The sequence below is a fragment of the Microtus oregoni genome, unplaced genomic scaffold, assembly GCF_018167655.1.
Source record: "Microtus oregoni isolate MIOR12 unplaced genomic scaffold, Mior012 000104F_ref0000108, whole genome shotgun sequence".
Lineage (NCBI taxonomy): Eukaryota > Metazoa > Chordata > Mammalia > Rodentia > Cricetidae > Microtus > Microtus oregoni.
Genome location: NW_024544718.1, coordinates 1,964,652 through 2,528,940, shown reverse-complemented (window position 1 = coordinate 2,528,940; position 564,289 = coordinate 1,964,652). Strand labels below are relative to the sequence as shown.

Here is a 564,289-nt window from a genome sequence, read left to right as displayed (position 1 = left end):
GTAGCTAATGCCAACCTTGAATTCCTGATCTGCTTGCCTCCACTTCCAAGTCTTGTGTCCCACCACATTGAACTTTTGCTTCTTTTGCCAGTCAGGATCTCATTATGTAGTTCAGGCTTGCTTTGAACTTGAAACCCTCCTACCTCAGCCTCCTCAGTGTGCACAGGGCACTGGGCTGCCATTTGCAGATTGAACTGCCCTCTACGTGAGAGCCAGAGAAGGCCAATGCTTTCCCTCAACTTAAGCATCTACATGGTTTGCTTAGCTGAGTGACAGTGAGAAGTCACTGATTCATCTCTGAGACCGTTTCCTTCACTGGAGAATAAAGATATGTATCTTGCCTGACAGGATATGAGAACGAAAATAAAAACAAAACCAGTATATATATATATATATATATATATATATATATATATATATATATGAATATGCGCATGATAAGCAGTATTGTTAACCTGTCAAGAGCATCGAGAAGTCGAGAAGTCTGGTTCCTGGAACTCACCCAGACCAGCTGCCTCCGAGACCCTGGAAGGCCTGGCTCTGGTGGGAGTAGAGAAGGTGGTGCTTTTTGGGTTTCTGAGCAGTGAGGCGTCGGGCACAGAGTGCTGTGGAGAACGGAGGAAGAAGGGTTGCTCACCACCTCCCTCTGGCTTTAGCACAACCTTTTCTTTGCTGAGTCAACTGAGAGGGGGCCTGGAGAGTTCCAGTGGTGTTTAAATGGCGGTTTTAGTTTTAAGGATGTTCCCACCAGGAAGTTGCCCAAAGACTCGTGATTAAAAGCATAAGAAACCCAGGGTGGGCTTGAGGAAACCACTCTGCTTGGTGCATCTTGTTCTGTAGCATGGGGCAGTATTCCTGCCTTTGCAAGGCCTTTTGTGTTGATAGTGGGTCAAGTGGCTCATAGCAAATCCCTGTTACCTGCCCACTTCCCTTTCCTGCCTACTGGACAGACCAGTCATGGCCCTGATACCAGCATGAAAGCCTTACCCTCTAGCTGCCTATGACAGTGGTAGCCACGATTCACTTCATCATCCCAGACCTAGGAGACAACCTCTACATCAACTGAAGGAAGACACTTTGGGGTTTTAATGCATGAAGTCACACAGGTTCCTCTTGTCAAAGCCAGGATTAGGACCTACTTTGTGTGGCCTGCCTCCTGAGCTCCATGTGTGTGGAGGCTCAATGAAGCTGGAGGCTACACAAAGGACAATCTTATAAGGACCCGGACAAAGCTGTCTGTCAAACTGGCTAGTCTGTAAATAACTAAACTACTGGGTAGGGTTCAAAGGGCAGACGACAAAGCTGCGGCTAGAGTCAGCCTGTCAACAACCGGAGTTGGGCTGAGAACACTGCTCTGGCTCTGGAGGAAATCTCAGGCACGCTCTACCAGCTTCAGGAGCCTCCCTGTGAGGGGGAGATGGATCCTTTATTAGGAAGTAGACAAATATATTATTGGTAGCCTTCTTGCTGTCGCCACCCACGAAACAGCCTCCTCCTCAGCACCTGACAGCCCTCCACTTCCCACCCCATAAACAAGAGGGAGTTGAGTCTTTGCAAAGCTAGACTGCAGGAGCTAGAAAAGGAGGGCTGAGTCATCTTCCTCTTCAGAGGAAACCAAAGTGGACCGGAGCCACAGAACAAAAGGATGTTCTCTAAGCAGATCATAGACTGCTCTTAGGAGGTACCAACCCCTCCATCCCAGAAAGTTCCTACTTTCAGCATCACGGGCGCCATTCCCTCTTCTCGGCATCTACGTATCTGATCAGCAGGAGTATACTAAACAGCCAGCTAACAGAGGCATACATTCCCGCCGGGCCAGGGATGGAGCCACACAGACAAGGAGGTCCAATGAGGCTGGAGGTGGCTGCCTTTCATCTTAAGACTTAGGCTAATATTCTCGGGAGGATAAAGGATGAGTCTTCAGAGCATCCTCTCTGGAGCTCCCATTTCTCATGGTCAGTGCCAGGACTAGGTAGGTAGGAGTTTGATAACAGAGGCTTTTTCTTTATTTAGAGACAGTTTCATGCAGCTGAGGCTGGTCTCACTCATTACGGAGTTAAGGGGAGTTAAGGATGTCCTTGAACTTCTGAGCCTCCTCCTTCTACTTCCCAAGTGCTGAGATCACTGGCGTGAACCAACTTACTCATGAGACTAATTCTTTAAGGGTCCCTTCACCCACAGCTATAATTTCTGAAACCAGTGCCTTGCAGCAGAGGCACTCTTGTGCCTTCTCTTCTTGCACAGCGTTATTCCAGAGCATGGGTGATGCCCACAGGGCCCATACCACACCTAGCGGCAAGGAGAAAGCATGGGTAGTTCAGGACTCTTGCTCAGAATGAAGGCACATGACAAGGACTTCCAGATGCTCAGAGACCCACTGCCAAGCCCTGCTGCTCTCCCACAAACAACAAAACCAGCTGATACCCACGTCTGTGCATAGGCCCACATAATAGAGGGGTTTTTTATTACTTTTTGAAGAGAATGAATTCATACTGTCATAGATTATATAGAGCTGTTAATGCTCTGACCACTTGAGAAATCATATTACATCATGATGAGAACTAACAAAGCCAAACAAAATCTCTGGTCATTACCTAGGGTACAAGCAATTATTTGACACTACAGAATGCAAAGCAAGATTCCACACGGCTGCCTTCACTGCACCCTGCTGAGGTTGTCCTTGGTGTGCACCATGTTGTCCTTTCGCCCTTCAGGCAGATTAGCCCATGTTCTGTCGGTTGCCATAGCCCCTGGGATGGGTGTCCTTCCAGTCATCCCACTCTCGCAGTCTGTGCAGAGTTTTCTCGTCACCCTCGTCATCCTTTTGTTCTTGATCTTCCTGCTGCTGAGCTGCTCTTTTCAAATCAGCTAGCACAGGAAAATGAGATAGACGGGAGAGAAATAGAAGAAAACCAAAAAAAACAAACAAACAAAAACAAACAAAAAAAACCAACAACATTAGGGGAGCTCAGCTTGGTTCTGAGCACAACCCCAGACAATGAGAACAGAGCACAGCTAGCTCAGGGACGGCACGAGTGGGAAGAACATGTCTATTACTGAATATATTACATGCTATGCAATGGTAGCAAGTAAAGATGCCTCCAGAAGTTTCCAGAGAAACCAAGATCATAGAGGTGTCCTTCACTAACGGATTCTATTTCGGGAATCTTGCTAAATGACCAACAACCCCTTCATCAAAACAAAAACAAACAAATAACCCCCACAATCCTACCCACCAGCAACAATAAAAGCCCTAGAAACCTGAGATCACAGAAGTTAAGAAATATATATGATTTGTGAATTTCCAGAGATGTATGTAGCATTATAGGCAATGATTTCTCTACCAATTTGCTCCGTTCATTTCTTAAGGTTAAAGAAATTAGGATTATGTATCTCCATAAGGGTTATGAGCACCAGGAGCCCTCAGAGGGCAGAAGATGCCCTGGAACTGGAGATACAAGTTGTTGTGAGGTACCACGTGGGTGCCAGGAACTGAACCTGCTCCTGCAGACAAGAGCAGTGAGTGCTCTTAATTGTTGAGTCATCTTACTAGCCCCAACTTCCTTTATTATAGTCACACAATCTTTCCATGTATTTACTTTTCCTTGGATTTGGTAATGTTACAGAATTCTTACACTGTCAACCATGCTTAAGAATCAAATGAAAGAAATAGTTTCATGGACAGTCTCATTCACTCCGATATTTGACTTGAGTGTTTTTTGTAATTTCACATTCTTTGATAATTTTTTAAACAAGAGTTTGAATTTAATTGCTGTAGGTCTTCAGGTTTCCAGTAATTTTGCATTAAATAAACTTCCTCATATTTATCTCTGTTCACATCTCAATAATACAACACCCACAGGATTTTCTAAGAAAAATATGTATGTTTTGGGCTGGTGAAATAGTTCAGTCAGTAAATGCTAGTTGCACAAGCATAAGGACCCGAGTTCAGATCCCCAGCACTGACACAACAATACATGACCCCATTTCCAGCACTGGGGAGGAGGACATGCAGATCTCTGGTGCTCATTGACAAGTCAGCCTCAAAAGAGAGTCTGTCTCAAAAAAATAGACAGCAATTGAAGAAGACACTTGACACCTGATGTCAACCTCTGGTCTCTACTTAGATGCACATTCATGTACAAATCATACATACAAAGACACACACACACAGACAAACGGAAACAGACATACACACACCAAAGTCATAATAACAGGGCGGTCGCATAGGCAGCGGCTGTGTGAAGCTGGGCTCAGGCAACATGTACTACAAGTTCAGTGGTTTCACGCAGAAGTTGGCTGGAGCTTGGGCTTCGGAAGCCTATAGTCCGCAGGGGTTAAAGCCAGTGGTTTCCACAGAAGCACCACCTATCATATTCACCAAAGTCATAATAACAAAACTAGCATAGTAATGACCTAAAAACGGATATATGAACCAAAGGAACACATAAGAGGAGATCCTAGAAGTAAATTCAAGAAGCTATGGCCAACTGATCTTCACCAAAGGCGCTAGGAACACACCCAGGGAACAGTTTTTGCAGGAAATGGTGTGGGAAAATTAGCTGTCTATATGCAGAAGAATGAAACTAGATCTCTATTGTTCAGTTACAAAAGACCTACTGAAAATAGTCAAATATCAGACTGAAAATATAAAATTACTAGAAGAAAACAGGAGAAATCACTTCAGACATTGGAAGAAGTAGGGGTTTTAAAACTGATTTCTTTGTTTTTCTATTTTATTTATTTAGTGTGTTTCTGAGGGGGAGGTTTGCCACAAAACGACAACTTGTGGGGGGTGTTTCTCTCCTTCCACCATGTAGGCTCTGGTGACAGAACTCAGGCCATCAGTCTTGTGTGGCAAATGCCTTCACCAGCTGAACCATCTTGCTGGCCTGCAAGGACTTTTTTGATAAGACCTCCCCCCGTCCCCCGCCTCAAGCATTGGAAACAAAACCAAAAATAGACAAATTGGATCACCTCAAACTGCAATAAAAGGTTCTGCACAGCAAAAAAAAAAAAAAATCAACAGTAAAGAGGCAACCTGCAAGTTTGGAGAAAAGCCTGCATCTATTAAGGGGCATATATCCAGAATATACAATAGCAAACAAAACAAAACAAAACAAAAATAAAAGCAAAGAAACCAAACCCTCCAAATAATATAATTTAAAAATGCTCACTAGACTTACTAGACTTAAGTAGACGTTTCTCACAAGAAGACATACAAATAACCAATAAATATATGAAGAAATGGTTAATATTATTAGTTACTAGAAAAACGCAAGCCAGAAGTACAATAAGACTCAGTTTTACTTCAGTTAAAAAGCTTATGATCAGCAGGGCGGTGGTGGCTTAAATGCAGCACTCAGGAGGCAGAGGCAGGTGGATCTGTGAGTTCGGGGCCAGCCTGGTCTACAAGAGCTAGTTCCAGGACAGGCTCTAAAACTACAGAGAAGCCCTGTCTTGAAAAAAAAGGAAAAAAAAAGAAAGCTTATGATCAAAAATGGAAAACATAAATTCTGGAAAGGATGTGGGGAAAAAAGAACACTTGAACATTGTATTCTCACTGTGGGAAACAGTAGAAAAGCTACCTAAAAATGAAAAGCAGAACTACCATATCATCTAGCAATCTTGCTACTGGGCAAATACCCAAAAGAAATGACATCAGTCCGTCAAGAAGACATTAACCACTGTCATGTTCACTCACAGTAAAAAAAAAGCAATCAACCTAAGTGTCCATCATCTGAAGAATGGATAAGGAAAATGTGTTACAAGTACATGAGGGAATACTATTCAGAGACTTCAAAAGGATGAGCATCTTGTCATTTGAAGTGACATGGATGGAACTGGAGAGCATGAAATGAAATAAGCCGGCCATAGAAAGGAAAGTACTGCATGATCTTGCTCATACACGGAATCAAAAAGATTGATAGCAAAAAAGTTGAGAGGAACACTGGTTACCAGAGGCTGGAAAGAGTACAGGAGCAGGAGGGATGGATAAAAGCATGGTCAATGGGTACTGAGTTACAGTTACACTGGAGGACCAGTTTTGGTATTCTATTGCATAGAATGGTAACCTTAAATTGTGCTAACTAATAAGAGCTATGGGAGGCCTGGAGGTTAAGCTCAGAGGAGAGTGCTTGTCTAGCATATGTGAAGCCCAAGGTTCCACCCCTACGGCCACAAAAAGAGAAGAGAAAAGCTAGGACTTTGAATGTTTTCTTTTGGATATCTGCCTAGTAGTGGGACTGCTAGATCAAATGATATTTCTATTTTTATTTTTTTAATTAAATAAAATGATGGTTGTGGAGACAGCTATGTTTATCTTGATTTGAAAACATTATACAATATATACATATACTGAAACACTGAATGACACCTGTAAGCTTATACATTTTTTTTCCTATGTCAATTAAGAATTCAGGAACAATTTGGTAAGAAAGGCTTGGTTGTTACATGTATTAGAGCTACTGATAACTGCTGTTTTTGTATGGGGTACAGGGGAATGAACCCAAAGCTTCATAAACACTGAGTGGGTGCTCTGAGCTCCAACTGCAGCCTCCATTCTCTTCCAGTGGTCCCGGGGGTGGGGCAAACAGAGGGCACTGTACTTACTAAGCAGGAGTCTCTATCACTGAGCTACATCCCTGAACCCCAATTATCTTTTCTGAAGCCAAACTGGCTAGCGGAAATGGAAGTTTCCCGATCCTTCTTAACACATTATCTAACTTTATCTTGACTATTTCTCTTCAGAATTAGAAACAGCTATTTCTCTGAGACATTCAGCTTTCTTTTGATAGGAATTTTTTTCTTTTCTTTTGTTTTTGACAGAACCCCACTGTGGAGAGCAGGTTAGCCTTGATCTCACGTTGTCTTTACTTGCTACTTCTGAGAGCTGGAATTCCAGGCCAATGCCACCGTATCAGGCTGGGAATGGTACTTCAGTGCCACAATTTAGACTAGCAGGTATGGTGACTACTAGGCCACTTTTTTCTAGTCTTTTCTAGTCTTTCCTAAAGCAAAGGTCTGTGCATTTATTATAAAATATACATTTTTATGTGTTTATATCAGGATTACATACACCATTGCTTGCTGTTAACTTCCTTTTTAAATTGAAAAATCCCTAGTTCTCAAAGACAGGACAGAGTAAGACTATCAGGCAATTACTCATCTGTACTCCCTTATATCGTACAGCCTTGAATAGTTAATTATACTAACACCGCCACCAGCGTAGTCACTGAGGGCTGTTGGGGCCCTTTGCATACACCTTTCTCATTTCCTCATTTTGAGACATAGTTGTATTACACGTTCATTCCTCCTTAGCTCCCACTTAGTACTGCTTCTGAGAATAACTGTCCTCCAGTCACCACCAATGGCTCCCACTACTGCGGTTGTCTGAATCTCATTTTCTAGCAAATTCTTCAGGGAGGGATCATGGGAATAGTAACTTTTAGTTCCTGGATTTAAAAAACCATCAGTACTCTTTATACTTAAGAGTTTTTATCAGATACGATATTCTTGGTCCTACTTTTCCTCTTTTGGGATATTAAGTATTTGATACTTTATTTTACGAGTTTTTATCAGATACAATATTCTTGGTCCTATTTTTTCCTCTTTGGGGATCTTAAATATTTGCTACTTTATTTTTTCACAGCATGAAGCATGTCATAGTTCACAGGTAAGCTAAGACCTTTTTCCCCCTCAGATGTAAATCATGTGCAAAATGTTGAGATGTCTATGACATTTAATTGTTTTAAAAATTTATTTGAACTAGTCTTAGTCATTCTGGGTGAAATATTTCAGGAATATAATGTTTTTTATTTGTTTGGTTTTTATTTTTTCAGACAGGGTCTACACCCTGGAGGCTGGCCTTATACTTTCTATGTAGCCCAGGCTGGCCTCTGCCTCAGCCTGAATGACAGGCTTTCTTGTTTAGATAATCCCATCATCCATACGGCAGCTCTTTTTGCTGTTTTTAATATGTCATTTTATCCAAAATCCTCTTTATCAGTTTCTTTATAGTTTTCCTTGTTTAAAAATATTTAAGCTATTTTTTTCATACAATATTTTGATCATATTTTCTTCTCTTCCAACTCCTCATCATCTCTGTTTTGATTTTCGTCTTTTTGTTGTTGTTGATGTTCTTTTTTTTTTCCTTTTTACCTGGTAAGACATTTTTGGTTTGGACTCATTTTTCTTTCCTTCTACTTCAGCTTTGCCAAGTCTCTCTACCCCATTTCAGATGGCTCCTCTGTAGTCAATGCAACTTTTCAAATAGTATTTTACAACCCATTCTATAATATTCTTTCATATTTGTTCATTTTTGTTTTGCTGTATTTTGTGTTGTGAGACAGGTCTCACTATAGCCAAGGCTGGCCTGGAACACTGGGTAGCTGAGGATGGCTTTGTACCTAGTTGTTCCTACCCCCACGTCCCAAGCGCTAGGGTCCCTCCTGCCTTTTGTTCGCCTAGCCTTCTGGAGTGTTTGCAAATATCTCTTTTAGCCCCTTAATTCTGTGTGGGATTTGATCTTGGTAATTTTCCTTTTAATTCTGAAATATAATATACATGTCCCACAACTCATCTACTTAAAAGTTATATTCAGAGCTCTCCGACCACAATCACAATGTGTTGCTAACTTCTATGTGAAGTTTTTCTGAACTTTTAGGGAGGCTTGTGATCAAGGTGGTTATCCAGTTTCCCAGGGTCTCCACTCTGCTGCTTTCCCCCACAGTGGAGAAGTATGGCTTCTAGAATAGATACCCAGTCTGGTTCTCTCTCACTTTTATGTGACCCTTCTCTTTCTTCTCTCTGGCTCTTGTCCTCACAAATTTTGATTTTACTTGTAGCAACACAAAACAGAGCAAAACAAGAAAGAACAAGTCTGAAAGAACGCTTTAAAATGAGTTGGGAGACACTGTTGTGTAGGGAGGGAGGCCCTGCCTTGCGAGACCAGGTGGCTTAATTCCAAGAGCTCATTAAGGGCTGGAACTCTACTCCTACAGATTGTCTAATCATGCGTGCTTTTCATGTGCTTGGTATGAAAAGATGGCAGCCATCTCACCACATTGGCTTAGAGTTTACCCAACAGCAAAACCTTCCCTCCTTCCAAGTGCTGTTCCGAAACTGGCCTCACTGCTGCGGTTACTGACTACGCTACTTTGAAACTCATGATTCTTTGCTTTTCCAGGTAGTTAGCTCCTGGTGCCTCCAGCACAGACGCCAGTAACCTGCTCATATGTGCATAGATGACCTGCCTTTTCCTATCTTTACTTTGTGGGTCACAGGGATTCACTGTCATCTATCTGTGTTGTAGCGTTCAAGTTTATTTCGCATTTTAAGTATAAACATATGTAAAAAAGTAAAAGACAATGTGGATGCAGCCCAGTGAATCGTCACATACTTAGCAGGCTCGTGTAACTGGTCCCCGGACAGAAATATAAAACACTAACTTTGCAGAAGCCCAGCTGCATTTCTGATCCCCAACTAAAGGCAAATACTATACTGGCTTTTAATCAGCACATACAACATGTTTCTCCTGTTTTGAACATCATGCGAATGAAATCACACTGTATACATGCTTTTGTATTTGGCCTTTCCACACACAATTAGGTGTGCGTCAGCCACACTTATCACTCCAGCTAGTTAGCACAGCAGCTCATCATGTGAATACTCCAAAACTTGCTTATCCATTCTGGAATGTACGGGCACCCAGGCATACTGTATCCACACTGGACTATTAAAAACGAGGATGCTATGGCTTCATACTTTATGGGCACATTGTCCCTTGGGTGTATACCAGTGGTTCTCAACCTGTGGGTCACGTCATCAGATATCCAGCATCTCCAATAGTCATAGCAGCAAAATGCAGCTATGGAAGCAGTAAGGAAGTAACTGTATGGATGGGGGTCACCACAACATGAGAAACTGTATTAAAGGGTCACAGTGTTAGGAAGGTTGAGAACAACTAGTCTACACTAAGAAGTGAAACCTTGGGGTCAGAGTAGTATGCCTATATTCAATCAACTTCTGTGGAACCAACTAACTCTCTTAGACCTCCCATCTTTCCTGTTTCCTTCAGTTGAGCTTACTTCTTGTTTCCTTTGCTCCCACCTCACTGAAGTAGGATCTCAGGGCTGGTTTCATTGTCTTTCCTCCCCAGCATTGCATTTTCAACATCATACATACTCCCCTCCGAGCACAGCTTCAATTGTATTCCTCCAATTCTGGTGCTCTTCCAGTGTAATTCTCCTTTGGCTCATGGGTTACTTAAAGGCATGTTAATTCCTAGAAATTTGGGGAACTCCCCAGGTATGTTATGGTCTAAGAACACATTCACTGTGATTTCGATTCTGAAAATCATTTGAAAATTCTGATGGCCTCTATGTTGAATGTGTCATGTGTATTTGAAAATGTTTCTTTTGCTGTTGTTGGACATAGTTCTATAAATGCCAAATAGTGTATGGTGACTGACAGTGTCGATCAGATTTTTCTAGAGCCTTACTAGTACATAATTCTATAAATTACTAAAAAGGTATTAATATTTTCAATTGTGTAGGTCAGCTTCACACTACTGACAATATAGCTGAAAATAAAATAATTGGAGCTGTTTTGACTCATTGCTCCAATTCTTCATAATTTGCCCCCATAACTTTGGGTCCAAGGTGAGGTTGAACATCATGGTGAGGAGCATGTGTTGGAGCAAAGCTATTTGCTTCATGGTAGCCAGGGACCGGAGTGGGAGCATGAGAGAAGGGGCCCTCAAGGAGCTATTCCCTTCAACAAGGCCCCCACCCCCAAATTATGAACCTACCAATCGATTATTCCACTGATGAAGTCAAAGACCCCGGATCCATTCACTACCCAAAGCCCTACCTGCAGCACCGGAGATCATGCTTTCAACATGTGGAACTCAAAGCAGAACCCCAGTTGTGACTGTAGGTTTGTCTCTTTCTCCATTTGATTACTTTGGTCCTCCTGTGTCTGAAGCTTGTTAACAGGCACTTGCAGTTATAGTTCGTCTTCCTGGGCAACTGCCCCTTTCTTTTATCAGTCTGAAATGATCTTTTAAATTATCCTGTTCTCTTGAAATCGGCTTCATCTAGTATCACTGTAGTTACTGTTAATATGGTACATGGTTACAGTGCTTTTTCATTTTTGGTAATATTTAAATTTTTGTATTCTAAAATACACAATTTCCTATTAACAGTAGGCAGCTGTGCTAAGATGATCGATCCTTGATTTCTCGTTTGAAGGTTTGTTTTATTTACACTTAGGGTGTTCTGGGTTTGGCCACTTCCAATAGATGAGTGCTGGCCGACTTTTTTCATTTATTTAAATGCCGGGATACGGAGATCTGCAGATCTTTTTTAGTGAAGTATTTAATTAAGATCTTTTTGGGTCATTTTTTTTCATCTGGCTGTTCATTTTCTTCTCTCCGTGTCTGGTCCAGTCTGCTGGCCATGTTCAGTCCACCACTTCTCTCCCTGCTCTAGACTCCTCTGGACAGCTGTGCTCCCTCCCCCACACAGTGAGAAACACCTTCGTCTTGACCACACCTTGGAGCATGTCTTCACTTTGTTTACTAGGGATACAATTTCCCATCTTCCCTGGGCACTTTAAGATGCTGTCTCTGGCTCCTGTTGTTTCTAATGGGAGATGAACAAGAGTTCCTGTTTTTGCTCTCTGTGTGCTTTATTTCCCGTGTGGGGAATATGTGTACCTGTACACAGAGACCAGAGGTTGACACCGAGCATCTTCCTGAATTATTCCACCTTAGATATTTCAAAGAAAAGTCTCTCAATGACCATGGAATTCACCAATTTGACTAGCCTGGCTCACCGATGAGCTTTGGAGATCCTCCTGTCTGCCTCCCCAGCTCTGGAAGGACAGAGCATTCACTACCACACGGGGCTTTTTGAAAAACCTGCGTTTTAGGGGCTGACTCAGGTCCTCATGCCTGCATGGAAAGCACACATCCCCATGCAGACACACATAACAAAAAATGTCTTTAAAAATAAACAGTTTATTAATTCTCTGCCTGTGTATGTTTATGAGAGCATACATGTGAACTGATTCTCTCTCCACTATGGGTCCTGGGGATGAAAGTCAGGTTGTCAGCATGCACCTTTACCTGCGGGACCATCTCAATGGCACAAGCCTACCTATTTTTACATACATACAGACCCATACAAACCTCCCGGATAAAAAGGTGCTGTAAGTGGAAATAGTTCAAAGCCTGCTCCATAGTGCTATACTACTAAGCTGCGAGGTTCAGTGGGCTAAATGTAGTAAAGGCATTTTTTACATGTGTGTGGAGTGTACGCACACATGTGCATGTACAGGCCAAAGGTCGATGGTGCTGCCCCAGCTCATATACTGGAGTAAGGTCCTTCATTTGAGCCCAGAGCTTGCTGTTTCAGCTAGTCTAGTTGACTAGCTTGTTCTGTGCCTCATGGAATGCTGAGATTACAGACCAGCATATCCACCTAGGATTCCCATGGGTGCAAGGCATCTGACCTCCACTTCTCATGGTTCTGTGGCAGCAGCATTACCTGCTGAGCCACCTCTCTAGCTCCTAAAGATATTTTGACAGGATAGTTTCAAGATACCACGGGTTAATCAAGATGTAGCCCTGTGGTAAGTTGAAGAGCATCTGGATTAGAGATTTGGAATTTCTGTCCTCTAGAGAATAGTAACTTTTAATTTTAGAAGACCATGAAACTGTTTGGAACCAACATGCCTGTTTATCTCTGTTGCATTGCTAACAGTTAAATTCTCCGGTTAATTAGGGCTCCCCCTGTGTGTGTCTCTTCTTTTTAGAACATCTTTCATCACTTTGCAGTTGCTATGGTCACCTTAACTCAGTGTTCTCATTCCTCAGTCAGTAAGTCTACAGATTTCTATCTGACTTTTAGTTATGCTATGTAATGAAAGTGTAGCATACCCAGAGGTGAAAAGCTTTAAAAAAGCCAAACAGGACACCTTTCAAATGGCCACTGCTTGTGTGTGCGTGTGCATGTGTATGTGTGTGTGTTTGCACTACTGGAAAGAGCACTAACACTGGAAAGTTAAAGGCCTGAATTTAAATCAGAGCCTGGCCACTGTATTACTTAAGGCAGGCTAATTCACTTCTTACAGACCATTATCTCCATGGAGATTAGAATGCTTCCTTCACAAAATTAAGAGAGTCAACGAGACAAGGAAACTAAGGCTCAGAGGGTGGACAATGTCTCACCTGTTAAGTGGCGGGAAGTGAACTGGTCACCCCATGCCTGTTTGCGACATTTTTCCTGCTACATAATACATACACACATTGCTCTTCCCTTTGCCCATCTTTCCCTTTCAAAGAATCCTCTGAGTACCTCCTATGATCTAATTACCAAACTGGGCAGCAAGAACACAGAACATCAGAACTCCTGCTTTCCAGGCATCTTAAGTTCCCTTCACTCCTTCCAAGTCTGGCCTGCCCTCCAGTTTATGCATGCTTCTGGTCACTTTCTAAATACATGGAAGGAGTTACCCTTTTAAAAATATTTTGTTCAGTTTGTAAGTTTTGACTGCCCAGGGACCAGCATGATACCATCTGCTCTGCCATTACCACAAGTGGGCTTTTGATTTTGCTATCTGGCTGCTGTTCTCATGTCAGAACTGGAGATTGGAAGACAGTACTGCTGAGAATCATCTGCCGTTTGTTTCAATGGTGAAATGACATAGCCTAGGTGACTCTTGCCAGTATCTCCACTTAGACCACCTCTGCTCGGGTTCTAGCTGTGAAGGTGTAAGGAACCAGCAGTTAACCATCTTCCTCCCCCACTCCATACCTGATGTCGGCTTGGCTATCCCCCGGTCTGGTAATGCTCCATACTTCTGATGCTGGTCATACCAGTCACTCACCGTCATGGTTGCCAGGCTTGGATAACCAGCTCCAAATACTCTGCAAAAACCACATTCCATTCAGAGAACAAAACAAAGAGAGTAATATCGAACAGACTCTTCCCTCTTTAATGGTGAGATGGGTGCTTATGTCTTTCTCATTCCCCTACATGGAATCTTTTGGGGACCTGTACAATCTCCTCCAGCCATGCAGAAAAGGGGGCATCCATAAGGAAGCACTAAAGTCAAGAACATTCATGAGATCGAGAAGGTAGATAGCCCAGGGTCATCTCCCGGTAGGCGATCCCAAGGGCCAGCACTCCACAATGACACAATTAGCAATTGACAGGGGCGGTTCTGAAATGTGGAGAGAGAATACTTTCCTGCAGCCCCATGGAACAGCGTCAATAATGCAGAATTAAATCACAGGCAGGCAGGTATGTCCTTCTGAGAGTTGCTCACGAAGGCAGGAAGAGTGTCAATAATAGGAAAAAACCATGGAGAGTATGCAATTCTGCATTCGACTGACTGCTTTCTTTCTGCGTTACAGCGGCTTTTTAAAAACCTGATGTGAAGGGAATTCCTGAGGTCAGCCATGGAGAAAGGATCAGGAAGGCTCTTGGCCAAAAGAACATCATTCACAGCCGAAGCCATGACTTTGGAAAAAAAAAACCACCCATGTCTGTTTTGTAATTTACCCGAGCATTGCATGGAACCCTCAAAACTGGGCTGCGAAGGCAGGGCAGTCTGCAGCACTACCTACTTGGCTTGAGCCTTGTTCCGCGTGAGTATGAAGGGTTTCATTGGAGGCTTCTCTGGAAGAGATGAGTGAGAAGTTGATTCCTAAGAAGAAAATTAATTTTAGAGGTGCATTTGTCATTTTACCCATTTTATCACATAGGTTTTCAAGTCTTCTGGTGCTGAAAAAGCTCTACACTCAAAACTCACTCCCTTTCTGCTGCGGGAGCTCCTTCTGCTTCTTCAGCCAATAGCCTTTAAGATACCAGTCCACTTGGGCGTGGTTTCTTCTGCTTTAAAATGCAGCAGTAGCCCTTCTCTCTCTTTCTCTCTCTCTCTTCCGGCTACTAGACTCTGTTCCTGGTCGCCAGAGGGCTGTTGTCTAGGACAGTGATCTGTAAGTTTTCCCTTTAAATACATAACCCCTTTATTAATCATAATTCCAAACTGGTGTGGGATTGCTTTGTGACTTACGTCTACACCTTTCTATTATGTGTCTTTGGTTTCCACGCATTTTTTTCTTGTGGGGGAGAGTTCCGCGTGAATGTCAGAGGATGGTTTGCAGGAGCCAGTTCTTCCTTTCCATCACATGGCTTTTGGGGACAGACTCAGGTTATCAATCGTCTTGATGGCTCCTTTTATTTATCAGTCTTAAGAGGTATTAAGTACTTTGCCAAAATGAGAGAGAGCTAGTCCTCTCAAGAAAAAAACCATTTGGTTTCAAAATAGGCCCATCCAAAGAAGGAAATTCTAAAGCCTACTGCTGTGTCCCACATATACCCCTGAGCTGTGTTCCTTCAGCCTGACCTTCTGTGGAAAAGAATTAAGACCTTTCTTCCAAAAGCCTTTGCAAATGTAATTATGCTGTTAATTTCTGAGACCCTCTAGTGTATTTTAGAGACTGATTCATGTCTGTAAAGGGAGGAAGGGTAGACCAGCCATTCTTATATAAAGGTATACAGACATGCTGGAAAAAAGTAAAGATAAGGAACCAGATGGTGGTAGTGCACGCCTTTAATCCCGGCACTCGGGAGGCAGAGGCAGGCAGATCTTTGAGTTTGAGGCCAGATTGGTCTACAAAGCGAGTTCCAGGATAGCCAGGGCTGTTACACAGAGAAACCCTGCCTCGCAAGACAAGACAAAACAAAACAAAACAAAAAAAACTTAAAAAAAACTTTAAAAAAGGAAAAGTCTGGTTAAGTAGAAGGTGCTCATTTGGTTTTCATGTATTGCTTCCAGAACCCAACTCAATACCACATGAGAAGTGGTTTAAAAAAAAAAACAAAACAGACAACCAAAATACATACACCCAGCAAGGCAGGGACAGGGAAGGACTCAAAAGAGCCTTAGCCTTGACATGCTAGAAAATCCCATGTGAAGGACCAGGCTGGTGTTTTCCTCAAGTGAGAGCTCCCAGGCTCACGAGGACAAGGCAAACTAAAAAGCTGCTGTGCGAGGACCCGGATCAACTACTGTGGTGGCTGATCAAGTCAGCTCCTGTTGAATCCTGTACAGAGAGCAAGTGGCCACAAAGCATATACTCTTAAAGCAGCTCCGGGACGGGGGAGCACAAAGTTACTCTAAAGCTCTTCCACAAGATTGCTTAAAGTTGTCTTCTGGGCATTCTGCACATGAAGATGGCCCTGCTGCACTGGCTCCTACCTGGACGATCACCTAGTCTACAAGTGTGCAACTGGTCTACAGTGTGCAATAAGTTCTAAGTCTTTCCCGGAACTAAACACATTCCCCACTCCTTTGCTTCATCTTCCTGCTTTCTCTCCTCCTCTACTCCCCCACTTACTCTAATGCTGGCCTTTCTCTTCTCTCCAATAATTAAGTAGATTATAACAGCCCTCCCTCCTTAGGCCTTCTTTCCACAGTCAAAACCAGTTCCAACTTGAAGGAAAAGTACTTCCTTGCTACCACCCAGTTACAACTAAGTGCCTTAGATTAGAGAGTACCAGGGACAGCTGCCATAAGGAAGCAGAAAGCTACCCTGGCGAACCATAAGCCTTTCTCCACGTATCCTAAAGTCAACAATGTTTTTACGAAGACCTAGAAAGATGTAGTGTTTGCAGTGCTGAGGAATAAAATGAGGGCTCTGTCCATGCTAGACAAGTTCTCCATCACTGAGCTACTTTTCCAGTGTTTTCTAATTTTTGTTGTAAGACCTTTTGTTTTGTATCTCAAGTCACTCCTTTGGATTTGAACTCACTGTGTAGCTCAGTCAGACCTCAGACTTGGGATCCTTCTTCCTCCAGTCTCTCAAGTAGCTGGGATTTAAGTGTGCACCACTACATCCAGCTAAGGCCTTTGATTTGCGTTCACTCCTGCAGAATGTTCGAACTTCTGGCGGCAGCTTTCCATGGCTCTGTGGGCAAAGACAAGGCTTACCTCTCTTGGAGAGTCTTTTTCTTTCAGGATCTTTATTTCCTGGTCAATGCTTTCAATTTCTTCTAAGCTGATACCAATCCACCTCCGAAGGTGAAGGAGGTGATATTCACGAACACGCTCATCATCTGCTTGACCACTTTCCACAGCAGATTTCAGTGCAGACAACCTATGCTCCACCTCCTTCTTCTGCTTGTATCTGTTCCACAGAAAAGCATCACCCATGAACTTACACATACAGATTTCCTCAAAGAAGGCAACAGTAAGGTCTGCGTTTGCAGCTGTCCAGGCAGTATGTGTGCCAATTCCTACCTTGGAAATAGTCTACGATCTAGGAATAGATTCTATAATCCAGAGCCAGTCCCCAGACTACAAAGCAAGAGTGAGCCTAGGCACATCTTGATTTCAGTAAGCCCTGTCATTATCTTTCAGAATGAGATGCTCTAGTCATCCGGCCATATCAGTCCTCACTCTGCTGGATGCTCAGCGCCAGAGTGCTCCCTGTAAGTCCTCCACTTGGAAGATGAACCTTAGAGGTCACTGCTTACCTGCCACTGATGCAGGCCTTCTTATAAAACTGTGGAAAAGTTGGTCGGTCATCTTTTGTCTTTCATGCAAAACATTCCTGAGGTAGATCTTCTGACTCGTCTCTACCTAATTTTAAGAATCAATGATCTTGACCGCCATTTTCCAGGATGCATTCTAGTACCCCCTCTAGCATTCATCTGTCAATTATCTCCAGAGTGTGGCGAGCACTTCTAGTGCTGGGGACAGTTTGTAATAGAAGGCCCCTGCTTTCAAGCAGCTCTCATTCTAGTGGAGGAAGGTGGATCCAAGGGAACAGATGACAAGCTGGATGAGAATACACGCTATGGAGCAGTAAGAAGCAAGGTGAATGGAGAGGAAAACGGCATGGAAGCAGGCATGCTAGTATACCCAAGTGAGCAGAAGCCACCCTTCCAAAGAGAAGGCCTGAGCAAAGCCATCAAGAAAAGAAGGCAGCGTTGAAGTGATCCTGATACTGAGAAGAGTAAGGGGAAAGCAAATGTGCAAGGGGAAGGAGCGTCTAGAATAGACAGAAAGCAAGGAAAGGAAGTAAGGTACCAGCACAACCTTAGGGAGACAGCAGCGCAAGTGGCAAGAGATGGATGCATTAAAATAGGAAACAGGCAATAGTTACTGATGTGTTGGATGTGAAGGCTTGCAACAGACAAGAACCAAGTAAAAATGCCATGGTTTCCAGAAGTCTATCAAAATCCCTCTGCCTGGAACCCCCACTCCTTACTTCCAGAATAGGAAGCTGTTCTTTGGGGGTACCTTGATAAGGTCTTAGCTTCAAGTCGATGGAGAGTTTAAGGTGAGGAGGGTGGTCTCTGAACTCCTCAAAGTTTATACAAACTCTACTCGGATGCATTCTCTTCTTCCCTTCCTCTGCATACATGTGTCTTCCTCTTCTCTCATCTCCTTATCCCCTTGCTCTCCTTTTCCATCTTATTTTGTCAAGAGGTTTGATCCCAAAGCCAAGGACCACTGCACTGTAGACACTGTTATAAAAACTTTTAGGCTCTTCTTTAACCCAACAAGAAAGCATCTTGTATGCTACAGCATCACCATATGTAGCCGTCTGGGTAAAATAATACAAAGGCCAATTCCTAGCTCAGGAATGCTACTACTACTACAATTACTTGAGAATGTTTACTTGGCTCCACAAACAGCTACTCATGTTCTTCCATGGAGGTGCCTATGTCATAGGAAAACGACACAGAAGGATCCTAGGAGGTCTACACTCCAGGGTGAATTCTGGGTGAATCTAGTGGTCCTTTAAATAAAGTTGTTTGGCTTTTCTCCTTCTCCATGATCATTCATCACATGCACTCTGGTCCGTTCCTTGCTTCTGGGACTTAGCTCTTTCCCATCCTTTAGACTCCTGGCTCTTCAGCACCTGTTCTTTTAGGCTAGTGGCTTAAAAACAACAAACACATAGTAACACACAAAATCTTTTCTCTTAGATAAGGAACTTTCTTCAAATGAGAATTTGAATAGGACTGTAGTAAGTAATATACAAATAAAAATTTGTCTTGAAAAAAATTAGAGGAAGGCTCCCAACATAACTCACTGGTGGAACTCTAAGGCTCTGAAGGACAGACTGAAAACCACTGTCCTAGACTACATTAGTGTTCTAGACTCCCCAGGGTGGACCAACTATTATCTTAGAATCCCTTAGCCCTGTAACCACCCTGACTTGGGCGATTCCTTGCACTGTTTCCAAGCAGTTACAGTGCTAAGGAATTACAAATGTGTGGCAAATGGGGTACCACAAACGTCTGCTATCAGACATGATTACCTTCTACAGTTTCCATACCAGCATCACGTTTACCTGGTGGCCAGGCAGTTATAATACCCATTTCCCTCTATCTTCAAATTTCTGCTTCACCCTTCCTCCAGTCCTCATCTTTCATTTCACCCTGGTTTCCTATCCATCTTGTCCTGATCCACTTCTTTCAGGACTCGCTGCCAGTTACCCGCCTTCCTTAATCATGGCTATGCATTTTCACTCTGTTTTCTTCCCATCTTAGAATCGCCTTTCTGCAACCAACCTTCCTTCCTTCCTTCCTTCCTTCCTTCCTTCCCAGTGACTACTCTTTTATGCTTGAGAAGGATCAGCACTAGAACTAGAAATCTGAAAACCCGAGTTTCATTTCTAGCCTGACCACTTACTAGCTATGTAATTCTGGTCAAGGCAATTTGAAAAGCACACCCCCATATCTGTATAATGTGGATCTACTTCATGGGGTTGTGAGAGGAGCAAATGGAAAAATGTTCAAGAAAATTCTTTGTCAATAGCAATACAAACATCACTAGTAGATAAGCAAACAGCCTGGGGAGGGAATGGGAGCAGATAGCGCCCCATCTCTTAAGCAGTAGAATTTAGTTACACCAAGATGGGCTGATTCCAAAGAATCAGTTTTCGTAATGCTATATTGCTTTCATCTTTTGAAATACTACTCTATCTTTCCAGGTACCCCAAGCTTTAACAATGATCAAATTACTGGGCTGGGCATCGTGAAATACAATACAGTTGGAATACTAATACACTACTAGTCAAGGCTTCTGACCTTAAGAAGCTCCTAAGTCTAGAGACTAAAATAATTATACTATGCTAAACAGCGTGACTAGAGATTAAAGTGTGTGTTAAGGGAGGTAGGGGTGTGTGTGGTTGTGGGTGTGTAGGGAGAGGCCTTAGAATTGTTGTAACATTTTGCCTCTGTAAATTCTTCTATTGGTACTTTGTTGCATCTCTTCTGATAGTTATTTCCTTCTTTTTCTCCCTTAGCCTGCCCCCAACACTTAATTCTTAGCATTTTCTTCCCTACGTCTTTCCTTGGAAAACACATCTATATTCACCAAGGTAGTCGGCGCCTAAATTTTTTTTTGCATCAGTCACAACATAGACTCCCAAGTTTGGTCGCTATTTCCATATGTCTAGAGAAGAGGCCATCTAGTCGCCACTTACGAACCTAAACCCATTAAGCCTTATAGTCTGATTACTTACCCAGCTTCTTTCATTTCTGTTAAAAGAAGGGATGTGCTGTTACTCAACCACACTCATACTTAGTCCTGAAGAGGATTGAGAGAGTATGCACAGGGAAGCAGATAAGAGAGAAGACATGCCATTCAGGTGTTTTATTTAGGACAGATTCAGCATCTAGAGTCATGGGCAGAAGGAGTTACAGAAAGGAAGAGTCTGAATAATTTGGGGTTTTGCTTGTTTGCCACATAGGAGATTGAGCCCAGGCCCTCGAGTATTCAAGGAAAGCACTCTATCATTTAGCTACCAAAATTTGCCCTGGGTAAGCTTTCTAGCCATATAAATGCTCCTTACAAAAGCAGTGTCTGTGATAGCTCTAAGTTCCCTTTTATCGCTTCATTCCAGCCCTACTGGTGACGTGTGGTCCAACTGTTTCCTTTCAGTATTCAGTGCACAGTCCTTCAAGCAGACCTGCTCACGCGAGCCTTCAGCCCAGACCAGAGCGCTAGCTACTTCCTGTGCACACTGCATTCTACTTCTGTTTGGGACAGGCTCATGTTCTTTCTCCTATTGGTCAACAGGAAACACTGGTGAAGGACTGGGCACACGCCAGGCCCTGTGCTAGGCACACCACAGTGAACAAGAGAGAAATGGCTCCTACCCGGAGGGAGCACACATTCTGAGAAGATGGGCAATGGCAGAACTGCACGTGAGCTACATGCCACGAAGCAAACAAATGTGGAGGGAGAGAAAATGATAGGCGCTAACTACTTAAAGTGACTGGTGTGGAAAGGGATCGCTGAAGAACAACATTCAAGCTGAGACCTAAACAACAAAGAATCGGCCGTATGAAGAATAGTTAGTATAAAAAGAACAGCACGTACAAAGACGGAAGGAGCTGGTCTGTTCAAAGACCCGGATGGCAGTCAATGTAGCTAGCGTCCAGTGAAAAGTGAAGAACCACACGTGATGAGACTGGAGAAACAGATGCCAGATTACACAGGGCCTTGGCTACTTAAGCTCGGGAGGTACTGAGGGCGTAGACCAAAGTGTGCTAGCGGAGATGGAAGACAACAGGAAAAGATACCTTCTGTTGCTAGAATTGACAGGCCTTGCTGATGGACTAGATGGCAAAATGCAAAAAAAAGGTAGGTCTTGAAGTTACCTTCTAGGTTTCCTGCTTACACACCCAGCTGAATGGCAGTGTACTTACTGAAATAGTGATGAGCGGGTATTTGGGCACACTTGGAGTGAAAAGCCAGGCTTCAAGCTGGAGCTGTAGAGTGCTTCCCTAGTATGCACGAGGCCCTGGAATCAACCCCTAGCACCACAGCAGAAAAGGAGAAGAAAGAAACAGGAAAAGCTAGCACATGTGGAATTACCCATAAACGCTGTGAGAACCATGGTCAGAAGAGAGAGAGGATAGTTACAGGAGTCCAGGGGCAATAGTAGAAATGCAGCGTTGACAACTCACCTGTCACACAGTTTTTAAAATAATGTTCAAAGATCAAGATTACATGCCAAAGAAATGTAAATAAAAATTGTATACCTTTTTCTATTTAACTAATTGAACTTTCTAGTGTTAACATCCAGGACTTGTGAAATGGGAAATACTTTAAGACTTCATTCTTGTGGAGGGCAATATTGTTGCCACACATCGAGAGTCTTAAAATAGAGGAATCTATTCCAAGCAAACAGTAACCAAAGGAGTACAAATGTTTGTTCATAGCATCACTTAGAATCACACACACACACATCAAAAACAAAACAAACAACAAGCAAAACCATACCCCCAAATGCAAGCTAACAAAACAAAACAGGATCTAAAAACTTGACAATAATAGTTTAAGTGATTATGGTACAACTATAGAATAGAATATTACAAAACCATCAAATATGGCTTCAAATGACAGGGGAAATGCTCACAATATTAGTGTTTTAAAACCAGGATAAAAAGCTGCATTTACAGTATTGTTCATAATTTATTAACTAAAATAACTATATGTCTGAATGAAAATACAGCAGAAAGTTAACAATGACATCTACGAACGCTAAGATTAAGGCTTATTTTTGATTTAAAAATGTTTTGCAAATTTTTCAACAATGTGTAGTATTGCTTTCACATTCAGGAAGTCTACAGCTTCTATTTTTAGAGATCTTTCATCTCCCAGGCCACTGTGTTCTGAACCTTTGCCTCATCCTCCAGCCAGCTCGTGTCACTCCCTTACCTCTCTCCATCTCTTCTGCTTTTTTCTGGGGGTAATTGTCGGGACACAAACGTCACTGCCTTAGCTTCTGATCTATGCCTATGGGCGGCCAGTCCACAGTGTCAGAGAGAGGGTTCTGGAATCCATTTTGTCTCAGTCTAGCCCACGGTTTTGAAAAATCATTCCCTGTGACTTAACTGTTCCCTACCTACATTTTATTACTCTTCATACCCTTAGCACCCGAACTTGAGAAATTCCAATTTTCCTCTCCTCTGTTTTCTGCGTATTTCTGTGTGCACATGTGCCATGAATCAACACTGGTGCCTTTTGGGTGCTCGGCTGACTGTATCTACCAGCTCACTGTCTGTGTCTACCACAATCAAAGCTGCGCAACTGCGCTGACTTTGGCTGGATTTCTAATATCCAGAACAGTCCCCGGCATTCATGAAAGGCTTCATAACTATTTGTCAAATAGCCTAATTCTCAACCTTCTAAAGTCCAAGCCTGACCTCTCTGAGCTTCATTCTGTCGGACATCTCTACAGAGATGTCTTGTAGGTACTGCAAACTCAATATGCCACAGTACCGATTTTACACTCTCCCCATCCTGATTTACTTTATAACTTAAATTTATTTTTACAAATATTTCAGAATTTCATACACACATACTGTGTATTTTGATCATATTCACCCCCAACTCCTCCCAGATTCACTCTAACTCCCCCTCCAACTCCTTGTCCTTTTATTTTTTATTTATAACCCAACTTTGCTGTCTATTTACTCATGGGTGCTGAGCCAATTTCTGCTTCTTCACCATATTAAACTGGGACCATTGTTATTTAATTTCACATAGGACTGAACCTGAGGCTTAGATAGGCTAAATAACTTACCCCAAAGTCCAATGATCCGTAAGGAAAGCTGACACTCAAACCCAGAGCTCCGATTCTGTGATCTTACTTTTAACCACAAATATATAACTCCACCTGACCGTGAATGCCTACTGTGCCAGCCACTGAGCTGCACTAAGAGCTTTATATGTATGTCTGTTAGTCTTCCATAAAATAGTCTATGAAAAGGGACTTATTATCTCAATTTTAGACCTGGGAAAATGAAGTGATTTGCCCCAAATCCCGGAGTAACTAATGATGGAGCCGGGACTCAAACGCCCTCTCAAGCTTGCTCCTTCCCCATCACATCCCAAACTCTCTCTGATGTGAGCCCCACTCTTCTGCCCACTCCCCACCACCATTTTGCTCTAGCCTTATTTTGCTGCTTGGGAGGGGACGCTTTTTCTCTTTCCACACAGCCCCGCTCCAATACTGTTTATCTAATGCCTTTGTGGCTTGAATGACACCGTTACTTCGTTGGGCTAACCCCTCCTCTCTCCTTCCTCGGGCTAACATTTCCACCTCAGAACAGAAATTCCCTTTGCTGGGAGCCTGCTCTTCTCCCTTGTTCCCTGGACCTCTTTCTTCAGAGCGCCCATGCATCTCTCCTAGTACCATCTTATACTCGCACTGTTTCTATGCCACCTGCCCACACCAGAGCACAGTGATCACCCACATTCATACAAACACCCAAACAGGTTGCATCCCCAGTGCTTAACTTTGTTCTTAGACACTGAGCATTCACTGAATTTTTTTTTTTTTTGGTTTTTTCGAGACAGGGTTTCTCTGTGGTTTTTGAGCCTGTCCTGGAACTAGCTCTTGTAGACCATCACTGAATTTTTTTAAATCTAAGAATAAACAATATTAAGGTCACACGACGCTCTACCAGGACTATAATTAAGGACATTACACATCTCAGCTTGTACTCCTGAAGAGAACTGTTCAATAAATAGAACAGAATACTTTCTACATCTGTGATATTTACCCCATACAGACAGCATATGTACGGACATGGAAAAAGTCAGGATATACTTTGCTAATCCCAAAGGTCAGTATAGTAAACACCGCCACTATCGGCAACTATAAGGTGTGTGCTGGGGGGTGTGGAAATCCTGCGGTTTAGGTATAACCCCCTCAACAATGGCAGAGGCTTCTCAAGACTCTGGAAAGTTTGCTTTTACCATGGCCTATGTTCAATAAAGAACCATGAGAATGGCATACACCATTCTGCAGCGCACACACACACACACACACACACACACAAACACATGCACCCCAACAGCACTGCAGCCCTCAAATTACAGTCATTGACCCACCTCTCTATTTTAGCCTGTCTTTGAGATGCCATAGCAACGAGATTTGGATAGGCCATGGAGGTGCTAGCAGTGTTATTTTCAGCTGAGTTATTCTTGGTTTGGGGTAGTTGAAACTCTGCCACATGATAGCAATGACACTGAGTTAAGAAATTTAGGAAGTGTTCTCGAGCCCGCTGCAAATGATCTAGACGCTTGCTGGGGTTGACTTGTTTCATGGTGAGAGCTCCTTGCAACGCTGGCACCATCAGGTACTTCAGGTCGGTGGAAGCAATCTCTTCCAAATCTTCATTGCGGCTGAAAAGAGCAAAGAGGAGGCCGTGAAGCCTAGCTGAGCATTAAACTGTGGCTCTTGCTTCTGGGGAAGAACAGAGTTTGCAGAGAGAAGACAGCATTGGCCAGATTAAAAGAAAGTGGCTGAGTTTGCATACCCAAGGCCGAGCAGTCAGCCGTACAGTAGGGAGCATTGTCCTGGGATATTAACCATCTCAGAAGAGACGTGGAAAATGAAAAGAATGCAGACAGAGTGAGCAAGCAAGAACCACGCGAGTTTAGCCTTAAAGGTCCTTTCCACCCAGGTGCAATGGCTCCACCCTTGCTAACCAATCATGCTCTGCGGATACTACCCTCTCCCCCATACCTGAACAAATCAAGTTCCAATAACATTCCAGAAGCCTTCGCAAGGAGGTCCAGTCCTTTGGGCACCTTATCCTGGATTGTCCGGGAGCCGGAGGGTTCAGTTGCTACTTCCACTTCCTCCAGAAATTTTTTGCTGGTTTCGAAGAGCTCCGGAAGCCGCGGCAGCAGTAAGTCGTCTTCAGACGCTGCCATCTTGTGGGAGAAAGAAACCCGGAACAATTCTGACCAAAGTCAAAGGTAAACTCAGTAAAGAGCCCAAAAGGTCTCACGACACAGGAAACAGTACATCATTGGCCAATTGCTTGTTACCAAAGTGTCCCAAATGACTTCTGGGAGTAGTAGTTTACGGGCCCTGGCAACCGTTTCTATGGACTCATTTTCAGCAGTCAGCCTGTTTTAAAGTTGTAGAAGCTGTTTTACTGAAGACGGGCTCGAGGAGGCCAGAAGTGGACTAACAAGTTCCCAGGACTCTGAGACCCGGGAGTGGCGGGGTTGAATTCCGAGCGCTAGCCAGCGTGAGAGGGCGACCATGGGTGCGGTGCGGGTTGGGTCAGCTGCCGGCCTTTCCTCGCAAGTCAAGTCGGTCACCAAACAGTGTCCCAGCACCCAGGGGCCACTCTCTTGGTTCGCGGGTTTGCTTGCCCTAGCTGGCGCCTGCTCCCTTCCGTCTTCCGTCCCCACCACTCTTGCTTGCTCCCAACCAATCCTCACCCGCCGGTTCCCCTTCCCGCCTCTGTCCCCACACACTCGGATGCTCTTTGGGGCGGCACCCTATGAGGCCTCTCTCTTTGATCCCGAAAGTTTGGAAACTTGCAACTCCCACCTGCCAACAGCCGGCTGCCTTTCTTTCTTGTCACTTTCTTCTGAAGTCACACTTTACTTCTGGCAATCATTAACTCTTGTTCCCCGTGCTCCGTGCCTTTCAGCCAGCCGACAGGTTTTTTTTCTGTGCATGCATACAGCACGGATCACCTGCATTAGTAGCTAGTGATTTACAAATCTACCTTACCAGAATGAATTGGATACGTTCTAGTTGGCTCGAGTACTAAGTTACCCAGAGTCATCATGATACGAATAGAAAATAAAATGATCTCTTTGCAAAGCAGAATTGCAGAATGGCGCTGTTTATTAGGTGGCCACCTAGTGCTTAGATGTGGCTATTTTAAATTGAGATGTGTTGTAAAAAGTAAACTATACCTCAATGTCATAATCAAAACATGTAAAATATCTTAACATTTTGGCTACATGTTGAATGACAATATTTTTTGAGACAAGGTCTCATGTAATCCAGGCTGGCCTTGAAGGAGGATGACCTTTAACCTCTGATCCCATGTGCTGTGGTTATAAGAGTGTGACACCGTATTCCGTTTGTGTGGTGCTGAGGGTCAAACCTACACAACCTACACCTGCATCTTTGCCAAGCATCCTACCAACTGAACTGCACTCCCAGTGCCCCACCCCAATAATAAATATTTGGATATTCAGTTATGCATTCTTAAAAATAAATTTGTTTATTTTTCAAAATGCATGCCAACTAGTTTCTTTCTTCCTTCCTTCCTTCTTTCCTTCCTTTCTTTTGAAACATGTTCTCAAACTTGCTATATAGACAAGGATGATATGGAACTTCTGATCTTCGGTTTCCACCTCTTGAGTGATGCTAATACCTTCCTACTGGTGCAGAGTACTATCATACCTGGTTTATTTGGTGCTGGGGATTGAACATAGAACCTTGTGTCTACTACATTCCTGGTCCAATATATTTAAAGTAAATATATTATATATCTATTATTGTTAATTATTGAACGTGTGCCTGTAATGGACATGTGTTTAGGCACACATGCCAGGTCACATGTGCTGAGGTCAGAGGGCAGCTTTGGAGAGTCCGCTCTCTCTTTTCACCTTCGCGTGGATTTCAGGATCAAACTCAGGTTGCCAGGCTTGTGCAGCAAGTGCCATTATCTGCCATCTGGCTGGCTAGAAATTTTAAGTTACATTTGTGGCTCTCATGTTCCTGTCATACCGCATCGATGTAAAATAGAGCTCCAGAGCTTTGAAGGAAAGCATGTCTTTGCTTTGAGCAAATAGTTCTAAGTACATATTGATTAAGTTCAGGCACTCTCTGAGTTGTCCTAGGAGATTTAAGTTAAATAGAAGACACACTGTCTGCCCCCTAAAATAAGCCTTTTAAACTAAATATGGATGAGAAGGGATTTTTTTCATATAAAAATAACTAGAGGAGAATGTAGGGCAGCATTGTACTGCAACCAAGACATGACAAATCACTCCACGCTTCCAGATAGTTCATTCTGAAGGCTTCTTTTAATTTTTTTCAACTTTATTTATTTTGGGGGGGGCACATATGTTATGTTGCAAGTGCGCACACACACGTGTGTGTGTGTGTGTGTGTGTGTGTGTGTGTAGGTCAGGACAATTTGGGGGAGTGATTTCTTTCCACTATGTGGGTCTTGGGGATTAAACTCAGGTTGGCAGACTTGAGAGCAAACACCTTTACCCATTGAGCCGTCTCACTGGCCCTACAGATGGCTTCTTAGATAAGACTTACAGTCAGGATTTGGAAGTAGGGAGCCTCAAAAATCAGGAAAAAATCTACATAGAAAATAGGTGACTCGCCGGGCGATGGTGGCGCACGCTTTTAATCCCAGCACTCGGGAGGCAGAGGCAGGCGGATCTCTGTGAGTTCGAGACCAGCCTGGTCTGCAGAGCTAGTGCCAGGACAGGCTCCAAAGCCACAGAGAAACCCTGTCTCGAAAAACCAAAAAAAAAAAAAAAAAAAAACAGAAAATAGGTGACTCAACCAACCCATTTGTGACAAAGCTAATGTCTTCTGAGTTCAAATGTTTCTACTCGTCAGCCTTCAGTTGGGATGGAAAAAGGGGGAGAGATGACTCAGCAGTTAAGAACATTTCCTGCTCTTCCAGAAGACTCGAACTCAGCTCCTAGTACCCATGTCAGGTGGCTCACAACTTCCTGTAACTCCAGCTCCAGATTACCAAATGCTCCCTCTTCCCGATTTCACGTGCACTGCACACACCTGGCACACATGCGCGTGCACACACACACACACACACAAATAAAAGAATAAAGATAGAGAAAGCTTTTCACGTGAGATGAACGAATTGGCAACAGTGCTTTGCGAGAGTGAGAGGGAACCAGGGCCTAAGAAGAGGCTGAAAAGGTTACCCAGTCCAATGAGACTAACAACCCTCCCTCGCCAAGGCAGAGGGACGCACTTGTGAATTTCCCAGGTGATTTTCTGATACTTTGTGTCACCTTAGTAAACTGATGTTTCAGGGTTAACCTTTGCCAGAAATACAGAAATGGTAGATGATATTTGTGGAGGAGCCTTGGAAACTTAGCAACGGTGACACTGGAGATAAACTGTTTTTCTGCATTTGTTTGGATTAAGATACACCTTTGCTGTTTCCTAAGAGGGGAAAAAATACACAGAATTGTAATTTGGTTCTGACCTTTGTGAGCCACTTCCTTTGGAGTGTTGCTAACTGCTTTCCGAGTGCCTATTATATATGGGTTCTGTCATTTTAAGCATTGTATTTCATGATGATATCAACGTTTTAAGAGTTAGAAAAAAGTAATAAAAATGAGTTGTTTGTTGTGTTTCTCTGCATAAAACACTTTGTCATATTAAGTTCCTGTTGAGATGAGCGATTTACTACATCATGTTCGTTTAGGGAAAGTACAAAGGCCCTTAAAATTCAAGAAAACATACTGGTATTTAAACACTGTGGTAGAATGAGTCCTTTACAAGACAAGCTTTAGAGAGGTCTACAGGCAGCTTTGAATAGATCAGGCAGATTCTTGCAAACTCAGAACCTTTCCCCAACCTGCACAGTGGTGCTCCAGGCACCTCTGAAGGATGGGCAGTTAACCTTACACAGTCCCATTGCTTCGCATAGGAGGAACTGGAAGCTGGAAAGGGTTGGACTACTTGCTCAAGGTCACACAGCTAAAATTTAACTGAGTTGTAATGAAGGAAACTGGAGCCGATGAGGAAGACTAGTAGAACATATTTGAAGCATCTATGAATGACCATGGAAATGAAATTATCTTCCAAGGCCTTTCCCATGTGACTCCATGATAGAGATGATGGATGGTCATTTATCTGTTGACTCTTACCATGGACAGACTTAAAAAACAACAACAACTGGATAACAGCTTGTGTGATTCATGAGAGGAGTGTTATAGAGCAGCTCCTCCCTTGCCTGTGTAAATTCATGCGTCTGGCCATTGGGAACCTCTTGGACTTTCGAGAGGTCTCTGGCTGTTTTGTTCTAAGCGGGTGGTAATCAACACTGCAGTGTAGTTCTCTGAAAAACCCGCATCTGTGCTGAAAATTCCAGCCAGTCCTGCCTGATCTGGGGCAGAGGACATATTGTAGACCAAGAACCAAATGATTCAGGGTGATTGTTAGCTCTCTTAACCTCTGTATCCGAGTATTAGGGAAAATTATGGGATGCACTGTTCAACTTAGCTGAGCAGTAGCTACTACCAACGTTGAAGCTATGGGTATAAGGTACCATCTCGGAGACATACAGACTGTACTTCCTGCTCTGTTGTGGGGTGCTCGCCTACCTGACATCCTCACCAATGTGTTTGACAAACGGATTTATTTGTTCTTTGACAGTTACTATTCATGCAACCTCTTCCACACTGGGCCTTTTATTAAGGGGAACCTGGATTTGCTTTCCTGTGTCGTAGCCACTGACGTGTAGTTCAGAATAAACCATCCCTTACTTCCTTTGGAGCGAGAACTGTGCTTTGCCTCCGCACCACCCATGTCTGTGTCTTTAATGGCAGCAGTAGCACTAAAGGACATCAAATTGTGTGCAGTGTAATGCCAAGACCCCAAACCAGGCTGTAACTTTCTCAAAACAACTCTTCGTGCTTACCAAGGAAAGTCTCTTCACAAAGTGTTTTTGGAGACTTGAATCTCCCTGCCTAGTCCAAAGAATTTCATGAAAGGAAAAAAAAATTGCCCAATTCAGGGGCAACTACATTAAGTGCCTTTTACAAATTCTGTTTCTATATGTAACTCTGAGAAACGTGATGTATTTCTCAAATGACTCGCATGACCTGGTTTAGGGTCCCACATCTACTGCTGAATAGCTGTGTTATCTCAAAAACATCTCTTTCATTTTTCTAGACGTATGTGCTACTTGAATGTCAGGCACTGCGGATTTGAAGAGCATCACTCAAAGTATGAGACCTCAAAGGGTCTATACATCAATGGAAGAGTCCAAAGCAATTTGCTAAGTATTTGAAGGAAGATATGTTAGAAGAATGAGGAGGAGAGGTTTGGCTGTAGTAGACATTTTGTTAAAGGTCATTCCCCCTAACGTGACTTCAAGGCTCTCTCTTTTCTGATCTGCCTGCTGACTATCTTTTCTTTTGTGTTTCTCCGGGGATACTAAGCAGGATTTGTGGCAAACTCCTAACTCCCTATCACGTTCTCTTAGGCCTTCAAGTATTTACTTGGGTTGTACCTATTGCCCTCACTGCTCTTCTCCCCAGGCAAATCTGTTCACTACTCTTGACTGGATTCCAAGATTACTTCCCCTGGCGGCAGCACTTCTTTACTCTGCCTCTCTCTAGATTAGGCAGGTCTGAAATTCAGTCTCTTTCTTCAGCCTCTTGAGTGCCAGGATTAGAGCAGAAACACTTCTGTTGGTTAGTTTTATGCCAACTTGACCCAAGTTAGTTATTTGGGGGGGGGGGACACGACTCTGAATTGAGAAAATGCCTTCATGAGTATTGTGTGTAAGCAAGTCTGTAGGTCGTTTTCTGAATTAATGATTGATGTGGGAGGGCCGGCCCAATTCTCTTGGGGGCAGTGTTACCCCTGGGCAGATAGTCCTGGGTGGCATAAGCGAGTGCCCGAGCAAGCCAAGGGAGCAATCCTGTAGGGAATGTTTCTGTTTGGCCTCTGCTTCAGCTTCTGCCTCCAGGTCCCCACCTAGAGTTCCTGCCCCAACTTTTCTCAGTGATGGGGTGTGGCCTGAGAGTTGTAAGTGGAAATAAACCCTTTCCTTCCCAAGTTGTTTTGATCATGGTGTTTGATCACAGCAATAGAAACTAAAGACAGCATTTCTTTCTTTTTTTTATTTTTTGTTTTCGTTTTTCGAGACAAGGTTTCTGTGTAGCTTTGGAGCCTGTCCTAGAACTAGCTCTTGTAGACCAGGCTGGCCTCAAATTCACAGAGATCCACCTGCCTCTGCCTCCCAAGTGCTGGAATTAAAGGCGTGCACCGCCACCACCATCCGGCCAGGGCAACATTTCTTGATCTTCCTTCTGTAGGTGAGGTCTTGCTCTTAGCTCCTTCTCACACCTTCCATACTGGACACTGAATCTCGGGCCTGCATTCCCAGTCCTCGTCTTAGCTCTTACAGCATCTTACTCTGCTCTCTGGAATGGTACTGGATTGTGGTTATCTTTAGTCACATCTACCTCTCAGTAGACCTAGGGGTCTTGGAGGTCAGGGAGTATATTCTCCAGCTTGATTTATCCCATCTCAACACCTGCCACCTGTTCAGGAGGGACACAACAAAGAATGAATGACTTTGCATAATAATAGTAACACCTAAGCTCCAAGTGCCCACTCCTTGACGGCAGCGTCTGTGCTAAAGTACTCCATACACATGTTCTCAGTTCTCACCAGTACCATGAGAAATAGGTGCTGTCATACCCCTGTTGGACAGAGGATTAAAGTGTGGCTCAGAGAGGTTAATGTAATCAGCTCAATAAATAATGCTACCTTCAGGCAGAATCAGTTTTCAGATCTGCTCCAGAGCCTATGCTCTTAAGCACTACGCTCTCCTGCAGAAGGGGAGGACAAAGACAAAGAATGTACATTTCCTAGGTACATAGAAGGTAAAAGGAACCAAGCTGAATGGTTAGGGTGGCTCATGCTAGCTAAGGTGCTTCTTAGATAAGGGGGCTAAATCAGGCCCCACTCCCCACAACCATTCCTAGCTTGCTTGGCTTGCTTCCTTACAGGTGCTGGCACCAGGTGCACTGACTACCGCTGCTCACAGTGGGCTGAGCTCTCTCACATCAATGAGCAGTCAAGAAAATGCCTGCAGGCCAATCGTAGGCATCTTCTCAATTTGGAAGACACTTCCCAGGTGACCAGGGCAAGGTATTTGAATTGGCTAAATATTTATCGAGCGCCTTTTATATGCCAGGCGTTGTGCTGGCTGCTATGGTAGAACTAAGTGTGGGCTTTACTACCAGAGCTGCTAACAATTACATGAAGGGAGAGACTTCAGTGTCGAGGGGTAGATGCTTTTATAGCCATACCCAGGGCTTAGGATGGAAACACCCATGAGAAGGGTTTGAGTGGGGTGCTAACGGAAGGCCTTTCATCGGAGCCCAAACTAAGTCTTGAATGATGACAGTATGTGCAGGGAATCTGGAGAATTTCAGTAGTGTGAGGCTTTCTGATGGCAGTAGCAAGAAAGAGATGACTTCTGCACTTGCCATACATTTTCGAGTGTCTGCTATCTTCAAAACACTGAGTAGAATAGACAAAAATTCCTGCCTCCACAGACCAGGAAAGACAAGCTAGAGCTACTGTATCTCCCCTATTTGTAGAGTAAGCTTTACTGAGTTTAGATAATGTCTGGACTGCTTCAACCAACAGACACGGAAGAGTTTCCAGTGGATTCAGTAGTTCAGTCTTCCTGATGTTGTGAGCTAATTCTACCGGAGGATGCATGGACACTTGTAAAGCTAAATAGAACATCTGTATTGCTGGCCAGCAACTGCATGAAAACGCACCCAAATTATGCAGCCCCGAGCCTCGCCATCCTTTGTCTTTTATGTACAAGTGAACATAATGTATGCTCACATCCTGATTGACACATTCTGGTTAGCAAGAACAGTTAGCAAGGAGCAAAACTACAGAAGCCAAAAAAACAAAACAAAACAAAACAAAAAAACAAACCCAACCAACCAACCAAACAAACAAAAAAAAACCCCAAAAACAACAAGGCTAGTACATTTAGGACTTTTCTGGATCTTGGAACTATGAGTTAGGTCTTTGATAGATTAGGTCTTTGTTTCTATTTTTGGCAGCTTTTGGGGCTTCTGTGTTGGGGCTTCTGTGTTGGGTCCTAAATTCAGAATGGCGTCTCCAACATGGTTTCAGTTGTGCTAGGGTCTTGCAGTTTGTTACACCCAAGTATGCAGGCACACTAGAGACACAGAAGATGAGTTTATGTCATCTATCAAAACCTCTAGTAGTTTCTAACATCATAGTTAAAAATCTTACTGACAGATGTTCCCTGGAAGACCCCACCCTTTCTTTATCTGTTGCTATGGAGATAAGTTGCTTTACTTCTCTAAGTACCATACCCCCACCTTTAAGTGACTCTCAGGGAGGTCCCTACCCATCTCCATGGAAATGATTCCATGCACCCCAACCTTTCTTCCAAGTTACATCCTTGCTCCTCAGGCTGTCACCATAGAAACTGAATGCCCCTCTTCTCCAGTCAACTCCATGGTGACCCTCTTAGATTTAAGTACCCTCAGGATATCACCAGATTCATTGTATGCTAGAGTTTTAGAACTCTGTCTGTGTGTGTGGGGGGGAGGGGTAGGAGGTGGGGTGGTTTCCTGCAGTAGCTGCAGTTTTATCTGTCCCAACTGTGAAGGCACAGCGCTCCTTCTCCCAGCAAAGGGAATAAGGAAATTCTTGGCTTAAAGAGGACTGACTGTACCAGGTACTGGGCTAGGCACTTAGCATACTGAAGTTCCTAACTAGCAGTTCTGTAGAGTCGGAGGCAGAGGTCCCCTCTTGCCCTCACCCCTCCCACGTTCCTCAGAGAAACGAGGAAGCAAGCAGATTTTATTTCTATTATTCTTTGCCATGTGGCCTTGAACAAGTAGCCTCTTATCTCCATCCTCATTTCTCCCACTTGTAGAATAAGTGTTGGGAGGAACTGTCTCTTGAGCATCCCCTTATTAAAGTCAGCTCATAAGTAGCTCTCTCCACGAAGAACTTCTTTTGCAGGCACAAATGCTAGCAAATCTGTTGAGTTTTTTTTTTCTCCACGTGATTTTTTAAAACTGAAATGGCGCAGGTCTTCACACTTTTTTTTTGTTGTTGTTGTTAAATGTAACACACTAAGTTTCTTGTTTGGAATTTCTCATGGTGTTTTGTTTTTGTGCAGGGAGCAGAGGAACCCCCAGTGAGTAAAATCCTGATTGAATATGTGTTTTGGCATGGGTATGGCTGTTGAGGTCTCCAAAAGTGATTGGGGCATGGAAACGGGTAAAACTGTTACTCATATGGGGTAGGTTCAAGCGAAATGACAAAGTTTTGCTCCGGAGTCCGATTATGAATGGTTGATCAGTGTGGGCAAAGAGTAGCAACTGTGCCTTTCTCCTTTCTGCTGTTTACAGCCTGAGACTGCTTACTTACAGAGACCTCCTACTGGGACTAGCCGCTCTCCCCAGGGTCCAATTCCAGGTTGCAATGGTAGGGACAGTGGTAGCAGTATTGGAGTGGTACCAGCATCATTAGAGGACCCCACCTGATCCCAGTTTCACTGTATCTCTGTGTCTGTCCATTCTTCATTCCTTTGCTGTCCCTGGCCAGCGTCCAGGGACCCAAGCCCAGCTGATGCGGTATTTTCATCTTAAATTCCTATTTGGAAATAGATCACAGAAAGTTACAGAGAGGTCCTGTCCTTACCCTCCTCTTGCCAATATCAGAATCAGCCAACTGACCTTGATACAATCCATAGAGCTTGTGGCAATTATATGAACTTTATGTTAACTCACTCATCTGTGTAGGTGCACATGCTGGTACGGCTCCATGTTGTGAGAGCCATAGGGAAAACCAGGAATGTTAAACACGTAATCATATTCTTTCAAAGGGAGAGATTCAGAACCTGTTATCTACCCAGAAGGCTGGGAGCAGACGTGGTAAATAGCCTGGTGACCTTTTCGATATCTGAGTGGCTAAGACCACACCAGATCGTCCCCAAGGCCCTTATTATGAGCTTTTCAATCTAAAGAACCTATCTTTATGGAAGATGTCACATGTAGTCCATCTATTGAACCGATCTTCACGGAAGGTGTCACATGTACATTACAAAGAGTTTTGATGTAGTCACCACTTAAGTTTTATTGTGCACAGGGGACTGAACTAATTATCACCAGGAAAATTTTCACCAAATTGTGTTGTGCTTAAATATGCCTAATATAAACTTTACGAGGTCAGACTCACAAAGTTTGAACCAACACAGGCTAAGTCATGTTGAACCGAAATATTTTCTTGCCTCCCACAGATCATTACTCTGGCCATGGTGGTTGCAGAGACCCCTGCACTGTGTGGTAATACCACACCTGGAGATTCAAGTATCTATGACCATAGTGAAGATGCAGAACCGTGTCATCACAAATATTTTGTGTGTTGATTGCTTATTTATTGCTAATGGGAATTGAGCCTAGGGCTTCACAGTTGCTAGGTATACACTCCGCTGCTGAGTTTCATACACACACACACACACACACACACACACACACACTATCTTAACTCATTTTACATACCAATCCCAGTTCCCACTCCCTCCTTACTATCCCACCCCCTATCCCTCAGAGAGGGTATGGCTTGCCATGGGAAGTCAACAAAGTCTAACACATTGCGTTGAGAAATGTATCCCTCCAAAGAGAATGGGTTCCAAAAAGCCAGTACAAGCAGTAGGGATAAATTCTGGTCTCACTGCCAGTGGCCTCACAATCTGCCCCAGCCATACAACTGTCACTCACATTTAGAGGGCCTAGTTTGATCCTATATTGGTTCCCTTGCTATCACGCTGGAGTTGATGAGCTCCTATTAGTTCAGGTAAGCTGTTTCGGTGAGTATCCCAATCATGGTCTTGACACCTTTGCTTATTTTATTGCTTTTCCCTGTCTTCGACTGGACTTTGGAAGCTCAACCCAGTGTTCCGTGTGGATCTCTGCATCTGCTTCCATTAGTTGCTGGATGGAGATTCTATGACGACATTTAAGATAGTCATCAATCTGATTACAGGGGAAGGCCAGTTCAGTCACACTCTCCATTATTGCTTAGGGTCTTAACTGGGGTCATCTTTGTGGATTCCTGGGAATTTCTTTAGTGCCAGGTTTCTTGCTAGCTCCATAATAGCTCCTTTAATCAAGACACCTCTTTCTTTACTCTCCTTCTCTATCCTTCCCCCTTGTCAACCATCCTGTTCCCTCAAGTTCTCCTCCCCCTCCCCTTCTTTCTTCCTCTTTCCTTTCTGCCTTCCTGTCTCTCCCCACCCTGACATTCCCATTTTTTCCTCAGGAGATCTTATCTATTTTCCCTTCCTAGGGGTATCCATGTATGTTTTTCTTATGGTTTTCCTTGTTACCTTGATGTGGGATTCTCCTCTGTATGCTGTGAATACCATTGATTAATAAAGAAATCTGCTTTGGGCTGTGATAGGGTAGAGTAGATCTAGGTGGGGGAAAACTAAACTGAATGCTGGGAGAAAGTGAGTCCAAGAGAAGCCATGTAGACCTACTAGAAACAGACAATGGCACTTTACCTGGTAAGCTACAGCCTCGTGGCAATGCACAGATTAATGGAGATGGGTTAATTTAAGATATGAGTTAGCCAGAAATATGCTTAAACTATTGGCCAAGCAGTTTTGCAAATAATATGGTTTCTGTGTGATTATTTTGGGAGTCTGGATGGCTGGGAAATGCACAAGTGGCCTTCCTACTACATTACCTATCTTCTCTGGGGTTGTGGACTATAGGCTTGTTATACTTCGCTTTATCTCTAATGTCCACTTATGAGTGAATACATACCACGCTCATCTCTCTGGATCTGGGTTACCTTACTCAGGATGTTTTTTTTCTAGTTCCATCCATTTGCATGCAAATTTCAAGATGTTATTGATTTTTACTGTTGAGTAGTACTCCATTGTGTAAATGTAGCACTTTTTCTTTTTTTCTTTTTAAAAGATTTATTTATCTATTATGTATACAGTGTTCTGGTGCCAGCATACCAGAAGAGGGCACCAGACTTCATTACAGATGGTTGGGAGCCACCATGTGGTTGCTGGGAATTGAACTCAGGACCTCTGGAAGAGCAGGCAGTGCTCTTAACTACTGAGCCATCTCACCAGCCCCTGTAGCACTTTTTCTTGGTCCATTCTTCGGTTGAGGGGCATCTAGGCTATTTCCAGGTTCTGGCTATTACCAATATTGCTGCTATGAACATAGGTGAGCAAATGTCCTTATAGTATGATTGTGCATCCTTTGGGTATATGCCCAAGAATAGTATTGCTAGGTCTTGAGGTAGGTTGATTCCCAATTTTCTGAGAAACTGCCATACTGATTTCCAAAGTGGTATATAAGTTTTCACTGCCACCAGCAATGGAGGAGTGTTCCCCTTACTCCGCATCCTCTCCAGCATTAGCTATCAATGGTGTTTTTGATTTTAGCTATTCTGACAGGTGTAAGATGGTATCTCAGAGTCATTTTGATTTGCATTTCCCTGATGGCTAAGGAGGTTGAGCATGACCTTAAGTGTCTTTTGGCCATTTGAGATTATTCTGTTGATAATTCTCTGTTTATATCTGTATCCCATTTTTAATTGGATTATTTGGTATTTCAATGTCTAGTTTCTTGTGTTCTTTATATATTTTGGAGATCAGCCTTCTGTCTGATGTGAGGTTGGTGAAGATCTTTTCCCATTCACTAGGCTGCCTTTTTGTCTTGCTGACTGTGTCCTTTGCTTTACAGAAGCTTCTCAGTTTCAGGAGGTTCTATTCATTAATATTTGTTTGTGCTGCTGGTGTTATATTTAGGAAGTGGTCTCCTGTGCCCATGTGCTCAAAGCTACTTCCCACTTTCTCTTCAATGAAGTTCAGTGTGGCTGGATTTATGTTGAGATATTTGATTCATTTGGACTTGAGTTTTGTGCAGGATGATAGATATGGATCTGTTTGCATTCTTGTACATGTTGATATCCAGTTATGGCAGCACTGTTTGTTGAAGGTGCTTTTATCCATTGTATAATTTTAGCTTCTTTGTCAAAACTCAGGTGTTCATTAGGTTTGTGGATTAATATTAGGATCTTCTATTCTATTCCATTGGTCCACTTGTCTGTTTTTATGCCAATACCAAGCTGCTTTCATTAGTGTAGCTGTATAATAGAGCTTGACGTCAGAGATGGTGATGCCTCCAGAAGTTCCTTTATTGTACAGGATTGTTTTAGCTATCTTGAGTTATTTTGTATTTCCATATGAAGTTCAGTATTGTTTCTGGTTCTTTTTTTTTTTAATCGTTTTGAGACAGGGTCTTACTAAATTGCTGGAGTTAGCTTTGAACTTGACATTCTCGTGCCTCAGTCTGCTGAGTAGTTAGAATTGCAGAACTGCCCTGCAGGATTGGTCTCATAGTTTGCCCTTTAGTAACCACATTCACCATTTTCCATCCTCTTATCCTTAATCCCTGGCAAACAAAATGCTTGTTTCCATCCCTATTATTTTGTTATCTCAAGAACATTGTAAATGAAATCACATAGTATGTAACCTTATGGGTCTGGCTTTCCCCACCCCCCAGCACAGTGCTCTGGATTTATCCAAATTGTTGAGTGTGCCAATAGCTTGACCCTTTTGTATTACTGAGCACCCTTCCATGGTGTGGATATACCTTAGTTAATTGACCCACTTACCTGGTGAAGAACGTCTGGGTTGTTTCTAGATTTAAGAACAAAGCTGCTATGTTTCTGCATGATTTTTATATGAATAAAACATGTCTTTAACTGAACAAACTTTCTAATTTTTTTGAGACAAGGTCTGACAATGTAGCCCTGTCTGTCCTGGAAATTGCTATGTCCTCAAACTCTCAGAGATCTGTCTGCCTCGGCCTCCCAAGTGCTAAGATTAAGGGTGTGCACCACTTTGTCCAGAAAACCATTCTAAGTTTCATGAAATTTGGCATCATACTTTCCTTTTGTTGATTGCGTTTCTGATGTCACCTAAAACCTTGCCCTAGGTCTCAAAGCCTTTCCTATAAATTTGCATTAAAATGCATTTCTTTTTGTGCATGTGCAAGATGTGTGTATGTGTGTGTGTGCATGTAGATGCTTGTGCCACAGAATGTTTATGGAATTCAGAGAACAGTTTCATCGAGTTGATTCTCTCCTAGTACCTTCATATGGGTCCTGGTGAATGGGTTCAAGTTGTCAGGTTTGGGTGGCTCATGTGTTCACCTGCTGAACCATCTAATTGGCCCGCATTGTACTTTTTATAGTTATGGTTCATGCTGAATTAATATTTGTACAAAGTATGGTGTTTAAGTCAATATTTATTTTTTATTTAATTTTTAAAATATTAGTTTTTATTAAATGAATATTAATATCAAGTTAAAATTTAAATGTGTGTGTGCATGCATTTGTACTTGTGTGTCTACATACCACCTGTATTAAAATGTTCTTAAAGGTCAGAAGATGGTGGTGTCGCTACTCTGGAGCTGGAGTTACAGGTGCTGTGGTCACCCTGTGTGGATATGGGGAACCAAACTTGCGTCCTCAGCAAGAGTAGCAAGTGCTCTTGACTGCTGACCCATCTCTGTAGCCTCTTTTTTGACTCCAGTTGTGCAGTTGATCTAGTTCCATTTTTTTGGAAAGACTATCCTCCATGGAATTGCTTTTGTAGAAAATAAAGATCAATTTGACCTCATGGAAATGCACCGATTATGGACGGACAGCTGTGGAACCTCCATGGGACCGAACTAGACTCTCTATGTGGGAGACAGTTGTGAAGCTTGGGTTATCTGAGGGGCTCCTGGAAGTAGGGGTGCAGGAGCTAGCTTGTTGGAGCCCTTTTTCTATGAGGGGATGCCATGTTCAGACTTAACACAGAGGCGAGGGGCTTGGTCCTGCCCCAAGTGTGCTAACTGTGCCAAACTGTGTTGACTCCTCATGGGAGACCTTACCTGTTGGGAGGAGTGGATGGGAGGTGGGCTGCGGGGGAGGTGAGGGGAGCATGGGAGGGGTGGAAGGGAGAGCTTTGGTTGGAATGTAAAATGAAATTAAAAAATTAATTAATTAATTAATTAAAAAGATCAGTTGGGCAAACGTGTGGTGGTCTATTTCTGGGTTCGCTTTTCTGTTCTATCTCTGTGTCTATTCCTATCAGTACTACAGAACACAGGCTTTTCAGACAGTGACACATGCCAGTTGCTAGATCAGGTGACCCCGAGTAAATTACCACCCACGGCTTCCTGTCTCATCCACTCAGTACAAAAAAATGGGCCTCCAGAATCCCACATGATCTAACCTCTGCCTCCTTCACCGGGGTTCCTTTCCTGTCCTGTTGCTTTTCATCTTGTTCCCTCTGCTCCAGTCACACCGGCTTCCAGATTGCTCCTCAGTCACAATGCACTTGGCCCTACCTTCACGTCCTTCCTAGGCTGTTTTCTCACCCAGAACCAGCTTCTTTCAGGCACCATCACAGCTGCCTCCTTTACCTCCTACTAGTCTTCGTCTGTTTTCCTTCAAATTGCAGCTTCTCGGCAGGTCTTTATTTAGAATGGAGACGGTTTTGCCTTTCCCTTTCTTTTTTCCTTCATAGCATTCACTACCTAACACAGCATCTCTCTCTCTCTCTCTCTCTCTCTCTCTCTCCATATATGTGTGTGTATGTATGTATGTATATTAAAATTAGATATGCCTAAATGCTCTCGCCTGTACAATGTAAGCTCATTGAGATGAGATTTGTTTCTTTGTTTGATTCTCTGCTATATTCTTAGTCTTTAGAATATTTTTATTATGAAACACCTTTGTTGAATAAAGAAATGAAATAATTTGGCAGATGGGTAGATGAATAAGTGAATGAAAAAAAATGCCTTGAGCCAGGACCCATTTTCCCTGCCTTGTGCCTTAAGCATGTACCCTTAGACCCAGTCGTTTGCTTCTCCGAGACTGACCACCAGGTGGCAGTAGAAGCCCAAACTTCCGAATCTTTACTCTGCCTTGCTCCACACCAACCCTTCACCCCATGCTTTTCTCCCAGCACCAGTCCGTCCAGCCCAGGTGACCAGGACTGTTTTCTCATTTTGTGTTGTTTTAACCTCCTCACCCTAAGTTTGGCTCACTGCCTTTGTGCAAACTCCTAACTCGGGCTCCGTCAGTACATGAAGCTTTGTATTTTTTTTCCCTTCTTTGGAGAGGTTCTCATCTGTTTTGCCTAAATCAACATGTTCTCTATTTCAGAAGGAAGAGCCTGCAGATACTGGTCACTGTGGTGTCCCTAAGGTTCTATGTTCTATGTTCTCTAGGACAATAAGACAAGTGGCCCTCAAGAGACTTGACTTCCACTTTTTCAGCAAGCTTCTCTGAGAATTACTGTGCCCCTCAAATGAGTAAAGACCAAGTACTTCAGAACCATGGTTAAACCTTGACTAAGTTCTACAGCCCGTCTCTTATTAACCTTGTGTTCTGGGAGATACTCACCAACTGACCTAGATCCTTAAGCCTTAGTTTTCTCAGCTGCAGGATGGGGATAATCATAGCACTACACTCATGGGTAGGTGTGAGGAGTCAACACTGGCAGGATGCCTGGTGTAGGATAAGGTTCAGTTCGAGAAATTCCAGAGAAAGGATGAGAATAAACAAGAAGAGCCATGGTAGAAACTGGTCAGGGTGTAAATGTATGGTGTCAGGAAGACAACGGGGAGGGAGAAGCACGGGAAAGGTGAGAAGCCCAGGAATTCTGTCCCCAAACACATTACCTATCAGCTGCAACTCGCAAGACAGGTCAGACTATGCCAGCTCATCAATCTGGAAAGAGTATTCTGTTGCAGGGGGGCCTGCTTGTTTGTCCCGGCTGCCAGGCTAGCTTAGCCCCAAAATAACCACACAGAAACTGTATTAATCAAATCACTGCGTGGCCCATTAGCTCTAGCCTCTTCTTGGCTAACTCTCACATCTTGATTTAACCCATTTCTATTAATCTGTATATCACCACGTGGCAGTGGCTTACCTGGAAAGATTCTAACCAGCGTCCATCTCAGGTGGAGGATCCATGGCGTCTCCTCTGACTCTGCTTTCTTCCTCCCAGCATTCAGTTCTGTTTTCCCGCCTACCTAAGTTCTGTCCTATCAAAAGGCCAAGGCAGTTTCTTTATTCATCAACCAATGAAAGCAACACACAAACAGAAGGAACTCCTACACCAGTATTCTGGGAATAAATCATGGAATTTGCAAATAGAGGCATGAAACTCTAACTACTTACAGCCATTTTAGCCACTGTAAATGATTATGACTGAAATGCAAGTTTCTCATCTTTAGAGGGAGGGATGACCTAAACAAAGACAGACAGACGTACAGGAGCCAGATTGTAAAGGGCTTCAGGCTTCAGGTGAAAGAGGCCAAATCTCAACCTGTGGGGGAGAGTTTACCAAGTTTTAAACTGGGGAGCGAGTGATTGTGACTGACGGCTTGGGAATCCAGCTGCCTTGGGAGGGGTAAGAAGGAAGCAGGGGAAAAACCAGGGGAGTTTAGCATGATCATGAATGGAGATGACGGGCTAGAGTTCCTGAGTTGTTTTCTTTGTTTTTGTTTTATTATCAGGGGATGCAATCAATAACCAAGCTTTTCCAGAAGCTTAGTTGAGAACTAGAGAAAATCTAGAGCCAGATAAGAGAGTAGAGTCATGGTGCGGTGTAGGTTTTCAAAATCTGGATGAGAGTTGGGGCTCTCCTGCTGCCTACGGGGCCTAGTGCTAGTGGAAGTGGAGGCAGAGACCCCTAGGCCAAGGCCTGTCCTGGCTTCACCCTGATCCCTTATCCTTTGACATCCTGTATCTCTGAGCCAGAACACCATGATACAGGGCTGAATAACTACTATTTCTATGGACTAATTTTAAGAGAGACTAAACTTTTTACTTAGCCCTTGGGTTTTACAGTAAGTGATTTACAAATGTTTGTGTTGAATCTGCATAGCAGCCCTGTGAAGTGGGTATTGGTATCTGCATTTTGCACAGGAGAAAACAGGCTCCCGGACGTCATGGAACTTGCTTAAGATTGTTAGGCTGGTCATTGATGAACTCAGTGTGTGTTTTTACCTCAGACCCATTTTTACCCAGCAAGTCCTACTTCATGGGCACTGGGGATAGAGTGAGAAGAAAACTTCCTTAGTTAGCCCTCTTCCCATAGGAATGTCTAGAAGTAGGTTCTCTCTGCTCTGGGTGGGTGCCCGATCTCCAAGGAGACAAGACTATTGGTAGGCAGCGTCCATTTTATGGAATGAGAGCCGGATTTCCTGTACTAGTAGTATCCTTTCTCTCCCTTAGCCAGGGAGCTGCTAGCACAGGAACTCAGCTTCACTCCCTCTACGGACAAGCCCTCTCTGACCCTTTCGTTGTTCTATCTAGAAAATGAGAGACCCGCCGGAGTGAAGTGGCCTCTGAGGCCACTTCCAGCTCTGGCAGCTAAGGATCGTATTAATTGTGTTGCACTGTAGGATCACCTGATTCACTAGTGGGTAGAAACAAATTTCTGGTTGCCATAGGGAACAAGAGCTTTTTTGAGCTAGAAAAAGATAAACTCAGGGAGGCAAGATAAATAGCAGAAAGGGCATAGGCGTTGAACCAGCCAGATTCAGGTTAAAGTCCTCTGCGGTAGCCATGTCACTGAGCTTCCCAAAGTTTCTGTTTCATCTAGTAGCAAAACCCAAATGCTAACCCAACCTCTTGGAGTGAAGAAACATTTGGCAGCGCCGCAGGAGGTGATCAAGTCCTGCCTTTTCATTGCTCCCTCCTCAATTCTGCTCCACTACTGCCCTAGCTCAAGGATGCTCTCCTCTCCTTGTTATCCAGCAGTCAGGGTGGATATTTTCTGCTTCCACGCTTCTCTGGCACGGTTCCCATGAAGTATGGGACAGCACAACCTGGTTAACTCCTCTTAAGAGTAAGGGGAGATAGTGCCACTGAGGCCACACCAAGGCTTCAGCAATTGAACTTCAGAGGTAAGCAGCTGGAGTTTCTAGTCTCAGGTTCACTGGTTCTGATCCTTTATCCTAGAACCCAGCTTTCTAGGCCATGTCTTCTGGCTAAGCACAGAGAAGCCTAGTGCATGTGTCACATGACCAAACTTCCTTGATGGTGGCTTGGTTACTGAGAAGGTGGCTAAACACCGCTCTTTGGAGAGTACATCCCTCCGACAATCACCTGATGGGCTGGTGCCTAGTATAGTTCTGAGCTTGTCTTTGCCATTGGACAATAAGCGCTTTCTGCAAACTGAGGCAGGGGCCTTAGCTGTTTTGCCCATGCTACACAGGGTCTCCTGGGACAGGAATTTCCTTTATTTCATCTCTGTCTTCAGTCTCCCCAATTGGCGACAGCTCCATTGGAGCCCCAATGTCCTGTAGTTTCCTTCAGTTGAGAAGTAGGATGGGTCACGCCAGTTTCTAGAGTCAGGCATGAGGCAGAACTGGCTTCTGAACACCTTTTGACCTCTATCCCCACCAATCATCTAGTTCAGTTCAACCTGTCCCATGACTACCTGGCCTCTCAACTCAAATACCCTATCTCTACCTTGAGTGATTGCCAGTTGGCTCTCAGAGGTAACTGAGTGGAATTGGACTGGGAGCCGTCAGGAGACAACATTTAACCTGAGCATCTTTATCTTGGCATATCCAACCTGACCTAGAGATAAACCAACTGGCAGCAGTCCCAAGAGGCATTTTTTATTGGCTTCTTGCCCTTCAGCACCTGCGGATGGCCTGGAACTGTCTCCAGAATGTGACAGACAGCTACATCATGGCATCACCGATTCTGAAGCCTGCTTTCACCCTCCATGGTCTTCTCTTGGTATCTCTGGATCTCTAGGAGAATCTTATTTCCCTTTTGTCTACCCGGTTCCTTGAGATTATACAGATTGGGGGCTGTGAACTTGGGGAACAGAGACTGCCTGTGTTGGGAACACGGAGTATGGAGAAGAGCCCTTCTGTGGTACCTCCTTTCCTTCTAGGCCTTTAGGGCAGCCTTTCACGTGAAGCATTTGAGATTTCAAAGGAACGTGGTAGGATTGTAGAAGTCAGACATCTTCCCAATATGCCACTGCTTCCTGTGTCTCTGGCAGCAGAGAGGTTTCCTGTTGCCAGATCCGGGCCTTTGCTCTAATAGCCTGTAGGTCCCAAGGACAAGGTCTGGCCACATGAGCTTGGTTATTTCTAGAAATATTTTCACCACTGTTCTGCTAAGTTCCAATAGGAATATGTGAGTATGCCAAGCATGGACGAAGGACAGAGTTTATACCTTGGCAGTTGAAAGGGCACTTGGGCCCAACTAATGGGTGATTACAGTCTACCCTGTATGAGGCACGAACCCTTAGGCTACATGGATGTTGCCAGTGGTGACGGGCCTGTTGGCTATTTGCTGCTGTCTGAACACCCCACTAAATAACAACCATTGCTGGGCTCTTGCTTTATAGCTCCATAGCAACAAGATCAGCGCGAAGCCTAAGCAGGAAATGAGGATGAAGGCTGTGAGGGGACCTACAAGGTATGGCTTAAAACTCCTTGGGAAGGGAATACAGAAAGAGAAATAAGAAACAGGCACAGAAACATGAGGAGATCATGCACCTTCTTGTGTACAGAAGTAGGCATGCTGATCTCCGGCGGTCAACATATGGCTGATACCTAGGGGATACTAAAGGGTTCTTATGAGTCTTTGAGGCAGTATGCCACCAGGAAATAGACATGCACATCTACTCAGAATTGCAAGAGCCCTTTGCTAACATCTTTTTGTCCTCTTTCCTTCCTGAGTGGCCATCCTGCCTCTGCTTAGGCACTCCTTCCTCTCCTGACAAGCTGTTCCTGCCACAGACAACGTTAACTCCTAAGATGGATGTTTTCTTCTCTTTGTACTAAGTAAAGACCAACATGCAGTCTTGGTTTTATCCTCCAGGAATCCAGCTGGGAAGAGGTTCCCAATGCAGATACACACATTCTCTGACAGAAGACCGGGGACAAGAAGCTCAACATTCCTTTGAATGTTCTATTCCAGGCATCCTAAACTCTTTCAATAATCAATCTTCATGGCACTATGCTGTCAACAAATGTAGCTTTTCTGTGGTTCAGTTTCCTCATCTGTGAAATGGAGATTAAAACAAGTAACACATGCCAAAATTTGAGAGCAGCTTGTGACATATGGTAAGCATTCGGTAAATGGTCACTGGATTTGGTCATTCAGCTGAGTTCTCAGAAATCAAAACTCTATGACTCAAGAATCTGTATGCTTAGTATTTGTCTTGTTATCTAGTACATAGTATATACTTAATTAATGTTGATTTTGAGACAAAGACGAGGTCTTCAGCCTTTGCTCTGCCCTGTTCACTTTGACCTGGACATGTTCTAGTTTGCTCCTCTTGGTGTTGGTGTATAATGCTCACGATGGAATTCTGTCTGGTCATTTCAGGTTCAGGAATGTCAAAAATCATAAAATCCCAGAATCTAGGGATGAACCTGAAAAGTCGTCCATTTCACCTAGGGTGCCTTCCCATGTCACTCTTCCTCCACTTCATGCCAGAGGCCTGGCTAAGCTATCATCTTTCTCATGAATAGCCCAGCAGCGCCTTTGGGGGCTGGGGGCTGGAGCCTTAAGACCTCAACACACGTGGGAAGGATGGTAGTGGTGAGACCTCAACACACGTGGGAAGGATGGTAGTGGTGAGGCCCCAGCACACGTGGGAAGGGTGGTAGTGGTGAGACCTCAACACACGTGGGAAGGATGGTAGTGGTGAGACCCCAGCACACGTGGGAAGGATGGTAGTGGTGAGACCCCAGCACACGTGGGAAGGATGTTAGTGGTGAGACCCCAGCACACGTGGGAAGGATGGTAGTGGTGAGACCCCAGCACACGTGGGAAGGATGGTAGTGGTGAGACCCCAGCACACGTGGGAAGGATGGTAGTGGTGAGACCCCAGCACACGTGGGAAGGATGGTAGTGGTGAGACCTCAATACACGTGGGAAGGATGGTAGTGGTGAGACCCCAGCACACGTGGGAAGGATGGTAGTGTTGAGACCCCAGCACACGTGGGAAGGATGGTAGTGGTGAGACCCCAGCACACGTGGGAAGGATGTTAGTGGTGAGACTCCAGCACACGTGGGAAGGATGGTAGTAATGAGACCCCAGCACACGTGGGAAGGATGGTAGTGGTGAGGCCCCAGCACACGTGGGAAGGATGGTAGTGGTGAGACCCCAGCACACGTGGGAAGGATGGTAGTGGTGAGACCTCAATACACGTGGGAAGGATGGTAGTGGTGAGAACCCAACACACGTGGGAAGGATGGTAGTGGTGAGACCCCAGCACACGTGGGAAGGATGGTAGTGGTGAGACCCCAGCACACGTGGGAAGGATGGTAGTGGTGAGACCCCAGCACACGTGGGAAGGATGTTAGTGGTGAGACCCCAGCACACGTGGGAAGGATGGTAGTGGTGAGACCCCAGCACACGTGGGAAGGATGGTAGTGGTGAGACCCCAGCACACGTGGGAAGGATGGTAGTGGTGAGACCCCAGCACACGTGGGAAGGATGGTAGTGGTGAGACCTCAATACACGTGGGAAGGATGGTAGTGGTGAGACCCCAGCACACGTGGGAAGGATGGTAGTGTTGAGACCCCAGCACACGTGGGAAGGATGGTAGTGGTGAGACCCCAGCACACGTGGGAAGGATGTTAGTGGTGAGACTCCAGCACACGTGGGAAGGATGGTAGTAATGAGACCCCAGCACACGTGGGAAGGATGGTAGTGGTGAGGCCCCAGCACACGTGGGAAGGATGGTAGTGGTGAGACCCCAGCACACGTGGGAAGGATGGTAGTGGTGAGACCTCAATACACGTGGGAAGGATGGTAGTGGTGAGAACCCAACACACGTGGGAAGGATGGTAGTGGTGAGACCCCAGCACACGTGGGAAGGATGGTAGTGGTGAGACCCCAGCACACGTGGGAAGGATGGTAGTGGTGAGACCCCAGCACACGTGGGAAGGATGGTAGTGGTGAGACCTCAACACACGTGGGAAGGATGGTAGTGCTGAGGCCCCAACACACGTGGGAAGGATGGTAGTGGTGAGACCCCAGCACACGTGGGAAGGATGGTAGTGGTGAGACCCCAGCACACGTGGGAAGGATGGTAGTGGTGAGACCTCAACACACGTGGGAAGGATGGTAGTGGTGAGACCCCAGCACACGTGGGAAGGATGGTAGTGGTGAGACCCCAGCACACGTGGGAAGGATGTTAGTGGTGAGACCCCAGCACACGTGGGAAGGATGTTAGTGGTGAGACCCCAGCACACGTGGGAAGGATGGTAGTGGTGAGACCCCAACACACGTGGGAAGGATGGTAGTGGTGAGACCCCAGCACACGTGGGAAGGATGGTAGTGGTGAGACCCCAGCACACGTGGGAAGGATGGTAGTGGTGAGACCCCAGCACACGTGGGAAGGATGTTAGTGGTGAGACCCCAGCACACGTGGGAAGGATGGTAGTGGTGAGACCCCAGCACACGTGGGAAGGATGGTAGTGGTGAGACCCCAGCACACGTGGGAAGGATGGTAGTGGTGAGACCCCAGCACACGTGGGAAGGATGTTAGTGGTGAGACCCCAGCACACGTGGGAAGGATGGTAGTAGTGGTGAGACCCCAACACACGGTGGAAGGATGTTAGTGGTGAGACTCCAGCACAAGTGGGAAGGATGGTAGTGGTGAGACCCCAGCACACGTGGGAATGATGGTAGTGGTGAGACCCCAGCACACGTGGGAAGGATGGTAGTGGTGAGACCTCAATACACGTGGGAAGGATGGTAGTGGTGAGACCTCAACACACGTGGGAAGGATGGTAGTGGTGAGACCCCAGCACACGTGGGAAGGATGGTAGTTTTGAGACCCCAGCACACGTGGGAAAAACTGGGCTAGTATCCTGACTGAGGCTGACATATTGCTCCGTTTCACTTTCTCCTAAAAATATGTTTATTTCATTTTATGTATATCTGCGTTCTGCCTGCGTGTTTCAATGGGCATCATGTTTGTGCCAAGTTCCTGCCCAGGTCACAGGATGGTATTGGACTACCCTGCCAGAACTGCATTACAAATGGTTGCGATCTGCCATGTGGGTTCTGGGAATTTAACTAAAGCCTCTGCAAGAGCAGCAAGTGCACTTAGGGTTTGCGTGAACTCCTTGGCACATTTTTTCCCTGCGTTCTAAGTGAAACTACCTTCCTAAGTCTGTGGGTTTATCAAAGGAAAGATGCACATTTCCATATCTGAGCACATTGGTGGGCAGGAGAAAGAAAAACGGGAAGGAGAGAGGAAACACAACATGGGCACAGGGCGAGATGTGGGGGCGGAAGAGGGAAGAGGGTGAGAGGGGACTGAGATGGAGAGGTGTAGTCACAGAGGAGCAAGAAAAGGCAGAGACGGGTACACACGGGGAGAATGAGAGAGGGAGAGCGGGCGAGAGGGCAAGAGAGAGGGAAAGGGAAGGAGAAGGAAGGAGAGAGAGAAGAAAGGAGAGCGAAATGGAAAGACAGAGGGAGAGGGAAGGAGAGGGGAAGGGGAGGGAGGGAGAAGGAGAGGAAAGGAGAGGGGAAGAGAGAAAATGAGAGCACACCAAGACCAAGCCAGCAAAACTGGGCATGACAGATGACAGTCGGGCAGTCTGGAGTGTTTTCTGGCTTAGATGACGATGTTGACACATTCTGGGCAAACCAGAGATCAAAACCTAGATTTCCCAGTGGGGAGATCTTTAGAGGCCAGTCTCAGACCCTAGAATCAGCCAGATAGCTCTGGTAACGCTGGCTTCTGCAGAGCTCCAGGCCCCTCTGGTAACGCTGGCTTCTGCAGAGCTCCAGGCCCCTCTGGTAACGCTGGCTTCTGCAGAGCTCCAGGCCCCTCTGGTAACGCTGGCTTCTGCAGAGCTCCAGGCCCCTCTGGTAACGCTGGCTTCTGCAGAGCACACCAGTCCTCGGAAGCACACTGGCTCTAGAGCATTCTCCACATAGGAATGACTTAAGCCTAAGTTTAGAGAGGGCTCAGATTTACTTGCCGTTCCATTGTCTCAGCACATTTTTGGTCATGGATCTTTGAGCTTTCATTCTGAAATAATTCCTCTTCGGCACCTGGGCCAGGTGGGGAGGGATAAGCCTGCCACAAAAGGAATCCAGGGCCAAGCCTGTGCTCATAGACATGCACTGGAGTGGAACACTGCTCGGACGCCACGCAGGTGGGAAGAATCAAGTAAGCAGGTACTGGGGCGGAAAGGCGTGATGGACAGTGTCCACGATGGAGAGAATAAGGTTCCGTGTGGACCTGACCCTGTGGAGTGAACAGGAGACTAGGCCGGGCAGAGACAGTGAATTGGCCACTCTTCTAACTAATCAGGGAAAGCTCTCCGGATAAGGTGGAATTTCAGATTGCTGAGCATGTCTGCCCTCTCTATAATGTGATTAAAATTGGTTTAGAAATTTGTGCTATATTTCAAGTGAGTGCTGTGCTTAAAATGTAATTGCATTTGGCCGTGGATTTGACATTCTTGAAACTAGAGCAGCTTGCATGCACTAAGGAAATTTGTCCAGAATGGAATTTGGTTTTTAAGCCAATGCATAGAAGAGCAGTTGCAATCCGAGCCTCTGATGGATGGGTCGTTCTTTCGGGGTTACCTCTTGGGATGGCTCTCTTTGTGTACTTCCTGTTCGTTCTGGAACTCTTCTCTGGCACTCAGCAGGAGGGAGACTTCTTGACTCCCCAACATCAGAAACCACATTTCTCCGGGCAGTCAGAGCAGGAGTCATCTTGACTCCCCAGTCTAGGCCTCTCCGACACATCTGCCAACCTGTGAATACATATGCCAGACTGGGGTTGTTAGACTTCAACCAAGATTTAGGACCTTTCTGATGGGATCAGAATCTCCCAGGGCTGCTGTTCTCTTCTTACTGGCTTGCTTTCCTTTGTCAGAACCCAAAAGAGCTGTCATGGTTGCTAGTTAATTCTTTTTCACTGCTGTGGAAGCCAAATGGCTGTTAAGGAGTCTGTCACTACCTTGATAGGGATGTATGGAGAAAGGAGAGAAGACACAGAGGGTGACATTTTTGCTTCCCAAGGCCTTTGCAGCCTCAACTCTGCTTGCTTAGTTGTAGCAGTTCCATTGGGTGTGAGAGAGCATAGCCTGCCCTCGTTACTCTGGAAACCCAGAGTTCAAAGTGGCTGCCAAGGTTATTTAGTCAGTCAACAAATATTTTGAGCACATACCATATGCCAAGCACATGACAGAAACAAATAGTCACCATCCTCCAGCCAAGAGCCGTCCCTCTAGTGGGACAGGGTTTGGTGCCACGCAGGTGTGTGCGGTGCTGAGGCTGAGTCTCCAGCCTAGTTTAGCAGTCTGAATGGTGTCTCTGCCCTTTAAGGTGATGGCCTGCAGAAGCTGGCGAGGTGTAGAGCAGGGCATAGGAAAGGACCGAAGAACAAGATCTGTGAGCACTCAAGGTGTCTGGGAGCAGAGCTGAAAACATTTCCTGGCCTAATTAGCTGCACTTGGGAAGATTTCCTCGGGCAAGCTGTTTTGCAAACGCCTTCCTTTGTTCACAAGAAAGACAGACTTTAAGAACCTGGCATAGATATTTGACCCCTACCCAACCTGCTCGGGAACAAAGAAGACTGGCTGTTTGTGACAGCACACTGCCACACTGTGAAGCGGGCAGAGAGAAGTGTTTTGTTGATGTTGTCTGTTTGCTCGGTTTGTTTGAGACAGGATCTCACTGTGTAGCCCTAGCTGTCCGGGAATTCACTTTGTAGACCAGGCTGCCCTTGAACTCATAGAGATATGCCTGCCTCTACCTCTCAACTACTGGGATTAAAGGTATGCACTGCTATGTCCAGCTTCAGAGAAAAGTTTTATCTAATCTTCTGGCCTTCATATTTGTTTCTTGGGCATGGTGGCATCTCGCGGCCCTCAATTTGGCATTTGTTCTAACTTTACGACTGACCCCTTTGTCTCAACTTTCTGTAATAAGTGGATTCTTCCTTGCCGTGACAAGTGCATTCGTGAACAGACACAGCATTACGTCCTTGCCATGCAAGTAGGAAGTAGGCTGCCGATGGGGAAACAGAGGCCTGGAGCAGCAAAGAAACTTTCTCGCAGCCTCAGTGCTAGGAAATGGGGGAGCTGGAATTCTGGCCTTATCTGATTAATCCTCCAAGCAAGCGATTGCTAAGACTCAATACAGCATTTCTGTGACAGCTGTGATATTCGTATCAAGCAGCAGTCACCAGAACGTCCTGGAATTTTTTCATTCCTGTGCCTACACCTTCATGCCCAGCAAGGGCTGCCATCACCACCCTCAGCACCTCTATGATGGGCCAGCTGGCAGAGGGCTTGGCATCTCTAAATTTTAACTGGCCAAAGGTTTGACCCAGCCCAGAAGTATGTGAAGGGGAGGCTGTTGAAAGGTTCACAGGGGTCTCATTATAGACACTTCAAGTGGAACAGGTCATTAGATTGGAGGCCCCCCACCTTCCCATGTGTACAGAGCATAGCGCGAGGGGAATGCTGTCCTGGAGCCCTCAGTGTCACACCTCCTTCCCCCAGGGATACAACTAGTTCTCAGAAACCTTTCCCCTCCTTGAGATCCTTGGTGTTTCCCACACCAGGCTTGTTGGCTTTGAGCCCAGGTTATGTGCAATGATGAAGTGCCCACTCTTGAAAGTTAGCACAATTGTTTCTGGGGAGATATTTGTGCTTCCATTATTAAAGAGGGTAAGGGTGTTGGAGACAATGAAGTGCAATGGCAATCTTCTGTAGACTAAGCTGGGATTTGCTCCTCAAAGCTAGTGTTCCTGGATACCAAAATGATTCCATGGGGTCCCTATCAAAGATGATAAACTTGGGCCTAAGCTTTTTCTAATATCACTATTTTCCTTAGTGGATGGCCTCTTGGTATGGGAGGTCCTTTTGTCTATGTGTTGCTTTTATTGGTCAATGAATAAACTGGCTTGGCCTGCTAGGGTAGAACAGAGTTAGGCGGGGAGAACTAAACTGAATGCTGTAAGGAAGAAGGTGGAGTCAGTGAAAAGCCATGGAGTCGCCTCCTGAGACAGATGTGCTGAAACTTTGCTGGTAGGCCATGACCTTGTGGTGATGCACAGATTAATGGAGATGGGTTAAATTAAGATATAAGAGTTAGCAAATAAGAAGCTAGAGCTAATGGGCCAAGCAGTGATTTCAATAATATGGTTTCTGTGTGATTATTTCAGGGCTGAGCAGCTGGGAAGGAACAAGTGGCCTTCCTTCTACAGTCTCTTTTGGAAGTAGACATCAGGGTGGGGTTGTTCCTATAGCCTACTAGTAAAAAATGACTATGGCAAACAATCTGGTGTATTTGTGAGGAGGAGGGTTTGAAGTAGAGACCCCCATTGCTTACAGTGAAGAAAACTCCTATCTTTGGGAGGGAAAATGTGAAGAAAGTGCTAGAGAAGGCCTTCACCTTGGCATGTGTGTGTGTGGGGGGGTAAGGTGGGGGTGGGTCTGGGGCTGGAATGAGATGGGGCCTAGGGAGTCCAGAGACACCTGAAGAGCAGGTAACCCTTTCGTCCCCTTCTGACAGCCCTTGAGCCGTCCCTCCCCTATTTATGCCACTCCGGGCGAGCATTTTACAATCCCGCAGCAGCATGGTGAATGATAATCACCATGCTAACTATAGCAGCCATAATGGCCCTGTTATTGATGTGATTCGGATTCATGGGCCAGCAGCATCAGCATTGCCTGGAGCTTGTTAGAAGTGCAGAATCTCCAGGTCCTGAATCAGAATCTGCATGGTAATGAGATCCCTGGGCAGTGGAATTTAAGAAGCAGCTGTTCCATGCATGGACAGCTGTTCTGGGAACTTGGTCAGAGTTCTCATTCCTCTGCATTACCTGCTCCTGTTGGCTGTCTTGTCGTCTCCTATTGATGACTCCGTATCCTAGATCCTAATCTGTGCCTTTGTTTTGTGGACAAGAAAGCTGGGAACTAGAGAAGTGTGTCCTACTTTGTAGCAGCCCGGGAGTGAGGAGGTGATGGGAGCTGAAAGGAGAGACATGTATGGACTTAATTGGGGCCTATGGGAAAATCAAGAGTGCTCCCCAACATCCATTTCCTAGTTATATTTAGATGTGACCTGGTTACCAGATGTTAAAGTAGCCTCTTAAAGCCCAGGGCTACAAAAGCCAAGGGTTATGGAATAAAACTAGGCTGCTAAACACAGGGAATAAATGTTTGAGCTACGAAGTTTAATGGGATGCTTAAATGTGCCTTGCTATAAAATTGCTATCCGCCTCAGTTTATACTCCTCCAGAGGTAGGGATCTCTTTGTCTCACAAAAAGGCCATTTTGATTTATGTTCCATTAGTTCGATTAGATAGTAAATCTCATGTATTGAGCTTAAATATGTCTCCCTATAGCGTCTGTCCACTCATGGGTCCCGATTGCATGCCTTAAACATCCACCATGCACCATCTGATCTTCCTGGCTTATATCACCCTTCTGTAGCTGGAAGAACTACACTGCTTTGAGTCTTCAGCTCCTTCAGCTGTTTCTAATGAGACTTGGGTTCTGGCTCCCTCTCCCGCTTGTCTACCTCCCTAACTGGACTCCAGAAAAGGATTAAGTTGTAAAGATATAGAAAAAGAACCAAAAGTCTCAACAGCAGCTTGGCCCCATGACTGGACACCTGGTTCCAAGTGCTTACCCCAGGAAGCTCACCTTAGAAATAAGGCCTTTTCTCATGTAAGTTCATCTGAGGACACGTTCAGAACCTGATGTTTCCCACTTCCGGCAAAACCAGACAGATTTTAAGTGGCTGGTTGGGTTCCTAAGTTATTCTTTTATCAACCAAGTCCTTCTTGAATATTTTAGTCTCTTTTAGTACCTAGTATCAGATCCTCTCAGGGCAGGGGCTCGGCTACAGTGTTGCCTGTCTTCCCAGCACTCCCACGAGGTCTTTTTCATGCACACAGCCAGATATAGCTGCAGACTGCCACATCCCCTGCCAGAGACTGCTGTTACTAACCAGAGACCCTAGGTGGACCAGCAAGAGAGGGAGGCAACTGTCACTTGGTCCCTTTAGGTTTTAAGTTCCCATTCTAAATGCTGGTAACAAGACCATCTTTTTTAACTTCCTGGGTAGTTTTTGTTACACTGCTTAAACATTCCATCGCCTAACCTACTTTTCATAGGCTATATTTTTTTTTGGTGGCCCTGTACTCCCAACTATGGGGAATAATAAAAGTAGCAGCATGAATAACTAATATGTATTAAGTATTGAGTGTTTATGGTTTTTTTGGTTTGTTTTTGAGACCATGTCTCACTGTGTAGTCTAGGCTGGCAGAACTCACAATCCTCCCACTTCAACCAACTGAGCACTAGGCTCATAGTCATGCACCACCGGTGGTGCCTTCTGCCTGGACCCCAGATTAGACACAAACCACACCAAGCCCTCATTTTCACAGAGAGGTCCTTTATTAAGCAGGGAAGCAAAGTTAAAGTGACTGCTTTCTGACTCGGGCAGAAAAACAGCGGCGTAGGGCCTTGCAGGTGTAATGTTTTTCATTTTCATTTTTGGTTTAAAAACTGCTTATGATTAGTCCTCTGACAGTAACTCAAAAGCATGTAAAATAGAATCAACCTACTTTCCATATAAACACCCAGCAAACTGTGGCCCCTCATCCACCTACCCAGGTTGGCTAGGGTAAGGGAGGGCTTGGGCAGCATTGAGAGAAGTCCAGGTGCTTTACTGTGGTGATGGTGGGGTAGTGCCTTGGTTCGTACCCCACAGGTTGCCTGCACCCCCACCCCCATAACGGAAATGATGTAGGCCCAAGGCCCAATCCTTGCTAGTAATTCATTCTTCACCTCCCAGATGAAAAGCCATTTTATTTTATTGTGTTTGTAATTTTTGTTTTGCAACAGAAAACCCCTGTCCAGAGTCTGGCTGGAGCTGAACTGTTCAGGCTGAGGAATGGAGCAGGCCATGGACACACCCCAGGTTCCTCTTGGGCAAATGACCCCACCCCGAGGGAGCAAGGTCCAGCCAGGCCAGCTCGCTGCATGCTGATACATCACTTAGCCATACAGGTCTTCGTCAAAAGCTAACCTGCACAACTCCCCAGTTGCCAAGGATGTGGATTTGGATTTCCTGGCTAAGATGACTAATGGTTTTTATGGAGCTGATTTGACAGAGATTTGCCAAGGTGTTTGTAAAATGGCAGGTGTAATTCTTCTGAAGATAAAAAGGGGAGGTCTGGGTTAGAATGGACTGGGATGTGGTGGTAAAGGAGATAGGGAAGGAATGAGAAGGAGAAGGGAAAGGGAGCAGGAACAAAGGACTGCCTCTGGATAGAGTGGAGACAAATGTGGACCATAGGCAAATATTGGTTTATAAAGGTAAAATGGGAAACCCCATATTAGTACCTTCTCACCTGTGTACATAAAAGAAATTCAAATAAATTATTTTTTTTTAAATGGAGAGAAGACATCTTTAACAAATGATGGTGAGAAAACTGGATGGCTATGTTCAGAATGAAGGTGGATTCCTAGCTCTTATCTTGTACAAAAAGCAGCTGAAAACAGATCAAAGACATTAATGTAAGATGTTGAAACTGCCAAGGGAGAAAAAAAAATCAAGATAGAAGCACAAGCGTGACTTTCTGGAAAGGACCCCAATAGCACAGGAAATCATTTTCAGAACTAAAATATTAGATTGTATGAAATCAAAAGCCCGTGAGCACAACAGGACACGACAGAGGGAGAAGACACCCTACACAATGAGAGGAAAGTCTTCGCTAGCGGTACATACAATAGAGTATTTATTGATAGTTAGAATCTATAAATTAAAAAAATCCTTCCAAACAATAAGTGGACAAATGAATTTACACACATGTCTCAAAAGAAGTAGTCTAATATAAATGGTCAATAAATGTATGAAAAATTGTAGCGCAATGCCTGCTTTATGTGCTACGTGCTACAGTATGGTTTGCGAGTCGGGCAAGGGGCTGGAGATTGAAACACACACACACACATACACACGCACACACATAGAGAGACTTGGGTAACACCAAGAATGCCCCCTTTATTGTGTTCCAGGGCAGCTTCTATCGGCTCTCTTTGACTAATGGCCGTGCCCTAATGCTCAGCAGCAAGCCCACCAGAAACCACCCCCCTGCCTTCAGGAACTCATGAGGGTCTCGTGCTCAGAGTAGCTGCAAGCACAGGAAAACAAGTTGTTTACTCTGGCAGGCAGGGGGTCACAAGAAATTCAGGGTCTGGGGGTTCACAGTCCTCAACAAAAAATTTTCAACGTGCTTAGTTATCAGGGTAGTGCAAATAAAAACTACACTGAGATTTCATCTTATTCCAGTCAAGATGGCTCTTTTTAAGAGAACAAACAGCAATAAATGCTGATGAAGAAGAGGGAAAAGGAAGCTTTATATGCTACTGGAAGAGTTGTGAATAGTGCAGCAACTAACTAGTTATACCATTTCTGGGTATATGCCTGAAGAAATACAAGTCACCATACCGCAGAGATATTAGCACATCTGTGTTGACTGCAATGTTATTCACAACAGTGCAAGTTTGCAGAAGAAGCCTATGTATCCATCAACAAATGAATGGGTAGAGAAAATGTAACACGCACACACACACACACAATTAAAAGTAACAGACATACCCAGCCTTATACCTGGAATGCTATAATAATCACTGCCCTGGCAAGATGTGCCCCACTGGAACGTTATGGGAATAACTAAACACTTTCTTATTGGCTTTAAGGTCCACTGTACAAGACAGAACTCATGTCTGGTACTGGTAACTGGCCAGAAACCTGTGGCTGGCTAGGTCGTAGGTCTAATTGATTGGCTTTTGGCTCTTTGATCTTCGGGGGGGGGGGCAGCTACCACCAGCTCCCAGGTAAATCACATGGAGTCTTATCTTGGCCTTGGTTTGGCTTATTTCTAGGCAGCTTTTCTTAACTTAAATTACTTCACCTACCTTTTGCCGCTGGACTTTTACCTTTCTCTATTTCTCTATATATTTTCTTTTCCTCTTATTCCACGTCTAGCTGTGTGGCTATGTGACTGGCCCCTCCTTTTCTTATTCTTTGATCTTTTCCCCCAGATTTCTCCTCCTATTTATTCTCTCTGTTGCCAACTCAACCTATCCTTCCTTCTGCTTTGCTATTGGCCATTCAACTCTTTATTTGACCAATCAGGTATTTTTAGACAGGCAGAGTAACACAGCTTCACAGGGTTAAACAAATGCAAAACATAGGCCTTAGGGGAGATCCCAATACTGTTGTTATTCTGCTAAATGAACATATTAATAAACTGCCACCCATAGACTGTTCATTGTTCAGTTCTTGCCTGAGAAGCTTCCCTTTTTAAGTCCATATATGTTATTTTTATTGTTTTTCCCCACTCCCTTCCCTCCCTCCCTCCAACCTATTCCATGTATCATCCCTTGCTCTCTCTCAAATTTATGGCCTTTATTTCTTTAATTTTTGTTTATTTATTTATTTATTTATTTATATTTATTTTTAATTTTTATTTATTTTTCTTATTAAAAATTTCTGCCTCCTCCCTGCCTCCCATTTCCCTCCCCCTCCCCCCACTCCTCTTCCCCTCCCTCTCCAGTCCGAAGAGCAGTCAGGGTTCCCTGCCCTGTGGGAAGTCCAAGGTCCTCCCCGCTCCATCCAGGTCTAGGAAGGTGAGCATCCAAACTTTAATTTTTGTTTTATATATGTATATATCATAAATATATAAGTACAACCTGTTCAGTCTACAAGTTATTTGTGTGTTTCTTACTTCAGGGCTAATCACCTGGCATGGGATAACCAGTTTTCGGGGCTCTTCCCGGGGAAGAGTATTTCTCTAGCTCTCTTTCCTTGGTGCTTATTATTCTTTGTCTAGGGTCGAGGCCCCATGAGATTTCCTCCTTCCATGTTAGCTGACTATTGGTGTCATCCTTGTTCAGGTCTTTTTTAAAAACAATCATGTTGATAAGACTTCATAAGTGTAGCTTTTCTGACATTCATAAAAGCCATAAGGAATCATATTATCTATCTACCTAAATTGTATATAATACATATGCTAATGTCTACATAGACTTATATAGTTTAAATGAAAATGTCTCTTCTTGGCTGACAATGCTCCCCCAAGAACCTTAGACTATTTAATAAAAAAGCACACTAGGTACTCCATGAGAAACTCTTTTTTTAGAGTTGTTGGTCAAAGTTGTCCAAGAAGGTTCAAAAACATTATAAGCTATTGCAGTTGCCCCAGGTGGTCTCTAAGACATAAAAGGTAAATCTCTATTGCTGAAGACACCATGTAGTTTGAATACAGAATTCAGAGAGTCTAAGTTGATTCTGACCTGAAAGCCTCCTCACTGAGGACCGGCTTTCATGGTACATGAAGTGTCATACAAGCTTCCAAGGGATGAAAACAATGATATACAGCTAAATGCCCATGAATTAGAACAATGACTAGCATGGCAAGCTAGTCCTAAAAGTGCAATAGTGGTACACATGCCTTGATGGTAACCAAAAGCTCTCTAATTGGACTTAAAGCATGTTCAACTAGAGGTAAATCATACCTGGTACTGGAGATCTAGCCAGAGCTAGTGAAGTCATGAAGCTAGTAAAGTCATGGATCTTGGACGGAGAAATTACAACCACCACTTCACTAAAAGAACATAAAAAAAAAAATGACTCCTTCAGCAAACGGAGACCATGCTAGCAAGCCACAAGTAATCCAAATGCACAGAACAGGTGATTGTGTGGTTCCCAGTCCCAGTGGATCCTTCTACAATGCAATTTTTGCATCAGAGATCATAGCAGAAGAGGGGACAGAAAGATGGTAAGAGCCAGAGGAACAAGAAGTTTGCTATACTATTTCATCCCCTAAATGTATACTCTATGACACACTGAAGTCTTCAGTGCCATCAGGACAGATGAAGAGGTGATGGAGAGGCAGGAGAGAAGGAGAAGCAGAGATTTTGCTGTTTGGGGTGTGGGTTTTTTTTTTTTACACCATTGCACGCATGAATTCAGAGCAGCACTGACTGCAATACATGACCAAATCAGCCAAAATCCCAGCATGCATTGAGGAGGGACTCGTGAAAGTCCACCACTAGCTGAGGAGCGACTGGCAACTGATGGCTTCTTGGGGAAGGAGAGTTAGTTCTCTTCAGAGATTACAGCCCCTTAGGGGCTACCCATCCGAGGCTACCCATGCCTCAACAGATGATCCTACAGACACACATACACGTAGCACAAAGGGTACTCAGTGAGTTTTTTAAAGTGCACATGAAGTTGGGAAACAAAAGAGGTTGGGGACTGGGGAGGAATTGGAGGGAAGGGAAAGGGGGTGGAGTTGATCAAAATGAATTGCATATATGAATGAGATTGCCGAACAATAAAGGAAAAAGAAAAGCAGATGGATAGATACTGACTAAATAGATGGATTAAAGCTAATAACTTTTAGATGGTCAAGAGTCATCATGGTTTAGTAAAATAAAATGAAATTAAAGTATTATAACTTAACAAAATCAGGAAAAGAAAAAAAAGAAGGTACCCTTCTCTCGAAAAAAGTTGAATAAATATGCCTTCTTGATATATCCCCTTCTGGCCTTCTTGGCGATATCAAACATCTTCACTCTCTTTCTAGCTTCTTTCCTCAAATCACAAAGGCTTCCAATACTGTCTACAGCAATTGTACAGGAGCTGAACATAGTGCTTCTATATGAATTGCTGTTCTCGCTTTGTATTCTATATAAACTTCTTGAAAGAACATTCTATAACTCCCTTGGGTCAGTTACTTAACCACTCTATACACCAGCTTCTGTAGGATGGGGATTACAATAGTATATTATATATTATAATGTATAATTATATTATGAATATTATTATATAATTCCATATTATATTAATTATATTAATAGTATAATACTCATTGAACTAAGTAAAAATAAAATTTAGTACTGTATTCAAAGTGCTTAAGGCAATATTTGGCACAGACAGATATTAAATCCTAACCCTCAAGGTTCAGGGATCTGTGTGGAGGAATAAAAGGAAAGATTATAAGAGCCAAAGATGGTGGATGACTTCAAGGAAACAGTGTCGTCTAGACACAACAGGCCTGCTAACACAGAAGAACTCGAAGAGACTGTGACAGCATGCATAAGACCCACACAAGTTCAAGGCAGATGACAAATCCAACATCAAACAGGCTTCATGCTTTTGTATGCTTTTTCTTTTCTTTTTGGGGGGGAGGTGAGTTATAGTTTGATGATTTTTGTCTTTTTGGTTTTTGTTTTGTTTTCCTGAATTTTTTTAGAGACAAAAAAAAATGAAATTGAGTGGATAGGAAGGTAGGGAGTATCTGGGAGGATTTGAGAGTGGGGACATAATATGGTCAAAATATATTGAATGAAAAAAATTAAAAATAAAAAATAAAATAACAAGTTAGTTTTTCAGAAAATATGATTTAATTTGATGAATCTCTTATGGCACAATAGTTCTTTATACTGATTTGTTTTTACTAAAATCCAGAAAAAAAAGTACTATATGATCACTACTGATGTTCTAGAGGAATTAATCCCATGCGTTATTTCAGAAACTAAGAGAAAACCTTCTGGTAGCATGTATTGTATATGCCTATAGCGTTTTTTTTCTATCTTCCCTGCTTTGGTTACTGGAGACTTCGTTTCTATTTTCTAAGTGCAAGGTAGGGGTGGAATTATAGAAAGGTATTCTTACCAATGACTTTACTTTCTACGGTTTCAATCAGCCCAAGTTTGATGCTAAAATGAATTGCTACATAAAAAGTTACAGAATTGACATTTTTATATAATTTTGTTACAATATACAATGGTAGTTACTATTGACTATTGATAATCTTTTACTACACATAAATTATAAACTCTATCATAGGTGTGTTAGGTGTGATGGGGTGACAGGTGGCATAGCATATATATCAGGTCCAAGTATCCCCCAGGGGCCTTGAAATGTGTCCCCCATGAATAAGCGGTGGTGGGGATTCGTGTGCACTAATGCTAAACATCTGACCTGGCCCAAAGTAAACAAGCAGAAAGAACATGGAAATAGGAGCAAAACCAAAAGATACTGACTCTCCTAGCTCTGGCTTCTGTTTGTTGGTGTGGGTGGAGTTTCAGTTCTGTTTTTGGATCAGGCTTCGTAATGCAGGTCTCAGGTCTCTGCATCAGTAGAAACAGAAGAAGGACACTGCTGTGCAATATGATATAAAATTCAGAATCCATCATGAGTCTGAATTCAGGGAAAATTAATATGTTCTTAAATGTGTATTTAGACTTTATTATTGCTGAGACTCGAGGCTTTCCTTGGGAAAAAAAGTGGGATGTGTACATGAAAAAAGAGGGAGGCTATGCACGAAATTAAATAGCTATTTGCCCAGGAAGCAGGGCACAGTGCACACGACATTGCAGAGAGCGTGCCAGAGCCCTCCCTGCATTGTCCTGTGGAAGCTCCTGTCTTGTGATTATCGAGCAAATATTCTGAGTTTGGCAACAACACTGTTAAGAGTTACTGCTGGCTGACTCTCGACATGCTTGGCTTGCTACTGACTTCACTGTAATGATGGATATTTAAATTTTAACTGCATTTATATTTTGAATAATCTGTGCATTCGCACTCTGTCCCTTAGCCACTGAGTCCCTTTCCTTGTAGTTCCTCGTTTAATTTTTTTCTAGGATTGTCTATATGCCCCACCCCATTTCTCTCACACACACAGGTCTGTTTTTAGATTATCTCAAAAGTAAAAAAAAATAATATTCAAAGGTTGCAGTTTTACCTGGTGGAGATTTAAGGGATGTTTTTGTAGTACTGGGAACAGTATTCAGGATTTTTGTCCATATTGGGCAATCACTCTGCAACTGGGCTTATTTCTAGACCAAAGTAGGGATATTGTTTTTTTTTAAAAAAAATATTTATTTTTATGGTTATGTGTGTATGTACACGTGAGTACAGTTCTCATGGCGGCCAGAGGGGTCAGATCGCTGGAAGTGGCATTACAGGCTATTGGGGAGGCACGTGAACTCATGTCCTCTGTAATAACTTTCCACACAGCTCCTAGCCACTGAGCAGTCTCTCCAGCTCCAAGTGAGGGATTTGTTCCCCCCCCCCCACCGCTTCACCGAGTTCTTCAGCCTTTGGCCTGTTGCATCCTTACACTCCACAGAAGCAATAACTGCACTCCTAGAGTCCAGCATCTTGTTCTCTCTTCCTGCTGTCGCCGCCTCAGTCTGGGTCGGTAGCACGTCTTTCACATTAAAAGAACCCTCTCACTTCCTCTTTTTGCCACTATCTCTCCTTGTAAACTGTCCCCTCCGCCATGTCCCTGGATTCATCAACCCTAAACATGACTCTTCTGATTACAAAATATTTTTGTTTGCTTTGTATTAATGCAGGGTCTTACTAGGTAGCTCAGGCTGGCATCAAGCTCACAGAGGCCCTCCTGAATGCCTCACCCTCCTGAGGGCTGGGATTATATGGTATGTGCTACCATGCCCTACTCTGACAAACTTAAGGGATGTTATTGACTGTAGAGTAGCTGTGTGTGTGTGTGTGTATGTGTGTGTGTGTGTGTGTGTGTGTGTGCATGCGTGTGTGTGTTAAACATAGTGGTTTATCTCAGGCTTGGTTCTGATAAGCAGCAAGTGGCATAGTACCAATTTATGTGGTGAAGGGACCCGAACCCAGGGCTTTATGCATACTAGGCAAGCACTCTATCGGCTGAGCTACACTGAAGCACCCTAAGAGTAAGCGTGTACCTTCATCCAGCAACTGATGGAAACAGAGGCCGAGACCTGCATCAGAGCACTGGACTCCAGTTGAAGAGTGGGAGGAATGAGAATATGAGCAAAGAGGTCAAGATCATAATGGCGTCACCCACTGAAACAGTTAACTGAGCTAATGGGAGCTCACCAACTTCAGCTGGACTGGGAAGGAACCAGCATAGGACCAAACTAGACCCTCTAAATGTGGTTGACAGTTGGATGGCCGGGGCAGACTGCGGAGACACTGGAAGTGGCACCAGGATTTATCCCTACTGCTTGTACTGGCTTTTTGGGAACCTATTCTCTTTGCATGGATACCTTGCTCAGCCTAGATATAGCAGGGAGGGCCTCGGACCTTCCCCGTAGCAATGTGCCTTACTCTTTCTGAGGAGTGGATGGGGGTGGGGTAGGAGGGTAGGTGGAAGGAATTGGAGGAGGGGAGGGAGTGGGAGCTTGGGTTGGTATGTAGAATGAAAAATGATAGTTTGTTTTCTTTTTTAAAAAGAAAAAGAAAAGAAAACAAAAGAGCTGCCCCCAAAGAGTAAGGTTCTAAGTTGCTAGTACTGAGATGCTTTTCCTTCCACACGAACAAGTTGCGGAAACATTTCTTACTTGAGTCTTGGATTGGTAGCTGGGTCAGGGTCCTAAGGGACAGGCAGCGTGAGCTGCTGCACTAGTTGGTGTTTAGGAGGTTCTCCTGCCTACTTCCTGTATGCATAGTGGACAAACTCAATTCACCCGAGACAGACACAGATTCCAGAAAGTCTCATTTACTATGCCTCAGGCAGGCATTCACTATGGGGCCAGAATATGCTGAGTACTGGTTTTTCAGTAGCTAAGAAATCTTGGCAAAGTGGCTTCATTAGCACAGAATCAGAGCACGGGAAGCGCTGTTGTTGCTACCTGTTTCTTTCCTTCTTTCAAATCACAGTCTGGTTGAGCCCTTCTAAGAACTTTAAATGCGCTTCCAGTCACAGGAGGCCCTCAATAGCCTCTTCCTAGGCACTGGTTCAGTTTGGCTACTTCCCACGGTGACTTCACAAGAGGCACCCTTAAGAGCAGCAAGCAGACAATGAGCACGAGATGGTCGCAGTTCCAAAACAGCGGCTAAGAAACAAAGTGCATGTGTTCATCACTTTCTGGGTTTCATCCTGGGGGTGGGGGTGGACCCAGGCCGCAGTACTTTGATTGTTAGGCCTGAAGGAGGGGAGGCGTTGGTGGTAGATCCCTTTCATTCCAAGAAGACGACAGAAAGATGGGCCTGAAGGCAAAGTAAGACAGTTTTGAGGGCGAAGAGAATCACATTCTGGCAATTCAAGCACTGTCACTTTGTGCGCTTGCCTAACAATGCGCCCACCCCTTTCCCTCCAGTGCTCCTGAATCTAAGCTGACCTTTCAAGACTCATTTCCTTGTGCCATTCCCACCCAATTTCCTTACTCTTTAACAGGCCTCTTGGGATGGGGAAGGGTCCCTCAGATCTGTAATGGTTTCAGCTCAGCTTAGGCCTCCTTGAAACTATCAATGGCAGTTTTAATTACTTTCCAGCTCCTTGCTGGATCTTCTCTAGCCCCTGCCTAGCAAGTAATGCTAGAGATACTCTTATTTTCTCGAGCTGAAAAGGATACTCAGGGGAACAAGCAATTTGCAAGGCCCCTCAACTATTTCAGAGGCACTGTCCACACACTTGAAAATGGGTTCCTGATATTCTGGGTATTCATTAGAATAGGTAGCTCCTTTGAGTGACTTTCCAACCCAGGCCGAAGTAGCACTTTTGTACTTAGTCACAAAGGTTATAATGAACACGGTAGTGGGGGTTGGTGCGGCTGCTTCTTCAGTTCCATTGAACTCAAGACGGGGCAAGGCCTGGAAGATGATTGCCACTTCTGTGATCCCAAAAAGAGGACCTGATTGGATCAAAGGGGTCTAGGAAACCTTCTCCAGGCCCCAGAGATCTCTGTCTTATCTGTCTTATCTGCTTTCCTTTATCTTAACTGTACAAAGGACTGTCTGTGTTATGGCATGATCGCACCTGTGTATAATGTACTTGGATCGCGTTCACCCTTCCGTTGTGTTCTCTTGTCTGCATTCCTTTTCTTTGTCTTCCCAAGCTGTTTCCCATTTACCCTCATGACTTTTTTTTCTATTGGAAAACAATTCAAGATTAGGAATAGGCAGTAACTTTCTGAATAGGATTCTAACAGCTCAGGAAGTAATAGCAAGAATTGACCAATGGGATTGCGTGAATTGTAAAAGTTCTTTCACAACAAAGGGGAAAATTAGGGTAGAAGAATAGGCGGAAAATGTTTACCACTTATACATGTGATAGGGGATTAATATCCAGAATATGTAAGGAACTAAAAAAACAGTTAAAACATCAAAGCCCAAAGTCATCTGATAAATAAAGGGCAAGTGAATGGGACAGACAGTTCGGCAACGAAAACGTACAACTTGCCCCAAATACACAAATGTTCGGTATCATTAGCCATCGAATCAAACTGCATTAAAAATTCATCTCACTCTACTTGGAAAATAGTAAACACTTGCCAGCGTGTGGGGGCACCGTTATACACTGTGTGAATGTAGGTTAGTGAGTCCATGGAGGCTCCTTCAAAAACTAAAGCCAAAGTTACATATGGCCCTGCCATATTTCTCTTGGAAACATATCTGAAGGAATCAAGGGCAGAATATAACAGAGGCCTGAGCTCATCCATTTACAAACATTTTTTTTTCTAGACAGAATCTTACCTATATGGCTCTGGCTGGCTTAGAATTCTCTGTGTAGGTCAGGAGGGCCTCAAATTCACATAGGTTCTCCTGTCTCTGCCTCCTGAGTGCTGGGATTAAAGGTGCACCGCACCTTGTTCAAATAATGCTCCCCCCATGCTCAGTGCAGCCCTTTTCATAGTAACCAAAGGATAGCATCGGCCTAGATGCCCATGAGCAGGTGAATAGAATAGATGCGCATCATATTATATTATGTTATTTGCAGGAAAATTGATGGAACAAGAGATCACCGTGTTAAACAAAATTAACCGGGTAAAAAAAGACAAACATTGTAGCTTTTCCTGTTCACTTTCTGCCCTCAAACTGAAGAAATCGCTCTTGTTCTTTTAATTTCGCAGGTAAGGGGATTGGGATGCTTCTAAGGCCCCAGTGGGTGTCTGAATGGCCTGAAAACCCGTTTGTGATGCGCTGACTGTCCAGCTCCAGTAACATAGACATCACCTCCTCGTGAGATGGTTCTGTATAAACCTGACTATCTTGGATTATCAGAATGTTTTGTTTTATGTCAAAACTGCTCTGCTAAAGCCGGGCAGTGGTGGCACATGCCTTTAATCCCAGCACTCGGGAAGCAGAGGCAGGCAAATCTCTGTGAGTTCGAGGCCAGCCTGGTCTACAAGAGCTAGTTCCAGGACAGGCACCAAAAGCTACGGAGAAACCCTGTCTCGAAAAATCAAAAAAAAAACAAAAAACTGCTCTGCTATTACCCCTGCTCTGTAATTGTGAGGTCACATTTAACATTTAGAGGCATATTTTCGGTGTATGTGTGTATGTTCACATGTGTTGGGAGGGATCATAGAGAATAATCTAGATTAGTAGTTAAGTTTTTTCCCAAATTAATTTATAAGCAATGAACATATTCAGGAGATATATGTTTTTTTTTTACCCAGTCAAAATAGAACTTGATGGTAAATATAGATTTGCATGATTATTCTAGGGTAAAACCCATTGAAAATGAAAAGGGGCCCACACCAGAAAAGAAGGCATCATTTATTTCAGGGGTTTCGAAACGTTTCCTCACTTATGCTCCTTTCTAGCCTAATGTACCTTTGCAAGACCCCAAGTACCCAGACATATAGAACAGGTACACAGATCAAATAATTACTGATAACGAATCCTAAATATTTGAAAACAAGTCTTTGGTATTCATAATTTTGACATCTACTAAAGAAGAAAGCAAATTTGCATCGATGAGATGGATAGTCTTGTTCATTTTACATAAAGAACTAAATCTTGGGGCTGGATATTTGGCACTGTAGGACTTAGAGCACCTTCAACAGTTTTCAGAGTTTATTGATATTTTGATTTTATAATTATCAATGTTATGAATGCTGTTTTATGCAAAATGGCAAAAGTATGTTTAGGGCCATTTTCGAAATGGTTGGAAATTCTGTTCTAATCCAGGCCAAAAGTCATCTAATATTTTTTAAAGATTTATTTTTACTTATGTGTTTGTGTACGTGTTTGTGTGAGTATCTGCCACTCCCAGAAGAGGGTGTCAGCTCCCTTTGGAGTTGTAGGCAATTGTGAGCCCTATGACAAGGATACTAGGAACCCAAACTGGGTCCTCTGGAAGAGAAGCGTGTGGGCTGAACCTCAGAGACATCTCGCCAGCCCTAACACTTCTGTAAAAAGTGAAATTCAAGTCAGCAACTCAAAGAGCAAGTTTTAAAATCAAATATTCTGGCACAGTCTATTCGAAGGCGGCTCTACTAATTAGATACTCCCAAGCTGAGGAGTGGCGAGAGAAAAAAAATGACTTTTGTTTTCCATAATTGAACCATCATGTTTCTATAGGAACAGAAAACTTTGTATGTGCAATAAAAACACTGCAATTCATGGCACACCGAGTCTCGGTGTTTCGGGGACATGTTTGTCGTGTGAACGGTGTGGCTGTGTTATTGTGCAGTGCACGCGTGTCGTGTGTTCAGAAACAAGGCTGTCCTGGGGTTGATGACACAACAGGGCAAAGCACTGCCAAAATTACCTTGGGTTCATTATGTGTTTGAGTTGAAATTAAATTTTGATCTTTTCTTGTCCAGAAATCTCATTCATTGCCAATATTTTTTTAACCCTCACAGTTAGGAGATCCCATATGGGGTCATGACCCATGGTTTAAAAAGCTATGTCTATTCGAAACTAGGTACAAGCTACAACATACAGAGCCTCAGTACTGCTATGTGCAAAATAATTTAAACCAAATTAAAACTGAAACCGTCAGAAGAAGTGCACAGCCTAAGTCCCCTCCCGCCACAGAAGGCCAGAAACCCATTTCCTGTTACCTTGGTTTCTATTTGTTGCTCCATGTGTGGTGCTTTCTTTCCATTTAAAACAAATCTTCAAAATGAGAGCATGCTAGCTACTATTTTTATGATGCTATGCATATGCCTATAAATCTCAATAGTCCAAGTTCAAAAGGAAAATGTTATCTCTAATTTATCTTCTAAGAGAAGAGAAAATGGTCACATTTACTCTTTCTTTCCCGTTTTTTTTGGGGTTTTGTTTTAAAAACCTCCATCGATTATGGTGGTTTTCACATTGCAAAATGTCTCTTCAAAGAATTATACTTATCACAGAGTCTCATTCAAAAAAGAGTGAGTCCAGGACACTTTTGTATGTAAATTGATTATTTCAAACTTCCAAGGAGCAGAAAAGTTCCACGGTATTTAGATATTTCACAGGGAAAAAGTTTAAGAAACCACCCCAGGTAATTTTGGGTTTTGTTTGTATGATGTCGGGGGGAGTATGTTGGAGAAACCCCGGGATTCTCTGACTGCTAGACAAGCAATATACTGATGACCTATAGCCCTGGCTCTCTTTCATACTTCTTGATTTTGAGAAAGACTCATGTTAAGTTGCCCAAACTGGCCTTAACCTCACTCCGTATCCCAGGGGCTCTTGAACTTGTGTTTCTCCTGCCTCAGACACTCAAATATTGTGATTACAGGCCTACACTACTAGGTCCAGGTACCATCTATTTTTTCTTTCATTTTCCCAGATAATAACATTTTTTAAGTTAGCATGGAAAGTGACGAGCTTCAGGGTGACATCACACATATAGGATGCTGCACCTTTTTCCTTCTCATCTATGCATACTGCCCTCCAGCATCACTCTTGCTCTCCCACCCCTTTCTGGTCCTCCTCCTCCCCGTACATCATCTTCTATTCTGCAGTCATGTCACAGGAAGTCTATTACTTTCTCTTCCCTCCACACCTTATACCAGTGTTTGGATTTCATTCTTTGAGACTTTCATATATGTATGTGTATACAAAGTAATTTCATAATATCAACCTCCATGCCCCTCTAACTCCCCACAGACCACTCCCTTGATATCCCCTTCTCCCAACTTCATGTCCTCTTTTCATAGCCCTCTGAGTCCAATCAGTGCTGTGCTTAAGTGCATGGATGTAGGACCATACACTGGAGAATGGGTACCCTAATTGGGGTCACTTCTCTGAAGAAAATGCAACTCTCCATACTCCAGCAGAACCCAACTGCCCAAGCTCCAGAGCTAGGGGTAGGACTTCCTGAGCCCGTCCTCTATCTATGTGGGATTTTGACTGACTTGATATTATGTAAGATTTTGTTTGTTTGCTTGTGTTTTGGTTTTTCGAAACAAGGTTTCTCTGTTTAGCTCTGGCTGTCCTGGAACTCACTTTGTAGACCAGGCTGACGTTAAACTCCGAGAGCCACCGGTGTCTACCTCCAGAGTGCTGAGTTTAAGGGTGTGTATCACTACCGCCTGGTGATTTTGTGTAGGTTTTGTGCAGGCAGCCACGTTACTATGCCTAGAAGACACTGTTTTTGCAGCCATCCTGACATCTGGCTTTTAGAGTCTTTATACTCCCTGATCTGTAATATTCCATGTGAGGATGAGCATCTGTGATATAGATGTCTTATTTAGGGTCAAACACTCCATAGTTATGCAAGTCTCCACACTCTGATCAGCTTTGGGCATTTGTATTAATTGCTATCTGCAGCAATAAATAAATAAATAAATAAATAAAATGTTTTTCTGATGAGGTTTGAGAGGTGTACTAATCTATGGGTAGACAGATAGGTAAGTATTTGGAAGGTAGTTTGATATTATGTCTGTTTAGCAAAATCATAGTAAAAGGTTCTCCCATAGAGTCTATGACCTTCCCAGCCCTACATGGCCAGGTTTATATTACCAGACACAATTTCTATTCCATAAAGTGAACCTTAAATCCAATCATAAAGTGGTTGGTCGTCCCATATCACTGATGCAACCATTGCTATTGCATCAGCGGACATTTCTTGTTAGATCAGTTATTATTGTAGTTTACAGGATCGGCAGTTGGATAAGACTGTTGATGGATTTTCTCACTCAGCAGCCTACATAATACCATCTGGAGCTAAGAACACCACTCAATAAAGAAGTTTCTAGGTCAGTCAACACAAGCTTGATTTCTCCATTTGCTTGTGCTCAAGTATGTGAAGTCTTCAGTAACAGGGTCTTGCCATCTTGTTCTGGTTGGTAACCAAGGGCAATGGCAATAATCTATGGTTTTTGTTGTGGGAGTTAGCAACTCAAAGGGTGGTATCACACACCCGGAACTGCATGTTTTGCTTGATAATCTATGGCACAAAAGAGAAGCATTATTTCTCCATGTATAGGAAGGCACTGTTTAAACTCTTTATAGATGTATGTGTGTGTTTCCATACAGCTTTTTGGAACATCATCGGTGTTAATCATCCTTCCTTCATTCCATCCATCCTAGTTTTTAAATTATTTTTTAAGACTGGGCATATCACTCAGTGGCAGAGTATTTTATCTAGCATGCATGAAGTCCTATTTTAATCCCCAGTACCATATATGAGTATGTATATGTGTGTATTTATATCCATATACATGCATAGATACTTTTCTATACTTTAGAGAATTTATAGATATATATTTCTACTTAACAATAGAATATATAAGCAAAGTGTGACATAGGCAAACAGCAAAATGTTATTGAAATATTGGTTCCTTCAAACTGAAATCACCCGAAAAAGTATTACTTCAGAAAGGACAGTTAGTGCCTCTTACTTTTAAATTGCTTAATTACAAGGTATTATTTTATTCATTATTTGTGCGCTTGTGTATATGATGCATGTGTTAGTGTGCCACAGCATGTCTTTGCAGGTCCGAGGAGAGCTGTTGGCAGTCAGTTTTTTCCTTCTATCTTGAGGAGGCAAGGGCCTCTCTTGCTTGCGTTGCTTCACTCTAGGCTAGCTGGCCCATGAGTTTCCAGGTGCCCCCTCTCCCGTATTATTGCCATGCTGGAATTACAGGAACACATCATCTCATTTGGTTTTGTACATGGGTTCCAGGTATTAAACTTAAGATATCAGTCTTGCATGGAAAGTACTTTTACCCTCTGAGTTATCTCTTTGGCCCTGGGCCTGTCTTTTCTTATAGGCAGCAAGCCATTAAGACTCTTTTGGGAGAAGAGTCCTCCCCTAAGGTGAGAAAATGGTCTTGCTCACTAGTGTATGGACATTGGGGTTATAAGAAGCAGAAACAGATGGACTTATTTGGTCCAGTATCTCTCTGTCTTCCATTAGTTTTTTTTATAATTTTTAAAAAATATTTATTTATTTATTATGTATACAATATTCTGTCTGTGTGTATGGCCAGAAGAGGGCACCAGACCCCATTACAGATGGTTGTGAGCCACTATGTGGTTGCTGGGAATTGAACTCAGGACCTTTGGAAGAGCAGGCAATGCTCTTAACCTCTGAGCCATCTCTCCAGCCCCCTTCCATTAGTTTTTTTAAAAACATATTTACATATTTCTTAGTGACATCTGTAGAATTTCCATTTATCCTGTCATTCCTTCACAAATTTATGCTCCTCGGCTAAACAGAGCAGACATATTTTGCTTTGGTCATATCTTCAGACTTTATTCTCTTGTGACGGTTCCTATCTGTAAACCGAGGACTGCATGTACACGTCCCTCTTTCCTCAGTCTTGTAGTAACTAGGTTCCTAAGTCTAGCTGGGGTCAGTCAGATAAGTTGTGAGTGGGTTGATATCTCTTTCCCACCCTTATACTATGATTCAGATAAAACTTGAGAATTTGGGGCTAAATAAAATGAGGTAGATATAAAAGCACAAACACTGTGATTTCACTTCCATGAGGTTCCCATAGTATTGAAACCTGCAGAAATAGAAAGTAGAGTTCTGCTTACCGTGGTCAGAGGAGGGACAGCGGGGAACTGCTGTAATGGATATGGAAGCCGAGCATGGTACATGGCTTGTCGTCCCAGTTACTCTGGAAGCGGAGGCAGAGGGATCACATGAGATCACAAGAGATCAGTGCAAGGACAGCTTAGACAAGAATCCCATCCCCCAACAACAACAAAGTAGGTATGTTGGTTGAGTTTGAAAAGATGAGAAAGTTCTAGAGATGGATGGTGGCAATGGTTGCAAAACAACGTGAAAGGACTGGTAGGATGCCATTGAACTGCAATTTGAAGATAGTTAAAATTCATGGGGCGATAATGAATTGGTGTGATTGTACAGCATGGGTTCAACCCCCAGTACCACAAAACCACAACACACACACAAACACATGCATATACACATATATACACACATACAAACATATACACACATTCACACACACATATACACACACATACACACACAGAAAGGGAGTTCATTCATCCATGACGAAGAATGAAATCCTATTGTTTACAGACAATAAAATGGACAAGCTGCAGATCGTATTAATCAAAACAAGTCATATACAAATATTGTATGTTTGTTTTGTATCTTTGGATCCTATATTTTATATATAAATAACCATAATCACATATAAAATCATATCTGATATGAGAATAGAAGGGAGACAATTTGGGAAAAAAAAGGCATCCATGAGAAGAGCAGGGAGGGAGAAAAGAAAGGGAATGGGGCGTCTATATGGTCAAAGCACATGGTATACACGAATGAAAACGTCTTTAGGAAGTCCATCACTGTGTACAATGAATATATACTAATAACATTAGTAACTGCATCAGGCCCTGGGTTCATTCCCAAGCAATGCAAAACAAACATACAAAAAAACAAAAGAGACAAAAGTCAAAGTTTGCTGTTTTCCTCCTTTCATGCATTTCTTCTTGTCCCTTGAGGTAATAATTCTTGTCGCTTTTTTGTTTATTTCAGCTGTATCTAGATATTTGCTGTGATACCCAATGCTGCGATGAAGATCACTGGAAGATAACCTTGTACAGTCCACATCATCACAAGTGCACTGCTGTGGCAGAAGCTACATGCCTTTTATTTTGCTGGTTAGGTTTAAATTAATTAGTAATTGTTTTTTTATTCAAATTATCAAATTCAAAAGACTATACACGAAAACCTCCCTCCTATCCTCCCTTCCCAAATTGACTGTCCTTTCTCAAAAGCAGGCAGTTATCCTTTCTAAGATATATTCGAGTGGTTCGCCGTTTATAACAATAGAAACACAAATCATGGTGGCTTATGCAGTTTCAATTTGATGGCTATTGCCAACTGGCCCTCCAGAGCCGAGCTAACTGCTATCAGCTGTGGATTTCCACCGGGTCTGAACAGGCCTCGAGCACAGCATGCTACCATGCTTTACTTCTTTGCCCATCTGACTGGTAAACATACTTTCTCATTTCATTTGTGTTTATTTAATCTGTATTGTATTGTTAGAAACAAAACAATGTTTACTTGCACTGAGAGAGCGCCCCTGCTTCCCACTGCATCCTCTCTTGTACTATCTCCTCTGCCATCTGGCTAGACAGAATAGGGAGACATTCTGTTCTTTTACTCCTTCCTGCCGGCTCTGGTCTGTGCTTCTCGCAGTCACTCCAGTGACCATGCTGCCTTCTATTTCTCAGTCTGCTACCTCCATGGTGGTGAGTGCCAAGACTGCAGCTTTTATCTTTCTAAGCTATTGTTTGTCACTGTGTTCTTCGGTAAATACTGAATGAATGGATGAATGGGCCGCTAGCAATTTCAGACTAAGGTCAGTGAAAGGCAGCCATTCTGTACGAGTGATTGAAATCTCTCTATTATGTCATTATCTCATAAGAATGCATTATATGCAGTAGATAGCACTTCAAATTCACCGTGAAATGATGGGTTCTTTGATAAATAGTGTTGGGCTCATTGTTAACTACCACATTTGGGGGAAAATCTGTGTCCCTACCTGAAACTCAAATAACCCAGGTAGATATATTAAGTATAGCTGAAGATAAAGAGAAAGCATAAAAATAAGAAATACTCATGAATATGGATCTCTCTATATATATCACCTCAGGATGGGGAAACCTTCAAGATAAAAACCTTAAAACTGATAAATTTCATTACAATTTAAGAAATTAGCATACCAAGACAGAAACAAATTTGAACGGCTAATAACGTATGACAAAACTAGCTTTTAAAACAGCCAAAGGGAAACCTGCCAGAATCATCAAAACAGAGGAACAAGGAAGCTTAACTGTTAGAAGACAGGACTTTGATGCCAGGCTACAAAGTAAGTTCTAGGGTAATCTGCGCTACAGAATGAGACCAGAGCTCAAAAAAAAAAAAAGAAAAATTAAGACTAGACAACAAATACATACCCCTGTAGCAACCAGACAGACACTCCGACAGCTAAAGGCTATTCGATTTCACTGGGAATCAAGGAAGGTCAGCTTATACTATTTTCACCTACAATTTAGCCAAGGTGATAACTTTCCTTGCTGGCAACTACATGGAAGTAAAAATTGGTATCATCTTTCTCGAGGGCATTTTCCCAGTATTATTAAAAGTCTTTCGTTTTGATCTAGATCATTTTGAGAACTAACCAAAAGGAAATAATCAGAATATATATATATATATATATATATATATATATATATATATATATATAAAGATTTACTACAAGGACATTACAGTGGCATATTTATAGTAGTGAGAAATTGAAAGCACTCTAAATGTCCTACAACAGAATTGGATAATAAGTTATGCTGCGTTCACAGATAAGAATGTAGGCATTAAAAGCGTCATATTGGGACTCTCTAGATGGCTTAGGAGTTAAGGGCACCTGCCACCAAGCCTGATGACAGGAGTTCAACACCCCAGACCCACTTGGTTGAAGGAGAGAGCAGACTTCTGCAAATGTGCTGGAGTAACCACGTACTCACGCACGCACAAGCACACAAAATAAGAATTTAACAGCATTTTAAAGAACCATCCCATTGAAAACTATTTAAGGATACAAGGGAATACTGATAATGCCATGTTTTATTTTTTAAAAGAAAGCAATAATAAAGCAGTGCCAATTGTGCTTTGTAAACACGAGTGAATTTATTATGTATTTTTATAGAAAAGGAGTTGGTAGGAATATACTCTGGATTGAAGAGTCTCTGCAGACAGGCTATCCTGTTCTATGGCAAGCTCCAGTGGAAGCTGTGCTGGCAATCGCTGGAAAGACGACCTTGTGAGGGATCTTGTCTGCATGGAAGGATCTGTGGGAAAAGTTCAAATCAAATTTGGTTTCAAAATGCCAGTACAGACAAAATTAAGGGGTGACTACTGCCAAAGCTGATACTGTCATTTCTTAGTCACCTGTATAGAGATGAAAACTAACTAGCACCGTTCGACCATTTCTACGTATATTTACTTAATGCTTCTAACATCCTCAAGAGGTGTAGCTCAGGCAAGTCTTCATCATGCCATGCTATCTATGAGGAAACATGTCAAGGAAGATTAGATATCTTATCTAAGATCAAAAAACTAGAAACTGGGTTGGTGAGTTAGACTTCAAACCTGAAAACATGTCTGCCTTCTGAACCTAAGTATGCATCCAGTTAGTAAGGCAAGAAGAAAGAAGGTACCGTGATGTGCCAAAAGAAAACAGGAAGTAAGTCAGCAAATAAATTACTTCTGGAATTGGTTCCCTTTGAGACTAGTGTCCCATGACTATTGCAGACACGGAAACTGCTCCCAATAGTCTCGGTTATAGGAAAAGAACAGGATACAAACACCTCATGTCCTTCCAGTTTACACATAAGGATTCTTGGTTTGTGTCCTGAGCATGATAAGAATCTGGCCTGAGTTACTACTTCCCGCTCACTCCTGCCATAGGCAGACATGGTGGCAGTGGGTGGCAAACCAAGTCAGATATCAAGGGTTCCCAAGAAGGAACAGTTATTTCTCTTGTATTCAGGAACTAGCCACAAACTGAGAATCTGTCATCTTTGGTGACACCTGTTGTAGAATTTCTCGGGTGGAGGCTGGACATGGTGGCACATGTCTGTCATTCCATCCCTAGAGGGGCTGACAGGAGGATCTCAGGTTTGAGCTCAGCCTGGCTACCTAATGAATTTCAGGTTCCCCTGGGATACACAATGAGATCATGTCTTAAAAAGAAAGAAATAACCCGGCTTCTGCCAAGGACCATGTCTGGATCTGTGGTCCTCCTGCAGCCTGGATTTGTGCAGAAGTCCGAGGCCCCTGTTACCACCAAAGGTCATGTGGAAGCCCAGGGTTGGGGCTGAAACCTGTGGCCTTGTCAGGGTCCATGAGTGTGCTGTGGCCAGAGCCATCCTGATCTCAGTAGCTGGTGCTCCTATCTGGAGCCAGGAGGTCATCCAGGCCCAAGCTGCTGCCAAGGGCCACGTCTGTGTCCATGGTCCTGCTCCAGCTGGCATCTGTGTTGATGTCTGTGGTCTATGTCACTTCAGGGGACCGTAGGAACCATGCTTGATGATATCGGGGCCATCTTCAGTCAGCTCTGCCCTTCACTGGCCCCGGGAAAGCTGACCCTGTTCCTGCTGGGCACTGTAGCAAGAGAGGTGGCCCCGGCCGTCATCAGAGAGCTGCCCCCACCAAGCACTCGGAAGATGTGGCCTCAACCCTCACCTTAAAGAACTGACCCTGATGGCATGGGCTTAGGGGAGCTGGCCCCACCCTCTTACCCGAGGCAGGCAGGCAGCCCCAGTGGCCCGGACTGAGCAGCTCAGCTACCACCCAGGCCCACAGCCAGGCCTTGGGTTGGCCCACCCGAACATCTACCCCCTCTAGGACCTGCTGGAACTTGTGGATGGTCTGATCCTGTGGAAAGATTCCCAGAGGATCTCCATGACTTGGGAGGGGTCTCGGTGAGGATCCTCTTGGTGAGGATCCAGTGAGGATGGTGTACCAGAAACCAGAGACCTTGAACCAGACCAATGACTCTTTGTAATGAACATTTGCGAGTAAAGCTGATTGGATAAAATGGTATGCTGTGTGATACACTGCTCCCAATGCCGCCAGGACAAATGAAGAGGTATTAGAGAGGTGGGAAAGATGGAGGAGCAAAGAGGTTTTTTGTTTGCTTGTTTGGTTTGTCTTTACTTGCTTTTTCATTTGTTTCTTTTATTTAGATTTTTAAAATTTTTCTTTTGGTGGGAGGCACTACCAGGATGGGGGGAGGATATAGGGGGACTGGGAGAATTGGATTAGGGGGAGCAGAATTAGGATGCATGATGTAACATTCCCAAAGAATCAATAAAGAATTTATGTTAAATTTAAGAAAAAAAAAAGAAGGAACTAGCACTCTTCTTTGCCACCACACTGCAGAGCCTTTTTGGTTGACCCATGTCCTCTTCCACAGTTAGCGCCGTGCTGGCGTGCCTCTCTCCCAGCCAGCCTCTCCTTCACCTTCAACAGTGTCCAACCCTCAGACTCTGGCCGCAGTTAGTGTGTTGATAGCCCCAGATCCCCTTGCCTAGCAAGCACCTATTCCTTCCTCTAACCAGGTAGTCCCGTCCCCCTTAAAAGTCACGAATTCCCTCTTCATCCTAGGCCAGCATGTAGCCGGTCCTAACTAAGCACCTTTCAGCCTGCCTTTCACCTACCCGCCCAACCCCTAGCCTACTTAGGCTTGCTCCTCTCCTCACTCACTCAGCCCTTATTTACTGAATTTGTCTTCGTTTTTTATGCCCCCTTTTTCATAGCCAAGCTCCTTTTCTAAGCCCATTCTCAACCTGGTCTCCCTTTCTGCTAGGCATATACCCCCTTACACCCCTTCCATTACCAGGCCCCATTCCTCGGCCCTTGTGTGGTAACCAAACTAAAGCCCTGCAACACAGTTTTCACTCTTCCCCGGCCTGTGTTCCAGGGACAGGTAGGCCCTGTAGCAGGTTTTCAGCAGCTCAGAACTGTTTCCTATGCCTTTCGGCCTCACTAATCACATCTCCCTAGCTATGTGTGAAAACAGCTTCCCACTGCCAGGACTTGCTCTTCTCTCCTAGGAAAACACGGAGATCTGCCTTCCTGCAGTTATATTTATTAGCAGGCATTTGGTCAGTGTTTAGGGTCCAGGCAAAAGCATCCCACTTAAGATAGTCACAGATATCCAAGGACATAGAATTACTACTTGCCCAAGCTGCTGAGATAGATAGAAGAATAAACATGTCCTGGTTTTTACCTCACTTAAAAGATTCCTAACCCTTGATGCTCACTTTCACCTCACTTTACTGGTGATTTTAGTTCAGGAAACTTAGTGATTGTGTTTTACTCTCAAGGACAGCAGAAGAGACAATTAACCGCAATCCAGAGAGAGACCCGCGACACCCACGACCAGAACAGCTGATACCAGCATATCCCAGAACTGAAAATTTAGAGGCTTGGGCCTCCTCTTTGTTTTTACCGCCTAGAGCAATAAATGTAAACTTCGTACCTAGACCTGTCGAAATTGCAGTGTCTGGTGAATGTGCTAATCAGAGCAGGAGCCGTTAGCTCCCCCCTGACAGTTTACATAGGTTGCCTGGTTGCCCGGTGTCTTCTATGAATGTTGGGAAAAAAGAAGCAGCACATTGATTGTAAACAATCCATGCCCTATTCCTAATTTTACTGCAAATATACCTTTTAGCTCTTTCTAACTGCCTAAAAATGTAGCATACCCCACTACCCTTCCCCTCTAGCATTCCCTGATGATTTAATTTCTTTAACTGTTTTTCTCCATTAAGGAGTTCACCAGATGTGCACTAGCCACTCCCACCTTAGAGCCCCCCCCCTCTCTGTGTGTGTGTGTGTGTGTGTGAGTGTGTGTGTGTGAAAACTCTTACCTGATTTCTATAAGGCAAAAGAATTCCAGCCCTGGAAACTGCTAGGGCTGGGGAATTGCTGGCTATAAGGGCATATATGACTGGGAATGTTTGTAATGGGTAGAACTAAGAGAACAAGGATGAATAAGGAATAAGAAGAATAAGAATAAATAAACATGGATAGAAACATGGATAGATTTCTTTTTTTTATTTTTGAGACCATATTTTATTTTCTTTCCATTTTTTTATTGAGAAAAGGAGAAAAAAAAACAAGTTTCCACCTCCTCCCAGCCTCCCATTTCCCTCTCCCTCCTCCCACCCTTCTTCCCCTCCTCCCACCCTTCTCCCCCTCCCCCCACTCCTCTCCCTCTCCCTCTGCAGTCCAAAGAGCAGTCAGGGTTCCCTGCCCTGTGGTAAGTCCTAGGTCCTCCCCTCTCCGTCCATTTCTAGGAAGGTGAACATCCAAACTGGCTAGGCTCCCACAAAGCCAGCACATTACGTAGGTTCAAAACCCCGTGCCATTGTCCTTGGCTTCTCATCAGCCCCCATTGTTCGCCATGCTAAGAGTCCAGTTTTATCCCATGCTTTTTCAGTCACAGTCCAGCTGGCCTTGGTGACCTCCCAATAGATCAGCTCCACTGTCTCAGTGGGTGGGTGCACCCCTCGTGGTCCGGACTTCTTTGTTCATGTTCTCCCTCCTTCTGCTCCTCATTGGGACCTTGGGAGCTCAGTCCAGTGCTCCAGTGTGAGTCTCTGTCTCTATCTCCATCCATCACCAGATGAAGGTTCTATGATGATATGCAAGATATTCGTCAGTATTGCTATAGGATAGGGTCATTTCAGGTTCCCTATCCTCAGCTGCCCAAGGAACTAACTGGGGATCTTGGCTTGGGCATCTGGGAGCCACTCTAGGTTCAAGTCTCTTGCCAACTCTAAGGTGGCTCCCTTAACTAAGAATTGTGCTTCCGTGCTCCCCTATCCAACCTTCCTTTATCCAATCCTCCTTTTTCCCCAAGTTCCCCCCATTCTCCCCTTCTCCCTTTTCTCTCCCCATCTCCCCTTACCCCCATCCCACCCCACCCCCAAGATCTCAATTTTCTCCCCGGCCATTTTGTCTACTTCCCATAGCCAAGAGGACAACTATATGTTTTTCCTTAGGTTCACCTTCTTACTTAGCTTCTTTGGGATCACCAATTGTAGACTCCGTGACCCTTGTTTATGGCTAGAAACCAATTATGAGTGAGTACATCCCATATTCATCTTTTTGGGTCTGGGTTACCTCACTCAGGATCGTATTTTCTATTTCCATCCATTTGCATGCAAAATTCGCGAAGTCATTGTTTATTACTGCAGCGTAGTACTCTAATGTGTAGATATTCCACACTTTCTTCATCCATTCTTCCATTGAAGGGCATCTAGGTTCTTTCCAGGTTCTGGCTATTACAAATAATACTGCTATGAACATAGTTGAACAAATACTCTTGTCATATGATCGGGCATCTCTTGGGTATATTCCCAGGAGTGGTATTGCTGGGTCCAGGGGTAGGTTGATCCCGAATTTCCTGAGAAACCGAAACACCGATTTCCAAAGTGGTTGCACAAGATTGCATTCCCACCAGCAATGGATGAGTGTACCCCTTCCTCCACAGCCTCTCCAGCAAAGGCTATCATTGGAGTTTTTTATTTTAGCCATTCTGACAGGTGTAAGATGATATCTCAAAGTTGTTTTGATTTGCATTTCCCTGATCGCTAAGGAGGGTGAGCATGACCTTAAGTGTCTTTTGGCCATTTGAACTTCCTCTGCTGAGAATTCTCTGTTCAGTTCAGTACCCCATTTTTGAATTGGGTTAATTAGCATTTTAAAGTCTAGTTTCCTGAGTTCTCTATATAGTTTGGAGATCAGACCTTTGTCTGTTGAGGGGTTGGTGAAGATCTTCTCCCAGTCAGTAGGTTGCCTTTTTGTCTTGGTGACAGTGTCCTTTGCTTTACAGAAGCTTCTCAGTTTTAGTAGGTCCCATTTATTCAATGTTGCCCTTAATGTCTGTGCTGTTGGGGTTACACATAGGAAGCGATCTCCTGTGCCCATCTGCTGTAGGGTACTTCCCACTTTCTCTTCTATCAGGTTCAATGTGTTCTGACTGATAGTAAGGTCTTTAATCCATTTGGACTTGAGTTTTGTGCATGGTGATAGATATGGGTCTATTTTCATTCTTCTACAGGTTGACATCCAGTTATGCCAGCACCATTTGTTGAAGATGCTTTCTTTCTTCCATTGTATACTTTTGGCTCCTTTATCAAAAATTAGGTGTTCATAGGTTTGTGGGTTAAAATCCGGGTCTTCTATATGATTCCATTGTTCAACTTCTCTGTTTTTATGCCAATACCACACTGTTTTCATCACTGTAGCTCTGTAATAGAGTTTGAAGTCAGGGATGGTAATGCCTCCAGACAATCCTTTATTGTATAGGATTGTTTTGGCTATCCTGGGTTTTTTGTTTTTCCATATAAAGTTGATTATTGTCCTCTCAAGATCTGTGAAGAATTTTGATGGGACCTTGATGGGGATTGCATTGAATCTATAAATTGCCTTTGGTAGAATTGCCATTTTTACTATGTTGATCCTCCCAATCCAAGAGCAAGGGAGGTCCTTCCATTTTCTGGTATACTCCTCAGTTTCTTTCTTCAATGCCTTAAAGTTCTTGTCAAATAGATCTTTCACTTCCTTGGTTAGAGTTACCCCAAGATATTTTATGCTCTTTGTGGCTATCGTGAAAGGTGAAGCTTCTCTGATTTCCCTCTCTGCTTCCATATCCTTTGTGTATAAGAGGGCAACTGATTTTTTGGAGTTGATCTTGTATCCTGCCACATTACTAAAGGTGTTTATCAGCTGTAAGAATAAATAAACATGGATAGAAACATGGATAGATTTCTTAACCCTCAGACTTTAGCCCCCTTCATTTATTGTAGAGTCGTTTTTTAAAATCCTGAGAGAGAGCCCTAGAAGCTGGACCTTTAGGGTTCCCGTTAGTTAAACAAATGCAGCATAAACACATTTTTACATAGCGAAAGTAATATTCTACAAAAAGGCCCTTTTTGGTAACCAGGTAACCTTCCTCAGTTTGAACTAGCATCTCTAGCTTGCACCACTTCAACCACAGAGGAACTTGATCCTAGCCAGAATCTTTTCATCCGCCAGGGACTCTTAAGCTGTACGTGTTAGAGAGTTTTATGTCAACTTGACACAAGCTATTGTCATGAGAGGAAGGACCTTGACTGAGAAAATGCCTTCAAAAGATCTGGCTGTATCTATTAGAACAGGGCCTGCAGAATCAACAGAGCAGGGCTCAGAGAGGATCACAGAGACAGAAGCCACAGTCGCGGATCCTATAGGGGTCTGAGTTAGACCCTCTGCATGTACCTTGTGGTCATGTAGCTTGGTGTTCTTGTGGGACTCCTAAGAGTGGGAATAGGGGCTATCTCGGACTCTTTGCCTGCACTCGGGACCCTTTTCCTCCTTCTGTGTTGCCTCATCCAGCCCTGATATGAGAGTTTGTGCCTAGTCTTATTGTAATTTGTAATGCCATGTTCTGTTGATATCCCTGGGAGACCTCCTCTTTTTTAAAGGGGAAATGAAAAGGGAGTGTATTTGGGGAGAGGAAGGGGTGGTCGGATGGGGGAAACTACAGTCAGGATATAGTGTATGAGAGAAGAATAAAATAATCGGGCTGTAGGCAAGTCTGTAGAACATTTTCGTAATTAGTGATTGATGGTGGAAGGCCCAGCCCATTGTGAGTGGTGCCATCCCTAGCTAGGTTAGTGGTCCTGGGTTCTTAAGAAAGCAGGCTGAGCAAGTCAGAGGGAACAAGTCAGGATGCAGCTCCCCTCCATGGCCTCTGCATCTGCTCCTGCCTCCAGGTTCCTGTCCTGTTTGATTTGAGGTCCTGCCTTGGCTTCTCTCAAACCCTTTGCTCCCAAGTTGTTTGATTGTGGTGTTTGAGCACAGCTCTGCTTATCCTAAGACACCATCTGCTCCTGCCTTCAAGTAAGCTTCCTGGTCCTATCCAAGTTCCCTTTCCTACCTTGTGCCTTCTCTGTACCAATAGGCAGGCCATTCACCTGTTGGGCCCCTTCTGCAGACCTTTTCTTCTTTAACAGTTGGGGTCAGCTTCCCTGTCCTTGGGCTCCTAATTAAACTAGGCATCCTTCCATTGTCCAGCCTTTCACTAAGCCAGCCCTCTCCCCTCACCCTATGATCCCTTTCCCAGCTAAGGCCTCCCTTCCTTCCCCTGCCCAGAGCTATGTCCCTCTCTCCCATATCCAGCTGGGTCCCTTTCCCTCGCCTATCATTTCTTACCAATGACCTTCGCCTTTGTTTTGCTACTCCTATACCCTAGCTCCTCTGCCCACCTGAGCCTGCTTCCTTATATACAGTCCAGATGAAGACAGGCTCTTTTCTCCCTCCATAACCTTTCACAGGATAGTGGCTTCTCCAGTCTGTGTCCCTTGCTAAACAAACTAGGACTCCTTCTTACCCCAGGTCTAATTCTCCAACCTGGACCCCAGATGCCTTTATCCCCTTCTTGGGCTATCTTCCTCTCCTCAACACTGTTTTCCCCACGTTGTGTCCCTGGATCAGCCTGAACCAACCTTTCAAGCTGTATGGTGCCTGCCAGAATCCTTTATCTAGTACCCCTCCCTTCCGAGTTGATTGGTTACTTAGCCAACGCCTCTTTCCCTAGGAAGGCCTCATCTCATTCCGGAACCCCTTCCTCAGAAAGTGTCCTGCCCCTAGCCTAACCGGATCATTTCCCATCAAAAACCATGGGCTGGGGCTCACTTGTCATCTGCTACACCCATCCAACCTGGCCTCTTCAGTGACTTGGTCAATTTCCAGCCCTTTCCTCCGCCCACAGCTGGGAAGCTCAGTTTCTAGACTTATTATCCAAACAGTCCCACCTTTTCCAGGACCCCTTCCCTAGAATATGGTTTAGTTTCCAGTCAGCTTCCCTTCCCAAACCTGGCCCCCGTCCCATCTTTTTCTTTCCCTGTATAACTCACCCCAACTGACTCACCTCTCCTACCAAGAATCCTCCACCAGCCAGTGTCTGTGTCTGTGACCTGTAGCCAGGCCTCCTTGCCCATCACGGTGTGCTGCCTCCAGTCAGTCAGGGCCACTGTCCATCAATATGCCGCTGTTTTAGCCAAACAGACCCCCCTCCCCTGCTCCTGCTCTACATAGCCCACACCACAAGGCACCCTTTTCGTTTCTATAGCCCTTCAGTAGCCCTCACTCACATCCTTAGGCAGGCCCCTTCCCTAGAGCCTGTCCTTGCGGTCTAGTCTACCCAAGCATCTTTAAAACAAAACAAAACGAAACAAACACACTCAAAAAACCTCTTGATGGCCTGCTTCTTATCTTGCCCACCTATTCAGCTTTAACTGCAGCCTCTGAAGGCTTTCCCTAGGCTGTCTCTGTGCTCAGCCTTCACCCTCCTGCCCAGCCAGGCCTTCCTCTGTAGATAACATCTCTTTTCAAGCACATTTTTTTTGCTTCCCCTCCAAAGCTTGGCCCCTCTTCCTCCCTAACTCCCAAATCCAGTGTCCCTGTCCTATAATGGGCTCTTTTCCCATAATGTACCCAATACTGTGGGGTTTTTTTTCAGACACTGACTAGCTGAAACTTCTTGTTTCCATAGCTAGAGCTGTCTGTCAGGATTTCCCCATTTGGATTTTGGAAACATCCAGAAGTAGATTATAGTAGCATTTCTTCCCCTCCTGCAACATAGCCTGGCCTGGCTGAGGGCTCTTTATCAAGCAGCAGAGACTACTAAAGGAAGCCCTTTCTTGTTTCACCGAGTGAAACATCAGTCTAGGGCATCCTTAGAGTAAATTCCTCCCAAATTCCAGCCTGGGAAACACTGCTGCCACCAAGGCTGCAGGTGTATTACCCAAAGCCTCATCTGTCCCCTCCCACCCCCAACCGGCTCCTAGTCTTAGGAGTCCTTTACTGAAGGCCATCTGGGTTACAAACTTCAGACACAAGAAATGCAAAGCAAGTATTTCAAATGCTGTTTTTATCTTTTAACACATTGCACAACTGGTTTTAAACATTTTTGAACCGACATGTATTATTTGGGAACATTTGGAAGGGACGAAGGTTCTTCAAAATGAATTTAAGTAACTTCACTGAAATCCAGGACCTTATGACTAACCTTAGAAATTACACAAATCATTCCATTCCGTTCCATTCTTCTTTTGGCATATTCAGGATATCAACTCATCCTTAACAAACACAGAGCTGGATTGTTCACTGTTTTCTTTTACATAAAACTCATCAACTACCGTAGAACTTCCAAAAATTGCTTTAATTTTTTTTTCCTCTTAAGGAAAGTCACTAAGTTCAGATCTTCCACATCTTTGAGGTAACCCTTACTTGTTCTACTGGCTCATTTAAACTGAATTTCTGTATCTAACAGTTACGCTTAGCTTTTAAATTTGAAAACATATTTTTTAAGAGCTCAGAAAACATTGAGCAACTAAAATCCTTTTGCAGCTTTACAAGTTTGAATGAAAAACAAAACAATCAAATTACTACTGGAAGACTTGCTCGTAACCCAGGCATTGGAACGTCGGTTAAAAGCAAAGCAAACGGCCAGCTGTGGCTTTTTTTTCTGAAAAAAAAAAAACAATGAAAAACACTCATAAACCACTCCAGCCACACAAACTCCTCTTATCAAGTGATTTGATAGATACATAAGGAAAAAATCCCCAAACCCGAACCTTTCTGCTAAACTCATTCACGCCCGGGTAAACAATAAGCAAAGTCCAACATTTCCATTTTCAGCTTACCATTAATTGAAGCCTGAAGAAGACAAAAGTACCTCAGGGCCAAATGAAGTTAGACTCAATGAAACCTAAGTCTCTTGGTTGTCCCGAGGAGGGATTCTTCCGTCCTTAAGCCTGCCCCCCAAAGAAGACACACATAACTTAGTCGGAAAACAAACAACCAAAATGAGGCAGGATTGGAAGGGACGAATTTCAATATTTAAGTAAACCTTGGAAGAAAATAAACCAGCCAAGGAAAAAGCAACTGTTCCTACTGAGAAATGCCATAGCTGTTTCAGCTTTCCCAGGATCTGCAGGTGTCAAGCATGGCAGAAATATGGCGCTTAGAGCCGAGGTCCGTGGCTGCTGGAAACTTTTAGAACAGGCGCGGTGCCATGGCAGCAGCGGAGGTGCCCGCGGCCTCGATGGGCTTCACTGAGTTGTAGTGCTCCCCGAACTCACAGGCGTAGTGCAGATAGACCAGTGTGATCGGCTTCCGGGTGTACTCCTCCCCGATCACAATGATGGGCGAGTTGGCCTGTATCACCTCGATGGGGGTCTGCAGGACATGCGACATGGCTCTCAATTCCAGCTGGCCACCCCACAATGACCTGTGCACGATGTCATCGCAGTACCTCAGGAAGTCCTCACGGGTGTAGAAGTTGCCGGCCTCGGGTTCGGTGAAGAAAGGTAAGAAGTCATCAATGTGTTTCTTCATATAGTAGGCCGTGCGGTAGCGCAGGCTCTCCACAGTCACCGAGAACACCAGCTGGTCTTGGATGGCACGGTACATGCAATGGCCGTCGGCAGGGATGGGCTTCATCTCCAGACTTCTAGCTGCCAAAATGGCAGCGACCTTTTCTTCCTCCTCGCGGCGGTAGGCGGCCTGCTCTTCGCTCTGGGCCACTGGGATCCTCTGCGGGCGTTGTCTCTGCAGGTTAGCTCTTCGCTCACGCCTTTTCTGGGCCTTCGATGGGCGTGGGGGCACATTTTCAAGGTTCATCTTTTTGAGGTTGGCTGCAATCGACTCCACGCTGGCGTCAGGCTCTTCTTGAAATCTCTCCAGTTCCTGACGGTGCCTCTGCTCCATCTCGGCCCTGAGACGGGCAGTATCAGCAAGCACCTGCTTTCTTCTGTTCCTGTCATTTTTTGGGACAGAACTTTCGAGGGCCTGGATGTGAGCTTGCAGCTCTCTTTTTTCGCGATAATGGCGGCGGATCACCCGTTGGAATTCGGTCTCGGGGTCATCCATTATCGCAGTGGAAGGCGAGAATTGAAGTTGGAAGGAAACTGGAACAGTTCAAATCACCAGAGCGCCTCACAGAACCGCTGCCCGAGGGACCAGACCGCCTCACAGAACCGCTGTCCGAGGAAGCTGTGGCACTCTGCCTCCTTCTGAGGCTGTTCCCAGCATCCTAGTAACGGCCCTCCGTGCTATTGGCTGCTGCCTCAGGGCCACGCCCCCAGACACGCCTGGGCTTTGTGACTGGCTTTTGAGGGCCCTTAAGTCTGTTCTCAGTAGACCCCCTAGCACCTCACGCCTCTGGTTTTTTAAACCGACTTTAAAAGCCGCTCCTAGGAGCCTGCCTTTATACAATTTGTGCGATAATTGGGCTTGTAGAATTTTTAGTCACTCTTACTGCCTACTGCTTTTCCAAGTTTGGACAGAACACAGGCACAGGCCATGCTTGATAACCACACGATAAATATTATCAGTTAAATACGTTCTGACCTGAACTTGGCATTTCTCTTTGTGTCCAGGAAGCAGTGCGGCGTTCTCCGGTTTTTCAGGTCTCTTGACCTGAAACTCTTAATCTTCGTGTATCAGAACAAAGACACTTCCTTGCATTTCTGGGAACACAGAGTCTTTTTAATTTATGTTTCAAACCTGATGAGTCCCATCTCAGGGCAAGACGACAGCAACTGCCCTCTTCAGAGGCACGCACTACAAGTAAGTGGATCTCTTGGCTTGTGCTAACAGAAATCATCCAAACACCCCTTCTTCTGAGTCCCCGTCTCCCTACAAGGGCTCTCTAGAATAAATCTCCAGGAAGCATCATGAGCCAGTGTTCATCAGGTTACTTCTTCTTGATTGCTTTCAAAATGTTTGTTTCAAAAGATTGCTGCAAAAGGTCTGTGAGGAAAAAATAACCCACAAACCCCTTTCAAATATGCTTTTATTGTATGATAATCAGTATTTTTGTCTTTACAGTTCCCAACCTGCCGGTTAGATGCTACCCCATTCTTCACTTGAGAGCCAGGTTTGTTAAAGCAAGCCTGTAACCCTAGCCCTTGTGAGGTGGAGGCGGGAGAACTAAACCTTCCAAGGTCATCCAGGGAGATGTATAAAGTTCCAGGCCAGCCTGGAGTATGTTGAGACCCTGTCTCAGAAAATTCCGAACCAACCACCCAGAACAGACACTTCCACAGAGGTATGTTCTCCACCAAACACACAGGCTTTTGTGTGAACGTAAGTCCTCATGTCTCTGGACAAAATGCCCAGGAATGAAATTGCTTGTGCTGTATTCTCAGTTCACATTCTTTTTAAAGAGAGTGTTTTCCAGAAAGACTGTAGCTGATTCGTTTACACGAGAGGTGAATGAGGCATCCAGTTTCTTTGTCTTCTTACCAGCATTTTGGTATTGTCACCTTTAAAATGCGTACACTGATGTTAGTCTCGTGATAATCTCACTATGGCTTTAATGGGCTCGCATCTAATGACTGTTTCTGGTACTGCAGATGGAAACCCTTATATATGTAGATGAAAAGTCTTTCACATGTTAGGAAAGGGCCGTACCTTCGTGGTCATCTTTTACATTTGTTTAGTTGTTGTTGTTGCTGCTGCTGGTGGTGGTAGTGGTGGTTGTGGGGTGTGTGTGTTTGTGTGTGTGTGTGTGTGTGTGTGTGTGATGTCTGTGCATGGACGTGCATATGCCATTGTGAATGTGTAGAAGTCAGAGAACAATTTCGTGGAGTTGTTTTTCTCTTTTGTTGTGGGCTCTGGGGACTGGATTCAGGCCATTTCATGCTTACAAGGCATGCATTTTTACCCACTGAGATATCTTGCTTGATGTTCATCTTGTAATGTCCTCGTTTTCACCTATCACTTATATTTCTTGATAAAATGTTTTTATAATTTGCATATTTTCTAAATGGGTTGCCCTTTTTTTCCTGTTAGTTTTGAGAGTTGTTATATTCTAAATGCCAGCCCTTTGTCAGATGTGTGTTTTGCAAATTGTTTTCTCTTAGTCTACAGCTTGTCTTCTTTTTCTTAGCAGGGTCTTTCTCAAAGCAAAAACATTTAATTTTAAGGCCAGTTTTGTGTCTCGGTGGTAGCACTTGTGAGTACTCGTGTTGGATTCCTAGTACCACTGAAGGATTTTAACCATCCTGATTTTTCAGATGGGAACCTCAAACTCATAATCCTTTGCCTTATGCTCTCAAGTGCTGCGGTTGCAGATGTAAGCCATCATATTTGCAACATTTTTATTTTGGATTAAGTACAACCAACCAGTTTTCCTTATATGATCTTATTTTTAGTGTCAAGTATAAAGAACTCTTTGTCTAGCCCTAAACTCAAAGGTAGTATCCTTTTTTAAACTATGAAGAAAAAAAATTTAAAACTTACATTTATTTAGTGCGTGTGTACTTGCACACATGTCATTGTGCACACATGGTAGTCAGAAGGTAACTGTGGGAGTCAGTTCTCTCTTTTTAACCATATAGGTCCAGGTTAGCAGAGTTGTTGCAGGCTCCTTTACCCACTGAGACAGTCCTCTCAATCTCTCTATCCATATCTCTATCTATCTATCTATCTATCTATCTATCTATCTATCTATCTATCGTCTATCTATCCAACATCTATCCAGCATCTATCTATCTATCTATCTATCTATCTATCTATCTATCTATCATCTATCATCTATCTATCGTCTATCTATCCAACATCTATCCAGCATCTATCTATCTATCTATCTATCTATCTTCTCTCATATATTACATCCTGACCTCAGTTTCCTCTTCTCCCACTCCTCAAAGCCACCTCCCACCTCCCCTCTCCCCCAGATCCATTGCTTCTCCTTTTTCCTTTCGAAAAGGGCAGAGGTCCCAGGGATATCAATCACACATTGTAACACAGGTTACAATAAGACTATTTACCTACCCTAATATTAAGGAGGAAAGGGATCCTAAGAGCAGGCAAAAGAGTCAGAGACAGTCACACTCCCACTGTTCGGAGTCCCACAAAAACCAAATTCCACACATACATAAACAATATTTTACTGTATGTAATCCCCAGTTGTTTATTTTTGTTTCCATTGCCTCTGTGCCAGTGTGTGTGTGTGTGTGTGTTAACCACAAAATCACCACAAAGGACAATGTCGTGAAACTTTATTGTTTTTAGGAGTTTTACAGTTAAGGTCTTATATTAAATATTTATCCTGTTTTGAATTGCTATTTGTTTTTGGAATAAGATGATGGATAAATTCCTTTGCCTCACATGCAGATATTCAGTGCCCCTAGCATTTGCTCAGTGTCACGTCTTTCCCATGCCGTGTACTTTGGGTACCCTTGTGGGGTTTCAGTTGGGCTCTGTGTCTGGAGGTTTACTCCAGACCTTTATAAGAATAACAAAATTATAAAGTCATTTAACAGAATGTGAAAAGTATTTGTAAAGTATATGTGTGTTGAAGAATTAGTATCTGGTGAAGACTACAGGTCTAGCTGAGTGATAAGATACTTTGTTAAAAATCCACAAGGCCTTGGACTTGGTCCTCAACATGTACACAAACACATGTATACATATACACAGAAAGACACTCACATGTATATTTATATAGTTCATATTTATTTTTCTATAACACAATGGCACCAAAAATCATGACTTTATTTTTGTGTGTAAAGAGCCCAAAGACACTTTTTTTTTCCCAAAAAAAGCATGCAGATAACAAAAGTTCCATGTAAAGTGCTCAATTGTGGAGGAAACAAATTAAAATCCCACTGTAGTACCATAGTACACCTACTAAGATGTCTATTATCAATAATAGAAAATCGTAAATGTGGAGGATATTAAGAAAACAGAGCTCATACAAATCATTGGAAAGAATGCAAATTAGTGCATTCAGTACAGGGAACAGACGGAGTTTCTTCAGTGAAAAAAAAATCAAGTTGGAGTAGCTCAGCCATACTGTTGGAGCACATGTATAGATAGTGTTTGAACACATTTACAGGTCCCTGCATTTAACCACCAGCACTCAAAAAAAAAAAAACCACTCTGAGATTAGGTAAATTTGTCTTTTTATTTAACTGAGAGACTTACAACTTCAGAGTTTAAACTTAAACCACTGTAGAGGGTGTTTCAAGACAGGGTTTCTCTGTGTGTAACAACCCTGGCTATCCCGGAACTTGCTTTGTAGACCAGGCTGGTCTCATACTAATAGAATTTCCCCTGCCTCTGCCTCCCAAGTCCTGGGATTAAAAGTGCACACCACCACTGCCTGGCATGGTGATGTGTTTTGACTTTGTTTTTTTACTTTGTTTTAAGTTTTGAAGCTTAGACCTTAGGTTTTTGTGTCGGTTTGATTTTAGGATGACATAGGATGTCCTTCTGTTAAGTGTTGCTTTTATTGGTTAATGAATAAAGTTGCTTCGGCCTATGGCATGGCAGAATATAGTCAGGCTGGAAGAGATATGATGTGGGAGTGATTTCTTTCTGATCTGTTGCTTTCATTGGTTAATTAATAAAGAAACTGCCTAGGCCCATTTGATAGGCCAACCCGTAGGTGGGTGGAGTAAACAGAACAGAATGCTGGGAGAAAGAAAGCTGAGTGAAGAGTCGCCATGGTTCTCCCACTCCAGACAGATGCAGGTTAAGATCTTTCCTGGTAAGCGCACCTCATGGTGCTACATAGATTATTAAAAATGGGTTAAGAGGCTAAAACTAATGGGCCAGGCAATGTTTAAAAGAATGTAGTTTCTGTGTAATTATTTCGGGTAAAACTAGCCGTGCGGGCGGCCGGGTGCTGGGAAAGTCGCCTGCCGCTCATACTACAACAGAGATATATCTAGAGAGAGTAGGCTGAGTCAGAGAGATGTCGTGTAGCTGTTGAAGAAGACAGACGCTGAAACTTTACTAGTAAGCCCCAGCCTTGTCTTGACACACAGAATAATAGAAATGGGTTAATTTAAGATGTAAGAGTCAACTAGGAATATGCTAGAGTCTTTGACTAAGCGGTGCTGTAATTAGTATAGTTTCTATGTGTTTATTTGGATCTGGACGGCTGGGAAACAAACAAGCAGTCTCCTCCTACATTGGGGTTTTGCCTAGGCATATCCAATAGCTTTTAAGCCATTTGTTGAAAAAGTTATACTTCTGCCATTGAATTGGTTTTACACTTTTGTCAAAAATTAGTTGGGTATACTTTTTAACTTTTATTGATTCTTTGTGGATTTCACACCATGCATTTCGATAACTCTTATCTCCTGTTCCCTCACATCTGACCTCTGCCCTTGCAACCTCCCTCCCCATATCAAAACTAAATTCAAAAGAAATACCAAAAGCCAAACAAAAACAAAAACAAAAAAGGAGAAGAATATTTCATGGAAGCTGTAGTGTGGCCAATTGAGTCACACAGTTCAGCCTTTAGTTTGTTCATCTTTACTTGCAAATATTCATTGCCACAAGTCATTGGTCTGACTCGAGGCCTCTGGTTTCTGCTACACCACCAATAATGGACTCTCACTCCTGTTCCACTTGGATATCCTGTTGTTGTCCTGTGTCATGGAGACCCTGCTGTTTTGGATCTGTAGGTTTGTCTCCTTCACCTGTTCCAACAGTTCATAGATGAGGTGGATGTTGTGGTGGGTCAACCCATAGCCCTGGTTCTGGGCCTGGGTGGTAGCTGGGTTGGTCATCCCTCCAGCTCTCCTGCATCCTCACTATCCAGGCAAGTTCTCCAGCACTGCCTCGGCTAGTTCACCCAATGTAGCCTACAGCAAGGAGCGGGGCCAATTCTGCTCTCAGATCCTTGGGTCTTTCTCATCCACATTCACACCACCAGAGCCTGTTCTACTGTTTTGTCCAGGAAAGGTGCCAGGCCCTCTCTCCCAATTGCTGTAGGGAGTATACAAGGGGTGTTCAACCCACCTGCCTTCACCTGCACCTCTGCCAACAGGGTCAGCTCTAGTGTGCCGCCCACGCAAGGGGCAGGGTCTGCATTTCTGTGTGCTGGAGCTGGTAAGGGGCGGGACTAGTTCTCTCCCTCCAGTGACCCCTGGACCAGCTCTCTTACTTGCTACAGGTAGCAAGTGGCAGAAAGGGGAGGGCATCTTTCTCTTACCCATGCCACCTTATGGCAGACAAGAGGGTTGGGGTCAGCTCTGTTGCTCTCACACCCTCAGAGCTGGCTCTAGGTGCTGCCCAGCTCTAGTGTGCTGCCCAGGTGAGGGGAATGCTTGTGCTGAGGGATGGGACATATTTTCCAAGTGTGAGGGTGAGCTCTCTCCTGAGGGGCAGGGCCATCTCTCCTGCCACAGTAACCAGCAAGGGGCAGGGTCGGCTATCCCAGTGTGAGGCATGGCTGGTTCAGCACAGCGTGGTTTCAATGACCTCCTGTGCAAACACAGGCCATGGAAATCACCACAGACCCCAGCTGCAGCAGGACCATGTACTCAGACATGGCCCTTGGCACCAGCTCGGGCCCAGACATAACTACAGCTTCAGTGCCAGCACAGGTCATTATGACCCAGGATGGAGCATGACTGAGCATGACCATTGTTTACCAACATGATTTCAGGTGGTTGACCAGACACAACAGAGCCATCAGTGGTAACAGGAGCCACAGACATCTTCCCAGACTCTGGTCACTGCAGGGCCGTGGAACCAGACATGGCCATGGGCAACAGACTAGGCCTGGATGTCTTCATGGCCCCAGATGGCAGCACTGGCCTCACAGATCAGTATGGCCCCAGTAGCAGTATGGTCTTTAGACACTGACATGGTCTTATGATGGAGAAAGGTCATTGGTTAATTAATAAAGAAACTGCTTGGCCCTGATAGGTTAGAACGTAGGTGGGTGGAGTAAACAGAGCAGAATGCTGGGAGGAAGAGGACGTGAGCTCATACGCCTTAGCTCTGCTCTCTGGGGCAGACGCGATGAAGCTCCGACCCAGGATGGACATAGGCTAGAATCTTCCCGGTAAGCGCACCTCGGTGCTACACACATTAATAGAAATGGGCCAGGCAGTTTTAAATAAATACAGTTTGTGTGTTGTTATTTCTGGTGTAAAACTAGCCATGTGGGAGCTGGGCAGGACGAAAAGCAGGCCCGCAGCTCCTACTGCAGTCTTAGGTGGCTGACCAGACCCTGGTCATCTGCATGGCCCTCAGGAGGTAACAGGAGCCATGGATATCAACTCAGACCCTCCCTGGATGCTGTAGGGCCACAGAGCCAGACATGGCTCATGGCAGCAGCCCTGGCTGGATACCATGGCCCCAGGTGGCAGCACAGGGCATTCATATCAGCATGTCTCTGGTGGCAGCAGAGCCCTCAGATACCAACATGGTTACAGGTTATAGCATCCATGTGTTCCCTGGTGGCAACATGGGCTAGAGACATTGACACAGACTTTGGCCATGATAGAACCATGGACTCAGACATGATCCTAGGTATCAGCCCAGGCCAGGATGTCAACATGGCCCCAGGTTGTTGTGTTTGGAGCTGCGGGCTACTTTCCCAGCACCTAGCCGCCCGCACGGCTAGCTTTACCCGAAATAATTACATGGAAACTGTATTCTTTTAAACACTGCCTGGCCCATTAGTTCCAACCTCTTATTGGCTAGCTCTTACATATTGACCTAACCCATTTCTAATAATCTGTGTAGCCCATGGGGTGGCTTACCAGGGAAGATCTTAACCTGTGGCTGTGTCAGGAGTGAGAATCATGGCGACTGCCTGACTCAGCTTCTTTCTCCCAGCATTCTGTTCTGTTTACTCCGCCTACCTAATTCTCTGTTCTATTAAAGGGCTAAGGTAGTCTCTTTATTTAACCAATGAAATCAACACAAAACAGAAGACTCCCACATCACCAGGTGGCTGTGCAAGTCACTCAGATTGGCATGGCCCCCATAGCAGCTTGGCCCTCAAATACAAACATGGTCCCAGGTGGTGGCAGTTGGGCATATTTTTTTGAGTTTGTTTCTAGAAGCTCTATTTTACAAGGAATGATCTGTATCTATCCCTCCACCAACATCTGACAGTTTTTATTAATTGTATTGTATAGAAAGTCTTAGAATCAGCTAAATCATTTCCTTTAATGGTGTGGGAAGTCCTTCTGTATATGTCTTGCTTTTATTGGTTAATGAATAAAGAATCTGCCTTGGCTGGTGATAGGGCAGAGTAGAACTAGGTGGGGGGAAAATAACTGAATGCTGAGAGAAAGAAGGCAGAGTCAGGGAGAAGCCATGTAGCCCCTCCAGAGACAGATGCTAGATGGAACCTTGCCAGTAAGCCATAGCCACATGGCAATACACAGATTAATAGAAATGGGTTAATTTAACATGTAAGAGTTAGCCAATAAGAAGCTAGAGCTAATAGGCCAAGCAGTGACTTAATTAATACAGTTTCTATGTGCTTATTTTGAGTCTGGGCAGTCAGGAATGAACAAGAAGGCTCCTACAACAAATTGGTGCTCCAATGTGTGCCAGTTAAATTTACATAAAACTTGAGGGGGCTTGGAAAGGAATTCTAGAAATTAAAAAACAAAGTTAAGCTGCATTTTTTTGGATGGGCTCTGCTTGCTGGCAGCATACTGCAGCTCCTTTAAAAGAGGTCTTCCTGATTCAGTGGTCACAGAAAAGAAAAACAAATGTGTGGTTTCAAAGGGGGCAGCTTCCTGGTTTGCGCTGCCAGTACTAACTCTGGCTCTTTCAGGAGGCTGAACACTTGAATGGGATTGGTGGGCAGCATGCTGCAAGTTACTAGGTAGCAGTATGGGCCAACTAGTTACCAGAGTTGAGGTGATAAGCGTGGCTCCCACACAGCAGTCTCAGAGGTAGTGAATGGATTTCCATCATCTTGGACTGGGCAGAGCAAGCAGGCAGGGCCGTGTTTACCCTAGCAATGCTGCCACTAGGTTTTTAAGAAGTTCTTAACATTTTAAGAAGCCATCCTGGTCAGAAAAAGATTACAGATACGCAATAAGGACAGATTCAGACATAAAAGACCTCTAAATGAGACACAGTGTGTTTAAAAAAAATGTATGTAGGCTTGGGAGAGAAAAGAAAGAGAATAAAGAGACAGTAAATGTAATAAAAAGAGTACAGTCAGTTATAGATTAAAGGATTAAAGATAATAAAATAAATATTAAACTTGTAGAAAAAGTAATAGAATAAGAAAAATAAGCCACATAAAGATGGAATATACACAGAGTCTGGATTGTGTAAATTATTTTATTTTCTTTGAATTTTTTTGACTGTGAAGGAGCTAAGTATAGAGAGACATTTCATTGTATGGGCTGCTAAGCTAAACCAGCATAGTTATTTTAAAGGTACCATGTCTTTAGAATTTGGGTCTAAGGGTTTTTTGCTTTGGAAAGAGGTTCTCCTTTGGTTTCCACAGAGGATGAGACCATGTGAAATCCTTCCAGACTAATGTGGTTTGATGGACCAAGACCTCCCAAAAGGTCACCGTGATCACCCCCAAAAATACTTTGCCCAACAAAAAGCAGGAAGCAGTTTGGAGAGAACTATGCCCGAATTCCCAAATATTGTTTATAAATGTTTGCTTACGTAATATGCTATAGATATTTACATTGGTATGAATCTCGGTGTATTGATACAAATTTAAGGTCAATTTTGTTATACTGTATATATGTATTTCTGATCTTGATTAAGGTATTGTTTTTGTCCATCTCACTTAAAAATGTAACATATAATTAAGAAATATAGATTAATAGATAACATCTATAATAGTCAAACTTGTTAGAGTTTCTAGATGTATAGAGATGCATTTCAGATGGATAAGCATTCTTCAAACCTTTCAACAACTACATAATATGGCATTTAAAATGTTTAAGAATTTAGGACTTTTCATGACAGTGAGACACATCTGCTTCTGGCAGGATCAAGCTACTTCAAGAGGATGATGGTCACCGAAGAGGCTCCTTATTGCATTGGTTAGCCATTTGGATAAGAAACTTCTCTTGCCTGGACTGCTTGATGTTATGCTGTATGAAGTGGACATGCAGGACCCACAGAGAATCGACGCTGAGCCTGCCTAAAGGTGAGATGATCCTTTAGGGTTCCTTCTACATGAAAGAGTCGGCCAGACATTCTGCAGGACACAGAAGAAAGCAACTGATGTACTTTGCCATTACAAGGCAGAACAGACCTTCAAATTTCCTGCTTTGTAGAAAAGTCTGCTGGATAGTATGGGCCAGTAAGCTGAAGATGGATGCTTCAATGATACAGAAGAACTTTGGGTGACTGTCCAGGCAGCAAGATGTCTCTGTGAATTCTAGAGTTTTGGAAGTTGCTTACAACGCACTTTCTGCTAACCTAGGCAATATTATATTCTTCTGGGGTCTTTGATGGAGTTGAAGAATAGATATAGTTTTCCTTAGATAAAGTAGATATAAATGTTGTAACTGTAATTCTTGCTTATACCTGTTTTGCTATATGTAATTTTACTATGTTAAAGTTAAAAACCTTCCTTTTTATTTAAACAGAAAAGGTGAGATTGTGTGGGAAGTCCTTCTGTATATGTGTTACTTTTATTGGTTAATCTGCATTGGCCAGTGATAGGGCAGAGTAGAGCGAGGCAGGGAAAACTAAACCAAATACTGAGAGAAAGAAGGCAGAGTCAGGAGAAGCCATGTAGCCCTGCCAGAGTCAGATGCCAGATGGGATCTTGCTGGTAGGCCACAGCCACGTGGAAATATACAGATTAATAGAAATAGGTTAGATTAAGATGTAAGAGCTAGCCAATAAGAAGCTAGAGCTAATAGGCCAAGCAGTGACTTAATTAATACAGTTCCTGTGTGGTTATTTCGAGTCTGGGAAGCTGGGAACAAACAAGCGGGCTTCTACATCATTTTAACTTTATTCTTCTCTTTCTAAGTTATTTCTTAGTTCTAGTCTAGTTCTTTAACTTTCTGTGTAAACTTTAGAATACTCTTGTCTATATATGCAAAAACCAATCTCATTGGCCTGTTGTCATGTCTATTCTTGGTTTCAAACTTGACTATACTTGGAATTCACTAAAACCCAAATAGCAGGGCACACCTGTGAGGATTTTTTTTTCTTAATAAATCATTTGAAGTGGGAAGACCCATTTTTAATCAGGATCTTTTGAGGTAGAGAGATACATCTTTCATCCAGATCTTCTGAGGTGGGAAGATCCCCCTTTAATATGGAACCACACCTTCTACTGGCAGCCTGTATAAAAGACATGGAAGACGGAAGCTTTCTTTCTCTTTTCCTAAATGATATTGCTCTCTCTAGTAAGTCCATTCCTTCACTGGCATTAGAACCTACCTCTTTGGTATTCAGGCATATACTGAAGGCCAGCTGAGACATCCAGCCTCATGGACTGAACAGCTACTGGATTCTTGGAATTTCTGTTGGAAGACAGTAATTTTTGGCTTAGCTAAACCCCCACATAAGTCATTCTAATAAATCTCCTTTCTATATATTCATAAATTGATTCTATGACTTCTGTTCCTCTAAAGAACCCCGACCTATGCACCACAAAAAAAAAACAGGGAAGAAAAAAGAGACCATAGACAAGGGGTAAGAACTCTGGAGAGGTGAATAGTAGGACACTGGTACTATCAGGGAGGAAATGGAATATATCCCATGACTCTGGCAGCTTCAACATCTTGGGATCTCCAAAGCCATCCAGGGTTCACCTTTACAGCTTCACACAATGGCCTCTGTGCGCCTTCATGTAGTGACATCCCAGGCACATGCCTGGCCTCAGAAGCTTCCCTTACTTGCAGAGGGAGATTCCATAACCCATTTCTTCTATCTTTGACTCTAAAGCAAGAACCACATGGCCAAAGCTGCCTAGTTCTGCTGCTTGCTGGGGCTGGAACATGGCCCTCTCCTTCAATTACACTGGCGTCTGCTTTCTATTGTTGATGATTTCCTTCAGCACTTAGGCTTTTCACAGTTGGAAGCTTAGTTGGGTGGGGTTTTGTGCTGAGATCACCACTACTTTTATTTCATTTAGCAACAGGCTTTTCTGTAAAAATTTTATCTCCTTGAGCACTGGACTTGGCTCCAAGAAAACATTTCTTGGCTCTCTTTTTCTCCTCACACATTTTGTATTTCTTCTTGTTCTTTTTCATTGTATAGCTGCATTAAAGTGACCACTGATAATCATATAACACAGTCAACACTGGGCTGTCTTGAAATCTCCTCTGCCAATACCATTAATCTAAGAACTCTTTAGTTTAGCGTCTGGCAGAATTTTAGGACAGGAGCAAAAATCAGCCACATTCTTTGCTACAATATCACAAGAATGGTCTCTAGGCCAGCTAATAATATTCTTTCCCTTTCATATCTTTTGAGATGGAGAAACACTACTATCCTTATTCCTACCATAATGGTCCTCTAAGCTCCTTTTAAATCTTCAACTTCTTTTCTAGTCCAAAGTCTCAAACTTTTTCATATTCCTCTGAACAGCAGCATGGTCAAGCCTGCCACAGCAATACCCTCTGTCTTAGTCAGTGTTGCATTGCTGTGAAGGAACACCATGACTAAGGCAACTCTTAGAAAAGAAAACATTTAGTTGGGGGCTTGTTTACAGTTTTTGTTAGTCCTCCCTTATCATCGTGACAGGGAGTATGGCTGGACACATGGCTCTGGAGCAGTAGCTGAGAGCTACATCCTGATGCATAGGTAGAGAGAGAAACAGACAGAAACTGGGCCCAACCTGGACTTTTGAAACCTCAAAGCCCACTCCTAGTGAAATACATCTCCCAACAAGGAAGCACCTAGTACAACAAGGCCACACCTCATAATCCTTTTAATTATTTCAAAGAGTGCCACTCCCTGGTAACTAAGCATTCAAATATATGAGCCTATGTGGCCTTTCTTATTCAAACCACTGCACGGTGTATATCAGTTTGAAGAAAGTTGACATATTTTTATGTTGATTCTTCCAACCATGAACACTCTGCCCTCATCTCTATTTATTCAAATAGAAATTTTTGATGATTTCTTTCATTACCTCTTTATCATTCTCAGCATGTAAATCTGCATGTGTCTTGTTAGATTTACTCTTATGAATTCCTATTTTTGAGTGATTGCGAATGGCATTTACATTAGTTAACTTTTCTTCCCTGCTGTCATAAAATACCTGACAAAGGCGGCCTAAAGGAACAATTTATTCGAGAGGATGATATGGTCCGAAAGGATATAGCCCATCACCTTAGATTATCCTCAGCACATCCCCTCCCAGCTTCATGTCTTCTCTTGGTCTCTCACTGAGCTCTCTCGGTGCTGCTCACATGCACATGGAAAATGAGTGTGTGCTTACTCCCTGAGCATGGGCCACCCACGCGTGACCATAGCTCCAAGGAAAAGATTCTTGCTCTCCTTAGAAGCCATCAGCTGCTAGTGGCTCCTCAGCTAACATGTATTATTCCCCCATCCATGCTGGAATTTTTAAAAAATATTTATTTATTATGTATACAATATTCTGTCTGTATGCCTGAAGGCCAGAAGAGGGCGCCAGACCTCTTTACAGATGGTTGTGAGCCACCATGTGGTTGCTGGGAATTGAACTCAGGACCTTTGGAAGAGCAGGCAATGCTCTTAACCACTGAGCCATCTCTCCAGCCCCCATGCTGGAATTTTGAATGGCTTGATCAAGCACTTGATCAAGATCTTTTGCAGGTCTTCTACAGATAACCACAGCCGCTCTGAGTTCGTGAACACAATAGCTGCATGATGTCCAAAAGATAGCATTTCATAGACCCCCTTTCCATGAGCAGGCTCTTATTCTCTCTCTCCCCTTCCTCTTCTAGGATGCTCCTAGAGTCCTGAGGATGGGGGGGGGCTTGGTATAGATGATTCACTTAGAACTGAGCACCCAGTCACTAATTCTTAGCACCCTGACTTGTTGAGACTCTACACTACCTTCCACACACCACAAATAGACGCTTCTCTGACCAAGGTTGAGCAGAGCACAGATCTATAGGTATAGGTATAGGTATAGGTATAGCTATAGGTATAGGTATAGGTATAGATATTTAGAAGACTGCTTGATAACATGACCACTTAGCAAAGTAATGACAGTGGATTCCCCTATGGTGTTTATGACCTCCCAAGCCATAGGCTTTTGGTTAAGTTCTCAGTACAAGGCAAAGATTACCTCCTATGCTGCAGGTCTCAAATCCAATAAGAGAATGGATGGTTCCACATGGTATTTTTGCACCAGTGAGCAAATATTTCCTGGCAGTTTGGTATTATAGCATTCAGGGTCCAACACTGGGTAAGACCATCATTTATTTTCGTCCCTCAGAAGTTTGCATAGCACCCTCTAGAACTATGAAAGCTATCCACCAGGGAGGAAGTTTCCCAGTCAGTTCCCAGATTGATTTCTCTATGTCCTGCAAACATGTGTGGCGTTTCAGCAGTAGGGTCCTTAAGACAGTGAAAGTCCAAACTCTTCACCAAGTCTCCTCTTCTACAGCCTCAAAAGGGAGAAGAAACGAGGGCTCCATTACTTCTAGATGGGGCTAGAAATGGCAGCTCCTCATGTCTGCCGGTGTAGTGTAGATGGGTGGGCCTCATTGCCAGCTGTAGGCATGATGGTTTCTGCCCTGGACTTGACCTTCTCTGTTTCCACATCGCCAGAGGATTGAAAGCTTTGAGACTTGTCTCCAGCCTCATAAGGAGAGTCTACTGGGATCCTCCATTTGTCTTTTTGGCAGGAGTGTATGTAGGTGGGCCTACAGGGTTTTTTCCAGTTTTGATTGGATTAGAATGGCTCTTGTCTGCAAATTTCGTGTCTTGCAAGTTTAATATTTTTTTATAATTCTTTGGCTAGAGAGCCCAGGCTTTTGTAGGGCTTTTTTGGGTCTATACCTGTTAATGCTTTTGGTCACTATGTTCTTCAACTCCAAGCCTGACACCAGTAAGCAAAAGAGAATATAGCTGCCATTCCTCCTATCCCGAGGGCCATGGGATCTCTACCTTCTTTCTACTTTTAAAAGCCCTCTTATGTTTGCTTTACACATAATGTACAGGAGCCTAGTTGTAATAGTAAGCTGAATAGAGCCAAGGATTTTGACTTCATCTTTCTTCCTCCTGTTTTAATTATATTTATTTCTTTATGTGTAGTGAGGCGTGTGTGCCAGGACACATGTGGCGGTCAGATAGCAGTTTGCTGAGTCGTTTCTCTTACCCCTTTACAGGGACGCTGGGGACTGAAGTCAGCTTATCAGGCTTGGTGGCCTTGTGTGCACTGAACCATCTCACTGGCCCTCTTTCTCCTACTCTAGTTTTTAATTTAAAATTTTTATACAATATATTTTGATCATGTTTTCCCTCCTCCAACTCCTCCTAGGTCCTCCCTCCCTCCCTATCTACCCAACTTTATGTTCTTTCTTTTAAACAGAAATGGTAAACGCCTTCCCTTCTTGCCGTTAATGTTTCAAAGAAATACCATGACTTAAAAATGATTCTAACAGAATTTTAGAACATTATTATGTTGGTCCTCAAAGAGGAATCTTTTGGGCTTTGAGAGCTAAGACCAGTGGTCACATATGTCATATTGGTCTGCTGCAATAAAGTTACTTTGTCATATTCTGCAGAGGTGATGACAGATCCCTGAGGTCTTTGTAAATGCCAGACTTCATTGTGTGGGTTTGTTTCTGTGGCCTGAAGTGAAAAATTACTTTGCAATGTCGAGCTTTACCCTCCATCTTTTGTGCTGAAGGAAACCATAATTATTGCAAAATCCAATGTCTTCTCTAGCTTGACACTGGACTTTCCTCTTTCAACATACTCGCCCATATAGAAATTATAGTGTAATAATCCTGTAGCAAGGCTTTGCCTATATAACCTGCAATAGACGAGCTGTCTGCTCTTTAGACTTCTCTCTGGACTAAACTTTTGAGCGGGAATAGACAACAGAGAATTCCAGATTGTCCCTTTTTATTAAGATGTACTGGAAACAGTTATAGGCCACTTTGTTGATGAAGGGTGAGCGTTGCCAGTCAGCGAGATGGGTGTGGCCAGAGACTGGATGTCTGTCTTGCAAGGGACTACGATGATCGCATGTGTGCCCTGGCTCTAAGGAAGTCACTAATGAGTGGCAATTCATTTCCTGTGCCACACCCCAATTCTCTGGCCCCTAGCTCCTGTTCCCCATTCTGCAATTCCACATCTTCTTTCTTCCACTCCCTACTTTATCAACCCTTGTAGAGGCCTTCAAAGACTTCCAGAGAAAGTGGTTTGACATGGCAATCAGCATTTCCCTTCAGCTGACATATAATGGTCCCTGGGTTTTCAACCCACTTCAAAGGAAGCCTTTTCAGTGAGCTGTTGAAAGGTGACTCCAGGGTCATTGAGAAATTGCCATACAGAAATCATTATATTTAAGTCATTATATCTAACCCTCATTAGGCACAGCAGCACACAGTGCCATTCTGCCTAAAGATCAGAGGTGTGAGGGAAAACATTCCCTCCTGTCTTGGTGTCCTAGCTCTCGGGCACCTGGAGAATCGCTGTCTTAGCAGGCAGATGAGGGTTATATTACTGGACTGTCGGTGGTGGAATGTAAGTAAGGAGGTAGACATAATTGAGCAACTGAGAACCAACCTCGCTGGAAGCTTATGAGTAAATCCCCGAGGATTTGATGTTTCCTCATCCTCCCACCTGTCCCTAGGGCAATAGGATCACAAGCTCTTTCTGTACTGCTTAAGGCCTCCTTTCTGTACTGACCCCAACCTTGTTTCTGACTGTGTCCCTAGATTTGACCTGCTTTGTCCATCCATTTATTCTGTCACCATTTGCCAGCTGTACAATGTGCTAGGCACTAGTGTAGGAACTACAAAAATAGCAATGAATAAAGTAGACATGAATCCATAACCTCAAGAAGTTTATAATCGAGTAGGTAGATGATAACCAGAACTGTAGAATTCCATGGAACATTTAGTCCAACACGCATGCCAGAGCAGAAGAGACAGCCATCTCTCCGGCCCCCAAAGTCTTCAGGGACCTCCCCATGATTCCTCTAAACCGAGTTAGACCTTTATTGCCTCCCCTACGTCATTAAACTATTATTTTGTTTTCTTTGTCAGGCTTCCATCCCCAATCATTCTCATTTTGACAAATGAGAGAAATGGAAAAATGGTACGTAAGCCAGGATCTCTAAAAGCCCTCTTCCCTCTATAAGGGATGAGCAGCGTGGGCATGAGGAGATGGGTGCCAGGCATGCAAGCACCCTGACCTCCTGAATAATGAAGACTCTGCTGAACAAAGAATAAGGACTAAGGAAATGAGGCAGCTGAGAAATTACATGTGATATGCAAACCTCCTTAAGCCACTGAGTGGGTTCTTCTACATTGTGACTTTCTTTGTGACATTTGCCTTAATAGTGTGATCAGGATTTATAGGGTTGCCAAATTTGCAAATGAAGGTACAGAATGCTATTTAAATTTGGATATTATATGAACAATGTTTTAAAGTAAGTATGTCGTATGCAATATTTTTTTCTGAAGCAGTGATGTTTTAGAGCAAATATATCCAGAATATTGCATGGGATAGATTCAGACAGCACTATCCACTGTCTTATCTGAAATTTAAACTATGCCTAGGTGAAGTGGAAATTACTGTGCAAAGAAAGGGTTGGTTTTACTTTTGGTCTGTTTTCAGAGGCCTAGGGCAGAACTGGTATGGGTTGGGCTTACATCCAAAGCAGGAAGAGGGCTTTCACTAGTAGGGCCTCAGTAAAAGGCCATGAGCAGGCCATCTCAAGTGGTGGCTTTGAGTTGGAGAACTGGTGCCTCTATTAGAGAATACTTGTTTCTTTGGATATGCATGATCACCAACTATCATGGAGCAGGGGTTACCATGGTGACTTATACAATTCTTGACCTTATAGTCATAGCAGTGACATACACAAACAATACAGTGATAGTTAGTTGTGTGGTCATGATGATAAGACTATTTACACTCCTTAGTAGAAGGAGAGAAAGGAGGTTCAGGGACACTCACCTGCCCCCAACTCTATGTGATCTTAGTAGGTGCTACATTCTAAGAGGTAAGTTAACTGAAGTTATGTCTCCATCGGTGCAGCTTCTGTGACGTCATCAACCATGCTGGAATGGAAATTTTAAGCGACAGAACTTTTTCAGGATCACTCAGACTTCTGGAAGGAACCCCATATCCATGTGAAATCCGCAAGTCAGACTTGGGTGGGATGCTTTCCTGGTTCTGTCTTTCGTGCATTATCTAGAGCCAGTAAACATGTGTTCATGTCTCCCCCAGGAAAATTCACGCAACATTCTCAGACTCTCTAAGGATCTGTGAGCATAGAGCAGAGAAATGATACCAGGGTTAGGAGTAAGGATTAGAAGATATTGGAAAGTCTTAGCCATTTCCATAGTGTTAGGATGGGGAGAGCGTTGCCAACGCTGAGTACACAGTCTTTTCTGTACAGATGGGAAGGAGAGCTTATAGAATATTCCAGGTCATCATACTGTCGGTGTGAGCTCTTCAGTGTCCAACACCTACAAGACAATGTCTCTCAGAGGGAAGGCATCCTGGGAGAGGGTTATTTTATCTTGGAGACTTCAAATGCCTTGCCTATTTTCTCCCTCTTCTCAATGATAGTGACCTAAGCAGCCTTGGTGGGCAGCATTTTACAGTCCAGGAACTGACTGGCTGGCAGTCTGTTACTGCCTATCATCTCCTGTTTACAAATGAGGAACCCAAGAGGCTTTGTTCAGTGCCTCCTAGAATGACCCTTCGTCCATTCGGGCGTTTGTTTGTATAACAAATGTCAGCGAGCATCTCTTTCCATGGCCTGTGTTAGTAGCTTGGTTAGGAGAATAGTAAGACCTGACCAAACAGAGGCTTCCCACAGCAGAGTGAAAGGTCAGAAAGCAGGGCCAGGGGAACAAGGGCACTTTCCACTGAGACAAAGCTGGAGTCTTGGACATCACAGTGACTCTTCTCCCCTTGAACCAGCACACCAGGTCCCTGGGCCAGCCTTTTCTGTACCTTCCTATGCCTGTTCCATGTTTATGGACATGGAGCTTCATTCCACAAATGGGAATGGTCTTAGAAAGTTGCCCAAACCCGTTGGTAGTAATGGTACATGCCTATAATCCTAGCAGGTTTTTTTTTTCTGGGACAGGGTTTCTCTGTGTTGTTTGATCTTAGCAGTTTGGAGGTCAAAGCATGAAGATTGTGAGTTTGAGGCCAGCCTGGGCTATATAAGGAGAGCTTGTCTTAAGAATGAAGCCAGAACCCAAACCAAACAAGTTTCCCTGACAGGAGCCCGGATCTTAAGAAGGTATGATATCTTCCTGTCCTGAACAATGAAGTAAGCAAGATAAAGAGGAGATCTGGGCCAGCAGGCCTTTCTGTACTGGCCAAGGTCCCATAAGCCCTTAGGGGAACTTAGATCATGAACCATTTACTCTGTGTACAGGAGGACCTGGTACAACAAGTAGGTGATAGAGATGGATGGGATGAGCCATGTGTGAATCATAGAGGTGGCTAGGTTCTGACAGCTTATCTTTGCCTGGCATTTAGGACAAGTCACTCTTCTTGTCTAGAAGCTAGCTGCACCTCCTCAGTGCCAATAGTACGAAGGCCAGACTCTATATGCTGGGTTACAGGCTGTTTTAGAGACTGACCCTGATACCTTTTTCAGCCCCGCCCCCTACTTCTGACAGGCCCTTCACAGAACCAGCAATCTAGCAAGGCAGGACGTGAGCTGCTCCCAACAGCCACTAGGGGTTTCCTTCAGGGCTGCATGACACAAGACCAGATCCAGGAATGACGACAAGCTAGAGAAAGGCTCATGGCAGGTCCTCCGCAATACAACTTCCTTCTTGAGGCATCTGGGCATCATAAGGACCTGTTTTGGGAGTGACATCATGTTACATGTCTGTAAGACCTAACCATGTCTCAATGCCTTCACTATTGCTAACTTAGCTTGAGACACCATTGTGCACCAGAGATGATTGAACCAGCTCTTCAAAGATTCTCTTTCTTCTCTACCCCTTCAAAAATATAAGCCAGTCCTCTCTCTTCTTAGAATCCTTCAGTTATTGCCCATTTTGTTCAGGATGAAAAGCGAAATCCATACCTTGGCTTACAAGGCCTTTCATGATCTGAGCCCTACTAATCTTGTCAACCTTATGGCCTCAGTTCCTGTCACAGGTTTGCCTCGTGTCTTCTTGTTGCTTCTGGAAACCTGCCAAGCACACCTTATTGCAAGGGCTGGGTCCTGGCTGGTGCCTCTGCCCGGATGATTAGCCTCTGCGTGCCTTGCGTCCTCATCTCTTTCAAACCTGTGTTCGAGGCCTACCTTTCCAGCGTGGCCTACCACAATACTTGTCTTGAAACCATGAAGCTCTTCCTAAGCAACCCCTCCTCAGTTTGAAAACTCGACAATCTGTATGTTTCCCAGTCTGCTCTTTTATCACTTTGTACCCTAATTAAGTAATTAATTTTACTCATCTATCTTCCCTCGCCAGAATGTAAGCTTCTCAGGAACATTAATTAGTTTTGCTTTATTTTCTTCACTGACGCAGCCCAGCTGTGTAGGGCAGTGCCCAAGACAAACTATACTATCACTAATTATGCCGCCTGAAGAAAGCTTTCCAGTCATTCACTCTTAATGAACTTGCTGTCTAGCGCGCGTGGCTGGATTGAGATCCGTTCATATTCCACCTCGTCACGGCATACACATTTGGAGTTGTCACCGCCTGCCAGGGATGTATGACAGACACGATGACAACTACATGCATGTCTACTTTTATACATACATCGTCACCGTGTGTAAGTGATATGGGTACATGCATTGTGAAGTCAGATTTTAAAATTCATTTCTTTTTACCATGACTTCAAAGAGCTTTTTCAAAAACAAAATTCAATTATAAAAAGTTCAACCTACAGAAAGTTCAAGGAATCGTGTGTGAACCTGCCACCTAGATAGTGCAGATGACATTGTCATCTATTTTACATGTCGCCTCCCTGCCCAACAATACATCCCTTTGTCTACCTATAATAGGCTCTATGTACAATGAAAATAAACTGCAAGCATCACATCCATCACCCCAAGCACATCAGCATGAATAAAAGTTCAATGTTTATTTGTAGGTAAAAGTTACATGTGGTGGAATGCAGAAATGATAAACACTCATGCATTATATTTAAAAGACCACCTTTCATTACATTTCTTTAGTTATTGTGTTGGGTTGCAGCATGAGCATGCCAAGGCACATGCATGGCAGTCAAAGGACCACTCCCCAGGGTCCCAGGGATTGAACTCAGGCTGTCAGTTTTGGTGGTAAGCACCTCTCCCGCTGAGCCATCTCATCATCCTGATTGTTGTATTTTTTAAAACAACTTTTTAAAGGTTTACTTATTTTATGTGCATGAGTGTTTTGGTTGTGTGTATGTCTGTGCACCATCTAAAAGCCTGGTGCCCAAGGATCCCCTGGGACTGGAGTCATGGACAGTTATGGGCTGCCATATGGGTGCTGGGAATTTAACCTAGGTCCTCTACAAGAACATGTGCTCTTAATCATCGAGCCGTCTCCCCAGCCCTCCATTTGCTGTATTTTGATGTCTGCTTTCGATATGTGCAACTCAAAATCCTATCAAGATATTGAGAACATTACCGGGCCCCCCAAAATTTTCATCAAATTAATGATGAAATTTGCTCAGTTAATGCTTAGCAGATGCAACACCTGCTTTGATTTTTCCTAATAGACATACTTTATCTATTCTAGAACGTCACGAACACAGATAACACGGTATGCACCAACATTTGTCTAATCATTCAATAGAAAATTTGCTCAGCACCCACTCTCTGCCCACATACATGTGATGTCTTCACTGCGATGATCTGAAGGCCAAATGTGTTTCTAGACCTGGCCTGTGACCTTGTCAGCCCTCCAGATAGGTTCTTCCCAAGATCATCAGCAGTTGGGCCTGCAGAGATGTAGGCCCTGAGTCTGCCCCATCCAAGGCCAGGATTTCTTCCTGCCCACAGCTCTCCCATTTATTTTCAGACTGGGGTTGGCAGCCTCTCACCAGCCCCATCTCACCCACTCACTTCCCACATCACGGCGTCATCCATTATCCAGGTGTATAGTGGGGGGTGTCACAATCTCAACCCAGGCTGAGATCAAGTGGGTGAAAGTGCAGTTGGGTAGGCAGCTGGAAGGAACTGGACAAGCAGAGGCGGTGGGAGGTCCTGCAGTCCTGTGAAAGGGTGGGGCAAGGGGCGGAGAATAGGCAACAGCTGGAGAAGAAAGCCCAGGAGAGGAAACATGGCAAGTCGTGGAGCAGTGAGGGCTAGACAGCTAAACAGCATTTACCTGGAGCTCCTGAGATTCTGGACATAATGTTCTGGCCCACCAAGAAGGACATCAAGACCGCCTTGGAGGTCCTCGCTCTTTTCCAGTGGGCCCTGAGTGCCTTTGTCATAAGTGAGTCTTCAACTACTCAGGGACATTCAGCTTCACGGGCTTGCCTCGTATTGAAGGTTCTAAGGTGGTAGGATGTTCATTGTTTTCAATTTTGTGTTGTTCTAGGCAAACTATAAGAGTTGTTAATCCTGGTCTGTGGCCTCAGCCATCCGGGTGGGGTATTTGTGAGGTCTGTGTGACCACATGGGCATGGACATGCATGTGTCTGTGCAGGGTTTCTCTCTCTCTCTCTCTCTCTCTCTCTCTCTCTCTCTCTCTCTCTCTCTCTGTGTGTGTGTGTGTGTGTGTGTGTTTGCACATGCACATCTTGCTTTAGGTTTGCCTAGTGAGCACCAACCGGGTCTACAGTGAAGTCTAGAGGCCACGCTATGGAATCATTGCAAACAAGTTCACTGAAGTCAGCCAAAGAGAAGGGCGTGGCTGCAATCTCAGGAAATCAAGCAAACTGTGATGAAAGAGTTGACTTTGGCAGAGGGAATCTTTAGAAACCTATTGCCGAGAGGAATTGAACTATGTTTCCACCATTTTCAACATCTATACCCTTCATGAAAATTACATGTTGGTCATGGTGTTCTATATACTAGAGCAAACCATCACTGCAGGAGGGGTCCTGAAAAACAATTCTTGCAGGAACAGTAGTTCATGTGAATACTGCCAGGAGTCAAGGGTATGAATTAGGTGATCTTGTCGGAGCTCTGAGAATGAAGACTCTAGGCAGGCCCCGAGAACATGGCCCTAGTACAACGGAATGCCCATGAAGAGGATAGTGGGCTTTTCCTACCCCAACCATCAGACTCGCCACAGAGTAAGAGGCCAAGGGGAGGTACCAGAACCATCTAATACTGAATGATGGGTGAGGGCAATCAGAACTGGAAGCAACCAGATAAAGGAATTCTTAAATATTAGTTTGGCCCCTGTGTTTTCACATGTAATATTTCATTTTAGCTGGGGCTAGCCTTACAAAGTAGAAGCTATTATCATGTTAAAAAGCCATACTGGTCCCTCTACATGTAATGCTCAATGATACAGAGTGTTAGCTAACATACACTGGCCTCTTTTTACATGCCAAACACTAGTCTAGCCACCACATGTGACTAATAATTTGCATTGTGTAGAGGAAGAGCTGAATTCCATGTAGTAGAAGCCATTTGTCCAAGATCCCAAGCTAGGCAGTGGAGGAGCTGGGCTGGTAGCGAGCACACAAGGGCTAACATTTTGCTTGAGAGTTTCTTTTTGTCTTTTGCATCTGCTCACTGCTGGTTGGGAGGTTGGGTGTGGAGCTTCGTGTGCGCACTAGACCTGCAGTCTAGTGAGACTACGTTCGTGCTCACACTAGATGCACCAAACAGGTTGGTAGGAGGCTCAGCTTACTGTGGACTTTTGTTCAAGTTGGTACGGGCATTGCCAACTCTAACTGGCAAATGAGGCTGCAGGGGTTGCCCTAACATAGGAAGGGAAGTATATCGTCTCTCGAGTGTACTGTTTTTCTACTCTTGCCAGTCTTGGCTTGTTACTGTCTTTCCACCTTTCCATCATGGTGACTGTGTTCCCACAAGACAGCAAAGTCCCCAAGGTCAAGGAACTGAGTTTGAATTTGGGAAGAATGACTATTCGTTGAAGGTCTAGGAAGCTTGAACCTTTAGGGTGGCTCCTCTTTCCTTCTTCCGTCCAATCATGAATCTCATGCTTCAGACATAGCTGTGTTAATTGTGTGTGTGCATAGCCATAAATGATGGAGATTATAAATGCGTATATAACACATACACATATGTATGCACATATATGCATATAGCTATGAGATATACATATAACATAGATGTTGAAAATAGTTTCTGAAGTCAAAGTAACAGTTCAGACTCTAACTCTGTTCATTATCTGGACAACCTTTAGTAAGTTACTTCTCCTCGTTCTTCATAGTATTTAGGGTATATTCATCAGGACACTCTAGGTGAAATCTGGTGGCGTAAGTGAAGAAATGGTCATTTCTCGTTGACACTAAAGGCATCAAACAGGTTGGTAGGAGTCTCAGCTCACGGTGGACTCTATTGATCAAGGTGGTATTGGCACCATCCCCGGAAAAAGTAGCTTTAAGGGCTACCATAGAATAGAAAGGGTAAATGGAGACCCTATATGCAGTTCTAGATGCTGTTGATTTAAGTGATAAATAAGGCACAGTCTTATTTTGAATTTCCTTAATTATAAATGAGGTTGAGAATCTTTTTGTATGTTCCTCAGCAATTAGGTAGTTTTTTTTTTTGAGACAGGGTCTCACTATGTAGCCCTGGTTGGCCTAGAATTCACTGGGTAGACCAGGCTGATACTAAACTTATCACCTGCTTCTGCCTCTCAAATGCTGGGTTTACAATTGTGTGCCACCATGCCCAGCTTGAGTTGATTCTTGAGGGGCAAATAAAAAATTGGTGAAGAAGGGATGAGCCTTGGGGACAGTACATAGGCCCATGAAAAGGCCCGGATGAATGCGAATCTAGAGTAGTCAGAGGGCTGGCGTGAGTAACTGAGATGGGAGTGAGCTCAGACTTGGTACTTAATACACTTTTACCGAAGAAAGGAAGGAAGGACGGGGGAGGAGGAACTAGAGGAGCAGGTGGGGGAAAATTACAGCGAACACCAACAAAGGAGTTTGGCTTTTTCTTGTGAGGTCATGTGGCATAGGGTTTGGCACAGGGTGATGACATTAGTGTCATGGTTTTGAAAGTCTGTTTGAGCTCTTGGGAGTAAACCAATGACCAGGAGGCAGGAAGGGAAACAGAGACAGCAGTTTTGTCAGGCTGTTGAGAGAGGGTGGTGATTTGAACCAGGCCCGTGGTGCTGGAGATGGAGAGAAGAAGAAAAGCTAGGAGGGAGCCAGTGCATAGAGAAGAATTAATACAATGTGAGGATTAAAAAAATGCCAGTGAGAAAAAGCGAAAACAAGATCCAGCCCACAGGTGCCAGCGTGGGCTGGCAGAGGGCAGGTGGTACAGAAAAAGATCCAGAACGGAGGAAACAGGGTGAGTACAGGGAAAAAGTGGACTCCAAGGACCTCCTGAACTTCAAATTTGGTTCCGTACTGAAAAGACAGGTAGTGTGGGAAGAGCTCTTGGTACTGGTGACAGAAGATGTGGGCACCAAGCTGGCCCCTTTTCACCAACGGGATGTGTGTGTGTGGGGGGGGGTCTTCCTCATCCCCCAGTTCCTTTCCCTTGATGGGGCGCTATATCCATTTGGACCCCAAAGACCTTGTGAGAAGACTTCTGTAAGAGCCCTGACAGGAAAGGGAAGACTGACATTTTGCAGATGCAGAGCTAAGGTTCGGCAATGGAAGTGTAGATGGAGGATTCATTCCATCACAAAGTGTTCCCCGAGCCACGCTCGCAAGATGCCTTTCGCCATGCTTGGGTTTGAGCAAACCCTAAGAGAAATGAGGTGTCTTTTGTACTAGACCCATATTCTCTTTAATTATCCAATAAGTTTTCTGTGGTTCTTGTCCAGAGGCTACAAGTGCTGGCCTTTGTGCTACCCACAGTTCTGTTCCCCAGAATCAGTCACTTTGTAATGTGCTGTCTTTTAAAAAATACTTCTGAATTTTACTATTTGGAATTTATGAACATTGCTATTGTATGATGTAACAATTTTAGGCATTCTCTGTTGACTTCCCAACACAGGAAATGAGAATTGAGTTCTATATGACATGCTTGAATATATTTGCCTCCTCCAAAGCTCTTATTGCCTCTTCTCCTCCCCATCTCCCCCTTCTCCTCCCCGTCTCCCCCGTCTCTCCCCCTCCCCTCTCCCCCTCCCCCCTCCATCCTCCCTTCTTCTTCTTCTTCTTCTTCTTCTTCTTCTTCTTCTTCTTCTTCTTCTTCTCCTTCTCCTTCTCCTTCTCCTCCTTCTCCTTCTCCTTCTCCTTCTCCTTCTCCTTCTCCTTCCCCTTCTTCTTCTTCTATACAGGGTCTCTACATAGCCCTGGCTGTCCTGGAACTCACGATGTAGATGAGGCTGGCCTAGAACTCATAAATATGCCTGCCTCCACTTTTCCAGCACCAGGCTCCTTCCAAAATTCTTATAGTGCAGTTTTGGTTAAATGTCTGACTACAATTAGGAAATAAGCATACTGATATTATATTTTCTTGTGTGACTTGTTTTTTCTTGGAACTAATAATTGACTCATTTACATTTTAATTAACAATTTTAAAGGTTTATTTATTTTCATTGTATAGTAGAAATGTTTTGCCTACATGCATGCATGTATGTACACCATGTGCTTACATATTGGATCCTCTGGAACTGGGGTCATGGATGGTTGTGAACACTGGGAATCAAGCCCAGGTCCTCTGCAAGAGCAACAAGTGCTTTTAACTGCTGAGCCATCTCTCCAGCCCCTAATTCTTTTCGTTTCCTAGATAGCTTTTAGTTATTTTTAACTTGCCCGCAAGCATTTCACACCATGGTAATCTTTCAATATGTGCAAAGACATGAGGAGTCTTTAATATTTCTCTCATGTTTTCTTTCCTTGAGGACAATGTTGCTGGAACCCAGCATCTCCCTCTTACAGTCTGGCCTTATGCACAGCCGCTATTACCAGAGTGCTTATGGCCACTTAGGCAAAGTTTAAGGCGCTTACTCTTGGGGTATGCAAAGGTGAGGCTGGACTGGAATGTGGCTAAGGGTGGGGGTCTCTTTAAATGTGGACTCTAGGAGCCTTGCTTATTTCCTTCCAGCCCTGCCCATGCTCAGTTTCCTCTTCTGTTGACCCCTTTCCACCGTGGATTCTTTGACTTCTCCCTCATTTTGATGTAGCACGCCATCTAGTAGTACTCAGGAGAAAGGGCTTGGGAGACAAATTATCTGAGAAAATATATCTGAAATTGGCTGCCCTCTCATCTGAGCGACCATTTCACTGCATCTAGAATATTTCAGCTCTAGCTAATGTAAGTACTGAAGTTCCCCAAATGACAGGAAGTTGTAAATACTATGAATCATTAATACGTTTGCCAGGCACGGCATCTTACAACTTTGGAAGCTGAAGCAGGAGGATTGCTACGAGTTGAGGCCAGCCTGGGCTGTCATACTGTGTTGCGAGACTGTCTCAGACCAACCAACTAACTGACAAGAGTACATCTGATATACCTAGTGTGTCAAACCCCACAGCTTAGTAACACAGCGCATTGCCCCATGCTGGTTGTATATCATGGTGTTGTGACCGACTTGAAGCTACATGGCTTGTTGTTGCTGGCCACCATACAACAGAATGGTACCACATATTGCTAGCACAGGAAAAGAGAAAAATTTAGTTTTTGCTGGATTCCTGCTGGTTTTCCACCACCATAAGCTACAAAACATTGTAAGTTAAGCTGTTTTAAGTTGAGACCCACCTGTATCTGAGTCCAGAATACTTTTTTATTCTTTTCTCATACAGTACATCCTGACCACCGTTATCCCTCCCCCCACTCCTCCCAGTCCTCCTCCTGCACCTCCCCTCTCCCCCAGATCCATGCCTCTATTTCCCTTCAGAAAAGAGCAGGCCTCCCAGGGACATCAACCAAAGATGACCTAACAAGTTACAATAAGAATGGGCACCATCAATGCTGGACACAGTAACCCAGTATGAGGAAGAGTCGGAGACTCTCACTTTTAGGAGTCCCAAAAGAATATCGAGCTATACAACCATAACGAATATGCAGAGGACCTAGCGCAGACCCACGCAGGCTCTGTGAATCCAGAATCTTGTTTGGTTCAATTTTTTTTCAGAGAATAATTCTTCCATTAATGATTTGCATAGAGGAGAGAAGACATAGTGTTCTAATTAGTTTCTTGTCAGCAATCCATCCAGGCTTCTGCTGTTTGAGCCTGGGCTTCCTCCCTGCCTCTTGTGATGTCTGGTCCTCCAGATTCTGAGTCTTTCCTGACTTTTCCAAAGAAAGGAGACTTCCTGTAGGCATCGCCATTGCAGGTGCTTAGAGACCAGCTTGCCGCTTTCTAAGCCTGTTGTGTCTCCCTGCATCTGCTTTATGAACACATGTTTTCCTGAGACTGCATCTACTGTTGGCATAGTCCAGACTCTTCTCTTTGTGTACCTACATTCCTAAACTATTTTAATCATTTTCATGAGTCTCCAATAAGTCAAGACAAAATGTGTTGATGTGTTCAATTAGAAGGGTTTTTTTTGTCTTTCTAACCTTTTGGCCCATTTCCCACACTATCTTACTCTTGGCTGCTTACGTTTCCAGTGTAATTCCAAGTGGATGCGGCACCCAGCCGTGGCTCTTTAGTAATTCTTTCCTGTCTTCCTTCAGCCGAGCACAGTCCCTTATCTTATTATACTTTGTTCCTTGCTTTGTGTGCTTCCAATCTGGTGAAGGCAGGTGTTAGCTTTCTCTGGCATCTCCTCTACTGATACTTTACAGCAATGGTTCTCCACCTTCCTTAACGCTGTGACCCCTTAACACGGTTCCTCATGTTGTGGTCACCACCAAGCATAAAAATATTTTTGCTGCTACTTCATAACTGTAATTTTGCTACTGTTATGAATGGTAATATAAATATCTGATATTTGACCCCCAAGGTCACCACCAAGCATAAAAATGTTTTTGCTGCTACTTCATAACTGTAATTTTGCTACTGTTATGAATGGTAATATAAATATCTGATATTTGACCCCCAAAGGGGTCACCAATCACAGGTTGAGAACCACTACCTTATGGGGAAGACATTGAGAAGAAACTGTAAGTCATCAGAAATTATTCTAAGAGTTCAAATATCCAGTGGCCATCAGTGGGCCCCCTGTCCTTACCTCCACCATATACACAATGCTGGGGCAGGCTTCAGGGGTGGAGGCCATGGGAAGCACAGCTATGAGGAACACATTTGTCTTCTAGACCCAAATCAGGTTGAGAAGGTCCAGGGGCACATGGACATGTGGGCCATCTGTAAGTGGAAGTGTGACTGTTGAGTGGGCCTTGGTCAGAGCGTGTGTGACTTTGGGGTAGAGGGAACTCAGTGGGGGTAGTGTGGGCGTGAGGGATTGTCCACAATTCATTGACGTTGGGCTGGGGTCTTTCTAGTAACCACAGTGATCCTTGTCAACCTCTACTTGGTGGTGTTCACGTCGTACTGGCCTTTCACTGTGCTGATGCTCATCTGGCTGGCGTTTGACTGGAAGACTCCGGAGCGAGGTGAGTGCCTGGTGGGATGTGTTGCCGTTCCTCTTGCTACTCTCCTAACCCTGGGAGGCTCTGGGCAGTTCCCAATCAGTCTTTCAGCCTGTCCCTCCCTGGTCTAGGAAAGCTGATGGAAGTGCTCCTTTTAAGGTCTTTGAAAGACCCATTTTGGAGCTGGAGTTGGTAAGAGGAAGAAAGGGGTGGGTGTGGGTAAGGAAGCAGAGGCTGGGCCCATTCTAAGTTGTTTTTGATATGCCCATTCTAGTTGCCATGTAAGAGGGCAGGAAAAGGTGAGAGGACCCCATGGTATCCCCAAAGGAGCCAGAGAAGGAGAGCAGGGGTGGAAAGAGCTTGTCTGTGTTTTCAGGAGGCCGTCGTTTCCCCTGTGTGAGGAGGTGGCGTCTGTGGAAACACTACTGCAATTACTTCCCAATCAAGGTGAGCCTGGGATAGCATTGGATTGGGATTAGGGTACAGGGTGTGACCACATGGGGGCCTGGGAAAACAATGACCCCTGGGCATGCGCATTGCCCAGCCTGCATGGCTGGAATTCATGAGTTCCAGTTCTCTAGCCAAAAGAGGAGTTTCCCTCTCTGTCTTTAGCTCTCCTGTGTTGACCTTCCTCTACAGATTTTGAAGACGCATGATATTTCCCCCAGCCACAACTACATCCTTGCCTGCCATCCTCATGGGCTCATGGCCCATTCATGCTTTGGTCACTTTGCCACTGACACATCAGGCTTCTCCAAGGTCTTTCCTGGCATCACCCCTTACATACTCACACTAGGAGCCTTTTCTGGGTTCCTTTCTTCAGAGACTATGTGATGTCTACAGGTGAGTGGCTTCTGGGGCACACCGCCACATAGATGGCGACCCTAAGGAGAACCAGTACATGTGTAAGAGCAGCTTCAAAGCTGCCTACCAGCTCCCCAGAAACACAGGCTGGAGAAGATGCTCCTTGCTTCCCTGCTCCTTGTAGAGGGGAGTGGGGAAGAATAGTTTGCAGAGATGGGAGTAACCAAGAACCTTTGGCTTTTTCTGCCCACCAGGGGCCTGCTCTGTGAGCCAATCCTCCATAGACTTTCTGCTTACCCAGAAGGGCACAGGCAACATGCTTGTCGTGGTGGTTGGTGGCCTGGCTGAATGCAAACACAGCACGCAGGCTCTACCACCCTGGTCTTGAAGAATCGGTATGGCTTTGTGCGCATGGCCCTTCGACATGGGTAAGGACAGCTTCTGGGACATAGGGGTGGGATGGGGTGGGGAGGATGTTCAAAAGCCCATCAGGGAAGAACACCCGGCTTTGCAGTAGTTAAAGAAAAAGAAGCTTGCAAACAATTGTGAATAAATAGAACCATCATTAAAATATTGACGTGTGTGTGTGTGTGTGTGTGTGTGTATGCACGCACGCATGCACACACATGCTTGCCCATGAGTCCCTGCATGTGAAGGGCAGAGGTCAACTTGTGTATTTATTGTTCCTCAGGCTCAGTCCACCTTCTCTTTAGAGCCAGGGTCTGCCACTGGCTTGGAATTTACCTGGTAGAGTAGGCTTAATCGGCAAGCCTTAGCGATCCACCCATCTCCATCTCCCTGGCATCCCCAGCATGCCACCATACCTGACTTTTTTTCTGGCCATTGAACTCAGGTCCTCATGCCTGCATGGAAAGCACCTTGCCAACTGAGCTAGCACTCCAGCTTCTCTATATAAATGTTATTCAATTTTGTCAGTTCAAAATAAAGAAAAGGGCAGAGGGAAAGAACCCACCTATGGGTTCCAAGAGAGCTGGAAAGGGTGCTGTCCAGGCCTTGTGGTAGCCTTAGCCTCTCATTAATACCATTCTCTCTACAAAAGGACTGTGGTTGCACCTTAGAGCAGAAAAGGCCTCACTTCTTAACATGTGGGCTGAGGGGAAAAAAACAAATGAAATGGCCTTTGGGTGTTATCTGACAGTGGTTCAGATTTGGGCATTCCCAGGGATCACTGGGCTTTCAGAAGCTACTGTTTCATCCCTAAAGGCAGCCTGGCCTAGGCCATGGGACACCGTGGTCAGCTGACACCTTGGTACAGCTGGATTTGAAGTCTAGGGGGCCTGTAGGCAGACCCAGGGGATACTGATGTTCAGCATGTCATCTACAGCAGGGTCCCCGTCTTTCTGCGTATTCAAGGACTTGCTTTTCTTCTGCAGGGTGTCTCTAATCCCTGCTTATGGCTTCGGAGAGACGGACCTCTATGACCAGCACATTTTTACTCCCGGGGGCTATATCAATCGCTTTCAGAACTGGTTCCAGAAGATGGTACACATCTACCCCTGTGCTTTCTATGGGCGTGGCTTTACCAAGAACTCCTGGGGCCTTCTGCCATATTCTCAGCCAGTAACCACTGTTGGTGAGTGGGCCCTTTTATTGGAAGCCTTGGTTTAAGTTCTAGGATTCACTTCTATGGCTGAGCCTCGGAATCCTGACTATGGTCAGAGGCAGGGAGGCTCGCTAGGATGGGCGCTGAGCAGAGGGGTCAGGGTGGAGAGAAGCTGAGTTCCAGGATGAGGGCTGTCCTGTGGAGTGAACTATTCTGATGCTTTTCTCTTTCCCTTTTCCATTCTCCTTGGCAGTCGGCAAACCTCTACCTCTGCCCAAGATTGAGAATCCGAGCCGGGAGATTGTGGCCAAATACCACGCACTCTATATTGATGCTCTCCGCAAATTGTTTGATCAACATAAGACCAAGTTTGGCATCTCAGAGACCCAGGAGCTGGTGATAGTTTGAAAGACATTCCCCCTGGCTGGATGGTGTGGAACTGGTCACAGCAGGCCAGTGTGCACCTATGCAGCTTCACGCGTGACTGGAGCAGTCCTCACTGGAGGGAGGTGGGGCTGTGTCCATTCGGTTGTTTTCTGTCTCCATCCTTTTCCACTTCCATCTCTTTCTCCTAGTTTTTTCCCTTTTCTGCTGAGACAGAGAAGACCCTAGGCTTCACTGAAGTTACTGGAGGTTGCTCTGAGCAAACCTGGGATAGAATAAAGAGCCCATCTCTGGTACTGTGTGCTCCAGCTAGTCTGTTTGGAGGATTCTAGGACCTTGTGCGTCTGTCATTCTCCAGGACTGGGCACCTCAAGGGCCAGGGGACATTGGGTTCAGAGAGCAGCACATTCAGGACCTGTGATTTTTAGGGGCAATTCATCACTTCTTATCTGTTTTTTCATCTCTAAAATGAGACTCATAATCCTTCCTCTGCTCACCTCAAAGGCTGCTGGCAAATTCCAATGTTCCTTACTGTATGTTACTAAACCTGGAAAGCTGGAGAGCTACACAAATTTTTTTCTCCTCCAGTCTTCTTCCTGTCCCTAAACACTGTCCTAAAGTTCATGGTGGCTTGCTTTCTAAAAGAAAGTACAGGGCAGTATTTTGAAAGGTTAAGTAATTGATACCTTGGTGACTCTTGTCTATACCTACTTTCCACCCTATAAAGCTATACAGGAATGGTCAATGGTTTAGATCTAATTTTCCCATTTCCACTCAGGAAACTTGCCCGCACTCACTACCCCATCCCTATTAACTCTGCTCTTTGATAATCAAATGGGATGCCTGGCTTCCAGCAACTACGAAGAACTTGCTTTCTGAGTTTCTGAGTGGCAAGTCTCTCACACTCTTAGCCCAGCAGTTGTTGTAACCACGTATTACACAATTTGGTGCACAGACCCTCTTAGATGGTTGTCATCTGGTCCAATCATTTTCCTGCATTAAGTTTGTCAAGTTTTTTTTTTTTTGTTTTGGTTTTTCGAGACAGGGTTTCTCTGTGGCTTTGGAACCTGTCCTGGAACTAGCTCTGTAGACCAGGCTGGTCTCGAACTCACAGAGATCCGCCTGCCTCTGCCTCCAGAGTGCTGGGATTAAAGGCGTGTGCCACCATCGCCCGATTTTTAAGCCAACCTGTGTACTTACTACAGTGTGAAATTCCTGCTCTGTCTTAAATGCCTAGTCAATGTGGTTGTTTGTACACTGTATGACAGAAGTGTGGTCGTCTGCTGTGGTCTTTTCTGCCTGTGCTATTTCTTGTGCCAGAGGTTCCACTTTCCTTCTATACGGTGTCTTATTTTTTCTTTTTCTTTTTGGTGCTGAGCATCAAACCCAGGTCCTGACACTAAAGATAGTCTACCACTGTGTTCCCAAAGTGTTCTAAAATTTTCTAGGCTTCTGCGACTGAAACCCACTCTCCAAAGCAGCCAGAGGACCAACCTGGGTATCATTATTATCTGACCACTGCAGGCTCAGGTTCATCCACATTACTTGGGGGTCACATTCTCCGCAACAGGACAGAGGCTGCTGGGATTGGGAAAAGTTCCATCTACTATCCTGAGCTACCTGTTACTGGCTGTCTGTTCTTGGGATCTCCTTCCTTAGAATAGAATAGACAGGGTTTCTCCAGCAAACAGCATGGGGCCAGGCAGTAGAGGCAGCATGGCAGAGTGGACTGCACACCAGGGAAAGAGCCAGGCTGAGACCCTTACTAGTTGAGTGGTCTTGGGGGAGCTACTTAACATCCCTGAGCACTGGTTTGGTCTGCAAAGGGAGCCAATTTGTATATTAATGAGGAGCTGAAGGTTGGATCTCTCCAAGATGTTTTGGGCAAGGCTTGAGATGTAGAAGCCACGTTTTCAAGCTGAAGGCATCCCCACGCTGTATGCTCTTGTCCTGTGACAATATGCCTTCTGGCAAGACCTCAAGCCAAGGTAAATGAGCTGGAGATGCATAGTTTGGTGCAAAGAGAGTAAGTGGGATGCACTGGTAAGAATCTTAGACTAGTTTCCTTCTGGTACTCTCATCAAAATGGGTTTCTCGAGCTTTCCCCGGAGCTCATGTGTCGTGGCATCACTTATGAAGAAGCATGTGACATGCAGGAAGAGCTCAAGCTGATTTCAAGAGTGGGGAGGGGAGCACTTTATTTGCAAAGAATAAACCGTTAATTTACACAAACTTACATCCCTAATTATATACATTATATATAGTTTATATACACAGTATCTCACACAGGATGCTGACTCCCCAAAGCAGCATTGGCCTGTTCCAGGCCATTCTCACAACAAATTTCCCTCACCCCCATCTCAGCTGGAAGCTTTTTGAATAAAGAAACACACCTCACCCCTCCTAGAAAGAGCCCTGAAGTAAATTTAAAAAAAAAAAAACAAATCAGGTTCTGTGGTGAACATGGCCTAGGGAGACCCCAGGCAAGGGTGGGAACTCAGGCAACACTAGGGAGGCCTAAAAACTGCCTGGCTCTGAGTCAGTCCAGAGCCTTCCAGCCCAGAGGCAGGAGCTGAACAAATGCCTTGGGGTAGTGTGTATGAGGAGGCGAGTTCCGATGAAGACTGCGGCCTACTCCCTGCCTGGCCAGGCTCCTGAAGGGAGACAAGCACTTCTAGCCTTGAGTCTGCGGGTGTATGAAAGAGGAGGCCCCATGGGAACTGCTGTGTCTGGAGGTGGGACCTGCTCACTGTCCCGGGCAGGCCATTTTCCCTGTCTGAGCATCATTTCACACGAGTAACAGGATGGGATGTAGGTTGGGCTGTAGTCCTACTAAGAGCCTTTCTAGGTCAAAATTTCTCTAGATCTGTTTGCATCTACTAGAAGCTGCATAAAACACAAGCCCTCACATGAGGATCAAAGTTCTCGCCTACCTCTAGGGTCCTTAGCTCTTGTTTCCTAAGCTACAGAGATTTGGCTCAGGATGGATAAAGGGGCAGCTAAGGCAAATGCTACATTTTCCAGGGAACCAGTAGCCAAACAACATCCAGCAGTCACATTTTGTGCCAACTTGGCTTCTGAAGCTCAGGCAGCTGGTAGAGGCTCCTGCCATGCAATTTCCCTTCAAACCTGTCATCTGCTTACTCAAACATGTCCCATTCTCTCTGCTAGCTTTGGGGTCACTTTACATCCTAACAATTCAAACTGTAAATATCTATCCCTATTCTTCTATCAGTAAATGCTGCACCACTTCGCCAATGGCCATAGCACAGTAGGCCTCCCCACTCTCTACAATTTCCTCCCCCCAGCCCTCTTCTCCTAGGGCTCCTTGTGAGGGGTTAGGATGAACAGCCCAATTCTCCTATGATCTGCACGCACAGAGTGCGATGGGGTTGGCAGGTCCTGCAGGGGCACAGTTAGGAAACTCATTTCCTCCCAGCCATGGGCTTTAGAAGTGTCTTAGCAGGTGCCCCCCCACCCCATTCTTGAGAGACTCTGGCAACATCAAGGTCTTTGTAATATGGCAGAAGGAGAGAAGAGTCACACTCAGCTATAGGAAGCAGAACGGCTCCCAGAACTTGTGTCTAGGGTTAGAAATGGAAGTCTTGTCCCCCATGGTAGCTCCCCATCGGATGGCTGCTGCTTTATCAGATGCGTGAAAGATCCTGAAGGCTACCTGCTCTGTGGGACCCAGAGCGCGAATGGAAGATTCTTCTCAAGACAAGAACTCTTAAGGTTGATCACTGGGGCTGATTCCCAAGAAAACGCCCAAGTCTTCTCCCACAGAACCCCTGGCAGCCAAGAAAACAGGCAGTACTATCAAGTGATGAAAATTGAAGATTGTTAAGTTTCTCCCTAGGACCCCCCAATGATGTCAGTTCCATACAATCACCTTTATTTGTTCTTCCTGGACCCCAAATTCCACACAGTGCTGTGATAAGGGACTAGCCTGGGAGTCAGACCTCACTAAAGGCTCAAATCTGTGACTTACACTGGGTGAGATCTTAGTCAAGGCCCTTTACCTCCCCAGCCTTACCTATATAACTCTCATATTCTCTACCCCGCGTTCTTCAAAGAAAATAATAAAAGAGGAAGTAATCTTCAAATACTAAGGAGAGGGTTTGGTAGTTCCTGCTGCCCCTGCTGATTGTTCAAGGCCTTCAGGGTGAGAAGCAGGTCTAAAGTTTACCTCAGTTCTGGTTGGAAGGCTGTCATTAGACAAAGCCCGACCACCTCCTGCCCTGACCCTTGAAGGACCAAGCAATGTGGCTACTTGGAAATGGAGGTGCACCTGAGAAACCTGTTGTTCTTAATGACATTCAGGGATGCATTTTCCATCTCTTCAGAAAGAAATACATTTCAGAAGCATGAGGAGCAGGCTGGACAAGGCTGACCCTCCCTGCTTTGGGCTGCACCTGACACTCTGAGGCCAGGCAATAGGAAAGAAAGTGTGTGAATAATCCCAGTGTAGGACCATGCCAGAAAACTGGTGGAGGTGCCTTTGGAGCTGAACTAGGGGTCAGAGCCCTGCCCAATAGTCAGACAGGTTGCTGTGGAGGCTGTCTCTAGGAGAGCAGCACAGACCTCTATGGTGACAGTAATCTGCTTCTGAAAGAAGACTGGGCTAGTGGGCCATCAGCTGCTGCTCTTTCAGATGAGACCTAACCTAACGGTCCCTGACCTAATGATCACTTGGATTGACTGGCTGATCACTGGGGTTGCAACGAACATGAACAAATCTCCCTGCTTTCCAATTCCTACTTCTCCCCCTTTCTGGGCCAGGTAGAAAAGCCCTGCTTTGCTAATGTCCAAGGGAGTCTGGGCTTTGGGAATTTAGAAGTCTACCGTAGTGGTAACTTTCGAGAGCCTCAGATATTCAAACTCTAAGGGCCTTTGGAGGTTATCCAGTTTAACCATCTGCTCCCAGACACAATTTGGTTAGAATTAGATGCATAATTGTATTGCTTAATCAACGGAAAATTCTTTGTGCCCAGGTCATTTAAAGAATACACCAGACTCATAAGAGATGGGTCCCACACGAGGCACCTGTCTCAGACAGAGGTAGGCACTATGGAGAGAGAAGATAGGACTTCTAGTCAGTCTGGGGAGGGTGGCAGGTGGGAAGACTCCAGGTAGTTTTCGGAGAGTGGAGCAGAGCTGTAAACAAAGTGAGACATGCGCAGCCCTAAGTATTGGGCTCTTACATAGGCAGGGGTGTGGCCATGCCTGCAATGATTCCAAGGTAGAGCAAAGTTCCCAGCTCTGGAGTCCAGCAAGCTGCCACAGTGTACCTCTCAGCCTGAGTGGGAAGAGCTGTTTGAGCCTCTTGTAGGTCATAGTGCAATACAGCAAGAATGCCTCCTCTGCCAAGGATGCTTGCTTGGCAGCTAATTGCCCAGGTCTCTGCCACAGGCACTTGCCTTCTTCTGACCTGATCCTTTCCTTAAGTTGCAACCTGATGCCACCCCCAGCCAAGAGAGAAGCAGCAGCCCCCTTGGAGTCAGAGGGTCACCCCTAGAATCTGGAGTGCACCTTTGCTTTTTGTGGCCTACTGTCTTGGATCTTCAGTTTAGTGCAACAAATGATACATCTGATGAGGGACCTAGGGGTTGAGGAGTCACGATAAGCCAGCCAGCAAGGAGCCTAAGGAGGTTCTGCTTCTTGAAAACCCTGGGGCTCCATCAACTGTCCTGGCAACTCAAGGTCATTGTGGGAAGTCGCACAGGCCTTGTCATCCTGGAGTCACTGGGGAATAAATAGCACTGGGGCATCTCTCTCTGTGGCTGCAACGCCAATATACCTCACTCCACAGCAGCACTTAGAGGTTCTGGGAGTCCTGGCTCCCAAACCTGGGGCAGGGGCATGGGACAGGATGGAATGGGAGAATCTAGGATGCAGGGGCTTCGCCCAGCCTGATGGCCCCAAAGAAGGTGGTGTGCTTGCTCATATTGATAGAGATGTCGGCATGCACCATCTTCACGGCAATTTTCTGCCTGGCCTTGAGGAGGCACACGCCTGCAGTATAGCAAGTGTTGTAGTTGGTCTTTCCTGTCTCAATGCTGCGGGTGCACTGCAGGAAGGGCTTCTCATCCACCACCACCTCGTAGCTGGCAAAGTCAGTGAAGTTGATGTAGTACACCTGGGTGAGAGGCAACGAGAAGGGATTGGGGGAGAGAGGAAAAAGAGGGTGGGCCCTCCCCTGCTGAGCAGATAAAACCTCCTCAGATGAGAGCTGCCAGTCTACCCTGCGCAGGGGGGTGGTGCCAGTTGGTCAACACGAACAGCAGGGTGACAGGATCACTGTCCTTCTACTCCATGGGCTCAAGGGGCTGAGCGAACCTTCCTTACAGACTGCTCGAGTCCACGAACTGAGCCTCATTTCCATTTCACTGGCCTGGCTCCCTAGCCCTGGCACGAAGCTCTGCTTTGCACACTTTCAGTGCTTACTGGGCACTCCAGATCCACTACCCTCCGCTTCCCATCCTGAAGACTGTTTAGGAGAGCGCTTAGGAATCTGTGATGCCTGAGGGAGCTCACAATAATCACTTCCCATTTCTCCAGCTTGCGAACAGAAACTTCCTGAGCTTGCAACACCCGCTCCGGTATTGCACTCCTCTCCGGACTCAGCACACCTTGGCCCTCCCACTGGCTGGCTGGAGACGCAGGTCCTGAGCTACGGAGAGCCAGCTCATACAAATGAGATAGCAAATCCTAGGCTCCTAACTTCATTCTCAGGCCAAGGAGGAAGTAAGAACCTACGGCCTGCTCTCATGGAGATTTTCTTAGCTCATACGGGCTATTCCTAATCCTCCCCTGGGTCCAGAAATTTACTTTCCATCTTCCATTACCTTTTGTCGGCACATCCCACCCTGAGCTTTGATTTTTTACCACTACCAAATGGAATTTAATCCACAGGTTATGCCCACATGTTGTATAGGAGTGGGGACCTTCCTTCATCTGACACCTTAAATCACTTCATCAAAATGACTCTGCAGGCTCTTTAACTGGAAACAGTGTATTTAAGTGCCACACTCTCTTGGGCCAGGACCAAGCTATATCAGGACACGTTGTGTGCCTGGCAGGTGTTTGTTAACCCAACTTCTCTGCTGACTTCCTCTTGAGAGCCGTATGTTGGCTCCTCAGTCCTGTTTATCTGCCGGCTTCCTGCCTGCCACCCAGAAACCCTGACCTGCAGGCTTATCTACTTTTTCTAGCTCTGAGGACAGCCCTGATGCAGGCACACAACGAGGGATGGAAATGGATGGCCACTGGCAGACCTGTGGGGAGTGGGCCCAGGGCAGGAAAAGGACAAAAGTGGAGGGGAGAAAGGTCTGAGAGGATGACATCATGAAGGAGGCAAGAACAACAGAAAGAGACAGACACAGATGGGAGAAAGAGGAAGGAAAGACAGTCAGAAATCTTTTTGAGGTAGAGAGAAGGTCTGCAGGAGCACTGTCATTGTCATGCCCAAGCTAGCAGTGCTGTGGGGAGGGGTCTTGGCAGCTCTGGGGCTTAGCAGTGCTGTGGGGAGGGGTCTTGGCAGCTCTGGGGCTTAGTTTCAAAAACTCAGAGCAAGGATGGGTCCGTCTGTGGAACCAAACAACTCAGAGGGGAAACCAGGGCCTGGGGCCCTACAAGAGGGAGTCAGACAGCAGGGTGTGGGAGCGGTCTCTTTACAGTTTTTCAGTCTTATTTTGCTAGGGAAAAAATGAAACAGGTTCCCTTGGTCTTTCCTCCCGTCAGCTCCCTCCCAGTGTGGAATCCACCACCCCTTGCGCCAGCAAAGCAGGAAGTTAGCCATTGGATGGTCTTGGCTTGCTCCACAGTGCCCCTAGGTGGCCTGCACCAGATCTGCACTCTGGATATACGAAGAGTTAGGCCTAAGACCGTACTCACTTCTACCTGACTATAGATGAAGTAGGTGCCGTCCACCAGTACCTCCAGCTCCCCGCTGCGGGGATGTAGCTTAAACACCTTGGGGTTCATAGTGATGCGAGACCAGTCATTGAGCACTCCACCTGAAAGATCTCAGTATGAGAGAAGGGTAGTCACTCAGTACATGTCAAGATAATCTGGGCAACAGAAACAAATAAATACCAAGCAGTACCACTCCCCCATTCCCTGCCAACCCTATCTAGCCCTGGTGACCATAAGTTTCAAGGGCCATGCTTTAAGAAGAACATTTGGAGGCAGGAGAGGTGTACTGTTTGTAAAGTGGCTTCTAGGCCTGCCTCAGGACCTCCGGATCTGCACACCCGTCTTTATCCTTGCATTCTCGACCTTTTCATCAGCAAGGCTCTTTATCTTCTAGCTGGACTCCGAGGTGGTGATGGTGCAAGAGGAGAGTAAGCACAGAACCAGATTTTCTTTGTTGTTATGGTGACTGCACAGGCAAAATCCAGACACTGAGTGGCAGGCTAAGTCTTAGTATTCAATTTCACTTCCCTAGCAGTATCATCCGAATTCCTCTCTTGTCTCAGAGGTTTGTGTCTTTTTACCTTCTTAATAGATTCTTCTCTATGGCTCCTCCACCACCCACTCCTTTCTGGGAAGCTTCCCGAGGGCACCAGGAAACCACTTAATCAAATGATCCATCTGTCTGGAGCACTACCTAGTGGTAGTTGGGTATTGGGGCGATCACTCACATCCCAAGGCAGCTAGGGATAGTAACCACTAGTAACCAGGCCCTGGAGGTGGGGGGGAACTTCACGATACTCGGGGATAACTTGCCAGGTTGCCGTGGACCAGCTAGGAGGATATGGGAAGGTGCCTAGGAGATGAGGCACCCTTGGCAAAGCATCTTTTCATATCCGTAACTCATTTGGGGACCCAAGCATGGGAGGATAGAGGAATATTTCTCTTTCCATCCTGCACATGGAAAGATTTTACTTCCAACCACAAGAGGAGGCAACCTAAGCTCATTGGGGCTTTTTCTTTCAGCCATTTGTTCTTCACACAAAAATACTATGATTTAAAAATCCATCCTTGACCAGTCTCAGAAGGTCTGCCTCTCTGGAGTATGAGGGAAAAGGAGGCCATTTGGGTTAGTAGTAGGTTCCAGTTCCAGTATGTCTATGGACTTCTCTGTCTAGTAGCCTCTCACCGCTGCCTTCCTCACTTCTGGCTTACAGTGTAAACTATGACTTGGAATTAGCCCAGAGGGACTGGAAATTGTCTTGCTCTGTTATGATAGTGGGAGCAAAATGAGCGGCTTCTGCCACAGAATGAGCATTAAGGCCACCACTTAGATACCCAAACAAATCTGGTTCCTGTCTGACCATGTTCTTCCAGATGGATGGTGATTATGGTCACCAAGGACCCTGGTCCCACAGAGCTTGAGCCTCTGCAGGGCTCCTAGGGGTTTTTTCTTACTCTGCTCCTATTTGTACTTGTGAGGCTATTAGGCTGGGGTGGTGGTTTGAATAGGAATGGCCCCCATAGACTCCTGTGTTTGAATGCTTGGCCCACGCTGAGTGGCACTATTAGGAGATGTAGCCTTGTTGGAGTAGATGTGCCTTGTTGGAGAAAGTGTGTCACTGCAGGGGTGGGCCTTGAGGTCTCATATGCTCAAGCTATGCCCAGTGTGGAAGATAGTCTCTTTCTGCTGCCTGTGGATCAAGATACAGAATTCTCAGCTCCTTCTCCAGCATCATGTCTGCCTGTACCCTGCCATGCTTCTCGCCATGATGATAATGGACTAAACCTCTGAAACAGTAAGCTAGCCTCAATTAAATGTTTTCCTTCATAAGAGTTGCTGTGGTCATGCATGGTGTCTCTTCACAGCAACAGCCAGTCTAACTAAGATAGCTGGGTATTCAGGTGGCAGTCAAAGGAGGAGCTGAGTCTGATGATTAGGGGAACTCAGCACAGACAGGTGAGGATTGACTGCATTCTTAGAAGCTGTCCTCAAGTAGCAGGTTTGGTAGCCTTTATTTACTGTTTCCGCTCACAACCCCTCCCTTCCATGCCAAGCTCTGTAAGCATCTGGCATCTTGGCTGGCTTGTTGTTTCCCAAGACTCCTGGGGGTTCATGCATTTTAGGCTTTGGGCACCCTGGAGACTGGACATTATTTCAAAGCACTGTTCTTTAATGAATGTTCATGTCTCCTTAGGGGAAGAAAATGAACCTAATCATTCAGTGGCGTGTACACACACACACACATCACTGAAGTAGCACAGCACAGTGCCAAGAGTCAGCAAGCTGTAGTTTGGAATCTTATCTCCTAACTTAGCTACAAAATATTGGACCAGTTAATTAAGTTCTCTGAGCTTTCGTTTCTGTGTCTGTAAAAGAAAGGAGAATTGCAATACCACATCATAGGGTGGTTGTGAAGGTCAAATGAAACAAAAGACAAAACATTTGGGAATTGTTGGGTGTCATGCAGACAGAAGGCGGCATGCTTCGTTTCGGTATTCCTAGTCTCTCTGGGACTCTCTTTTCCCATCTCATACTTGAAGGGATAACATGAAATCAGCATTTCTCGGCCCCACTGACATGTTTGCACTTTGGATAGACACTAGTGTCTCGCATTTGCTAGAGACTAACATATCCCCTTCTCTGAGAGAAACGCCCTTTCCACCCATTTTCTGTATAGAGCAATAAGACAAAATAATCTATTTAATATAGTTCTACATTCCTGAGTTTGAACTTGTGAAAATGCTTATATATATTCCGTGGTGACTCTGACATAACCATCATGACAACTTAGGTAGATGATGTCCCCAGTCCTATTCAGATCCTACATTAGTGGATTCTAAGTGCAATTTAGAGCCTGAGGATGCAGTCCAATGGTAGTGCACTTGGCTACCATTCACAAGGTCCCGGGTTTACCCCCTTGCACTGCAAAAGCAAAACCAAACGCAATTTGGGTGCAGCAACTTGTCTTGGTGAAAGCAGTTACTTATGACAGCCAGTAGAGGGCACGATGGAGTAGGAAATGCCCTTCTGTGCCAAGGATACTCAGGGACTTGGGAGGAGCTAAGCTGGCTGATTATTCGGAGGCTGGGAATGAGGGAAGGGAGAAACTCCTTGTAGGGAGAGAGACTACTTTGATTCTTACCATTCTTGACTTGAATTGCCGACCCTTGGCCCTGCAGATGCACCACAGCTGGCTGGGAGGATGAGAAGAAGAGAGTCACTGTGGTGGCTGCTTGCTATGTCATGCAGTCCTGGACTGTTACCTCTGGCTTCTAGATCCCTTTGTGTCCCAATTCTGATCCCTTTCCTCTGTTTTGAGATATTAACAGCTGTATTTCTCAGGGAGAAATAGTAGCACTCTGAGCTCTACGTGACCCTTCAGCCAAACACGATGCCTCGGAGCGTTATTTCCTCAACTGTAAAATGGGAATTAAAAGACTCTCTGTCTGGCCACTCTCACAAGGGCATCTGCAGTTCTAATAAGTTGCTGAATATAAAATTGCCCACAAAACCATCAAGGACTGTACAACTGTATAGATTTATCACTGTGGCCAAATAACAGTAGTGAGGGTGGTTGCTGGGAGGAGACAAGGGCGGGCTAGGCAGTAGAACTTGCCAAAAGAGACTGATTGGGAGGCTCAAAGACTAGGAAGGAACTTCTCAGGCTATTAAAAGGGAAGCCCAGGCTGGCCGCAGCCTAGAGCTAGTGGGCTGCTTTACAAGGACATACTCTTAAACTTATCAGCTCCAGAGTCCAGGCAGTCTGAGTGCCCTTCAGGTATCTGGAGTGGCTTGGAAGCCACAGGCCTAGGTGTACAGGCAGGTAATTTTTATAGACTACTGAACGTGGCTGTAGTGACCCTCCGTCACTCATGGAGTGAGTAGAATGGTCCAGGCAAGATTCTGTTCCCTTAGCTAAAGGCACATCTTTGGGGCAAAGCTTTTCAATTCAGACCTTGGCAGTGGCTGCCAGGGAAAACCTCAGAACCTCCAGGGCAACGGAACTTAAAGCCTCATGGAATTTCATAGGGAGTAGACTCCAAGGTGACTCCAAGCCTGAGGCCATCCCTCCTCCCCAGAAAGACAGTGATCCCCAGCCAACCTGGTTTTCTCGAGTTCCAGTTTTATCAGCAGCACCTGCAAAATAGGACAGGGCAGTCAGTGCCAGGCTCTTTTCTCCCGCTCGCTCTCTCAGTTCTGTAGCCAGGGGCAGAACTAGGATTCCCATAGCCATCCCTGGAGGAATTTGCTTCTCCAGGCCCACAGCTGCAGGAAGTCACAGCACAACGTGGGCCTGTCAATGGGAGAGAATATCCTCTCCTTCCTATTCTTGCCCCTGACCCTTATCTTCAGAGGGTCTACATCCCAGCAGCGAAGTTGGTCTCGTACCACTGTGCACCCACGGAGAACAAGAGGCTATGCTATGCCTGTCATTGTGTGTCCCCAAGACAATGGCACTTGCTTTTTTAGCCCTTTGTTCTTTTCTTACTGGCTTCACAAGGACCACTGTCATTTATAAAGATCTTGTTTCTTTACATGTGTCTCTTAGACTCTAGGTCATAAACTCTATGAGACCAGGGACCACTTAGCAATATAGTTCTTTGTACACAGAAATTGCTCAATTAATATTTGTGCAATGACTGGATTAAAAAAAAGCAACTTTATCTCTCGTGGCCATGGTAACACTGCTGAGCCCTGCTTGAATTATAAGGGAAAGAATCCGAGTCCTGCTGCTGAAATTTTAGACCTGGAGAATTCAGCTGTAAGAGTCCATTTCTTCAAAAACCTAAGACACAGGATGGGAGCAGGAGAAGGAACTAACAACTAGCAGGAGTGCAGGCGGGCTGCCTCCTGTCAACTCTAATTAGGCAGCCTCGCATCTGCAGCTGTACCTGTTGCGTGCCCTGCTGGGCTCCAGCAGAAAGACACAAAGGGATGGGATGGCATTTGAATGAGCAGCACGGTATTTAAGGATGGAGTGTAGTGTGAGGAGTATTTGGCTCAGGGACAGAGTGGTCTTGGTGTCTGGGTTTGCTACAGCCACAGCCTGAGTGATTCATAAATTTCTACCCATGTGACTAGAAGTGGCTACTGTCCACACGAATGGGAAACGACTCTCAGAGTCCATGGGAAGAAACTGTAACAGGGTTGCCATTTTGTCCAGTCCCCGACATTCCTCCTTACAAACTATTTCCATAAAACATCATGTGCCACTCCATGTTGAAAATCAGAGTAGGCCAAATCTGTAAGTACAGGAACTCCAGTGAATGGCCGGGACCTCTCTCTCATACCTCTGTTTTTTGGCTCATATGAGTTTATTGGCTCACTATATGGAAGTCTAGAGCCAAAGACAGAATGTGATGGAAGGGTTGGCATGGGGCAAGAACAGATGGCCTGTCTGGCACAGCTTGATCTCAACAAGAGTTAGAGCAGGCCAGGCCCTATCAGAGCTTGTTCAGTTTCTAGCTCTCCACTGTACTATGGATTTCTTACTGTACGTCATCACTGTTTGAAGATCACCTGCTTCTGCTCTACAAAAGTACAGACAAGGTTTCTAAGGGGTGGGAGACAGGAGAACTCACCAGAAGGTCCTTGGAGGCCAGGGGGTCCTTGAGGACCAGGAGGGCCAGGAGGGCCAGGTGGTCCCATAACAGTTGTTCCTGGAATCCCAGGAATTCCTGGAATCCCTGGGGGTCCCTGGGGTCCTGGAGGTCCTGGAGGTCCTGGGGGGCCATTGGGCCCAGGGGGCCCTGCTTTCTTTCCTATAATCACAGGATTCAGTGTTATATTTGGAGTTAGTTACTGTTAAAAATGTACTGTCACAAGTGTACCCTCAGGAGTTGTAGAGACTCCCAATGACACAAGGTCAGCCATCTAGGAGTCTTTGCTAAAGAGCTGAACATGTTTATACTCCTCTGTCTGACCCACATTTCAGGGAAGATTTGAGGACACAGAAATAAACAGCCCTTAAGGATCCCAGTGCAGTAGGAAAAGGTTATGAGATATTAGAAGTGCCACATTGATGAGAGGGACCAAATGCTAAAACAGGTCAGACAAACTTCAAAAAGGAGGCTTTGATCTGGTCCAAAGGATGAGCACTATTAGGAAACCAGACTTAGTACCTTGACGGTTCTTTTTAGAATTTGACAAGTGTTGGTAAGTGTGGGGCTTCATTTCATGAGCAGTTGGGTAGACCTGTGCTTAACCAAAAGATAATGGAAGTCTGACCCCACGAACACCGTCAGCTCCAGGAAGATTTGCCAGGAGTCAATTGTGCAGGGGTTGGGGGCAGGACAGGGGCAGCACTGGCTGCAAAAGGGGAGGGAAAAGGCGGTTTGGAGATGAAGGTGGAGAGAGAGAGAGAGAGAGAGAGAGAGAGAGAGAGAGAGAGAGAGAGAGACCGAAGCTAACAAGAGACAACAGAAAAGAAGGAATAGCAGGCAGAGACAGACCTGATGAGGAGGCAGCAGGCTCTGTTTTCTCAGCTGACCTTTCTAAACTCTATTTTTAAGGATCCCTGGGAAAGGAATTTCTGCAGACTCTCTTGGTTCCATGTTCCAGTGTTTATCACCCCTCATGGCTCACTGTTAGAAAGTTCTTTGGTATATTGAACTGAAATCCCTCCTGTGGCCATTTGAACTTTCATTCTATTCTTTGTGTAGCCAGGAAAGAGTAGTTATCACCATATACATAAGACTCATATACTCAAAGATATTAGGTTACCTATCAACTTCCATCTTTGTAGCAAAATAATCTACTTTCCCAGAGATGTTCATTAGAGGCTGTATTCTCAAATGCATTGTTTATCTGGTCTACCAATTCCTTCTTCTTTTCTCCTCACTGTCTTTCCAGAACAAACCCAGCCCTCCTATTTCATATGCTAGTCCTTCTACCATTTCTTCTAGGGCACAGTCATGGGAAGTGAATCATAACTGCTCCTTCTATAGACTTGCTTTTGGTTTTGAGCAGACCCAGCAAACGGCTGTAGGTCGTTATGGTAGGTTTCTTTGTCTTCTTTCTCTGCTCTTAGAATTTCAATGGAAGTCCTAGGATTGGAAATCTCTTACAGTTACCTTCCCCAAGAGACAGTTTCTTAGTTTCAAATATATATATATATATATATATATATATATATATATATATATTTACTTTCTGTCTTAGGATTTCTACTGCTATGATAAAACACCATAACCAAAAGCAACTTGAGGAGGAAAGGTTTTTTTTTCTTGTTTTTTGAGTCCTTTGAGGGAAGCCAAAGTAGCGACTCAAGGCAGGAACCTGGAGGCAGGAACTGAAGCAGGGACCCCAGAGGAACACTGCTTACTGGCTTGCTCTTCAGGACTTGTTCAGACTGCTTTTTTCTACAACTCAGAACCACCTGCTCCAGGTGGTTCCACCCACCATGGGATGGGCCTGCCCACGCCAATCAATAATCCAGAATATGCCTCACACAGTTGCCTCTAGGCAATTTGATGGAGGCATTTTCTCAACTGAGGTTCTGCTTCCCAAATAACTCAAGCTTGTGTGAAGTTGACAAACAAACCAACCTCCCAAATCAACAAACAACAGCAACAACAACAAAATAACTACCAGGACACTTTTACTTTAAAAATTTCTGACTGGTTCCAACTCTCAGACATTTTAGTCTGGAAAATTCTGTCATGATTTATCAGATCCTCCTTTAAGAATAATGGTTCATGTCTAAAAAACCTCAAGTATTCAAGGAAAGGCCTATAAAGAGACCAAGCATCCATGTCTAACCACACTCTTCTTCAGAGACGAAAGAGCAGTCCTGAGAATATTCCTTCAAGAAGGCCTTAAAGACATAGAGGACCCAAATATGGCATTTGCCCTGAGTTTTGCAGTTAAGATTGGATTTGCCCAGTTTCTATACATATTCAATTTAAGATGCTGAATAGGAAAACTATCTCCCTTTGGATTTGTGTAGCTTCCAAACTAGGCTTATTCGGCACCCAAATTGCAATTCTAATTAGTGTAGTGGAAAGAACCCAGGATCTGGACTCTGGAGACAAGAATGTCAGCCCCAGCCCTGCCACAGAGTCTCTTTGACCCTTAGCATCTCCATCTGGGAAAGGAGGAGCTTGGCCTCGGTGCTTTCTGTCTCTATGAGACTGTGACTGCACAAGAAAGACTGACTATTGTCAGTTGGATGCGTGCTGTGCTTCTTTCTCCTTATTTTCTAGTTGAGTAGGCATAGAAGTGGATGCACAGTAGGCTGTCCTGGGTTCCAGTATTTCTAGGCCTCGCAGAGATTTTCCAGCCAGAGGGTGTTCTGTGGGTAGCACAAGCTTTAGCTCCAAGAATGTGAGTCCCCTATAATTGCTTAATGTAATTTTAGAAGAATTCCATCCAGAGCCTCCTCCAGTCCAAGAAAATAACTGCTGCAGTATAAACAGAGAGTGATCATTTATGAAAATGTTAGAAGGCGTCAGAGAAAAAGTTCCCACTGGAATCTGCTTCTGCAGCTGGCCCTCTGCTTCCCTGCACTTGGACAAGGAAGCTCCTCATAGTTTCATTCCTATAGAAAGTTAGGGCCAGAGAACAGTATGCAAAAAATTACCTCTGGATCAAGAGATTGAATTCCTTCTTTAGATTCCCTAACTTTGACAGAATACGTCATGATACAAAAGCTTAGAGATGTTTGCACTGAGAAAGTCACCCTGTGTAGTCTTGGATGAAAGAACAATCACATCATTTCAAAGCTAAGGTGCATCAAAGGGGCATTTCCCTAACCTTTCAGCTGAGCTCCAAATGCTGAAAGAGCAACGAATGGAAAACAAGCTAGTAAAGGGAGGCTGGGGCTGGGGGCGGGAAAGAAAGGGTGCAATGGGAAGGGAGAGGGAGAGAGCTGCGGGAGCAGGAGAATTCCATTAAAGGGTGAAAATTAAGTGAACAATTCAATTTACCTCTTCAAGTATGTGCCTGCTCACTGTGTCCAAGGAAATCCATATTAAATGGCTTCTAAATCACTTTTAAACAAAGTGGATGTTTAGGGCTTATGTGAATTTTCTTCCCAATAATGTTTCATACAATGCTAGGCAACGATGTGAGTTATAATTTCTATCTTGAAGAGATGCGATGAGTTAAGAACCAAATACTTGAAACTCAAATTTTCTTTTTTAAAAGACAGAACATCCCAGCAGCTAACACTTGGGAACAAGCAGAAGGACTCCGTGCTCACTTCAGCTCCCTGGTGTTTACTTTGTTCAGGTCAGGTCTCAGAGAGCTGGGCAAATTTGCAGCCTTTTCTTTTCAGCAGGATGACACGATCGACATGACATGGAGCTAAGGGCACCTGAAGTGGGAGAGCACTCTAGTGCTTGGAGGGTTGCTCCGCTACCCCTGCAGCTAGCTGTTTCAGGCACTTGCAAATGCTCTAGAATGCTCCTTAAATCTAAACAGACAAAATCACTTAAAGAGCCTTTTGACATTTAACTATTTTATTTTATGTGTTTTGCTGTATATGTGTGTGTGTGTGTGTGTGTGTGTGTGTGTGTGTGTGTGTGTGTGTACGTAGACTGCATGCATGCCTGGTGCCTGAGGAAACCAGAAGAAGGTATTATAATAATCCCCTGGAACTGGAATTACAGAAAGTTGTGAGCCATCTTGCAGAAACTGGGGACCACACCCAAGTCCTCACTTAACAGCTGAGTTACCTTACAGCCCTGGTAAAGAGTTGTAAGGTCCACAATCCAAGCTACTCGGAAGGCCTAGTCATGCAGATCACTAAGCTTAAGGTCAGCCTGGGCTACAGAGTGAGTTCAAGGCTAGCCTGAACAACTAAGTGAGATCATGTCTCTCTCAAAGAAAGTAAAAGAGGGCTAGTGATGTAGTCCAATAATAGAGCATCTGACCAGCACACCTAAAGCCTTGGGTTACACATTTCTAGTATTATACAGACAGGGAGCAAAAGAAGAATTTTTAAGGGGAAACTCGCTAGTTTTACATTAACCTTGTCTTCCTTTCATGTCAGAACCCAGAAACAAACAGGTGCATAAACTGATTTCATAGTTGGTTCTTTTAGTGCAAAGGAGTGGTTTCATTTGCCTAATCCCTACAACCTGATTTCTCTTTGGATTCTCTTTTTCAGGCAGGCAAGCAAGCACTCCATGTGCCCCTGGCGACTTTCCTGTTAGGTGCAGTGGACTTAGGAAACCTAGGACAGCACAGTGGATCACTCCAGCTAGCGTCTATCTACTTTATAAACATGAAAGGAACAGAGTGACACAGCAGCATAGAGTTTTTCTCTCTTTCTTCATCACAGAGAAAATGATACTGAATTCTCAAAGCAAGAGGTATCATCTTTGATCATATGGGAAATTGAATTTTTAAAAACAGCTTTTAGGCTAAGAACCAAGTATTGATTCCTTTCTATAGGTAGCGTTTCTTTTCTCTATAAGTGGCCTTAGGTCTTCATTCGTGCCTGATAACTGAGCTGACAGAGGAGGGAGAAAGGTAAAAAAAAGAAAGCAGTGGACAGAGCAAGAAAGGAAATCAATATGAACTGGAAACAAAGATGCAAAAAGGAGCAAGAAGGAAGAACCAAAAAATAAGTGGTAGAGCTTTTGCCTAATGTACTTAAGGCAAAGGCCCTAGGTTTGACCCCCAATGAAAGAGAAAGGGGAGGACACAAGGGACAAGTCATCATTGTCATCATTATCGTCATCATCATCGAACAATGATAACTTGCATGTGTTGCTAGAGTCATTCTATCTTCCATGACTTGTTACTGAAAAACTAATTCTTGCTCTTTATAAAGTGCAACACTCAAATAAATGATTGAATAAAGCAATAGATAACTAATGCTTAAAGAAATTAATGCAAAATCCTATCCCATTCACTTCTAATTAAAAAGACACAACAATGTAATAAAATCAGGAGCTCAACTTACCCTTTTTCTTGTTTTTAACAGGACCTATTAGAAATAGAAGATGGAAGATTAAGTTAGTAGAAACTTAAAAAATGGTTATTCTCTAGAAAGTTACTAAGGGGGACCCTCAAGGCACTACAAATTTAAGGGACCCTCATAGCCACGCACCAGGTTTTAGACAGGGTATCTATTGCCCAACTATCAAGCTTCTACCATCTGTTTGTTGGCTGTTGAGACCACAAAAAATACATGGAGGATTCCTCCCTTAAGACGAACAACTTCCCACTTTAGTTGGGAGCGAGAGAAAGGGTATTTCTTCGTAGAGATGAAAAGCCCAGAAACGCACAACTCAACAACCTCAGGATGGCATTCCAGGAGCTCTGCAATTCCTGAGGTTGCCTGCTGAGTCATGCATTCGGGGAAGCCAGGACACGACGTTTTGGAGGAGGAGACTAGGAGAGAAGAGGTGCTGTTCTCAGGGATGGAGCAGAGCAGCAGCAGCTTACCTTCCAGTCACTTCTTTGTTGTGACCGAATTGGTTAGTTATTGGAACAGAGCAACTGCAGTACATTCGGGTGGGGGCCACACACTCTCCCACAGCAATTCACCATAACTTAATAGGTGCTTTAAAGGAAATGCCAACCATTTCTTTGGCAGTGGAATCTGAAGTGTCTTCTTATGTATTGCTTTTAAGCAGTTTAATCACTAGAGAGAACTCAAAAAACCAAAGATATTTTTAATTTAGTTAGGTGGCTTTAGGTAACAACCACTACCTAGAAAGATATAGTTTAGGTCTCAGTCACTTTTATTCATAGGGATTCAGGTTTTTTCTTTCTTCAGATGAATCTAAAGCTCTGTTCCAAACTGCCACAGACCAAGACTGTGCAGCGCTAGCCTGCCATCGCTGTCCTTAGGAGCATTTCTATAGTCTACGGTTTACCGATCACGCTTCTCTCTATTTAGTACCTAGATTGTTTCTTTTTTTCTTTTTTTTAATTTATTTATTTATTAAAGATTTCTGTCTCTTCCCCGCCACCGTCTCCCATTTCCCTCCCCCTCCCCCAATTAAGTCCCCCCCTCCTCAGCCCGAAAAGCAATCAGGGTTCCCTGACCTGTGGGAAGTCCAAGGAACCCCCACCTCCATCCAGGTCTAGTAAGGTGAGCATCCAAACTGTCTAGGCTCCCAAAAAGCCAGTACGTGCAGTAGGATCAGAAACCCATTGCCATTGTTCTTGAGTTCTCAGTAGTCCTCATTGTCCGCTATGTTCAGAGAGTCTGGTTTTATTCCAGGCTTTTCCAGACCCAGGCCAGCTGGCCTTGGTGAGTTCCCAGTAGAACATCCCCATTGTCTCAGTGTGATTCTTGTAACAAGTCTAGAATGATCTCCACCTATGAGATCAGGTTTCACAGGAAGCTAATAGAGTCTCTGACCTCTTTTTAACTGGATTTCCAGTGTGGCCTCAGAGCTGCGTATGTCCCTTAAAAAACCCAAAGTGTTTAGATTGCCCTCACAAAGAAATATAGCAGCAGGGACCATGCGAACTATGCGGAAGATGTTTCAGGTTCGGTAAAGCAGCTGAAGATCATGAATTTCTCTTTTCTTATTCTTCTTTTCCTCATGTCTTTCTCCTCCTAGTCCTTTGTCATCTTTGTGTTTTGGATTTCTGAGCTAGGGTTTAAATGTGTAGTCTAGGTTGGTCTTGAACTACAATCTGCGTGCTTCAGTCTCCTGAGTGCTGGGACACAGGTATGTTTTCATACACTATTAATAGTGTTTTTCAAAACACTATTAAGCATTCCTGAGAATGTGCATACAGGTTCTGACAGGGAAGCAAGGCTATGACTGAGTAAGGGACAACAACTTAACCTGAGAAGGGCCTTGTTCTTGAATAAGAAAGCTGTTTAAGGAGGGATTTACACAGAAGGGCTCAGCCTCACTAGTTAGCCACCCCAGTGGCCAGTCAGCCACTCCAGCCTCATAAGCAAGAGCCATGGGATGTCAGCTGCCGCAGCTGCCCTGCCCTCATAGCCAAGGTGGCCTAGCCCTGGCCACTTCAGCTAGTTAAGGGGTAGTGCTATTGCACCAGATTCTGAGGCAATCAGGCCAGCTGGTCTTTTCTGGGTATCCCTATGAAGGTGGCATGGTAAATAGGGCCAGAAAACCGTCATCATAGAGCTTACAAGTTGGATAGGAAACTACTAAGTAAGGGGGAGCTCAGGAGTCATGCTGGCTAGTTGAGCTGAGGACTAAAAGTTCTAGGGAAGACGTTTTCCTTATACGTACAAGTGGTAAAACGAAAGGGGTACATGTTTCATTTGTTTGTTTTTGGAAAGAGGGTCTTTCTATGCAGCCCTGTCTACCCTGGAATTCACTTGTGTCCCAGACTGGCCTTGAACTCAGAACTCAGAGCAGTTTTCTTGTTTGGACTTACAGTCATTCCACACTACATCTGACTTGGGAAAGGGAATTAAAAAATTATTTCTACTATAAATCTGACCAAGAATCTCTGACTGGGGAGCTGGCAGGCTCCAGGGGTGGATCTACTACTACCATTTGTTTTACTAAAGGGACACAGAATCACACTGCTCTCTAAATTGCTATCTCTTTCCACAGAGATTAGTAGTGCAGTTTCCAGACCTCACCAGAGAAGTGTGTAGTAGATGGTGGTTCATGCAGAAACTCATAAGTGGTCAAAGCGCAGAGTAAGTGTTAGTGGAACACTCAGCCATAAAGTATTGTAATGGTCAGTTTTATGCCAACTCGTTATAAGCTGTAGTCATCTGAGAGGAGGGAGTCTCTATTGACAAAATGCCTCCGTAAGACTGGGCTGAAGGCAAGCCTGTAGGGCATTTTCTTAATTAGTGATTGATGGGGGAGGGCCCAGCCCATGTGGTTGATGCCATCCCTGGGCTTGTGGTCCTGGGCTCTATAAGAAAGCAGGCTGAGCAAGCCATGAGGAGCAAGCCAGTAAGCAGCACATACCCCCACCCCGTGGCCTCTGTATCAGCTCTTGCCTCCTGTCCATTCTTTGATAATGAACTGTGATGTGGAAGTGTAAGCCAAATAAACCCTTTCCTTTCCATCTTGCTTTTGGTTATGGTGTTTCATCACAGCAACAGTAACCCAAACTAAGACAGCTACCTGACCTATTTTCTCCAGCCCATAACCCTCAGAGTCAATCATGGAAGAGGAGTGTGTCTTTTGGACATGACACGGTAGCTGTACTCATGAACTCAGCAGCTGGGGCTGCCCAGGCAACACTTGGAGAATATCAAACCAGTAAAGAAGGGAGCATGGATGTATGGGGGAAGTCAGTTTTCTTTAAGGACATGACCTCTGCTCTACTTTGTCCCAGTGGATGGTCCCACACCCATAAGTATATGGGCAAGCACAAATTAGACTCAGTGGATTAGCCAAGACATGTAAATAACCTAGGTTCCATCAGCTGATGAATGGAGAATGAAAATGTGGTACTAGTCAGCTATTAAGAAAAACAAAATGATGAAATTTACAAGTAAACGAACATGCTGAGTGAGGTAACTCAGATCTAGAACAGCAAATGTCATGTGTTTTCTTCTCATTTACGGATGTTAGTTGTTGTTATTGTTTTCTTCCTTTTGTTTTTGAGACAGAATGTCTCTATGTAACCTTGGTTGGTCTGGAACTTGCTCTGAAGGCCTGCTTAGCCTTGAACTCACAGAGTGGTAGGATTAAAGGTGTGTGTCCCTACAATGGATATTAGTTTTGGATCTTCAGATATGTGTTTCATTTGGAATATCCATAAAGGTTAGGGAATTAGGGGCCACGAGAGTGGGGTTTTCAAGAGAGGGGGATAGAATACCGTGGTATAATGGGGTAAAGGGGCATAATGGGAGCTTGGGATAATAATGGGAATAAGGGAATATGGGAAAAGGTAATTAACACTAAAGACCCTTTCAAAGTGTCATATGGAAACTTACTATAGTAGAAAGTTCCTAAAAGAGACTCGACAGCTCTGCTCTCTGGAGAGACGCCATGCTCCCCTCTCCCGGGTGGACGTGAGAGCTCTCTGAGACACACGCGATGAGGCTCCGACCCAGGATGGACATAGGCTAGAATCTCCCTGGTAAGCCACCTCATGGGCTACACAGATGATTAGAAATGGGCTAGTCCAGGTGCGAGAATTAGCCTAGAAGAGGCTAGATAGAAATGGGCCAAGCAGTGTTTAAAAGAATACAATTTGTGTGTTGTTATTTCGGGGCATAAGCTAGCGAGGCGGCCGGGGTGCTGGGGATGCAGCCCCGCTGCTCTTTATTATAACAGAATGCCAGAATTCTGAGACTGAGCGTGCAGCACAGAAATTCTTTTCATCCAAGTTACATCCAAATCTGTAGAGCACTGCGCAGTCTAAAAACACGTCTCTGTATGGCGGCAGGAATCCGCCATGCTCTCCTGCTTGCCTAAGGCTGATTCGGCCGTCTGCCCAGGTGCAGGCGGGGAGTGCTGAGCCATCAGCACAATCTCAGAGCACTCTCCTTCGGATCCCAAGTGGGAACACAAACATCCAGTCCCATAAAAGCCACTGAAATGCTTTAAAGCCAGAGTTCATACATACATGCAGACACACACAACACACACATACATACATAGTTTAGAGTTATGCTATTACATGGCAAAATGACCCTACTAGATTCCACAGGCTAACAAATAAAAAGTTCAGTGCCAAGAATGAGTTACCTCTTCTGGAGTTGTTGGCTAGTGAGGTTCTTTAGACACCCCACCCCTGAACATTACAGACTCTAGGCTACCTTTCAGAACTTTATGATAAGACCCTTTTGCTGAAGGGACCACATATTTGAGTCATAGAACATATAGAAATCAAGCTAATACCTGGAAACTTCATGCCTACTGGTTAGCTTTTATAGTCCAGAAGGTGTGATGCATGCCATTACCAGAAAAGTAATCCTCAATCTTACCCCAGCTGTCAACACTGAGCGTTACAACCAGCCTGGCAAGACATGTCCATTTGGTACAATTATGGCATGAATGCCATGAAAGTAACCAATCACTTGTTGATTGAACTTAAGGCCCACTCCCAAGATGAAACCTATACCCGGCACCATTATCCAGACCAAGAAATTGTGTCTAAAGAGGTGGCAGGCCCCAGAGGAGAGCCTACTACTATTAATCTGCTAAGTGGGCATAAGTATTAAACTGACTTTGTCTTGCAGTTTATACCCATAGATTAATGCTTCTCTCAACCCGCATCAGAGAAGTTTCTTTTTGTAGTAGATAGTAATTAACACAGAGGCCAGACTGCTCAAGGTGCAGGGAATGAGTCTGCAGAGTGTTCAACCCTAAATGAGAAATCTATATCACACTGCTGATCCCAAGACTCAGGGAGCATTGTGGAAGAAGAGGGGGCAGAAAGACTTTAAGGGCCAGACGTGGTGGGGAAATACAAGGAAACTGTTTTCTGGAAACAGCGGGGAAATTGCACATATGAGATCACAGCAGTTGGGGCAGCATGCACAAGACCCTCAGAAGCTCAATCCAGATAAAATCCCAACAGGGAATGGGGAGCTGTATATGAAGTCACACCCCTCGCTAGGCAGTTGTTGGCAACTGACAGCTGCTGGGAGAGCGAGAGTCAGTTTTCTTTAAGGGTGTGGCACCTGCTGCTTGACCGTGCTCCAGTGGAAGGCCATACAAGAAGAGTATTTGGACAGCACAAATTGTACTTGATGCATTAAAAAAAGACACAGAATTGGTTGGGTAGAGAAAGAGGGTGGATCTGGAAGGAGTTGGTAGAATATTAACAAAACACATTGTACAAAATTCTCAAAGAACTAATAAAAGTAAATAAAATATATAGTAAAATGAAAAAAGGAAGGACAAAAAGCTGCCATGGGTTGGGCTGAGTTAAGGGAAGAAGTGGGAGTAAATAGGATCAAAGTATATTGCATGCATGCCTGCATGAAATTCTCGAAGAATCAATAAAAAACCATATTAAAATGAAAATATTTTAAAATTAAAAAAGGTTTTCATTTTTTATAGCAGACATTCTTGTTAATGTAAAACACACATAAAAAGGATCAGAGACAAGACCCAGTAATACCACTTTTGGGTAAATACCCAAAGGATGCTCAATCGTGCCACAAGGACATGTGCTCAACTATGTTCATAGCAGCATTGTTTGTCATAGCCAGAACCTGGAAACAACCTAAATGCCCCTCAACTGAAGAATGGATAAGGAAAATGTGGTACATTTACACAATGGAGTACTACACAGCAGAAAAAAAATAACGACATCTTGAATTTTGCAGGAAAATGGATGAAGCTAGAAAACATTATTTTGAGTGAGATAATTCAGACCCAGAAAGACAATTATCACATGTACTCACTCATAGGTGGTTTTTAAACATACAGCAAATAAAATCAGCCTACAAATCACAACACCAGAAAACTTAGTCAACAATGAGGACACTAAGAGAGAGACATACACAGAGCTAATCTACATGGGAATTAGAAAAAGACAAGATCTCCTGAGCAAATTGGGGCATGGGAACCTTGGGGGAGGGTTGAGGGGAGGGGATCAGCGAAAAATGTAGAGCTCAATAAAAATCAATAAAATAAAAATAATAAAAAATAAAAATAAAAAAGGATAGAAGACAAAGACTAGAACAAGGATGAGAGAAATATAAAGTACCCATTAATAAGCATGCTTAACTTTTTATGCTTATTTAGAAAGTTTGTAGGCATATTAATATAAATTTTTATTTAATGTGATCAAATTAAAATATTGTTTATTGTTCTCTTTGTATAAAAAGTATTTGCCTGTTTTTGCAGTGCTGTTGATCAAAACCAAGGACTTGAACACACTAGGCAACATCTTCAATTTTTCTTTTTCTATCTAAATAATTGTATTTCTATATTATGTTTGTTAATATTTTTCCAATTTACTTTCAACTGATTCTTTAGTTTATTAGCATATGTTAATTAGACACAGTGGTGTCATTTCACCATTTTCTTCTATGCAATGATATAATTCATCACATTCACGACTTTCGGTACCCTGTGTCTTGTCCCCTGTCACTCTTCCTAGTTACTCTGGTTTCAATATTGAAGCATTTAATTAATCATCTTTGATGGGCATTTATGTTGTTTTGAGTTTTAATATAATTAAAAATTATAATAAATATAATGTACTATTAAAAGGGTCCTCAAAATCCTTTCTTCTACTTCTTTTCTGGTCACAGAAGGGCTCCCATAGAACTGCTTAGTAAGCAATTTGTCATATCCCTTGTGGGGGACACAAAAGTATAGATGAGATTGTTATTAGATTATATCACATTTCCCAAAGCACTAAGGAGTACATCATCTCAACAATATAAGGATTCCCTTTTGTTCTAACATCACTCACTATGGCCAATAAATCATTCTTATGAATTCCAACATGGGCCTCTAAGCCCAGCCCCTATAACAGTCACATCCACTCCGTTCTCTTCAAGGCCATGCTAGGGAGCTAGAGCTGTCTCATACTGGAAGCACTAAGTAAGAGAGACCAAATCAATAGCTCCTTCTCAATTCTGTTTTCTTAATATGCTTCAGAAACTTATTCTTACCTAATTGGAAGTATTACTGCTGTCACATATGGGTTTCACAATAAGAACCAACATTTCTTCTTTTTTTTATTGCGAAAAGAAGAAAAAAAACATAAACAAAAAACAAGTTTCCACCTCCTCCCAGCCTCCCATTTCCCTTCCCCTCCTCCCACCCTTCTCCCCCTCCTCCCACCCTTCTCCCCCTCCTCCCACCCTTCTCCCCCTCCCCCCACTCCTCTCCCCCTCCCTCTCCAGTCCACAGAGCAGTCCGGGTTCCCTGCCCTGTGGTAAGTCCTAGGTCCTTCCCCCTCCGACCATATCTAGGAAGGTGAACATCCAAACTGGCTAGGCTCCCACAAAGCCAGCACATTAAGTAGGATCAAAACCCTCTGCCATTGTCCTTGGTGTCTCATCAGCCCTCATTGTTCGCCATGTTCAGAGAGTCCGGAAAGGTGGATAGGGGAGCACGGAACCACAATTCTTAGTTAAGGGAGCCACTTTAGGGTGGGCAAGAGACTTGACCCTAGAGGGGCTCCCAAGTGCCCAAGATGAGGTTCCCAGTTAGTTCCTTGGGCAGCTGAGGATTGGGAACCTGAAATGACCCTATCCTAGAGCAATACTGACGAATATCTTGCATATCATCATAGAATCTTCATCTGGTGATGGATAGAGATAGAGACAGAGACCCACACAGGAGCACTGGACTGAGCTCCCAAGGTCCCAAGGAGGAGCAGAAGGAGGGAGAACATGAGCAAAGAATTCGGGACCACGAGGCGTGCATCTACCCACTGAGACAGTGGAGCTGATCTACGGGGAGCTCACCAAGGCCAGCTGGACTGTGACCGAAGAACCAACATTTCTATATCCTTCAAATCCCCTCTATTTGTAATGGTCATACTTTCTAGATGCACAACCCCGCAGATATATCAGAGTGGGGCAGATAGCTGTGAAGTACTTCGGACTGCTTTGATAAGAGTAAAGTTGAGATGAGCCAGGCTTTGATCGACATGCTCACACAGTCTGCTTTTCAGCCACTAGGAAAAGAATGCCTTATGATAGAATCAGGGTTAGCACAGCCCAATGAGATTCTAGTTCTAAAGCAACCACAGAATGGTCATAAAGAAAGTGAGTTTCTTTCTGATTCCTCATCTGCTCTACCAGGGAACACTACATACTTCATCTTTATTCGAGACCCAGGATCAATGAAGTAAAACAAACACACTGGAATTCTGTATCCCATGACATTCTTCTTTAAAACACAAACATTGAGGAACTTTTTTGCCAGTAGATATACCTTGGAACAAATGTTAACAGAGAAGGGATATATGACAGAGGTCAGCAATTTGGATCTACATAAAGAAGGGAAGTGAGTTAGAGAAGAGATAAAGGAAGATAAAGAAATGGGATGTAAAGAAGTACAAGAAAAACAGTCATGCTAACATGGTAAGGGGAAATCTCATAGGCCTCACCCAGACAAAGAAACACAGGCAAGTAACAACTGTGGAGGGGGAGAAATAGTCCTTCCCAGAGATGAACCCCTTAATTGGTTATTCAAGACCAAGTGGTCAGCCCTGAAGTCATATACACACACGTAACATTAAATGAACTCAACAGTTTGCACTGACTTATTTAAGTATTTATATATGCAACAAAGAAAAAGGCCATGGTTTTGGAAGGAAGCAAGGTAAGGAGCAACAGGGAGGGGAAAGAGGGAAGAAAGGGAAAAGGGAAATATGCAGTTAAATTTTATTTTTAAAAGTAAAAATAATAGATTTCAGGAAGTAATATAACTTAAAACACTTTATCTTTTATTCTAAATTTAGTAGATAACAGTTTTGTTCAAAATAATAATAGGAAATATATATTCCCTAGTTATGGCTTATGGATTCAAGAAGCAAGCAATAGCCAGGGCTGTCCATGTGACGGTGGATATTGACTACACAGCTGGAGACACAGACTCCCTTCCCTAAGCTCTGTAAATAGCCAGTAGCTTTCCAGGGGCCAGTGAGCCATATGCACTTCTCTCCCTCATGACGGGTTGCTGACAGACTCCGGTTTGTGCAGGTCCAGTGCAGACAACTGTAGCTGCTCTGAGCTCATAATTGCAATAACGGGATCATGCCCAGAAGGGAGCATTTTACAAACCTTCTCCATATCATCTGGTTCTCAGATTCTTTCTACACCTCAGTCATGATATTCCCTGAGCTTCAGAAATGGTGCTATTGTTTAGGCCTGAGTACTCAACAGTTACTTATTCTCAACTATGAGTCGTCTCTCACTGCTATTTATATAAAAAGAAGTTTCCCTAAGGCTGAGAATACCCTGTGTATATGGGTATAAATATAAATACAAATATTTAGAAAGTGGTTTGCTGCCATGTTCATTAGCAAAACAATATTAGAAAACTCCAAGAGTCTTTTTTAAAACAAGGTTTAGAGCATCAGGCATGAATTCTTCTGTGGAGCAGGTCTCAATTTATCACAGAGTGCTTAGTTGCCCTCATAATACTCATCAACTGTTGCACCAATGGATACGTCTTGGCGGGTAAGTGGTATGATAGGACACGAGATCTGCATCTAGGTGAAAGTGTTGATGAGTTTTGTATTGGCGAGTTTTCTCCCCTAGCATCCTACATTGCATCTTCTGGCACAATATATGCTAGTCAATAGGGAGGGAGTTTCCAGTTAAGGTCCAGCTTCATTTGTCTATGTCATATAACCAAGGTATGTGATGTCTTCAGCTACAGAGTCTTCCTGTCTCATTCTGGTGGGAAACCAAGAATGACGGCAATAGCCTGTGTTGCTTTGGAGGGCTGTGAGAGCTTCTAGATCATCACCTCATAGGGAGATGTTCATAGATCTTCTTCCATCCTTAGTTTTGCTTAACTCTCTGTCTCTATCTCCTCCTGTCCTTTGTCGGCTCCTTCCTATTTAAACATTACCACCTTATTAGTCTTTCTCCCTGTACTCTCATTCCAAACGAGTTCTTTTGTTTTTCTCATTCAGGCCTCTTTTCCCAACCCAGGCTTATATAACCCCCTGTTACCTGTAGATATTCTAAGTCAAACACAAAATCTAAAATTCTGAAATTATGATCTACATATAGGAGGGAACATGCAGTATTTATCTTTCTAGGTCTTTTCCTCAGTATATTTTTCCAGTTCCATCAATTTTCCTAAAATATTCATAATTTCACTTTTTAGTATTGAAAGGAAAATTCCATTGTGAAACTGTTTCATAAATTTTCATTATGCCTTTATCAGTTGATGGACATAAGTCTTATTTGGGGTTTCTATCCCTATAATAGAACACTACAATAAAAGCAGCTTGGGAGGAAAAGGCTTATTTCAGCTTACAACCTAAGGTCACCCCAGTTCATCCCTTAGGGAAGTCAGGGCAGGAACTCAAGGTAGGAACCTGGAGACAGGAACTGAAGCAGAAGCCATAGAGAATGCTTACTGGCTTGGTGTTCATGGCTTGCTTACTTAGTTTGCTTTTTTCTACATCTCAGGACAATTTGCTCAGGAGTAGTGACACCCTGCCATAGGATGGGTCCACCCAATCTAGTTGGGTGCATTTTCTCATTTGAGGTTTCCTTTCCCCAAGGAGCTCTCACTTGTGTCAAGCCAAAAAAAAAGCAGCCAGAACAAAGCTGAGGCTGATTTGTTTTTCTAGCTATTATGAAGAAGTCATGAATGAACATAGACAGATGTGCAGGTATTGCTGTAACAGAATCCTTTGGGCATACACCCACAAATAGTAGAGCTGGGTCATGCGGCAGGTTCATTTTTAGCTTTCTGAGGAGAATACACACTGATTTCCACAGCGACTATACATGTTCACACCCCACCACCAGTCTTCCCCACATCGCTACCAGCATTTGTTGTCCCTTGTTTGCCTCTTAAAGACACAGTGACTGGGGGTGAGATGGACTCTCAAACTGGGTTTTGGCTTACATTTATTTACCTGATGGCTAGAGATGTTGAACACCTTTAAATGTGCTTATTAGCCATTTTTTATTTCCTCTTTTGAGAACTCTCTATTCAATTTCATAGTCCACAAATTGTGTTGTTTTCTTAACGTTTAAGTGTTTTGAGTTCTTTGTATCCTCTATAAATTAATCTTCTGTCATGTTTATAGCTGGTAAAGGTTTTCCTCCCATTCTTCAGGTTGCCTCTTATCTCAATTAACCATTTCTGTTGCAAGAAAAAGCTTTTTAATTTAATAAGGTCCAATTTGTCAGTTATTATCCTTATTTTCTGAGCAATCAGTGCCTTATTCAGAAAGCTTCTATCTGTGCTTATGTCTTGTTGTGTACTCCCTATGAGTTCTAGCAATTCCAGAGTTTCAAGTGTTACATTGAGATCCTAAATCTATTCGGAGTTCTCTCTCTCTCTCTCTCTCTCTCTCTCTCTCTCTCTCTCTCTCTCTCTGTGTGTGTGTGTGTGTGTGTGTGTGTATGTGCGGGGTCTGAGATACAGACCTCATTCCCAGTTATACAAATTTTTTACTTCCATGCATTCTTAATCCAAAATAACACATGAACAACCCGGTTAAGAGTCTTTGCTTCTTTGAAACTTTACAAGCCAGACCTCCATCACCTGCATTTCTACTAACAGTATCTTCCAAATTCCCAGGCCAGTTCATTCAATGGTCTTTCTAGCCTAAAGTTCCAAACTTCTCCTTCCTCCCACAAAGCATTCCGAGGCATATAAGCCACATCGTGAGGTCCATCATGGCAAGAGCCTACTCTCTGGCACCAATTACTATTCTCATTTGTTTCTCTGTTGCTGTGTTAAAACACTGACCAAAAATAGCTCAATGAGAAAAGGGTTTATTTGGCTTATACCTCCCAATCACAATCCATCACTGAGAAAATTCAAGAAGGAGAAGAGGCAGGAACCATGTTTATAGGCTTGTCGGATACTCTCTTTCCAGGTGACTCCAGCTTGTGTCAAGTTGACCAAAACTAATCCCTAGTACACATGCCAATGTTAACTCAAAAACAAACGAACTAACTATACATTCTTAAAATAAATTTTCTAGCTCTAGACATTTTATTGCAATAACAGAAAATGGAAAGAGACAACAACCAGGAAGATTTATTCCTTATATGTAAGGCTAGATTAACTTAGAAATTAGTCAATTCAATCTATCTTATATCAGTAAGCTAAAGAGGAAAACAAGTAATATCAATAGATGTAGGAAACATCTTAAATAAAATTCGGCAGCTGAGAAGCTTTTGTAAAGCAAAGGACATGGTCAACAAGACAAAAAAGCAGCCTACAGAATGGGAAAAGACCTTCACCAACCCCACTTTGGACAGAGGGCCGATCTCCAAAATGTACAAAGAACTCAAGAAATTAGTCATCAAAAGAACAAATAATCCAATAAAAGATGGGGTACAGACCTAAACAGACAACTCTCAAGAGAGGAATCTAAAATGGCTGAGAGACACTTAAGGAAATGCTCAACATCCTTAGTCATCAGAGAAATGCAAATCAAAACAACTCTGACATTCCATCTTACACCTGTAAGAATGGCCAAGATCAAAAACACTGATGACAACTTATACTGGAGAGGATGTGGGGTAAAGGGAATACTCCTGCATTGCTGGTGGGAGTGCAAACTGGTACAGCCCCTTTGGATATCTGTATGGCGATTTCTCAGAAAATTAGGAAACAACCTATCTCAAGACTCAGCTATACCAGTTTTGGGTATATACTCAAAGGATGCTCAATCATACCACAAGGACATGCTCGACTATGTTCATAACAGCATTATTTGTAATAGCCAGGACCTGGAAACAACCTTAAATGCCCCTTGACTGAAGAATGGATAAGGAAAATGTGGTATATTTACAGCTGAAAAAAATGACATCTTGAAATTTGTGGGCAAATGGATTGACTTATAAAACATCATATTGAACGAGGTAACCCAGACCCAAAAAGACAAATATCATATGTACTTACTTATAAGTGACTTTTAGACTGAAAGCAAAGAAAAGCCAGCTTACAATTCACAACCCCAGAGAACCCAGGAAACAAAGAGGACTCTAAGAGAGACATACATGGATCTAATCTAGATGGGAAGTAGAAAAAGACAAGATCTCCTGAGTAAATTGGGAGCATTGGGACTATGGGAGAGGGTATAAGGGGAGGGGAGATGATGAGAGGTTAGTAAAGAAAATATAAAGCTCAATAAAAAGAATTAAAAAACAAACTGAATCCAAAGTTTATATAAAAAGGTAACAGATATAGAATATCAAGTATGATATTACAGAATAAAAATAAAGTTGGAGGCCTGCCATTCTTTGATTCAAAATTAACTAAAAGACTATAGCAATCAAACCACCATGGTATTGGAAAAATAACAGACACAGATTAGTGAAATATAACACAGAACATAAAAATAAAATAGACCTAAAGATAGAGTCAGTTGATCTTTGACAAAGGAGAAAAGGCAACCCAACAGAAAACTGATAATTGGTTCATACAAGGTGCTAAAACAATTGGGCATCTACATGCAGACACATGAATCTTGACACAGACTTTATGCCTTTCACAAAATTAACTCAAAAGGGATCAGAGATCCAAACCTCAAACACAAAATTATAAAAATCTTATGAGACAACATAATAGACCTCTAGTCAACTTTGGCCTTGGTAATGAGCTTTTAGAAAGAAAACCTGAGGGAAAAAAGTTAAGTTGATTTTCCTTAAAATTAAAACCTGTTTAGAAAATGGTATCATTAAGTGAACTTTTAAAAAAGCTGTGGATGAGGCAAAGGCACTGTAAATCTCTGAGTTTAAGGCCAACCTTGTCTGCAGAGAGAGTTCCAGGACAGTCAGGGACACACAGAGAAACCTTGACTCCAAAAACAAAACAAAACAAAACAATGACAAAAATAACACACACAAAAACAGAAAACAAAAAGTAAAAACAAAAACAAAAGGAAGCCAGAGAAATATTTGCAAAAACACATGACACATGTTTTTATAAGCTACTTTTATCCAAAAGATATTTGAAACTAAAGAAGAAAACAGAGAACTCAATTAAGAATAGGCAAATATCTAAACAGAAAACCTGACAATTAGAAAAGAATCAAATTAAGAAATGGGTAAAAGATGTGAGTAGACACTTAAGCAAAGAAGATATTAAGGTGGGAAGAAAGGATATTATTTGTCATGATGAAATGGCAGTTTAAGATGATGAGAGAGCCGTACAAAAGTGGGTAAAAGCTAAGACACAGACGTCAAATCTGCGAGAGAACATAAAGTTACACGATCTGCCAGTTCACTGCCGGGGGGAGTGCAACGTGGCACATTTGGGAAACCAGTTAGACAATTCTGTAGGAACTGACTCAGAAATCACATTCCTAAACATTTACTCAAAGGGTCTAGAAATGTGCACTCACACAACTTTATCAACATTATTCATTATTGACCCAATCGGGAAGCACCTGTTATTCAACAAATGACTGCGTAAAACAAGATGTGCTATCGCCATACAATGAAATAGTGCTCAGCAATAAGAAGAAATGGGCTTTCAAGCCACATATGGATTCAGAGGAAACTTAAATTCATATCATTAAGTGAAAGAATGCAGGCTGAAAAGTATATCTACTTTTGGCTGCAGGAGGAGGTAATTATGGATGTAAACCAAGATTTTTCAGACTCTAACTTACTGCACCTTCCATTATCGAATCATCCTTATCAAATATATTGACAAATTATTTCCCAAATTGCCCATTTGTACAATTTGCATAATTGTATCAATTTATAGAGAATTTTTCAATGCAAAGAATTGAAAGTGATGTACGTTTAACAAATGCTCGATAAATGTTCATTTTATTGTTTGTTGGTTGAGCAGGTAGTATATATTCATGTCTTCTACTCTTTATGTAGCAGGGACTATTCATGACCAAAATTTTCTCCATACCAGTTGGTAAAGAGCTAAAAGGAAAGAAAAGGGAATGGATGTATGGCAGATGAGCAGGTGTAGAACTAGATATTTTTATTTGAAAGTGAGGGGTGAGGGACTGAGTATATAGTTCAGTGATAGAGTGCTAGCCTAGGCTAAATCCCCAGTGCCACAAACCCCAAGCAAATGGAACACCAATCAAACAAGTATCAACACAGTTTATGTCTTCAAATCTTTGAATCTTAAGAGTTTCTTTACTATTCTACTTTACACCATTAGAATTATAAACAGAGAAAGCACAAATCAGTGTGGCAAGCCCAATACATTTGTAGAAGATGGAAGCCATTAGCTTCAAAGAAGAGTGAGATTCTGAATGAAAACCACATGGAATGCCCATGTGCAGAACTCAGATTATGATTCCACCATCTGCTGTGAGCATGAGGAAATAGACCAGAAAAGGTAGGGCTGTGCAAGCTCATTCCCACCCTACTCCATCCCACCCCAATCTCAAGTATTTCTGATGTGAGCTTTGCATTCTTTATCCAACAATTTCATTTCTATGCTTTAGAGCAGAGGCCCACCTCTGGGTTCCTGGCTCCACAAACATGACTTAAGTTATGAGCAGCTATGAAATTTTCTGGCTCATGTCTGTCTTGGTTTTGGAAAGACTCAAAAAATATTACTGTGGTTAAGGCAACAGTAAACCAGACCCACTAACTGCTGACAGTTCAGAAGCTTAATAGTTCCTTAAAAATATGTAAGAGATAGGTTTGTTCATGTTATCAAAGATGTGCCCAAAGTGACAAGCATGTGCTCCTGCTAGGGAAACATTGTGCAGCATTGAGTTTTTGGTCATAAGTGATTAAGATGAAAAAAAATCTAGGCCCAGGAAATAATCTATGATGATGATTTGAGAAGTAGGACAGTGTAGTACAGCCTTGAATTTTGTGGTGTGTGCATGCTTGAATATATGTGAGTGCACATGCATGCACACATATCTGCCATTATGTGCAGGTATATGTAGAGGCCACAGGTCAACCTTAGGAGCTGTCCATCATGTTTTTCTTTTTTTATTATATTTATTTGTTGCTTATATTTCTCTGTGTGTGAGGTACAGCTTGTATACGCATGGGGCCATGTGTTCCATACCGTGTGTATATGGAGGTGAGAAGATAATTTGTAGGTACCTGTCCTCTCCTTACACCACATGGGTCCCAGGGATCTAACTCAGGCTGTCAGCTTGGTGATACGTGTGTTTACTTGCTGAATCATCTTTGGCTCATTTTGCTTCTTGACACAGGGTCTCCCACTGGTGCCGGGGGCTTGCTGAATGTCTTAGGCTAGTTGGCCAGTGAGGCCCAGGGATCTTGTCACCACCTCTCTGGCACTGAGATTGCAATCACTGTACTACCATACCCAGATGCTACGGTGGTGCTAGGGATTCAAACTCAAGACCTCACGTTTGCGCAATAAGCACTTTACTGAGTTGGTAATGTATCCGCCTTCTTTGGAATCTTGAAAAGTGGTCAACAGGGTCTCATTCAGTTGAGGCTGACCTTGAAACCCTGTTCCTCCTGTCTTTATCTCCCAAGTCCTCCATTGCCGTCCTCCATTATATGGAATATGAGGGAGCTGTGTGTTATTAACAGATGCTCTTGGAAAAATGGCTGGTTCAAAAGAGTTTAAGAAACACAACATTCGGGGCTGGAGAGATGGCTTAGTGGTTAAGAGCATTGCCTGCTCTTCCAGAGGTCCTGAGTTCAATTCCCAGCAACCACACGGTGGCTCACAACCATCTGTAAAGACGTTTGGCGCCCTCATCTGGCCTTCAGGCATACAGACAGAATATTGTATACATAATAAATAAATAAATATTTAAAAAAAAAGAAACACAACATTCAAGTAAAATAGATTTTTTTCAACTGAAGACTTCTCAAATCTTTCAATAAATACAGTAGTGGGAAAAGGGACTCTATAGAAACAACATAAAGTGCAGCATTTATCAAATTTATTCAGCCGAGGAACCTTTCCCAAGAATTATCTATCTTTTGTTGAGTTAATACTCTTGCTTATACTCTTCGGGAATATTGGGGTTTGAGTTAATACTCTTGCTTATACTCTTCGGGAATATTGGGGTTGTAGAAAGATCATGAGCCTTGTTATTCTTTCTGAACAAGGCTTGAATTCTAGCTCTAACATTCAATACCGATATGACGTTAGACAAGTTACTTTATCTCTCTGTATCAGTTATACTTAAGAAAATCAATGACAGTAATATCTATTCAAAGCTTATGAACTACAGCAATGATTATCTCAACAACATATTCCCAACGGTGACACTTATATTTTGGGGGTAACCAAATATAAGTGGTTAAATATAACCACTGGTCAAATAAAACCAAACTTAGGGTTCACTCAGTATGTGGGAGTTCATGCCTGGTAATGTAAACCTAGCTAACCACCTGTGGCTGGTGAAGTCATGGATCCTAGGGGAGAATCTACTATTTCCATTTTCTTAAACCAGTATAATTTCTAGCTGCATTCTAATTATGTATACCCACAGATAAGCATAGTTTTCATCCCTCACCAAAGAAGTTTCTTCCTGAAGCAGATGGAAACAACTATAGGAACCCACACCTGGTCAAAATGTAGAAGGCAACAGACCACAGGGTGTCTAATCTCAAATGATAATCTACAAACACAATCCCTATACCTAAGGTTCAGGGAACATTGTGGAAGGGGCAGTCAGAGTGTAAGAGAGAGAGGAATAATATGAGGGCTTTGAGATAGTGTCTTCTGTATATGACAGCGAAGCTGCCCCCATGAAATCTCAACAGTATTATCATCTAAACAAGGCCTGAATAATGACAATGGTGATTGGAATGCCAATATGGATGGGCAGAATCTCACAAGGCTCCAACTCTAGAGAAAGAGGTACAGACAATTAATGGCTACTGAGAGAGGGAGAATCAGTCTTTTCCAGGGACACTCCCATCCATGAGGTTATCCACTAAGTGGTCAGTCTTAAATACATACATACACACATATTCACAACACTGAATGGACTCAGTGGATTATACACATATATGTATAAGTATGCTAAATAATTAAAGAATAAAGTCATGACTTTGAGAGGAAGTGGGGGGACATAGGAGGAGTTAGAAGTGAGAGAGACAGAGGGATGGAAATGATGTAATACAGTTTGCATGTAGGAAATTCTCAAAAATGGCATCTACATCTACCTCCAAAGAAATGGTGAGATAATACTTATTATATAAAACATCTAAGCACTCGTAGATAACTATAATCTCCACTTTTATTTGTCATTATCAAACCACATACCTAGCTAAAAAGGGTGGTTAAAACAGCCTCAAAGAAATCTGGCCTGAGGAATCAACTTTTTCTAAAACCATATTTCTTTTTGCTTTGGAACTAAGTATAGGGAGAAGGCAAGGAGAGGTGAACAAGTTGTTCAGACACAGCTCTAGAATCTTGTTTTGGTTCTCTGAACTTGGGCGAATCACTTCACCTAGCTGTAATTTTCTTAAATGTAGATGTGCACCAGATAACTTTTTCCTCTAAAGTTTCATAAGCCTCAGCTAAAAAATGCTATATAAGAGATTTATAAATTTATTGTTAAAGAAATCAGTGGTACACATTAAATTTGATTATACAGGACGGTCCTGTATAACAAAGCTATTTTTATGTTCTAGCAGATGGCTGGCAGAAAGAGTGCCTTGCCAGTCTGGTTACAATGAATTTCATATAGTGAATAATTCTGTATAAAAAATGCTTTCTCTCTTCCTTGACCCTGTGATAGTCACTCCCTAACACTACTCTAATCAACTACAGAAGCTGATTGTGTGTTGCTTTCATTGTAGAGAGGAGCTAAGATAAGCTAATCTATAGAGTTTCTAGAGGACTTTTTTGTCCAATTCCATTATTTTACAGATGAGGAAATAGAACAAGAGAGGTTAAGAGACTTTCCAGGGGTCACACAGAAATAAGTGGCAGAGCTCTGAATAAGTTTGTTAAAGATTTTACTGCAGTCTTTTACCCAATCTGTATTTAAAAATGTTAAATAAAACCAGAAAGGGATTACAAAACTATACTGTTTATGTGTCCCAATCTAGCAAGATATGCATTCATTCCTCCCGATTATCTCTGCCTTTAAAGCCCTCTTCATAAGATAGCTCCTCCAATTTCATGGTGCATGACGACACAACTTAAAGCATAATAACCTTTGCTGAAGAACTTCAGTGAAAGGCTTTTTGAAAGTCTAAATAAATTATGCCCATTGATCCCCTTAGATACACGCACAGCTCTTTCCACAAAGCCTCTGATTAGTCATGTGTGTTTTTCTTATTATGAAATCATGTGGCCTTTTTTCCCCCAAAAAGCTAGGTTAAGAGACAGAAAATCTTAAGCACTATGAATATCAAAGGTTAGTCTTCAGGCTCCTGTTTTTCTCCTTTCTACACACTTTCTCATGAGTACATTTTGTCCTAAGATTCAACCCTTATAGAGAATGATACTCTCCAAATCACAGCCCATGCCTCTGACTACCGCTGTGACACTGCAATTTGAATGCATCCCTGTCACCTGGAACTTAGATTAAACTCATCGTCTCAGTTCGTGTTTCTCTCAAACTGGCAATACATTTGAATCACCCGAGGAGCTTCAAAACCTCTCACTGCACAGCCTTCTGCCCTGAGGATTCAGATGCCATCACTGTTGCTGGGTGGGCATGAAAAAGTTGGAGAGCTCCTTAGGAGACTGCAATGCCAAGCTGAGGTTGAAACCCTGACCTAGGTCAAATGCTGAGGGCCAATTGCACTACTCTTCTGTATCTGTGTTCAAAATCTGAAAGTTTTCAGTTCCATGACTCGATGAGACAATAGAAATAAACACAATTTGGGAAAGTGTGAAGTGTTGAGCAGATTTAAGAAACTATTGTGAGCTGCATGCATATGAATCAAATGGATTGTTTTAGTAGTTGAGATGTGTTAATTCATTAAATATGTTAAAGGTTGTAATAGCAATTCATCATCCAAATATTCTTGCCCAACAAAGTGCAGTAATCAGAGACCATCTACTGTTGAAACATGATGTAATCAATCAAAGCTCTACTACCTTCTTGTGGACAGGTTAAACGTATCCATGGGTCAAAGGGTTAAAGGAACCCAGATGGCAGGTAACACGTGCTGTTCCCAGAAGTTATTCTGTAAACCTCGCCTTTGAGGAATACAGCCACAAGTGCTGGGCAGCCAAAGCCCAGACTGGTTACACTGAGAACCACATTTCTGCAATATGGCTCTACACTGGGTCCCAGAACAGTTCAAGATGGCTAGTTCTTTCCTGCCATGCACATTGTTTCACTTTAAACAGAGATGAGGCTTACCCTGAGACTTGCTGGCTTCTTCTTACAGTGGAATGAATGGGGGAGAACTGGTGTTCATTGTGAGTGTATCCTATTCCTGCTCAGTATTCTGGTTTAGAAAGAACCAATCAGCTTTTCCCCTGATGAAGCACAGCAATCTAGTTAACCTTCGACATTGCATTTGTCATACCTTCTCTGTTTTAATTATTGATCACTCCACATTTTCCATGTGGATCTGTTTTAGAAACTTAGGAGGGACCATTCTCACCACATTTCACCTAACAGAATTCTGTTCCAGGAAATACTTGGAGGGAAGACTTTGTGCATAGATGGAAACCAATGGTGGAAAAGGCATGATCTTTGAAGGCACAAAATTACAGTCAGGTTGAAGCTCTTCTCCTTCCCAATTGCTGCATGACACTGAAAAAATGTTGCATCTCTCTGAGTGAGTGCAGCCACACTTGTATAATGGGGATACTATCATTTATTTCACAGAGTTGTTATAAGGATAACACAAGATAACATAAAGAAATGGATAAGATAGTCTCTGGACACTAAATAAATACAAACTCATCACATTGGAAAATTATATTACTATATAAACTTCATTCATCTTAAACCTAAGTATTCAGGGAGCTCAAATAACCAAGTCTTTTTATCTAATACAAATTGATGTTCTGGGTCACGATCTCAAGGTATACATGACTCTGAAATGGCCTTAAAGGATTTAGATGCCTATAAAAACTGTTTCCAGCTGAGTTTTTCAACAAATTCAACTCACAAATGTTTGAATAAAAGATTTGCTGATACTGTACTCGCATGAAAAGAAATGGACACACATGGCCTAGCCACCTTAGTGATTTATATTTACAGTATCTTTTCAATTAGATAGCTTGTGTTTACTAGCTGCAGAATCATATCAGTAAGTGAAGACTTTTTATATAACTCTCTAATATTTATATTTCTCATTTCATCATATTAGTGAGAAATTCATGAGGCTGGAAAGATAGCTCAACCGTGATCACATATATAGCTCTTCCAGAGGATCTGGGTTCAGTTTCCAGCACCCACATGGTGGCTCCCAACTGCCTGTAACTCCAGTTCCAGGAGATCTGACTTCCTCTTCTGGCCTCTAATGGCATCAGGTATCAATGTGGTATACATACATACAAGGTTCTTGGCCTTGATGACAGTGCCAGGTATGGGTTCTATCTGTGGAGTTGGCCTTAAATCCAATGAGAAAATAGTTGGTTACTATTCTGGCTAGTTTTATGTCAATTTGACACAAGCTAGAGTCATTTGGGAAGAAGGATCCTTAGTTAAGAAAATGTTCTCCACTAGATTGACTTGCGGGCAAGCCTGTGGTACATGTTTTTAATCGATGATTGATGTGAGAAGGCCCAGCCTACTGTGGAGGGTGCCACCCCTGGGCAGGTAGGTGATCCTGTGGTATATAAGAAAGTAGGCTGTGCAAGAGTTGGAGAGTAAAGCTGATAAGCAGCACTACTCCATGGCCTCTACATCATTTCCTGCCCTGATTCCCCTAAACTACAGGCTGTAAGAGGAAATAAACCCTTTCCTCTCCAAGTTGCTTTTGGTAATGATGTTTGTTGTTTTATCACAGCCATAGAAACTTTAATAAAGATAGGTACTCCCAAGACATTCACGCTACTATTGTACCAGTAGTTATATCTTGCCAGGCTGGTTATTTAAGACTTTTTATGTGAGAAATCTTAAGTTTCTTTCTTAGTGCTGCTTTGAAAAGATTTGTTATCTAGGCTATATGCATTTCATAAGATGAATCAGGAAACATTCTTCTTACTTTTATGTGTTATAAGAGTTGACAGTATTTGGGAGCTTTTGGTTTTATAGTGTCTTGATTGATTGGGGTCTAACTCTGGATTTTTAGGATGTTACAGGATAGTGTATGCCTGATAGGCAAAAAATCCCAGTAATCCCAATTTTAGAATAGGGTTTGGGGAGGGGTGGAGTGCTGCCCAGTGAATAAAGTGCTTGCTGTGCAATTATGAGGACCTGAGTTCTGTTTTCCATCAGCCACGTCAAGAGCTGGGTATGGCAGCATGTGCTTATAATCCCAGAACTGCGGAGGCAATGACAGAAGAGTACCTGAATGTGGCTGATTGTCCATCTCAAGATTCACTCAAGGCCTTGCCTTAAAAACATATAATGTAGAGTAGTTGAGGAAGGTAGCCAGTGTTAACCTCTGGTCTCCACATGCACACTTATACATATGTGCACATATATAAGACCATGTCATAGAAAAAACACACATGCAAATAGGACAGGGTATATAGGTCAACAATACAGTGCTTGTGTTCAATCCCTAGTTCTACAAAGAAATAAAACCAGTACTGTCATTCCTAGTTCATAGCACTTTTTAGGGATAAATGGCATACAATTTTAGTTTAACTTGTTTTTAATAGTTCTCTCAACCATTCTAGTCAACACACACACACACACACACACACACACACACACACCTACCCTCACCACCAGCAGCAACAAAAACGGTCATGATCTCTTCTTAACTGTTTTCCATGACTTTCTTCTTAGGCACCAATGTAATCATCTCCAGAGGCATCAGAAATAAGAGGGAGGAAAGATGAAAGGCAGAAGGTTTCAAGGAGAAATAGATTCTTGGGAGGTTTGCTATGGAAAAGCATTATGGTGAGGATGCAGCTTAAACAGATCATTGGAAGGGGACTGGTTGCTGGCCAAGGTGACTAATATGGGAATTGGAAAAGGAAATGTATTTTTAATATTTATTCTCATCAATTAATATTCATAGCATTATTAGCATTCCTCATTTTTAATGCATTGCTGTTCCTGAAACAGACATCTTATGGGAATATAGTGATTATTTTTCAAATTACAGGTATCATGCTTAAATTGTAAGTACCTTATGGACTTATGATCCTATAAATTCCTTCCATATTTAGTAAATTTGATACTTGGGTCTTTCTTCTCTTACTGCATTCACTTAATGCACACACACAAACACAAGTGAGGAGCACACTGGACAACTGAAGTTCTGGGTATGGGTGTCCGAGAGTGCAGGTGTCATGTGTCACAGCTATTCACAGTCATTTGAGAAGTCAGTGTTCAGGAACCTCAATACATCTAAGTTTCTAAGTTCATTCTCTGGAGCAAGTCTGATTTGGCTTTAAATTGCATCCTTCTAATTGGTCTTCTCTTCCTCTATCCTTTCCTTGTCTAGCGGTACTCTCACTTGCCTAATTTGCTGGGAGCATCTGGGTCAGTAACTTTCCTTGGACACTTTGGTTTATTCCTTCTAAGCACCAGGGATATAACAAGGTTTGTTGAAAAGTAGGTTGTGATTAAGTGGGGTCTCAAACAGAGCATAGATTTAGTATCTAGGGAAATCCTAAGTTTTGCTCATCTGTCCAAACAACTGGGTGGAAGTGTCTGGGCTCTGGGTGGACTCTGTTACTTCTGGCTCACTGACTGCCACTTCTGGAAGAGAGAAGCGAGGTTAACACAAAACAGCAACAAACTAGATTTGCCTTTTAATAGAAATATATAAAAAGTTGAACACATTATTTAGGAAAACTAATTTTAAACAAAGCCCTTCCCAATATTACCCCCAACAGTCTACTGCGGGCTTTTCCCATTCCAAGGAATGAGGTCATGCTTTATGGGAGATATCTGCTTCTGAGGATATTACTGCCTTGAGCACAGAACATGACTTCATTAGAGGGAACAGTGGACTAAAGAGATTCAACAGGAGACTTGCATATGTGACAGTAAAAGGAAAAGGAGCCAATTGAGATTCCTCTCAAGTCTCTAGGCTTCAGGATAGACCAGAGACCTGGTGATTTCACTCTCATATGACTCCCTTTTGTCTTAAATTCATGAGCTATGCGCAAAAGCTTCCAGAAAACTGTAACTCATAGCAACACCACCTGTATTTGTAAATAGTAAATCTCAAGGGATTGGATAGATTTCATTCTGTGAAGAGACTAGGTGCTTGAAACTTTGGGGTGGCTACTGAATGCACACCCAGACAGAGTCAGTTTTGTTTCAAGGAAGCATTGTTTTAAGCAGATGTATACAATGTCATCTTTCAGTTCGGAAAGCAAATTCAGAACATTACAGGCATTTGGGCTTTCTAGGAAGATGGTTTCCAGAGCAGTTTTATAGGACTTTGACATATGTTGTTTATAACCTTAATTTTTAAAATGAGCAAGTCCATAAATCTGTTACCTACTAACCAAGGTCTGGTCTAGCTGCATCTGTTCCCATTTTACATGATACTGTAAAGAAGTTTCAATAGACAGCTAAATATTTTGGTGTTATTCATAGTCTTCTGTTCCTATTGACTAAGACTTTTCAAAGAAAACCCTCAAAATCACTAGCATTTTAAAAGGCAGTAATTGCTGGTTCATTTTACCAGTCTTTGCTTCAAAGTACTCAGGATGCAGCTGGGATCACAGAAGTGGGAGGGGGTGTTAAGAGATCATGAGGCTAGGTCCCCTATGACTGAAGAGGGGTAGGAATTTGTAATGTTACAGAAGGCTGGCTTGCAGCCTCTTACTGCAACCTGCTTTAGCCAGGAATCCCATTTGGGGTCAATAAATTGTTTCTTGTATATATGGTGCTAAGTGTTCCAGACCAAGTGTGTCTGCCTCATATTTGGCTGTTTGAGGATTATCTGGAGAAAATTAAAGAAATTTCTGGGCCTCATTTCAGATCTACTAAGTTTATATGAAGATAAAATCAGGAGTATGACTGTATTAATAAAATAAAGGTGATTGTTATGAAACTGGTGGAATTTGAGTTGTCTGCAAAGATACTACTGGCAGAAATATGATAAAAATAAGTAAGAGAATAGCAGATACATGAAAAGAGCAACATGCAGCAACTTACAAAGTGAAATTTCAAATACAATTTTATTTAATTCCAGCATTACCTTTCTGCTACTGTCCAGTTTATAGATAAAAAAGACTGAAATCAAGGACGAGCTCAAGGGTCTCTCAGTCAAAGGTTGAGTTAAGATTGACATGAAATCTCTTTTTTTCTAGTTATTATAACTTATTAACAGACTTAGAGATTAGGCATTGATTTCAAATGAAGGAAAATGGTAGAACAATAAGAAATCAAAATCCAATTATAGTATGATAAAATCATGCAAAGGCAGATATATCAGCATTACATTTGGTCCCTTATTAAAGAAATTTTGTGTTACATATTAAAGAAGAAATCCATTCTTGTACAAAACTTATAACAAGGGTAAATGATTCAACTTTCCATTAACTATACTTTATTTTTGTTTTTTCTACCCCTCAAAACCTATAGCTTAGTAGAAAGCTCACTGACAGCTAAATTATATATTTCAACTTGAAGAAGTAGGGAATAGAGAAACTGATAAATGAGGAGTCGATGGAAGAGTAACAAAGAATTCATCCTAGGCTGATGTTTCCAACTAATCAAGTACATAAAATGCAGAACAGTCATTTTTTGAACTTGATCATTCAAGGTGTAATGGTCTGTCTTGTCCCTTTAAGAGACAAGCCATGCCCACTCCCCCACCTCCTCCATCCACTGAAGCAATCTGATCTTCAGCTTCCAGCCTGTGTCTCTTCCATTTTCCTCTCTCTCTCTCTCTCTCTCTCTCTCTCTCTCTCTCTTTCTCTCTCTCTCTCTCTCAGAGGCAGCTTCTGTCTCTTCCTTCTCCCCACTTCTCCCCTTCTCCCCTCTCTTCCCCTTCTCCCCTTCCCTTCCATAACCCACTAAATAAATATGCAACCTCACTCTGCATAGTGTGACTTGGTCTTGGTCTCTCATTTGCCACACTGCTTCCTGCCTGGGACCTGGCTGCCTTTGTGGCCTGCCATGGTCTCAGGACCCACTGCCTGCTGCCTCCTGCTCCTTGGGAACCTGCAGCATGGTCTCATGGCCCACTGCCTACTGCTGCCACTCAGGGACCTGCAGCATTTTACTTAAACCATTACACAAGGAACAACACTACTTGTCACATAAACTCTACTCATAATGTGCAAATGCCTACATTCCTCATGTAGGGGTGTCAGTTTTCTCTTGAATATAGTTGTGATGGTTAGTGTTGCCTGCCAAATTGACAGAACCCAGAATCACTTCTGTGGGTAGCAACATTCTAGGAGGTGGGGTCCTGGCTGAGTAGAAAAAGAGAACACCAGCTGAGCATGAGAAGTGGTATCTTCCTGTCTTCCTGCTTTCTGCCTGTGGATGCACTGTGAGCAGCAGCATTTTTTAAAACATATCAATCCCAGTTCCCTCTCCTCCTTCCACTTTCCCCTCCCTACTCCCATCCACTCCTCAGAGAGGGTGAGGCCACCCAGCCCATGGGGAGTCAACAAAGTCTGTCACATCACTTGAGGCAGGACCCCTCTCCCTGTATCTAGGCTGAGCAAGGGAATGGGCTTCAAAAAGCCAGTTCATGTACTAGGGACAAATCCTGATTCCACTGCTAGTAGCCCCACAGACTGCCAATGCCCCACAACTGTCACCTACATTTAGAGGGCCTAGTTCAGTCTTATGCTGGTTCCCCAGATGTCAGTCCGGGGTCAGTGAACTCCCACTAGCTCCGGTCAGTTGTTTCTGTGGATATTCCCATTATAACCTTGGCCCCTTTGCTCATATTATCGCTCCTCCTTCTCTATGATTGGACTCCAGGAGTTTGGCCAGTGCTTAGCTGTTAGTCTCTGCATCATGAGTAGCCATCTTAAACTCTTGCCTCCATGATTTCCTCACCATGTATGCCCTTCAGATGGTGAGCTGAAATGAACCTTTCCTTCCGTCAGATATTGTGCCACAGCAATGAGAACAGTAACCACCACAATGGTGCAACAAAGTGCCAAAACAAAGCACTCATTACAATCACACAGAGCTGAATTTGGAATCTGCCCATCCTATTGTGTGGACCAAGACACACTATCTATTTATGTAGAATTGGGGGATTGAACTCAAGCTCTTGTAGATGATGAGCAATCAATCACACTACCACTGATGTATAGTTCAAGCCTTGGCTCTGCAACATGACTTTTCAAAAGTTTAATATTTTTATCTGCAATTGGAAAATAACATCAAAGTTTCCCCAAAGTAGTTACAAGGAATAAATTAAAATTATCCTAGCATTAACTTGTTCAGCAGTATCTCATACATAATTGGTACCTAACTGATGTTACTAGGTACTTAGCATTGATCTTTATTTCTGTCCCTCGTAGTTCCAGTAATAATAAAAAATTGGTTAAAGATTAAGGTTTTACACTATCCTGAGTGAGGTGTCCCAGACCCAAAAAGATGAATATGGGATGTACTCACTCATAATTGGTTTCTAGCCATAAATAAGGACCACGGAGTCTACAAGAGGTGAACCTAAAGAAGCTAAGTAAGAAGGTGAACCCAAGAAAAAACATATAGTTGTCCTCTTGGCTAAGGGAAGTAGACCAAATTTCCGGGGAGAAAATGGGATCTTGGGGATGGGGTGGGATGGGGGTAAAGGGAGATGGGGAGAGAAAAGGTAGAAGGGAAGGAGGGGGGACCTGGGAAACAGGAGAATTGGGATAAAGGAAAGGTGGATAGGGGAGCACGGAACCACAATTCTTAGTTAAGGGAGTCAGTTTAGGGTGGGCAAGAGTCTTGACCCTAGAGGGGCTCCCTAGTGCCCAAGATGAGGTTCCCAGTTAGTTCCTTGGGCAGCTGAGGATTGGGAACCTGAAATGACCCTATCCTAGAGCAATACTGACGAATATCTTGCATATCATCATAGAATCTTCATCTGGTGATGGATAGAGATAGAGACAGAGACCCACACAGGAGCACTGGACTGAGCTCCCAAGGTCCCAAGGAGGAGCAGAAGGAGGGAGAACATGAGCAAAGAATTCGGGACCACGAGGCGTGCATCCACCCACTGAGACAGTGGAGCTGATCTACGGGGAGCTCACCAAGGCCAGCTGGACTGTGACCGAAAAAGCATGGGATAAAACCGGACTCTCTGAACATGGCGAACAATGAGGGCTGATGAGACACCAAGGACAATGGCAGGGGGTTTTGATCCTACTTAATGTGCTGGCTTTGTGGGAGCCTAGCCAGTTTGGATGTTCACCTTCCTAGATATGGACGGAGGGGGGAGGACCTAGGACTTACCACAGGGCAGGGAACCCGGACTGCTCTGTGGACTGGAGAGGGAGGGGGGGGGAGAGGAGTGGGGGGAGGAGGAGAAGGGTGGGAGGAGGGGGAGAAGGGTGGGAGGAGGGGGAGAAGGGTGGGAGGAGGGGAAGGGAAATGGGAGGCTGGGAGGAGGTGGAAACTTGTTTTTTTGTTTATGTTCTTTTTTCTTCTTTTCGCAATAAAAAAAAATTAAAAAAAAAAAGAATTTCAACTATTCTCCTGGTAGTATCCAAATCCCATGGGTGGAAAAGGAAGGGTGGGCACAAGGCTATAGCTCAAATAAGTTCCTCTTCACCCCAGGGTCATGGGGTCTCAGGATCAGTGCTCAGCAACCATCATTTTATCTAGCATTTATTTCCCCCAGCTCAAATCCAGGCACCCAGCAATCCAAGAGACTGAGAGTTGCCTGGAAACCCAGCTGATGGGTGGAGTTCTGGGAGATCATTGACACCTGGACAGAGGCCCAAACTTCAGCAAGCCAAGGGAGGAAGTGTTTGAACGTGACCTCCATTCCTAGCCCTGTCGACTCTTTCTTCCATCTTCTGTACATAAACAAAATGTGGCTTCTGGGGTCCAAGCAGAGGACCTGAATTATTTATTTACATTTGCTCTTCTTCCACATGACTTCAATACATGATGGAGGAAGGTCATTGGTTAAGTAATAAAGAAACTGCTTGGCCTCATAGGTTAAAACATAGGTGGGAGGAGTAAACAGAACAGAATGCTGGGAGGAAGAGGAAGTGAGCTCAGAGACGCCACACTCCCCTCTCCCGGGGAACACGTGATAGCTCTGCTCTCTGAGGCAGAAGCATGAAGCTCAGACCCAGGATGGACATAGGCTAGAATCTTTCCCAGTAAGACTGATGCTACACAGATTATTAGAGATGGGTTGATCGGGATATGAGAATTAGCCTGTAAGGGCTAGAGTTAATGGGCCAAGCAGTGTTTAAAAAAGGATAAGTGTCTGTGTAATTATTTCGGGGCATAAGCTAGCAGGCAGCCTGGGTGCTGGGGACGCAGCACAGCCGCTTCTATTACAACAAATACTTCTATGTTAGAGAAAGGAAACCGGAGTCCTTCAGAAGGACTTTATCCAGTCCTCCTCACATGATTCCACTTCTTCTAGCAACACTCCTTGGGGGCATATTCCATTCATATCATTTTGTACTGCTGTAGGAATTCCTACTGCCAGTAGCCTTTAAGTTACCAGCCCACTTGGGCATGGTTTCTTATACTATTTATGATGATGTAATACATCTCTTTTCTGGCTGTGGGATCCGGTTGCTGTTCCCCATTCCAGCAGAGGATTGGGATCTGTGAGTCTACCCTAAATAAATAACCCTCTATTATTCTCAAAAAAAAAAGATTAAGGTTTTATTTGAAAGATTTGCCATGAACTAATTTTAAAACCAATATTTTAGGTAATTTCATTTTATGGAGTTATTTGTAAACTACAGAGTTAACATAAGTAAAATGGGAGTGTGAAATATGATTGAAGTCTAAATAAATGACAGCTCAGTTATTGGTATTGTAACAATGGCTATCAATATTGGAAAAATAGAAGAGTATTCCTTTATTAGATCATACACAAAACTAAATTACACATAAACACTAAAGGCCTAAATAGGAGAAAAAAACTTTTAATAGATGTAGAGGAAAATATTGAAGGATATCTTTATGACCTTAGTTTAGGCAAAGATTTCCTAAACAAGACAAAAACAAATTCAGAGGTTAAAGATAAATCAAGCTGATTATATCAACATAGGTTTTGGTGAAGCTGTGACAAAATGCAGTATCTCATGCATAGCTGTTGAGCAGTATGGTAATTTCCGATAAAGATGACGATGATGTCTCCTACGGCTTAGCAATTCCACATCAGATGCAGACTCAGATAAACTCTCCCACAAGTACAGTCAGTATCCAAGGAGACATGTATGGAAACATTTACTCTGGCAATGTTTATGAAAAAAAGGAGTAGAATCTTCACTGCCTACCAACAGGTGAATGATTAATAAACTTGCTACATATTCATACAACAGACATTTCCAACTGATCAAGCATTTAAAGTTAATGCACTATATAACCATGTTTACCAAGATGAATGGATATCAGAAAGGTGATATGTAAAAAATTAAATGCAAAAATATAAAGACACTATGGCATCAGTTATTATAATTTAAAATATATATATAAGTCAGACTTCTGGCTCTGGACTAACATGGCTCCTCTCCTGGAACTACAACTAAGTACCCTAGGAAAACAGACAACCAAAAAAAGACTTTGAAAAGTAGAAAAAATAGAATGTGGATGAGTTGTGGATTTCACACATAAGGAACTATATATGGGTGAAGTCCTTGGGTTTTCTTTGTCACTTATGCGCCAGACTGGGTACCCAATAAAAGGGCCTACAAGCAGTAATTAGCAGCAAGAAAAGACAAAAATAGAGGGGAAAGTCTGCTATCTGCTCTGGCAAAGGGCAAGAAGAATGGAAGACTAATAGGAGCTCAGCAGAGAAACCTTTATTCAGTGGTGAACACATTTGTTCATTTCAATAAAACTGAATCAGTGGAACCTAGACAAGCCAGTCCATCCCTTGCTCTGTGCCAGTTGGTAGCAGGTAGTTTTGCATTGCAAAGTGTCAGATGCTCATGTGCCTTACAATACTCTACTGAGACCTAATGGGTCCTGACCCCACACCAAGCAGTATCAGGTGATATAGGTCTTGCATTTACCAAATCTCTACTCAATATCCCAAGGAACCAAGGTCTGGTGTCTCCTGATTTTTTTCCACATTTCATACACTACACCCTGACCTCAGTTTCTCCTCCTTCCACTCCTCCCAGTACCTCCCCACACCTCACTTTTCCCCAAGATCAAATCCTTCTCCATTTCCCTTTTTTTTTTTTTTTAAAAAAAAAGCAGTCTTTCCAGGGATATCCACTGAACATGGCCTAACAAGATATGATAGGACTGGACACAAACCTTCATATCACTGCTGTATGTGGTAACCCAGAAGGAGGAAAAGGATCACAAGAGCAGGTAAAAGAGTCACTCCCATTCCCACTATTAGGAGTCCCACAAAACCCCCAAGCTAAACAACTACAGCAAGTATGTAGAAGATCTAATGCAGACCCATTCAGACTCATGGTTGTGGCTTCAGTCTCTGTGAGCCCCTACGAGCCCTGCTTAGTTGATTCTGTGGGCTGTGCTCTCCTGGTGTCCTCAACCCCTCTGGCTCCTACAATCCTTCCTTCCCCTCCTCATCTTTTAATGGGTAACAGAAGGTAAATCAGATTTAGTGACTCCTGAACCTCAACCTAGTAGAAAAACTCAAACAAAATCTTTGTCTTTTGACACTTGCCCTGGTAGCAAAAGACAGAACAATTAGGTATTTTTTCCTTTATAGTCACCAGCAGAGACAAAATGTTCTCCACCTTTGGGTGACAATGAAAGGAAACCATTTGTGCTTAGCAATATGGTTTAGTTGGTAGTGTGTTTGCCTAGCATGCATTATGTCCTAGTTCAATCTCTAGTATCACATAAACTGAGTGTGGTAGAACATACTTATAATCCTAGCACTACGGGAGGTGGAGGAAAAAGGATCGGAAGTTCAAAGTCATCCTTGGCTATTTCAATGACCTTTTTTTCTATATGTGGGGTTAAATTTACTAACTTCCAAATACTGAACAAGTCTTGCATTGTTGGTACTGGTTTCTAGTTTAATTGTATCATGATCATATAATTTATTCTATATTACACAAACTCTATTAAATTTGATAAGGTTTGTTTTATGATTCAGGATAAGATTAACATTGGTAACTACTGGCAATTAGAAAAAAAATCTAAGCAGGGCATGGTGGCACATGCCCATAAATCCCTCTATTAGCAAGGCTTAGTCAGGAGTATCATGAGTTCAAGGACATATGTAGTAAGATTCTGCTTCAGAAAAATATTCTGCTATAGGTGGAAGTAGTATTCCAAATACACATCAGTTATATCTTGTTGGTTTACTGCAGTGTCTAGTTCTATATACTTAAGTATCCAATAATTCTATTAATTTATGGGAGTTATTCAAATTACCAACTATATTTATGGATTTGTCTGTTTCCTTGTTTCATGAATTTGAAGGCTGTTAGGAGTTTTATTCCTTTTATCATTATATAATATACTTCTCTGTCTATAATTTTCTTTGCTTAAAAGTCTGCTTTATCTCCATAACCACTCTTGCTTATTTTTCACTAATTTCTGTAAGGTATACATTTTCTGTTTTTATGTTCAACCTACCTATTTTGTTGTCCCTAAAATGAGTTTCATGAATACCATATATAATTGAGTAATATTTTCTAATTGAATTTGCTAACTCCCTTCCTTCCTCCTTTTTCTCTGTTTCTTTATGAGACAGGGTCTTTATATGTAGCCTTGGTTAGCCTCTCCATTATTCCTTATTTTCTAATCTCTTTTAATTGGTATACTTTGATCATTTATATTTACTGCAATTGTTACTCTCTTTGTACTTATTCTAACACTTTATATTTAATTTATTTCGTTTCTTCTATTTTCTTTTTCCTTCCTACCTGTGAGTAACTTGAATGGTTTTGAAGAATTCTATTTCTGTTTATAATATATTTTTAAAATATTTCACCCATAATAGTTTTCTTAGATGTTATTAGTGGTTACCCTGGGTTTTCACTTATCACAATCTATTGGCATAGATGACTTGGCATTTCACATGGAACAACAGAAACCATCCATTTAATTCCATTTTTATTACACCTAACTATATTTCTATAAACAACTTTACTGAGATGCATTTCCCTTTCAATGTAACGCACACAATTTAGCAGGGTGTAGTGGTGTATGGTTATAATCTCAGTATTCAGGAGGCAAGGACAGGATGATTGGAACATCTTTGAGGCCAGTCTGGATTATAGAATGATCAGAGTTAGAGTCTAACTCAAAACAAAAACAAAAGTAAAAAACCGAACAAACCAAACAACCAAAAAACAAAGAAAAGTTCCATGTAAAATTTAATAACTTTTAGGGCTATGAAAACATTGCCATAAACAATTTTAGATCGTTATCATTATCCTGAGAAGGAACCTTGTATTCTATATCTTATCAAACTCCTAATTTTTCTCCAATCTCCATACAATTCAAATCTACCTACTTTCTGTCTTTATGAATTTGCCTGTTCTGAACATTTCCTAAATAAATGGAATTGTACAATATGTTACATGTCTCTTTCACTTAGCATGATTTTGAGGTTCAACCATATTATAGTACATATCAGTACTACTGAAGAATATTGTTCTATTGTATGGATATATCATAGTTTACTTATTCATTTATTAGTGGATAGTTACTTAGGTACTTTCTGCTTTGGAGCTACTAAAAATAATAGTGCTATGAATAATTATGCTCAAGTATTTGAATACTTATTTTAATTGTGAGTGTATATGTGTTTAGAACTCAAGATGTTAGATTAGGTATTTCCTCAAATACATTCAGTGTTTTATTAGATAGTGCTACAATTTTTGTTTCAAGCATCAAAATGATTTATGAAACTCATGAGAACGAAGAAAGCCTATTAAATTTATTCTTTTTTCTACCATTATTCTTTCTGAAGTTCTGAGATTTCTTCTATTATCACTTGTTTCTAAAACTTGTTTGAGATAGTCTTTAAAAATATATCTGCCAGCCAGGCAGTGGTGGCCACGCCCAGGAAGCAGAGGCAGGTGAATCTTTGTGAGTTCAAGGCCAGCCTGGTGTACAGAGCAAGTTCCAGGACAGTGAGCTACACAGAGAAACCCTGTAACCAAAAAATGATAGGGGGAAATGGGGGGATATATTTGTCTGCAACAAATAAATACTCTGAGGTTTCTTTGCAATTCATTTATTTTATCCTCATTTTGCAAGGAATTTTCTGCGCTATAGAATCTTCAGTTGACAGCTTGTTTTTTTTTTAGCACTTGAGAAATATACCATTTTCTTCTGGCTTCCATACTTTTAGACAAGGATATAATGACTATCAAGTTGATATTATTCTATAACTAATGCAACATTTCTCCTGGATTATTTCAAAAGTTTTTTTAATCACCTTTAGTCTTCAGATATTTATGATAGCTGGGTATGGTGGCACACTATTACAATCCCAGCCCTCAGGAAGCTGAGGCAGGAAATTTGTAAATTCAATGTCAGTCTGGGCTACTAGTTAGTTCACATCCAGCTTGCCTAAACTACACAGTGAGATTCTGCCATAGAGTTATTTCAATTTATTTTTACTTTGATTTCACTCAGCTTTTTAAATCTATAACTGTGTATTGTGCCAAATTTGTGAAGTTTTCAGTAAAAAAGTTTGATTATTTGTAGGTTTCATATCATTCATCTCAATCCCATTCCTCTCCCCATCCCTTCATATATTTCCTCTGCCATTGCAGCCTCCCTACATCACATAAAATAAATTTAAACCAACCAAATTAAGTAACATAAAAAGGGTGGAAGCTGTAGTGTAACACAGTGAGTCACACAGTATATACCCTTTAGTCCACGAAGCTTTACTTAAGTGTTTACTGCAATTAGTTATTGGTCTGCTTTGAGGCCTCTGGTTTCTGCTACACTATCAATACTGGGACTCCTCTTAGATATTCTGTCATTGCCCTGTGTCTTGAAGATTCTACATCTTTGGATCTGCAGGACCAGCCCCTTCACATGCTCCAGCAGTTTATAGATGGGGTGGATTTGGGGGTGGACCAACTCATAGCCCCGGTTCTGGGTCTGGGTGGTATCTGGGTTGATGAGCCTGTCAGCTCTCCCTCATCCATACCACAAGGGTGAGCTCTCCAGCACTGCCTTGGCTAGCTCACCCATTGCAGTGGGCAGCAAGGAGTGGGGCCAGTTCTCCTGTTCTCATGACCTTGGGATTGGCTCATCTGCACCCACTCCACTAGGGCCAGCTCTACTGTGCTGCCCAGGTGAGATGTAGGGCCTGCTCTCCCAGTGCAGTAGTTGGTGAGGTGCAGGACCCCGCTCTCATGCTCCCAAGGCCAGCTCTCCCACCTGCCACAGGTGGCAAGGGGCGGGGTGGGCATCTTTCCCTCACCCATGCCACCTTATGGCAGACAATGGGGGAGCAGGATCAGTATCCCTGCTCTCACACCTTCATGGCCAGCTCGCCTGTGCCCCTGCCAGCAGGGTGAGCACTAGTGTGTTGTCCAGGTGGGGTACAGGGTTTGCTCTCCCATGTGCTATAGCCAGTGAGGGGCAAAACCAACTCTCCCAGTCTTGTGAACCTGGGGCCAGCTCTCCCACTTGCCACAGGTGGCAAGGGGGGAGGAGAGAGGGCATCTTACCCTCACCCATGCCACCACATGGCAACATGGCAGACAGGAATGGTCAGCTTTCCTGCTGTCACGAATTCATTGCCTGCTCACCTGCACTCCTGCCAACAGGGTCAGCTCAGGAAATTTGGGATCAACCCACCCCAAGACCCAGTAATACCACTCTTGGGAATATACCCAAGAGATGCCCTATCATATGACAAAAGCATTTGTTCAGCTATGTTCATAGCAGCATTATTTGTAATAGCCAGAACCTGGAAACAACCTAGATGCCCTTCAATGGAAGAATGGATGAAGAAAGTGTGAAATATATACACATTAGAGTACTACTCAGAGGTAAAAACAATAACATCTTGAATTTTGCATGCAAATGAATGGAAATAGAAAACACAATCCTGAGTGAGGTAACCCAGACCCAAAAAGAGGAACATGGTATGTACTCACTCATAATTGGTTTCTAGCCATAAATAAAGGACATTCAGCCTATAATTTGTGATCCTAGAGAAGCTAAATAAGAAGGTGAACCCAAAGAAAAACATATAGTCATCCGCCTGGATATGGGAAGTAGACAAGATTGCCGGGCAAAAACTGGGAACTTGGGGGTGGGGTGGGATGGGGGTAAGGGGAAATGGGGGAGAGAAAAGTGAGAACGGGAGGATGGGGGGAGCTTGGGGGAATGGGATGGTTGGGATAAAGGAAGGGTGGATATGGGAGCAGGGAAGTATATATCCTAATTAAGGGAACCATCTTAGGGTTGGCAAGAGACTTGATTCTAGAGGGGCTCGCAGGTGTCCAGGGAGATGTCTCCAGTTAGTTCCTTGGGCAGCTGAGGAGAGGGAACCTGAAATGATCCTATCCTATAGCCATACTGATGAATATCTTGCATATCACCATAGAATCTTCATCTGGCGATGGATGGAGATAGAGACAGAGACCCACATTGGAGCACCAGACTGAGCTCCCAAGGTCCAAATGAGGAGCAGAATGAGGGAGAACATGAGCAAAGAAGTCAGGACCACAAGGGGTGCACCCACCCACTGAGACAGTGGGGCTGATCTATTGGGAGCTCAGCAAGGCCAGCTGGACTGGGACTGAATAAGCATGGGATAAAACCGGACTCTCTGAACATGGCAGACAATGAGGGCTGCTGAGAAGCCAAGGACAATGGCACTGGGTTTTGATCCTACTGCATGAACTGGCTTTGTGGGAGCCTAGCCTGTTTGGATGCTCACCTTCCTGGACCTGGATGGAGGAGGGGGGGGACCTTGGACTTCCCACAGGGCAGGGTATCTGGACTGCTCTTTGGACTGGAGCGGGAGGGGGAATGGAGCGGGGGGGGGAGGGGGAGAGGGAAATGGGAGGCGGGGAGGAGGCAGAAATTTTTTCAATAAAAATAAAATAAAATAAAAGATAAAAAAATAAATTTCAGTTTTAGAATTTTAAACTTCCTATTTTGATATTTTATATTTCTTTGCTGAGATTTTTGTATATATTCATTTCAAGAGAATACTTTATTGTTTATGGGATCTTTTTATTATGGGCATTTTATATACTCTTGTCAGACAAAATCTGATTAGTGAGTGATTTTTGAAACTGTAATGATGCTGGATGCCCTTCTGTATGTTGCAAATATGTGTTGCTTTTATTTGTTGATGAATAAAGCTCTTTGGTCTAGGGCAGGACAGAATATAGCCAGGCAGGAAATCCAAGCAGAGAGACAGGGAGAAAGAAGATGGCGTCAGGGAGATGCCAGCAGCCTCCAGGGAAGTAATATGTGAGGTAACAAGTCACAAGCCTGGTGGTATAAAATATAGAATGATAGAAATGGGTTAATTTAAGTTTAAGAGCTAGTTAATAACAAGCCTCAGCTAATAGGCCAAACAGTTTGTAATTAATATTAAGCCTCAGAGTGGTTATTCATGAACTTGCAGGTAGGAGATAAACCTTCAATTACACTACTATATTATGAGACTTTGGATCTTATTTAAATATTTTAAGGGCTGGAAAGATGGCTCAGGATTTAAGAGCACTGGTTGATCTTCCAGAGGTCCTGAGTTCAATTCCCAGTGACCACATGGTGACTCACAATCACCTGTAATAGAATCTGATGCTCCCTTCTGGAATGCAGGTATACATGCAGAGCACTCAGACATAAACTATAAATGAACAAAATAAAAAACCAAAAAATAAAAATAAATCTTTTAAAATCAGGTAGTCTATATATGTACTATATTCAGATTCTTGTGCTCTATTGTCCTCTACTTGTGTATCCTTGACACAAATGGGTTAGGCATAAGTTCAACCACTCCTTAACATGGTGGCACTATGCAAGTGAAATCAGAAGAATAATTCACAAAGCTTCGGCAGCCTCTGAAAGGAGGGTGTAAGCTCAGCTCCTTGCTGCTATGCTTTTGTGACAGCAGGATACAGAGAAAGAAGAACGCTAAGTAGTTCTACCTTTTGCCATCTTAAGTCACTGCGATGGCTAAAATCTCCACTGGGCATTTCTGACACCAGAGCTGGGGGTGTAGGAGTGCTGGCTAACCCTACTTCGTTCTGCCTCTTAGGTTTCTTTTTCTGCCAGTGAGTATAGAGGTCAACTTCTCATTGGGCCTCTCTGCCACTAGGAGTAGGGAAAAGCAGGGAGCTGAGTTTAGTCTTTCAGATGCTGGGTAGGGGTGGAAGCTGAGTGCCTGCCCCATCAGAACTCGCTGACAAGAAGACAGTGTTGTGAAGGCTAGTGGCAACATGACTTGCCTTGCTGCTTGCTGGAAATGCTACTACTAGACCAAGTTAAGATAGGATGGCAGCAGAATAGGGGTGCCATCTGCTTCTGTCGGACAGCGGGAAAAGATCAGCTGTCTCCTCACATGTGCTAGTGGTACCCCAGCAGTTGAAAAGAAGTAAGTTTCTGTCCTTGCTGAGGAAAGAGGTGGTATAGAAGATTAACTTCTGAATATGCCTCATTGAAAGAGGGAAAATACATTTTTCTCATTGGTTTTTGGCTTGAGTAGGACAGGTATTGCCCAGAACTTTTCTGTTGTATTATAACTGTTAGCTACTTTCCTTTGGATATAGGGGTGGGCTTTTCTATGAAGTTTCTCACCTGTGCCCATCGATGGTTATGGACTGGAGGCGTCTGTACACACGTAACTGGGCTGTATGGAAGGCAATAGGAAACCCAGGAGGCCTACAATTGTACTGCTTCTCAAGTTCTAAAGTAGTCGCTTTCTTCTTTCACTATCCAACCCTGTTTTTTCGATATATCTAGAGTACTGTATCTATTTGTAATTATTTTTACTGTTTGAGAATCTCATACATGCATGTGTTTTGAGCAGATCCACCACAAGTTTCTTCTCCTCCAACTCTTTCCTTACCACTTTTCTCCCCCAGCTTCTTCTGCTTTCTTTTTGGAAATGCAGTAGCGCACTGAGCGTTACCAGTATGTGCACGGGGGGCATCTGTTGTAGCAGGAGCAACTTACTAGGGGCCACATTCCTGAAGAACACGGACTCTTCCTGCCCTAACAGCTATCAACTGCCAGTATTCCCTCAGTTAGGGGCGGGACTTCATGATCCCCTCCACCATATGTGCTGGAAGTTGGCTGGCTTGATCTCGTGCAGGCGATGACAGCTGCTGTGAGCTCATGTGTGCAGCTGCCCTCAAGTCCACCAAGTACTGCTGCCTCTGGCTCTGACAGTCTTTTCACCCCCTCTTCCATGATGATTCCTAGTCCTTGAAAAGAGCGAGTGGGATACAGCGGTCCCATTCATTTACAGCTGAGCTCTATTATTCTCTTTATCTTTTAAGAGAAAATCCAGCAGAGAACAAAACATCCACAGAATGGATTTTCTGGAACTTCTAAAGTTATTTGTGACAGTTGAAATGGTTATGGAATAAATGATAGCAAAAGAATGTCTAAGGAAATTCAGAGAGATGGAGATTTTCTATACTTATAGAAAGGCATGCACCAGAAATTTCTTGAATGTTAAACTGATCGTTTTTGGTAAGAACCAAGCTCTTTTTCTACACAATACTCCTTTGTAGGTTTGTAAAGCTCTTTGTTTTCTTGGGGGAAAAGAAATAAGTGGCAGGAAACTTTGGCTCCTTGTGTCTCAAACAAGTTTTGACATTCATAATTACTGTTGAGAAGTTAACACTGGTGGAAGCAGGGTCCTTCTGGAGTTTGCAATAGCAGTGCTCTCTAGGTTTCAAAAGTAATAGCAATAATATACTCACATAAACACAGTCTCAGCTCTAAGTACTATGGATTATGCTTTGTATTTGAAGTTCTCAGAATGGAACCCAAGGCTCCATGCATGCCAGGCAAGCACTGTGACCCTGAGTTCTACCTCAATCTTGTACTAGTGACTTTTACTTTTTGGGGATTTTTTTTGTATAAACTATGCAATGTCAATGGTTTCATGAGGGAAACTCATATTGTCCCCACAGTCTTCATCTTAGAAAGCATGTTCTGGTCCTTTATTCCTCCCTTCTCCATCAGCTCATTTATTTCAAATGATGCTCTATCACTAGATCCAGGTTGATTCTAACACTGTATTCTGGGGGGAAAGGCGCAAGTTATGACAATGCCATGTCATTTGGAGGCAGGATAATTGAAAGGGATTCAGAATAAAAAAGACTTTGGGTCAACTTCTGTATCTGCCACAAACTAGTTGTATGGCTTTGTAAAAATTACTTAATCTTCCTGATCCATAGTTTGCTCATCTCGAAATGAGAATGATAATGACTTCATAGGATTGTTGTAAGTATTCAGTGACATGAAGCACTCACACCGAGAGTACAAAGTTGCTATACAAGTCTGAAAAGGCTTCCAGAGACTGACTGACCTCTAATAATTAAGTCTGCATTCAATGAATGCTTCTCCTGCTTGACCATGTAATAACTGTTTCCTGTTTGTCTTAGACTTGGAATTTGCTACCCATAGTTATGTATGTTATCGCTTATGGAACAAAAAGATATCAATTATGTGAAATAGAGAAAAGTGGTGTGCTGGCGAGTTTAAGTGCCAACTCATCACAACCTAGAATTACTTGTGAAAATAGTCTTAATACAGATTTATCTAGATCAGGTTGGCCTGTAGGCATGTTTGTGGGTGATGGTTTTGGTTGTTAATTAATGTAGGAAAACTTAGACCAATGTGAGCAGCAACGCTCCCTCAGCTGGGTCCTGAACTGCATAAGAGTGAAGAAAGCCAGCTGTGAATAAGAGAACAAGAAAACAGCATGGGTGCACTCATTTTTTTCTCTGCTCTTGACTGTGGATGTGATGTGACTAGCTTCTTGAGTTCTTACCTGACTTTTCCGAAATGACAGACTGTAACATAGAATTGTAAGACCAAATAAATCTGTCATTTTCTCAGTTGATTTTTGTCAGAATGTTTTATCATAGCAAGAGAAATGAAATTAACAAATGCTATAATTAGTTCATCTTGATAGTTATAATTAGTTATTAAAGGTATTTCCAGAATGGAAGTTCAAAATGTACAAAACAAGAAAAAAATAAAAACTAAAAATTATGACAAGAACTAAATCTTTATTGCTCAATGTCTCCTAGTTTGTAGCATAGTTTAGCTTGTTTATGTAGTAAAGCCTGTTTTTCTATTTTAAGAAAGGGGGAAGTGAGTCCCAGCTTTGTCAATGATATCATACACCATGGCCAATAATGTTCAAGGTCCTAATCATACTAACCTAAAAGTGATAAAGAAGAAGGATACCACCAAGAGCACAGTTTAGGGATGAGTCTTGCTTCTGAGACTTTACTAAGTTCTAAACTTTAACTAAAAATTTCACTTTAAGTTGCTTGTAACAAGAACCAGTAAAGCGGTCTTTTGGCCTATCACTGCAATCGGATGCTTAAGGATAAAAAGCTCCTAGCCAGGATCCAAAGTTCAAAGTTATTCTCAGCTACAGAGTGAGTTTGTGGCCACCCTAGGTGACACAAGAACCTGTCTCAAAAACAAAAACAAACAAAAAGCTTCCAGCCAAGTAGCTGCAAAGGAAGACCAACCTACTCAAGACTCAGGGAACAGAAGGTCAACATTAAGACTTCATTGTTGAGATCAGAACTGGAATCATCTAAAAGGCAAAATGAATACCTTCTCAGAGCGGGTAAATGATACAGGGTTATCTTTGTACCATTTCTCACCACATATGCCTCTGTTCGAATGACTTAACATCTGAAGTTGTTGTCTGGGTTTATATGTAAAATGAGAAAACACTTTGCTTCATGTGCCAGATGCTGTGAGGATTGGAGTACCTGTCACAGTGCCTGTGACATGGGAGAAATGCAATAGACAGCTGCTATTATTGAAACATATCTTGAGGGCTTTATTACAGCCTTTGGCTAGGTGAGTAAAGAATAAATAAGTTAAATATGTCAAATAGTTTTTTTATAAAATAATGTTTGTTAACTTTACTCAAAATAATATATTTTATGACTGAAAGAAATCCTAGAGGTTATGTAAGGTTTTTTATTTAAATGTATAACAGTTTTGTTCTGGCAGAAATTTGGGATCTTATAGCAATCAGTTAAGACAAATTCTTTTGCTGAGGCATTCTGTAACTAAGCTGTTCAGAAAAAGCACAGGTTGCTAGGGCCTAACAGCTAACATCATAGCAAAGAATACACTCTATAAGCAAAATTCTATCAATTCTTGTTTGGCAGTACTGGAGATGGATCCCAAGGTCTCATGAACTCTAGGCAGGTATTCTACCACTGAGTTACACTTCTCAACTTGAAATTCAGTAAATTATTGAAGAGGCCATATATACGCTGGTTAGCTGTTAAGGCACAGATATACCTCAATGACTATAATATTGTTTCATCTCTGTTAAATGTAAGACAGAAAGAAATGGCCCTCATAGAAGTGCCAGAGAGATGAAATATTGACCTCTTGTTTCAAGTTCAGACTCTCTAGTTCCACAGGGAGTCAAACAAAAGAGAAAGGATGATGGCAAAGCTAGACTAGCATTTTTCAAGAAGAACAGAGCTATAAAATCATCACAAAATCATAGAGGCACTTGAATTATGACTGAACATCAAATCAGACAGCGGGAAAAAAACTAGACTTCCTTATGTCACTACAGAAACAATAATAGCTCGTTTGAAAATGAGGCAAACAGTCTCATTTATATTTATTTGCAATTAATTTACAATTAATTGTATATCGCCTTTATTTTTCTCTAAAGAAAATATACAATTGGTCAATGGTGCTTGGTATAATTAGTTATCAGGCGAAGTGAAGTCAACCTGCAATGAAGCTATGGATGTGTCCAAGTGGTAGGGTGCTTATCTAGCTTCAACAAGACTCTGTGCTTCAATCCTCAGCACCACAACACAACAAAAACAAAGCTACAACGAGATACACGTCACATCTATGAGGATGGTCATAATAAAAAAAGATGGGAACAAGTATTGGTGAGTATATAGAGAACAAGAGCAAACCAAACAAGTGTGAGTGAATAAATTAAGAAGCAAAGGAAACAATAGAGAAAAGGAACAACCCACCACATTCCTGGTAAGGGGTTAATGTCCAGAATATATCAGCAACTCTAAGAACCCAATAGCAAGAAAACAAACAACCCATTTAAAAGTGGAAAAAGAATTCTAATAAATATTTCTGAAAAGAAAGCTACAAGTGGGCAACATGCATAAGGAAAAAAACCATTCAGCATCTTGAATTATGAAGACAATGAAAATAAAACTACAACCAGGTATTTCCTTACTCCTGCAAGGTGGCTCTTGTCAAAATGATACGTGATAAATGCTGGCAAACAGGAGAAAACAAGAAAAAGGAGAACCCTTGAATGCTGCTAGTAAGAATATAAATTAGTATAGACATTTTTGAAAATAGTATGGAAGCTTTTTTTTTAAAAAAAAAAACCCTACAAATAGAATTACTGTCTAACCTAAGAATTCTACTTCTGGTTACATATCCAATGGCACTGGAATTGCTGTTAAACAGATATCTGCATATTCATGCTCATTTTAGCATTAGTCATAATAGCCAGGGGCTGGAAACACCACGACTTGTCAACTGATAGATGAACTGAAGTTCACCCATGGATGGGGAAGGGCTTCCTGCCTCTCCCTGGGAAGCTATTGTCAGCTGGGGGCTGCAAGGGCAGGGAGAGTTATTGTCTTCAGTGAGTGGCCCATGATCCACTGGATAGCTCCACACTCATGGCCAAGCAAGGGACCATGGATAAACTCAGGAGGTTACAAAACCAAAGGACGTGAAAATGGGGAGGGCAATTCATGGGCTGGGGGTGGGAGGATGAGTACAATCCAAATATATTATACATGTGTAGACAATTGTCAAGGAGTATATTTTTAAAAATAAATGGATAAAGCAAACATTTTGCATACACACACAGACATACACAGCCAGACAAAAACAGAGAGACAGAGACAGAAAGGCAGAGAGAAAAACTGAAACTCTACAGCTTCAGAAAGGAAATTCTGGGGGATGAAGAAATGGCTCAGTTGTTAAGAGCACCTGTTGCTCTTGCAGAGGACCTGGGTTGCTTTCCCAACACCCACATGATGACTCACAGCCGTTCATTGCTCCAGTTCCAGGAGGATCTGATGTCTTGTTCTGATTTATGAGCACTGGGCATGCTTGTGGTGCCCATATATAATGCAGGCTAAACAGTCATATACATTAACTTAAATAAATAAATCTAAAAACAAGGGTAAGTTTTAAAAAAAGGTAATTCTGTCATTGATGCTAAGTGACATAGACCAGGCACAGAGAGACAAATGCTGTATGATCTGAGTGCAAACAGTGGAATTCATAAAAACATAGAGAGGAATCTCTGTGAGTTCGAGGCCAGCCTGGTCTACAAGAGCTAGTTCCAGGACAGGAACCAAAAGCTACGGAGAAACCCTGTCTCGAAAAATCCAAAAAAAAAAAAAAAAAAAAAAAAAAAAACCATAGAGAGGAACTGTGGTTGTAAGAGGTAGAGTTACCTGCTCCACCCAATACGGAGACATGAACAAAAAAAAAGATACTGAGCAAAGAATATAAAAGATGACTCAGGTAAAGACACTTTCTGCTAAGCTTGAGGACCTGAGCTTAGTCTCTAGCACCCATGAGGTGGGAGGAGAGCACCAACTCCCTGCAAGTTGTCCTCTGATCTCCACACCTGTACTATGGCACACACATGCATGCACACACATACACACACATACACACAAATGAAAAAATGAATCAGAAACTTTTTTTAAAAAAATTAAGTTATAGTGGGTAAATATATTTTTGGTAATTATGTTACATAGTGCCCACAGTGGAAAATAATGTAATATATATTTTTAAGTTGCTAAAATGGACATTTAACATTCTTGGCACAAAAATATTAAGTTGGTGAGATGATATATTTAATGGAATCTTTGTATAATACAAATGTAGACCAAAACATCATGCTGGGCTTTATAATGTACGTATTAATCAATTTAAAAAGATTAAAAAGGAAACGACTGTCATAATCTTTATTATAATCAGTAAGCAAAGTATTATTCAGTTGCCTAGAAATTTTGCTTTGTGCATACCACATGTAATATAGCATTTCTATTTTAGCTAGTTATTTTAACAAAATGGTCTGCTTTAATTTTTACAAGAGATAAAGTGAGACAATAATCTTTTTCCTCAAATAAAATACATCTTTGTATAAAGGCTGGCATTTCTAACTATACTGACAAGGGCAAAGCACCTTGTGGCCATATCTTCACAGCATGAGGGAAGTGAACAGGAAATGAATATTCTTTTGAATGTTGGAGCTGAAAATGTAACCATATCTGAAGAACTGTATGTGTCTGAAACGTTAGATATACAAATCATTCTCTGGTAATTTTTTATTTTCCCCTTTTCTGTAGGACTTTGGGTGGAATAAAGGGTATCTCATGTGCTAAACAAAAACTATATAGTCCAATATATTTCTGATGAAGTAATCTTGTGGTTTTTAGGCTTAAGTTAGGCCATCTCCTTCTACTGCCCATAACTTTAGTCAGGGTTGATATAACTAAGCATCACGGCTAATTAATGGCTGAATTAGATCTGCATTCTATATATATTTCTAACCAAATGCTCTGTGTAACATTCATTCTGTTTAATAGATGTGATCACATAGCACTTCATAAACAGAGTAAGTTTTTATATAGCAAAAATAAAATGAAAGCATAAAACTACACAGAAAGACAATTATATCTAAAACTATTGAAAGGGATTGCTTGGTGTCTAGTTTCAACTTATCTTTTTTTGTGATTTCTGAACAAGCATAGCATATAACAAGCTACATATAACAACGAGTACCCAAAATTCCAGGCAGGATTGTGTAAAACAGTTCATGGGTAGAAATTCAAATGAGTATTTTCTTAGCCTGTATATTATATTACTTTGAAGTTGGATGTAGACATTATATTTATTTCAATGATTGGCAATTGTTCCTGCTAAGGAGGAGGCAAAAATAAACTGGGATTGCTGAGTAAATAAAGTTAGGTTAGAGAAAAGCCATGCTACAAATTCTTAGTTCAAGTGTGCCATTTTTCTAAAGGGAAAGGAACGAGAAGCTCATTGGAATATCAGTAACAGTGTTTTTGTATTTATTTTTCTTTTAGGTCTCAACTAGTGCTGGGACTGGGATCATATAACATATGATTAATAATCCATTTTGTGGGCTGAAGATATGGCTGCTCTTGTGGAAGACCAAGCACCCACATGAAAGCTCACAGCCTTCTGCAACTCCAGTTCTAGTGGATCCAATGCCTTTTTCTGGCTTCTGTGAGTACTCCACACACATGGTGCCCGACATAGATGTGGCCTAAAACATCTGTACACATAAAATAGCTTTAAAAATTGAAAAATCCATTTTTATATTGCCTAAGAATATGATGTCAAATGATGAAATAACTTAATTGGAAATAAAAGAAGGAAATATTAAGCTATTTGATACTTGCTCAAGGAAAATATGCAAAATCACTGAATTTGTCAGTCGGTAGCATTAACAAAGAAAATAGCTTTTATAATCTCCATGGTTTCTCTGTTAATGGTTTTTGTATAAGGGCTTCAGGCATTTTGGAAAGAAAAATGTCAAGATCCAGCACATAATCCAAATCTTACCTTTGAATTCTTTTTTCTCTCTTATAAACTACCTCCGATAAGCAGATCCCTAAGAATAGAAGGAAACCTACGACTGAAAGTGAAATGGATACGTCTGATGTCCCCAAACCATTATTCTCCCTTCAGAAGCCTGCTTCATACCCGCTGGGAGAAATGATCAGGTACTTTGTTGGAGATCAATACGCTAAAACAGTGATTTTTAGTTCTGGTTTTACAGTATGCCTCTGGGTTTCTGATTTTTTCCCCCAAAGGTATTAAGGAAATCTTGAAACATTGATTTGTATTCACTGTGGGTTTTTGCATAAATACAAGCCAAATGGTACATCTTTTGCAGAGGAGAGAGAAGATTAGGTTAGGAAATTAAATCCAAACTCCAATGAACAATAAAGTGGGAACCACTGCTTTAGTTCTCTGCTTGACCCACACATAGACGCACAGCCTTCCACTGCTTCTATAGTATCAGATGAAGTGAGAAAGAAGAGCGAAACTTTAATACTCAAGATACGAAGACTACAATGTGAATACAGCTAGAAAACTCGTTTTATTGTTAATATTGCCCGTGTCTAGGAGCGGAGACTTTGTTGTTACTTTCCTTGTGTTATGTTATACATTTCTGTAATGTTTAATTCTGTTTTAGAACGAGCATATATTACTGTTGTATTTATTAAATATTTCAGTCAAGGCTTCAGAAGGCCCCAAATCAAGTACATGATAGTTATTAAACTCCCCCAAATACAAACTAAATAGATTTAGCAAAAAAATTCTGAATATATATATATATATATATATGAAGAGCAGTGTTACAGAGTTCTTATAAAGGTTCCATATTCCTTATCTGAAATATATAGGGACTAGAAGAGTTTCACAGTTTGGATCCTTCTTTTCTCAGATTTTGGAATAGCTTCACATATAAAATAAAGTATGCTGGGAATGGACCCAAGTCTAAATACAATGTTTAATTGTATTTTATAGTACCTTAAATAATTCTGTAAGTAAATCAAAAGTACACAGACTGTCAGATTTTTTAAAAAAATCTTTATATATATTTATTTATTTTCATTTTACATTCCAACCACAGTTTTTCCTTTCTCCCCTCCTCCCACTCTCACTTGCCTCCCCCCAGCCCACCCCCCCGACTACTCCTCATGGGAGTCCTTGCCTACTGGGAGGATTGTCAGATTTTTGGTATCCTATTGATACTCAGAAGTTTTAGATTTTCTGTAACTGAGGACCTGAGTTCAGATCCCAGTTCCCATATAAAAATCTGTGTGCCTGTGTGTGCTTGTACCTAAACTACTGTGTGTGAGAGAGCTGGAGACAAGAAGATTGCTGGGGCTTTGCTAGCTCCTTGCCTAGCTCTGGTTCAGTGCGAGATCCTGTCTGGAAGGAGTAAGGGGGAGAAATGTGACAGAAAAGAACACCAAAAGTCTTCCTCTTGCTTCTACGTGGGCATGCATGCCTGCATACACATGTATGTATACACTACATATAAAGACACCACCCTCCACACACAAAGAAACAGTTGCAATTAGTTTGCATATTTTATTTTTATTTTTTTCCACATATATCTAAAATATGTCCATTTCATTATGTTATCAGGGTAGGTACCTATTAATGTTACTATATATTAATTATTTTACATTGTTTTGGGGGTTTTAAAACATGGGATATATTTTGTATTTAGAGATCTCAATTTACACTGGCTTATAAATAGCCAGCATTTATTTAGTTAGATTTTTAAAAATGTAATAAACATCTAACACAAGCTGGGATTTTTGTCCATAACTTTTATATTTAGCTTTCATCTCCTTACAGCTCCCCTACCATGGCAAACTTTATCCTGAACCCTTTGTATTTCTAATTCTATCAATTTCACTTTTATAATTTTCTCATATGTGTTCATAAAAAGATTAAAAAACCTTGATTGTTTGTAAGTTTTTTTTACAGTGATTGTTAAATGTATTATTTTGGAACTTACATGATTTTTCAGTATCAGTCTTTATTGTATGTTCAAGATGACTTTTAAATTGATGCTCTTTCTTTATTGGTTATGGGGATATGTTTTCCTGATGATGGGAATTGAATTTAAAGGCTCATAAGTACCAAGCAACAAGTCTACCTCTGAGCCCTATGGAACTTATTTTCTATACTCTTAAACTGTACTGGTAAAATTGATCATATCCATAGTATTACTGCAACACTCTGGTTTGACTGGTGTTAAATATTCCCCTATATGAACAAATAAGGTTTTCTCCATGTATTAGACTGCTTATGGGCATTTGGGGTTAGATTTTGTTGTTGTGTATTTTTATATCATATATTTATGCTTTTATATTTTTATATTATCACATATTTTTATATGTGCATTTTTATAGTTTTGTACACATGAAAAAGTTTCTTCTGTGTGGAGATTTATGAATTCACAGTTCATACCCAAGTGAGATGACTAATTAATTAGTAGATGTGGTAGAAAGCAAAGTAAGGAAACAAAAAAGTTTTAACACAGCTTAAAACCCAGTAGGTTAAACAACTGACAGGGTATGGCTGTCTTGGGAAGCCTAAAAAAACACTGCCAATGGCTTGGTCCTAATTTTATGATTTTTCTTCTTCTGCTGGGCTGGAACATGTTGGGCTAGAGGTTGGAAGAGTGGCAACTGAAATATCCAGGCTTCACTATTCAATACACCCTAGGTTAAATTATTCAGCTATCTAGAGAATATGAGTCCTATCTCTGTAGACCCTCCATTCTTGTTGTATTCTTGGTGGGTCCCCTAAGCCATCTTTCTGTATTTGATTGTCCTTGAGTATATACTGGAGGTACTGGGAGAACAAAAAAAAAAGAGTTTGACTGTTGAGTATAAAAGATTAAAAATTCTATTTTTTTTCTGTTCCAGACTGCATTAAAGTGGAAGAGTATGGAGCTAATAATAAAAACCTTAAGAACTAGGCTTGGCGTAGGTAGTTCTAATGGAAAAAAATGTGAACTAGGTGGATCAACTACAGGGAAATGATTCTGAAGACTATATATAGGATTGGAAGGGAAAGAAAGGTAATCCAAGGTCTAAGCCAAGGAAAGTCCTGGCAATTAAAGAGAAATATGCAGGTACATATGGGGGTTTGGAACTTAGATTTTTTTTACATGTTTTTTGAAAAACAGTCTTCAAATTGTATTTAATTGCTACACTTAGCCAGCGAAGTAGGTAGCAACATTATTAGAATTTTATGGCAAGTGAGGCTGAGAGATTAGAAAACATGTTTAAAGTTTCATGGCAAGTAGATGCAAACTTGAAATGTGAATGCTAATTCTCAAATGGGAAACCAAAGTCCAGTTTACTGCTCCAATGACTTATAACTACAGTATTAAAATGTGTTGTAATTTCTTGCTAAAAATGTGTTAAAGGTTAATGATTTACTTAAAAACTGGAACACATGTAATGTTATTTCTATAATAGCATCTCTCTCATTTGCATTCTGATAGGTTTTAAGGACCAGGAATAAAAGTAGGTCTAGTTATGGGCAATGTGCTAGAAAAATGTACAGAAACCAAATGAAACTCCCAGAAGCATGGGGATGTTATCCAAATTGTATAACATGCCAATAAAAGGTCAGCGGCTCTACACTATCCCTCAGAAAGCAGAGAAGCTATACAAATTGGGGAGTTAAGGGAGATAGCAAATACGGCACAATAACGTACATTGTAATATATATTTCCTCATTTATGTTTAAATGTGAAAAAGAAACATTATGAATATTGCGCAGTTTTGTCACTTGGAGAAGCCATTTGTGAACAACATCATTATTATACTACAAGAATAGAACTGGAAAAAGTCCAAAAATTAGTTCTCCAAGAACTATCTTTTATAAAACCTTCTTCTTACCATTTTAGTCATTTACCAACTGTTTTCCATTATATAAAACTCCTTGTGGCTTTAAAGGCATTGTTTAATGTCTATATCTCATGATGTTCAACATTAAAAGAGGTATGCTTTAACATAGACCTATGGCATGTTTTGTTTAATATGAAAACATCCAGTAACTACCTGACTATTTGTATAAGCTGGCTACCACACTGAGGAAGAAGTAATGCTTTGCATCTTGTAGCTTGTCATGCAGCTAGAAAGATGAAAGAAGCACACAGAAAAGACCTAGAAAGTTAAGTATCTTACACACTTGCATAGAAGCAAGTAAACTAAGAAGTTATTGGAGTAGAGCTTCATCAAGGTTTCTTAATAAAAACATGAAGCTTACAGTGCAGTGGTCCTCAACTTTCCCAACACTGAGGCCCTTTAATACAGTTTATGTTGTGGTGACTCCAAAAATAAAACTATTTTGATGCCACTTCTTAACTGTAAGTTTGCTACTGTTATAAATCATAATGTACATATCCTATATGGGACTCTTGGGGTTCTTGACCCATAGGTTGAGAACCACTGCTATAGTGGTATCATCAAAGGACACATTAGGGTTGTAACTGAGGAATTAAACTGCATGATGCCACTATTATGCTGAATCTAAGAAAGTTGATTTGTTAACCAGGGAATGGGTAGAAAAGGGGATTCTGGTCACGGGGAGATAATGGTCAGTAGGTGTAATCTTTAGAGAAATAGCTCCTTGTGTTCTATGGCAAAGTTACATACCAACCCCAGATTCCATTCTCTCCTCTCCTTCCATTCCCCATTCACTCCTCAATCGGAGATAACTTCTGAATTAGGGGTGGGGGCATGTGTCCATTTCTCCTTTCAGTTTTAGGGTCCCATCTGGTACAGACCCATGCAGACCTTCTGTATGCTGCCATAGTTTCTGAGTTCCTGTATGCACTGGATGCACTGTGTTTAGAAGGTCTTGTTTTCTTGGTGTCCTCCATCTATTTGGCTCTCACACTCTTTCTGACTCCTCTTCCTTGGGGTTCCCTGGTCTCTGAGGGGAAGGATTTGATGGAGGATCTCTCATTCTCTGCATATTGTCTGGGTGTAGGTTTAAGTCTTTATTTCCATCTGCTGTAGGAGGAAGTTTCTCCGACGCTGGTTTAGTAAGGTACTGATCTGCTTCCCTGGCTAGAGTGGCCTGTAGGCTCCCAGGGAATCACGGCTTCATTTTTATAGTTATTCTGACATCAGATTTTTTTTCTGTCTTCTACAATACACTATGGCATATGTGTATACACATACAAATACATATGTATAATTTAATACATATACAAACATATATGTATAATTTAATATAATAGTACAATAAAAATTTTAAAAGAATGTTCATGTTCTTTCCAAAACTAAATGTAAATTCTTAAGGTATCATTTTTGTATACTTTTGCTTTCATTCTAATTGCTTGTCAGACAACCAAGCTCATAACATCAGCAACTAACCTTTGTTTCTATACAGCACTAAAACAATAGGTTTGATGCAGCGATGCTATTCCTGTTAAAGGCATAATTAAAGTTGTTCCCATTCTTTTCTATCCTCTCCCTTTGAGAAATTCTGGGCTTTGTGTGCCTCATAAATAATTGGGATATGATAAAGTAATTGTATTTTATTTTCTAAGCTTAATATTCTGATATTTTCTAACGTGAGAGGCCAGATGTAATTATCATATGATGCTATAGTAATGGTAACTTGTAATATCCATTTTAAATTTTTTTTGCAGTGTTTGGCATCAAAGTCAGGCATTACACATGGTATGCTAGGCAAGCGCTCTATTACTGAGCTACAGATTTAGGCTCACAATATCTAATTGTTATCCTTTTCTCATTTTTTAAAAATAATTAATTTATTTTTTAAAAAATCATCTTATTTTACATACCTATCCCAGTCCCACTTCGTCCCCTCCACCTGCTCTTCCACATTCCCCCACACACGCCCGTCCACTTCTCAGAGAGGGTAAAAGCTTCCCATGGGGAGTCAACAAAGTCTGACACATTGCTTTGAGGCAGAACCAAGGCCCTTTCCTCTATATTTAGGCTGAGCAAGGTATCCCTCCAAAAAGAATGAACTCCAAAAAGCCAGTTCAAGTACTAGGAATAAATCCTGGTCCCACTGCCGGTGGCTGCAAAAACTGCCCCAACCACACATCTGTCACCCACATCAGAGGGCCTAGTTTGGTCCTATGAAGGTTCCCTTGCTGCCAGTGAGAGTCAGTGAGCTCTCACCAGCTCAGGTCATTTGTTCTATGGGTATCCCCATCATGGTCTTGACTCTTTTGTTCATGTTATTGTTCCTCCCTCTCTTGGACCCATCTCCAGAAGCTCAGCCCAGTGCTCAGCTGTGGGTCTCAGCATCTGCTTCCATCAGTTACTGGATGAAGGTTTTATGGTGACATTTAAGCTAGTCATCAATCTGATTACAGGGGAAGGCCAGTTCAGGCACCTCCTCCACAATTGCTTAGGGTCTTTTTTCTCTGCAGGATGGTTTATTTTATGTATTTCGAGATGATTGTACCAAAGGATTTACCACAGATTCCATTCACAGGTATCTCTCCAGTATGTGTTCTTTTTTTAAATTGATTTTTATTGAGCTCTACACTTTTCTCTCTGCTTCCTCCCTGCCTTTCCCCTCCCCCTTCAACCCTCCTCCAAGGTTCCCAACCTCCCAATTTACTCAGGAGATCTTTTTTTTTTAAATACTTCCCATGTAGATTAGATCTATGCAAGTCTCTCTTAGGGTCCTCATTGTTGTCTAAATTCTCTGGGATTGTGGTTGTGGGCTGGTTTTCTTGCTTTATGTTTAAAAACCACTTATGAGTGAGTATATGTGATAATTGTCTTGCTGTGTCTGGGTTACCTCACTCAAAATAATGTGTTCTAGCTCCATCCATTTTCCTGCAAAATTCAAGCTGTCGTTATTTTTTCTGCTGTGTAGTACTCAATTGTGTAAATGTACCACATTTTTCTTTGGTCGAGAGGCATCTAGGTTGTTTTCAGGTTCTGGCTATGACAAACAATGCTGCTGTGAACACATGTGCACATGTCCTTGTGGCACGATCAAGCAACTTATTCTGGTCTTAACTGGAGTCATCCTTGTGGATTCCTGGGAATTTCCCTGGTGCCAGGTTTCACACTATCCCCATAATGGCTCCCACAATCAAGATATCTCTTTCCTTGCTCTTCCTCTCTGTCCTTCCCACATCTTGACCATCCTATTCCCTTATGTTCTCCCCCTCCTCCTTCTCCCTCTTCTACCCTTCCCTCCCCTTCCATCCTCCCTTGCCCCCACACCTCCAATTTTCCCAGGAGATCTTGTCTATTTCCTCTTCCCCAGGGGATTCAACTCTTAGGGTTCTCCTTGTTCCCCAGCTTCTCTGGGGTCATGGACTAAATAAAGGCTGGTTATCCTTTGCTTTATGTCTAATATCCATTTATGAGTGAGTACATACCATGCTCATCTCTCTGGGTCTGGGTTACCTCACTCAGGATATTTTTTTTAGTGCCATCCATTTGCATGCAAATTTCAAGATGTTATTGATTTTTACTGTTGAGTAGTACTCCATCGTGTAAATGTAGCACTTTTTCTTGGTCCATTCTTCGGTTGAGGGGCATCTAGGCTATGTCCAGGTTCTGGCTATTACCAATAATGCTGCTATGAACATAGTTGAGCAAATGTCCTTATAGTATGAGTATGATTGTGTATCCTTTGTGTATATGCCCAAGAATAGTATTGCTGGGTCTTAAGACAGATTGATTCCCAATTTTCTGAGAAACCACCATAATGATTTCCAAAATGGCTGTAAAAGTTGCCACTCCCGAAGTTATTTTCTGCTATTTGCAGATGATATGATAGTATATATAAGTGACCCCAAAAATTCTACAAGGGAACTCCTACAGCTGATAAACATCTTCAGTAATGTGGCAGGATAAAAGATCAACTAAAAAATCAGTAGCTCTCCTATATACAGATGATAAAAGGGCAGATAAAGAAATCAGAGAAACATCACCCTTTACAATAGACACAAATAACATGAAGTATCTTGGGGTAACACTAACCAAAGAAGTGAAACAACTGTATGAAAAGAACTTTAAGTCTTTGAAGAAAGAAATTGAAGAATAGCAATTTTCAGAAAATGGAAAGATCTCCCATGTTCTTGGATAGGTAGGATCAACGTAATAAAAATGGCAATCTTACCTAATTTCTATTTAGATTTTAATCCATTGGCAGGGGAAGAAAAAGAATACTTTTTAAACTTTATTTAAAAGAAAGACTCCTTCTTAATCTTGAGTACCATTACACCATTACATATTTTCTAGTCTTTTAGTATTTACTATCACTTTTGATATGACAGTCTTATAAGAAAAATAGGATATTTCCTCTTCTCAACTACAAAGTGGTCAAAAGACTGTGATGTTTGAAAATAAAGAGAAAACATTCTCATTCATTCTGAAAGGTAGATGAACTGGTACTATTCTTATAGTATAGTAGGAACTAATGGTCATCAGTTATTAAGCACCACCATTATTATGTGGCACTATTGAAGTAGGCATTTTGTACAATCACGAATTCTTACACTATCCTATCAAAACACGCACCACTGCCATGTTAATAAAACAGAATGGTTAAGCTGAGAGATGCTGCCTGACTTGGTTAAGGCCATAAATGTAGAATTTGAAATCAGGTTTGTATGGTTTTAAATTCTATGCTCTTTCCTTCTCAAAACTGTCTCCAAGAGATAATAGGGCTCATAAAGTTTATTTCTTGGGCATTAGTGATGTAATAAAACTGATAGAGGGCCTAATATGTCATAAGCTTTGGGTTTGATCCCCAGCAACACATAAAATGTGTTATTGTGGACACATAAACATGGGGCAGGAGAGGGGAGGAGGGGGAGAGAGGGGAGAAGAGGGAAAGGAGGAGAGGGGAGGACATGGGAGAGAGATGTTATTTCCCAATATACTATGTCAACTCATGTTCTAGTTAGTTTTTATCAACTTGACACAAATTAAAGACACTCTGGAAGAGGGAACCTCAACTGAGGAATTGCCTCCATCAGATTAACCCTTGGGCATGTCTGTGGGTTATTTGTGGGTTAATTTATTCATTTTTAATTGATGGAAGACCTAGCTCACTATAGGCAGTGCTACCTTTGGTCATGGGGATGTTGAAGAAAGGTAGCTGAATGTGAGCCTGGAAGCAAGCCAGTATGCAGCATTCCTCCATGGTCTCTCCTTCAGCTTGTGTCTCCAGGTTCCTGCCTTGAATTCCTGTCTTTACTTGTGTTCAGAATGGACTGCAATCTATGAGATGAAATAAACTCTTTCCTCCCCAACTTGCTTTTTAGTCATGGTGTTTATTACAGTGGCAGAAAGCAAAACAAGATACTATATCCTTAAAAATTATTTTCCTGCATTTATTTATTTTGTGTGTGCATTGGGGGACACACACCATGGTGGACGTTCAGAGGACAAAGTTTGGGAAAGTTTGCTCTTTTCTTTTACCACTTGGGATCCAGGGATCCAACTCCAGTCATCAGGCTTGGCTGCAAGTACTTTTAACCTTGATGATGACTGAGCTATCTCTCTGGCCTCCATGTCTTTATGATTCACATGAGAAGTAGTTTTTTTGTTTTGTTTTTGTTTTAAACAAAATAGAGATTTCTAATGTGTGACTTGAAGTACAAAATTCCATTTTTGGAAGTATTCATTTCATACAAATCAGATTTGAGATTTTTTGTTATTTTTTAATTTGGCAACTTCATGCACGTATACAACATATTTTGATTACCTTTCCCCTCTAGCCTATCTTAACTTGTTCCCATCTTATCAGTCTTTCTTACTTCATGCCTGTCCCTTTCCCATAGTCATGAATTTTGTTTTGTTTTGTGACTCATTTAGTTTAACTATATCTTTGTATGACCACTAGATTGGAACCAGCAATTGGAGCCTGTAAAATCATCAGTGGGTACATAACTGAAGTCAATGATTCCTCCTCTTCCTGAATCTATCTGCAGCAAATAGTTCATCAGTGAGTGCTAGGACCACCCATAGTCTCTCCTCCACCCATAGCTGCCTGTTGATGGACCTACTCTTATGCAGACCCAGTGTAGGTATCTGCAGCTGCTGTGACTTTGTGTCTGCAATGACTGTGTGTTGACAACAAAGTTTAGTTTTTAAAGATGAAATACATTGAAATTCAAGGACAGAGTCAAATTGCTGTATTTACAATAACTGAGCATCCTTTCAGGAGATACCATGAAGCTATCATAAGAAACACATTTTCCATTTTCCTTTTAAAGAAGTCATATTTCTAAGCAGATTAGGATCAAAATAGAGCAAATTACTAAGTCAGTCTTTTTTCTGTTCTTCTGGCAAAATATAAGATAATAATGAGCTAAATTTCATCTATAAAGATGACACAATAAACTTTCTGGCAACAGCCTATGCCCATGACTTGTTTTGCTACAAGGAGAACAGATATGTATAAAGCCACTTTCTTCTAGCATACCTAACCTGACAAAGCTCAGGCTGGTTAGATCCCTGGCTTAGTAGATATAGAATTCAGGATGGGTGGACCTATAAACAACTGCCATAATGCACCGGAGCACTAGTGTCATTAGAGAAGTTGTAGAATGGAAACAGTGGTAGAATGCAGCCAAATTTCACAAGGCTATAGAAAAGCATCCGCAGTACTTAACCTTTTCCAATCATCTCTGTCTATACTTGTGAACATGTTAATGACATAGGATCTATCTATGCCTGCTAAGTTGAGAGTCCTGAACAACAAATGAGGCAGAACCAACTGTTGCTTTTAAATTACAGCATTGCTCTAACTGTATTTTGCTTGCCTGTAGGTTGGCAGGTTGAAGATCAAAGAATGAACACTCCTGCCAATAATAACCATTTTCTATTCAGTAACTAGGAAAACTTTTGTTCACTTTGCTAGTATTTATTTCTCAAGTGTATGGAGAACAGAGAAAAGGAAAAGTGAGGCAGAGAAAATATGGGATTAAAACACCATATTTTTTTTAAAGCACTAGAATGCGTGTTTGAAAGTGCGCTCAGCTGTTTGAGGCTCTTGTTGCACTTTCTCTGTCCAGTAGTTAAGTTTTTTTCTTGGTCTCTATTTCCAGGCTCTGAATGCCCAAGAGAATTAGCAAATAAAGGGGATGCATTAGCTTTTGAGCTTGCTATTCCCTTTGCTAGAAATGAACTTTCAAAGTCGCATTAACCATCCAAAAATCCAACTCAAACATCACCTTATTCATCCTCACATGAATGCATACTATGGCAGTCATTGTGTATTTCTCTTCAGAGATGTATTTAACTGGCCATTGTAACCTTATATATCAATATGCTTATAAAATTTGTTTTTCCATGAAGACTGTGGGTTCCAGAACCAAGAAAAGATGTTTTCATCAGTTTGACGTCCCTTGGAGAACTAGAATAATACAGAGCTTTGCACATAGTAGGCACTAAAAATTTTCAGATTTTTAGTCTGTTCTCTTTCCCTTTCATTTATATTTGGTATTTTATACTTCTTCGTCTGGCTTCATTCTGAACCTTTACACCCAACGTACCCATTAAAACTACTGTCACCAACATTGTCCACAACATCTTTTTTTTTTTTTACTGAATTCAGTCAGATGGATGAAGCACACTCTTTCTAGTGAGTTTACTAAACTGCTAAGATAAGCTCAGAGCTGCTAACAGCTATTTTTGCCATTTCATAGATAGAACACGCCCGAAGAAGGAGGCCAGTATAAAAGAAAGCATAGGTGAAAAAGTCCTGATGACATACATCACTTAAGCCCCAAGGTTAAGCAACATTCGATTCCAGCTTCACTGAGGTTTTTTTAGTTAAATGAGTCAATAAATCCTCTTCTTTCTTTTTACAAAATTATAAACCAGTTTAGACCAACAGTCTATCACTTGGAACTGAGAATCCTAACACTAATGATCTCTGTATCTGTAGTTCCAGCCTTCATATCTTTTTGTTTGCTTCAGACACATATCTCAGACTGATTATAGGTTTTCTCTTGAATTTTCCAGAGGTATCTGTAGTTCAACCTGTGTAAAACGGCACATCTTCTCCCCCGATCTCAGTGAATACTACAGCACCTTACTAGAAACCTGGGTGGCTTCCTTGACATCTGTGTCTTCTTTCAATCATACAACCAATCTCTAATTTTTCCATTTACTAACGAATCTGCCTGCTAGTCTCCATTGCTGTCCCTCTAATTTAGTCGCCCTCAATTCTTTCTGAGTGCTTTCTCTGTTTCTTTATGCCCATTTCAGTCCATTTTCTTCCTATTTTATCCATTTTTAATTAAGTTTTTATATGGTATAGTAGTATATATGCTTATTGTAATTGAAATAATAGAGAACTACATAAGTAATCACGTTATAGTCTATTCCATCTCCACCCGACTCCCTTCAACTTGAGATTACCAGCATTTTCTGTTTGATGCTGCTGCTTTCTACAACTGTTTTAATGCTAACGTTCCAATGGATTAAAATATCCTCCCTTTTTTTTCTAAAAATGGAAACATATTATATACATCACTCTCGAATTTGCTTTTTTAAAAAGCCTACTATTAGAAAGAACACTGTCAATCCTTCAGACCCACATACAGAACTCTAATTCATTCATTTAAATAGTTATATGGCAGTCAATAGTATGGCTATATCATAATTTAACCATTACTGCAGATGTTAAAGTCGTTCTTTTGCTGTTGAGACATCCTTGTATTCAAGATCTGTATACTAGTATTCTCATTTTTGCAAGATTTTACAAACCATGAGCTCTATGCCAAATATATTATGATGTTTAATTTGATTAATATACAGAGTGGCTGCAACAATTTATATTTATTCTACCAAAGCATGTATTTGATCTCTTAATTACTATATTATTATATTATGAGATGTTGTAATATGTTTAGCTCTGGGTAGAAAAGTGGCATGCCTTTCCTGTTTGTTTGTTTATCTATTTATATTTGGGGTTTTTTTTTGATAGAGGATTTCTCTGATTAGCCCTGACTGTCCTGGAACTCACTCTGTAGACCAGGCTGGCCTCGAATTCAGAGATTCACCTGCTTCTGCTTCCTGACTGCTGGGATTAAAGGCTGCACCACCATCATCAAGCATGTTTTATTTATTTTCAAAATTAAATTTTATTTTTTATTTAAAATTTTTGGAAATGCAAGTTAAAAAAGCCAAAAAGAATATGGACATTAAGTCAGTTTCCTCCCACACCTACTGCAAAAACTTGATCTTCTTTCCCAGAAACAACCACTTTTATGTTGCAGATTTTCATAATTTAACCAGTTTCTAAATAATGGACATTTAAGTGATTTTCTGTCCTATAATATTACAAATAGTACAGCAAAGAACATATTTGTTGAGAAACGATTTTTCATGTGTGAGTATATCTAGAAATAGAAGTGGACCTGCTGGATCAGATTATGTGCATTTAGTATTTAAAGACACAAGCCATATAATCTATTCTTGGCATTGATCTTGTGTTTCTCCATTGCCTTTAGAAGTTTCTACGCTCCATAAAATGGATTCCAAAGTCCTTAATGATCTATTCACACCAGACAGCTCATTTATCATCTCTTCCCCTTTAGATCTCTATACTCTACTCATACAAATGCCTTCTTATCCCTTTTTTAAAAATAATATTTATTGATTCTTTGGAAATTTATATCATGCACGCCAATCCTACTCACCTTCCAGTCCCTCCATATCTGCTCCTCACCCCTGCAGTATGGCCCCCAAATTAATTAATAGCAAAACAACCAAAAAATCCACCATGCTCCTCCATCTTTTCAACACCTCTTCATTCATCCTAATAGCATCTGGAGCCACACCCCTTTTGCCATCTGAGTCACACCCCTTTTGTCCATCCAGCCCAACAAACAAAATGTTCACTGCAATGAGTTTTTGGTCTCAAGACCTCTGGTCTCTGGCACACTGTCATCACTTGGCTGGGCCTTCATCAAAACTCTCAAGATATCCTGTTGCTGCCTGAGATCATGAAGATCCTGTGCTTATCATTTGGCAGGACCAGTCCCTTCATGTACTCCAGTAGGTCAAAGATGGGGCAGTGGTTAGGGTGGGCTGATCCAAGGCCCAGGATGTGGGTCTGGGTGAGAGTTGTGCTGGTTTGTCTAGGCCATTGGGACCACCCCTCAGGTGAGGAGCAGAGCCAGCTCTCCAAGGCCCATGCCATTGGAGTCACCTCTCCCACACTTTTGGTGCAGGATGGGGCTATCTCTCCAGAGTGTTGGGGTCAGCTCTCACACTGGGGGGACAGTACTAGCTCTTCTGCAATAGTGTCCAGCAAGGGGCAGGGTCATTTATCTGGGGACCGGTGAGGGACAGGGCTGGCTCAGTACAGCCCTCAGATCTCAAGACTCATTATTCGTATGACCCCTGTGGTAGCATGAGCAACGGCCATCAGCATAGACCATGGTGGGTGCTTAGGATGGTGAAAGACACTGGGGCAGCCCGGGTCCTCAAAGTTGCCTGAAGCTTCTTATTTCCTTTTAAAGGAATTGGGTTGATTTGTTTTTGAAAATTTTATACATGAGCATTGCATGTACATCACTTCAGCTCTTCCATCTCCCCTTAGTTCCTCCTCCTCAAATTCATGATCTCTTATTTATTATCATTACATATATATGCATATGTATATATGCAAACATGTATATATAACCTACTGAGTGCATTTAGCTTTGCTTCTATGTGCATATGTCTAGTCTAAGAAGACCCCCAAAACAGGCTACTGCCATTGCCTTTGGTTGCCTCTCATAATTTGAAGGTAAGGCCCAATTACTAAAGACAACACACAACTTTGGACATGGGACTTGGAGAGATCAAGGTGGACCTGGAAGCCTCTTCCCTGAGAAGTGGCTTTCATAGTATCACTAGGTGCTATGTTACAAATGGAAAAAAGCAAATAATCATACCGATTTGTAAAGCTTATGAACCACAACAATGATTGAACTTACAAGCTATCCACAGTGGTGAAGTAGTGGCACTTTTACCTCAGGGGTAACCAACATCTGTATAATTGGACTTAAGGCCTGTTCAACAGGAGGGAATTCATACCTGGTACTGTAAAGTTAGTTAACTACCAATGGCTAGAAAGATCATAGACCCAGAGAATATACTACCTGTTTCCTAAACCAAAACAATTTCTTACTGTTTTCTCAAGGCCTATCCTTAAAACCACAGGTAAGTGCACCTTTAATTTCTCATCAAAGAAGTTTAATTTTAATCTCCATAACAGATGGAGACTCTTACAGAGATACAAAACTAGTCAAAACGCAGAGAATAAGTGATTGTGGGATGCCCAACTGTTACATCTGCAATGCAACCCCTAAACCTAAGGATCAGGGAAAATCATGGAAGATATTGGTGGAAAGATTGTAAGAGACAGAGGCCCAGGGCACCTGTTAGTAGACCATAGCCCCTGGATATGACATAGGAAATGCACTTATGAACACTCAACAATATAGTTGTCTGAACAAGACAAGTATACTGACATGCAATTGCCAGCAGGGGAAATTTCTTGTGGTTCCACACCTATGTGAAGAGTTACAGAAGGTGAATGGATGCCGAGACAGAGAGAATTGGTTACTTCTAGGAACAAACTCCCACAGAGTTTTTTCAATATCCAAACCAGGGAAAGATGCAACAAAGAATGAAAACTACAGGCTAATACCTCTGATGAACATAGGTGTAAAAATTCTCAATAAAATACCTGCAAGCTGAATATAGGCATATATTTAAAAGATCATCTGCCATAATCAAGTTGGCTTTATCCAAAAGATTCAGGTGTTCAATATAGAAGTCAATGAATTAGTAAATCATATAAATGTACTTAAAGAGAAAACTACCTGATCATCTCAACAGTGCAGAAAAAGCCTTTGACAAAATTCAACATGCCTTCATGATAAAAGTCCCAGAGAAGGTAGAATTGGAGGGAAACATACCTCCAACATCATTCTTTCAGTTTCTTTTTCTCTTTTTTATCGTTTTTATTGCGCTATACATTTTTCTCCACTCCCCTTCCTCCCTCCCCTCTTCCCTTCTACCCTCTCCTGTGACCCCCACACTCCCAATTTACTCAGGAGATCTTGTCTTTTTCTTCTTCCTATTTAGATACACGTGTCTCTCTTAGGGTCCTCTATGTTGTCTCGTGAGTCAAGTTGACTTTTTACGCAAAACTTTTTAAATTTATCCCAAGTCTTCATTTGGCTACTTCTGGCATTTTTTGGGTTGTAGTTCAGTTACCCTCATTAGGGGACCTTCTTCGACTTAAGTTTAGATCAGGTATCAGTGTGTTTAATAATGCTCCATGTTTACCTCATTGTACCACTTAGTACACTCCATTATAATCATCTACTGTCAATTTGGTAAAGGGTATCTAAGGGCTAATCTTATTCACCATTATGTTCCTAGTATCTGGAGCAATGGGCAATAAACACTGTACTTAAAAGTAAACATGCACTAAATTAATTAAAACAACAGCAGCAGCAGCAGCAGCAGCAGCAGCAGCAGCAGCAACAACAACAACAACATATAGAAGTTCCTTAACTTTTCAGGCCAAAGAGGCTTAGAAGGTTAAGAAGTAGAATCTAAATAAGGCAGGGTGAGCCAACAGATGCCTTCTGCCTACACATCTACATCTGTTTACAATATTTTGAGGAGCCATACAGAAACACTTCACCACTTAGCTGACAGATTAACATTCTTATCCTTCACTTCTTAAATCCATTTGCATGCTTTTATTTCTTACTGAGCCTCTTCATGGATGCTAAAGACTCATTGACCAGGCAAATAAAAATCCCGAGTCTTTAATCATTCAGACACCATCTAATTAGTTAAAGCTAGCCAAGATATTATTACAATATTATAGAAATCAGGAATAGTTAGAAATTGCATCAGAACTGGAAAGAAATAATAAGACTTTCTATTGTAGTAATTCTGCATCCTTTTATTATCCCTGTATTGTTGAGGAGTATGATAAATTCTCATCAGTAAATTACCTATTCCACTAGAGTTTTCTTGGCATGGTATACAATTATTAGAGTTTATAGACTTGCAAATACTTGAAAAAAATTCCTTACATGGTTTTGGATCTCTGACATCTATCTCAGAACTTCAGCTACAACTAATAGTTCTAACCCATCAGAATAAACTAAGGTGGAAGATGTGAAATAGGAGTTATTGGTAAACTATTAATGACATTGTGATTAGAATCCAAGTCTCTTGGCTTAGAGATCACAAATCTCCCTAATACTGATGAACAAACAGCTCTACTGAAAAAAGATTGGATAAACCTTTAGAAAATCTCAGGACATCCAGGCTCATTGTCTCTTCAGGCAAACTACCTTTATAGTATTTTTCTAGTTGGGATGGCATATTCAGCTTACTTTACCTAATTCTGTACTGCTAAAATCATTAATTAATGTTTATTTATTGATCTGAGACAGATATGGCTGTGTTGTTCGAACCCATTCCAAACTCCTGAATATGAATGATAGCCTCCAAAACAGCTGGCACAACAGGCATGTACTAACATGCCTGGCTCTTGGTTACATGTAATTTTTTTACAATGAATGTGTACTGTTTTTATAATTATAAAAACTCTATGAACAGGAGATCTGGCTGTAGCTCAGTGGTGGACTGTTAGTCTAGCATGTGCAAGACCCTAGGTTTAATTCTCCACATTTCATTGTCAAAAAAATAATCCAATGAATATTTTTAAGAAACTTCAACTTCTATAAAAATTTGAATTTACTTTTTAGGTTTTCATACAAATATATACTGTATGTTGAATATATTCTGCCCACCATGCCCTTCTATGCTCCTTTCTCTTACTTCTCTCCACTCCTGTCAGTGCTCTTTGGCCTCCTAGACATTTACTTTTACTTCCATATCATATGTGTGTACATGATTTTATGTAGTAATATAAAATTTAGGAACTGCAAACAACAGAAAGCAAAAATATGTGTCTTCTGAGACAAACAACTTAAACTTTAACCTCGTATATTCAGCTCAACTTAGTCTATATATAACAAGAATTGGAGTGTGGTAGCTATGCCAACTACAGAGCCTAGAATAATGATGTCTTCTTGATATTCTAAAAATTAGTTGTTATTCAAAAATTCTTGTTAACCAAGTGTTAATGGTGATGCCCTATTGAGATAATTTACTGTGGGGCTAGTTCTATCAAAGAAAATAGCTTTAAAGGCTATCTTGGAGTAAGAGCAAGTTAAGATATTTTGGCTTGCTTAATGTCTTATTTGATATAAAGCCACTTTCTAGAGTGTTCTGATGTGGGCCCTTAAGCTGTTGGCAGCCACAAACAGCAGGCAACCTTGGGGAGTCTACAGCTGAAATCAACAATCCTCTTCAAGTCCACACACGGCAAGCTTTCAAAGGCTTAAATTTCATCCTGTAAATAAGCTTTCAAAACTATATCAGTTATCAAAATGATTTGAGTCTCTCTCATTTGACAGTAGTCCAGTGATGGAGTATTGAAAAGCAATAAATAAAATAGCATTTCTAGAATAAGGGCAATTTTTAATGCTAGCTAACAATTGTATAGACAAAACATCTGTTTTCTCTGATGCCATAACTTTTCATGTCCAGCTATAAATAATCTATATTGATATGGATTTTCCTTTGGTAATTTAAATTTAAGGTCAATTTTGTTATATGTATATGTATCTCTGATATTGATTAAGGTATTGTGATTGTGTAGTTCATTTTAAAATGTACTGTATAATTAGAAAATGTAGGTTGTTAATGGATAATCATCAATAATAGTCAAACTTGTAGTCAAGTTAGTTGGGTTTTCTGTATATATAGAGATATATTTCAGTTAGATAGGCATTCTTCATATCTTTCAAAGACTACAGAATATGGCATTTAATGTTTTAATAATTTAGAGCTTTTCACGTCTGCTCCTGGCAGCACCAATCTACTTCAAGAGGACGTGAAGAAAGAGGTACACTCATCCATTGCTGGTGGGAATGCAAACTTGTGCAACCACTTTGGAAATCAGTGTGGCTGTTTCTCAGGAAATTTGGGATCAACCTACCCCTGGACCCAGCAATACCACTCTTGGGAATATACCCAAGAGATGCCCTATCATACAACAAAAGTATATGCTCAACTATGTTCATAGCAGCATTGTTTGTAATAGCCAGAACCTGGAAACAACAGAGATGCCCTTCAATGGAAGAATGGATGAAGAAAGTATGGAATATATACATATTAGAGTACTACTCAGCAGTAAAAAAACAAGTACTTCTTGAATTTTGCATGCAAATGGAAGGAAATAGAAAACACTATGCTGAGAGAGGTAAGCATGACCCAAAAAGGAACATGGGATGTTACACACTCATATTTGGTTTCTAGCCATAAATAAAGGACATTGAGCCTATAATTAGTGATCCTAGAGAAGCTAAATAAGGAGAACCCAAAGAAAAACATATAGGCATCCTCCTGAATATTAACCTTTATCAGGCAATGAAAGGAGACAGAACAGAGACCCACATTGGAGCACCGGACAAAAATCTCAAGGTCCAAATCAGGAACAGAAGGAGAGAGAGCACAAGCAAGGAACCTAGGACCGCGAGGGGTGCACCCAAACACTGAGACAGTGGGGATGTTCTATCGGGAACTCACCAAGGCCAGCTGGCCTGGGTCTGAAAAAGCCTGGGATAAAACCGGACTCGCTGAACATAGCGGACAATGAGGACTATTGAGAACTCAAGAACAATGGCAATGGATTTTTGATCCTTACTGCATGTACTGGCTTTGTGGGAGCCTAGGCAGTTTGGATGCTCACCTTACTAGACCTGGCTGGAGGTGGGTGGTCCTTGGACTTCCCACAGGGCAGGGAACCCTGATTGCTCTTTGGGCTGACAAGGGAGGGGGACTTGATTGGGAGAGGGGGAGGGAAGTGGGAGGCGGTGGCGGGGAAGAGACAGAAATCTTTAATAAATAAATAAAGAAAAGAAAAAAGAAAAAAGAGGACGATGGGCATTGAAGAGGCTCCTTATGGAGTTTCATAGCCATTTGGGCAAGAAACTGCTCTTGTCTGGACTGTTGCATAAACTGGGCACAGAGAACCAGCAGAGAGAGGACTGCTGAACTTACCTAAAGGGGAGATGGTTTTCGGGGTTCCTGACTCATGAAAGAGTCTGTGAGACATTCTGCAGGACACAGCAGATAGTGACTGAACTGTCTTTGAAATTTCCTGCTTCATGGAAATGTTTGCTGGAAACTATGGGCCTGAAGACCAAAGATGGATGCCCCAACGGTACAAAGGAACTTTGGGTGACTGTCCAGACAGCGAGATGTCTCTGTCATTTCTAGAGTTTGGAAGTTGCTTATTTCTTGTTTACTTAGGTAATATTATATCCTTCTGGAGTCTTTGATGGAATTGAAGAATGGATTGTTATAGCTTTACTTAGTTATGATAAAAGATAAAATAGATATAAATATTGTAACTGTAATTCTTGCTTAATAACTGTTTTGTTATATGTAATTTTACTATGTTAAAGGTAAAGCCTTTCTTTTTTGTTTAAACAGAAAAGGGTGAAATGATGTGGGAAAGTCTTCTGTTTTATGTTGATTTCATTGATTAATAAAGAAACTGCCTTGGCCCTTTAATAGGATAAAAAATTAGGTAGGCGGAGTAAACAGATCAGAATGCTGGGATAAAGAAGCCAAGTCAGGCAGACGCCATAGCTCTTCTGTCTGAGATGGATACAGGTTAAGAATATTCCCTGTAAGACACCTCCTCATGGTGCTACACTCATTAGAAATGGGTTAATCAAGATATGAGAGTTAGCCAGTTATAGGCTAGAGCTAATGGGCCAAGCAGTGTTTAAAAGAATACAATTTGTGTGTTGTTATTTCGGGTTTAAAGCTAGCCATGCGGGAGCTGGATGGGAACGCAGCATGACATTCCATCTACATCCAGCTGTATCAATTTAATGGTAGCCATACACCATTATATTGTTATTTTTAAGAAATAAAAAGCAAAGGATACATTTCGATCTTAATTTATTTATTCTGCTTACTCATCTATAATAGTAGGAAAAAATACTAACTTCTTTGATCAGCCCAAAAGTAAATATCAAGTAAGAAAAATTTCTGAGAGGGTTGGACAGACGGACAGATGGACATACACACACACACAAACAAACACATTATAGGTAGACAGATGGACACAGATGGACAGGTAGAGTGAGGAAGTGACATGGAAAAATGTGCAGCTGTGATCAACCATTTGTTGTGACGAGGTAGGCCAGAATCTGTGGCCTAGAGTCTTCCAGCCCATGGCTTCTTTGGGCTATTTTAAGGAATAACACCAATGAGAAGAAAGAGCATTTTGCTGAAATACAGCATCACGGCTGAATTACAATTGTTGTCTACTAGAGTAATAACAATGCTTGAGAGAACATAGTACCAGTATTTAGTATTTTCCAAAGGTTATTTTTTTTAATCGATCGACACTTTGGATCAATACAGTAACTGCATGACTTAAGCCAGGTTCATTGTCACAATTTTATAGACAAGAAAATGGAAGCTCAGAGAAATGTGACTTCTCCAAGATCACAGGCAGATAATATAGTGGAGATATCAGGATTAGAATCTACAGACTGCAACTTGTTCAAGTTCCTTTCCTATCATACTATCCTGCACTTCTCTTTCACTTAGGAAGACAGGAATACTAGGGAAAGAAGGGTGTGGAGAGACATTAATTTATTTTTTTCATTGATTCCTGAGGTTGATCCTATAGGAAGAGAACAAAATGTTTAAAAAATAGTATTTGTAAACTATGGAAACTCCTTGATAATCCTTGGTATACATTATCAGATTTTAAGACCTCACGAGCCCCTGAATACATTCTATAGTTCATGTAGTTCCCTGCAAGAGATGGCTAAGCAAGTCACTCAGAGCAATTATGACTTCAGAGAATGGGCTTAATCAGGAAATATTGACACAGATTTCTGTAAGTATTGTGCCTCAGAATATACAAGGAAATGATCATGCTTTTCTTATAGAACAACAAGGACCCCGAAATCACAGATACTCAAAAACTATTCAGAAAAATTCTGACCAACTCAAGAGAAATGAATTTAATATAGATATGTAGAACAGAAGCTGGCTGCTCATGCAGAGAACCGGGGTTCAATTCTCAGCAACCACATGACATCTAATAACATTCTGTATTGCCAGTTTCAGGGGACTTGACACCAATTCTGATTTCCATGGGAACTGCACACACATGGTGCATAGTCAGACACACTTGCAGGAAAAGCATCTATGCTAATAAAATTTTAAATATAAAACAAAAAGAAATTCATTTTCAAGATTTGTTATAACATCACAAGATTTATATTGGAGAGAAAATAACCTTGTGTTTGTGATTGCTATTTACGAATCAATGCCTTCACTTAGAGTACTCAGAATTGAGAAACAGATGAATCCAAACATTTTTAAATTGTGGGTTAGAAATACATTCTGGAGACAGATGTATTTTTAAAAGAGAAGTTAATGTTTATTATGTTAATTAATTAATTTTACATGTATGTGTGGGTACCTGAGTGTAATGTAGTACAATGCACGCATGGATGTACCCTCAGAGGTCAGAAGAAGGTGTCAGATCAGCTGCAATAGGAGTTGCACGTGATTGTGAGCTGCCCAGTGTGGGAATTAAACCTAGGTCTTTCGTAAGAGCAGCAAATGCTCTTTAGTGCTGAGCCAGTTCTCCAGTCCCCATTCTCTCTCCATATATAAAAAATATGTATATATATATGTGTGTGTGTGTGTGTGTGTGTGTGTGTGTGTGCGTGCACACATGCCTGTGTGTGTGCGCATGCACACGTGTGAAGGGAAGAGAATAAGTTTTAGGAGTCAGTTCTCTCCTCCTGTCAAATGTAGGCACAGAACATTAAACTCAGGTCTTCAGGCTTGGCAGCAAGTGCCTTTACTCTTTGAGTCATCTTTATGGCTCTGCTTTCTCTTGAAGGCAAGATAGACAGTGCCTATATTATGCTTCTAATCACCTAGTTTAAGAGACCAATGGACCAGGAAAGTAAGTGTCTTAGTTCTGGATTCTATTGGTATAATAAAACATCATGATGAAAAGCAACTTGGGGAGAAAAGGATTTATTTCTTCTTCCACCTCTCAGGTCACACTCCATGACTGTGGGACAGCCAGGACAGGCAGTCAGGTCAGGATCCTGGAAGTAGGAACTGCAGCAGAGGGCATGAAAGAATGCTACTTAGTGGCTTGCTCTTCATGGCTTGTTCAACTTGCTTGCTCACCAGCCCACAGTGAACTAGGCCCTCCCACATCAATCCTTAATCATTAATACCTCACGGACTTGCCTACAGGTCAGTATTATGGAAATATTTCCTCAGCTAATATTCTCTCTTTTGGGGAGAAATGCTGTCAATCTTATATAAAAATCTAGGAACCCACCACATCACCCTATATGTGCTCACCCTTATCTATCGCCTATAAATCTATCAGCTCCTTTACCAAAATTTCTCTGTAAGCTTCCCTGAGGCCTTGTTCATGTTATCATTCTTTTCAACTGCGTATAAAAAACTTACTGAATAACTGTAAAATAGCTGGGGATTGAAGCAGTCTGAGGACTATAGGTTACAAAACTAAAACAAATTTCAAACTGTTGTTTCCTGCTATGTTTGAAAGGTTTCTGTTTTTAGTGTCTGTGTGTATGTGTGCGTGTATGTATAACACATGCACCTGCTGAAAAAAAAGTGGAGGTCAGAGAACAATTTGCAGAATTGGGTTCTTTCCTTCTGTCATGTGGACCCCTGGGGTGAACTCAGACTGTCAGCCTTGTAGTAAGCACCGTTAACTGGGGAGCCATCCTGCTCGCCCTTCTTCCTGTTTTGAATCTTTGAAAAATGTTTTCCTTCTGAAATAATTTCTTAACTACTTAAGGCAAATCACTTTTCTTTGACACTTGTGAGGGAAACGAGATAGGTATCTTAATTTGTACTATAACATATCAAATAACTATGGATTTAATATTAATTGCTGATAGACTCACTTTTTTTTTCTTTATTTGTATAAAACAGTCAGCTCATTATCTTGAGATAGTGATGTTGAATTATATCTGTTTGGCAGGCTAAACAGGCAACCCAAATTTAACAGGCCTAAATAAATTCTTTTATGTTTTGGTCTTTTTAATTAAAAATATTAATATATATTCATTGTACATTGTGACTAGTTTCAGAAAGACAATTTCTTTAAGTATGTCATGTACTTTGGCTGCATTCATCACTGGTACTCTCCCTCTTCTACCCATCCCCTCTTCTCCCGCTAGTCTAACTTCTAAATCCTGAACTCACTCCCCACACCTCTATATATCTCCTCCCCTTTCTTCTCCACCTCAGAAATAGCAAATTCTACTCATTTCGTTCTTTATATACCAAACTCTCGAGGTCATTCTCAGCTCTTCTCCGTCTTTCATATTCTTTGATAAATCTCAAAATCTGATTAGCCATTTCTTCAAAATCCTTCTAGAATCATACCATTTCCTACCAACTATTCTGCTTCCACGCTATTCTAAGCCACTATCATCTCTTGCCTGGATATTGTCCCCTTTGGGTCTCCCTTTTCCTACTCTTTCTAAATCATTTTCAATAGAGAAGTCAGAAGGATTCTGTTAAAATGCAAGTCAAATCTTGTCATTCCTCTTCAGACTCATTCAATATCCCCCCACTGCATGAGGAATAAGAAACTAGGACCAAGAAGCCAGTAAAGACCCTGGCTCCCCAGGCTCTCAAGGCTGTAGAGTGACTTTTACTGCCTGCCCTCATTGCCTTTATTTCTCTTACTCTCCTCCCAGTCCTTCTGATCTTCCTGAAACACACCATGCATTCTCTGTTTCAGGGGAGGTTTGTTTTGTTTTGATTCTGGCTGCCTTTTCCCCTCAGAAATCTACTTGGCTTACCTTCATTTCCCTCAGGTCCTTCTCAACTGCTCCCTTATCACAGAGCCCGCCCTTGATCACCTTATAGTATACCCTATTATTACCAGTCTCCCTGTCTCATTGCTGTAGGTTTCCTCACAGCACTTATCAACACAAACTTTGTTTTCTGTTTATCTGTGCTATCGAAGTAAAGCCCCCTGGGGAACAAGAAATATTCATTGAGGTCTGTCATGTACCAAGTTCTTTTCTAAGCAGTAAGAATATAGACATTAACCAAACAAACACAGATATTCTTACCGCTTCTAGCCTAGTGTGATATAAATTGGTTGTATTTACTCAGTAAATATTTGAAGGATGTGTTGGAAAAACACAGTACATAGTTGGCAGAATAACAAGAATGGCTTTCAAAAGGAGACTTGGATTGGCTTGTCACCTTTTAACCAAATGAGACACTCATCACATCAAAAGAAATGGTTTTATAGCCTCTTAGGTGAAAGGTTAAATATCGTAGACAATTCTATGATCTCCAGGTATGCTTTATCCTTAACTCTAAGGCAGTACTAGCCCTGTATCTTCAATTGATTCCACTTTTTGGAACTGCTTCAATCATTGGTCCCTACTTACATTGACAAATGTCAGCTTAAAAATCTCATTTTCATCTTTATAAAATCATATTGCTTTGTAACCCCCTATAGACACATATCATCAGCAGATGTAGCCAGACACACTGTCTTTGAATCCAGATGGCTTTTCAACAGCCCAGAGCTATGTTTCCTATAAACCTCTGGCCAAAGGGGTAGTGTTCTCTCAACTGACAGAGTAACATTGAAATACAGCGATTCAAAGACCTTGCCCAGGAGCTACCTCAACATTTTGTCATCCAACTGAATATACTACTAGTTAACTCAAAGCTATTACACCCACAATGGCAATGGTTTTCACGGGTAAATCACTGCCTAGCTGAAGGGATAGTAAACACTGTCGAGTTCTATTACAACACAGTGAGGCAAATATTATACCAAATTCTAAAGTCATATAAAAAGAACTGGATCCTTGTCCTCAAGGAACTTACAGAGTAATGATACATGCTTTAGTTTATATTTGGACATAGTAACAGATACCAAAATTGTTATAATTATCATTGGAAATAATGTACCATATAAATGATAGACTGACAAAATACTATCAGTTCCAAAAATAGGATTAAATTATCTTCGTGGACATGGCAAATATGTTATGTCCTCAGGAGAGAGGAAGTCTTTAGGGAGAGTGCCCTTAAGGGACATAAATGCTACCATGGTCCTCAGCTACCATGGTCCTCCAAGCATACTGAAAAGGGACTGGGGGTATCTGGGGTTAGAGGATCCTTCCATTGTTAGTTCTATGGCAAAGGACTGCTCAGCAGGGTAGGCTGGAGAAATCAGTGATCTTTGGATAACACAAGAGCACTAAAGAGTGTTTTTATTAACATTTCAAAAGTCAGAGTGATAAAGGATCACTTGAGTAGACTCACCATCTGCTCCTTCACCACTTTTGCTTCTTTTATTGCGGCGAACACGCCTACTTTCCTCTTCAGAATATGCCTTTTCATCAGGAAAGAAGAAATTCAGGAGGGCCATCTGTAAAATTAATAAGTAGATATGTCTTATGTTAGCTATAGCCAACATAAGAAACCAACTAGCTGTCTTTCAACAGATAGTCCTTCTTTACCTTAAATTCAATATATCTAAAATCTGAGCTCATCTTTCCTTCCACTTTTCCAATGAATGGAATCATTACTCCCACTTTTCCAATCATGGAATCATTATTATTCTAATCATGTAGGCATGAAACTTGTTAATCGCCAAAGCCTCTCTATTCACTCTGAATAGCTATGAGAAATCCCTTAGGTTACATCTGTCCACAAACTTCTAATACTCCTCCTACATTGCTGATGGCTATCCAGAACTAGCCTTGGATTTTCTATTACCCCTTGGACTTTATTATCATATACATCGGATTTTGCCATATTTCTTACTTTTGCTCTGCTTTTAATTTGTTTCTAGAGTGGGGAGAACCCAACTGTGAGGTGTCATGTATGTCAACTCTCTTCTAGGAGTTAAGTCATGATAAAGTGCACACTAGTTCACTGCCTTTCCCAACCCCCATCAGAACATGTGCTCTATAAGACTCAGTTCAATGAAAAACAACAACAGTAGACTATTTTTCCTATTCTGTTAGTTTTAAAAGGAAACCTAAACTAGTTATCACTCAGTTACTAAGATTTTATACAGTAATGTATCTGAAAAAAGTAAGTCTTGCATTAAAAGGTCCTCATTCTAATATTTGGTCCTCTAATGTCTTATAACTATTGCTTATGGCAACATAATATGTTTTTTATGTGAATGGATCTGCTTTCACTAACAATAATCATAGCTTAAGTATATCCTTGAGGTGAAAAGATGTGCCTAAGGTAAACAATGGACAGAGTTTTAGACTTGAGTGATTCTAAACTCAATGCTATTACTTGCTATCCATGTAACCTTGAACAAGTTTCTTTAGTTTTAATTTCCTCATTTGAAAACAGGGATGATAATAGCACTTTACTCATAAAGCAGTTGTAGGATCATCACAGTAACCATTTCATGTAATACACACTCAATAAGTGTTAGATATTGCTATTTTAAGTACATTATTTTGAAACATTCTATTGTCATTTGGAAAAAATAATAATCCCAGTGTCCTCATGTCTGGTGAATTTCTAGTTAAAAAACTGGGTTGGACCCAAGAAAACCCTAACAGTCTACACAAACTTTCTTCAAATACCTATGATTTATTGTTTGTGTTAAGGCACAGACATCTAGGAGGATACATTCACTGATTAACTATCAAACAATAAATGAATATGTGTAATCTATAGATTATTAATCATATCACATTTAAAAACATTTAGGATGATCCACTTGAAATAGTCATTTTCCAGAAAGCCCCCAGACTCTCCTAAAACAATATAGGCTGTTGCCATTGCTCTTGGTTACCTTCTAGAACTAGATGGTTAAGACCCTATTGCTGAATACAGCACACACTTAGGTTAGGGGACACACAGAATCAATCTGAAAATGGGTTAGAAGCATCCTCCCTGCTGCCTAACATTTATAGTACTGGAAGTTGCTATGCAGGCTGTTTAGGAAGAAAAATTATCATCAATGGTCTTTGTCACCCTACACATAAAAAACTGACCATTAAGATAAGATATGTCCACTGGTGCAATAGTTGACGGCAACCAATAGCTTTTTGATTGGATTTGAGGCCAACCCCACAGGAGGAAATGCATGCCTGGTAGTTGAAACCCGGCCAAAAGCCCATGGTTGGGGAAGTCACAGGTCCTAGGGGGAAGCTTACTATCTTGATTTGCTAAATGAACATGCACCTAAATTGCCTTCTAAGTATTACTGATATCTATAGACTAGTAGTTCTCTCAGTCTTTAGAGAAGGTTTGGTTCAGTAGGTAGAAGTTAGTGCAGTGACTCATAACTGGCTAAAATGTAGATAAAAGTGACTGTTGAGTGCTTATTCCTAAACAGGACTCTACATTACTCTCTCCAAGGTCCAGGCAACATCTTAGCTAGAAGATGGGGAAGAGTGTTGTGAAATATTGCCTTCTGTATATGACATGCCCATTATATATATATGAACATATAGTAGCTGTGGTAATCAACACAAGATTGGGTCCTTCAATATTCCATTATGTATGGGGAGAGGCTCATGAGATTCCAGCACCCTCCCTGAGGAACTATTGGCAGTTAATGGCTGTTGGGAGAAGGAGAGTTTTTTTTCTTCAGTAGTATAGACTCTGGTAAGTTGCCATAGTCCAGTAAATCCAGCCCAATTAAACTCAGTGTATCACAAATTAGACATGAAAGTTGGAGGGGGACCAGCTCGGAGGAAGAATGGAGTCATCAGGAGTGGGAATAAGAGAGGATAACAGAAAGAGAACTGTAAACAGAGACTGTACTTTTGTTTCCTGGCCACCCAGACCCGAATAATCACACAGAAACTATATTAATTACAGCACAGTTTGGTCAATGGCTTAGGCATAGTCCTAGCAAGCTCTTACATCTTAAATTAACCCATTTCTATCACTTTATATTTTTCCATGAGGCTTGTAGTTTACCAGTAAGGTTCTGTGGTATCTTTCTCCTTCAGCAGCTACATGGCAACCAACTGCCTAACTTTGCCTTCTTTTTCCCTGCTTTCATTTTAGTCTCCCTGTCTACCTATACTCTGTCCTGCCATAGGCCAAAGCAGCTTCTTTATTAACCAATGGCAATAAAACATATTCACAGCATACAGAAAGGACTCCTACATCAGAGAATATGATTATAGTACATTGTATATATGTAAGAAATTGTCAAAAAATAAAAAAGTTAACACACACATTTTTGTATGCAAAATAATTGGGGTTTGGGAGATAGCTCAGTTGGTCAGGAAACCATGAGGACCTAAATTCAATCTTCAGGCCACACATAAAATAGCTAAATGCAGTAGTCTGCACTTGTAATTCCAATACTGGGGAGCTTCCACATGCACACATTCACACATGCATCTATACACACACATGCACCCACAGAATACACACACACACACAATTGAATATCAGAAGTTTCACATGTTTCAAATGATTAGTATTTTGGAGTCACTAGACTGGAATATAAAATGTAGTTTCCTGTAGAATCGGCATAAATCTGGTCAGGCCCACAGAAATGTAACTTAAACAACCATATAAATAAGCTAATATAACACTAGTAATATAAAATCAAATTAGGATTTAAAATAAAATCTCAAACACACCTGGTGTGGTAGCCAATATTTGTAATCCCAGCATGCTGGAAGCTGAGGCAGAAGATAATGAACCAAAGTCAGGCTATGTTACTTAATAAAACCTGGTCTGGAAACCCAAACAAACAAAATAGAAACTCAAACAAACCCTCAAACCAGAAAGACTACCAATAATCTTGGGATAGAACAAGCTTTTGTTTTTGATTTTTTTTATAACTTTGAGTAATAGAACTTGGGCTATCATGGATAGAATTTAGTTTTACTTTTTACTTGCAGAATAAGTGTAGGCCTATTTGCTTGTACACTAAATGAGCCCAGTCTACTATCCTGAGGGGCTTTTGGTTTTATAATTTCATTACAGATAAATACATGCTTCGTTAAAAAGGAGCCTAAGATTGTCTGGGGGCAAAGAGGAAGCACCTAATATAGATTGCTAATAAATGAGGCTTCTTAGAGGAGATGTTAACATTACAAGTCCTGAATGATGTCAAGGATTTAGTGACAAATGGGAAATAAAAAAGTGCTGTGTTTAAAGTCTCAGATGCCCCTCAACCAAGAACGGCTAAAGAAAATGTAGTACATTCACACAATGGCATATTACTCATCTGTTAAAAACAGTGAGACATCATGAGATTTGTAGACAAATGGATGGAACTAGGAAAAATCATCCTGAGTGAGGTAACTCAGACCCAGAAAGACAAACACAGTATGTACTCACTCATAAGTGGATATTAGATAAAAAGCAAAGGACAACCAGGCTACAATCCTTAGTCAAAGAGAAGCTAAGTAACAAGAAGGACTCTAAGAGGAATGCACCGATTGCCCTGTGAAGAAGAAATAGATGAGATGTCCTGGGTAAACTGTGGGTGGGGGAAGAGGGGAGAGGATGGGGGAGGGGAACACGAGGAATCAGGAGGGTCGAGTTGGGGGTAGGACAGAGGGGAGAGTAATGAAAGTGATACCTTGATAGAGAGGTCAATTATGAGGTTAGGGAGAAACTTGGTGCCAGGGAAAATCCCAGGAACCCACAAGGATGACCCCCGTTAAGACTCCTCACAATAGGAGAGACAGTGCCTAAACTGGTCTTCACCCTGTAAGCATACTGGTGACTATCCTAAATGTCACCATAGAGTCTTCATCTATTAACTGATGGAAGCAGATGCAGAGATCCACAGCTAAGCATTGGGCTAAGCTCCAGAAGTCCAGTCAAAGAGAGGGAGGAGGGGTTATATGAATGGGGGAGGGGATAGAGTGTCAACATCATGATGGGAAAACCCACAGAGATAGCTGATCTGAGCTTGTGGGAGATCATGGACTCTGGACCAACAGTTAGGGAGCCAGCATAGGACTGACCTAGGACCTCTGCATCTGGGTGACAATTGTGTAGGTTCGTCTTTTGTAGGGCCTCTAGCAGTGGGACCAGGATCTGTACCTGATGCATGAGCTGGTTCTTTGGAACCTACTGGGATGCCCTGCCCCGCCTTGATACAAGGGGGAGGGGCTTGTTCCTGCCTCAACTTGATTTACCATGCTTTGTTTACTCCCATGGAGGCTTTACTCCTTCTGAATGGAGTTGGAGGAGGAGTGGATGGAAGTGGGGTAGAAGGCAGGTAGGGGGAGGGAATGGGAGGAGAGGAGGGAAGGGAAACTGTGGTTGGTATGTAAAATAAATAAATAAATTTTGTTTTAAAGTTTATTTTTGATGATTTCATACATGTATATAATGTATTTTCATTATATTCATCTCATTCCCTTCTTTTATCTTCTTCCCATTCCCTCTGAAACTCCTTTTTCCAACATGCCTTCTTCCTAGTGTCATTCCTTTCTTTTTCTTATTTCTTTTTCTAATTCTTTTGAGCTTTATTAGGGTTGCTTGCACATGCATGAGTATGATGTTACTAATGTAGCCTGGGGTCCCTACCAGTGGCTAAATCCCTGAAGAAAAACGGGTCCTCCAGAAGCCATTAACTGCCAATAGCTCCTAAGATGCTGGAATGTTAATGGGTCCAGTTTAGTTCAGGTCCTATGTAGGTAACCACAGATGCTATGAATATGAGTGATATATCCATGTTCTGTCTAGAAAATAATGTTTCCCAGCCCTCTGGCTCTTATGTTTTTTCACCCCACTCTTTTCAAGATGGTCCCCGAGCTTTTAGCATAGGGGCTATTATTCTTTCCTAAGTGCATCCTCCTACTGATGTACATATGGGTTACTTCCAGTTCTGACTATAACAAATAAAGCTGATGCGAACATTGATGTGTAAGTTTTGTGTGAATATGTCTTCATATTTTTTGGAAGGAACCTAAGAATGGAACTTCTGGGTTATATGATGTGTCAAACAGCTTTCTAGAGTGATTGCAGTGTTTTTTGTGCCCACCAACAAAGTTTGTGAATCCCAGTATTCTCCATCTTCACCAATATTTGGTAATGTCAGTTATTTTTATTTTATTCATTCTAGTAGATAAATAGTATTTCATTGCAGCTGTTTTTTGAGTTTTTAAATGTCTTTTCTGTCACCTTGCTGTCAACTAACAGATTTCAAGTCACCCACCTATGACATATTTTTTAGATCCTTCAAATTTGCTGCTACAGGCTTGACATCTAATTAAAACACCAATTAAGCTCATGTAAAAATAATAAACAGGCAGCAAATGTAGTTTTGAATGGTGCTTTCTGCAAGATGCACATTGACTGGGTTAGAGATCACTTGTTTTCTGCTTGAATTGTGGCTATAATATGAGTCTGTCTATACCCAAATACTGGAAGGTTAAGTTATTACAATATGATGCTTGTACTCATAAATACAACTTCTGTGTGAGGTCTGGTATGGAGTTTTGTGCTTTCTTATAACTTGGTGGTGGCAAAAGAGAAGTTGTTCACATGTTAACTGTTCCCAAGAAGTGTCTGGTGACAGCTTGCAAGAATTCAAGCTTCTAGAACAGGAGCAATGGGGGAGAAAGGAACTTATGCAGACGGCAGAAACAATTCCAGCTTCCATGGGTATAGGAGTATCTCAAAATCCCTCAAGAGGAGCTTTGAAGGTACAGGATATTCATAAGTCAAGTGTTCATTAGAAAGGGACTGCTTGAATATGAAAATTCTTTGAATAGGTTATATTTTCTCAGACACGAGAAGAAAACAACACAAAACCCCTTTTTAATCAAAATGATTCCCTATTCACAGTGCCCTATTTGAGTCTCAATTAGACAGGAGTGAAAATTATACTCTATATAGCATAATGGTAAAGACAAAAAAATCAGTAGCTTCTCATACAAGAAGTTTGAATTCTAGCTTTAGTTTTGCATTCATTAGCATGGCCTCCAGAGGCATGTTGTAGAATATGAACAAAATAGCCTTCTCTTTCAGAATATTGCTTTCCTATTGCACAAGGAGAAAGCACCAGGAATGTTGGCCACAGTCAGGCATTTTGCTCAAGGGGAAGAAAATCTAATTCTTTACACTTTATTATGTGATTACATTCTTGTTTCTTATGGTAAAATTACACGGTAAACAGCACCTGCAGATTACAGGCATCGCAGCTAGAAACAATTTGTTAACAGCGAGACACAAGGGATACATACATTATTGTTAGTGACTCTCCAGATATTACTACCGCAAATATTTTTCTAATATCAAAACCCACAAATTTATTGGATACATTTCACACAGAATAGAATGAATTTAATTCAATTCATTTTCTATTTATTTTATCACTAACATATTGGATTGTACTAGATGATTCACAGGAAATGACTCACAAGCCTTTTGAGGGAAGGAACCCATTTCATCCATTTTTGTATAACTAGTGCCCTGGCCCTAGCACACAGTAGGCTCCTCATAAATATCTCTCTGTTATGAGAATAACTGAAGCATCTTAGTCTATTTATGCTGCTATCACTACGCACTTAAACTTGAGTAATTTATAAAGCACAGAATTACATTCTTTTCTTAGTTGTGGAAGTTGAAAAGACAAAATATAGTTCAGATGACTGGTGAGGGCTGCACTCTATTTCCATGATGGTGTCTTACCAATATACCCTCCAGAAGGAAGGGATGCCGTGTGGTGGAAGGTAGAAGGAAAGAACAGACTGTTTCACAAAGAATCTTTTATAGGGCCTTAATCCCATTTATAAGGAAGGAACTCTCATGTTCTAATTTAATCTTAACGCCCCTACCTGATGATGTCATTGTATTAGCAATACCTGAATTTTAGGGAGTCCACATTCAAACTGTAGTATAACTCATTTCTTGAAGTCATAGTATATGGTTTCATCCTAATTGGGCCTGTTTTAGAGACCAGCCATAAAGGGGGAGGCTACTTCCTATATGATTTATAGGAATCAAATCACTGGGACCCTAAAACTGAGACACCCTGTAAGTCAGTGTTTTTAAACTTTGATATACATCAGGATCACGTCATATAAATATTAAAGTGCAGAATCCCAGGGCTTCATCCTCCCAAATTTAGACTGAGTAGGCCTGAGGTAAAACCCTAGAATCTGACCTGAATTTGCTCTTTAGGGGATTTTAACACACATAATCCTTGAGTCGCATTTCAAGAAAACTTGTGTATTGTCCATTCTATAAGTAATTTATAACGTAGACTGAAGAGGCTATGTTCTCTTTCTTTTCCTTAGTAAGCCAGGGTTCCTGAACAGCTAGTATTTCACACCTTTTCTTCTGTCAATGGTAATATGGTCATAAAAAGTCAATATCTAATTTCTTGAAACAGGAGACATGTACATACCAGGCTTTTTAAAATTAGCACATCATTTACTTACATTTTTCTCTTTCAATATTCTGGAGTTAATTTATTTAACTTATTTTTTCTTATTGCAGCCAATGTAATTTCATCGTCTACCAATAATCAGCTGGGACTTTTCTGAACCATTAAATTGATGTATGCTCTGAGGGTCTGAAGAGAAGACTCAGTGGCTAAAAACACTTGTTGTTTTTACAGAAGACTAAGTTAAGTCACCAACACCAATTTCAGGGAGCTCACAACCGCCCATAACTCCACTTTCATGAGATCCAATGTCCTCTTTGAGACTTCACAGGGCATGCAATCAAAATAAATCTTTAAAATAAAATAATTTATTCTCTGAAATGTCAGTCTTTTCTTCTTGCAGTGTTTGAACAGGGCTTTGCAAATGCTAGGCAAGCATTCTACTACTGAGCTAAGTGTCTTAAATACTTAACAAAATCTTCAAGTGTTTCCACCGTAGTAAGATAGGAGTATCCCTGTAGTAATTAGTGAGGCAGCATTGCCCAATAAGCTTGGTAAACACATTATAGATATAAAATGAATCAAAAGGTGTCACTGAACACTCTTAATCTTATTAAGAACCCTTAACATGCTGTGATTATAAACAGGAAGTCTGGAGAGGGTCAAGCAGAGTGTTTTCTTTTGAATAAATATTGAGTACTCAGCACGGGGAAGGTACTGAACTAGACAGTACTTTAAACATACATAGACAAAATGCAAATAAGACAGTTTCTTTATAGTGAAATGACAGCACTTCATGAAAGGAGACAGAAAAGTTTGTAACTCGGCAGTAAGATGAAAGGCAGAGTATGTGCTGATTGCAGAACAGAGTGCAGTGCAGTGCAGTGTTCCAGTTTCTGGGCATAAGCAAACAAGAACATTCAACATCAATCAAAGCATCATCCACAGGACATACAACCAGCCGAGTCAGTTGTACAAATAAGCCTATACACCAAATGAAACTGGCTCCTTGGATAGCTCTGATGTGGATGCTTGGATTTACTATCCATGCTACACTGGAATACATTGGAAAATTTGTGAAATTTTACAGTAAAGCTAAACATGGAAGCCAAACACAATGAACATTTTACATCACATAAAGAACTAAAAGCAGTCTCTGAATACTGACTTCTGGGCAGTCTGACTGGAAAAATATCACTGTCAAACAATGCAAGTTACCACAAAATAGGAAATTTTAGAAAAGATAGTATATCTGCTTAAGAAGATTATCCTAATGTGGTATCAGTGTCAGATTACATAACTAACTAGCTCAATATTTAGCTTTTTCTTACCCAGTTTTGGCTTGTACAAGTTACCTAATATTTATCAAATAATGCCTTATATATCTTAATATAAAATTTATTCTCCTTAGAGGCACTAAACACCTCAAAGAAGGTTCAGAATGTGTTTAGACTTGTCCTTAGGACAAGTATGAAATCTGTTTAAGATGCATATCAAGGGGAAAGGTGAGCTATCATAAACACATGACTACTAACGAAATGAGAAAGGCACCCCTCCTTCAGCATCCTACATCTTATAGTCAACTCTATTTCTAATATCCAGAACAGCAGTGGAAAAAGACAAGCTTCTTGAATTGATTTGTACTAACGGGCAATACAAGCATGTCCAGCTTTTATATGACTTTGAAATTCATAACCACCACAGATGTCACATTTACCTCACTGATCTATTTATTGTTAGAGTCAGAACCATGCTTAATGTAAAATGGCAAGAGAGGACCACCACTACTGAGATCTTGGAAGTCAGCTGGCCTATCAGCATTGAAACTATGCTCATTGGTGACATATGTGGAGATGCATTGACAGAAGGATACCCAAGCATCTTTGGTATGGCAAGCTTTATAGCCTAACCACAAGCAGGCAGAACACAAGACATATTGTAAAGGATGCACTAAAGCATAGCTTCAAATAACACAGCATAGCTGTGGATTGCTGGGGGGAAAAGCAGCAGAGACCAGCTAGAAATACAACAATATGAAATTTGGAAACTTTTTTGGAGAAAGGCTTTCAGCTGACCACAAGTTGAGCACAGAAATACGAGCAGTGACAGGCTGTACAAATAGCAGCTGCAGGCATAAATCAAAAACCAGTTTGTACATATGTCATATAGAGAGGACCTTTTGTTGAAGATTTAGTCTTTTTGTCTCTTTAAGTATGAGTGAAATCAGAAGTGGCATATTTAATTAAGAGGAAGGATAACAATATATACTGGATGTCACTTCATTTCCTTAGGAATTGTCTGCTAATTTAAAGCACTTTGGTATATTAAAGGACAGAGAAACACCTCCAGCGTAATACTTGGAAATCACTAAATATTATTATTTGTGAGTAGGACCGGATGATAAATCAGCACTGTGGATTAAAAAATAAATTCAAACACATCCTCTGGATTATGAATTATTTAAAGGCGACTGAAAATTCTATAACTGTGTTATAGTTTACCTTCATAAAGCTGGACTAATTTAGGCTAGAGCAACAAGGTGACCAAAATGAGATTGCTTGTGTAATCTATTTATTTTAAATTAGGACTTTCTCCCCTCTTTAAAATTTCTTTGTCATCAGCAATTACAAAATTTGTTTTGTTCTTCATGGATACCTAGGCCATGTAAGATATGTAAATAAAAATATATTTGGCAATGGTATTCAAGATCAAGTATGGAAGAAGAGTAGAAGTGAGGTAACCAATGACTGGAAAGGAGAAATCATGAGAACTTTCCAGAAAAGACTAGGTAAGGACAAAATTAAGAAACATGACTATTGGCTCTGGAAAGAATATTTTAAATATCTGAGAGAAATTAAGCAGTGGGGAGGATTTGAGGAAGGCACGAATCACATTCTGTTTGTGTTGATGCTGAAGTAAGTTACAAAATAGTTTTAATGCAAAACTGGCCCTCTAAACTAAGAATATAGAAAATAAACATCAAGAACTATGGTAGCGCAGACCTTCAATCCAAGTACTTGAAAGGCTCGGGTAGGAGGATCATGAGGAGGGAGAGGGAGAAAAAGAGGGAGAGGAAGATACAAATAAAAGGAGAAGGAGAGGGAGAGAGAGTGAAGGACAGGAGAGAGGGTATAGTGGGGAGGAAAAGAGGGAGGGAGAGAAATCTCAAAGACCAGTTGGTAAGTTTAAAGAGAAAGGCTAGGCAAGATAAGAGATGCATCTAAGATACAAAGATCGTTAGAGGGCACGTTAATCACTGGCCATGTGATCAGGAGAGATTCAGCCCCTAATAACTGCCTGGAACAATCCTGAGGAATAGAAAAACCAGTAAAAGGCCTGGGGCTCAAATTCAGAATTTTAAATACTGCAAAACTAGAACCACCAGGGCCATAAAAGGATTGGTAAGAAAATTGCAAGGCTAGAAAGAAAGAAAGATCATTTGACTGTAAGATTAGACAAATCCAAAGACGCAATTCAGTTCTCAGTTAATTTGGCAGTTTCCTTCCCCTTCTATCCAAGTGGGCCCTGGCCTCCTGGTGAGGTAAATACCAAATAACTGGTTATGTGATATAATGACAGGCCAATATTGTTCCAGTAGCTGTACAACAGACAAAAAGGAAAAAAAATCAATAGGGCTGTTGATTAGAATCCAGTTCTAGAGTATGTATATGGAAAAATCTATTTTTTTTCCAGGGGAAAGTTCCTGTCTTTCATTTGTGACCCTAACACTGGGTAAAGAAAGACTGTTGCTAAATATTGTATTATAAGCTTTTCCCATAATATCTCAACAGAGCTATCCACTCAAAAGGAAATTAGGGTAAAAAAGAAGCAAATGAAGTACAGCAAAACAAAATTTCCATTAGAGTTAATTTTATGTATATCCTTTGTTTGGCTGTTACTGTTAGGGAGCAACGGAGAATTAGATTTCATCACTGTTGACTAGCTCTTTCATAGAACATCTACACTAATGAATCCTCTATTTTCTACTAATTGATAAATTGGGAGATTTGTCCAGCTCACATCTAGTTGTCCCTAACTACAAATATTTCCAAAAGAATCATCATAAAGCTAATAAACTTTAAAATTTAACAAGGAAATAAACATCCAGATCAAGGTAGCTGACTAACAAAACCATGTTAGTGCTACTGCTTCCCAAGACTCCATTAAAATGATATTAAACAAATAAAGAAGATATAAACAGTATTAGAGGGTATCAGCAGAAAAGAGATTTCAATACGTTTATGAAAGACAGAAAGTGGACAGAATGCCAAGTAATAAAGATGGACTAAAAAGAGAGAGCATCAGAGGGAGCTTAGAGCTTGGGAAGATGTGGTTCTACCCAAATTGACAATGGGTAGAAGAGGGTGAAGTGCAGGAAAGATAGTGCATCATGGAGTACTTAGGCCCTGACTTTGATTCTTAGTGCCCCCAAAAGGCTGGGTTTGCGAGAATGAAATGAGAGAAATACACTGAAGATCTGTATATCAAATAATCACATCTTTCCCCATGGATAGAATCTGTAGCAATCCGGTATTTAGTCTCAAGTGTTCCCCCCTCTAAATCAGGAATAAATCGTGAAAGAATTGAGGCAGACAGTATGAACACGACTTTTGCAGAGCAAAGGCATCTACATTATCAGTTTTCTATTCCCTAAGCATAATGACTACACAGATGGCTGTGGCTTATTGTCTTGCAGGCTTCATATGTAGAGGATGCTAGGCACTTCCCTCAACCCCTAGACACATAACATTTCAGAAGATCAAAAGATAAAGTCCCTAAAAGCTTTCAGAAAGGAAAAACAGCAACAGTTAAATGGACAGGATTTTGAATGAATTGAACATCTTGACAGAAAAACTATTTTTAAGAGAAAACAATGGAAAAAATACCTTCAACGTTCTGAAGGAAAATTATTTTGAGAATGTAATTTGTCTCCTAACTATAAATTGAGTCTAAAGACATTTTTTAGTTTACAAATAACTCAAACTTCATATTTTATATTCTATCTCTAAAAGGTTATTTAGGAATATATTACAGAAAAAAATGTAAGAGTAAACAAAGAGTGACACATATATTAGATTCTGGAAACAGTGGGCATAAAACCAGAGACTAATGCAACTAAGCCCAAGGTGATAGTTGCACAGCAGGCTTGATGAACATGGCAGTAGTGGAGAGGGTGCCTGAACTGGCCTTGCCCTATAATCAGATTGATGACTACCTTAATTGTCAGCATGGAATCTTCTTCATCCAGTTACTGATGGAAGCAGATGCAGTGATCCATAGCTAAGCACTGGGTCGAACTCCTAAAGTCCAGTCATATAGAGAGAGGAACAACATTATGAGCAATGGGGACAAGACCATGATGGGGATACCTACATAAACAGTTGACTCGAGCTAGTGGGTGCTCATTGACCCAAGATTAACATCTGGGGAACCAGCATAAGACCTAACTAAGCTCTCTGACAGTTAGTGGGGCCACTAGCAGTGGAACAACTATTTATCCCTAGTGCATGAACTGGCTCTTTGGAGCCCATTCCCTGTGGACGGATACCTTGCTCAGCCTTGATACAGTGGGGAGGGCCTGGGTCCTGCCTCAAGTGATGTGACAGACTTTGTTGACTCCCCATGGGAGGCTTCACCCTCTCTGAGGGGTGGATAGGGTGGGGTGGGGAGAAGGTGGGGGGAGTGGAGGACAGGGGGGGAGAGGGAACTGGAATTGGTATGTAGAATAAAAAATAAAAAAGGTTAAAAAAAAAGCAACTTGGAGAGGAAAGAATTTGTCTTATCCTACATTTCCAGATCACAGTCTACCACTTAAGGAAGCCAGGGCAGGAATATAAGACAGGAATCTGAATGCAGAATTACATGTTAATCCTCACAAGATAACCTTTGACAAAGGAAACTCACAGCTGATAAATTACAGCAGGAACCATTGCTTTCTTATACAGCTAGCCTTCTTATACAGCCCAGTACTAACCCCCTAGGAATAGCTCCATTCAAAATATGCTGGTCCCTCCTGCATCGATTAATGGTCAAGACAAGACCCCCCAGATTTACCCACATGTTAATCTGATTTAGGAAATTCCTCAATCAAACCTCTCTTCTCAGATAACATGAGGCTATTTTAACTTGGCAATTAAAGTTCACTAGGATAGCGCCTACAAAAAACAGTGATTGAGGGACTCATAATTAAATTCATTAAAAAGAAATTTGAGAAACTTGTGGGTGTCATAGGCAATACAATAAAAGGGGTATCAGAAGATTTAAAAAGTCATAGTTGCTACTTTAAAATTTGACAAGAGGCAAAAATTGTAATTAAAAACTATTTAAAATTTTTAACTATTTTAATAGCTAACACCAGTATAAATAATGTTTATTGATTTTCAACTTAAAGCACTAACCAAAATACCAAAACTTAGGATACTTAGCTATAGAGATAGTTATAGATGTGGAACAAAACATAAACGCTATCGCCTTGGCAGTGTATAAAAGTACAAACCAAAGGAGTTGATAAGCTGAAGGGGTTAGAGACAAAGAGAGGATCAAGGACTTCATGGCCTTGTTTTAGTTAAGAGATACTTTCCATAGTTTAAGGAACAAGGACAGTCTAGATATGTTCCTCAGACATAAATGAATTTAAGAACATAGTAACTACATTGAGACACCATAGAGGATCAGTGATATAAAGCTTCATTTGTCTTATCAAGAAGATGATATTGTCTAAAATAGAGAAATCAAAAAATAGCAGAATACATGAGAGCAACTGCCAGAGGAACTAAAAAGAAAGAGTTAATACAATGAAAGGCAATAATGGCAGAGGATTAAGATTGGAACAGTGCATTGCATGCATCATAAGTTTTTATGTACATAGTTCATACTTTCTAAAACCACATGCATGCATTACTTCATAAGATATAAAAGCAATCCTATGGTTATTTCCAAATCAACCAGGAATCTTGAAACAAAAATCTAAATTCAAACTGGCCTCTGAAAAACTTCACCTGAAAGAAGTGTTGGAAAAGGCGCCATCTATGCACATCTTTCTCTATCATAAGAGTTGCTTCTTTCCCTTTGTCCATGCCTTAAAACCTAGGCCCTTTCTCTCAAAACACTGAAACTTAAATTATGGATACTATTATGACCATCATTATTTTCATCTACAAAGGTCATTTTATGATATTTTGCACATATAAAAATCTGGAAATATTTTAGTCTAAAACTTAAGTTTTGGCATATGTGTGTACACCTGAAAAATTATTATCATGATCATAATAATGATGACATCCAACAGCCCCAAAAGTCTAGTCTATTCACTCTCTTTAAATATTTGTTTTGCACTGTGTGTGTCCGTGTGTGTGTCCACGGAGTCTTCCTTGATAGCACTCCATCTTACTCATTGAGGTGGGATTTAACAATTAAGCTCACAGCTTGTCAAATCAACCTGTCTACTTAGCCAGCTTGCTCCAGATATCCCTTGCCTCTGCCTTCCAAGGGCTAGAATTATAAGTGGGCTGCCACGCATTTACGTGGGTGCTGAAGATCTAAGTTTCAGTCCTCACAGTTTACAGCAGGCACTTTATCCACTGAGCCATTTCCCTAGTCCCTTCAAGTTTTTTGTAGTCCTTTCCACTCAGTCAGGTCTCTGATACATTTTGCATGGCAAGTAACCACTGGTCTGCTTTTTGTCACTATAGGTTTCATGTTCTAGCACTGTATATAAATAGAACCATAAAATATGTGCTCTTCTTTTTGTCTGACTTCTTTTATTTAGCATAATTATTTTGAGATCTAGCTATACTATAACATATCAGCAGTTAATTCCTTTCTATTGATGTGATGGGGGACAGAGGAGGAGTTGTCGGGCATGAGAGTTCTCCTCTTTATTTATTGGAGACAGAGTCTCTCACCAGATATAGAGCTCACAGCTCTAATTAGACTGGCTGGCCATCAAGCATTAGGAGTCTGGTGTCCACCCTCTCAAGAACTAAAATGATGTCACTGTGCATGGATACATACACAGCTACATATTTTTGAGAGTCCCATACATGCATATAATGTGTTTTGATCAAATCCACCCCATTCACTCTCTTCCAATTCCTCCACTATCCCCCTACTACATTTCCCTCCCAACTTCATGTCTGTTCTTTTAAAAATTCCATTGAGTCCTGTTGTTGCTTGTATGTGCATGGGTATAGGATCATCTACTGGACCATGGGTAATTTCTCAGGGGCCACATCCCCAAAGAAAACTGTCTCTTCCTCTCCCGGTAGACAACTCTCAACAGCCCCTAGGTTGGGGGTGTGACTTCATGACCCCTTCTCCTACCCATGCTGGAATTTTGTGTGACTCTATCTTGTGTAAGTCTTAAGCAAGCAATCACAGTCACTATTAGTTTATGAGTGAAATGGTGGCGTCATGTTCAACAAATATCATTTCACTGAAGGCACTCACAACCTTGACTCTTACTATACTTATGTTCCCTCTTTCACAATAATCTCTGCACTTTGGGATAGGGATGTGAGAAAGATGTCCTGAAATCTCATATTTTCTGCATACTATTAGTTGTTATTTCTGTATTAACTTCCATCTGCTAAAAAGCTTCTCTGATAAGGGTTGGAAGAGCACTGATCTCTGGCTATAAAGATAAGAACTTAGGGGATGTTTAATACTAAGTCCAGTTAGCAGAGTATTTAGCATTAGCTTCTCCCCTAGAATCTATGACCTAGCCAGTCATGGCTTTTTTTTTTTAGCCAGTTGATGGTGTCAGACATAAGTTCCATCTTGTAGAGCAGACCTTAAATCCAACCAGAAAGTGACTGGTTACTCTCATAACATTCTTGACACTGCCACACTCGTGAGGCTATCTTGCCAGGCGGATTGTTATTGTAGCCTGTAGAGTTCACAGTTGGGTAAGACTGTTGATGTCTTTCCTCCCCTGGTAGTGCATAGGACCTTCCAGAACTACAAAAGCTGATAGTAGGTAGGATTGCTTCCTCCATGCCTCATGACACAAGTATGTGTTTTTAGCAATAGGTCTTACGATTAAGTTCTGGAAGGCAACCAAGAGCAGCGGCAATAGCCTACAGTGCTTGGAGGAGTCCATATGACTCCACTGACAACTACTCAAAAAGAGGGAACTATACCTTGCACTGGGTTTTCTGTTTGATAGTCTATCGTGTCTGAGAGAGAGGAATTGTCCCCATGTGATGGGGCAACTCCATTCAAACTCCTTTTGTATGTGTATGCATGTGATGCTATAGGAAGCTTCTAGAGCAGTAGGCTTCCATATGGCATTTTCAAAAGCCTTTAGTGTTCGCAGTCTCTTCCTTGATCCATCCCCCTCCTCATTTAGTCTTTGCTGTTTCATCATTCCCCTTCCTTCTTTCCTAACAAAACTTTTTAGAAATTAAAAATAGATTGTTTTCTCATACTATACTTCCCAACCACAATTTCCCCTCCCCCACTCCTCCCAGACCCCCCCCCCCACACACACACCTCGCCTCTCCTCCACATTTATTTTCCCTCCATTTCTCTTCAGAAAAGAGCAGGCCTCCAAGAGATGACAGTCAGACAGGGCAAAACAAGATACAGAAAGACAAGGCAAAATCCCTCATATGAAGGCTGGACAAGGCAGCACAATAGGAGGAAAGGATTCCCAAGAGCAAGCAAAAGAGCCAGAGATACATCCGCTCCCACAGTTAGGAGTACCACAAAGACACCAAACTAACAGTCATAACGTATACACAGAGAATCTGGTGCAGGTCCATGCAAGCTCTGTGCTTGCCACTTCAGACTCAGTCCAGGTGAACCTTACTTAGTTTTTTAAAACAGAAGTGGGACATGCTCTTCTGGTATCCTCTATCACCTCTGACTCCTAGAATCTTCCTTCCCCCTCAGAAGGTTCTCTGATTTCTGAGGGGAGGATCTAAATTGAAGATCTCCAATTTAGACTTTCATACCACCTGTATTCTATCCCTCTTCCTTAGAAATCATCCACCTTGGCTCCTTATTAGTTTTCTGGCTATGGGTACTCTGATCTGGACACACATCTCAAACCTTATATCCACCTATGATAGAGAACATGTGGCTTTTGTCTGCTCATATGATTTGTCTGGGTCATCTTACAAAAAATGATAATTTTCAGCTCCATCCATTTACCTGCAAATTTTATAATTTCATTTTCTTTATAGCTGAATAATTATTCTTAGTTTTTTTTATTGCTGTGATAAACATGACCAAAAGCAACTTCAGAAAGAGAGGTTTATTTTACTTTACAGCTTACCGTCTATCATGAAAGGATGCCAGGGCAGGATTTCAAAGCAGGAACCTGGAGGCAGAAACTGAAGCAGACACCATGGACCATGGATAAATCCATGGCTTATTAAGTCTGCTTTCTTTCTTTCTTTCTTTCTTTCTTTCTTTCTTTCTTTCTTTCTTAATAGAAGAGAGCATTTAATTAGGGGGCTTTCTTACAGTTCAGATGGTGAGTGCATCATGGCAGGGAGCATGGCTACAGGCTAACCATCATGGTGCTAGAGAAGTAGCCAAGAGCTTAGATGTTAAGATAGATAGATAGATAGATAGATAGATAGATAGATAGAGAGCACTAACTGAGAATGGTGTGTAGACTTTTGAAATCTCAAAGCCCACCCCCAGTGGCACACCTTGTCCAACAAAGTCACATCTCCTAACACTTCCCAAATAGTTCTACCAACTGTGGACCAAGCATTCAAATGTATGAGCCTATGGGACTAATTCAAGCCACCCCAGCCATGGTGTTTATCACAGTGATAGCAAATACAATAATTCTCTTCCCCGACTCCTCCCAGGTTCACCCTGCCTTCTCTACCAACCCGTCTTTGTTTTCTCTTGAAATTTTTTTAGTTCAGTAAACCTGATTTGTTTTGCTCATATGCCCTTTGACATGTGGCCTTTCACTACAGAATCAGCCTGCTTTCTTATACAATCCATGACTGCCTGTCTAAGGGTGTCACTGCCCACAGTGGGCCAGGTCTTTCACCCACATCTGTCATTCAGCAATAAAATGTTCCACAGACATGCCCACAAGCCAATCTGATGGAGGTATTTTCTTAATTGAAGCTTGCTTTTCCCAAAGGATCCTGGTTTGTATCACATTGACAAAAAAAAATCCACCCAGAACATATTAGATTATGTATATGCGCCATATTTTCATTGTCCATTCATCAGTTGATGAATGACTAGGTTATTTCCATTTCCTGACTGTTGTGAATGGAGTAGCAATGAACATAGAAGATTAAGTATCTCTGTAGTGGGATGAAGGGTCCTTTGGGAATATGCCCAGGAGTGAGACAACTGGAGTGGTCTTCTTATATACCAAATGATACCAAATGATGACTATACTATAAAAGAAATCAGGGTAACAACCCAATTCATAATAGCCTCAAAAATAATCTGGGAATAAATCTAAACAACGAAAATTTAAAGACATTTAAAAAATGAAAAAAAGATAATAGAAGACAGAAAGACCTCCTGTGCTCATGAACTGGTTGTATTAATATCATGAAATTGTCCATCATAACAAAAGCAAGCTATAGATTAAATGAAGTACCCATTAAGATTCCAATGCAATTCTTCACGGCAATCTCAAAATTCATATGGAAACAGAGAAGGCCAAGATAGCCAATACATCCTTTAACAATAAAAATACTGCTGGAGGTATCACCATCCCTGATTTCAAGTTATATTACAGAGCCATAGTAATCATACTGATATAAAAAACAAACACACTAATCAAGGGAACAGAATTGAGGCCCCCAATATAAGCCCATGTTCCTACAGATACCTAATTTTTGACAAAGTGGCAAAAATGCACACTGGAGAAAAAAAGAATCTTAAGTATGCAGGGCTGGTCAAACAAATTGGATAGCTATATGTAGAAGAATGAAATTAGATTTTTATCTTTCACCTGCACAAAACTCAACTACAAATGGATCAAAAACTCCTACATAAGACCTGATATCCTTAATCTGTTAGAGGAGAAAGTAGGAAATATATTTCAAATTGTAGGTCTAGAAAATAACTTTCTGAATAGGATACTTGTAACACAGGCAATGATACCAATAATTGAAAAATGGGACCTCATGAAACTGAAAAGTTTCAGTACAGCAAAGGGCATCATCATGAATGAATAGGTAGCCTACAGAATGGGAAAAACCTTTACCTCTTATACATATGACAGTGTCTCGAGTATGTAATGAAGTAAAAAAATGAACATACACATAAAACCACAAAGAAATCAAACAAACAAAGAAAATTAATAATTATTGTATGGAAATAGAGAGTTCTGAAAAGAAGAAATATAATGGCTGATAAACTTTTTTTTTAAATGTTCAACATCGTTAGCCATTGGGGAAAGGCAAATTAAAACTATTTTGAAATTCCATCTTGCCCCAGTCAGAATGGCTAAGAAAAACAACCAAAATCAAACCAGAAAACAAAACCAAAACCATCACCAAAGTCAAACAAATGATAGCAAACGTTGGTATGGATGTGAGTAAAGAGGAACACTTACTTCCTGCTGGTGGGAGTGCAAACTGTGCATCCTATGGAAATCAGTGTGGAGGTTCTTCAAAACGCTGGCTTTTAAGCAGGTGCTTGGGGATTGGATTTAGGTCCTCTTGATTGCATGGCAAGCACTTTCCAAATGCAGCTATCTATCTCTTCAGTCCTTCAGTGTTGTTTTCAGTTTGTATTTCCCCAAAGACTAATGTGCTGAAAATCTTTCCATACATTTCTTTGGAGAAATGTCTGCTCAAACCTTTGCCCATTTTCAAATACTGAGATATTTATTTATTATTCAGGTTTTAATAGTTCATTCAATAATCTTGATATAAGTCAAATATGTGCTAGGCAAATATTTTATTTTAAGCTAAATTATGTATTTCAATTTCTTTTTTCTTTCTTTGAGAGTTCCACACAGTTTATTTTTATTACATTCTTTTCCTGTCCCTAAATTACTTCCATATCCTCCCCCCTTCTCTTCATCCCCAACTCTATGATCTTTTCCTATCTTAAAAAAAAAAACAAAAACAAAAAGGAAAAAGCAACTGAAAACATGGTGTCTTATTTGTGTAGGCTCTCTCCTACTGAGCATAGATCTGTCCTGAAGTATGGTTGATATATCCAGTTTCGTTTCATTGAACAAAACTGATTTTCCATCTCCCAACATGAAGCGATTGCAAATAGCTCTTTGTTTAAGGGTGGTATGTTGTGTTCCCTTCTCTCTTTTATGCTGGGATTTTTATTAAAACATTGTCTTGATTATTATAACTTTCTAACACATCATGAAATCAGATAGCCTAAGTCTTTCAACTTTTCTTTTTTGGTCAAAGTTGCTTTAGATATTTTGTGTCCTTTGTCCACATAAAATTTAGTTTGGGAAACCTGAGATTTTAATATTGCAAAATTTTGATGTTATTTATTAAAATGTTTCAAAGTTTATGATGGCTTATTATTACTATATAAGAATATGATTACTTTGAGTTTTACCAGTTTATTTAATTTTTGAATTGGAATTACTATCAAGGAAAACTTAAATAATTATATTAGCAATTAGTTTGATTTTGTTCAACACTTTCTTTGTATGAACTTTCTGAAGTTTTTAATGAAGTAGATTACAGTACAATTTTTCCATATTAAACCTAGGTCATAGCTGATACCTAAGTGGAAAACAACACCGTGAACACCTATTCCTATAGGCAGATGCCTCAAACAGAACATTAGCAAAGGAGTTCAGAGTCTTGTTGAGGTAGCAGAAAGCGATGAATGGATATACTTTTCCTGTTTGTTCATCCGATCACCCACCCACTTATCCATTCATCAATTTATCAACAATTCACTGAGTTCTTGTATTAATCAAACACTGTGCATAGCATTAGGCATCTAAATAATCTAGTAGGTCTTGTTTTGAGGCTCACAGTTTAGTGAGGAAATAAAACTTAATACACCAATGGAACCAGTGCTATAATAAGGTCACTTATGAAAGTCACTGGAGCCACAGAAGAGAGAGAGATTTTCCTTAAAATGTAGGGAAATTGTGGAGGATGATTTCTGAGCTGATGTTTAGGAGGTAAGCAGAGAGTTCTGAGTAGGCCTAAAAGAGAAGAGCACTCCATAAAAGTGGCCATTACTTAGGGAAGTGCTTTTTAAGTTTCTCCATACTTCCCAATGGTTCCTTTACCCCTGCCTTTCTCAAGGCAGAAAAGGGTAGGACAGTCTTAAGTCTTCGATTGTCTTCTACTTTAGAAGAATATATGCATGTGTCTGTGCATCTATGGTATATAAATATTATAGCACATATTTACAGCACGTAAGTATAGTATACATTCAACTAAATATGAAGTATTTTTCTTCAATCCTGAGTTAAATCTACAGTGTAGAAAGATACCTCCAGAACTCTGATAGAGAATTGTCAGTTTGTGACTCAGAGTTCTATGTGGAGGAATGGAAGGCCACTGGTAAACAATCAACAGCTAAGGGTAGTACTTTGAGGTAATTGTCTAAACCTCAGAAGCACGTCAATCAGCCATTAGGCATGCAATTAGAAATACTGTAGCTTCAAAGCTTGTATGCTTGCCTAAGGACCTAAATTATCATTTGCTCACTCTTTGATTACCCCAGCTCCATGATGAGCCAAGTTCTACCTAGCACTGCCAAAAAGTAGCAAGAATGTTTTTAAATAGCTTTAAACAAACTTTCAAATTTCTTTGGCAAATTGATTCAGCTGTTCAGTATCTTCCCGGGGTCTTGAATTGTCACTGAACTGGGACCATGCAGAGCCAACTTTTTTTTTTTCAGAGCCAACTTTTAAGCAATAAATAATCATGTTAGTACTGAAATCCTTGGGCCAATCCCAATTTTCAGTCTGACTTATACCAATGGTTATTGTTGAAACAATAATCAAAGACCTTACCTCTAATTGTACCCAGTTGTATGGAAAGTGCTGCTGAATCTGTCTTGAAAATTGATTAGTAATATTTTGCACCATTCCTTGCCAAAACGATGAGATTATGTTCAACAAATACCTTTACCATACAACAGAAACTCCATAGCCTTGCCTGGGTTAGAACTCATTATGTAGGCTAGGCTGGCTCTACCTGACTTTCTCTCTCCCCAGTGTTGGCATTTACTTGCCGTCACCCCGGCTATAAAAATTTTTGTAGAATGACAAAATTTCCATATCCTTCAAATGCAGAAACATAGTTAAAGTGCCATTGGTATTTGTTAGATCTAGCGTTTAATCCTGTAGTAGTCACTGTGCCTTTTACTTATAGTCTCATTGTACTATGAAAATGCACCTTAAATATATCCACATAAGTCTACACATATCGCTTTCTAGAATCTCTTCTGAAATCATTTTGTAAGTAGCAAAATATCTCAGCTGTGTAATGGAAACAAACAGTTCTTCATATAAAATTCATATATATATAATCATATATATAATATCTGTGCATATATGTAGTACTTTCCTAGGTAGGTTTTATATGATGAAAACTGAACTAGGTATTAACTATGTTGTAGGAAAGAAGAAATTGCATCATTTATGTTCATCTTTGTTTACTGTTGTCCTAAGTTGGTATGTAAGCATTAAGCTGATTTCACTGAAGGGAAATAAATTTGAAAAATTTCCAAATTGTTACCAATGTTTAATACAGTAGAGGTCAAGATAACCAAAGTATGAATCACCAATTTTTTGTGGTGCTTTTGTTAAATGATATTAGGTAGCTTAAATTTTTCTATGAGATTCTCCTACAGTGTTTGCCAGCTACTTTAATATTTAACTTATACTCGCATAATAAATGTTAAACATTTTGTACAGTCCCTCTTCCTGATGGCAATCTGTTTCCAATAAGTACTCCTCATTTAAAACAATCTACTATGTATCTCCACTGGCCAAAAGGCCTTACCAAAATTTACTTTGTGCAGTGTGCGAGCTAAGAACAGTAATTATTTTTGTTCACAAAAATAAACATAGGATAACTATTCCTTTCATGGTAAAATCATTTCCTTAGTGTCTCTACGTACTCCACTTACAATGATCACAACCTTTCAACTCTGCCTCCCTCCCCGCCCGAGATTTAGCATTTATTTGAGTAAGTTTGCTTAAGTGGCTCTAAATCTACTCACCCACTCATCCACCTGCAGCAGCAGCAGCAGCAGCAGCAGCAGCAGCAGCAGCAGCAGCAACAGCAGCAGCAGCAGCAGCAGCAGCAACAAACCCCATGCACATCTGTAAGCCCCTGATTCATTTGTTAAAAATTATTGGGTAGCAAACTACCGTGTTATACAAAAGGGACAATGCAATACAATAGGCATATAAATATCTGTGAGATATGGCCCTTGTCCTTTACCTATTCACAGTTTAGCATGCTGCTTCTTTTTAAAAATAGAGTATTTTATTTCCTTTTTGATAATTTCATCCATGTATACAATGTATTTGAATCATACTCGTATTCTTCCCCAACTCCGTCCACATCCAGATTTACAACTACCCTTTGTCCCCTCCCAACTTCACATCCTTGTTTTTTGTTTGTTTGTTTTTCAAGACAGAGTTTCTCTGTTTAACAGTCCTGGCTGTCCTGGAACTCACTCTGTAAACCAAGCTGGCCTTGAACTCACAGAGGTCCACCTGCCTCTGTCTCCCAAGTGCTGGGATTAAAGGTGTGCGCCACCACTGCCTGGCGTTGTTTTAATTTTTAAATAACCTATCAAGTTCAATTTGTGCTGTTCAAATACTCATGGGTGTGAGGTCATCCATGTAGCAGAATTTAACTATAGAGGTTAAATTATGAAAACTGGCTTTTCCTCCCCCAGAGGGGTGGAGACTCATGAGTCCCTGTCCCATCAATGCTGCAATGTTGACTGGTTGGACTTTGAGCAGGTGTTGTGCAGACAATCACAACTGCTCTTTAGTTCATGAGTGTAGCTTTTCAGTCATGTCCAGAAGACATCGTTTCACATTCGTCCTTTCCAACTTCTGGCTCTTAAAATCTTTCTACCCCCTTCCATGATGATGCCTCATGGTGGAGGGAATGTGACACAGACTTCTCTTTTGTGGTGGAACACTCCACGGACACCATTTTTCTATGTGTTTTCTTGACCAGTTGTGTGTTTCTGCATTAATTACTGACCACAGCATAAACAAACAGCAACTGCAATAAGCTCAGGACATATGGATTAAATGTAGAACTCTACTAGACCATCAAAGGAGAACAAACATCAGTGCTACTCAAATTATTCCATAAAACATAAAAGGAAGGAGCACTTTCAATCTCTTTATGAAGCTAGTATTACCCTGATACCAAAAGCAGATGAAGAGTCAACAGCAACAACAACAAAAGAGAATCATTGGCCAGTTTCCCCAGTGAACAAAGAAGCTAAAATTCTCAATAACATACTTGCAAACAAAATTCAAGAACATGAGATAGCTTCATTCAGGGATGGTTAAACATATATAAATCAATAAATGTAATTCACCACATAAACAGATTCATACACAGAAATCACATGTTTATTTCAATTGGTGCAGAAAAGTCCTTTGGCAAAATGCAACATCCCTTCATGATAAAAATAAACCCTGGAAAGACTAGGAATGAGGTGGGGGACAGATTATCATATTAAAGGCTATATATGACAAACCCATAGTCACTACTATGGTGAATGAAGAAAAACTTGAAGGATTCCCACTAAGATCAGGTCAGGAACAAGACAAGGATATTCACTTTCATCATTCCCATTGCTTGCTAGAGCAATAAGACAACGGAAGGAAAGGGCTACAAATAAGAAGGAAAAAGTTAAAACACCCCAATTTGCAGATAATATGATTCTGTGTATGGCGACTTTTGACAAGGGCAAGTATCAGATTTCTGATGAACTGACACAGATAAGGCTAAACTACCATCCAGGGAGATGATATCTGAAGTAATTTCTATAGGTTTGGTACTTTGCTAGTTAGAGATGGAACCAAAGTGCTATTCTAGGCAAAGGTATAGCATGTACAAATGTCTCATTTAGAGCATGCTGTTTTCTGTTTTCTTCTGAAATTTGTTATCTATAAGATAGTATTAACAATTACCTCATGAAGTTCTAATGAGAATACATATGAAAGTGCACATGCATGAGCGCGCGCGCGCGCGCGCACACACACACACACACACACACACACACACATAGGTATGGGAGGGGCAGGAGGGAGTTTTGACTTTTTTACCATTCAAAAGTATGTTAGCTTGTCATTAGTGAAATATGAAGGCAATAAGGCATCACTAACAAGGTTAAACTTTTCAAACTAACAATTCCAATTGTTGGCAAGGGTGCACAGCAGGTGGGATAAACACAATCATACACTGCTAGAGAGAATAAAAAGATAAGTCATTTGTGGTGGTTAATCGTCATTATCAACTTGACTGACTGCAGAATTAATTAGGAAATTGGTGAGATACACCTTGGTTTGCTTGTGAGTGTGTTTCTAGGAAGGATTAAATGAGGTGTAAAAAGGACCTATCCTGAATGTGGGTGGCATTATCACACTGACTGAGGGTTTAAATGGAATAAAAAGGGAAAAAGGAGAAAACAAACCAGTTGAGTACTGGCATTTTCCCTCTCCCACTTCCTACCTAATGTTATGTTAAGTGTTCTGTTATGCCTTCATTGTTGTGATAGACTGGTATCTCTGAAACCAAGAGCTAAAATCCTTCTCCACCATAGTGCCTGGAAGGTATTTTGGTAACAACAATGACAAAGCTAATTGATACAGCTCTTCTGGAAGAATGTACTAAATGTACTGATCCACCAATGGTATTTATCAAACTAATTCAATAATTATATTCACATAAACACATGAATACAAATGCCTACAGCAGATTTTGTAGTGACATTTCATTTGTATTTTAATAAATAAAGCTTGCCTGAAGATCAGAGTAAAACAGTCCCACTGGTCAGCCTTACAGACCAGGCAGTGGCGATGCACACCTTTAATCCCAGTAGCCATACTAGTTGCCATAGAAACTGCGTGGTACATGCCTTTAATCCCAGTGGGGCACACTTTTAATCCCAGGCCTAGAGGATTATAAACCTGGAGAAGACAGCTCTCAGACACAGTTTCACCCTGAGATTCCTGGAGGCAGGATTACCATTTCAGACTGAGGTCGAGGTAAGAGCCAGTAGCCTGCTGCTTTGCTTTTCAGATCTTCAGGTTAAACCCCAATATCTATCTCTGAATTTTTATTAATCGTGCTTCAAGCTTTATCTAAAATTATCCAAATTAAAAAAATATATAATTTAACTGGATGAATGGATAAAATATGGTATATATCCATAAAATGGAACACTATTTTGAGAAAAAAAAAGGAATAGGTTATAAGGTCACAGAAAATATGGATCAACCCCAAAATCATATTGATAAGTAAGGCAAGACACTTAAAGATTCCATATATTATTGGTGCCAGGGAGATAGCTGGATGGGCAAAGGTGCCGGACACTAAACCTGATGGCCTGAGTTCCATCCTTTGGTCCCACGCGGTGGAGAAAATGGACTTGTGCAAGTTGTCATCTGACTGCTGTGTGCCGCTGTGGCACTGAACTCATGCATACGCACACAAAATAAATTAAAATCTTTAAAAAACTCCATATACTTTATCATTCTATTTATAGGACATTTTGGAAAGGGATGACCTATACAGATGATTAAATAGATTTTAAATAGCACTTGCCAGATACTGGTAAATATATGGCATTTTTCAAGCCACACAGAGCATTATAACAGAGTGAAGCTTATGGAATGGAAAAAATCATTTAAAAAGTCATCATGGGATTGATCTCAGGGTGGGATACCAGATATCACAATTTGATAAGATAACCTTATTATATATGTTTGAAACCATGGGGAGAACAGGGTTTAAGTAATTTAAGCCAGTTTCAGACAAATATTGAATATTTTCTCTCATTAGTGGATCCTAGAATTTAATATACATACATGAAATCAGATAACATGAAAGCAGAAGTCAAGCTGTTTAGGGGAGTAAAGGAGATTAACACGAGCCTCAGGGAGGTATGAGGAAATATGTTCAAAGTGCATTATATACTTGTATGAAAATGGCCTTATGTAACTCATTCTGAAAAATAGTTTTAAATAGGGTTTAAGCAACTAAGTTCTAAGGAACTTTGGGAATGAGTATTATTCATAAAACTAATGGAAAAGAAAACTCTAGATAAGCATGTATACTTGTGTAATAAAGTTCCCACAGATATCTATCTGTCTGTCTGTCTGTCTGTCTGTCTATCTGCCTGCCTGCCTACCTACCTATTTGATCAGACATGCCAACCTTGCAGAATTCCATATAATCTTTGTAACTATTTCCACTCTCAGGAGATGGAGCACAAATTCCTATTCCTTAAGTGGGGACTGGACATCACAACTCCCCTTTGAAGAATAAAGTACTAAAAGGGAGAAAACAAAAAGCTTACGATAGAGAAATCTAAAAACATTACTGTGGCCTTGTGAACATAAACCATGTTGGTAGTATGTATAGTTGATATGTTATAGTTTAGCTCTATTGTCTTAATTCCCTCCAAAAGCCTAATCATGAAACAAAGATCAAATTAATTTAACTGATGGACATTCTACAAAATGCCTACAACATTCCACAAATTTGTTAAGGTCATTGAAAAGAAGGAAAATCTGATCAATTACTACATTTAAAAAGAAATTAAGGAGACATGATGACTATTAAATATATCATGGTATCCTGGATGGAATCCTGGAAAATAAAAGGGATATTAAATCAAGTCTAAGGGAATGAATCGATCATGAATTTTAGTTCATAAAAATGTATCAATTAATACATTAAAATTAATTTGGTATGGCATATGCACTATAGTGATAAGTGATATAAGGGATAGGGCATACAATAAACTCTGTAGTATCTCCACTGCTCTTCTGGAAATCTAAAACTATTCTAAAACAAACCAAAAAATTCAAATTTCAAATATTTAGAACTGAGACTACAGCTCAGTGCTAGAACAATTGCCTAGAATGCATGAATACCAGAGTTCAAACTTAGTAGAACAGATAAAATGTTGCATTAAGATATTATTTACCCCCAAAGAATGTTGACAAGGAAGTATAAGATGTAAGGTAAAACCAGAGGAACATGCCAACACAATGATGAAGGGGGAAAAATTAATTCAACCCCCAACATTACTTCCAGAATTGAATCACCCTGTAAAGCTTCTCAACAAAAGGAAAAGTAGAAAAGTATGCATACAAAAGAAGCTCCTTTCACTGCAGTGACATGCAAAATCTTATCTGGCAAAGTTAAACGCAATGCTTTGGAACGTCATGATAGCACAATAGGAATTAGCCAAGTAACTTTGCCTGCAGTTACCCACAGACTAATTTGTTTTCTGAAGAACCACATTCCAACGTTTACACAAATCATGAAGCTTACAAAGATTTATTTTTAGTGTCTCTTTTTTCCAATAATGCTAAACTTGAACTTTTCTTAACATGAGCTACATTTTGAAAAATTATTGGTGACCCAAACATAAACACTATGAATTCTGGTTTGTTTACAATTCTAAGCAGAATCCAAGATTTTCCCAACTCCAGATTTGAGCCCCTGTTCTGATGCTAATTTCACAGTAAATCCAAAAGGGGAAATTTTTACACGATCACTCTGGAGTAAAACTTTAAAAGACACACCAATGCTAAGAAAATTATATAGAACTGTGCACTAGACTAGACTTGAACTGTATCATAGTGATGCAAAAGGCAGGGCCATTGAAGAGGTTGGGGAAGAGGAAGCTAAGTGACATCCAACGATACTTTCACACCAAATACTTGTTAATCTGGATAAGACTCTAAGTATCCATCAGTGTCTCCTTGTGAAACAAGTTGGCAGTCTTGTGTTTCTGAGCTTCCCTGAAATATTTATTCTGTTATTCCTTTGGGTAATTACAGCTTATTAGCCCTATTTATATTCTCATGTTGCACAGTAAATTATTCTCTTCTCTCCTTGGTGTTTACACCCTTCAGACAGTTGTGTCCCCACCCCCTTCTCCCTTAGTCATCACTTAGCTAAACTGTATAGACAAAATTCTTTTCATCTTTGCTCATAAATCAATCCCTCTTGCCCCTTAATCATTCCTGTTACTCTTCTCTGAACTCCCTCCAATTAATCTATATCTTTTCAGTTAATGAGTTTAGAGGAGCTGTATAGCCCAGGTGTGATCCTAGGTATGTTTGATGCCTACATGTTTGTAAATACACCCAATGGGCTTTTGTAGGAGGAAGAAAAATACAATAAATCAAAAGTGGCTTTTCTGACCCATGTTTAGAACTCCGAATGGTTAATTATTGACCAGCTATGGGTTTTCATCAATAACCATTTATCAAGTTTCAGCTCCTGTCAGTCTAAAAAATCTTATTATAGTTTCCACTGTTGAGCAGTCACAAATATTTCTAATATATGTTTAAAACACATTTACTTAAATTTAATCCCTACCAGTTGCTTCCAAACCCTGTGTTTAATTCTTCTGGAAATTTTCTTTTCAAATCAGTATGTTGCTACCAGATTTGACTGCTTTCACAAGCTAACATGGAGTTTAGAAATGGTTTTGACAAAACTGAAAGGATATTAACTCACTTGGCTGCTAGAAGAGTGAAGGTTCCCTTTGGAGGAAGCAGGTAAATGCATTTTTTAAAGAACTGTCACTTCACAGGTTATCTCAGAATAGTGATTTATTTTTCTTTCCTTTTGGGGGTAGGGTAAAGGTGCAGGCTCTCATATAGTCGAGGTAGAATAATTATATCTTTGCAGACTGTTCAGTTGCCTTTCATTTTCAATAAGAATTCAGTTTCCTTTAACAGAAAGGACAAATTAGTTTACTCCTCACAATCATTTACCATCTGATTCCCATTCATGTACGGTTCTGCTAATATTGGCCTACCCTTTTCAATGTACTTACAGCTACGGGAAGGTGTAAAAGCAATTAATAAACACTTATTAAGCACCAACATGCTCTACAGAAGCTTGTAAATTACCAACATTATTGGAAAACCTCAAAATATATTTAAGGTTTGCACAGGAGTTTGAGATATTTTATTTTTTATCCTTTTTATTTAAAACTTTCATGGTATGTATTTATTATACATGGTACTTTTTAAAATAAGGACCAATTTTATACATGTCTATTTAGTCTATTGAACATATTTCCTCCACAGTCTCATGATCCCCTGTGCCTCTTTTTCCATTATTTCTTTGTCTCCCTAAACAATTTTGCTTCTATTTTCATGTCACATGAGGTGTTATGTATCTAACTGAAACATAAGAGCAACAAATGTGAGAAAACATATGGTATTTATATTTATGACACTGGCTTATTTTGCACAATATGATTATCTCTACTTGCATCCATTTTCCTACATAATTTTATTTTTTAGGCAAACAAATTTACAATGGGAATATACTTTGTATATATAGTTTTTCTGTGAAGAATGGTGTGGGAATTTTGATATTGTTTTTTGAGGTACACACACCCACACCCACATTATGTTTATTCATTCCTCTGCTGTTGGATGCCTAGGTTGTTTCCATAACTCACCTATGGTGAATAGTATTTCAATTGATACACAAGAATCTTTGTGATTTGTTGACATAGAGTCCTTTTTTGTAAAATCTCATGCTTGGTATATCTATACAGTGGATCTCTGTTTAGTTTTCTGAGAAACTCATATTGATTCACATAGTAGTTGGAATAGCTTACCCTCTTACCAACACTGTATAAAGGTTCTCTTTGGCCCATATCCAATTAACATTTGTTTTCTTTTTTTTTCTTTTTCTTTTTTTTTTTTTGTTTTTCGAGGCAGGGTTTCTCTGTGGCTTTGGAGCCTGTCCTGGAACTAGCTCTGTCTGGAACTCACAGAGATCCGCCTGCCTCTACCTCTCGAGTGCTGGGATTAAAGGCGTGTGCCCATTTGTTTTCTTAATAGTTGCTGTGATGGTTTGAGTAAACATGTTCCCCCAATAGGCTCATATATTGGAATGTTTGGTTACCAGGGAATGGCACTACTTGAGAGGGATTAGGAGGTGTGGCCTTGTTGGAGAAAGTGTGTCACTACAGATAGGCTTTGGAGTTTCAAGAGCCCAAGCTAGTTCCAGTATCTCTATCTTCTGTTGCCTGTGGATCTGGCTGTAGAATTCCCAACTCCTTCTCCAGCACCATGTCTTCCTGTATGCCACCATACTCCCCACCATGATGACAAAAAACTAAACCTCTGAACCTGTAAGCAAGCCCCGGTTAAATTCTTTCTTTTATAAGAGACACCATGGCCATGGTGTCTGTTCACATCAATAGAACACTGACCAAGACAGTTGCCATTTTGACTAGGTTGAGATGGAATCTCAATGTAGTTTTAATGGCTGAGTCCTCTCTCCACTATCAATGTAACTGTTAACAGACTGTTTAAGGGGGGAAATGATATGATTATATTATAATCATGAAAATACAAATATTTAATTCTTTTAGAATTTCATGTATTGTATTTTGATTATATTCACCACTCCTCCAACTCTATTGAGATCCACCTACATTCCATACCCACCCAACTTTGTGTCCTTGTTTAAAAAATTTATCAGCTATCAGAGAAACTCAAATTAAAACTACATTGTGTCCAACTTGTGAGTATATGAGCAGCACAAATTGGACTCAATGTAGTTTTAATTTGTATTTCTCTGATGACTGATGAGGCTGAACATTTTTTTTATTAGTGAACTAGCCATTTGTATTTCATCTTTTGAGAACTATCAGCTTATTTCATTAGCCTCACTTGTTGATTGAAATGTAAGATTTCTAAGCTTTGTCTTTTAGTTATTTGTATATTCTGGATATTGGTACGTTGATAGGTGTAGAGTTAGCAAAAATTTATTCCATTCTGTATTCACCCAATTAACTGTTTTACCTGCTGTATAGAAGCTTTTTAATTTCACGAAGTCCCATTTGTCAACAGTTAGCATTATTTCTTGAGTAACTAAAGTCCTATTCAAAAAGTCCGTGCCTATGCCTATATCTGGAAACATTCTTCCTAATTTTTTCCCCAACAGTTTCAGAGTTTTGGATCTTAAATTAAGATGACTGACCATTTGGAATTGATTGTAAGGTGTGAGAGAAAGGGAGCTAGTTTAATTCTTTTACATGTAGATAACTAGTATTCTCAGAACCATTTATTGGAGACAATATCTTTTCTCTTGATCCATGTGTCTGTTTTATTTCAGTACCAAGATGATTTTGTAATAGTCACTTTGTAGCATAATTTGAAGTCGGGAGTGGTGATACTCTCAATACTATCCTTTTGTGACCTTGGCTGTTATGCTTCTGTATGAATTTTAAGACTGTTTTTTCTCTTTCTCTGAAGAATGGCACTGGAATTTTGATTGAAACTTTTTAAAAGACAAATCTAATGTAGCACAGGCTACATACTGATTATGAAGTTTGTTGAACTTGAACACCTGGTCCTTCTGCTTTTATGTTCCAAGTTATGGGGATTACAAGCATGTATCACCATGCCACAGGGGCTTATGATCTTTTAGTCAGAGTGATATGTAAGGCATATGAAAACCTGCAACTAACTTGAAATATATATATATATATATATTTATAAACAATGCCATTATTTAAATTTAACTGGGTGTTATATGCCTGTAATCAATGTAAGAGTGAGGATAATGTAGGAACAGTGAAATTTCTGGATAATGCTTGGTTATATAGCAAGTTCAAGACTAGCCTGGGCTACATAGTAAGCTCTTATGACAAAAAAAAACCCTGAAAAACTGAAGTGTTATGGGAACTTGGAATAAGGTTCATTAATAAAAATAGATTTAATGTGGTATTGCTTGGTCAGATGAAAAAATTGAATTAGATTATTTTGTCCTCTGATAAGAAGCTTCTGGAAAAGTTTGAGGCTTATCTTCAGATACTATTTATCCATGAAAACTCTGACGAGAAATGCATATGCTAGGACCTAGGTTACTATGTTTCTGAAATATTCTTTTGAGTTTAAATACCTTAATCACTAAGGACAAATATGTACATGGCAATAACTCAGTGGGAAGTAGCAGCACATTTTAAAAGTAGAAATCAGGCTGATTAAATTTGTAGGAGCTCATTCAGAAGGTAAATGAAGATGTGGCCAATGGAAAATCAATAGATGTAATTTATTTGGATTTTAGGAAGGATTTTTTTCCACAGTCACATACCAAAGATTGCTTAAAAATAGAAATGAGTTAATGAAGAAGTTGTGCAACCAGGAAATAGCTCAAATTAAGGAGCGTGCTCTAAATCAAAAGTGTATATAAACTCAGGATTGGAAAATAAGGTATAAACAATGAGCACTTCTGAAATCTGTGTTGATACTAAGGAATACCATCTATTGAGGTCCCATTATGTATTAGGAACCTTAGTAGGTAATATTATTAAATACTTCTTAAAACCTTTCAATGAAAGTATCCATTAAAGTCAAAGAGTTCTAATGTTTATAATGAAAAAAGGTATATGCAAAACTAAAAATTATTTTAGGTTTTCTTTAAAAATGGACAAATTTTAAATTTTATTTTATAGTAAGTATGCTTTGATGATCCTACTACAAATTGGCACCAACGCAGGCAACTAAAATCAACTTAAAATCTGAAAGAGGTTGGGAAGGAATTCTAGGCACAAAAACAAACAATAAAAACAGAGTCAAGCATGGCTTAATGCTGTGGCTCATTTAAGGGAGGTTTTCCTGATTCAGCAGTAGCAGAAAAAATTGCCATGCTGTTTTAAAATGTGCTTTCTGGACCATGCTGCCAGCACAAGTTCTGGTTCTTTCAGGAGGTCGAGCATTTAAATGGGGTTTGTGAAGAGAGTGCTACAATTTGCTTAATGGCAACATAGATCCTCTGTGTGTGTGAAAATGGGGGAATATAAATGGCTCTTAGAGACATTGAACATGTCTCTGCCATGTTAGACTGCATGGAGCAAGTAGGCAGGACTGCAGAGTTGCTCTTAGCCACATCCATTTAGCATAAAAAAGTGCTTCTGGTCAGAAAATAATTGCAGAAATGCAATAAAGACAGATTCAGATAAAAAAGACCTCTAAGTGAGTCACAGTGTTGGATAAATATACATAGGCTTGGGAGAGAGAAACAAAAGAGTAAGGGGACAGTAAATGTAATATAAGAGAGTACAGACAGTCATAGATTAAAGGAGCAAAGATAATAAAATGAATATTAAACTTGTAAAAAAAGTAATAGAATAAGAAAAATTAGCCATGTAAAGATGGAATATACACGGAGAGTCTGGATTATGTACATCATTGTGTATTCTTTGAATTTTTTGACTGTGAAGGAGCTAAGTACAGAGAGACATCTCATTGTATGGGCTGGTAAGCTAAACCAACATATATATATTCTAAAGATATCTTGATTTTGAAATTTGGGTCTAAGGATATGCTGCTTTGGAAAAGAGGTTCTTCTTTTGTTTCCACAAAGAATGAGAACTTGTAGAATCCTTCCAGACTAATGTGGTTTGATGAACAAGACCACTAGAGAGATCTCCCTGAAAACCCCCCAAGAGAATATACCTTGATCAATAAAAAGCAGGAAGCAGTTTGGAGAGAACTATACCCAAATTCCCTAAATTATTGTTTATAAATATTTGTTTACATTTAAAGAGGTATATGCTATAGAGATTTGCATTTGTATGGCTATTGGTTTATTGATACAAATTTAAGGTCAGTTTTGCTTTATATATTTTTCTGCTCTTGATTAAGGTATTGTGTTTGTGCAGCTCATTTAAAAATGCAATATATAATTAAGAAATATAGGTTAATAGATATTCATCTATAATAGTTAAGCTTGTAGAAATGTTATATTCCCTAGATGTACAGAGATATATGTCAGGTGGATAAGGCTTCTTCAAGCCTTTCAAAGACTACAGAATATGGCATTTAAAATATTTAAGAATTTAGTACTTTTCATGGCAATGAGACACATCTGCTCTGGTAGCACCAATTACTTCAAGAGGAAGATGGGCATCAAAGAGGCTCCTTATGGAGTTTGCTAGCTATTTGGGCATGAAACTGTTGTTGCCTGGACTGCTTGGTGTTATGCTGCATGAACTGGACATTCAGAACCCATAGAAAAAGGACTGCTGAACTTGCCTAAAGGTGAGACAGTCCTTTGGGGTTCCTGCTTCATGAAAGAGTCTGCCAGACATTCTGCAGGACACAGAAGAAAGTGAGAAACTGCCAATATAGGTGGAACTGTCTTTGAAATTTCCTGCTTCATGGAAAAGTCTGTTGGATACTATGGGCCTGTAGGCTGAAGATGGATGCTCTAACAATACAGAAGAACTTTGGGTGACTGTCCAGGCAGTGAGATGTCTCTGTCAATTCTAGTGTTTTGGAAGTTGCTTACAAAGCACTTGTTAACTTAGATAATATTATATCCTTCTGGAGTATTTGATGGAGTTGAAGAATATATGGTTATAGTTATAGTTTTCTTTAGTTATGATAAAATATAAAGTAGATATAAATATTGTAATTGTAATTATTTTTGATACCTGTTTTGTTATATGTAATTTTTCTATGTTAAAGTTAAAACCTTCCTTTTTATTTAAACAGAAAAGGTGAGGTGATGTGGGATTCCCCTCTGTATATTGTGAATAGCATTGGTTAATAAAGAAACTGGCTTGGCCTGATAGGGTAGAATAGAGTTAGGTGGGGAAAACTAAACTTAATGCTGAGAGAAAGAAGATGGATTCAATGAGAAGCCATATAGCCCTGCTGGAGACAGAAGCTGGAACTTTACCCCGTAATCCACAGTCGGTGGCAATACACAGATTAATGGAGATAGGTTAATTTTTTAAACATAAAGCAAAGAAAATCAGCCTACAAACCACAATCCCAGAGAGCTTAGATAACAATGAGGACACTAAGATGTACTTACATAGATCTAATCTACATGGGCAATAGAAAAAGACAAGATCTCCTAAGTAAATTGGAAGCATGGGGACCTTGGGGGAGGGTGACAGCAGGGAGGGGAGAGGCAGGGGAGCAGAGAAAAAATGTAGAGCTCAATAAAAATGAATAAAAAAATATGAATTAGCCAGTAAAATGCTTAAGCTATTGATCAATCAGTATTTCAAATAATGTGGTTTCTGTGTGATTATTTTAGGAATCGGGGCAGCAGGGAAACAAATAAGCGGCTCCTACAACAATGCTTTATTCAAAGAACAGTATCTTAAATCATGTATTGTACATAGGCATAAATGGAAATGGGTCTCCATTTAATGCTAAGGTTGTATATTTGAGCTATTTAATTCTTTCATCAGCCCAAGTATTGTGGTAGATACCTTTAATCCCAGTGTGTGGGAGGCAGAGGTGGGAAATGTTTGTTTGAGACTAGTCTGGTACAGATAATAAGTTCCAGACTAACAAGACCTATATAATAAGTCCTTGCCTCAAAAAATACAATGTAAGTCAGTGAATAGATATGAGTTCACAAAACTTTTAAAAATGACCTTTTGAGATGTCTCAGTGGTTAAGAGTGCATACTGCTCTTACAGAGGACTAAGTTCAGTTCTCAGCATCTATGTCAGGTAGCTGTTGACTGTCTGTAACACCAAACCAGGGAATCTGATGTCCTCTGGTTTTCAAGGACACTTGCATTAGTGTGCATATACTCACACACAAAAACACATAAATAACAATAAATCTTTAAATAATAAAATAAAAATGATCATTTTTCTTACTCATGCTTGATGTTTTATAGAAACTGGAGTTTGGACCCAGGGAAGGAATCAGCATATGTGTCTTCAAAGTCTGTTCTTAGCATGCATCACTAGTGGGACCAAATATTTGACTAACTAGAAAAGAAGTTGAAGGTAGTCTTGTTCAACATGTTCATTTCTTCTGTGAGAAAACAATCTAGGTATAACTAATGGAAAAAAAGCAATAGAAATGATCAAGATAGAAATTAAAAGTGGGATCATATTTATGCCTTCATTTTACAGTCTTCTCTTCTCTACCTTACTCTAGAAAGATTACACATATATCTTTATATGTATTTGATTATATGCAGCAATCTAGTTCTCTGTACATACTTGTCATTTATTATTACTGATTAGCTGAAGGACTGTCCTAGTAGATCATAGTAGTTCTCACAGGATGAACACTATGTCTAATTTGCTCATTACCCAGCAGAATGGTTAGCTAACACTAGGCACTCACCAAACCATTTTTTTAACACAGACATGCAACTGTTGTAATGTTGTTTTAGATATACCACACCACACAATCATAACATTTTAAACCAAAAACACTAAAATACCCTAATTAAACAGAAGAAAATATTAAACTTTCTTAGAAGTAAATATGATATCACATTAAGGAGGAGAATAATTTGAATTTATTAAAGTCTCTCTCACTTTCTACTTTTAACAAGGAAATAACCAAGAACACTATAATCCATTCTATGAAGACTTTGCTAAAGCATCATTCAGAAATGTCACTGAAAAAAAAGAGAAGAGACCCTTTGCCTCTTACGAAATGCAGCTCACTGCTGCAAAACAGTAAGAACCTAAAACTATTAGTAGGAAGTTGGAAAATGTTTAGCAAACATCTAGGCATAATTTAGGTTATTATATTCTTTCATATATGCATGCGTGTAAATATACACACATGTGCACACACACACACACACACACACACACACACACACACACACACACACCTGTGTAAGACCATCACAGATACTCTGCCAAAAACTAAAGTTAAAATCTGTGGGTAATGCTTGTTTACAACCCAAACACTTTTAGAAAAAAACAGATAATAACTTTGGAATTGTCTAGCACATAATAGGAGCTCATTGACTGTTGAATTTTTCACCCCAAAGAGGTAAACAACAATATAAACATGTGTGCTAAAGAAAATATACGTTACCTAAGCTTTCTGAGCATATTATTGTCATCATACTTAGAAATTATTTAGACTAGATATGAAAATGGGAAAGAAAGCTGAAGAAATTCATGCATATTTATAGACAAAAGATAAATCCACAGTGGTTTAATACAAAAGTCTAGACTTCTTTCAGATAACACCCTAAATTACAAAACAGTACTTGATTCTTCTACAAAACAGGGTATTCCACTGGCTAGATATGGAAATGGGGCATATGCCAATTCTACAAAGGAAATACTGACTTTTAAAAAATGTAATTTGTGATGTTTATTTTCCAAATACCCACATACAAAATAAAATAGTAAGTTTATTTGTAGTTTATTCACATGGCACAAATAATGTTCTGTAAAGAGACATAAAAAGACAAACTCTAATTACCACAAGTCAATCAATACCTTAATAAACCCTTTTTAATAGATATTTGGAAAGAAAAGAAGATGAGAGGTGGGACAGTTAACATGGAGTAAAGCTTTAAATGTAGCGTGTATATGGGAGCTGAGGATATAACTTAGTGGTAGAACATTTGTCTGATAAGTGCAAGACCAAAGCTATTATACTTCTATACAAATAAGTAAATGATGTGGGAAGGTCATATGTCTATCTGTTGCTTTCATTGGTTAATTAATAAAGAAACTGCTTGGCCTGATAGGTCAGAACATAGGTGGGTGGAGTAGACAGAATAGAATGCTGGGAAGAAGGGAAGTGAGGGCAGATGCAATGGAGCCAGCCGCAGGGTCAGACATGCTGAATCTCTCCCGGTAAGCTACCACCTCGTGGTGCTACACAGATTATTAGAAATGGGTTAGTCAGGATATGAGAATTAGCCATTAAGAGGCTGGAACTAATGGGCCAAGCAGTGTTTAAAAGAATACAACTTGTGTGTTGTTTTTTCTGGGGCTAAGCTAGCTGTGTGGGAGCTGGGAGGGATGAAAAGCAGGTCTGCCCGCAGCTCCTTCTACAAGTAAATATCACCATTTGGTTGGGCTTGAATGGAGTATCTGAGATGTGACTTTTATAATCACTAAATTTTCTTCTTTTGAAAAGTATGTTAGAAATATCTATTGTCAAAACTGCCTGTATAGACAGTATTGTGGCATCTCACAGTTGGAAGGGTCTTTAGAATTCAGTTCTCTAAACTTTTTTCCTAGTGAGTTACATTAATAATCAGTTTGAGAGTTGCTCATCTAATTTTAGTTTAAATTCATCTATTGAAAATGAGGGCACTCATTATCTTATCAGAAATACTACCACAATATTAAATATTAAATGTATTAGAAAATTTGCCGTACACTAAACTAAAAATCTTCCTTTCTATGCTTTCTCCACTTGCTCTCCATTATTGTTTCATTCTATTTTTTTCTATATAGACAAGGTATGCAAATATATAGTTATATGGCCTTCTATGATCTAAGTATTTGATATGTATATCTTCAAAACTTTTCTTCAAGTTATTAATAGGAATTTTGAACAGCATAAAGCTCTAAAGTAAACTACTGGAAAACTTTTTCTAGGTTACAGCAAATATACCAAGTTCAACAAACTCTAATTCACCACGCTCCCACAAAAGAAACTGATGTCAGAACTCTCTTATATACTCTTTTGAACAAGGACAACACAAGATAAAGGTGAACTACTTTACTTATAAGATCCCTATTTCTGATGTCTTTTCTTAAAGTCCAATTTGGTAACCCTATCAGGAAATTATGTATAAGTCAGGCATGGTGGTGCATGCCTTAAAGCCCAGCACTCAAGAGACAGAGGCAGGTGGATCTCTATGAGTTTGAGGCCATCCTCACGTACAGCGAGAGTTCCAGGACAGACAGTGATACTGAAAGAGAACCTATCTCAAAAACAAACAAACAAACAAATAAGGTTGAATAAACATCCTTTGTGCCTGATGCTCAGAGATTGAAGGTCCTGGTGAGAACATTCTTTACTGTATGAGTATAAAGCATGTCATCAAAAAATATTTTTAGAATTATGCTGATAATTAATCATCAAATTCATAGATATAGAATATCTGCAAATCTCTTCCAGCCTCTTAATTTGAGAAAAAGGAAGAGTTTGTTTATTGTTTGTCTTCTGGAGTTTATTCTTAATATAATGTCTTAAAATCTAGATTACAGGATAAAAATTCCCTTATCTGAAATTCTTAAAGTCATAAATCTTGCATATTTAGGAAACTTTTAAAAATTTAGAGTATTTGCATAGTCATATGACATATGCTGGGAATGGGACTCAAGTTTAAACCTATAATTAATTTGTTTCATGTATACCTGCCTGAAAGAACACATAAGGTCAAATACAGAATTTTCCACGTGTAGCACCATGTTGGCATTCAAATAATTAAGCATCTACTGCATTTTGCCTTTAAGATATGTGTGTGTCTATCTATCTATCTATCTATCTATCTATCTATCTATCTATCTACTTACCTACCTACCTACCTACCTATCATCTAATTTGGTGATAGGATCTTACTATGTAGTCCAGGACGTGATCCTTTGACCTCAACGTTTCAAGTGCTGGGATTATAGGCTTATGCCACACACTCCTGGGTATTTAATATTATCATATTAAGGATGGTCACCTTGTAGTTATTTTTTGATTACAACTTCTTTCTGTTTCTTTAGTTCTAGCTGATCTGGTCTTAGAGATTAAGAAAAAGAAGATACATATTTTGATATTTCTCATTTACTTTGAACTCCAATTTCTTTCTTAATTGTTTCATCCATGCCTTTCTTTGAACACCATTCTCACTGATAGAGGTCTGGGCAAGTATTACTGCCAGCTGTCATTTTCAACAGGATGCCAAGCAGGACCAGATTTCTCTTGCTCTTGCTCTAAAGAGAAATATTTTTAGTTTTATTTATTGTGCATATATTTAGAGGTCAGTAGCATTTTTGTAAGGTTTTGACCTTCATAACAGTGTTCTTAGAATTATGGTTTCTACTAAAGCTGTTTTTGTGCTTGTCTTTGTAGCATGTCACATATGAATGAATCGATGAATTCCTCTGTAGCTGCGCAGATTAATGATGTCTTTGTGAGGGGCCTAGGAAATGGAGAATACCATTTTGGGTGGGTTTTTTAATTATATACGCTTTTCTGAAAATTATGATGTATGTTCATGTGCTTTCTGGGGTGACATATATCAAGTCCCTTCTGGTATGTGGAGGTATAAGAGAGGTGGAGTATATCTGCTTTAGAAACTCCTTTTCCTTGTCTATTGTTCAGAAATCAAGACTGTTCAGTTTTGAAAGACTTCATAATTTCAGTACCATATGATAGACCTATATTTCAGTCTAATTATGAACCACATTTCCGTAAAGATGTAAGGCCAGCAATAGCATATTCTTCAGTATTACAAACTCTAAGAAGCATACCCACTTTCTTCCAAGGTTCCTATCATCACTGTTTTACCAAATAGTTATTCCTTCATGTTTGGAATTATGATCAGATTAGCAATTACTTGCTTGACTTATTCTACATGCTGAGAAATGAAATTGTCATCAAGGCAACAATTCTACCTTTGCCATCTACTTAGCTTAAATTTTCTTCATTCTAAACTATGCATGGAAGTACAGAGATTACTTTTAGTATAAATACTTGTTCACTTTATCTTAGCCAAAAGGCAGATAAGCCAAGTATTTTAAAGACATCTTACAGAACTTGTTCTCTCTCTCTCTCTGTGTCTCTCTGTCTCTGTCTCTCTCTGTCTCTCTGTCTCTCTGTCTCTCTCTCTCTCTCTCTCTGACTCTGACTCTCTCTCTCTCTCCCTCCTCTCTCCTTCCCTACCCCCCCCCTCTCGTGTGTGTGTTTGCCAATCTACCTGACTTCACTGTGCTGCTGTCAATTTACACTGGTGATTGGGAATACATACAGAACTACTGTAATATATCCCATCATTCTCTCTCCCAAGAGGTCATAATACAGAGGCATTCTAGAAGCCACAGCATTCTGTGTCACAATTTCCAAATTTAAAGCTTCACAAAATCCAAATGAGTTCAGGAAGGTCCTTTCACACTATCATCTCTATGTCACGATTTAAAAATTACTTAAAAGAACATAATTACTCCTCTACTTTTTGTCTTTGGGTTTGAAGATCCTTTTTACTGTTTATAAATTGGAGGTAGAAAGGATATTGACTTTATTATGCAAATAAAAACATAAATATACCCTTTAGGATATCGAACAAGTGACTTATATGACTGGATGCTACAAGCATGAAATGCTTTGAACCATAACACAATCTCAGTAAAACTGAGAACAATACATAAAGGAATAAATGAGTCAGAAATGAAGGAGAATTATTAGTTAGGAGAGAAATCTGGTGTGAGAAGAAAATGCCTGAGGAGTTTCAATAGTAAGTGATCAGAGAAATGAAACCAGAAATAGGAAGGAATTTAGAGAATTATTGGGCGTATTCAATATCAAATATAAATGCCCACAAAGAACCTTGTGCTTTATCAGTGACTACACTGAGTTTAGCTAGAGGGATCTAATCAGAGCAAAGATAGAAGTAACATGGGAGCAGGCTGAAACTATAGACCAATCTAACAGCAAATATTATAATGTGCAGGGTACTACGCTCCCACAATTCCAAGACCTGAGAAGCTGGAGAAGGAGAAACGAGATTGAGGCAAGTCTGGGCTATATATGAAACAGCTACCAAGATGAACTGAATAATAAATGAAACACTGAATGCAATTTATTGCTAAGTATTGTTTGGTATATGAGATATACAGACTTATTAGCAAAGAATAAGATAAACAGGGTAGTCCTCTTATATAGAGTTTATGGTCTAGGGAAAGTCAAGCAGAAATTAAAACTGAAACTCTAGGCAGCAAAGGCAGGATGGGTAAACATCAAAGACTCAGAAAAGTGATCTCAGGGGGAAGAATAAGCTCTAATATGATGTTGTATATGCATAACTTTCAAATTTTTATTTATATTTTATGTATATTGGCATTTTGTTTGCATGTATTTCTGTGCACCACTTGTGTATAGTGCCTGTGGAGGACAAAATAGAACATCAAATCCCCTGGGGCTAGAGTTACAGATGGTTGTGAGATACCATGTGGGTGCTTGGAATTGAAACTGGGTCCTCTGGAAAGGGCAGCCAGTGCTCTTAACTGCTGCGCTACTCTTCAGCACCATGTATAATTTTTAACTATGATCACTTATATTTCAAAATCATCAGAAAGTAATAATTACATTCCCAAGAGTGGTATTGCTGGGTCCAGGGGTAGGTTGATCCCGAATTTCCTGAGAAACCGCCACACTGCTTTCCAAAGTAGTTGCACAAGTTTGCATTCCCACCAGCAATGGATGAGTGTACCCCTTTCTCCACAACCTCTCCAGCAAAGGACTCAGGACAGCTAGGGGTGCACCCACAAACTGAGACAATGGGGATGTTCTATCGGGAACTCACCAAGGCCAGCTGGACTGGGTCTGAAAAAGCCTAGGATAAAATCAGACTCGCTGAACATAGTGGACAATGAGGACTACTGAGAACTCAAGAACAATGGCAATGGGTTTTTGATCCTACTGCACGTACTGGCTTTGGGGGAGCCTAGGCAGTTTGGATGCTCACCTTACTAGACCTGGATGGAGGTGGGTGGTCCTTGGACTTCCCACAGGGCAGAGAACCCTGATTGCTCTTTGGGCTGACGAGGGAGGGGGACTTGATTGGGGGAGGGGGAGGGAAATGGAAGGCGGTGGCGGGGAAGAGACAGAAATCTTTAATAAATAAATAAATTAAAAAAACAAACAAACAAAAAAGTAATTACAACTTTTCAAAGATTGAGAGATATCTATTGGGAAAGGGTGCCAAGAATTACAATCATATCATCATCATGCACAGCAGGAGCTGACCTTTCAGCCTATTGACACTAGACCAGAATAGAAGCAGGAGAAATTCAGGAGATTCTTTTGGAAGCTTCTGCCTTGCAAGTACTATTTAAATTTATTTCCAAAAGAACCAGACAGCTAACTAGTATTTGACTCCATTTTCCCATATAGGTGGCTGAGAATGATATTTAAGTACAAAGTCTAAAAGTATAAAACCTTACTTAGGCATTAAGTTTTTAATCATAAAGTCATACAGTCCTTGTGTTGAGGAGATAGGGTATAGTCAGAACAGGATAATAGGATTGAATAATATATCTCATATTTACATACACTACTTTCCATCTATCCTAGCCAGAGGCCCCTGCCCCTATCTGTAGAGTGGTCCTTTAACTTAGCTTTTGATTATCCTTGACAAGGATAAAGTATTCCTACAAAAGGAAGTAATTTATGGCAGTGTTGTTTCAAGAAAAGCAAAATAAATGGTTAAAGAGATACAGTTTCCATTTCTTGTGTGTGTGCATGTTTGTGTGTATGTGTTGGATAGACAGTGTAAAGAAGCTTCAGAAAAGAGATATAGTTCTCAAAATGTGGTAGATCAGTGCTTTTCATTTTAGTGTGTAGACTCTCAAATACCAAGTAGAAAATTGCTTTAGACTGGTTTATATAATGTTTCTTGATGTAAATGATTCAAATAATGTTTAGCAAATATGCGAGTTCTAGCACCCCTCTTTATTTTCTGTGCATTCTTTGAAAATATTTTTTTATTAATCCTTTGAGAATTTCACACACCACATTGTGATCACATTCTCCTTCAAACTTCTTCAGCTCCTACTCCTCCAGCTTTGTTCTTTTTAGAACTGATCCATTGCTCCACATACTCCTGGTACGGGGGCCAGTCACTGGAGTGTGCTTGGTCTACTGGGAATAATACCCTCAAAGAAAATAGCTCCTCCTTCCCCAGAAGCCACCAACAGTCCATAGCTCCTCAGCTGGGGGTAGGGGTTTCTGACCTTCCCATTTCATGCTGAAATGTTGACTCTTCCAGACAAGCACAGCTGGCATAAGTTCACAAGTACGCTCCTGTCATGTCTAGAACACACTGCTTTGTTCAGTTTCTCCCAAACCACTGACACTTAGGATCTTTCTGCCCCCTCTTCCCAGATGGTCTCTGAGCCTTTTGAAGTGAATATGATATAGATGCCCTATTTGTGACTGAGCACTCCATAGACCCTTATCCTATCTACGTACTTCAGCAGGTTGTGAACTTCTGAGTTAATCACAACTCATTACACAAAGAAATTTCTCTAATGAGGTCTGAGAGCAAGCACCTTTTAAAAAATTATTAATGAACACAAGCTAAGCCATTTAGAAGAGGCTGGAGTAGATGATCTCAGAGGGCACTTTCATCTCTAAAAGCACTTTGAATATTAGTAATTTTGTTCAGAGAATTTAAATGGCTAGTTACATGCATGTAAGTGGCATTCCAATTAAGCATTCTATTTGGTCCTGGAAGTAGACTAACAAATTGACAAATAAAAAATGAACTAAGAACTCAAGGAATTATAAAATCTCTAAGTCATTCTGATTAACACATCTTACAAGTATACATTTGTCCTTGTTAAGAGTGATTTAAAACTTCTCTTTCACTCAGAATAGAGTGACCTCAGTCTCTTCCAAAGGAACACAGAGAGCTGATCTTGAAGGTGCAACACTTGCTTAAAATTGATTCAGAACAATAAGATTGCTAGCCCCATGGAAGGACAGCCTCCCCAAGACAAGGGAAACTGCCTAATTTCTCAGCAGGGTCTTAAGTTACCAGCTCCAGTAATTACTGGATTTTACTCTAAGATCTTGCAGTGGTAACTTACTGGGCAAAGTGATGGCTAATATTGACATTCCTGCCGAGTAAAATAAAAATGAAGTTAAAAATGTAGATGAAATCCTTTAAAGAAGCAATTAAAACATCAACAGTTGTTAAACTGCCAGATCAAATAACTCTGAATATCAAACAGAATTTTTTTTTAATGTTATAGCTTTAGAGGAAAAGGAACTCTGCCTTTGCCCCGACATGCAATATTTAAAATTGGGAGCAGTTTGTTGTTTCATTGCAGTCTGTTCCCCATGGTTCAGCACATGGTTTTGTCTCCAGCAGGAATTCATCAGAGAAGGGGTCAAACAGAAAAAAATAGTGAGGAAGAGAAAGAATCAATGCTCAAACTCTGTTAACACCTCTTTTTGGTGACAGCATGTTGTTATGTGTTACTGTGAGAAGCAATAGAAGTTCAGAGAGCTTTGTCAATCAGGGAGCCCATGTGTAGAGTGTTACAAATTATTTTGGTCAGATCCTTCTTCAAGGCAGAGATATGGAGTCAGATGGGCTGTAACTTATGAAATGAGGAAGAGGGATTTTACTAGTCACCAAGTCAACAATCTGTGGTTGGATTACATTTATAATATCACAATTCCAAACTTTGCATTCAATTATGGCAAATTTGAAAACTATGTACCACATACTATTCAAAGGCATAATTTTGCAAAAATGTTAATGCCCTGGTCAAATACAAGCAAAGAAAGTCATGTTTGTGATGATATCTGATTTCATTTAACATGTAGTATATTCAACACTCAGGTGCTAGCTATTGTTGGCAGCAGAGGCATGAATAAACCATTTTGGTCTTTAAGAGCCAGTCTTGCAGGGAAGAGAATGAGAATAAAAGTTAAGCAAGTGCAGAGGTATTATGGAAATGTTCTTATGGTTTCTGTTTTTTACAAGGATCCTGCATGAAAGCTGAGCTCCACATTTCTTTCATCATTTGCTGGGGCTAATTCTATCTTAAACTATTGTTATGTCATCACTTGGACCAATATCACTCCTTTTGTTCTCACTTTCCCTTTCTCTTGCCCAGTTATCTTCAAGAACCCCATTGGTCCTTTTGTTCTATTTGTGGATTCCAAATGAGTATAATTGTAACTGACAGTTATAAGAGCAATGTTAGTGAGATTGCTATCCCGTCTGAACTGAAATTAGACAAAAAACCTGGGCCATCAACTTCTGATGTCCTCTGAAAGTGGCTAGAAGTACTCTTCAGAAAGCCTCTCTAAGCTGCTGTCTGTGCCCTCAACCCATAATTATTTCTACTATTTTTATGTTTTAGCATTCAGGTGTTATTTTCTGCTCAATTATATTTTTGCTTTAAGTACTAACACCAAGCAGTATCTTATGTATGGTTTATAAACTGCACATACAAGTCTGAGAACAGGTTGTGAGCTAACCAGGGCACTTACTCACAAAAATAACTTAGTTTCTACAGGAAACTCAAAAGTATCAAATAGTCTAGAAATGGTCTTTTGAAATAAAATCGCTTCATAAACTGATGTTTTGCCTATAAATGTATCCATAGTATCCTAATTAGTAGTATTTAATGAACAGAGCCTACCATGTAATTTCTGAAATAAATGCTAAGTGTGTCCCATTTTTCAATTAATTTCTAATAGAACTGTGGAGGGAAAAAATCCAACTTGGAATGTTTCCCCTAAATATAGTGGTATCACATTGTCTCGGCAATATAATTCCAAACTACTATATGTTGGAATATATACCACCACTATTCACAGAAAAATAGGCATGACTAGAAAGTTATTATTTCTTACTCTTTCTACAGTAATTTCTCCAGGCTCCAGAATTTTACATGTAAAGCTACTTAGCAATAGAACTGAATCTCCAGCAAATGTTCATTTCACCATACCATACTGATTGACCAAAATAACTTTTATATGACAAATGCATTCCTACTAAAAAACTGCCATGACAACTAAACCACTGGCTTCTGTGATTAGAATACAGAGGACTTACGAGTTACATATGCCATATGCAATATACAACTGCCTTACAGACACCTCGTAGCTCTGATATTGCAGCCAAGACACCAGGAAAAAGACAAATAGGGATTCTGTGCATCAAACATCTTTCATAAATTAACTTAAGACTCATAACAGCTTTAGCTTTATGTGTCTAGTATTTTATATATTTGTGATGAAACGGAGGCATGGAGAATCAAAGAAATTTGTACGAGGCCACATAATTAATGACATTTGGATTTGAATGTAGGTAGTCTGTACTTAATGAGTGAGAATTTTAACAACCGTGCACGAATGCTGCTGCTGATTATAATGAGAATAATAAAGATAACACAAAAATAGCAGCAAACACCAACATAATGCTGACTACCCAAGGCATTGTTCAAAATACCTTCTATAAAACAACTCATTTAAGCCTTACAATAACCTTATGGGGTAGCTACTACTGTCTCTATTTTTAAGATGAGGAACCTTTGGCATAGAGATGCTTGAAATTGTCTGAAATAACACCACCAGGAAGTAAAACATCTGTGTTTCAAATATAGGCGGCCTGGGTCCCTTTTAGCACATTACCTCTGTAACAATCATAGCTGTGTCATAACAGGCAAAATAGTAGAGTAGGAGCTTAGGAAAATGATCCAGGATCAACTGCTTCCTGGCTCTGAAACCCTGCAAGATATATGACCTCTCTTAGCTTCACTCTCTGTACCTATGAAACACAATACTTACAGAGGTACTTTAAGGATTAAAGAAGAATGCATGTAAGATAATTTTGGAGACTGTACAGTTATTTAATTCTATGAAATTATTGCAGAAAGCATGTTGCAACAGTTAACCAACTATATACACATATTTAATATATGCTGTGTATATTGACTATGCCATATTTATACAAACTAACTATATATGTAAATATCTAGCATATTACTGCAATAATTAGAACTGCTAATAATCAGAAAAGAATTATGATCTCTAAGTCAGGCACAGTGGCATATTTCAAAGGAAGAAAAAGAAAGAAAGAGAAAACCATGGCTTTCTTTCTATTTGCTATGGTCTAGAATATGGTATGAGGAATGGTATATTTTTGGTGATATCTCATCTGGCACACATACCTGAAATCAGCAGTTAGATTAGGAACTGTTCCTCACCAAACACCGCTTTTAAATGGTAACCCAAGTGATGGTAATCAGTGTCTGCTATGATTAACAGGGACTATTTGATGAGGCCATCACAGCGTATGTAACCTATCAGATATATTCTTATTGTGTTCCTTACTGAAGCAGTTCCATCTCTATGATGAGCAGAAGTGCTACAGAAGAATGCAAGTCATTTTCAAATGCTTCCTTATAATACACTCCTCTCTGGCTTTTTGGATAGTATGATTTCACATTAAAAGAACTATCAAGCAGAGCTCAACAGCTCTATTTCTATGACACAACAGCTATTCTTTAGGACTATACTTATAGTCAAGGAACACTTAAAAATCATAGTAAGTATAGCAGACACCAACTTAAAGGTGTACAGGTATCTGCCAAAAACCTTAGTAAGTTCGAAGAGAAAAGAAAACAAAGCAAGAGTCTTTACTAGCACCTGTCATTACCAGCACCTAACTCTAGGTACATAAAAATATGGTGGTTCGCCATTCAACTGTTTAAAATGCATAAGGAGAGAAACGGACTATATGGGTGAATTATCACTGTGTGAAAGAACTTAGTTCAATAGGCACAGCTATTGCCATTGTAATTTTATTTTCACTAAATTTTAGTTTAAATATTGTTCTAGCTTCTTTCTGTTGCTGTGATAAAAACACTAATAAAAAGCTGCTTAGGGGAGGAAAGAGGCTTTACACTTTCAGGTCACTGTCCGCTACTGAGGAAAGGAAGGGTAGGATCTCAAGCAGGAACTTAAAGCAGAAACCATGGAGGAGCAGTACTTGTAGACTGGAATAAAAGGCTCACATTCAACTAACTTTCTTAGGTACAGCCCACTTGCATCATCCTGGGGATGTGAATGCCCACAGTGACCTGGGCCCTCTTACATCAATTAGCAATCAAGAAAAAGCCCCACAGTTGTGTCCTTAGGCCAATCTGATCAGACAACTCTTCAACCAAGGTTCCCTTATCCCAGGGGATAACAAAAACAAATCAGGAAAATTACATAAACTATTTTATAAATACTTAAGTTTTTTAAAAAACAAATAGCATTATAAATCAAAAAGAAATTTTGATAGTATATTAGGATATTTGTCAGAAGCAAGGAACTTTGTGTTAAAATGAACCACTAAACAGAAACAAAGTTCTTAACATATATAAATCATAAGACTTTATGGTCTATCTATCTATCTATCTATCTATCTATCTATCTATTTTTGGTTTTTCGAGATGGGATTTCTCTGTAGCTTTGGAGTCTGTCCTGGCACTTGCTCTGTAGATCAGGTTGAACTTGAACTCACAGAGATCCGCTTGCTCCTACCTCCGGAGTGCTGAGATTAAAGGCCTGGCCTATGACCTCCTGGCCTATCATTGCTGTATCATCTCAAGTATTTCAAATAAAAGTATTTGAATCTGCACTGATTGATTTTAACCTTAGTTGTTCATGACCAGTATGAAATCCTATCAGTCCAATTTAATGTACATTTACATCTTTTATAGACTGGAGATTGCTGAGATCAGCCTGTCAGAAGCGTTTTGAATATCTTTTGTATCTCAATAGCACAACTGTCGATATTTTTGTGCCTCCTGGGGTTTCCATTTGTGCTAAGTGGCCAGCAGGATGAGGATCTGACACAATACACTAGAGGTGTGAAACCATCCCTCTCTTATCACCACAGTGGATGACTTAATCCTGAGAGTGCAGCCTAGGGGCCACATGACTCAGAGAAACTTAGCTGAAGAAAGCTTTTTGTCATTAAACACCCCCCTTCATCTCAAGATGCAAATAAGTGGGGATTTAGGGATGAGAGAATTAAGCATTCTATGGTCCACTGCGGTAGCTAACTGGCTGTTGAGAAGAAATAGCTTCTGCCAGTAGTTTAAGTAAAACTAAAGCCCTTGAGGATTAACTGGAAGAGTACACTTGATTTTAATAAATCTGCACTATCAGACCTTTTACCTTACTGTATAACTCAAAAATTTCTTTCATTTTTTTCTCTTGATATTTCATCCTAAAAAGACAAAGTACAGAGATTTACAAGAGAAGAAAAGGAGCATTTACATTTCAAATTTCCTTTCCGATTCCAAGTTTTGAGTTTAAATACCTCTGGCCAAAGAAAGAAGAATCAGGTCGTTTTACGGCATTGCTTCCATTCTGATATTTATTGTCTGTGTGTGGAGGAGTGTATATATATTAAGATATATTAAGGTTTTTAGAAGCTCTAAATGCATACTCTAGGGCAAGAAGAAGATTGGTGTATATGTGGGGGGGGGGGAGGTAGAGGTTTTCCTTAATTATATTTACTACTTCAGATCCCAAAGGTTTTTTTTCTTTAAAAAAAAAAAACAAAAACATACTGAGGTTGCTTTTCTTTTAATCTATTGTCAGTCTTGGCAAAGTGAAGTTCATTTACCTTAGGAAAAAACAATATTATTTTCAATGAAAAAGTATATGTATAAAATGAAAGAGGGGAAAGAAATTAAGTAGAAAACCTCTATTTTTTTTTCTTTTCAAAATGACTTGTGAAACACACATACCACAGCCCTATAACCTGTAAATGTAGCCTTGATTAGAGAAATGATCCTTACAGGTATAATTAAGTTAATGACCTTAAGATACAGTATGCTGCATTTAGGGTAGGTTCCAAATCTAAACCCAAATCTAAATCCAGGTATCCTTATTAGAAATCGGCAAAGGAGAACTTAAGGCATACACACGCACCAGAAGATGGGTGAAGGCAAAGGCAAGCGAACAGATACTGAGGGTTGTTAGCAGACCTCAGTAACTAGGACAGAGCCACATGGCACAGGCTGTCTCGAAGAGTCTCAAAAGGAAAGAAACTTAACAACAACACCTTGATTTTGGATTTCTGACCTTCAATAGTATGACTTAATTAATATTTTTGTTGTTATTTTGAGCAACTCTAAGTTCATAGTAACTTTGGTGCATTCTTAGGAAATATAGAAAAAACAAGGGGGATGAGAATTGGATTCCATGTGAGTGAGGCTCCAGGAAGGTAACATAAATGAATGAAATTGACTGATACATGAAAAACAAGTGTAACTGTAATGATTGATGGATAGGAGACAAGTCCATTAGCATCACAGACGACACACTGAATGATGATCTGCACATTCCTCATTTCTAGCCCAGAGTTACCATGGGGAACGTAGGCCAAGCAGCCAAACATTGCTGAGAATGCCTGGTTTTCAAGAATAGCTGACAATTTAATCTTGTTGTTTCTGCAACCTCTCCATATAAAAATGGGTAGCCTAATTTTAATGTTTGATATTAAAAATTTGTAGGCCAAATACTACATTAACTATACTTTTTCCTATGAATTTTATCTTCTATTTTTAATGCATTTATCCCAGCAGTTAAATATGTCTTTGTAACTGGGATACTTCCTTTTCTCTGTGTTTTTTTATCTTTTGGTGTGTGTGTGTGTTTTTCTATTTTTTTGGTTTCTAGTTCTATTGGGACAATAGTACCTGTGGTCACAGTAGAAATGTGATTGTTTCCTTGCTCATTTCTAAAAGAGAAGCCATGCCATTTAGTTTTTCTAATTTGTTTTTTGATAATTTTATATATGTTCATAATGTATTCTAATAACTCTCTCCCCCATATCATCTCCCTCCCATGCACACAGTTTTGATTTTTTTTTTTTTTTGAGATACGGGCCTCACTATGTTTTACAGGCTGGCCTGCAACTTGTTATAAAATGACTAGTGATTCTTCAGCATCCTCCTCCCACTGCTGGGACTACAGGTATGGGTCAATATGTTTGCTTCTCGAAACAACTTCTTTTGGGGGATTTTTAAATTGATTAGGGAAGTTATTTATGTGCAACATTTCCACGCACTGCCAGTCTTTTGAAGTACAAAAAGGAAGGTGGAAGTCAAGTGACTATTATTTCATATCTAGCAAAGGACATTTATACCTGAAACTAATCTGTTCTGCAGAAAAAACATTCAGAAACTTAGTTAACTTTTTACATACTGACATTGGCAAGTGCTTATTCAAGAAGTGTATGTGTATCTTAGAACTAAAGTTGGACAGTTAAATGTTTTCTAAAAATGAGAAATATATTCTTCAATACATTGTAGCTAGACAGTATCTTATTAAGTTCATTGCTATCTCTACATTGCCAGGGTTGGCCTTGAATTTCCTCTGTAGACCAGGCAGGTCTTGAACTTATGATACTTCTACTTCACAGTCTTTTTCACCATGTGGCTCATCTCTGAATCTTTCTAGACTGATTTGTCAGGTTAATTTCTGTTAACTTTCCGAACTGACGGGACTGGAAGGTCTAGCTGAGATTAAGACCTGGGACCTGTAGGCTACCCCCATCCTGTACTCATGGATGAAAAAGGCTATTCCTAGGTGAGCAAGTAGATCTTTTTACACACCATAGATGAGAAAGGCTGGAGCTGATTACCAATGCAGTTCCAAGATTCACAGTGGTAAGAAAATCAGTGGTTCCACCTACTAGATCATGATGGACACATCCCTTGCTCTGTGGACAGTTCCTCCCAGTGTGTAGAGTCTCTGAGTGGCAGACTGCTTTAATTCATGGTTGAGACAGGCTAGAATTGCATTTCAGGGCAATTTGGGATATCCTATGAGAAATATGCCTGCTTATAAGATCACAGATAAGCATGTATGTCTCTGAATATCTATACAGACAGGCAAGGGGCTGAAAAGGAAATTCAGAGTTATGTTAGGGTTTTCTGTGGGACTGGGGGTCAACAAGTCTGATTTCTAAATGCATGGGTATACCTCTCTTCGGATACTTGTAAAAGCAAAACTGATCTTCGACTTTAGCTAAGAATGTTTGTTCTTTTCAGTGGAGAGGCGAGGTTAAGGTTAGCAGGCTTGTCCTTTGAGGCACTGGGATGTGCAACTTTTCCAAAAGAACCCCACCAGATGGTTTCCGCAGCAAGACTAATGCCAAGTGGGGTTGTAGCTAAACTCATAAGAAAATGGAGCCTTTGGAACTGGGATAAAGGTTGGCAAGTCTGCCACTTATGCATAAATCCACCCTCTAAAAATAATCTTCCCATGTTTTAGACACCAATGAAGTTCACAAACTTGCACCTGAATTCCAAGGATTCCACAAAATTAATTTTATTTGTAGTTGGGTATAATTTTTTGTTGCTGGGGGAGTGGTCTATTCTGACATCGTGCTGACATGGTTTTCCTGTTATGCCTTAAGAAGGAATAAAATTCTGATCCATTCCTCATCATGGATAAACATTGAAGATGTTATGCTAAGTAAAATAAGCCAGCGACCACAGGATAAATATTGCAATATTCTATTTATATGTAGTACCTACATAAAACCACAGAGAAAAGCAAAATGATGGTTGTCAGAGGACGGTGTGTTTAAGAATTAGAGCTTTAGCATGGAAAGATGAAAAAGATATAGAAATGTATAAGACTGATGGCTCCAAAACAGTGCCACAAAACCATATGCTTATTGGTAAATTTTATGTTGTTTATATTTGCTACAATATAAATTGCAAAAAGAAAAACAATTAGAAATTGGGACAAGAATTTGAATAGATGCTTCTTTGTAGAAGATAACAATAATAGCCAAAAAGCACACAGAAAGATTCATAATAACATTAGGCATTAAGAAACTGTGAGTCAAAACTACAAAGAGATATCACTTCACACCTACTAGCTGGACCATAATGAAAAATAGAGGCAATACTAAATGTTGGTGTTGGATCTTCAGTTGTTGGTAGTAGGAATGCAAAATGTCATACCCATTTCAGAAAGCAGTTTGGCAATTCCCTGAAGAACGATTAATAAAAACTCAGATACAGAAATTAGGGTTTAACCTGAATGTCAGAAAAGCAAAAGAGCAGCCACTGGCTCTTACCTCTACCTCAGTCTAAAATGGCGATCCTGTCTCCAGTAATCTCAGAATGAGACTGTGTGTGAGACCTATCTTCTCCAATTTTATAATCTTCTCTAGCTCTGGCATAAAAGGTGTGCACCACTACCGCCTGATTTCTATGGCAAGCTAGGTACGGCTACTGGGATTAAAAGTGTGTGTCATCGCTGCCTAGTATGTAAGGTGGGCCAGTGTGCTGTTTTACTTTTCTGATCCTCAGGCAAGCTTTATGTACTAAAATACAAATGAAATGCCATTGCAATTCCCTGTAAAGTTAAACATAGAATAAGTACATAACCAAGTAATTCCAATAGTGTGTATATATCCAAATGAACTGAATTACGAATTTAACCAAAAATTTGTATGTGACTATTCCTGTTGCATTACTTACAATAGTCTAATGGTTGAAACAACTTCAGTACCCATCTGATGAACACACAAATTTAGCATATTCATATGATGGAATGCTATTCAGCAATAAGATACAGTGAAATACTGATAATGCTAATTAATTGTATATAAAACCTGAAAATGGTTTCTTTCATTTTTATAGAAATCACAAATGATAATATTTTAATGGAATCCTATTTATATGGAGCATTCTAAAGAGGTAAACATATAGACATAGGAAGTATACTTATGGTTGTGTTGGGCTGGACATAATGTTTGGGATGTGGAATGGACTACTCATAGGCATCGGGTTTTCACTGGAGCAATGAAATTTTTAAAATTAGTTAATGGACATCTAGGCTGTTTCCATTTCCTTGCTATTATTGTGAACAGAGCAGCAATAAACATGTATCTCTGTGGTAGGACATTCAGTCCTTTGGGCCTATGCCCAGAAGTAGAGAAACCTCTCTACTCTACTTTTTCCCCCATAATGGTTGTATTAGCTAATACTCCCACCCTCATCAGCATTTATTGCTACCTGTTTTATTTTTTTTTATAGACGGATCCATGGAACTGTGAAAGAATATATTTAGTCAGTGAAAAACAATTTTTACAATCAAATTATGTAACATTCTTTTAAATATAAGCAACGTACTACTCTCCTTAGAAAAATTATCAATAAAAACCATGAAGTTCTTAGGTTTTTATACTCACTGTATTTCACCAAAATGATGGTTATTTTTAATGAGTATGCTATCTTTATGTACAGTGTTGCACTCTCCCTCCCATTTTTTTTTTAAGACTGCCCCATGCTGGGCCGTGTTGGTTTTATTAAGCGTTCTTTTATTTTTCTTTTTTTTTAATTTATTTATTTATTAAGGATTTCTGCCTCGTCCCCACAACCGCTTCCCATTTCCCTCCCCCTCCCCCGATCAAGTCCCCCCCCCTCATCTGCTCGAAGAGCAATCAGGGTTCCCTGACCTGTGGGAAGCCCAAGGACTGCCCACCTCTATCCAGGTCTCCTAAGGTGAGCATTCAAACTGCCTAGGCTCCCACAAAGCCAGTACGTGCAGTAGGATCAAAAACCCACTGCAATTGTTCTTGAATTCTCAGTATTCCTCATTGTCCGCTATGTTCAGCTAGTCCGGATTTATCCCATGCTTTTTCAGACCTAGGCCAGCTGGCCTTGGTGAGATCCCAATAGAACATCCCCATTGTCTCAGTGTGTGGGAGCACCCCTCGTGGTCCTGAGTTCCTTGCTTGTGCTCCGTCTCCTTCTGCTCCTGATTTGGACCTTGAGATTTCTGTCCGGTGCTCCCGTGTGGGTCTCTGTCTCTGTCTCCTTTCATCGCCTGATGAAGGTTAATATTCCTGAGGATGCCTATGTGTTTGTCTTTGGATTCACCTTATTTAGCTTCTCTAGGAACATGAATTATAGGCTCAATGTCCTTTATTTATGGCTAGAAACCAAATATGAGTGAGTACATCCCATGTTCCTCTTTTTGGGTCTGGCTTACCTCACTCAGGATAGTGTTTTCTATTTCCATCCATTTGTATGCAAAATTCAAGAAGTCCATGTTTTTTACTGCTGAGTAATACTCTAATATGTATATATTCCATACTTTCTTCATCCATTCTTCCATTGAAGGGCATCTAGGTTGTTTCCAGGTTCTGGCTATTATAAACAATGCTGCCATGAACATAGTTGAGCATATACTTTTGTTGTATGATAGGGCCTCTCTTGGGTATATTCCCAAGAGTGGTATTGCTGGATCCAGGGGTAGGTTGATCCCGAATTTCCTGAGAAACCGCCACACTGCTTTCCAGAGTGGTTGCACAAGTTTGCATTCCCACCAGCAATGGATGAGTGTACCCCTTTCTCCACAACCTCTCCAGCAAAGGCTATCATTGGTGTTTTTTATTTTAGCCATTCTGACAGGTGTAAGGTGGTATCTTAAAGTTGTCTTGATTTGCATTTCCCTGATCGCTAAGGAAGTTGAGCATGACCTTAAGTGTCTTTTGGCCATTTGAAGTTCTTCTGTTGAGAATTCTCTGTTCAGATCAGTGCCCCATTTTATAATTGGGTTGATTAGCCTTTTACGGTCTAGTTTCTTGAGTTCTTTATATATTTTGGAGATCAAACCTTTGTCAGTTGCAGGGTTGGTGAAGATCTTCTCCCAGTCAGTGGGTTGTCTTTTTGTCTTAGTGACAGTGTCCTTTGCTTTACAGAAGCTTCTCAGCCTCAGGAAGTCCCATTTATTCAATGATGCCCTTAGTGTCTGTGCTGCTGGGGTTATACATAGGAAGTGGTCTCCTGTGCCCATGTGCTGTAGAGTACTTCCCACTTTCTCTTCTATCAGGTTCAGTGTGTTCGGACTGATATTGAGGTCTTTAATACATTTGGATTTGAGTTTTGTGCATGGTGATAGATATGGATCTATTTTCATTCTTCTACAGATTGACATCCAGTTTTGCCAGCACCATTTGTTGAAGATGCTCTCTTTTTTCCATTGTATACTTTTAGCTCCTTTATCAAAGATCAGGTGTTCATAGGTTTGTGGGTTAATGTCAGGGTCTTCTATTCGATTCCATTGGTCGACTTCTCTGTTTTTATGCCAATACCAAGCTGTTTTCAATACTGTAGCTCTGTAATAGAGTTTGAAGTCAGGGATGGTAATGCCTCCAGACAAACCTTTATTGTATAAGATTGTTTTGGCTATCCTGGGTTTTTTGTTTTTCCATATAAAGTTGATTATTGTCTTCTCCAGATCTGTGAAGAATTTTGATGGGATTTTGATGGGGATTGCATTGAATCTATAGATTGCTTTTGGTAGAATTGCCATTTTTACTATGTTGGTCCTCCCAATCCAAGAGCAAGGGAGGTCTTACCATTTTCTGGTGTCTTCTTCAATTTCTTTCTTCAAAGACTTATAGTTCTTGTCAAGTAGATCTTTCACTTCCTTGGTCAGGGTTACCCCAAGGTATTTTATGCTATTTGTGGCTATCGTGAAAGGTGATGCTTCTCTGATTTCCCTCTCTGCTTCCTTATCCTTGGTGTATAGGAAGGCAACTGATTTTTTGGAGTTGATCTTGTATCCTGCCACGTTACTAAAGCTGTTTATCAGCTGTAGGAGTTCTTTGGTAGAATTTTTGGGGTCGCTTATGTACACTATCATATCATCTGCAAATAACGAAAGCTTAACTTCTTCCTTTCCAATACGAATCCCCTTGATCTCCTTATGTTGTCTTATTGCTATTGCTAGAATTTCAAGCACTATATTGAAGAGGTATGGCGAGAGTGGACATCCTTGTCGTGTTCCTGATTTTAGTGGGATGGCTTTGAGTTTTTCTCCGTTTAATTTAATGTTAGCTGTTGGCTTGCTGTAAATAGCTTTTATTATATTTAGGTAGGACCCTTGTATCCCTATTCTCTCCAAGACCTTTATCATAAAGGGGTGTTGAATTTTGTCGAATGCTTTTTCAGCATCTAGTGAAATGATCATATGGTTTTTTTCTTTCAGTTTATTTATATGGTGGATTACATTGATAGATTTGCGTATGTTGAACCAGCCCTGCATCTCTGGGATGAAGCCTACTTGATCATAATGGATAATTTTTCTTATGTGTTCTTGGATTCGGTTTGCCAGTATTTTATTGAAGATTTTTGCGTCGATGTTCATGAGTGAGATCGGTCTGTAATTCTCTTTCTTGGTTGGGTCTTTTTGTGGTTTTGGTATCAGGCTAACTGTAGCTTCATAAAAGGAATTTGGCAATGACTCTTCTGATTCTATATTGTGAAATACATTAAGGAGTATAGGTATTAATTCTTCTTGGAAGTTCTGGTAGAATTCTGCATTGAAACCATCTGGTCCTGGGCTTTTTTTCGAAGGGAGATTTTTGATAACCATTTCTAATTCTTCGCGAGAAACCGGTCTATTTAGATCATTCACCTGGTCTTGGTTTAGCTTTGGTATATGATACTTATTTAAAAAAATGTCCATTTCTTTTGTATTTTCCAGTTTTGTGGCATACAGGCTTTTGTAGTAAGATCTAATGATTCTCTGAATTTCCTCTGTGTCTGTGGTTATGTCCCCCTTTTCATTTCTGATCTTATTTATTTGCGTGTTCTCTCTCTGTCGTTTAATTAGTTTGGATAGGGGTTTGTCGATCTTGTTGATTTTCTCCAAGAACCAGCTTTTTGTTTCATTGATTCTTTGGACTGTTTTCTGTGTTTCTATTTTGTTGATTTCAGCCCTCAGTTTTATTATTTCCAGTCTTCTACTTCTCCTGGGCGCGTCTGCTTCTTTTTTTTTCTAGAGATTTCAGGTGTGTTTTTAAGTCCCCAATGTATGCATTCTCCGTTTTCTTTAAGTGGGCACTTAGTGCTATGAACTTTCCTCTTAGCACTGCTTTCATTGTGTCCCATAGGTTTGAGTATGTTGTCCCTTTATTTTCATTAAATTCAAGGAAGACTTTAATTTCTTTCTTGATTTCTTCCTTGACCCAGGTGTGGTTCAGTAGTTGACTGTTCAGTTTCCATGAGTTTGTCGGTTTTTTGGGGGCAGCGTGGTTGTTGCCTTCTAACTTTAATCCGTGATGATCTGATAAGACACATGTGGACACTGATATTTTTTTGTATCTGTGGAGGTTTCCTTTGTTTCCGAGTATGTGGTCAATTTTTGAGAAGGTTCCATGAGCTGCAGAGAAGAAGGTATATTCTTTCCTATTTGGGTGGAATGTTCTATAGATGTCTGTTAAGTCCATTTGCTTCATTACCTCCAATAATTCTCTTAATTCTCTATTAGGTTTCTGTCTGATTGACCTGTCCCTTGGAGAGAGAGGTGTGTTGAAGTCTCCTACTACTAGTGTGTGTGGTTTGATGTCTGCCTTGAGTTCTAGTAATATTTCTTTTACATAAGTAGGTGCTTTTATATTGGGGGCGTATATATTCAGGATTGAGACGTCCTCCTGATGAATTGTTCCTGTTATGAGTATAAAGTGACCGTCTCGGTCTCTTCTGATTGATTTTAGTTTGAAGTCAGTTTTGTTAGAAATTAGTATGGCCACACCTGCTTTTTTCTTAGGACCATTTGCTTGAAACACCTTTTCCCAACCCTTTACTTTGAGTAGGTGCCTGTCTTTGTGGTTGAGATGTGTTTCTTGCAAACAGCAGAATGTTGGATCCTGTTTTCGTATCCAATCTTTTAGCCTGTGCCTTTTTATAGGTGAATTGAGCCCATTAATATTAAGTGATATTAATGACCAGTGGTTGTTTACTCCGGTTATTCTTATTGCTTTTGGTAGTAGAGATTGTGTGTCTCCTTTCTTTGAGATGTGCTCGTGAAGGGTCATTAGATGCCTGGGTTATTGTAGGCAGTGTTGGCAGTGTTGGATTCCTTGGGTTGCGATTTTCCTTCTATTACTTTCTGTAGGGCTGGATTTGTGGCTACGTATTGTTTAAATTTGTTCTTATCCTGGAATGTCTTGTTTTCTCCGTTGATAGTGAACGATAGCTTGGCTGGGTATAGTAGTTTGGGTTTGCATCCATGGTCTCTTAGCTTCTGCAGAACCTCTATCCAGGACCTTCTGGCTTTCATAGTTTCCATCGAGAAGTCAGGTGTAAGTCTGATCGGTTTACCTTTATAAGTTACTTGCCCTTTTTCTTTTGCAGCTCTTAATATTCTTTCTTTAACCTGTATATTTTGTGTTTTGATTATTATATGGCGAGGAGATGTTTTTCTTTGATCCAGTCTGTTTGGTGTTCTGTATGCTTCTTGAATATTTAAATGAATATCTTTCTTTAAGTTGGGAAAGTTTTCTTCCATAATTTTGTTGAAAATATTTTCTGAGCCTTTGAGCTGTGACTCTTCTCCTTCTTCTATTCCTATTATTCTTAGGTTTGGTTTTTTTATTGTGTCCCATAGTTCCTGAATGTTTTGTGTTGAGAATTTGTTGGCTTTGCTGTTTTCTTTGATCTGTTCGTTTATTTTCTCTATGGTGTCCTCAGCATCTGAGAGTCTTTCTTCTAGCTCTTGTATTCTATGGATTATGCTTGTTTCTGTAGACTCTGCTCGTTGGCCTAGATTTTCCATATCCAGCTGGTCCTCAGTTTGTATTTTCTTCTTTGCCTTCATTTCAGTTTTCAATTCTTGAACTGTTTCCATTACCTGTTTGATGGTTTTTTCTTGGTTTCCCAGGGTATCATGTACGTATTTACTCATTTCTTCAAACTTTTTGTTATACTTCTCATCCATTTCTATAAGGGCATTTTTTACATGTTGTTTAAGGGACTCTATTATCTTCATAAAGTCGATTTTTTCCATTTCTTCTGTGTTAGGTTGTTCAAATACTTCTGTTGTAAGATCATTGGGTTCTGATGTTTTCATGTTGTTTTTCGGATTATTGGGTGAGTTCTTGCCTTGGCGCCTGCCCATCTCCTCCTATTGATCCTATCCAGTGGATCCTTTAGAAACCGGATCAGGTTTCCCTGCTGGCCAAGGGCTCCGCTTACAAAATGCCCTCACTCTCTTTCGTGGTTCCTGCTGCAGGCCAAGAACCCTCTCACCCCTCCGAAGGATCTTCAGGACAGGACCAGGCTCCCCTTGTGCCAGTGACCTGGCCAACCAAAGGCCTACCTCTTTGATTCAATTGTAGTAGGGCGATCTGCTCTCCTTATTGCACGCCTGTACCAGCTGCTTGGGTCTGGCCGGCGCTCCGCCGCGTCTGGCGCCGCTGGCGCCACCGCCGCTGTGCCTCTGTGCGTCTGGCGCTGCCGCTGCCGCTTTCCCTCCCATTTTTTATAATGGGCATTCTAATTGAGGAAAATATGGAATCTCAAAGTGGTTTCAATTTCCATTTTCCTGATGACTTAGAATATTGAACATTCCAAACAATACTTACTTACTGGCTATTTATGTTTCTTCTTTTGGAAACTGCCTATTTATTGATAGGCAGTTTTCATATTTGAGTGTGTGTTTAATTTTTACAGTTTTCATACAGATATCAACACTCTGACTGAGACATAGCTGGGAAAGGCTTTTCTCCCATTGTGCAGGTTGTCTGTTTACTTAGATGATAGTTTCATTTGCTATGCAGAAATTTCTTGGTTTCATATAGTTTCATTTGTTGACATTGAGGATTATTTCCTGTCTTATTAGAGCCTTTTCAGAAAGGTTTGGACTATCCCTATAATTTGAAATGTATTCCCAGTTTTCTTTTAGCAGCTGCAGATTTTAAATTAAGGTCCTTGGCTCATTTTAATTTAATTTTCTGCGTGGTTAAAAATCAGGATATAATTATTCTTCTGTAGTTAGATATCCAATTTTGTCAGCAACATTTGTTGAATAGGATGTCCCTTTTCCAGTGTAGGTTTTTGATGTTTTTGTCAGACATTAGGTGATCATCTGTCTTTGAGCCAATTATTGTTTATAACAATCTTTATTGTTATGAATGCAAAATCTACTTCCAAACACCGAGATCCAGTCCCTATAGCATAGACATACAGAAAGAGAGAAAGAAAGAGAATACAAAATTGGTAATAGAAAAATAATCAACAGAGCCATATTAATGTGGGAAATAATATATAAAAAATTAAATTCGAAGCAATCTTGATAATTATGTTACAGGTTTTAATGAAAAAGGTGGATAGCACACCAGAAGAATAATTTCAGAAAAAAAGTTTTTAAAAAATTATTTGTTACAATTTGAATATAAAATGTGCCCTACAGATTCATGTGTTTGAAACTTAGTCCCCAGATGGTGACATTATATCTGGAGAGCAAACCTTGGGGTTTTATAACCTGTCCTCAGTTTTGTTTCTAATATGTCTAGTAATGTTCTGCCACAATATGAGGATATGATGAATCCTACCTGCAAGATTATTTTAGAGATACATGCTACCATGCTTTCCTTACCATGATAGCTGGTATTTTTTCAAATCATGATTCAAAAGAAAATGTCCACCCCTTAAGTTACTTCTTTCCAGGCATTTGGTCATGGTGATAAGAAAAACAAATGTTATAAAAAAGTAAAATCAAAGTGGAATCACTGCTGTGATAAATTTGCCATGTTGGGGAGTAGAATTAGTTTTGAGAAGAATGTAGAAGAATTTGGATCTGGGGGTTATTGATGGAGGAAGGTCATCTGTCTATGTGTTACTTTCATTGGCTAATAAAGAAAATGCCTTGGCCCTTTGATAGGACAGAAAATTAGGTAGGCAGAGTAAACAGAACAGAATGCTTGGAAGAAGGGAAGTGAGGTAGACGTGATGAAGCTCCAGCCCAAGATGGACGTAGGCTTGAATCCTTCCTGGTAAGCTACCACCTCGTGGTGCTACACAGATTATTAGAAATGGATTAAGCAAGATATGAGAGTTAGCCAAGAAGAGGATAGAACTAATAGGCTAGTCAGTGTTTAAAATAATACAGTTTCTGTGTTATTATTTCTGGGGCTAAGCTAGCCGTCCAGGATCTGGGTGACAGGAACACAGCCCGCAGCTCCTTCTACAGGTTATAGAATCCTTAGAATGCCATAACCAGAGTTTAACATGTTATTGTGGTAGGAGTTCAATGATCAAAATGCTGATAGAAACATAAACAATGATGGCCAGGATCAAGACCTACTCTTCCATTTATAGAGTATGTTTTAGGTTTTCTATTGCTGTAAAGAGATACTATGTCCACTTCCAATATCCAGGAGGATAAATATATGTTTTTCTTTGGGTTCACCTTCTTATTTAGCTTCTCTGGGATCACGAATTATAGGCTCAATGTCCTTTCTTTATGGCGAGAATCCACTTATGAGTGAGTACATACCATATTCATATTTTTGGGTCTGGGTTATCTCACTCAGTAAAGTGTTTTCTATTTCCATCCATTTGCATGCAAAATTCAAGATGTCATTGTTTTTTACTGCTGAGTAGAACTCTAAAGTGTATATGTGCCACACCTTCTTTATCCATTCTTCCATTGAGGGGCACCTAGGTTGTTTCCAGGTTCTGGCTATTACAAATAGTGCTACTATGAACATAGTTGAACAAATGCTTTTGTAGTATGATTGGACATCTCTTGGGTATATTCCCAAGAGTGGAATTGCTGAATCATGAGGTAGGTTGACTCCCAGTTTCGTGATTTCCAAAGTGGTTGCACAAGTTTGCATTCCCACCAACAACTACTCCACATCCTCTCCAGTATAGGCTATCATTGATGTTTTTGATTTTAGTCATTCTGACAGGTGTAAGATGATATCTCAAAGTTGTTTTGTTTTGCATTTCCCTGACCACTAAGGATTGGAAGTAGACAAGATCACCAGGCAAAAGTTGGGAGCATGGGGGACGGGGTGGGGCTGGGGGAAGGGGAGATGGGGAGAGAGAAGGGAGAAGGGGAGGATTGGGGAGAGCTTGGAGGAATGGGATGGTTGAGATGGAGGAAGGGTGGATATGGGAGCAGGGAAGAAGATATCTTAATTAAGAGAGCCATTTTAGGGTTGGCAAGAGACTTTGCTGTGGAGGGTTCCCAGGTGTCCAAGGAGATGTTCCCAGCTAGGTCCTTGAGCAGCAGAGGAGAGGGTACCTGAACTGGCCCTCTCCCATGGCCACACTGATGAATATCTTGCATATCACCATAGAACCTTCATCCGGTGGATGGAGAAAGAGACAGAGACCCACATTGGAGCACTGGACTGAGCTCCCAAGGTCCAGATGAAGAGCAGAAGGAGGGAGAACATGAGCAAGGAAGTCAGGACCGTGAGGGGTGCATCCACCCATGGAGACGGTGGGACTGATCTGATGGGAGTTCACCAAGGCCAGCTAGACTGGGACTGAACGAACATGTGATCATACCCAACTCTCTGAATGTGGCTGACAATGAGGGCTGACTGAGAAGCCAATGATAATGGCACTGGGTTTTGATTTTACCGCATGTACTGGCTTTTTGGGAGCCTAGTCCATTTGCATGCATACCTTCCTAAACCTGGACGGAGCGGGGAGGGCCTTGGACTTCCCACAGGGCAGGGCACCCTGACTTCTCTTAGGATTGGAGAGGGAGGAGGAGGAGTTTGGGGGGAGTGGGAGGGAAAAGGGAGGAGGTGGAAATTTTTAATAGATAAATAAATATAAAAAGAGACACTATGACCATTGCAACTCTTATAAAGGAAAAGATTTAATTGGGGTGGCTTACAGTTACAGAGATTTAGTCCATAATCAACATGGCAGGGAGCATGGCAGCATGATGCTGGAGAGGTAGGTGAGAATTCTACATCAGGATCAGGAGGCAATAGGAAGTGGACTGTGTTCACTGGCTGTAGGTAACTTGAGCATAGGAGATCTCAAAGCCCACCCCCATAATGACACACTTCCCCCAATAAGGTCATACCTACTCTAACAAAGCTACACCCCTCAATAATGCCACTCTTCATGGGGGCCATTTTCTTTCAAACCACCATAGAGTGGGAATTATATTTTGTGTACTTGCATGTTGGAAGTGTGTAACTTAATTTTTTAAAAGGGTTCATAATGAACAGACTGATTAGAGTTTCAGCAGAAACTTTGTGTGTGTGCGCATGCATTTGTGTGTGCATACGTGGTGTATCCATGTGTATATATTTGTATGTGCACATGTGTATGGGTATACATTTTTGTGCATATATGCACGGAAGCCAAAGGATAGTGTTGGGTATCTTCCTGGTTCAGTTAGAGACCCTGTTGTAAAACATACTGTAGAGGAACTCATCAATATGGCAAAACTAGCTAGCCAGTAGACCCTATGGTTGTTCCTGGATCTACCTCCCTCTACTAAGATTAAAAGCTCACATGCTGCCATGCTCAGATTTTCCATAGTATCAGGATCCAAAATAACCTCCACATGTTTTAAAGTAAGCATTTTATCAAGTACGTAGACCATCTCCACCTCAGATTTTGTACTTTAGAACACTATTGGAAGCATAAGATTATGGAGATTTTTGAAGTTGGCATGTATGCATTGAGATGCCCATGAGCCTATGTGGGCCAAGAACAGATTTATATTTGAATCTGAAATGTGTCCTTTAGGCTCATGTGCTTAAACACTTCGTCTTTAGCTAGTGACACTATTTTGGGAGGTTGAGAGCCTTTAGGAAGTGAGGCCTACCTGGAGGAAGTAGATTTCTAGAGTGCTCATTCTGAAGCTTACAATAGAACCACATTCTGTTTGCTTCCACCTCCTCTTCCACCCAAATGTGATGAGGTGAAGAGTCTTAGTCCCATGTTCCAGCTACTTTGGAGTTGACTGCTACCACAGTTCCCTGCCAGATTGGCTGCCTCGACTGAAATTATGAGCCAAAACTAAACTTTGCTCTTTTTAAGTTGCTTCTTGTTAGCTTCAAGAAAAGTAACCAAAACAATAGCAGAGAATGCCTTTAACTGTTTCATTTACTTTGAAGATAAACCAATGAAGGTTGGACTTAGCACAAAGACCATAAAATACATAAACAAAACAGAACATCCAAGAGATGAGGAACATCAAAAGACCTAACATACATGTATGTATATTAACAAAAGTATTAAAAGGAAATTAATATTTAACAATATTAAAACTTTTACAAAATAATAAGACTCTAAAGCATATATCCAAGGAGTTTGGAAAATGCCAAGCAGGATAAATATCATTTTAAAACACATAGGTATATCAAATTGTTCAAAATTACAGAAAAAAATCTTGACAGCAACTAAAGGGATTAAAAATATAATTATATGGGGAAACAAAGGTAATTATAGCAGATATTATCAGAACTATGTAAGATAAGGGAGTGACACTTTATAAAGAATGGGAGCAAAACACAAAAGCAAAAAACCCACTGTCATCCAGAATTTTATGTCTTACCAAAATGTCTTTCAAATAAAAGCGAAATAATTTTGTTCAGACAAAGGCAAACAGAACTCATTCTAGAAAACCTGAATTACACTAAATGTGAAAGTGATTTCTTCATGGAGAAAAGAATCTTAAACTGAAACCTGGGTATTAACAAAATGTTCTCTGAAAATGTCTTTAAATGGTTGTAATTTACTTCCTTTAGAAATGTTACAGAATACAATTTCCTGTCTAAAGCATACGTAGGTGGGCCCTGGTTTCAGATACGGTGGGGTGACTATACTGTATCCTGTCCTTTCAACTCAATGCTTATTTGAAATTACACAGGATAAATGAACTAGCTATTTGAAGACTGTAAGAGATAAAGGGCAACAGGAAGAATGAGAAAGCCAGAATTCCAAGTATAAAACTGAAGGTTACTTTTACATTTTTCTTCTAGCATCGCTCTTTCTGAACTCAAGGCAACTCCAAATCCAAACATGGGCTCCAGGTGTAAAACTGGACCATTCCCAAAGTTATCTAGTTCTATTTCCTTATGGGAAGGAAATTTATTTTACATACAAAGAAGATGAAGACTCAATGATTTCCTCCTCAGTTGGAGAACAGTTAGATTTAAAGATCTCATTTGAGTTAATCATGGTGCCACAAAAATGGGCTTCTCTCAGACAGCATAGAACATATTTTCCATTCTCTTAAAAGAAAGCTGCTTCCTTTGTAGGGGAATTGGTTTAAATTATATTCAGTTTACTCTCCCAGAAGAACTATTTTCACATACAATTGAAATGGGAATTCAGGTCTTGAAGGATACTTCTTTTCAAGATGTAAAACAAGGACCACTAAAGACTCCCCCAACAATACATGCTATTGCCATTGATCTTGGTGCTTGCCAGAGCTTAAGAGAGTCAAATCTTGCTGCTGAAGACACCAGACACATTCGTCACATGATTCGTATAAATAAAGTTGGGATGGACCTGGAAGCCTCTTTTCAGCAATGTAAGGTGCTTACTAGGCAAGCTGGCAGAAAGAGAAAAGGTATCAATCGTCCTACTTAGCTATAAATCCTGTGAACTACAACAACTAGCCTAGCAAAATATGCTCAGTGGTGTAATAGTGGCAGTAATATCTTAAAGGTAACCATGATATGATGTGGCTTAATGTCTGCTCGACAGTAGGGAACTCGTATCTGATACTGCAAAGTTAGGCATGAACCTATAGCTGGAGCGGTCATAGACTCTAGAAGAGAACCTATTACTACCAGTTTTCCAACCGCCTTCTAAGTACTTACCCTTAAACCCACAGTGCCGGTTTCACTTATTTCACTTCCCAAAGAAGCTTCATTTTACAGCAGACATAGACTACTACAGAGATCCATAACTGGTCAAAATGTAGAGAATAAGTCATGGTGGGGCATGCAGCCCCAGTTAGTACATCTATACTATAACCCCCACACCTATTGCTAAGAAAATATTAAAGAAGGCAAAATGATTGCAAGAGCCAGAGGATGAGGATGCATTCTGGCAGATAGTGCCTTTTGGGGATGAAAGGGATATTTCACCCAACCTAAGCAGTATATTATCTGCATAAGAGCTACATGAGACTATAATGGTGACATCCAAACATGGATGAGGTAAAGGTTTAAAAGAACCTACTCCCTGTTTGAAGATCTATAGTCAGTCAATAGTGGCTGAGAGAAGGAGAGTCAGTTTTCCTCAGGGACAAGTCCCTTGATGAGCACCTGCCAAAGTGGTCATCCCTAATGCATGTACATATGGACAGCACTAACTGGATTTAATAACATTTTTAAAATAAGAGGACATGAATTTGAAAGGAGGATGTGCAGGGAGTACCTGAGAGGAATATGAGGAGGGAGAGGAGGAGGTGGATCTATAAATACAGTGTGTTCATGTATAAAATTTCTCAAAAATCACACAAAATAAGATGCCATAAAGTTAATTGCATAGCTGAACCTTGTGACTAGTGCTGGAGTTTGTGAAATAATAATACCTGTCTCACAAAAGGCAAATAACAAAAAACCCTAATTATAGTCACATAGCTATTGAAACCAACTCCTGGAGCTGATTTATAGATTATGCAGTTTTTAAAAATTACAATCAGCATCTCAACATCTTTTTAAAAATACAATGGGAAAAGGTTAAAGGAAAAGATAAAGTCATAAAATAATAAATTAGAACATTGCTGAATCGCCTTTTTTTTCCACTGAGGAGATTACAATACTTGTGGTTTCATGTCCATCTTTTCTGCTGTTACTCTCCTTTCTGATTTACAAATGGCTTCATTCCTAGAGCCAGATTGCTGCAACACTGATTTGAGAAGCTCACTTGTCACTGTTTACTTCTAAGAATCCTTAGGAACATCTGGTTCCCAGCAGCCTGGGCTATGAGTTTGTCTAAAAGTGAAATGTACACAGCTGAGCACAAACATATGCCCACACATGCGATCGCATAAGCATAGTTACCCACCAAAAGCAATGGCTCAACTTTTTTGGGACATTTTTTAAAGAGCAAATAAGCCTCATTAAAAAAATACACAAGGGTTTCAGTGCAAGGGTTGGTCTGGGCTTTAGCGTGATACTTACAAAGAAGTTATTGAAAATGTCTAATCCTTTCTGTAATAGGTGGTCGGCAAAGTCAAAACAGCTATCCTTTTCCAAGTATTTCTGGTATATGGGCATTATACCCTCACACAGAATCCTCTGAACGGACACTGTGAAGCTGGTGATAACTCCGGAAAGGGGGATGTGGGAGTAAAAGAAGAAAAATGATAAAAGCAACTTTTCACAGAACTGACAATTCTTAGTAACATTAAGTTTGATAAGGAAACTAGAAAGATATGGAGTATAGGTTCCCTTTTTACTTTGAAAGTTGATCTATAGACAGATACTGGAGTTTGTTTCCAGGTTCCATTTGAGAGACTATGTAAGCTAGTACTACTACTATTTGCTACATGAAGAACCTACTTGCTATTTTAAATAAGATGCAGAAACCTACTCTTTTGCACTCAGTTAGATGCAACAGGATTTAAAAAAATCTTAGTTTTAAGACTGCTTATTTGATCAAAGATACCTAAGAATGGCATTTATGTCTAAAACACTGCTCATTCCACAAACACTTAGAGGAGCCCTTGCTTTTCTTTGAAAAAACATCAACCCTCCATTAAAATAGGAAAAATATGTAAGAAAACAAATGAAAGGGAACACAGTTTGAGTCCCATTAACTTATGGGAAAGACTGAGTCAATGGACTTCAAGGTGTAGACCAGACTTTTGTGGGGCTCTGAGAAAAGTGCCCGTTGCCCATGTGTGCAATCCAGATGGGATGACCAGTTATTCTGGCTCCTTAATCATTTCTGAAACATTGGAACAATGGTGGGTGATGGTGACAGTAGCTATATGTCATTTTAAACTCCCTATCTGAATAATTCTAGGCCTAACAAGGTTCTGACACTGGGCATCTCATGGGGGAATGGAAAGCTCAATGAAATACGAACACAAGGATACAGGAGGCATGTGGGCTTAAGAGAAATAGAATAAATATCACACTCCTTTGTACAATTACTTTCTAGGCTGCCATCAAAGTTCTACTTTTTGAGAAATGTAAACAATACCTGCTCATCAGGAGAGGAAACAGATTATTATGTTTAGGAAACAAACTATTATATGAAAAGTTAAGCCCATACTCCTCATCAGTAACCAGTTTAAAAAACATTAGCAACATTGTATATTTCTGGCATTAAAATTGGTTATAAGAGCTGGAGAGAAGGCTCAGCAGGTAAAGGCACTTGCCACAAAAACTAACAACTTCAGTTCAAACCCCGGGACCCACATGGGAAAAGGAAAGAACTGATTCCTCACCATTGTTTTCTGACCTCCATAGTGTGCCATGGCATACATGTGTGCTCTGCTCGCTCTCTTTCTCTCCCTCTGTCTCTCACATAAAATAAAGAAAATTAAAAAAAACATTTAAAATGGCTATAAGCATGACGGTATATAATCTTAGTACATGTGAGGAAGGCTCATGAGTTTGAGACAGCTTGTACTGACTACATAGGAAGTCTGAGGTCAGCCTGAGCTTTATAGTGAGACACTGCCTATGCACTCCTAGTGTTTGTTTTCACTAAAGCAAGTTGAAAATTAGAGACGATGAATGCCTCTTTTGCCTAGTAGGCACAGACTGTTTCTATGTTGAATTCAGATGAGTTCACTGGAAACAGGCAACCTATCAGCAGAACACAAATTATAATAGTCTTGAGCATACACTTGTTGCTGGTATCCTCTATTCGCCCCTACAGAGCAGTTGGGAATAAGATCTCTGGGAAGCACCAAAGTGTGTATAGCAACTGGTCAACCCGTATATCCTAAGATAGTACAGATGGCAGGCATGCTCTGATCATTATGGGAGAACCCCTTATGGTTTTTAATCTAAGTCACTTGCTTTAATCTGTAGAGTATGCAATGTATAATATAAGGAACTACAGAATTTGAAATATCTCCCAATGGCAACTTAAAAATCCTTTAAAAAATAGAATCGATGTTTAATTAACTTTAAAGAGAAATAATAACATGAATCTCCTCCCTTCAAGTAAAGATCTTTGGGCAGTGTGATTACAATAAAGAAAGCTGTGGCGGGCATAGGGGCCAATAGAACAAATTGATTTGGATGGAAGGGAGAAGGATGTAATGCCAAGGATATGAAATACAGCTAAGCATCTGCGACAACAAAGCTGAGGACAGAGCCCTGATGTACTGGTAGGACTAGAACTAATGTCTCTTTCAAGGCACTCAGTTTTAATTTTAAAGAAAATAACAAGATGGACATCTGTGCCTGTGACTTTTGAAGGGTCACTAATACCCTGCATGCAAGGCCTGGGGCACTTTCCCTTTGTTAGGAAAGGTGGTGTCTAGTAAGTGATTTGGAGGAATGGAGTACAAATGGTGCACTGGGGAGGATTCCCTTCCCTGCAACAATCAGGACCAACCCCTAAGAGCTAGCTATTAAAGACTTTTAAGGACAAATAGAAGTCGTGACACTATCTAGCTGCAAACTAAATGCTTACCGCTTTTTTTTGTTCGTTTGTGGTGACATGATGCTCTGTTTAGAAGGGTGCCACATGGCTAGGCATTCTTACCATCTCCATTTGGTCTCCTTTGAGAGGCAAAGATTTTTCTGCAGATGAATGGGAAAGTTAAAGTTGTCCAATCATCATTCGAGAAACTGTGGTTTATTGATGAGGACTTAAATACTAGGTGAATAATGGCAAGGGAGAAACCCCCAAAACCCAAAGGCTCTTTGGGGAAATAACATGACATTGTACTTGGCTGTTGTTCTGTTTTGTATACAGAAAGATTTCTTCAAGGAAAGCAAGATTATGATCTTTACATAACTTAAGCAGGACTGAAGCCAGTAAAATGATATTTCCTCGCCAAGACCTCATGAACAGGTGAAATCCAGTAACTGATCCATCCAAACCTTGCTATTCCTGTTCTAAACTAGGTACACCAGGGGACTTCTTAGGACATACAGACTAACAAAAAACATCCTAATTGTAAGTCCAAAAGATAGACTTGCCCTTTAATAGAGGCATTTGTCTGTGCTTCTAAAACCACCAGCCATTTTCCTCCACTGAAATGTGGAATGCAATGACAAAATAGGAACATTCAACTGCTCTCCACAATGTAAACAAGCCTTATTCCTCAGGCACTACTGGAATCCAAAGTCACGTTTTGTAAAGTCTGCTGAAGTGAGATAAAAAGTGGGTATAGAAAGAATACCTGACACAATATTGATGCTTCACGCAGTGAATAGAGAGACCAAAGTTGCCTTATAGGAGTACATTGTGAATACACTACAGTGGGGAATGGAGGGAGTGCTGAGGAGAACATACTCGAGACCAGTGGTCCTTAACTTGTGGGTCATGACCCCAAAGGCCATCTGAAAAAAGATATTTACATTATGATTCATAATAGTAGCAAACTTATAGTTGTAAAGAAATAATAAAAATAATTTTATGGTTGAGGGTCACCACAGCATGAGTAACTGTATCAAAGGGTCACACAAGGAAGGTTCAGAACCACTGTTCTCTCTGAAAGGATTCTAGTTCAATGCAATACAAATTTCCAGACCTTCCATTCATTTCTGTTTGTTTTTTTTCCTGCAATTTTCTAGTATAACCCAATCTTTCCTTCTGATATATTTATAGCCATACATACCAATTTCTAAGTCTGCTATTCCAGACCTTCATGGCTGTGACATCCATGGCTTTAGTTTCAGGTAAGCCAACACAAATGATGGATTAAGCTACTGAACCAGAAAGCCACATGGCTTTTCTTTTCCTGCCCTATACCACACATTGAGGTTCTTCTGGTGTACAGAAGGCAAGTTCCATCTCTTTTAGTACACGACTGCCTATGTGGGGGTGACTTTTTCAACACTAGCTTTGTCACCAGGAATTTATATGGCTATACTCAGAAGTTGCTGGCATTAGAAAAGAAATACTACCTTTCCCCCTTTTGTTTTATTTTCTCAGGACAAGGATGAGATATCTCTTGGCCACAGTATGGCTCTTCTGGCTTGTCTCATGTGTAGGAAAACTAAGTTTTCCAAACTATAGGGTGATTAGGTCAAGGGACTGGCAGAAACATTCTTTGGCCTGAAAAAATGAATGATAATCCAAGTGTGTTTCCTTGTATTAACTATAGGAAAAAGAATTTGGTTTGTCTTCCATTTGCTGTAGCTCAAATCCTTTTCCTTGAGAATGTCATCTGAACCCATTTTTTTTTCTCTGAATGGCTTGACCGGTCCCATTCTCATAACCAGGAACAATATGTATTCTCTTTCTGTCTCTCTGTCCTTCTCTCTATCTCTCTGTCTATCTCTGTCTCTCTCGTCTATGTATGTTACTGGGATGGAACCCAAGGCCTCACACATGCTATGCAATTCTCTACCACTGAGACATACTCTCTGTCTGATTTTATTTTAGGAAATTGAAAATGAAGAACAGAAAAGGATTCTTGTTTAGGGTGGGACTTTGTGTTGACTTCCTCTTCCTTGTGTTGATAATTTTTTCTGGATTGACTCTGTACAGGTCTTGAGTATGCTGTCACAGTCTCTCGTGGGTTTAAATGTGCATCAGTCCATCTGTGTCTGGAAGACACTGTTTCCTTCGAGACATACACCACCTCTGACTATTACATTTTTTTCTGCTTCCTCTTTTGCATAGATTTCTGAGTATTGAGTGGAAGGGTATGATAAATTTCCCATTTAGAACTGAGTACTCCAAAGTCTTCCACACTCTGCACATTTCCCAGAAAGAAAGAAGATGAAAGTTGGGTGGATATGAAGATGGGGAGGATGTGTGAGGAGTTGGGGGAGAGAAAATAATACGATCAAAATATAAAATATGTAAGAAATTAAATAAAAGTTAATTTTAATAAGCTAGTTCTGTGGGGATGGGGAGAGAATAGAAAAGTCAGGTCAATCAATTAGTGGCTTAAGATATTTAAGTTAAATGACAGTACTGAACCTATTAAATGAGCTAGGTCACTTATGTTTTGGCTTTTGAAAACAGGGGTTTACTATACAGTCCATACTGCCCTTGAACTCCCAATCCTCTCACATTCAATGTTCAAGTGACTTGACTTAAGTTTGTGCCATCACACCCAGTTAATTCCATTTTATCATCCCAAAATATATATTGATCCAGCATTAAATGTTACACAATTATCTTATTTCTTATTCTGTTTAGAGTCTATGAAACTATGTGTATGTATATGTTTAGAAAGACATAGATATACAAACATAGCCTTTGTAATTGTCTATACCATCCAACATATTTTCTGTTCTGTTTGAGTGATATTTATCCTATTTTTAGGATTTAAGTCTTCCTCAAGGATTGATCACTAAATGGCTAATTTAGAGTTGTGTATGCAAGGAACTGTCAATGGATTATCACACTGTGAGAGTACTAGGGAAAAGCTGACATTTATTTGATTGGGGACATATATAGCAGTATTTAGAGCTTTTTTTTGAATATTTAAGAATTATCATCTATTTTCCTACTAACTAGGGAATGAAAAAGAGGTTGAAGGCACACGGTTTTTAATGCACATCATTTTAAAGGGAAGAACAGCTTCAGTTTGCCATCTCTTAACATGGAGGCTTGTTTTACAAACTACTCCATTCTCCTTCCTAACAGTGGTACTAGTGACGATGTGGTTTATGTGAAGGCGAAAAGACTTGAGAGTTCAATTCTCTCGTATGTGGATTTCAACCAATGCATTATTTTTAGCCATGAACACCACTCCAACTTGTAGGATTTAATGCTTGAAAAAAAACTCCCAGGGAAAAATTGATTCCTTTTAGTAAGTATCCATTGTGTACTCATGTATACTATAGTTACTCTATTTTGATAATCTAGTTGCCATTTTGTGATGGTTTGCATGCACACAAGTGTTTATATTTCCTCACTCATTATGTGAAACCTCATATTACTCATGTGTAAATTGGATTTAATCATTTCATTCTAATAAACAAAAAGGCAGACAGGATGGTATTAAACTTTGAGGTGAAGATAAAGACTACTGTGGCTTCATCCTTGTCTTTTGCATCACTTACTCGATTAGAGGTCAGGTGTCATGCTGTAAGATGACCCAAGCTGATTGTGTACCAAACACGTGGTGAGGGATTCAGGCTTCATTCAAGGAGGCATATGATAGAACCACCTTAGAATCAGATTCTCCAGTTCTATTTATGACTATAACTATTTTCACTGTAATCTCATGTGTATCTTAAGTCAGCAGTGCCCAACAAAACAACTAACAGATATCTGTCAAAAACCATATAATTTTGTGCTATTTTTAAATCATTAAGTTTTGGAGTAATTTTTTCTATAGTAACAGGTAGCTAATACTTGCTCTCTTCTATCTTCTTTATATTTTTTCATGAATTAGTTTCTTTTTATCTCTTTATCCTTATGAATTTGTACCCATTTATTTCTATTTTAACCATCTAGTAAATGGCAGAAGCAGGCATCTACAATGGCTAACCAGGAACTTAATTTATTCTTTTTACCCAAGTTTTTTTGCCAATCTAAGAGATGAAAAATAGTTAATCTTGGTGAAATAGAAAACCATGAAGTAAAATATGAGCAGTAAAGGTGTGTGGAAATGAAACAAAGAATTAAGAGATGATACGGGGTTAGAAAGAGAAAGGAACCACTAAGTGTGACTCCTAGATCTGTGGGCTGGGTAAAGTAGGCACTAACAAAAAGGAAATTTGAGATGACAGAGGCTTGTAGGGTTCCTATGTAAATGGAGATTGCTTGTTTGTTTCCTGGCCACCCAAATCTGAATAATCACACAGAAACTATATTATAATTAACACTGCTTGTCCAACAACTTAGGCATATTTCTACCTAGCTCTTATATCTTAAATTTTCCATCTTTATGTGGCTTTTTTACTCTATTACTTTATAATATTTATTTTATTATTTTTATTCCCTTAATCTACAACTGTCTGTACTCTTGTCTATACTTTTTCCTTTCTCTCCCATGCCTAGGTACATTTTAAAAAACATACTGTGACCCATTCAGAGGTTTATTTTTTGCTGTATCTATCTTTATTGTGTATTTGTAATTATTTTCTGACCAGGAGTGCCTTTAAAAAAATGCTAAGCAGGCATGGCTAGGACCAACTCCGTAGTTCTGCCTGTGGAGAAGGAGGTATGATACCACCTCTGTGAGCCATCCTTACTGTTCCAGGTCCACGTTGCCATTAAGCAACTTGTAGCATGCTGCTCACAAAACCCATCTAAGTGCAGGACCTCCTGAAAGAGCCAGTGTTTGTGCTGCTAGAACGAACCAGAAATTCAGGTCTTAAAGGAGACACATGATTTTGTGCTGCTAATGCTGAGTCAGGAAGCCTTCTCGTAAAGAAATAATGCGCCTGCTTGCCTCTAGCAAACAGAGCCCACCTAAGAAAATGCTACTACCAAGAAGCTGTGCTTAACTGTTATTTTGTGTCTAAAATTCCTTTCCAACTTCTAGCAGGTTTTATGTGGATGCAGCTGACCCATGTTGGTACCATTATGTAAACAGAGACTGCTTGTTCGTTTCCTGGCCACCCAGACCTGAATAATCACACAGAAACTATATTAATTACAACACTGCTTGGCCAACACCATAGGCGTATTCCTCTCTAGCTCCTATATCTTAAATTAACCCATTTCTATTAATCTGTGTACTACCACAAGGCTGTGGCTTACCAGAAAGATTCTGGTGGTATCTTTCTCCTTCAGCAGTTACATGACATCTTCTTGACTCCACCTACTCTCTCTTTATATCTCTGTTCAGATTTCTTGCCTGACTTTACTCTGCTAAGTCATTGGCCCAAACAGTTTTGTTCATTTTCTAATAAAAGCAACACAAATACAGAACGACTTCCCATATCATTCCTATTCTACAACTAACAAGACACACTGATGCTATTCATGGTCATTCTGTCCTTCAGAATATGAGGGTACATCTACAGATTTGTAATCAACAGACTAGCCATCTGTTTTTCAGGATTATATTAGTAACCATTAGTACTCATCATATGATGAATTTGGATACAATTAATACTAATGCTAACGACAAAGATGCTAAAAATAAGTAGTTTGACCATGTCTAGTATAGATAACCATGCAGGTCAAAAATAGATATTACGTCAATTACAACCTCTCATCATTATTCATTAACTGCAAATTAAGAATACCAGGGTAACAATATCAATCTGAACAAGAAGAGAAAGTGGGAAGTACTCTACAACATATGGGCACAGGAGATCATTTCCTATGTATAACCCCAGCAGCACAGACATTAAGGGCATCATTGAATAAATGGGACCTCCCGAGACTGAGAAGCTTCTGTAAAGCAAAGGACACTGTCACTAAGACAAAAAGGCAACCTACTGACTGGGAGAAGATCTTCAACAACCCCACAACAGACAAAGGTCTGATCTCTAAAATATATAAAGAACTCAAGAAACTAGATTTTAAAATGCTAATTAACCCAATTAAAAAATGGGGCATGGAGCTGAACAGAGAATTCTCAACAGAAGAAGTTCAAATGGCCAAAAGACACTTAAGGTCATGTTCAACCTCCTTAGCAATCAGGGCAATGCAAATCAAAACAACGTTGAGATACCATCTTACACCTGTTAGAATGGCTAAAATAAAAAACACCAATGATAGCCTTTGCTGGAGAGGTTGTGGAGTAAGGGGTACACTCATCCATTGCTGGTGGGAATGCAAACTTGTGCAACCACTTTGGAAAGCAGTGTGGTGGTTTCTCAGGAAATTTGGGATCAACCTACTCCTGGACCCAGCAATACCACTCTTGGGAATATACCCAAGAGATGCCCTATCATATTACAAAAGCATTTGCTCAACTATGTTCATAGCAGCATTATTTGTAATAGCCAGAACCTGGAAACAACTTAGATGCCCTTCAACTGAAGAATGGATGAAGAAAGTGTGGAATATATACATATTAGAGTACTACTCTGTGGTAAAAAACAATAACATCTCAAATTTTGCATGCAAATAGATGGAAATAAAAAGAACTATCCTGAGTGAGGTAAGCCAGACCCAAAAGATGAACATGGGATGTACTCACTCATAATTGGTTTCTAGCCATAAATAAAGGACATTGAGCTTATAGTTCGTGATTCTAGAGAAGCTAAATAAGAAGCTGAACCCAAAGAAAAACATAGTTATTCTCTTGGATATTGGAAGTAGACAAGATTGCTGGGCAAAAATTGGGAAATTGGGGGTGGGTTGGGGTAAGGGGAAATGGGGAGAGAAAAGTGAGAAGGGGAGGATGAGGGGAGCTTGGGGGAATGGGATGATTGGCATAAAGGAAAGGTGGACATGGGAGCAGGGAAGCATATATCTTAATTAAGGGAGCCATACTAGGGTTGGCAAGAGACTTGACTCTAGACTGGATCACAAGTGTCCAGGGAGATGTCTCCAGTTAGTTCCTTGGGCAGCTGAGAAGAGGGAACCTGAAATGATCCTATCCTATAGCCATACTGATGAATATCTTGCATATCACCATAGAACCTTCCTCTGGCGATGGTTGGAGATAGAGGCAGAGACCCACATTGGAGCACTGGACTGAGCTCCCAAGGTCCAAATGAGGAGCAGAAGGAAGGAGAACATGAGCAAAGAAGTCAGGACCACGAGGGGTGCACCCACCCACTGAGACAGTGGGGCTGATCTACTGGGAGCTCTCCAAGGCCAGCTGGACTGGGACTGAAAAAGCATGGGATAAAACCGAACTCTTTGAACATGGCGAACAATGAGGGCTGATGAGAAGCCAAAGACAATGGCACTGGGTTTTGATCCTACTGCATGAACTGGCTTTGTGGGAGCCTAGCCTGTTTGGATGCTCACCTTCCAAGACCTGGATGGAGAGGGGAGGATCCTGGACTTCCCACAGGGCAGGGAACCCTGACTGCTCTTTGGATTGGAGAGGGAGGGCAAAAGGAATGGGGGGAGGGGGTGGAGGGGAGAAGGAGTGGAGGGGAAAGGGGGAGGGAAATGGGAGGCAGGGAGGAGGCGGAAATTTTTTCAATAAAAAAAAAGAATACCAGGGTAAGTACGTGTATATGTTTAAATGCTCCCAATATATTTGCCTATGTTTAATATTTTCTCAGTGGTTTCCTCTTCAGAAAGCTTTCATTGTGTCATTCTTTGCTAGTTCTAACCACCAACAATTATCTAAAGTTTAGCAAAAGTCGAGCCTTAATTTAATTCATTTCTTTAGCCTTAAAAAAGTAGTTTCTAAACTTCTTTAACATCTAGGAACTTGAGTTAGCTTCCAAATCATGCTACTTACTTGTGGAAAGTTAAACAATGAATGAGTAGGAGGAAACATCAACAAATTACCAATCTTTATATTAGGTTAAAAAAAAAAAGAAAGACAGGAAGTATTAGGGATTCACTGGAAGGAGAAATGTGGATTGTGGGCTTAACTGGTAACAAGTTGGAGGTGATGAAAATTGCTGTGGGACTTGTATAATGGGGAAAATATGGTACAGGAAGGGAGGATGGATGGTACTGGAAATGTTGATAGTATGAATAAAGCAGCAAGGAGCAAGTAAAATGAATATGGCACACCATCACCCCTTCATATCACAAATATTTAAGATGTTTTGAAGTGTCAATAGACTATTCAAAGGGTTAAATCAGTTTAGCACTTGGAATACACACTATCTCAAATCAAAGACAAGGTTCACAATGCTTTACATCACCATTGTTCACAGATGAATTATGCCTTTGAAAAATGATAAAAAAAAACAACTGTTTCTTTGAATCTCAGGAGTACACTCTATTACTGAAATGTGTACAAAATTGTGTGTGTGTTCAAGTACATACAAAGTTTATACATATATACTATGTGCATTATATTAAGATAGATTATGCTACATATTAAATAAGATATGAAGAGACTCCCTGTATTTCAGTGGCTTATAGAGTAAGTCACACCTAACGTTTAACTTGCAATACAACATAACAGATGAAGTGAGAAAACAAGAACTACTGACAAGTGTAATAAAAAGACACTATGATAGTCCTTAATAGAAAGGAGACATTTTTTGTGTACAGAGAGACACAAGTAATGTCCATCTAGATTTAGGAAATTTTATATTCAGTTGTACCTAATGATCACATATATGACACTTGTTAAATGTACATTATAAGGCCCATTCCTGTAAAATCTAATTGAGCACTTCAATTGCAAGGCACAGAAGCCCACACACTTAACAGTTCCACAATATTACAATGCAGGTGCTCCTCAGAATACACTTTGTGAAGCACTAACAGTTTAGCAAAGTACAATTTGAACAGGCTTGAAGAGCATTCCAAATGAAGTATGAAGCTGGGATTACATAGAGATAGTAAAGTAAGTGAGGGGGAATCAGAACTGGGGCCCCAGGCATGTGACTGCAGCTCAGGGGAGGCTGAGATAGGAGGCCAGCCTGGACTACATAGCAAGAATCTGTTCCAAAAGGGAAAAGGCTGCAGATATAGTCCACTGAAAGGACACTTGCCCACTATTCTTTGGTCCTTGTGTATAATCCTGAGGTATGTGGCTAGAAGAAAACTTGAGAGAACAATGCAGGGAATTGTAGGTAACTGGGCTTGGTGGTCTACACCTCTAATAGCACATGGGAGGTGGAGGTAAATGGGTCTGAGCTACTTTCCCAGCTCAAAGACTTGGTATCCACTTATTCATTTCTTGCTGGTTTGTTTGTTTTCAGACAGAGTCTCATATATCCCAGATAAGCCACAAGCCACCTATGTAGAAGAGGATGTCTTTAAACTTCTGATCATTTTGCCTCCACTTTTCAAGTATCTAAAAAAAGGAAAAATATATTTTTAAAAAGGTAGAACAGGAAGAAAAATGATGAAGTAACTCAGCTATCAAGTCAGAAAGTTTGCATATGACTCTGGTAAATTGCACGGAGTCAATGAAGATTTCTTCACTGAAACTGAACTGCATTGACCCAATGTTACAGTAGCACTTGAGGCCAATGGGGGAAAGCTATCTTCTTCGGTAGAAAAGAGTATAGTCTGTTTCTGAATGGAAGCATTCAATTGTCTTCTCTCAAGAATTAATCCAGTTGGGCTAGCCAATTACCTGGCAAAATTACTCAGGAAGGCAGGCTCACTTGAAGGCACACTAAAGTGATAGGAAAAATACTGGAGGAAGGTACCTTTCCTTCCCAGAAAGCCTGTTCTCCGTGTAGTTGCTATTAGCGTCACCACGAGACTACGGTAAGCAGTAACTTTGCCCTTTTGACTCTTCTGTCTCTTTCAGATGCTAGTCACAGCCTAAGTATGCTTTCTTTGGTACTTTGGACTTTCTCACTTTCTCTGAAGTCCTGCTCTCTGTCATGTAGTTGTTTGTCTGCAATATGACTACTTACAAATAGCAAAGTATACACTCTTCTTATTCTCCATCTCCTCTTCTTGCATACGTTGGGGGTTTTTATTTAAACTCAAATAATAAAATTGTTCTCATGTTTTAATTTCAGTCCATTCCTAAATTAGCTTCTTAATAAGGCTAAGAACCCAAAAAGAGACCCCAAATTCCCTGACAACATGTGGTAACTCTGATAGGATTCCCCAGGTTTTCTGATAGCAGAAGTGTCAGTGCCGGAAAATCTGGTCCTGAACAGCTGAGTTCCTAAAGAATTATCAGCAGATCAGTGTTGATTCACAATCAAATTTCAACTAGCCTGGGATAAAAATGAGAATAATCAACATAATGCACTGAAACTATGATGAAGGTACATTTATTACATTTAAAAAAATTTCCATCAACACCTAATTTGTATATAATTATGAAATACAGTAAGATAGTTTGATACATGCATAATATGTAATGGTCAAAGACTAGTCAGCATTTCCATTTCTTTAATATTTATTTTCTTTATATTTGGAGTCTACTAAATCTTCTCTTCAAGGCTTCATATAATATTTACTAAGATATTAAAATCTATATTTACCTTAATGTACTGTAGAATACTAATCCATTCCTCTTATCAAATTTGATTTTAGTATCTGTTACTGACCCTCCTGCTCTTCCCCTTCTCTCTAACATGAAAGTCCCTTAGAAATCACCATTTTGTTCAGTTTTTCTTTTCTTTTCTTTTCTTTTTGAGACAAGGTTTCTCTGTAGCTTTGGAGCCTGTCCTGGAACTAGCTCCTGTAGACCAGACTGGCCTCGAACTCACAGAGATCCACCTGCCTCTGCCTCCTGAGTGCTGGGATTAAAGATATGAGCCACCACCACCTGGCTCCTTTCTCTATTAACTTTCGTGATGCTAAAAATGCCTATTCATGTGGAGACCAATGATTCCCCACTTCCTCTGAGGCACTATTGGCAACGTATAATTGTTGCAAGAGGTTGTCATTTTTTTCTCACCAGTGATAAGTTACTTCAGTAAATAACTTCCCAGCCATGCTATGAAAAATAAATAAACTCTGATTAGACACAGTGAGTCACAAACAGAAGACATGAAAGCAGTAAGGAAGCTTGTTGTGAAGAGTGCCAGCAGGAGAGGAAGAGAGATGAGAGATGAAAAAGAACTAAAATTTATTATATAAATATATGAAGCTGTCAAACTAAAAACATTAAATGCCCATTTATGGCAAAAATTTAAAATGTCCCTTTAGCTTACAAAATAAAAAGTAGGCAATTTGATATATGAAGAAAAGTTCGACACCATTAGCCATTAAATGCAAAATTAAATTAAAATTAAACCATTAAGTAACTATTACGGTGGCTAAAATTAAAGGAAAAATAATAAAAATACCAAGTATTTGGAAAAATGTAGAAAAAGTGACCTTTTCCTGTATTACCAGTGTGAATACAAAATGGCTCCTCTGGAAAACAGTTTGGCAGTTTCTTTTTAAATTAGACATATACTTATCTTATAAGCCAGCAATTCGATTCTTAGACATTTATCCCAGAGAAGTGAAAACTAAGGTTCATACAAAATACAGAAATATACATGAATGTTTTTAGTAGTTCTATTCATAATTACTCAAAGCTGGAAAAACCCTTAGATAGCCTCCATCAAACAAAGGGATAATAATAATAGCCCAGCAAAAACAGAAGGAGTTACTGACACTTGCAAACATTTAAAGAAATCTCAAAGGTATTTTGCTGTATGAAAAACACTCTCCGTGGTGGTTTGAATGAGAATGGCCCCCATAGGCTTATATGTTTGGTCCCTAGTGGCTTAAACTATTTGGAAAGGATTAAGAAGTGGGGCTTTGTTGGAGGAGGTGTGTCAGTGGGGTGAGCTTTGGGTTTTCAAAATACTAATGCCAGTCCCAGTATGCTCTCTGCTTCCTGCTTGAAGTTTGAGATATGAGCTCTCAGCTGTTCAAGCTGACATGCCTACACCCACCATCATGGACTCTGACCTTCTGTAATCCTAATTAAAAGCTCTCTTTTCCAAGTTGTCTTAGTCATAGTGTTTTGTCACAACAATAGAAAAATAAGAAATGAAGTCTCAAATGTTACAAGCTGTATTATTTATACAGTTGTACATATTTATATATCTAGGAAAGAAAACAATGGAACAGAGGTTACCTAGGGGAAGGGAAGACAAGGGAGTAAGAGTATAAACTGGTAGTATGAAGCATTTATTTTGGGGGGGCATTAGAAATGATTAGGGTTGTAGTTAATCTATACATAAATTAAACTTTATTAAAACATGAAACTATCCCATTCAACCTTATTTTATTTTATGTTAAATAAAAGTCAAGTATTCAGTTTTTAGTTTTCCCACTATTTTAGAAACAACACTTGTCTACATATGTATGTGTAGCAAAACCTACTAAGGGGCTGAGAACATTTCAAACTTCGTTCACCGATGTTAAAATTTATTTTTCTCTATTTCCATTTGGAATTCTTTGTGTGTTGTATGTGCATGTGCATATGTGCCTCATGCAGAGGCCAGCGGAGGACACCAGCTGTCCTGCTCTGCCATGCTCCACCATATTCCCTTGAGACAGTATCTCTCACTCAACCTGTAGCTAACCTGGAGGGCAGCAAGCCCCAGGAATCTTTCTGTCTCTACCATCCTCAGTTTTGGGAGTTTCAGGCATGTACTTGATTATGCCTGGCTTATTATGCGAGTTCTGGGGATTTGAACTAAGGTTTTCTTGCTTGTACAATAATAACTGTTACCTAGTGATCCATCTCCCCAGCCTTGGGCTAGACCTTAATAAACACCAATAATCATTATCACAATCGTGGGGTAGTCTCATTTTTCTAAAGTCCTTTAGAATTTTAGGATGCCTTAGGATGATTTTCAAATCAGTCAATCAATCTATCAAGCAAAACAGGCACAATTTCTATATTTATCATATCAATAGGCTACTTCAGTTTTTGACAATATTTAAGTATTTAAAAATTTCCTGCTCTCCTCCTTCAGTGTTGTGCTGAAGATTATTAGTTAAGAGTAAGTAATAAAGTTTCAGGCTGGTATTAAAAGGAGTTACAAAACATTTTTTTCTAGAATTTGAAGAGACCAAGATTTCCCTTCAGTATATCCAGGGAATCAACAAAACAAATGTTTCTGAGTATTCTCAACATTAGTATGTGATCTAGATTTGGAATTAACACTTCATTACGTTCACAAGGTCCTATAAGTTACAAAGTCAGCCCTATTCTTTTTGTATGCAATAACAATATTACCAGTATCAGAAAACAGGGATTAGTAGGGGCCATCTAGAAGGCTGTCTATCACCATTCCAAACCAAGGAAATAATTCTATAACTTTTAAAACTAGTTGATTTGATTGAAGCCAAAAGGCTAATTTATACCATACCACTGACAAAAGAAGGAGATAGTTAGGATAGGTTGGTAGGGCTACTAATTGATCTTCCTCTTTAGGAAGCCTTCACAAATACAGCCAGAAATTCTGTGGGAGACAAAAGTGCATTAAAGAGAAAGTTAATATTCTGAAAGTCTACAAATGAACAGAGACCAATTCCACTGATTTAAAAAAAACTAGCTAAATGTAAATAAAATATCTGTTAAAAATCCAGTCATAGTCTACCAATATAGTATGCTGGGAGAATACATGGCATTTGCAAGCTCTCACAATAACCACTGTGTATTGATACATTTAGAAATACACACCACCACCACCACCAACAACAATTAATAAAAAAAAGGGGGTCACGGGTTTGAAAGAGAACAAGGAGGAGTATATGAGAGGATTTGAAGGGAAGAGAGGGAAGGGGGAAATGATGTTTAAAAACTAAAATAATTTTTAAAAAGTATTGTTTAGGTGAAAGGGTGCTTACCTAGAAAGTACAAAGTCTTGGGTTTGTCTTCACTACCACACACAGAAAATCACTTAAACCAACTGCAACAAAACTAGTTGTAAAAGCTTATCCACAAACTGCCATAGAAGCGGAGGTTCTGTTTCCGATTAAAGATGCCTACTGAAATTGTATTCATGTTAAACTGTGTTTGAACTAAAGTTACCCCAATACATGAATGTGTTTGAAGATGTCTGGAGTTTTTAAAAGAGAGTATCTATAGTTGAATACACTTTGCATGCTTTTTTATGAGTTCCATGAAAAGCTAAGTTTATGAGGTTACCAACTGGTAGTAATTATTCACTTTCATATCCCTCATTTTCTTCTCAAATCATCAAGACTTCAATTATATATTCCAGAAGAATCACAATTAAGCCTGAAGAGGACAAATGTACTTCTGCTGAGGCTACTTCTGGGAAATGGATGGAACTGGGTTATAGCAGATGTCAATCCTGTTAGGTGGTGGTGGGAAGAAATCACTGGTTATCATTATAGCAGGTTTCATCATCATTTCCTGCCAGTTTACATAGGACTGATAGGTGCTTGCTGAACTTTGCAGACATAAGCACATGCAGGATATTCTAGCTAAACAAACATCCTTAGAAGGAAAATATAAGTGGTGGTCAGAGAGTCAAACTAAAATGGTTAAAGGATGGGGACTTGCAATGGAGAATTCTTGTAGGACCTCTTCTAGGACCCCCTAGGCTTATGAGAATTTTAGGGGCTAATGAATTATATACTAATACTTTTCAAAGTGAGGTTAGAGGAACAGTGCTTGGGAGTACTGAGAGGTCCTGCTACTGTAGAAAATTCTTGGAAGTTCTGATAGAATTCTGCATTGAAACCATCTGGTCCTGGGCTTTTTCTGGAAGGGAGGTTTTTGATAACAGCTTTTAATTCTTCGCGACTAACAGGTCTATTTAGATTGTTCACCTGGTCTTGGTTTAACTTTGGTATATGGTACTTATCTAAAAAAAATGTCCATTTCTTTTGCATTTTCCAGTTTTGTGGCATACAGGCTTTTGTAGTAAGATCTAATGATTCTATGAATTTCCTCTGAACACACTGAACCTGATAGAAGAGAAAGTGGGAAGTACTCTACAACACATGGGCACAGGAGACCACGTATAACCCCAGCAGCACAGACATTAAGGGCATCATTGAATAAATGGGACCTCCTCAGACTGAGAAGCTTCTGTAAAGCAAAGGACACTGTCACTAAGTCAAAAAGGCAACCCACTGACTGGGAGAAGATCGTCACCAACCCGGCAACTGACAAAGGGCTGATCTCCAAAATATATAAAGAACTCAAGAAACTAGACTGTAAAAGGCTAATCAACCCAATTATAAAATGGGGCACTGAGCTGAACAAAGAATTCTCAACAGAAGAAGTTCAAATGGCCAAAAGACACTTAAGGTCATGTTCAACTTCCTTAGTGACCAGGGAAGTGCAAATCAAGACAACTTGAAGATACCATCTTACACCTGTCAGAATGGCTAAAATCAAAAACACCAATGATAGTCTTTGCTGGAGAGGTTGTGGAGTAAGGGGTACACTCATCCATTGCTGGTGGGAATGCAAACTTGTACAACCACTTTGGAAAGCAGTGTGGCGGTTTCTCAGGAAATTTGGGATCAACCTACCCCTGGACCCAGCAATACCACTCTTGGCAATATACCCAAGAGGTGCCCTATCATACAATAAAAGAATATGCTCAACTATGTTCATAGCAGCATTGTTTGTAATAGCTAGAACCTGGAAACAACCTAGATGCCCTTCAATGGAAGAATGGATGAAGAAAGTATGGAATATATACATATTAGAGTACTACTCAGCAGTGAAAAACAATGACTTCTTGAGTTTTGCATGCAAATGGACGGAAATAGAAAACACTATCCTGAGTGAGAAGCTAGACCCAAAAAGAGGAACATGGGATGTACTCACTCATAATTGGTTTCTAACCATAAATAAAGGACATTGAGCCTATAATTTGTGATCCTAGAGAAGCTAAATAAGAAGGTGAACCCAAAGAAAAACATATAGTCATCTTCCTGGATATTAACCTTCATCAGGTGATTAAAGGAGACAGAGACAGAGACCCACATTGGAGCACCGGACTGAAATCTCAAGGTCCAAATCAGGAGCAGAAGGAGAGAGAGCACGAGCAAGGAATTCAGGACCTCGAGGGGTACACCCACACACTGAGACAATGGGGATGTTCTATCGGGAACTCACCAAGGCCAGCTGGACTGGGTCTGAAAAAGCATGTGATAAAACCGGACTCGCTGAACATAGCGGACAATCAGGACTGCTGAGAAGTCAAGAACCATAGCACTGGGTTTTGATCCTACTGCACGTATTAGCTGTGGGGGAGCCTAGGCAGTTTGGATGCTCACCTTACTAGACCTGGATGGAGGTGGGTGGTCCTTGGGCTTCCCACAGGGCAGGGAACCCTGATTGTTCTTCGAGCTGATGAGGGAGGCGGACTTGATCGGGGGAGGGGGAGGGAAATGGGAGGCGGTGGCGGGGAAGAGGCAGAAATCTTTAATAAATAAATAAATTTAAAAAAAATAAAAAGAGGAAAAAAAAGAACAAAACCGAGTATACCCATAAAAAAAAAAAGAAAATTCTCAACATGCATGTGAACACACAATTGCATCAAACACGCAACCGGCTTGATCAGTACTAGAATGATAATAGAACAGCAGCTTGGGAAACTCGTTTTCATCACTGCTGTAACATGGGCAAATTAAAAGTCCATTTGTACTTTTCAGAACTCAGAAAATAGTAATATCAATCAATATGTATTTTTCAAAGTCTACCCTTCAACAGATATGAGACAACAACATTTTCACAAACCTTAAAAATCTCTACCTTAAAAGGGTCAAAATTAGACCATGGATCTGTTATTAATGCATATGATCCAAGAAAGCCAGCATAATATCCACCATCATCTATATTTTTTTTCATTATCTCTCCAACTATTTTTTTCTTCTAAGCAGTGGTCTCATTTAAACTCTTCATCAATTTAACAAACTTCTTAAAATTTATAATTTACAAAGTGTCTGTCTTATACAAGGGAAGAAGTGAAACTCTTATCATTCTCATTTTACAGACTTACATAGCCACCTAATAGAAAGGAAAGACACCAAGATCTCACCTCTTAACATCAATCCTAGTGCTCTTTGAACTTCACTAGTAAGCAGGAAAACTAAACTGAATGCAGGAAGAAAGAAGGTGGAATAAGGCAGACACCTTGTAGCTGCGAAAGGAGAAAGACACCAGAACTTTACTGGTAAGCCACAGCCTTGTGTAGATATATAGATGAATAGAAATTGGTTAATTAAAGATGTAAGAACTAGTTAGGTATACGCCTGAACCATTGGCCAAACAGTGTTGTAATTAATACAGTTTCTGTGTGATAATTTAGGTGTGGGCATTCGGGAAACAAAACTACACTGTCCATTTATATAATGGTGCCCAAACATTAGGCAAGAATATTCACATAAAGCCCAAGAAAGCTTAAAGAAAAAGGGCTTCTAGACCCACAAAAAGGAAGTCAATTTGAGCTTTTTGGTAGCCACATATTTTCAGATAGGGTCTGTTTGCTGGCAGCAGGCAGAGGCAAGTCTCCTTTAAGAGGTTTCCTGACTCAGCATTAGGAGCAAAAACTGCACATCTCTTTTAAGAAACAGCTTCCTTCTTCATGCTGGTGACACAAACGGCTCTGGCTCTTTTTGGGAGGTCCTGTTACAGAGCACTTGAATGGGTTTGTGAGAAGGATGCTGCAGATTCCTGGGTGACAGCATGGGCCACCTGCTTCCCAGAGTTAGGGTGGTAAACATGGCTCCCAGAGCTGGTAGAAAATGGACCACTGCCATGTTGGAAAGCGGAGCAGGATGGAACCAACAGTCAAAGTGGCCGCTCTTGTCCTAGGCATGCCTTCTTAACAGTTTACAACAGTGATCAAAAAAGAATTACAGATACTCAATAAAGACAGAGTCAGGCTGAAAGAACCCTCTGAATAGGTCATAATGTGTTTGAAAAATGTATGTCTTGATGACTTACATTTAGGAATATGAAATTAGGGCTCTATTTAAAGTATTCCTACACTCATTACGGCCTATATGACTGTTTTAGATCAAATCAGGAGTCTTGGTTCTAGTAGAAGACAATTGATGCTAGGTTCAGGGGAATAACTCTTTCCTATGATTGCACATGATTATGAGTTCCTTTCCTTATTTTGTACAGTACCCAGAAAAAAATTCTCTATAATATATGAGCCTATTGGTTAGTTGGCTATATAGCAAAGAATAATCACCATGCAGCATGCTTTAGTCCATATTCTAAATATCATAGTTCATCAGTGTTTTTATTGTTTATATCATCAAAAAAACTACCAACAAGCAAGGTTATATATAGATACCTGTGGCACCCAGTGGCCATTATAAAAGGTAGCCCTAAATAGATGAACTCTAGTTGTTTTGTTTTTTGAACTTGTAGTAGATCTAATTTGTTGAATATAGAATGCATCTATATTCTCAGCCATAAAGGGAAGGCTAGGCTTAAAACAAAAAAATATAGCTATCTTTTTCTTTAATCCATGAACCTGGGAAGTCTTTCCATCATATAGAGAGCACTTTTAATGTTATTATATCAATTGTCTCACATTTTCTATTGTATAGGCCATTCACACCCCAAGTTAGGTTTATTCTGAGGTATTTATTTTTTATTAACCAATTTGCCTAATTCTTTCATTTTTTGACACGTTTTATATTTGTGTATAGAAAAGCTAATAAAATTTTGTGCACTGATTTTGTATCCTGCTCCTTTACCAAAATGTTTATCAGATCTATGAGTTTTCTGGGATAGTATTTAGTGTCTTTAAATATCATATAGAGTTGTCTTCATGTGTGTATGAGTGTGCATGTAAGCATGTATGTGAATGTACATGTGGAAGTGCATGCGCATTCATGTGAAGGTCCAAGAATAATGACAGGAATCTTCCTTGATCACCCATTACCTTATTCATTGAGCTAGAGTCTGTCAATTGAACACAGTGCTCATTAGCTTGTTCTCAAGATCTCCTATCTCTGCCTTCCAAGTTCTGGAATTTGAGGCAGGCTGCCAAGACCATACAATATTTACATAATTTCAAGTTGTCCAAACTTAGGGTCTCATGCCTGGCTGGTGACTGATTTTTTCACTGAGCCATTGTCCCAGCTTAATAATTTCACTTCAACCTTTCATATTGGTAAGCCTTTTATTTTTCCATTGCTTTATTAGCCTAATTAATACTTCATGTGTTATATTATATAAATGTACAGAAAGTGAATAACCTTTTCTAAGTCTTGATCTTGGAAGAAATGCTCTTATTCTTTCCCCAATTAGTATAACAGTGGCCACAGATTTACAACATATAGTCTTTTTCATAGTGATGTGTGTGCCTTATATTTCTAGTTTCTTCAGGGCTACTATCATGGAGGGATGCTTCACTTTGTCAAAAGTGTTTTATACATTTATTGCGATGACCATGTGATTTATGTTAAGTCTATTTACATGTTGCATTGCATTGATTTGTATAGGTTGAACCATCCTTGTATCCCTTTAATTAAAACTGCTTCATGGTATATTAACTTCTTAATGCATTTTAAAATGTGGTTTGCAAAGGTTTTACTGAACAATTTTGAGTCTACATTCATCAGGAAATTGATAAGTAGTTTTTCTTTTGTTTTGTCCTTGTCTGATTTTGGCAGAAAAAAGTAATACTGGTTCCAAAAAATGTGATAATAAACATTGCTCTTCTATTTTATAAAGTGATTTGAGGAGTACCAATGTTCGACTCTTTATTTTTGAGAGAATATTACTACATAAATCTTGCTTTTTATTAAAGATAAGCTTGAATATTTTATATAATATTTCTTTTTATTAATTCCTTGTATTGTTCTTTTAGTTTTATTCCATTAATATCCACCCTGATCTTCATTATTTTTCCCAATTATAACATCTTAGTTTGGCTTCTTCTTGCTATTCTAAGACCTTGAGGTTTATTATTAAGTTTTTACTTGATATGTCTTTTATTGTTTTAATGTAACTCTACCTATGAATTTTTTGTTATAACTGCCTTTGCTATATCCCAAAGTTTCAGATGAACTGTGCTTTCAGTTTCATTTGATGTTAGGAATTAAAACAAATTCTCTGTTTTCTTCAATGGCACACTAGTCACTCAAATGTATATTCTCTAGTCTCCAATAGTTTGTATAGTGTTTGTGTTTTCTCATGATACTGATTTCTAGTTTTATTTTACTATGATTTGATAAGGTATAAGCAATAATTTGAGTTTTTTGTAGTCATTAAAACTTGGTTTGTGGCCTAGAATGAGATCTCTTTTAAGCAAGATTTTGTGAATGGCTAAAAAGAACATTGCATTAGTCAGGACTCTCTAAAGGAACAGAACTGTCAGACTGGTTTACAGAATGCGGTTCAAGTAATCCAACAACAGCTGTCTCACACAGGTTGTGAACTCTGTAGTTCCTCAGTCAACAAGCTGGATATATCAGTAGGCCAAATATGGTACTGAAGGCCAAGGGAATTTCTAGAGAGCTGCTGGTCTATAATTTACATGAAAGTTGTATAGAAACTGGTTCTAATATTAGTGAACAAATGACAACAACAAGGTAAAAGAACTTGCCAGTGAGAATGAAGGCAAGCAAACAAAAAAGTTTCCATCTTCTTGTCCTTTCATATTATCTGCCACCAGAAGGTGTCAACCACATCGAGGGTGGGTCTTTCCTCTTCAAATAATCTGATCAAGAAAGTTTCTAATAGGGGTTCCAACCTCCCACATTTTAGTAGATTCTAGATCCAGTAAAGTTGACAACCAAGATTATACACAAGTCCACTCCTTATCAATATGATACCCAGTCACATTTCTTATGTTATGCTTCATTTTCAAATGAAAATAATAAGAAAGTCATATGAAGCATTTACTTATATTATTCTATTACTCAATAAAACTTGGTAGTCAGATACTGGGATAAAAACCTGATTGATCAGAGATGTTGTGAAGAAATCGTAAGTGGCCTCCTCTCTCTCCTTCCCCAATTAAAACGGCATATGGATCTTTCTAAGCTCCTTCCTACTACTTCCTGTGTTTTTCTATATATATCCTGGGTGTTCCAAAACCTCTATGGCTAATTCTGGTCAGCCAGTGGCTACCTCTGCCCCCGATTCAAGGTTAAACTTTATTGTCCGTCTTGGAGTGTCAGCGCAAACAAATATCCCACAACTGCTATAATTCCACTTAATGTGATATAACTATCCCATGTCAACTGCCAGCACACTATATAATTTTAGATTAGGTGGCAAAGTCCCTTGAGGAATGCTTAGTCTTATAGTGTCTCATAGCCTAAATATGATAATATAGACTTATATATCTCAATGTACAGTATTTTATATGATAAAGAAAGAGGGAAGTGCAAATATCAGCTTAATATATGTGAACATCTACAAAAACATATTCTTAACAAAATAGGACAGAAACACTTATGTTAATTACAATCCTCAGCAACTGGTCATGTGACTTTATCTGTTACTTAAAACTAATTTGCTGTACTATTCATCTATCCATTTCATGCTTCCTCTGCCTTCAACAAGTACCTTAGTAGGTCTTGGCTCTTTTCTGGAAGGATAACTCATATCTCCAACCCCGAGGGCTAGGCCCTTTGTCATCCTGTGGATTGGGTTTTTATAGTTTCTTTTTGACTTTAATCACAAGAAATGGTAACACCAAGAGACACCCTAAAGAATCTCCTATTCTTTTGACATAATCTTCCTTATCTCCACTGTTTAGAAGCAATCCAATTATCTCCTGGTAGTCTGGATCAATCACCTGTCCTAACAATCACCTGTCCTTTTTAGCCTGTTGACTTTTGGGTATCAAGAGCCCAAAGTGGCTGACCTGGAAAAAGTCTTAAAGTCCAGATTAATAGTTTTCCAGAATCTCCTGGAAGAATTGGTCCTTGATCTGAAACCAAAATTTCTAGGTCACAGAGCATAAGATCACAGGGATAGGAAGCAAAATTTTTCCTTGTGGCTCACTAGGGGTAACAGTGATTGATATTATTTCCATCTCTAACTCTTGATTCCTAGACCTGTTAATCTTAGATATAGGATAAACTGCCATATTAGACTCTAACTCAAAGCACATACATACAGACTTACGAAGCAGCCTTCCTTCATGGTATCTACCTCTGCTCCTGTATTGAGTTCTTGCCCTGTCTTCCTTTAAAGATGAAATAGTAACTGGAATTATAAACCAAATAAACCTCTTTCTCAACAACTTGTTTTTTTCATATTTTTTATCAGAGCTATAGAAAAGTAATTAATTCAACTGTGTATTCTGATTTTGTTGAATGTAAAAATCAGGAGATACCTGTTATGTTCATTTGATCTACGATGCAGTTTAATTCTGATTTTTAGTTTGAATGGATAGGAGTGGGGAATTGAAATTATATGCTATCATTTTATCAGGATTTATATGACATTTTATATTCATTCACTCTTTAAAATGAAACTAGTAGTCCTAATATGTAATACATATATATTTATAAATTCCATGTTTTTTTGATGATGTGTTTCTTTTATTAATATGTAGTAGAATTATTTCTTCTGGCTAATTTTTGTTTGAGGTCTACTTTGAATATCAGAATATCCATGACAGACTGCTTTCAGCTTCCATTTGTTTGACAAATTTCTTCTTATCCTCTGACAATCTTTAAGTGTCTTTGACATTCAGGCACATTTCTTGGAGACAACAGATAGTTTGATCTTGTTTTTTATTTCAGTCATCTGGTCTGCATGTTTTAATGGGAGATTTGAGGTCATTTACATTCAATTACTGAAGAGAGGTTTCTAATTCCTATAATTGTGTTGGTTATTTTTCTGGTTGGTTGAATTTTTGTTTGTTCTTTTCTTTTTTCTCTATTAGGATTAGGGTTTTGTTGAGCATGATGGATTATTTCTTAGTTCTCATTTGTTTATTCATTTCTCTTATAAAATTTATTCTTTCTTCTACTCTCTGATTAAGACCTTTTATTTCTCCTCTGTGTTAAGGATTCCATCAAGCATCTTTTATAGTGCTAGCCTGGTGGTCATGAATTGATCCGCTTTGCACATGTCTTGAAATATCCTTATCTTTTCTTCAATGTTAAATGAGCTTTGCTGGAAATAGCAATCTTGGTTGGTGGTTATTTACTTTCAGAATTTGAAATACATCATTACAGTCTTTTCCTAGCTTTGAGTTGCTGAGAAGCCTGATGTTATTCTGATATATTTTCTTTCGAAGCTTGGTAGGTATGTGTTTTTCTCTTACAACACTATATATGTTACCTTGGCTGTATTGTTAAAAGGTTCTTCTGTGTCTTATTTGTGCTTTTAAACGCCTCTTTGTAGCTGGAGACTGCTTGTTGGTTCCCAGCTGCTCAGTCCAGAAATAATTGCACAGAAACTATATTATATAAATAACTGCTTGGTCCATTAGCTCTATCTTTTTATTGGCTAACTCTTACATCTTTATTTAACCCATCTCCATTAATCTGTGTATCGCCACCTGGCTGTGGCATATCATGTAATGCTCTAGCATCTGTCTCTGCTGGGGCTAGATGGCTTCTCTCTTACTCTGCATTCTTCCGCCCAGCATTCAGGTTAGTTTTTCCTGCCTACCTATCAATAGGCCAAGACAGTTTCTTTATTAACCAATGCTATTCACTGCATGTAGAGGGGAATCCAACATCACATCTTGTACTTGGATGTTAATTTTTAAGTTTGAAAATTTTCTGATATAATTTCATTAAAATGGTTTTCCTTTGTTTTTATCTCAGTTCCTTTCACTGTCATATAGATTCTTAAGCTTGATCTCTTGACCACATATGAGTTCTTAGGTGTTGTGGCTTATTTTTATTTAATGTTTGAGTGAAATATTACCTCAACATTGTTTCCATCACTGATGTTCTTTTTTATACAAAAGTGAAACTGAGAAGAAAATAAAGTAAATATAAATATTATATTATCACCAGTCTGTAATTCTTCCTTGTAGAATGAATATGGTTCTTCCTACCCTATAAGTTGTCTTTTGTAGCTGACTCTGCAAGTAGGAAGAAGGTTGCTAAATTATATGCAGTTCAAAACAAGTTAAACCAGAATGTTTCCACTGCTGGGATAGATTCCTTCAAAAGAATCAGCCCTCAATAGGAATTTCCTGGTCCTCAGTAGGCCCCTGCCAGTACTGCCTGCTTTCTGGTGTGCTGCGTGATCACATTTTCTATGCATGGCTGTCACTATCTAAAGCTCTTAAGATGTGTGTAGGGGGCACCCATGCTTGTATTTAGCTTTGCCTCTGGGTTTTCTTCCCACTAGAACCCAGACAAATTTTCCAAAACTCATGACCCACAGCCCTTGCCTGAATATGTTTGCATTCATGAGTCTATGTCAGGGTCAGCTTATTTCTTTTGTTCCAGTTTTCAGGGTCCTGTCTAAACTAATCAGGAAAAAGGGTAGGGGCACAGCTGATTGGAGATTTTATAGCAACAGATTTTCTGCTCTTCCTGACAGAGCAGTTTGATGGCAGGAGCTCGAGAACAGCTTCCTCTTTTGTCTCTGCTTTGGAGGAAAGTGGGCACAGCCTGTACTATGTACCTTCTATGTGTCTACTTCTGGGCCCCATGCAGATCTCCTTTTCAAGGTTTTGTTGTTGTGGAGTTTGCTTCTGGAGACCTTCCTCCATTCTTTTGCTTGTTGTCCCCCATAGTGTGGGAAGGGGGATCCTTTTCATTTCATTCTACTCTGTTCAGTGTTCTAGATTACATTTCTTTTGTAACACTCTTTGTTTTAGGATTTTAGATTTTTTTCTTGTTAAAGATTCTTGGTTTTGAGTCTGAAGAGCAGTCACTGGAGTTTCCAGGTTTTGTGCCACTTTACAAGAAACTGTACAGAGACAAAGAGATGGTTAAGAAGTTAATTTATTAAAGGAGAGATAGCAAAGAGTTTGGCAATGATTCAGACTGGCCTGTGGACTGGCTGCAGGGTGTGCATGACCTTTTATAGTTCATTTACATCATAACCACCTCTCTGAAGTTGGTACAATGTGGATTTATTGACTTGCTGAATTTCTTCTTATTCTTGGAGCTTCAGCAGACATAAAGATAACATACTTGATTACATCTAACTTGTTCAATAAATAATCAACTTATCAATTAGACTATATTCTAATCTGTACAAAAATTTAAGAAAAATGCTGAATACCCCTATGTGACTTCCTCCACAGGACCAGGAATCTGAAGCTTACATTAGCTAATATGGAAAATAGTCTTTTGTCTTTAGGAAGAAAAAGAAACCATGTTAAATTTGCACTAAATCCAAGTATTTCTTTATTTATAGAAACAATTTTGTCGATATTAATTTATCACATATCACATAAGAAAATATTTAAAGATAAACAGAAAAAAATGATTTTGGAAGAAGCAAGATAAAAAGGCAGGATTAAGCAAGAAAGAATATAATGATAAACGGAATAGGAAGCTGAAGCCTAATGGAAATACTTGCCTGTTATTATCAGGAAAAACTGCCTGATCAAAAAGCCTGCCTAAAATACATTAGGCAATACTGTTGAATATAGGGAAAAAAGTAATGGGAAATTCTACCACAGGGTCATTGCAAATGAAAAGGTTTGGTAAAGAATATGTGCTCTTACGGAATTTATGAAAAGAGAAAAGTAGTTTAATGTTAACACCCACATAAAACTGATAAATTACTTGTTCGAACCATTAATATTAGGAAGGAGGAAAATGAAACACGAATGAGCACTAAAGAAAAGACAAGCCAAAGTAAGTAGTTAAGTAGCTTCACTAGATCTTGGGGACAAAAACGTTATAAAGCTCACTTCCATTATGGTTTCAGAAGCAGATGTTATAATGTCTCAGATGTTATAATGTCTTTTGATCTATCAGGTAAGTAATTAAGTTATAGCAATTCCCTGGATGAAGTCCAAGCAACTAAGTATACACACACACACACATACACACACATATGCATTTGCAAATGACCATCTGTGAAGGTCATCATATACTATTAAATACACACAAAATTTTAATTACATTTCCCCATGAATGTTCCAATTCTTGTCTTTATAATTCATAAAATTAGTCTCATGAGTGATTTTTGACACATAAAAAATTGAAAAATTATCATTCATGGACACACAAGTATCTGATTTTTCATTGTGGAGAAGTGCAAAATGCCTTTGAGCAAGAATCTTCTACAACCAGAATGTTTTAACATAACGTAAACGTCAACCCGTAGAGAGGTCTGCATTTCTTCATTTAACAAATAATTGCCAACTTCGTATTTTATGCATGCCATTGCTCTGGAAAATAGGAAGTTACTTGTTAATATGACAAAGATAGGCTTTCTTTTGTGGAGAAAGGCAGTAAAAAAGCAAACAAGAAAATTAGAGAATATAATGGTTTCTCTGATAGAAATAAAGTTGTAGAGATGGTGATAGTAGGATACAGGTGGAAATTTTAAATAGGATGTTGAAGGAAGGCCTTCCTGAAGTGACGCATTTGTATGCTATGCATGATTAAAAAATAATGTTGTGATCTAAGGGAAGAATTTTCTGGGTGCAAGAAACAGGAAGAGTAAAGCAGAACATTGTTAACCACTTGACAATATGCTGTAACTATTTAGTTGATAGGCAAATGTATCATCTGAAACAACAGAAAATATGACTACCATTCAATACCTTTAACATATTTGATATAATTGCAGAAGAATGGGGGAACTCAATCTACTTTCCCATACAATGTATTCCTCCACTTATCATCATGGCTATACTGCTTAAATAATTCAGCATTTAAGGTACTACACTCCACTCTGAGGTATCCCAGATACTACAAATTTTCTTTGTACACTAACTCAAAATTGGTGTTCAGGAATTCCCAATAATTGACTCTAACCCTACCCTTTAAAAAGTAAACAGTATATTGCCATTTATGACTCTTTTTCTAAGCCAAGTTCTTCAACCATTGCTTAGGGCATCTTGACTGTCTAGAAGCTCTGTTTCCTCCAGATACATCAGTATTACAGTGTCTTAGTAAGTTACTTAAAATCAAACTACCTGTGAAAATATTTAAAAACTTAAAGATTCAGATTCCATTTTTAAATAACAGAATTATACAATATCACACTCACCAAGTATGTTCAAATGATTTATTTTGCAAGATAGTAATAATAATAAAGATGAAGAGTGATCATGATTGTATATTATGGATATATATTAAATAACATTAATACTTCAAATGATTGAAAATTTTGTTATGCTTATTTTATAACAATAATAATATTGATACATTAATGTGCTACTATGGTACCAGCTATTTTGCACAATAAATATATGCTAAAAATATATTGAAAAGGAGATAGGGAGATGGCTCAATCAGTCAAATTGTTTCCTGGAAAACATGAGGACTTAACTTAGATCCCCAGAATCTGCATAAAAAAGCTGGGCTTGGTGGTGTATGTTTGCAATCGCAGTTCTAGGGAGGTAGGAACAAGGATATCCTTGGGAATCACAGGCTACCTGCTCTGGCCTACTTGGTGAGTTCTAGTCCAGTAAGAGACCCTATGTTAACAAAATGGTGAACAGAACTTGAGGACTGACAGATGAGATAATCTTCTGGCCTCTACACACATGAATGCATACACATGTGTCTACATATACAAGCATGCACACAAATGCATACTATATGTGTATATTTGCACATATACATAAACATACACATATATAATGTATGTCCTGAAAGCATCCAAGCAAAATCAGTAGTAAAAAGTGTGTTGTAAAAAAAACAACAAAAAACATGATGTACATGGAAACTGGGTGTGGTGGTGGCGCACGTCTTTAATCCCAGCACTTGGGAGGCAGAGGTAGGCAAATCTCTGTGAGTTCGAGGCCAGCCTGGCCTACAGAGCAAGTTCCAGGACAGCCAATACTGTTACACAAAGAAACGCTGTCTCGAAAAACCAAAACAAACAAAAACAAGAAAGTGTTGTAAATGTGTTAGACACAACTGCCATCATAATTTCATTTTATTAACTGCTTAATTTATATATACACTAAGGCAGAGGCAACCATTAGGATTTTTTTTATACATGGTCTCATGTATTTTGGGCTAGCATAAAACTTGCTATGTAGTCAAGGATAAAGTTGAACTTCTGGTCTTCCCACCTTTACCAGTCAGGTGCTGAGATTGCAGGTCTGTGCTACCACACCCAGTTTATGCAGTGCAGGCGATCAAATTCGGGGTTTTGTGCATGTTCGAAGCACTCCATTATTGGAGATACATTCCCAGCATACACCAGGCCCTTGGAACTGAAATTTGACTGCTATCAAGTTTTGTGTTAATGTTAGAAGTAGATAAGGTCAACTATACTTAGTCTATTTTGTGTAGCTATGACAGAGTACTGTACATTGGGTAATTTTCAGAGAAGCAAAATTTGTATCTCATAGTTCTGGAGGAGGAGAAGTCTACGTTTGAGGGACTGATATCTGGTGAGGGCTTTCCTTTTTGTTTTTTTAAACCTCATAGCAAAAGGCAGAGGAGCAGGAAAACACATGAGTGATCATGCAGCCTGAAGACCTTTTAGCCAGTGAGGATGAGGCCCTCTTGAACTAAATATCCTAGTAGGCTCCACTACACAACAATGTTGCATTGGTGTTTAGGTTTACAGCATATGGTTTGGAAGAACACATTCAAGCCTTAACAATTCTGAAATTCACAATTTAATGTACTTGAAAATTATTATTAGTAAGACTAATCATTTGAGACCATAGTTGTGAAACCTGAAACATATTTGAAAACAATTTTGAAACAAAAATATTATCGTTATTGCTAGCTACAAGAAAGAACATATGAAACAGAATGGGCGCAAGGGGGGTAACACTCAGAGTAATTAAGAAGATATGTTTCAGAATTAGGTCAGGGAAGTTGATTCAAAAGGGTTAGGTAAGGTACAAGACAGCAAGCACTGTATTGACTTTGAGACAAAACCCAGGGTTCTTACACTATATTTGTTCCATGTATTTTTTTTATTTTCATTTTTCTTGATTTTTTAAAGTTAGTATATGAAGTTATGTGCTTCATTATGACACTTACACACACACACACACACACACACACACACACCATTTTTGTTTTGCTTTTATTCGTCCCTCTCCTCTACTTCACTCCTCCATCCTTCCTGCTACCCCTCTTGCTGGTTCTGTTCCTCTCGTCAAATAGTTCTCTGTTATGTTTTCATGTCACTTCAATTCCATTACAGCCCTCTAGCCTCAAATTAATATTTCTCCCCTTGGTCCCTTTTCTATCTTTTAATGAAAATAATAGCCCCTGAAGTAATTCCAAATGAAGGAAGTAAAGAAAAGAGCATTTAAATATGAACTAATTTTGTTTAAAGGGAGATTCATAACCAGTGGAGGTTATTGACCCAAAGCACAAATGTACAGGTAGGTATACATGTACATACTTTTCTGTTAATCACTTACTTTTCTGTGCTATTAATATATTACTATAAAAGATGTTCACGGAGCAAATGTAGCAACATGCTACCATTTCTCCTTAATTTTGTATATTTTGTTTTTAGCTTTGGTGAGGTGTGTAAGCAAAGGGAAACTTCATAATTCAGAATGACAAGTTGTATAAATTATCATGTCAAAGTGGGACAAAACAAAGCACACTTGCAGAATACTAATAATCACCAGCCTGGGAAAGTTCTTTAGTACAGGGCTCCTATTCTCAAGTAGCCAGATGTTTTTACTCAGGCTGAAAAGCACAGATGGTGTACAGCTGTCAGACAGCTGTCTTTGTTGAAGTTCCGTTAAAAAATTTCAGCATGTATCTATTAAATGGAAAGAAAGTTTTGTAAAGGTTGAGAGAAAATGGAAATGGGTATGCCATTGAAAACTACTTTAAAAGGTTGAAAGACATAAAAAAATTGGCTTGTGTTCTCAAAGAAGCATATACTTATATTTATATTCTTTCCCTCTTTTTCCTCTCTCAATAAATATATTTGTGCCAGCACCATATTTTGTTCAGGGAACGCACAGACAAATTAAATAGTACCTGTTCTTTAGGATTTCACAGTTTATTAGAAGAGACAGGAATGAAACTAAACAAGTACAGTATTTTATATTATGTTCGTTGATAGCAGAAAGTCTGCCTAGAAGAGAATATAAGGGCTAGAATGCTGTCAAAGGTCTCACAAAGGAGAGATATGCTGTCTGAATCTGGAGAAAGCGGGAAATAGTAAAGTTTATTGTATGGTGGTTGCTCAGTCAGAAATAGTATATACAAATGTGGAGAGGCAGCATGAGAGCCCACTTACTAGTTAGAGGTGCAGCATGCTGTATCTCACAGAATGTAGGACGAAAGACAGCTAACGAAGGTAGAGGTCTGAGTCAGAGAAAATGTATGGAGACATGTTCATGAGAAAAGTTACAGTAAAGTTTGCACTGGTTACCAATGTCAACAGAAAATGGGAATAATTAAGAACACATAAAGGATTAGTAAATTGTACTCTATGGGGGCAGTTGGGGTCTTTGGAAGCCATGATTTTATAATATTAAAAATCTTCACAGTGGTCTTATTTGTGCCAGCAGCACTTAGTCATTGCGGCAAGAGGAACACGCAGTTCCCTACTCCGGAAAATAAAACCATTAGGAACTAAAAATGAATCTTAATTAGAAATACAACCAACAGAGCCCCCAAACCTCCCCAAATTCCAAAAATACATCTTAGGAATACCATAAGCTCTAAGTACTTAATTGTAAATTTGATAAATTAGGAAAACATATCTATGATTTTATTTTATATATCTCAAAGTAATTTAACACAGTTTTTTTAAAAAATATTACCTCCCACTAATGTAGTTAAAGTATTATCCTGATAATTCCCAGCACCACATGTACACTTAGGTTGTGGCAATTACCATTCCATATTGTATGGGAAGCATTATGCTCCCTAGCAGATGGGAATCTTCTTCAACACTGGGAGATAACTTACTAAGGTTTGTACCCTCAGCACCTTTTGTAATATCTATTTTATAGAAGGAACACGAAGAAGCAGATGCACAGATTAAACTGCTTTCCCAAAACAGCATAGTTAAATTGTGATGCGGAAAAAGGTCCACTGGCACAGGCCACAGGTCTTGACTTCTGCGAGACATTATTTAGTTTTATTCTAAGACAGATAAGAAATCTTTAGAAATAAAAGAACATATTTTGAAAATTAAGCATCACATCAAAGCTGCCTAAAAACAAAATCACACAGAGGAAAGGAAATGGATCTTACCACTACAACATCATCTTCACTACAACAGCAAAAAGAAGACCGATAAACTCAAGAAAAATCTGCGACTATTATAGAGCTCTGTTCAGCTGGAAAACTTCTACTGGTGACACTGGGACTTATTTTTAGGGTTGTAAATTTTAATAAAGAGCCCTACTACTGTTTTGATGTTGACAGCTTTCAAGCAATAACCTCTTTCCTTCCTTTTAAAAATGTTTTATTATTTTAAAATGTTTAATTTATCCATAATAATGAACTTCATTATGAAATTTACTTCCATACATGTATATAATATATTTTGATCATATTACTCCCCTATTATTCTCTCTTCTCTACTTTTAACTCCTGCCTATCTCTTTTTACTTCCAAATGATTTCCTTCTCCCTTTTGTGCCACATCAGGGCAACCTGATAAGAAGGCTTGGGCATTGCTTTCCATATGGCACACAGGCACACATGCAAGTTCACACCGTGCATGCCCAGCCATCATAGGACCTACCATCCAACCACAATAAAATTGCCCTTCCCTTCACTCAAGGTATCTGTGGTTTGAGAGACACCTCTATCTCTACAAACAAACAAACAAAACAAACACCTAATTGTGTCAGTAACAAACATTCTTGTACTTTTTTTAGTACATGGGTAGAATTCAAATCATAGTTTGGGTGGGGGTTGATCAGACTCTTTGCAGAGCGACCATAAGACAACTGAACTTTAAGTAGAATGTCAATATGAATTACCCAGGGAGCTTTCATTCTTTCCTTTTGATTTACTAACTGGGTCTCCTTTGTGTGTATGCCAGAATGTATTTGAACTGTGCTGCTGCCTTCTGATCATTTTGTGTCAAGTTTTGCTGTGCTGTACTACATTTGATATGTCCGCCCGAGTTTCTGTTTAACTTATCTAACTTAACTTATCTAATTCATATGTCTCGATGACTTACATTTAGGAATATGAAATTAGGGCTCTAGTTAAAGTATCCCTACACTGATTATGGCCTATATAACTGTTTTAGATCAAATCAGGAGTCTTGATTCTAGTAGAAGACAATTGATGCTAGGTTCAGGGGAATGACTCTTTCCTATGATTGTTAATTGCACATGATAATGAGTTCCTTTCCTTATTTTGTACAGTACTCAGAAAAAAAAACACATTCTCTATAATATATGAGCCTATTGGTTAGTTGGCTATATAGCAAAGAATAATCACCATGCAGCATGCTTTAGTCCATATTCTAAATATCATAGTTCATCAGTGTTTTTTTATTGTTTATATCATCAAAAAACTTCCGACAAGCAAGGTTATATATAGATACCTGCGGCACTCAGTGGCCATTATAAGAACTCTAGTTGTTTTGTTTTTTGAACTTGTAGTAGATCTAGTTTGTTGAATAAAGAATGCATCTATATTCTCAGCCATTACGGGAAGGCGAGGCAGGAGGATCCATTGAATCAATCAATGAGTTTAAGACCTGTCTAAGCAATATAAGCAAGACCTTATCTAAAATACACACACACACACACACACACACACACACACACACACACACAAATTTTAAAAATGTTCAGATGAAGCAGTTACTCTTTGTGGAAAACAATAGAAAGAACCAACTATGGCTCTGGGTTCAGCAAAGTTATGTGGTTTTCCAATATGCCAAAATGTTAAATCAAACTTGACTTAAGATTAAGGATTTCAAATAAAATAATTAACAATTACATTTGGAAGGCCATTATACATGAAACTTGATGATTTTGAGTTAGCATTCTTTGGGGGCAAAAACATATTATGAACAGGGTTGAAAGGATTTTTCCCATGAAATACGCAGAATTATAAAAAAACTTTTAAAAAAACAAAATAAATTGACAAACCTTGACATAAGCAAAAACAAAACCTGAAGCACGAGTGCTAGGATGTGTCTCAGTGGTATATGCTTGCCTAGCAATGTCTGGGAGTCACCCTTTAGCAGTATAAAAGAAAACATAACAGCTCAAAAGTAAAACAGAAGTCTATAATTATACCCTAATTGGAAATCCAAATATTATGAGACAATTTATGTGACAAAAAAGTAAAAAACAAAAAACAACAAACAACAAAGATTGGTTTGTAATTGTAGGTACATAGGTTCTAAATTTATTTTAGCATTTACCAAAATCTACCCACTGGCAAATTCTCATGGTTTTAATCAATGTCACGACTTTGATTATATTATATCATAACATCACACTAAATTTAAGAGGAGTTGCTAGACATAAAGTAGAGGACAGGCAGGTATGTAACATCTTAATAATCGGTAATATTTCCTTGCTTATAATTCCTATCATTACAGTGTTTACAAACCTAAAATAAATAAAAGCTAAATTAAATATTTCATACTTTCAATGAGAATTACAAGTGGTAAGCCATGGACATGCCCTCTGACAAGTTTTAAATAGCTAATATGGCCCAATATTGAATTAAAACAAACCAACCAAGAATTAGATAAGATTCACTGAGGAAGGTCATTCTTCCTGTTGCCTTTTTCTTGAACAACATAAAGTGGCCAATGTTCAAAAGTGAAAAAATGAAAGACATTTAGCAGTGGAATGCCATGGTCTTAAGGTCATTTTACTCCTGATGAAGACCCCCACAGAAAACAGTAAATGATATGAAAACTAAAAAAAAGTATTAAGAAGTAAACCACATCCCTTTTCAAATATGAATTAGGTTACCCGTGATTAAAAACAGTAAAAACTCAGTGACATGTATGAGACAGTTTCCTAAAATCATTTTTAAAATACCACCAAGTGAATCATCATTTTCAGGTACTAAAAAGACAAGATACATTACAAAAGGAGAATATTTGCAGATGGGTTATTACAGATGCATCTTAAAATCACAGTATCTGTATCATTGTACATAACTGTTTAAACCACCCACATACACCTTAACAGATTAAGGGAAGAAAACAGCTATTACTGAATCTTCTCTGATCACTTAGGTTTTCTTGCTTTAGGTTTTGCAGTAGAGGCGGTTGGTTTTCAACCAATGGAGCTCAACCCTGGGGAGGGGGTCAGATGATCCTTTCACAAGTTTTGCCTAAGACTATCAGGAAACACAGATATTTACATTATGATTCATACCAGTACCAAAACTATAGTTATGAAGTGCCAATGAAAGTAATTTTATGGTTGGAGGGTCACCACAACATGAGTGGCACAGCATTAGGAAGGCTGAGAATGACTGGTATAGAGCTTTCTGTTTGTAGTTCTGATACCTGTCTATAAGTAATAATGGTACCTAAGAATATAATAAAGAACTCTATGCAATTTAAATACAATGTTGCCAGAAATGAGTTAGACTAAAGGAAAGGATTCTAAAATTATTGTGTGGTTGATATTCTGTTTTGTTCTTTTATGTTCTTTTTCATTAATTACTTCCACATTCTTTACTAATTTTTGCTATTCATTGGATTTTGGATTGACTGCCTTTTATTTTTTGAGAGCCTTGAATCATTCTGCTTTTTATTTGAGTATTTCTTAAATTTTTTAACCTGAATGTGTATCACTATAAATTTTCCTTTTAGGACTGCCTTGGCAGGTCTCTAGAGTTTCTGTTTGCATTTTCATTTATATATCCGCTCCAGCTCTGGCTAAAAAGGGATATATGTATAGCTAAAGAAATCAGTCCTTGGATGTACTTTGGAATTGTTCATGACTGTAAGTACCAAATAGAGTTTGTATATGTTCATTTCCTACATGGTAGTTTTTGTATTGGTAAACTTGTAGAGGTCACAGAAAACTAAAATATTTTATAAATTTCTTTAAATCTTTGCTTTAAGAAAGAGCAAAACCTTAGGTGGTTGAGTTAAACCTCAGTAGATAAAGACCCTGGAAAAATCCCCAGCCTAATATAAAAGAACATTCAGTAAAGGATACATCTTACAGTTTCTACAGTAACAAAATGATTTTATTTTAAAAGTAGAGCAATATTTTAAAATTTTAAACGTGGTAAGACATGGACTAAGACAGTCACTAGCAAATGGAATTCACACTTTACTTTTCTGTTGTACAATTTCTCAATTATATTACTCACAAGATTATAGCTTGACTTAGATGATTCAAGTTTGTTTATTTATTCCACAGATAGCACCAAAAACAATTATATTGGTCTCTTAGTCTGTTCTTCATTGGTAGGAAAACCATTTGTGGCCAAGTTCTTTATAAAGCAAGTAGATTTATGTAGCTCACAGTTTAAGAGGCTGAAAACCCAAGATTTGAAAACACTGTGGGTGTATTTGGCTCCAATCAAGGCCTTGCTGGCTGGGTCAAATCATGATGGCATCATGGTGTGAACATTTGCAAGAGAAAGAGATCTCACAGGAAGGCAGGAAGGCAGATAAAGACTGAGATTCTAAAGAGCCAGGCTAATAATTTCCAAATACTTCCAATGACTTAACAATATCTCACTAAGCCTCACCTCTTCAAAAGAACTCATCAACTCTTAATATTGTCATATCGAAGACCAAGTTCTCAGCACATGCACATGTAGGGAACAAAGAACATTTTAACACGTGCAATTTGTTATGGTATCTTGGTGCTTAATAATATTATAATCCACAAAACAATCTTGCTAATGAGGAATCGCATTAGGATCACATAGAAGAGAAGTGACTTCAATATTGAGCAAATTAGTATTAAAATAAAATATGCATGGTCTTTGGTCTATAAATTTCATTTCTGAAAATTTACTCTCAGAAAATAATATATATATATATATATTTAGCATCAAATATGTGTTTTGCACACTGTAAGTGAAAAATTCTTCCAGATGTTTAATAGAAAATGATTGCAAATATGTCATGATGTAACCATGCTATAGAGTCTACGTAGTCCCTCATCTGAGCTCCAGAGTTTAACATCCACTGTGTACTTAAGGGCTCTACCTGCTGATCTCTACCCTATCACATATTTACAAACCTAGTCCTTATATTAGCAGATAGCAGCACCTCTGTCAAGTTCTCTAAGCTAGAAATTTATAAACTATTCCTTGCTTTATTTCTCTGAACATCCCACCCAACGAATCACCCCATTTTGTTCTATTATACATATCTACTTAATCTAATTGTTGACATTCTACTACTGAGATGATTTCCTTCACTGTATCCAGGGGAACAGTTAAAAATTCTTAACCAGTAGCACGTTAGTAAAGGTCTGTACTTCAGTTTTGTATTAGCTTCCCGATGTTGATAAACCACAGTATATTCATATAAGAATCATTCAAGATTGTTATTTACAACAAACCCCTATATATAGGGGTTATACAGGGAAATAGAAGACTAAAACTTATTTTATTATGTCGAAATTTACTTTTAAGTTATTTTCAAATAAAAAAATAACAAATTTAAATGTGAAGCTGACTATTCAAAGACCTTCAATAGCTTCCCAGAGTTTTAAGCAAAAGGCCCAAATCCCTACAGCTGTGGTGTACAATGTCCTGCAGAGTCTGACCTATGCCTGTATCTCATACCCAGTTTTTTAAATCCACCCCTGGCCCATTGCCTGTTTGCTATATCTTACTTTTAGTCCTTTGGACACATAAAACACATGCTTCTTATGGTGCTCTTTCTTCTATCCAGAATCTCTCCCATTCATCACCCACCTTTCAGTTGAAGAATTTTTAAGGAAGAAGCATTAAATAAATAGTTAATGACTAATGAATGAAGCAATAGCAAGTTCAAATAGCAAACTTTTAAACCCAGCTACGTGTAAAGATGTTTTGGAAGTGGCTACTAGTTGTCCCTATTCAGAAGCCCTTGCTCTTTCCTTCATGATAAAATCCATCTTCTATCAGAGGCTAAAATTTCAAAACACTAGATTTCCCCAACTCTCCTTTCAACTGCGGAATGGGCAACTATTCCAATATTGACAGTGTCTGTCACTTTGTCTCCCAGAAAGCTTTGCTTGCAAGAAAAGTTTTCTAACTCATACAGAAAAATGTTATGGCAGGCCTAGAATTGGCTTTAGAAAACTCCACCAACAAGGTTGGTCTTTGGTTTGCATCTGGGAATTTGAATTTCTGGTGTGTAACTTCCTCAATTGATGAGGGTATCTTACTATACTTGTTCTGCTGTTTAACCAATGTAGTGCATATGGAATATTTACTTTCTTTCTGGAAGAGTGAATTTTTATTATGTTCTACGCAGAGGTTTCCTAATTGATCACCCCCCCCCAAAAAAAAACCCTAGGTGCTGAGTCTCTAGTAGGCTCTTGTAGACAGTATATGGCATATGGTTTGCTTCAATTAAATATGTTCTCTGGGACACCATTGTGGGAAGTACTGGAAGAGCATGAATTCTTTTAGATTGTCCTATATCCTTTTCTAACACACTGCACTTTTTTCAGACTAAATCATAGCCACAAGTGTGACTATCTTAATGAATATTACTAGTGATTTCCTACATGCATTTTTATTAAGATGTAATATGTAAAATTGCAGCAAAAAAAACTTTTCAGCTATTAGAAGACAAGATTATAGGCAAAAGCTGCCATGCAAAGTCTGGTAAAAGAGAAAAACGGAAAGCGCCTGGATCTTTGTTGGAACCTCTTAGTTCTAGAGTCTTGACTAGCATATTCCTGGAGAAAATAAAACTCTGTTAAAAGTCACTTGAGTTGGTTGGGTTTTCTGTTATTTCCACCCAAAGAAATCTTAACTGATAATGATCATATTGAGTGATGGAATAAATATAGCAAAATAAAACTGATGTAAGACAGTTTCATTGTGGTTGTATGCCTTTATGCCATGAAATAGATGTTAGGAGGTATAATTTAAATGTCCCCCAAAGATAAGTATGTTTCTAAGTTGAGGCTAATACGAGGTGACTAAAATTTTAGGAGGTGGGACCTAGTAACAGGTCATATGTTCTAGAAGGTAACTAGGGACTGCTTCCTTTCCTTTTACTACTTTTGCCTCACTACCAGCGTAAGTTGTGTATTTAACTCCACCAAGTGCTTCCACTGTACTATTTAGGACCAAAGGCAATGAGTCCAAGTGATCATTGACTAAAGCCTGTGGTAGCATGAGCCAAAACAAATCTTTCCTTCCTTTTAGTTGATATTTTCAGGGGTTTTGATGCAGTGTAGAAAACCGACTTCAATAACAAATACAGCCCTCAAAAGTTATCACTCAAATTTCAATAAAAATACCATTTCTATATTGATATATCATTTCCTAAAATATAACTTCAATTTCTGACTGACATTTAATTAGATATCACATTGATTTTCTTTATTTTGTCAATTTGACAGCGATTAAGAACATGATCTCAGGCTTACTGAAGTCAAATCTGTGTGCTCTGTCAATTGGAAGCTGGCTACATTAACACATTATTTTACCAGTATGTGCCTCAAATGATTTATTTGTTTGCTCTTATTTATTTATAAAATTGTATTTATATAGTTCCCATAAACTGGGTGCACTGACACACACTTGCAGTCCTAACACTGGTGAGAAAGAGGCAGAAAATTGTAAGTTCCAGGTCAGCCTGGGCTATCTAATGAATATGAGATCAATCTGTGTTATGCAGTGAGACCCTGTCTTCAAAAATAAAGCAAATCAAAAGCCAAAACAAACAAAACTAAAAAGTTCAATTTAGAGTTTCCATGAAATTGACTTTTCGGGACATAGAGATGGCACATTGGGGAAAGGTGTATGCCACCACGCCTGATGGCATGGCTTTGATTACCTGGATCCACAGAGTGGAAGGAGGTTACAGATTCTTGAAAGTTGTCCTCATATGTACTGTGGTATACCTTACCCCCATTTTTGAATGGATTTTGTAGAAATGACATAATTGACACAAGTAAAGACCACTTAAAATTAGCTTGACAGTAAAATGTATTATTAACTTTCTTAAGTACCTACAGCTCTATAAGATTCATAGGCATAATACATTTTCCAATGTTATACATACAAATTTTGTTTAAAATGACTATATATAAATATATTTTGAAGCCTGGTAATATATACACTATATAGGAAAAGTATCATACTAATCTATCTGAGTATATATTTAAATTTCCCAACATAATAAGTATTTATTATACTTTGCAGCTAAAAAGTAAAACACTAATAATTCCTTCAATTTTCTGGTTTGGGTGTTGGCAGGAAAATATTACATAAATTTAGAGTGTTTTAAATAAACAAAAATAAATTGTGAGAGAAATTATCAGCTTCTAAAGTTATGATTTATTTAATAAATTAAAGAAAGTAACTTGAATCACAAGTAGTTAATACCAACCAATGCTATGCTAAAGCACAACATCATGGAGCAGACCATGTGACACATTTACATACTTAATCCAAGAGGTCAGATATGGCTCATGTGAAATGTACTATTCTATAAAAGTGCATGAGGCTGAGAACAATGATAACAACAAAAAATAACACTTACTCTGTCAGATACTGTGTAAACTATGAACTCAGTTGGTGTGCTATTTTGACAGTTCCCATTTGGTTGCATAGCATTCACACCCACCCGGTATCTCAAAAACATTTGAAACACTGGATCCATTTTATTTTCATCTTAACAAAGGCATGTGTGTGAGCATCTTGACAGTTCACAGGATAACACAGGCCTGTGAAGTATAAACAATGTTCATCCAGGGCATACCATTCTGGAGATTCTGCTTCATTAAAAATTTTGGTTTTATTATGATAAAATCAAAAGAATTAAAATAGATCCATATCTATCAACACGCACAAAACTCAAGTCCAAATGGATCAAAGACCTCAATATAAAACCAACCACACCAAACCTCATAGAAGAGAACTTGGAAAGTACACTTGAATGCATTGGCACAGTAGACCACTTCCTAAATATAACCACAGTAGCACAGACACTGAGAACAACAATTAGCAAATGGGACCTCCTGAAATTGAGAAGCCTCTGTAAAGTAAATGACATGTTCAACAAGATAAAACTGCAGCCTACAGAATGGGAAAAGGTCTTCACCTGTAGTGGGAACGGCGGGCTACGTCCTGCCACCCGGCTAGCTTTATACCCGAAATAATTACACGGAAACTATATTCTTTTAAACACTGCTTGGCCCATTAGCTCTAGCCTCTTACTGGATAATTCTCACATCTTTATTAACCCATTTCTAATAATCTGTGTAGCACCATGAGGTAGTGGCTTACAGGGAAGGATCTTAACTTGTGTCCATCTTGGAGAGGAGAGCTATAGCGTCTGCCTCACTGCCTTCTTCCTCCCAGCATTCTGTTCTGTTTACTCCACCTATCTAAACTGATGTCCTCTCAAAAGCCAAGGCAGTTTCTTTATTAACCAATGAAAGTAACACATAGACAAATGACTCTCCTCCATCATTCACCAACCACACATCGGACAGAAGGCTGATATTCAAAATATACAAAGAACTAGCCTGGTGGTGGTGCACACCTTTAATCACAGCACTCGGGAAGCAGAGGCAGGAGAATCTCTGTGAGTTCAAGGCCAACCTTGTCTACAAGAGCTATTCCAGGACAGGCTCCAAAGCTACAGAGAAACCCTGTCTTGGAAAACTATATCTATATATCTATATGTATATACATACATACATATGTGTATATATATCTAAAGAAATTGGTCATCAAAAAACAAATAATCCTATAAAAATGGGGTACAGAACTACACAGAGAACTCTCAACAGAGGAATCTAAAATGGCTGAAAGATGCTTAAGGAAAGGCTCAACATTCTTAGTCATCCTTAGAGAAATGTGAATCAAAATAACTCTGAGATTCCATCTTATACCTGTCATCTGGACAAGATCAAAAACACTGATCACAGCTTATGCTGGAGAGGATGTGGGGTAAAGAGAACATTCCTCCATTGCTGGTGGGAGTGCAAACTGGTACAGCTGCTTTGTAAATCAGTATGGCAATATCTACCTCAAGACCCAGCAATATCACTTTGGTGTATATAACCAAGGAATGCTCAATTGTGCCACAAGGACATGTGCTCAACTGTGTTCATAGCAGCATTGTTTGTCATAGCCAGAACCTGAAAACAATTTAAGTGCTTCAGACCGAAGAATGGATAAGGAAAATGTGGTACATTTATACAATCGAATACTACACAGTGGAAAAAATAATGACATCTTGAAATTTGAAGGCAAAGATATGGATCTAGAAAATACCATATTGAGTGAGGTAGCCCAGACTCAAAAAGACAACTATAATATGAACTTATTCACTCAAAAGTGGCTTTTAAACATAAAGCAAAGAAAAACCAGTGTATTCATAATCCCAGAGAACCTAGACAACAAAGAGGACCCTAAGAGAGACATGCATGGACCTTATACTTCAATGGCTTCCTGTTTCGGCTGTTGCTTTTTGGGAGATTGGGGTGGAGATAGGGGTTGTCACAGAAAGTCGTCCATTTCCTTCTTTCTTATTGTGTGTCTGTAGTCATTGATACCACTGCAAAAGCAGTCTCCTTCCTCTTTATAGTCAACGAGAGCACAGATTCATGGGCTTCCACATGTTTTCTGGTGACAGCACAGACCATGGACATGGCCCCAGCTGCAGTAGGACCACAATCCAGACAAGGCCTTTGGAGGCAACCTAGACAATGGACATCGTCATGGCCTCAGGTGGCAGCGCAGGCCACTCACATCAATATGACCTCTAGAGGCAACACAACCCATGAACATCAACATGGCTTCAGGTTGGGGTATAGACCATTTGGCACTAGGCAGCAACACAGGTCTCATTCATCAACCTTGTCAAGTATATTTTAAATAAATCCTGCCTGGCCAGTAGCCAAGCAGGAAGTATAGGAGGGACAACCAGACAGGAAATATAGGCAGGTTAATGAGAACAGGAGAATTGAGGGAAGGAGGAAGCCCATTCCTCTGCAGTCTTGATGCATCCACAGAAAAAGCAAGATGTGACTACCTCGCTGAAAAAGGTACCGAGCCATGTGGCTAACTTAGACAAGAATAATGCACTAATGTAAGTTATAAGAGTTAATAAGAAACCTGAGCTAATAGTCCAATCAGTTTTATAACTAATGTAAACTTCTGTGTGATTCTTTGGGACTTAATGACTGCAGGAACTGGGCAGGCCAGAAACCCCAACAACAGTAACCCACTATTATGTATGAGTGATACATGCTACTAAAAGGAAAAGAAAAAATTTAGAAGGAAAAGCAACAAGACAACTTTAAGATACCATCTTACACCTGTCAGAATGGCTAAAATCAAAAACACCAATGATAGCCTTTGATGGAGAGGTTGTGGAGAAAGGGGTACACTCATTCATTGCTGGTGGGAATGCAAACTTGTGCAACCACTTTGGAAAGCAGTATGGCAGTTTCTCAGGAAATTCGGGATCAACTTACCCCTGGTCCCAGCAATACCACTCTTGGGAAAATACCCAAGAGAGGCCTTATCATACAACAAAAGTATATGCTCTACGATGTTCATAGCAGCATTGTTTGTGATAGCCAGAACCTGGAAACAACCTAGATGCCCTTCAATGGAAGAATGGATGAAGAAAGTATGGAATATATACATATTAGAGTACTACTCAGCAGTAAGAAACAAGGACTTCTTGAATTTTGCATACAAATGGATGGAAATAGAAAACACTATCCTGAGTGAGGTAAGCCAGACCCAAAAAGAGGAACATGGGATGTACTCACTCATATTTGGTTTCTAGCCATAAACCAAGGACATTGAGCCTATAATTAGTGATCCTAGAGAAGCTAAATAAGGAGAACCCAAAGAAAAACATATAGGCATCCTCCTGAATATTAACCTTCAGTAAGCGATGAAAGGAGACAGAGACAGAGACCCACATTGGAGCACAGGACTGAAACCTCAAGGTCCAAATCAGGAGCAGAAGGAGAGAGAACACGAACAAGGAACTCAGGACCGCGAGGGGTGCACCCACACACTGAGACAATGGGGATGTTCTATCGGGAACTCACCAAGACCAGCTGGCCTGGGTCTGGAAAAGCCTGGGATAAAACCGGACTCTCTGAACATAGCGGACAATGTGGACTACTGAGAACTCAAGAACAATGGCAATGGGTTTTTGATCCTACTGCACGTACTGGCTTTGTGGGAGCCTAGGCAGTTTGGATGCTCAACTTACTAGACCTGGATGGAGGTGGGGGTTCCTTGGACTTCCCACAGGACAGGGAACCCTGATTACTTTTCGGGCTGAGTGGGGGGGGGACTTAATTGGGAGAGGGGGAGGGAAATGGGAGGCGGTGGCGGGGAAGAGACAGAAATCTTTAATAAATAAATTAATTAATTAAAAAAAAAGAAATTAAAAAAAAAGAAACAAAAAAAAGAAGGAAAAGCAGGATGGCATATTACTACCAAGACCAGGAAATCACTGTAAGATGGCTGTCAAATGTATAAAGAATGGAAACTGAGCAACATCCAATGCACTTAGGAATTTAGTCTGAGATTACTTGACAATAGTTTTAACAGACAGGGGACAGTGAATATGGAGGAAATGAAGACATCTGGCCTATATCACTCATTTGGATTTTGTCTCAAGGAATGTGATATGACCTCATTACTTGACACTGATTTCATAAATCTTATTTGGTCCTTTTGCTGCTACCGTAGTTTGGCCAAGAAATAAAAGCAGAGTGCATTTCATACTTCAGCCCACAAAGCAACTTTTCTGTCATTAAAACTGTTCCATGACTTCTAATTCCTCAGAAAGTCATTGTTTTTTAGTTGAATGACAATTATTTTACCACTTTACCTACATTTTTGGTTCATTTCTGTTAGGTCTCAAACCTAGGAATAATGGCTGGGTTTGAGACCTAACTGGGTTTAACATATCAAAGCAGACAATGGCTGTCAAGTTCTCCCTGGATCCCTCAGTCTCTACCTGTTATAGCACCCTCCCCCAGCTGGCACATCCAGACCCCCTACCCTAAACTTCTCTAGTCCAGGGACTGGGCTGTTCTTCCCCCAACTGCCCTTCCCTATATAATCCATACATTTTGCTATACCAGTCCCTTTATCCCTTTTGGTCCAACCTTTACCCTCTTGGCCAGTCTCTAGGCCCAGGCCACCCATCTTGGTTTGCTGCTCCTTTCCCTTCTCTCCCTTCCTGTCTCCTCACATGGCCCAGCTGGGGGTGTGTATCATATTCACTCTGGAATCTCTCAGATGTTCCAGACTCTGCCTATGCTCTCCCTTTTATCTATAATAAACTTTCTCTTCTGACACACCTAGGGGCAGTCATAACCTTTCTTTTTTATTTCTTTTCGCATTGAATATCCAGTCCCACTACTTTTTATTTTTATGTATGTCAGTTCTGGCATATAACAATGCAAATTCCTTATTATATATTATTTATTATCTGTAGATCATATTATATACCTATAAAGGGAAAAGTGACATTACAATGAACATGACTTTTTGTGGTGAACAATGCACAGAAATGAATGTTTTGCCATGGTCTTAGTGCGTTCTCTACAAGAAGCAACTTTGTAGGACAAGTGAGGGAAGGAGCTTTACTAAGTTCAGTCTCCAAGTCCTTAATTGGGTTAATGAACTTTTTGGGGGAAAAGGATACTTTTATTTTAAAATGTTTTAATTAGTACACATAATGTTGTGTTTCATTCTGGCATTTTAAATCAAATTTTGCTTTTGTTGATCCTTTCCCCCAGTCCCCTTTCTCCCAATCCTCCTGAGGACTGCATCAATTATTCTTTCATCCACTGCTCATTGCTCCCTCTTTTCTTTCATGTCTCATATGTCCTCCACTGGTCTCCCAACACCTCTTTAGACCTCTCATGGCTTCCTTTCTAGTTTCATAATCTCTACCTACACTTTCCCCCACTCATATACATACATATAAACCTTATAAATAAGGGAGCACATATGAGATAGAACATGCAATTTTTTTCTGAATCTGAGTTACTTCATTTAATATAATGCTTTCCTGCTCCATCCATTTTTATCAGTTATCTCCCAACATAGAAGCCAAGTACGAGAGTCTATGTACTACTGCACCTAGACATTCGAAACAAAACTCTATCCCTGGGACATCTCAATTAACAAATCTTTCAGAAATATACCTCTTCCATAATGAAGTAGGTCCTGCTTAAATCAAGTACTACTGTATAATCACACAAAGCATCACTAATGTGCCTTGTAGTTGAATTCAGTTGCTAAGCTACTCATTTGTGTGACCACGCAAAACAAAAATAACTTCTAGGCAAGGCTCTGTAACCCCTCCTCTTCCCTAAAGTTCAAGTTTCCCTAGTAGCTATTGTATATTTTCTAGAACATTTAATGTTATTTTTCTGAATACAATTAGTAGCAATTAAAACTCTTCAGGGATCTCTGCCTGATTTACTTTTCGAGTCCTTTTTTTCACTCACCCCATCCTGATCACAATGCATACTTCATGTACAATCCTTTTCCTTATCAAAAAGGACAGCTGACCTGAGCAAGTGGGAGCCTTACTGGCTCCAGACTGACAGCTGGGGAACTTGCATAAGACCTAACTAGGCCCTCTGAATGTGGGTGACAGTTGTGTGTGGCTTGGATAGTCTGTGAGGCCACTGGCAGCGTGATTTGGATTTATGCTTTTGGAGCCCATTCCCTATGAAGAGATCCCTTGCTCAGCTTCAATACAGGGAGTAAGGCCTTAGTCCTGTTTTTAGTGATGTGACAGACTTTGTTGACTCCCCATGGGAGACCTCACCCTCTCTGATGAAAGGATTGGGGGTGGGGCAGGGAGAAGGTGGAGGGATCAGGAGGACAGGAGAGGGAACTGGGTTTGGTATGTAAAATAAGATTGTTGCAAAAAGAAAAAAAAACAAAGAACAACAAAAACAAACCAAAAAATCCAAAAAACAAAAGGAAAGGTCCTAAAACCAGTTTTCTCTGTGTCTGACCATTCTGATCTGTATTTGGCTCTCTTGGTGGAAAATGAACCAGTGGCTATAGCCACTTCTGGGAACAAAGTTAGCATTGTGTATTCTTCTAAGACTTAGCGACGGCCTTATCCCCATGATTTTACCTGCCAAACTCCTTTCTCACTTCATTTTTAACTTACTAATTCAGTCTTCCCCCTCAATTATAATACTGCAAGCTATATAATTCACATGTTCTGGAATAGCACATTTACTGGTACCCTTTTGATATTTGTACTCTTTTACTGTCAAAGCTTTGGATGATACACTATGACAACAAACTGTCATTTTTAATCAGAGGATTTCTACCTATCAGATATAGCTATATATCTAGGACACTGCCCATATACATATATTTTAAGTGACTACAGGCTACTTAGGAGTGTCATTCAAAGGAAAACAATGTAAAAAAGAGAATCCTAACTATCAGACTTCACTAAGACATTCAAAACACAATTTAACTTCATTTTAATGAGAATCTTACTATAGCAGCAGCTGGCAAAATTTTAATTTAAAACTCAAGTTAGTAAAACAATAAAAGTTCCATTAGTAAGTACTGCAGGCTGTTATATAGAAATATATAGGCTTTGTTGTAACTACTAAATGCTGGTTGTACCGCAAAAGTAGCCACAGACAACATATAAATAATGAGTATGGTGGTATTTCAAATAACTCTTTATTAACAGACAGATAATAATGTGTGGTGTTAAGGTTGAAAGAAAATGAGAACTTTCACAAATTTCTACTGATTTGATAACAATAGGTTAAACACAGAGTTGTCATATAAATAATCCATCAATTGTACCCCCAGGTACATATATAAAAGAAATGGTTACATATGCCCACACAAAAATCTGCATGTGAATGTTCAGAGATGAATTGTACGTAAATGTAGGCATGCATGTGGAGGCCAAAGACTGATCATGAGTATTGACTCCCAGGAAATATATATCTTATTTTATGAGAAACGATCTCTTATTGGCCTCGGGGGTTGCTGCTTCCGCTGGACTGATAGGCTGGACAGTGAGCCCCAGGAATCTTCCCATCTTTGCCTTCCCAGTGCTAGGACTATAAGAATGTACCATAGCACCTGTCTCTTTCACTTAGGTTCTGGGATCCAAATCTAGGTCCTCCCACTGAACCATCTTCTCACACTCCAGGTGTATTATTATAATGGCTAAAATAAGAAACACCAAAGATTGTCTAAAATTAAATATAGTAGTTGGACACCTTGGGAATATGATTTAAAAAATAAATCATGTAACTTAAATGGTTGAATTGTATGGTAAAGTGGATTATTTCTCAGCAAGGCTACTTCTATAAACATTTGTCAGCTTGATGTGGTAGTAAACCCCTTTAAACCCAGCACTCTGGAAGCAGACATTTGAGCTTTATGAGTTCAAGGCCAGACTGGTCTATATAGTGAGTTCCAGGCCATCAAGGGCTACATAGTGATACTTTGCCTCAAAGTGATGATCATGATAATGGTGATTTTCATGATGATGATTTTGAGTGACAAAACCCTGAGAGAAACATTCTATGTTTTACCATCTCTTGGAAGTTTGGTTGTACTATAGCCATATAAATTATTTTTCTGAAACTTTAGGCATATTCTATAGTAGCTCTGATGATACCAGAGACAGCGAGACCTCAGAAATGAAGGAGACTGAAGGCAGCAAATAGAGGAGAGGTCAGTAAACTGTAGTCAGTCAAGACAATTGTCCATTTTTGTTTTGAGGTGAAATTCCTAAAACACAGGTGAAGTTCTTAAATTATATACATGCTTAGTGAAATATAAAGTAATTTTCACTTTCCTAATTAGTAATAATGCTGAACCTCTTTTCATGTTTGTTGGATATCTGTACATATTTTTGAAAATTATTTCTGTTGCTGTCTGTTTTTGTAAGCACAGATTTAATACTACATAGTCATACGTTCTGTATTGTCTATGACAGCTTACTAAGATTATCAGGAAAATTGAATGTTTGTGATAGAAACCAATAACGTTCATGATAGAAAGACCAAATTATTTCTTCCCTGGCCCTCTGCAAAAGTGTTCACTAACACTAAAATGGCATTAAAATTGCAGTAAGCGTTTTTACTCTATCATTCTGAAGGTTCAGGGTCATTCATTGGTCTGCCCTTACAATTTCTAAAGAAAAAAGAAAAACAATACAAAAAACGAGGCAACAAGATTCAAGATCAAATAAGAGGTCATTTTAGGGGTAATTCAAAAGCAAAATGATAGCCGACTTCTTATGAGATGTATGAACCTGTGAGTATTATTAACAGAGCATAACAATCCAAGGAACCTTGCAACTGGTGAAAACAATTGTGTGTAATCATAAGTTCTCACTGTCTTAGTTGTTCTGCTAGAACACCATGAATATGTGACAATATTCCTTTGATTCAAGTGTTTACTGAGAACAACTATAATCTTAGACCTTTATCTTATCAGTATTTCTAAAGTCTCATCATATTAACCTCAAGTTTTGTGTAATATTTTTATAATCAAATAGAAATAGCCCTGTGTAGGGGAACTTACACAATCAAGATTACCCAAAAAGTTTGAAGTAGAAGAGAAACCTCTTAAACATAGCTAAATATGGTCCTTCCACAAATTTGGAGGAAAAAGGAATTTACATTGTTAGAAAAATAGAGTCATGTCTTTGTAAAAAAAAAATATTTATGTATGCATCTGGGTGTTTTGGCTGCATGGACATCTGCACACCAGAAGAGGGCATTAGATTCTCATGGAACTACAGTTATAGATGGTTGTGGGCTACCATGTGGGTACTGGGAATTTAACTTGGAACCTTTAGTAGAACAGCCAGTTCACTTAACTGCTGAGCTATCTCTTCAGCCCCTAGAGTAATGCGTTATGACCAGGCTCATAAATCATACAAAGAGGAATCTGTATACATATTTATTACTTTATCAGAGATCTGTGCAAAATTCATTAAATGGACAAGATCAGCTGTAGTTTTTGGTCATAATATTGCATATTTAACTGTATTCACAAACATTTTATTAACAGCTTTTCTGACATGCTTCAATTGCTTTTTACTGAAACGTATAATGTATAAGTAATTCCTAACTCTAATTTTAGTAATTTGTAAGACATTCTCATGAAACACTTTCCCTGTACATCTCCCTTTTTCGTTTGTTTTCAGACATGGCTTCACTATGTTGCATGTGGTGGCCTTGAACTTATGAAAATTATCCTGCCCCAGCCTCCTGAATGTTGAGACTACAGTCATGCAGAAACATATCTGGCATTCCCTATAAAGTTCACACAACATTAAAAATAAGGTAATGTTTTCTGTCTTGACATTTGACTCTGATCACACACATGGCACACAAGAATGTGACAGGACCACTTAAAAGATGATAGTGAAAATGATATACTTAGAGGACAACATGTCAGTAATTATATTAAGGATATTAGCCTGTTACTCCCAAATTGACTTATAAAACAAGTAAATTAGATGCACTAATTCTACAGGTGGTAATTTTTAACCCCACCAAATGCTATTTATAATTACATTAAATGAGATCCTGTATGCTACAAAACTAAAAAAGAAATAGGCGAGAAAGCAAACATATGACTCTTATAAGGGTATAACTTACCACAGTTTCTCAAGCAAAGGACAGAGAAAGTGTCAACAAATATTGACCAACCTATCCTTAACATTCATTAGCAGTCTCTATAGAGGCACAATTTAGCATGATTAACCTCCATGCTGAGAAAACTTATGAAAAGTGCCTAAAACAATAAAACAGAATCAACAGAAAGCATTACTGTAACCTATTGGTAATCAACAGAAAGTATTGTAACCTATTGGTAATCAACGTAGAGCATTATTGTAACCTTTGTTTTCATGAAAGAAAATAATCCCTGGCTAAATACATTTAAATTTTTTCATGAGTGTAACTAAATCATGAAACTAATATGAAAGCATAATATTAAATATTTACATTTTGAATAATTTTAAAATTGTAGTCTCCTGAATTCTAGGATGCAGAAGTGCTTCAAATATCATGCCAATCCTTAGATTGAAAGTCATTTTAAAATAATTTAACTAATTCAGATGCTGCAACAGGGCCAACAAAATTGCTTGGTGGTTAAATGCACTTACTGCACAAGCCTGACAACCTGAGTTCAATCACCAGAACTCACATAAAGTTAACATTAATTTATTTCATCAGGATAACTAGTATTTCTCAATCTTCAGAGTAAATCTTCCCCAGCAATTTCTGTGCACCATATTGGACTCATTGAGCCACGCTGCTAACTAACAAAGCCAGAGCTCCTCTTTCATGAAATCTTCAGGTCCACCTGTTTTTGTGGGGATGGGGTTAGACAGGGTTTCTCTGTGTAACAGCCCTGGCTGTCCAGGAACTTGCTGTGTAGACCAGACTGTCCTTGAACTCACAGAGATCCACCTACCTCTGTCTTCTCAGTCCTGGGATTAAAGACTCACACCACTTCCACCCGGCACACTTTGTTTTAATTTTAATATAGTATTTTTATTAATTCTCTTAGAACTTGGATATAATCACATTTCTGCTCATCGCAAATTTTGAGACACAAGTACACCATTAAACTTTGCTAGAATCAAACTTAGTCTATATAACCTGTTAAACTATGTCTTTGTCATACTATAGCAATTTGTCACATAGTAGCAATTGAAGACCTCAGTACATTTGCATGGCCATTTATACACTTATGAGTGTTAGAAGTTTTTCTTATATTTTTATTAAAAATGTATTGATTCAACTTGGAAATAAAAGATTCCTGCTAGTCTTCTATTTATTTTTTACTTTTGAGATTGCAATTTAATTACAACCCTTCCCCTTCCCTTTCCTCCTTCCAAGCCCTCCCATATAATCCTTCCCACTCTTCTTCAAATACATGGTCTATTTTTCATTAATTGTTAGTATATTCATATATATTTATATATACATATATTCATAAATATGACCTGATTGAGTCCTTAGTCTTTTATTAAGTTTCAAAATTAATTAATGATCTATGATTTACAAGTACATAATTTGTTGTCTTTTATAGCTATCTGAACAAACAATAATATGCTCCATACTATGTATCAAAACCAAAATATAAAAATAGAATAGATTTTGATATACCTCCAGGATATAACTATCATATATAATACCTTATTTCATATTTTGGTATTCTTTGAAGCAATTATATTTAAATTTTGTAGCTTTATAAAAAATAGTAAAAATTGAATTTTCCTTGCAAATTACAACAATTAGACATATTTTCTAGAGATAATGTGGTATATTTGGTGAGATAAGATATAAATAATTTACAATGTGATATGCTCTGAGTCAATGTGGGAATATTTTCAAAACATATCAAATTTATGTGTTGTGTTCACTACATTCTTAATTGTCCTGAGAGTTCTCAAGGCAGGCAATAGTAGGAGATTTGATTTATCCATACAATCATGTAAATATCTTAGATATAATATAAAATATGCAATGTAATTCAAGGGTAGCCATACATTAAAACATAACAGACATAGAGAAATTAGCAAAGGCATTGGTTTAGATAAAGAAAGGAAGGCTGCTATATGATAATAAAAATAAAAAGGTGAATGGTTTTTTGTTTTGTTTTGTTTGACAAATGATGACTCAGATGGATATTATCAAAGTCATAGTGGAACACAAACAACATCAGAGCACTGAACCCAACCATCTCTGTAAAACTTTTCAAAATTCTAATAATGCCTAGGGAGATAGCTCAGTTGGCAAACTGCATTCCATGCAATCTTTAGGGTCTACATTTGAGTCCCCAAATCCATGTGACAAAGTCAGAGGTGATAGTGCTTATATAATTATTACCCCAATACTAGGGAGGTGGAGACAGGAAATTCCTGGGACTCACTAACAGCCAGCTTAGTGTACTTCATCAGATCCATGATGTGAGAGATCCTGTCTCAAATAAACAAGGTAGGCAGTTGCTGAGGAACAACATCCAAAGCCATCCTATGGTCTCCACAAGCATGCACATAAATCTGCAATCACATATAGTAGCACACACTTAAGGACATGGACACACACACACACACACACACACACAATCTTTGAACAGGAATTTTCTCTAAAAAGTTAAAAATTTGAATTCAGGGAAGATAACAAAAAAGGAAAGAATATTTCTCATATGAGCAGTAAGAGTCTCTCAAAAGATAGTTCAAAATATGCATGTAAATGATTCTTACAGTTTTAAGTCAATAGGTAATTCAATCATGACAGTTTACTGTAAGAATGTGAATGTAGAACTTGGGCATATTTATTCTCAAAGCAGGAGACTGGAGACAGCAAGAGCAACCATACTGCCCTATAACAGATATTTTAATGCTTCTGTCCAACACAATAATATTTTGAGGGATGCTTGAGAGACAAAGATTTCCACTTAGGTGATGGGAAGAGTTAGGAAAGGAACAAATAACAGAAAATGAACAAAAAGAATACTCTAATTATTTGATTGATCTTGCTATTACATTTATTTAGTCAACCTTTCAAAGATAATATGACTTAAAGAGTCTGAGGCTATGCAGACTCAGAGAGGTCTCTGGAATCAGAAAGTATACTGAACTTTTAATTCAAAACAGCTTCACTTCTGGTCAATACAAAATAATGGCGTCAAAGAAGCAAAACAAAAATTTTAAAAATATTTTTCAGAGATAGACAGATGGTTCAGTGGGAAACAGCAATTGCCACCAAATCTGATGAATTGAGTGTAGTCTCCAAGACCCACATAGTGGATGGAGAGAAGAGTTTCACAAGCTGTCCTCTAACTTCCACATGAGCACTGTGTGCCCACATGCGCGCACACACACACACACACACACACACACACACACACACACACAAGACAAAAGGGGTTTTGAAAATATGGAACATCAGGCAACAAAAAGGAATGCTCTGTGGGGAACTGGAAACAATGAATTGAGTCCAATGATTGTACTAGCTTGTTCTGTGAAGGACTTCAGGTTTCTGTATAGGCAAAAAAAAGCCAGGTGGAGATTGGCAGACTCTTCAAGTTGATAAGACAAAACCGAGAGTCTAGGTGGATTAAGTTTATTTAAAGTTCACAGTACAAAGCTGTGGAGAGAAGGGCAGGAAAAATAGAATATTCCATAGACCGTTAGGACTCGCAGTTGAGTATCTGACAAAGTACTGAAACCAGTACATACATATAAAGGAACTGAGTAATGCCAGATTAGAGGGAAAAAAACACTTAAAAGGACTTGAGAAACCAGAACCCAGTAATCACTCAGTGCCCAGTGAGAGCAGCTCTCTGCCACAGAATGGAAAAGCTCATAATTCACAAGGCACTGACTGACTAGAGCACACAATGAGGTGTTTCCTTGGGAGTTGGGGATAATTAGCTCTAGAGCAAACTCTGCTCTGTACCTAACTAATCTTACAAGCAATACTTAGAAGAATTAAACTTAATAGCTTCCCAGAGCAGAGCCACAGACAACTTAGGGGATAAAACAATGCCCAACATCTACAAAACTAAAACCTTTTGTTCATCAAAGAGCATTATGGAAACAGTGAAGTAATAGATAGGAAACCCTTCAGATCAATGCACAAAATAAGTACTAATGTTATATGTCAATAAGGAAATATGTGACATATAAATGAAAAAACCCATCTCATTTATAATCGCTATGAAAGTTAAATATGTAGGAATAAATTGAACTAAGACCTCTACAATGGAAATCATAAAACCTTGATAAAAAAAAAGACGCTGATGAGGATACCTCAAAAGTAAATAAACAAAAAACCAGGGCTGTGATAGGATATCTGCTCAAGGCCCTGGATTTGATTCCCAGCACTGACAAAAAGGGGGTAAAAAATATTCTACATTTGTGTCTTAGATGACTAAATGTTGGAAAACAATGCCTATACTGTTTAAGTGATTTAAGGATTAAATGAAATGTTGTTCTTAAAGATCCTAAAATTTAAATAAGAACACAAATAAAATCTAAAATAGCTAAAGTCATTTTAAATGAAAGGGCAAAGGGAGAGGCACTATGCTATGTAACTTAAAATCATATTACAATATTGTAGTAATCAGAACAGCATTTGTTGTGCTGCCATATAAACAATTATATGAACCAGTGTGAAAGACAGATATGGCCAACCGATTTTCAACAAGGTTGATAAGAAGATGCACTTGAGAAAGGACATTCTTTCAAATAAATGGTGCTGAGAAGATTGGATATTCAAATGCACAAAAATGAAACTATACTGCTGTCTCATCAGAAATAGCAATTCGAAATGAATTAGATTTAAATATAATTATATATAATCATTAAACTAGTAGGAGAAAACATATGAAGAATGCTTCAAATACTAAAATAAGAAAAGATTTTTGAACAAGACCCTAAGCCAACAGGAAACAAAAGCAAAACATACAACCAGAACTTTGTAAAACTAAAATTCTTCTGCAGAGCAAAGAAAACACTAAAGGGAATGCAGAAACAACTTGCAGATTGGGAAAAATATTTGTAAACTATGCATTTAACACGTTGTTGATATGTAAGGAATTCCCAAAATTCAACAACTTCAAAGTCCCTTGATAAAATGGATAATGTATTTAAACACATGTTTCTCAAAGGCTAAGAAGCATAGGAAAACATTCAACATCAGGTAAATGCAAATCAAGACCACTACAAGCTATCACTTCACTTTAGCTAAAATGACAATTATCCAAAACAAAAGGCAAGAACTTAGATCAGAGCAGCAAGCTCTATCTATGGTACTATTGCATAGTAAAGTGACATTAGAAATCAATTATAAATTTTACATTGCAAAATCCCAGAAAGAAGTTTTTGAAGGTTTCTATAACAAAGAAATAATTAATATTCAAGGAAATAATTATGTTAACCTGATTAGAACACTGTAATATATAATATGTGAGAATATATACAATATTATAATAAGCATGTTATGTATTATATATCAATTTTAATTTTTAACTAAATAAGTGAAAGCAAAACACATAAAAATTGGGGAAGCTTAACTGGTGAGATGGCTCAATCAGCAAATTCACTTGCCATGAAAGTTTGATCAACTGAGTTCAATTCCTAGAACCCTTGTAAAGGTGGAAAGAGAGAACCAACTCTACAAAACTGTCCTATGAACTCAAAAAATGAACTGGAATAAATAAATAATTCCTAAACTCAACACACACACACAACCCAAATAAAAAATAGATTCCAGAGAATCTATGCAAATGGCAACGCATATGAAACCATGTACAAATTGTAAAAACAATGAGATGATATATTTGTGATAGACAGACAGATAGATGAATGTTATGTATAAGTAAGGGGCAATTGGATTCTTTGTGAATTGGTGGTGATGTTGGCAAAATGTTAGCCTTTATGGAAACAGTACAGTGGCTCTACAAAAACTTAAACACATAATTGCAATATACTTTAGAATTTTTACTTTTAAATATATAACCAAAAAATTGAAAATGGATTCTATTTATCATATCTATCTATCTATCTATCTATCTATCTATCTATCTATCTATGTATACATATCTCTTTCTATATATATATATATACACACATATATAGACAGTTAAATATAAAGTCTTTAGAGAGTACATATGTGAACGTGTGTGCATGTGTATGTTCATGTGTGTGTTCATAGCAGCATGAATAGCAATAGCCCAAAGCTAGAAACAGTTCAAACATCTACTAACATACGAATGGATAAAGACATTATGTATGTCTTTTCATACAATGGACTGTTTGGCTTTAAAACAATGACATCTTGAATTTTGCATGCAAATGGATGGAAATAGAAAACACTTTACTGAGTGAGATAACCCAGACCCCAAAAGATGAATATGGTATGTACTCATTCATTAGTGGATTCTAGCCATAAACAAAGGACATTGAGCCTATAGTTCGTGATCCTAGAGAAACTAAATAAGGTGAACCCAAAGAAAAACATACATTTATCCTCCTGGATACTGGAAGTAGACAAGATTGCTGGGCAAAATTTGGGAGCACGGGGATGGGGGTGGGGTGGGAGGAAGGGGAGATGGGGAGAGAGAAGGGAGAAGGGGGGATTAGTGAGAGATTGGGGGGATGGGATGGTTGAGATGGAGGAAGGGTGGATACGGGAGCAAGGAAGAAGATATCTTAATTAAGGGAGCCATTTTTGAGTCGGCAAGAGACTTGGCTCTAGAGGGGTTCCCAGGTGTCCAAGGGGATTTCCCCAGCTAGGTCCTTGGGCAGCAGAGGAGAGGATGCCTGAACTGGCCTTCTCCCATAGCCACACTAATGAATATCTTGCATATCACCATAGAACCTTCATCTGGCGATGGATGGAGACAGAGACACATACCCACATTGGAGCACTGAACTGAGTTCCCAAGGTCCAGATGAAGAGCAGAAGGAGGGAGAACATGAGCAAGGAAGTCAGGACAGTGAGGGGTGCATCCACCCACTGAGACGGTGGGGCTGATCTAATGGGAGCTCACCAAGTCCAGCTGGACTGGGACTGAAAAAGCATGGGATAAAACCGGATTCTCTGAATATGGTGGACAATGAGGGCTGCAGAGAAACCAAGGACAATGGCACTGGGTTTTAATCCTACTGCATGAACTGGCTTTGTGGGAGCCTAGTCTGTTTGGATGCTCACCTTTCCTAGACCTGGATGGAGCGGGGAGGACCTTAGACTTCCCACATGGCAGGGAACCCTAACTTCTCTTAGGACTGGAGAGGGAGGGGGAGTGGGAGGGAAATGGGAGGAGGGGAAGAAGTGGAAAATTTTAATAAATAAATTAATTAATTAAAAAAATATTCTCATTCATGCTATAAAGATAAACCTTCAACGAAGTTCAAATGGCCAAAAGACACTTAAGGTCGTGCTCAACTTCCTTAGCAATCAGGGAAATGCAAATCAAAACAACTTTGAGATATCATCTTACACCTGTCAGAATGGCTAAACTCAAAAACACCAAGGATAACCTTTGCTGGAGAGGCTGTGGAAGAACGGGTACCCTCATCCATTGCTGGTGGGAATGCAATCTTGTGCAACCACTGTGGAAGTCAGTGTTTCGGTTTCTCAGGAAATTCGGGATCAACTTACCCCTGGACCCAGCAATACCACTCTTGGGAATATACCAAAGAGATGCTCTATCAAATGACAAAAGCATTTGTTCAACTATGTTCATAGCAGTATTATTTGTAATAGCCAGGACCTGGAAACAACCTAGATGCCCTTCAATGGAAGAATGGATGAAGAAAGTATGGAATATATACACGCTAGAGTACTACGCTGCGGTAAAAAACAATGACTTCTCGAATTTTGCATGCAAATGGATGGAAATAGAAAACACTATCCTGAGTGAGGTGTCCCAGACCCAAAAAGATGAATATGGGATGTACTCACTCATAATTGGTTTCTAGCCATAAATAAGGACCACGGAGTCTACAATAGGTGAACCTAAAGAAGCTAAGTAAGAAGGTGAACCGAAGGAAAAACATATAGTTGTCCTCTTGGCTAAGGGAAGTCGACCAAATTTCCGGGGAGAAAATGGGATCTTGGGGGGGGGTGGGATGGGGGTAAGGGGAGATGGGGAGAGAAAAGGTAGAAGGGAAGGAGGGGGGACCTGGGAAACGGGAGAATTGGGATAAAGAAAAGGTGGATAGGGGAGCACCGAACCACAATTCTTAGTTAAGGGAGCCACTTTAGGGTGGGCAAGAGACTTGACCCTAGAGGGGCTCCCTAGTGCCCAAGATGAGGTTCCCAGTTAGTTCCTTGGGCAGCTGAGGATTGGGAACCTGAAATGACCCTATCCTAGAGCAATACTGACGAATATCTTGCATATCATCATAGAATCTTCATCTGGTGATGGATAGAGATCGAGACAGTGACCCACACAGGAGCACTGGACTGAGCTCCCAAGGTCCCAAGGAGGAGCAGAAGGAGGGAGAACATGAGCAAAGAATTCGGGACCACGAGGCGTGCATCCACCCACTGAGACAGAGGAGCTGATCTACGGGGAGCTCACCAAGGCCAGCTGGACTGTGACCGAAAAAGCATGCGATAAAACCGGACTCGCTGAACATGGCGAACAATGAGGGCTGATGAGACACCAAGGACAATGGCAGGGGATTTTGATCCTACTTAATGTGCTGGCTTTGTGGGAGCCTAGCCAGTTTTGATGTTCACCTTCCTAGATATGGACGGAGAGGACCTAGGACTTAACACAGGGCAGGGAACCCGGACTGCTCTGTGGACTGGAGAGGGAGGGGGAGAGGAGTGGGGGGAGGGGGAGAAGGGTGGGAGGAGGGGGAGAAGGGTGGGAGGAGGGGGAGAAGGGTGGGAGGAGGGGAAGGGAAATGGGAGGCTGGGAGGAGGTGGAAACTTGTTTTTTGTTTATGTTTTTTTTTCTTCTTTTCGCAATAAAAAAAAAGATAAACCTTCAAAACATACCAAATGAAATAAACTAATTACAAAAGAGTATTAATTGAATGATTACACGAGCTCTTTAAAAACAAGCAGTACATTGAATATTATCCAAATTAAATCTCTTCTTATAGAAAAATTCCCTTAAACATGATCAAATATATTGTATGAAAAAATTAAATTAAAAAATATGAAAATACAAGGTACAGGCTGGAAAAATATCTAAAACCACATATACCAAAAGAATAGTAAGTAAATATATAAAAAACCCGTCAAACTCAATAGAAAGTCTTTACCAGCTATATATCTGACTGAGAATTCATATCTAGAATGTACAAAGAACTTTAAAAAAACCTAAATATCAAGTAAGTAAAACAACCAATTTAAAATGGCTTATGGAACTACACAGAGTTTGCAAAAGAAGAAATACATACAAATGACTACTAAACACTTTTAAGTGTTTAACATTCTTCACCATAAGAGAGATGCCTACTGAAACTACTTTAAGATTCTATCTTACCACTGTTGGTAGAAGTGTAAATTAGTGCAACCACTTTGAACATCAGTGTCAAAGTTAGGGTTACTATCTCTGTGATTAGACACCAAGACCAAGGCAGCTCTTATAAAGAAAGCATTTAATTGGGGGCTTGCCTACACTTTCAGAGGCTTAGTCCATGAACATCAGTGTGGCAAGGAGACAAGCATGGAGCTGAGGCAGTTGCTGAGAGCTTTACACCCTAATCCAGAGACAGCAAGCCAGGGCAGCTGGGGGTGAGGCAGTTCGTTTGGAAGCCTCAAAGCCCAACCCCAGTAACACTCCTCCTAATCCTTACAAAATAGTTCTACTCCCTGAAAATTAAGCATTCAAATACATGCACCTGTGGGGTGCATTCTGATTCAAACTACCACAATCAGTCTGGGGGTGTTTTTTGGATTGTTTGTTTTTTAAACTAGAAATAGAATTGTCATATGATCAAGCTATACCATTCCTAGACACATATACAAAGGACTCTATATCCTACAATAGAGATACTGTCACATCTATATTCATTGTGGCCCTATTCACAATTTCTAGTAAATGTAGTCAGTCTACATATCCACCAACAGGTCAGTAAACAATAAAATGCAGCACATGCATATAAGAGGCTTTTATTCAGTTGTGAAGAAAAACAGAATTTGTAGGAAAATGAATGGAAATAGAAAAAAATATATTGAATGGGGTAACTCGGCCTCAGAAAGTCAAACATCATACACCCTTTCTCAGAGGTACAGATTTGCATCTTTTAGATTGTTTATCTTGGGATTCCTGTAGTGATTTCGAAGCAAGAAAGAAATCATTGTGAGGGAGAAAAGAGGTCTTAAGGAAGGCAAGAAAGAAAGAGGAAGGAAGTACTGGGGGTGGCAAAGTTTAAACAAGAACGGGAGTGGGAGATGGAAGAGAAGATAGAATTCATGGAAAAGACTAACCAAAGATATGTATGAACAAGCCACATGGAAGCCCACTAGTTTATAAGCTAATCAAAAAATATTTTTAAAAGACTTTGAATAGAGGTACTATTAGTGGGTGGATAATGCTGACCTCAGAAATCATAGCTTGCTAAAGAAAATCCAGTGCTAGATGTGGGATACTTCCATAGGAGCTGTTGAACAGGAAGACTCCAGAGTCCCCAAAACTATACAAGTTGTCATTGGTTACACAGTAAAACTGGATGGTAAAACACTATTGTTGAAGATACCATATTTTTGGTTTACAAAATACAGAGAAATTATGATAGAATTAAACTGGAGGCTCCCTTCCGATTGGTTATCTCTCTATTGTGATTTGAATGAGATAGAAGATGCCCCAATATTCTCAGGCATTTGAATTATTGGTTCCCAGTTCATGACCCTGTTTAGGCAGGCTTAGGAAGTGTGGCCTTGTTGGAGAAAGTATGACACCAGGGGTGGGTTTTGAGAGCTTAAAGACTTTAAGTGTGCCATTTTGGTCTACTTTCCCTTCCTATGTTTCCTGCTTGTGGTAAGAGATGTGAGTTACTTTCCCTTCCTGTGTTTCCTGTTGCCATGTCAGAAGCTTGCTGCCACGCTTCTTGGCCATGATGGTGATTAACTATTATCCTTCTAGAACTGTTAAGCCAAATAAACACTTTCTTTGCATTGGTCATGGATGGTGTTGTATCACAGCAATATAAAATTAACTAAAGCTTCTTCATAGTGTTTGGGATTTGCCATGCAAGCAACTTGAAGGAAAAAGTCAGCGACTGCCCTCCCTAGTTGCCTGTTGCAATATTAACTTTCCAGGAAAGTTACTTAGTGGCGTAATGACTATTCTGAATAGATCTCAGGACCACTAAGCAGGACAGAGTTAATGCTCAGTACTATGAACCTGGACAAAAGCCCATGAGTGTGAAGGTCCTAGGTCCTAGGTGTGAACTTAATACTATTGATTTTGCTAAATAAATATGTTGTTAAATTTCCATTTAAATATTTGTGTTTATAATGATACACTAGTGATATCTTCAACTTTCATCAAAGAATGTTCTTTATGTGTGTTTGAATGACTGTTGGCAATTACTGAAGAGTCTAGCAGCTTGAGGTACCCAGAAGCAGAACAAATAAACTGTTGCATAATCTGCCTTATAAAGGCACCTGCAAGACTCAGGAAAAATTACAGAAGATGAGGTTTAAAGAATTTATGAGATGAGTGATGATGAGGCGGGTTGATAAACAGTAGTTTGGGGGCATGACATGGTCCTGGCATTTGTGAACTTACAACAGCTGCACCTGCCAGCACAGGGGCTACACAAGACTGAATCAGTAAATATGGAGTCATAGATGAAGAAGGGGCTCATGAGTGCTGGCCCTACTAGGGGAGATGATAGCACTGTAGAGTGTCTAGAGAAGAAGTTGCTGTCTTCAGCTATACAGCAAACTGGAAATCTGCTCATGCCTCAGTAGAAAGCTTCATACCCATTTCACAAAAGCAGGCTTGATTACACAAAGCAAAAATAAAAACAAAGCAAAGAGACAGATAAGTCAGGTGGAAACTTGGTTAGAGAAAGGGGTATAGGGGTAGCATAAGGATAAGAGAGGGTGGATAAGTGAATTTGACCACAATTTGTCATAAACATGTATGAAATTATAAAAACATTAAAAATTAAAAACCTTATAAAGGCAAGAATATAACACATTTGAGGCTACCCTGGGCTAAATGGTGATATACTAGTTAAAAAAAATCAGTAAGAAAATTTGAAAGAAGCAAGGTTTATTGGCACAGGCCTGTAATCCCAGTCATTCAAGTGGAAGGATCACAAGTGAATATTAAATGTAAAGCAAAGGATAACAAGCCTATAGTTCATGACCCCAGAGAAGCTAGGTAACAAGGAGAACCCTAAGAGAGACATACATGGATCCCCCTGGGAAGGGGAAATAAGCAAGATCTCCTGAGACAATTTATGCCAAGGAGTGTGAGGGTAGGGGCAGAAGGGAGGGTGGAAAGGAAGGAGGAGGGAGAAGGAGAGGAGGGGGAGAACTTGAGGGAACTGGATGGTCCAGATGGGGGAAAGGCAGAGAGGGACAGCAAGGAAAGAGATATCTTGATTGAGGGAGACATTATGGGGTTAGCAAGAAACCTGCCAGTAGAGAAATTCCCAGGAATCCACAACGATGACCCCAGCTAAGACCCTAAGCAATATGGAGAGGGTGCTTGAACTAGCCCTGCCCTGTAATCAGATTGATGACTATATTAAATGTCATTATAAAACCTTCATCCAGCAACTAATGGAAGCAGATGCAGAGATCTACACAGAACACTGGGCTGAGCTCCAAAAGTCCAAGAGAGGGGGGAATGATAACATGAGCAAAGGTATTAAGACCATGATGGGGACACCCACTGAAATAGCTTACCTGAGTTAATGGGAGCTCACCTCCTCTGGCCTGACAGTGGGAGAACCAACATAGGACCAAATGAAGACCTCCAAACATGGGTGACAGTTGTATGGCTGGGGCAGACTGTGGGGTCACTGACAGTGAGACTAGGATTTATATCTACTGTTTGTTGTTTTTTTGGAACCCATTCTTTTTGAAGGGATACATTGCTCAGCATAGATATAGTGGGGAGGGCCTTGATCCTTCCTCAACGCATTGTGCTAGACTTTGTTGACTTCCCATGGGAAGCCTTTCCCTCTCTGAGGAGTGAATGAGGGGTGGGAGGGGAAGAAAGTGGCGGGAGCAGGAGGAGGTAAGGGAGCAGGAACTGGGATTGGTATGTAAAGTGAAAACGATAGTTTTAAAACAAGCAAATAAATACCTAAATAAATAAGCCAATTTGGACTACAGAGTGAGTTCCTGCCCAGTCGGGGCAACTTAAGCCCCATTTAAAACTAAAAAGTGAAAGGAGGACTGGCGATACAGCTCAGTGGTAGGGGATTTCCTCAGCATATACAAGACACTAAGTTAAAAGCTCAGTGAGAGAGTTGGGAGAAAAAGAAAGATCCCAGAGAAAAGGAACAAGGAAAAGAAAAGAGAGAATAAAAAAATAAGAGAAGGGAATTTAGGAGATGATTCAGTTGGTAAAGTGCTAGCTATAAAATCATGGGTACCCAAGTTTATATCCCCAGGGTGATGTGGGAGTGATTTCTTTTTAATCTGATGCTTTTATTGGTTAATTAATAAAAAAAAACTGCCTAGGCCCATTTGATAGGCCAACCCTTAGGTGGGTAGAGTAAAAGGAACAGAATGCTGGGAGAAAGAAGCTGAGTCAGAGAGTCGCCATAATTCTCCCACGGGACACAGACGCAAGTTAAGATCTTTCCTGGTAAGCCAGCTCGTGGTCTACACAGAATATTAGAAATGGGTTAGACCAATATGTAAGAGCTAGCCAATAAGAGGCTGGAACTAATGGGCCAGGCAGTGTTTAAAAAAATACAGTTTCCGTGTAATTATTTCGGGGCATAAGCTAGCTGGCGGCCAGGAGCCAGCGGCAGGAACGCGGCCCGCAGCTCCTGCTTCTACACCAGGGCCTATGTAAAAAGCCAAAAGTCAAGTACAGTGGTGTGAACCTATAATTCCAATGCTGGGGAGGCAGGGATAGGTAGACCCTGGAGTTTAATGACCAGCCAGATTAGCTAAATCTGTGAGTTCTAGGTTTGGTGAGTCATAAGCTGTAGATGCAGCCTCCCACCAACTCAGGGAACTTGGAAGAAGAAGCAGGAAGAATTTAAGAGTCAGTGAGTGGGAAGAAGGGTATAAAATGAGTTCTGGACATGATCTGACTGTTGGCAGTGACAACTAATAACAGTTGCAGGTACCTGCGCATAAGATCTCGCCAGCCAAAATTCCAGCATGGAGAGGGGACCCAAGTTTTCATACTTTTTAGAGTAGTTATTGGCAGTTGATAGTTGTTGAGGGAGAGAGTCCATTTTCTTTGGGTACTTGGACACTGGAAGATTGTTCGTGCCCCAGTGGAATGTCACACACACAAACACACACACACACGCACACACACACGCACACACACACACACACACACACACACAGAGAGAGAGAGAGAGAGAGAGAGAGAGAGAGAGAGAGAGAGAGAGAGTATTAAATGGGTTAGGGGGATTATTAGTAACAAAAACCTTAATAAAAGGAGGACATGAAACTTGCAGGGAAATAATGTGGAGGCAGTAGGAGGAGTAGAAGGGAGGTGGTGGTAGATGGATATGATGAATATACATTCTATAAATAAATGGAACTTTTGAAGAATAAAATTCTTATTAAAAGTAATAAAAAATATGGAGAGTAAGGAAGACACCTGGCACTGACTTTTGGTCTCCATATATTTGTACACACAGACAACTGTGTGTTTGAACACATAGACACAAACACAGCATGTATATATATATCAAAAACAAGAAAAAGACAGAGGCTGTGAAAGCAACCTGAAAACATATTTCATCATATAAGGAAGAAAAAATAAGCACATGAAAAGATGTTCCACCTCCTTAGTCATTAAACAAATGGAACTTGTCACAATAATGGGATATCATTATAGGCCTATCTAAAAGACTAAAATAGCCAGCAAGATGGCTCAGAAAGTAAAAGCACTAGTCACAATTTCAGGAACACATGTTGGAAGGAGAAAATTGACTCCCAAACATTGTTTTCTGACCTCCGCTCATGTGACAGACATACACTTGCAGGCATATGTACTCACACATGCATGTGTGTATGTGGACAGTAATGTTAAATGGAATATAAATTAGTAACAATATCAAATGTGAATCTGAGACTAGATATTATATAGTGTGTGGGACTATAAAATGGCACAGATGCTTTGAAAAACAATTTGGAGGTCTTATATAAAACAATATGTGTAACTGCTATGCAACCTATTACTTGCACTCTTGAGTAATAATCCCAGAAAAATAAAAATTTACACTCATGTACTAAAACTTTATACAAAAGTTCATGTCGTTATAGTCCAAACTGGAAACAGAAAACAAGTTATAATTATTCAATGTCTTTTTAGTTTCTGTTTTTTTTTAAAAAAAAACAGGGTCTAGCTACATAGCTCAGGTTGGTCTTGAACACACAGAGATCCATCTGTCTCTGCCTCGGAGTGCTGTGATAAATGTGTGTGCCATCAGTTACATATTCATCTAGAAATGACCACGTTTCAGTGATAGAAAACAAATTAGTTGCTGACTGGGTTTAATGAAAAGTAAAGAATGGGAAGGGATGGGTTTGACCCTAAAATGTAGGTAGGAAGATGGAGCTCTTTGTGGTAATAAAATATTTCTGTATCTTGACTGAGTATAAAATTCTTCATGTGGTAAAATGGCATAGGTATATAAAAACCAGTGTACCAATATCAGTTTCCTATTTTGATATTATAACGAAGCCATACAAAATGTAACCATTAGGAGAAATTGAATGAAAGGTAGCCCAGACCTCTCTGCACTTTCTGAAATTTCCTGCAAAGTTTTAGAAGTAAAAGGTTATGTTAAGACATTTCAAATAAAGTTTAAAAATAAAGAAAAAATAAAGTCAAAACACTGTAAACATTCAACAAAGAATGACAGTTATGAATGGATAAGATGCTGTCTTGGTTTGGTGTTGTTTGTTTTCATTTTGTCAGCTCAATACAAGTCAAATCCAACTGGGAAAAATGCCTCAACCAGATTGTCCTGTGGGCAAGTTGCGGCTTTTTTAAAAAATTGATGATTAATGTGGAAAGGCCCAGCTCACTGTAGGTGGGCATTGTAAGAAAGCAGGTTGAGTAAGCTATGAGGAACAAGCTAGTCAGCAGTACTCCTTTATGGCCTCTATATCAGCTCCTGCTTCCTGGTTTCTGCCTGACTTCTGTCAGTGATGGGAGAGTGACGTCAGAATTGTAAGATAACCTTTTCCCTCTCCAAGTTGCTTTTGGTCATAGTGGTTTATCACAACAATAGATATCCTAGCTAAGACAAATGCTATAGACTAGAGAAACATCTTAGACAAAACACAATACTAGATAGTGACAAATCCCCAACTACATACTGTTTGTTTTAGTCTTCTTTTGGTGTAACAAAACACTCGAGACACGGTAAGGTATAAAGAATAAAAGTCTATTTACCTCATGGTTCTAGGGGCAGGGAAGTTCAAGATCATGGCATTAGCATCTGCTCATCATCTAGTAGGGGCCTTTTGTCTGCATAACACACGCTAAGTATCACAGACAGAAACAGCAAGCCTGTTTTCTTAAGCGTCTCTTCCTGTTCATATAAAGGCTTTAATGCCACCATAGGGGCTCAGATCTTGGCCAGACTATGATTTGCAATGTTTAGTGCTAAATGATTGTTGTTCTTTGAGTGGAGTATGATAGATTATATCCTGTAGAAATGAAATAGTTTATGAACCATTATTACAAAGCTCAGATTTCTAATAGCTAAATGGTTCAATGAGTATAACCCTTTAATTTGGAGATCTTATTGAAATCATTTTACGTAAAATGATTTCAAATTAATTTTGGTTTGATAATTTCATGGTAACCACTGGGAAGATTATAAATATCCTGGGATGCCACCTAGATGTCAGAGTGTCAGAATGATAGAGATGTGACCCAAAGAATGTTATTTCTCGGATAAGCAATATTATTTCAGTTTTGGTCATTTATAAGAATCCTTTTATAACAAATGTGTATGAGATTATCTGATAAGGCATTTAGTTGCATAGCATCAATATAGAAAGATAGAGGGAATTAGGCAGCTTTTTTCAAAACAAAGATAAGCAAAGTTGTTCTTGCTGTCTTTCTCTAATTATATGATTCCTTAATAAGGAATTTCTAGTAAGACACAGGATTTCAAATTAAGAAATAAATGGGAGTAGCTGTGGTATAAGAAAGTTTAAAAAGGACCACTGATCTATAATTTTAGTGCTCAAAATAAAATAGTGGCAGAGAGGAAGGGTGAAGAGATATGCTTCATTTTGATATCATCTCATTATCCTCTCTACAGTTCAGAAATGTCCACCCACCTGTCCTTTTCTGGCTAGCTCAATTCTTATTCCTATTATGTCTACTAATGCTTAATCAAGATTTATTATAGCAGAGTCTCAAAACAGATGCCAGTCGGTCAATGTTACTTTAGTTCACTAAATGAAAGTTCAATGCAGTTAACAAACGAAATGTAATTGAAAGCCTAAAACCGTACATCTCATTTGTTTATATTACAGCTTACACTTGATACCCACTCATCATCATCTCCTTTCTACTCACAGGACACTGAAGCTAATGGATACGTCCGAGAGAGAATTTCAAACCAGGCTGCTCTGGTTAAATTTGCACAACGTCTTTCAATTACCAGGGCTGACCTTACAAACATTACCACATGAAGCATCTCTAGTACTAGGTCCAAGGATAACACATTAAGCTACTGATTTTTTATTTAGTAAGTGAGACTGTTTAAATACTCATTAATTTACTTTTATTATAATTGCTAGAGTTGAGGTCACATAAGGCAGCAGTTACACCATTCCATAGACATAATTCATAATTTACCATTCAATCCAGACACTTTAGTTTCATTGTCATATTTCTGAAGTGATAAATCTGTTTATCTTTAGAGAGAAGACCATTTGCACTCCTCAGAAAACTTTTTTTCACTTACTAATAAGCATTCATCAGAATCATTGGAATACCCACTAAATGTATGTTCCTATAGTAGACAAATATAAAAGCAAAAAATAAAAAAAAGATTTCTCTCTTTCTGAAAGGTCAGCCTAAAATTTAAATGGTCACATGCAAAACAGGACACCTACCAACGACGAAAGGTGTGGTAGTTTGAATGAGATTGTGCCCATATGCTCAGCTATTTGAGCACATGGTCCCTGGTGGACAGCATGCTTTAGAGCAGTGATGCAGGCTTGCTGGAGGAAGAATGCCCTGGAGGTGAACTTTGAGCCTTCATAACTTCATTTCACTTCAAGTTTTCTCCCCGTTTCTCATTTGTGGCTAGAGATGTGATCTCTCAGCTTTTTACTCCTGCAATGACGCTACCACTTGCTGTCATGTCTTCCAAACATGATGGTCATCTCCCTCTGGAACCATAAGCGAAAACAAACTCCATTTTTGAGCTGACTTTGAGCATGGTATTTTATCACAGAAACCAGAAAAGTAATTAATACAAGGGGACTATAGGAAACTATCCCCTGGATCTCTTCAAGACTTGGCTGTCCTATCTACTTCTAGAAAATGCTTTCATGCCACAAATGGATTTATGTAAGGGTATTTAAACTTGTATTTTGCCAATCATATTATTATTTATTTAACATAATTTCTTTATTCATTCTTTAGGAATTTCACATCATGTAACCCAATACTGCTTACCTCCCTGTCCCCCTATATCCTTTACTCACCCCTGCAGCGCCCCCCAAAAGAAAATTTTAAAAAATCAAACCAAACCAAAACAAGCAAGCAACAAAGCAAAATAAAACAAACAAACAAACAAATCTCTTTGTTCCTTCATTTTTCCCACCTCTCCAATGCCTCTTCATTTGTCCTGATGGCATTGGGAGCCTCCATGTGTCACACAACACACCCTTTTGTTCAATCAGCTTTATTAGCAAATGTTCATTGCCATGAGCCATAGGTCTGCATCAAGGCCTCTGGTTTCTGGCACACCATCACCACTGGGTCCTCATTGAAACTCCTCTCAGATATGCTGCTTTTGTCCTGAATCATGGAGATCCTGTGGGTATCCTTCCACAGGACTAATCCCTTCATGAGCTCCATCAGGTCCTAGAGGGGGTAGATGTCAGGAAGGGCCAATCCAAGGCCCAGCTGTGGGCCTGGATGGTAGCTGAGTTAGTTAGTTCAGGCCACCGGGGCTGCTCCCTGAAGGTGAGGAGGCAGAGCCAGCTCCACTATGCCCATGCCAACAGAATCAGTTCTCCCTTGCCTATAATGAGGGCTGTGGCCATCTCTCCCAAGTGTTGGCGGAGCAACTCTCCCATAAGGGTCGGAGCCAGATCTCTTACTGCAGTGTCCAGTGAGGAACATGGCCAGCTCTACCAGAGCCAGTGAAAGGTGGGGCCAGTTCAGCATGGCCCTCTGATTTCACCACACATGGTTCTTATGGTCCCCTGAAATGACACAGGCCACAAACATCAACACAGTCCCCAGCTGCAGCAGGATCAAGGGCCCAGATATGGCCCTCGGCAGTAGCTCTGGCCTGGACAACATCCTGGCTCTAGGTGGCAGCACTGCCCCAAGGCAATAACAAGACCAAAAGTTTTGTCCCCAACCCTAGGCTTCCATATGACCTTTGAGGCAAAATGAGTCTTGGACCTCAACACAAGCCCCAGCTGTAATAGGACCATGGACCCAGACATGGTCTTTGGCAGCAGCGGGGTCTAGATGTCTCCATAAATACAGGTGGCAATGCAGGCCACTCAGATCAGCATGACCCCAGCAGCAGGGTGGCCTTCAGACACTAATATGTCCCACGACCTTGGGCATTCACATGGCCCTTGATAGTAACAGAAGCCTTGGACATCAATACAGACCCTGGATGCAGGAGGACCATGGACCACGACATGGCCCTCTGCTGCAGCTCTGGCCTGGGCATCACTATGGTTTAGGGTAGAAAAGCAGTCCACTCAGATCTGTATGGCCCTAGCTGCAACATGGCTCTCAGACACCAACATGGACTCAGGAGGCTGACCTGACTGCGGGCATCCACACAGTCATACAGGAAACATGATCAACACACAGCCTGGCAGCTATAGGGCCATGGACTCAGACATGGCCCTCAGCAGCAGCTCCAACCAGAGATGACACCATGGCCCTGGGTGGCAGCACAAGCCACTCAGATATGTATGTCCCTGGCTGCAGCATGATCCCAAGATTCCAACAAGGCCAAAGGTTGTGACCAGACCCCAAGCCTCTGCATAGGCCCTGGTGGCAACATGGGGCATGGACTTCAGTACAGATTTTGGCTGCAGTAGGGCCATGGACCTAGACATGCTCCTTGGTAGAATTCTGGGTCTGGATGTCACCACGGCAGCAGTGAAGACCACCACTCACATTGGTCTTGCCCCAGCAGCAGCATGGTCCTTGGACACCAATACAGACCCAGGTGGCTGTTTAAATCCAGGAAATACACATGACCACAGTTACCACGGACATCAACCAATACCCTGGCTGCAGTAGGGCCACAAACCTAGACATGGCCCCCAGATGCAGCCCTGACTCAGACATCACTATGGCACCAGGTACCATTTAGATATGTATGGCTCTAGCTTCAGCACGGCCCTTGGGCACCAACATAGTCCCAGGTGACTGATCAGATCCCAGTCAGCCACAAAGCCCTCAGTTGCAACAGGAACAACAGATGTCCACTCAGATCCTAGCTGCTGTAGGGCTAGGATCATATTATAAATGATTATAAATATTAGAATATGATCAATCATATTATAAATCTTAACTCCAATCATGAGTTCCAAAAGGATTCGAGCTAGAAACATTTTCTTAAAGCCCAATTCGAAGGCATGAGATGGTAACATAACAGCTCCATTTTTCCATAGACCACAAAAATTCCAAAGTCATTCCCATTTTTGTTTGCATTAGGTGACACATGTGGAAGTTGTGACAGTAAAAGTGATTCTTTTACCTTTAATTACATAGATGAAAAATAAGTGCTTTGCGTTCTCATCACTATGAAGAATACAATCTCTCCTGGAACATATTTAAAAACAAGTGTTTTAGTTACTGACTTTTCTGAGTTCTAATGATGTCAACTTATATTAATTTCATATTTCACAGAGTATAAAATCTGCATCCTCTCTTTCAACAAGATTTGGTGGGTTAATTAATATATTGATTAGTCACAAATTGTTCATCACCTCAAAAAGTAATTTGAAAGATAAATTTGGAGAAAAACACCATTTCTCTTTGGAAACGATCTGGGTGCCCATGTTTATAGTCCTCACATCGAAATTTTATATATATACTGTACCAAGTGTTATAAAATGAAGGTACTTTATTCAGCCAGTTAGAGACACAGATTTTACCATGAGGAGTACAGTGCTAACCATAAGAACTCTGTCCCTGCAGACAGTCAATAATTCGTTGTATAAAGGCTTATTGCCAGATGGAAAAGGGGAAAACAAGTAGACCTCGGCAGAGAAGGTTGTATGGAAGCTTCTGTGAGTACTTTGGGAAGAGTTACACTGAGACAAAAGGCAACGTCTTCACAAAAGAGAATGGAAAAAGTAGTCAGTAAGTACTCTGGAATAAGGTACATTGGGCAGTCACTTCAAACCTTCAATAAATAGCCTATCATTGAGTAAAAGTTCATGGTATTCTGTTTGCAAAGTGTGGTGATGGGACTCTCTCTCTCTCTCTCTCTCTCTCTCTCTCTCTCTCTCACACACACACACACACACACACACACACACACACACACAGAGAGAGAGAGAGAGAGAGAGAGAGAGAGAGAGAGAGAGAGAGAGAGAGAGAATGTGAATGGAGGCTAGAAGTCAATGTTGGGTGTTGTCTTCAATCACTCTTCAACTTAATTTTTGAGATAGGGTCTCTTACTGAACTGTAAGCTCACAGAATCAGCTAAAATGGTTGGCTAGCAAGTCCAAAAATCTTCCTGTCTCTTTGTCCTGAGCCCTGGGATTACAGCCATATACTATCACTCCTGGAATTTACATGAGTTGTGGGGATCTGAACTTAGACCTTTACGTTTGTGTGCCAAATATTGTACCAACTGAACCATTTGCTTAGCCCCAGTAAATTTTTATTTAAAAGAAGGGTCAAGTCAGGTGTGGTATTTGATGCCTATAATTTCAGTACTTAGATGGTAGAGGCCAGGAGACTGTGAGTTTGAAGAAAACCTGAGCTATATAGCGAGATTTTGCCTCAAAAGATAAATAAAAATAAAAAGGCCAAGAATTACACTTATTAGTTATATATCTTTACATAGATCAGTTAGTTAGCCTCAGATTTTTTTTTAAATGGTAAAATGTGGATACTACTACTTCCCATGCACGGATTTCACAAGGACAAAATAAGACAGGGTGTAAAAGCACTTCAAAAAACATGTGCTACTCACTATTTTCTTTATTGTATTTTATCCAAAATGTAAGAAAAGAACTCAAAAGGGAACCAGCCACAGGTGGTAAAGAAATACAGCAATACCTTACCTTTCTAGGTAATTTACCTACCACCTTCAGCTACTCAGAATTAGCTAATAACCTAAAAACAGGCAAAAATGTGTTTTCAAAGAAGGAAAACCTAACAGAGTAAGACCGTATTATCAGAAGAGAGCCCCTGTGCTCTCACCTACTGTATAGTCAATCTCAAGATTATACCTAAAAGAACCAGGCAAATTTATCTGGTTTCCAGCCCAGGGCACAACTGATTATACGTAGGAAAGCTGTCAGATACATCAAATAGTAACAGCTGACAGCAGAGAAAGAGATTAAAGAAGGATAAAAGAAGATATGAAAATTTCAAAGTATAGCTTTCCAAGGATATTTAGTACCAGAGCAAGCAGTATCATTCATATCAAAAGTTCCCAATTCAACAATTTTGTAAAGAAGAGTAGAAAAAAATCATGATAACAAAACTGTAACCTTGTCTTAATTTTGTCTTCTAGTAATATTACACACACAGCTCTATCTTAAAGCACCATAGCTTCATAAGGAAGAAAGCAAATGACTTATTTATTAGTTATATAGCTTTACATAAAACAGTCATCTAAGTCATCTAATTTTTATTGTAAAATGTGGATACTATTACTTTAATGTAGGGATTTCACGAGGACGAAATAAGACAGCTGTGTAAAAGCACTTTATAAAAAAATGTGCTACTCTCCATTTTCTTTGTTGTATTTACTCCAATATGTAAGGATGCAAACTCAGAATGGAACCACCCACAGGTCTTTTCTGTGCTCCTTCAATCCACCCTACTCTGTACCCAGACTTCCCATGTCCTCTTCCAGGGTCAAGCCTGGTGGATCCCTTTGACCTTCTGATCCAAGTCTTTTGCATAACCTGCCAAATCTAGCCCAAGTTACATAGCAACGGCCGGTGCCTAGTCTAACCACTCCTGCCTGTACTTTAGCTAACTTCTAGGCTTCTGCCATTACCCACCCTACCTGCTACAACCCACAGGCCCTTTCTGCAAGCCTCCAATAACTCCACTCAGCACCCAGATGTCACATGTTCTCCTCCATAAATAACCCACCTTGGTGAGTCTCCCATCCAAGCCTTTCCTGCAACCCACCGATGAGCCCTGGTCTCTCAACCAGTGCCCAAGCCTGGTACGAACATTCTTCACCTGTACTTCAATCAATTTCTAGGTTTTCTTAGGGTCCCACACCCCGTGCCTCAGCCTAGTCTGATTATCTGTGTAGTGTTATTTTGTTTGTGGTATAACAAATAAAACTTGGCTGAATATCAGAGTGCAGAGGTAGCCACTAGTTAGCCATGAAGACCAGGCAATGGTGGCATACACCTTTAATTCCAGCACTCAGAAGACAGAGGCAGACAGATCTCTGTGAGTTCAAGGCCACCCTGGCCTAAATGAGATTGAATCTCTCTAAAAGAGAAACAGAGCTCATACAAAGGTGATCCCAGCACTTGGAATCCCATGCCTTTAATCCCAGCACTACGGAAGTGGAGACAGGATTGATATGGCTGGGCAGAGAGAGGAATATAAGGCAGGAGGAGACTGGAGCTTGGAAGCAATCTGAGGATGCAGTCTGAGGCTTCATAGAGAGAGTATTCAGTCTGAGGATTTGGGTTAAGGTAGAGGTAAAAGCTTGTGGCTGGCTGTACTGCTTCTCTGATCTTCAGCATTAACCAGTATTATATCTGATTCCAGTTTTATTTATTAAGACCAATTAGAATTCGTGCTACACACCTGTGTCTGTTCCGCAGGCAACTTCCAGTCTTACAACAGGACCTGTCTTACCTGCAACCATCCACAAGTTCCATCTGCACAGTTTCTAACTACCCCACCAGTACCCAGAATTCCCATATCTTCCTCCTTCAGAGAGTTCCCCTGACCTCCAAATCCATGCTTGTTCCCCAACCCACCTGACATACCCACAACAAATGCACCAGCTTAAATAAGGGAGGAGCAACTAGGCTTTGTCCAGGATCCTCCCTACCTATACCCCAGCCCATGGTACTTTTCCATGCCATATCCAACCTTTGTACCCAGTGAGATCTCCTCCCACACTCCAGGCTTGGAATAGGAAGCACGTGCTGTAAAGCAGCACAGTCCCTTCAATCCATGTGACTTTATTCCACTCACACCATTTCCAACCTCTAGACCCAAAGCATTTGAACAAACTCCCTTCTTCCCCAATCTACTCTATCCATATCAGACTCAGTACTAACAAAACAAGTCCACATGTCCAGATCTCATTACAAAAATACCAGCAATATGAAAGATCAAGCCAGTATCTTCTCTCCAAAACCTGCCTATCCTGCACAAATGTTCGCCAATGACACTCTGCTAGATGAACTCCAGGACACAGAACTTAAAAGAAGATTCATAAACTTCATCAAAGAATTCAAAGAAATTAAGGAAGACACAAAGAAACAGCTCAATGAAATGAAGGAAAAAGCTTAAACAGAACAAAGTCGACAAAGTCGATGCCCAAGAAACACAAACATAAGGGTGATGAAAATGATGAAGACGATGCAGCACTTGAGAACAGAATTCAATCAGGAGATATAAATAAAGAGGACTCAAGCAAAATGAGAATAAAACCAAAAACCCCAATAACTCAACTCGAAAACTACAGGAAAACCTTACAAGTAGAATGAATCAAGCAGAAAATTGAATATCAGGACTCAAAGATAAACTAGAAGATCTAGACCAAATAATAAGATACACACATACACATAAAGGAAAGGAACACAGAGGAAATGTGGGACACCATGAAAAAGCCAAACCTTGAATTATAGGTGCAGATGAGAGAGAAGAATTCCAAGTCAATGCCAAAGAACAGAAAACCAAAAAAAAAAAAAAAGGATGGATTTTTACATTCAGGCAAACCACCAAAATGAAACCAAGAAGTCAACAACCCAACAACCTAAATTGATCAATATCTAATGAAGAGATTGAATCATTAAAAGCCTTCCAGCTTAAAAAAAATCCCATGACAAGATGAATTTGAAGCAGATTTCTACCAGACCCTTAAAGATCTACAACCAATTCTTTTCAAACTATTCAAAAGAAGAGGGAATGATGTGGGAGGGTCTTCTGTTTTGTGTTGATTTCATTGGTTAATAAAGAAACTGCCTTGGCCACTTGATAGGCCAGCCCTTAGGTGGGTAGAGTAGATAGAATAGAATGCTGGGAAGAAGGGAAGTGAGGTCAGATTGCCATGGAGCCAGCCGCTAGATTAGACATGCTGAATCTTTCCTGGTAAACCACCACCTCGTGGTACTACACAGATTATTAGAAATGGGTTAATCAAGATATGTAAGTTAGCCAAGAAGAGGCTAGAGCTAATGGGCCAGGCAGTGTTTAAAGGAATACAGTCTCTGTGTAATTATTTCGGGGTATAAGCTAGCTAGGCGGCCAGGAGCCAGGTGGCAGGGACACAGCCTGCAGCTCCTTCTACAAGGGAAGAGGAGGGGAAGAAGAGGAAGACAGCAGCAAAGACCCAGGAATAGTGGCACACACCTTTGACACCAAGAGTTGGGAGGTAGATGCAGGTGGATCTCAGTGAGTCTGAGGACAACCTGGACTACAATGTGAGTTCCAGGATTACATAGTTCAAGTGATACATAGTGAAATCCTGTCTCTAATAATAATACTAGTAATAGTAAACAAGATGAAGAAGAAGGAGGAGAAGGAAAGGGAGGGGAGGAGGAGCAGAAGTAGGAGCCAGCACTCCTAAACTTCTCCCATGAAGACAGTAACACTCTAATACACAATCAGGTAAAGCCACAACAAAAAAGAAAACAATAGGCCAATAAATAGCTCTGATAAATTTATAGTAAACAAAATACTTAGAAAAAATACAAACATGCATCAGAAATATTATACTGATTATTGAATATTATACTGAATATTATACCATGACAAATTTACTTTTTCCCTTAAATTCAGAGTGGTTAAACATATGCAATTCAGTAAATGTAATAAACTACACGAATGAACATAACACAAATTCATATGATTATGTCAATAGAGGCAGAAAAAGTCTGACAAAATCTTGCGCACCTTTATTATAAAAATCCTAGAAAATGTGGAACTAGAGGGAACAGTGCTAAGCATACTAAGAGCTATATATGAAAATCTTCAGACAACATCATCTAAATGAAAAAAAGCTTGAAGCAAACCCACTGTAAGTCAGGAACAAGACCAGGATGTCCAGTATCCCTACTCTAGGCCAATGAGATAGCCTTGTCAAAATAAAATAAAAACAAGATGTGGCGCTCTTATGGAACTACAACCAGATTGTTCTGGCTTCCACATAGATTTGCACACAAGTTCATGTACACATGGACAAACACAGATGGGAGGGAGAGAGAAATTTCTCACACATTTAAAGAACTGTGCTCCTCAGCCTATGGACACTTGCAAATACTTTAGTTAATACTTTCTTTCTTTATTAGTCTGGCGAGAAGCTTGGTCAGTTGGAGTATAACCATAAAATCCTTAAAGTTGTGTATTTATTGTACTAATCTTATCTCATTCCCATTTAACTTACATATATTTTTCTAACAGACCCATTTCTTTGTTGATCTTTTAAGCCTGTTTTAAAAATATGCTTAACTATAAATGTGCTGAAGATCTATTGGAATGAGGCATAATATAAAATAATGTTGTTATATCAAAGAAAATGCATCATACATGAATCAGAAGTATAAAAGAGGTTAGAAGCAAGTGAGGAAGGATGAGAAGTTTGGCTGATTTCAGTGAAGATGTATGTATGTTAGTTCACTGAAAGAGTGAGCTCTGTGACACTCATATTGAGAATTTATAATGAGCTAACAACATGGAAAAAATAAAACATTTATTATAATAGCAAATTAAGACCTGAGAACATCTCTGAAATGGAACGTTATACTGATAATCACTTGACTTAAAATATTGTACTAACCAAAATTCAATAAAGTCAAAACTAAGCAAAATATGATGATATATGTACATTTATAATGGTTTACTGCTTATAAAGCACATGCTACACTATTCCTTCTCTGCTATCAAAGTCAACACTGGCAAGAAAGCTGTTGCAAGCTGCATTCTCCAAATGTGGATCTTTAAAGATGGGGTATTTGCTGTAATACAGAGCCTTATTACAGAATGTTTACAGAATGTTTCAGTTCTCCTCTGCTAAACCTCCAAGCTCTATAATGTCATCAGTCTCATCCCTTTACCCATTCTTATGCTGAGCCTCTTTTCAGACACATTGTCCAACCTTCACTTCCTTATCCCCATTCACCAATATCAAAAGAATACGCTTCTATTCCCCCTCAACTCCCTCTCTAACCCTCACCTTATTTTTGAAGTATTACAGCTCTGACGGCCACCCAATATGGGGATCACTTATTATTCTCATTCCACATTGTAACTACCAACTTGTACCTTTAGATTGTAAGTTCTTTATAGAAAGGATTTTCTCTTTTGTTTAGTGCAGTCAACCTATTGTAAAGCACTGTGTATACTTCTAGACTATCACTAATACGGCTCTTCCTGAGTTTCACCAGAGTTATCTACTGAATCGCGTAACTTCAGTTTACTATCATTTTTCTTTCCCTGAATTATTTTGGGGCCTTCTTGCATATTTTTTAAAAGTAAAAAAAAAATAGCACTTTCCATTTTCAAGGATGCTATCAGCTACACATCTGAGTGTACATGCTTTATCCTGCTGTATTTCTTACAGATAAGAACATCAAATTAAATACCCTTCAAGATGCTCCTCTAAAAGTAGAACACAAAGCTATTTTCTTTCAAGATAATCTACAGATGATCTTTCTCCTCTAGTTTACAGAAAAGTAACCCTGTTCCACTTGGAATTGAGCATATCCTAGCTATCATCAGTTACTGTGCTCTTCTGGGAAACAATTCTGGTTTTAAAAAGTAAAACCATTGATTTCCCCAGAGCAAACAGGCAAAAAAACCTTAAGATACTGATAGTTACTGAATAATAAAACCCATTCTGTCATGAACGCAAACATTTAGGGACTTAAAGTAACTTTAAAGATCAAAATGAATTAGAAGCTAACTTCAGATTAGACAGAAATAAATTCTTATGTGGACCCAGAATTCACGTATGAGCCATAACCCTAACCTCAGCAACTGGTTTCATAAGTGTACATATAAAAAGAAAAAGATATGGTGGCATTCTGATTTTTGTTTGGGTTAATATTTTTTTAAAAGAAAAACGAACTTTCCCCATCTAAGCTTACAGTTAAAAAAGTGCTTTGAAAAGTTTTCTAATTGTAAATATGTTCCCAGGTCCAAGTAACAGTTTTAAAAACATTCAAATGAGAACAATATAAGAGCAGAGAAAGCACACAATGACAATCTATAAATTCTGACTGTTCAACTTGTTCTTTTTAAGGATATCAGAAGATGCCAGCTCTTTCTTCCTTGTCTATTAACAATCTAGTCCACACCACGGGAGCATCTCAGCATAAATTTCAATATAGCTCTACTTCTGAGAGATACATAGTAAAAACACAGACAAATCACTTGAAAATGTTGACTCCATACCCAAAAGATGCTGACAAGTTCCTATATGTACCCACATAAAGAACATATTCCATTCAGAGATTGAACCCAGATGGAGATCTTTATAAAAGTATTTAAAAACCCACTCTCCCATCAATACCTGGCAATGCAAACAAATTAGGACAGGTGTAGATTCTATCACCACTGCCTTTTACTGAGCTTCTCAGCAGTGTATGGCTAATAGGAAATAAAATATGATGTGACAGCTGAAATCAGTATGATTAAAATATGGATTATTAAAATGACATCTTGACACACTATTCACAATGGCTTCATTATGAAAGTTTAGTTTTCTGTTCACAATGCTTTACAGTACCCCTCAGGGCAGAGTTAAATCTGAACATGTTGCTGCTAAGCAGTTATCACAGTATCTACTGAGATGAAGTTAGAATTTTTTAGTTATTAAGAAAGAAATGTGGACTACATTAGACCATTAATGCCTACCAGATGATAGCTTTTTACCTTCTAAAAGAAATATACTAGGTTAAGATGATTTAATATTGAATACTCGGTATTATGCAATCAGTATTAGCTTAAAAAGAAACATTTCAACTAATTCATTCTTGGAGTTAGGTCAGCTAAGCAGATGTGAACTGTGAACTATCACATTTGGTCAACCATGGTGGTCAGTATGTCCTTTAATTATCATTTTTAATTTCTGAAGAAACACAACTTAAGTATCCATCCTTCTTAGTTCAACACATCTACTAGGACCATCTCATGGGTTACACTCTGAAAAAAAAAAAAAAAAACAATGTGACAATCAAAAGGACCAGAAGATTTCAAATACTGAGAAAGACAAAAGGGAAAATACAGATGTTTGTATCACTAATTCATCTTCCCCTAGTCAACTCTCATTTTCTCAGTTTCTTCTTTTTAATTTTTTATAATTTCACACGGGTATATTATTATTTGAGATTTTCATACATTCATGTAATGTATTTTGATCAAACCAGCCATCTACTAGAGCATGGGTGGCCTTCCAGGGGCTATATCCTTGAAGAAACCTTACTCTCCCTACCCCAGCTGCCATTAACTGCTGAAACTTCTCAGCTAGGGTTTGGACTGTATGGACCTGTTTCACAATGGAATTTTTCCCAGCTTGATTTTATGCCACTGTCAGTTCATGTTACACAGCTGTTTTGCTGCTGCTGTTGTTTTGTTTGTTCATTTATTTGTTTCAAATTTAAAGAAAGGTTTCAGAGTCCAGAGGTATCATTACATTACATTACGGTACTTCAGGCAAAAGGTTTTCAAAGAATGCTTTTTGTCACCCACTTAAAAGTAAGTTGCCAAAATAATGCTCTATTGTTACTTCCTTTCTTAAACATTTATGTCAGTTTCATAAGCATGCATTGTGAACATATGCACGTCTCTATCATCTCTTACAACTCCCACTCCTATTTGAGTCCCTCTTCCTCTTCTACTTATGTGTCTGTGTACTCATGCAGATAACCATAGCTGTGGTGTCTTTATGATTGAAATGGCCATGCCATATCCAGAAAACACCATTTCACAGCTCCCTTCCCACCATCCAGTTCTACTATTCTTTCTGGCCCCTCTTCTGCATTATTTCCTGAATTTTGGAACTGATGACATAGATGTCCTATTTAAGAAACAAAACAGTCACTTACTCTCAGCACTTTAGTCAGTTTTGAGTCTCTGTCCTAACTAACTATTGCCTTTTGCAAAAAGAAGCTTCTCTGATCAAGGCTAAGGGCAGCACCAATACACAGGCATGTAGTTCCTTTTGGAGTTGCTCTCAAGACTGAGAACAACACTAATCGACAGGTGCAAACACATAGTTAGAAAGAACTTTGACTAAATGTCCATTTATCAAAGTATTAGTAGTAATTTCTCCCTTAGTGCTTTTGACACCCACAGCCATAAATTTTCAACCAGGTTTACAGTACCAGGCATATATTACCTCTTGTGGAGTGGTTGTCACATATAATTATAATGTGGTTTGTTGCTCTCAAAACATTCATGTCATTATTGCATCAGTGGGCATATTCTGTATGGCAGTTCAGAATTATAGCACACAGAGTCTTTTTCTTTTTGTGTTGCTTGATATTTTTTGAGACAGAATGTCTTCGTGTAATGCCCAGGCTACCCTTGATCTCACAGTAATCATTCTGATTTAGTTTTCCAAGCACTGGAATTAAAGACATGCTAAAGTCGAATATATTTTTTAATTATCATATTTCTAGAAATTACATTACAAACTTATGAGCTCAAAAGGCAACAGAGCTCAACGTCAAAAATAAATCAGCAAGTGATCACAGCCTAATAGTAAAAACAAAGGCTACAAAATAAGCTTTGCAAACCTCCTCCACAATCTTTATTCATTTTCCTCTCACAACACAGTCTCTCTCTCAGATGTATGTCTTATAACCTAGCTGATACAAAATCAGGGTCAGAAAAAATCTGCTTGAATAGGTTTATTTGTAGTAATGTAGTCCATTGTACTCAGTGCAATAAAGCACCATTTTTATAAAGCATTCAAGAAAAAGAGAAAGATATCTTTGTAATGAGATTTTACTTGAGTAAAAGGCAAAATGTCTTGACTGTGAAAGTTCTCAACGCAAGAATGACTTAGAAGGAGGGTTACAAAATTTAATTCCCAAAGGCCCTTTAAAAATAAGTCATTCATCCTTCTAAAATTGTTTAGGCAGAGGTAAGCCTAGAGGGAGTAAGATAGATGAGACCAGTACAAACCTATATGGTCCTATAACTTTAGAATGGTCTCAGTTCTCCTGTACTGCACAGATGGGATAAGATAAACCTGTCACTTATAATTATTAACCTGATTCATCAACAGATGCTGACTTTTGCCATTTGATGCTCATGAAGCACCACTTGGTAGTTCATCTAATATAGAAAAAATACAATTATAAATCTTTTAGATAGGGGTATTTGAAATGAGAAGAGGAGGTAAAGGAAATGTTTACAAATGAAACAATATACATGATGTGTTCACAAAAGAGTTCAGAATCACTTTTTTATATAATAATAATAAACCTAAAAAGAGGTTTCTCTAACTTCAACAATTCTTTTGAATTAATGGCTCTCCCTCTGATTACTGACTTTTCCTAACAAAAAGAAACCTTAATGAGGAATAGTTTCCATAAGCACACACTGACAATCATACTTACCTTTGGAAAAAAATAGTGGTTTTAGGAAATAATGTCCTATTAAATTTTATGTCAACAGGGAGTTATTTAACTACTTGTATATAATTTAGCATTCTTAGAGAATGTAGGGATTCTTCACTTGTACTTGAGACTCGCGTATGTATCAGTTTCCTTCCTGAAGCCAGAAGGATACTGATCAATTCATAACATGCACCCCAGTCCTACTATAACAGCAGTTTCTAGCTATTCTAAACCTGTGTTCAACTCCCAGTCAATTCTCTGCCTTGCCAACCTAACCTAGTGAACCTGAATTCTGGGCCAGTCATATATTCTTTGATTAGCTTCCTATCTAAATACTTTTTTAAAAATGTTAAGCCTGGCGGTGGTGGTGCAAACCTTTAATCTCAGCACTTGGGAGGCAGAGGCAGGCGGATCTCTGTGAGTTTGAGGCCAGCCTGGTCTACAAGAGCTAGTTCCAGGACAGGTTCCAAAGCTACAGAAAAACCCTGTCTCAAAAACAAAAACAAAAAAAACTTATTTACCAAATCCATAGATACTGTTCTAAGAAGTTTATAAATGTCAACGCATTTCATTAGCAAAACAACCTTAGGAGATAGGTATCTTAGCTTCATTTCATGAAGAAGAAAAGCTTCTTTAGTAGACAGGAGATAAGAACCCAGGAATATCAAGAGTGCATGGTTTTAACAATTATGCTATGCCATATTCACAAAGATAAAAATAAATGATGAGGGCCATTTCACAAATTATTTTAAATATGTCTTGTTTTCCTCTAAAAATGTATAATATTGATGTTATAGTTCTTTAAAAGCAAACAAATAGGTGGCAAACATCCTAACTTTGTTTACATGGTGACTACTTAACAACATATTGCATAGCAGGCCTTTTAGTCTTAGTAATAAAACTCTGCAAACTCTTAGAGTCATGGTTGAGGAGAATAATACTGTATAAATCATCTTACACTCACCTCTTTATCTAATCAGCCTTCACTTTATAAAAAGAAGGGTGTAGCTTTTATTTCCCCAAACTTTTATACTATAGGTTTAATCTGGATTCTATGGTTCTGGGGGCAAAAGGATTTGAGTCATAATAAAAGGTACCAAGAACATTCAAACCCTTTCTGATCCCAATCCTAGAACATCAGGCTTTCCATTTCTCTTCTTTTCCAGACAAGATTTCTTCAGCATTTACTAACTGCTACCAGAACCACAGGAGTCGAGTCAGCTGAGCAACTTTCCTAACTTTAGTCTATTCCACGATGCTACTTCTCTTCTCTTGCAGTTGGCAACTACTGAACTGACTGTTGTCAGCCTATCAATTCCAGAACTCTGCCACTCTCATGTGGGTTTTTATTTTTCCAAACCACTGCCCTTCCTTCTATTCCAAGGAGAATTCTTCCCGTACTTTATTTTGAGCTACCCAGTTACCAAAGCTAAAAAGAGATTCTTAAATCTTTCCTTTCCCATGCCACCACACTTAATACATCATTAATTCCTGTTAACTTCTTCAAATTTTAATCAAAATCCTTCTATTTCTCTCTATCTCCTTTATTATCATTCTGATTTAAGACATTATCTCAGTCTTGAATAAAAGCAATGTTTTCCTAGTCTTTCTGCTTCTATGTTTGACCTCTTTGTATCCATTGTCCATTCTGTAGAACATAATCTTGTTAAAGCCTCATCTAATTGATTATGCATCCATATAAAATCCTCCAATTGTTTCCTCCAATATCTAGAATAAAATACTCATCCCTTACCATGGCCTATAAATCCTATTCAACATGATCTGGGTTCTGCCAATCTTTCATAGTATCCACACTTATTTTTGGTTCCTAATAGAGGCTAAAGCCTTCCTATTACAGGGCTTTTGAAATTGCCTCTTTCTATTTCTGAAACAGATTTCTCAGGGCTCTAAGTGTACACAAATCTTTAAGTCTCACTTTGCATATTATTAAAAGGATATCTTCTGATTTCAATTACTTTTTGCTATCACTATCCTATTTGTGATGTGAAATTTCCCTCTGTATGCTGTGAATAGCATTGCTTAATAAAGAAATTGTCTTAGACCTGTACAAGTAATAGAGGTAGGTGGGAAAAACTAAACTGAATGCTGGGAGAAAGAGGGAGGAGTTAGCGAGAAGCCACGTAGCCCTGCCAGACACAGATGCGGGAACTTTACCCAGTAAGCCACAGTCTTGTGGTGATACACAGATTACTAGAAATGGATTAAATTAAGATATAAAAGTTAGAAAATAAGAAGCTAGAGATAATTGGCCAAGCAGTGATTTAAATAATATAGTTTTTGTATGATTATTTTGAGTCTGACCTGCTAGGCAGCCAGGAAACAAACAAGTGGTCTCCCTACAACAAATGGTGCCCAACGTGTGGATAAATGCATCCACAGAAAACCCGAGAGAGCCTGGGAAATAATTCTAGACACAAAATAACAATATTAAGCATGGCTTCTTGGTAGCAGCAATTTCTTGGGTTTGCTCTCTTTACTAGAAGCAAGCAAATCTCACTTAAGAGAGGCTTCCTGACTCAGCTTTAGCTGCAAAACTTTGCAGCTCTTTTAAGAGGCCCTGTCACCAAACATTTAAATGGGGTTTATGAATTGCCGACAGCATGCTTCTTGGTGGTGTCAGGGACCTTGAAACTCCATAGAGTTGTGGCAATAAACATGCCTCCTGCTAGTATCTCCGCCATGAGTCTAGACTCTTAGAAAGCAAAAGAATGGGCTGGATCCAGCCGTCAAAGCCATAGCTTTAATCCTAGCCATATTGCTTAGAAAAGTAGAGACTTATGTGGTCAGAAAAAGAGAGATATATAGTAAAGATAGATTCAAAGAAGAAGAAAACCTCTAAATGGTTTACAGTGCGTTTAAAAATATATGTAGGCTTGTGAGAGAAAAGAAAAAGGATAAAGTTCTTAAAATAATAAAGAAATAAAGAGAGTAGTTGGGTGTGGTACCATTAATCCCAACACTTGGGAGGCAGAGGCAGACAGACCTCTGCAAGTTCAAGGTATGGTGGCACATACCTTTAATCCCAGAACTTGGGAGGCAGAGGCAGGCATATCTCTATGAGTTCAAGGACAACCTGGTCTACAGAGTGAGTTTCAGGACAGCAAAGATACACAGAGAAACCCTGTCTCAGAAAGCCAAAAATTAAAAGTAAAAATAAAAGAAATAGAGTTGAAAATAAAGCTAAGTAAAGATGAAAAATATGCAGAGAGTCTGGATACTGTATGTTATTGTGTTGTCTATAAATTGTTTGATGGCTGAGGAAGGGGCAAAAGCTGCTAAAAGATATTTGATTATAAAGGCTGCTGGGTTAATTGAACATATATATTTTGAAAATGGCTTGACTTCAAAATTTAAGGCAAGAGGTATGTTACTTTGGAGAAGAGGTTTTGCTCTTGTTTCCACAGGAAATTAGAGGCTATGGATTTATTCTGGGTTAAGAAAAATCAGGTTTGATCAAGGAAGACCCCCTGAAGAATTTTCAATAGGAGCAGATGGTCTAGATGATCCAACATTTCAGAGGACCTCTGTTGGAGTTTCCTCTGAGTTTTGCATCTAGAACAGTTTCAAGACTGCTGACTGAGATAATCAAGCCTCACAGAATTTTCCAGTCAGGACTTGACTATAATCTTAAATTTTCTTAGGTCCCCATAAGATTATCAGTGCCCCCAATCAGCAGGAAGTAGGCTGGGAAACTATGTATACATTCCCCAAAAATGGATTATGGAAATTTTTCTTTGTTTAAAGTGTTGGTTACAATTTGTAGAGATAATGGTCAGGAAGAAAGCTAAACAAGGGAAATTCGATTCAGAGTTCTTGTTTTGAAAAAAGGGGGGGGAAGTGCTGTAGGACAATGAATGGTTTTACCCTCTAAAGATTTGTTTCCTGTAATTGTTTAATAGAATGTTGATTGGCCAGTAGCCAGGCAGGAAGTAGAAGTGGGACCACAAGAACAGGAAAATTCTGGGAGGAGGAAAAGTCAGTCTGCAGCCATCACCCAGATGCAGAGGAAGCAAGATGTCACTGACTAACCAAAAAAGGTACCAAGCCACGTGGCTAACACAGACAAGAATTATGGGCTAATATAAGTTATAAGAATTAATAAGAAGCCTGAGCTACTAGGCCAACTGGTTTATAAATAATGTAGCCTTCTGTGTGTTTCTTTGGGACTGAATGACTGTGGGATTGGGCAGGACAGAAACATCTGCCAATGTATTTGTTTTTTTCTTTATATCACAAGATCTTTGTTAACTTTGAAAGTTGTTACCTACACACACATACACACACAACACAGCACACCAGCCCCACCTAAGCTCTAGGAAGGAAAAGACTAGATTTATTCACAACTATATCTCAAGGATAAAAAACCTTAAGACCCATTTGGAGAAGGGAGGAAACAGCAGTATATCACAGTGTTACAGAAATAGACCTTTAAATGACACTTGGGTCTCCCTAAGGTTGATGTTCTGAATATGATGTTTCTTTTCACACTATTTTCTACAGTACCTAGTGCTTCCTTTGTTCCATCCCCATAAAAAAAAGAAAAACATGCTTACTTTTCATTACCCAGAGACTGAAGCCTCGCTTCAACTACTTTCTTCTTATTCTGGAGACACAGGTTGGGGAGTGCACACACACACACACACACACACACACACACACACACACGCGCGCGCGCGCACACACACACACACACACACACACACACACACAGCCTGCACTGTTTCCTACCTTCATGCCCCTTTGAGAGTTAACACTTTTATTTCTACCTCAATCAAAGTTTCATTTATCCAAGATTTCAATTTGTGAATCCCCCTTCTTCTCTAAAAAGAAAAATACTGGAAGTCACTTTTCTGTGGTGAAATGAAATAAGTCTAAAGAAATCACCTATTAATAAAATCATACACCAATATTTAAAAAGATATCTGTAGGAGAAAAGAAATTAGAGTTCAGAGTTCTGAGACCTATGTATATTTTTTCCTATATTATTATCCTTAGAAGATCTAGGTATTAATAGAGCAGACCAGTTTCTTTAAAGGCTTACTTGCAATATTTCCATGTCAACCTGAAGCAAACATGACTATTACTTAGTGTTCACATAAAGGAGCAGCAGCTATAATGTAAACAAAGATGAAAGGGGGGAGAAAGAAAATGAGAACACATGAAGAATAAGTAAAAGAATCGGAAAATAGGAGGAGCATGGGAGGGGAAGGGAGAAGTAGAGGCACCTGAAAGGAAAGGAGTAAGGGAGGGGGAAGGAGGAGCAGAGGATCTTGATATTTCACAATTTAGCTTCTTATGACAGAATGTTTCTGGGCAATCAATATTTTGGAACACTGATAAGTCAATTCCATTAGTGAGGCATTTAGCATTTTATTTGTAAAATACTAAAGGGTATCTTCTTCTTAATGAGAAAAAGAAGAGGCTGCTTTGATGTACCAAACAGCCATAGTGAAAGGATTTTGGAGTATAAAACTATGTATTTACTTCCTTCCTTTCTTAGTTTCTTTTGTGTTAGCTGTCATTAAAGGTTAGTTAATGGAATGGGGATGCAGAATCTATCAATCTCTCCAGCCAGCTCACCAACCCCTACCCCCACAAAACAACATCAACTATAAGAACTTCTTTTCACTGAAGTCTCTTTTATCCTATTTTCTCAAAAGTACCTCATTTTTGAAAGTTGAAACTTGTAAATAAATTGGCCATTCTTTTATTCTATCAATAAAAAATATTTAGCTACACAATGGAACTTGAGATCACTATGTGATAATGAGTGTTATCCTTAGTTGGTTAAGCAAAGACACTGGACATGTTAATTGGGACATGAAAAAATTTCCAAGATATTCAATTCTGTCCTTCACTGACTACGGATGGATTAAATATATTCTGCAGAACCCCATGCTCCTCTTCAATGAAAAATTTTACAACATAAAGAAATATTTCTTCCCTGTAACCACTGAAAAAGAACCCAGAAATCAAAAGACTAAGAGGAAACGGAGTTATTAGCAGGGATAGTGTTACCAGGATCATAGCTGAGAAGAAAAAAGTGGGGTATGGTAAAAGGAAGGTCAACCTAAAGGATGATGATAAAAAATACAACAGCTTGTTCCCTTAAGCAAATTTAATTATTAAGCTTCAATTTTTTTATCTGAAAATAAGAATGATAATCTCTACTTATAATCAAAACAAAATCCTACAGGAACCTAGTAACTACCTTCCCCCTGCCAATTCTTAAAATTCTAAACCACAGTAACTTTTTGCACTTTCTGCTGAGCTTTAAAAACATCTCTTTTCTCTAAGACCACCTGGTGGCTGTTAAACTTTCACCAAAGTCTTATCTGACATGCAATCTTTAATTACTTACTCCCCCTGGTAATCTTCTGGGTATAAGAGTACACTGTATTATCTTTATAACAATGCCTTTAACAATTTGTGTGCTAGAACTATCATTAGATAGCAGTGGTATGAGCAAAGATCTTAATAGTAATTCTAATGATACTGTTCTTTAAATAGGACATCAGTAAGATGGTGGATTAGAATTCCAAATCTGCCACTGAGTTGTTTTGTAATCTTGGACATTATATCTTTTTGAACCTCAGTTTCCTTTTCTATAAAACTGGAATATAACACCTCCATCAAAATGTTTCTTTTGAATTTTATTTTTAATTAGATGTTTATGTGTATGTCTTTAACAAGGGTTCCTATGCTTGAGTGCAGTGCCCAAAGAATCCAGAAGAGGGTATAGAATCCCCTGAAGTTGTAGTTATAGGCAGCTGTAGGCTACCTGACATGGGTGCTTGGAACAGATCTGGGGACCTGTGAAGAACAGTACATACTCTTAATCACTGAGCCATTGCTCCAGTAGCCAAAATGTTTCTGTGAGAATCAGGTGGTATAACATGCATACACAAATGATTTAACACAATCCCTGGCACAAACATGACCAATACTACTTTATCAGTTTTACTATATCATCTCGCCAAGTCGAAGAACATTTTATATTGAAATGCTAACACATTATTCTCTTGATAAAGAACGTTTATACAGGGAAGGCTCAAAAGGAAGGTGTCCAAGTCACAAAATTTATTTTTATCAAAAAATTTCTTTTTATCAAAAAAATTCTTTTAATTGAAATTACTTATACCATATCACCTGTGTCCTGATAAGTAAATTAGTTTCTCTTATAATACTAAAGGAAGATTCTGAGAATGTTATATAACAGTCTCTAAATCTGGAATCTCCATCTTACACAGCATAAACTTTAATTTCATTGATTTAGACCAGATGGAAATGCAACATATTTCTAAAAGTAGCCACCTTAACTATTTCCAGATCTTTATAAAAACAGAAACATGCCACAGATATCCTGCTAATGTTTGGGTATTGGACCCTTCTACCTACTTGGATTAAACTAACCTAAAACTTCATGTGGTCAACTATCTTTTGCTTTATCTCATTTTTAAAATAGATACAGTCTCACTGTATAGTCCAGGATAGCCTTGAACTTCTGATACTTGCCTCAACCTCCCAAGTGCTTAAATTATTTGCATAAATCAACATCCTTGACTCTCAATTTATAAAACAAGATAATTGTACAGATTTGCTAGCATAATTCTTGCTTGGGTGGTGACCAAAACGGAATAACATAACAAAAGATCAAGTAGTATTATACTTCATGGAGATATGTCTTGTTATGGGAATTTTCACCAATGTAATCACCACTATTAGTATAAATATGTTCATGTGCAAAGTAAATATATCTATCATCTTTTCAGCTCTCCAAGTCTTCCATACTAAAGTCTTTCTACATATACAAATACAGACTTATATGACTTCAATACATAAAAAACAGCTGTTATAAAATAATATTTAGAAGTCACTGCTAGATATTGTGATCCAGTCCACAAGTACATACATTTCATAAGTGATACCTTGGACAATTTCCCCAATGACATATGGGAAATAAAGACAGCTGTGTCCGTGGTAATAATAGTAAAAGTTTGAGGGTATTAGAGTTTAAAACTTATTTCAGCTAACTATAATCTTTTATAAACAATTTAATACATTTACTCACTTATCATGTGAACAACAGTATGAGGGTAAGATAGTTACTATCTCAATTCCACAGAAAGCAGTGATGAGGCACAGAAGATTGGAGTAACTGCCTTGACTACTGGACAGTCATAATTCAAAATGAGCCTCAGCTCTTATTCAAGAAAAATAAAAAGAGAAAAACACTGGCCTAAGAATCTTATTTCCAGTGAAGTGTAGTAAAAAGAACCAGATTAATCTTCCTTCATTAAACAACTAAAAGCCTAGAAAATTTTTCTTTCAGATAATAAACAAGAAGCACAAAACTGCAGTTCTTAAGAAAAGGCAGGGCAAATTATTGTTCCAGTTTATGGCATGCAATTTCAAGCCACAGGCAGAAAGACACTCACAAAGAGAACTAATAGTTTCATGGAATCAAAGGGAAATTCTCATTGCTCAATGTGTTTTGATCATAAAAGACATTACGCTAGGGGCTGAAGAGATAACTCAGCAGTTAAGAGAACTGGCTGTTCTACCAGAGGTCCCGAGTTAAATTCCCAGAATCCACATGGTAGCCCACAACCATCTATAACTGTAGTTCCATGGGAATCTAATGCCCTCTTCTGGTGTGCAGATATCCATGCAGCCTAAACAACCAGATGCATACATAAATATTTTTTTTTTGCAAAGACACTACTTTATGTTCTAACAATGTAAATTTCCTTTTCCCCCAAATTTATGGAAGGACCATATTTAGCTGTATTTATAAGGTTTCTCTTTTACTTCAAACTTTTTGGGTAATCTTGACTATGTAAGTTCCCACACACAGGGCTATTTCCATTTGATTATAAAAATATTAAACAAAACTTGAGTTTACTACGCTGAGACTTAAGAAATACTGATAAGAGAGAGGCATATGATTATAGTTGTCCTCAGTAAACACTTGAATCAAAGGAATATTCTCTGTAGCTATGATTAAGTAAAAGGAAATATGTTTTTACTATTGGTCCCTAAGAATTTTGATTGAGAAAAGAAATCCCCAGATTTATAAGTTGTGAAAAATACTGTTCTCAAACTTATACAGCCGAAATTTTGAGAGTCAGGGGGTACTTGTTCAGTGTTTCCTCCATGGTCTGTTTTGACACTTTCAGCTCTTGTGTGCCCTTAATTTTCCTTTCTTAAGATATTTGCCAAATAAGCCTTCTAAAACTTTTGATGATTGTACTGGTTTTTTTTTTATCAATTTGATACAAGCTAAAGTCATCTGGGAAGAGATACTCTTCAATTGAGAAAGTATCTCCCCCAGATTCCCTGTAGGCAAGTCTATAGAGAATTTTCTTGATTAATGATTGATGTAGGAGGGCCCAGCCCACGGTTGGTGGTGTCATCTCTGGACAGGTGGTCCTGAGTTGTATAAGGAAGCAGGCTGAGGATGCCATGGAGAGCAAGCCAATGAACAGCACTCTTCCATGGTCTCTGCTTTAGTTCCTGCCATCAGGTTCCTGTTTGGAGTTGCTAACCTTGTTTTTTTTTTAAATTTATTTATTTATTAAGGATTTCTGCCTCGTCCCCACAACCGCTTCCCATTTCCCTCCCCCTCCCCCGATCAAGTCCCCCTCCCTCATCTGCTCGAAGAGCAATCAGGGTTCCCTGACCTGTGGGAAGCCCAAGGACTGCCCACCTCTATCCAGGTCTCGTAAGGTGAGCATTCAAACTGCCTAGGCTCCCACAAAGCCAGTACGTGCAGTAGGATCAAAAACCCACTGCAACTGTTCTTGAATTCTCAGTATTCCTCATTGTCCGCTATGTTCAGCTAGTCCGGATTTATCCCATGCTTTTTCAGACCTAGGCCAGCTGGCCTTGGTGAGATCCCAATAGAACATCCCCATTGTCTTAGTGTGTGGGTGCACCCCTCGTGGTCCTGAGTTCCTTGCTCGTGCTCCGTCTCCTTCTGCTCCTGATTTGGACCTTGAGATTTCTGTCCGGTGCTCCCGTGTGGGTCTCTGTCTCTGTCTCCTTTCATCACCTGATGAAGGTTAATATTCCTGAGGATGCCTATGTGTTTGTCTTTGGATTCACCTTATTTAGCTTCTCTAGGAACATGAATTATAAGCTCAATGTCCTTTATTTATGGCTAGAGACCAAATATGAGTGAGTACATCCCATGTTCCTCTTTTTGGGTCTGGCTTACCTCACTCAGGATAGTGTTTTCTATTTCCATCCATTTGTATGCAAAATTCAAGAAGTCCTTGTTTTTTACTGCTGAGTAATACTCTAATATGTATATATTCCATACTTTCTTCATCCATTCTTCCGTTGAAGGGCATCTAGGTTGTTTCCAGGTTCTGGCTATTACAAACAATGCTGCCATGAACATAGTTGAGCATATACTTTTGTTGTATGTTTTTCGAGACAGGGTTTGTCTGCGGCTTTGGAGCCTGTCCTGGAACTAGCTCTTGTAGACCAGGCTGGTCTCGAACTCACAGAGATCCGCCTGCCTCTGCCTCCCGAGGGCTGGGATTAAAGGCGTGCGCCACCACCGCCCGGCGGCTTTTTCTTTTTTTTTGACAACACAATATACTTTGTTGTCACATATTCATGGTGTTCTATCAGAACAACTAAGACAGTAAGAACTTATGATTACACACAATTCACCAGTTGCAAGGTTCCTTGGATTTTTATGCTCTGTTAAGTAGAATACTCACAGGTTCATACATCTCATAAAAAATTGGCTATTGTTTTACCTTTGAATTGCCCTTAAAATGACCTCTTATTTGAGCCTGAATTTTTTTGCCTCGGTTTTTTTGTTTTGTTTTTCTTTTTGCTTTAGAAATTGTAAGGGCAGCATCCATTTTCCTGCAAAATTCAAGATGTCATTATTTTTTTTCTGCTGTGTAGTACTCCATTGTGTAAATGTACCACATTTTCCTTACCCATTCTTCGGTCGAGGGGTATCTAGGTTGTTTCCAGGTTCTGGCTATGACAAACAATGCTGCTACGAACATAGTTGAGCACATGTCCTTGTGGTACGATTGAGCATCCTTTGACAAGATCTCCTGAGTAAATTGGGAGCATGGGGACCTTGGGGGAGTGTTGAAGGAGAGAAGGGAGAGGCGGGGAGGGGAGGGGAGCAGAGAAAAATGTAGAGTTAAATAACAATCAATAAAAAAATAAATTTTAAGGACAGACCAATGAATGACCCTGAACCTTCAGAATGATAGAGTAAAAACGCTTACTGCAATTTTAATGGCTAGTTTACTGTTGGCAAACACTTTTGCAGAGGGCCAGGGAAGAAATAATTTGGTCTTTCTATCATAAACTTTATTGGTTTCTATCACAAACATTTCAATGTGTATGTGTGTGAGTGCGTTTGTGTGTGGGGTGTGGGTAAGTGCACCATGTGTGCCATTAGCCAAAGAGGCAAGAAGAGGGTATCAGATCTCCTGTTGGTTGTACACCAGTAATGTGGATGCTGAGAATTAAACTCATCTTCTACAACAGGAGTAATTACTTTCACCTGTTGAGCCATTTTCTGTAGGCTCTAGCATTTGATTTTTATAATGACTCTATCAGCTATCAAAGTGCCTGAAAGGAGAACCTGGGTTCATCACTCTTCAGTCAGGCTTTATAAGCCATAGAAAAAACTCCAAGGAGAAATTCAATATGCCAGATATGGATAGATGTTCTTGTGAGCTTATTAAGGGATTCTAATGCACTTTGACATGGACTTTTTTTTTGAGACAGGGTTTCACTTTGTAGTGCTGGCTGTCCTGGGACTCACTCTGTAGATCAGGCTGTCCTCAAACTCACAGAGATCTGCCTGTCTCTGCATCTCCAATGCTGGTGTTAAAGGTGTGTGCTACCACCACTAGCATGATTCAGATATATTTAACTGTTCTTTGTTCTGACTTCTCCTGGTTTTCTGACTAGGGTTTATAATTCTAAGCTATTGTAAAAACTCTTGTACCTGCTCTTGGTCGGAAGGAATCATTTCTCCTGTTCAAAGGGTTCGACTTTCAGTTCTCCCTGACTTCTTTCTTGCCTTTTCTCAACCCTCACATCTGTATTTAGGCAAGAACTTTCTTTCTTCCCTACATCTGTTATTTAAATGGAGCCATTAATGCATTTTTAAGTCCCTTCTATAGGTCGATTGGAGGGGTTGATGACCGACCCTCTTTAGCATGTAGATGCCAGAATCAGTTATTGTCCAAATCCCTAACAAGAATTAGGGTCACCTCTTTAAATGGTTAGTTGATGAGGACAGGAGATAGAAATAGATTAGGGAGACTTAGGAGCAGGGATCCCAAAAGGAGAACAGTTTTCATTCTTGTCTTTGGCCAAAAGCTGGAAATGTCCTTGGCTCTGTCCTGGCCAGGGGCCAAGAATAACCAACAGGAGCTCTTATTTCCTGTTATTGTCTTCTAAATTATTGCCCGTGCTTGGAGGCTTACATGAGGGTGGGATAGTCCAGGTACTAATCTCCCTGGAAAACATGTTTAGAATTAGATCTCCACATTTTCATGGCAGAAATGGGTTTTATTTATTTTTCTAATTCTGTCTATTTCCTAAATAAGTTTTTAGGGTCTTAACTCTTCAAGAGAGCATGTTACAGCAACTTTGGAAGCCACTGAGGATGAAAATCAGAGCTATGTTATGGCCTGTTAAGGGAAAGCTATTTCTTCCTGGTAAAAATGAATGGAATCTGCCTCTGGCCCTGGATGGAGATGTGACATGATCTGCTCCAAAGATCAGAACTTTAAATACTATTGTCTTCTGGAATAAGAGTTAATCCAGCTGGGACTGTCAACCACCTGCCCAGGAGCACATCCCCCAGGAAATCTTATTCACCTGAAGACATGCTGAGCAGAGTGGAGGAATAATTATTCCCCTGATTACATAATGCACTTTCCCTTCCCAGAAGCCTTTCCTTGTGCTGTTACTGATGGAGGCAGCACAATGTGGTTCTGCTAAGCCTGAACAACTCTGAGTGTGTGTTACAGAAAAAGGCGAAATTTTTTTCTTTATCTAATTTCCTAAAGTCTCGGCATGCTTTCCCTAACACTGTAGGTTTTCTCACTCTTTCTCTGAAGCTATCTGCACTTCCACTATGTGGCTGCTTACAAATGAAATGACTTACTGTCCATTTTTCTATGCCAAGCACCTGCTGAGATTTTCAGCTTTCCTGCCTTGTAGTTTTTCTCTCAAACTCTAAAGAAAATGTCCTCAAGTTTAATGAAAAGAAAATTATCTAAACATCCAAATTAAACGTCAAAATTGAGGTTAGCTTAAAAAAAACAAGCAAATTATGTGCTGTCTCTAAGAAGCACACTGTAAATGTGAAAACATGATTTAAGTAAAAAGCTCCAATTCTGGTCAAGATGGAGTAATCTCAACTACAGCTGACCTTTCTTGGTAAAATAAAATTCTAGAGAAAATACAAAAATCAACTACTTAAAGGCTTTATCAACCCTGTCTCAAAGAAACAAATGAACAACCACTATTACTAGCCAGAATAAGAATTTTTAAAAGTGATCCCTGTGAGTCAGAGTGTGTGTGATAAATCTGTTTAATTGGTTTGTTTTTTTCCTACTCTTTTCTAGCTGCTTTGCCCATAAGTAAGCCTAATCAGAAAATTGGGAAACAACCTACCCCTCAGGATCCAGCAATACCACTCTTGGGCATATACCCAAAGGATGTTCAATCGTACTACAAGGACATTTGTTCAACTATGTTCATAGCAGCATTATTTGTAATAGCCAGAACCTGGAAACAACATAGATGCCCCTCAACCAAAGAATGGATAAAGAAAATGTGGCACGTTTATACATTAGAGTACTACTCAGCAGTAAAAATCAACGACATCTTGAAATTTGCATGCAAATGGATGAAACTACAAAAAAATCATCCTGAGTGAGCTAACCCAGACCCAGAAAGATGAACATGGTATGGACTCACTCATAAGTGGATACTAGATGTAAATCAAAGGATATTGAGCCTATAGTTCATGATCCTAGAGAAGCTAAGTAACAAGGTGAACCCTAAGAAAAACATGCATAGATCCATGTGGAAAGGGGAAGTAGACAAAATTGGGAGCATGGGGGTTGGGGGAGTAGGAAGGGTGGAAGGGAAAGATGAGAGGAGGAGAGGGGGGGAGGAGAACTTGAGGGAATGGGATAGTCAAGATGGAGGAAGGACACAGATGAGAGTAAGAAAACAGATATTTTGATTGAGGGAGCCATGATGGGGTTAGCAAGAAACTTGGCTCTAGAGAAATTCCCAGGAATCCACAAGGATGACCCCAGTTACCCTAAGCAATAGAGGAGAGGGTGTCTGAACTGGCCTTGCCCTGAAGTCAGACTGATGAATATCTTAAATATCACCATAGAACCTTCATCCAGCAACTGATGGAAACAGAGGCAACAACATGCATTGGAGCACTGGGCTGAGCTCCCAAAGTCCAGTTGAAGAGTGGGAAGAATGAGAATATGAGCAAAGAAGTCAAGACTATGATGGGGAATCCACTGAAACAGTGTACCTGAGCTAATGGGGGCTCACCAACTCCAGTCGGACAGGGAAGGAAACAGCATAGGTCCAAATTAGTTCCTCTGAATGTAAGATGCATGGCTGGGGCGGACTGCGGGGACACTGGCAGTAGCACCAGGATTATCCCTACTGCTTATACTGGCTTTTTGGGAACCCATTCTCTTTGGATGGATACCTTGCTCAGCCTAGATATAGTAGGGAGGGCCTCGGACCTTCCCCAAAGCAATGTGCCTAACCCTCTCTGAGGAGTGGATGGGGTGGGGTGGGGTGGGGTGGGGTGGGAAATAGGTGGAGGTAATGGGAGGAGGGGAAAGAGAGGGGACTGGGATTGGTATGCAAAATGAAAAAAGATAGTTTGTTTTCTTCTTTTTTTTAAATTGCTTTTATAACCTTCAAAAGAAAAATCCCACCAATTTCAGTACACTTTCTGGTCTTCTTTAAAGAACAGGTTGCTAAAATGTGAACTACCTCTAGAGAGGAACTTGTGGCATGGAAACTGCAAGTAGTTTTCAGTAGTAGAGGAATTCAGTCCTTCAGCTACAAGGAGCTAAACTCTGCCAACAACTACATCCGCTCAGAAGAAGACCTCAACACCAAGGTAACAGAACAACTCTGTCAACAAATTGATTACGCTACCGTAAAACCCTGATGCATGGAAATTTGTGGATAACATATTGGTGTTTTAAGCCGCTAAGTGCCCACAATTTATTATACAGCAATAGAGAGCTAACATGCTATACAGCATATTATACAGCAATAGAGAGCTACATGCAATAAAGGTAAACATACTACATAAGTTTAATTAGAAATGTGAAACTATAAAAAGAACCAAATGCAAATTTAGAACTGAGTGATATGAGATCTGAAAAATTTAAAACTACTGGATGAGCTTAATGGTAAAATAGGAATGGAAATGACAGAGAAAAAGAGAATTTTAAGATAGATCAGTAGGAACTATCCAACAATATTAATAGAAGGGAAAATATTGAGAAAGGGAACAAATGACAAGAAACTTATAGAATAATAATAAACATTTTAACTTTTGTATGCAAAGAGAAAGAAATAACTATAGGAAATATACATAAAAGTATTACATTGAAAACTTCTAAATTTGGTGAAAGACGTACAGGTTTGTGAAGAAAAACAAAACTATGGCCACAATGTTAAGAAACAAAGATACTTTTTAAAAGTTAAAAACACCTTTATATATATATATATATATATATATATATATATATATATATGTTATATACAACAATATATTATTCCTAACAACATATTAAAAACACACACCTTTAATCCCAGCACTTGGGAGGCAAAGGAACGTGGATCTTTGTGAGTTCAAGGCTAGTCTGGTCTACAAAGTAAGTTCCAGGACAGCAAGGACTGTTACACAGAGAAACCCTGTCTCAAAAAACTAAAAAACAAAATAAAAAAAATGTATATTATATATTACATAATGAGTCTAAGGTCAGCCTGAGTTACATGGCCAGACTCTGTCTCAAACAAAACAAAATTTGAACAATCAAGAAAATATGAGATTTCTTATAAAAAATGGAAGCCCTTAGACAGTAGAATGCATATTTAAATTTCTAAACAAATAGAACTAAGACTTTTACATATAGTGAATGTATTTTCTCAAGAAGAGTTAGAAGAAGAAAGGGGAAAAGAAATGATGTAAGTATAGTACTTATTTATGACATGCTCAGAAAATCTTTTAAAAATAAAGGGGAAATAAAAATATTTTCATATGAATGAAAACTAAAAAAAGTAATACTGGCTAAAAAACTTGACAGGAAATTATTTCAGGTGAAAGGAAATTGTTTTAAATAGAAACTTAAAGAATCAGAAAAAATGAAAATACAATAGAAGTATTAAATCAATTATAAATATTCCAAGTAACATTTATGTCCTTAAAAATATGCCAGAAACCGGAAACAACCTAAATGCCCTTCAACAGATGAATGGATAAGGAAAATGTGGTACTTTTACACAATGGAGTACTACACAGTAGAAAAAAAATAACATCTTGAATTTTGCAGGCAAATTGACGGAGCTAGAAAACATCATTTTGAGTGAGGTAACTCAGATACAGAAAGACAATTATCACTCATAAGTGGTTTTAAGTGGTTTTTAAACATAAAGCAAAGAAAACCAGCCCACAAATCACAATTCCAGAGAACCTAGACAACAATGAGGACTCCAATAGAGACATACATGGATCTAATCTACATGGGAAGTAGAAAAAGACAAGATCTCCTGAGTAAATTGGGAGCATGGGGACCTTGGGAGAGGGTTGAAGGGGAGGGGGGAGACAGGGAGGGGAGCAGAGAAAAATGTAGAGCTCAATAAAAAATATGGGCAACTATTAGAAGAAAATTTATGAAATAGCACATACAATAGTCAATATTTGTATATATAATTCTCATAATTATAAATAAAAATAGGGTAGGATAAATGAAGCCTTATGGTTAGTTAAGGCTTCTATACTGTACCTGAAATTGACATTGCAATACTAAGCATGTGGTGTGAAATTCACAGATCAAACATCAAAATACAAATGTAACATGCAGCAAAAACACAGAAATTAAAATGGACTAATAAATATTTCAAAGTGATCTTAAAGAAAGAAAATCAGAACCAAGTCCATCAATAATCAGAAAGCAGATGAAATAGATAAAAATCTAATTATATCAGTAATTACATCAAACATAAATCAGCTAAATAACTATACCCTACAAAATACATCAATTTTAAAATTTCAAGTTCCATATAAGAAGTTCACTTTATAGTAATATAAAGTAGACTTCAGAATGAAGAATATCATCAGAAATAAACAGTGACAATCATGTAATGCGTAAAGGATCACTTCAACTAGAAATCCTCACAAACCTGATTATGTATGCAACTAACAACAGAGGTTCAAGATATATGATGCAAAACTTGACACAGCTAAAAAGGATAAGTAGGGGAAACGACAGCTATAGCTGGGGATTTTAACACTCTTCTCTCAGCAATCAATAAGACAAGTAGGCAGAAAATCAGTAAGAGTAGAGCAGCACAACACTGTCAGCTAATTCCAGTTAATTGACATTGATAGAAAGCTCTATTCTGCAGAGAAGAAAGCATAGTTTTTATAAGTGCACAAAGAGTATTCACCAGGTTACCCCATATTCTGGTCTATAAAACAAATCTCAAAAAAATTTACTTTATATCTAATTGCAGTAAAAATGTACATGTGATGTAAAATTTGTCAGTTTTGTACATTGCAGTAGTATCAAGTATATTCATATTGTTGGAAACAGAATTTTTCACCTTGCAAAGCTGAAATGCTATGCTCATTAAATAACAACTACGCTTCACTTACTTCCCCGGCTCCTAATAGTCATCATTATACTTTCTGTTTCTATGAATTTAACTATGTTAGGTAATTCATATAAATGGAGACATAAAATCTTTGGCTTATTTCACATAATGTAAATCCTTCACAGACCATCCATGTAGTTGAGATACCTTTATTTTTTCTTTCTCTTACTTTCTTTCTTTCTTTCTTTTTTGGTTGTTGTTGTTTTGGTTTTTTCCAAGACAGGCTTTCTCTGTTGCTTTTGGAGCCTCTCCTGGAACTCGTTCTGTAGACCAAGCTGGCCTCAAACTTGTAGGGATCTGCCTGCCTCTGCCTCCTGAGTGCTAAGATTAAGGATCTTTGGAGGTATGCAGCCACCACCACCCTGCTGCATACCTTTCTAAGAGCAAATATTAAGGTGTATTGTAGATATATTCCATAATCCATCTATTAACAAACATTTTGGACAGCTTCCAGCTCTTTACCACTGTGAATACTGCTGCTACAAATGTGGACGTGAAATATCTTTTAAAGATAGTGTTGGGGTTGCTGGATCACATCACAGTTTCCTATATTTATTTATTTATTTTTGAGAAACCTCCTTCTCATTTTCCATAGTAGCTGCATTGCTTTATAATTCCACTAGCAGTGCATTAAATGGATTGGTAAACTTTTGTAAGAATTGAAATCATATAAGGGATGTTCTCTAAACATAATGAAATTAAACTCAAAATAAATAATATAAAATAAGAGTCCCTACCTCTTAAATAGTTGGCAATTTAAAAATCTGTATGCAAATAACCTAAGGATCAAAAAAAAACTGTAAGGCAAAAATTTAAAATACATTGAAGTGAAAATGAAAATTTAGCTAGGGTGTAGCTCATAGGCAGAGTGCTTATCCAACATGTACAAGCCCAGGGTTCGACCTGCAGTATCAAAATTAACTAAAACATTCCTTACTAGAAAAAAAGATAAATTAAACCCAGAGATAACGGAAAAAAGTTAAAAGTGGGAATTAATGAAATTGTTTGTGTCAGTTATTTGCCTGTTTTTAATCAAGCCAATAGCTAGTCCTTCGCGGTGTGTGTTTGGGGCAGGGGGATTGGGGAATCAGTAAAACTGAGATGTCTGCAGCCTGGCCAGAAAACAGGACAGAAGACAAATTATGAGCATCAAAAATAAAGAAGGGACATCATGCTTGACCTTGCAGAAATTTAAGAGAAAGGACTTTGTGCCTGGAAATTGGTAAAAATTAGACAGAATGTATTTCTTTCAAAGTCACACACTGACAAGGGTTCCTGCAATGAATTGGGATGATATGAGCACTTTTATAGCTTTCTTAAAATTTGGTTTGTTAGAACAATTCTAGCAAGAAAAAAATTTACAAGCCTAGCAACTTCACTGATGAATTCTATCAAACTTTTAAATAATAATCTCTCACAAACTTGTAGGAAAAAGCATTACAAGGAAGTTAAAGGACAACATCACTTGTGAATGTAGATGTGAAAGCTTTCAATAAAATGTTCAAAAATAATCAATGTAACTCACTATTTAACAGGATACAAAAGAAGAGAGATGATCTCTTGATCTCAGTAAGTCCAAAGCATATTTGACTAAATTCAACATACATCTTTTTAAACTTATTTTTATTTTTTTATTATTTATAACTTTAATACTTTTTCTCCATTGATTTTTATAGACTTGGGTAGGAATCTTACGAATTTTCTAACTTTCATGAGCTTCTGGAGCAGTTTAAGTTTCCTTGCTTTTCTGAAGTTGGTCATTTTCTTGAGGTTCCCTCTTCCTTCCAGGAATGAGTATTTCATTTTAGAAGATGTATATCCTCAACAGTAACATTTGTGCTAAACCTACCACATGGAGAGCAAAAGCAGGAGAAAGGCAAATGAAAAGCCACCCTGGATGCATAGTGATTGTGAAGACAATCTGGAGTACAGGAAATCCCAATGAAAATAAAAGGAGAGTCTATAGGGGTGGCATAATAGGTAAAGAACTTGCTGCTCACGTGTGAGAATCTAAGTTTGAATTCCTGGAACCCAGAAAAGCCAGGTGGAATAGTGTGTGTCTATAATCCCAGGTCTCCTACTGTGAGATGAGAATGGATACAGGAGAATCCTTGAAATTTATGGGCCAACTAGCACAGCATCAAACAAGAGACTATTCTTAATCAGGAGGAAGGTTAGGATCAACAACCAAGTTTGTTCTTTGACATGTTCTCCATACATGTGGTATAGCATGCATAGGTGTATGTATGTGTGCATGCGCACATAAACACACAGAGAGAGCTTTTTAAAAAGCAAGCCAAATAAACATAAAATCCATTTATAATAATTCCTAAATGATTTTAATAAAGAGTTATAATGAATTGTTATAAAAACATACACACTACTCATCTTTATTAAATTTTTATTTACTACTGAAAGAACACATAAGAATTGTTATATTCTGATGACTTTATAGACGTTAAGTCTTATTATCTTTTTAATAACATGATGCTATTACTGTTCTCAATGGAAAGGGTAAATAATTTCCCTAAGGTCACACAATAGGTAGAATGTGAGCAGTCATCAATTTCTAGAATGTTAACATTCATGTTTAGCTACCTTTTAAATATCATCAGTTGATAGTAATTGTTTAATAGTATTTCTAAACACAATAGATAACTAACACAGAAATAGTTATATAACTCTTTTTTCTTCTTCCATCATACAGAAGTAACTAAGCAGCCTCCTGAATATAGTTCCTTCAACTGCAAACGTATTTCTATATTATTACTAATTCTATATGCATACATAAGAAAAATTTCAAATGGATAGTCTTACCAAAAATTCTTTGTAATTTCTATTTATAAAACTATTTTTATATTTTGTGCATTATGACTCATGTTTTACACTATTTTTTTATTTTAACACTATGAAGATTCTATAATAGCATTATTTATTTTTTATTTTACTTCTTAAATTGTGTCAGTGGTTTTTATTGCTATCACAACACATTTAACACCATACTACTTCTATTCATACATATATAAAAGTAGATGAAGTATTGAATTTAATAGAATACATGATCTATTTTAACAAATTAATTGGGTTTTCATATACTGTTCCCACTTTATGCTCTCATTCACAATGTTAAAGTAGTTTTTCATTGTGAGTTTGAATGAATATGTGAGTGTGATGGGTGTGTGTACTATATGCACGCACGAGTGTAGGTACACGTAGTAGTGTATGCACAGGCCAAGTGAGACCACCAGGTATTCTGCTCTGTCACTCTCTACTTTATTTCCTCCAGAGAGAGCTTCTCACTGAGTCTAGAGCTAGGCTGGAGGTCCATAATCTACAAGGACCTAAGTGTTCAGTTTAGTGAAATTAGAGAAAAATAATAAAATAAGCCCAATAAAGAGATTTTTTGGTAATTTCAGAAGTCAATATAAAGCTAGTTTCTTTGGGAGGAGGATCAATATAAATGACAATCCTTTAACTATATAAATGAAGAAAAAGGGAAAAAAACTTACAAGTGACTAGTATCAAAAATGAAAATAAGTCTCATATGACCCATTTTGTAGATATTTAAAAATTAAATGAGGTCTATGAAGAAGAAATCAACCAATTTTTTGAAAGACACAAAATAACAGAACTAATTCATACATAACCTGAACAATCCTATATCTAGTAAACAAACAATGTATAGTTATAACTGAACAGAAAAGGTAATGCCAGGTTGACATAGCTTCACTGGAAAATTCAACCAAACATTTAAATAAAATTAATATGTAGCAAAATTCACCAATTTTAAGTGAAAATGTTGATGTGATTTGACATATATGTATATATTCTCAAGATAAAAATCAGAAAATTGATATCTAGGAGTTATGCTTATTCATTTACCTCACATTAAAGAAGGGAATGTCCTATATGTAATACTCATTTTCATTATGTTCTACTGATCAAAAGTCACAAAACGTAGGTCATCTCATCAATTACAGCACTCAAATCATCAGATAATTTCTTTTTCCAACATCAAATACTTTCTGAGCACTTCCTGAGTATGTATGACTAAATCAGGGTTCCTCTCCCAAAGAACAGACTAGTTATGAATGTAAAACTTGTAGTGTTCAATGACTTTCCAAAGAGGCAGAATTTAAAATTTTTAAGACTGGAAAGGATTTAAAAGTTAACAGTCTGGCGTGGTGAAACACACTTTTGATCCCAGAACTCACAAAGTAGAGGCAGGTAGATCTCTGTGAGTTTGAGGCCAGCCTGGTCTGGTCTACCTAGTAAGTTCCAAGACATAGTGAGACCCTGTCTCAAAAAAAAAAAGTCCCAGTAAATAAATAAATAAATGGCAAAATAAAACTATCACTTCCATTAATACCTTGCATGGCATCTCAAAATACTAAGACAGAATGCTTACTCTCCTCATACCTCAAGAGCTTATTCTTCCATTTCTATCTTAGTAAATGGCACTGAGCCTATCTATGATGCTGTCTATCACCTTCCCACCAAGTTCTAGCCTTTCATGCATTGAGAACCCTCCTCCAAACTCACTTCTAGGACAGAGTCACTGACTAATTAATAAATTTCTTCACTCAGATATATTTATTAAGCACCTAGTACACTTAGGCACTATGGATACCGCAGTAAACAAAAGAAAATCTGTCTCTTCACAGAGCTCTCTCATTATAAGGAGACAACATAAAATAAACAAGTAAGTATAAGAATGTAAATATTGATAAATTATATGAATGAAAATAATGCAGGATAAATATGGTTTATGAGAGGGAGAGTTTCATATGCTAGGAGGATTTGTTGAGGAAAGATATTTGTGATTTTAGGAGAAAACGAAAAGAGATAAGGAAGCAGGCCATTTGGCGCTCACCTCTGGGGAGGGGAAGACATATGAAGTACAAACCTCCCAAATCTACAACATGTTTAGCAAGTTTGGCTGGCTGGTACTAAGAACAAAGAACAGAATAATAGAAAACGACAAAAAAGGTAACTGCAGATCACATTAAAGACTGTTCATTATCATACAATGGGAGTGAAAGAAGGACATGACATTGATTTTTAAAGGATCATTCTAGCAGCTATATGGAGATTAGAATGAAATAGGAAGTAACAGTGGAAATTATGGAGCTATGAAATCAATGTAGATCAAGTATGTTGATTTATACCAAATTAGAGGCAGAGGACATAAGAATCCATATGGAAAATATTTATGTTAAGTTAATAAAATTGCTAGGGCATTGACTAGACTATGGGGGATGGGGAGAACTGGGTTAGAATCGCTGGAACAGGGTTCTTTTGATGGAAATGGAATGTGGTGCACGGGAGGAGGAGTTGGCTTTAGATAAAAACATGGACAGTTCACATAGAGGAACAGGAGAGAAATTTGGCACAAAAGCAGGCATGGAAGTATGAAAGTAGGAAACTTGAGGGCTCACTACTGACTGCTTTTTCTTTTGCAGCAGAAAGAAATCTGGAGCCAGGAATGAAAAGGAGAGATTTGTTGGAAGGAGCTGTAAAACAGTCATCCAAACATAGTCACTAAGTCTTCACCTCTGTATCAATTTCCACCCAGCTGGGTTCATTTGGCTTGGTTTGTGTATGTTTTTAGAATTCTTTCCTCATTAAATCCTCACTTTGAATGATAGAAACACTCATATAAGTAATTTACTACGGAGAGAATTATAAACCATTCATTTTCTTACAGGAGAAACTTCTACTCCAAGAAGTGATTATGTGGTCTATCTACTACCTCTGTCATGCCTCTCAAATCTCCACCCCACTGCCATTTTCCTCATCTTTTCTTACTTGGGCCCTTGCATCGGTATCGAAGCTCTTTATTTCTTCAGACCCCTCTCCAGAAAATTACCAAGACACCGTCAATACAAGTTTATGTAGCACTCGCACTTGGTCTGCCACTACATCTCTTTTTCTTGCTTTATATCCTGTATCCTAGCCACATAAAATAATATTTGGTCCCTGACTACAACAGATCTGTTAGTTACCCTGTGTTCCTATATACTGTTTTCTATTCCTGGAATGCATATCTTCTAATCATTAGAGACTTGGCTCAAATGTCGCCCTCTCGGCAGAACCCAAGGAAAAAGTAACCTCATTTTTGCTTGCCTGTGTTCACCTCTAGTAGTCATGTTACCACATCAAAAGCATTCAGGTGCATAGCTTCCCCACCAGCTATATCACTCATCTTTTATCACAAGCTTTTAGTACAGAGCCTAGCATATAGAACAGCAATAGAAGTTTATTGAGTATATTGACTGTTAGAAACGAAAGTAAGCCAAAAATATAAGTTGACATTAACTAGTTACCAAAAAATACCCTACACACACACACACACACACACACACACACACACACACACATATATATATATATATATATATATATATATATATACATACATATAATTTAAATAGAAGTCCTCAACAAGTGGACCTGGGGTCAGATGAACTTTTCACAGGGGTTGCCAAAGACCACCAGAAAACACAGATATTTACATTATGATTAATAACAGTAGCAAAATCACAGTTACAAAGTAGCGAGATAATTTTATGGGGGTCACTATGACATGGAAAACTGTATTAAAGGGTCACAGAAATAGAAAGGCTGAGAACCATAGACTTGAATGAAATTTTCTCATCTGGGCTGGCAATATCTAAGAGACAAGACTCCATAACAAAACTTCCAAAACCAGGCATGAGAAGCCCTCTTTAGAGTTATTGGTCAGGGTTGTCCAAGGGACTCCCAAAACATACAGGCTATTGCTATTGCCCTAGGTTGTCTACCAGAAGTAGAAGGTAAATCCCTAATCCTGAAGACAGTATGTACTTAAGACACAGGGCCCAGAGGCCCCTGAGCTGGAAAAGACCCGGATCTGAATGCCTCGTTCCTAATGACTCGTTTCATGGTACTAGAAAGTGCCATGAAAGCTTTTAAAAAAGGGAAGCAATCAATTTTAAAGGCCTATACTTAAGTGCAGACAAAAATAGTGAAATAAAACCTAAAAGAAAAGGCATGTTTCAGTCTACACCCCTCCTTTTTCACCAAAGATATAAACAATGGATAGAATAAAAACTCACAAAAATCATTAGAGAAGATGTCGTTCTAGAATAGAAATATCTATACATTTCAGCTCAAGATAATATAAGCACCTCGAGAACAATAAAGAACAAATATGCTATTTGACTTTGTAGTTTGTAACTTAATTAGCATAGTAACTCTATAAGAGAATTGTATTCCCTTTAAGTCTGAGGAAACTAAGACTCAGAGAATTAGAAATCAAAGATAATATACTCAGTAAGAAAGAAAAATGGCACAGTTGAGGTAGACTGGTAATAAATCTATTATCTCTATACTACTTAGCTGAGTAGATTTGGCATGGTTTCCCAACAAGGACACCTATAAGAACCAATAAACTATTTGGATTCATTCTCCTTTTCTCATATTCATATATATTCTCTCCCGGGACACCTACCTTTCTCTCTCTTTTTCCTGCCCCCCTTTCCTTCCCTTCCTGAGACCAATTTAACAATGTTTCTTTTCCATGCTAAGTTTGAACTCTTGAGCTCAAGCAATACTCCCAAGTTACACAATTGTGTCAACTTTTCTCAGTGTGTGTGTGTGGGGGGGGTGCGTTTCTTCTCTTTCTTGGACCTTCAGTCAGAATATTTTTACTGGCCTGTCTTCAAGTTGACCAACCAATCTTTTCTTGAGTTGTCGATTTAATTTACTGTTAAATGCATGTATCAAATCATGTATTTTAGTTACTAGACTCTTCACTTCCAGAATTTGCTTTCTTTTTTATTGTTGTTTACTGAATGTCTGCATTTTCTGAAAATTTACATATTGAAATTTTAACCCAAAATGCAATGGTATTAGTAAAATCCTTTAGTCATAAAGACCCTCTCAGCACCGGGAGGTAGAGGCAGGCAGATCTCTGTGAGTTGGTCTACAACTAGAGAGTTCCAGAACAGACACAGATACACAGGGAAACCCTGTCTCAAAAAAATCAGATGAACAAACAAATAAAGACCCTCCTAAATGGAATTAATCCCCTTATTAAAAAAGACCCCTAAGATATCATGTTCTTTCCATCTATATAAACAGAAACAAGGATCAACAATGAATCAGGAAGAGTGCCTTCAGGAGATTGCAAATCTACTAGCACCTCTGTCTGAGAGTCTCCAGAATTGTGATCTAATCATTTTTTTTTTTTTGTTGCTGAAGCTACCCGGTTTGTTGTACTATGTCATGGCAGCCCTAGAAGATTAATATGCCTGGCAAACCCAGTGACTTTCTTATTCATGTTATATATTGGATTTAAAAGTTAATCAAGCTCAGTACATTATTATTGTCCTCCAGAGATTTACTTCACTTCTAGAAAGTGGTAAGGGACAAACTCACCTTAGTCCTACCTAAGACTGAGCTAATTCAAAGTTATACTTTAGGCTTTGGGGAGAATAGTATTTTTCTAGTTCAGTACTACTTCTAGAATTTAGCCCTTTGGGGATCCCAACTGAATAATTGGGGTAATTATTCAGGGTCCCTCCTCTTTGGCAGGCTCTGAACTCTAATTTCTGTCTCCCCAACATTATGGAATTACTGAAAGCTCTGCTTAGCTGCAGAGATTTACATCTGCTGCTTTGTTTAGCTTTTCCAACTTCTTTGTCCTGTCCCACTTATAAATCAGGAAATGTTCCAAGGGAAAATAATACGAAATATTGGACTGGACTCATTGTACTTTCTTTTTCTTTGGCAATTTGAAAGCTGAACTTTGAATCATCAGGATATATCTTAACTCTATTTCGTATCTTCATAGCACTGTAAGTTTTTCTGTCTGTTTCACTACTTTTACTTTAGTTCCTTGGTTTCTTTGTTCATACTACCTCCATTGGCAAATGCTCTGAAGGAGACATAGTCACATTACCTTTTTTTCTAGAATTTTGACACCCTTCTTTCTTTGGTAACTCTCAGATGCCTTCAAACAGAGAAGGCAGTACATGTATACTACGGAATAGTAGTAAGCATGAGAAATGACTGCTCATTTGGTATGTCTGGTGCTAGATCAGTGATAGGGACATAAAGGAGGAAACTCAGGAAGAATTCTGTATGTAGAAGATGTTAGCTCTATTTTTCAAAATTTTGTTCAGGTAGTAAATGGCATCCCTAGATGTGGAAATCTACCACACACTCAGTCAAATTTGTAGAGAATGTAACAAAAGAAATTAAAGTCCTGCAGAGATGCTCAGAGGTTAAAATCATTGACTGTTCTTCCAAAAGATCCAGGTTTGATTCCCAGCACCCACAGGGAGGATCACATCTGTCTATAATACCAATGCCAGGGGATGTGACACCCTCTTCTGGCCTCTGAGGGTACCAAGCACACCCATGGTACACAGACATACATGTAGCACAGACATACATATAGGCAAGATATCTAAACATGTAAAAATAATAACAGATTTTAAAAAACAACTGAAATTTAGGTTTTTCTGAACTCAAAAGCTTGTAAATTCAAAGGCAGTATTATCATGCATACAAAAATTACTAGGTCTTGAAGCCTTGACTACTTTACAGAAAATTGAAATAAATATTCTAAAACATTATTGATAAAAAGCATTAATAAATACTGTGTAGCCAAGAATGTAAAGGTTGAATATCCAAATATCATTTCCAACACCTAAGCAAGTTCAATAAGTGGCATGAGTTATACATTTTCACAGAAATGATCTGTACACTTTTTTCAACAATGCTGTCATCTAAGAACAATGTATTAAATACTTACTTGTAATACTGAATATCCAGTAAGTCAGAAAGCACTTCTCTACTTTGTGAATTTAAAATCTAAAATGCCAACAACAAAGATAACTGTCCCACAAAGATACCAAGACAGCAGCATAAAACATGATCTATGCCTCAGGGAACTGTCACTTCCATGACACCCAGGTCAGCAGAGTTTAATAAAGGAGGTAAAATTTCTAGCTCTTTCAAGATGACAACAGAGAAATGGTTTGGCAGACAAAGAAGACAGCATTCTCTATGCATGACACAAATGTAAACAGTCAGAAAATAAAAACTGGGCATACAAGAAAGCCATAATATGTTTTTCTATGAAATACCAAGTCAGAAACCCAGGCCTGGTGGCATATACCTGTAAACCCAGTACATTGGGACTGAGGAATGACAATCACAGTTTGAGACCAGCATATTCTACATGATTGAACTCTGTCTTTAAAAGAGCATGACCCTATCCTATAGCAATATTGACGAATATCTTGCATATCACCATAGCAACTTCATCTGGTGATGGATGGAGATAGAGACAGAGACCCACACTGGAGCACTGGACTGAGCTCCCAAGGTCCCAATGAGGAGCAGAAGGAGGGAGAACATGAGCAAGGAAGTCAGGACCACGAGGGGTGCACCCACACACTGAGACGGTGGGGCTGATCTATTGGGAGCTCACCAAGGCCAGCTGGACTGGGACTGAAAAAGCATGGGATAAAACCGGACTCTCTGAACATAGCGAACAATGAGGGCTGATGAGAAGCCAAGGACAATGGCACTGGGTTTTGATCCTACTTCATGTTCTGGCTTTGTGGGAGCCTAGCCAGTTCGGATGTTCACCTTCCTAGACATGGATGGAGGGGGGAGGACCTTGGACTTTCCACAGGGCAGGGAACCCTGACTGCTCTTTGGACTGGAGAGGGAGGGGGAGATGAGTGGGGGAAGGAGGAGAAGGGTGGGAGGAGGGGGAGGGAAATGGGAGGCTGGGAGGAGGCAGAAACTTTTTTTTCCTTTTTCTCAATAAAAATTTTTTTTAAAAAAAGAGCATGAACAGCTTCAGTAGCTATACCACTGAACAAAGTGACATGTTCCCCCAAAGCAACCACTGACCATCAATGTCCCCCTGGGGACAGGTGAGGCCTCATGAGCTTCTCCCCCACCCACAATGAAATATTGACAGACTCTCATCAAGACAAACAAACAAACAAAAAATCCCCTGAAAGTAGGAGATGGACTTGTTGGAAAGAAGGGGTTTCAAGGGTTTCAGGAGGGGAGGGAGGGAGTGAGAGAAGATGAGGGGAAGAAAGTTACTAAAATATGTCTGACACTTAAAAATTAAAAAAAAAACAAAAATGGGCCATGAACGGCCTAAAATGAACATGAAAATCAGCGTCACTGAACATCTCAAGCAGGGTTGCTTCTAGTTCAGGCAAAAGGAATCCGCTCATTTCATCTATCTTTTTGTGGGCAAGGGTATAGTTCTGTAGGGTAGCAAAAAGCATCCACAACCACTACTAATCAAATCCTTTATTCTTACTAACAACTGATGAACACTTTACAGTCTCACTATGTAGCCATGTTTGAATGAACTTTCTGTGTAGCTCTAGAAGACCACAATCTTGTGATCCTTCTGCCTTAGCTTCCAAGCTCTGAGAACAGAGGCATATATCACCACACCCAGCTCAACTATGCATTCTTTACAAAAAACTAACTTCAAATTCAATGAAATAGACAAATCAAAAGTAAAATAATTGAAGAAAATACTACATGAACATTTTTGGTAGCTAATTTTGCAAAATTTATACATTAATAATTTTACTATTTAATAATAAAATAATACTTAATAAAATTACTATTTTTAATTTTATTTTTGATAGTACAACATTTCTTCCTTCTATTTCCTCCCTCCAAACACTCCCATATATCCCTCCCCACTCTCCTTTAAATCAAGGCCTCTTTTTTCAGTAATTGTTATTGCATGCATATATGTGTATATATATATATATATTCTTTAATATATATATATTAATAACATATATATTCTTTAATATAACATTTTCAGTTCATGTAATATTACTTGTACATATAATTTCAGGGCTGATATTTGAGTCTAGACAACTAAAAGCATACCTATTGACTGTCCAGTACATAAACATTTTAAAGTATAAGGGACTGCTTGTTCATCCCAGCCACCCAGAACCAAAATAATCACAAAGAAACTATACTAATTAAATCACTACTTGGCCCATTGGCCCTAGTTTCTTATTGGCTAACTCTTACATATTAATTTAACCCATCTCCATTAATATGCGAACTGCCACATGGCTATGGCTTACTGAGTAAAGTTCCCAGTGTCTGTCTCAGGCTGGGCTACACGGCTTCTCTCTGACTCTGCCCTTCTTTCTACCAGCCTTCAGTTTAGTTTTCCCTGCCTAGCTCTGTTCCCCTATAGCTCTGCTATAAGCCCAAAGCAGTTCCTTTACTAACCAATAACAGTCGCAGCATACAGAGGGGAATCCCACATCATTAAATAAGGAAATTGTCTATGTAAATATAAGATAAAATGAACTTCAGAAGAAATAAAAGTTACAAAGTAATAAAAGATGAATGTCCTAAAGTATATGTGCAGAAACAACAGAGTTCAAGCACACAAAAATCAAAGACTGATAGAATTGAATGTAGAATTAGACATTCAAAATTATATTTTGGAGTTTCACATACCCTGGTCCTCAAATGGAAGCCTGTTCCTAAATCCACTGTCCCAGTCCAGTCTGAGGAGCCCCATCGATGCTATTCCCAACCTCCATACTTAGGTCAGAATGCACATTCTGTTCTCCAGCCCAGTCTGCTGGGTCCACATCAGACAATCAATAAAAGAGACCCAGATGTCCAGATATCATCACAAATACAAAAGTAACACAAAAGAGCAAAACCATATGTCTCTCCCCAAATCCACCAGCCTTAAAAATTGTTCTCAAATGAAATCTCTACATGAACCCTAGGATACAGATCTTGAAAAATCAATCATGAACTTCATCAAAGGATTCAGGGAGTTTAAATAAAACAAAATCCAAACATCTTAATGAACTCCAAAAGAATAAATGCCTGATGTGGGATTTCCCTTTGTATGCTGTGATTACCATTGATAAATAAAGGAACTACTTTCGGCCTGTAACAGAGCTATAGGGGAACAGAGCTAGGCAGGGAAAAACTAAGCTGAATGCTGGGAGAAAGAAGACAGAGCCAGAGAGAAACAATGTAGTCCCACAGAAGCCAGATGGAACTTTACCTGGTAAGCCACAGCCACATGGTGATACACAGATTAAAAGAAATAGGTTAAATTAGTATGTAAGAGTCAGCCAATAAGATGTTAGAGCTAATGGGTCAAGCAGTGATTTAATTAATATTGTTTTGGTGTGATTATGTCGGTTCTGGGAAGCCAGGACAAACAAGGGGCCTTGCCTCCTCATACAAATGCCTGAGTGATTGATGCTCAAGAAAACACAAACACAAGGCTGAATGAGATGACAAAGGCAATTAATGATTTGAAAACTGAATTAAATAAAGAGACAGAAACACTAAAGGGAACTCAACCTGAAATGAAAATGGGTTTGAAAATCCCAATAGCACAATTAGAAAATCAAGGTATAAATAGAATGCATCAAGTAAAATACAGAACACCAAGATGTGACAATAAAATATTGTGTTACTGTTACAAGGAGAGGGGGGCCCTTTTTTGTCCCACCCACCTGGCTAGCTTACACCCAAAATAGCCACACAGAAACTGTATTCATTAAAACACTGTTTGGCCCCTTAGCTCTAACTTCTTATTGGCTAATTCTTACATCTTCATTTAACCCATTTCTTATAATCTGTTTATTGCCACATGACTGTGGCTTACCAGCAAGATTCTAACCAGTATCCATCTCAGGCAGAAGATCCATGGCATCTCCCACTCTGCCCTTCCTACCTGCATCTAGTTCTGTCTTCTCCACCTACCTAAGTTCTGCCCTATCAGGCACAAAGCAGTTTCTTTATTCACTGGCCAATGAAAGCAACACATGAACAGAAGAACCTCCTACACCAAGGATCCAGAAAATATAAGATCTATAGCACTTCATTTAAAAACACACACACACACCTAACCATTAAAGATAGCTATTGCTCCAGGGATAAAATATTAAAAACAAAATATAGTCCAAGAAAATGAAACTAGGATTAAAATATCACTGCTCTGATGTCTAACAAACAAACTTCAAACCAGAAATAAAGAAGTTCTCTTCATATTGACAAAAGGGGCACTTGATAGATATTACAATTTAAGTATACATACTTCAAACATAGATGCATCCAATTTCATAAAACAAACACCAAATAATAGTGGGTAACACCTACCCTACTCTCACTAAGAGACAGGTCAAGCCAACAAAATGTAAACAAAGAAACACAAAGAATTAAATGACACCATGTAACAAATGGACATAATAGATATCTACAGAAACATTCCATCTAAACTCTGAAATATACATTCTTTTAAGCATTCTATACAACTTATCTATAATGCATCAAATATTAGTACACAAGGCAAGTCTCAACACGCAGTTAAATTGAAATAACTTCTGGTAACCTATCTACCACAAAGGAATAAAGCTAAAAATCAACAGCAAGAAAAACTATAGAACATAGACAAATGTCTATAGAATGGACAACACACTACAAAATGATTACTTGACGACTGAAGAAATCAAACAGAAAATCATTTTCTATACATGAATAAGAATGAAAATACAATATGCCAAAACCAATGGGATACAATGAAAGTAGTCTAAAGGAAAAGTTTCCAATTCCAAGTGTCTTTAATTTATAACCATAGAGACCTGGAACACATAATGTAATGATATGAGGTACTTAGAAGAACATGAATGAGCCAAACTCAAAATCAGTAGATATAAATAAATGATTCAGATCAGGGTAGAAATTAATGAACTAGAAATAAGAATAAAAAACACTCCAAATCAATGACCCAAAAAGTCAGTCCTTTGATAAGATAAACAAGATAGACAAAACCTTAGTCAAACTAAACAGAGAGAAAGAGACAGGATTCAAATTAATAAAATTAGAGACAAGAAGGGAAATATTAAAATAGATATTAATGAAATTCAGAAAAACATATGCATATACCTTAAAACTTATATTTCATTAAATTTTAAAATGTAAAGGAAATGGGTGAATTTCTAGATGCATATGACCTACCAAAGTTAAACCAAGATGAGTTAAAGAATTTCAATAGATGTTAAAGCAGCATGACTGAAATAGTAATTTTTAAAAAAAAGCCACCTACAAAACACAGGCCCAGATGAATTAACTGCTTAATTCTACCAGAACTTCAAAGAGCTAACACTAATATTCCTCCATAAAATCCATAAAAATAGGAGGGAGAAACACCACAGAACTATTTCAACAGAGCCAGTATTATTTTGTTATCAAAACCAGATAAAGACAAAATCAAAAAAGCAAAAGACTAATTTCCTTAATGTACATAGATGAAAAAAATTCTCAATGAAATACTTGCAAACCAAATTCAAGCATACATCAAGAAAATCATTCAGCATGATCAAGTTGGCTTCATTCCAGAGATTCAGGGATGGTTCAACATCTGCAAATAAATAAATAAATATAATACATCATATAAATGGTCTTAAGGTCAGAAATCACAAGATTGTCTCAACAGATGCAGATCAAGTCCTTGGCAAAAATCCAACAACTCTTTATGATAAAAGTCCTGAAAAGTCAAGGAATAGAGGCAATATGTCACAATAAAATAAATGCCATTAACAGAAAATTTATAGCCAGTTATGCTAAATGAAGAAAAATTAAAAAGTATTTCCATTAAGATCAAGTGTATATGATCTCCACTCCTATTCAGTATAGTGCTAGAAGTCTAGTAGAGCAACATGACAAAAAAAGAGAAATAAAATGGATACAAACAGGAAACTTCTAGAGCTGACATTTCCAGAAAAGTATCAGGATACAAAATTAACATATAAATTTCAGGAGCCTTCATATATAACACACAGCCAGATACGACAACTCCTTCTCCAGGACCTAACCTAGTGAGTATGCCTGATTCTTCCCACGACACATACTCCCCAAAACCCATATCTACCCACATACACCAGGCTTGGACAAGGAAGAACATCCTGCACAACTATCCCCTGCATCTACCTAATAAAGTCTTATATTATTTGTGTTTTAGTAAATAAGGCTTGCCTGAAGATCAGTGAAAAGCAGCCACACTAGTGAGTGATTCAGGCCAGGCAGTGGTGGCACACACCTTGAATCCCAACAGCCACACTATCACCTATAGAGTCTAGGCAATTGTAGTGTACACTTTTAATTCCAGCACTAGAGAGCAATACAATATAAAATTGGAGGAGACAGCTCGCACTCTTAGTCTCAATCTGAGGATTCCTGAAGGCAGGATCACCCATTTTCAATCTGAGGTAGAGGTAAGAACCAGTGGCTGGCTGCTTTGTTTTTCTGATCTTCAGGTTGAACCCCAATATCTATCTCTGCTTTTTTATAATTGATGCTACATATGATGCCCAAATGTTTGACAAGAATTTCCATGTAAAACCTGACAAAAGCTTAAAAAGGGATTCTAAACACAAAAGAACAGAGTCAAGCATGACTTCTTGGTAGCAGCATTATCTCTGGAGGGCTGTTTGCTAAAGATTGCAGAGGTGTGGCTTCTTTATGAGAAGCTTCCTGATTCAGCTTTAGCAGGAAAAACCATGGCTCTTTTAAGAGGCCCTGCTAATAAACACTTAAATGGTTATTATGAACAGCCAGTAGCATGGACATAAAACTTCCCCAGATTTCAGGACAATACATGTGGCTCCTGCCAGGACCTCCACCACGAAGTTAGGATCTCAGGAAGCCAAGGCATAAGGTGGAATCAGCCACTTTAATCCCAGTCACACATGTTCGGCAGAGTAAATAAATGCTCACGTTGTCAGAAAAAGAGATAAGCAGTAAAAACAGATCCAGAACTCCCCCCCCCCCCAAAAAACCCTCTAAATGGTTTATAGTGTGTTTAAAAATACACATAAGCTTGGGAGAGAAAAGAGAAGTCATAAAAAAGAAATATACAGGTTTAAAATAACTAAGTAGAGTCCTTTAAAAGGGAGTAAAGTAATATTTTTAAAGTCATGCAAAGACAGAAAATGCACAGAGAGTGTGGATACTGTATGTTATTGTGTTGTCTTTGAATTGCTTGACAGCTGAGGAAGGAGCAAAAGCTGATAAAAGCATTTGATTATATATGCTACTAGATTAATCCAACCTATATATTTTGAAAATGCCTTGACTTTAATATTTAGGTCAAAAGATATATTACTTTGGAGAAGAGGTCATTATTTTATTTCCAAAGAAAATGAGAGCCTGTGAATTTATTCCAGGCTCAGAAAAATCAGGTTTGATTGTGGAAGATTCCCTGAAAAATCTCCAGTGGGAGCATATGACCCAGATGATCCAAACTCTCAGAGTGCCTCTGTTGCAGTTTCCTCTGAGTTCAACATCCACAATAGCTTCAAGGTTGAGACTGGTTGAGATGATCCAGCCTCACAGAATACTCCAGGCAGGACTTTACCATAATCCTAAATTTTCTCAGGGTTCACCAAAGATTACCAGTACCAAAAATCAGAAAGAAGTAGCCTAGAAATGTACATCCACATTCCCAAAAAATTAGATTGTGGATGATTGTCTTTGTTTAGCAGGTTTGGTTATAAATTGTTATTTGTCATAGTCAATCTCTTTCTACAGAAGAAAAGGAGTAGGATATAGATACATAAAATAAAAGGTAGATTATTGAATCTACTCTGGAAAGAAATAAGGGTGGATATAGATATGATTATAAAAAGGTAGATTATTGACTCTACTTTTAAAATGCAATTACTAGTTTTAAATGTTTCACATTGGATTGTACTTTTGCATATGGCACACAAATTTTGTATATTGATACAAATTTAAGATTAATTTTAGTAGTACATATCGTACATACATTTTTACTCTTGTTCAAGGTATTATACCTATACAATGCAATTAGCAATATAATGCAAATTTCCAGTCCTTGAAAATTATCATTATCAACTGTTTAGAATAATAAGGAAATACATAGTAGTAGTTAATTATCTATTATAATCAAACTTGTAACCACATTAGGTATGTTTTCAAGGTCAAACAAAGACATATTTTAGATAAACATGTCATCTTCAAACACTTCAGATAGCTACAAAATATGGCATTTAAGATGTTTTAATAATATAGGTTCGTTTTAATGGTAATGAGACATGTCTGCTCATGGTAGCACCAATCTACTTCAGAGAACATAATGGGCATCGAAGAGACTCCACATGGAGCTTACTTTCTTTGTGGCCAATGGACAAGAAAATGCCCTTGCCTCTACTGCTGACAGTATGCTGTCCTAACTAGACATAAGAGAGTGAGTGTCAAACATTGTCAAGACGAGGTGAGACAGTCCTTCAGAATATACTGCTTCACAGAAAAGTCTGTTGAATATTCTAGGTCTCAAATCTAACCTGTTTTTGTCCACATCAGACACAGAACTAACAAAAGAAGTACACATGCCCAGCTCTCATCACAGCAATACAAACAGCACAAACGATCAAGCCTCTATGTCCTCGCCAAAACATACCAGTTCAGAAGAAATGACTGCCAATAAGAATTACCTAGATGAGCCCAAGGACATGAAATTTAAAAAAAATAATCATAAACTGCATTTAAAAAATTCAAAGAATTTAAAGAAGACTTCAGAAACTAAGGAAAAAGAACTTAAGGATGATAAATAATGTGAGTGATGCCCAACACACACACACACACACACACACACACACACACTTATGATAGGTTGATAGAAATGATGAAGACAATCCAGAACATGGGAATGAAATTTGACAAAGAGACAGAAACACTGAAGAGGACTCAAGCTGAAATAAAGATGGAATAAGGAAAAAAAAAACCCAATAGCTCAACTAGAAAACTCAACAGAAAGCCTAACAAGTAGAATGGATCAAGGAAGAGACAGAATATCAGGACTCAAAGATAAAGCAGAGGATTTAAACAAAATGAAAAAGAAACATGAAAAATTTTAAAAAGAAAAAAATGGAACATACAGGGAATGTGAGACACAAGGAAAAAGACTAAGCCTTCAAATTAAAGGCACAGGAGTAAGAAGAAGCCTAAGACAATTGCATAGGACAGATCTTCAATAATATCATAGAAGAAAAAATTTTCAAACTAAAGAAAGACACACTTATACAAATAGAAGTACACATAACATCAAATAGCCAAGACCAAAAAAGAAAATTCCACAGCATATTTATAGTTAAAACACTAAGTATACAGAACTGAGAACGTGTATTGAAAACAGTAAGAGAAAAACATAAAAGGCACTTATAAAGAAAAACCCATCCGAACAGCACCTGATTTTCCAATGGAAACTTTGAAAGCCAGAAGAATCTAGAGCAATGCGTTCCAGGTCCTAAAAAGAAATCAAGATACCTAAGCTAGGCTAATATACCCAGAGAAACTATGTATCATATTAAAAGTGGAAAAATGCTTTCTGCCATAAACAACAGCAGTTTATATATAAAAGTATAACATATATATATAAATATTTATATAAATATAAAAGTAAAACATGTATATTCAATAAAACAAACCTAAAGAAAATAGAGGAAGCAATATTTTGGGCAGAAGTGAGGAATGGGCATAGCCAAGATACTGTGCAAAGAAATACAAAGTCATAATTATTAAAACACAAAGTACCACTGAGAACACAAACTTTAAATTTAAGTTTATCAAGTTATAACTTTAAATGTCAATAGCCTAAATTCTTCATAATAAAAGACAAAGGCTGTCTGAATGGTCTGAGAAATCAAATTCATCTACCTGTTATGTACAAGAAACACTTCTTAACTTAAAGATAGGTACTACCTTAAAGGAAAGGGGTGGACAAAAGTACACCAATAAAATGTGGTCAGAAAGCAAGCTGGTATCACTATCCTAGTAAGTGATAAATAGACTTCAGACTAAAACTAATGAGAAGTGAAAGTGGTTAAACAAGAAGACATTATCATCCTACACATGTGTGCCTGGGTCATCCAATTTCATTTAAAAATGGAGGATGGTATTTAAAGACAACAATTAGCATCGGTTCATTAATAGTACATGATTTTAATATGCCACTGTATCCAACAGACAGGTCATTTGAACAAAAAATAAACACTGAAATATTTTAATTAAATGGCATCATATATCAAATGGACTTAACATATCTACAGAATATTGCACCCAAACACCAAAAAGTATGTACATTGTGTTCAGCAGTACATGGAAGCTTATCTAAAACAGACCACATCCTGGGATACAAAACCTACCTTTATAAATTCAAAAAGAATAAAATCATTACCTGTGTCCTATCTGAACACAATTTAATAAAATGTAAAATTGACAACAAACAACTCTCCAGTAAATACACACACTCATGAATAAATAACTCATTAGTAAATAATGAATAGGTAAAGAAGAAATCAAATTAAAATAAAAATGCTCTGGAAAAATAAAAATGAAAACACAACACAACAAAACCTCTTGAATATATTGAAATGAGTCCTACAAGGTAAATTTATAGGTCTTAGTACCCACATTAAAAAGTAAGGAAAAGAACAACTTAATGGCTTGATGATGCAACTCAAAAAATTGGAAAAACAAGAAAAACTTTATCCAAACCCAGCCAACTGTAAAAAATAATAAAAAAATAGGACAAAAATCAATAAAATAGAAGCAAAGGAAGAAATATAAAGAATCAATGAATGTAAAAACTAGTTCTTTGAGAAGATAAACAGATTGACACAACTTGGCCAAACTAACCAAAAGAAACAAAGAGGGGGCAAATTAACATAATGATAAATAAACAAAATATTACAACAGACATCAAAGAAATTCAAAATATTATAATGTAATATTTGTAAAACCCTGTACTCCATTAAGTTGGAAACCTAGAAGAAATGGATGAATTTCTATATTCTACCAAAACAGCAAACATAAGTCAAGAATAAGTCAACAAACTAAAAGACCAAAAATAAATGTGGAAACAGAAATGGAAACAAAAATGTCCTCCAACTTAAGAAAAGTCAGGTCCAGATGAATTCATAGCAGAATTCTCCCAAAATTACAGATTTACAGACAATACTTTAAATTGTTTTTTAAAATATAGAAACAGAAGAAGCACTCCTAAATTTTTTCTATGAAGCTAGTATGTATGAGTCTAATATAAAAATCAAGTAAAGACATAACAACAACAACAAAAAAAATTTCAGACCAATTTTTCTGATAAACATAGAAGCAAAGGGGCATAACAAAATACAAAAAGAAAAACATATAGTTATCCTCCTGGATATTGGAAGTAGACAAGATTGCCAGGCAAAAATTGGGAGCTTGGGGGTGGAGGTGAGGTGGGGGTAAGGCGAGATGGGGAGAGAGAAGTGAGAAGGGGAGGATGGGGAGAGCTTGGGGTAATCGAACAGTTGGGATGGAGGAAGGGTAGATATGGGAGCAGGGAAGTATACATCTTAATTAAGGGAGCCATTTTAGGGTTGGCAAGAGACTTGACTCTAGAGGGGTTCCCAGGTGTCCAAGGAGATGTCCCCAGCTTGTTCCTTGGCAGCTGAAAAGAGGGTACCTGAACTGGCCCTATCCTACAGCCACACTGATGAATATCTTCATCTGGCGATGGAGAACATGAGCAAGGAAGTCAGGACCGCAAGGGGTGCGCCCACCCACTGAGACGGTGGAGCTGATCTATTGGGAGCTGATCTATTGGGGCTGATCTATTGGGGCTGGACTGGGTCTGATGGAGCATGTGATCAAACCGGACTCTCTGAACATGGCTGACAACAAGGGCAGACTGAGAAGCTAAGGACAATGGCAGTGGGTTTTGATTCTACTGCATGTACTGGCTTTGTGGGAGCCTAGTCTGTTTGGATGCTCACCTTCCTAGACCTGGATGGAGGGGGGAGGACCTTGGACTTACCACAGGGCAGGGAACCCCTGACTTCTCTTTGGACTGGAGAGGTGGGGGAGGGGGAGGGGGAGGGAGATGGGAGGGGGGAGGAGGTGGAAATTTTTAATAAAAAAAAGAAAACAAAAAAGAATACATCAACAGTATTATCCACCATGACCAAGTTGGTTTATTTATAAAATGCAGGAATGATTCAACATATGCAAGTCAATAAATGTACTAAGCTACATTAATAGACACAAAGAAAAAAAATCACACGATCACTCCAATGTCAAGTCAGAAAAAGACTTGAAAAAAATCCAACATGCCTTCATGATAGAAGTCATAAAGAATGAAGGACTGGAGAGAACAGTCCTCAGCATAATGAAAGCTATATATGGAGAAATCCACAGCTAACATTATCCTAAATGGAGGAAAACCTGAGGTAATCCCACTGTAAGTCAGGAACATGACAAGGATGTCCAGTATCCCCATTCCTTTTCCATATTATGCTTGCAGCACTAGCTGGAGCAGTAAGGCAAGAGATGGGAATTAAACGACCACAAATATGGAAAGAATTCAAATTATCTCTATTTGAAGATGATGTGACATCATGTTAGAGATCGCCAAACACTATCTTTCTGAAAAGCATTTTTTTTTTACTTATAGAAACAATAAAAAAGATATTCAGCAATGGCCTGAATGCAGGATACAGAATCCACTGGACAAACCAATTGCTTTCCTATACACCAGCAATCAACATACAGAGATCATGGATAACATCCCATTCACAATAGCCTAAAAGGAAATAGTGCTGAAAAATGGATGTAAATATACAGAAGAATAAAATTAGACCCATATCTATCACCTCACACCAAAATACCAATTCCAACTAGATCGACAACCTAACTGTGAAACCTGAAACTGCTAGAAGAAAACAAAGGCATAGATACAAGACATACAATAGGACTCTGGTAGTTCAAATGTAATTGACCCCCATAATTTCATAGGGATTAGGAGGTGTGGCTTTGTTGGAATACATGTTGCCTTGTTGGAGGAAGTGAGTTACTGTGAAGGCAGGCTTTGAGGTCTCATATATGCTCAAGCTACACCCAGTACACAGACTCTCCTGCTGCCTGAAGTTCAAAATGTAGGACTCTCAGTTTCTTCTCTAGGACCACATCTGTTGGAATGTCTCCATGTCTGATGATGTTATTGAACTAAACTTCAGAAACTGTAAGTCGCCCAATTAAATGTTTTCCTTTTTAAGATTTGCTGTGGTCATGGTGTCTATTCACAGCAATAGAAACACTTAAGACTAACTCCATTTACCAGAAAATTAAGAACAAAAATTGAAAGTGAGACGTCATAAAATTAGCTTCATATAAAAGGTACAAAGGCAAGGAAACAATCAATAGGGTGAAAAGGAAGCCCACGGAATGGGAGAGAATTTTAGGCAGCTTTACATTTGACAAGGATCAATATCCAGAATATGCTATTATTCAGTTGCAAAGAAAAACAAAATCATTAATTTTCTAGGGAAATATATGAAACTAGAAGAGTTCATACTGACTGAGCTAAAAGTATACAATGGAAAAAAGAGAGCATCTTCAACAAATTGTGCTGGCAAAACTAGGTGTCAATCTGTAGAAGAATGAAAATAGATCCATATCTATGACCATGCACAAAACTCAAGTCCAAATGGATTAAAGACCTCAATATCAGTCGGAACACAATGAACCTGATAGAAGAGAAAGTGGGAAGTACTCTACAACACATGGGCACAGGAGACCACTTCTTATGTATAACCCCAGTAGCACAGACATTAAGGACCTCATTGAATAAATGGGACCTTCTGAGACTGAGAAGCTTCTGTAAAGCAAAGGACACGGTCACTAAGACAAAAAGGCAACCCACTGACTGGGAAAAGATCTTCACCAACCCTGCAACTGACAAAGGTCTGATCTCCAAAATATATAAAGATCTCAGGAAACTAGACCGTAAAAGGCTAACCAACCCAATTATAAAATGGGGCATTGAGCTGAACAGAGAATTCTCAACAGAAGAACTTCAAATGGCCAAAAGACACTTAAGGTCATGCTCAACTTCCTTAGCAATCAGGGAAATGCAAATCAAGACAACTTTAAGATACCATCTTACACCTGTCAGAATGGCTAAAATCAAAAACACCAATGATAGCCTTTGTTGGAGAGGTTGTGGAGAAAGGGGTACACTCATCCATTGCTGGTGGGAATGCAAACTTGTGCAACCACTTTGGAAAGCAGTATGGCGGTTTCTCAGGAAATTCGGGATCAACTTACCCCTGGACCCAGCAATACCACTCTTGGGAATATACCCAAGAGAGGCCTTATCATACAACAAAAGTATATGCTCTACGATATTCATAGCAGCATTGTTTGTGATAGCCAGAACCTGGAAACAACCTAGATGCCCTTCAATGGAAGAATGGATGAAGAAAGTATGGAATATATACATATTAGAGTACTACTCAGCAATAAAAAACAAGGACTTCTTGAATTTTGCATACAAATGGATGGAAATAGAAAACACTATCCTGAGTGAGGTAAGCCAGACCCAAAAAGAGGAACATGGGATGTACTCACTCATATTTGGTTTCTAGCCATAAACCAAGGACATTGAGCCTATAATTAGTGATCCTAGAGATGCTAAATAAGGAGAACCCAAAGAAAAACATATAGGCATCCTCCTGAATATTAACCTTCAGCAAGCGATGAAAGGAGACAGAGACAGAGACCCACATTGGAGCACAGGACTGAAATCCCAAGGTCCACATCAGGAGCAGAAGGAGAGAGAGCACGAGCAAGGAACTCAGGACCGTGAGGGATGCACCCACACACTGAGACAATGGGGATGTTCTACTGGGAACTCACCAAGACCAGCTGGCCTGGAAAAGCCTGGGATAAAACCGGACTCTCTGAACATAGTGGACAATGAGGACTACTGAGAACTCAAGAACAATGGCAATGGGTTTCTGATCCTACTGCACGTACTGGCTTTGTGGGAGCCTAGGCAGTTTGGATGCTCAACTTACTTGACCTGGATGGAGGTGGGGGTTCCTTGGACTTCCCACAGGACAGGGAACCCCGATTGCTTTTCGGGCTGAGGGGGGGGGGACTTAATTGGGGGAGGGGGAGGGAAATGGGAGGCGGTGGCGGGGAAGAGACAGAAATCTTTAATAAATAAATAAAAAAAAGATGGCTCCCTTAATTAAGTTATGTGATTCCCTGCTCCTCTATCCAACCTTCCTTTCTCCCAATCATCCTGTTTCCCCAAGTTCCCCCCATTCTCCCCTTCTTACTTTTCTCTCCCCATCTCCCCTTACCCCCCGTCCCACGCCACCCCCAAGTCCCAATTTTTTGCCCAGCAATCTTGTCTACTTCCCATACCCAGGATAACAACTATATGTTTTTCTTTGGGTTCACCTTCTTATTTAGCTTCTTTAGGATCCCGGATTACAGACTCAATGACCATTATTTGTGGCTAGAGTGAGTACATCCCATGTTTCTCTTTTTGGGTCCTGGATACCTCACTCAGGATAGTGTTTTCTATTTCCATCCATTTGTATGCAAAATTCGAGAAGTCATTGTTTTTTACTGCTGAATAGTACTCTAATGTGTATATATTCCACACTTTCTTCAGAGAAGCATCACCTTTCACGATAGCCTTAAACAGCATAAATATCTTGGGGTAACTCTAACCAAGGAAGTGAAAGATCTATTTGACAAGAACTTTAAGGCATTGAAGAAAGAAATTGAAGAGGATACCAGAAAATGGAAGGATCTCCCTTGCTCCTGGATTGGGAGGATCAACATAGTAAAAATGGCAATTCTACCAAAGGCAATTTATAGATTCAATGCAATCCCCATCAAGGTCCCATCAAAATTCTTCACAGATCTTGAGAGGACAATAATCAACTTTGTATGGAAAAACAAAAAACCCAGGATAGCCAAAACAATCTTATACAATAAAGGAACTTCTGGAGGCATTACCATCCCTGACTTCAAACTCTATTACAGAGCTACAGTGATGAAAACAGTGTGGTACTGGCATAAAAACAGAGAAGTCGACCAATATATATGTTCTAAAGGTATCTTGACTTCAGAATTTGGATCTAAGGATATCATGCTTTGGAAAAGAGTTTCTTCTTTTGTTTTCACAGAGGATGAGACCCTGTGGATTGCTTCTATCCCAGTATGGTATGATAGACCACACCCTCCTGAAAGGTTGGTGTGAACACCCTCAAAAAATTACTTCACTCAACTGCCAACTGAGAGGAACCTCACACACAGGTTACACCATAAAAGATCTGATTAACAGCACCCCTATATGGCAGGAAGAAGTTTGAAGAGAAATAACTACGCCCATATCCCCAAATATTGTTTATAAATGTTCTTTTACATTTAAAGGGGGAGATGATTTAGATATGAATAATTTGCACTGGTATGGATTTTAAGGACAATTTTGTTATATGTATATATATATTTCTGCTCTTGATTTAAGGTATTGTGATTGTATAGTTCATTTAAAAATGTAATGTATATAGGTTGCTAATGGATAATCATCGATAATAGTAAAGATTGTAGTCATGTTAGTTAGATTTTCTAGATGTGCATAGACATATTTCAGATAGGTATTCTTCATATCTTTCAAAGAATACAGAATATGACATTTTAAATGTTTTAGTAACTTAGGGCTTTTCATGACAATGAGACACATCTGCTCCCGGCAGCACCAATCTACTTCAAGAGGAAGATGGGCATCGAAGAAGCTCCTTATGGAGTTTGATAGGCATTTGGGCAAGAAACTGCTCTTGCCTGGACTGTTGCATAAACTGGACACAGAGAATCTGCAGAGAGAGGACTGCTGAACTTGCCATAGGTGAGATGATCTTTCGGGGTTCCTGATTCATGAAAGAGTCTGCAAGACATTCTGCAGGACACAGCAGATAGTGACTGAACTGCCTTTGAAATTTCCTGCTTCATGGAAATGTCTGCTGAATACTATGGGCCTGTAGGCTGAAGATGGATGCCCCAATGGTAAGAAGAACTTTGAGTGACTGTCCAGGCAGCGAGATGTCTCTGTCATTTCTAGAATTTTAGAAGTTGCTTACTTCTTGTTTAATTAAGTAATATTATATCCTTCTGGAGTCTTTGATGGAGTTGAAGAATGGATAGTCATAGTTTTAGTTTTCCTTAGTTATAATAAAAGATAAAATAGATATAAATATTGTAACTGTAATTCTTGCTTGATAACTGTTTTATGTAATTTTACTATGTTAGAATGAAGGCCTTTCTTTTTTTAAAACAGAAAAAGGGGAAATGATATAGGTGGCTCTTCTTTCTATGTGTTGCTTTCATTGGTTAATTAATAAAGAAACTGCTTGGCCTGATAGGTCAGAACAGAGGTGGGCGGAGTAGACAGAACAGGATGCTCGTAAGAAGGGAAGTGAGTCAAATGCCATAGCTCTTCTCTCAGAGATGGAGGCAGGTTAGAATCTTCCTGGTAAGCCACCACATCATGGTGGTACACACATTAATAGAAATGGGTTAATCAAGATGTGAGAGTTAGCCAGTAAGGGGCTATAGCTAATGGGCCAGACAGTGTTTAAATGAATACAATTTGTGTGTTGTTATTTTGGGTGTAAAGCTAGCCGTGCGGGAGCCAGGCGGGAATGCAGCCCACTGCTCCTTCTACAATACATTGCATTTTAAAATGTGCTGCATAAGCACAATACCCCAAACAATATAAACATACATACAATATAAAAAAATAGCTTTAAATTGTATCAATATACCAAAATCCATACCAATGCAAAATATTTGAGGTTAATGACTGTCTTCTTATTCTATATTTCTATATTCCCACATAAACAATAATAAACATCCATAATCCACCAAAAACCACCCACCCTACCTCATGGGAATATGGGTGTTGTGTTCTCTAGACTGCTTCCTGCTGTCTGAGGATAACAACATCTGGGAACCTGAGAAAATTGAGATAATTTTCAAGTCCTGGGAAAACTAGTTGTAACTGTTCCCCTGCAGAGGGATCAGTATATTTATCACCTGTTGAACCTGCGAAAATCGAAATAATGGTAAATTCCTGGAAAAACTAGTTGGAACATTTTTGTCCAGTCTCAGAACTGTTCCCATGTAGAGGAATCAGTATATACAATCACCGGTTTACATAGTTTTTCCTGATTTATTTCTTTATATCTGTAGCCAAGATTTTCAGGAGGTCTCCCCTAATCAAATTTGATCTCTATTAACCTTGAAGAAATCCACAGCCTTTCTTTTCCTGTGGAAAGAAAAGTATAACCTCTTCTCCAACTCAATACATTTTTCTGACTTCCACTTTATTTTTAAGACAACCTTAAAGTATCTAGGTTGGTTTAATTCAGTAGTCCCCTTTACAATCCCATGTCACTCAGCAGCTGTCATTCACTCATCAGTTTTCAAAATTCCAAAGTCAACACAACACACAGGATTCAGACTATATATTTTCCATCTTTAGGTGACGTTTTCTCTTTATATTACTTACTCTCTTTTACTTTACTCTTTCTTTAAAGACTTTATTATTTTAAACTATTTGTTTTTTCTATGACCATCTATACCCATTTTGTTTTCCTTAATAATCCTATGCATGTTTTCAACCACACTGAAACCTGTTTAGAGTTTTTTTTTCCCATCTGGATCTGTCTTCACTGCATGTCTGTAGCCTTTTCTGGATGCATAAACCAAGTCTTAAAACTGTTAAGTCTGTGAAAGCAGGGCTTTATGTTCCACAAGCCTGGCCACAAGCTGCATTCAACTGGGAGCTGTGTTTAACCACCCCAGTTCTAGGGAGTTGTTGCCCCAAACTGTGGCAGGCAATTTTACTTAACTTGCTGTTTCTACTTTTCATACTGGCTACTCAAGTGCTCAACATACTGCAGAGCCTCTTAAAAGAGCAGTATCCATTTTTTTTGTTTATTTTGTTTTCAGCTTTCTCAGGCCCTATGTGGAAATTTGGGTCCCACATTGTAATGACAAATGGCAGGCTTTCTTTGTGCTGCCAAACAGGTCCTACATCATGACACAGAGACATATTATGAGTTATGAATGTTTGGCCTGTCCACTAGGGGATTGGGGGAGGCTCTGGGAAAGAAAGGGAGAGGAGAATATCAGGGTAGACATGATCTGAAGTGGTAAATGTGAATGAAAGAGTCTCTAATTAGGAATGGGGAGGGAAGAGGGAGATAAATACAGAAGAATGAAAACATAAAGATCAGGGATCATTGTGGAAGAGAGGGTAGATAAATTGTAAGAGCCGGAGGATCAGAAGTTTGCTGTGAGATTGTATGTCCTAGCAATGTCAGAAGATATACCCTTACAGTTTCTCAGAGATGACTGCCTAAACAGGAGTTGAACAAGGACAACAATAGATTTGCTAATGTGGATGGGAAAAAGCCCAGGAAGCCTCAAACTACAGATAACTAAAAAATACTGAGAGTGGGAGAAGTAGTCTTTCCACAAAAGAGTACATCAATCGGTTATCCAATACCAAATAGCCAGCTCTAAAAACATACACACAAAGTAACACTATACAGACTGATCAAGTTGTACTTGTGTATTTAATAATAAATACACGGGTCAGGCCTCATTGCACATGCCTTTAATCCCAGCACTCAAAAGGCAGAGGCAGGTGGATCTCTGTGAGTTTGAGGCTAGCCTGGTCTACAAAGAGAGTTGAGTGAGTTCCAAGACAGCTAGGCTTGTTACACAGAGAAACTCTGTCTCAAAAACAAAAAAAGAGAATAAATACACATACATATACATATATAGTTGTAACAATTAATGAAAAGGAGGACATAAATTTGAAAGAGAATAAGGATGGGTATACTGGAAGGTTTGGATGGAAAAAGGGAACTGATATATTTATATTATAACTTTAAAAACAATTTTTAAAATGGGGGAAAAGTAGGGTGGTGGTAGTGCCTGCCTTTAATCCCAGTACTTGGGAGGCAAAGGCAGGCAGATCTCTGTGAGTTTGGGGCCAGCCTGGTCTACAAGAGCTAGTTCCAGGACATGCTCCAAAGCTACAGATAAACCCGTTTTCGAAAAATCAAAAAAAAAAATGAGAGAAAAAGAGAAAGCAGTGTGAGTCAACAATGGAGAACAAGCCAGTAAGCAGAATTCCTCCATGGACTCTGTTTCAGTTTCTTCCCTGAATTCCTCCCTACTTCCTCAGTGATGGAATGTGACCTGAGAAAGGTAAGCAGAAATAAACTTTTGGTTATGGTGTCTTTTATCACACTGGGTATCAAGTTTTCAGAACTGCATATTAAATCTTTGTCTATATAACAATTCCAGTTAAAAAATTCAAGACAGTTAAAAAATAAGAAAAGTGAGCTATATGCTGTGGTACACATCTATAATCCAGGCACCCAGGAAGCTGAGGCAGGAGAACTACCATTAGTTCCAACCTGGGCTACATAGCTAGCTATAGGAAATAGTCAAAAAGCCTGTGTATGTGAGTGTGTTTGTGTTTATGGGTGGGTGTGGAAGAGATACAGGATGAGAAACAGACCTCATAGTTAATATGATTTTATTAAGTAACATGCTCCAATGTAGAAGGAGCGTTCCTGCCACACGGCTCCCGGCTGCCTGGCTAGCTTATGCCCCGAAATAACAACACACAAATTGTATTCATTTAAACACTGTCTGGCTCATTAGTTTTAACCTATTATTGGCTAGTTCTTACACACTGATTTAACCCATTTCTATTAATGTGTATTGCCACTTGACTGTGGCTTACCAGGACGAGTCTAACCGGCGTCCATCTCAGAGAGGAGAGCTATGGCGTCTGCCTCACTTCCCTTCTTCCCAGCATTCTGTTCTGTCTACTCCACCTATCTAAGCTGCTGTCCTATCAAAAAGCCAAGGCAGTTTCTTTATTAACCAATAAAATAACCCATAGACAGATGACCCTCCTCCATCACCCCAGGCTGGGGAGATGATTTAATGGTTAAAGAAATTGCCGCATAAGCATGAGGACCTGACTTCAGATGCTCAGGATCCACATAAAGCCAGACAAGATAGAACATACAAAATCCCCAGAATCTCCTGGGACAACTACCTGGCCTATGCAGTGGTTAAAAAAAAAGAGAGAGACCTTATTTTAAACATGGTGGAAGCTGAAGACCAACACCAAGGCTGTCCTACGACATTCACACTAGAGCTGTGCCAGTGTGTACTAGTGCATGAAAGTGTGTGTGTGCGTGTGTGTGTGAGAGAGAATATGAGCACATGTGCACACACACACACACACACACACACACACACTCAGGTTTATTTTCACAAAACATATCAGCTTGAGGATGTACTTCACTGCATATGTACAAAGTCCTAGACAAAAAATTCCATTCCTTCCTCCCTCCCTTCTTCCATTCCTTTTCTCTCCTCTTGTCATAAAAGTAATCAAGTGTAATTTATAACTGTTTTTATTTATTGATTCTAGGGAAGTATTTGATAGGTTTGTGAGATACCCTTACAGAAAGAGCAAAAATTAACTTATTCCATTGAAGCTTATTTCAAAGAGAATATTCTGAATACTGATTTACAGATTAAATGTCAATCAATGGTTTCCAAACAAAAAGCACCATCCTTTTCAAGATTTCTATTAATGACTTGAATAGCAAACAGAAAGCATGTTGACTAAAAATACAGATGGCCTGAAGGAAAGACATATAGTTAATTGTATTAATCATCTTTCCTTTCCTGAAACAAACTACCTGAAAGAAAGATTTAAAAGAAAGAAATACTAATTTTGGCTCATACTTTCAGAAATTTAGGCCTACTCTTGTTTGTCCTACTGTTTGTGGGCTTGAAATGAGGCAGAATATTGTGATCACAAATACACTGTGAAGTAAAGCTCTTCACCTCATGATAGCAGCACCTCATGACAAGGATGGGGATTTAATAATCTGTTCAAGGACATTCTCTTAAATACCACACTTACTTCCACTAGGCTTAACCTCCTAAAAGGGCTTGAGACCAATCCTTCAAGATACAAGAATTATTAAGGTCCAAATTATAAGATTAGTTTTAGGTTTATTAGAATCAAAAATTAACATATTACATGGCTGTAATGCAACACAATAAAATCTGGAATACAAATGAAAACGATTTACAAAGGTGAAAATACAATTAAGTAGAAATTATATCATGACTGAACATTAGGACTTAACAGAAAGCTCAACAAATCATTCTGTCTCAGACTCCATTTCTTATCACAGCTTCTTCTACACCATTCCTCAAATACACCAAACACATTCTAGAGTCAGGATCTTTGCACAAGTCTTTGCCTCCACTTGGTTGGTTTTATTAACTATCTACATATCCTTAATCTTTTCTTACAGATCTCATTTTTATCAGAATCCTTTCTAAAAACTGAAATGAGATACCAACACATAACTTCACACTTGTTTCCTTATTTTTGAAAAATTTTACTTCCACCTGACAAATTCTAGATATACTGCATATCAATCTGTTGTTGTTGGTTTCCTCCCACCCCACCCTCCCACACCCCAGGTTTCATCTCAGCTCCATCAGAAAGACAGTGCCAAAACAAAAACTCTGTAGCCTAAGGCAAATACAAGGTGGTTTTGCTTTGGTATTTATACAATTTGCAGGATCCTCCTTAAAGAACAGAATACAAAATTACAAACACAAAATTAGTTATACGGCTATTAGAACTTGCTTCATTAGCTCCCTAGTATATCTATTTCTAATAATTGTTATAGCTTCAGTACTTGACACAACTCCTTATACATGATAGAAGCTCAATAGATTCTTACTGAATGATTACACATTTAGAAGCAACTATTTACGTAAAATTACAATAAACATATAAATTGAAATAAAATATATGATCATTAGGGCCAGTCAAAATATACTGAGAATATTTCCTCGTTTTAACAACGAGGAAACAAATACCTTTCGTGATTCCCAGAAAACTATGTGTTGTTCACATCCTTTACCACATCCTAATCACCTTGTTTTGTATTGCTCTTTTCTTGATTTTATCTAATACTTCAAGCCTATATATCTTTAACTGCTGTATTTCTAAACAATGGCAGTGTCTGATACCAGATGGCATTCAATAAATATTAGTTTAATGAAAGATAAGTCAGAGAACAAAAAAAAAGAGTAGCTTGAATATTATGATGTTCTTAATTCAAACACTTTACATACCAGAAACATTCAAAGATATGATGTGGCCCATGCCCTCAAGGAGCTCACAGTTGAGAGGATGAATAAATACAGCTTCAAAGTGATAAAAGGACAGTAGAAAGAACATGCTTAGTCTTGAGGGTTGGGTTGAAGAAAATTGAGGGGAGTGCTCATCATTGTTTGTCATATAGAAGACAATTTATAGCTATAGTATTAAATAAGGAAGATTTTTTTATAAAAACTAAATCAGTCTACAAATGACATGACAAAAATTGTATGCTAAATATATTTATCCAACTTTGTTTTAAAGAACAATACTTAATAGAAATCATTTTCCTCTACATAGAACATTACAACTTAACTGTAGACTCCAAATTCCTTGTTTTATAATATAATTTATAATATAATCTCATGACAACATGTACAAGATAAATTCTCTTGAACCATGACCTGCATTACAGAAGAGCTAATGACAAGCATCCCCTCCCCATCACCCACCCCATTGAAATCAGCAGTATTAGATGCATAGCTTATAGTCTCATATGTCTTCAGAAACCAATGCATTATCTTCTCTCTTGTTCCCACTCTCATTATAGAACATGGAACCTAAGGCGGATTTATTACTTAAAAACCAGTTATTGCTTTCCCAAAGCAAACTTAACAAATTTGTTCCACCTGCTCAATTATGCTTCTGATTACTTTCTTGTGGTTTCACTGATGCTTTAAATCCAAACTTCAAAAACAATGCTCTGCACATAAATTCTTAAACACTGCCCCAGACTGCTCAAAAGACTGTGTGAGTGACAAACAGAGAAAAGAAAAAGGTGAACATTTTTGCTTCATTCCCTGGTAAGCATTTTGACTAAAGTTAACCTCTTTCCAACCCAAAATTATTTTGGAGGAAATATAAGAGGATGGGGAAGAACCAAGGTGATAGGATTGGCAATCTCAACTCTCTCTGATTAACTATGCTTAACCAACAGCTCTTCTGTAAGCATGCTAAAACCAATCAAATCTTCAGAGGATGGTTTTGGTGGGTTAAAGTGAAGTGTGGACTAAATGACATACTAGATTGGAAAACACTATATTTTTATGTGTTATACATAAACTAGCATTTAATTCTTGAAAAAAAAACTTAATTCTTTTTTATGTCATCAAGTTGTTATAGTACATTTGGACAGACCTTCCCAGAGTATAACATCCTTTCACTTCCCTAATGAAAATCAACTTCTGAAAGATACAACTCCAACTCATAGCAACTAATTACTGAATGTTTATACCATTACACCAACATGTATTTCCTCATCTGATCTGTGTAACAATCCTGTAAAATGTACTATAAAACCCATTTTCTAGAAGGGGAAACTAAAGGCAAAGAAAATTAAAACCTGATCAACTTCAAAGCTAGTAAGGGGCAGAGCTTCTTAGGTATGTGTGCTTAACCACTATGTTTCCTTGCAATTCCTCTGTTACTAAGTACTGAGGTTTTGTTTGTTTGTTTTTTGTTTTGTTTTGTTTTACTGAAACAAGGTCTTGCTACTTATATAGCCCAAACTGGCTTTGAACACAAGATCTTCCTGTCTCAGCTGTCCACATGTTGGAACAACAAGCATGCACAAACATTCCCAGTCACCACTAGAGCTTTTAAAGCTATGTCTTGAATGCACTTTTATATTGATTTCTCTCTATCCCATCTCTATTCTAATTTTTATCTTCTCCAACAGTGTTACTGTCCTTACTTAAGCCATTTTTCACTTACCTCAAAGTCATATCCTTTAGCCCTCTTCCTCACACTTCTTAAAATAGTCATCAATACTTTTCTGCTTAAATTTTAAACTACCCACATAATTTTTCATTTCTTATGTTTCCTAATTCACCTCTCTTGTCAGGTGTACTTGCTTTGTTCTGTTTTTTTTCTTTTTCCTAGTTAGCTCTTGTTTAAGTATATGCTTAAATAAAATTTTCACCCTAAAATCAGAAAATATATAAATTCATAATTTAAAGAAAATCACTAAAAAAAAAAGAAAATCACTAAAATAATTGCAAAGAATAAGTTTAAAATTCAGAAACTATGAATGTCATAGAGATGAAAAATAGCTAGACACTGACCTCAAAGATATATAATACAATGGGGGACATACATAACCACAATTTACACAAGTTAGTCCTACATGAAGTCGTAAGAGTAATTTAAAGAACTAAGAAGAACTAAGTAGATTCCCCTATATGGTAACATGGAAGCTAGGCAAAAGTTCCTCATAGATAAGGAAATAGAGGGACAGAGAGGACATTCTAGTAAACTCAGGTTTGTCAAGGGCAAAACATTTGTAAACAGCAACATATAGACATAGATTTTAACCATTAATGTGAGAAAACATTTTGACATAATCTAAAGTTCAGTAAAGCTATGTTCAATCATTACTCAGCACGTTTCCCCTAGTCTTCAAGATTCATCCTCTAAAAATTTGTCCTAAAGTGCAAATAACAATATTATAATAAAATTGATCTTGTATTCATGCTGCAGTTTCTTTAACACTGTCTCTGGTGAGCTTCCCTGGCTCCTACAGCTTTTTCACAGATACTGTCTCCCTTCCTCTTAGAATTCACAGAAACAGGGTAATAGTGAGGAAACAACATGCTCTTGATTTCCATATTAGCTCATTTTATGTGAATCAGGGGGTCAATACTAGTTTTTCTTGGAAAAGAAAGTCTTTCAACACCTAGGCTTCAGGTAGTGATCAGCTTTACAATCTTATTTGATGTCAATGACGCATAAGCTAGTCTACCTTAAAAAAATGAATAGCAAATGTGGGAAATGCTGGTGTTTATAATTTAACCAATCAATATAGCTAGGAGAATAAAATATCTAGAACAAAATTATGTCTGCCATTTCATTTTTCCAATAAATCAGTGTTTAAGAAAAAGACTACTCATGATATTAGCAATCTATGCTGAAGAAAATAATTACTGAATTAGTGTTCAGAACTATGATTTCAGATATGCTTGTTGTCTCAAATGGTTCCTTTCATCTGATAATAAGGAAAGGGAAATAAATACAGACCAGTCTGCAGCATCAACAGTCTATACTAACTTTACTAAAAAAATTCTTTAGTAAGTGACTTTAAAAAAGGTGGGGCTGCATAAACAATCTCAGAAGCATATATGGGGTTAGTTTTGCATACTGCAAATTAAATGAGGAAATAATCGATTAGGACCAGGATCCAGAATGGCTTTTCAGAATGATTCAGCCTGAAAATCATTCATGTTATAAAGGAATTGAAAAACTGGGTATGTATGCTTGGCATGAAAGAAAAGTTGAGAAGAATAAAAAAAAGGCTATTTTAAATACTAAAAGCATTATCTGAAAAATATAGAACAGAGTTATTTCAGAGGTTTCAGACAAGCAAACTTCAGTAAGTCCTATAAAATTTTATTCACCTGTCTTCATTAGAATGAAATGTCTCATCTGTAACATGGAGGGGATACAGTAGACAATCTCTAAACACCTCTTAAATGCTTTATATCTGTATTGCCATTTAAAAGGTATCAGGCTTTTTTGTTTTCGCTAGTGAGATTGTTCATTTGTCAAAGACACTTGCTAAAAATCTCAAGGACCTGAATTCAACTGAATTCAATTCCTGAGACCCACATAGAGGAAGGAGAGAACTGACTCCTAAAAGTTGTCCTCTGACTTCCACGTGTGACTGTGGGATCCATGTGCTCACTCATACCGTAAAATTAATGTAATAAAAATGTTTAAGTATCAGACTTTTTAAAATTTCAATTTATGTACTCATTGTACATGGTACTGCGCTACATAAACAAGGATATTCTCACACAATTATATTTTGTATGCTAAGAACATCACCCCCATACCCTTCTTCCTCTTTCTCACTAATGCTTCCTTCCGTTAGTCCATTTTGTCCCTACACATTTTCACTCTTATTGTTGGCATACGTGCATACATAAAACCTAGAAACAAAAATGAAAGCAAGTGTGTCTTTCTGAAACAGACTTACTATACTTAATATGAAGATCTCTAGTTGTATCCATTTCTCCACAAAGGACGTGACTTTGTTCTTTGCGGCTGAAAAAAAACTCCATTGTATTTATATTCCACATTTTATTTACTCACTCCTCTAATTTTAGATACATGGATAGTTCAATAAATTAGATATGGCAAACAGTAATACAATACATATTGATACTCAGGTGATATGTTGATAAATCCTCAGGAGTGGAATAACCGCATTATGTACGACATCTATTTGTAGATTTTTGCAGAACTTCCATACTGACTTTCAGAGAGGTTGGACTAGTTTACCTTCCCACCAGCAGTGTGTATAAGTTCCTATTTGTCTACATTCTTTTTTTATATTTTTTCATTTTTATTTCAGTAATACATATATTGTACTGAAGTTCTTTTTCATTTATGTTAATTAGCATACAAAGTCATCACATTTTTATTTTATAATGTACATTTTTATTACTTTATAAATAATACCAATCAAAATTTCCACTTCCTCCCCTCCTACCACTTCTCTCCTGCTCCCCCACACACTCTCCCCTTTTCCCCCTCCAGTCCTGAGAGAGGGCAAGGTACCCTGCCCTGTGGGAAGTCCAAGGCCCTCCCCACTACATCCAGGCTTAGGAATGTATGAATTCAAATAGAATAGGATCCCAAAAAGCCAGTACAATTTGTCTACATTCTTACCAGCATTCGTTGTTATTTTTAAATAAACTCTCAATATAATTTTATATTTTATTTCTCTGGTGGCTAATTAATTTGGCCATTTTTTTCATGTTTTTTGACCATTTCTATTTCACCTTTTGAGAATTGTTTGCTCGTTTCATTACCCAATTTATTGATTGGTCTGCTTGATTTCTTGTTGTGTCTTATTTTCAGTTCTTTGTATATTCCTGACAATATTCCTCTGCTAGATATATAGCATGCAAAGATTTTCTCCCATTGTACAGACTTGATGAACTGTTTCTTTTTCAATACAGAAGATTTTTTGATTTCTTGAGTCCCATTTGTAAGCTCTTGAAACTAAACTATTCCCTGGGTGACTTTAGGACTTTTGAGAAAGTCCTTGTCTGTGCCCCAATGTTTTAACAGTTTCAGAATTAAAGGGCTTACATTAAGTTCTGATCCATTCAGAGTTGATTGTTTTATGGGATAAGAATCTACTTTTATTATTCTACATGTGGATATTCAGTTTTCCCTGTACCATTTGTCAAAAAAAAGTCTTTTCTCTGATGTATATTGTTGGCACACGTCAAAAATCGGGGCTGTGGCTATGTGAGTTAATATCTGGCTCATTTATTCTACTCCATTGGTCTACATATCTCTTTCCATGCCAGTACCAGGCTGTTTTTCTTACCATGGCTTGAGAATATTACTTGAGATTAGGTATGGTAATCAATCCAGTATTATTCTTTTTGCTCAGGATTGCTTTGACTATCCATGGTCACTTGTATGTGATTTTTAAGATTTTTTTAAATCTATTTCCATGAAAGGAATAGGGATTTTGATGGGGATTGCATTGAGTCTACTGGTTCTTTAAGTTGTTTAGACATTTTCACAATAAGAACTCTGTTCCACCAATCCATTATCTAATACTTCAACTTCTTCAATGTGTTAAATTTTCAGTATAGATATTTTTATTTTCTTTGTTAAATTTGTTCCAAGATATTTTGTTTTGAAGCAATTGTGAATGGAACTGATTTCTGATTTCTTTCTAAACATAATTGTTATAAATATAGAAAGACTACTGAGTTTTATATGTTAATTTTGTACACTGCCAATTTGTCAAAGTGTAATCAGATCTAAAAGTTTTCTGGTGGCATCTTTGTGTGTGTGTATGTTTTATGGATATTTGGATGTGCATATCTGCACATGAGGATACACACAGATTTGTGGGTGTAGTGTGCATATGGAGGTCAGAGGTCAATGGAGGGTGTATCTTTAAGTAAGCTTATAAAAATGTTTACCCATAGCTTTTTCAAACAATTTAGTGCTACTTATCTCTCTTTCCTCCCTCTCTCCCTGTATTACTCTTCCTGCCCCCTAGCCAGTTCAAGTCCTCCCCATTTTGTCATTATCCCTTTTGTTGTACCTGTTTTCCACTATCCCCCTCTCTAGAGCTCCTGTACTCCCCCAATTATCCCTTTCTATATTCCTGGCTTCTTTGATTACTTCAGATTATATACTCAAATCAAAAGTTTAGGATCTAGTATCCACAAATAAGAGGGAACATATAAAGTTAGCTTTTTTAAATCTTTATATTTTTCTTTTCTCTTTAATCTGGTTTTGATACCAAAGTAGCACTGAACTATTATTAACTATTTCAATTTAACTGATTTCAAGTTTGACTTGTTCTGATATTTTTCAAAGTCCAAGGGTACATAATAAAGTGATTTATTTGAGATATGATTGTTTCTTTTGCATCCACTTCTTTATTTTGGAGAAGCAGAGAGGTAGCACATGTGCCATGGTGCATATGTGAAGGCCAAAGGATAACTTTCAGGAGTTACTTCCAGAGGCTCAGTGTCAGGTCACTGCTATAGCAGAAATCGCCTTTACCTGCTAAGTCATCTCATCTACCATCTTTTTTTTTCTTTTAAGATAAGCATTTATAGCCATAAAATTCCCCCTTGGGACTCCTTTATTTTATCCAGTAGATTGTGTTATATTGTTCTTAAACTATTTTTTAATTTTTTTTATTTTTGTGTTTGTCTACATGTGGGTATATTCTCAAATGTGAATGTGCCCACAAAGGATAGAAAATATCAGATGCCCCTGAAATGGAATTACAGTTGAAAGTCACCTGATGTGGGTGCTAGAAACTAAACTAGGTCCTCTGTAAGAGCAGCAAGTTTGTTTTGTTTTTTGGTTGTTGGTTGGGTTTTTTTTCTGTTTGTTTTGTTTTTTGAGACAGGGTTTCTCTGTAGCTCTGGAGCCTGTCCTGGAACTAGCTCTGTAGACCAGGTTGGCCTTAAACTCATAGAGATCCACCTGTCTCTGCCTCCCAAGTACTGGGATTAAAGGCATGCATCACCACCATAAGGCAAGAGCAGCAAGTGTTCTTAACCACTAGGCAATCTCTTCCGTTCCTTTACTTTTTTATATATTTTATTTATTCTTTAAAATTTTTATAGAAAGTATTTTTATCATATTCACTCCCAATTCCTCCCTTTTACTCCTCCCAGAGACATTCCCACATCCCTAGTCTCTCCAACTTTATGTTCTCTTTTTATATTTAATTGATTAATTAATTACCTGTTTGTTTGCTTGTTTATTGGAGTTTGTTGAGACAGGGTTTCTCTAAGTATCCCTGGCTGGCCTGGAACTCACTATGTAGACCAGGCTGTCTTCAAGTACTGGGTTTAATTTTGTTTGAATTTAATATCTTATTGACACTAATTTGTGCTGCCCATACACCTCTGAATGCAGGCCCTTCCACTGGAGCATGGTCAATGTACTCAAAGACACACCCTTAAATAAAACTGACTCTCCCTCCCACAGAAGCCATCAACTCAGTTAGGGGTGCAGGATCAAAAAACTTCTCACTTCATGCTTGAATGGTGACTAGCTTGATTTTGTGCAGGCAACTACAGCTCTTATCATATCATGTCCAAAAGACACTGTTTCTCTCTGGTCTTCCCTGGCCTCTTGCTTTATGATCTCTCTGACCTTTTTTGTACAATAATCCTTGAGTACTGAGGAGTGAGTGTGATGTAGATGTCCAATTTGTGGCTCAGTGCTCCACTGATATTTACTCTCTGCACTTTGACCACTTGTGACATTCTGCATTAACTGTCATTCACTGAACAAAGAAACTTTTCTGATGAGGTCTTAAAAGTGCACTAATCTACAAGTATGGAGATAAGAATTTAGAGGTAGCTTGATACTACAAACATTTAACAAAATAATATTAGTAGGTTCATTCTTGGAGTCTGTGTGCTCCCACCATGGCTTCTTGATCATTGTCTTAGTCAGTGTTCTATTGCTGTGAAGGGCCACCATGACCATGGCAACTCTTATAAAGGAAAACATTGAACTGAGGCTGGCATACAGTTCAGAGGTTTAGTCCATTACTAGCATGGCAGAAAGCATGGACATACGTAGGCAGATATGGTGCTGGAGGAGCTCAGAGTTCTACATCTGAATCTTCAGACAGCAGGAAGAAGAGAGTGACACTGGGTTTGACTTGAGCATTTGAAACCCCAAAGCACACTCTCCAGTAACACATTTCCTCCAACAAGGCCAGACCTACTCCAACTCCACACCTCCTAATCCCTGTCAAAAATCTCACTCCCTAATGACCAAGAACTCAAATATATAAGCCTATGGGAGCCATTACAATTCAAACTGCCAGAGCCATATTTGTAATATGAGGCATATGCTTCCTTCCATAGAGCTGACCGTAAGTCCAATCAGAAAGCAGTTGATTATACCCATAACATTTGTGATACTATGACACCCGTGGGCATAGCATGCCACAATGGTCATTTCTACAACTGACAGGTGCAAAGTTGGTGATGCTTCCTAACACCCAGCAGCCTGCATTACACCTTTCAGTACTGTGAAAACTAGCCAGCAGGGAGGATGCTTCCTAGCCAATACCAAATTGGCTTCTCTGTGTCCTGTGTCTAACTTGATTCTATTTTTTAAATTCATTTTTAACTTTTGCAATGACACATTCTTCATTTGATATAATGTTGTTCAAACTCTATGAGTTTGTATATATTCTGTAGTTTCTCTTGTTGTTGATGTCTAATTTTATTCTATTTTTGTCAGCTAGAATACAACAAATGATTTTAATTTCCCTGTATTTGTTAGGACTTGCTCTGCATCCTAATATATGATCTATTTTAAAAGACATTCCATAGACTGTCAAGAAGAATGAATTCTTCAGTGTTTCGCTCAAATGGTTGGTAGATGTCTGCTACATCCATTTAATCTATGATGCCATTTACTTTCTTGTTTCTATATGGGGGGGGTCAGGATAACCTGTTTATTGGTGAGAATTGGGTATTGATGTTATAGACTATTATTGTATTTGAGTTAATCTGTGTACACAACATCAGATTTTATTTCAACATCTTTCTCAATACCCATTTAATTGGTCACATAATAGAAAAGGCTGCCTCAAGAAAAAATAAATTGAAATATTTGAGTTTATTTAGGTGGACTAAGAGACAACCTTTCAGCCAAACGATAGTGGTGCATGTCTTTAATCTCAGCACTCAACGAGTTCAAGCCAGCCTCGTCTACAGAGCAAGTTCAAGGATAGGGAGTATTGTTACATATAAAAACCCTGTCTCAAAAAAAAAGAAGGAAGGAAGGAAAAAGGAAAGAAGGAAGAAAGGAAAAAAGAAAGGAAGGAAGGACAAACCTTTCTTGGATGTTCTAGAAGTCACACTCACAATACATGAGAGACACCATGTAATAAGTTTAGGAACGCAGTGCTAGAATCAAATGTCAGTTTGAAACCTCAATCTGCCAATTGTCATCTATGTTAACCTTAATGGGTTAATGTCTGTATATGTATATTTACTCATTTGCAAAAATGTAGATAAAAAATAGGATAGTTTTAAGAACTGTTAGGGTTCTTCAACAATGATCTTTGTAAGTATTTATTACTCACTGTGCTTATCATATAATGAAAAGTCAATGAATATCTATTATCCTAATTATTGAATTAGACATATAACTTTTATATATTTCAATTAAAAGAGCCTTTGGGTCCATAAAAATGTTTGGTAGTATCACCAAAGTGGACGCAAATCTTTATTATCTAAGATAGTCTTCCTTTCTTTGGATATACTTTCTGTTATTACAGTACTGTACCAATCAATAGGATATGATTATTTTAGGTAAGATAGTTGCTTTGGTTAAGATTCTACTGCATTTCAAGTAGGAAATATTATCTGGGACAGACCAGGATTGCATGAGATCAAAGTGGTAGCAAAATAAAATGATTGTGTAGCCAGGGGCTGGGCAGAACTAGTTTCAATAACAGGATGGGGTAAACAAGTAAGGTTTGTTAATAATAATACCTTTGTTTGTAAAAATCTTAAAAATTCAGTATATTTGGGTTGGAGAGGTTGATGTGGTGACCCATCCACAGATGAGCACTTATACTTAATTATGCTTGGCTTGCACATATGAACAGCACTAAGCAGACTCAGGGAGTTAATAATAATAATAAAAAGAAGATGTGACATAGGAAGGAAGACAAGGAAGAGGCACAGAAGTTAAAAAAAGGGAGGTACTGTTGGATGGATATGTTCAAAATAGATTGTTTAAATGTATGAAATTTCAAAGAATAAATATTATTTTTTAAAAAGTTAACAGATTTAACTTAGGTAGTCCATATCCTGAAATTCCAAATGAAGTCTAAGAATGTTTCAATGGACTGTTTATAACATCCAGATGGACCATAGAAAATAAATTATTTTGACAAAGACTCTTTACAATTTTTAAGTACTACACATAAATTAGCATATTAAATTTTTATAACTCTGTTAAACCACCCATATTTTATACATGTGAAAATTGAACTTCAGAAGTTGAACAATTCCCTTGAGCTCATATTGCTAATAAAGTGTTGGGTCCCTAGAGGACAGGCCTTCGCACCCCCACCTGATCTGTTTTGCACTCTTATAGTTGGTTGAAAACAGGAACAAAACAGGAACAATCTGTCATTTTCAGCAATGTTTCTAAGGATGTTTACCCCTAAGCCATGTGAGTTACTGTGAAGAGCTTCCTGCTTTTGCTGGCTCAGCCTCCCCTGCTGAGGGCTATATATACTGTGTGAGAAAGAGGAATAAAGGCTTGTCTGCAGAACCTGAAGTTGTGTTGTGAGTTAATCCTGACTACTCTCGCTCAGGAGAACTACAGTTGCTGTACTGGCACAGCAAAGTGGAGGTTCCACTGAGATCTGGGAAAGAAGGCATAGCGGACAGGGTCTTCCTAGGCCGGTAAGAATGGATTGGGTAAAAATGGGATCCACAAGCAGTAAGAGAGACCTGACATATCAGATAGCTAAACTGTTAGAGCAACAAGGAACCACGGTCAAACAGAGAACTATAGAGGATTTTCTTAAGAATATAGCCACCCACTTTCTTTCTTTCAGACCAGTAACTCTCTTGTCTCCTCAGTATCAAATACTGTCCAAGTTACACTTGGCTCATATTTACCCTGCCCTGTGATCCTTTTACTTATCCATGATTTCTGATTTTCCTCTAATATGTGAATAAAAATCAGCATTTATTGCTTTAAAAAAAAGAATATAGCCACAGCAAGCCCATAGTTTTTGACAGGTGGAGGTTTGAACATCTCTGATTGGAAACAGGTAAAAAGAAATTTGCAGAAACAGCTGCAAAAGGAGGGTGCCTATAGTGTCCCTATATCTATCCTTTCACTATAGCTCCTGGTCCACAATGTCCTACTTACTGATAAAGGGAAAGTGAGACTAGAGGTCACCGCAGCTAAAGAAATGCTTGAAGAAATACAGGAGGAGGAGACTCGCCTGTCCGTAGAATTGCCGGAAGAGTCGCATAGGGACTGAAAGGAAATGTCAGGGGTACCAGGGGGAACTTTGGAATCTGTCTCAGGACCAAGGCTAGTGTCAAAGTCTGCCTGCTTTTGGGCACAAAACCAGATAGCAATAACCTCTGAGTCAGAAAATGGGGCAGGCAGCCTCAGCTCTAGTGCAGAGAATAGTTTATCTGATGAGGAAGCACAGCTAATGCAGGAAATTAAGGTATTTCAGAAAAGGCTGAAGCGCTGTAAGGCGAAGGATTCCTTATGTGTGCCGTCAGCCCCACCTGCTTTTAATGAGGATTGGGGAAGGAGGAAGTCCCGTTGGGGACTGACAGATGACAGGGGAACCAAAGAGGGCTCAGGCAGAAGAGGAAGTGTCTGTTTTCAGACCGGGCACACAGTTGCTCCTGTCATAGAAGTACCTGATCCAAACAATCCAGGACAGATGCTGAGACAACATGTGGCCTTGAACTTTAAGGAGATGAAGCAATTGAAAGAGGCCACGGCAGCATACGGTACTCAGGCCCCCTTTACTCTTGCCATAGTAGAATCTTTTGTGGCATTGAATCTTACACCTAGTGATGGGCAGCAGCTATGCCATGCAGTACTATCGGGAGAAGATTACTTACTGTGGAGGGAAGAATATCAAGAAAATTGTTTACAAAGGGCTAGGTTAAATGCTCAAGCAGGACAGGCACAGCACAATCTAGACATGCTAACTGGAGCAAGAGCTTATGCTGACTTGGCCAATCAAATTGTGCTCGATCCTGCCGTACATCTACAAATGGCCGCTTCAGCTACCAAAGCTTGGAAAGCCCTGCCAAACAAGGCCATGAGGGATCAGCTGTCAAAAGTTTTACAAGGGCCTTCAGAACCATTTCAGGACTATGTGGATAGGCTATTGCAGTTGGCAGGGAGATTGTTTGGTGATATGACCACAGCTATGCCCATAGTTAAGCAGCTGTCATTTGAGAATGCAAATAAATACTGTAAAGAAGCCTTGAGGCCACATAAGGCAAAAAGCTTAAATGAATACATCCGGATCTGCTGGAATATTGATGGGCACTTCATTCAGGGCCAGGTGATTGCCGCTGCCATCAGGCCTAGGCGAGGACCCCAGACAACTGGAGATAAAACCTGCTTTAACTGTGGTTCCCCTGGACAAGAGAGAGAGAGAGAGAGAGAGAGAGAGAGAGAGAGAGAGAGAGAAAGAGAGAGAGAGAGAGAGAGAGAAAAAATAGAAAGAAAAAAGAGAAAAAAGAAAAAAAACAAACCACAGCAAAACAAGCCACAGCTCCCTCAGGGAGCTACTGCCAGACCAGGAAAGTTCCCACAATGTAAAAAGGGGGCCCATTGGGCAGATGGATGTTACACACCTGCCTGCCACAGGGAAACTTAAGTTTGTCCATGTATCAGTAGACACCTTTTCAGGAGTAATTTTTGCATCCTTGATTCGGGAGAACAAGGAAAAGATGCCATTGCATACTGCCTATCTGCCTTTTGCCTATATGGACAGTCTTGAAGTTATTGAGACAGATAATGCATATATCAGCAAAAAATTTTCATCCTTTTGTTCATTTTATGGAATTTCCCATAAAATAGGCATCCCGTATAACCCAATGGGTCAAGCAATTGTGGAAAGTCCCTATCAGACCCTCAAGCAATATTTTCAAAAAATAAAAAGGGGGGAGTTCATATTCTCCCCAGCAACTCAATTATCCACCATTCTCTTTATTTTAAATTTTTTGGCTGTGGATGCTGAAGGGCACTCACATATGGAGTGCCATACACAAGTTAGGGCTCAGAGCCTAAGATGGGTTCGTTGGAAAGATCTGCAAACAGGAAGATGGATGGAACCACCCCCCTTGTTGGCAAAGGTGAGGGGAGCTGTATGTGTTTTTCCTCTAGGAGTTGATACACCAATTTGGGTGCCGGAGCAGTGCGTAAGGCTGGTGACACAGGATGAATATCGCGATGCTCCTTCTACTTCAGGATCTGCAAGCTGAGTAATTGCTGGGACGGTTCTGATGGAGCTTTGATTGTTCGAGTGCCTGTTGTGATTCCTCTGCTAGTGCTGGTGTCTCAAGAATGTCAGGAGATTTTCTTGAGATCTTTATATATTTTGGAGATGAGACCTTTGTCAGTTGCGGGGTTGGTGAAGATCTTCTCCCAGTTAGTGGGTTGCCTTTGTGTCTTAGCGACAGTGTCCTTTGCTTTACAGAAGCTTCTCAGTCTCAGGAGGTCCCATTTATTCAATGGCAATGGGTTTTTGATCCTACTGCACGCACTGGCTTTGTGGGAGCCTAGGCAGTTTGGTTGCTCAACTTACTAGACCTGGATGGAGGTGGGGGTTCCTTGGACTTCCCACAGGACAGGGAACCCTGATTGCTTTTCAGGCTGAGTGGGGGGGACTTGATTGGGGGAGGGGGAGGGAAATGGGAGGCGGTGGCGGGGAAGAGACAGAAATCTTTAATAAATAAATAAATTAATTTAAAAAAAAGAATGTCAGGAGATCAACCTTTATCGACAGTGGTGAGACTTTGGGATAACAGCTGCAATTGTTGCTATTGCTGTTGCTGCCACTGCAGCTACGGTTGCTGGAATTGCCATTTCACAGATGGCTGTGACTGCAGAGACTATGCTGTCTGGGGACGTTGGTGGGGCCCTGCAGACACAAAATGCTCTGGACTCTCATACTGGACTTGGACTTTTGAATTTGGATCTATGGACTGAGCTTTAGCAGGAGTGGGTGGATTCCCTTTGGCTCCTGTGGCGGGTGTCTTGTTCTTATTCTTGTAGTGTAGCTTGCGTTGCACCTGCTGATGTTGTGGGTGCTTCTGATGTGGTTGAACAGTTGATTACATGTTTGGATGGCCATTGGAATTCCTCCTTTTTGAATTTTACCCTGAAGACAGCTCATCATATTGTTAGTATTAATAGCACACGGGTCCCTGCTGTGTCTGGATCCAGTCAGTGAAATGCCATGGCCCAGCTTGGGGGGGCTGGGTCCAGCCATTGTCTGTAATGCTGATATTGCTATTGGGGTTATCTGGTTTTAGATTCTCTGCTGCTTTATGCAGCAATCCCACTACAGCACACTGTCACTCAACAAGTGTTGCTCGGGCTGTGTTACAGTAATCAGGAAGCACCCCAAGTCTGGCTGCAGATGCTTCAGACGTCATGAGGGATCCCTTCGACGGGCAACTGTCCTGGTATAGAGAGCTCACCTAAGACAGGGATTAAGGCCTCCCATAGCCATCTCTATCTGGGGGAGTCCTAAGACAGGGGCTCTCATGCTTTTAAAATAAAAAGGGAGAATTGTTGGGTCCCTAGAGGACAGACCTTCGCACCCCCACTTGATCTGTTTTGCAGTCTTGTGGTTGGTTGAAAACAGGAACAAAAACAGGACCAATCTGTTGTTTTCAACAATGTTTTTAAGGATGTTTACCCCTAAACCATGTGAGTTACTGTGATGAGCTTCCTGCTTTTGCTGGCTTGGCCTCTCCTGCTGAGGGCTATATATACTGTGTGAGAAAGTGGAATACAGGCTTGTCTGCAGAACCTGAAGTTGTGTTGTGTGTTAATCCTGATGTCTCTCACTCAGAAGAACTACAGTTGCCGTGCTGGTGCGGCAATAAAGTACATGAGTTAGTTAGGGCACACCCCTTAAAAATAATTTTTTTATCTATTCAGAAGTTTTCATTGTCTATATCTCATGGAAAGAAAAAATATATCTCCTGGTTGGAGTTAGGGTTACTGGTAAGATTAAAGGGACACTATTGGTGTGGAACCTGGAGTATGGAGTATTTTTCTGTCATTAGATTTATGACTGTATTTTATAATCTACTTCTATCAGACAAGGCTACAGATGACCTATCAAAATCTAATAAATAATCCCATTTTGCTTTTCAATTATTCCCACTTCACATGCTAAATACAAGGCAAAGTTAGTGATAGAGCTACACTAGCTGGCCAGACACCTGTGAAGTGAGGTGCCATCAAATTTTCTTCTCTTCAGGAAGATAAAAAATACCTAGGCCAAATATTGAGCTCATCTCTTGCATCACAATGGATAGCAGAATTGAATTAATTTTTATTGATAAACATTTAGACATAAAGTATTCTTATTTCCTCAAATAAAAGCTCAAATAAAAGCAATAAATCTACAGACCTATGAAAGAGGTTAGGCCAAAGGATACTCAGTAAGAAGAGAATGCAAATCCTGATAGCAGAGTATAGAAACTTGTAATAGAAAGTTTAAAAACTGATCAATCTGCTTTCCTTTGTTCAAAGTGAGTTTTGGTAACTGTAAAACTACTTATTCTTTATTATAATACTATAAAATTTCACAAAGATAACAGAACTTTACTAAAATGCTAGCCTTTATCTTATAGAGATATGAAAATTGATAAGTACAGGTTAACAGGGAGGAGGGGAAGATAGCAGCTAGGGGGACTAGAATAATCAGAATACATTGTGTGTGTGTGAATGTGTATATGTGTGTAGTTGTCAAAAACAAATTAATCACTTAAAAAAAGAAACAAATAACAATAGCAATGGGTTTTTGATCCTACTGCACGTACTGGCTTTGGGGGAGCCTAGGCAGTTTGGATGCTCACCTTACTAGACCTGGATGGAGGTGGGTGGTCCTTGGACTTTCCACAGGTCAGGGAACCCTGATTGCTCTTTGGGCTGACGACGGAGGGGGACTTGATTGGGGGAGGGGGAGAAAAATGGGAGGTGGCGGAGGGGAAGAGACAGAAATCTTTAATAAATAAATAAATTAAAAAAAGAAATAATGTCTAAGTGCATTTAACAGGAAAATTATAAAGCAAAAAAAATACTCAAATTACTAAAATTCAGAATGGAGGGAGCATTGTTACAGACAACACAGATATTTAGGACTATAAAGGAATAACTTGAACTCTATGTACAGAAATTAGGCAACTAAAATGAAATAAAAATTTTCCTAGAAAGACAAAAAACTTATAAAACTAATTTAATAAGTAAAATAAAATATGGACAGCTCTACAGGAAACAAAGAAATTCTGGATTTCTGACGAAGAAAAGCCTAGATTCAGACCATGGTTTCACTGATGAACTCCAGCAAAAGATTACAGTTAAATGGAGCATGTAATCAAACCGGACTCCCTGAACGTGGCGGACAATGAGGGCTGACTGAGAAACGAAGGACAATGGTACTGGATTTTTATCCTATTGCATGTACTGGCTTTGTGGGACCCTAGTCTGTTAGGATGCTAACCTTCCTAGACCTGGATGGAGGGGGGAGGACCTTGGACTTCCCACAGGGCAGGGAACCCTGACTGCTCTTTGGATTGGAGAGGGAGGGGAAGGAGGATGGGGGGAGGGGAGGGAAATGGGAGGAGGGGAGGAGGTGGAAATTTTTAATTAATAATAATAATAATAATAAACAGAAAAAAGAAAAAAAGATTGCAGTTAAGACTCATCAACTCTTTAAAGAACTGTTAAGAGGTCAAAAAAAGAATCCACCTTATTCTATAAGAATATTATTACAGTGACACCCAAATCAGACAAAGTCAATACAAGAAAAACTATCACTTACGAATATGGTCATAAAAGTTCTCAACAAATACTTTAGGGTTTTTCATTTGTTTTCCTTGAGGTTTTTTTTTTTTGAGATGGAGTCTCACTCTATAGTCCAGACATTGTAAGGCATCACACCATCATTGAAGTACTTTAAAACTGAATCTAGCCATACATAAAATGAGAGAGAGAGAGAGAGAGAGAGAGAGAAAGAGAGAGAGATCAAGTAGAATTTATCTCCAGGTTGCAAGTTCTGTTTATTAAAAATTAGCTAATGCAACATACCATAGATAAAAGAAGAAATCAAAGAACATTTCAATAGACAAATTTAAAAATGTTGAGAAAATTAAATATCCTTAGCTAGATATGGTAAAAAAAAAATGCCAACAACCCTAGCACTAGAAGGCTGAAGTAGGAAGATCGTGAGTTTGAAGCTATCCTGGGCTATACAGCAAGACACTGTAAGTAAAATTTCAGTATCCACTCTAATGACTAAAAGGAAGACATATATAATGAATTAAGAATGGTGCACATTCTTAATCCATACACATTAAATAAAACTGTAGCATGAATAATAAAAACTCAGAGATAGAAATTGGGGTTTGCCATGTAGTGGTGGTGCACACCTTTAATCCCAGCACTAGAGAGGCAGAAGCAGGCAGAGTTCTGTGAGTTCGAGGCCATCCTAGTCTACAGAGCAAGTTCTAGGACACACTCCAAAACTATAGAGAAACCCTGCCTCGAAAAAAAAAAAAGAAAAGAAAAAAAAAGAACCTGAAAACCAGAAAAGCAAAGCAGCCAAGCCCCTAGAAAAGTCTTACCTCTACCAAGGCTGGGCAGTCGCAGACTAAGCAGACAGAGCCTCTCTCTCCTCCCATTTTATATTCCCTCTAGTGCTGGGATTAAGAGCATATGATTCCCTAGTACTGGGATTAAAGGTGTAGGCCACCACCACCTAGATTTGTTTCTGCACTGATCTTGGGTGGCCCTGGGTGGCCTTGAACTCATAGAGATCCATCTGACTCTGTCTCCCAAATCCTGAGATTAAAGGTGTGTGCCACCATTACCTGACCTCTAGTGGCTTTAGCTTTGCCTCTGGTCTTCAGGAAAGATTTATTTATCAAAATACAAATTATATACCACTACAAAAACACTTTAATCCACACATATAAAATAAAAGAAACTTCCTCAGATTGCCAAAAATATCTCTAGGAAAGACCCAAAGTTAACATCATACTGAATACTAAAGACTAGTTGCTTTCCCCCTTAACGAGACAGGGTGTGTGTTCTTATGACTTCTATTCTGCATACCATTATTAGTTATTAAACCAAGCAATAACAATAAAAAACAGGTATCCATCTTGGAAAAAATAGTATTATCTCTTTTCAGACGACAAAAGTATTAGAGAAAAACTAAGTATTCAACTTTTTAAAAATTACCAAAGCTAATAAAGGAATTCAGCAAGTCTGAAAGTCAATGTTAAAAAATCTCTATTTCTATATATGTAATGAACTATCAGAAAATAATGGCATTAAAGGTCTGGGGATGAAGCTCAGTGCTGAAACTCTTGCTTAGCAAATGTAAAACCTGAGTTCAATCTCCAGTTCCATCAAAATCAAACCTATTTATAATAACATCAAATACACATTCCATAAGAATAATTTTGCAAATTGTATTGAATTATACCCTAAATTGATCTACAGATGCAAAACAACCAACTAAAATCTCAGAATCATTATAGAAGTTGACAAGCTGACTCAAAAAAAAATCATACTGAAATTCAAGAGGCACAGAACATCAAAAACACTCATGATTATAAAAGAAAAGAAAAAAGTTAGAGGACACACACTTCTGGTATCAAAAGTAAGTACAAACTACAAAGTAGGGCTGGAAAGATGGCTCAAGGTTTCAGAGCACTAGCTGATTTTCCCCAGAGAGCCTGGGTTTGAATCACAGCACCCACATGGTGGCTCAGAACTGTTTGCTACTCCAGTTCCAGAGAATCTGACACCTTCTTCTGGCCTCCATGGGTACCAGACACACACATGGTGAAGACATATGTGCAGACAAAACACCCCTACATGTAAAATTAAAAGTTATAAAAAGCTACAAAGTGTAGGCTTGAGAGATTGCTCAGTGGTTAGGAGCAAATATTGCTCTTACAGAAGATCCAAATTCAACTCCCAGCACTTATTCAGGATCTTATGCCTTTGGTCTCTGCAGGGCATTCATACACATGTAGTAGTGGCACACACTCACAAAAGCACACACAGAAACACAATTAGAAATAAATCTTAGAAAAACTACAAAGTAATCAAAAGTGTCATACTGCCATAAAAATATATCCATATCCATATACAGGGTCTGAAGAGATGATTCTGTGGTTGGGGGTGTATACTGCTTTCTCAGAAGATAAGTTAGGCTCCCCGGCACCCACATCAGGGGTTCACATTTGCCTATAATTCCAGGTCCAGGGCATCCAACATCTATGCTTTCTGCAACACCTGTATTCATTGTTGTGTATTATGAGGTATCTGTTGTCAACTTAGTGGGATTTAGGATCACCCTGGAAATATCTTAGGCTATGTCTATGAAGGTGTTTTCAGAAAAGTTTGAAAGATCAGGGAAGAGACTCACTGAATGTGGTTGGGCCTATCATTGGCTGGGGCTCCAGACTGAATATGAAGGAGCATGTGAACTAAGCACCAGCATTTGTTTCTCTCCACTTCCTGACTGAATACAGTGTGTTGAGCCAATTTTGCCTGGTCTGCCACTTTGATTTCCTCACTGCAATGGACTGCATCCCTCAACAATGCCGAAATAAATTCTTTCTTTATGAGTCTCTTGTCAGGTGTTTTGTCACAGCAATAAGAAAAGTAACCAAACTGTTTCCATACTCATTGTTTTGCTACAGTTGTACCAGCATTATTTGTTTGAAGATTTTTTCTCCTTTTGAGTTGTCTTGGTATCTTTGTAAAAACGTAATTAATTGTAAATATGATGGCTTGTTTCTGCACTCACAGTTCTACTTCTCCAATATATGTATTCTTATGTGTGTGGCTGATATATGATTTGTTTAAAATGTATATATTTTTTAAAAAGTGTGTCTCTGTGTGGGTGGGTGTGTGTGTATGATGAATTGGAGCTAGGTACAATGATAATACCTGTAACTCCAGCACTTAGGTGGATGATGCAGATCTTAAGTTCAGTGCCACCCTAGACTACATAGGTAGATTCTGTCTCAAAACAATGCTGCTGGTGCTACTGCTGTTGCTGCTGCTATTGTTGCTCCTGCTGCTGCTGCTGCTGCTAATGATGACGATGATGAAGTTCTAAATGTATGAGCTAAAACTACAAAACATTTTGAAGTTCCAAAATTATAGCTCAATAATCAAAACTATATGCTCCAATTGAAAAACAGGTAGAGGATTTAAAAATAAATTCATCCCAGGAACACATACAAACAGACAATTCTTGCATGAAAAGATGCTCTACATCATTATCATTTACAGAATACACATTAAAACCACAATGAAAATACTACCTTGGAATCACTGAAATGGATATAATAAAACAACAACAACATGGAATTAGCCAATTGTGGCAATGCATGCTAGTAATATACAAGGACTTGTGAAGTTATAACAGACGATAGGCATAAATTCAAGGTCAGTTTCCAGAACACAGTGGATGTGAGGCCAGCCTAGGCTATATAATAGCAAGACCATGTCTCAGAAGAAAAAAAATGGTTTGGTGTAGTTAGAACATCCACAGTTATGCTACCCACTTATAAAACAGTCTGACAGTCCCTAAAAATCAAACATCGACTGGCTGTAGTAGCTCACACCTTTAATCCCAGCACTCCAGAGGCAAATGCAGGTGGATCTCTGTAAATTTGAAGCCAACCTGTTCTACACAGTAAGATTCAGGCTAGCCAGATCTACATTGTGAGACTCTGTCTCAAAAAAGAAAAATCAAACAGGGTTACCACATGGGCTAGTGATTCTATTTATAGGCATGCAGTGAAGAGAAATGAAAAAATATCCACAAAATCATATATATATATATATATATATATATATATGCATAGTAGCACACTATGCACAACAGTCAAAAGTGGAAACAGCCCAAATGCCCATCCACTAATGAATGGACAAGCAAAGTGTGGTATATCTGTAGCATAGAATATTAATTTACATAAAGACTAAAAATAATATGCTAAGTTAAAATACCAATTGCATACCGTTTAAACAAACTATCCACAATATTAAAAGCTATAGGAACAAAAAGTCTATCCATGGTTCCCTTAGGAAAATCAGAAGATGAAGGAAGCAACTATTTATGGACATGAGTTTTTTGTTATTACTTTAAGATTATAATGATGTTTCTACAACTTGTGAATTTGCTAAAAATAATTCAAATTATTCAATTTCAATGAGTAAATTGTATGGTAGTGAATATCTTAATAAATTGTATTTTTTAAGTAGGAGTGGAGAAAACTGCTAGGACTTGGATTGAGGCAGCAGAGATAAATTATACAAATGGCTATTATAGTCTTACCATCATTCAGGAAAAGAAATGACATTTAATTTAACAATGTTACTACTGATGCAGAAGAATGTACAGTTACTTGTCATTAGATGCTACTTGTGTTAGCATGCATTGGTCTATTGTTATTTTTATTATGTTTTAAGTTTATTTTTATGTGTATAATTATTTTGCCTGTATGTATGTCTGTACACCATATGTATCCCTGGTGTCCGTGGAGGCCAGAAGAGCGTTGTGAGTACCCTGAAACTGGAGTTAAGGAAGGTTGTGTGCTGCCATGTAGGTTCTGGAATCAAACTCTCAAACTCGTGTCCTTTAGAAGATCAGCCAAGGGCTCTTGACGTCTGAGCCATCTTTCCAGCCCCTATGATTATTTTTAAAATAAATTTTAAAGTTATTTTTAGAGATTATAAGTAACTTCACATTCAACACTAAAATAATACACTGATATAATATACACTCAGTTTTACTCTGCAGTTTGTAGAGAATATAGCATTTCGTTTTGTTTTGTTTGAGATAGAGATTTATTTTGTTATATTGATCAGATTGATCTTGAATTCACAATCTTTCTACCTCAGCCCCCAAGTACTGGGATGACAGACATGTCATCTAGCTTGAGTTCAACAATACTTGATCATCATTGGTAACCATTAAAACTCTTTCCTGGCCAATGAGATGGCTTAGCCAGTAAAGGTGATTTCTACCAAGCCTAATTAATGGCCTGAGTTCAATTTTTGGAATCCATATAGTGGAAGACCTTCACACATGCATTTTGGCACATACACAACACATACACACACACACACACGCACGCACGCGCATGCATACACATACACATATACACATGCACGCAGACACAAACACAAATAACTAAATAGATGTAAAATAATAATGATGATAGTAATAATAAATAACTTTTTCTAACCTCTTTAAGATGGAAAACCACACAGAAACATTTCAATGGTGTGTTAGAAACTTATTTATCTTAATTTTAAAAGTAGAAGCTGGGCGATGGTGGCACACGCCTTTAATCCCAGCACTCGGGAGGCAGAGGCAGGCGGATCTCTGTGAGTTCGAGACCAGGCTGGTCTACAGAGCTAGTTCCAGGACAGGCTCCAAAGCCACAGAGAAACCCTGTCTCGAAAAACCAAAAAAAAAAAAAAGTAGAGAAAATTTTTTCTCAATATTTTAAATAAGGTCTTAGTTTTTTATTTCACTGTAATTGGATTTTTACACTGTATCACAAAATAACTTGACATACTACCTCCAGAAATCAAAGCTAATTCATGTTTTGAAATGTTTATTCCAAATTACCTCATTCCTAAATCTATTTATTATACTAAACTCTATATCATAAAGGTATAGGCATTATCAGCTAATAAAGCATAACATCTGAATAAATGTTCCCATGAAATTATTTGCTGTAATCTTGCTGCCACATAAAAGATATTTGATAACTGTCTCCAAGGGAGAACAAAATTAGTTGAATAATTTATTTCAAATATAGGAGCTATTTAGTATCACAGTAGCTTTACAATTAAATTTTAGGCTTCTCCATGATTCAGAAACACATCATCTGTAAACGATTTCATTTCAGGAAATTTTCTTGGTTCTCTCTCTCCTTGTTGTCACTGAAAAGACTTTTAGGAAAATGCAGTTTTCAGAGTAAAGTTAAACAAGGAAGGACTACTGCCAGAATATTAGTCATATCTACATTCTGATGCCCACAAAAAGTGAAATACAGAAAAACAAAGATGTTTAAATTGACAAAACTGGCTTCCTATTTTCACTCTCAAAGCTAAAGAACTACAACTTTCCTCCATTCTCCTGCAAACTAATACTGTCTCAGGATTCTGGTGGGTAGAGATATACAGCCAGACAGCATCTAATCAAATTCCAGACCACAGTCACTAAATAAATGAGCAAAGCTAAACAAATGGCATTCCTTATCAAATAAACACTAACATGATTGAGCATACAGCATTTCAATCAGTCAACATCTGTTCTATAATCGTATTTCCTATGTTATAAATGTAGTGTGAATGAACAATTCATTTTTATGGATTTACTGCCTCATGCTGCCTTACCATTGCATTTCAATGCTAGTTAGAGGGACTGGAAAAGAAAGGTATTATAAAGAACAGGAAAAGCTTGTGTATTTAACTCAGGAATGAGTTATCTGTCTAGCTAGATATGGGTTTACTGTTTTATGTACAAAATTATCTGAAATTTAATCTTTTGGATGATGAACATCTGAACATTTACTACCTATTGCTTATTTCATTAATAGAATATAATACATTTAATAGTTTTTAAAAATAAATTCATGTCATTATTATGAACATCAACTCATTGATCACTGTATTGTTATAACACACTGATGCTCTCAAGGTCTATTTAAGCTATATGGGGGCTATTGGTTCCACAATGCTGTAAGTCCTTTACCTGGTTTTTATTTTTTTTGTCTCTTTGATTGGAGTCAGCTGTCTCTCCCTCCTACTCTCTTCTGTGAACCTTCTTAGCATTTCTAATTTGCCTCTCCACAGATGTTAGCTAGTAAATCTAATAATGATGATTTAAGAGTAATGATGAGTACATAAATTATGAGTACTTGAGGAGCTTACCCTATAAGTACATGAGATTAAGTGCATATATTTTACACCATATACTTTATCATCTGTACAAAAGCTATTTTTCTCCATTTAGGCTCTTACGTGAACACTTATTAGAATATTGAATTTCAGCTGTATATTATCATATTTGACAAACTTTCCCTTTCACTGACTTAGAACAGTTTTGTGATCTGTTACAAATCCTCAAACCACTTAAAGGTTTGGTAAAGACAAATTTACTCCTTCTGTAATTGCAAATAGTGTTTCTAAGCTTGAATACTTAGGGTACCTAAAAAGTAGATTGCCTAGAGATTTAATTCTTTGGAAGCATGACTTAGAAATCTAAAGATTCATATAAAACTAAGTATATAAATAGAAGAATGAATTCAATTCAATTCAATCAGCAAAAGTTTATTGAGCATCTACCATATTTGAGACATTATGCTAACACCACAGGGAATACAAAATAAGTAAGACACAGAACGTGCTTTAAGACCCTGATATCTAGTAAGCAAGATTAGATACAAATGACTAAGATGAAAGGTAATGAAAAGTAAAGGATGTAAGAAAAGAATAAACAAGATATTACAGGAATTCAGAGAAATGAGAGGTTAAATTTAGTTTGGGAAAAGGATCATCAAAATCACAGAGTGTTCTATGGAATAAATGTCATTCATGATGAGCTTTGTAGGTTCATAAGGTTCGTAAGAAAATATGGAGAAGTGGCAGCAGTAGCAGGAATCTCAGGCCAAGGAAAGTAAAATCGTTTATTCAGTAACTGTTCTTACTTGCAACACACTATTGTAGGCACAGGAAATAGAGCAGTAAATAGAACAGATAAAGTCCTCATCTACATGGACCTGGTATTACAGTAACTCTAGGAAGAAGATAAGGAATATTAATAATAGCACCAATAAGAGCTAACGACTTTGAGCACTAAACATGTGTCAGGCAATGTTCAATTGTTCTATTCATATGAACTCCTTTAATTCTCAAACATTTCTATGAAGTAGATGACTGTTATCTTTATTTTACTGATAGAAAACTGAGAGGTCAAAGTAAACTGCACCAAAATACAGTAAGAAATAGAGACACAATTAACTTGGAATGTTCAGCTAGAGTGTATGTTCTTAACCATTATGTTATTTCAAATAAGCATGATTTATAACTGGAGGTGTTGATAAACACTAACTTCAGAGAGACAGCAAATCATTTTATCTGGAATACATATGGGACTAATAAAATATAAAGCTGATTAAATAGGTTGATCTCATATTATAAAAGGTTTTAAATGCAAAGTAGAAGAGTCTGTCTTTTGAGTTAAGTGCAATTAGAAACCAAAGAAGATCTGAAACAGAATATGACTAGTGATTCACTTTATTGAAGATGTATTGGAGTAAGGAGAGAGAGAAGATGATCAGATTGACCACTGAACATATATGCCCAGAATATTGACAGGGCCCAAGTAAAAAGGTAATTAAAGAACGCAACAGAACAGAGTGGAGTTGAATTAAGTACTGTGGGAACTATAAGAGAGTCAATCAATACAAAGTAGTTGAATAACTCCTCTGGGTTTAAATGGGTTATGCCTGTAATCCTAGCATTTGTGGGGCTGAAGTAGGAAGATAACCATAATTTTGACTAGCCTGGGCTACATAAGTGAATTCTAAGACAGCCTGGCTAGAGTAAGACCCTGCCTCAAAAACAGGAGAGGGGAGAGGGGATAGGGGATAGGGAGAGAGGGAAGGAGAGGGAGGGAGGGAGGGAAGGAGGGAGGGAGAGAGAGAGAGAGAGAGAGAGAGAGAGGAAAAACTCAAGTTAAAAAACTCAAGTTTTTTTTTGACAGAACACAATCTTGAAGTCATTTTTGATGCCCTTCTTTATTCTTAAATCTCACATTTCAACAATATTTAGTAAGGAATCCAACAGCCTTTCATTGTTAATACCTTGGTCCAAACCATCATCATCATCGTCGTATTAGCTTCAACAGCCTCCTTACTTGCTTCCTGCCTCTCCCGTTGAACTGACACAATCTAGTCTCAACACAGTAGCTACGGATACATTGATAATAAAATTAAGCCCAGCTCATTCCTTTCCCTCAAACTCTCCGGTGGCTTCCTATTTCACTGACAGCACAATGCCAAAATCTTCACAAGATCTGGTTCTTTCACTTCGAATCTGATGCCCCCTTACTACTTTTCCTTTTGTTCATTCTAATTCATTAACACTAAAACCTTTATACCTGCCAGCCCTGCCTAGAATGCACCCTCATTCTCTTCCAGTCTGTGGGCTTCTCTTCTGACTACCTTCAAATCTTTGCCCAAACATTACTTTCTAGGTTAGCTTCACTGAACTAACTAACATAATTGTGCACACATGTATACCCTGATTTTATTTTCCCTAATTCTTCAATATATATCTTATCTGACATTCTGCATGCCTTACTTTAATTCTTGCATATCTTTCCTCATTAGAATATCATCTCTAATTTTCCAGGATTTTTTTTTGTTGTGCTTCTGCTATACCATTGGTCCTAGCACATGGTAATACTCTAAAAATATTTGTTGGATGAAAGAATTATACAAATAAAAAATGTAAAAAATTAAAAACCCACAGGTCAAAGAATTCATGTAATACAACAACCAGTAGAACAGATGGAATAAGGCAAAATGATCACACATGTCCACAGTCTTCAAATTCTAGAAATGGCAATGGTATTATCAGAAAAACAGTATGGGGAAGAATGGAAATGAATTCATTTTTAGACATAATGACTACATGATACAAGAATGAGCAATGGAAGTCTTGAGCTTGAGAAAGAAGTCAGATGCACATATGAACTCACAGAGACTTGTCAGCATGCACAGGGCCTGCACAGTTCCAAACCAGACAGAGTCCAAGTGTTGAGATGGGAAGTATACTGGAGTTCCCATTCTTAATCAAGACACTATCCACAAAATAAACAGCCACTCATAAAGGAAAAATTAGTTTTTCCAATGGAGCATCACTAGGTATACAAACCCCACTTATGGGGAAGGCCCCATGTCCAGCAGTAGATGACCAGCACAAAATTAATGCAAGGTAATTTTGGAATTTTTTAAATATCATATTACTTTGTTTGGGCTTATTATAAACCACCTACCTGACTAGTCTTTTACTTCTATATGTTGGTTTCCAATTTTGAGTTTTTAAGGGTTTGTGTGTGTGTGTGTGTGTGTGTGTGTGTGTGTGTGATTCTCGTGTTCTTTCTTAGTTTCTTTCTGTTTTCTTCTTTTGTTATTTTTTCTTGTTTTGTCCTTGTTCAACTTTTTTATTTGACTATTTGTGTTCCTAAGAGAGCGAGAAAGAAGGCAAGGAATTGGAGTGTAAAGGGAAGGGAAATAGGAAGGCAGAAAATAAGCGGGGAACCATGATCAGAATATACTGTATAAAAATATTTGTATTTTCAATTAAAAAAGAAAGTCAGGGCTAGAGAAAGCAGTTTGTAGGTTATTTATAGTTAGGGATGGACTGAGAAAGGCTATATTTCAGGCATCTAAAGAATAGTATTAGGGAGGTAGAAAGAGAACTAAATGTCATGTCATGAGTCAAAACAGGAGAATTTCAAAAAGGTGACAGTAAAGAAGTAAGTACTACACATTAAAATAAGTTTTAAGAATTCTTAAAATTCAAAATGAGCAGTTTAATTTGCCAAACAGAAAGTCATGTTTGTAACCTTTGAGAGATGCTTCACTGTAGTCAAATTCCAAGTTACATAAGGAAAGTGTCAGGTCATGAAGGCAAAGGGTATACATACAGTTCTTTCAATAAGCTCATCAGAATGAAAATGCTTATAACCTTTGACCAGCTAATCCCACTTCTAGGAATTTATCTTTTTAAAAGACTCACCTAAAGAATAAGGGAGCTAGAAACATGGCTCAGTAGATAAAACATTTGCCTTCAAGCTTGACGACAAGAGGGTGTATCTTAAGAAGCCATGTAAATGCTGAGTGAGCATGATGACCTGCCTATAAATATAGTGCTCAGAAAGGAGAGAGAGGATCCTTGAGCTAAGCTAGTTGACTTATTAAATTAGGCATATGGGTGAGTTCTGTGTTGAACCGAGACCTTGCCTCAATGAATAATGTGGAGAGTGATCAAAGAAGACTTCAGACATCAATTCAGGCCTTTACACACACACACACACACACACACACACACACACACACACACACACAATGTACATACAAAGGTCCATGCACACACATAGAGACACATGCAAAAGTATTTTTAAAGAACAGAGAGAAACCCTTTCTCAAAAAACAAACATAAAAGAATTAAGAATAAAAATCATGAACAAAGGATGATATATAATACATTGTTGTCAGGAACAGCAGAAATTGTAAACTGCATGAAAGATCAGCCCATGAGAAAACATCATATATAAAAAGTTAAATTTAAAATATATAAAAAGTTAAATATCTGAACATTTTAAAGAATATGAAGAAAACAGAAAATGTCTGGTATGTTAACTAAAAAACATTCAAAATGCAAACTTAAAATGTATTAGGACTAGGAATGTAGCTCAATGGTAGAGTGATTGCCTACACACACAAACCTGAGTTCCACCCCAGCACTGATATTTGTATGTAAGTACATGTATGTATTACACACATATATGTATACACTATATGTGTGTGTAACATATATGATACAAGCCTTTGTTTCCTCATAATATTGTTTATGATTCAAATCATAAGGGCAAATAATATGTATGTATGTATACTCCTAAATAACAAAAGTTGTATACTATAATTGTAGAATTATTGCTCTTCTTCCATGTAATATTGCTTGATGAAAAGTATTTATTTCCAGTAAATAAATATTTATAGCAATGAAAAGAATAAGAGATTTGAGAGGGCAGTTTAAAGAAAACTTAAAGTTGGGTCAAATGTTGGATTTCCCACTAAGTTTCCTTCCTAAACAGAGGAAACAGTTTTCAGAAGAGGAACCCTGATAATGTCTGAAGACAAAGGGGATAGCAGACAGGAAGGGACTGAAAATTCATACATCTTTCTTACTGCACCCATCCTTGGTGCTAAAGAGATATCTCAGTGGTTAAGAGCATTGGCTGCTTTGTTTAGAGGACATAGATCTAACTCCCAGGTCACACACAATGGTTCCCAACTATCTATAACTTCAGTTCCAGGGGATTTGAACTTTCTTCTGGCCTCTGAGAGCACCAGGCACTCATATGGTGCACAGACATACAAGCAAGCAAATCACCCATACGCATTAAGTTAAATTAAAATTTAAAAAGAAAGAATAAATGAAGGAATGAAAGGGAAGAAAACTTAATCAAAGTTTGGCACAACATATCTCGTATGGTGAACTCTGAGTCTTTAAATTCCTCATCCCCAATGACTTTCTTTCATGCCATATCAGTCACTCATTCTTCATACAACTGGAAGTTACCAATGATTACCATTTACCACTCCTTCTCCAATAGCACAATAGGTTGCTCCTACTACTTTCACTATCAACAGCCATTCTTTCAGTTCATCAAGACTAGTTTACTGATCTTTCCTCTACTTTGCCTATTTATAATTTTCTTCACTACCTTCTTTAGCTGGCTTAAGTTTCACAGTACATCACTGCTATTATGTCCTTGCTGAAATCATAATCTAGCTTCCTTCCTTACAATGATGTTGCTGTTGATGATTTTGATGATGACAATTTAACGCATCTAGTTAAATTCTGACCACTAATCATTCCTTCCATCTACATTCTCTGATCCTAAATCTAGAAGTCACTCATGGGGCAAAGCTATAAACCGGGCAGATTTATTTTAGTACATAATATTAAGTTACTACTTGCAGCTGAATTCTGAGATTCATCAGTTTTGCTGTGTTTTCTTTTCATTTTCTGCCACAATTTTCAAATTTTCACATGTTCCTCAAAAATTTAAAGTACTCCCATTCTCAGCACCACTCTTTTCAGATAATGACCTTGGCTCTTAAGTAATAGAGTAAATACACTATTAGTTTCTTGGAACTCAGATGATGAAATATATAATAAATGGATAAAGGGAAGGAAAAACGTAAAGAAAATAACCTGGCATGATAACCTTAAACAAAGCCTCAGTTTCCTCACCTAAAAGGGGTAGTAGATGTATAGCATTATCTAAGTGACCACTAGCTTAAAATACTATGATAACAAAATTTAGGTTCACATGATTAAGACTTTTGAATGAAAGCTGTCCAGAGGTTGATTCTCTCAGAAGTTAACATGCTGTATACCATCTTCTGCTTATCTTTACAATAGAAAAGAGTGCTATTTATCCACTGCTTAGAAAATTTTATTTATAATGTTACTTAATTATGTTAGGAATTATAGAGGAGAATAAAAATTATGTAAGATTTTTGCCTTTACCAAGATATGGATTTTAGTCTATTAGGAAAAAGCAGAGTATTTTTAATTTGTTTCATCATTTTTTCTTGTGCATATATGTGTCAGGAATCAGACTCAGGTATTCATACATGCTTTGCAAACACACATATCTTTATATGCATGTGTATTTTGCCTACTATATGTTTGTGTACCACTCATGTATCTGATACCCACAGGGGCCAAAAGTAGGTGTCAGTTCCCCTGGAACTGGAGCTAAAAAGTGTTGGGTGGGTGCTGGAAATCAAACTAGAGTCATTTAGAAGAATGGCCTCTGAATCCATATCAGGTAACTACCCAGTGTTTATACTAAGTTACCCTCAGAAAAAGTAAAGAACATTATACCCTACTTCTCATAGCCCATGCTGCTACTGTACTTAGTACCATCTTGGGACCACATGTTCTGCAGGCAAGTACCCACAAGGCCTTCTCAACAAGAGGCATTGCCATAACTGAAATACACCCATCTGATAGCCATCCCCAGTCAAGCTGCTGCTATTCCCTAATGCCTAGGGCCAAAATACCATGAATCCCTTCCATTTCCTTCATTCCATTCAACAAGTGCATGATCCACTTATGGTCAAGTTGCAGCTTGACTCCATCCTCCAAGTACCTCAAACATTCTGTGCATTTTGAGATTTGAATCCTCTGTCAAGGCAAGACTCCACCCCCAAGAGATACCTCAGGCCTCCTGCACATCAGAGCAATTGATCCTAGTTCCTCTCCTAATCCAGGTGCCACAGGACCCCAAAGACTCTGAGTTATTGGCAAATGGACTAGCTGCAGCATCAATGTGGTATCCTATACCCTAGGGATCTGGAGGTACTGCTAACCTGCATACTCATTTTTTTTTCTAGGGTCAAGCAAATATTGTTTCATACCAGTTTAGTTAAACTGTGTCATTCCACCGGGATTGACATTCCTGGCCAAACAGCCATGATATGGCATCTTCTGTATCAGCATTTGGACTGGCCTTCCAGTTGAATTGCTAAGGTACCCCACTATCAGAGGGATAGTCATTGCTATGTCACCAAGCCACAGTGGCATTTTGTCATTTTTGGGTCCTTACTGCTGTTGCACTCAAATTCACAGTGCCTGTACCATTGTCATCTTCTACCATTACAGGGTCCAAAGTCATCATTGTGTGGTGACCTTATTACCTCCAATAAAAAGAAGTGGTAGTCTTAATATTAGGACAAAAAGTATAAAATGTATTCTAATAAAGATTAATATTCAAAATGTATTAAAATACAAATAAGCCAATAGTAGACAAACAAATAGCCTGATTTAAAATGAGTAAAGAACCTGAGGAAACATTTCTTCATAGAAGGCATTAAAAATTGCTAACACCTTTAATCCCAGCACTCGGGAGGCAGTGGCAGGCAGATCTCTGTGAGTTTGAGGCCAGCGTGGTCTACAGAGCAAGTTCCAGGACAGGCTCCAAAGCTACAAAAAGAAACCTGTCTCAAAAAAAGGTAGCATAAATTGAATTTTATAATCAACTCACTCAAAATCTACTGTATCCAAGAAAAAAGAACCTTCTAGAAAATAATAAATACTTTTAGAAAATAAAATTCAATATTTTCTATTTGTTCCAAAAACATTAATTTAATACAAGAAAAGATATTAAAAACAAGGCACATTGATTAAGTGGAAACAGTTTAAATTATAATAAAAATGGTAATTTTGTGATAAACAAATTGCAGATCAGAAATTTTGAAGTAAAAATTAAAAGCAATTGTTAAATCTCCAGTCCAAAGAGGTTACCTTTTGTGGTATTATAGATGTAAATGGAAAGTCAGTTTCTTTGTACTCAAAAAGAATTAATGAGAATTCAAGAACAATTGCAGTGGGTTTTTGATCCTACTGCACGTACTGGCTTTGTGGGAGCCTAGGCAGTTTGAATGCTCACCTTACGAGACCTGGATAGAGGTGGGCAGTCCTTGGGCTTCCCACAGGTCAGGGAACCCTGATTGCTCTTCGAGCAGATGAGGGGGGGGACTTGATCGGGGGAGGGGGAGGGAAATGGGAAGCGGTTGTGGGGACGAGGCGGAAATCCTTAATAAATAAATAAATAAATAAAAAGAAAAAAAAGAGAATCAGAGAACAAACAAAATGCTCACATAATGCTGCTGTGAATGAACATGGCACATGTGAAGATCCTCCTTTTCCATGATTAGGGATGAGAGCATAGGTGTCTCTCTGCAGATTAATTAGTAAGAATTTCTCAACTACAGGCAGGTATATTAGGTGCTGGAGTAAACTGAAGAGCCAATAGAATTATTTTTTTCTAAAGAAGAATACAGATATAGTTCAGTTGGTAGAGTGCCATGCCTAGCATCCATGAGGTCTTATGTTTGATACCCAGCACTACATAAATCAGATGTGGAAGTAGAGACAAGAGCATCCAAAGTTAAAGGTCCTCCTCAGTGAAACAGCAAGTTATAGCCAAGCCTAGAGGAGAGATCACACTTCAAAGGGAAAATAGAAAAATGGAGGAAGGAAGGAGGGAAAGAAGTACCCTTAATTGACCCAAAAAGAAGAAGAATGGGGGTTATTCAAATTAGCAATTTCACAAGACACAAGGTGGTTAAATCATGTTTTAGTTTCTTTTCCTGCTGATGTGGTAAAATACCCTAACAAAAGAAATTTAAGGGAGAAAAGGTTTCTTTGGTTCATAATTCCAGGTAATAGTTCATCCTGGCAGGGAGTCGTAGCAACAGGAGCTTGAAGCACCTAGGCAGCTTCCTTTAGCAACAGAAGAAGATGCTCACTTCATGGAGGTGGGAAAGCAAAGAAGGGTCAGGGATAACAATAGACTATTCAAGGACTATTCAATGCCATAACTTCATACTTCATTCCACTAAGTGACCTCTTTTTTTTGTTTTTTTGAGACAGGGTTTCTCTTTGTAACAGTCCTAGATGTCCTGGAAGTAGCTCTTGTAGACCAGGCTGATCTTACTCACAGAGCTATACCTGCCTCTGCCTCCCTAGTGCTGGGCTTAAAGGCATGTGCTACTAATGCCCCCCTTTTTTCTTGACTAAGTGGCTTCTTAAAGGTTTTATCATCTCCCAATAGTGCTGATTTGAGGATTAAGTTCATAACACATTATCTTTTGGAGACATTCCATATCTTAACTGTGGTACACAGGTAAATAGCATTTGAATCTTTGCTGTGCAGAGTAACACACAGGTGAGATTTGAGAGGTCAGACATAGATCTAGGCTCCTTCAAGTAATGGAGAGATTCCTGAGATGCACAAACAAGGCAAAATTCCCTTGTCTAATCCTCTAATTCCCATAGACCACCATTTGCCAGGGAATTTTGTCTGAATTGCCAAAATGTTTGACGATGTACAGGACATCAATAGATAATAAGGTAGATTATCAGCTAAGTGCTCATGAGGCTGAGAAGAATGGCATTCATTTTCAGGATCTATAATGTAGACATGAATCATGAGTCAAGGGGAGAGTTATTTTACTGAGATCTGTCTGATCCTCAGTCCCTTAGATTTTGCAGCATAACTTAAATATTGTGGATTCAAATAATCTGAGGAAAAAAAACATGTTGTATATTTGAAACCTAGACAACTACCACAGGCTAACAAAGACATGGATCTTGGAAAAGAATCTACAACCAATACTCTACTAACCCTACAACACTCTACAATTCCCTCATCTAAGGCTTGGGGATCATTGTAAAAGAGGGGAAAGAAAGATTATAAAAGCCAGAGGAACAAAGAATTTGCTATGATATTTTGTCTCCTGGTTATATCAGAAGCTACACCCAAAGTCTCAAAACCATGACAGCCTAAACATGAGCTGAACAAGGACAACAATAATAGACATGCTACTATAAATGCAGGGCAACGCTCAGGAGCCTCACTCCTACACAAAGAACTATAGACAACTAAGAAATGTGTATAGCTATATAGTCTTCCACAGGGAACAGCATATCAACTACTTATCCAATACCAAATGGTCAGTCTTGAAAACATACATATGAGCAATATTATACAGGGTGAGCAGATTGTATTTATATATTTTGGTGATGGAGGTGGGTGTTGTATCTTATCTGTTGCTTTCATTGGTTAAGTAATAAAGAAAACTGCTTGGCCCTCTGATAGGGTGGAATTTAGATAGGCGGAGTAAACAGAACAGAATGCTGGGAGAAAGAAGCTGAGTCAGAGAGTCACCATGATTCTCACTCCCGACACAGCCACAAGTTAAGACCTTCCCTGGTAAGCCACCTCATGGGCTACACAGATTATTAGAAATGGGTTAGGTCAATATGTAAGAGCTATCCATTAAGAGGCTGGAACTAATGGGCCAGGCAGTGTTTAAAAGAATACAGTTTCCGTGTAATTATTTCGGGTATAAAGCTAGCCGTGCGGGCGGCTGGGTGGTGGGACAAAGCCCCGCTGCTCCTATTTCAACATTTTGGTGTGTGTATGTGTGTGTGTGTGTGTGTGTGTGTGTGTGTGCGTGTGCGCGCGTGCGCGCACGCATGCACATGTGTAAACAATTTTTAAAAAGGTCATGAATTTGAACAAGAGCAAGGTGCAGGACAGGGTGGTACATGGAAAGGTTTGTCGGAAGGAAAGAGAAGGGGAAATGTTGTAATGATATTATAATCTCAAAAAAAAACTGTTTTAAAAAGAAAAACGCATAGTCTTGGGAAACCAAAATTCCTCAAAGTGCCTTCTCTGGAAAGAATGGAAACCCATAGTATGGAATGAGACAAAAGCAAGACTACTGGGGAAACACAAGATGACATCCAGCCAAAGGGCTTCCAGTGCCGTAGAGCCTCTCAGAGCCTTGAATATACAAATGCACATCCATGCTGACAGAATCTGGAATCACCATGGAAGGAACCTTCTGGTCATGTCTGAGGGAGTTTCTAGATTCAGTTTTTCAAGGTGGGAGGGGCCCATCTTAACCTGTGTGCGATACCATCACATGAGCTGAAGTATAGGACTGAATAAAAAGGTAAAGATGAGCTGAGTAGCAGCCTTCATCTCTCTCTGCTTCCTGACCATGGGAGAACTGTTCCAGCTGCCTCACTGTCCTGTTGCTTTTTGAGAAATGTGAAGGATTTTTGATAACATTACTCTACCCCATGCATCTGAATTTATTTCAGTTTGGAGGGGGCATATATCTGAAGACATTTTCATTATTTAGATCATTTGGATATTTAAGGAAAGAAGGTTTATTTTGGCTCCTAGTTTGAGGATATAGTCCATATTATTTCTTAGATTTGTGGACTCACAGTAGCTGTGACAGGACAGTTGGAAGATGTAAGCAGATGATCCTAAAATTATGCTCTGGAGTACTATTTCCATGAAGGCCAGAAACAAAATGTCAAAAACAAGATGGTCAAGAATGGTGATCTAACAGTAAGGCTACTACTTTTTGTTGGGAGTATGTAAGATTGAAGCCTACTAAACCTAGTGAGATTCAAAGGATGGACTAATAATATACAAGACACTGAAAAACGTATAAGCTGTTCTCTGGTTTCTCAAAAAACTATGTCTTTATTAAGCCTAATTATCCTTCTTCTTTTGTTACTCATTCAATCTGATATTATATATTAAAATTTCTAGATTTGCTAGTCTGAAATTCTATCCTTTATATGTATACTTCTGTATCTATTTTATTTTATTAAATATTAATATTAAAATTTTGTTGCTACTATAATTTTGGCCTCTCCAGCTGTTTGTCTAATATGCCAATGAAAGAACCTCATTGAGATGCCCAATATATTGAACCTACCACTTTCTCAGTATCTTTCTACTTCCTCCCTCTTTATACAGCATAGTCACTGGACTATCCTTATAAGCACGTCCCCAACTTTTTCATCTCACCTCTGGATAAATTCAGAGATTTTCCTGCCCTGAATTTAATCCTAAACAACCTAATGGTGTTATAAGAAATCATATAATCTTTTTTGTTTGTTTTTTTTTTGTTTTTTGAGACAGCATTTCCCTGTATAGCTTTGGAGTCTGACCTGGCATTATCTCTGTAGACCAGACTGGCCTTGAAATCACAGAGATCTGCCTACCTCTTATTCCAAAGTGCTTGAATTAAAGGCATGTGTCACCACCTTTCAGCAGAAATCATATAATCTTGCTGATAATCTTGCTGACAGGCTATATGTAAATTCATGATCACAGACTACAAACAAGTATTATTAAATGCTGTCTGTTTGAAATTGACTTTTTTCTACTAGTATTCTACAAGACAATTATCTGTTTTTTTTCTTCTTTCCTCTACTCTGATGATCCTTACCTCATTGAGACAGCCTGATCTTTTTTTTTTTTTAAATTTATTTATTTATTAAGGATTTCTGCCTCGTCCCCACAACCGCTTCCCATTTCCCTCCCCCTCCCCCGATCAATTCCCCCTCCCTCATCTGCTCGAAGAGCAATCAGGGTTCCCTGACCTGTGGGAAGCCCAAGGACTGCCCACCTCTATCCAGGTCTCGTAAGGTGAGCATCCAAACTGCCTAGGCTCCCACAAAGCCAGTACGTGCAGTAGGATCAAAAACCCACTGCAATTGTTCTTGAATTCTCAGTATTCCTCATTGTCCGCTATGTTCAGCTAGTCCGGATTTATCCCATGTTTTTTCAGACCTAGGCCAGCTGGCCTTGGTGAGATCCCAATAGAACATCCCCATTGTCTTAGTGTGTGGGTGCACCCCTCGTGGTCCTGAGTTCCTTGCTCGTGCTCCGTCTCCTTCTGCTCCTGATTTGGACCTTGAGATTTCTGTCCGGTGCTCCTGTGTGGGTCTCTGTCTCTGTCTCCTTTCATCGCCTGATGAAGGTTAATATTCCTGAGGATGCCTATGTGTTTGTCTTTGGATTCACCTTCTTATTTAGCTTCTCTAGGAACATGAATTATAAGCTCAATGTCCTTTATTTATGGCTAGAAACCAAATATGAGTGAGTACATCCCATGTTCCTCTTTTTGGGTCTGGCTTACCTCACTCAGGATAGTGTTTTCTATTTCCATCCATTTGTATGCAAAATTCAAGAAGTCCTTGTTTTTTACTGCTGAGTAATACTCTAATATGTATATATTCCATACTTTCTTCATCCATTCTTCCGTTGAAGGGCATCTAGGTTGTTTCCAGGTTCTGGCTATTACAAACAATGCTGCCATGAACATAGTTGAGCATATACTTTTGTTGTATGATAGGGCCTCTCTTGGGTATATTCCCAAGAGTGGTATAGCTGGATCCAGGGGTAGGTTGATCCCGAATTTCCTGAGAAACCGAAACACTGCTTTCCAGAGTGGTTGCACAAGTTTGCATTCCCACCAGCAATGGGTGAGTGTACCCCTTTCTCCACAACCTCTCCAGCAAAGGCTATCATTGGTGTTTTTTATTTTCGCCATTCTGACAGGTGTAAGGTGGTATCTTAAAGTTGTCTTGATTTGCATTTCCCTGATCGCTAAGGAAGTTGAGCATGACCTTAAGTGTCTTTTGGCCATTTGAAGTTCTTCTGTTGAGAATTCTCTGTTCAGATCAGTGCCCCACTTTATAATTGGGTTGATTAGCCTTTTACGGTCTAGTTTCTTGAGTTCTTTATATATTTTGGAGATCAAACCTTTGTCAGTAGCAGGGTTGGTGAAGATCTTCTCCCAGTCAGTGGGTTGTCTTTTTGTCTTAGTGACAGTGTCCTTTGCTTTACAGAAGCTTCTCAGCCTCAGGGAGTCCCATTTATTCAATGATGCCCTTAGTGTCTGTGCTGCTGGGGTTATACATAGGAAGTGGTCTCCTGTGCCCATGTGCTGTAGAGTACTTCCCACTTTCTCTTCTATCAGGTTCAGTGTGTTCGGACTGATATTGAGGTCTTTAATCCATTTGGATTTGAGTTTTGTGCATGGTGATAGATATGGATCTATTTTCATTCTTCTACAGATTGACATCCAGTTTTGCCAGCACCATTTGTTGAAGATGCTCTCTTTTTTCCATTGTATACTTTTAGCTCCTTTATCGAAGATCAGGTGTTCATAGGTTTGTGGGTTAATGTCAGGGTCTTCTATTCGATTCCATTGGTCGACTTCTCTGTTTTTATGCCAATACCAAGCTGTTTTCAATACTGTAGCTCTGTAATAGAGTTTGAAGTCAGGGATGGTAATGCCTCCAGACAATCCTTTATTGTATAAGATTGTTTTGGCTATCCTGGGTTTTTTGTTTTTCCATATAAAGTTGATTATTATCTTCTCCAGATCTGTGAAGAATTTTGATGGGATTTTGATGGGGATTGCATTGAATCTATAGATTGCTTTTGGTAGAATTGCCATTTTTACTATGTTGATCCTCCCAATCCAAGAGCAAGGGAGGTCTTTCCATTTTCTGGTGTCTTCTTCAATTTCTTTCTTCAAAGACTTATAGTTCTTGTCAAGTAGATCTTTCACTTCCTTGGTCAGGGTTACCCCAAGGTATTTTATGCTATTTGTGGCTATCGTGAAAGGTGATGCTTCTCTGATTTCCCTCTCTGCTTCCTTATCCTTAGTGTATAGGAAGGCAACTGATTTTTTGGAGTTGATCTTGTATCCTGCCACATTACTAAAGCTGTTTATCAGCTGTAGGAGTTCTTTGGTAGAATTTTTGGGGTCGCTTATGTACACTATCATATCATCTGCAAATAACGAAAGCTTAACTTCTTCCTTTCCAATACGAATCCCCTTGATCTCCTTATGTTGTCTTATTGCTATTGCTAGAATTTCAAGCACTATATTGAAGAGGTATGGAGAGAGTGGACATCCTTGTCGTGTTCCTGATTTAAGTGGGATGGCTTTGAGTTTTTCTCCGTTTAATTTAATGTTAGCTGTTGGCTTGCTGTAAATAGCTTTTATTATATTTAGGTAGGACCCTTGTATCCCTATTCTCTCCAAGACCTTTATCATAAAGGGGTGTTGAATTTTGTCGAATGCTTTTTCAGCATCTAGTGAAATGATCATATGGTTTTTTTCTTTCAGTTTATTTATATGGTGGATTACATTGATAGATTTGCGTATGTTGAACCAGCCCTGCATCTCTGGGATGAAGCCTACTTGATCATAATGGATAATTTTTCTTATGTGTTCTTGGATTCGGTTTGCCAGTATTTTATTGAAAATTTTTGCGTCGATGTTCATGAGTGAGATCGGTCTGTAATTCTCTTTCTTGGTTGGGTCTTTTTGTGGTTTTGGTATCAGGGTAACTGTAGCTTCATAAAAGGAATTTGGCAATGACTCTTCTGATTCTATATTGTGAAATACATTAAGGAGTATAGGTATTAGTTCTTCTTGGAAGTTCTGGTAGAATTCTGCATTGAAACCATCTGGTCCTGGGCTTTTTTTCGAAGGGAGATTTTTGATAACCATTTCTAATTCTTCGCGAGAAACCGGTCTATTTAGATCATTCACCTGGTCTTGGTTTAGCTTTGGTATGTGGTACTTATTTAAAAAAATGTCCATTTCTTTTGTATTTTCCAGTTTTGTGGCATACAGGCTTTTGTAGTAAGATCTAATGATTCTCTGAATTTCCTCTGTGTCTGTGGTTATGTCCCCCTTTTCATTTCTGATCTTATTTATTTGCGTGTTCTCTCTCTGTCGTTTAATTAGTTTGGATAGGGGTTTGTCGATCTTGTTGATTTTCTCCAAGAACCAGCTTTTTGTTTCATTGATTCTTTGGACTGTTTTCTGTGTTTCTATTTTGTTGATTTCAGCCCTCAGTTTTATTATTTCCAGTCTTCTACTTCTCCTGGGCGCGTCTGCTTCTTTTTTTTCTAGAGCTTTCAGGTGTGTTGTTAAGTCCCCAATGTATGCATTCTCCGTTTTCTTTAAGTGGGCACTTAGTGCTATGAACTTTCCTCTTAGCACTGCTTTCATTGTGTCCCATAGGTTTGAGTATGTTGTCCCTTTATTTTCATTAAATTCAAGGAAGACTTTAATTTCTTTCTTGATTTCTTCCTTGACCCAGGTGTGGTTCAGTAGTTGACTGTTCAGTTTCCATGAGTTTGTCGGTTTTTTGGGGGCAGCGTGGTTGTTGCCTTCTAATTTTAATCCGTGATGATCTGATAAGACACAGGTGGACACTGATATTTTTTTGTATCTGTGGAGGTTTCCTTTGTTTCCGAGTATGTGGTCAATTTTTGAGAAGGTTCCATGAGCTGCAGAGAAGAAGGTATATTCTTTCCTATTTGGGTGGAATGTTCTATAGATGTCTGTTAAGTCCATTTGCTTCATTACCTCCAATAATTCTCTTAATTCTCTATTAGGTTTCTGTCTGATTGACCTGTCCCTTGGAGAGAGAGGTGTGTTGAAGTCTCCTACTACTAGTGTGTGTGGTTTGATGTCTGCCTTGAGTTCTAGTAATATTTCTTTTACATAAGTAGGTGCTTTTATATTGGGGGCGTATATATTCAGGATTGAGACCTCCTCCTGATGAATTGTTCCTGTTATGAGTATAAAGTGACCGTCTCGGTCTCTTCTGATTGATTTTAGTTTGAAGTCAGTTTTGTTAGAAATTAGTATGGCCACACCTGCTTTTTTCTTAGGACCATTTGCTTGAAACACCTTTTCCCAACCCTTTACTCTGAGTAGGTGCCTGTCTTTGTGGTTGAGATGTGTTTCTTGCAAACAGCAGAATGTTGGATCCTGTTTTCGTATCCAATCTTTTAGCCTGTGCCTTTTTATAGGTGAATTGAGCCCATTAATATTAAGTGATATTAATGACCAGTGGTTGTTTACTCCGGTTATTCTTATTGCTTTTGGTAGTAGAGATTGTCTCCCTTCTTTGAGATGTGCTCGTGAAGGGTCATTAGATGCCTGGGTTATTGTAGGCAGTGTTGGCAGTGTTGGATTCCTTGGGTTGCGATTTTCCTTCTATTACTTTCTGTAGGGCTGGATTTGTGGCTACGTATTGTTTAAATTTGTTCTTATCCTGGAATGTTTTGTTTTCTCCATTGATAATGAATGATAGCTTGGCTGGGTATAGTAGTTTGGGTTTGCATCCATGGTCTCTTAGCTTCTGCAGAACCTCTATCCAGGACCTTCTGGCTTTCATAGTTTCCATCGAGAAGTCAGGTGTAAGTCTGATCGGTTTACCTTTATAAGTTACTTGCCCTTTTTCTTTTGCAGCTCTTAATATTTTTTCTTTAACCTGTATATTTTGTGTTTTGATTATTATATGGCGAGGAGATGTTTTTCTTTGATCCAGTCTGTTTGGTGTTCTGTATGCTTCTTGAATATTTAAGTGAATATCTTTCTTTAAGTTGGGAAAGTTTTCTTCCATAATTTTGTTGAAAATATTTTCTGGGCCTTTGAGCTGTGACTCTTCTCCTTCTTCTATTCCTATTATTCTTAGGTTTGGTTTTTTTATTGTGTCCCATAGTTCCTGAATGTTTTGTGTTGAGAATTCGTTGGCTTTGCTGTTTTCTTTGATCTGTTCGTTTATTTTCTCTATGGTGTCCTCAGCATCTGAGAGTCTTTCTTCTAGCTCTTGTATTCTATTGATTATGCTTGTTTCTGTAGACTCTGCTCGTTGGCCTAGATTTTCCATATCCAGCTGGTCCTCAGTTTGTATTTTCTTCTTTGCCTTCATTTCAGTTTTCAATTCTTGAACTGTTTCCACTACCTGTTTGATGGTTTTTTCTTGGTTTCCCAGGGTATCATGTACGTATTTACTCATTTCTTCAAACTTTTTGTTATACTTCTCATCCATTTCTATAAGGGCATTTTTTACATGTTGTTTAAGGGACTCTATTATCTTCATAAAGTCGATTTTTTCCATTTCTTCTGTGTTAGGTTGTTCAAATACTTCTGTTGTAAGATCATTGGGTTCTGATGTTTTCATGTTGATTTTCGGATTATTGGGAGAATTCTTGCCTTGGCGCCTGCCCATCTCCTCCTATTGATCCTATCCAATGGGTCCTTTAAAAACCGGATCAGGTTTCCCTGCTGGCCAAGGGCTCCGCTTACAAAATGCCCTCACTCTCTTTCGTGGTTCCTGCTGCAGGCCAAGAACCCTCTCACCCCTCTGAAGGATCTTCAGGACAGGACCAGGCTCCCCTTGTGCCAGTGACCTGGCCAACCAAAGGCCTACCTCTTTGATTCGATTGTAGTAGGGCGATCTGCTCTCCTTATTGCACGCCTGTTCCCGCCGCTTGGGTCTGTCTCTGCGCTGGTCCCCGAAAGCCTCTTCCTGTATGCGGTGTTGCTCCGCCGCGTCTGGCCGCCGCCGCTCCGCCGCGCGTCTGGCCGCCGCCGCTCCGCCGCGCGTCTGGCCGCCGCCGCTCCGCCGCGCGTCTGGCCGCCGCCGCTCCGCCGCGTCTGGCCGCCGCCGCTCCGCCGCGTCTGGCCGCCGCCGCTCCGCCGCGTCTGGCCGCCGCCGCTCCGCCTCTGTGCGTCTGGCCGCCGCCGCTCCGCCTCTGTGCGTCTGGCCGCCGCCGCTCCGCCTCTGTGCGTCTGGCCGCCGCCGCTCCGCCTCTGTGCGTCTGGCCGCCGCCGCTCCGCCTCTGTGCGTCTGGCCGCCGCCGCTCCGCCTCTGTGCGTCTGGCCGCCGCCGCTCCGCCAACAGCCTGATCTTTTTGTTGTTGGTTTTTGTTTGTTTGTTTGTTTTTCAACTGTCCTGGAACTTGGTCATCGATTAGTTTGGCCTCAAACTCAGAGACCTGCCTGCCTCTGGGATTAAAGTTATGGGCCTCCAACAACTACAGCCTGGTCTTATAGAGGCATTTTCTCAGCTGAGTTCCCCTCCTTTTCAATGACTCTAGCTTATGTCAAACTGACATAAAACTAACAAGCACACTATCTCTCTACTAGATCATTGATTCCTTCTCCATATTCTCAGAAACTTACAAACACATGTTAGTTCCTCCATCTAAACTGCTTTCACCCTACAGTGCCATTGAAACTGCTCTTATCAAGATTAATGCCTTCCAAGCCAGGGATGTACCATACAGCTGAAATCCTAGTGTTCAGGAGGTGAAGGGAGAAGAACTGAAGGACGATAAAGGCCAGCTAGGGCTAAGCAGTAAGTTCAAATCATCTGGAGTACATAGCAAGGCTGATTCCAAAAAAAGAAAGAAAATAAGATTGTTTTCTAAGTCACTATCAAGCAATGACACCCACCTCCTTTACTTGTTTTTACGTGTGTGTGTGTGTGTGTGTGTGTGTGTGTGTGTGTGGAGGCAAGGGTGTTAGAGATAAAACCAAGGGCCTGAAGCTTGTTAGGCATGTGCTCTATCATTGAGTTATACTATCAGTCCTTATTTTAAAGTCAGGGCTTCAGTGACTGGGGTACAAGCTATCTGTGAACTCTTGATTCTCCCGCCTCAGCTTCCTGAGTGCTAGGTTACAGCAAGCACCACCCTATTTTATCTCCACATCCCACCAAGTCTCCAAATCTGTTCCCCATTAGAGTATAAATAAGATTAAATTCCTGGTTGCCAAAGTTTTAAATTTCTGTGTCCAAAATAAGTATCTTGTTACATGTATACACACACACGGCTAACATGATTTTTTCTTGGAAAAAATAGCCTTGTGTTGATCTTCTGCATTCTCTTATTTGCTTGTCTGTTTGTTTGTTTGGGACAGGGTCTCACTTTGAAGCCCTGGCTGACCTGGAACTAGTTGTGTAGACCAGGTTAAACTTTAAACTCTCAGAGATCTACCTGCCCCTGCCGCTGCCTCTGCCTCCCAAGTGCTGGGGTTAAAGGCATGTGTCTGGCTTCTTTTCTTCTTTATTTTTCCTTCTGCACACAACAGTTGGATTAATATAACTTTTTATTTTTAAAAAGTCCATATTAAAGATGGAAGTTGCAAAATAATCCCACATTAGATCAGAATTGTGCATAATAAAAGGTTATTTATTTAGGGGTAGACTCACAGATCACAGTCCTCTGCATGAACGGGAACCAGGAATGGAATCCAGAAGCCAGGAGAGAGAGTAAGCATATGCTTTACATCAGGCACTTATAGTATATGAGGCCATGGTCCAGTGGGTTGCTATCTTAAAGTCTACTGGTTGAAGGAATTACTATAGCATAGCACCCCCCCCCCTTATGTTTAAATAAAAGTTCTAAAGCTAATACAAAACTATATATAAGAAGAACAAATATCAAGTATAAAAAATTAGAATTACAACCAGAATAAACAATAAAAAGCAAGGAACATATGCTATATGTTTCAAAAATCATTCTATCCTAAGAAGTCTAAGTCTTATATTAGAAATGGCTTGACTAAATCGTAAGAAGAAAGTAACTTGCCATTACAAGGCAGAACAGATCTTCAAATTTCCTGCTTCATGGAAAAGTCTGCCAGATACTATGGGCCTGTGGGCTGAAGATCGGATACCCCAAGATACAGAAGAACTTTGGGTGACTGTCCAAGCAGCAAGATGTCTCTGTCAATTCTAGAGTTTTGGAAGTTGCTTACAATGCACTTCCTGTTAACTTAGGTGATATTATATCCTTCTGGAGTCTTTGATGAAGTTGAAGAATAGATAGTTACAATTATAGATTTCCTTAGTTATAATAAAACATAAAGTAGATATATTGTAACTGTAATTCTTGCTTGATACCTAATTTGCTATATGTAAATTTACTATGTTAAAGTTAAAACCTTCCTTTAAAAGAAAGCCTGAACTACTAGGCCAACCAGTTTATAATTAATGTAGACCACTGTGTGTTTCTTTAGGAATGAATGTCTGTGGGACCAAGCAGGACAGAAACTTTTGTCAACACATAGTTTTCTAATTACTTTTGTACTTGAAATCTTCAGCTTCCCATTTTACTAAAATCAAAAACTAAACTCACCCCTACCAACCTTGCACTTCTCATATTCATCTCTATTCACACCGATATCTTATCCCTTCAACACACCAACTCTTTGCTGTATTAGGACTTGCTCTTAGAACAGGTAAAGTCAACTGATAAGTATAGGCAGGAACACAGGGATCCTCCTACTTTTTAATGTCAGATGACATAGCTTTCCCCCGTACTTCTTCACAGTCACAGTGCTCTTTTGGTAGTTCTTCCATAGACTTCCACACAGGATTTTCAGTATTCTCCCATCTCAATTCCATTTTCTATTTTAAAATATATTTATTTTATGTATATCAATGTGTTGCAGAGTGTTGAATCTTCCATAACTGGAATCAAAGAAATTGATGCTGCAAATTAAACCCCAGTACCCTGGAAGAGCAGTCAGTACGCTTAAACAAGAGCATCTCTGCACCCTCTTAATGCCCTTCTTACCCTACCTCTCAGTATACCAATCCCCCCTTAGTAAGTCTCTATTCATCCTAATTAAATCAGTCTCTTTCCTATAATTCACTCATATATAAACATACATTTTCTTATATATTTGTTATCTATATTGTGAGACCATAAATTACATCAGGATCTGAAATGCTATTTGTTTTCTAGTTGTAATAAAGCATTCAGCATGTAATATATAATACATGACACAAAGCAGTCACTCAATAAATACCTTACTTAACAAATAAATAAGCCAGGCTTTGTGATGCTCACTTGTCATTACTGAAATTATAGTAATGCAGAAGTAATACAGTAATTACAGAATGCAGAAGAACATAGCAAGTTCTAGACCAGCTAGATCTATAAAGTGAGGCCTGATCAAAAAAGAAGAGAGAAAATGAATAAATAAACATTTTTTTCTTTTCAAGTTCCTGTATCGTATGAGATAGAGAAACCCAAATTTTGGAGTGGAAGTGTTCAACAATTTTCTCTAAAACATATAATAAGTAGAACCAGTCTTCATACTCTAAAAATAGAAGAAGCTATCAAAAGAACAAAAGAAAGAAAGGCCCCAGGAGTGGATGAAGTGCAGACGCTGCAGTCAGCTACAATAGGCTCAAGGGCCGAGGCACTTCTCAGACTTTTCAGAGAGATATGGGAATATGAAGTGATTTCCACGAAATGGCAGCACTCAGTCATAATTCCCATATGCAAGAAGAAGAACAAGCTAGACTGCTCAAACTACAGGGGCATCAGTTTGTTGTGCCATATAAGCAAGATCTTTTCCTCCATTGTCCTGCAAAGGATCAAGGGTAGAAGCCCAGTGCAGGTTCAGAGCTAACAGGAGGACAAAATGAGGCAACTGGCAGAAAAATACAAAGAATTTGAAAAAGACTAATATGTCTGTTACATCGACTTCAGGAAGGCATTCGATAGCATTTGGAGGAAAGGATTGGGGAAACAATGAGGTTCTACAAGTACCCAGAGAAAATCATAAGAATACTAGAAAATGCCTATAAGGATACTTTTGCATCAGTCAAAGTCTGTGGAGAACTAAGTGATCAGTTTAAGATAGGAGTATTGCAGTATTGCAGGGATGCATCCTCTCACCACTACTCTTTAATATATTCCTGGAATTTGTGATAGCAACAGCCATAGAGGATGAGGAGAAAGGAATTCAAAGGAGGAAACTATTTCAGATGTTGAGAGGCAGATAAGGCTAGCAATAGCTGCATTTCAGGCACTAGGAAAGGTTTGGTCAGCAAGACATAATGACAACAGCAAAATTAAAAGTATATGAGACTTGAGTTGCCTTGTTTACAGCTCTGAAACCTGGACAATGAAAGGCTCCTCAGAACAGCAGCTGAATGTGTTTGAGATGGCATGTCTCAGGAGGATTCTAGGCATCACAAGAAGAGATAGCCTGCACAACAGTGACATTAAGAAACAACTCCATCTACAGAAGGAAGTAAACTACAGGATATGGCAAAAGTGCTTGGAATACTTCAGCCATGTTGTAAGAATGAATGATGACAGATACCTGAAGATAGCACGGCTTGGAGGAGTGCTTGGTGTAAGGTGAAGAGGAAGGCCCCCAAAATGCTGGATAGACGACCTAAAGGAAGACTGTGAAACCTGTGGAACAAGCATCTAGGACTGCCCAGGATGGGAACAACTGGAGAACATCCATAAATGGGCTGCCCATGCATGCTTAGCATTGCTAGGGCATAAATGATGATGATGACATTACATTGCCCCACCAAAAAGAACTTTTTTCTTGTATCAACACAAATCTGATAAAGTCATGAAGTCAAATTTCCATAAAGATGTGACAATTGTATATGATTCCAGGTATTTGATTTAAAGAATTTCTCTACGCTAGGGACTACAACTTTTGTCAAGCTTAAAGAAAAGGCTATATTTCACATTGCAAAAATACAGAGTAAAAAGCTTGTGTATTTTCTTTGCTTATTTCACAGCACATAATAATAGTGATAATAATAGTAATCAACAATAACAAACAAAATAGCTGGCATTTATTGAAAACTTTATGATCTGGGAACTTTTCTAAGAGCTTTTCATGTATTATTTTATTCTTATAGCCACCCTAATTCAGACATCCTGTTATTATTCACACTTTTCACATAAACACAAAACCTGGCTGGGTGTAGTGGTACACACCTGCAACCCCAGATCTCTAAAGGCAGGAGCAGGAGGACCAGAAATTCAAGGTTATTTGGTGACCAAGTCTCAAAACAAGCAAACACTACATCTGTCCCCTTAAGTAAGTCTTTCAATGTCACAGCGATATATCTGAAAAAGGATGCAAAACCATGTAGTTCAGCTCTACAATCTGGACTCTCATTGTTTCACAGATTACACAGAATGTACTCAGGGGGCGATTGGCACAGCTCCTTCTGAACCACTATACATGCACACAAATTTATACAAGCAACATCCTATCCTTTTTCTATAAAGATGACATCAGTGGTTCTGAAAGATACCTCTCCATGGCAAGTTATAACAAAGGTAATAACTTGGATAAACTAGCTACATTTTCTGCTCTTATTACCTTACAAATAACAGCATGAATTTATAAAAATAACTGGCTGAACATAGAAGTAGAGTGAATGAATCAGATATAGCTTTTAGCACTATAATTACATGATTTTCACTGTGAACCATCCTTAATGTACTTTTCCATTTTCCCGACTCAGATGTTTCCACACTTGTCATATATGTGTACACACACACACAAACACACACACACTCGCATCATACTTGTCCACCTACTCTACCACATATCTTGCCAAATATAACAAACTAGAAATAGCAAAAGTGTTATTACATTTTATAGTTCTACTGCAAATTATAAAAAAATACATAAAAATACTTAGAAAATTTTACATTTCTCAAAGTAACTTTGCTAGCAGCTTTGAATACTTCAGCCTGCTAGTTAAATCAGCAGTATAGGGAACTAATTTTTTTTAAAGACTAGTTACATACCAGAAAAACAACAATGAAAAAAAAACATTAAAGGAATCTGAAATTTGTCTTAGGTGTTCTTATACATACCTGTAAAGTTGACTTTTAACAGGGAAACTAAATAAAATCTAGGTTGCTTTAGATTATAGGCTGTGAGGTCCAGATAAACCCAGGTTTAATCTTGGTTCTGCCATTTACCAATTATTATTTAATTCCTCAGAGTCTGTTACCTTGTCTATAGAATGGAAATGCCTACTTTGCAGAAAAATTAGAAAGGAAAGATTAAATATGTCTATGGAAAAACCTCTAATCTCTTGGTTTGACCTGACATTGTGCTTCATGGTGACCCAGATGTTGCTCCATTCAGAACCATAAAGCTGTCTGGCAAATGTCTTCCTCCTTTCTATATCACCATAAACTCATTTATTCGTTTGGCATCTCAACATTAGTGCTCACTTAGTGTTTGTAGGATGCTACAAACAAGGGAGTCAGTCTTACCAATTTAATAGGAAGTAAGATGTCTGTGCCCAATCCTTATGTACCGCCCCCCACACAACTGAAAATCACTCAATTCCAGGTAACTCTAGATCCATACAACCCTGTTTCCTGTATTTTAAGAAAAAACATTTAATATAGTATCAATTTAGTATTTATCATTCTATTCATTCATGGGTATTACATTATTATAATAGGAATATTTTAAATAACTATCCTTTCTTACACACAATGTTTTATTTAATTTCAACAATAGCATTCAGAAATAGGTTACTGTTCACTCGATAAAAACCACTATCATTTGTATTATCAATCATTGATTTCTATACCAGGGACATGGGAGCAAACAAAATAAACAAAAATGTCTGCCTTTAAGAAATGTTCTATCATTGGGAAATTTTTAACGACAAAAGCTGAACAGCCCAAAGATTGTTGTGCTCTGTGTAACAGAACAAAGACTAAAGGTAGGTCTGTGAACAAAATAGAAAGCCCAGAAATTAGCCCTTGTATATAGTCAATTGATTTTGATAAGAGTACCAAGACAACTCAGTAGAAAAAAAGTCTTTAGACAAGTGATATTATGAAAGCTGGACACCTACACATAAAAGAATTTATGTATACACTTACCTTATGCCATATATAAAAACTAACATAAACTAGGTTATAACTTAGTGAAAGTTCTCTATCATATGTAACACCCTGGGTTGGAACAATACAATAACATATAAATAAATAAATGGCTCACAATGTTACAGACATAAAACTATAAAATTCTTAGAAAAAAACATGAAAATGTACTTGCATTTAGATTTTGCAACCATTTCTTTATATGCTGTCAAAAGCACAGGCAACAAAAGAGATGGGTAAATTAGACTACATTAAAATTAAATTTTTGTGCATCAAACAATTCTAAGAACAGAGTGAGAAAGCAATCTGTAGGATGGGGCAAAATACTTATAAATGATATATTTGATAGATGGTTATTATCTGAAACACATGATGAACTCCTTTAACTCAACAGTAACAAAAACTACCTAATTCAGACATGGACAAATGACTTGAATATATATGTCTCCAAAGAAGACATACTAATAGCCAATAAACATGAAAAGATGCTCAGTGTCATTTGTCTCTAGGGAAATACAAATTAAAACTACAATGAGCTAGTACTTCCAATTACATAGGATGAGTATAATAATTTTTTAAAAGGCAGATATAACAACTGTTGGCAAAGATCTTTTATGCTGTTTTATTTAATTTCAACAATAGCTTTCAGAATAGGTTATTGTTCATTCATTTGGTAGAAACTATCATTTGTATACCATTTTGAGAAATGGTGAGAATATAAAGATAATACATTACAGATTCATTTCTGTTGCTGTGATAAGATATCCTGCCAACAAGCAACTTAGAGGGAAATGGCTTATTTTAGCTCACAATTCCACAGTCCATTACAGCAAGGAAGTCACAGTGGCAGGAGCTTGAAGCAAATAGTCAAATGATATCCACAAGCAAAGAAAATAAATATATGCGTGCTCACTCATTTGCTTATGCTCATACAGCTTTCTTTGCTCTTATACAGTTCAGGGCCTCTTATCTAGGGACTTTAGTCACCCATAGTGGGCTGTGTCTTTTCACATTAATTAAGGCAATCAAGAATAATTATCCACAGACATCCCCACATGCCCTTATTGAGGTTCTCTTCCCAGGTGGTTTTAAGTTGTGTATGGTGACAGTTAAAACTAACCAGAACATGATTATGAAAAGCAATTTAGTCACATCTCAGTAAGTTGATCACAGAATTACCACTTTATACAGAATTTTCACTTCTATATATGGTGTTACACTTCAGTCATTACCTAACATATCTCTCTTTACCTTGATCAGTATATACCCATGGAAAAGGCTTAGTTACTATTCAGTTGTTGTGAAGAGATACTATGACCAAGGAAACTTCTTTTTCTTCTTTTTCTTTCTTCCTTCCTTTCTTTTTCTTTCTTTCGTTCTTTCTTTCTTTCTCCTTCATTATCAGTCTTTTTTATTGCTTTTATTGAGATATACATGTTCCCACTCCTCTTCCTTCCTCCCCTCTCCCCTTATATTTCCCCCCTATCTATCATGCTCCCAATTTACTCAGGAGGTCTTATCCCTTTTCTCCTTCCTAAGTGGATCCATATATGTGTCTCTTAAGGTCATCTTTTTTTGTCTAGGTTCTCTGGGGTTGTGGACTGTAGGCTTGTTATCCTTCACTTTATGTCTAATATCCGTTTATGAGTGAGTACATACTGTATTTGTCTTTCTGGGTCTGAGTTACTTCACTCAGTATTATTTATTCTAGTTCCATCCATTTGCTTGAAAATTGTGAAATGTCAATATTTTTTTTTACCACTGAGTAGTATTCCAAAAAGAAAGCACTTAATTGGGGGTTTGCTTACAGTTTTAAAGGGTTAGACCCTGATCATGGCAGGAAGCACACAGGCATGGCACCAGAGCAGTGGCTGAGTGTTTTACATCCTGATCCAGAGGCAGGCAGAGTGAGAGACAATGTGCCTGGCCAGGGCTTTGGAAACCTCAAAACCCACTTCCAGTAGCACACCTCTTCCAACAAGGCCACACCTCCTAATCTTTCCCAAATAGTTCTACTAACTGGGAACAAAGCATTCAAATATATGAGTCTATGGTGGCCATTCTCATTCACAATATCACAGACAACTTGATATACATAATCTTTCTACTTTTTGTTTTCTTGAGACAGGATCTTGCTAAATGGTTCATACTAGACTAGAAACTACTATATTTCCCAGGTTAGCCTAGGCCATTCTCTTGCTTCACCCTTCCAAATGCCTGGCCAAATATTTGTACTTTCATGTATAGTCTTTTAAATTCTTTTTTGTTAACTCATAAAACTTGTTCACATTTATAAAAAACAATGTGATTTTCATCTATTTACATACAAATATAACATATATATGAATGTGTATTGAATATATTATTTATATATTGAATAATGATCAACTCAGGGAAATTAGAACGTCTATCACCCTAAAGGCTTTTTTCATTTCTTTAGGGCTTTTCTTCCCATTCACAATGAGTATTCATTTCAGTGAGTTATTATCAGCTCCTTGGTGATCATTTGTCATTAAGCCTTTAGAATTTGCCTGCTTAAAGGTAGAGTGCCTGACAAGATGGCCTATTGACATTCTTTTCAGATGAACTTTAATGTAGCTTTTCAGGACAATGCTTAAAATGTTGCTGTTTTAAAAGTCTGTTATCCTGCCCTTTCAATTCTTGTTCAACTAATTAAAAGGCCACAATCTTGCAATACAACACTGGAGCATGAGAAAGACTGACTGCATATCCAACAAGGTATAATTCTTCTTCTTTTGTCCACAGAGTTTCAGGTCCCACCAAAAACAGAATTCTCTCAATAAACAGACAGCCATGAAAGCCTAAATCTATATTAGCAATAAAAAACATTTCCTTGAGTTTTCATATGCCCAAGACAAATAAAACTATCTTACTCTCATTATTTCTTTCAAAAAGGCTTATGTATCAAAAAGAATCTATAGAAAAGTTTGAGGTAACTACTGTGTTTATGATTTTTTCTCCAGATGCTATAAATGTGAATTCATATAAAACAAGGATTACTACAGAAATAACTTCATGGAGAAGGCAGGTAAACTAAATAACAATCATAGACTACCATGTTTTTATAGTTTAATGCAAAGACATTACTAAGTACAGAATTCAATAGGACCACATCAAAAGGATCTACTTATGTCTCTCTTACTTTTCACCTGCGATGGAGACACCATGACCAAAGCAACTTTTAGAAGAAAGAATCTGTTGGTGTTTACAATTTCAGAGTTTCAGAGGGTGAATCCATGGTCATCATGGTGGTAAGCATGACAGCAGGCAGGCAGACATGGCTCTGAAGCTGTAGCTGAGAGCTTACAGCCCAATCCACAAACAGGAGGCAGAACAGGCTACTGGGCCTGGTTTGGCCTTTTTGAAACCTCAAATCCCACCCCAAGTGACTTACCTCTTCCAACAAGGCCACACCTGCTAGTCTTCCCCAAACAGTTCTACCAATTGGGGACCAAACATTCAAACACAGGAGCCTGTCGGGGCCATTCTCATTCAAATCACTATAGTTTCAGACATGGCTAAGAATAATCAAGGAACTTTTTTTTTAAAGAGTAGATTGACACTTAAAGTGAAAAAGCAAGCTAAACTGACATGGTGATGACATTTGAAGCGTCAGGCATTGAAATAAAAAATATATTTAGGGAACATTAAAGAGGTAGAATCTATAGAGATAGATGTTATACTGTAGGTAAAGAAGTGCAAAAAGAAATAATCTAAAAACAATTTTCACATTTCTGGCTTGGAGAAGTAAAAAAATTAGTGGTATTACTCACTCAAATGAACAGAAAAGGAGTATAATTAAAGTGGGGGAAGAAATGAATACAATTTATGATAAGTAGTTTCCTACTAGACTCTGAAGGCACTTCCAATAAAACTAACCTGGATGGACTGAGCATTTAGCTGGGTGGTAGAGTGCTTGCCTAGCAAGTACAAAGCCCTAGGTTCAGTTCCCAACACTGAAAAAAGTATCACATAAAATTGTTTTCCACTAATAGCACAGGCACTAAGACCAACAATTAATAAATAAAACTTCATGAAGCTGAAAATCAAAGGAAACCATTAGTCAGGCAAAGTGGTAACTTACAGAATGGGAAAAGAGCTTTATACATCTCACAGAGGATCAGTGCTTTGCTTCACCCTCATCAGAGGAGCTTCTTTCAATAGAAAGGAATTAACACATAAACTTAAAACTGGACAATGTACAGAGGCTGAGATATTTTAGAACACACAGGCATAAATAGAATGACACATTCTTTGTTTGTTTTAGTTTTATTTAATTCTTATTAATTTAATTATTTCATTTCAATATAAAGCATTCTATTTGAATTATTTTCATACAATATGTAAGTCCCACCCCTAAGCAAGAAGTTATTTGCAATTGATAACTGCTGGCAAAGAGAAAATCAGTTTTCTCTGATGGAGTGTCACTGGGTATATCAACCTTACACTCCAGGGCAGGGCCTGTGCCCAAGCGTAGTTGGCCAGCACAAAACAAACCTCATGGGCTGTTTTTATTTTGTTTTGGCTTTGTTTGGCTTATTAATTTTACATGTTTGTTCTCATTTTCATTTTTGGGACTTTTGTGGTGTTTTTGAAAGAGAGAGATGGAGAGGAAGAAAGAGAAAAGATGAAGTTGGGTAGGTAGGAAGGTAAGGAGGCTCTGGGAGGAGTTGGGAGAGGGAAATATGATCAAAACCCGTTGTATGGAAAAAACTTGTTTTGAGAAAGGCTCTCTGTATATAGCTCCAGCTGCCCTGGAACTCACTATGTAGACCAGGCTGGCCTGAAACTCACAGAGATCCACCTGCCTTTGCCTCTCCAAGTGCAGAGATTAAAGGTGTGTGACACAGCACCTAGTTTAAAAACGATTTAATGGGAAAATATATACCAAATGGTCATCCCTAAAAAACATACATATAAATAATACTATAAAGACTGAGAAGGTTATATTTAGATATATTTATATTTATACAAACATATCTATGCATGTAACAACAATTAATGAAAAAAGAGGCCATGGATGTGAAAGAATCAAGGAGTGTTATATAGGGTGTTGGTTGGATGCAGAAAAGGAAAGGAGGTAATGGTGTAAATATATATTCACAAAAATAAAAGAAACAATTCCAAAAGGGAAGAAAGAAAGAGAATGTCCTGGGGCTCAATCGGCATGGAGCATAGAAAAGAGATCTTGACCTCAAAGCTAGTCATCTAAAGATGAGAGTCAAAATATGAGTTCATTAAGAGGTCATGCATATTGACAGTGTATCAAATACCAAGACAACATAACCCAGTTGCAGGAAAAGCAACATTCAAATTATTAGCAGTTCTATGAGAACTTGAGGGGGGGAAGCCAGAAAATTAGAAAAGATAATACACATTGATAATGAAATCAAGAAAAGAAAGTTTAAAGAATAAAATTTGCAATGCAAAGAACCAAGGGAAACATTTTCAAACCTAAGTGTTTAGTATCCAGAATATATTAAGAACTTGTACAAGTCAACATTATAAAAACATGTAACAATTTAGAAATGAGCAGAGAATTTGAACAGGAATTTTTCTAAACAATATATATATAGTCACAGGTAAAATGTCTGATGTCATTACTCTTTAGAGAAAAGCAAAGCAAAGCAATCAGATGCCACTTTACACCTAGTAGGATGGTTATAATCCAAAATATATATCATAACAAATTTTAACAAAGATGTGGAAAACTATCCTGGTTAATTTAAATTGTTAGCTTTACACGATCTAGAATCACCTGGGAAGAGACATTCAATGAGGGATTGTCTACATCAGGTTGGCCTATATGGGTATGCCTCTGAAGGATTATCTTGATTACCTTAATTGAAACGGGAAGAATCAGCCACTTGTGAATGGCATCATTTCCTTGGCAGGGGATCCTGAACTGTGTAAGAGTGGAGAAAGTAAGATGAGCAGTAAGCATGAACGCATTAACTCTCTTGTTCTTAAATGAGGATGTGACTAGCTGCTTATAGCTCCTGTTTTGATTTCCACACATTGAGAGACTATAGTTTGAAACTGGAAGCCAAATACATTCTTTCTACTTTAAAGTTGTTTTGTTAGGGTATTTTATCATAATAATAGAAATGAAACTAAAAGAGGAAGTTAAAGCCCTTATAGTCCACTGATAAAATGGTTCAGCAATTATGAAAAGCTGTTTAGTGCGTTTTTAATGAATTAAACATATAATTACAATACGACCCAGAGTTTCACTGATAAGTATATACCTCAAAGAATTTAAAACATTTACTTAAGGCTAGGGCTACAATTCAGTGGTAGACCTAACATAGCATGCATAAGACTCGGGGATTAGTACACTACATTAAAAAGAAAGCAAAATAAAAAGAAGAAAAATAGTACTTAAACAGCAGCATTGTTCATAATAGCTCCAAATCAGAAAGAAATTCAAATATCCATCAATAAATTAATAGATAAACAAAAATGTGGTAAATGCATATAATAAAATGCATATAATGAAATATTATGTATCCACAAAAGAATGGAATTCTGATACGTGCTATAATATGGAAGAACCTTTAAAAGCTACAGAGAAACCCTGTCTCAAAAAAACAGTATATATATGTAATAGGAACTCAGTCGGTAGAGCATGAGATTCTTAATCTCAGGTTTTTAAGTGGATTTAGTCCATCACGCCACTCTGGTGTCAGGAGTGCACCAAATGGGTTAGATCTATATGTAAGAGCTAGCAAATAAGAGGTTAAAACTAATGGGCCAAGCAGTGTTTAAAAGAATACAGTTTCCGTGTAATTATTTCGGGTAAAGCTAGCTGGGTAGCGGGAAGCAGCCCCGCAGCTCCCACTACTACAGAGTGGCACCCAATGTGGTAATAAACTCCACGTAAAACCTGAGAGGACTTAAAAAGGAGAGAGAGAGAATTTAAAACATCTTTTTGCTGTTTGTGGGTTGCTTGCTGCAAAGAAATTTTCCTGACTCAGCAACAGGAAAAAACTGGCTGTTTTAAAATGCTGGTTTTCTGGGCTGTGCCGCCATCGCGATCTCTGTCTGACTCCTGTGGGAGACAGAGCTTTTGAATGGAGCATTTGGACTAAAGCTCTACGGCTTGCTTGATGGCAATGTGGACTGCTGTGTGCCTGGAACTGTGTGTGGCTCAGGGGCACCAAATGGCTCTGAGGCAGGAGCAGCTCAGCTCCGTCATGCTGAACTATGCTGGTCTCAGGCAGGAACTATCATAATTACCGTAATAACAGCACAGTTAAGGTTTAGACTGGGCAGGACACAGGCGGTACCACATTACCTGTACATGGTGCAACTTAAGTTTTTAAGAAGTGCTTAACATTTTAAGAAATGCTCCTGAATAGTAAAAAAATTACAGATTCACAATAGAACAGATTTCAGACATAGAAGACCTATAAATGGATCACAGTGTTGAATGAATGTACGTACGCTTGAGAGAGAGAAAAAAAAGAATATAGAGAATAAAGTTAATGGTTCAAAAAAAGGGTAAATTCTTTAAAGAGACAGAGTACAGATAGTTATAGATTAAGAGAAATAAAGAAAAATAAGCCACGTAAAAATGAAAACTTCACAGAGAGTCTGGATTTTTGTATTATTGTGCTTTCTTTAAAATTTTTGACAGTGAAGGAGCTAAGTACAGAGAGACATTTCATTACATGGGCTGCCAAGCTAAACCAAAATGGATATAAGGGTATTATGATTTCAAAATTTGGATCTAAGGATATGAAGCTTTGGAGAGGGTCTACTTTTGTTTTCACAGAGGATGAGACTCTATGGATTTCTTCTATTCCAATATGGTATAATAGACCACGCCCTCCTGAAAGGTTACTGTAAACACCTTCAGAAAATTACTTCATTCAACTGCCAACTGAGATGAACCTGGCAGACAGGTTACACCATAAAAGACCTAAATAACAGCGCCCCCATTCAGCAGGAAGCAGTTTGGAGAGAAAAAACTGCACCCATGTTCCCATATATTGTTTGTAAATGTTCTTTTAAATTTAAAGGGGGATATGATATAGATATGAATAATTTACATTGGTATGGATTTTAAGGTCAATTTTGTTATATGTATTTCTGATCTTAATTAAGGTATTGTGATTGAGTAGTTCATTTAAAATGTACTGTATAGTTAGGAAATGTAGGTTGTTAATGGATAATCATTAATAATAATCAAACTTGTAGTCATGTTTGGTTAGATTTCCTAGATATATAGAGATATACTTCAATTAGATAGGCATTCTTCATATCTTTCAAAGACTACAGAACATGGCATTTAAGATGTTTTAATAAATTAGGGCTTTTCATGGCAATGAGACACATTTGCTGCTGGCAGCACCAATCTACTTAAAGAGCAAGATGGACATCGAAGAGGCTCCTTATGGAGTTTGATAGCCATTTGGGCAAGAAATTGCTCTTGCCTGGACTGTTGTATAAATAGACACAAAGAAGCTGCAGAAAGAGGACTGCTGAAATTGCCTAAAGGTTAGATGATCTTTTGGGGTTCCTGATTCATGAAAGAGTCTGCAAGACATTCTGCCAGACACAGCAGATAGTGACTGAACTGCCTTTGAAATTTCCTGCTTCATGGAAATGTCTCCTGGATACTATGGGCCTCTAGGCCGAAGATGGATGCCCCAACGGTGCAAAGGAACTTTGGGTGACTATCTAGGCAGCAAGATGTCACTGTCATTTCTAGAGTTTGGAAGTTGCTTACTTCTTGTTTGCTTAGGTAATATTATATCCTTCTGGAGTCGTTGATGGAGTTGAAGAATGGTTAGTTATAGTTTTCCTTAGTTATGACAAAGGATAAAATAGATATAAATATTGTAATTGTAATTCTTGCTTGGTAACTGTTTTGTTATATGTAATTTTACTATGTTAAAGTTAAAGCCTTTCATTTGTGTTTAAACAGAAAAAGGGGAAATGATGTGGGAGTCTTCTGTTTTGTGTTGATTTTATTGGTTAAATAAAGAAACTGCCTTGGCCCTTTAATAGGACAGAAAATTAGGTAGGTAGAGTAGACAGAAGAGAATGCTGGGAGAAAGAAGCCAAGTCAGGCAGTCGCCATGATTCTCCCACTCCAGACAGATGCAGGTTAAGATCTTTCCTGGTAAGCCAGCTCATGGTGCTACACAAAATATTAGAAATGGGTTAGATCAATATGTAAGAGCTAGCCAATATGAGGTTAAAACTAATGGGCCAAGCAGTGTTTAAAAGAATACAGTTTCCATGTAATTATTTTGGGTAAAGCTAGCCGGGTGGCGGGAAGCAGCGCCGCCACTCCCACTCCCACATATATATATATATATATATATATATATATATATATATATATATATATATACTGAAAAAGTCCATACACCAAAGAACACATATTATTCATGTATATAAAATAAACATAATAAGTAAAACAATTGAGGCTGCAGATTAGTGGTTAAAAGTAGATTTATGGTAGAATTTATTTGGAATACAGAGTTGGGTAGTGATTCTCAATAGCACAGAGTTTCTTTTGAGGGTGATGAAAATGTTCCTGAGTCAGGCAATGGTGACAGTTATATAGCTCTATAAATACACTAAGATCATTAAATGTTATGCTTTTAATGGATGAATTCCATGTGTGAATTACGTCTCAATTTCAACATTTAAAATATAATTTAACTCTCACACTTAAAAAATTCTCACTAAGAAACATTAATCACTGAAGTAAAATAATCACCACTATACTACATCAAACCTAAAGTTTAAATGAAAGATAAATGATTGGAAAATATCTAGTATAACAGAAACAAAACTAAGAAGCTATCTGCAATTGTCAGTCACTTGCAAAGGAAAATTAGTTTTCCCAATGGAGTTTCAATGAGTATATTAACCACACTTCAAGGTAGGCTGCATGCCAAGCAGTAGATGGCCAACACAAAACAAACTCAATGGCATGTTTGTATACTTTTTTTCACAAATTGCTTTGTTTGGGCATTTTCTCTTAATAAGTCTTTTGCTTGTATACTTGGTTTCCATATTTGTATTTTTGTGAGTATGCATAAAAGAGTTTCTTGGGGATTTGGTGAGGGAAAGACTTTGAATGTTTTATTGTTTTGTTTTGGGCTTTTTAAAATAAATTTAGCTAAGGGCATCTCCTTGGACACCTGGGAACCCCTCTAGAGTCAAGTCTCTTGCCAACCCTAAAATGGCTCCCTTAATTAAGATATATACTTCCCTGCTCCCATATCCACCCTTTCCACATCCCAACCCTCCCATTCCCCCAAACTCTCCCCATCCTCCCCTCCTCACTTTTCTCTCCCCATCTCCCCTTACCCCCACTCCACCCCCACCCCCAAGTTCCTAATTTTGCCTGGCAATCTTGTCTACTTCCAATATCCAGGAGGATAACAATATGTTTGTTTTTCTTTGGATTCACCTTCTTATTTAGCTTCTCTGGGATCACAAATTATAGGCTCAATGTCCTTTACTTATGGCTAGAATCCACTTATGAGTGAGTACATACTATATTCATCTTTTTGGATCTGGGTTACCTCACTCAGGATACTGTTTTCTATTTCCATCCATTTGCATGCAAAATTCAAGATATCATTATTTTTTACTGCTGAGTAGTACTCTAATGCATATATATTCCACACTTTCTGTATCCATTCTTCCATTGAGGGGCATCTAGGTTGTTTCCAGGTTCTGGCTATTACAAATAATGTTGCTATGTTCCTAGCTAGTTCTTTGGGCAGCTGAGGAGAGGGAGCCTGAAATGGCCCTATCCTGTTGCCTTACTGATGAATATCTTGCATATCACCATAGAACCTTCATCTGGCGATGGATGGAGATAGAAACAGAGACCCACACTGGAGCACTGGACTGAGCTCCCAAGGTCCAAATGAGGAGCAGATGGAGGGAGAACATGAGCAAGGAAGTCAGGACCACGAGGGGTGCACCCACCCACTGAGACGGTGGGGCTGATCTAATGGGAGCTCACCAAGGCCAGCTGAACTTGGACTGATGGAGCAAGTGATCAAACCGGACTCTCTGAACGTGGCAGACAATGAGTGCTGACTGAGAAGCCAAAACAAAGGCACTGGGTTTTGCTCCTACTGCATGTAATGGCTTTGTGGGAGCCTAGTCTGTTTGGATGCTCACCTTCCTATACCTGGATGGAGGTGGGAGGACCTTGGACTTCACACAGGGCAGGGAACCCTGACTGCTCTTTGGACTGGAGAAGGAGGGGGAGGGGAAGTGGGGGGATGGGGGAGGGAAATGGGAGGTGGGGAGGAGGTGGAAATTTTTAATAATAATAATAATAATAATAATAATAAAGTTAAAAATAAATAAAATAAAATGTGAAATACAGAAAAAAATAAAATAAATTTAGTTATTTTACATCCGGTCTGCAGTTTTCCCTCCCTTCTCTGCTCCTAGAAAGAGGGCAAACCTGGTACCTAAGTCAATAAAGTTGCCATAGTGTAAACACTTTCCTGACTGGAGAAGCTCAATCCAAGGAGTATTTGGGAAAGAAACAATATTTTAGGGCATTTTTCTATTCTCAGGTTTACTTTCAAAGGCTTGTAGACTTTTGTTTTTTGGGTGTTTTCAGTCAGGGATAGGAATAAAAACTGTTTCTAGGGCCTTAGTAACAGCAGCAAACCATAAACACAATCCCCATGACCAAAGGTAAATTCCTTATGTCCTTACGGGTATGTTCAACTGTTTCTCTCTCTCTCTCTCTCTCTCTCTCTCTCTCTCTCTCTCTCTCTCTCTCTCATTGTTACCCCTCCTTCCTCTCCTCCCAATCCCTCACCTCCCCTTTGCCTCTTTCAACCCCCTCCTCCTCCATTTCTGTTCAGGAAAGGTCAGGTCTCCCATGAGTATCAACAGAACATGGCATACCAAGTTGTAGTAAGACTAAGTACCTCCCCTTGTATTTAGGCTGACCAAGGCATTCTAGTATAAGGAATAGGCTTCAAAGACTCAGGCAGTATTAGGGACAGCACCTGGTCCCACTGTTAGGATTCCCACACTACAAAACTGTCACACATATGCAGAGTACCTCAGTCAGTCCCATGCAGATTCCCTGGTTGATTTTAAAGAGAGAATGAAAAGGTATGGAATTGATTGGGTGCAGGAGGTGAAGAGGATCTGGGAGGAGTTGAGGTAAGGGAAATGCATGACCTGAATACATTGTATGAATTTTTTTTCATTAAAAATATTAAAACCAAAAGGACCTGATAAATTTTGTAATATGGAGATCACGGGTGACCCTAGTAAGAAGAGACTCAGTAGTAAAGAAAATATAAAAAACAAAGTAAAAGAAAATGAAGAATCAATGAGTGGCTAAAATGCCAAGACAGCAAGTTTACTTCATTACTTCCTGAAGTTTGAATGGTAAGGGAAAAAGGAAACAAGTTAGCTTTTAAAAGATGCTGGGTCAAATAAGTTCATACACACACACACACACACACACACACACACACACACACTATGTAAGCATGATTGTATGTGAGATAAAGACATTTGAGAGAGATCAAAGATACAAGAGAAGATGAGCATTCTGGCACACATCTATTATCCTAGAATTTGGGAGGCTGAGGCAGGAAGACTGAAAGTTGGAAGTCAGCTGGGTTTCAAAATGAGATTGTCTTAAAACAAAACAAAAAAGATATGAAAGAAACTGACTAAGAGAAAGGACTAAGAAAAGGTAAGATGGAAAAGAATCTAAAGTCTAAGTGAAAGAACTGGTCTAGAAATGAAGAACATACTTCCTCTACTGAGAACTGCGGACACGAAGATGTGGGTTGAATCTGTAGAATAGTTAACAAGAAAAGGAATGGATTTGTGGGTGATATCAATGTCAATCTTGATATTTTTAAATGCAGTAGGAATTAAGTTTAACAGTTGAAAGTAAAGTGAATATAATCACGGCAGGAGGTTTATGGACAAAATGAAAGCATGGAATTGCTGCTGAGAACAGAAAATTGAACTAACCAAGGAAGGGAGGCAGAAAGATAAGGAGGAGACAAGGAGAGCAGGGGGTGGGATACAAAGGGAAAAAGAACTAGAAACTGAATTTGCAGTGGCACTAATTTGGAATTTTCTCCAATCCTGTAGAATTGATGAAACAAAACAGAAAACTTGACCCTGAGCTGGGGTTTTGTTAAAGCACAAGAACCTGGAAACCCAGAGACTTGCTAATTACTGGAGCAATGTATGTCCTGAGCGACTGTCCTTTCCTATGAGCCAAGAAAACAACCATCTTTGGGAATACAGCTGCACCTTCTTGCCAAAGATCATCCCAGATGGGCTGGTTGCCAATTTATTATCCCCCCTTCTCTCTCTTTCTTCTCTCTCTCTCTCTCTCTCTCTCTCTCTCTCTCTCTCTCTGTGTGTGTGTGTGTGTCTGCCCCTCTGCCCCCCGTATCTCTCTCTGTGTGTCTCTCTGTCTCTCTCTCTCTCTCTCTCTCTCTCTCTCTCTCTCCTCACAAAGGTTGGAATAGGACGATAGGGCATTGGATTCTCAGGTGAGTATCCCATTGCACCCTACCATCTGCCAATGCTTCAAGTGGCTTGGGGGACAAGGGCTAGAGCATATAGAGGTCAAGGAAGCCTGGAAGGAAGGGGTGCTTCATCATGTAGCTTTAGGAAGCCTTGCTTGGTAAGGCTTTGTAAGCTTTGTAGTTGTGGTCAGTGGGGAAGGAATGTCTGCATCCATCTAAGTAACCCATCATTTGGGCTCTGTAAGAAAGCTCAATAAATGCATAGTTCCATCAGAGTGAACTTTGATAGATTCCTGTCTCAGTTTCTTGTTGGAACCTTGGGAAGAGGAGTAAATGCAGTTCATGTCCCCCCTCAGGAAGGAAATTTAGCAACAGTGGGTTAAAGGATCTAATTTAGTAAGAATAAATGTCGAGCTAGTCCCCAAAGAGAACATACATGGTTTGATCTTCACGTGGCACTACTCAAAGGTCTTGATCAGTCTTGTTTTCTGCTGTGAAATCCTAGATTTCCCCAGTCATCAAGACTTTTTCCCATAATGAAAAGTACAGTGTCACTGGGAAAAGAAAACATAAGGTGAGTAATCAATAAATGGGAAATTAAGCACGATTTTGTATTATACAGTTGCACACTATCACAGAGCTGTTGCAAGATGACAAATAGTTCTCGATCAAATAAAATCCTGGGTTCTAAGCTTTTACCCAAACTGCTCTCTTCAAGTCTTTGATCGTGTTGCTTCCTCTGCTAAGAATGTCCCCTTCAGATTTTAGCCTGTCTCTAATGATAGGGATTAATTTTACCTTTCTAGCTCTTCCAATGCCAGATATAGTGTCAGGTGTCTCACAAATGCAGATTTAGTTGAAACAAAATAAAGAAAAATATTACTAAGGGCTAAATGATCAGAAAAAAATGTCGCATATTTAAATTTGTCCTTAAACATGGGAGTATTCTACCATCAAAAGGAACTTTTTAATGAGAAAAATGACACAACAATGGAGGTACGAATGCAGAGGAAGAAAACCAATTTACATAAAACTAGAGGTTTCTACTAAAATCAGTAATAAAGTGGCTGTAATTTATAAAGAACTGCTTCAGTCTCTGCCTTCAGAACCCTTTTCAATTAATTGAGAAAACAAGATAATCTGCAATTCAATACAATGGCAAATGAAGGGTTTAGAATGTTGAGATGGATGAATGGACAAGGATGAATCTATCAAAAAGATAAGATTTGAGCTGAGCTCTGAAAGACTGAGGGCTCCAAAAAGAGGTTGAGCATTCAGCTTTGGGAAATAGGTAAATACAGGCAAGAATGCAAGAGGTATGACCATGGATTTGTCCAGATGAAATTGAACTCAAGTAGACAGCAAGCAGCAAGGAGAGCATCAGGATTGTTCAGGAATGTTTGCAAAAAGACTGAAGCTTTCTGTATAGGCAATGGAGAGGAAAACAAAGGTATTTGAGGAAGGGGTGGCATGAAAAGTTGCAGTAGAGAACAAAGTAACTCACTAGTCCATAATTACTATGAGAAATAAGAATCTGAAAAAGGATCACAGATTTGGGAAAAAGAACTTGAATAGTAGCTAAACCAAATACAATCAGAATTATAAAAGAGACTAGATGCAGACGACATAAACAATGTAAATCAGCATCAGAAAGTATGAATCAATTTAGCAACTAGAATGCTAAGTATGAGTAGCAAAGGAAAAGGAGAAATGAAAAGCATCTGAGATTTTATGCCTGAGTTACTGAAAAAATAAAACCATGGTTTAATTTTCTAAAATTTAGTGTGTGCAGTAGGAGAAGGGAAGACTGGAGATGAATTCAATTTAGCTAACTAAATTTGAGGTAGCAGATGGAAATCCATGCAGAAACTAATGCACCTAACAGGGTTGTCTGATGTCATTAAAAACAAAGGAAGTTTATACTTCTTGGTTGACTCTGCTAGCTAAATCAGTTTTGAGAACTAGAACCCCACAAGTATTGCCTTCCTACTTCACTGAAATTGAGAAGCACCTGAAATCTGCCGTTCTCCTTCCCGTGAGTCTAAATGCAGGTGTAACAATCCTTCCAGAAAAATCCCTCAGTTTTGCCACCTAACAATTTAGACTATATATTAAAAGGACTCTAGGACCAGCAGGCTGGCTCAGCAGATTAAATTATTTGCCATGAAGGCCTGGTTACCTGAGTTCAACTCCCAGGACCAACATAAGGGGAAAAAGAGAGAACTGACTTCACAGGATTGTCTTCTGGCCTACACACATGCATTACATTATGATATACCACCACCCCCATGATAATAAAAAATAGTTTTAAAAGTTCTCTAGAAACATGCAATTTTTCTAGACATATACTGTTGTTTAAATTTTTATTGTCCTTGCAGGCCAATGGTGTGGCAGGTTGAAAGAATAAAGATCTGCAAACCACAAAATAAAATTTAGCAGTAATCTCCTTTTGAAAATCAATTTCTTTGTGGCTGTCTGCTTTCAAACCATGCTATACGACATCACACCAATAAAAATTGTCTTCATCTCTGCAGTGCAGGCCCATTGACAAGTGGATGTACATGGGGAAAATTACTCAGCAGTCTATTATTTTAAAGTGGTTTCAACAGCTACCAGCAGGAGAATCCCTAGGAAGCCACAAAAGTCAGGGAACTACTCCTTCTTTCGGTTATTACAAGCACATAGTCCCAGCATCTGGCTTAGGAAACGACAACTGAAATTTAATTCTTCTCTCCCTAAAAGACACACAATCATTAACAAATTTTCCAAATGGTATGTTCATTAAGCATTCGCTACCACACAAGCTCCTGCGTCAATGGTCATCAGTGGTAAGACTAGTGACAAAAATGACAAAAGTGTAATAGCCAATAATAAGGGAACTGGAGTTAGGCATGGGAAACCAACTCCTATCTAGTTTACACTCTTGCTTTTATTTTCTTCCTTTAGAGCAGCAATTCAAAAAATAGAGATGCCAGCCTGGTCTACAAGAGCTAGTTCCAGGACAGGAACCAAAAGCTACGGAGAAACCCTGTCTCGAAAAATCAAAAAAAAAAAAATTGAGATGAACACCAGCATTACATAAGAAGCCATGGGTAGACTAAACATTCTGAAGATGTGGGACTAGATGTGGCCACACATAGGAAGGTTTTACAAAAGTTCTCCAACACTAATACACACCTCACACTAATACACACCTTAGATTGAAAATGACATTCACATTCATCTCTATGATATATATTAAACCTAGAAGTCTGAAAAAGTTCTAAGTAGGGTCTGAGACAATTCCACTATCTCTAACAGAAAGACTAAAGAGTAAGACTAAAAGACAGATATAGAGGAAAAGGGAGTAATGGAGAGGGCAGAAGAGGAAGAAAGAGATAACAATTGTGAGTCAGAATTAATTACTGCCCACTGTAGTGTAAGTAATTAGCTGGACCCTATCGCAGTCTGTTTTGTGCTGCTATAAAAGAATACCACAAATTGGGTAATTTATAAAGTAAGTAAATTTATTAAGCCAGGCATGGTGTTGCATGCCTATAACCCTAGCACTTAAGAGGTAGAAGCCAAAGCTTGGATGGTAGTGAATGCTTTATCCTCAGGTACCAAATAAGTTTGAGGCCAACCTGGGCTGCATGAGACTCCGTTTCAAAGAAACAAGCATAAACAGAAAGGAAAGAACTTTATTTCTCATAGTTCTGAAGGAAGATAGAAGATCAATTGAAAGTGTAACAGATGGATATTAATTGGGAGCCTACTCCCTCGACTCCTGACCCACTTCTATGATAATAGCACACATTCATTCATGTGGCTTCATTGACTAATAACCACTTAAAGGTCCCACCTCATAATATTGTTACAATGGTAATTAAATTTCAACATGGGTCTTAGAGGGGGATATTCAAACCACAGATGGCTATTTGTATATGCTAGATTCTGTCCACACTAACTCACTTAAATCCCACAAATTAAAGATTTCTTTCTCTGAAGTGCACACCAGAATCGACAGTACAGCCTTTTCATATTAAACATTACTAGCCTGACATCCCTGATGCTTCTGGTTGAGTTTATTCCGGGCTGGAATCCTGAACACATCTATTATGGAAAAAGTTTGGAGTATTTGGAATGAAAAATCTTGATGATTCTCTTCATGTAAAGATAAATACCAAAAAAACTATCATCTCTTATTTATTTGTCCATTACTTTTATTTTATGCATCTTTAGAATAACAGATGCATCTAGATACAATTCATATACTATACAATTCACTCATTTTTGTAGCAACTATACTGAACTGTGTAATTTTATGATAGCTCTTGCATCATTTTCTTTAAAGCCCCACACAACTACTGCCTTAGTCATGGTAAAATCAATTGTGAAACATTGACATCCCCACAGTAAGTGCCCTCATGCTCACATTTAGTGAATCTTTTCTACCACTCACCACATACACTCACTAATCTAATTTTTGAATCCACATATTTGCCTATTCTGGACATTTCATACAAATAGAATTATACAATATAAATGTGGGTTTTGTGACTGGCTCTTTTCACTTAACATAATATTTCTGAGATCCTATCATGTAGTAGCACATATTCAAACTTCATTCCTTTTTATGGCTGAAATATATTCTATTGGAATTTTATGCCACATTTGTTTATTCATCAGATATTTGGGTTGTTTCCATTTTTTTAAAAATTATGAATAATGCCACTCACTGTGAACATTCCTATAGAGGTTTTTGTGTGAACAGACGTTTTCAATTCTTTTGGGCACATGCATACAAGTAGAATTGGGTCATAATGCAATAAGTAATTCTGTGTTAATTTATTAAGAGGCTGAAAACCCATTTTCCAAAAACCACTATATCATTTAACATCCCCACCAGCAATGTATGAGCATTCCCATTCTCCACATCTCCATTGTTTACTATCTTTCTCATAATAGTCATTCTAATAGGTATAAAATTACACCTCAATGTGGTTTTGATTTGTATATACATGATTGATAAGTGTTGAGCAGATTTTTGTGTTGCTTTGGACATTTGTGCCTCTCCTTTGATAAATATATGTATCTTTTCCCTATTTGTCTTCTTATTTATTGCATTTCAAGAGGCCTCTTTTGCAAACCTTTTCTCCTACTCTCATATTTCTTTTCATTTTTAAAAAGTTTTCTTTAGTAAAATAAGAGTTTTTTTTTTAAAAAAACGCAATTCACTTATTTGAGTTGTTGTTGGATTATGTATTTGGTTCTATGTCTAAGAACTATTTTCCCAATCTTAGGTCAATAAAATTTCTGTTTTCTTTAAAAATGTTGTTCTGGCATTTAAATGTAAGTCTATTTAAAGTTAATTAAGGGTCGTTGTATAGTACATGTCTACATTTACTCTTTTCTTTAATTCATGGCTTTTAAGACTTTTTAATTGATAGAATAAACAAAATGCATACATATTAATGGTGCACTGCATAATGTTTTAATATATGTATGCATTATAGAGTGAATGTAAAAGGAAAAAGATGTATGTGAATAAAGAGAAACCAGGGTACCCAAGGCATGATGATTAAATCAGGTTAAACACATCTATCTCTTCAACCAACTATTACTCTTTATAGTGAAAAATATAAAATCTATTCTTTCTTATTTATTCTCTTCTCATATATTACATCCCAAATGCAGTTTCCCCTCCTTCCTCTCCTTCCAGCCCTCCCATTACCCTCCCTCTCCCCACAGATCCATTCATCCTTCTTTTCCTTCAAAAAAAGAGCAGGCCTCCCAAGGATGTCAACTAAACATGGCATGACAATTTACAGTAAGAGTAGGCACAAACCCTCACATCAAGGCTAGGTGAGGCAGCCTAATAAGAGGTAAAGGGTCCCATGAGTAGGCAAAACTGTCAGAGACACCCCCTATTCCCACTGTTTGGAGTCCCACAAAACACCAAGCTACACAACCACAGCATTTATGTAGAGGGCCTAGAATAGAAGCCTTTATACAAAATAATTTCTTCAACTTTTTGAAACATACATTATCTATGGTCATTCTACTCTGCAACAGTATAACAGATCATCTTTTTCCAGATAACTATAATTTAATACATATTGATCAATTTATTCCCCATCAATCCTCCCTACTCCTCACTTATTCCCCACCATCTGGTAACCACCATTCTAATCTACTCTTAGAGTCTATACAATAACTTTTTATTCCATATGTGAAGGAGATCATACATACTTGTCTTTCTGTGTCTGACCTTTTTTCATTTAATTCAATGAAATTTAAAAATTCAAAATGATTTCCAGCTCCATTTATACTGTCACAGATAACTGAATTTCATTGTTTTTATGCTTGACTAGTATTCCATTATGAATGTGTAACAATTTTCTGTTTTATTTCATTTTGTGGGTTGCTTGTTTGTTTCCAGGCTGGTCTTGAGCTTCCAGTCATTCTGCCTCATTCTTCTGGGTACTGTGACTACAGGTACCATCAGCATACCTGGCTGTATTTTCATACCCATTCAGCACCTAAACTGATGAGTACATAGGTTATTTCCATTTGTTAGCTATGTCTGAGAGTGCTACAATAAACATGAGGAGGCCAGCTGTCTCTTCCAAAGACTGACTTCATTTCCATTGGACATACACAGTACATGACAGTTTTCTCCCTGTTGTGACAAAATGCCTGACAAGAAGCAACTTTAGAGATGAAAAACAGTTGACTTTGGATTACAGTTCAAGGGAATACATTCCACCATGGCAGGGAAGGCAAGCAGCAGGAGGAGGCTGCCTCCTCACATTGAATAATCACACTACAGAAGCAGAGAGTAAATTAGAAGCCAAGCTAGGTTGAAAAACCTCAAAGTCTGTCTAGTGACTCATTTCTTCTAGCAAGACTATGTCCCAAATGTTCCACAACCTTCTGAAACAGCTCCACCAGCTGGTGACTGAGTATTCAAACATGAGCCTATGGATGACATTTCATATTCAAACTAAAACATATATCCAGTAGTAGGACTGCTAAATCATATGACAGCTCTGTTTGAAACTTTTGACACAGAAACATTTCCACATCATTTGATATGGCATATATGTGTGTGTGTATATATACACATACATATACATACATTTAACCAATAGTGTATGAAAAGGTTTTTTTTTCTCAACATCCTCAAATACATTATCTTTAGTCTTTGTTGTTGATATTAGGCATTCTTACTGAGGAGAACTAGTCTCTAATGGTAGTTTTAATTTGCATTTCCTTGTGACTAGTGATACTCCTATATTTATTTTCATAAAACTAATAGGCATCTGTCTGTTTTGGAGAAATGTCTATTTAGGTGAATTTGTTCTATTTTATAAAGTTCACCCTTTTTTAAAATGTGGCTATATGATTTTTCCAGCACCATTAGTTGATTAGGGAATCTTATACTCCAGTGAACTGTCTTGTTTTGTTTTGAGTTTTTATTTTTTTCAAAAACAAATTGGTTATAACGTAAGGGTTCTCAATTCTGTTCCATTAACCTATAATGTCTATCCTTATGCCAGCCCCATAATGGATTGATAACTATGGCTTTATAAATAATAGATTTTTTCATTCCTTAAACATGCCATGTTCTCTCTCACCTCCAAGCCTTTGCATATTCAGTTCCTATTATTACTAAAAACTAAATTATCCAGATAATTTTTTTCAGTTTTAAATTCAGAAGATGCTTTGTCAAGAAAATGTCCCCTGATTCCAAAAGTTTGTTCCAGGTGTTCAACTTTTTTGTTCAAAGTTATCATATGTTCCAAATAATTCAAGCAGTAAGATTACCCCTACTGCTTGCTTCATCATCAAACTGAATTCTTCCAGCTTAGTCACTTGACTCAAAATTCCATGAGTGCAGGAATTCTCTCTGACCTGCTCAACAGTTATATCTCCACATTTGTGTACCACTGTCTTAGGGCTTCGAATGCTGTGAAGAGACACCATGAATATGTAATACTATTAAAAGACTGAACATAGAGTCAGCAGAAAAAAAGAAGAAAAGAAACTGAAATTCATGACCCTTCTAGGAACAAGAACTCAGGAAAAAGCACCAATCTTTAGGTTCTGAATTAGAACAATAGTTTAAAAGAATAGTAAATCAACTTTCATTTGGACAGAAAGCTAGTTTCAGATGATTTCAATATCATGGTGGATTAAGCTGACATAGGATTGCTAGCACCTGAGGCCAACTTCCAGAAATATAAATCCTATCTGAATAAAAACAACTGAGGCCTCAAAACATTTGTGTGTGTGAGTGTAATAAGTGTGTATATGCATATATATATATACAAACATACAAAAATAAGATATACAATTGATAATAGAAGTAGATTGAAATATTCTGTGGTTCCCTATAAATTTCAGAATTTCTATTTCTGTGACAAATGCCATTGAATTATGTTGCTGTTGTTTAACTTTTTTGAGATAAGAACTCACTGTGTTCAAGGCTACCCTTGAACTCATAATCCTTCTGCCTTTGTCTCTCAAGTGCTAGAGTTATTGTGAGACAACACACCAAGATTGTGTCACTGGAATCTTGATGGGGTTTTCACTGAACTGGCAATTTTCTTTGAACAGTAAGGGCATTTCGCCAATTTTTTCTTCTTCCCATACATAGATATGGAATATATTTTATTTTTGTTTTCTTCAATTATTTCAGCATTGTTTTATAGTTTTAATTGTTCAGGTCTCTGACACTCCTGGCTAAAGTTATTTCTAAGTACTTTATTTTTTTGTTAGCTATTGTCTGAATGTCCTATATTTATTAGGATACCAAACACAATTTAACCTTCCCTAGGGCAAAATGACTTCATGAATTCTTCCAAACAGCTAAGAAAAAAATGTTACCAATGTTACACGAATGATTGTAAGCAACAAATAAAACAAACAAAATAGTAATGACAGCATAAAATAACTTTAATAGCCAAACTTGATGAGAGAAAGTTGCATGCTAATCTCTCTCACTCATAAAAATCAAAGGTTCTAAATGAAATGTTAGTAGAATAATTCCAGATAGATATGAACTGGACAGCACATTCGAACTAAAGAGGCTGTATCCTAAGGGGAATAAGGTTGGCTCATACCATATTAATAGAATAAGGGAGAAAAATTCTGTTACTAATTCAATATATAAAAGAAAACCATGGAATACAACGATGTAATTCCTTATGTTATTCAGAAACCTTTGAAAACTAGAAGAAAATTCTAAAGTTGATGAATATTTTTTAAACTAACAATAATAATAAAACATATGACAAACAGTAAAATGAAAGTTTTCCTCCAATGTTCAGAAGTGAACAAGGATGTCTGCTATTACTACTTCCATTCATTAGTCTCAAAGTTATAGCCAATATAACTATATAAAAAATATAAAAAAATTAATTTTGAAAGTTTCTTTCACACAATATATTTGGATCATATTCATCCCTTCCCCCAACTCCTCCCAGATCCCCACCTCCCTCCCCACTCAATTTCATATTCTCTCTCTCTCTCTCTCTCTCTCTCTCTCTGTGTGTGTGTGTGTGTGTGTGCGTGTGTGTGTGTGTGTGTGATTCCTAATGACACTCTGCTATACTTAGACTGGAATCTAGCATAATCATTAGAGAGGCTCCAGCAACTGATGGGAGCAGATGCAGAGACCGACAGTCAAACAGGCAGAGCTGAGGGAATTTCACAGAAGAGAGGGAGGAAGAATTGTAGGAGCCAGAAGGGTCAAAGAACATCACAAGAAAACCCACAGAATTAACTAACCTGTGCTCACAGGAGCTCACAGAGGCTGATTTGACAATCATGGATCCTGTGTGGGTCTGTACCACGTCCTGTACATATATGATATGGATGTATATCTTGCTGTTCTGGTGGAATTCTTAACAGTGGGAGTAGGGGATATCTAGGACTTTTCTGCCTGCTTTGGGGACCCTTTTCCTCTCTCTTAGTGGGGTGCCTCACCCAACTTTGATATAAGGGTTTCTGCCTAGTCTTACTGTAACTTGTTATGTCATGTTTGGTTGATATTCCTGGGAGTCCTGCTCTTTTCTGAAGGGAAACAGAGGAGGAGTGGATCTGGGGAATGGGAGACTGGGAGGACAAGAGGGAGAGGAAACTGTAATTGAGATGTAATATATGAGAGAAGAATAAATGGATGGATGGGTGGATAGACAGATAAATAAGGAAAACAAGAAAACAGCAAAAAAGTGAAAATTTGGCCAGACAAACAAGAGGAAACATTGTAAAAGCCAGATGAGATAGATAACATTAAAAAAAAAAAACAGTATCTTCCAGACACAACAGGGCTGATACACAGATGGACTCAAAGAGACTGTGAAAGCATTCCCAAGATCTGGACAGGTTCTAGTCAGACAGGGTCCCCACACTGAGAGGACAATGAGAACTCTGGGTCTCAACCCCAACCAAGAAGCTAATTGCAATTGATGTCTGCTTGCAAAGGGAAAGTCAGTTTTCTTCAATGGAGTGTCAATGGACATATCAACCACATTACAGGGCAAGCCCCATGCCCAGGAATAATTGGCAAAGGTATATAGATTAAAAAGGAAAAGAATAAAAAATTTAAAATATTTTTCATAAACTTTTTGATAGACATGTAGAAAATCCAAAAGAACATGCAAATAAATTATTGGTATCAATAAGCTAGTTCAGCAAACTGCTGGATACAAACTTAATTCATAAAATTAAACCATACTTTTAAACATCAGCAAGAAGCAATTAAAATTAAACTTAAAGCAATTAAAAGAAAAAAGGTCATGAATTTGAAAGAAAGCAAGGGAAGCTACATGAGAGGGTCTGGATGGAGGTAGGTGAAGGGGAAATGATGCGATTATATTATAATATATATTATAATCACAAAAATTAAAAATTATGTAGCCCCACATTGGGTTTCCTACAAAGTCAATTGAAAAATTACGATGCAGGATTTTTATTAGATAGTGTGTAGAAGGAGCTGCGGGCTGCGTTCCTGCATCATTTCCCCTTCACCTACCTCCATCTTGGGCTGGAGCTTCATCGCGTCTGCCCTAGAGAGGAGAGGCATGGCATCTGCCTCACTTCCTCCCAGCATTCTGTTCTGACTATTCCACCCACTTAAGGGCTGGCCTATCAAATGGGCCAAGACAGTTTCTTTATTAACCAATGACCTTCCTCCATCAATAGTGTTTTGGGGATCAACATATGTGTAAGACAAGGAAAAAACCCAATCACCAAGTTGCCCTAACCAAATTTCTATTGAGCTCTTGAGCTGGTATGGCTGGTATATGACTCTTCAATGTTTTCCCAATTTGGAAGAAACGGGAAGTGATTTATAGCTCCGCACTGGTTATTCATTAGATGCAGGCAGCCCTGGAAGGAAGTTTCTCCTTGATTGAAAAAAATTCATCAAAAGACAATTCTCAGCAGAACTCTGCCTCCTGAAAGTTCTCTTGATACTTGAGGGCATAAATCCTGCATTTCTGGAGTGGAATTTACTTAGTGAACCACAGCATCCACCATAACATATATAATGACATTTAAAAACATACCTTGGAAATCCTCTCACTATTAAATTTTTTAAAAAGTAAGGCTAGGCAGTGGTGGTGCAAGCCTTTAATCCCAGCACTCAGGAAGCCGAGGCAGGCAGATCTTTGTGAATTCCAGGCAAGCCTGGTCTACAGTTCCAGGACAAGCAGGGCTACACATAGAAGTCCTATCTCAAAAAGAAAAAGAAAGAAAAAATATTGCTAGGAATATTAAACAAGAATTAACATGCTCCTGAACTGGAAGATGTGACCTCCTAAATTGGGTTTTATGTGGTGAATAAGAATATAATCAAAATATGCTTGAATACTCGGTCCCTAGTTGCTGTAATTCTTTGGGAAGGATGAAGAGGTATGGCCTTGTTAGAGGAGGTATGTTACAAGGGCAGAGCTTGAGGTTCCAAAAGACTTTCACTGTTCCCCATGTTCTGTGTTTCCTGCTAGTGGATCAAAATGCAAACTCTGAAGTGCTGCTCTGGTTGCCTGTAGCCACACCTCACTCCACCACAAACACTAACCCTCTGGAACTGTGAGCTCCTTTAAACTCTTCACAAGTTGTCTTGTCATGGGATTTTATCATGGCAATAGAAACGAAACCTTAACTAACACAATTCTTAAATTCAATGTAATTGCAATAAAAATTCTAAGAGATTTCTCTTTAATTGAGACATGTAAAAAAGCTGATTCTAAAATGCATGTGAAAATGTGAACGATAAGAGTGGATGGTTTTAAAGCATATGAACAAGTAGGAAGGACTTGCTTTCCCAGATATTAAAAGCTTATTACAGGTTATTGTTATGGTTTTGTACCCCCAAGGATTCATGTGATGGATGTTTAGCTCCAGAGTCGCACTGTTGATAAGGCAAGACTTTTAAGAGGCCGGCGGAAGCCTCAGTGCAAGACCACTGAAGGCACTTCCTTCTGAAAGGATTCGTCTTTTTCTTACACAGTACATTAGTTCTCAAAGGTATAGGCTGCTATGAATGAGGTGAGGCGGACCCATGCAATTTTTCACTTTTCTGCACTTTTATTTCTCTCTCCACCATTTTTCTATCCAGTCAAGAGTACCCTCACTAAAGCTGAATGGATGTTTTCTGAATCCCCTAAATGACCTAAGTAATCTCTTTTGCTTTCAAGTATCTAGCCTCAATTATTTTGTTATAGCAACAGAAAACAGACTGATGAGAAACGGATCAACAGACTAAAATAAACAGTTCAAAAACAATTTGGGGTGTATATAAACAATGAATGGATGAAAAAGTAAGAATGTAGAAAAGTAGAAAAAGTCCTTTTAATAAAAAGGACTAAATCAGTTGGATACTTATATGGAAAATTATAGAGCCTGATCTCTCCCAGGTGGTTTGTAAATCTGTGGCTGGCACAAAGACAAAACTTCTAAATGATAATATATGGGCATGTCTAATGATTTCAAAGTCAGCAAATACTTCTTTTTTTAAAAAATTGTTTTGGGTGGCTTGCATGTGTGTGTGTGTGTCTGTGTGTGTCTGCGTGTGTGTGTGTGTGTGTGTGTGTGTGTGTAAAAGAGAGCTTCAGCCCTGGAAAAATACTTCTTAAACAGAATATAAAACACTATTCATGAAAGTAAATATTAAGAATTTTTGATAAATTAAAATTAAAACCTTCTATTCATCAATAAATATAAAAGTAGGCCCCAAATTTGGGGCTGTTTTTCAAATTATAAGAATAACTCACTTCAAGGTAAATAAATATTTCTAGGGCTACAGAGGTGGCTCAGCAGTTAAGAGTGTGTATTGCTCCTGCAGAATAGATGAGTTTGGTTTGAAACACCCATGGCAGGAGTCTAATAACTGCCTACAACTCCGGCTCCTGTGAATCCAGAGCCCTCTGTTGGTCTCTGCAGAAATCTGCACTCACATGCCCCCCACATATACACAAGCACACATACACATAAATAAAAATAAAAAGATCATGTTTTTAATTATATAAGAATAGGGCAATTTGACAGTAAAATAGGCAAAAAGATGGAAAATTACTTCATAAAGATACCCAAACTGATAATACATGTGATAAGGAACACAACTTCATCAGTCTTCTGAGAAGAATCCATTAAAATCCTAAGATAAAGCTACCTAAGTATGTAGACTACTTACCTAGAATACCTGAAGTCTTGGGCTCCAGCCCCAACAATATCACATACAATAACAAGATATCACTAAATACTCACTCACCAGAATGGCTGTAATTGCAAAGTAATAGAAAAACTGCCATTTTCATACATTGCTGGTGAGAATAAAAGTTGACAATAACTTAGAAAAACTGTCATCAATAATTTCCAAGTATGTATTTTCCATTGCATAGAAACTAATCCTAGGTATATCTTCAATGGCAATTCTAATAATTGGAACCAAAATACATACATAAATTATATGAAACATCATTATTCACAATAACTCCAAACTGGAAATAATCTACATATTTATTACTAAAAGGAATTTATAAATTATTATGTATATCAGCAACAAAATATACAAAAATATAAATTAAAAATCTCTCTGTCTGCAACAGTATGGTTATCACAAATGTAGTGTTAACCAAAAACCCACAAAACTCAAAAGAATACATTTATCTGATTTCATTTATGTACAGTTCAAAATAAACAGAATTATTTCTGGTATAGAAGTCAGGACATTCATCATCTTTGGAGAGTGAGGATGATATAGTGATAAAGATGGACACAATTAAGGGTTTTCAGGATGTTAAAAATATTTTATTTCTTGACTTAGATGCAAGCAATATGAGTGTGCTCACTTTGTAATATTTCATCAATTGGCACAATTATGATGTGTATATTTTTCTGTATTTGTATTATATGTTAATAAAAATAAAGGAAAAGAATAGAAATGAAGTAAGTGCTGGGTATTTACAGAGGAGTCAGACAAAGATGGTTCTCTACAGTGGCTGCCTTATAGACAAAGGCACAAGGCTTTTCTTGGTAATATTCTTGGAAATTAAAATCGCTTCAGAAATTCTCTAGTATAAGGAGATCTTCTCTCTAAGGTAGTTACAGATAAATTACAGATCATTTTCACAAGATCTAAGAGAGAAGATGAAACCTAAAAGCAAATAAAATATCAAACAATGTACTACAAAAAGCTTTTAGTACCATCTTAGAGGGAAAGTGGGAAGCTAGGAAATGGATCACATGGTTAGGATTTCTCTTTTCAACTTCACTTTCTAATTATTTTAGAAACCAGTGAAATATTACCAATAGAACTATTTACTTAAGTAAAACTGACAGTTCACATACTTAACAGGACCAGAAAGAAACAGGCCTGTTTTATAAAATGCCTTTGTTTTATATAACTGTTACCCAAGTCCCCAGATAATTCAGTTCAACAACTATTTTCTACTTAGCTATAATTAGTGCTGTTAGGAATCATAAAGACAATACAGAAGGTAGATTTCTGATGACTTTTAATGTAAAGGTAGATGTCTTAAAGTGAAAATCGTAACAACTACAGAATAATCCCCAAAGAGATTATGGTGGGTGACTTCCAGGAATAAAATTAGTGAGAGTGGAAATGAGAGGGATTTCATGAAATCAGTTCAAAAGCCTTAAAGAACTCATTGAAAAGTCTGCACTTAAAAACCATAAACAACTTATCAAGATTCCATAATTTGTGGGCTCTGTTATGGTCAGCATGAATCTCCTAGAATGATTGTTAGTTAGTAGGCATATCAAATGTTGGTATGCTAATGATGTATCTAGTTATACCCAAAATGTCCAAAGAAGATTAAAGCTGACTTCTATGATATCACCTCAAATAATAGGGACTGCACCTCAAACACCGCCAACTGTCCTGAATAAACTCCTATTGATCTGCCTGTAATTTAGATTATGAGATGATACCTTTATTTATCTCTCTCAACATTAAAAGACCTCTAGTACTTAACACTGTACCTAACAGAGAAATTTTTATTTATTCAGCTTAGATCATTAAATTACACCAACACACTGACCATATTCATCTCTCTCCCCCTTTTGATCAATTTAATTGGGTTTCTGGAGACTTTCATCAATCCGCTGTTAGCTTTTTCTTGAGAAACAGCCACCAGAATTTTCTGTCTGATTGCAGACAAAAATGAATTTTTGATCATCTTCATAGAAAAATGTTTTGTTTTGTTGTTGACACATTCCTGAGATTTTCCACCATGTTTTTGACATATGAGGAACATAATCATGACCAGACCATTTTCTCTATAGTGTGATCCAATGATTTTAATGCTTTTAATTATTTGTTATCAAATTCAGACACTACTGGTGTATCTCTAGCTCTTAAGCTAATCTTTACTAAGGATCCAGATACAGGTCCTTAACTCCTTCAACTAGACACGGTTCATGATTCCAGATGCTACCCTCTCACTCTTTATGAACAGCAACTGTGCCCCTACTTTTCTAACACCTCCCTTGCAGAAATTTGCTGATCTTCCTACTTTATGTCCTTAATTCCTTCTGCATCCTTTTTTAAATTCTTGTGTGTTATACATACACCTTCAATGATTTCTAGAGTCCTTCCTTGAGTCATAATTGAGAGCCCGCAGACTGAAGGACAGGCGAGAAGAAGCTGTGTTGAAACACCTACGTACTTCAGTGCTGCACAAGTGTAAGCAACTAGACGTCGTCACAAAGCTCTGAGAGTCCCATGATCACAGAAAGCTCTAGAATACAGCCGTCCCGCTGATCCCCCACCTACAAACATGAAGGTCCTCCCTAAATGCCAAAAATCTTTGACCACCATTTGAGTATAGAAGTTGAATTCGCTGATACTTTTTACAGAATATTAATGTGCAGCTGCTAAGTATTTCTACTGGGGATGAGAAGGGGGGAGATAAAGAAAAGACCCAGAGTGGTAATTAATTTTCATCTGGCCACAGTGTTTAAAGTCTCACGTATGAGAAGCACGCCTGCAGCTTCTCTTCTTTGATAAGCTGTTATATAAGCTGGAGTGTGTGTGAAAGGCATTTTAGGGCTGGGGCAACTTTACAAAGCACATTGGAAATAAGAAAAGTGTCAGTCCTGACAGCGCATTGTCATGAAGGTGACAGCTCTAAAGTGTACAACTTTGAAGGTCAAAGTAGCATGAATAATGTTTAAAGAGTTGGGACAATGATTATGGATGTAGCACCAAATACAGCCGCTTCTATGTGTCACCTCCAGTACCTTACTTATGCAACTCGTCGTTTTCTCAAAAAAAAAAAAAAAGGTACAAACTAACCACCAGTCTTTAACCACCTCAAAAAGGTCCTTGGCTGCTCTGCCTAAGAGTCACACACATGGAAGACAACTTTGGCAACCACGAGAATACTTAGCATCAAGTACGCTGAATTTACTTGAAAAAAAAAAGTTCCGAAAACAATCAAGCTAATGGTTTGCTTGAAAGGGATACAAACACTCTAAAGAACATCCACAACAAAACAAAAATCCAACTTCCTGTTCTGAAGCTAGCGATGGTGAAAACTCTTCACACCCACTGCACCCAGTCCATCAACAAGAGCGTCAGAACCGGCATGCAAAGGGTGAGTTTTATTTCCATAGATTTTTTAAAACTGCTGTTCAGAAGTTGTCTAGCAAGACGGCATATTTCTACCAGAATTCCTCAGGGGCGCTGATCCTCACTAGAACGCCGAGGACAATCAGTCTCAAATTGCAGGTAAGTGTGAAAAAGCTCACGTTCTGGTCAGCGCACAAGAACCCGGCGCTCAAAGTACGGTTAAAAGTTGTTTCAACGGGCGTGGAACAGTTATTACAGCTGTTTACAGCTCCAACTCCAAAGAGGAGCCTGCTAGGGCTGGCATCAGCTCGGGACACGAAGAAACAAGCACCGCGGGCAGGGAACCTCACCAGGGGCACCAGGGGCCAAGCTGCTCGCCGTTAGCCGGCCACGGGGGCGGCGCAGGCACCTCTCCGCCGGCCCGGGTGCGAGGCCAGCCAACTTTTCCCCGAAGCAGCCCACACCCCCCCGGGGGGCGGCGCATGCAGCCCGGCCTATCCAAGTCCATGGGACCCGAGAGGGTCTGAATGAGCCAAGCCAGGAACTGAGGACAACCTGCCCGGGACAACCTCTCCCAAACTCTCCGGCCCACTCCCAGGTCCTGCCCTGTAACTTGGCTCCAGGTGGCAGAGTCCCCCGAGCCCTGCGGCGCAGGCCCCCGCCCAACCTAGCAGGGGAGGGGGCCTCCGAGGCCACCGCCCCTCCTAGGTGACTCACCTGGTGCCGGTCCTGGGAGTCAGGGGGGAGTGGATCTTCTCCCGCTTCCAAAGGCTGCTGCGGAAAGGAAGGCTGCCCGAGGTGGCCGGTGATGGGACCCACGGGGTCGAGGCTCCCAGGGCTGCTTAGGGTGCCAGAGGTGCCAGGAGCACCCGGGCCGCCGAGGCGGGACTCGGTTCCCCGTTCCCGCCGCAATTCGGACCGCAACTCTAGGTAGCAACAGAGCGTCAGCAGGTGGAGGGCCAGCGAAAGGCCAAAGAAACCCAGGAAGAGCCTGCAGCTGTTCCCTTCGCCCACCCGAGCAGGGGCCCCGCGACAGCCGCAGCCCTGGCTGCCCCGCTCCCTTGGCGCTGCTGCAGGCAGGGGTTCCCTGCGCTCTACCTCAGGGTAGCCCATGGCCTCCAGAGACGGCCACTATCTGAGGCCCGGGAGCCTCTGCCTCTGCCTCAGCCCTTCGCGACCCCTGACAGGCGGTTACTGTCCTGCCATCGGCTGGGGGCTTCAGGGACCGTTCCTGAGCGACGGTGGCTGGGCGGGACAGAACAGGGAGCAGCCGCACGTGCAGCTCCACTCCGAGGGGTGGGAAAGGGAGGAGGAGGGGCGGGAGAGAGGGGAAGCGCGGCCCGAGAGGGAATGAGGGAGGAGGTCCTCACCTACCCCGCCCCATGCCTCAAGGGGCGGCCGGGACGCCCAACCATGGGCCCGCCAAGCCCGGGCGCCCCGCCCCCTGCCGTTCCACTCGGGCCTCCAGCCGTGGGGCGGGGCCTGGGGGCGTGGGGGTTCACCTCTGCCTAGCAGCCCCACCCAGCTCTTCCCGCTTGCCCCATTGCAGTTGGTGACTGCCTCTGTCGTTCATCTCTGGACTCCACCCCGCTTTAACCCTTCAGCGCTGCTATGGGGAGAGGGCGGGGGGGGGGGGGGGGGGGAGGCTGAGAAGAATTTGGGAACCTTGGAAAGGACGTGGAGCAAAGAAAAGGAGGCAGAAACTAGCATTAATAGAAATGTTTGCAATTAACTGCAGTTGTTAATAACATCATCCAGTACTTATCTGTTGCTTTCCATCTTCAAAGCGTTTAACAGACGTTAAACTAATTAAAACAGTTCAGGGTTTGGAATGAAACCATGCCTGCTGTGTTTGCAATTCAATGGCTCGCCAGAAGAAAAGGAGACCTAGGAGCCTGGGAGCCAAGCAGACTGGGAATCAGGTGGTCTCACTCCCAGAGTGAGTCTGGGGGCACAGTCAAGGCCTACTGCCAAGTGACTAGTGCCAAGTGGAGCTGAAGTGATGCTGTCCATCGAAGAGTGTAAACCGTTTCCTAGGATTTCTTGACAGAGTAATCCGTTCAACAGATATGCATTGATCCCTCTCACAATGCGGAAAGTGCTGTGTGAGAAAACCCACAGCCAATAGTTTATCTTCCTTTAGGGCTGTGGAAGTTTTGAACGAGCATGAGCCTTCAAGAAGCAGGTGGGGAAACTGAGGGTCACGGCGAGGTGAATTTTTACAAGGGTGGTCCACAGAATGGCCAGACACTATTGGCATCTCTACTTGCAGGCAACTGTTCTGGCCTCTCCACCCTTCCCATGCTTCCCCTGGAGTACTCCCTGGGGGAAGTTCAACAAGTCAGCCAAATGTTCCAGATGTACATGCTGCAACTGCAGCATCTTCAACAGCTGCACCAATCAGAAACAGGGTCAGAGGAAAAAACGGCAAATGTCAGAACAATGGACCTGGAAATGAAGGATGGAAAAGATTAGTTGTCAAGAGTCACAATTGACAAGCGTTACTAGTCTCAGACTTTAGAGCGTTAAGTGGCGGTAGCAGAGCAAGCGTGCACGTTTTTTTAGCCAGTAGGCACTCTCATTTCCATGCAATTGAGAAATGAATAATTAGCAATTTTATTGACTTGAAGCAAGCATAGTAAAAGCCAGAGGCTCAACGGTGCCCCAGAGCACTTAAGACCTAGACTGATAAAGGCGAAGAAAAGCACAGAAGAATATAGAAAAGGAGACAAAAGGAAAAACAAAACCAAAAGCATATGGTGAAGAGGTCGGTGCAGAGAGCACAGAGGTCATAAGCTTTAATTATATCAGTCACAGACAAGTTTTCTTTCTTAGCCTTGTGAATGGTCGCAGTGCTTCACAGACATCTTTTTGTCCTCTTTTTAACCTTTACCCATGAAACAGAAGGTTTGCAAAAAAAAAAAAACTCATCATCACACAGATAAGGAGGAAAAGAAAGGCTTGCAACAGCAGCTCTCAAGATCTACTTGTCCAGACCAGGAATTCTAGATGCTAGGAAAACCGCCAGGCCGATTTACCTTAATTATCATAGCCAGGATTATTGGAAAGAATGCTAGACCAGAAGTCAAGAGGCCTCACTCTACCACTAGTTTGTTGGGTCACTCTGAGCAAAGCAACGTACTTTTTTGAGGGAATGGAGAAACACCGGCTAGGTTTCTCCAACTGTAAAACCAAGAGGTTAAACTGTAACAGCTATTACATTGTGCTTTATCTGTCTCATCACTGGCTATGTTGACTTTATTGCACGCCCAGTTTTAAAAGGCTACTTTATAATCATCTCAAATAAAAGGTAAATAAATGAATAAATGGCAGCACATCTCCTGACATGGTGGCGGTGGCAGTAGTGGTGATTCTCAAGGGTCTTTCTAGTTTCTGCGTCCATGTTCTACCAGCTTTTAAATGTTTTAAATCTATCACAATTAGAGAAAGAGAGAGGGAGGGAGGGAGGGAGGGAGGGAGGGAGAAAGGGAGGGAAGGAGAGAGAGAGGGAGGGAGGGAGGGAAAAAGAGAGAGAGGGAGGGAGGGAGGGAGAAAGGGAGGGAAGGAGAGAGAGAGGGAGGGAGGGAGGGAGAAAGGGAGGGAAGGAGAGAGAGAGGGAGGGAGGGAGGGAAAAAGAGAGAGAGGGAGGGAGGGAGGGAGAAAGGGAGGGAAGGAGAGAGAGAGGGAGGGAGGGAGGGAGAAAGGGAGGGAAGGAGAGAGAGAGGGAGGGAGGGAGGGAGAGAGAGAAAAAGAGAGAGAGAGAGAGAGAGAGAGAGAAAGAGAGAGAGAGAGAGAGGGAGGGAGGGAGGGAAGGAGGGAAGGAGAGAGAGAGAGAGGTATTTGGGGGACTCACATGCCACTGAACCCATGAGGAGGTCAAAGGATAACTTTATGGAATCTGCTTCACTCTCCACCTTTACATAAGTTCCCAGGATCAAGGTGAGGTCTTCAGACTTGTACTTAGAGCAGCAAACAACTTTATCAGCTGAACCATCTCACTGTGACCCTTATTTTAATGACGGGTCCTAGAAAGACCCTGTTTGCACCATTACTCTCAGAAGTCTTAAAAATGCATTTAACCTAGGACCTCCTTTTGATTCCCAAGAAGCAGAAAATATGGCTTCATATGCTTTAGAAATATCACAGTGAGCCAGGGCAGTGAGAAATAGATGTGGTTATAATAATATTTATCATTATGTTGATGAAGTACTGTGGATGGAACTTAGAAGTCTCATATACACTAGGCAGGCATTCTACCTCCTAGCTACACCCCCAGCCCACAATTTCCCTTTTATTAATATGTTGTGTGTGTTTTGATGCACTGCTTCAGTTTGCTTCTGTTACCATAGTGCCTTGTCCCCTATAGCATAGGACTAAAAATGATAAACCTGTAGGCCACATTCAGCAAATAAATGTGCTGTGATTGGTATAATATTAGCTAAAACTAATAAAATGAATGAAAAGGAAAATTCAATTCTAGCATTTGGAAATCTGGAGGTTTCGCTTTCCTGGTTTTCTAAATTAAAAAAAAAATCACAAGACCTGTTAACAATGGATCCACATTTCCATATGGCTACACCCAGCTAAAACTGCCCCTTTGAGATAAACAGGAATAATCAAGTTCTACATAACCCTTCCTAGCCCTTGACTCAGGTCTGTCCTTGTCAGTCATTTATCTTACTTGTGTGATGCCAAGGTATGGGCTCCTTGGCTGGCATATAATCTGTCATTTCAAGATTATTATTTGCTACCCTTTAAAGAAATCATGCTACCACATTGCTAAATTCACTATTCCTTCTCAGACCACTTCACATTAGCCCAAGTGAACATTTTTCACTAACAGTATCCCCCACCTCCAAAACCTTCAAGAATCAGTGTGCATGTTCTCTTTAGTATGGTCTAACAACTTACTCCAGCTTTTTTTTGTGCTATCATTGAACATACACACGTTAATGATATCAAGTATCATGGCATATTTTGAGTGACTGTCTCATATGGTTTTCTCACCGCTAAACTGAGCTTCTTGATGATAAGAATCATGCTTTCTCAATTTTTCTGTTCCAAAACCCTAGCATAGTACCAACCATACAGTTGACACCGAAATTGTTTGGTAACTGAATAGGGAATGAAGTCCTCTACAATGAACTAGACTACCTAGAATTCCAAAGAAGGGAACTTGTTCATGGGATGTCTGTGAATACTATTTAAGAAGCATCTTTTGGGTCTTGAACTGCATAACATATATGGAAAGATACAAAGAATGTAAAGCCACATGATAGAGCTAGGGATGTAGCTCGATAATAGAGCACATGCAAATCATGCTCAAGAACTTGGATTCCATCCTCAGCACCAGCAACACTAGGAACTGAGCGCAGGGCCTTGTACATGCTAGGTAAGCACTATACCAGTGAACAGCACCCCCCCACCCCAGTTAACTCATAGGCCTTTCTTACCCACTGAATTTCATTTACTGTGTTTGTTTGCCTGGGCCGAATATTAAAAGAAACAGGAATTGAAAACCCCTGAGCAATAAGATTATAAATTCGTTGACAACCCAGGTGTAGTGGTGTATGTTTGTAGTCCCAGCTACTCGGAAGGCTGAAGTGAAAGAGTCACTTGAGCCCAGATATTAAGGACAACCCGGAGAACACAGTCAGATTCACATCTCAAAAAAACAAAGGCAAAAATTGTTGACAATCCCTGACAAACCAACTGAGTGGAATGTACTAAGGAATTTGGCAGAGACTGATATTAAATACTTGGTACTATGGTTAATCCACAGAATAAATAACTGGCATAGAGATCAGCAGGGTAGCTATGGTGCACTTAGTGATTGGAGGTAGTTGAGGGGAATATGGGTTTTTGGAGATATTTCCTCATTTGAATCTTAGATTATTTACTTTTCAGCTATGTGATTTAATACAAGTGGTTTTCGCTTGTCTTAGACCACCTCAGTTTTCTCATGTGGAAAAGTAGAGATGACAGTATATACTTTTAGAATAGATACTTTGTAAGATGGCTGTGCTTAAATGGGATGCATTTAAAGGGGAAGAGTTCTGCTGTAGTCTCTTAGGGCTCTCAGTAATTGAGCCTATTAAATAAACTGACAGCAGGCAGATTAATGGGAGAAAATGAATACAAAATGTGTGATGTACAAAAAGGCATCAACATGAAAGAAAAAATGAATGTCAAATATGCAGTGAAATTTAGAAATTTATCTATCCTCATCATAAGTGAGATGGAGGCAAATGTGGATAACTAGGAATAATATATGTATATATACACATATATACATATGTGTATTGTATATATGTATATTCTTTTTTTAAAGAAAAGTGAGTGGGTCCTGAGATTAGGTGGTGACAGTCAGTGAAGACGTTCTTCTTCTTCATATTAAACCAGTATTTCCTAAACTTCAGGGTACGATCCTAAAGTCCATGGTCCTCTCCAGTGTTTTGTCGCTCACAGCTGATAAAATTATCAGGGAAGTGATTCGTGACAAATGAGTTCCTTTTGGAAGACATCTTTCTGCAGAAAAGAAAAGTTCAGTGGAAATCCCTCCTTATAATTGTACCAAAGTAAAGTATTATGGGGTATGACATCCTTCAGAACTACAGATGACACACACACACACACACACACACACACACACACACACACACAAAACATGTGTTTGACTTTTATCCCAAGGGAACCACATACATCAGTTCTCAAGAACATGGTAGAAAAACAGAAAAGATGCATATTTCACACTTATCAAATGCCAGTCTACTTTTATGCATTAATATATTAAATCTTAAAGTAGGACCTATATGTATTCACCACCCTCCTCTGACTGTTTGATGTGATAGCCAACTTCTTTGTGTCCGTTTTCACTAGAGTGTTTCATGGACACCTCAAATTTAACATAGTCAAAGCATTGCTTTCTCTCTCAAAAGATGTTATCCTTTGGTACTCTGTAGTTCAGTAAATGGCAACCCTATCCTTCCATTTCTCAAGGAAGAAAAAGCAAAACAAAACCAAACAACAACAACAAAAAAAACCTTTGAGTCCATCCTAACATGCATTACCCCATCAGTTAGTGAATGGTGCCATTTATGCCTTTAAAATATATCCAGACCCTGATTATTTCTCCTCACCTCCCTCTCATCACCCTGGTTGATGCTCTTAATGCTTTGTCACCTGGATGACCCTTAGATTGTTATAGCCTTCTACCAAGTCTAAATGCTTTTGTTCTTCCCACTCTACAACATAGCCCCTTATAGAGACATTCTGTTAAAATGATTAAGTCAGTCACTCTGCATCAAATCCTTCCTCCCATGGCTCTCTGGTTTGCTCTGAGTGCCTACCTTGCTCTACTTTGTCTGAATACTGAACATATTTCTGGACTCCTATCCCAATACTGTTCTCCTTGCTTACTGCTTTAGTTACTTTCATATTGTTGTGATAAAATGTCATTACCAAGACAATGTATAGAAGGAAGGGTTCAGTTGGTTTTATAGTTCCAGAAGGAGTATTCATAATGGCAGAGGAGGCATGGCAGTGGGTGAGCGGAGCAGACAACTGGGAGGTTACATCTTCAATAACAAACGTAAACCTGTCCCTAGTGGCATGCTTGCTTCAGTAAGTATCCACCTCCTAAACCTTCCACAACCTCTACAAACGGTGGCCCTATCTAGGGTCCAAGTCTTCAAATATGTGAATCTATGGGGAATGTTTCTCTTTTGAAGCACCATGGTCACCCTGTTGCAAACACATTAGGTCCTTTATTGTTACTTAAACCACTGAAGCATGCTACCACTGAAGAATCACTTCATCTGTTGTTCCTCCTTTCTGGAAGGCTATGGTCCCACAGAGCCACATGGCTTCTCCCTTAGTCCAGGTCTCTTGTATGGTGTCACCTAATAAAGAAATAAAGCAATCTAATCTTGACCAACTTCCTACCATGTCCTGTTCCCTCTTTTACCATTCGACATACTGAATGTTTATTGATTGTGAGATCCCTCTGCAGCCACAAATAAAATACCAGTTCTATAATGGCAGAGATTTGTCTAGTTTTGTCCATTCCTTTACATATAAGACAGTATATGCCATACAACAAACTTTAAATAAATGTTTGTTGATGAGATAAATATACTCTCCTATGGGAGTAAGAGAAATGAGAAAGACATAGACAGCCAAGGGCTTTCCAACACAGTGAATCAGGAACAAATACTTTGTTCTTACACATGGCACCACCCCCAGAGAAAAAGGGGCTCAGGGCCACACAGATAACTAGAAGGAAGGAGGGGAGGAGTGTTGGTTTAACTTTCATCTCCTGTGTGACAACCGTTCTCATTAACTTCCATCTGAGTTTCTGTTGTGGCTATTCCACCTATGAGGAAGCAGGTTCAGAGGAATAAAATCATTGATACAAATCTTCTGTGTGTGTGTGTGTGTGTGTGTGTGTGTGTGTGTTGCTTTCAATGGTTAATTAATAAAAAAAACTGCTTTGGCCTGATAGGACAAAACTTAGGTAGGCTGAGAAGACAGAACTGAATTCTGGGAGGAAGAAGCAGAGTGAGAGAGCTGCCATGGAGCTACCAGGTCAGACATGCTGAATCTTTCCCAATAAGCCATGAACTCGTGGTGATATACAAATTAATAGAAATGGGTTAAATCAAGATGTGAGAGTTAGCCAATAAGAGGCTAGAGATAATGGGCCAGGCAGTGTTTAAATAAATACAATTTCTGTGTGGTTATTTCGGGTGTAAGCTAGCTGGGCGGCCGGGACAAACAAAGGACCTGCTCTCCCAACACAAATCCACAGAGATTAGGTGGCACAGTATGAATTTGTATCTAGGTCTAACTGGATATAAAATCTATGCTCTGTCCTCAAAATTACCTCCTACCTACTATCAAATATCAAATGCACCTTCATAGAGCTCGGCATGCACAGTAGTCCTGGAGGTGGTATAGTGATAATCCAGCTGGAAGTCAGAGTCTTCTCCCTCTCACCTGCCAGCTGGCGACACCGTCTTTCCCCTACAACTCCAAGGCCATCATGCACGCAATCATTAGGTAAGTCTAACTCAAATATAGGTTGTATCAGGTGATCTTCCTGCACAGCAATCCTTACTAACTCCCCACTGATGAACCAACTGACTCCTTGGCCTGATACCCAAGCTGGCCTTGAGCTCATTTTCAGTTGGGCTGCCACTAGGCTTCTGCAACTGCTGCCTCTGGGACGCTCACTGTTCAGGAACAAATGTGAACATTTCTGCTTCTTTGCCTTATTCCGACATTAGTCCCCTTCCCTTTTCAACTTCCTTTTGTAAGTGAGTGTTAGAGCTCTGGAGCTGCAACATGCCAGTTCTGGACACTGGAGCCGCAATAGGACAGCTCTGAAGGGACTGGTATCCTGACGCGCCAGGAAGTCTAAGAGCTACCTGGAGCGGCCAAAGGGTCAGCTCTGAAGGGAAGGCTCTGAGGGAAAGGTATTCTGACTGGTCGGGAAGTCAGGAGCTGGGGTGTGGTAGGGGATGGTCTCCCTGCAGACTATAGCAATCCTGCTCCTCTCCTAGAGAGCCTTTACAGCTGAGCTTTGCTCTGTTCCTCTAAGGGAATGTACCAGCAGTACTGTCTGCCTCTTCTGCGGCCCAAGATGCTGCTTCTGCTTCCCTCTGCTAAAGGGGAAGCCCCTGCAGGAATATAGCAATCTCCTCCAGCTCTAGAGAAAAGTTGTTACTTTTTCTGCTCAGTCCCCCTAAAGGAACCTCTCAGCAAAGGTTCTTCTGCTCTGTGCCTTTGAAAGAAGATATTCACCCAAAACTCTTTAAGAAAGAGATTTATTTGGGAAGGAGGAGTCCAGGAGTGTGGGTGCCTCTGCCAGGGTAGTAAAGGGCAGCCAGGAACTGAACAGGCAGAGGAGTTTATATAGTGCTTCTCAGGGGTGAAACTTTCCCAGGGAGAAGATTTCTGCTCAGGGATTGGTTAGGTTAGTTGGACATGGGCAGAGTTGGCTCTAGTTTCAGGGCTAAACTGTGTTTCTTTCACTGGCCCTTTTTAGCTTTTTGGCTCTATTTCTGGGACTAAAGGTGTATTCCTTTCACTGGCTCTGGTTCTAGGACCAAAGTGTGTTTCTTTGGCTCTGGTTTCAGAGTCAGGGTGTTTTTCTTTGATCCTGGGTTCAGGGCTAAAGTGTTTCTTTCCCTGGCTCAGGTTTCAGATCCAGGGTGTGTTTCTTTCACTTAACTCTGGGTTCAGGGTCAGGGTACCAGATTTCATGCTCAGGGATTGCTTGGTTTTCTTGCTCAGGGATTGGTTGATTTCCTGTTTCAGTTGGTCAGGGGCAGAGTTGGCTCTGGTTTCAGGGACAAACTGTGTTTCTTTCACTGGCCTTTTGTTTTGTGGGTTTTGTTTTGTTTTGTTTTTAGCTTTTTGGCTCTAGTTTTGGGACCAGAGCACATTACTTTCACTGGCTCTGATTCCAGGGCCCAAATATGTTTCATTGATTCTGGTTTCAGAGTCTGGCTGTTTTTCTGGTTCTGGGTTCAGGGCTAAAATGTTTCTTTCACTGGCTCAGGTTTCAGATCCAGGGTGTGTTTCTCTTCAGTGACTCTGGGTTCAGGGTCAGGGTGCCAGATTTCATGCACAGGGACTGGTTGGTTTCTTTGGCTGGCCCTTTTCCCCTACACCTTTCCTCTTTGTCTTCTTCCTCTACCTATATGGAAAGCAGTGCATTCTCCTTTTCTTAAATTTACGCTGCTAATTTTCTCCGTTTTATCTATTATAGCAGGATCTCTCAATGAGTCAAGTGTGCTCCAATTCCTGCTACTCTAGGTAGCCAGCTTGCACTAGAGATGCCCCATCTCTGCTTTCCAAGTGCCGGGCTTACCAGCAGCTACCAAAAGTGCTGGTCTTTTTACATGGACTTGGAAGATTGGAACTCTAGTCCTCATGCCTGCACCACAAGTACTTTATTCACAGAGCTATTTTCCTCAGCCTCTGTTAATTACTTTTAATTGTTTATATTGTGATAATTCATCTCGTGTATACGACATGTGATAATCACATGAAAATAGTGAGCATTTATAGCTCCTTGGTTCTTATCTAAGATCTAGTTCATGTTCCACATTCTTCCATGGCCAGCCTGCCTGCTGCCTGCAGTGCTCTCCACCAGAACACCCCACCCATACAGATCATCTGACACTCATCACAAACTAGTCAGGGTTGCTAATTCATCCCCATTCTGGGTAAGTGGCTCATTTGCCCAGCTTTCCTCCAGCTCTCCTTGAAGGACAGGACCCTGCCCTAGCCCCCACAGGGCCTACCTCAAGCCAGAGCTTACCAAATCTTTGCTAATGGATTAAGCACTCTGCACAGATGAATTTTAAGCAGGGTTTTGAAGGCCAGAGTGGTTTGGGTTTGACAGAAAGAAGACAGCTGCTCTAGGTGGAAGACTCAGTAAAATAAAATGCTGAGCACATTTACATAAGCAAGGCTTCCAGGAGTATTTAGAAAATAAATTTAAAGATGCACTCACCAAGGGGGCAGAACAGCAGATCTTTTTCTCACTGGAGGAAATGACTATTGCCGTAACTGATAAATGTTTGCAGAAATCCACAAAGAATGATAAAGACACAAAAATTCTTCTTTCGATAAACACGCAAGATGGCACAACATGGAATCTTCATTTTACAATAACATCTTTGGCTACTCCTGAGTGGATGAACATATGGGAAAACCTTCACTCCATGAGAGTAATTTTTCATTAAAAAACAGAAAGCCTTATTGGTGGCAGAGTGCCATTTGCATCTATGTCCCCAGCAAAGTATATCAGCCCCACTGTTCAGGTCATCAAGTAGCATTAAAACACATGCTCAGGACCATGCTACATTCACATCCAGCCTAGAGAGAGATCACAGATTATGTTTTAGTGGAGGAGGATTTTAAGAGAAATTTTACAGTGCTTTTACAGTTTATGTTCAGAACAACTGTGTGTGGAATGTAGGCCACTGTGTCTCATTTAACAGGGAAGAACACGAGGTTCAGAGAAGTAGAATGATTGGCCTAATGTTGCATAGGCAATAGCCCTGAATTTTAGCCTGGGTTTCACTTTCTTACTAACACTGTGGTATTCATTTATCACACTTGTGTTTTTGTAGATGTTCTGACCAAAGCTCTTATTGATTTTTCCCTATGAGCCGAATTTCCTGGGTCATAGATAATATAAAACTTACCTCAAGGATCTGAGCTCTAAAAAGTCAAACCTTCTCCAGGAAATGATCTTAGTTCTATGAGAAAGACCTAAAGGCATCTGAAGTTGTAATAACTACCCCAACATCAGCTCAGTTTGAAACAGGCATGTCCAAACTGATTTTCCTAAAAGGTATTGACTCCTCACTTGGGTCCACAGGTAACTAAAGGAGGATGAGAGTCTGACATCTCTGCCTTCATTTTGTTTCTCTCTCTCTTTTACTTGGCCTGACTGCCCAGGAACAAGTCATTGTCCTGAACCTGCAGTTATCTCAGATTCTAGGAACAGCTAAACCTCACCGGTGACACTATTCCCACAGAAGAAGAGGACACTAACCTCTAAAGGTAAGTTTGCATCCCCAGTAATTTTCAGATTTACAATTTGACATTTTATCAGCCCACCTTGCAGGAAAGCCCAGCTGAGACAGTGTCTTTATTTGTTTCTGCATTTGTTTCTGTAATAAGCACCATAAGTAAAAGCAACTTGGGGTAAAAAGTTTATTTTAGCTTACAGATTAAAGTCTGTTATAAAGGGAAGCCAGTGTAGTGATATTTTGTTTATGTTTTAACAACTAAAGGTTGCCTGAAGATCAGAGTGCAGAGCTAAGCCACTGGAGGCCAGGGAGTGGTGGCTCACACCTTTAATCCTAGGACTCAGGAGGTAGAGGCAGATCTCGGTTAGTTCAAGGCCACTCGGGGCTACACAAGATTGAATCTGTCTAAAAGAGAAACAGAGCTCAAACAAAGTTGATCTTGGTATCAGATGCCTTTAATCCCAGCACTAGGGAGGTGGAGACAGGAGTGGTATGGCTGAGTAGAGAGAGAAATATAAGGTGAAAGGAGACAGGAGCTCAGTGCAGTTTTATGGAGACAGTGTGAAAGACCCCCGTCCAGCTTGCTAAGCAGCTTAGTACCAGATGAGAGACACCCCCCCCCCGACCAGCTTGTTAAACGACTTAGCACCGGTAATGCCATTTTACAAGGCTTGTACTGAATATTCAGGGTTTGAACAAAGGGCAGTTTAGAAGCTGCCAAAATGAGATAGAGACACCTGTGGCTGGGTCGGGGGAGAAACGGGGAATACCAAGAATGTGGCTGGGCTTCGTCTGTCCCAGGCGGGGAGGAACACCGAAAAGACACCCTGTCTGCCCTAGATAAGAGCCAAGGCAGCCCATATCTAAATTCTCGGAAACTAGGGACCTTGTCCCGACCTGAACTCGGCCACATTCAAACTAACCAATAAAAACCCTGTAACTACGCTTCTCGCTTCTGTACCGCGCTTTTTGCTCCCCAAAACATATATAAACCCATTACCCCGACCTGGAGGCGCACAAGTCCTCCGAGAGACTTTGTCGCCCCAGGTACCTGTGTATCTGAATAAACCTCTTGCTGTTTGCATCCGTACAAGTGGTCTCGCTGGTCCTTGGGAAGGGTCTCCCCAGAGGAAAGACACTCTTGGAGGGTCTTTCAAGTGGTAGTCTGGGGTTTGGTCGACACAGTTGCAATCTTAGGTTTGGTGGAGACAGTTGCAGTCTGAGGTTTGATGGAGACAGTTGCAGTCTGAGGTTTGATGAAGACAGTGGCAGTCTGAGGTTTGATGGAGACAGTTGCAGTCTGAGGTTTGATGGAGACAGTTGCAGTCTGAGGTTTGATGGAGACAGTTGCAGTCTGAGGTTTGATGGAGACAGTGGCTGTCTGAGGTTTGATGGAGACAGTGGCAGTCTGAGGTTTGATGGAGACAGTGGCTGTCTGAGGTTTGATGGAGACAGTGGAAGTCTGAGGTTTGATGGAGACAGCGGCAGTCTGAGGTTTGGTGGAGACAGTGGCTGTCTGAGGTTTGGTGGAGACAGCGGCAGTCTGAGGTTTGGTGGAGACAGTGGCAGTCTGAGGTTTGGTGGAGACAGTGGCTGTCTGAGGTTTGATGGAGACAGTGGCTGTCTGAGGTTTGGTGGAGACAGTTGCAATCTCAGGTTTTGTGGAGACTCTGCAGTCTGGAGATGTAGTCTGATAGGATCACCCGTTCACTCTGAGCGTTGGTAGAGGTAAAAGAACTCTCTAGTGGCTAGCTGCTCTGCTTCTCTGATCTTCAGCATTAACCCCTAAATCTGACTCTGGGTTTTATTATTAAGAACAACTGGAAGTCATGCTACAATTCGGGGCAGGAACTCAAAGCAGGAATCTGAAAGCAAGAACTAAAGCAAAGACCACAGAAGAACGCTGCTTACTGGTTTGCTCCCAAACTCATGTTTAGCTAATTCCTTATACAACCCAGGCCTACCTGTCTAGGGATGGCACTGCCCACCATGCACTGGGTCTTCGCACATCAATCATTAATTTAAAAAATACCCCATTGACACAGTCACAGGCCAATCTAATGGAAGCAGTTCTCCAGTTGAGGTACCCTCTTCCCAGACAAAATCTAAGCAGCACAGTTAGGAGTGGGTGGGCAACTCCCTCTTTGCAATGTGGCTACATTGAATTAATCCTTCTCTGCTTCCCAGCATTAGAGACAGGTGCCCCAGCCTAGCCTGTTGCAGATGCTAAAGTCCAGGCTTTCATTCTATAGAACTCCCCATCGAGATATATGAAGTAACTGTATCCAGTTCATCCAAAACTTAAAGGGAATGTTCCAAGCAATAGTACTGAGTGTTCGAAACAAAAATACCTAAGTGAATAAGAAAACAATAATGCAATATACACGTTTTAAACAGACTTTTATTTCTTATAAATGCAATTTCACAGAAAAGTGCCTTGAAATGGCTTTGTCCCCCTCCCCAAACATACTTCTGAGCTGGGCCAGATTCACAGGGGCTTTTCTAGGAGCAAGAAAGTACCAAATCTTACAAGTTTCAGGAGCATTTTGAATAAAATATACAAATTATCCCATTCAAATAATTTCCTGGGCCAGCAAGATGGCTTAGTAGGAAAAGGCACTCACTGCCAAGATTGAGTACCCAAGTTCCATTTCCAGAATTCATGTCGTGGAAGGAGAGAATCAACTCCAAATCCTGCATGATGTCTTACACACATGCACATGCACACTGAATAAATAAATGTAAAAAATTAAAAACACCAAAAAGACTTTCCTTAAAAATACTGAGAGAAAGACTGGAGAGATGGCTCAGTCATTAAAGGTAATATCTCACAACAAATAATACTGAGAAAACCAGCAGTCATGGGTTAAGAAACACTAGATTTGTAGCCTCCTGTATAGAATTTAAGCAAATTTTCTTGTCTGCTTAGTATTTGCTGAAAGCTCAAAAAGAATTAGGAAACTGTCTGGCTCCTGGAAATGTGGAAATTGTATATCCCAAGATGAACAGTTAGTACCTGAAGACAAGCTCCAAGTTGAACTTGAGTCTAGATATTAATGTTTAATAATGTAAATATACTTCTGATTATATACATAGAACCAAATGATAAAATTAGGGTGGCTGAAAGAAGGAATGGGAGAATTTGTAACATGTAAAATATTATATAAATGTAAAATATTAAGGTAATAGTGTAGTCTGGAGTCCCTTTCTGAACAAGATGTCCTTAGGTTCTTGGAATCTTGTTCAAAAAGTCAAAATGCAACAGCAAAGTAGCAAGGAATTTTATTGAAAGGGAAAACAAAGCTACAGAATAAATATATTGCAGGTAAACAGTACACCATATTAACTAGAGTATTCAAGAGTACCTGACTACTGGGAAGGAGGAGCACGTTGCTAGGGATGGAATATAAGTGCTCTCCTCTTTGATTGACAGGCATGGGTTAGGTTCATACTCATTGTACATGGTCTTTCCTGTGACACACCTGATTTTAATCATATGCTTACCCAATAAATCAAGGGTATAGGATTTACAGTAAATGGAAGACTTTCCCTAAAAGTTCATTCTGAGGCCAGAGGTTATCTTACTGCAGATGTTTCTAAAGCCAGTTTAGACTGGATTGTCTCATATCACTGAGTTCAGGATGTGTTGATCACGAAAGATGAGTAACTAAGGAATGGCTAGAGAGGAGCAACCCATTGTTTTGAGTGTGTTGTACCTGAAGCCTAATGTGGGTGGGTGTCCCAGGTTACTAAATGAATTTCTGGATAAATGTGTGTCTGTGTGTTGCTCAAGTCAAGTGGAGTCCCAAGTTGAGAACTTTCTCTATGTTTCTTTGCTTCAATGGCTACCGTGTATGGAGTACCTACTATAGCACCATTTTAGACAAAGTTGCATTCTAATATTACTTAATCTTCAGAAATAACCTTAAAAGTATATTGTTCATTTTTCTATATGTTGAAAAATAAACGTTCAGAGGAAAGAAGTATGTTTAACCCATATAGCAAATGGTAGTGCTATGACTCAAATCCAGATCTATCTGGATTCAAAAGTCCACATTCTTTCCACCATACCATGATGGACAGTTCGTTTTTCATCCTCACACACTTACACACTTAAAGAATAAGTTCTCCACAGTGTTTAAGATGAAATCTGGTAGATTCCCTCTTCCCCGCATGCTCCAATGGAAAGGTGGAAAATGGAACCAAGCCATATTAGATCTCAGAAATCATAAAACTAAACAAGAAAATGCCAGCTACAGAAAGTAGAAACTCCAAAGACTGCACAAAATACAGCCCAAAAAACATAGTGGGGTCTTTCTGGGACCCAGAAAGGGTCTGAAAATTGCTACCACAAGAGTGTCTTGGTGGGGACTAGGGAATGTAGCTCAGTGGTAGAGAGCTCGCGGAGCATGCATGAGGCTATGGGTTGCATTCGTCGTACTGGGAAGGGGAAGAATCATGGTAGGGAGGTAGGGTGAGTCATCTTGGGGGGATAATATTTATTCTTTAATTTGTCCATTTGTTACTTCATTCACACATCCACCCACATTGCAGAGAGATTTGAGTATCAATTTACAGAACTTCTATAAACTGTGTGAACTTATGGATAAAATAGCAGGAGGCCAAATCCAGCATCCCATAAACCCATAGCAGTCCTGACCGTCATCTTAAGCCTTCTTTTCATACAAGTTCATCTCAGTCAATTTAAGGATTTTGTTTTGCCTGTGGGAACTTATATCCAATTAACACTGGTAACATAGGCTTTGCTTGACTGAAAGGTACCTTACAAGCTGGCTGCTGAAGAAGAATCTTCCTCAAACTCTTTTGCTAAAAGACTGCAAATTAAGCTTTATCTGGCAAATGAAAACAGGATCCATAGAAGCAAGAGTTGAGACATTAAACCCACACCTTGAGGGAAAAACTGCCCTTAGGAATGTACCAGATTGTTTGGGAGTAGAGAGACTAGCCAGCTGAGAGAGGAATTGGCAGCCCAGAGAAGTCACGTGATCTGGGTGTCGCTAGTATTCACATTCATCCACAAGTTGGGCCCTCAGACTTAAAACCTCAACCCTGCAACACGATGTGTGACACCCAAGTGCATCAGCATTCTGCTTGCTTTAACTCCTTAAATAAAAACTATTTTAAAAATGAAAAATAAAAAAAATCCAAAAACTTCAAACCCATTTTCTTTTCTCGTCTGCTATTCAATAAGTGAGGCACTGAAGGCCCTGCGGAGAACACCTAGGCTACCCAAGTATTAAAGCTTTAAACGGCCTTGAAGTTAGTAAATGTGTTGGGCTAAAACCCAATTGAATCTCTTCCTTTTATCCCTCAAGGAACTACTTTATATGTCTACATCGGACAATCTTCAACTATTTTCAAAACATATGGATTACTTCTGTTTCTGTTTCATTTCTGCCTCCCAGAAGGATGAAGTGAAGTTGACTAGAGATCTGTGGCCTAGCTTCTGCCATCTATCCTCATTCCCTACCAAGCCTGACGGTTTTCTTGGATTGTACTTTCCCATGACATTTTCCCCAGTCTCAATCCCGTGTTCCACCATCTGAGTGTAAGCCCTCCTTTTTCCTCAACTTTTTCAGAACGCACTATCAAAAAGGCTCTTTGCAACCCACCATGATTCTTTAGGAATATTTCTTCTTCAAGTTGCCTCCTAAAGGGGCTCTTGCTATTTTGACATTTGAGGGGGAAATGAAGTGTCTAATGTAAATAGTTTCTATATAAAACTACAGTTTTAGTAAGTTAAATGCCCACGGGTACACTACTACTTCTCTAGAGCAGGTGATGAGAACTACTCTGGACAAATCAGGGAATTTTTTCTGCAGATACTGACTGGGCCAGAGTAAATTGATTCTTCCAAAAATACCTGTTGAGGAAGTTGGAGATCAGAATTCTAACATAGACTGGTTAAAGGGGACTTCTAGCTGGTACCATTATCATTTTAAAAGTCTTTAAAAACTAGTTACATTGAAAATACCATGGTGAACTGAGCTGATCCTTTCTGTACAGACAAATGGGCCAAAGGAGAGGCCCATTTGAGCCTGTAATTCCTTGCGAAAAGACAAGATAGGGTTAAAGGGTAAGTTCATAAAGGTTAAAATCATGTGTCTTGTGAAAATAGAAAAGAAACACATGTAGACTTTTTTAACTCACAAGTCAAAGAGAGAAACAAAAGATGTAACCAATTTAAAGCAGCACTCAAAAATGAATGAATTTTCACATTGATGGATGGAAAACTGCACAACACCCATGGGGGAGAAACCAATTGCACTACCTCATTCAGAATTCCTTTGCATTTCTGTTGACACGAGCATTTTACATTGTTCTCAGTTGTCCACAACTTAAATAGTTCAAGGCCAATGGGAGACCCAGCTAACCTCGAGGAATGCATCAGTCAGAACATCCAGTAATCGGTTTTTGCCCATTTTGTCTTTCACAATTTTCTTTGACACAGGAAAGAACTGTTGTAATCAGCCTGCTTTTAGGTCAGCAGGCCATGTAACCCTTGGGGAACAGGTTAGGGATGGCAGCCTAGATTTTGGCCTAAGAAAACTGCTGCAAGTGGAATTTGACACTTAAAAGAGAGTTAACAATGCCCAAGATAGATTAAAGAAACCAAGGGTGGCTTGTCCAAAACCTCAGGAGCTAGGAAATCTGACAAGTGGAGAGATCCACCCATGAGACTGAAAGCAGCTGGTGAAGGCCCGACAAGCTCCGCTTAAAGGGAAACACATGTCTCTCCCCGTTGCTACCCTGACAGAGCCCAGCAAGGACATCTGGTTGAAATACACCTTGATTCTTGCCTGGCAACAGAGTACAAATAAATACAATCCCCATGAACAGGCTCACTGGGAACTTCAGGAACACGCTAGGGAGGGTTGTGCAGAATTCTGTCATTTTTCCTCTTGCACTTCACGCATTATGTAACTCATTTACTATTTAATGCCTATATACCTTTGGGTTTTATATATGACTGAAAACCAGTAAAGGCTCCCAAATCAAAAGCAAACCAGAGATTTTTTTTTTTTTTTGCTGATGGTTTCTCTATTCTTCCACAATATCCATCAGCTTCTCTTTTTGTTCAGCTTGGCCATACTTGGCGTCCTGGCATATCTTGTGTAGCACGAAAGAGTAAAGGACCTGAACCTTGTTGTCCCTTTTTTATTTGCCGCTTTTCCAGTCTCTGCTTTCCAGCAACAACCCACATCCTTAGGCAGCTGGAAAAGACAACAGATATTTTATACACACACACACACACAAACAAAGTTTAAAAAAAGCACTGCGCTGACTCAGGTGTGATGGGGGGGGGGGGGGCGGTCGTACATACTCTGTTATCCCAGCACTTGGAAGGTGGTGGCGGGAGGACTGGAACTTTGAAACCAGTCTGGGTTACACTGTGAAGCCTTGTCCCCACACATTTTTTTGAAAAGGGGTGGTGGAATGGCTCAGCAGATTAAAAGCATTTTCTGTGCACCTGAGTGCAATGCTCAGAAGCCACAGAGAAACAAAACTGACTCCCAAAGCTTGCGTGCTTTGGCTTAAGTGTAGGCAAGCACAAAAGTACTAATAAATAAAATTTAACTGACTCATCAGCAATCTGCCGTCAAAATACCTATACTTATATCTATAGACATAGCCGTAATCAGAGAAGCTTTTCATTAACAGTGAATGAAGAGATTCGTGGCTGCCTAGGATACAGAAAATAAGTAATAAATATGGGCCAAGCCTTAAGTCATTTATACCACCTGCTCCAAGACTCAGCAAACACTGGAAGAAAAAGTGGGAAGTATGCAGAAACTGGAAGGGAGGGCAAAGGGCTGCAAAATGCCATTCTCTAAATTCCGTACTATCATTTGCAATCATTCACTCACCTCAACTTTTTTCTATACTAGGACTACACAAGACAAGCCCTATTAACAATCACTCAAGGAAGGAGGGGGCACTCACAGGACCCTACCCATTACCTTTGAACTATTGCCTCCTCAGGTTTGGTGGGGGAGGGTGTCACTGTCTTCAGCTATGGATCCTCTACTGAGCCCATCAGGCTCCAACAGGTAACTCCAAACCCAGCGTCACACAGATGCCCTTGGTTAATCTTGGAAGGTCACAAAACAAAATGAATAGATATGAACATGAGAGAGGTATTTGTGGGGACGGTAGACAGGGTTGGTAGGGAGCTGGGAGGTGAGAGTGGTCAGTAGTCAGGTGGATATATGAGAAACTGTAGAAAATATTAGTATAAATAAAAAGAAAATTGGTAAATAGATAAATATAAAGAACAATGATGAGTTTCAATTTTATACTTGTCAAAGTCAAGAAAATTAAGCACATGTTGGCTTGACTTTAGAGGGACAAAAATGAAAAATAATCATGCTGTTCCAGTGGCAAGATAAAGTAAAAATAATTCTTTAAAAGGGTGATTTGGCAACATATATGTATGAGAAGTCATAAAAATATTCATGACCTTTCATGTAGCAATTTCACTCCTGGAAATTTGTTATTATGGCTATCATTCAAAAGAATGAAAAACTATATCCATAAATACACTTTACAATGCCATTAAACATAATCTAAAAACCCCCTACAGACATAGCCAAATGTCCAACAAAAATTAGAGGAAAGTGAATTAAAACACAGATTGAATGGAATATTGCATAGGAAATAAAAATAATAGCTCTGCAGGCATGGTGGCACACACCTGTAATCCTAGCACTGGGGAAGCTGAGGCTCAAGAATTGCAAGTTGAAGGCCTGATTGAGCTACTGAGACCTGTCTCAAAAGAATCATAATTCTTCTTAAGATTGCAACAATCACGGGAAATCCTAAATGCAATAAACATTGAGACAAAAATAGAACATACTAATTGCAGAGACAATTTTATTACACTGTAAGAACAGTGTCTCTGGGTAAAGTTTAAAAAACAGATACATGCCACTCTAGTCAGGGAAGCAGGGAAGCTAACTGCAAATGGACATGCAGGTCTCCCACAGCTCCTCCCAAACCAACCCACTTTTATGCCCAGCAAACCACCCATTGAAGTCTTCCTTCCCACTCTACCCCTATCTTCAGTGTGTCATGCAAATATATTTCTGATGGAGGAGGGTCATCTGTCTATGTGTTACTTTCATTGGTTAATAAAGAAACTGCCTTGGCCCTTTGATAGGACAGAAAATTAGGTAGGTGGAGTAAACAGAACAGGATGCTGGGTAGAAGGCAGTGAGGCAGACGCCATGATTCTTCAACCCAAGATGGATGTAAGCTAGAATCTTTCCTGGTAAGCCACTACCTCATGGTGCTACACAGATTATTAGAAATGGGTTAATCAAGATGTGAGAGTTAGCCAATAAGAGGCTAGAACTAATAGGTCAGGCAGTGTTTAAATGAATACAATTTGTATGTTGTTATTTCGGGTGTAAAGTTAGCCATGCAGGATCTGGGTGGGACGAAAAGCAGGCCAGCTCGCCTCATCACTACATATTCCTCCAAACTTCCCCCACCCATTGCTTTATCCCAGCCCCTAACTCTAGCAGGTATTCCCTGGGAATGAGCAGGCTACTCTGGCCAGCTAAGCAGGTGGACTAACTGTCTTCACCTTGCCCCTAATTCTCCAACTCCCATCTCCCAGCCTCATCCCCAGCTCTGTTGCGGACCACCTGCTGCATCCTCTACTCACTCTCTGCCCCCATTCCCAGGGAACTAAGGAGATGCTGGTAGAACACCATGTTTTTCTTCCTCCTACGGACCACCTCAGCAAACCTTCTCCTAGCCCAATCCCATTCCTAAGTGTCAGCTACCAATACCTAGAAACACATTTTACCTGGAAGCCCAAGTGGCCACACATATATGAGGCTACCAGAACTTCCTACCAACCAATACACAACCACTATACCCTTCTAAGAACAAGAGAAAGCCATTGAAACCAAGAGGCAAAATCCACCCAACAAAGACAAGACTAGACATCAACACCTAGAATTACAATCTTCCCAAACATAAAAGCCTAGATGCCAGCATAAAAGCACAATTAATAACATCCAGGTCAACATGTCTCCACTAGAGCCTAGCAATACCTACCACAGTTGGCCCTGAGTGCTGAATATAGTTGGAGCACAAGAAAAAGTCCTTAAAATAGCCTCCTTTATGAATATGATAGAGGACCTTATAGAGGAAATAAATATGTTCCTTAAAGAAATCTAAGAAAACACAAGGAGTGGAAGATCTTAAAGTGAAAACAATCAGTAAAGAAAATTCAAAGTGAGGAAAATCTGGAAATAAAAAATTTAAGAACCAGGACGGGAATCTCAGAGGCTAATCTCATCAACAGAATACAAGAGGTGGAAGACAGAATCTCAGGCAGTGAGGACATGATAGAAGAATTGGATACCTCAGTCAAAGAAAATGTTAAATCTAAAATTTAAAAAATCCTAACCAAAAACACCCAGAAAATCTAGAACACTGTGAAAAGGCCAAATATAAGAATAATAGGAATAGAGGAGACAAAACCAAGTGTCTAATTTAGATATACCTGAAAGGTAATGGTATCCTGAGTCTCAAGAGCCTTTATAGATCTGAGAGTATGGCATTTGACAAAAGAGCTTCTTATGGTAGAAAGGCATGCCAGCTCCTGCAGCATCCTATAGCTCCTCCAAGAAGATGCATGGCTGCAAAACTTCCTCCTGAAGGCTTGCCTTTGGATATGTCAAAGCCACACACACAGCAAGAAGCTGCATTTCAACTCATCAGCTGCCTGGACCTTGCCTGGGATGGACATCACTACACCAGGGAAGCGATCATCTCATCCTGCCAAGACAGGTAGACTGAGCCTTACCTCCACAGGAAAATCAGGCCTCCTCAGCTCAGCAGCTAAAGGCAAGTACTGTTTCTAAGACTGGTTTTTTACAAAGACCGTGGAGAGACTTGGGATTGCCTGAGTAGCTGGGAAAAAAATGGTGTCTCACTTCTGCTCATTTACTTATCCCTCTTAGAACTGTCTGATGGCATTTGATGACTTAGGTACTGGTAGCTGATTACTTCATTTGTTAAATTTCCTGCTAAAAATACAGACAGGTGTGTCTTTTTCACAGGCTTCATAGTCCAGAATTAACAGGTTTCAGATGTATCTTCAGAGGTTCAGAGTTTCCAATTTCTTTTGTCTTCTAAAGTGTTCATGCCTTTAAGCCTAAAGCCATAACCTTTTGCTATGACACCAAGACGTAAACCTGTTCTAGCTGTCTCACAGACACCCGCAAGTTCCTGGGAGAAGTTCTGCTGCTCTATCAAGAAATCTGATATGATGAAAACTAACGGTCTCCAGGGTTCATTTTGACCCCACCCATTTTTGAGCTTATTTTTCAGGTTCACTCATCCTGTCTGGGCCAAGACCAACGTACAGAGTATCCTCCAGATAAAGCCAGCATCTGCACCAGCGCCTGGGACTTCACCATTGGTACCACCTCTCCAGGCTCAAATGGCCATCTACCCAGCAACTGAAATCTAGTTTTAAAGGGCGTATTTGCTCTCATCTTATTCATTTACCCTTGCTTCATCTGTACAACACAGGCACTTCTTTGGTCCTTTCATTCTGGCAGTTGTCACCCCACTGCTAGGGCCAAGGATAACAATATATTTTTTTCTCCTAGCAACCTGCCTTCCCAGCTCTCTCAAGGAACAGTTGCCTGAAGTCTCTGGGATGTCAGTTAACTGGATGCCCCTCCAGCCACACCTCCCACTGAGCATGAGCCCACCGACTCCCAACTCTCCCCTCCCCCATGTTGTCTCATGCCCACAGGAAGTAGCCAGACTTGAACGGGAGTCTATATACCCAAAGAGTCTGGGGATGTTTGGGTGAAGGCTTCACCCCAGCCCCTGGGGTGAAGAGTCTGGAAATTTCTGATGAAAGTTCCATCTCAAGGCCCTCCCCTAGGAGTTGCCTCAGTCCAGATTCTGCCCACGAGAAAAACCACCAAATGATGACCCATCCCCAGAAATGCTAAAGACCACAGGGTATTTAACTGCCCCGCCCCCCCGAGAACAAACATGATTTTTCTTTCCTGTCTCCCCTCTGGGGGGCTGGAAGGTCATCCAGGAGTGTGATATGCATCAAACCTGGGCTTTTTCTAATTCTATTTGGTCTGATTCAGATTATTGCATTGGCAGAGAGACTTATTGGGATGGAGAAACTTTTCACCAAGGTCAAAGGCACAGAAAATATTTTCAACAGAACCATAAGAGAAAAATTTTCTAATATATGGAGATGCCTAAAAAAGGTACATGAAACATAAAGAACACCAAATAGATTGTACCAGAAAAGAAAGTGCCCCGGCACATAATAACCAAAACACTAAATATACAGAATGTAGAAAAAAATTATTAAAAGATGCAAGGGGAAAAGATCAAGTAACATATAAAGGCAGACCTATTAGAATCAGGATTGCACCTGACTTCTCAGTGGAGACTCTAAAAGCCAGGAATACCTGAAGATGAGTTACAGACTGTAAGAGACCACAGATTCTAGCAAAGTCTACTATACCCAGCAAAACTTTCAATCACCAGAGTTGAACAAAAAAGATATTTCAAGATAAAACCAAATTTAAGCAATATCAGTCTACTAATCCAGTACTACATAAGGCATTAGGAGGAAAACTCCAACCTAAAGAGATTAACTATACTCAAGGAAACAAAGAATAAATGATCTCAGAACAGAAAATCCAAAGAGGACACACACACACACACACACACACACACACCACTGCCAGCACCACAACAACATAACAGGAATCAACAGACACCACTCATTTTTATCTCTCAATATCAGTGGACTCAATTCCCCAATAAAAAGACATAGATTAATAGAACAGATGAGAGAACAAAATGCATCCTTCTGCTGCATTCAAGAAATACATCTTCACATCAAGGATAGACATCACCTCTTGGTAAAAAGGTGGGAAAAGATATGCCAAGCAAATAAACCCAAGAAGCAAGCTTGTGTAGCCATTTTAACATACAAGAAAATAGAATTCAAGCCAAAACTAATCAAAAGAGATGAAGAAGGACATTACATACTCCTCAAAGGAAAAATCCTCCAAGAGGGCGTAACAATTCTTAACATCTCTGCACCAAACACAAAGGCACCCAAATTCATAAAAGAAAAACTACTGTATCTTAAATCACCTATTGATTTTTACACACGGATAGTGGGAGACTTCAATATCCCACTCTGGCCAATAGACAGGCCATTCAGACAAAGGCTAAACAGAAATGCTGGACTGATGTTATAAACCAAATGGACATAACAGATAATATACAGAACATTTCACCCAAACACAGAAGATTATACCTTCTTTTCAGCACCTCATGGAACTTTCTTCAAAACTGACCACATATATGAACAAAAGGCAATTCTCAACAGATACAAGGAAATTGAAACAACACCCAGCATCCTATCTGACTGCCACAGATTAAAGCTAGATATCAACAACAGTAAAAACAATAGAAATCCTATAAACTTATGGAAACTGAAAAACTTACTACTGAATGAAAAATATGTCAAGACAGAAATTAAGGAACTTTTTAGTTCTTTTTAGCTCTCTAGAATTGAATGAAAATGGATACAAAACATACCCAAACTTATGGGACACATTGAAAGCAGGCAAGTTCATAGCGCTAATTGCCTACATAAAAAGGAAAACAAAAACAAACAAGCCAAAAACTGGAGAGATCTCATACTAGCAACTTAACAGTACACCTTAAAAGTGCTAGAACAAAAAGAAATCACAGCCAATAAGTATAAACAGCAAGAAATAATCAAACTGAGGGCTGAAATCAATAAAATAGAAACAAAAGGAACAATACAAAGAATCAATGAAACAAGGAGCTGGTTCTTTGAAAAAAATCAACAAGATCGACCAACCAAACTAAAGGGTAGAGAGAGAAAATCCAAATTAACAAAATCACAAATGAAAAGGGGACATAAGAACAACACTGGGGATAAAAGGGGGATGTAAGAACAAACACTGAGGTTATCCAGATAAACATAAGGACATACTTTAAAAACCTGTATTCCACCCAACTGAAATTCACTCAAAGAAATGGACAGTCTTCTCAATACATACCACTTCCTAAATTAAAATAAATCAGATAATCAATATAAACAGACTTATAATCCCTAGAAAAATAGAAACAGTAATTAAAGGTCTCCGAACCAAAAAAAGCCCAAGGCCAGATGAGTTTAAGAGCAAAATTCTACTAGACTTTCAAAGAAGACTTAACACCAATACTCCTCCATTTATTCTATAATATAGAAAAAAGAAGGAACATCACCCAATTTATTTTACAAGGCCATAGTTATACTGATACCCAAACCACATAGAGACCCAAAAAGAAAGAGAACTAAGAGAACTACAGATCTGTATTCTGTTATGAACATAGATCCAAATTTTCTCAATAAAATTTTTGCAAACCAAATTCAAGAACACACAAAAAGAGATCATTCACCATGATTAGGCTTCATCTCAGAGATGCAGGAATGATTAAAAACATCTAAATTGATAAATGTAATTCACCATATAAACAACCCAAAAGACAAAACCCATATGATCTTCTCATTAGATGTAGAAAAGGCCTTTGACAAAATCCATCACTCCTTCATGATAAAACTCCTGGAGAGATTAGGTATACCAGCAATATAAAATTAACACAATAAAGAGAGTTTACAGCAATTTCATAGTTAACAACTACTTAAATGTAGAGAAACTCAAAACAATTCCACTAAAATAAGAAACAATACAAGGTTATCCACTCTGTCCATATCTATTCAATATAAATACTTGAAGTATTAGCTAGAGCAATAATACAGCTGAGAGAGACCAAGGAGATACAAATTAGAAAGGAAGAAGTCAAAGTACCTTTATTGTATAATGATAAGATAGTATACATAAGTGACCCTAAAATTTTCACCAGGAAACTCCTACAGCAAAGTAACTGAATACAAAATTAATCATGAAAGTCAGTAACTTTCCTATATAAAAATGACAGACTGAGAAAGAAATTAGGGAAACAACATATTTCACAATAGTCACAAATAATATAAAATATCTTGAGGTAACACTAACAAAGCTCGTGAAAGAATTGTATGATAAAAACTTCCAGTCTTTTCATCAAAAACCCAAATATTTCAATTTAAAAATGGGGTACAGACCTAAACAGATAATTTTGATATATAAAATATATAAAGAACTTAAAAAACTAGACATAAGTGAACCAAATAATCCAATTAAAAACTGGGGTACAGATCTAAATAGAGGATTCTCAACAGAAGAATCTCAAATGGCCAAGAAATACTTAAGGAGAGGTTCAACAACCTGAGCCATCAAGGAAATACAAGTCAAAATGACTCTGATATTCCATCTTACACCTGTCAGAATGGCTAAGATCAAAAACACAAGTGACTGCTCATGCTGACAGGGATGTAGGGCAAGGAGAACGCTCCACTCCTCCGTTGCTGGTGGGATTACGAACTTGCACAGACACTTTGCACAGTCAGTATGGTGGTTTCTCAGGAAATTGGGAATTAATCTACCTCATGACTCAACAAGACTACTCTTGGGCATATACCCAAAGGATGCTCAATCATACCACAAGGCCACTTGCTCAACTATGCTCATAGCAGCTTTGTTTGTAATATCTAGAACCTGAAAACAGCATAGATGCCCCTCAACCAAAGAATAAATAAAGAAAATGTGGTTTATTCATACAGTGGAGTATTACTCATTACTAAAATCAATGACATCATGAAATTTGCAGGCAAGTGGATAAAATTAGACAAAATCATCCTGACTGAGATAACCCAGATTAAGAAAGACAAGCATGGTATGTACTCACTTAGAAGTGGATATTATCTGCTAAGTGAAGGATAATCATGCTACAATTCACAGACCCAGAGGGGCTAAGTAACAAGGAAGGCCTAAGGCGGGAATACATGGATCTCCCTTAGAAGGGGAAATAACAGATATCTCATGGGTGGACTGGGGGAAGGTAGAGATGGGAACATGAGGAAACAGGTTAGGGGATGAATGGAGGGGGAGAGTACTAGAGAAAAAAATAAAGTCAATTTAATGATTCCCAGTGATAGTCTGCTATACTCAGAAATTAGTGCCTCGCCCAATTGTCATCACAGAGGATTCATCCAGTAACTAATGCGGAGAACCACAGTCAAACATCTGTCTGAACTTGGGGAATCCTGCTGAAGAGAGGGAAGAAGGATTGTAGGTGCCAGAGGAGCCAAGGACACCATGAGAAAACCTAGAGAATCAACAAAGCTGGGCTCATAGGAACTCACAGAAACTGAATCGGTAACCAGGGAGCCTGCATGGTACTGGCCTAGGCCCTCTGCCTATATGTTAAAGTTATGTAGCTTGATCTTCTTGTGGAATTCCTAACAGTGGGAATAGGGGCTATCTCTGATTCTTTTGCTGCCTTTTGGGACCATTTTCTCAGACTGGGTCACTTTGCCCAGCCTTAATACAAGGCGAGGAGCTTAGTTTTACTGTAACTTAATATGCTATTTTTTTATATCCATGGGAGGCTTGCCCTTTTCTGAAAAGAAGGAATGGTAGATGGTGGGGTGCAGAGGGGAAGGGGGGGAGACTGGGAAAAGAGGAGGGAGAAGAAACTGCAGTTGTAATTTAAAACAAATAAAAATTTTAAAACCTTCTAGTCTTAGAACATAGTGGACAATGAGGACTGCTGAGAACTTAAGAACAATGGCAATGGGTTTTTGATCCTACTGCACGTATTGGCTTTGGGGGAGCCTAGGCAGTTTGGATGCTCACCTTACTAGACCTGGATGGAGGTGGGTGGTCCTTGAACTTCCCACAGGTCAGGGAACCCTGATTGCTCTTTGGGCTGATGAGGGAGGGGGACTTGATCGGGGGAGAGGGAGGGAAATGGGAGGCGGTGGCGGGGAGGAGGCAGAAATTTTTAATAAATAAATAAATTTGAAAAAAGATATAAAAAAGAAAGAAATTGAAGATATTATTAGAAGGTGGAAAGACTGGTAGGATTAATATAGTAAAAATGGCTATCTTACTAAAAGCAATCTACAATTCTAATATAATTGTTTATAATTCCAACTTAATCCTTCACAGATCTTGAGCCACAATTCCAATTCCAGCAAAATTCTTCACAGAACTTGAAAGGACAATTTTCAGCTTCATATAGAAGTACAAAAAAAAAAAAACTCCAGGATAGCCAATACAATCCTGAGTACTAGAACAACTGTGAGAAATATCACCATCCCTGACTTCAAGTTGTACTACAGAGCTATAGTAATTAAAACAGCATGGTACTGGCACAAAATCAGACACATCGATCAAAATAATTGAATTGACAACCAAGACATAAATAAATGTACACACCTATGGAAACCTGGTTTTTTATTTTAAAAAGTCAGAAATACACTCTGGAAAGAAAAGAAAGAATCTTCAACAAATTAGGCTGGTCAAACTGGATGTCTGCATGTAGAAGAATGCAAATAGGTCCATATTTATCACCCTGCACAAAACCCAAGTTGAGGTGGATCAAAGACCTCAACATAAAACTATGCACACTGAACCTAATAGAACATAAAGTGGGGAAGCAACCTTGAATACATTGACACAGGAGGCAACTTTCTAAACAGAAGATGATAGCACAGGCACTAAGATCAGCAATTAACAAATGGGACCTCATGAAACTGAAAAGCTCCCGAAAGGCAAAGGACACTTTGTCATTCAGACAAAGCAGCAGACTACAGAATGGGAAAAAGATTTTTACTAACTTCACATCCCATAGAGGACTAATATACAAAGTATATAAAGAACTCAAGAAACTGGGTATCAATAAAATAAATAATCCAATTTAAAATGGGGTAAAAATCAAAACAAAGAACATTCAAAGCAGGCAATACAAATGCCTGAGAAATACTTAAAGGAAAATTCAGCATCCATAGCTATCATGGAAATGCCTCAGAATGGGTAAGAACAATAAAACCAGTGAAAGCTCATGCTGGCAAGGATATTAAGTAAGGGGAACATTCAACAATTGCTGCTAAAAGTGAAAACTTGTGCAGTTACTATGGAAATCAGTATGATGCTTCCTCAGGAATATGGGAATTGTTCTACCCCACTCTTGGGCATATTCCCAAAGGATATTTCATCTTAACAGAGAGCCACTCGCTCGAACATATACAGTACTGCTCTCTTCATAATAGCCAGTAATTGGAAACAACCTAGATGTTCCTCAACAGAATGAATAAAGAAAATGTGGTACATTTAAATGAGTGATGCTCAGCTGTTAAAAGAATAAAATTATGAAATTCACAGGTAAATGTATGGAACTCGAAAAAAATCCTGAGTGAGGTATCCCTGACCCAGAAAGACAAATATGGTATGCATTCACTCATATGTGAATATTATCTGTTAAGTCAATGATAACCAAGCTACAATTCATAGAACCACAGAGGTTAGGTACAGAGGAAGGGACTGCGGGGCACAGATAGATTTTGTTAGGAAAGGGAAATAGAATAGTTATGGATGGATGGATGGATGGATAGATGGATGAATGGATGGGTGGATGGTTGGATGAATGGATGGATGGACAGACAGGGGTGGGGGCTGGGACTGAAGGATGATGTGGGGAGGGTCAGGGAAGAGGGTGATGAGGATGGAATATGTGGAGGTTCAGCTAAAATTAAGGGTCATTTGAGGGATAGTATGGAATCCTAATACAATAGAAGCTTCCTAAAATATATACATGTATGAAGGTGATATAAATGAAATTGCCAAATAGTGAGGGAGACAGATCCCCAACTGACCATCAAATTGTCACCAAATTAAAGCTTCCAGTACTGGAATTGGGTTATATTTAATTGCATTGTTGGCCCAAGGCAATCTATGAAAATCCCCAATTAACCCAGGCTGTTGCCAAGACTGTAGGTTGTTCTCCACGAATTGACAGCAAGGCCCCATTGCTAAAGACAACACCTATGCATCTCACTGAACACGGAGCAGTCCAACTTGTGCCTACATAGAGCCTTCATCCCTATATTTTAGCATCTTTGGTACAGGAAGGTACTCTGTTACCAAAAAAGAAGCATAAACACCAACCCAGTCACAATCCCTTATCTTCAGTGCTGTGCTGCCTGTAAGATATGCTAGGGCAATAGTGGCATGAAGTTTGTGGGAGTAACCAACCAATATCTGATATGATTTAAGGCCCACTCCTTGAAATGGAACCCATACCTGACAGTACTTGGGTGACCACGAACCTGAGACTGGATAGCCTAGGGACTTATGGTAAAACCAAATACTGTTCTCGAAAAAAAAAAAGCGTAGCAATAAAATGACTCCTGATGATATTCTGCTCTACTCATAGATCAGTGCCTGATTCAGCCATCGTCAGAGAAGCTTCTGTCTGCAGCAGAAGGGAACAAATACAGAGATCTACAGCCAGATATTATGCATATAATGAGAGACCTTGAATACTCAGCTCTTAAAAAATGTATTTATCATATCCCCCCTTCCAGGACTCAGGGAACCCTGCGGAAAAGGCGATGGAAATACCAAGGGGAAAAAAGGACATCTAAATCAATAGGAGAGAAGCTCACATGAACTCACAGAGACTGAAGAAGATGCACAGGCCCTGCACCAGGCCTCTGCATACATGTTGTAGCTTCCAGTTTAGAGTTTTTACAAGATTCCTGAGTGTATGAATGAGTGGACTTCTGATTCTTGTTTTTTTTTTTGTTTTTTTTGTTTTTTTTTTTGTTTTTTTTTGGCTTCCTTTCCTTCCATTTGTTGTTTTGTCCATTTCCAATATGATAGTTACTGTTTTATATTATTGTATTTCTTTTTTTAAAAAAAGATACATAAAAACATTGTATTCTGTGATAGTTACTGTTGTATATTATTATATTTCTTTTTTAAAAAAAGATACATAAAAACATTGCATTCTGTGGTGGGATGAGAGAGAGAAAATACTGCCCCCTTTATTCCTTTCCTGGAATATACTTGCTAAAATGAGCTAAGAACTTGTAAAGCAAATGAGTGAGTGAAAGCTGTGCTGGCCTAACACCTAGCAGCCTCCTGCTGTTTTCTCTCCCTGGGTGGCTCTTGCATATCTACCAGCTCCTGCCATCTGCTCCTAATCCTCAAGGAGGGAAATGAAGAAAACAGAGAAATTGCTAAAGAAGAGGCCCCCAAGAAAAAAGTGTCTGTGGAAGGCAGGAAACTTGCTTTGGACTCCCTCTCCTTACTGTGCTGAAGAACGTGAGGATTTCAAAGGACCTGGACTACTCCAATTCCACTGAAGACTATTTAAGTGACGGAAACCCTTTGTTTCCAGTAACCGGAAAAAATAAGTGCTTCTTTTCTAGAAGACACAATGGTTACTTCCTATTTATTTAAGTGTTTGTTTAAATAGGTGATGTAAGAACAATAAAGAATATTAAAAGTTTGTCAAGCTTAGTAACAACATTCCTTTAGTCTCAAGACTGGGGAGGCAGAAGCAGGTAGATGTGTGTGAGCTCAAGCCAAGTTTAGTTTCAGGCTAGCCAGAGATATAAAGTAAGACCTTGTCTCAAAAATAAAGAATATTTGAGCAGGGAAGTATATATCCTAATTAAGGGAGCCATCTTAGGGTTGGCAAGAGACTGGACTCTAGAGGGGCTCCCAGGTGTCCAGGGAGATGTCCCCAGCTAGTTCCTTGGGCAGCTGAAGATAGGGAACCTGAAATGGCCCTATCCTATAGCCATACTGATGAATATCTTGCATATCACCTTAGAACCTTCATCTGGCGATGGATGGAGATAGAGACAGAGACCCACATTGGAGCACCAGACTGAGCACCCAAGGTCCAAATGAGGAGCAGAAGGAGGGAGAACATGAACAAGGAAATCAGGACCACGAGGGGTGCACCCACCCACGGAGAAAGTGGGGCTGATCTATTGGGAGCTCACCAAGGCCAGCTGGACTGGGACTGAAAAAGCATGGGATAAAACCGGATTCTCTGAACATGGTGGACAATGAAGGCTGATGAGAAGCCAAGGACAATGGCACTAGGTTTCCATCCTACTGCATGAACTGGCTTTGTGGGAGCCTAGCCTGTTTGGATGCTCACCTTCCTGGACCTGGATGGAGTGGGGAGGACCAAGGGCAGGGAATCTGGACTACTCTTCAGACTGAAGAGGGAGGTGGAATAAAGTGGGAGGAGGGGGAGAAGAGTGGGGAGAAGGGGAGAGGAGTGGGGAGAAGGGGAGAGGAGTGGGGGAGGGGGAGAGGAGTGGGAGGAGGGGGAGAGGAGTGGGAGGAGGGGGAGAGGAGTGGGAGGAGGGGGAGAGAAATGGGAGGCGGGGAGGAGGCAGAAATTTTTTCAACAAAAAAAATAAAAAAAAAAATAATAATAATAAAAGAATATTTTAAATCACAGCATCTATCATGTGAACAAAATTTCCCTTTATGAATGTTAATTTCAATGGGGAAGCTATTTTACATATTTGCAGCTCTAGTATATATATTTGAATTCTATATTTTCTCTTGTCATTATGTCATAATCATATTTTTGCTCAGGCTTTATAGCTGCTTTAATGGCTGCACATCCTCTGCATCAGTCACTGAACCATGTCTATAATATTGGTCATTCAAGTGTGTTTCCAGGTTTTTTCTAAGCCTTCATTTAATTCTGATTTGAAGGAAGGAAGCTTTTTTTGAGGAGTACTGTCTAGCTGATTGAAGCAAAAAGCCTTCCAAACCCTCTCAGAAAGCCAATACTTATCTTTCCAATATTGTAGACAAGGGATAGTCCATTAGGGTGATTCTCAAAGAGAAAGCAGACAACATGCAGCTTTTGGAGATTGCTGGAATTTGGAATAAAATTGTTGCTAGGTTTTGCTCTACTCTGTTTCTGGCTGGACAGAAAAAAAAAATCACTCTCGTGGGACAAATCAGAAGGAAAACACTGTACTTGCTTTCTTGAGCTGAAGAGAGATTGAAAAGCCGTAAATTCCCATTTTGGCTCTAGCTGTGACTGACTGGGTGGTTGGTCCACCTTGTGGTCGCCACCACTCATCTGTGAAGTGTTTGACTAGATGAAACTGGAAGCCTCTATCTCCAATTCAGACCCTAGTTACCCATTAGTCTCCTTTGCAATCTTGGTAACTTTCATTTTTAAAAACACATTTTTCTTTTTTATTTATTCTTCTCTGATATATTATATCCTACATTCAACTTCCCCTCCATCCTCTCCTCCCATTCCTTCTCCCACCTCCACTCTCCTCCAGATCTACTCCTCCTCCCTTTCCCTTCAGGAAAAAGAGTAGGTCTTCCAGGGACATCAACAAAACATGGCATATCAAGTTACAGTAAGATTAAGAACTTTACCCTTTTATTAAGGCTGGACAAGGTAACTCAGTAGAAGGAAAAGTATCACCAGAGAAAGCAGAAGAGTCAGAGACATCCCCTGCCCCCACTGTTACAAGAACACCAAGCTCCACAGCCATAACACATATGCAGAGGAACTAGTTTAGACCCTTGTAGTCTCCCTGGTTGTCGGTTAAGACTCTGTGAAACCCTATGAGCCCTGCTTAGTGATTCTGTGGGCCAAGTTCTTGTGGTGTCCTTGACTCTTCTGGCTCCTACAATCCTTCCTCCCCTTTTCTGCAGAATTTGCCGAGCTATGTCTAATGTTTGACTGTGGGTCTCTGCATCTGCTCCCATCAGTTACTGGATGGAGCCTCTCTGATGAAGATTATGCTAAACTCTAATCTATGAGTATGGCAGAGAATTTTAAGAAATCATTTGTAGGTGGAGACTGCTCTTTCATTTCCCAACCATCCAGACCCAAATAATCACCCAGAAATTATATTAATTTCAACACTGTTTGGCCAATGGTTCATGCATATTTCTAGCTAGTTCTTATATCTTAAATTAACCAATTTCTATTAATCTGTGTAGCACCATGAGGCTGTGGCCTACCAGTAAGTTTCCAGCCGGTGTGTCTTTCTCCTTCAGTAGCTACATGGCGTCTCTTTGACTCTGCCTACTCTCTATATCTCTGTTCAGATTTCCCACCTTGTTTTGCTTTGTTAAAGTTGTTGGCCAAAACAACTTTACTCATTAGCTAATAAAAGCAACATATATATAGAAGGACATCCCACATCAATCATTTCATTGACTTTTTCTACCAGTCATGTTTGGTTCTATCACAGGCCTCTATGATATCCAGACTCAGTTCCTGGTCCTCCAGGCAGTGTTAGGCATCTCATGGTATGGATGTCAAGTTGGACCAGTTATTGGTTGACCATAAGTTCTACACCACCTTTACTCCAGCACTTCTTGTAAGCAGGACAAATTGTAGATCCCAGGCTTTGTGAATGGGTGGGTATCCCAGTTCCTCCACTGGAAGACTTGTCTGGTTATAGAAGATGGTTGGTTCATGGATTCCTGGGAGTTTCCATTGTACCTGGTCTCTATCTCCCCCAAAAATGCTTCTCAATTCCTGTCATTTCTTACAGTACTCTCCCACCACCCCCACCTGATCCCTTCTGTTCCCATGCCCATCTGCTCCAAGATCACCCTCAAAATTTATTCTATTTCCCCTTTCCAGGGAGATCCATGTGTCCCCTCTTGAGCCCTCCTTGTTATTTAGCCTCTCTGGATCTAAGAACTATAGCATCATTTTCCTTTACTTTACAGCTAATATCCACTTATGAGTGAGTACGTGCTATGCCAGTCTTTCTGGATCTGGGTTACCTCACTCAAGATGATTTTGTTTTCTAGTTCCATTGATTTGCCCCCAAATTTCATAATGTTATTTTTTAACAGTTGAGTAATACTCTGTGTGTATTTGTACCACATTTTCTTTATCCATTCTTCTGTTGAGAGCCATGTAGGTTGTTTCCAGTTTCTGGCTATGACAAATACAGCTGCTATGAGAATAGTTGAGCAAGTGTCCTTGTGGTATGAGTGTACATCCTTTGGGTATCTGCCCAAGAGTGGTATTGCTGGGTTTTGAGGTAGATTGATTGCCAGTTTTCTGAGAAATCACCATACTGACTTCCAAAGTAGCTATACAAGATTTTATTTCCACCAACAATGGAGGAGTGTTTCCCCTTGCTCTACATCCTCTCTAGCATGAGCTGTCATTTGTATTTTTGATATTAGTCATTCTGACAGGTGTAAGATGGAATATCAGAGATGTTTTTAATTGCGTTTTTCCAATGGCTAAGGATGTTGAACATCACTTTAAGTGTTTCTCTGTCATTTGAGACTCTTCTGTTGAGAGTTCACTATTTAGATCTGTACCCGTTTTTAATTGGGTTATTTGTTTTGTTGATGTCTAGTTTCTTGAATTCTTTATATATTTTGTATATTAATCCTCTATGGGAAGAGAAATTGGTAAAATCTTTTCCCATTCTGTAGACTGTTTTGTACTATTGACAGTGTCATTTGACTTACAGTAGCTTTTCAGTTTCATGAGGTTCCATTTATTAACAGTCGATTAATTTATTAATTGCCTACACTATTCATGTTCTTTTAAGGAAGCTGTCACCTGTGCCAATACATTCAAGGCTATTCCCCCACATTCTCTTCCATCAGGTTCAGTGTATCCAGTTTTATGTTGAGGTCTTTTATCCACTTGGACTTGAGTTTTGTGTAGGGTGGTAAATATGGATCTATTTGCATTCTTCTACATGTAGTCACCTAGTATGACCATTTGTTGACTATGCTTTCTTTTTTAATGTATATTTCTGGCTTCTTTATCAAAAATCAGGTGTCCATAGTTGTGTCGATTTAAATCTGAGTCTTTGAATCGATTCCATAGATCAACTGTCTGTTATTATGCCAATACTGTGAAATGTTTATTACTATAGCACTGTAATACAACTTGAAATCAGGGATAGTAATATCTCTAGAAGTTATTTAACTGTACAGGATAGTTTTTGCTATCTTGGGTTTTTCGTTATTCCATATGAAATTCAGTATTGTTCTTTCAAGGTCTATAAAGGGTTGTGTTGGAATCTTGATGGGGATTGTGTTGAATCTTTAGATTCAGTAAGATGGACATTTTTACCATGTTAATACTACTGGTTCATGAGCGTGGGAGATAATCCCATTTTTTGATATCTTCTTCAATTTCTTTCTTCATCAACTTGAAGTTCTTGTCATATAGGTCTTTCACTTGCTTAGAACTAGAATTAGCATCACACCAAGATATTTTATATTATTTGTGGCTATTGTAAAGGGTGTTCTTTTCATGATTGCTTTCTCAGCCTGCTTGACATTTCTATATAGATGGGCTACTGATTTTTTTTGTTAATCTTGTATCCAGCCACTTCTCTGAAGGTGTTTATGAGTTGTAGGAGTTTCTCGGTAGAATTTTTGGGATTGCTTATGTACATAATAATATCATCTGCTAATAATGATATTTTGACTTCTGCCATTCCAATTTGTATCTTCTTTAGTTGTTGAATTTATTTTTATTTTCTGTCTGTGCGTGAGTGCCTTAATGTATATGTATCACATACATGTCTACTGCCTGCAGAGGCTAGTCAAAGGCATCAGAAACCCTTGAACTGAAGTTTTAAGTAGTTGAGGGCCACTACATGGGTGCTGGGAACTGAACTCAGTACCTCTACAAGAGCAGCCTGTGCTCTTAATGACTGAGCAATCTCTCCAGGTCTTTGACTTATTATCTTAACCAATCCAAAGAGTGTTCATGTCCCAAAGCCCTTATTCCCCTTTTGTCTCCTTCACTTTGAGAAAATGATCCTGATTTCACCTATTTGGCTGGGACTAGCAGATATTCTTTATGTGTTATGAGCTGCACCAGCTCTCTCCCTTATCCATTCGCTTTGCTCCTGTATCAGAGAAAGAAGTTTCTCATTCTTTCATCTTTTTATCTTAATCTATTTTCCATAGAAGCTGCATCTAGTCAGGGACAGCAGTTGATAACATTTTCAATTTCTCTCTTCTGTTTCCTTCCTCCATATACAAACTCAAATGCAATTCATGCTGCAAAACAAAATGCCTTTGGGTGCTGGAGAGATAGCTCAGCAGTTAAAAGAAATGACCACTCTTCCAGAGGACTGAGGTTCAATAACTGGTCCCCACACGGTATCTCACAACTGTCTATGACTCCAGTTCCAGAGGACCAGACACCCTCACACAGACATTCATCCAGGTTAAAAAGAAAGGAAGAAAGGAAGAAAGGAAGAAAGAAAAAAAGAAAGAAAGAAAGAAAGAGAAAGAAAATAAAACCAAGGAGCATGCCATTGCCAGGGACATATTGATCTGAGTGGCGTGTATTGTCACCTGGGGTCATGGTGATAATCTGGGTCAAGGCTGTTGTTGAGGGCCATGTCTGCTGGGTCTGTGGTCTTACCACAGCTGGGTTCTATGTTGATGTCAGTGGCACATAGTACCACCAAAGGCCATGCTGGTGCCAGGGATCTGGGCTGCAACCTCTGAATATGTTGGTGCCTGAGGGCTTGCTGTCACCCGGAGCCATGGTGATTTGGATGATCTGCATTGCCACACAGGGTCATGGTAGCTGCCATGAACCTTGTCTGGGTCTGTGGCCCAGCAGCAGCCAGGGTCTGGGTTTATTTCTCCATGACTTCTCTTGCTACCAGGGGCTGTGAGGATGTCTGGGGTCTGGACAGTCACTGGAAACCATGTTGGGGTCTGAGGGTCTTGTTGCCACTGGGGCCATACTGTTCTGGATGGTCTGTGTGGTCACAGGGCCTATGGTGACATTTGTGTTTCTGCTGAAGCTGGAGTCTGTGATGATGTCCATGGCCCATATTACTACAAGTGAGGTCACAAGAACCTGTGAAATCTGAACACCACCATTGAACTATCCTGCCGGTCACTTGCCCCCAGTAAACTGTCCCTGCCCCTTGTTGGTCCTGTCTTGTAGTAATAAGAACGGCGGGGCTGCGTCCCCAGCACCCCAGCCGCCTGCTAGCTTATGCCCGAAATAACAACACACAAACTGTATTCATTTAAACACTGCTTGGCCCATTTCTATCTAGCCTCTTCTAGGCTAATTCTCACATATTAATTTAGCCCATTTCTAATCATCTGCATAGCACTGCTAGGTGCGCTTACCAGGGAGATTCTAGCCTACATCCATCCTGGGTCGGAGCTTCATTGCGTGTGCCTGCCTGGGAGCGGGGCATGGCGTCTCTCTCCAGAGAGTAGAGCTGTTGAGACTGAGCTCACTTCCTCTTCCTCCCAGCATTCTGTTCTGTTTACTCCTCCCACCTATGTTCTAACCAATAAAATGGGCCAAGGCAGTTTCTTTATTTTTTAACCAATGACCTTCCTCCATCATTTCCCCTTTTTCTGTTTAAACAAAAAAAAGGAAGGCTTTAACTTTAACATAGCAAAATTACATATAACAAAACAGTTATCAAGTAAAAATTACAATAATCTTTATCATAACTAAGGAAAACTATAACTATAACTAACTATTCTTAACTCCATCAAAGACTCCAGAAGGATATAATATTACCTAAGCAAACAAGAAATCCAAAACTCTAGAAATGACAGAGACATCTTGCTGTCTGGACAATCACCCAAAGTTCCTATGTACCATTGGGGCATCCATCTTCAGCCTTCAGCCCCATGGTATCCAGCAGACATTTCCATTAAGCAAGAAAATTCAAAGTCAATTCAGTCACTATCTGTTGTGTCGTGCAGAATGTCTTGCAGACTCCTTCATGAATCAGGAACCCCGAAAGACCATCTCACCTTTAGGCAAGTTCAGCAGTCCTCTCTCTGCGGGTTCTCTGTGTCCAGTTTATGCAATAGTCCAGGCAAGAGCAGTTTCTTGCCCAAATGGCTATCAAACTCCATAAGGATCCTCTTCGATGCCCATCTTCCTCTCAAAGTAGATTGGTGCCGCCAGGAGCAGACATGTCTCATTGTCATGAAAAGTCCTAAGTTATTAAAATATTAAATTCCATATTCTGCAGTCTTTGAAAGATATGAAGAATGTCTATCTAACTGAAATGTATCTCTATATATTTTGAAAATCTAACTAACATGACTACAAGCTTGACTATTACTGATGATTATCCATTAACCTATATTTCTTAATTATACATTACATTTTTAAATGAACTACACAATCACAATACCTTAATTAAGATCAGAAATACAAAATTGACCTTAAAATCCATACCAATGTAAATTATTCATACCTATATCATTTCCCCCTTTAAATGTAAAAGAACATTTATAAACAATATTTTGGGAACATGGGCGCAGTTTTTTCTTTCCAAACTGCTTCCTGCTGAATGGGGGCGCTGTTAATCAGATCATTTAGGGTGTAACCTGTGTGCCAGGTTTATCTCAGTTGGCAGTTGAGTGAAGTAATTTTTTGAGGGTGTTCACAGGAACCTTTTGGGAGGTCGTGGTCTATCATACCATATTGGGATAGATGCAATCCATAGGGTCTGGTCCTCTGTGAAAACAAAAGAAGACCCTCTCCAAAGCATCATATCCTTAAACCCAAATTTTGAAATCGTAATACGCTTATATCCATTCTGGTTTAGCTTGGCAGCCTATGTAATGAAATGTCTCTCTGTAATTAGCTCCTTCACAGTCAAAAATTTTAAAGAAAACACAATGTACATAATCCAGACTCTCTGTGAATTTTCCATTTTTACGTGGCTTATTTTTCTTTTATTTCTTTTAATCTCTTAACTATCTGTACTCTGTCTCTTTAAAGACTTTACCTTTTTTTTTATAAGACATCAACTTTATTCTTTATATTCTTTTTCTTCTCTCTCTCAAGCCTATGTACATTCATCCAACAGTGTGGTCTTTTAAGTCTGAATCTGTTTTATTGTGAATTTGTGACATTTTTTTACTATCCAGGAGCATTTCTTAAAATGTTAAGCAGTTCTTAAAAACTTAAGTTGCACCATGTAGGGGTAATATGGTACTGGGAGTTTACTGCCAAGTCTAAACCTTAACTGTGCTGTTATTATGGTAATTACGGCAGTTCCTGCCTGAGGTCAGCACAGTTCAGCATGGAGCAGCCGCTCCTGCCTCAGATCCATTTGGTGCCCCTGAGCTGAGCACAGTTCCAGGCACACAGCAAGTCCACATTGGAGCCACACTCAACAGTTTAATTTTGAGACTGAGCGTGCAGCACAGAAACTCTTTTTATCCAAGTTACAACCAAATCTGACACGCAGAGCAATGCACAGTCTGAAAACATTGGCAGGTATCCACCATGCTCTTCCGGGGGCCTAAGCCTGATTCTGCCCTCTGCTCAGGTGCAGGCGGGGAGTGCTGAGCCATCAGCACGGTCTCAGAGCACTCTCCTTCTGATCCCAAGCTGGAACACAAACATCCAGTCCCATAAAATCCATTGAAATGCTTTAAAGCCAGAGTTTGCACTGGCAGCACAGCCCCAAGAAGCTGCGCTTTAAAATGACACAGCGTTTTTTCTGCTACTGTTGCCAAATCAGGAAATCTCTCTACAGCACGCCACCAACAAACAGCAAAAATCTGTGTTAAACTATCTCTCCCTTATTTTTAAGTCTTCCCAGGTTTTTTAAGTGGATTTAGTCCATCACATAGGGCACCACTCTGCTGAAATAAGGGCAGCGGGGCTGCGTCCCCAGCACCCAGCCGCCCACATGACTAGCTCTAGCTTTACCCGAAATAATTACATGGAAACTGTATTCTTTTAAACACTGCTTGGCCCATTTCTATCTAGCCTCTTCTAGGCTAATTCTCACATATTAATTTAGCCCATTTCTAATCATCTGCATAGCACTGCTAGGTGCGTTTACCAGGGAGATTCTAGCCTACATCCATCCTGGGTCGGAGCTTCATTGCGTGTGCCTGCCTGGGAGCGGGGCATGGCGTCTCTCTCCAGAGAGTAGAGCTGTTGAGACTGAGCTCACTTCCTCTTCCTCCCAGCATTCTGTTCTGTTTACTCCTCCCACCTATGTTCTAACCAATAAAATGGGCCAAGGCAGTTTCTTTATTTTTTAACCAATGACCTTCCTCCATCACTGTCTCACATGGGAAAACTGGCCCCTACACTCTGAAGAGATGGTCCCACCCCTCACCATGGGAGTGGGAGAGCAGACCCTAATGGCATGGGTCTAGGAGAGTTGGCTCTGACCCTCTCCTGAGTGGAGAGCTTCCAGTGGCCAGGACTGACTGGCTCAGCTACCACCCAGAGACCCACTTACTGGGCCTTGAGTTGGCCCACCCTTACATATACCTCACCTCATCTATGCCTGCCGGTATGATCAAGGGACTGGTGTGCAAAGAGACTCTCCCTGTTGAATGATAGCTGCAGGATCTCCACAACTGGTGCAATAGCAGGATATCCCAGAGGAGTTTTGGTGAGGGTCCAGTGATGATGGTGTGCCAGAGGACTTGAACCAAACCAGAGACTCATAGCAATGAACATTGTTTGGATATGGCTGACTGATTGGATAAAAGGGTATACTGAGTTAACACACCACAGATCCTAATACCACTAGAACAAATGAAGAGGTGTTGAAAAGAGAGAAAGAAGCAGAGCAAGGTGGTTTGTTTTTGTTTTGTTTGATAATTAATTTGGGGGCGTTTATTTGGGGAGCATGCAGCAGGACTGAGGGGTGGATATGGAGGAACTGGAAGGTAAGCAGGATTGGAGTACGCGATGTGAAATTCCCTAAGAATCAGTAATTATGATTTTAAAAAACAAGTGACAAAGAAAACAACTTCTCTGGCTTCAGTAACAACTCAAGATTTTATCCTTTTCCCTCTTTTTGCCAATAAACCAAAAACTAGTCGTCTACTCTCAGCTTTGCCTTGCCTCTCTAATTTGTCAGTAACAGTTGAATACCACTTATTTGTTTCCACCCATATTCTCTGGTAACTACTTCTGTTCATTTTGCCAGGGTCTCTTCTACTTCAAAGACTCCAGAAGGATATAATATCACCTAAGTTAACAGGAAGTGCATTGTAAGTAACTTCCAAAACTCTAGAATTGACAGAGACATCTTGCTGCCTGGACAGTCACCCAAAGTTCTTCTGTATTGTTGAAGCATCCATATTAATCCTATAGGCCCACAGTATCTGGCAGACTTTTTCATGAAGCAGCAAATTTCAAAGACAGTTCCACCTATATTGGCAGTTTAACAGTCATTTTCTTCTGTGTCCTGCAGAATGTATGTCAGACTCTTTCATGAAGTAGGAATCTCCCCCAAAGGAACGTCTCACCTTTAGGCAAGTTCAGTAGTCATTCTGTGGGTCCTACATGTCAAGCTTATATAGCATAAGATCAAGCAGTCCAGGCAAGAGTAGTTTCTTGCCCAAATGGCTAACAAACTCCATATGGAGCCTCTCTGATGTCCATCTTCCTCTTGAAGTAATTTGTGCTACCAGGAGTAGATGTGTCTCATTGACATGAAAAGTCCTAAGTTCTTAAAACATTTTAAATGCCATATTCTGTAGGTCTTTAAAAAGTGTTGAAGAATAACTATCCATCTGAAATATATCTCTGTACATCTAGAAAACCTAGCATGACTACAAACTTGATTATTATAGATGATTATCTATTAACCTTTATTTCTTAATTATACATCACATTTTTAAATGAGCTGCACAAACACAGTACCTTAATCAAGAGTAGAAATATACATATATTAAAATTGCACTTAAATTTGTATCAATAAACCAAGATCCATACTAATGCAAATCTTTATAGCATATTCCCCTTTAAATGTAAACAAACATTTATAAATAATCATCTAGGGAATTTAGGCATTGCTGTCTAGACTACTTTTTGTTAATTGGGCGTGCTGTTAATTAGGTCTGTATTGGGGTATCTTGTGTGGTAGGTCCATCTATGAAGAAAAATTTGAGGATGAGTACTTAATATTAAAACATACAGGTCCTGACATTTTGTCCATGGCAAATGGTTCCCAGTTTTCATCTGCACCACCAAAACTAAATGGCTAAACGGGAAACACGTGGTCTTTGAAAAGGTGAAAAGAGGCATAAACATTATGGAAGCCATGGAGTATTTGGGGTCCTGGAATGGCAAGACTCCCCCCAAAAAAATCACCATTTCCAACTGTGAACAGCTCTATTTTTTTTGATTTGTGGGCTTCTTACCCACCAGACCACTCCTTCTGTAGCTCAGGAGGGCATCCCAACCCCATCTGCTCACAGTTCTCTGTAATCTCTGCTCCCACTGAAGTTTTTTGAGTTCCATGTTTTCCTCATTCCCCTTTTCTGCCCATATTAAAATATTTTCTTGTTTGTATAGCTTTGTGCATAATATTTTTAAGCCTGTGATCTGTTTGGTAAATATTATACAAGATAGGCATTAATTTTCCTGTTTATAGATATTTGATTATTCTAGTATTTATTAGTTTCTCCTTGTTCAGTTAAATTGAGTTCCTACAATTGTCACAAATAAATTAGGTATATTTGATTGTCTTTCTCTAAGTTCTCTGTTTTAGTCTATTTAATTTATTCATTTTTTATTAAGAATAAAAATGCTATTGTGAAGGAGCAGGGGGTGTAGCTCAGTTGGCCAAGTGTTTGTCTATCATACTTGATAGCCTGAATGTGATCCTCAGTACCACATAAACCAGTGTGGTGTTACAAACCTGTAATCCCAGCACCTACGAGACAGAGGCAGGAGGGTCACAAGATCAAGGGCTTCCTGCACTACATAGCAAGTTTGAGGACAGTCCAGGATCTCTCTCTTGTTCTCTCTCTCTCTGTCTCTGTCTCTCTCTCTCTGGAAATGTGATTCATCACAACCTACTTCTCACTCCCTATATCTTAGAAGGATTAAAAGTGATATTTTCATATATGAAGACTATCTTAATAAAGTCTCCAAGTAATGAGGGATCTGGAGTCCTAACGGGCCATCTATTTTCAACAAAGGAAACTTCCAGTGCTGGGACTGGGTTATATCCAGTTGAGCTATTGGCTATATGGTCCCATGGAAATCCCCAAAACAACCTAGGCTGTTGCTCTCCAAAGACTGTCAGCAATGGCCCATTGTTAAATACAACACACACACACACACACACACACACACACACACACACTTCATTGAACATGGAGAGGTTGAGTAGGAGCCTACATAAAACCTCCATTCCTACATTCTACTGTCTTTAGTAGAAGAAGGTACTCCGTGGGCTACCAAAGGAGAAAATGTAAACACTAACCCAGACACAAATCCTTTGGTCCACAATGTTGTCCTGCTTGTAAAATATACTAGGGCAATGGTGTCACAAAGATTGTGGGAATAACCAACCATATCTGATTTGACTTAAGGTCTACTCCATGAGATGTAACACATACCTGACACCGTTTAGATGACCAAGAACATGAGACTAGATAATCCAGGAATGTAGAGTAAAAGCAAATACTACTGGTTTAAAAAAAGGTTACAATAAAATGGCCCCTAATGATATTCAGCTATACTCATAGATGAGTATCTTAGCCAGTCATCATCAGAGAGGCTTCCTTCTGCAGCAGAAGAAAATACAGAGATCCATATCCAGACATTATGCAGAGAAGCAGGTGGACCTCTAAATTGTTGTCTCTATTAAATACCTCCTTTCAGAGCTCAAGATACCTTTCAAAGAGGAGATGAAAATCATGTAAGAGCCAGAGGGGATAGAGGACATCAGAAGCAGCAGGAAGTGTAAATTAACTGAGCAAAGCTTATATTAACGCATAGAGACTGAAGTAGCAAGCACAGGGTCTACAGAGGTCTGCACCAGCTCCTCTGCATCTATATTATAGCTTTAGTTTTAGTATTTTTTATGGAGCACCTAATTGTGTGAATGAGTGGGTCTCTGATTCTTGTGCCTACTCTTGGAGATCTTTTCCTTCTGTTGGTTTGCTTTTTCCAATGCCAATGTTATGGTTTTGACAGATTGCAGGAGATGGCCAGTTCAGGCTACGTATCCCTCTTTGTAGGCATCTTAGCTGGGGTCATTCTTTAGATTCCTGAGAGTTTTCCTTGCACAAGGCTTTTACCTGACCTCGAAATGCCTGGAATATTCTTTTTTTATTAAAAATTTCCGCCTCCCCCTCCCTTTTCCCTCCCCCTCCCCTCCCTCCCCTCCCCCTCCCCTCCCTCCCCTCCCCCTCCCCTCCCTCCCCTCCACCTCCCTCTCCAATCCAAAGAGCAGTCAGGGTTCCTTGCCCTGTGGGAAGTCCAAGGTCCTCCCCCCTCCATCCAGGTCTAGGAAGGTGATCATCCAAACAGACTAGGCTCCCACAAAGCCAATTCATGCAGTAGGATGGAAACCTAGTGCCATTGTCCTTGGCTTCTCATCAGCCTTCATTGTCCACCATGTTCAGAGAGTCCGGTTTTATCCCATGCTTTTTCAGTCCCAGTCCAGCTGGCCTTGGTGAGCTCCCGTTAGATCAGCCCCACCGTCTCAGTGGATGGGTGCACCCCTCGCGGTCCTGACTTCCTTGCTAATGTTCTCCCTCCTTCTCCTCATTTGGATTTTGGGAACTCAGTTGCCTGGAATATTCTTATTCAAAACACCACACAAATACTATTTTGATCAAATTTACTCCTATTCCTTCTTCTTAATTTTGTTCTTAGTCCCTCGCCACTTTTCCCTCCTAACTTCATGTGCTCTCTGTTTTTAATTTAAAATTCAAATTTTAAAGACAGGGTTTCTCTATGTAGCCCTGGAAGTCTTTGTGTAGGCCAAGCTGGCTTTGAACTCATAGAGATCTGACCTGCCTCTGCCTCCTAAGTGATGGGTATAAAGGCATACACTACTATGCCTGGGTAAAAATTTTAATTTTTGAAGTTTTTTTTATGTGCGTACCATATTTCTATCATTTCCACCCCTCTCTCTTCCCACGCAAATCCTCCTGTGTCTCTTCCCTACTACCTCCCAAATTCATGATCTCCTCTTTAAATATACATATAATTTATGAAATAAGCTGCTGAGACTATTGGGATTAGATAACTTGTAAGGAGGCTCATCCTTAGAGAAGAATGACCTCCCTCTCTCTCAGCCATTAATCGACTGTAGCTCTTCATCTAAGAGTGTGGCCTTGTGAGAGATTCCCCCATTCACGTTGGGATGTCAACTGATGCTGTCATTATCCAAGTCTTATTTAAGCAACCACAATTTTGAGATTTCATGAGAGCAGCTTCCCTGTCATATATAGAAGGTGCTGTTTCACAGCAGACGTCCTGGTTCTTTGTTTCTTCCCAATCTTTCCGACCCCCCTTCCATGATGTTTCCCAAGCAGGTATAGGAGTTGTGTTGCAGATGTATCAATTGGGATTGGCATCCCATAGTCAGCTGTTCCCTGCATTTTGACTAGTTGGACTTATTGTAGCTTTCTGTAATTGGTCTCTGTCTGCTGCTGAAAAAAAAAAACTTTCTTTGATGCGGGTGGAACCATTTTTACCCATTTATCTGTGGGTATAAAGATCAGTATTTAAAATTCAGTTAGAAAGTATACTGGTTTAGTTAAGTTTCAGTAGTTGGTTTCCCTCTAGAATCCATGACCTCACCAGCCATGGATAGTTGGTTAGGCTTACAGTACCAGGCATAAATTTCCTCTTATTGAGCGTACTTAGTCCAATTAGAACTGGTCACCCCCAGTAAAAGCACCACTTTTACAATCAGGGAGCGGGGTGGTGGTGGCACATGCTTTTAATGCTAGCACTCGGGAGGCAAAGGCAAGTGGATCTGTGAGTTCGAGACCAGCCTGGTCTACAAGAGCTAGTTCTAGTACAGGCTCCAAAGCTACAGAGAAACCCTGTCTTGAGAAACTAAACAAAACCAAAACCAAAACCAAAAAAAAAAAAACAATTGGGGATATCGTGCCACACTAGTCTTGTGTTCCATAAGCTTTTCAGTGGAATAAGACTATTCACTGCTTGTTTCCCTTGGCAACTTGCATAGTGCTGTGGGATAATCCTTTTGTACATTGTGAAGATGTGTTGCTCTCATTGGTTTAATAAAGAGCTAACTGGCTAATCGCTAGGCAGAAAGAGGTTAAGCAGGAGAGCCAGACAGAGGGAACGTTGGGAAGAATGGTAGTTGCCAGTCAGATGCAGAGGAAGCAGAATGTGTAGATGAGGTAACAAGCCATGAGTTATGTGGTAGCTTGTAAATTAAATATGGCTTAATTTAAGTTGTAAGAACTAGTTAGTAACAAGCCTAAGCTATGGGTTGAGCACTTATAATTAATAAATCTCTGTGTCATTTACTGGGGAGCCGGCAATCCCAATGAAAAAAATCTCACCTACAGCATAGCATTTGGGAATATTATAAGAATCCTAAGGGAGGAGGTCAACAGGTTATTTCTAGCCTTATTTTTCAGAGTATTGTGTCAGAAGTATGTCATGTGTCCAGCAATATGGTGTTACCTTCAATATCTAGGAAGCAGCCAATGGCAACAGCTATAGCCTACATTATTTGGGAGAGTCTCTTTGACTCTCCTGTCTTACAACTCAAAGGGAGGTTTCCCATGCCTGGCCCCAGAGTACTTGTTAGATAGTCTATGGCTCTTGGGCAGAATATTATAATCCCAAGTGACATAACTGTACTCAAGCTATTTATGTATACTTATCACACACAGAAATATATATATATATATATATATATATATATAAACTATACATAAAATAATGCTTCCTTATGGCTTTTCAAACATTCTTAGTGTTGCTTAACCCTCCTCCTTCCTTCTTCCTCTGTATTGCCTCCTTCCTTCACTATTTTTTTAAAGCCCAGAGTACATTTATTACCATCATGGTATAAGGATATCTACTAAAACATATGTAGCCATACAAGGTCCACATCTCTAAAGCAAGTACACCAAGTACGTGGTGTCTATAATTCTCCCTCACCCAGTAGACGTCAATTAGCAATATTTCCTCGGCTAGGAGTAGGACTTCATGACCTCTTCCCCTTTCCACGCTGGGATTTTGTCTCAATATTGAACAGGTCTTGTGCAAACAGTCGTAAGCACTGTGAATTGATTATGCTACAGTGTTGTTATGTCCAACAAATATCATTTCAGTGACCATTAGCTTTACTCCTTGTCATCTTTCTACTCCCTCTAATACACTGTTGCCTGGGCCTTGAGAGAATTGGGGTATAATATATATCCCACTTGGGGATGAATAGTCCAAAGTCTTGTTCTCTGAACATTTACCAGTTGTAGTTCTCTATTAATCATCATCTATGGCAAAAAGAAGTTTCTTTGATGAGGGATGAGAGATACACTAATCTATGGGAATAAAGTTAAGGATTTAGGGGGCATTTAATGTTGTGTCCATTTAGTAGACTAATAATAGCAGATTCTTCCCTAAGACCTAAGGCCTACTTCACGTAAGATATTTTTTTGTCCTATTAGTATTGCCAGGCAAGAGCTCTGCCTTGTGAAACAAGCCATAAATACAACCACAAAGTTTCCTTCATGCAACGATTGTGCCGATGGGCTTATCTTGCCAGGTCACACATTATTGTAGCTCAAAGTGTTAACAGCTGGATAAGACTATGGATTACTGTACATCCCAAGTAATATGCAGAGCATCTTCCGGCACTATGAAAGATAGCTAGTACACAGTTTGATTTCTCCATGTTTTATGATTCAAGTATGTGGTGTCTGTAGGATTTTAAAGTCGAGTTCTGGCTGATAAACAAGAGAAATTGTAATGGTTTGTAATGTTTGGGGGTTTATGGGGTTTAATTTATTGAAAGACAATTTCAAAAGAGGTAACCCATTCCTGGCACGGATCTTTTTATTTGCTAGCCTGTGGTGTTGAGTAGGGACATTGACCCCCATTATGGAGTAATGCCATTTAAATTACTAGTGTAGATTTCTGTATGTTTTAGAAAGCTTCTATGTATGGTACTAGGTTTTTATATGATGTTTTGGAAAGGTTTACAGTGTTAGTTATCTCACCTGTACTCTCTCCTCTACCTTGCCCTCCCATTTTTACCCCACTTAATAATTCTTGTCAATTATTCTTCATTCCCCCTTAATACCACCTACATTGTATCTTCCTTCCCTTGAAAGCCCTTCTCTGTGGCCCTTTCCTTGTTCCCTGACCTCCATAGGTGTTCCAGTTTAGATACACATATCTAAACAGTCACAGCTAGTGTCCACAAACAATAGACAATGTGTACGCTGGGTATGGGTTACCTCAGAGTGATTATTTCTAGCTTCATGTGTTTACTTGTAAATCTCCTAAGTTTTTTTGATCAATGAATAATAATGGGAACTTATGTCCTGATATTTCTTACCCTTTTTATACTTATAGATACCCATTTAATTGTTCCAATATCATTTACTAAAAAATATTATCCTTTCCCCACTTTAATCCTTTTTATCTCTGTGAAAAACCATTTTCCATATATATGAAAGTCTATTTCTAGACTTTCTATTTTATTCTATTAAATAGCTATTTTTCTGTGTGCACCAGTGCTGTGCTGGCTGTGTTACTGCAACTTTAGAGGAAAATGTGATCAGGTGACATTAGCTCATGTCTTTATTCTTCCTTACAGTTCTTTTAACTATTCCATATATATTTCCACGTGAATTTTAGATTTATCATGCCAATTCCACTGCAGCCTGTGGGGAATTTGATTGGGGTTGTATTTGAATCTATAGATAAATTTAGGGAGATCTGACATATTCACAATATTGGGTCTTCTGCCCTATGAACAAGATATATTTCCCCAATCATTTGGATCTTCTTCAATTTCTTCTAGTAATGTTCTGTAGCTTTCATTATAGAGGGTTGTCACCTTGCATTAGATTTATCCATAAGATTTTTGATTAGCTATTAGATTAGTTGCCACAAATATTTTATTGCTATTGTAAATATTATTGTTTTCTTAATCTCAATTATTGACTTCCCATTGTTCATGTACAGAACTACAATTCATTTTTGTATATTAATCCTACACCTTGCAGTCTTGCTAGGTAAACATAATGATTTAAGAATACTTTCTGAAAATGCCTTCAGGTTTTTTATACAGATGATTATATAAATAAATCAAGACAGTTTTACTTCTTCATTTTCAATCTGGAGCCCATTGTTTAATGCTCATGCCTTATTGCAGTAGCTAGAGTATCCAAAATAATATTGAATATTAGCATGAAAGTGGACAGACAGTAGTCTTTCTGTTCCTAATGTCTTGCTAGCAGGCATCATATTGGCTGTAGTATCTTCTAGCTCCTCTTCATGTTAAGGAATTGCCCTGCTATTTTAATGCTGTTGTTGATAATTTATATCATAAATAAGTATTGAATTTCATCATTTGTTATTCTATTCATTTGTTATTTTTTTCATTTTTGTTTGATTTTTAAGATAATCCTCCCTGTATTTTTGGACTAAATTCTGTCTCGTTGTGAGACATCATTAATCTTTTTTAAATTGTTATAAATTCTTTGATAATTTCAAACATTAGATTCTTCCCCTGTCCCCATCAGCATGAACAATGCCTATGTAAGCAAGCTCAAGCAAGACCAAATACTACCATGGGGGGCATAAGTTGGGCAAGAAATCTCACCTTTACCTGAGGAGCTACCGCTATTGGTAACTGGTAGCTGCTGGGGGGGGGGGAGAGGAGGAAGGGAGGGAGAGTTCCCATTTTTGTATTTTTCTCTATTGTTAGACTCAGTTTGCTGAAAATGTATTCAGAAAAAAAAAATCAAATCTAAGAAGTACAAGAAAGTGTGGCACACCTACACATTAGAGTACTACTTCGCGGTAAAAAAACAAAACAAAACAAAAACAAAAACAAAAACAAAAACAAAACAATGACATCTTGAATTTTGCATGCAAATGGATGGAAATAGAAAACACTATCCTGAGTGAGATAACCCAGTCCCAAAACCACTCATTAGTGGATTCTAGCCATAAACAGAGGACATTGAGCCTATAGTTCGCGATCCTAGAAAAACTAAGTAATAAGGTGAACCCAAAGAAAAACATATATAGATCCCCTTGGAAACTGGAAACAGACAAGATCGCCAGGCAAAAGCTGGGAGCCTAGGGATGGGGGTGGAGTGGGGGGAAGGGGAGAGGGGGAGAGAGAAGGGAGAAGGGGAGGGTTGGGGAGAACTTGGGGGAGTGGGATGGCTGAGATGGAGGAAGAGCAGATATGGGAGCAGGGAAGAAGATATCTTAATTAAGGGAGCCATTTTGGGGTTGGCAAGAGGCTTGGCTCTAGAGGGGTTCCCAGGTGTCCACAGGGATGTCCCCAGCTAGGACCCTGGGCAGTGGAGGAGAGGGTGCCTAAACTGGCCTTGTCCCGTAGTCAGACTGATGACTATCTTGAATATCACCATAGAACCTTCCTCAGGAGACAGATGGAGATAGAGACAGAGACCCACATCGGAGCTCTGGACTGAGCTCCCAAGGTCAGAAGGAGGGAGAAGATGATCAAGGAAGTCAGGACTGCAAGGGGTTGGTCCACCCACTGAGACAGTGTGCCTGATCTAATGGGAGCTCACCAAAGCCAGCTGGACTGGGACTGAACTAGCATGGGGTCAAACTGTACTCTCTGAATGTGGCTGACAATTGGGGCAGACTGAGAAGCCAATGATAATGGCACTGGGATTTGTCTCTACTGCTTGTATTGGCTTTTAGGGATCCTAGTCTATTTGGATGCTCACTTTCCTAAGCCTGGATGGAAGGGGGAGGGCCTTGGACTTCCCAGAGGGCAGGGTACCCTGTCCTCTCTTAGGGGGGTAGGGGTAGGGGGAGCAGGAGGGAAATGGGAGGAGGGGAGGAAGTGGAAATTCTGAATGGTATTATTTATAAAGCAATAAAAATTAAGAAATTAAAATTAAAAAGTGCTGGACCCATAGGAAAATTTTAGTATTTAGATAAAACTTTAGAAATGCTACGTTATTTACAGTTCTCTGTTAGAGTTAGTAGAGAATTCATGTAATTTCACTCTTAATTTTTAAAATATAATTTATTACTGAAGCTGGTCATGGTGGTGCACGCCTTTAATCCCAGCACTCAGAAGGCAGAGGCAGGTGGATATCTGTGAGTTTGAGGCCTTAGCAGTTTCCAGGCCAGCCAGGGCTACATGTAGGCCCTATTTAAAAATAGAATTGATTACTGAAACTGTCTGGGGCCTGAGTATTTTCTTTGTGATAAGGATTTTCAGCTAAGAATTCAATTTTACTAATTAATGTAATGTCATCCAGTTTATCTATCATTTCTTTTTTTTTTCATCACAAATAAGACTATTTGTCACTATTAAAAATCTGTATTTCACACAGATTCTTGGACTGGTGGTTCATATCCATCAGCTCGTTCAACCTTAGCACCTGTCTCATCACCAGTAGTTTTTCCAGAACTACCACCTTCACCATGGAGCTCCATGAGTTTTCCCAATTCAAACTTGGGTTTCTTCAGCATTTTTACTTTCCTAACGAAGACATCATGAAGAGGATAAATGGACTGGCAAGCCTTTTCTATGTCTTTCCCAATGCTGTCTGGAATCAGTTTATTAACCACTTCCTTCAAGTCATTTGTCTGTACCTCTCTGGTCATGATCTCCATCATCTTCTTCCGGATCTGGCGGACCCGCTGGTGCTGTGCATATGAAGTCTTGCGGATCTGATTGTTGTGTTTTTTAGTGAAACCAACACAGAAGAGTTGGAGCAAATAACCATCTGTTGTCTTGACATCAACGTGAGCTTCAATCATGGTCTGCCACTTTTTGACCATGGAACACATTTTGTCCCGGGTAAGATCCATGCCGTGGAAGTTAGTCAGACAGTTTTTGCCCTGAACATCCTCAGTAATTAGCTTGAATTTTCTAAATGCAACTTCATCGTTTTGGAGATCAGCAAGGCTCACTTCAAACACGCGACCCTTGAGGCCATCGGATGCAATTTTGGTTCCTTGAGTCCTCGTGACTAGTGTCTTTCCAATGTTTCTAATATTGAACATGGCCGGGGCTTTCACATCATACCAATCTTTCTTCGAAAATGGATCAACCACTTTCTTCTTGGCTCCCTTCTTGCCGCCTTTCGTCAGCCGCTTGTTCTTGCCAACCACCATGGTGCTGCTCAGCGAGCCAAAAGGGCGGAAGTAGAACTCGCGCTAGAACTTATGCGAGCGGGGCGGGGGAAGCACCGGCCACGTGCTATCTATTATTTCTTATGTGGAGTTTATTAGTTTGTTTCTTTCAAAGAATTTATTCATGGGCCTGGAAATATGGCGCAATCAGTAAAAGGTCTGTTGTGCAAGCATGAGGTGAATTTGGATCTCCAGTAAAATCAAATTGTGGCAGTAACCCCAGTGCTGGGAAAGCAAGATAGGTGGATCCTTGCTTGCCGGCCAGCCCAGTCAAATGGGGACCCTCTGGGTTAAAGAGAGGCTCCATCTAAACCTAAGATGGAGGATAACTAAGGAAGACACTCAATGTTAACCTCCTGCCTCCACAAGCACAAATACACAAGGCATGCATATTTTCATGTGCATGTGCACATACAACATGTACACACAGAAACAAACAAACACACATGTGTTCACACATACATGTGTGCATTAGAAAAAAAGAAGAGGCAAGAATTTCTCCAGGCCTAGGATGTTGCTCACTGGTAGAATGATTGTCTAGCGTATGTGTCACCCTAGCACTGACACACAAAAAAAGAACTTGCCCATTTTGTCTAAATTATCAAATTTCTAGACATCTTGTTATTATAATATTTCATGTTATTTAATATTTTGACAAGTTTGTAATTACGGTTTCTCTCTCCCTTATCTTTCTATTCGGTTTCTGGTACTGAGTATTGAGCCTAATGTCTTATGTGTACTATGTAGAGACTCCATCACTGAATTATGTTCCCTGTCTCATCTTTAGGATTTGTTTTCTTTTTTAAAACCTTTATGTCTGTGGGATGTATGTGCTTGTGATAGTGTGTGATTGTGTGGACCGGCACATGACATGATGTGCGTGTGAAAGTCAAAGGACAGACACCCTTGGGTGTTGGTCCTCACCTTCCACCTTGTTTGAGACAGTTTCTTGTTTGTCACTGGTTCCTACTCTGACCTTCATTATTATTTATTTACCATTTCCTTTGTTTAATGTTTTTATATTAAATTTGATCTTTTATTAGTTTTTATATTGTTTGATTTGGTTTGTTTGTTTGTTTTTTAGGTAGTCTTGCTGCGTAGTGCATGCTGACCTAGAACTCAATTATGTAGACCAATCTGGCCTCAAATTCACAAAAATCTTCTTATCCTCCTTAGTGCTGGGGCGATATATATCACCATTCCCGGCCTTTCTTCTAGTTTCTTAAAGGCAAGTTGAGATCACTGATGTTAGACCTTGAGTGTTTGTCTGTTATAGGTGTTTTGGTTTTTATAAAATATCCCTTTCTTGCTGTTTTAACTGCACTCTATTAATTCTGACATGTTATATTTTCATCTGCTCTCTGATTACACATTATCCCAGTTACTCCTTCAGTTTCTTCTTTGACTCACAGATTACTTAGAAGGATGTTATTTTGTTTTCAAATATTTGAAGAATTTCTAGATATCTTTATATTGTTGATTTCTGATTCAATTATTTTGTATATGCTTTGTACAACTTGGGAGGTTTTTATTTTTTTGTTTCTTTTATTGCTTTAACTATGGTTTGCTGTGATAAATGTTCCATGCATGCTTGAAAAGAATGACTATTCTTCCATTGAATGTAACATTCCAAGAAAGTTCTGGGCCACTATAGAAAAATATATTAGACTAGGTAATTCATAAACAGATAACTCACATTTTTGGAGTTTGGGAAGTGTAAGGAAATGAGTGTCTCTTCCTAAGAGATAATATCATTTTATGTGATCTCACATGGTGGAAAGACAAAGGCTCCCTGGAGTCTCTTTTGGGCACTGAAACCATTCATGTGGTTGGAACCTGTGTGACTTAATCATATTCCGAAAGTCTCCTTTTATTACTCTCACGTTATGAATTAAGTCTCAACATAGTTTGGGGAGATCACAAATCAGACCATAGCAACACTATTGTTCAAGTCCATATTCTTTGACTGTTGAAGTTGTTCTATCAGATGTTAAAGAAAGTGGTACTTGGTTCTCCGGTCAGAATCCATGCATGGTATTGCCCACGTAATATCCCAGTCTTTTAGAGGCTGGGGCAAAAGGATTTTGATACTAACCTGGACTCCACAGTGAATTTCAGCTGAAACAGAAACTCTATATCAAAAAAAACCTAAATTTTCAATAAGAATCATAAGTCTATTTCATCTTCTATCTTCATGTCCCTATATTCTACTTCCTCATTCCTTAGTTGTTTGGTTTTGACTTGAAATAGGGTATCCTTGCCTAGTCTGGCCTTGAACTTGGTGTCCTCCTTTCAGAATCAAATGCCTGAGCCACCATTTCCGGTTTGTATATTTATTTTTCTTTGCAGTCTTATCATTCTTTTTCATATGTTTCGATTCTTTTACTAGATGTATAACATTTAGAAATGTTATTTGTATTTGTCGTGATAAATTGAAACTTTGATCATGCTAAAATGACTTTATTGCTAATAATAAACTTTAGTCTGAAATCTACTTTGCTTGATATTAAGTCATTCTAGATTCATTTTGACAAATTATCACTTTATTTCCCTATATTTTTTGCTTTTAACCCAGTTCCATTTTTATATTTTAAGTGTATTTCTTTGAGGCAGAAAATAAATATAGTTGGGTCTTGCTTTTTGTCCTGTTTGACTATCTCTGCTTTTTCTTTAGAGTGTTGAGGTCATGTTCATTTAATGTAATTTTAGATATGCTTAGATTTAAATTTATTACACTGTTGTTTGTTTTATATTTGTTAATTCTAAGTTTTGTTCTCTTATTTCTCTTTTTCTGTCTTCTTTGGGATGTTCTGCGAATCTCTTCTTTCATTTTGTGTTCTTTTATGCATTATTAATCATAACTCTTTATTTTGATATGGTAATTGTTGTGGTCAGTCCCCCAAACATCAAGGTACAATAAATAAATGTTAAAACATGATCATATTTCTGTAAATTTGACACCTTAAGTGCAACAAGTCGATTCCTTGACAAAAATTCATTAATATATACTAAAATTATAGCATGAATAGTTCAATAAAAGCTTTCCAGACTCAGATGGTTTCACTCACAAATTCCACTAAATATTTAAGAAAGAAATAAAATCAACATTCTCTTTTTTACTGAAAAGTTTTATGCATTATCTTCTGATCACACATTTGTTTGGTTTGTTGTTGTTATTGTTTGAGACAGGATCTCCCTTTGTAGCCATGGCTATTCTGGAACTCACTATGTAGACAGACTGACCTTTGATTCACAGAGATCTGCCTGCCTCTGCATAAGTAAGGAATTAAAGGAACATAACAGGGTGCCCAGCACCATATCCTACATGGAAAAAAAGCTACAGACTGATAGCCTTCATGAACACAAAATGTAAAAAAAAACAGCATATTTGTATACTTTTCCACACTCAAATTCAATTAAGGAGAGCGAGAGTAATAGGTTCAATGAATAGAAAAGATATCATTAGGGGACAGAGCTAAAAGGAATTACTTAGAGTGGAGGGGGAAATTTGACAATGGGATGCCTGGGGCAGAGAAAAGTAAGGGTGGAAGTTTGTAATATTAGTAAGTTCCTTAGAATGACTTGCGTTAGTGATGTAAATAAAGCAGAGAACAAGATGGTAGAGGAAAGGAAGTAAAACATGATATATGTTATTTTAGCATGATAGTATAATATATTTAGCAATATATTTTAGCATTCAACTAAATCAGCAAGAATTAGGGCAAGAATACTAGTATTCAGAGTGAGAGTGCTCCAAACATCAAGGAATACGGGTGAATGATCCGGGATGTGTTGAGGACAGATGGCAGGTGATAACATGGGATTCCAGGCCAGGGTAACTGGGAAGTGGAATTTATTTCGAAGCCACAACCAGTACTCAACTCCTCTTTCTCTCCAGCCTGTGATGTGGAAGATGTAGGAGAGAAGATAGCATTGTTACAAGGGTTTTAAGGAGAACAGAGGCAGTTCTGTAATGTATGATTTCAGCTAAGCATGAAGGCAATGTACAGAGAAGAACTTGCGAATACAAGGGACGTTAGCAATGAGTGATCAGGAATTCTGGGGACTGAGTGGAAGAATTTCAACAGTTGCGGAGAAAAGAGGGGTGAAGCCATGAAAGCTATCTATATAGAGCTATCCAAGTATACTCAAAGATGAGGGGCTACTTTATGGTGACTGGTATAAACAAATAAAATCCATGATGAATTTATTCATTATAAGAATTAGGAGAGAGACAGACAAACAGAGACACACAGTGAGATAATCTTCATAAAGAATTGTCTTGTAAACCAGATGTGATAGCTCATGCCTGTAAGCCTAGCACTCGGGCACCAAGTAGGAGGATTTGTATTGAGCCTTTTCTAGGCTATCATAGTTGATAAATTCAGAATTCTTAGGGAAAGGAGCTTGGAAGGGAGGTTCACAATCATTTTAAAACCTGTGAACACAGATGGAAATGTGGTGTGGGAAGTCCTTCTGTATATGTGTTGCTTTTATTGGTTAATGAATAAAGAAGCTTTTTCAACCAGTGGCTGAGTAGAGCTAGACAGAGAAAACTAAACTGAATGCTAGGAGAAAGAAGGTGGAGTGAAGAAATGCTATGGCGCCACCAGAGGAGAAAGACACAAGCCCCTAGCCAGAACCTGGCCAATAGGCCACAAGCCTCATGGTAAAATATAAAATAATTAAAATAGGTTAATTCTTGATGTAAGAGCTGACTAGGAATACGCTTAAGTTATTGGCCAAACAGTGTTGTAAATAATATAGTTTCTGTGTGATTATTTCAGGTATAAGAGGCCAGGAATGAACAAGTGGTCTCCTACTACAGAAATGTCTGTCTTTGGGCAGTCAAAGAGGAAACATGAGTAGGATGAACCTGTGTGGACCCAGCCTACAGTGGTGGTTCATAGTTGAAATTTCTTGCCTTCCTGAGAAATTTCAGCTCTGCTTTACAGCAACTCTATTAAGGATAAAATTCTTTCTGTCAGGGGCTGGTGGATCAGTGGGTAAGGGCACTTATCCCCAAGACTCAAGTATGCATCACACATATACACTCAAGCTCTGTCTCTCCCTCTCTCCCTCTCTCCCTCCCTCCCTCTCTCCCTTCCTCCCTCCCTCTCTGCCTCTCTCTCTCTCTCTCTCTCTCTCTCTCTCTCTCTCTCTCTCACACACACACACACACACAAATACACTTTTAATTTCTTACTTCAAGTCTACTAATTAGGTGCTTTAGTTACACCTGCAAAATATCTCCACTGCAACACCTAGATTTCTCTTTGACTAAGTAATTATGGACTTACAGCCTAGTCAAATCAGCACATAAAAAAATTCATCACAGTTGAGACTTGTTATTTTTATCTAATCTGTTATTTTCTGCTTTGTAATTGGTGGAGGGAAGAGCATTTACATATAATGTGATTACTGATGAGTTTAAATCTAGCATACTGTTAATTGTTTCTCTCTCTCTCTCTCTCTCTCTCTCTCTCTCTCACACACACACACACACACACACACACACACACACACACACACACACACAGGTTTTATGTAGTTCAGGCCAGCCTCCAGCTCACCACAAAGATAAAAATGACCTGAATCCCAGATCTCTAACATGAGGTCCTGCTTTTGTCATTCTGTAACAGGAGGGCTTGCTTGTTGGGGTTTATGTCCTGCCCAGTTCCCATAGCCAGTAAGCCCCCCAAAAAATTACACAGAGGTCTCCATAAGATTATAAACTGATTGGCCTATTAGCTCAGGCTTCTTATTAGCTCTTGTAGCTTATATTAACCCATTATTCTTATCTACGTTAGCCACATGGCTCAGTACCTTTTTTAGCAGGGAAGGTCACATCTTGCTTCTTAGGCGGTTGAGACAGGACTGCAGAAAGGGAGTTTCCTACTTCCCAGAATTCTCCTGTTCTCATCGCCCTGCCTCTACTTCCTGCCTGGCCAATCAGCATTTATTTAAAACATGATTGACAGAATACAGACAATTCTTCCACATCACAGATCCTTCTGACTCTACCTTCTGAATCCTAAGATTATAAGCATGCACCACCACACTTGGTTTTATATGGGTACTAGGGATGGAATTCAGAGTTTCACACTGAGCCTTCTCTACAGCACCTGATTAAGATTTTAAGACCCAAGTATACCTCTTTTGGTAGCATATTAGTCACGATTCCTTGGTACAATGGGCTGGAACCCAGAGCTTTACACAAACTAGATAGAACTGTTGAAGAGTGTACATTTTGTTTTCTGGAGAAAGTTCTCTTTGTGTCACTCTGACTGTTCTGGAACTCACTGTGTAGACAAGTCTGGCCTTGAACTCACAGAGATCTGCCTGCCTCTGCTGTCAGAGTGCTGGGGGTTAAAGGCATATGCCACCATGCCTGCCTGATAGAACTTTGAAAGGGTATAATTTATTTTCCTTTTTTTTTGACCTTTGGGTTTTACCATTCATTTCACTTTAATTGTGTTATAAACCTTATGATACACCATGATTATTTTTATCTAGCACTCTTCAATTATTATTTAAAATAGAATTAGATAATAAGAAAAGGCCTTACAATGTTATCCCTTATGCTTATCCCTTTCAGTGCTATTCAGTCCCTTGGGTACATTCCATCTGTTTCATTCCATATTTTTACTTGGGATCATTTTCCTGTTTCTGAAGGGCTTCGTTTTATATGTCTTCTAGTTTAGGTCTGCTGGTGGTGAATGCTCTTGGCTTTTATGTGTCTAAAAAGCTATCATTTAATCTTCGTTTGTGAAAGCCCTATCCATTGGACAAAGATCTCTACAATGGCTGTTCTCTTTTAGTCTTTGAAAGGCACTGTTCCACTGCCCTCTGTCTTACACTTTTACAGCAATAACTCTCTCATTCTTTGTTCCTTTGAATGCATTGTGTCTTTTTTCCTCTGGCCGCTATTCACAGTCTCCTTAGCATTTACATGTTTATTTTTCCCTCTAGCTGCATGTAGTATTTTCTCTTTATCAATGATTTGAGCAATTTGATTATGCTGCGCTTTGGCTTGGTTTTATATTTCATGAGGTTCTTTGAGCTTTTCAAATCAGTAGGTTGGAATTTTTATCTAATTTTGAAAATTTTAGCAATTATTCCTTCAAATACGTGCTTGCCCCCCCACTCCCTCAGAAACTCCAGTTGTGTGTGTATTGAATTGCTTGAAATTGTCCTGCCTGCTCACTCATGTTCTTTGTAGTTTTTAAAATCATTTTTTCTGCATGTGTTTCACTGCGAATAATTTCTACTGTGCCTCCTTCATGTTTATTAATTGATTTCTGCAAGATCTCATTTGATATTAATCCCATTCAGTGTATTTTTCATCTCACACCTTATAGTTTCCATCTCCAGAAGTTCAATTTGGGTCTTTTTTTGTATCCTTTATGTCTCTAGTTAATTCTCTGAACATATGCAACACAACTTTCTAACAAACTTTTTCCTGCAGCCTATGCTAATTTAGCATCTGTGTCAGTTATGATGTTATCAGCGGTTTGAGGTTTGGGCCAGATGTTTCTAGGTCCATGGCTTCTTATCAAAATAATTGAAAATAGGGGTGTACAACAAAAGCAAAAATAACTTTATTCAGAGGAAAATGCAGGTTGTAGGGAGAAAAACTGTCAAGACTGACAGTGTAACACTTGTGTGTACTTAAAGCATGGATTATTATTCACTGCTTTCTTTGGGGGGTTCAAGAGAAGTAGGAGTACTTACTAAGGGGTATAATTTGCATGGTTCTGTTTTGATTGATAGATTAAATCATATAATCATTTTTCTGCGGTGCATGTCCCTTCCCACAATGCATCTGATTTTAATCACATATGTGTACCTAATTATGAAAAGGTACAAGAGGCAAATAGGAGCTTCTCCCTAAAAGGTTTCTAGGGGACAGTTTCCATTACTGCACATGTACCCAGAACTAATTCAGGCCAAATGGATCTTTCCATTCTTCATGCCTGGATACATTGTCAATATATTTGAATTGAAACTGTCTAAATTTGGTTATTACCAATAACAATAGTATGTTGTTCAAGGATGGAAGTATGTGTATCCCAGTAAAGGCTGGGAGCTAAATGGGAAGCTGAAATTACTAGGCGCATTGTACAGTGAAGGGTGTGAGAGCATAACCCAAAATGAAATGGGGGGGGTCCTAGGATACCTTACTGTCTCTTATGCTTGCCTTCCTCACCTGAGTGGCTTCCATTGATGGAATATTCTTGTTGTGTTTTCCTACTTGCTTGCATGTGTAGTAACCTATGATATGCTGCCAAATAATGTGAATTTCACCGTGTGTTGAATGTTTTTGCATTGCTTTAAGCCTTAAAACTAGCTGTGGGATACAATTATATTACTTAGGAAAAAAGTGTTTGACCCTTTGAAGTCTTTTAAGATTTGTTATGTGAATCTGGAGTACTATTCAATATAGAGGTAATTATTTCCCATTACTGAGACAAGACCTTCTTGAATACTCTGACCAATGTTTTGTGAATTATTAGTTATTCCATTCTGGCTGGTGGGAACAAGTAATGTTACTGGTCCCATGTGACTCTTGGATTACATTTAATGGCTTTTTCCTGCCTTGAAGTATTTTTCTTGACATGTGTGTGTTAATCAGATCTTTGTTGACTGTTGGAGTCTCTGCAGATTTCCAGGGTAATTTTGTGCAGCTTTTTCCTCTTCTGGCGGTGGCCTGTGACTTCCAGTTATTTAAGTGTGCCTGGACTATCAGCTCCATCTTCTTCACTTATGGAGTCTGCTGGTATCCATGTGACTTCTTTCTCCTTGTGTTCTGACCTGAAAAATCTCTGATGACAGTAACTAGGCAAGCATTGAGTTTGCCTCATTTGCTTCTCATGTCTCAGGAGTCATTGTTTTTTGTTGTTTGATAGATGTATCTCAAAAACAGTACATTGAATACTTCTGGATTTTTTTTATTTTTATTTTTTATTTTTTATTTTTTAATTTAAATTTATTAATACTTCTGGATTTTTAAAGGGAGTTGTTTCAAATAGAAACTTATATTTGATACTAATTACTTCATCTTGGCTGGAAACAAATATTACCATATTTAATATTTTATATTAATATGTTGAGGTATAAATTTTAGTCTAGAT

At 39.7% G+C, this 564,289-nt stretch overlaps 4 protein-coding genes and 1 pseudogene across 10 annotated transcripts; 1 reads left to right on the top strand and 4 right to left on the bottom strand.

The window, feature by feature from the left end:
• Positions 1-2,499: 2,499 nt before the first annotated feature.
• Positions 2,500-26,417, bottom strand: Igbp1 (immunoglobulin binding protein 1). The gene is made up of 7 exons (XM_041644987.1): positions 26,399-26,417; positions 25,577-25,767; positions 24,940-25,233; positions 17,005-17,200; positions 14,636-14,715; positions 13,821-13,933; positions 2,500-2,868 (listed from the first exon to the last, which is right to left on the bottom strand). Exons 2-7 carry the CDS (start codon positions 25,765-25,767, stop codon positions 2,720-2,722), a joined length of 1,023 nt encoding a protein of 340 aa, XP_041500921.1. The 5' UTR covers positions 26,399-26,417; the 3' UTR covers positions 2,500-2,719.
• A 61,099-nt stretch (positions 26,418-87,516) lies between these two features.
• LOC121443288 (OTU domain-containing protein 6A-like) lies at positions 87,517-88,392 on the bottom strand. Its single transcript, XM_041644991.1, has one exon. It carries the CDS (start codon positions 88,390-88,392, stop codon positions 87,517-87,519), a length of 876 nt encoding a protein of 291 aa, XP_041500925.1.
• A 22,348-nt stretch (positions 88,393-110,740) lies between these two features.
• Positions 110,741-120,752, top strand: LOC121443282 (annotated as a pseudogene).
• A 5,268-nt stretch (positions 120,753-126,020) lies between these two features.
• On the bottom strand, positions 126,021-501,674 carry LOC121443314 (ectodysplasin-A-like). Of its 7 annotated transcripts, none has more exons than XM_041645022.1 (8): positions 501,187-501,674; positions 213,528-213,633; positions 139,559-139,582; positions 134,229-134,408; positions 132,749-132,783; positions 131,789-131,840; positions 128,625-128,755; positions 126,021-126,867 (listed from the first exon to the last, which is right to left on the bottom strand). In XM_041645022.1, the coding sequence occupies exons 1-8, from the start codon at positions 501,580-501,582 to the stop codon at positions 126,616-126,618; spliced, it is 1,176 nt and encodes a 391-aa protein (XP_041500956.1). In that variant the 5' UTR covers positions 501,583-501,674; the 3' UTR covers positions 126,021-126,615. The 7 variants fall into 7 exon arrangements, with proteins under 7 accessions (XP_041500956.1, XP_041500959.1, XP_041500963.1 ...); XM_041645025.1 differs by having other exon boundaries at positions 128,631-128,755; XM_041645029.1 differs by having other exon boundaries at positions 128,667-128,755.
• Positions 501,675-554,328: 52,654 nt separating this feature from the next.
• Positions 554,329-555,137, bottom strand: LOC121443310 (40S ribosomal protein S3a-like). Its single transcript, XM_041645017.1, has one exon. It carries the CDS (start codon positions 555,135-555,137, stop codon positions 554,343-554,345), a length of 795 nt encoding a protein of 264 aa, XP_041500951.1. The 3' UTR covers positions 554,329-554,342.
• Between the last annotated feature and the right edge of the window lie 9,152 nt (positions 555,138-564,289).

Excerpts from the sequence above, each read along its gene's own strand:
- LOC121443288 (XM_041644991.1), bottom strand. The coding sequence starts at position 88,392 with ATGGATGACCCCGAGACCGAATTCCAACGGGTGATCCGCCGCCATTAT.
- LOC121443310 (XM_041645017.1), bottom strand. The coding sequence starts at position 555,137 with ATGGTGGTTGGCAAGAACAAGCGGCTGACGAAAGGCGGCAAGAAGGGA.
- Igbp1 (XM_041644987.1), bottom strand. The coding sequence starts at position 25,767 with ATGGCAGCGTCTGAAGACGACTTACTGCTGCCGCGGCTTCCGGAGCTC. Across the intron at positions 17,201-24,939 it reads AGACAGGCTAAAATAGAGAG|ATACAAGCAGAAGAAGGAGG; the intron begins GTGGGTCAATGA and ends TCTGTGGAACAG. Across the intron at positions 2,869-13,820 it reads GATAGCCAAGCCGACATCAG|CTGATTTGAAAAGAGCAGCT; the intron begins GTATGGAGTGGG and ends TTCCTGTGCTAG.
- LOC121443314 (XM_041645022.1), bottom strand. The coding sequence starts at position 501,582 with ATGGGCTACCCTGAGGTAGAGCGCAGGGAACCCCTGCCTGCAGCAGCG. Across the intron at positions 132,784-134,228 it reads TGGCCTCCAAGGACCTTCTG|GTGCTGCTGATAAAACTGGA; the intron begins GTGAGTTCTCCT and ends CCTATTTTGCAG. Across the intron at positions 126,868-128,624 it reads TCATCTATAGTCAGGTAGAA|GTGTACTACATCAACTTCAC; the intron begins GTGAGTACGGTC and ends CCTCTCACCCAG.